At 38.3% G+C, this 576,716-nt stretch overlaps 2 protein-coding genes and 1 non-coding gene across 5 annotated transcripts; 1 reads left to right on the plus strand and 2 right to left on the minus strand.

The window, feature by feature from the left end:
• Window positions 1–34,154: 34,154 nt before the first annotated feature.
• Window positions 34,155–459,449, minus strand: LOC124166624. 3 transcript variants are annotated; one of them, XM_046544237.1, is made up of 8 exons: window positions 459,358–459,449; window positions 278,534–278,866; window positions 162,755–162,940; window positions 90,655–90,840; window positions 89,332–89,576; window positions 82,529–82,736; window positions 45,658–45,857; window positions 34,155–42,607 (listed from the first exon to the last, which is right to left on the minus strand). In XM_046544237.1, exons 1-8 carry the CDS (start codon window positions 459,410–459,412, stop codon window positions 39,683–39,685), a joined length of 4,338 nt encoding a protein of 1,445 aa, XP_046400193.1. In that variant the 5' UTR covers window positions 459,413–459,449; the 3' UTR covers window positions 34,155–39,682. The 3 variants fall into 3 exon arrangements, with proteins under 3 accessions (XP_046400193.1, XP_046400192.1, XP_046400191.1); XM_046544236.1 differs by lacking the exon at window positions 459,358–459,449 and having other exon boundaries at window positions 89,332–89,573; window positions 278,534–279,631; XM_046544235.1 differs by lacking the exon at window positions 459,358–459,449 and having other exon boundaries at window positions 278,534–279,631.
• Window positions 330,682–330,754, plus strand: Trnat-ggu. Its single transcript has one exon. It is a non-coding gene; the product is annotated as a tRNA-Thr (tRNA).
• A 93,384-nt stretch (window positions 459,450–552,833) lies between the features above and the next one.
• Window positions 552,834–557,782, minus strand: LOC124167121 (THAP domain-containing protein 1-like). Its single transcript, XM_046544920.1, has 2 exons — window positions 557,402–557,782; window positions 552,834–553,334 (listed from the first exon to the last, which is right to left on the minus strand). The coding sequence occupies exons 1-2, from the start codon at window positions 557,552–557,554 to the stop codon at window positions 552,834–552,836; spliced, it is 654 nt and encodes a 217-aa protein (XP_046400876.1). The 5' UTR covers window positions 557,555–557,782.
• Between the last annotated feature and the right edge of the window lie 18,934 nt (window positions 557,783–576,716).

The raw sequence follows: 576,716 nt of genomic DNA on the forward strand, positions 1-576,716 counted from the left end.
ATTAAGACTAGACTATCAGATAGAGTTCTCACTATGACAGTATCCTTCAGGACGTAAGTTTACATCTTAAAGGACTAATATTAGATCACAACACCGAGTTGTCCCTATAACATTTTGATTTTTCTTATTTAGAATTCATTCGGACCCATTCAGCCCAAGAGACTTAATTTTTCTTCATAAAACGCCTTCTTCGTGTGCGGTTTGATGAGCGGGTGATCGTAAATTCACAAGTACAGAGTTGAATCACGGTCAAGAGATTTTTTCATCACGAATTTTTACTGCCTTTTCATCTTTGCTCCTGGGTTCAAGGTTGCCTAAGAAATTCCTTATTACTGAAAAATATTCAGCATGCTAGAAAAAGTACGCTATTAATTTAAAAGAAAAAATGGAGTTCATTCTCGCTCCAAAATTGGCTCATTAAGCGTGACCTAGTCTCGTCTGGTTTTAAGAGCGGACATCCTTGCTAGGTAAAACGCTACGAAAAATTATTCATTAAACATCCAACACTCGAAATATTACTGAATTCGATGGGATTAGCAGCTAATCACCATTACGTTAGCCAAGCAACAGTAAGAGAGGTAAATACAGATGAGAAATAAAGGCATAAAACTCCATTATTCTCGGTGATACACCTGATGATGATACACCTGATATGTGGAATGGGATGGGTAATGTGGTTTCCTCCCAAAGCATTGAAAAAATCCTAAACTCCCTCAATTAAAAATAAACTGACACAAAACGTTGAACAATAACCCTAATTTACGCTCGCCTACAAGATTACTTCAGTCAGTTGCGCAGCCAGGAATTTCGTCCTGGGGGTCCAAAACCAGGGTTGTCCGGGGGAAATTTATTTTAAAAAATGGCACTAATTGTGAGTAGAGAGTTTCAAGTAATTAAATAAAAAACAATTACGAATCACACATTAAGACGACCTACTTTTTTTTAAATACAAAAAAAAAGATAAAAAATATATTTAAATCATAAATAATTACGAGACCAAATAAACTTATACGTATGTTTAAATGGAATGTTATGTTCAAGAAGGAAGAACGCTTGTCATAAAAATGTACCATATAAGTATAAAAAAGAAGTAGAACACACAAACAAATCGAGATGATTATAATGCCTCCTAATGCAAGGCCAATACTCTTTATTTCACGCGTCTCTAAAGGATAAAACAATCGTCTTGATTCTTTAAAGCCACGGAATGCTGGAAATGACATAATATTATGCCAAAAGGTCGAGATTTTCAGCTAGCATTTTTCTGTTTGATGTAGGCATAGGAGAAAAAAGGAGTAATTTGCACGACTTTGATGCCGTTCCACGGTTAGCGGCATTCAGGCTTCTACAATGCTATAACTTATGCCTAATCTACTGGAAAACTCACAAAGGACACGAGCAGATGAACTCTCTTGCGTGAGGCGGAGTGAAAAATCCACTGCTGGCACAGATGAAAAATGGACGAACGCTGCGAATATTGAAGCTCACGACAAAAAGAGCTCGTTACGAGTTACTGGCGTTTTGTAACGCCGGCAACGAGGTCACGAGTGCACGAACACACGACGCCGATATCTCCCCGTGCATTACACGTCGGGTTGCTCCGTAGTACAGAACGCACACTACGATAGCGTAACATGAGCCATTCTTTTGTAAACAGTCGATTGACGTCTATTTTTTTCGTGGTTTGAAACTGGGAGATCGTGCACAATATAGCCAAATAATTAGAAGGATTGCATATTATTCATGCCTTATTTCGATCGGTATGGAGATAATTAACAATATAGTATTCGTTTTCAAAGGGAAAACTAATTTTAAATTTTATAGGCACAATTATACCGTAACTTCAACACTTCTGCAAGCTTAACCCTTTCTAACCCAGAGCTCTTTCTGGGAGAAATCAAATTTCAAAATTTTTCATTTTGAAAAACTAAAAATTTTAATCTCAATGATAATTATCCTGGCAGCTAAATATTTCGTCATTAAAATTGACACTCAAAATAATAGGTGGTTTTGATATCTCCTAAGTAGAGCTGAAAGTTTAAGCGTTTTTGATGTTACTTCGAAGCAACAATGGGTTATAGGGTTAAACACGGCCAGTGAAACGAAGGAGCATACTAACGTGTCCCCCATCCCGAGTTACCAATTACCGAGTAAAACCACTTTCTCACCTCTCACCTTGAGTATACACGATAGAAGAAACTACAATGTCAGAATCCCCTTACCTAAATGAGCTCAAATCGTCTAGGTGAGGCTCGTATCTTCTGAGAATAGCTCGTCTTCTGATTCGGTACTCCGCAGCATTGTTGTAGCAGCGAAACCTCTCCGAAGGCACGACGGTGAAATCTAAGTTGGCGACTTCTCCGGAACTATAACAAAATTTTAAAATGCATACAATCAAAACTGAGGCAAAAATTCAGGGTGTAGAAGCTCGTGGTGTTGAAATAAAACATAAATGGTTTATCATTTTATAATCAATTACCTCGAAAGAGCTATCACAAAACTATTTTTGTGAGTTGAAATATGTACAGGCTGAAAACTCTGTCGTCAAGGGCTGTAATCCAGTTTTTGGCACAAAATATCTATCTCATTACGAAGTGGGCACTTAAAATATATTTTCACTTGTAAAATCCTGATTTTTAACAGTTCACTAACAGCAGTGTTGCTCTTCAGATGACTAAATGCTGTCATTCCGCAAAAGTAAACACCATAAGCATTGAAGTTACTGACTTCACCTCAATATAACCAAAATCTAATTCTCCCGTGTGAAACATATCCTGCGATGTAAAATCTTGTGAAAATTGTAGATCTCCTCCTGCATCCTCGATATGTATTGTATTAAAAAACCAGTCACTCCCAATGCACTCCTTTAAGTTTTTAGTTCGCATTTCTCCACCGTTTCTTCTTAATTCGTATGAAAACCTTTTCAAATTTTGAAGAAATTTTTAAAGCGAAGCTTCTCTATGTTCACACATGCCATAAACATTACAGTAAGTATCACCATAGCAAAAGAATACCACTTTTAATATGTTGTCCTGAATAGGGTAAGTTAAAAGTATTGACCATCATATCCCATACTCTACTCCAATATCAATAGACCTCTTCACTCCATGTTGAAAGCAATTACACCATGATCACTTATTAGGGTGGCAGGTATTCGAAGCAGGTGAAGGTGGGTGGAAAGAAACCCAGCGTCAGCATTTGCGCCTTCTTGATGAAAGGCGCCAAGGGAACCACGATTCAACGTCCCATCCGAGGACGGAATGCTGAACTTGAATTAACCCACACAGACCAATCAAGCTAGCATTGGGTGACCAGGAAAATCTTTGCAACCGCCACGGGACTTGAATCCAGGCCCCGCGGTAGGCAGCCAGCAAGCTGGCGACCACACTAACATGATCCCAAAGACTTCCTTTGTGGCAGACACTAAATATACTTTGTTATCAACCAAAAGTGCACTATATATGTTGCAGTGAACCGCAAAATACGGACTGAACATGAGGTGACTACGGTGTCGACGCAATAACTCGGAGAACAACAAACACGAAACCACGAATGAAGTCTCGAAACACTCCTGGCACACAGCGTAATACTTCCTCTAGAAATGCTAGTTAGAACGGGTGTCTTCGGCGAACCTCCGAAAAAGAAATGAGCTCAGTGTTCGAAAGAAAGCTGGCTGCGATAACGCGGTGGATGGGGCATAACAGGAGGTGAGGTGACTCAATTTTACTCCAATATACTTCGGAGTTAAAATCACGAAGAGCGGCAGTCGACACTGCTATCGCAGAAACAGGAGGTGAGTAAATGCGCTCGTATGAGGCGAATATCACATGCGTTGCCGAAGCTACCTATGCACCCATGTCACTCAGAACAAAGAGGGTGAAATATGTAAGGGCAGACCTGAGGACAAGTGAGCTCACAGCTGGATGAGTCACTGGCATAAAATTTCATGCGGATTTGCTGCTGATCTATTTAATTTGAAGTAGGCGAGGAAGAGGGAGGAAAATTGTAGGAATCATAAATACAATTAATTAGGTCTAGTTGTGAATTTAAGAGGGAAGTTTCAGTTTGTGAGTGTACCAAGGAGGTGTTGCTTCGCTAAACGTCCTAAGTAAATCATAGCCCTACTTCTACCTAAACCCCTACTTCAAATTTCGGGCGAAGCGTTCCGACACCTCCAAACTCGAAAATCCTCGTCATGCGATGTGGCCAAGGGGAAAAAATTCCCCACCTTATAATGAATGTGTGACATCACACGCCTGTGCCTTAGTCTCTGGTAAAATCTGCACTCAACAATTGAAACAAACGTCAGGGTTGCTTTTTAAGAGTGAATATAAGGTAGCATTGGTATAGAATTCCTATGAGCATTAAAACTTAGCAGAGGATTGTCGTTTTGATCCATATCTTGATTTTTAAAAAGGCATAAAAAAGTACACCAAAATCTGAGAGTTACGATAAATATAAAAATGGAGCAGCAAAAAAATAAAAAATAACAATTAAGGAATAAGCATTTCAATACATTAATTGAAGTTTTAATAATTTCATAATATGAACTAGCATCACATTTGGTCTGATATAGCTCCAGAAGTGCTCATTAAAACGCATAGTATGAAATGCTTTCACATAAGCACACATGGAGATATTTAACACCAAATGAGATACTAGCTAATTTAATGAAATAATTACCACTTTAGAAGAATTTCATTCCACAGAAGGCTGATGAGGATCAAATGGATTGACGGAGTAAGTAATGAAGACGTCCTAAGAAGAGTGGGAGAAAAGAGAAGCCTCATGAAAATCTTGATAAGAAGAAGACGGAATAACTTTATCGGTAATATCTTGAGAGGTGAAGGCCTGATGAAGAGAATCGTCGCGAGAAAAGCATATAGCGAGAACGGGAAATGATTAACATGAATAAAATATATGGAATGGGTAAAGAAGAATGTGAAAGAGATGAAATACGTAGCTGTGAAAAGTTAAACTGACTGGAGAATTAAGCGAAGAGCTGCGTCAATCCAATCATGGGATTGCTTACCAGTGATGATGATATAGAATTACTATGGTTGAAATAAAGGTACGCTGTTGAGGGACTCAAAAAACTAAGTTCTACTTAAGTCCACCATAGCAAAGGTATTTTGCCAAAAATAATTTCAATTCCAAAGTACATCTGCGCTCGATTTTAGTGGAGCATCTTCCATCTCAATTCATGAAGCACTGAGGTTGACTGATTACTTAGTTTCCGTAACATAATTCGCTCATTTTATAACTTGCGAAAAGATCTCATCAATAAAAACATTTAACATACTCCCAATGACTAATTCTTTCTGGTCAATTTCATTTCTAAGCATTCATTCAATTGAACATAATCGGAAGCGTTTTTTAAATCGCTGAAACTCAGGAGTAGCTCACGGTCCTCTTACACAGAGAATCGTATACATCAATTTCATTAATAAAACAGATGTGAGGAAAATTCAGCGTTTTAGCACATAATGTCTTGGTTTTATGATCACGGGCCTAAATTCTTTAATTCTCATATTTTAATTCTACGGTGATTAAATTTACTGTGTTTATGTGATCAATTTTGTCCTGAGGATTCGTTGGCAGAATCTTTCCAAAGGATGCCACGGATAAACCATTTCGTAAAATGAGGAGTACGAGAGCCTTACTTATCGTTCTTTCGACGTCAAGTAATCCCTCCAAGTTTCATCCCATGAGACGGCCTCTTCCAAAAAGGGTTGCGGTGTTTCCAACCGAACATTTGCTGAGCAAGGGTCGAAGCGAGGCTCTCATCCAAATGCTGATCCGAGGCGAAGGAAATTTTATGTAAACAGACCCACAGACTTGACTCAAGTCCGCGGTAGAAACGTTGCTTTGAGGCTCTAAGCTGGATGAGCACCCATTGCATGAATTCTCAGTGTTTTACGGTTTAATTGATTTCATACAAGAGACCCTTTCAAAATTATTGAAAACATAAAAAATGTTACAGCCAAAAAGTTAAAATTTTATTTTTCTCCAGTCAATATTTTACATATTGGAAGACTTTTTAAATCATAAATTACCAATTACAATTAGAATTAACTTATGATGATAGTGTAAGGATGAAATATATATATATAAGATTAACAATTCGTGCATATAAGTAATTTAGGCTGAGACGATTTTAAATTATGCCTAGCCTAATGACATAATCACAGTTTACAGGCTGCTTTACTGTTTGTATCGCAGTCACAGTAAACGAACCGATTTATTAAAGGTCCCTATTCACTAAGAGGAGGAAAATATTTCATCTTACGGCCAAATAGGCAAATACAAGTTGTTGAAGATACGAGATGATCCGATTCTTTTTTTCTTGCATCCTTTCCATTTTCAAATCCAGTTACAGAGACAATTGTACAGACACATCAAACGCGGCATGCTATTCACTTTTTATTTACGATGGCTTTCACTCCTGGAAGACTTCTGGACATAACCAACGCCTGGAAGAGAGTGTTCAGAAATCCGGCCAATCACGGCGCAGCAGCAAGGGTAACCGGCCAACAACACCGCGGCTGCGAGGAGGGAGAAATATATACACGCGGAAAAGGCACGGAAATCATTACTTCGACCTGAAGACGCCTGGTGAAATCCTAGAGAAACTATCGTCACATCTGACAACGAAACGCGGCGATAACCCGGAAAATGGAGAAATCCCCGAAAAAAAGGACGGGGTTTGGCTGCATACCACCACCATAATCTCACGGTTGATTCGTATAAATAAAGGAAATTACGGAACTTGAATTTCTTGGTTCTCCTCTTTCCTGGGAACGGAGAAGGTCCACTCCTCTTTATTAATATTTGCTGCCAACCTCAGCGCTCTTGCACACGTTTGCTCTGAGTGCAGGCCCCTAAATATTAACCTATTTCCGTTTTTTATGTTTGCGGTGCATATATATTTTAAGTTTTTGCACCCTTTATGGAGTTGAGAATAAGTTTCTATAGTTTTTTATGCTTATCTTTTCGAGTATTAATTTCCAGGACCATGTTACACTGTACGCATCTACTATGTGTCAATCGGAGAATTGAAAATAGTAAGATCCACAACCACACACTACCGCGCAAGACGCCTACTAGTAAATATCACTATGGTGGGGGGGCGTTAGGACACCAGGCGTTGACAAAAGAAGGAAATACGCTAACGAAATTTATTGAAGTCCTTTATGTTTCGGGGGGAAGAAATTCCCATGCCAATCCTTTCGGCAAAATAATGATCTTAATTTATACTTTGTGTCAGATACTATCTACTCCGAAATGCTCAAGCAATCTAATGCTCAAGTGCAGCCTCCTAATCTCCAGCGGCTCCCAGCCTAATTCCTTTAACATTTATGTATCGCTGGCTATATACCTGTAGAAGTTTTAGACGAATCGCCCAGCTTTCCAATGCATTTTACTAAGTTCACGAATTGCATCTTTCTGCGCCGGATCCCATATGCTTGCCGCATATTCAAATTGTTGCTACACGATTCCGAAATAGCGCCTCTCTTTTTTTATCCGAAAACTTTACCGCAACAAGCTTGACGAAGACGCTGAAGATAAAACAGCCGAAGTCGATCGATTACTTCATGTAATACTTACCATGTGGACCTTAGTATTGTAGATCTGTAACCCAGTGTTAACTATTTTAAATACTGTTGTGGCATTTCTTAACAACCAACCTTTGTTGCGAGGACCAAAAATATTTAAAAAATAAAATAAATTAAACTCATGCCCGCCTACGAATTTTATATGAAAGTTGTTGGCTGAACCGTGCCTAATATGCAGACGATGAGCCACTTTGCCAATAGTTACTCATCTATGTGAGAGAATCGTTTCATTAGAACGCTCAATGTTTTCTTTATTTAGGTCGGTAAACGGTCGTCATGCTCCTTCATCCTAGCTCTTGCGCGACCATTTTGGAATTTTTCAATCCATTCGCAGGCACTCCGTTGTGGCAAAACACTGTTCCCATATTAAACCAAAATTTTTCGATGAATTTCGGCTCCTGATACACCATGAGGCCACAAAAAATCGGATCATTGAACGTTGCTCTTCTTTGGTGCAAGTAGAAAGCGGGGCAGCCATGATAAACACTGCGAAAGCTACTAGGAAACTAACCTAGCAACTTGAAACTTGAGAAGACATAACAGAAAATAAACAGAGAATGCGTCATCAACGTAAAACGACGATACTACCAAAATAAACAAAAATATAAAAATTTATAAATAAACAAATTTCGGATGATAATTTAGTAGGTTGCAAGCCATAGGGTTCAAGTGATTTCTTTTTTTCTAAACAGAGTTAGGTACAGAAATTAGGTAAAGAAAACAAACGAGATCAATTAGATATTTAGTAGTGCATTTTTTGTTCCACTGGATATCAGTAAAGAACAGATAAGACTCAGTCATATCCCTCGGCAACCATTTTTTCTATAATTCTTTTGACAATTTACTGTATCTAACTCTGTTTAGAAAAAAATCACTTGTACCCCTTGGCTTCTCACCCCCTCAATTGACTTGCCCTCGTGTTATGCTCCAAGGGCGTTAGCAGGATCAAAACTAGGGGGTGGGGGGGCAAGCCATGGTTTTTCAAGTTGTAGGTAAGATTTAAGCATGGAGAGGGTGAATGAAATCAGCATTTTTGAGGAAACTGTAACAGCTCTTTAATAGTTTTTAAAATTATTTACTTGAAAAAATATTATTTTCCTTAAAGACATTTGCGATTTTTGCTTAAAGGGGGGGTAGCTGCCCCCTCCAGCCCCTAGCTGGGTACGCCCATGTTACGCTCGCAGCAGAGATCGAAGGATTTCACGAGGCGTACTATTACGCCCATAGCACGCAAAGTGTAAATGATTCCGGGTCCAAAAATTGTATAGTTGTTTCATTTGAGCCAAAAGGCTCCCAAAAATGAGTGAAGACTGTGGCACTGTGGTGGTGGTGGCGGCAAGATTTTTCGCATGAGGAAACGGAGGATCTGGGCAAATAGCAGAGGGCAAAGAGAGAGAGGAAGGAAGGGAATGAATTGGTAGGGTGAGGCAGATCTGAAGGACTGAGTAATCGGATTTGGCGAGAGGTTATTCCGCTGGCTCCAAAAGGGAAAAAGGTCAGAAAGGAATTCGTTGCCTTGAGGGTGGGGGGGGAGCTTGCGTTAAATGTTGTGAGGAAGGGAGAAGAAATGGGAAGAGGAACGGAAGGAGCGAAGCCTCGGCGGCGGCGGCGTCGTGAGTTAAAATGGCTTCGAGGCGAGCGAGGAGGGAAAAAAAACGGCCACTCCAGATGGTGGCTCCTCCAAGCGGCCCGAGAAGAAACCCTCGTCGGAACGAGGATAGAGGTCGCAGCAGGAGATGACTTGCGAAGGGGACATTTCGAGAAATGCCTAGGGTGTTCGTTTGAAAGGGAATCGAAGGTGGGTGTAAGAGTAGGAAGGAGAGAATGAGGAATATTGGAAGGACCGTGGGAGCTTTTCGTCTTACATACGTCGTCTTCAATGCCTTATCACCACATCAAAAACATTGCATTGAATAACTTTGTCTCGCCCATCGCACATTCAAATGAGTTTGCTAAAGTCACCACTTAGTTCGCTGACGAGCAGAGAGATCCGAATATCACCAAAGATATTAATAGAAAAAAAGTACCTAACAAGCATGATCTAGCCACTAGTCATTGGATACTAACGTGTGATGTGGCTACTTATCATTGGGTACTGTGGCGCAGCGAGGGGGGGGGTTTGGGGGATAAAACTCCCCCTAAGAGCTCAGAGGAACTTTTAAGTTTAATCTATTTTACTTAATTTGATTGATATTACTTAAAGAAGACTGTAAGGATCAATAAAATATCCCTCAGAAAGCTGTAAAACTCACCATTTTGAACCATTTCTCTCTTAAATTTTCTGGGGGAGGGCCCCCGCACCTAACGCTTACTCTGGCGGGTATACCACACCCCCCAGGTTTAGTTGCACCTAAAAACCCCCCCTAGCCTTAATTCCTAGCTGCGCCCCTGATTGGGTACTCGATTGGGTGTTCACTTCGATCAGTCATTATTAACTACGGGTAATAATCGCGTAAAAGTAATGGAATTAACAGTCGCGAAAACTTTGTGCTTTTACTTTTGATGGTTACAGTTCATAGGAGACCAATGTTGTTACTATCAGCGGCTACATTAAAAATCCATATATGCAACTCCGAAAGAACTGTGCAATTCACAGGGAGGGCAAAAATCGACGAAAATTTCGCACTTTTTTTGGATATTTGCTCTTTTCTCACCAATTATGCATCATTTTGGGGAACTAGTCAGCATAAATATGTATAAATTTAACACAAAATGAGACCTAAATCAGCTCTGTGCATGCAAGCATTCCGGAAATAGATCTAGGAAAAACTCATCCATATACATCTCGTGGGATCCTTATACCACGAATATTAAAATGGAGGATTCTCGAGTTGGCCAACACACCAGGTTATCACCATGGATGACAATCGAAATAAAACGAAAGTAAAAACCAGTAAAATTTCAATAGTTTAGTTCCCTGGAGCGAAATGTATAAGCGAAACGGATTCAAACCCGGATCGAAATTAAATCGGAGTCAAAACTACTTCAGGTCGAAACTAAACAAAACTCTGGGACGAAACGAAACGTAGATAATGTTTCGCTCCGGAGGGACCACGTGCTTCGCCTTCGAAGAGTTTAGTTCCGACCCACACATCGAGTACGAAGTATGGTTGAATGAAGTAGAGGTTCGGTCTACCATTGGATGCCATTAGATGCATAGGACACACATATTTTTACCATTAACAGGAGAACGGTGGACGCAAACTGGCCATTCCATTTTTAAGATCAATGCTTTAACTTCTCTGTATTTTGTCGTAAAATGGGTCGAAACACTTCCCTCTTATTTATTTTTATCTATTCATCCCCTCAAATTTTGGGATCGAAACTTATTTACGAACAGCGAAGTTTCGATTGATTTAGTTTCGTTCCTGGGAGTAAAGTTTCGTCGCGGGTCGAAACTTAACTCCATGGTGATTTTAATTTCGTGCGGGAGCGAAACTAGTCCCAGGCCTCGTATTTTAGTTTCCCTCCGGGTCGAAACGAAACATTTTCGTTTCGTTTCGCTTGCCATCCCTGGTTATCACACATCGCACATTTAATTGGGTTTGCAAAGTCACTGGCGGGAAGAGGTATCCGAATTTCGCGGAGAAATAAGCTGTTATCAGGGCTGTTAATAGGCATTAGTACTCGTGATGCAACGAAATATAAAATTTGTGATTTTTCAATAATACTTCACTCGAGTATAAATACTCCGCAGCAAATATTTAGACTAAATGGATCGCATTGCAGTCATTTCCGTACTGCGGACAAAATTGGAAAGCAAATAAACTGGACACAGAGAGGCAACATGAATCAAGCTTCAACGGGGAGGACAAGGTCCTCCAATTTGACGTTCCCTTGCCCCGTACCAACAACTCATAAAGTTCTAAATTACCCGTGCAGGAAAAAGGACCTTAAGATGGCATATGTCTCATTGTCAGTTCGAAAGGTCCTGATTAGTCTCCTTTGCTAACGCAAATCTCCTTCCAAAACTAACGTTGTAAAAATATTCTGTGTGAATATAATAGTCCCATGTTAGCGCTTATTTTATGGCAATTATACAAACTTCACCTGAGATAGTACACCTTAATTGTCATGATAAAAAGTTCCTCCGGAGTGGGAACTGAACCACGGACTTTGGTTTTCCGCGCTACTGCGCAGACCATTGCGCTATCCAGGTTCTTTAATTATCACGGCAATTTTACTGAGGTTCAACGGTGCTCGATATTTCTATGGAAATTATTGAATGTGGAGAGCGTAGATATTTCCGCAGTGGCCCGAAATACCAAAGGTCTGTGGTTCGATTCCCGGTGCAGGGGAAGTTTTTTCTCAAGGCAATCAAGGTGACCGCCATTCATGCGGCACGCTTAAAATAGACCACATTTAGAGTATACAATGAAGTCAACTTTTTGTATCCGAGAAAGAAGTAAATGTTGACAAGGCCTTCTGCATACATGAAGTGGTTGTCACTATGCCGCAGAATCAGCCGAAAAAATGATAACCACCAGAAAAGTCGCATTCGCGTTCCACACATTTAACGAACGCCAATAAGCTTCCGCAAAGACCATTGGCTGGTTGTTCGTATTGTGGAAAGAATTCTCGGGAATTGTGAAGTGAGAGAAAAGGGCTTACGAAAATGGCTCATAATAAAAGGTTTACTTTTCCCTTCTGGGATCTCATTTAGAGCACGCTGCCGGTATATGGGATCCTCATTAGATATTCATAATCAAGGAGCTGGGGCACATGCTATTGGTGTTTCGGTTTGGTCATTTACGTCTAATATAAGCCTCGACGAGCTAGAAAACAACTTCTTTTTCTCAAAAAAATAATATTTTTTTCTGCCTACAGGTTCGATACCCCTATAACTGTATGTATATTCCTACTTGAGAAATGATAGACGACCTATTACCGTTGTCATTGCAGCAATATGCTAATTTTGAGCGCTCGTGGTCGGGGAAGTTGGGTCAGGGATAATGAAGTTGATGGTTTCAGGCGATACTTAATGGAATTTACTCATTTTTAATGAAAAATTAAACTTTGTTTTTCGGGATTAGACTTAACATAAGGGGTAATATGCGGAATACGGCCAGACGCGGTCAAGACAGAAATGGGCGGAAAATAACAAAAAATGATATACATTGCCTCCATTACTGTTTTCATTATTTAAGTACAAATAATTCGGATCTTTATGCAGCCTCAAAAGTTCAAATCCTCCGGTAAAGAAATACATGTCATTGCTGCTGTTATACAAAAACTGAAATTTTCCAACATATATGTGTACCTACACAAATAAGGACCATATCATTTATGCCAGTTTGTCAACAAAGGCATAATACATGTTTCTTCTTTTACAATACATCAAGCTATGTCATATAAATACTGAAAATAGTTAGGAAAAATATATAATATTATATTAGCTAAGAATCTGATACGAAATTTAAATTTTATTCGTGGATAGAATTCACTCCTTAAGCAGCTTTAGATTCTTCTTTCGCTTCCTGAAATTTTTAAATACTCATGTACAACATTTAATAGTTTAGGGCCTACCTAGTTAGATAAGAACGTCCGCAAAGAAGCACGGATGAACCGACAAGAATACCAGGCACTAGAATACATGTCCGATATTCAATCTTAGTTTTGCACTCATCGGAACTCAACTTTTATCGCTAGTGACTTATTTCCGCCACCTTCACAATCGGCGTGGACATCGGTGGTCGCCACTAACAAGAGAATGCGCCCGGACCCCGCCGACATCGAAATTTCACCGGCGGCGCAAATTTCTACTCCATCTATACTAAACCCTGAGCATATGTAAATTTTAAGATGATGGGATACATTTTAATTGAGTGCCCTGATACGAAATTAGACCTGTCAAGCGGTAGCGATGCATTCATTGGGTGTATTTCCATGAAGTTCCCTCTCTTATTTAGTAATAGTTTCCGGTTAAAATGTTTAGCCCCTTTTAACCGTCCATTTCACAATATTTCTGTCCCTTATTCACCGTTAATCGGTAAATAATTCAATCCATTAGGTGAAAATATTGTTTCATATTTAAGCATTGTAAGTGCAACATAAAGGACAGTACCTACATATTAGTTTATTTTCAAAAATCTGGTTTGATTTTCAAAAATAATTCAATGGATCTCCTAAGAAACATTGCCCACTTTGGCTAAATAATTAATTTGCATTGGTGACAAAATTCAAAAGAAACTCCATAAAAAATTAAATACAGAATGATACGTGCGTCTGCATGTCCATAAACAATAAGTTACTTAAACAAACCTTTAAAATGATTCACAAGGTTATGACCTAGGTGTCAGGGTTGAAATCTTGATACGAAACATCGATACCTCTCAGATAGAAATGATGGCGCCTGATATAAACCAAAATCTCAAATTTATGAATTAAACTGGTAGATGGACATGAAAATAGGACTCCTGGTGAGAAAATGTTTGTATAAATTCAATCACTTTCTCATCAAAAATCATAACCTTTTCTCATATTGCAATGGGCGTAATCTTAGCCCAGTCCACCACTAAAAGTTTTTCCCAGATTTTCAATAAATTTTATCTAATTCATTCTCCTTTCTCAAACGGAATATCAAACGCATCCTTTCTACTTCGATTGCCAATAAAACAGGCCGGTAATTGAAATATATTTTTTCATCAAATTCCACGCCATGCGTATCCTTGAATTTTCATAGTCGCTCGCCTTCCCTCTCTAGAGGGACAAAAGGATTCTGCTCGGTGCCCAGCGAGAATATGGGAAAAAATAAATTTCAAAGGAGGAAATAATAAAAAAAATATGAAGCCTCGCGTAATAACAGCGGAAATTTCGTCGAATAAAGCGGCAAGCTCTTGACAACTCATGTGCATACATTTTTTTTCATTTTTTTTTGCTTCCTGAACCAGATTCCTTTTTGTCGGCGTTTCAAAATTCTTAGGAAGAACCAGTTAGTTCCCTTTGTAAAGCTTTTTCTCTCTCTCCTTACCTCTTTTCATCCGATGGAGAGAATAAGGGCATTCGGACAAAATCGGGAAACATTTCGTTTGAAATGAAAACCGCACGGTAGCTATCTCGCCATTCACAAGGATTGTGATGAACCGGAATGAAAAGGGCGGAGAAGGATAGGAATAATGCTGGCATGAGAGAATAATTCTCCGGGGGAAACCCAAAAACTTAAAAATATAGAAGATGAAATTTTGACGTGAGGCACCTCTTATATTCTCGGCTTTATGAAAACGCCCCGTTTCCAGCCGATGAATGGGTGAAAAAAATCAAAATTCGACTTTCATTTATTTAAAAAAAGAATTCGTTTGTGAAACTTGTTCACATGTAAGGGATCCCTTTCATATATTACATTAATATCCAAAGTTAGTGATAAAGTGATCCTTTGTAGAATTACTTCCTTCCGTTCCCGGAAATTCAATAACCCAATACAAATTTCCGCAGCTGCGCGCAATTACCAAGAATATAAGTAAGGATCAACACTGCAAGAACTTAAGTCGATGATATTGTTTTGATCGCGACTGTAAAGGTCTATAGAAGACTGATTCCCGATTTCCTTTCATTTGAATCGGTCCTAATTTATGTATGACCCATTGAAAAGTTTTAATATTTTCCATCAATTTTACAATGAAGGATCCTCAAGTTGGGCTGATAATGTGTTGTCGCTCACCTCGCATTTAAATGAGTTTATAGAAGTCGCCACTCGCGTCGCTGACGGACAAATTGATCCGAGTTTGACGGGGAAATAAGTTATAATCAGGGGTGTCACCCGAAATTTATATACATGATGATGTTATTTATCAAAATCATCACTATTTAATTTCAGTCCTTGCAATTACAATATTTATTATGCAAAATATTGGTAGAATAAAAGTAGATCGTATTGCAAGCATCACCGCGCCGCGGAACATTTTTGAAACCCGATTAAAATACGACCAAATTGGCGGCAGAAATCAACATTCTATGGGATGGAATTGGGCCTCCTCCACGAAGTCCCCTTGGGATCGTCACCCCTGAAACTCCGCTATTTATGTATCCAAGAACTCGCGCTTCGTTCCGCGATGCTTCTTTGTTGTGACACTTCGCCGATTCTTACATTTTCTCCTTTCGTTTCTCCAACCTCTTGGTCATTTCTCCTGCAGCAATTTCATTGCCTCTTCTTCGATTCCCAGCAGATAATAGAGGACCATACTTTTACCGCAGAATTTGGCTAAAGGCGTTATTTTTTAATAGCAAATAATGTATTCCAAAAAAAATGAGACCATAATAATATGCTTAGTAATTTTTTTTTCAAAGTTCTCATCAAAAGTATCTTTTTAGTTAGCTGTAACAGCATCAGCTGAAGTCAAGTGATGTACTCGAGCTACCTATTATTCATGCAAAGGAGTCGCCAAAAAGATTTAAACGAAAGGAAACATAATAAGAAATGAAATATGAACGCGATTTTGCACCTCAGCACAATGAAAACGTCATGAATAATTGTAGAAAAACCAATTAAAATGAGACCGAAGTTGCGACAGAAATCAGCCTTCCATGACATGGAATTGGGTCTCCACTTTTATATTTCCATTGTGATTACGACTTCGGCTTGCATCAGAAAGTAGGTGAGGTAAGGCAACAAGGGAAAGTAACCATGGTGAAATAATGGGATACTTGCGGGTATAGCCTGAATCACACGGTTACTTCGTCCGTCATATTCTAGTGATCACTATCGCGATTATTAGAGTGATCACTGACGATCGTCACCGGCAATTGTTTATCGCGATCACGATCGCGACGAGTATTCCCAACTATTTTTCATCACTCGTCCGGTCGCTTTTTCCGTCGCTAAAACCGTCACTAAAACCCCATATCAGCCAATCGGAACGCATTCCCGTATGGAGTGATTGCAGCGCAACGTTTGACAATAGTGGGAACGACATAGATAAACAAACACGCTGTATATTTTCGTGATGCGGGTCCTATGACAACGAGCTGTGATATCGGAAGTGATACGAAAGGCGACGGCGGGAGGGACCGTATGATTCAGAAAAATGATCACTCGAGCGATCGCTTTTCCCGTCGCGAAAAGTGATCACTACAGCGATCGCTTTTCGCGACAGAAGAAATAGATCGTGTGATTCAGGCTTAAGGAAAAAGTTAATAAATAAAATCAACAATCAAATAATAAATTATTCACAATTTAAATATCGATACCCCGACCGCACAAACACTCAACAGTCGCCCACAGAATCAAATCCGCTCATCTAGGAGCCCTTGCAGTACAGGATGAGAGGATTTGATTCGGTGGGCGTTCGCTGAGCGTTTGTGCAGTCAAGGTATCGGTATGTGGAAAGAACTTGAATTGATAAAATCATAAATACACCAAAGGATGAAGTTCGCTATGAAAAAATATTTGGCTAAGCCGGGATTCGAACCCGTATCTCCCGATTGCCGGTCATGTGTGTTAGCCAGTTCCACCAACAAGCCATTTTCTCAGACTGAACTTCGGGATGGTTTTTACCGAACAAGATGTTGATGTCACAAGTCCACACTGTGGCACATTTGGCTAGGGTCATGCTTACTATGTGACCCTCGCGCTATGCAATCGCCCACCGACTCAAATCCGCTCTAGTACTGCTAGGGTTCCTAGATGAGCGGATTTGAATCGGTGGGCGATTGTTGAGCGTTTGTGCGGTCAAGGTATCGATATGTAGAAAAAGAACATGAATTGATTAAATAATGGTGAAAATTGAATAATATAGCATTTAGAAATTAGAAAAAAAGGTATTTACGTGAATTTTTTATTTTCCTACATTAATCACAGATTATCAGATCAGTAAAAATTATGCAAGAACGGGATAAATTCAACCGAGAGTTGTGATGATGTTTCGATTAATGTATTTTTCAAATGAGAAATTATTCAAATACCTTTTCATCAGCTCTGTATAGAATTTGCAGGCGACGTAATGATCTGCAATTAAATTATACCAGTCTATTTTCCTCTGGTGGAAATACCGCAACTGCTACCGTTTATTTTTGTGCCATTAATTAAGTGAACTAATTTCCTAGGTATTTTCTAAAAAAAAAAAAAACAGGCAGTGCTCTCTCGTTTCGCAATTAGTCAAATTTAGACCTTTCGGTGGCGAAATGAAGAAAAATTATGGAAATGAATTCGCATCAAAACAAGATTACCATTATCAGAAAATGTAATTAAATTCTTGATTGCCTCTCGTCCAAATTGACCCGGAGTTTAAGTAGCATGAAATGAGCTAAGGGCTGAAGGAGGTTTTTGAGGGTTAATTCTGCCGGCATGGTAATTTCGTCAGCCCTCTCCAACGCTCTTCCTCGCCTGCTGACAGATGTGCCGCCGCAAAAATGTGTTGTTCGGCAAAAGAGAGAAAATCGTACGCCGCAGCCGGCCTAGAGGAATTACAAACAGCTTGGTGAATTCTGCAAAGACTTTTTTATTGTAAGATTCCTATAGTTTCGATGGAAATTGATAATGCTCGTTGCCTCACAAAATTGCCTATGAAGATATTAATGAAAGTGTTTCCTGGTTGTCACTATTCAACTCATACAATAGGTGAGAAAAATATGTACCTATTTCTATTCCTATATTATACTACTAATTTGGGTCTATACATTAGTAAAGGAATGGACATGGGAATTTATTATTTGATTACGAAGTAGACCGATTAGATTAAAAGGTCATTACACGTGATAAGAGAGGTATATTATCGTTGCATTCGTTTCATGTAGCCTCGTCATATCCTAGTTAATAGTATTGCATGGGTATCACATGCCACTAAAATATTTCTAGGAACTAAATTTGATACTATAATGACAAATGTCAATAATGCTAAACAGGAATACGACCCCTAAGATTATTAAAGGAAGTCATGAGGATTAGATCTGCCATAAAATTCATTCTCACTTATTTCATTTTGCCACTTATAGTTACCTTGAAACAATATATACGTGATCAAGATAGTAAGAAAATGATACCTGAACAATATTTTGGATGCTTACGTCGTGGTTCACGTGACAGTGATAATCCTTATTCTACTGTAATCATACTATTTTGATATAAAAAATATTACATACATGTTACACTTTAAGTAGTAGATTACAAACTAATCCTGCTCCTGTAAAAATTCCAGATTTAAATAAAGTTACTCAAGCATGAATGCTGAGCGAAGTCAATGTTTAAATTTATTATGAAATTTGACTGGTGAGTATATTTGTGAAAGTAAAATAGAATAATATTTTGTCACTTTGTGCTGCTGGCCTCAATATATAGTCGAGCGTACGGTAAAGTGTAGGCTTAATTTACCTGGTAAATTCGTAGACATTTTTTCTCAGATGACCTGAAATATAACCTTCGTTTTCTGTCGTACTGTGGTAGACGTGAGCACGTGAAGAAAATAATAAAAATAGACTGCAAAACAGAGATTTAAAATGTCTATTTTTCCTCGTACTAGTGATGATAGTAACGGTTTCTCGATGAATAGAATCAATGGCGTCACTCGCTAGGTCAACTCATTGCTTGTTTTAATTTTTTCATTGTTCTAATCTTGCATGGATTTCCTACAGGAATAACTAATCGTTGTCACGGGTGAATGTGCACGTACCTTTTGTTATTATGCGTAATATTTTATGTCTGTGTGGGGTGCATGAGGCGGTCCTCTTGCATGCTGTACATTGGTGATTGATCACCCACTGCCAAACACTATAGAGGTGGCCCACAGGGTACTATGTCAATTTGGATGTACCGTACGCAGAGGTCACAGAAGTGACTCGAAGCCTTTGGTCAAACGCCCACCACTGGAGTGCCTGACCTTTCACATTCTTCTAAGCTACTTCCTGCCTTTCACTACCCCTCCCAACGAAATCATAAATTTTTTACTTGCTCAAAGAGTCTGTTGTTAGGATTCTATGAAAAGGGCGACGGAGAATAGCATCAAGCAGCAAACACTTTAAACCGTTCATTGTCCAGTTCTTTCAAGCACTAAAAAGTCATATCCTTTTTAAGGAGAAAATTCTCACGTGGCGAAGCATTATTCAGGCTCGCGGGCTGAAGAAATTAAGCCAATAAAATTTTTGGAGAGAAAGATTTTCACCATAAGTGCCCCCCCTCCTCTTTCTCCAGCAACTTCCACCCGTTTGCTGGCACCCTGTGTGTTGGAGGAAGCCGATGCTAAGCAGGAAAAGCGTTTTAGCCCCTGGCGAGCCGAGAATTTCCGAAAACATTTCCAGGAGACTTGTTTTGCACGATGTAGCTACTCATAATGCCTCTTCTAAAGAGCTGTGTAGCATAAAAATTCGCATAATTTTAAAAATTTATTTACATCCCGTTTTTTTTTTTCATTCCTTTGGGTCGGTGGAGAGTGCGGAAAAATTTTACCCGATTGGTTAGTCGAATTGAAACCCCTATAACTTTTTTCAAGTATTACTAGTTTTGGAGGAGAAATATTATTGTCATCATCATCATATGTCAGCAATCCCCAGATTAGTTTGACGTAGCTCTCCATTCCTCTCTCCTATCCGCCAGCCTTTTCATTACGACGTATTTCATCTCTTTTACATCCTTTGTAACCTGCCCTATGTAACTCATTCGGGGCCGTCCCATGCCCTTCTTCCCTTACGCCTGTCCTTCTACAATAGTCTTCATCAGGCCATCGTGCCTCAAAATGTTTCCAACTAAGTTTTCCCGTCTTTCCGCAGTTTTAAGAGGAATTCTATTCTCTCCCACTCTTCTAAGCACTTCCTCGTTACTTACACGGTCGATCCATTTTATCTTCATCATTCTTCTGAAGCACCACATTACGAATGCTTCCACTCAGCCTTCTCTGCTGCTTTCAACGCCAATATGTGTAGCATAGATCGAAAATCTGGATACCTCTACATTAGATAAAGATTGAGATCAACTGAAGTGCTTTTATTACTATAATATTTGGTCATAGTTATGCAAGAAATAACGTCATTCACCGGAAGTTCAAATTATGGAAAAGGGACTAGCACAGTACCTAAATATTTCCCTTTGACAGATGTTTCCGTTTCAACCTTTGGACATGATATATAACCATTCTTTTAGCTCGCCATAACTAAATATTAATGAATGTATTTTTTTATAATCTTTGCAGTCCATTTCTCCATCACTTTATCCATTAAAACAATACGCTATGGAAATACTATGCACAGAATCGGAGAAATGAAATCTATGCCAAGTGTCTCCACAATTTGCGGGCTACAAGTCTACAAAAAATAGAGAAAGTTACTTTTTTAACTCCTCCACCTCAATCAAGCTGCGGCTGAAATGTGATTGGTTTTGAGGAAGCTAATAGCAAAGCAGATGTATTTCATAAATTAATTTATGAATATATATATATTTTTTAATAAAAAAATGGCTCGTGAAAACTTGATCATCATTGATGTTTCACAAGAAATTTGAACTACTTATCGACAAAAACACCAAAAAAAATCCAACAAATTTTTTTTTTAATTTGTGGCACATAGATACTTCGTATAGGAATATATCAGTCTCCTTTATTGTAAAATAATTGACTATTCAATGCGTTATTGAACCTACTATTAAGAATTACCTGGATTTTCCAGGGTAACAATGGTTATTGCATTTTTTTTATTGTGGATGAAAAAACGAACTAATGAATAAAAAATGCAGAGTAGGTATATTTGATGTCGAATAATAAATAAGAATTAAATTTCAAGACTTTTTAGTGCATGCATCTAGATTATTAATTCCGAACTTAATTAGACCTAAGGTAACCAAAGGTCTTTTACGCCACGATACTGAGCGGAAAAAAAGTTTAATTTCCTAAAAAACGAGCTTTCGAGCAAAATATTTTACGAGAATTTTATGATGTGAACGAAGGTTAGTTGGTTGACGTATTGAAAGGCAGCAGACGCCATTAAAATCTATTAATAGCCGGCGCGACGAATTAAATTCAGTTTTATCGCGAAAACAAAATCAATCTCAAACGTACGAGACGAAAAATAACGCTACGGCATCGTTTACACCTAGACTTGTGAAATGGGTTTCCGCGAGCTAGATTTTAAATGCTGCAGTCGTTGATCAAATAGCTGGATAAACAAGCAGTCAGGTAGAGGCGGCAATGCGGAAGTTAAGGGATACTTAACAAGCTCTACGGGTATCAGCATCAGAAAGCGGACGGAGAATTGCGTGCATAAAAATACTGATAGTGCCGTGAGAAAAGTAAGACGGGAGTAACGCGACACATTTAACTGTTCCGAGCGGAATTCCCTCATGTCTCCGAACTCAAGGAAATGTCCCATAGATTCCGGATAATGTGTCGGAGGAAGGGAGACACCTTTAAAGGCTTTCTCTGCTCCTTTCGACCAAATCTATTACGTTTCCTTCTTTTTCCCTTCATCGCAGGACGAAGGCAAGGTCACCGTGGTAGGAATACGACGCTGAACGGTAGTCCTGCTTATCGATACGTGCTTTGAAAGCTCCAGAATGGATGAAAAGAAAGAGAAGCAAGATCTCCTCTTACACTGGACCGCGTGGTATTGTTCGGGGTCACAAAAATACTTCAAGTGAACTACACCGCTGGTGTTACCATACACACCTTTCGACTACGTCGCCTTTCATCCCAACATCTGGAACGTGATTTAGTATTTTTGAAGAGGTTCATATGAAATAGAATCCCCGTTCACTTAATCCTTAGTTCTTATTTGCTCATCATCATACTAGGTTGGTTGCTAATTGAGTAATTTGAATACCAAACGGGAACGGGAGGTTAAAACAGTGTTGGAGGAAATAATGTCGTGTAAGCGAAGTAGAGGAAGGAGGAGAAAATGATTTTATTAATGGAATTAAAGGCCGACTCGACCTTCTTGTAAATTCACAAGGGAATTCGAATTTACTGGGAGGAAGAGGTGGGCCGGGGTAAACAGCAAAAGTTTCCATGCAAACTAGAAATGGGCGAAGTCGTTCTTTTCAAAGATTCGATCTTTATCATTCAAGTCACTTGGATGATTCCATCAACTGATTCAATCATTTTCATCATGCTGATTGATGCCTTAGGATTGACTAGAACCCCTGATTGGTTTAAGGAATCAGAAGATTGAAACCGTTTAACCAATCAACACCGATCATAGACGGATGAAGATCTATCCGTTGAAATGAATCGCATGGCTGTAGCGAATTACGAACGAGAGATTGAAGAAACTGATGCTACTGAACACAATATGGAAACTATAGTCAACTGCTACTACTAAATAATTCATCTCCTGTAGTAAAGTGCTAATAGAGATTTGGTATTTTGAGTATTGAATGAGAAGAATATTTTTCACACATTTCATCAGAAGTGACGACGAAAAATAAAATATGCAACCAAAGTTTTGAAAAGTTGTTTTTTTAAGTTACCGGATTTTTTCCATTGTTGTGGAAACGCAATATGTTAACATTATGTAAATCGTATTAAGATGAATGAAACAATTTTTTTTCGAAAATTCGCCTTAATTAGATCTAAGTAACCTGGAAAATACGACAAAAAACGAGGTTAAAAGCCCCACGTACAGTCAGGGCAATTACGGTTTCATTACGTGTTTTAAAAATCTATAGTATGTCAATTGATACTCACGAAATTTGCTGCTAATACAGCACTATTAAAAATACATTGCGAGGTGGGTGAAAAAAGCGATTATCTGGAAGTATACGGATGAAAACATCAATTAGGATTCACAAAAGCATAACGCCACACATTTTCACTCCAAAAGCAAGAACTCAGAATCAATCACTGAATAAACAGGAAGTCTGGCTGATAGCTGATTGATCCAAACCCCGAACAAACCGGAAGTCGGACTGATTGATGATTTATGATCGACTTTATTTTGTGCTTTGAATCATGAGTCATTTGAATCACTGGGTGATTGAGTCATTTTGAACGAATCCACAACAAACAACCCATCACTTACTGTCGGCGTCAAAATGATGTGCCGCTGTACTTTGCAAATTTATATCTGGACTTCAGTGTATGCCATACTAATGAAGTATACGTCATTTTACAGGAAATTTTATTCTCAATTCTTATTTAATTTTTGTATTATAAAAATTCAAAAATCTAGACACACGAGTGAAATTAATGACTCCGCGCACCGTAAAATTAGCCGTTTTGTCAACTTCATGAACTTTGTAACTCAACCCAGGGAAAAGTACTACGTCTACAACATTCATCTTCCACAATAAGTTGCAACAATTAATGCAGATTAATTAAATTGCTTTTGCGTATTTTTAAAACGTATATTTTGTTGTAAAATAACGAAAATGTTTAAATACTATCTAGTCCTACAGTTATTATTCATTAGTATAGCATGCACTAAAGTCCAGATATAAATTTGCTAAGTACAACGGCACATCATTTTGACGCCGACAGTAGGCAAACCTGTCTAAACCTTTTATAATATATACTCATCTACATCTTCATACATCCCGCAATACACCCAAAAAGGCGTGCTGCACCAGCCCGTAAGAGCACCAGCAGTTTACATATAAAAAGCAAATGCTCATGCAAAATTACGTCTAGCATTTATTAAAGTCCTTCATAGTTAGGGGGAAAATGAATTCCCATATCAATGCGTTCGCCAAAATAGCTCTCTTAATTTATCGCTTCAGTCGGATCTGCAAATATAGTGGGGCTCTAGTATAACGTTTTCCGTGTCGATCATAAAGATATCCATTCTTAATTGCTAAAGCAATCTAACCCACCAATCCAGCCCACAGCCTCCGAGTCTCCAGCGGCTCCCAGCCTGATTCGCTTAATATATTATTAAATTAATTTGTTGTCTCGGGCGCGACCTCGTGGAATTTGCTTATAATTGCGTAGGAAAAACAAAGACTCGATATTTCTACATACATTTTTACACTACCATGACTTTGATGTTGAATTCCATCACCGAGTAAAAAAACTGCGATGAAAACGCACCGACATTACCGCCTAGGTATTTCGCCTCCCTACCCACCCCCGAAAGTTGTGGCTTTTTATTAAGGTATTCTACCGATTAAGATAGGAGTATTTATGAACTATTCAAGCAATCTCTCCTCCCTTCATGGACTTTCCTCTGAATATCATAATAAGGCCTACTTCCTTTTATTCCATCTAAAAATCTTATTCCATTCAATTATGACTATATACTTTTAATATTTTATGCTTGGCTTTCATATCCCAAAGTAGTATCTTAAGGTTGTGTTTTGAACTGGGTTATGGAGTTCGACTAATGCCATGACCGATCAATACCATGATCATATTACAATATTTACAAAGTCATTTATTTTCAACCATAATTATTATCCTAATTTCATACCAGTTCAAGTATTTTCACCATTATTGGCGCAAGACGATGGTGCAAAAATATCACACGCGACCGACGATCGAGCAGTAGCGTCAATGCATTGCTTAGTTGGTATCATAAAAAGAGCTGTATTGATTTATCTAGGACATCATAATTTTAAAGGGTAGCAAAAGTACTTGGAAATACTCTCCTTTATACTATCATTTGTTGGCGTCTCGTTTTCCGCATATGGTCAGCGACTAATGTAAACCCACCAATGAAAAATATACCGAGTACTTTTCCACAATTACTTTTTTTTAACCGGTTTAAGCATTTCTTAGCCATTTTCAAATCCCTTGAAAATTGCACAGAAGTGCTGAAAATGTTCGGAAAAATTAAATTTACCTTGGAGAAGTAATACGTATAACTTTTCATTCTATAATGGACTTCCGTGAAAAGCCTCAGGTTGTCCATTAGATCTCCTAAACCCATTTAAATGCGCGGTAAAGACAAAAACCTGACGACCAAAAAAGTCGGAAATTCCACAGAGAAAAATATCATTCGCATTGACCGGAATTCGAACCCGGATTCCCCCGATTTCCGATCTGGTACTTCAGTCAGTCAACTACCAGGACGTCATACTTCTCATGCGTGGAAATTGTGGATTACACCGGAATGACGCCTCGGTAAGCCTTGCAAGTGAGAGAAGTGCAAGTGAGAGAAATTAGCTACTTTTCCCTCGCTAGGCCACATCTGGAATACGCTGCCAGTGTTTGGGACCCTCATGAAAAAGGCTTAATAACAGAGTTAGAACGCGTGCAAAGAAGAGCTGCCAGGTATGTGAAAGGTCGTTACGATAGTCTTGTTAGTGTAACTGACCTCTTAGATAAACTCGGATGGGAATCTCTGTCGGACCGTAGATTGAAAAATAGACTAAACCTTTTAGATAAATTCAAGAGCAGTGTCTTTTCTGACGAAGTTAACCATATCTTGCGGACGCCAACGTACTACGGAAGATCAGATCATATAAATAAAATAAGAGAGATAGATTGCAGAACAGACAGATTCCGAATGTCATTTTTTCCACGATCGATAAGAGATTATAACGGCAGCAATAGAACTCGTAAATAGATTGCATGACTTGTAGTGTAGCCTACTAACCTATGTAAAACTTAATGCATGTTTCTGAGTTTCTATTCTATATTCTATTTCTAACAGCATATAGTAGTATAGTTTGTTATTATACGGGACGTTTCTTGGACGGTGTGGTGTGCATGTGGGAGTCCAAATGCATGCTGCATGCTGGTGATTGATCACCCCCTGCCAAACACCCTAGAGGTGGCTCGCAGGGTATTATGTACATGTAGCTAAATTGGCTATAGCACTCGACCGTAAATCGGGAGATCCGGTTTCGAATCCCCGTCGAGGCGAATGATTTTTTCTCTTTGGAACTTTCGTACAATTTGTGCATTTCGGGTGACTCCGTAAAGATATTACCGTGGCTAGTCCGGGTATAGTTAACCCTCCGTCGGTCGCAATGGATCTAACAGTCGCAGCGCGAGTGTTTTTCCATTTCCCTGTGGCACTAGGCGGCATAGATCCTTGGCGCTTATAGTAGCTGTTTGTTTTGACGTTCTCTATGCAGCCCTACGCTTTTCGCATTTATGCCGACAGATCAGTGGCGCATCATTTAGCATAGTTAAACAAAATAATGGCACAATAATAAACAAAATAATGGAAAAAAAATAAGCGTCATTGGCTAAATAAGTTATAAAAATAATAAGGACTGATCTCATATAATTCACATGCTAAAATAAATTGCATATAATAATGCTCAATAGCCTAAATAGCACTTTAAATCGTACCTTGCTGGTTCGGTCCAGAGCCGCATGACGGTGTGTGAAGGGGTATATGCGTAGCAAATAAGACATCATTGAAGTGTTCGACTACGCTAAATAATGGTGCTTTGAACTTTAAAGGTGTACCACTAAGCCATGCTAAGAGTTAATAATGTTTTTTTTATATCTGTGCCTGTCAGGCACATTGCAACTGAACTCAGCAATTCCAATATTGCGCCTGACGGAAGGTTAAAGTAAATAATTGTCTATTTTAAAATTTGCGAGATTTACCAACGCATGGGTGCATTTAGTAGACGGAACTGGTGATTGACTGGCTTCGTGATAGCGAAACCCACAGCCGATGCGTGATGCAAGAACAGCTCCTTCGCTGTGCGTCACATTTGGTGTATGGATTCAGTTCAATGGATGCATTCTGGTGCGAACGTCGTTTCCTTCCGTCGAAGCGGGAAGTTGGGTCGTTAAGAAGGGGTGCGAATGGCCGTTGTCGCATTGTTAAAGGCCAGACATCACCGAGGCAGGGGATGGGATATCTGAAAGAGTGGGCAGATGAATAGGAACACGAGATAAGAGAACTCCGGTGCTGGCGAGAAAGGACTTTCCGTGCTTACGACCTCGCCAAAGGCAGAGGGGAGAGTCGGTCTAGAGGAAAAAGCGACAACGACCCCGTTAGAAGAGGAGTGCAAACAAAGAGAGGAAAGAAGGACGCAAATACACCCATTCTACTGCTCCCTTTCGTTCGCTCTGCCGTGTTCGAGGGAAGGCCTGATAATCATCAACACAACGGCGCGGTACACACGAGGAAGTATTATGGGTTAATGATAAAGAGATGGCACTTTTCCACAAGTTTAAAGCGTTCTGTACGATGCGCTTCATCCTTTAGGCCATTTTCTGAGTACACTGCGATATTTACGCCAGGGATTGATACAAGTTGAATGATATTCATTGGCGCCGTCTCCATAGAGCCTGAGGGGGCCCGATCCCCTTCAAAAATTCGTTATAGGTGGGGAGGAAAGGATGCGTGAGGCCTGTCGATTCTCCCTGGAGTGTCGAGTTCTCGAGAGTCGAGTTTTTAGGGTTCTAATGTTGATCATATGACTCTTCTAAAATGATTAAAATTACTTTAAAACTGACTATTCATAAATTTTCCCGGGACAAGAACTCCAGTAAGATCTCCCCGAATATTTTTATGAGTCGGCACCCCTGTTGATATTAGAACTCATAAATATACTATTTTGAATGAAATAGTTCCGATAGATTCCTCCATCAATGACCTGGATGCTACTTTCGACTCCAAACTAACTTTTTTTCCGCACCCCAACAAAATGAAATCCAAGGCCCTGTCGGTCGTGGGAGTTCTTCATCGACTCACTTATGTTACCAATCCAATCGCCATGAAAGCTATTTTCACCGGTTGCGTTCTCCTAATCCTCGAGTTATTTACTCCACTGCCAGCCCCTCCAACCTTAAAATTCTTGAACGCCCAGTTAATTTATTTATTTCAGTAGTCCGACACCATGTTCCTCACCTCCGTAATTCTTCTCGCTCTGAAGTAATGTCTGTCCTATCATTGGCCCCACTATCCTCCCGTAGGAATTTTCATGATCTTTCCTTCATTTACAATGCCTTAAATGGCAAGTCCCGATCCTCAGAAATACTGCCTTTCTTTTCACTCCACATTCCCACCCGCTCCTTTCGTAATAACCACCTACTACACCAACCTAAATTCCGTCTTTCTCTCACTCAGAGATCACTTTTTTTACAGACTCCCTACCTCCTTCAATACCATTTCGAGTACTCACCCTTCCCAGGATCTTTCAATGCCCATCAGATTGTTCAAGAGGCAGCTTCGAAAAGCCATGTTCTAAATCCTTTATTTTATTTTTTTTAAATCCTTTTTATAGTTTTTTATTGTATATATTTGTTAAAGCTGCAGATTTTATGTTTTCTATTCAATTTAAAGGCCATTTTGGCTGTGTTTGAATAATTTAATTAACAAATAATAAAAAAACCATTCCTCATTAAAACTAGGCAATCTTCTCCTTAATGCAATCCACTATACTATGATGGTTATTCCCAATCGCAGAATTCATCATAAAATTTGATGCAGCATATTAATTTAGCGTTCAATTGGAATGCCATTTCATTGTTCACGTAGTATGGTTATTGCCATGAGAGAATTTTCTCAATTTTTATGTTTATTGAACCAAACTAAGGAGCAGGCAAATAATGCCGAAAAAATATTACTATAAATCTTTCCCTGGAACACACATAATCATTACATTTTGTGTTAGATTCGCAATGCTATAAATCAATTCAAGACATTTTCAGCATTTGGTTTTTACCTTCATTGCGAAGAACCCATTTTATCCTTCTCACTATCTTATTTAACTGCTTTCCTGGAGAAAAATTTTGTTTTTTCCAGGTAACGAGCAGACGTTCAGTGCACACGCTCATTTCAGATCGAAAAGAAATTATAAAAGATCGTGGGCTTTCCAAACGAATACAATTGATAAAATTTTTTCGGCTATGGTACCGGGTAAAGCTGTTTGATGCCAACATTTCCATAGGAAATTCCGTCATCAGGGCTAAGATTGGTTAATATTCTATCCTTCCTTCTACTATAAAAAATGCTTGATTTGAAAATGCAATTGGCCTTTGACGTCCGATACATTTCCCGTAAAAATTTCACTCTTTACCCCAGCGCCCTCTCCGAGTACTCTTATAGTAATAGAAAATGGTCAGGTATCGGATAAGAAATTTGGACTCGGATAAGAAACAGTTGGACTAAAAGCTAATAGTGTTCAGAAGCATCATTGTTAGTTCCAACAGGTTCCCACTAACGCGCGCTTGCTCTTGCTTGAATAGCAGCTTCCCTGCGATCCAAGCATTCTGACCTCGCTCACACCACTGAGTTCCGCGTTTTCCCGTTGGCGCTATCAGCCAGGTATGCAGGGCGATGACGATATCAGGTCTTCTCCCTATGCGCCAGTACCTTAAGAATTAATGGGAGTCTGTCTTCATCAATATCTCATGCTACATGAATAAACTTACACTAGGTAGTGTTCAATAATCAACTTGCATCTCACAACTGCAAAAATGCACCGAGTTGATATATGCTAAAATCATACCTTATTAAAAATAGACAACTTTCAGCAGCAGAATTGACATAAGAATTTTTAATGGCATATTTATTTACCTTAGATTCTCGTATTCATGTCAGCTATTCAACTTTTATCACACAATAAAAAAAATTCTCCGAGAATTTAGACACTAAAATCATACCTTATTAAAACTAGGCCAATTTCAGCATCAGAATTTATGATAGAATTTACAATGGCACATCTATTCAACTTAGATACTCACGTTCATGATTTTCAACTTGTATCTCACAACAGCTACACTGCACCGAGTTTATCTTTATTAAAACCTTATATCTTATTAACACTAGGCTACTATGAGATGCAGAATACTTCATGGAATTTCAAATGGCATATTAATCAAGCTTAAAATAAGAATTTCATGTAATTGCTCATATAGTCTGGCCATTGTCATGAGGGAATATTTTCCACATTTTGTGTGCAATGTACCAAACGTAGGATCGCATACCTACGAGACAAAAAATTTGAATAAAATATGACTATAAAGCTTGGTCTCATGAGAGCATAATCATTACCCTTGGAAACATTTTTTTCTAGATGCAAGCAATAATTTAAAGAATAAACGTAAACTTGGGGAACTGCACAGTTTTATCTCAAATATTCACGAGTTATTGAATGAATTCCTTTCGGAATCAATGTAATTTACTTGTTTCTAACTATATACAGCCATAATAAATATTAATTAACCTACGTAAAGAATATTTTTAACACTTAATATCGTTTTTCATACAAAATATGGATTGCGCACGCCTGACACAACACTTCAGTGTCAACTAAATTCCATCAAGTATTCTCATTGCCTTAAGTACCTTTAGTTAGAGCTATTGAATCGAGTCTCCATTGACTAGCTTGGGCTTCAATCTGTGCAAAATGGAAAAAAAGTTAATGAATTTGCGCAGATCAAAAAAATGTGAGTTCAATTCCTGCTAAGCCTTTTTTTCTGTCATTTTTCGATATAAATCATTCTCAGAGGAATAACTGGGTTCTAACTCTTCCATCGGCTGCTTCAAAAGAGACTTTTTTGTTTCCCTCACATGATATTATAAGATTGACGCCTCCATGTGAGGTATTATCCTTAGCTGACTGCAGAACCGATAGATTTAAGAGATCGTTTTTTCCACGTACAATAAGGGACCATAATACCTGCAATATTTAAGCTCTAGATAGCTTGTCTTCGACTAGGTAAAGTAGGCTCTTCATATATATTATTATTAACTTACTGTAATTTTCAATACCTACTAGCTTTCTGCGAGTATTTCTTGGAATGTTAAAACCCTTTACTCGATGAATCAGTTACTACGCTAACTTTTCGTTTTCTATTACTAATCAACAGTTTACTTGCATGGCAGCATTTTTGTGTCATTAGCACTATCCCAGTGTCTGCTTTGACCACGTGTCGTATTTCTGCATGTTTGGCCTGTGTCCGGCAATCGAGCGTGTATCTAATAAAGGCTAGGATGAATGCTGCATGAATGGTGTGGTATCACCCCGTGCCACACACCCTGGTGGTATCTTACACGATGACTGGTAGATGTAGATGTAGTTACCATAATATCGCGATAGGTCTTAGCCTAAACGCATTCAAGACGAGTAAAGTCGAAAGCCTAATGAGGAAAAGATATGTAGTGAGATTAACAAAGTTGTAAGCAAAGACTGAATAGGTGAGACTCAATAAGACTCGAATTGTAATAAAGATTTACAAAATCACTCTCGAAAATTATACACAAATTTTAAAAAAATTCAGTTGTTGCATTTGCGATATATGTATTTTAAATTTCAACTAATTGGAATAAATTTATGGGATTTAAGGAATGAATACGAGTGAAATTAAGAGAAAACTTTCCAGCTTAGATGATGTAATTTTGGAAATATGAAGGGCTGTAGAGAACCATTATTGGAATTATTGCTCTATTCTACTCCAAGGTTGTACTCCCAAAAAGAGAAGAAATTAGCTGTCTCTCACAATCATCAGGAAACATTGAACATCATACTCATCACCGGTCAATAACGATTGGTTTGACGCAGTTCTCCATTCAATTCTCCAGCCAGCTACATTTTTCACACCAACATATTCCTGCTCTTTCATGTACCTCATTAACCAGTTCTATATATTTCATTTGAGGTCTTCATTTTCGGTTCTTACCATCTACTACAGGAAGAGCGGCAGAGGAAGGCCGAGGTCGAGTTACATCACCCAAGTGATGAGGGACAAGGGCTGCAACAAGTTACCTGGAGCTGAAGAGGCTGGCGGAAGACAGACGGAGATGGAATGACTATTGCAAACCAACCCAAGGGTTGACTACTTAGAAAAAAAAACCATCTACTTATTCCTCAACGATCGACTACTTCAGGCCATCATATCTCAAGATATGACTTATCAGGTTGTTCCGTTTCCTTATTAAGATTTTCATGAGGCCTCTCTACTCTCCTACTCTTCTTATCAATTCCTCGTTTCTTACACGGTCGATCCACTAGATCCTCGTCACTTTTCTGAAGAAACATTTCGAAGGCCACTACCGTTGATTTTCCCGCGGCTATCATTGTTCATGCCTTCCTTCCATACTTCCGTAGAGAAACACACTCCACAAATAAGCTACGATAAACTTCCTTCTATGTTTAAATTTCCCGCTGTAAGTACATCTTTCTTATGGTGGATTGCTCTCTTCGCCTACGCTACTCTGCCGATAATTTCTGTCGGAGGACATCAAGAAATTTTTTCTTCGAACACCGCCATGAAAATCTAACATCGGAAAAATTGCTTAGGTTACTACCGGTTACAATAAACTAAACATTACTTTTAAAGTTTTTGAAAAAAAAACTGGTCTATGCCGAAGGAGGACAGTTAATAGGTTTGTTTGTGTAAAGCAGGCGAATTATAAAGTCACATACGAACAGATTCTTTCAGAATACCCTTTTGAAAAACTGAACTAGGATCCTAAAAGAGATCTTCTTCTAGAAACTTCTTTCAGTGGCCCACGACTAATGTGAAAGGGGATCCCCAAATCTGCTTCGGAAGTGTTGTCGACCATTCGCGCGTTTTAATGGGTTTAGAGAAGTCGCCACTCGCGAGCTTGATGGACAAAGTGATCCGAGTCCCACGGGGAAATAAGGCGTAGTTGGTGATTGTTTCAGGAAATTTAAATTTAAAATGAATATATTAACATAAAGTATTCAATTGCAATTAATAAATTTAAAAAAATGAATATCTCTCATCGCTCGCATGATGAGAGGTATCTAATCACCGCGACATATTAAAATGTGACCGAAGTAGCAGCAGAAATCAAAATTCTTCAGGATGGATTGAGGTCTCCTCTATGTGATACTCTAGCAACGGACATTCAAACACACAGTAAATAACCGATTAATTGCTCCCCACCGGTCGTCCCTAGGGAGAGCCTTATCAAGAGTAACCCATTGTCGCCGATAACGCGTGAACTACCCACAGCACATCTCAAAACGATGTTCGATGTCTTGGTTCCGTCAGCCCAACTTATCTAGAATGAAAGACACCCTCACGCAGCATTTCCGTATTTCTGGTGGACTAAAGGTATCTGTTAATAACTCCACACAGCTAGCCTCTGTACTAGCTTAAATTTATCCAATCCCCACTTCAACACTGGATTGATTAGCTTATACAGATACCCATTTTAACATTTTTGAAGTGCTGGACATGGTGAATGAGGAGGGGCAGCTTCCAGATGAGATACGGAGGACACAGAAAGTATGGATGGAGCGAGCACTGAGCGGGGAGGGGATGTTAAAAACAGTGTGAGAGGGTAGAATTTTGGGTAAACGAGGGAGAGGAAGGAAAAGAATTGGATATTTAGATAGAAATAAAAGGGGCAGGCCTTTTCATGAATTAATGAGGGAAGTTCATGAAGGAGGAGAAATACTGCCAGAAAACTTAAATACTCAGAGGGAACCTAACTTAATCGGTAGAATAATAGTAAGAATATTGAAAATGATTGAAGTAGCTATTTTCCGATGAAGGAAATCGATGACTTACTTACCTCTTAAGAAGTACTTGGTGGCTTGATTGAAGAGCGAATTTTACACATAAGAGTAAATATAGCCCATATGAACAAAATTTCACAGTAGAATATTGATGAGAAATAGATGTCCCATACTTGGCTGGTAAATTCATGGATAGTGATTAAGTAAAGGGCTTTCATCGCATTGATTGATGAGGGGATAATGTACCAACGAGAGGACAACCATTGAGCAAGTGAAACAAAAGATCACCTCTTTCAGTATTTTAATGCAATTTCTCAATTTCAATGTACAACTGAGGATACATCCTAATAATACAACAACACGGGTTTATTTCACAGGTTCATTCTTCACAGGGTCTTTAAGGATAAGAAATACAAAAATTGTTATCCTTTCTCTCACACTTTCACAATTAGTTCATTACAACAATAATTATAATATAATTAATCTATTCAGGCATGAAAGATCGTATTATAATGTATTCAATGCAAAAAAAAATTACGCAGACTTTACAAACTAAAAATCATTTTTCTCCCCCTTCACCAAAAAAAATTCAAGTTAAAGCCTACATGCAAACAAAAAAACCAACCTGGTAAAAATGTTTTTTTTTTTTAATCCTTACAGTGATGGTGAATGAGAAGCGTGATATTTTTTTCACTTAAATCGTACATGAAATGAAGGAAAACATTAATGAAGTAACAACTGATATCTCACCGAAGTTGGGAATAGCGGAAAACGAAGTGCATGGCAGTTTTCAAACATAACGACGCGACGTAGCTCAATGGAAATCCTCACCAAATACCACACACAGGCATATTTATATTGATGTACATTTATATTTATTATATTGCATGCATATATCAAATGAGTCCGCCCGAATTAGTTTTTTTTTCTCCGATGCATCGAAAAAAAACGACCCACGACACCAATATACCTATCGTTCCTTCAAACACGGCTTGATCACACGTAAAAAGGAATTCAAACTTATGCATGAACATTATTATAATCCCAACTGCTAAGGCACGTTTATATTCATCCACTTAAAAACACTCGCGCTGGCAGCCACTAATATCCGTTGCTTGGCAACTAAAATAACAAATAATAGTAGTCATCTTTTTATATATGTTTTTAGACATATCTCAATCCAAAAACGAATCCGTCTTTTTGCTTTGATTACTTTAACTATGCTATTCAAAACTGTACACCGTAGATAGGCAGGTTTCGGTGTGGCGGAAAAGGCAAAAATAACACGGCGTTTAAGTGTACATACATATTGCGTATGCAATTCACTGAGATCAACAATCACAGAGCACATAAAAACTGTTTGAGATTATACGTCCGGCACGAATTAAGAAAAAAGGCAGCTGTGTATAACATTAAATTTCGGAGAAATCATTCATTTTCACAGGGACGGAGAGTGGAAATATATGGAAACGTATTCTATCAACGGTCCTGGGCTTTCGTTTATTTAATTTTGCTTAAACGAGCAGCAGAAAAGGGGAGAAACTTTAATTAGGCTTATTCCTGTGAGAATGGCAATGAACTTCAATTTTCCGTTTCAAATTCACAATGTTATCATCCCATCGATGCAGCATTTATGGTCCGATTCGGATACTTCTAGAACACCACAGAAATCCAACTATCACGCCGGTAATACATCCACAACCTTATTATTCGGAGCACACATTAGCATGGGCTAATTTTAATAACACATTCTCCCACTAAGGTCGACCTCCACTTATTTTATTTTCTTTCCAAGCATGAATACGACATCGTTTTACATGAAATGAAGCTTCTGACGTCTTAAATTCCATCAGTTTTAACATCCTTTTCTCCTAGAAGGTCATGGGGGTATAAAAAGTGAAAACAATAGTTCCTTAATTTACAATGTCATATCTCAACTAATGTTCAGTTTGCGTACCTTAAATACCGTATCTGCAGTTTCATTCTACGCTTCTAATTCGAGGAATCAAATCAATAAGACTTATCCGCACACATTTTTAGCAGGCTTTCAAATCTAATGGACTTACAGGCATGTTTTTTGTCCAAAAAATAATCGAAACAGTTCTCCTTCCAATATATATTGGCATAGGATACACCAGTAAGGTTTCTCCTAATGTCGAGGTCTACTGATACGAGAAAAGACACTGATAACATAAAATTTTATTAATGTTAGGTTTTGTTTCAAAGCAAATTGATGACTACAGGGATGTGTGAGTACTCTAATGCTCTCATAATATCCTATTTCGTTCATTACAAAAGCTGTGTTATGTATCCCTTTAAGAACTTCATTTTATGCATCAATTGGTGCTACTAATGACCTCTTTCTAAATACGCGTACCAAGTCTGCAACCAAGTAATTCACTTAATTGCCTGCCGAATCCTAATTTTTCAAGTGATTCCTATATACTCATGTTATGTCTTACAATAAAAAAGATTAAATTTCCAAATAATTATGATTCATCTAAAGAAAAAAAAGTCTATGCTACCAGTTCGAAAGAATGTTTATCACTATGGCAACTCATTATGTCCCCTATAGGAATACCTGGCTCATTTTATCAAAAAATTACAAGATTACGGATTTCTTGAAAAATAATTGAGGTGACTAATTAAACTTTTAATCAGTGTTCAATAATTCTTACGTGATATTTTATACCGCTATTTTGTTGAAAATGATGAATTATACAAAACTAACTCTTCATTTTGGAGAAATATAAGTGAACATGCAAGTAGATTTTCCTGCTCGTATTCAAACCATAAACCCGTTTCCTCTAGCTGTACCAGTAAACTTAGCTCATGTTCTTCCGATTAATTCTTTAAAAAAAAAACAGTACAATATCCACAGCATTAAAAAAATACAATCGAGAGAAATTGAAAAAGAAAATTCAAAAGCATTTCCTTCAATTAGTGTTATAACTTGAATAGTGTACATAATCCCTTTCACATTTCGACCCAAGATATCTTCCGATTAGAGATATGTTTCATTGGGAAAACAATGTCATCTCCGTAATAGCATGCTTTTCGCCAAGACAAATGCTTTGACCTCACCCACAATTATTGATTACTCGATCTTCCGCACTGTGAGATTTACACCCAAAGAGAATACAATAGTATTTTTAAGTCTTTTTATTTCTTAATGTCTTCACATGTTCGACCACGTCATCGAGTGTCAAAAAATTCGAAAAAATACAAGTTTCAAAACTTATTTTGTGCCAAGAAAGACGGGATAGGGGGTTACATTTCATATTTTGCGTATGGGGTTGTAAGAAATCACAGGGATAAGCAAGGCGAGACAGTTTAACCGCAAGAAATGCGGAGAAATATAAACGCCGTTTTTTAATTTTTTTTCCACGTAAATGCTTCTTCTATGAGTAAGATCACATCCCATTTCGCAGCAGTGAAAATATGTTAACTTTTTTGTTAGGCAGAGTAGGTGAAACCGCAACCTTGGTTTCCTTTAATATGGCAAAATATACACCGCAGTTCATCCAACGCTCAATATATACTTTATACGCATATCATTTCTTTATTATCATAGGCTATGAGACACACAACATAATTCAAGCACATGCACGCCTGACTGACCGTTACGATTTAACAAAAATGTTACGGACATGAACTTTTGGGCGCTTTACAGAGGATTAAAAAACACCGATTATTACGTCAACATTAACACTTCCTTTCCTTAGTTTCGCCATCAACAAAAAAATTAGTTAACACTTGCACAACCCTCAATTACTCATGGCAGTCTCATCTTTTTCAAAAAACTTAATATTATCAAATTGATGTACGCCATTGATAAAAGACAGTTAAGCAACGGCTGAGGAATATAAAATTAAATTCAAAGTTTACTCTCTTAGGACCAACTGGTAAAAATGTTTAAACATTGAGCTCAAATTGCTGCAGCAATATTAAAAAGAGCGGTAAATTTATGAAATGATCCTTATTTCACATGTGTAATGGAAATTTACCCTAGCTCGAGACAGTTATTCTTGCCCAGTTGAATGAAGTCCATCTCTCGGTCTTCACGTTGCTTGCTACTGCAAACCATGAAACGTCAACAACTTCCGCACAAACATTATGATTTTCCTCTTGACAGCAACAGCAAATCAGTCTTAGTTTCCTCTTACGATTGGCGATCAACCCACTCATCACATTTTGTCAAGCCGCCTAATCTTATCTCAAACTCGGTTTTAGACTCTCATCACCCAACAGTTAAATAAATAGATCGATCTTATCCTCCAAGACATGAGTAAAAACTAAACTTTTTTTCGGATTCAGATTCGTCATCACAAAATTATTTTCCTTTTATGAATCCCCCTAATCAAACTGTCAAAAAATACTCAAGACAGAAAATATAATTTGATAGGCAGCAGTCCGTTGTCGCGACATATTAACTTCACGAAAAATTATTCCTTTGCCTCTTCAAAACGTTATGTAATAACAGGAGGACATTTTTTGTTTATTTTTCTTCCGTTGGGTCCAACATCGAAGTTTCAAAGGTATATATTATTATATCACATTCTCCGCAAACAAAAAAAATAAAAACAAAGAACGTTGCGGATTAAACTCTATTCTCTCACCCCACTTGGATAAAATAGACATCTATCAACGGGCAACATAAGTCGCTTTTTTCCTGGCGACTTTCTTTTCTTCGAAAAATCAAAATATAGTTTGTCGGGAAAAGTGAATGAGACATCTTATACAAAAAGAGATAGGAAAGGGAGATATTGGAGAAGATGAAGGAAAGATATAGGAAAACGATACTCCCATAGTCGACCGAAACCCAATGTGAGCCAGTCAAGGAAATCAGCCTTGATTAACACGTTAGACAAAAATAAGCTCATTCATCAGTTCCAAACATGGGCAAAATCGCACCGCCATCTTTTCCCGATCCATGAACAAAGAGATCCTGATGAGCGCCATCGAGGGGTAAGACGAATAGAAAAACAGATCGGCATTTGTTTTTGCAACCGAGATAAAATATGCCATCAACAACAACTCTTGAGTCATTTAAAAAATAAACAGCTCCACAATGTTCAATGCGAGAGGAAGATATATATGTACAACAGTGAAACCAAAGCTCTCAATTATCAACAAACCCTTGTTTTTTTTTCCAACGCCCAATATGCATATCCCAAGGGATAATTATGGAAGTGCTTGCGAACACATTCATAGTTAATTGTCGGCCACGATGCTAGATCTCATTTCGTCCCGGTACATGAAACGCATGCCTGAGTATTTTTAACTCTAAGAATTTCATAAATTCAAATAGTTCTTTGGCGCAAACGATAACCAACTGGATAGCAGCACTCTTTTAGACAAGACCAGAAATTTAAAGACCAGCCCGGGATCTAACTTCACAGCTAGTCCCTTCAAATCAACTTCAACAATATGTATAGTCATTGCGAAACTTAACCAACCAGATTTCTGACAATTGACAATCACATTTTACCTGCACCGAAACAACCTTCATTTCTCTCTCAGCAGATACTTGTCCATAGTTTGTCCCCGTTGAAAGGAAGAATTGCTATTCAACTGAAATGCAAAGAGATTTCTCCTTTCAAAACAACAACCGCTTCTCAAGCAACGTTCGCGGGACTGACGACAGCGGTTAAGTGCGCGGCTCTTCACAACTTCAGGCCGCAAGATGCGAGAGTTTTGGCTTCTCCTTATGTGAAAATTACGTCTCCATAAGCAAGACAGCAACACTCTCATTGAGCAGCGAGGTTGGCCTTACCCCTACTTCCCCCAGTTATGACCCCAAATAATTTTCTCACTGGATGATACAGCATATCCCGCACGGAAAAGGACCCTTGGCTGATTCAGTGGCCCCGATCTGCCTCGCAACGAACGCAGCCGTCTTTCCCAGCCCCACTGGCTTGTGGAGCCTGGATTTCCTCTGCCCGGTCGGAAGCGGTTCCTCCTTCGCTTCCTCGGCCGTGGTCACCGAGAAGATGTCCTCTTCCTCGTCAGTCTGCACCCCGGAGTCTGTCGGTGCCGGGGCTGAAGACTTGGCGGGGACATCTTCCGGTGATGGGGATTTAGTCTCCCGGGCCGCGCCGAGGCAATAGTACTTGGCCACGGAGGAAGTAGGGTCGCACATGTTGAGCCTGGCTTTCCTGGCTTCCTCCTCCTCTTCATCATCTGTGCCCCTGTAGCTGCCCAGACTCTTCAAGGCCTCCGTGCTCCCTCCCAAGCCACCCCTGACCCTTTTCCAACTCTCCAAATCCGCAAACTTCCTCCTGGGTGTCTCCACCGTCATCGGCTCCCATTCGCAGCTCCCTTGGTCATCGTCTTCCTCCGCGAAGGTCCCGCCTTCGACCCCAACCTCGCCCGCCCCCTTATTCTCCGCAACTCCCTCCTGGTTCTCCCTCCTAAGCTTCGTCTCCACCTCAGTTTTGGCAACTTCGTCTCCTGCTCCGAAGATACGGTTCGCAACCCTTTTTCTTGGACCATCCCCACTAAAGGCACACTCACTCTCGTTCGATTCGCAAGCACGCACACATTTGCTCACACACTCACGCACACACACATGCTTTGGCAATCTATTGGATGGTGCAGGAAAAGGGTTGCGTACCCCGTTTTTTGAACCGGTCGAAATTTCCTCCCCCTCTGCTCCGACCGCGGGTACGGCTTCAGTCTTCAACTCCCCTCCCTTGATCTCCTCAAGAGACTCAGGAAGAGCGTCAGAGTTCTCCTCCAGCCACTTGGAGACCACCTCCGTGAGAGTCTCCTCCTTGGAGATGGTTTCCTCGTCGGCCGAACTCTGGACAGGGACCGGTTGGCTTTCCGGCGCGACCGGTCGCGGTTCCGGCTGCTCCGATACCGCTTTCGGTTCCTGCGGAACAGGATGTTGCTCAGGAAGAACAACTTCCAGCTCCGGTAGGATAGTTTGATGTTCCTGAGAGACCGGTTCCTGATCCTTTTCTCCCACATGATTATTGTCTGGCATCCTGCTCAATGTGGAAGATGTCTCCTTCTCGAGCGTAATTGGTGAGCTAACAACTTCTGGAACATCTTCAACACGCTCTCCAACAACTGTAACATTCTCAATTAACGCTCCAGGAGTTTGTTCCCTTTCAGGAGGCTTTTTAAGCCTCGTTTTCTTTCTAGGCAGGTCATCTAAATGCCTAGAGGGTGGAGTGGACTCGCTAAGCTTGGCCTCGGCCTTTTCTTCTTGGTTCTCAGCTGCCACTCCATTTCTATCACGGGTAAGAAGTTCCGTGATAAGAGACGGATCATCCTTTGTCTCTTTCATCGTAGTTTTTAGCATTGGATGCTTGTAAGGTTCTGGTTTGAAAGTGAATGCGTCCAAGGAAATTTCAGGTTTGCATTCAGGTTCCACCGCCAGTTGCTTTTCTGCTACAGGTAAATGCCGATTATTTATGGGTTCTGGCTGTGGATGAGGCATTTTTCCTTCGACCTGAGAGCTTGTTTCATTGGCTTCTTTCAGACTTGCTTCTACTCGCTTAGGTTCTTTCACAGCCTTCTCTCTCTCTTCCATTTTCTCAGGAGCTGACTGCGCCGACACTGGAGCTACCTGTTGGACTGGTGTGTGGGCAGCTTCTGCAACAACTATTTCCTCAACTGCAGGCAACGACTCCACCATTGCCATTGATGGATCGCTTTTAGGTCCCTCTATTGGCTTATGAGCTAGTTCTGGCGACTGATCCTCAACCTTTGGAGTTTCAGGTATGAACTGGACAGGCTCAGGTTCCTCAATATGCAGCACCTCAACCTCATCACGATGTACATCGACAGCCGGTGGTGTCGCGGGCTTTGGTTCGTCAACTTGTTGTTCCTCTGACTGGATGATGGCTACCGACGCCTTGTTGTTTCTACCACGACCGTTTCTCCTCCTGCTTGGCCTTTGAGCTGGTTGTGGCTTCTCATCAGCAATGGATTTGCCGTTCACCGCGACCGCGATCGGTGTTTCCGCGGTGTTTAACTTTCCGCCGCTCTCGGCTAAACTTTGTGCCTCTGCAGCGTAAGCATCCCCCTCCTGTGGAGTTGTTGACGTGGGGGATGGCGGCGGAGTGGCAGGCTCATTCTCGCCCACCTGGACCGCCACTTCCGGCGGAGATTGGGCCCACGTCTCTATGGTATCGGCTTCGGCGACAGCGGATGAAACATCCTGGGCCGCCGTCTTCTCCTCCTCAACCTGGGCAAGAACACCCCGCGAAGAGTGTTCCCCTACCCTCTCGCCGAACTCCACAGGGGGTGATGCTTGCCTTTGGTCGTGGTCTACATCACCTAGGCTCCTGACAGGCCTGTCCTCCTGATCGCCTTCCGGCACGACCGTCTCCTCTCCTCCGCTTGTCGAGGATGACGATTCCGGATGGCCGGACAGTTCGCTGCAGTCCGTGCTGCTGGCTTCTTCCTGTACCTTCCCTCCGGCTGATCCCTGGGTAGCCTCCTGGGGGACATATTGTTGGGGGGCCACCATGGGAGGCGGCCCCTGGGGCGGTGGTTGCTGGCTCATGACCAGCGGGACAACGTTTCCGAGTCGGACAACCACAACGGGTCCTACTTGCTCCTCTTCATCCTCCTCCTCCTCCTCGTCCTCCTCGAACTCGTCCTCCCTGGCGCCGGACCCGGCGCCGGCGTTGCAGGCGCCGCAGGTCACACTGCCTCCGCCTCCGGTCCCCTCCTCCTCGCCAACCTCCGAGCTCGTCTCCTCCGAGGCGTCGTCCGTCAACTGGAAGTGAAGAGAAAAATAATTGGGATTTAGTTATGAAAAATAACAAAAAATATCAAATTTTAATCGACGAGATGCAGGTGTTAGCCCAAAGAAATTTTACCATAGACGACTAATTCGGGAGGCTATAGAAATTGAGAAATTCCCCCAGAATTTTAACCAAGTTGACGGCGTTTAACTCAGCCAGACGTGGAAAAGAATCTTCCGGAAGAGAAAACGGCGACTATGGTGCCAATAAGGTTATTCACCAGCTACTAGGAAGAATCCACTCGCCGCTCAAGGACAGGGCTGAGAGTTCTGCTGACGTCAGCGTCGCCCTCATCCCCCACTACTCCGGTGGATGGGGGAAGGGGGAACGAGTATATTAATTTCCTTTTCCGAATTTTCATTCATCGCCTGATGATGCGCCCTGTAATGGACGCGATAGCTTGCACGACAATGCGTAACACGCAGCTGCTCCCGGAAGCCGTTAGCAACGAAAAATAACAACTTCGCGACAAAAATAACTAAGAGAATAGAGAAAAGATGCTACACAAAAAATAATCGGGAAGGAAATTCCCCAGTGTACTAGAAACCGATTTAATGGTAAACTTTGAAGTTCTATTTTAGACAAAATTCGATATCTCATGGAACGTGGGACTTTCACTGGCTCAAGCAAGAGATAATACAGTTGCATATATTAATTGAAAATCCTTGATAATATGAATTAAGCCGTGGTTTCATTCAATCCTTTTTTTAACTCGCTATCCTAGAAAATTTAATTTTAAGTTTACGCAAAAAATCAGAATGAATGCTGAAGAAATGTTAAGGAATTTAGGATTCAACGGAAATGAAGTCGTAGGCATGTATGCGGTCAGCCTGAATTGGAAAATAGTATAAAGAAATTATATGATTTCATTAATAAAAGAAGGAAAACATAAAAGTTTTATCAAAGAAATGGCTATATTGCCGATGAAAAATATTACGGGCAGAAAGATCCTTGTTTTTTATGAAAACTGAATTTTATACCCGGACAAACTTATTGTTAAAAAAAAAGTTCGTGACCTTTACGCCAATGAATATATTTTTTCTTAGATGTAACTCCATATTAATTCAAAACACCGATTTGCACTTTATTTGTAATCGAATTCCAGCAATACTCATATACTGAGCTGAAATTCCATAAAAATAACCCAATGAGATTGCTTAGCCGGAGAATTGAAACTTTTCTCACGCAAAGTAAATAAGCCACCAGGAATTTATGAGTAGTGACGCTTGAAAAAAGTCTTAACTGCGTCAAAAGTTTCGTGTTTTTTTCTGCCTCGCGTTCAATTTCACCGTTATTAAAGTGCTCTCCCGAATCAAAACGAATTCCGTTCACCCTTGATACCAATTGGATAGAATCCCTAACAGCAGATGGAGGCGTCACTCGTAATCAATCAATCAAAAGCCATAAAATGCTTCAACTGTCTCAATCAGATGCACGCCTCAGACATGAACAGGAAAATTATATCAAAAAAGTGAATGGGGTAATTTAAACAACTGTATCAATAAAATTGCAGAGTATAGAAAATTACTCGCTTAATTCAAATCATGAGTTCGATTTTAAAATACCTAATCCAACTACAGAGAGTTAGAAGTCTTTAACGAAAGAAACAAATTTTTAGGTTTTTTTTGGAAACTTTTTTTTAAATTTCCATTGGCAGTAATCACCAAACAGTGTAAACATTCATATTTATGGCGTTTAAAAAGATAATTAATTTACGGAATTATAAAGAAGTAGACCATGGTGAAATTAAGAGTTGCACGATTTCAAAACGTGTTTACATAGTACGCACTTCAATTTACATCTTCCAAAACATAGATACAGTCAAACGAATTCACATGAGAATTCAAGTATTTATTAGGCGAAGACGCCATGACTTCTTCCTTTACCTAATTATCTGGCATCTTACCTTCAACAATACCATGTGACTGACGTTTTTACTTCAAATGGATAGAGTTGGTCATGGATAATGAATACAATGCGTGAGAATTCCATTTAGCAAAATTGTTTTTCTGTCGCTCGATTTCAATCCAGGATCCACAACCCCTCACTAGCTCCCAAGTGTTTCAAATACTATAATCAATTAAAGCAGAAAAATTATCCCTGTGGATTTTTCGACCATTTGTGTACTTGTAATATACTTTAAGGCTTCGCGCATTGTTCCTGAAAAACCATTGAATACAGTTTGAAAAATTACCGTTTCTATACACATGGTATAAAAATGAATAAAAATGTGATAATAATTTATTTTTCCATAAACTGTGGAGAAATTCTACCAGTAATATATCATGATCAACTTAGAACAAATTTAGCATATTCACGACGACAATACTTTGTTTCAATCCCTACACAAACATTGAAAAAAAAACTAAACGGAGTTTCAACTCAAATTAGCCATTCTGTAAGAGTAACACCACGGGTAACAGGAAGAAAAGTATACGTTTGGTGACCATACGCCAAGGAATCAGTGGCCTACATAGATTGCACCTCTTAAGGCCAAGGTCACTTAGAGGTTAAGTAATTTTAAATGAGGACAACAAATGATAAGTCATACACCTCACAGCGATAATATGTAGTAGGAAAAAAAGGCATAGAAATAACTTTCTTTTACACTGAACTCTTCAGCAGCTGTTGGTGATATTTTTTCGGGTGAGCCACGGGTAATTATGCGGTTTGTTGCCCGACATTTCGCGGCCGTTGATAACATGCATGCGTGGTTTATGTGTTTTATTGCCTCGTGTACATATTACTGCCGAATATTTCTTTGTGAAAAGTAGATAATGATAATTGTTTGCTAAAATTCCATTCCTGATGTGCTTCCAAATCTCTAACTCCTCCAAGCAAAATTGTGTGAAAAAGTATCATGGCTTTTTATTGTTTACAATGGATTTACACAAAGTTACGCCTGAAACAATCGAGTTTAAACTCACTACTCGTGAAATTTCCCGGGGCAAGATCCCCGGTTTTGACCCCCCCAATATTTTTTGTAAGTCGGCATCCCTGTGCACAAAGTAGTTTTGCTTACCCCTCGCTTCCTCTTCCTCCGGCGCTTCTTCTTGCGCCTTCGCTGCGAGCCTCCGTCCGATCCAGGGGCGGCTGCGGGCGCACCCCCCTGCGCCCCTGACACGGGACCCGCCGCCGCGACGGCCGCCGACGGGTGCACGTGGATCGACTGCGAGAGACCGTGCAGCGGGTGGAGGGGCGTGGCCGCCGCTAGTGGAACTCCTGTTACGAAAAAATGAAGGACGAAAGCGTCAATCACATGGATAAACAACAAAAAGTTAAATACAGAAAAGATCGCTGAAGAAGATAAGAAGATAAGTTTAACTTACATAACTGGTAATCTGGAAAGCAACTAATATTTTACCGTTTAGTTCCGACCTCTCACATTTTGTGAATAAAAACTCTAAACTCTCTACAGAGGCGTGGCATCGAATCTTCGTGGCGATGTTACGTTAGGACGTTGTATTTTTTTTACTCTGATGTAAACATTGTATTATTACTTCGCCACCACCTCTTACTCCTTTTGTAAATGTTAACGGAACGTTTTATTTGTTAACGAATGCTGTCTACATTATTTGTTTATATTTGTTAACGGTAAGTGCTCTAGCGAAGCTCTGTCTAGCATTTATTGAAGTCCCTCATAGCTCGGAGGAATAACGAACTCCCATACTTATCCGTTTGGCAAAATATATCCCTTAATTTATCGTTTCTGTGGGGCCTGGTGATATAGTGGAGTTCTAATATGAAGTTCTCCACGCTCTGTAAGATTTGTATTTTCATTTAATCAAGCAATGCAAATGTAAGCCTAGCGTGTGGCCTAGGAGTCGCTAGCGGCTCCAAGCCTAATTCGTTTGGCACCTGTGGTAACTACTTGAGGCCTTTCTTCTAAATCTCTTGTTGTGCTGGAATTTTGAGATGGTTGAGCACTCTTTCATAGAAATAAAAAAACGCATCGCGTAGAATTTGCTAAGTTTCATTAGTTTTCTGTTTAGTTCGTTTCTGTTAACCCGGATTGAAAAATATTCTTATGCTACACTTCAATATGAACAAAATACTATCGTATAATGAAACGTTACAAGACTTTGTATTCCTACATGCTTGTATGCTTTAAATGCCAATGTTAGCACATTTTAAGCTTCTAATCCGTAATTCGTTTATTCATTACTCTCAATCCCTTAGTATTATCGTGCAAGGATTGCTTCAATTAATACCGACGGGAAAGTGTCTTTTGCTATGCCTACATAAAATATCAACACTGTCATACAGCCAACCGCACAATATTTTGCATTTCTATTAGCACTCACTAAGTATTACCACGAGTTAATTTGCTTGCAAGTGGTAATGGAATCTTTATGCGCAGTGCAATGAAATCTCCTCGTCTTCACTACCTATGCTGAATACATACCCGCAAAGAGAAAGCTTCGAAGTGCACCGTGCAAATAAAAGCTTGGAAACACGATAGTGGCGATTGGCTAAAAATACGTAACAGTGACGCTGTCCAGCCAAAAGCATAACTCCTCACCTCGAAGGGTTATTGAACGACAGACGAGATGCCATCCCCATTTACACCTGGCATCTATTTACGCCTTGTCTTTTGCCAGCGGCATAGGTGATAGCCAGGGTGTTCTAAATTTCGGCATAGTATGCAGGGGGAGATTATAACACTACTTTACAGCGACCTCACGAACAAAATCATAAAATGATCATAACATTCTTTACCCACAAAAGAAAATAACATGTATTTGGCCATTATAGGCATCACTTGTCGAAATTTTCTTTTATCGTTGGTAATGCTTGTACTATTCCACTACATTAGTTTTGTGTGCATCCGTTTTAACTGTATAGTGAGATCTTCGAGTGCAATGTAATATTTTTTTAACAGTTCATAAAGAGTCAGATGTTACACTGGTAAAATATTTTTTGGAGAGTTTAAAGAAAAAAATCAATTAAAAATACAAAGGAACCAGAAAAAATAAAAATTCCACGTAAAAATGCACTCCAATTAATCATGATACGAACTCTAGTTCTCCTTTTGTTTATTGTATTATTATAAAATACTAATACAGGGATTCTAATAAGATGTTCTCCGTGTCGATCTGAAAGATATCTATTCTCAACTGCTAAAGCAATCTACAGCTGGAGCGCAGCCTCTGTTCCCAGCATAATATTTTTAACGGCTGTGTAATGCTTTCTGTATGCCCGTAGTCGACAGCCGTCTTGGGAGTAGGCTTGCGAAGTAGTATGTAGATAAAGATATAGAACATGATCTTTCAGGATAGCATGCGTTTAAATCTATACACATATATGAAAGAGGATGTCTTCCTGTTCGCTGTACGTTTCCATACGGCTGCACGGATTTCGACCAAAGTTGGTACATATATACATCTCATGCTATCGAACCACTTCCGGCTAAAAAAAACTATTTATCATGCTCTTGTTCATTCCAAATTCTCTTATGATATGATCTGCTGGGGCAGTGCATACATGGACACAGTTAAGCCTACACTCGTTTTGCAAAAAAAATAATTCGGGTACTATTGTCCAAAAATTCTTATATGCAGTCATTTCCGTTGTTTGTGGCCCTAAAATTGTTGCCACTGAGGCATTTGTATTTATTCAAAGTCCCAAAAATTGTTTTATGCCAGAAGTGGCAATATGCCGAGTGGATGTGATAAATATAAATTAAGGAGCGAGTCATTTGTAGTAACAAACATACCAAGGTTAACATTATATAAACGTTTTTTTTACATGGAGACAAATTTATTTTATTTACTGCCTCCTTAAATTAAAAACGCTAAATCTTCAAATAAAATGTTAAGACTGGCTTTTCTCACAAGAAATAATTGAACATTTATTTTTATGTTATTTCTTTAAAACGCTCATGTATATTTTACTGCATTATTATTTTCTTTTATAGGGACACATTTATGATATTTCATGGTGGCTTAATTCTGATCCTATGACCTTGGAGACCACCTAAAGCTCCTTCTCTATGTTATCATTGTTATCCACCTGTGAAATCAAACTGTAGGAGCAAATAAAATTGTTATTATAATTAAAATTATTATTACGGATCTCTATATCGAAGCTTTATCATGCCTGGCATCGCTCAAATTGACGGATAACTGTTGACAATGGAAATAAAAATTTTAATTGAGAACCCCGTAATTCTACTTTCGATTGCGTCCGACGCGTCGTTTTCTGATTAACGTTTGTTAATTCACGTCATACAACTTTTTAGGTTGGTCATCCTGCAGGTAAGGTACACCTCTTGACAATCTTAAAGAGAAAACATAAATATCCTGCTGTGTCAATGAATTCCAAGTTCCAACTGCAGTGGCGTAGCCATGAATTTCGTTCGGGGGAGTGGGGGTCCAAAACCAGGGGGGGAAATTTTTGAAAAACCGGGCACTAAGTAGTGGGTTTTAAACTAATTTTAACACTTTTCAAAATCGAAAAAAACTTAATTTGTTTAAAAAAACATTTGGTAAATTCCCGATTTTTCAATATTTTGTTTTCTTTTATGAAGGACAATAATTGTATTTTTAAATTTCGGGGGGGTCCGGACCCCCCGATTCCCCCCTGGCTACGCCACTGGTTTCAAGTTTCCCACTCCTCTGGGTACTATTCTTCCCGAGAAACGCCGGGTGGCCTGCTACTAATTAATATATCAGGAAAAAGAGGCTGTTCGAGAACATGGAGATGAGTCTTATTGATGCTAATTCTGCAGCTAATAGTTGCTCGAGAAATCTCTAGGAATGGAGAGGGAGTCTAGAAAAACACGCGCCTTCCGACCCAGCGAACAATGAGCGGAGGTCTCGGCAGCAGAGCGTGAGATTTGGCACATGTCTCAGCGGAACAACAACAGCGTGGACGTGAGTCACCCGTATCTCCACATTCTGCCCGGATTGAGTTCCACCCCCCGCGATCGCACCAACTTGTTTTGCAGCGACGGCGTTGGGGGTGGTGATAAGCCACGGGAGCGTGAACTGTTCTCCCACGGCGGGGAGCACGCCCGCCCCTGGCCGCTTTGACTACCGACGCGACGAAGCGGGGCCATACCTTCAAGCCAACCATAGGCGGCGGCTGACCTTGAGACAGCCGATAGAAACGGGGGTGAAAGCCGAAACTTCGGAGATCAACTAACAGGAAATATTTCCTTGGAATTTTTTTACGAGAGGATCGTTATGTAAGAGTTTAAAGAAAACGTTAGAGAAGAGTTTGATCAGTAGTGTAGCGCTTTACGGTGCGGAAACGTGGACACTTAGGAAGGATGACTTGAGAAGACTGGAGGGATTCGAGATGTGGGTGTGGCGAAGAATGGAGAAGGTGAAATGGACGAAGAGGGAAAGGAACGACGAAGTGCTGGACATGGTGGGTGAGGAGAGGCAGCTTCTAGATGAGATACGGAGGAGACAAAGTATGGATAGAGCGAGTACTGTGCGGAGAGGGGATAGTGAAAACTGAGTTTTAATGTTGGGTAAACGAGGAGAGGAAGGAAGAGAATAGGATTTTTGATAGAATGAAAGTGAATAAACCTTATTATAAATGGGAGAGGGAAGTCCATATTGGCCCTACTGGGCATTTTCAATAGGTATGGTGATTTGGGATGGGATTCTAAACTGTGACGTATAGCAAATTAAGAACTAAATTCATTAAGTTAATTCGGAGAAGAGCTTCGGAGGAGACGTGAAAAATATCCTCCGTCTACCTTCGTACTTAGATCGACGTGAATATGAGAAGAAAATAAAGGAAATAGACTGCAAAACAGAAAAATTGAAATTTCGTTCTTTTCTTGTACTATCCAGAGATAGAAATGGTGTCTCGATTAATCAAATTAATGGCTTCACTTGTAGGGAGAACTCATTACAGGTTTTTATTTTTCCATTATTATAGCTTGCATTATTTACTACAGAAGTTTTGCCTTTCCATGAATGTGGTTATGATTATAATTACAGAAAGTTTAAAATTTCCACTGTTTATTAGAAGAAATCTTTCGCCATAGCTAGATTAATTCCAGGACTGAGATTAGTTCGCAAGCCTTGTTCAATAGGAGTTACCATCTCAAGTCTAGAAACACTATTGAGTCAAATTCCAGAACATCAAAAGTAAAACATACGATAATTATTTTCATCGAAGAAATGCGAGCCATGGTCCGAGGTTTCCCAATAGACTTCTGCTTCGACTTCATTGGCTTCCTGAATACCGAAGTGCTGTTTGAATCCAAAATGCTCATATCCATGGGGTGAATGAATGCAAATTAAAATTATATAATGTAAAATTTCTATCCCCAATCAATTCAAATTCATTCCTCGCCAAATAAATCCTTTTTATGTGTATGTGAGCACTATACTGATTTGGTACCAGCAGTTTCAACTACAAATTCCGTTCTAAAAATGCACCTCAAACGAAGTTGTTGGTTTCTGGCGATACTTACTTTGCGTAATTTGCTGAAAAATTAGGATGAGTAAAATTTAACTTCTGTTTTCCTCAGAATTTTTATTAATACACTATAATGTATATTAAGACCACGGTTATGACGGTTAAAGTAATCTCCAGAAGCGATTTTTTATGGTTGCAACCCTACGTTTTAAGGCTCAAATACAAAAGTGATTACACAAAGTTACATGCCTAGTTTTATTAAACCTCATAATGACCACTATTACGACCAGAAGCAACATTCAAATTTTCTAACCATCCTCATCTCAATAATATTATTTTCTGAAAACCTCAACGCTCTTCATGAGATGATTCCCGAAATATGTCTCGAACCAACCTCATCAAATGCTGAAAATATTCCTCATTAATTCCATAGGCTAATAAGCTTTAAATAATGAATTTCTTATGAGAAAATTACCACTTACTGCTTCCCATTGCCTAAATTTCACTTAAGGAAAAGAGCCAAAATACTTGCTCACGACTGACATGTGTTCCAATACGCCACTTCCGTAAGAGACCCACCACCTACCAGAAGCCTACTATTTTTACCGCAGTAACCTCATTGCATTAATTCCTAAATGAGGGCCTCCCCAGTCTGCGTGGTTAAAACCATGAGGGCATATTTTATTTGAAAATATGCCCTCGTGGAGGTAATTTTAATCTACAATTGTCAATTATTCAAGAAACCATCTTATTTTACATATTTTCCATGACCGATGCTAAGAAAATGTCACTAAGGAAGTTTTATTATTTTGGAGAGCATTTCCTTTAATGAACAATCAAAACATCAAGGCAAAAAATTAACTGCAGCGAAAAGCGAACGCGATTCGCGCCATTTAGTTATCGTTCCCAAAATTAGCTCAAATCCATCGCGATGCTGAGTGCATCCGAGGGCTGAAGATAGAATTATTTATGGCATTAGAGAATGAGGAAATTTGGCCCAGCGGGAATTGGTCCGTTTCCAAGACGACAGAACAGTCGTAACTTCCCCTCATGTTATCGCCTTCAAACATAAATACAAGTGCTCTTTCACCCTTTAGCTAGATTTCGAAATAGAAAACCACAGCGAAAGTTGTACTGTATTTTTTTATGCAGTTTCATCTAGGATTGATCGGCCGGCAATACTTTTCGAGGAATTTAATCGGTAACCACACATTAACTTGAAGTAAGTACTTATCAAAACTTAAGTGAAACACAAAGAACTAAAATTCCTTTCGTATCAAAATATATTCCATCTACTTGTCGACCCCTACCTCTACACTAAGCGATTGTTTCAATTCTTAGTGGTAGAAAATTATAGTCTGTGTAAAATTAATTTTCACCGTCTCAATATAAGCATCGGAGCAAGTTACCAAAAGCTGATGTAATCACGGTAAATTCTTTACGATAGTGAGGACGTTGGTAGGTTCGTTGTTGGAATATGGAGTATAGGTCCCAAATGAAATGAGCGTAGCGAATTTAGGAAGCATTATTCAACATTAACAACGAAACTCATGTTAAGGATCACTGAAGTATCATCACATGAATAATGACATCAATCTTCTATCAGCAGTCAATTTTCAAGCGCAAAGTTACTTAATTAATAAATTTATTGACAACTGGGAGTAGTGGATAGTAAACACTATACGAACATCAAATAGCTTATGCAAATAGTAGACGATTTCCAAAGGCATACGTTGAAATTGAGATAATATAATTTTAAGGTGCCTACATTTTTTTACGAGATGACGGTAATTCATCGTCGAAACTGTTGGTCCACTAGGAATTGGCACACTACATGTTCAACAGAAATACGTAAATCTTAACGATTTTAATTAGTATTCATTCTCTGATATCCTCAGTAATACAGTAAGTACATTTTCACTTCATTTTAGGATGGAATGAGATCATTTATTCCGGTCGTGGACGTCTATCATAAACATCACAAGTGAAAAAAAAATCAATCGACGCCGTTGTAAAAACCTCGGCAACGGCGTTGATCTAATGAACCATCATCACTCAGCACACGCCATTCATTACGTATCGTTCCCGCTCATGATTTGCCAGATTTCATAATGTATGAATGTATAATAATGCCAAATAAATGTAATGCATGAAATCATATATTAAAATAAAATGTAAATGATGTACAAATGTTTTACAGCTGATGGCTCTGCGAGCCAAAACGCGTTAAAATAACAGTGGAAATTTTAAATAAAGTTTTATACTTATACGTCGAACTTCCACTACATCTCGCCTGAATTGATTGAATTCATTAATTTACAAAAATTTAGCAACGGGATCGTTCACTAAGACCAGAAAGTTCAAGGCGATGATATAATTGGGAATATGAATGGGAAAGATATGGTTAAGACGAAAAAAATACTTCCTCAATTAGTAATCTTCATCTTAACTAGAAAATGAAAAAAAATCGAAATTTGTTGCTCACATTTCATAAGTGACATCACCGGAGATTTGGCTCATTAGCTCCTTTAGATATGTTCGATCCTTGACGAAAATAATGGCTCACTAGAGAGCTAACAACAACAAACCATGTGAGACGGATTCGCGAAGAATGGCAGTAGCGCATAAGCAGGAAGTCGGTAACTGACTCTGTATGACGTAACTGACTCTAGGGGCACGGCTAGAGTCATTTACGTCATCAAATCATTTTTGAAAGTGTTAAAGCCGTTTTTATCTCGCCAAGAATATCTCGAGACTTAGGAAAACGGTAGAAAAAAAGAAAAATATGGATTTATTTGCTTTATAAACTCTTGTCACAATCGATGATGAGAGAAAATCAGAGGAGGCGCTCATTTAAACAAAATTTCAGGAGATTTCAGGAGCCAATTCAATGCAAAATACGTTCGGTCCAGATGAAGGGATGCCCGCATTCCTATATCACTCGAATTCATCAAAGGAGAGCTGAGAAAACGAAAGCACGCAAGACGCATCGTGCGGAGAAGGACGTTCTGAGGTGAAAATATGCCAAATGTGAACCTTCTAATTCGGGAAGGATAATTTCGGTAAAAATGGAAAGCTGGGGAAAGATATCCGAACGTTGTAAAGATACGTCGGAGCACGAACGACTGAAAGAGTCCACGGAATACAGAATAAGTGGCGAGGAGGATTGGCAAAAGGCAGGCGGGAAGAATCTCAGTAATTTCCATGGGCATTCTTCACGGCTACTGAACTCGTTTGTTTGCAACCGGCTTATCAGTTATTTCATATTTACCTGCTATTTTCCAAATTTACAATGAGTTATCCGTTATCATGTAAAAATATCGATGCATTTTGCTGAATCCATTTCTTGTGTTTGATAGTGTTACGAATTTTCCGCGCCTTCCAAACTTACAATACAACTAATAACTTCAGGCTTTACTTTGTGAAACCTCTCCATATTGGAAATAAAGAAATAAAACTTTGTAAGGTTAACTATTATTTTAATATGGGCACGACCCGGGTTTCGTAACGTGGTTACATCGTCAGGTGATCTTGTATAATGCGTATCAGTACAATAATAATAAGCATAATGCAAGGTCAGTCACCTGACGATGTAACCACGTTACGAAACCCGGGTCGTGCCCATATTAAAATTATAGTGAACCTTACAAAGTTCTATTTCTTTATTTCCTACAAAATAAGTTTTATACCTCAACGAGTTGAAATGACTGTCTCTCATTAATATCCTTTCATCATTTTATAGAAATCTCTTCAATAAGCAGTAAGATATGACAATAATTACTAAGCATAAACTTGGTATTTATAGCATTAATTAATATTCATTAAATCAGCCACATTCTCAAAGCAGGCTTCAGCAATAATTATTCGTTCATCACCAAAGTACCACATAAACTAGAGGAAAAAAGAAAAAGTTTACTAAGATGCATCGCTAGTAACGTTTTTCGACAATTTTGAAAATCAATAGCTAAAATTGGCAGGTGAGGGTCACCTGAAAATTGCAACTGTGATTCAAATGTACTTGCATACAATCATGCCATCATAAACATGAGCTCATTTCATACCTCATTACACCCAAATGGAAGGTACAAAATATTTCGAATCATCTTGAGGAACGATGAAACTGTAAAAAGCACGAGATAACAAAAAACATTTAGTCCAGCTATTTCATTTCTAAGCATTAAAATTTTTCTCACTGATCATTGAGGTAAAAATAAAGTAATTTAATAAACTTAGACAACTTTTTTATCATAATATGAAATAAAATAATCGACTACGGCTGGTAAAATTTATATTTTATAGCTCATGAGCCCATAGTGAAAAATTAACACGCTGAAAGCAGGGCTAAAAATGCTCTAAGAATAACGGACAGTTCAGGAATTTGCCTTAATCATAGGATCGCAATGAATCTCGGCATTAACGACTGAAATAAGCTTTACTGCCATTCAGCGAGATGAGGGAAGTGATTCAAAGAAAATCCCCGATTCCTTAAAATACTCGTGGCAGATCGTGACGATTTGGGCGAGTAAAGTGGGATATTTCTAGAGAAGGGAATAATGACGCAAGATTCCGCAACGTACGATTCTGAGGATTAGGAATACGGAAAGCTTTGGCAGTGAAGGAGTGCATATTGAAAATTTAAATGGAGTTTTTTTTCTGCCTCGCATCTAAAAAAATTATGCGAGAAGAAGCCTTCAGGCCAATTCATGCAATACAACCTAATGCAGGGATAAGCAAGAAATAAACGGGAATCATGTCTCCTGGCTACTGCCCTAAAATTTACGAAGTACGTCATCAATTATCAGGCGATTAAAAAAATATACAAATGAAAGTCAATTCAAAAATAAATACAGTGAAATGTTGCTACATGTAAATTAAATATTGCAAATTAACTGAATATTGTGCTACAATTAACAAAATCAAAAGGTTTTTGTGTGTATCCATACGTTTTCCTAGCTGATAAATATATTTTTGTCATATATTAAGTTCTATTGTATTCTAAATCAAATATACCCGGAAATTATAAGTCCAGACATGAAATTAAAAGCCACGAGGTCAAAACTCGAAATAGAAGAGAAACCACGATGCTGGCAACAGGTGCTCAAAGGTCAAATGGACGAATAGTCTACGCATTACTCGCCTCCGTCCATACACTTTTTCTGTTGATCACGTTATTGGCCGATTTCTGGTGGACTAGCAGTTTCGATGATTAATCATCACCATCTTGTTAAAACATACGCACCTTAACATGCAATTAGCTATGATCTATACATGCCCTTAATTATTTTCTACTGCCTGCAATTGTTAGAAGATATTCATTGAGTTTTAACTGATCACGACTTCCATAATCAATCAAATTAATAATGTAACTCCTCGCGCTAAAAAATTGACTGAAAATTGAATATTTTGACCTCATTTTTTTCTGACCTGTTCCAATGCTAATATTGACAGCGTAAATTGATTTTGCCCAGACTAAAGTCTTCTCGTGAAAGTTACGGACGTGAAAACGATGTCATTTACGAGTAATTTTGTCCGTACGGGGCAAAGTCAAAACGAAAATAATGAAAGGGAAAAATAGAAGGAAAATCCTTCTCACCCTGTGGAGAGTCAAGAGCCAAGGCAGGGTTTATTTTTTTGGGAGTTCACTAAGGATTGCAACTCTAAAAAATTTAGAGGAATTGGGGAGAGGAATCTCAACGCAGCGAACGCAACGCAATTAAGTAGATAGGCGACATTGCATTCCTTGCGAAAACTTACGTCCTTTAGATGCGCTGAGTAGAGATGCGAAATACGAAGGGGCAGCGAGGAAATGAGCTGTACGGAACGTGAGCACAGGTGAATGAGAAAGATTAACTTACTATCAGCGTCAGAATGATGTGCCGCTGTACATTGCAAATTCATATCTGGACTTCAAAGCATGCCATAATGATTAATAATACGTCCTTTTTAAAGGAAATTTGATCCCCAATTCATAGAAAAATTGCAAATAAATTAAGAAGTGTTTCTATCAGTTTTTTCCTTCGAGGTAAACTGTAGGACTAGATAGTGTTTAAACATTTTCATTATTTTACAACAAAATATGCGTTCTAAAAACACGAAAAATCCATTTTATTTACATTAATGTTTGCAACTTATTGTGGAAGATGAATGTTGTAGACGTATTAGTTTTCCCTAAGTTGAGTTACAAAGTTCATTAAGTTGACAAAACGGCTAATTTAATGGTGCACTGTGACATTTATTGCACTCGCGTTTCTTGATTTTTGAATTTTTCACTAAGAAAAAATTAATTAGAATTGAAAATAAGAATTTCCTTTAAATTGGTGTATTAATCAATACACCAATAATATGCAATAAAAAGCAATATGGCATGAACTGAAGTCCAGAAATAAATTTGCGAAGCACAGCGGCACATCACTGACGCCGACAGAAGAAATTGAATTCCCGAGTTGCATTGGTCAAATAAACTAGCATTGGGGAATAGGGAAGATATTGGCATGCCCATCAAGGTAAGGAAAACTTCCCATTCGTAACCCACATCGGCGATCAGCTGAGCAACAACAGGCGAACAACGGGCAATCCAATTCATTGGGGCTTATGACAAATTTTTAAGTCGGCAGTTAAAATGGTGAATATTATCCCACCGGTGCTGTCCATCCACCTAAGATAACCGTTTAGGAATGACTCCTTCAAATAATAAAACTGCCTGCAGCAGAATGCGGGGATTATGTAGCTAAGGTAGGAGGAGTCACGAGGCAGGAGACATTCAGCAACAAAAAATCGTGTGCGTCGAAAAAACAATCCAGGTTTTTCACTTTCTCTTAAGTAGCGCATATCATTAACCGCTCTAGTGGTCTGTAGTTTTGAAGCTTATATCATTAACTGCAACATCTGTAGGTAGTACTGTCTGTAGTAGAGGAGTAATTCAGCAACAAATAACATTTTTAGCTCTAAAAGGTGAAATGCTAAGTGATTTTTTCCACCTAATGAAAATTTCAGCAACCATTGAAGTAATGGAATTCACACCGAATAATACAACAAAACTAATTAATAAATACTAATTTCAGACCAATAATTCCATTGTCCTCCTACTTACGAAAACAACTTATTCACGAAAATAATCTACTTACATCACTTTATGTAAAAGGATACGAGGATTTAGAAAAAAACTGAATCAACATTGATCAGTAATTAAATACTTATATGCGCAAATGACGAAGTAATATTCTCGATATACAGGTATAGAGCAGTGAAAATATCTGTCGTCGACGTGTGAGCATATTGCATTAATTTCGTCACGGTGGAACTTTGTATCCTTTCTTTATTTTCACACAGTTCCGTCAAGCCTCTACACTCACACTACAGCACCCGAGGAGACGAAAACATCAGATAACACGAGAGAATCATCACCAAGCTCCAGGAAGGAGATCTCTGTTTGGTCAGTAATAATTGCTTCGCGGTGTTAAAAAAATATAGTGCCTCGAATGCATTAAAAATTCAAAAAAAGCAAGAGCTCCCATTAACAGAAAAGGAGATTTCAGCTTCAACTTCAGCAAAAACCACACACTGCCCAAGATAACAGATTTACTGAAGGGAAGAAAGTACACTAAAAGCCCGAATAACACAATAAATGAAATAACAGAACCTCATAAGTGTGCGAAGGCGCAATTCAATATGCATCATGTACTGCTGTGAATTGAATGGACACAAGAGCGGTTATTGATATCAGCAACATAAAAGAAAGTGAACAACCTGGATTGTTTTTTCGACGCTAACGTACTCCAAATTGAACTACAGGAGAGAAAAGAATCTTGAACCACTCAATAGTTAACCTAGCTGTCTATAAATGATTAGGTACGACTAGTTAACATATAGAATTGGGAGTGTTCGATGAATTTTAAATTGACACACGCTTAGTGTTAATTCACGAATGTGAAACTCAGTAACTCGAACGCAAATGCTCGTGATTCTTTCGTATTTAACTATCTAGCAGCCTATAAAACATCACTGTAATGTTATTTACCCACTTAACGGCATTATCGAGATGATATATAAGGCATTAGAATAATTAGAGCACTCTGCAGTAAGCTAAAGCATTTCTGGCACATGAGTAGAAGTTTATTTTCGGTCTTGGCGACTTCATTTGGCTAGTAGTAGCTAGTGAAGGGTGTGGTTAAAGAAAATACTTCTCTCTAAGGACATGACCTATCCGAATTACCTTCTTCAATATCCGCCTTCCCCTGTCGCTGTAAACTAAACGAATCACATGGGCTGAATAACTGCAGTTGGTTCAATGAATGCTTCATACAAGATTTTTCGTCTATAGCACTGTCTTCTAAAATTACTACCCTACGGTGCAGACAATAAATTAATGATAAAAATTTAAAAAAAAAACAAGAAGCTGTTACACAGATGAGGACTCGCACATGAGGAGAAGATATTCTACAAAACGTATTGCTGGCTAAATTGGCAAATTACAGAAGATATTTCTAATATAATATACATGCGAAAATCAACTAAATCTCACGCAGAGATTCAACCCTATAGCTTGGTTTGGATATGTGCGGGTAGAGCTCGCCCTGAACTAGGCAACAGGTATGTGGATTTTACGCATTCAGGGTAAGGGAGCCAGCTCTTTCCCATGGGCCAGCTCGGGAATTTGTGATGCCTTCAACCGCGAAGAAGACTTCAACCGCGATTTGAACCCGAGATTCCTCTATCAGAGGCTAAGTGATCTACCTATTAAGCTACCGCGCTCCCTCGAAAATAAACTATTGGTATTAAATGACGAAAAAAAATTATCTACAAAACATTTTAATTTCAACTGAAAGAGGACACACGACATTTTTCGGCAGAACATTCACCCCCTCAACTGCCGTAGTGAAAAGGCAAAAAAATTACCAACGACAGATCTTAATTGCAACCGGCTGAAACTGCGAGCAAGAACACGAACTGAATACGCTATTACGGGCTCAAATAATGCTTCACGTGACAAATATTTGGCACCAGACTCATTCCGCAGTCAACTACCGTAATTTAACGACGAAAAAATCAATCAATGCTGACCATATTAGACGTGCTTCTACGCAGTGCCCTGCTAACACCTCTAGGGTTTTGGGCAGGGAGCGACTGATCATCAGCATGTATAAAACAAACAATTAACTAGTACCATCGGGGGAGACGAACTTAACAAGTTAACGTTCGTTAAATAAGACATAGCAATATTTCCACTGGATTTATTTTCACACGAAGCGATTCCTTGCCACAACAACATTATCAAGTACACTTGAAAAAATAATAGTCACAATAAAACGCGTCGCGTGAATATAAATTCAGTATAAATAATGCAATAGCCTAATAGTCAAATACTAATAACTTCCACTACATCGTGTCGCATATCACACAAGATATAATTTAAATTTGTCTAAATTAATGAATCAAATGACATGAAACCGTCAAAATATTCATCCGAAAATGAACAACCGTAATTGAAAGACTACAAAATTGATTCCACACAGACCTCAAGGGAAGTAATCCAGCTGTGGACAGACGATACCTACGGAGACGAAGATGAACTAGTCCGAAGTCGGCCGAAGACTGAGTAAGGCCGACGAGCAGACAGGGGACGGTCTGCGTTTTCGAGTTCCGTGCCAAGATTACACCCGCTGCGTCACATCCCCACTGCGAAGTTTAAACCCCACACGGTGAGTGAGCAGACACATTTCCCACCCCACCACTACCCCCTAACCCCCCACTCCACATGGTTGCCAGATTTAATGCATTTTTTCCTCCGTTTTATCAGAGCGCATAGAAATAATGAAAATGCTGCAAACGATCGCACTTAAAATTGATCTCAAATAAGTGAATGACGCGAGTTGGTTGACAAATCGGCTGCTTCGAACGCATGCTCTTCAACAGATGAATTTTAGCGTAGGGTGGCTAGTGTGCTGGGCTTCCCACTCCGTGGGCCCGGGTTCATATCCTGGCTAAAAATCTTTCGCTTCAAACGCATGTTCTTCACAGATGAATTTTAGCGTAGACGGGGATCGGGTTGGTGTGGTGGCTAAGGTGCCGGCTTCCCACTCCGTGAGTCCAGGTTCATTCATCGGCGAGAGTGGGGATTTTTCGGAGATTATCTGATCCCTACTTCGTGGAGGGCACTTCAAGTACAGCACTCCGTCCGTTGGATGGGACGTTCAGCCGTGTCCCCTTGGCGAATTTCGTAATGAGCGGGCTAATACCAACGCCGGGTTTATCTTTAATCTTACTCCCCTACCCTTTCCTCATGGCGCAAATGACCCCTGCTGTAGGTAGCCTAATAATAATGCCTACATATATCGTAGAGCAAGGGAATCAAACTTTTGTTTGCAATTCTTTTGAGTATATTTTCATTCCGTATAGGAGCATCTGGAGTATGCTCCTATACGGAAGTGAGGCATGGACAATGACCGCAGCGGAGAAAGCAAGGATAGAGGCCTTCGAAATGTGGTGCTACAGAAGAATGATGAAAATCAAATTGATTGACCGAGTTAGTAACGAGGAAGTCCTAAGAAGAGTAGGAGAGAAGAGAAGCCTCATGAAAACCTTAATAAGAAGACGGAACAACCTTATAGGCCACATCTTGAGACATGATGGCCTGATGAAGACAATCGTCGAAGGGCAAGTGGAAGGCAAGAATGGAAAAGGAAGACCTCGAACAAAATATATGGAACAAGTAAAGAGAGATGTGAAAGATAAGAAATACGTAGGTGTGAAAAGATTAGCTGATAGGAGAATAGAGTGGAGAGCTGCGTCAAACCAATCCTAGGATTGTTGACCAATGATGATGATAATATTTTCATTCTGCTTATTTCAATTGGAAGAGGTAGAATTATCAGAACTTCAATTTACCCCATTTAAAAGGATTTCATGAGCTAAATTTTACCATTCCATATAAATTTGTTTTCGAAATTCCGTACTTCAATGTTGACCTCAGCTTTTGGGGACTTAGCAGACGCCTTGAGCGCTCGCGTGTATACGCACGTATTTACTCAAGAGGGCTGCCTACGACAAAAATGACCTCGCCGAATCTCTCCCTCAAACGAAAAGCTAACCAACTCATGTCTCTGATCGAGAACGAGAAATACCTCTGCCTCAAAGAGTGCATTCGATGTTTTGAGTCAAGTTTATTAAAAGACTGGCAACGCGGTGAGTCGTGAAAGATGAGTAAGCGATGCTTTGGCTCTCTCACTTCTGATCCACGAGAACTCCCGAAGAGGAGTTTAAAGGGCAAGTCTGTTTTATCTGCGAAACTCCAATTCGAAACGTGACGCGTATTTTTCGTGCATTCAACCTCCAAAATCCAAAAGACGAATGCAGCCTTCTCCCTGCGGTTCTTCCGTCCACATTGGCCTTCGAGTATCTCAATGAAACACTATCAAAGATGAAATTATGGTATACACATGAGACTTCATGAATCCTGACGTCTTTGGCTCATTCTTACCAGTAACGGATACAGAAAAAAACTCAAGGGGGGCGCAAAAGATAATTTGAGCTATCTATACTTTTATCGTAATGAAAAATAATAAAGCTGCAAGCAAATTTTACGACAGTTTTAAACTGATTATACGCATATACAATACAATGCTATTTTAATGAGATAAAAAAGTTACAATTGTGGTTCTGCAATGTTCGGCATTGCGTATAGTCCCGCAAGAGGGGGGTCCGCGCCTCCTATACCCCCATATGTATCCGCAACTGATTCTTACTCTTATGCTTACAGCCACTTACGAAAATTAAATGAAAGTTCAGGAAATAACCAATGAAGCAAGCGTCTCATGCTAGAATCGGAGAGGCAATATCATGAATCCACTGTCGTTGCAAAAACGGGAGATTCCTTAGTTTGCTGCATATTGCAGGGAGAGAAGTAATTTTTGAATCTGTTATCTCTCAATCACACCCTTAAGTCAACTATGGATATCATTCCTTACCTTGATGTTTAAATTTCCTCGTCTTGGGGACTGATTTTATGACAACCAGTCACCATGACGCTCAACCATTAGAACATTTCGAAAATGCACGAGGAAGTCTTCAAAATTATAAACGTTTCTGATAGATCTAGAATAATATGTGACACGATGAGGCGGAAGTTATTAATATTAGTATAACAAGACATCGCTAAATGTCCACTGGAAATATTGCCATATCTTTGTAATTAACTTTCATGTAGATTTTAATTTCAGATTTAAAACTTTTCAGTGCCATTGATACTCGTTTTGTCAATTTTTCCCAACTTACACCATAAAAATATTCACAAATCCCACTTTAAAAGTGGTAATTACTATCATCAACGATTTCACCAAGCTAATTCTGCTGGTAATGCAGTCAATTTTTTATACACCTCTCACCTATAAGTTCTCCGTTTTTTCCACCCTGACTCTATGACATATATTCTTAATTACTAATTTATACGTCGCTAAACGCTAAAGTAGTAAAAAAATAACTCATGAATCGTGCGTGATATTGTCTTCAATTCACCCAAAATTTCCAATCAAATTCCAGATAATGAAAATGAAACGCGGACTTTTTAATACACTGATGTAAGTATCAAGACGCAAAAAACGACATGTTATTAATTTAGTTCGAGAATTTAGCAATGAAGTAGATTTAAGAATAGGACGACAACACTGTGCAGCAGTCAGGAGCTTTAAGTTCAGTCACGGCCAGATATACAAGACAGTGATAATTTTTCACTCAAATGTCATGAAATAGACTTAATGTCCACTAAATTATACGCAATAATGCAGAGAATTAACTCGACCACGGCGCTTCCTCGAAAGATAACGGTCGCGTGTAAGCTTCCGGAGAAACGTCAAAACGCAAAAGATAACAGCAGACATAAAATATCAGTAGGCTAAATGATATTCAGGACTAAGGCTCCCTGAATGTGTCGAGACAACTTAGAATAAGGCATTTACTATTATGGTATTCTACCGATTAAGGTAGGTTTCCATGGAGTGTTCAAGAAGTGATCTGGAGGCCTCCCTTTCCTTCCAGCGCTGCCCTTTTCAATTTTCTGTAAGGCCTACTCCCTTTCAATCTATCTAAAAATCCTATTTTTTTCCTTCCTCTCCCTCGTTTCCCTAACATTCTACTCTCTAGCACTATTTGCAGCATCCCCTCCCCGATAAGTACTTCAATAAGGCAGTACAAGTCAAAAAATTCTCCTGGTTGTTCTTTTTCGTTGCCAAATCTGCAGCACAAAGACGCGAGACTTAATAAATACTATAATTTTTTGAGAGGGGAGTGCTCAGGGAAATATAGGGTTCAGTCAAAGGACGAATTAACAGTAGAATGGAGAACAAGACACAATCATAACGACGTAGTTTATATAATTAAAATACGATAGTGGAATTATTAAAAAGCAGGACATTGGATAAAATAGGACAAATGGAAAGGATGAATGGCGAAAGATGTCCTAAATTAGCAAATTGTGTGGTCCCGGAGGGATGAAGACCAAGAGAAAGGCCGGAGAAAGTGTGGATGGATAACAAAATAGAATATCTGCAATGGGTGCAAGCCCGGAATGAAAGATGGGAAGTGGTCAGAGGAAGAGAAAAGTGGATAGCCTTGGTTTTGACATCGCGCTAACTTAAAAACAAATGCCTAAAGGTATTAACCACAATCAAGTACTTAGGAGAAATATTTAATAAAAGCGAAAGTGGCAACCAAGAGATCAACAACAGAATTACGAAGGGAAGAGCTATCATAAAAGCTATCAATTCTATTTTATACGACCAACATATTGGCAGTAAACGAAAGTGCGATTAAATAAAACAAAGACAGAGAGTATGATAACATATAGAGTACAGGTATGGGACATTAAGCAAAAAAATATGGCTATGCCGACTGAGAGAGATTACATAAGAAGGAGTTGCAGAAACAGTAGACTTAATAAAGTTAGAAATGACACAATAACGAAGATGATAAAATTGGAAAAAGATAGAGTCGACGAGGTAAAAAGGAAGCAGCAACTCTGCTTCGGCCATGTTAATATGATGGATGAGAGCAGATCGCCCCAGCAAATATTGGATTGTAGACCTCAAGAAAAGCTAATAAAAGAGGAAGATCAAGAATAAATTGAAGAAAGGGAAAACAGATTGCAATGGAAGCAAAAGAGCAATGAAAGATGAGGAGTGTCATGACTACGATAAATGGAAGCTGAGAACAGAAAAATGATTGAAGTCGTAAACAACCTGCTCTATATATAAGAATCCCCGGCTGACCTGAAACGCCTCGCCTTGACCAGGCAAATAGTAACGGCTATTTCACTTGCACCCTCATCCTCCCACGCGCCCGAAACACAAAGGGATCTCCTAGTGAAGCTCCCTCCCACGTAATTCCCACGGGAAGAGATGCTCCTCTATCTGCAAACGCGCTACCAAGAGTTTCAGACCTCCGCTGGCCTCACACGCAAATACTGATTCCCTCCGGCTCATCCGTAAACCTCAAGGCTCCTACCCACGTAGAGTCCACGTCTTTCTCAACCTCAGTATTCCCTTGGCCCTCTCTGGACGTCCTCTAGGGCGTGGCTAATCTTTTTTTTATTTTCTCGGATTCTTGACTTCAACTAGAGATGAGTCGATACCAAATGTCGATTCTCGATCCCACCGATTCTCGGGCACGGAATCGAAATCTAGAATCGATCGCATAAAGTCGATTCCGATTCCATCGATTCCAGAAAGCTAAATATTTTGAAAAGAGAGTATCAGCTTTGGGCTTAATCCCGCCACATACCTCCGCCATTGTGCACGGTACATAATTAATTTTAAAATTTATATCTGAGGAGGTTAGCGTCTCTATTATTTTATTAAAGCTGATAATATATATTACTATAATATTAGGTGCGCAACCAAGTTTCCGCTGTTTGTCATTAGATGGCGCCAGCAGTGTTTGCTGGTCGATTTCGACTTATTGGAAACGCCATGAATCGAGCTTAGACATTTACTATACTAGCCGCTCGACGACAATCCTAGTCCTCCCGCTATATTCACAAGATATTGTGCCGTCCGATTATTATTTGTTCCGTTTGATGGCAAATGGTCTGGCTGCCCAGCAGCTGCGCTCATATAAAGACAGCAAAAATGGCTTGATTCGTGGATAGCCCCAAAAGATGAAAAATTGAACGGTTCCATTATTTGACCACTGCCATGATGATGGGGAAAAGTTGTAGCTAGCCATGGACAATACTTTGAATGATTCATTAATAACTATTTTTTCACGACTAAGTTGTATTTTCATAAAAAACAGCAAGAACTTAGTTGTACACCTAATACTAATTCGCTAATTTTAATAAATATATTTTAGGCCACTTAATTGTCTTCGCTATTTTATTCCATTCAGTTCTTAAATTTTAATGAAAGCAATGCTTCTGACAGATCAATATCCCACTTTTTAGTATGAATTAGAATCAATGGAATCGAAATTGAGAATCGGAAATCGATTTGAAAGAATCGGGATTGAAATCGGAATCGAAAAAAAGTGGATACGACCCATCCCTAATTTCAACCGCATAAAAAATATGCCATGGGGAAGACAATCAAGAACAAAAAAAGCAGGTAGATTTATTAAAATTGAGAGATCGCCCGAAAACCCAAAATGCAATAACAATTAATTTTAAGAAAGACCCGATGATTCACCGGCGAATAGATTTCATAAGGTTTTCTCGGGTATAAGTACAGCCGCGTGAGAGGGTCCATTTTCACCGACGTTTCGATATCCGACACGTTCCTCGTCATCATGGAATGACAATCCGACATTTGGCGAAAATTGAACCTTCTAACCCGACTGTAAACCCGTGAAAACCTTATTCAGTCAACAATCAACCTTCTCAGTTAAACTAATGTCGGTACCTAAAGTATAAAGACTCAAGTTTGAAAGCTTGTAAAAACCATACCCTTTTAGCTATTTCAATGTTATTGAGGTCATTACTTTCCTTGTTACATTGTGCGTTGATTAATAAGGTTAATTTTTTTACATTACTAGGTAAATATAGATATTATTGCTTAAACTAAAATAGTACCGGTTTGCTAAGCCTTTCTAACTAAGTCGCAACTTAAAACATTGGTCAGCGTTAAACGAGCAGTATTTAACCTCACCAAATTTACATAAATCATGGAGTAAGGCTCTTTTGGCACCAATCTTAAGTTTGCTACGTCTACCTCAATTAAAGCAATTTTTATTGCTATTGTGACACTGTTTTAATAGGCTAGTTTTCCATATTTTTTTTTTACATAATTATCAATCGTTCACAAATTTGTGTTGATTTTATAGCTTTTTTGCAACTCGTGAAAAGGAAAATTCAAGCTCTTCTCCGACACCGAGGAAAGGCAGTGCGTGCAACAATGACTATTGTTACCGGCTGTTTTTACCGAATGGTGCTCATTACCTCGCGTAAAAAATAAAAATCGTTTTTCAATCAAAATTTCAAATAAATAAAGGAAGAGGAATTCGGACATTTGTTTTCGTTAGTACGTGATGATAATTGTAAGGCAATCGAAACGCGTGCTGTGAACTTCAAAATAAAATTAGCGAGCAGTAAAATATCTTTCGATACCTCCACAGCATAAACGCTCAACAATCGCCCATCGAATCAAATCCGCTCATCTAGATAGCCCTTATAGTACTAGATGAGCGTATTTGATTCGGTGGGCGATTTTTGAGCGTTTATGCAGAGGAGGTATCGCTTTGTTTATCATTCTAAAGGTTGACCGGAATATATGTTTATAAATCTCCGTAAAAAGTTGACTTTATATCACTCGCTACACTTCGAGAGTGAAGTTACTCCTAAGAGTACGAAAAGCGTAGTTCCGTCGAAATGAATGAAGTTGTAAAATTGACACTAGGTCAGATTTCGGCCAATGACCCTCCCTCCCCCCCCCCCCCCCCATCCTCACGTGGAAGTTTCCCCCCGGTGGTCGAGACGGGGTGGATGCACCCCCTGGCGAGTAAACCTCTTATCCAATGCAATCGATCCCCCACTCATCTGCAGTGCGCCTCTACGACGGCCACCGAAGCGCATTCCGGACGTCATTTTTTTTTTCCAAATCACTCCAGAGAAAATTACTATACATAGGATGAGGTACGTGAAAATAGCACTTTCATTTTAATTTCATCGCACTTTCAATTACAGTTTATAGCGTTTTGTAGCATCTATTTTTTAAAATAATGTATCACTAGTAGTGACGAAAAATTGCGATGAAACACAGTTATTTGAAAAAAATAAGGAATAGTAAAATAATCATGGGGTAAAGCACTAATAAATTAAGGATTTAGATATAAAGTAAACGATTAAAAATAATATTATTAGCCTGTATATCATTTACACTAGTTGAATATCAACACTGAACAAGTTTCAACACTTTCGTCCTTCAACTAGTTGCGTCTGTCAGTCACAACTAGATTGTACTGGCTGGAAAACCTCTCTGCATCCACGCTACTAACTGGTGCACAGATTTTGTGGAGGGCAGCATAACAAAACTCAGTTTTTTTCTAGGCAGATGGCACGACATATTTGCTTGACGTCGCAGAAGCTACCAGGGTTCTCTCTCTCATCCTCTCCAGTAGCTGTCGATGACAGGGTTCCCACTCTAACTAAATTATAAAATTCACTGTTTTTTCAGGTTTTCACGGTCTAAATATCGTCAAATTCACGGATTGTTGATACGCCATTTTAGGCAGAAATATTGTTGACATAACAATCACCGCCCGCACGTTAACTAAAAATTTATCAACCGCAACAGGCGCCGTGAATTCAAACGTAGCAATGAAAGTGCTATTTCTAATGACGTCACCTATCGATATCAAAATTTAGGTGAAGCTTAAGGTTGTGAGTGGAAAAATGGAGGGAGCAGTGAGGTAGGGAAGTAAAGAAGTGTCTGATTTCTCTCCAGGGTTAATGAACACTTTGTTTGCCGGTTTTCCAATCACAGGCTCAAGATCAATGTGTCGTCATGGCACAAGGACCAATTATTGCAGTTCGAATATACGTGTGGAGATAAATGTTTGGACAGTGTCTGTATTTGGCTCGGCCTTTAAACATGATTTCGATATCTTTTTTATTTTGATCTGTCAATTGTTGTTCCTTTTCCATAAGTTTGAGAGAATTTTGAGGTTTTATGATGAAATTCACGGCTTTTTCCAGGTTTTTTCCCGGTAGACGAAATTCACGGCTTATTCACGGTTTTAAGGTTCTCACGGTAAAGTGGGAACCCTGGATGAAAATACATGTAACCATTTATGAGGCAGTAAAGCCCAACGTCCAGTGGCGTAGCGAGGGGCGGTCTCGGCACTAAATTTACGAATTTTGCCATCGAAAAGGCAAGTTTGCGGTATAAATATCATTAAAGTCCTGTCATCGCGCCTACGCCGCATTTACTCGGGCGACCTTCACGTATCACTATGCATAGATTAACAGACTGGGTTGTTGTTTCTCCCTCCGACTAGGTTCGGGTGGTTCCTGATTGATAAGTGGGGCAAACTAACCTGTTAATCAAATAATAGACGAGTTTTCGTTTTATACGATAGGGTAGAGCTCACCCTAAAGCAGTTGATGATCGAAAATCTAGAAGAATGGAGTCACCCACTCGGTGGAAACCCTCTATATTTTTACTCCACTCCAGCATAAATTACACATTTTTAAAAGACAACTCATTGAAGTACAAGTGCTTACGCCCAACGATCCCATCTCATTTTAACTACTTGTACGTGATTAATACTTCTCCGATATCTGCAGTGGACAAAGCGAGCGAAAAACAATGCCTAGCATAAAAGCTAAAGTCATGCATTCTTGCAGAAAAACTACAACAAGGTTAGTCATGCTGGGTATAAAAGAAGATGGATATGATTGAATGCGTCCATTCAATTATAGAAGGCGGAGACTAATTTGAAGCTATAACCGCAATCTGAGTTAATCTCGTATTAAAAGAGGCAATCGTTTATTTAAAAAATCAGTGAGGTCGTAAGTAGTCGCCGTTCGTACTGCTTAAAATCCCTATGTACTTTCATTCGAGAATTCCTGAAGAGAATTCCTAAAAAAATTCTCAAAATTTTGATAACCAATGAGACAATCTTTTTAATCTAGAAATAATTCTATCAATGGTCTACTAATTAAATTATGGATTATTAATTAAATACTAAATTATATTATTAATTTCCATTTCATGTGAATTGTGTGAGAAAAATATTTCATCAAATGAAAGTAAAATTTTATAAAATAAAGTTTACTTAATAGCTCTTCCAAGGTGTTAAATTTTTTTTTTTAATAATACAAGTTAAACTCCACTACCGCTTCTGTTATTTGTACTTGGAAGATTTAAAACAGCAAGTGCGTCATTGAAATATCTATTTTCGGGATTTCTTTTTTGAGTGAAGTGGTTTCTGTTACCACCATCCAGGGATTGTAAACTGAGAAGATACTCGATCATTTTGGCAGCAGTACAAGCGTGCGTTCCGCTAGCCGACTCCGGACATCCACAGACGTATTGAAAGGGCACTGGGCTATAAAGACAAGACGGTCCAGCATGCAACGTCACCCCACGCCTCGTTTCATATGTCACGAAACTTTTTGTCTATCCCGCCACGGTTTGATTGAGAGCGCCACTGGCGATCTCCTAGGCAACTAACACAATCTTGCACTACCATAATCTCGAAGAAAGACCAAGATTCAAGAGGGAGGGAAAGAAACCAAGATATCGAAAACGCTCAGAGAGATGCAAAAAAAATATGGGTAAAATTTTATCATTAGACTAAAGGACAGATAGCTGTGATAATAATCCCCCATTTTGCTTCCGTATTTTCTTTATCATTTGACGCAGTAAGCTAGTCATTTGTTTAGGAGAAAGGAAATACCGCGGTTTACTTGAAAGTTGAAACTGAGGAGATATTTGCCTCATGTGCGCTAAGTACTGTCGTCTCTTGTGGTATCGCGAAGGAACAGGTGCATCGGATTAAAAGAGATGAAACTGGAGGTATAGACGCTATTTATTTTGGCCCATATTCAAAATACTCGAGTCCACGAGCGAAAAATGTCCCATAAAATTTCTTTTCATGAAGATAATTTTTAAAATACCCTTAAGCCTGAGAAGCCTTTTAACTTGACATAACAACTTTAATTGGCGCAAAATGGCTTAATATCACCCAGACGTTTGCGTCAAATATTTCACCGATCAAAAATCACACAAATCACGAAATCGTTTAAGGAGAATTTCCAATAGGTCAACAGAAAATACTTCCTTGCAACTAACTACTTTGAAGAGAAAATCGTGCTTTTCTGAATTTTTCAGGTTAAGTCTTGCCGCTTTCATTTTATAAGGACCAGCAGACGATCGTCTAATTTTTTTCAGCTTCTAAATTACTCCAAATGAAGAAAGTTAAGGTATCGTAAATTAGGATTTAAGATCTCAGAATCTCGTGTTATTTTACACCATCTTACGGGTAACGGTAACGCACCTAAAATAACCGAGTATGATTTGTAAATGGATATTACCAGCGCTGTATATCATACCAACCTAACACAGCTCCATAGGAACGCAAATAACCCCTAGGAGAGGTGGGGTCATGACCTCCAACTACATTGACATTAAGAATACAGATTAATTGGTCATGAACTGAAGGAGGCTATCTCCGGGAATTGACTCCAGTGGCCATAATCTAATATATTAATAGGTCTGCTTCAACCTAAACCTACCTTAACTGGCGAAACACCTAAAATTGTACCACAGTTATATAAAAAGAAGTCCCAATTTCCAAATTTCTCAAAATAAATTTGAAAAAAATTGCTCACCTCTCCACGCCAGAATTAATATGTGTCATATAAATGAGTGTGTTATTGCCAAATCTAAGGGAAACCCATAAATCATAGTGAAAGTCTGTGACTATAACCATAGATACCTCACACATATTAGGAGTAGGGATTTGTGTCCACTTAGTGATTGGAGAAGAGGTGAAAGCGGGACACCCACAAGGTGTGATTTCACTAAGCTTTGATTTTAGGTCAAGGTCAACCCCCTGCCCAATTTCCTGGAGCCGTCTCCTGAAATCAATTCAATCATATCAGCACAAATAAATCCTAATTTGCACCCAAATTCATGTGCCTACCTTACGGAAACCTACCTCAATCCATAGAATTCTTTAATAATAATTCAACATAAATATGTATAACACAGGTTGGATGAGACACAGTATAGAAGATGATGAAAGACACAAAAACACTAACAAAACTATATTTTCACGACCACTTTCCTCAGATTTAGGAAATTCATGTACAGACAACTTTTAATGCTAAAGTCCCCCTCATTTATCGATTATATTTTGGGAAAACTACTTCTTCAGACTCACAATTACGTTAATACCTCAAACGCATTCTTCCTACCAATGAGCCTTGTATGATCTATGAAATTTCTCCATGAACACATGCATGCCAACCATATCTGCTCATCCCATTCATAAGCCTTTTTTTCCTCCACCCCCAGCTCTGTGCTTCCAAAATGGCCATTATTTTTACTATAAAATTTTTCCTTTCATTGCACACGCTAGCATAAATGTATTATGGGGAATTTGTGACAGGTGTGACTCCCCCATTAATAAAAGAAAACCTACATATTTTTAAAACTTGAATCCAAAAACATGCCGTTACTGCAGGAATTTCAAGGCCCAACTCACGTTCGAAAGTCAACCTTGTATTGAAAGTGCTATTTTCCTTCAGCTTGCTGAGGAGGGCTAGATTGTGTGCTGAAATATATGTGTTCCTTGTCCTATTCTGAACCTTTGACAATGCTCTTTGTTAAGAGCTTATTTCTCCGGGAAAGTTCAAGCCACCCATGGATGGGTGAGTGTGTGTGTGATTGTTTTCCGAGTGCTTGCGTGTTTACATCAACCCAACAACCAGGCATGTTGTTCGAAAAATTCACAGAGAAAAAATCATTCGTCTTGACCGGGATTTTTTCTCTTTGGATTTTTCACATAATTTTTGCATTGCGGGTGACTCCGGAAAGATATCAACATGGCTAGTCCCGGTATTCTTAAATTATCCTCAGCGGGGTCTCTTCAGCCATGTGAAGAATGCTGGGATGTAAACCAAGAAGCTTTATTTTGGGCTATTTCAACCGTCACAAAGGACCTTGTTTTGTTTGCTTGTTCCTGTGAGTGCAAAAGAGTGATTTGGCCATTCCGGTTGAGAGGCTGGGGTTTGCATTGCATTGCATTAGGCATGCACCTTCTCCTCCATGCCATTGAGAAACCAATGATGCAACCAAGAAAACATGGCAAAAAATGTTCAGAATAATTTCAAAACCCTTTTACACACAGGAGTCCCCTTGTATGTGTCCTAGGCCAGATTCACTTTTCGACTAAAGGATAGCACCACACACTATCACAGGTGAATCTCGAAGTAAGTTGATGTTTGGAAGATTCCCTCATTCTCAAATTTTACTGGTGAAGCACAAAATGGGAAGAGTTGTGAGAAATGACCTAAGGGCTTCAGAATGAGCTCAGGGTGCTTCTTTTGAGCATATGTTTGGTGAGGGTCAAGAAGTGATGGTGAAAAGGAACCCTTGTGGTATAGGGAAGTGAGTCAAGGGAGTGATGGTGGAGGCGCTAAGTGCAAGAAACAATAAAATTCAGACTTATCGTGGCAATCTAATTCCCAGGCGCTTTAATCAAATCCAACGTCAGCAGATCAGGGTGGCAATGGGGGAGGGGCAGGATATCGTTGGGCAAGGTGCAGCTGTCACACCAAAAAGGAAAATATTGAAACCATAATGCCTGAGGAATGTGTGGGGGATGGGATTGTAAAAGTGGTGCCACTGGACTGAGGTTTCCGCAAGTGAAAAGGAAAGGGAACTGTCAGGTGCAGAACCTTTTCTTTCCAGAACAGTTCCTTAACAAAATAGAAGACATTGTCTCTCAAAGGAGACATTCACTTTGATACAGTGGCAGATCTAGGACTATAGTCCCCCCTTGAATATCCAATTTACACTAGATAGAATGGTAGTTTTGTTCGAACCCGCAATACTGCTGGGAGGCAGTGGCGGATACAGATGGGGGGCGCGGGGGGCGCGCGCCCCTCCCTTGCGGGTCCGGCCGTATTGGCAAACATGGCAGAACCACGATTGTGACTTTTTTATATAATAAGATGGCATTGTCTTATATATGTGTATAATAACATTAATAAAAATTTTATTTTACTCTGCCTGTGACTTGATTATTTTTTATTGCGATATCGCGATAAAAAGTAAAGGCAACTCAATATATCTTTTGCGCCCCCCCCTTGAGTGTTTTCTGTATCCGCCCCTGCTGGGAGGTACCCCTTACTTAACTCCCCCCTTGTCCCTATCCTAGATTACTGCTTTGTGCTTTGGTACAGATGGAAGTGAGTGTGTTTTGACATTGAACAGTTTTTTTGTTTGCTTTAATAGCCAATGGTTACATCTAAATATGGCATTTTTTCCTTTCCTTTTGTTTTCAATTTGTCACCTTTTCTTTTGTGAGTTGAATTTTTTGGGGGAAGGGGGATAATGTCGTCTGTTTTTATTGTGTGTAAGTGTGAATAAAGTGCTACATTTATATTAGTGACAAGCAATAAAAGGGGTGCTATGTCACTTGTACGACAATGAGAGTGCTGTCAAGTAATTGCGTAACCCATAATATACAGATCCTTTAAATTTAGCATAGAGAAAAAATAAAGCTTGGGTAAATACTCCAAAGACAGCACATTCATAAATGTCACACTGACTGGGCTACTGGGCTTTACCTATCTTATGTCACTGATCGGCACTTTAGCTATACTGTTACAGGAATAAAGTTTTTTCAATTGCCAAAATTTGGTAAATAGATCAAAGTCATGAACATGATAACTTGCTCAGATTAATGTTTCCTTTTCTGATTAACTTATTGAAAAGATTCAACAAGAATACATTATAGTAAATTACCGTGGCAATAAATGAAATAATAATGACAGATTGTTTTTTTGTTCTGAGTATAATTATTTTTAGTTTAGTCATCGTTATAAAAACAGCTAGGTACTCAACAAACAGAATGTATAGGCATTCCTCGCTTAACAGAAATTCATGTTATACAGTTTTTGCTACGACACAGCTGGGTCTCAAGATTGCTCTCTTATTTGCTCAAACAATCTTCTTTTTTTACCTCAACTAAGGAACTTGCCAAAACTCTCCTCTCAGCTCTTAAGCATAAGAAGAGAAAAAGGAAGAACACAATTCAATACATTCATGAAGTAATTGGCTCTACAAAAGATAATAATCACTTGATTTTCTTATCACTGAGCTATATCACCGGTATTGATGCCCATCGACTAAAATAGCCCCCAGAAGGTTAGCCTATGGTGACCATCATGTAAATCATACTGCTTGAAATGTACCTCTCACTTAACCCTTTCCAGATGGCGCCTACGAATGGAAAATGTTTTCCGTGCTACGAGTAGCATGAGAGTATTTGAAACCTCTCTGTATGGAGCACTTTTTTGGGGTGGAGTTACCCTGGTATTTTCATCCTTCAGATTTGGGACCCAATTAGACGGGGCTCCCAGCCCTACCCCGGCCACTGGACTAGACCCTATAACCCTATCTTAGCATGAATCCATGGTCAACTTATTGCATTACCAGTGTTTTTTTTTTCAACCAAATATTGCATTTCATTTTCAATATCTTACTCTCCTAAAGGAATCACAAAGATATATTTAAGCATTGTGGAATTTTAGAAAGGATTTTTTGCATTAATAATGACAAAGTTAGAGAACATAAGGTACTAAGACTAAAAGTCCAGAAGTCCATTATTTTTAATGCTAAAATTACGTTTAAAAATTGCTTACGCACAGAACAAAACGAAGTATTCATTTCAAAGTATTAAAAAAGTTGTAGTATGTAACAAAATATACCATTGAAAAAACTGTATACAATATAACCGCTTGGCTATGGATTCCTGCGATGACGATAATCATAGATGAGTGGAAGGGTCAGGCTTAATTGCCAAGGAGTGGCCCTAAGGACTCGCTAAGCTGGGTCTCAGGCCAGGCCTGAATGCATCAGACAATTGCTACCTCAGCGGTCACTTCCCTTCCCTCGCATTGGCCAGAGCCGACGTCTGGTCGTTTGTGTTGAAAAATCCGCGACAGCTATACCTGATGTCAGGTGTTCTGCATATGAAAATGCCCAGAGGCCCACCTGACATCCAGCACGAAAGGGTTCAACCAAAATTTGCTTTACATGACACTTTTCAGCAACATATCTTTAGTGTTAAGTGAAGGATATTGGTACAAATGAACTAAAAGAAAGCAAAACCAGGCACCAGAGAACAAAAGATTACCAATATCATGTGTGGACATATTAGAGACATACTACAGAGAATATTATTTCAAGACATACGTATATTGTTAATGATACCCTAAAAAATATAATTTTGTTTCAGAAAAACAAGCAGGCAATATATATTAGTTTTAAAAATGAATAAATGATTTTGGACCATAAATATGTACCAATAAATGGCATTTTTGGTGCATGAATGTCTTAATTACATCAGCATCCAATATTTTCGGTTTGTTTTCTCTGTGAATTTGATACCATCATCACAACAACACTTGGAAGTAAGTTTTCTAAAAATCAACTCGTAGAGTACCCTACCAGATTACAACCATGAATTTTAATTACCTAAATACCAACTTAAAGAAGCAGCTGCTTGAATATCAATAATTCATAAATCCCTATGCAAACATTATTATGGAGTAAGGACAGATACTTTAGGTTTTGTAGCATACTAACTCGGCATAAAAAGTGTAATTTCATGAAGTGACTTCTGTGAAAAATAGGTGTGAATAAATATTCATGGTAGTTGAAAGCTTGAGAATCAATTTTTTCTGGTACAAATACACTCAAAATAAGAATAGCATGATAAATGAGTTTATCCATGACACTGAATTGTAACGAATCATTATCAGGAAGTAAATTTACTAATTCAATAAGCTTTTCAAAATATGCTTGCAAGAAATAAAAATTGCTTGTAAGATGCAACAGCAAAGAGCACGGTCCATGTCAAAGTTTATAAAACTTATGCGTATAAAAAGAAGGTTCATATTAAATAATTTACAGCTCTAAAATGTTAATTATTGTTTAGCAAACATGGTGTCCTAAAATTGTACTCATTAAGGTTAAGAAATATGGTTTGTTGATTCATTTTACTAAAAAATACAGTACAATCCCACAAATCATGCACTTACTAGACACCAAGAATTTACAAGGAAAAGTGAAGAGAAACTCCATGAAGTCCCAGGGTCCTAAAAATTCTTTGATCTCTTTACAACTAAATGCCAATTATAATTTTACCATCGAAACAGGAAATGGTCGGGTATAAAAACGCTGAAAATATTCCCATGATGTAAAAAAACTGAAAATATGAAGATAAATCAACTCAAAATAAAAATTTCAAAGATAACAATGATGCATTACTTTTATTTTCAAAAGCTATTTAACATTCATAGAAATAAAATATGAAATTTACAAAGATAATTTCCCAAAGTTAACCTAATTTGTTCCCTTATCTCTAGAATAATCAATTAAAATCACAAAATAGATGACGAAAGACATCATCATATTCATTTCTTACGTCATAGGAACTAGCGAATTGTACATCTTTAAAAATTATGTTTTTAAAAATGAGTTAGTTCACAGACGTGTATAAATGAGTAACCATCCCTTCCATTGCATCATTAGTCTACAGGTGGGAAATGCATATGATGCTGATATGGCCTCAACATGGGCTTAGATCAGTATCACGCAACCTTCACATTGGAACCAATTCCCATCTGAATCTCAAGAATATCCAAAGAAACACACAGTACACACTCTTTTTTAGTGTTCTACAATGAAGACCAGCTCCATTATAATATGTTAACCACAATCAATAGCTAGTTTCAAACAGCTTCCACCATTACGAGATCAGATATGTCTGATGCAAGGAATGTCCCTACTATGCTCGCTCTGAAAGAATCATGGGAAAATATAAAAATATTCTTCCGAAGTACATCTTGAAATTACTTCCAGCAGTCAGCCTTTTTTTTATTCACAGAGAGTTGTAGATATTTTGAGAGTAAAGGTCACAATTAATTATTTATCAGTATTTTCTTTAGTGGTGATTGATGAGGATACTGAAGAGCAAGTGCATGAATAGAGTGAGAAACGGAAGGTATGATGATGAATAGGAGAAGAGACGGCAACCGTGGCATTCCATTGAGTTGGTCACTTCATGTCAACAAAAGTATCATGTAAGGATCATTGTGGAGGGAAAAATCGAAAGGAAGGTCCCCAATGTCGGACCAGATGACAAGTAACTAAAAAAAGGAATAAAAGAAGAATGCAGGGAAGAGGAACGAGGAGCACTATAGCGTTCGAATTGTAATATTGGAGGCATTGTGCAATAATTCCTAAATAATTTCATTAATTCAAGGCTATGAATCAATGCGTCAATACATTTTGGACATAAATGAGGAGATCATCATGAGAAATTTAAAGTTTCTAGATACATATTGGTCAAAAAGATTCAACTGTTTTGCTGGTCCATATTGCTAAGAGATAATGTAGGAGATAGAAATAGAGAACTAAGCTGGAGATCGTTCAATCGAATAGGGGAAAAAGATGTAGAGAAAGCATGACACAGAAGCCATGATAAAATTACATCAGAAATAATCACATACCAAAATTTAGAGATAGAAATATAAGATAAGATATACAATAGAAATAATCTGATATCCTTCGATCTCTTACTTGGACATTCCCCCTCATAAGGCCAGACTTGCAAAGTTCATCTGTACCACCCTCACCGTTTACAAAGTTGCAAGCATTAGAGGGCAATCCCCCCCTTAAGCAGTTCACAAACTTTCTCGGTAATAATTTGTGGCCATCTCATTGAGGGAGGTCTGATTTTTATTACCAAGTAAGGATTTGTGCGGAGGGAAAAAGATTGTTTTAGAGAAAGGGTTATGACCAATATATGCTAGGTGAGAAATAAACAGAAATGACAAGGAACTACTTTACAATGTTTACTCATGGCTACCATGCAAATATAGTGATGTAAATTCATTTCATTAGGAATACCACTGGATACATGAAAAATCATAACGGTAAAGCTAATGTTAGAATATGTAACAAACCACATATAGACAAATTAAGATCTACATTATGTATACACGTATAAAATAACAATGCTTAACTTACATGCTAACTGATCAAAGTATAAAAAAGGAAAGATAAAAATACTGAAGAGTAAAGTATAACTATGTACTTAAAAAGCGTTTGGAGTAAAAAGCAGTAGCAGTGTCCAACGGTTATCATGATAACAACAGATTTTGTATAATATCATTATAAATGAATTTCCCCATATTACAAGGTAAAAAAAGGAATAATGCTCGTACAAAGAAAATATTTGATGAGGATATTCCCCACCACATATAATCTACAAGTGGAAATTAGGTATCTGTTTATGGAAAGCAAAATTTAACGTAAATGGTCAAATGCTTGGAAACTTCATGAATAAAAACAATAGTTTTGATAAGAATGCATTTTTTGCAGATAGTTATGGAAAACAAACATTCACTTCTGTCTACAGAGCTACAAATTAAGGGCAGTATTCCAATAATATTCCATACGAAAATAGAGTTACTGCAATGAGTTACTGTATTCACCAATCAAATCATTCAGGGAGAACCCCTAACTGAGAGAAGGAATTACTCACAATAGTGTAAAGAATGAAGAAGCATGTGAGGTTCATATGTGTGACAGAGAAAAAGTGTAGATCTACAAAATGAAAAAATTGAAAAACCCTTTCTTCGATAAACCGATGAGATCACAAGCTCATGCCAATTGGGCCACTGCTTCTCCAATAGGAAATATGCGATTCCGTTCAGTTGAAAAGTGACAAATTTTAATTGAATTTAAGGAAATTCAATTGAATTTCCTCAATTATATATGTACTCAACTGTAATTTGTCTCATTTCTTCAAGGGAAAAGCTATCGATTTTTCAATGCCAGCCTAAGAAGCAAGAGGCAACGTTCCGTAAACTCTCAATTATCTTTGTATCGATTATCCACGTTGTGGATTATCCATGTCGCAGATTGTCCATGCATTTTAATGTAATGATACGCAGGGCTTATTACCTATTTGAAATCCTTCCTCTCATTTTAATCTCTATCATCATCACTCATAAAAGAATAATTGGTGAATTAGTCCATTTTAAATTAAAATTAAATTTGTTCTGAACGTTGGGATATTTTAGAACTCAAAAAAATCTCAGTAATCCATAGTAAAATCACATGTGAGAAACTTGTAATGTTAATAATTTGAATAAGAAAATCTGTATGTATTTTGTAGCATGAAACAAATATAAAGTAAAACTTGATTCCTAGGATGACATAGCTGTCACCAGATATTGATGCTGACTGCCAGCCTGATGAATTGTTTAATTTACCAGTTTTGTTATCAGAAAGGCTATAACCAGATATTAACATGACTTAATGAAGAATTTCCACCAAAGGGAAGACATTTTTGTCAGACATTGGCTAGCTTGGACAATTTCTGCACCTATAACCAACGAAAAACCCATACTGAAAAGCCATTAGCCTCTTTTTCGGATCAATTTTCCTCATCCATGAAAATTTCAACTGCAGTCCATTTCTAAAAGTAATCTGGGAAAATCAAGACAAATCGTGCCAATGAGTATGATAATATTGAACTTATAATTAATTATTATTAAAAGTTCAATTGTGAGGGGGACTTGAGCTGAGAATGTAATGTGATGGCCCGGAAAATAAACTACGCCTAGCAACATTTTGAAAGTTGAATATTTTTTCTATTTCCGCTTCCAAAGTTAAACACATCGTTGCATTACTTAAATGACATACACTAATTAATGAAACAAAAATATAGGGAACATTATGTGAGTTTTATAATATCAGAATCATGACTAAAAATCTGTGGCTTCGAACAACAAGAATAGCAACTAACATTATCATAAAATTATTTTGCCCACTCATTTATCTGCGATGGTAAACAAAATACATCCCAATTTCTGGATGCTAACTGTCAAAGAAGATGAAATCTTCATTGAGAAAGTGTTTTATACAAAAGATAATCAATATCATTCATGTCCTGAGGAAAGGCCATTGTTCCCATTAAAATTTATCAGCTGGCATTATCAAAACTGTTACAAAAGGGCAAGAGCCACAGCAACAGGCATGAATGCACTCATTTAATGGCCCATAAAATATTGAGAAGAGCAGTCATTTTACTCTGAAGTCAAGTAGATCCCCTTCCATTTTTTCCTATCTTATCAGCTAGATAAATTTAAGTACCAAAACATAAAAGCTTAAAGATAATGTCAACAACTCAAACCAATACGCATACACGCATAAAATCCTTACAAATAAAAAACAAAGGCAGCTCTAAAAAGGGTTGAGAAGAAAATATAATTGCTTGAAAACAGAGAAGAAAGGGAGCCCACTGCCATGGTGGATACGGAATAAAAGTATCTAAGAATAGCAATTTAACAACATAAAAGCAGAATCATAAGTAGCGATTATGTTATTTTACTAAATCAATTATGACAAAAAAAATATGACCTAAAATCGGCATTAATGCTACTCTAGTATGGCCATTTGCTTCACTGAGCTGGTTCAATAAATTATCCAAGATGGAACTGGCTGGCCAACACACAAAATGGTACAAATAACCAGATGCCGTGCATTGAAAAATGAGTTATAATTCGGGGAAATGTAGTGAAAACTTTACACTCACCCCATTAATGAGAAAATTTAAATAATTTTTCATAAAAATTCAACAGGATACGGCCATTTGATTCATATAACAATAAAAAATACGTCGGTCGCTCATCAAAATGAGACATAGACATTAGGAAGAGAATTTATAAATACAAGGGGAATATTCTCTCAGCATGAGATCAGAAACATCAATCTTCACAGCAATACACCCCTAAGATGATGAGGAGAAACATCTTGACTGGCCATTTCCTATAATATGTGTACCTGAAAATTCAATGCTTACTTTTCATGTTTATTTACCCATCCTATCAGTTTCCCACCAGTTTGGAATCACTCTACATATACTCCATAAAAGTTCCACTCATTTCCAGCAATTAATTCAGCAATTCATTTCCAGCCAAGAATTTAGCATTTTAGAACTGAAATATTATAGCCAGAAATTTTTGATAAGCTAGAGCTGAATTTTCGACAAACACACACACAAAGACAAACATAGCAAAGAAAGCACAGTTTAAGAGAGTATAGGAGACATAATCAGCTACTGTGCGTGGGGAGAAGGAAAGATGTGCTCGAGACGCAAGCGGATGACGCATCTATTTCAGGCAGGAGGAGAAGTTGAAACTTGCGAGCAACAACAGACTACAGGAGGCAAACTGCGAGGAAGAACATATGGCTTGCAGGCACGTTGTAGCCACCAACCATTGACGCTGTAGACGGCAGGGCCGAAGAGGTAACCGGGGTAGACATACGCCGCCGCGGGATGCGGTCCTTGGAACACATGTGCATGGTGATACTGTGGCATTGGTTGGTGGGTGTGGCATGGATCTCCTCCACCAGAACTTGAGACAGCCTCCTCTTGAGGGCTTCCCGGTGGGCCCGTCGACTCGGAACTTGGGGGACTGCAGTTCTGCAATGAAAAAATAACATTATTATATTTTTAAATTATTATTTATTTATGGACGGGAATTTAATAACCCATTTCAAAACTTTACAAACATATTTAATAAAAGAAATATAGAGAAAAAAACTTGAAAGTAATTAATTTCACAGAAATATCATACAACATACAAAGAAAAGTGATCTCAAAGAGATTAATGAAGAGAATAATTACAATTACATTCAACATATTAAAAAAGTAAATAAACTTCACTCTAGAATCTGAAACAATATCAAATACATCAATATTTAATATATTTTGCATGTGGGGTGAAATACCTAGCACGCAATACTATGCAATGTTGTTCAGTAGCTTCTTAAGCCAGTCACTTGAATGCATGAATACATCGATGTCCTTAGTGATGGGCATCGATATATTCAGGCATAAAAGTGAGTAACATTGAATGAGTATGTATCTGTGGTGGATCCTAGAGAGGATGATAAGAGGAAGGAAATTTTTACCTCAACATACAAACGAGATAATTTTATTTTCCGAAGCTGAAGTGACCTGGGAATTTCAACCTTTTGATTATTGCAAGAAGTTCAAGAACTGATAAAGAATAAGTGGAGAGGTTTACGAGATTTACACCGCCCGTGTTTATCTGTGTAGACACCAGTTTCACCACCATTGCACATGGCTTCTTCAGGTCACTGAAGTGTATGACTAATTTAAGTATCCCGGGACTAGCCGTGGCGATAACTTTTACGGGAGTCACTTGCAATGCACTAATTGTGCGAAATATCCACGAAGAAAAAATCATTCACATTGACCAGGATTCGAGCAAGGATCCCCCAATTTCCGGTTGATTGCTGTAGCCAGTTAAGCTAATGAAGTGCCATTCCTCTCTGTGGATAATTGTGGACACAACCAGACAAGGTGTTATGGGCTGCTAAGCATTTGATGCCACAAGAAGTCCAAATGGTGCACACTGCACCACAGGCAGATTTTTTTCTGTGGATATCTCACACAATTTGTGCATTGCGGGTGGCTCTCATAAAAGTTATGACTGCGTCTAGTCGTGGTATAATTAAAACTAGTCAAGAGCGAACACATCTATGTGTTCCAAGTCCGGGCCTGCTCTCCGGCTGTGGCACTGTGCACATGATTTGGACTGTCTGCGGCATCATATGCTCAGCAGTCCATAACACCTTGTCCGGTTGTGTCCACAATTATCCACAGGGAAGAATGGCGCCTCGGTAGCTTAACACTAGAACCGCTGAACTTTCCAACCCCACCAAAACCGCGGCATGGGACTTCTTTGTCCCATTGACAAACTACGTTGATCCTTTCATGTTTAAGTATAATTGATGGTTTTTTTGTGGTTTGTGTGAACAAAACACGTGTTTAGGTGATGTTTAATGCTTAAATGTGCTGCAAGGCAAAGCGTGTTGGTTGCAAGCTCAGACCTACAGACGCACCGGGTAGAGGTGATGCGGCCGGTGCTGCATGAGTAGGCGGCCGGCGCAGTGCACAGATAATTCCCTTCTGCGCTTCTAACTGGCCGAATAACAATATGTGTGCATCGATCCCCTTCGTAATAAACTGTTATTATGCTAAATACAAAATAAGTGTACAAAAAAAACTGAAATTGTATGTTTTCCCCATATGAGACAAAAAAGTCCAAGGTTCTAGGTAAATTGTCGTTTTTCTCGTGAACCAAACATTCTACAATATTTTCGATATGACCATTCAAAAGAGCATAAAAATGAGTGAGAGTCAGTAAATTTCAAAGGGATCAAACCACTAGTACATGAATGGCAAACATTTGCAAAGGGCGATGGGTCTGCGGTTCTAGCGTTAACACATTCAGTGCGGAGCACGTCAATTGACGTGGTCCCGTTCAAGCCGAGACATGGAGCACATCAATTAACGTGCTCTGCCGGTTGGCCTGGGAGCCCTTTCTATTATGTGCATGGCCTTCAGCAACCTCCCCTCTTTCGAACCATGTGCGCCGTTTGTAAAAAGCAGTAATTGAACGGAAGTTATAGCACAGAAATCTCCTTCTATTTTTCTTTCTTATATTAACAGCTGATTTCGACAACTTCAATGAAAATTGGGCCCACATTGAATGTGTTCACTGGCTAAAGCACTCAACCGGAAATCTAGGGATCCAGGTTCAAATCCTGGTCAAGGCAAATGATTCTTTTCCCTGTGGATATTTCGCACGAAATGAATGACAATGACTTCAGTGACCTTAAGAAGCCAGCTGCTATGCCGGCGAAAGTGTCGTCTACACAGATGGACACACGCAGTGTGAATCCTGTAAACCTCTCCGCTAAATCTTCACCACACTGCTAAAGCCTACCAAAGGAACTGATTAAGAATGTACAACGGGAATGCTAAATCCAGATCTGAAGTCAGTTTATCTCTTTCACATTATGCTACTATGAATAATCACAATTAATATTATGATACTTATGTGCAGAGGAAGGATTACACTCAGATGAATTTAAATAGTTTAAAATTGTAATACTTCAAATTTTGGGTAGCAAGAATAGTGAGCTGAAGTCATCTCAATGGCATCAAAATATGTACATATTGTTAATACTATAGTAATTTTTTTCTTCGTCTTGGTCATCCAGGTCCAAGCTTGTACTTCAATAATTTTCTAAACCTTTTTGGTTACATAAACAACACAAATCTCTAAGACATTGTACTCCATTGGCCACAGTATTTTGCTGACATATATAGTTTTGGCTAATTAGTGACACTTCTCTCATCTTTTCCCTTAACCCCATTCCCCAGTATTTAGGTGAAACTGTATGCCTGAAATAAAGTTATATGTTTGGGGGAAAGCAGTCCATGACATTTTGTGTTTTTAAAAAGGCAGAAGAGAAGTAATAAATGGATCTCTTCTTCTTTCTTTTATGAAATTGTACATGTTGGGAATGAAGAAGAACATCGAAATAATAAAACCCACTCACAACATACCATCACCTACAAGAGAAGCATAACAAAGTACATCCGAAATCAAATTAAGACAATGGTAAGTCCATTGGGGTTGGGAAACAGCAGCAGAGAAGGACTTTCTCCCACGTGAGACTGGCAGTACACAGTACATCTGTATCGCTTGGCATCCAATATTAAGCGTGGTCGAATTGACTTTTGTTTACTTCATTGAAGTGACTTCAAGTGCCGAGCATCATCCAAACCCCTTCAGTGAGTAATAAAAACAAAAACTACGAGGAATAAGATGGATCAATGTTTCAAATCTCTCAAAATGACTGAATCTATGTCATAGAATAATGTCTTTTACTTAGATATTTTTAACAATAGATCATTTTAAATGGTGGTCATTTAGGGGAATATAATCTAGCAAACAATTCAGTATTATTAAAACATACCATGTAAGGTGCTGTGGTATTCGGAATAAAATTGATTAAGCATTCTGAGGATATAATAAAAAGGTATGATCTTGTTTTCCATTTGATATTAGGAGCCAAAATCCAATCAAAGTGAAGCAAGCACGTTGAGGGTTTTTTTTAGAATGCTGGTGGCAATGTTAAAGCATAAATCCTCAGAGCAACATATCATCTCTCAAATCATCATCACACAAGTTATGGTACTATAAACAATTATTCTATGATGCCTTGATATTCTTTATATATGGCTCAACGACGACATTCACTTAATTTACATCATATAGCTAACCAAATTCGCAGGTAGTGCCACCATGAACTTAAACAACATGCACAAACAGGCAACAGAGAATTGAATCCCATTTTCAACTGGAATTTGACACTAAGTTTTATGAGCTAATTTCAGTATTGTGTTCAAGGCTGATCCAAGAAGTATGTAAATCACTCTTTCTTTGGTGGAGTAAGAACGAGTGTTGCATTTTGAATACATAATGAGGAATAGAACTCGAAGTAGAGGAAAAAATCATGCAATGATCATATGAAAGTGATGAGCCTTCCGTTCAACCTCTTGGAGCTCTTTGTAGACTTTCCTTTATTTTTCTTCTTTTCTTTGGAGAAATGTGGTTTTGTAGAGCAAAGAATTCTGGTATTACTATGAAGGGGAATGGACCCAGACTTGATCAGGCAGAATAATTCAACGATTTGGGCAATACTTAAAGGAAAATCAAAATACCTATCAGTGAAACACACAGAATAGAGAAGATATATCACCGGATGTGTCCATTAATGGAGAAAAGTTGATTGAATAGAGGCCAGGAAGATTGTGCAGGAGCAAATAAATAAGGTCATCAAAGAATATTACACAGAGCAGTGTGCAATAGAGGATGGAAGAAAAGTCACTTCTGAAAAGAGGATGAGAATAAACTCGAGGCATTCCAGAAATAATTATCTAAAGGAAAAGAGAGGGACAGATGGATGGAGAAGAAAATCAAGAATTGAATCCTAGACATGGAGCGTGAGGAGAGAAAATTCTGAGATGAGATTATAGGAAGGAGAGAATATGGAGAGATCATGTGCTAATGTGCAACGGGATGCTAAAAACTAATATTTTGGTATTTCATGCACTGTCATATTGCATTGCATGAGGTGGATTTCACTGAGCACAAATAGTATAGAGTTTTAAAACTCCTGGTTATGTAAGTCCATGGATAGTAGTAATTGAAACAGCTGTAGTAATTTTCCACACTTTTTTATCTTGAGATAGCTTTATAAGCAAAATTAGAGACAGCTCTTGAAAATTATGCGTAAGCATTGAAATCGGTTGAGAAAGATTAAAAATGTGTGGAATATTACAACAGCTTTTCAATTATTACGACCCTTATGTGGGCCAGTGGGGGATACAGATGGGGGGCGCAGGGGGCGCGCGCCCCCCCTTGCGGGTCCGCTTGTATTGCCGAACATTGTAAAACCACAATTGTAACTTTTTTATATCATAAGATGGCATTGTCTTTTACATGTTTATAATCACTTTAAATAAAATTTTCATATACTTTGCCTGTGACTTGATCATCTTTTATTACGATAAAAGTAAAGACAACTCAAGATATGTTGCGCCCCCCCCTTGAGTTTTTTCTGTATCCGCCACTGATGTGGGCAAATGTTTGAAAGACTGACTATTTCTAGCAGCTCTCTTATTGATCTCATTCATATACTACCTAATTAAATTTGCATTACTTTTCCTTCCATTTTATGCAGTAGTAAGTATATTAAGAGAATGAGGAAATTATTTAAGGAGAACCTCATGAAAAATAAAGAACTGATGAAGAACATTAAACAAGAGCCTCAGGGAAAGGCTAAAAAAGAGTTTGATATAGATTACATACATCATTTACACATGGGATCATGGACGCTTATTCAAAAGGATGAGATAAGGCAGCAGGTGTTTCATATGTAGCCACAAAGAAGAATGGAAAAAATATGAGATGGACAGAGAGAACTAGGAAAGAATTGGCAGGTATTTTGAGGAGGTGATTAAGAGCTCAGGAACCCAGCATTGGCATTAGCTGCTTCCTTAGCATTGACTGCTATTAATTAAAAAGCACCAAGGAGAACACACTTTTCCATGGCATCCTACTAATGGAGTGCTATTCTTGAATTGCTCACTTAAGCACGGATGGGACAGTCACTTAGAAATGTCTCCCTTTCTTGGTTTTGAACCCAGGCTCACAGGGTGGGAGGCCAAGACACTCTAGCTTACACACCAGCCCTAACTCCTACAAGGAGAAAGGCAGTAGTGGGCATGATATAAAAGTAAACTTCTAAAGGAGATAAGGAAGAAACGAAGATAGTGGATGTAGCGAGTATTAGATTGAGAGATGGTGAAAACTGAGATAGAGGGAAGGATGTTGTTTACGCAGAGAAGGGGAAGGAGGAGGAGGATTAGGATGTTAAATGTACATCAATTTATGCCCATATTAATCCATTCTGGAGGGCCAATCATAAAGCTAACTCCATCCCATGTTGAATCTGCTTTACTCTCAGATGGGGAATCAGTTCACAGAGTATCACCATATGTAAATTTTTCACCTAAAAAATGCTCTTCAATAACAAAGAAGGTATAGAATTACATAATCGATCACATGTTGTTCAAGTTGAATCGGAATTGGCAAAATTTGAAACTTCAAAAAGTGCCTCAAAAATCAGCCAGCAATTGGTTAGCCAAATCCATAATACAGCAGAGTCTACTGTACTAATGGGTATCATTTTTAATCAGTTATTTCCATTTCAATTAGAATTACATAACTGATGGCATTGTGTGCAAGTTGAATCGAAATTGGCAAAATTTGAAACTTCATAAAGTGCGCAAAAAATCAGCCTAACTGGTTAGCCAAATCCATAATACAGCAGGGTCTACTGTACTACTGTCTATCATTTTTAACCAGGTATTTGCATATCTTTAATCATCATCATCAGTCAACAATCCTAAGATTGGTTTGAGGCAGCTCTCCATTCTGCTCTCCTATCCTCAGGGATCTTTATTAAGCACCATATTTTACATTTCATAGGATATAAATACTAAATAAAACACTCATTAGATACCCTTTCCGAATTCCATAGTTTGGAGAATGGAGGCCATTGGCGCGAGAGCATCATTGGAATTCGATATCCCTGAATTAAAGATTGAATTCGTGGCGCCACACGCTCACCTGTGAATCAGTCGAGTACCTCTTCCTCCTCGTCTCCGAGTACGCCGGACTGGCCACTAGCTGGCACCACTGAACATCACCAGTGCTGCCGTGTGGCCGAGACGCGTACCAGTCGATCGTTTGGAGAGGGGGGAGAGTGTGTGGGGGCGGTTGGTGCGGAGGTGGTGCCCCCACGTAGGGAAAAGCGTAACCAGCTGCTGCCGCCATCGCCGCGTACGGGTCGTACAGTTCGTAACTCCCGCCTGCTGGGAGAAACAGAATCACAAACACGGAACATCGTGAGCATTAAATTTCAAGCATTTTTAGACAGCTGCTATGAGATGAATTAAATGAGGTTTCGCAGGAGCCAAAAAATTGAAAATAAAAACTTTTGACATTTTCACTGCGTGAGTTTTAATTAAATTTGATTGATACATGTTTTTGTTCAATTGAATTCATTGATATTCAATGTTCACTCTTGAACATTTTTATCTTGAGGGCCTGTTTTTTCTGTTCGGTTAGCATTTGCTGTTTCGTTTTCGTCAGCATTCCATTTAGTAATGCTGATAGTTACTTTTTAAAAATTTTATTAGCATATTTAAGTCAATATTGAGAGAATAATTCAATGGTTATCAGATTTTCACGACAGCTCATGCTTTAAAATATCCCTCGCTTTAATTGCAGAAAGAATGGAGAGAGGATAGTAATATTTGTGAATATTCTAACCTTGAGGACTTTTTTTCAATTCTAGTGCACAATGCTGCATGGATAGATATTAAAAATAGATTTAAAGAGCCGTAATATTTGTCAAATAAAGATTACAAAAACAAAATAGACTCTCCTAAATAGCTATCCTATTCGGTGAAATATTCTTTCCTGCACTGGGGGGTCGGGGATTGGAACGGTCTTCCTAAGGTGGTTTCGGAACCCTTCCCGCGAAATATCAAGCCCTTTGTGAAAAGTTAAACGAGGTTGAATCGTGAGGGTCTTTTAAGTTTTTATGTTTCACTATGTTTGGGAAAACATTTATATTGTATTACTTTTTTATGTGGTAATTTTATTAATGTTTATCTATGTTACCACCCCACCTAATGGTCCACTTGTAACTTTCCTTTAATAACAATATGCCGAAACATTTTCGTCAGCATTCCATTGAGAAAGGTTGATACATATATAAAGTTTATTTTTAATTTTCATCTGGCAATTTTAATCATTGATGAGGGAATTATTCAATGGTTATCTCCAACATTAAATCATATTTTCACGACAACTTATACTATGTTATATCCCTCGCTTTACTTTCTCCAAGAATGACGAATGGAGAGTGGAGTGACGGGCACTCACCGTTGACGAAGTAGGCGCCGCCGTTGGGCATGGCGCCGCTCTGGTCCATGTGGTAGGGCCCTCCGTATGAGTAGCCGTTGGCGTAACCGTTGACGTACGTGTATCCATTGCAGCCTCCATTCTCATCCTCGGCTCCGGAGCCACTCACCTGAGCCGAGTAAGTCTGGTCCGAGGACGAGGAAGCATCTGGGGAGACGAAAAATAAAGGCATGATTAGGAGGAAAAAAACGCGACCAATCACGTAAAAAACAAACAATAATAATTATAATTACTTTGTGTTAACTTTTACTCACACCGCTACTTTTTTACATGAAGCGACTCGGGTTTCAATGAGAAATCAGGCGAAAATTATGATGATGTTTACTCATTGGAACCTGGGTCGCTGTAAATAAAGTATTTGTATAATTAACAGTCAACTGACTAACACACCTTATGATGGAATGCCACAAAGTTAGAAATGAGTTAGTGAATTTTTTTCAATAAACATAAATTTTTACAAAGTGGGATAGTTCGCCATTCCCGTTTGCCATTACATTGATGGAGCATATCATCATACAAGGAACAATAAAAGGCGATACAATGTAAAATTGTATGGTAATACCTCGTTTGTTTTATTAAATATTTGGAGTATACATTCTCCATGGCATTAGTGAAACCTATCCACATTATTATTCCGCAATAGCCTATTTCAGCATTTCTGTATCTTACTACAATTATAAAACACATCTCCTAAGAAAAAATAGGCGATATAAAATGATGGCGTTGAAAATGTGGAAGATAAATTTCTCATCACATAAGTAAAAACTATTAGCATTAATTTTCCCAAACTGGGCCAATTGGCCTTGGGAAAAACAATTAACACATGGCAAAGCAAGAATGGAGGTATCTGGTAAGTTCTCGGAAATGTCTTGAAGATGGAATTCCAAACACATGAGTAAAAGCACCTATCAATGCCTCCTGTGGATGCGCATTTTTTTAAACCCCCCTCAAATGTAGGCCACACTCCACACATTTCAAAGTATTCACACAGCGCATAAGCCATAAGCGTCTGATACGAGATGAATGCAAGGAAAACCAATGAGAAAGCTCGTACTCCAACTTAAATCGTATCAGATATTTTTGCTTAGAGATATTAAGATGATCAAGCCCCTTTCATTATAGCTTAACTTGACGTAGGTTGATTTACTCTTGCCCAAAGCGATAAGAGAAATATTCCTCTAGTCACAACTTAGACCGAGCATCAGTCATGACATCAATTTAAGATGGCATTATGTAGTTTTTGTGCCCGTCAATGGACATTCCTATCTCTCTTGCCACGGCCTAGAGAAATTTAACCATTTCTCGTCTAACGAATATGCCAAATCGAGTTATAACGCTGTAAGCTGTCGTCACACTCTCAAGTTTTACTTCATAATGAAGATAAAGTTGATCTGTCGTGAATGAGGCTTTAGGTGTGCGAATAAAGAGAAAGAATTATTCAATTTCATAATTCAATAATTCATCATCCAATCGGCTATAGTGAATATGAGAGTGCTATCGCGGTTCTCCCATAAGTCAATATTCATTATATTTATAACACCATATATTTTGTTTAAATCATTGCTGATCTCATATTTTGTAAAAATTATCGTTAAATAATACATTGAGAAGGACAAAGTCGTATAATAAAGTTATCCCCAAGTTTTTTAATATTTAGTTACTTGCATTTCAGGCATAATGTTTTTCCTAAACTGCAGCAAATATGCATCGGCAATTTTACTAAAGTTTCTAGAAAACCGGTAGACACTCAAAGAGTTGAATTCCGAAATGTTGAATTATTTTTATCCTAACCGACGACCTATGCTTGATATTTTAGACGGATTTATAACAGTGGTAGATTATAAGGTATGGAGAGGACGATCCAGAGATATTTAAACTAAATCGAGAGGAAAAGTCAATGAAAAAACCGTGGATATGGAAGAGAGAGGTCTCAAAAATCGCGAATCGACCAAAAAGCCAGGGAGGATAACCGCAGTCTCGAGTGAAACGGGAAATTAAGGCTCGAAGCGGCGGCGAGGGATGAAAACGAGGAACAGGTGTTTAGCAGAACGGAAGAAAGAGGGTAGCACCTGCGTTTCATGCTAATGAGGACCGCACGCATTTCGCCCCACGCACGTCGACTCTTGCGCCATTCCACTGTTCCCTCGCGTGCTGCGTCGTCATGGAGCACGCTAGGGGGAGGAGTCAATGAATTAGGCTAAGTAGATGCTCTAAACATGCAGAAGCTCTCTAACCCCCAAAACAGGCGCGCCTCCCGTGACTGTTCGATTGGTGTTATTCGGTACACCCGCCGCATATTTACGCGGTATCACCATCGAACAAACGTGAAAGTGTGAAACGTACATTCGCTCAATCATCAGAGCATGTCCTACGATGAGCACACTATGGTCGATATTTGTAAAATTGAGTGGACCAATCGTTATTATTATGAGAATTAATTTATTAGAGATGTAAAGCATACTAAAACAGAATTCTATATTATTAACATAGATGGATTCAAGAAGTCTTTTACGAAATATTCACGATAAAAAGTTGGTTGGATGGTTCAAATACACGCTATTTCAATAATAATCGAGCTATGTGTCAGACACGTAACTAATGGCTCAGATTATGACACATTAGCGTTGTTGAAACCTCGACATTTGTAAAAAAAAAAAAAGCCATCGTGCCTTTCAACTGATTTCCTTTTATATCATCTTTTTTATCATAACTGCCATATACACGACAAATCTGGAAAGCATGGTAAAAATACAGTTTACATTTTTATATTTTTTTCTAGTCAAAATAGGTTTCATAATTCATATAAAGATTTAGATTTTCAGATGAATGAGTGGAAGCATGAATTTGGAGGAGGATAACAAAATTAAGTTTCCTGATAAAAAATCAATGAAGACGTTAAGGACATTCAAGGCAACTAATCCATGGGATGAATAAAAGGAAGTTAAAATTCAATCGCAAATTCTTGTGGTACCGGCAATTCCAGGAAAATATGATGGAAGAAAAGGTATTCAGCTGAAAAAGACGAAGGCTAGGAAAAATTTCTTGATGTAAGAAAGATGGGATTCAAAATGCATGCTGAATTGAAATGAACAGGATTGGAGAGGAACGCATGGATTCAGCGGCGAGGTTTATTTTATAGAAGATGACGCTGATGATGACGGTTTAACTTTGAATATTATTTAACGCTTTTTGACATTTTTTTAATATGCATCGGCTTTTGAAGCAGGGCAAACGTTTTTGCATGCCCTCATCTTCTGCGAGCTTGTCTTTTCCGTAGTGACTTTTGCCATATATTTCGTAAAATATAGGGCTTTACGTGTTTAACGAGGTGATCGGTTTCCAGTTTCACCTCGTGCAAGAATGAGAGAAGAAAAATAGAAAAAAAGGAAAAGAAGAAAAGAAAACCTCTATTCTGACGTTCATGGAACTCAAATAATGAACCTCGTGAAAAAAGAAACCATCAAGTCACTAAATTGCCCCGGTTAGACCGTACAACCCTCCAATGAACCAAATTTACACTACTATCACTGACGCGAAGTTATTGGAGCCACGTGCCACATCAAATTCCATTGATTGTTAGAATGGCGCGTGTATCAACAACAGCGTGGGTGTTTCTGGATCCGTGGGATCGTATTACCCGTTACTCAAATTGAACTCTCAATCTTCTCGAAAACTTGCGGCTCAAAAATATACATCTTACACGTGTGCGATAAACTCGCAAAATATACAACCAAACTCTCTTTGCCACACCTAAGCATTCCGTTTTAGGAAAATTCCTGGAGTTTCTCGGATGCCATCAATCATATCACAAAACAGCTTTCAAAGACGGCAAGTCGAGTGGTAAATAAATACTTTGGGTAAATACTGCCTTCCACTCAGTTAACCCTGCCATCTTCATAATGCGGTAGATTTTTTTTGTGTTTTGAATTATCCTTTAATTTAATCTAAAAAATGTGTATATATTTTAAATTCACCACCAAGTTATTAAAACTTGCTTTCGTTTTGTTGCATGACATCCCGAAAGATGTTCCTAGAAAGATAGATACATAAGTACAAAGTTATTTATTATCTTCATTCCATTTTGTCTCTTGGTTCAGCAACCAAGTACTTAAACTGACCACGCCTTTTCTCCACTTACCGCCCGCCGTTGCCAGCGATTTTTGAGTGCTTGCGGTTAACACCAAATGTATGCATTTTATCCGAACTAAAATCACTATCAAGGCTTGATGAAGACTTCTTCGGCGTAGATTCATACTATATCCTTGGTGTCCGGCTAGAAAAGCCGAAATATCACGGTGGACTAGACTCATACAACACGGAGAAAGCAATTCTCCATAAACAGAGCAACAAAATCCGTTATGGCGGGGGCTTTTTGCGACTTGAAGATCTTGATTAGCGAGGTTTTCAAAGTATCTCCTAAAAATATTTGTGTGTTCAAAAGAGGATTTGTACCTTATAAAAACATTAGTGTATGAAAGGACATCAATTACCTATTTCAATTACTGACTACACGACTTATTTTTACTGCTGTCTCACGTTGTCCCGAATCATACGAAAAATAATTAACTATATCTGCCATTGGAATAAAAAATAATAATGGAAAGCGTAAAATGAATTCTATCGTATCGAAAATCGACATTGTTCGAGAGTAGCTTTTAAGGTGAAACAACGAACATAATTTCTGCTATTGGTTTCGATTTTTCGTATTCTATTAATTCTATTCCTGCCAGCATTATTAAAGGGCCTTTAACTGGGAAAAAGTACAAGTTATAATAAACACTTTTCGAGCTTGGACCTAATGAGGAAACGGTGATTACGACGACAGACGTGAGTGCGTCAAGTAAGTAGCACTGTTAAGAATACTCTCGTGATTAAGGCCACGGAAGTAATTAAGGAGCGGGGCGGAGCAATCCTAAATGAGAGGGACGGAGCATCGGTTTTCGTCTCGTCCACGAGTCGCCGTGAGCGACAAACGTAATGACCAACTAGGCTCGAAGTGCTCTCTTCATGCAAAGCGTTAATGCGATCCTCAAAACAACTAGCAAACTCAGAGGCATCCACCCACGAATGGTACTTCGTCGAGCACACTAAAAACGGAATCATCCCGGCACAACTGACTCTTTAACAATCGAGAAATATAGTATAAAATCTCTTCAGCATTGACTAGGTGGAAATACGGTGGATATCCAAGATAAAATCTTCAAAAATTTCTGTTTCTAGTTTTTATCATGGATACACACTTAAATATAAAACCCCACCAACGACAATGGTTTCGAAATTCAATGTCATTTTAAAGGTTTTTATCAGGGAAATACAGTTTTGGAATTTTCTGCAGGCACATCAAGGGCATGAATGAATAAAAAGTAACACAAACTTTTTTGCTACATAGATAAGCATTCATCTCATTTTATCTACCATTTGCAACATTACGCAAGTCCACCAGACATTTTCCAGTTCAACTTACTGAAACTTAGTAAAGCTAAATTTGATAATGATTATCTGTCTTTCTAAGAGGTTTATTGCGGATTATTATTAATTTTTACTCATTAACGTAGCAACATATTTAAAGCAACCAGGGATGCAGAATCATGGAAGGTGAAAATTTCATTTTTAAATTATATTTTTTCACTTAGGGAAGTAGAAAGAAAGTCTTTCTAAGGCAAAATATGGTTTAATTAAAGTCTAAACTAACCTCTTAGATCCATCATCCCCAAGATGATAGATAGTGGCTCTAGTGGGACCCATGATGTCATGACCATAATCATGAATTAATAAAACATTTTTTTAACAAATGAAGTTTTTTCGATTATGATAAGTGTTAAAATTAGTTACTTAGGGCCCTTTTTTTAAATTTCCCCCGGTTTTGGACACCCCCCCCCCCCCGAACGAAATTCCTGATTACGCCACCGCCACAGATTAAATTTACTACCACCAAATGACCTAACTGTTATTATACGTGACCGGTTGTCGGTACATGCAGGTTCGAATCCCAGCTGAACCAAATGAATTTTCACGGCGAATTCCATCCTTGGAGTAAATTAGCAACCGTTTGCTCGAATGCGCACAATGTAATTTGTTACATTCAGTGCCTTGATTATTAAAATACTGGCGCGTTTTTCCACAAATTAAAAATATCCTTAAATTTAAAAATTCTATTGAAATAATTAAATATAATGAAATTACATTGTTTAAAATATTCTTTAAAAAATTAAAAAAATGTAAGTTAGTGGAAAAGAGCACCGGTATTTCAAATATGCACACCTTACACAGATTGCAACCTGAAACTATTGACATGAATTTTTAAACACCCTACTCACTGAGTACCAATATTTACCACTTTACCAGTACCAAATAATTTACCAATAGTAACAAATTTTAACCAGTAGCCTTGAGAATTTGTGAAGAGACGGAACCAGAAACGTCGGCTGCCTTCATTTTTCAAACCCGAGAAAATTTCATTGATTCTATTCGCCAGGAATCATACAGTTTATATCAGCATCGAACTCGCTGAAATCTCAATTGAAATCCCGAGACTTTATTCATTGCTTTTCCATTCCTTCCTTTTCCTGTTCTTTCCACTCGCGTCTACTTGTCCATTCAATCCAGGTTTCCACCTCATTTAATTACATTTTGTCTCCCAAAAAGACGTCTCCACAGTGCGACCCTTCGAGACCCCTCTCCACCCCTCCATGATCTCCACGCCAAGCATACCAAACACTTTGTCGTTTACATTCCTAACCAATTCTCAATTCTTCTCAACTTAACCTTAATTGTATGAAATAACCATGCGACCATCTTTAGAACTGAATCGCACGGCCATTTCTTCCCGTCTCTTTCGAGATATAGCTCCATCGATAGCACCAATTATTTTGGAAAATTGACCATTTCACGCCATCATTTTCCGCCATGTCTCCAGAGATAGGAGGTTCCATCCCTTTTTTCTACCACTCAGCACCGTTCATTTTTCTGTCACCGTCACCGTTTTTTTTTTCTGAAACCAACGCTGACACAGTCTTTCATCCAGTCAGAACATACTGCCTCTAGCAACGATTGTTGAGCAGCGCAATTAGAGTAGTGAATACGGAATGAGTTATAAAAAACGATGGAAAAAGGGACGGCGGAAATGACCGTGTGATTCAGAAAGTGACGGAAAGAGCGATTACTTTAATGGTCCCTAAAAATCTATACTTGGCGCTATCACCCTCAGGGACGGAAAAATGACTGTGTGGTTCAGACTTAAGTTTCTCGAAAAAGACAGATGAGAACAAGAGAGACTGCAAAAGCGCTGCTTTATTGCGAGAACAAGAGCATCAATAAAACTAGATATACATTTACCAACCAACTACTGACCTAGACTAATAAATGTAAAAAAGTACCCTCGAATTACAATGACTTCTCACATAAGTGTATTTCGTCGAAAAATTGTATGTTCATCAAAACAGCAATAAAAGTTAATTTGCCATCATTGCTTTTGCACTACGTCCTTCAATCAATATATCATTTACTTGCGTGTGAATATGGCACAGATGTGATAGAGTTTATTTGGTAGTAAATATTGTGAAAACAAACGTAAAAGATACATTTATAAAAAGGAGCTTACTCAAAGATATTCCTACTCCGATATACAGTATACAATACACCCATCGATTCCCACCTCACCGTTCCGATTTTGGAACAAAAGATAAAAATCCAAACTTATCATTTTATGATTGTTCTGATTTTGAAGATGTTTCGTTTTCACTGAAATGTGAAAAAATAAAGATTACGATTATCGGCATAAAAAACTATGTCACTACCACTATTGAATATGAAGTAGGTAAAAATCGTAGCCGTTAATATTATATCTGGAGTAATATCTTCGCAGTGGCCCGGAAAGGTAAAGGTCCTTAGTTCGATTCCCGGTCCAGAGGAATATTTTCTCATGACAATGCATTTATATTACAGCTATTTTTTTTACATGATTTTACATGTTTTACTATACAGGTGCCCTCTTATGCCACTATGCAGACATTATTGCTGGTATTTCCTGATGATTCTTTCTCCAATACCTGACGTAACATCTACTCTTCACACTCATTTTGACTTTGGTTTAAGAGACGTAACACCCCTCACAAAGCCACCACATTATTATCGATACGCAAGCCAAGACATTCCAAGACGAACCACTTCACTGAAACACGATGAGTCTCGGCGAGAGCAGGATGATCAAATATACTTCCCAAGGTCGGAAAAATATTCGACGCTCAGCAAGGCGGACGCCAAAATATCCCGGATACCTGCCAATGGACAAGCCAACGTACCCGGCAGGGCGAGGCGCAGATGAGACTTGCTTTATGACTCACAGAAAATCATCGGTGGAGGACCTCGCGACGGACGCACAGACGCTCATTTGACGACCTCCCTCCTATTTTAAGCCTCCAACCACTGCGTCACGTGACGTTAAAATTGCAAAGCATTTCGAACCCACACGTGGCAGATGGTATTCAAGCGATTGACAGCGGTGCATATCCTTGCATTACAATTGAAAACATCGCGTCACTTACACTAGAAAAAAATATAGGAGACGACAGACGTCGGCCTAGTGGCGGCGAGGTAAAGTTCTCACGTGCCAAACAAGAGGTCACCGGTTCGAGACCCGCCTGGGTAGCTTTCCGCTATCCAGGGCAAGGTTGTTCGTGAACGTATATTTGTTTGAAAAAAGTTGAAAAGCCCCGATGTAAAGGCCAACATGAGCTGTTTTTGATGGTGTGAAAATGAATAAAATTAGTAAAAACAAATTAAGATAAATTTTACACGCAGGAGTTGTGAAAATAAAAACCATCCTATTAAAGACAGTGCCAAATTCCGACCAGAGAAATTCAAACACATCTCATCCTTTAGTTATCTTCATCGCAGAAGTCCGGCACTACATAGGTACACGGCACTTACCCAACCCGAGAGAAATTCGCGCAAGTTCACGAATGGTTAAATACGACCGAATATTTTGACCTTGAGTAAGAACAGGAGAAGTGAACTACGTATTAATAAAAAGAAAAGGTCAAGGAAATATAGGGGAGAATCGTCGGCACTAGAGTTACAAAGAACATTTTAAAAGCATTTAATTAGGATTATTTGTTGTGTAGCCATTCAGGAACCAGTCGTTAAAAGAGCGATAGAATAGAGCCTGCTTGAATTTACCTCGCCAGAATTTGGCCCACAAATAATATACTTACGCAGAGGACACATAATTTCGCATCGAATTACAGTGATGGCACAGAATTTATTTGCACAAATTTTCCCGGTATGGTACGGAGAAATTCATGAAGGGACGAGTGCGATTCCCGTTTCAAGATTCGGTAGATGGTTTCAACGGAGACTGAATTTTTTTGGCCTAATTATGCCGTTGCCGATTGAGAAGCAATTCCAGGGCAATGGTTATATTATTACCTGAAAAGTCAGAGCCCATCAACTGCTTCAGACCGATTCACATCCAAAAAAAACACTTTCATCACCATTATTCACCAGAAAAACTGAAAATTTTGGAAGAATTTAAGAATTTTTTACCGCGGTAATTATCGGTGCACAAAATTTTTGTCTTTTTGACTCCTTCCTCACAACAAACTTCAGTACCTCGGACCGCTAGCAGATAAAAATATTACTAGACCCAAATCTGTGTTTATTGCACCTTGTTTTCTAATAATGCATGCCTGCCACGGGAGTAAGCCCGTTACACTGCCGATAGTTTCCTAAACAGGTTCCTAATAAAGGTAAGAACGAACATAGTGGATAACGTGGATGCAAATCATTCATGATGAAGATATGAAAAGAAACTTGCTTTAAATATTATATTAAAATAAATTTTATCGACCAATAATTGAATTAATTAATCGTAGCGGGCGTAACTTGGTGGAAATCCATAATCGCAGGAATAGAAGGATCAACAACTTTGCTGTTTCCACATAGTTATTTATTACCACCGACCATGGTTTCGTTGCGACCTTGATAATGTTATCTGTAACGAAACCATGGTCGGTGGTAATAAATTACTATGTGGAAATTCAGCAAAGTTGTTGATCCTTCTATTCCTGCAATAATTGAATGTTTTTATGCGAAATGATATACCAGGACAACGCTTCAAGGGCCATATCCAAATGTCATCTCAGTTTGTGTCAAATACCGAGTCGTAAAAAGAGTGAATCAAATGAATTCTAAAGTAAAATAATAATTATAAAAATATCAAGCAATAAATCCACTGGAATCCAGAATACGTCGCATTGGTAAGGAAAGGAAGGATGGCATTGAAAGGCGACTTGAAATCTCCGGTCACTCCTTATTTTTTTCACCTCTTCGCATCTAACAATACAATATACCTCTACAAAGTATCACTCAAGTGTAGCAACTAATTTTATTCTGTTTTTCACACCAACTACTTGTCATTAAGGCATTCCATTTGTTTCAAAGGTTCACGACATTATTTGGACACCTGCGCCGAGCGCTATGTTTACCCACGAGTTTTTCCATTACTTCTAATATTGGCTCCTAGAGGTCACTAGGGACATGGTCCCTCAGCGGGGGGAGTCCCGAAAAGACGTGGTACATTCTTATTGGTCTGCCGCTTCGAGGAGAGAAAAATGGCGGTTGGTGGCAGAATTCCTGGCGGCATAGGACTTGGGCAAGGTATTCCCCCTTGTCCTCATAGCCAATCCTTCGCCAACATTCGCGAGAGGGTTCGCGGAGCCTTCCAACTTTGGGAAGGGTGCCCAGTAGTATTTATTTAAGCTACAGTATTCCGTCTTCGCCCCTACCCTGCCCCTCCTTTCGCCCCACCCCCTTCGGGAGTTCAAAGCGGCTTGGAATTAGAAAACCTTCGTCCTTCAAACCCCGTTTCCTCGCGCGGTGGATAACCCCTTCCTTGCCCTTTGGATCTCAGAGGAGCCTTTTAATTTCACCTTCATCTATTCCTCTCCGTCCGAGGAAGCCAAGAGCTAGAGGTAGGTACAGCGTCTGAGAATGGCTAAAAACCTTTGTTTTTCATTTCCAAATTAAATTTATCTCATGGTCAAAAATTTATGAAATAGAACTGAAGTATCCTTATTTTGTCCGACTTATTTCTTCTACCCCGGAAACATTTGAACTTAATTTAATTTATAATTATTTAATTTTTAATTAACATTTAATTCATATGCACTTAATGTCCTCAATGTTTAAAATAAATTATTTTTTATGGCCCCATATAATCTTAGTGCACATATTACCCCTTATGGATATTCCTCCAACCTTGAATAACCAATTATCCATGTCATTACCCTAAACTATTACTTTCCCTAACAAGAAACCAAGAAGAAGGCACCGGTACCGCAGTTTAATACCAACTCTTATCTAATATTACTATTTAATTCCATGGTAAAATATGTTAGTAAAATTTTAACTTCCTTTCGCAATATCGACGAGTTAAACATCTTATCATATGCAACTCATTGGGTTAGACTGGATCAGAGTTCCAAAATTTCGGTACTACCACCAATAACGGAATTAAATACAGACAAAAAAACATTACTTCAAATTTTCGATCTTCAATTGTGGTATCATATTGACGGCGTTTACTTCAGGCAATGAAAATCTCATTACGCTAGCCCTACCACTTAAATATTATAATTCGCATTGAATTCAATCGTGGATGACACGTGCCAGTAAGTATTTTAAAAAAGCAATTAGATAAGGTCGACAGCAATTGTCCACAGGAAAGCATTATCTCCGGATAACAATCCATTAGATAGGTACCCCAAATATTCCTCCATTAAAGTTAACCATTCTCCTCTCGAATTGACTTTATTTTGGCTATACCGCTCTCGAATGTATTTTTAGCCGGATGAGTTTCTTTTTATAATCATCATATTTTGGTGTCGACGGCTTTCGAGATCATCATATTTTATTTCAACATAAGGAAAATAGTACAAATATTTTAGTGTCATCAAAATAATAAAGTTACTCAGAAGAAACAAAAGAAAGAAGTAAAAGAACATTTTTTAAGCAAAAGTAATTATAAATATATAAGGAATACAGCGGTTTGGTCCTGCTAAGACGTTAAAGGCTTGTCAGCATGTGCCATTTTTAAATTCCGTGATCGAATATAAGTTTAACATTATGAATAACAGAGTATGTTAGTTGAGAAGTTTTTAAGTCAAGGTTTTTTCTCGTCTTCAAGGTCAATGGGAATAGGACTTCGAACAGTCTGAATTTTTTGAAAAAAATCATGGGGAGGAAAACACGAAAGGTATAAAACCGATCAATACAATGACAGCACCATATCCTTAATGTCAGGTTTTCGATTGGTTCAAGCGACTATCAATCAATGAATAAACCGTTTTTAACAGGATTGTTGTGACGAAAGACGGGAGTATCTATGACCACCAACGTGGATGTTGAATACATCAACATGACCACAGCGAAACGACATCAATGCAAGGTAAACATATTCTCAAGTAAGAACTTACCTGATAACAATCCTTTCAAAGATACGACGGAATTAAAGCGAAGGCGTCTTCGGTGCATTGGACGAGATGAGGTTTTCGAGGAAACCGAGTTGTTTCTGCTGCTGAGACATGATGATACCAATGCCACAGCAAAAAAGAAGCAACTCTGTTTGCCCGAAATGAAGCTATATCTCCTAGAGCAAATTGCTACGCCTGTTACACTGCCTAAGACATCAATTATAATTGGCAAGAAAACTTTGACAAGGCGCAAGAGTATAGAATATGTACAAATCATAAAGGGAAAATAAATTCTAACAAAATTAGACGTCAATAATATTATCAGTCATGAACATCTAACAAAGCATAGCGAAATGGAGGGCAGAATCAACATTTAAAAGCTTCAGCCACAAAAGAGAAATTTCCTAATGAATGCTGCAACAGAAACACCAAGCCAGTTAATTGACGTTGGCTCAGTAATTAAATTTTACGCCCAATTAATCAGTCTCCATTATATCATTTGATAAAAAATTAAAATTTCTGAATAAAATACGAATTTGAGTGTTTTCTTTTTAGGCATTAATTACCTCGGAAACACGCACATACACACACGACTTCAGGTACAAAACGACGAAAAATAAACGTATAACTGTTCACAGTAAGTTGATGAGAAATCGTTCTCCATTTACTCCGTACTTCAGTTAATAGTACAATGAGAAGACTCATAAAACTACTCCGAACTGAGAAGAATTACATAACTAACCGTTGATTCAATGGATTAACGCGCGTGCTAATGGTAGTCTTTCCATACTAAGAGGAGTTATATTATTTCTAATTTTTTGCGAAGTAAATAGGGATGGTTTTGGCACTAACCGAAAAAACGTGAGCAATACACGCGCGGAGCGAGCATATGGAGCTATAAAATATGAAGTGAACCCTTACTAGTAGTAGTTGTTCAATGGCCACTAGTTGGTAGGTATGTGTGTGAAGTAAAGCCTTCAAAAGTAATATTGTATATTGTTGAGGCCGTGGAGCTGAATTCCCTCCATAACTCAAGTATGGAACTTACTGTAAAGCAACAGTAATTCGCCAGACATACCTCGCAATAGTGTCGAAGTTTATCTCCACCTTCATGTTCGATCCGACGTTTACTGAATTCCTTCATCCATCATGTACATCCATATCACAGTGTTCCTGATGCAATGACGAAGGAAAATGAATCATATTTCAGCCAGGAGGATTCACTGTAACCTGATGGTGAGCATTGCCATTAATATTGTTTGGTTATCGCTATAAACGATTCACTAAAGAGACATTTTAACACTGCTGAGTGGCCACAAAACAGCTACAGTTGCCATGGAAAATGGCAGGAAATGAGAACCAATCACGTGGATGCGGGAAAAAGATCTGAGGCAGAGATGGAGAACCTAACCCGGTGGGAAACCCGAAACAACTTCAACACCATTCCCATTGACCTGCGAGAAAGAATTAGGATTCGTGACTCCAGTAAATTACGATATTCATTTCAATTGCATTCTATCGCGTTACTAAAAAAACAAAGCGACGCATGAATACGTTGAGTAGGATGAACTTATTGTAGGACAGACCTCGGGTATTTATGAGGGGATTGAGTAAGGCTGAGAGTGCAACAGAATAATATAGAGCAGGTAACATGACCCCCGCGCCCTTTAAGAAATAAAATTACCATTCACTTAATCTCAGAACGGCACGCGAACTTCGCATCTTTACGCCCACGTTGACATGAAAAGAATGAAGTATTGAACGGAAGGCAGGAGGCCCTATATATCTTGCCGGAAGAGAAACGGGCTCTACTGGCGAGTCTGACCCGGTTAACGATCGTTAATTAAGTCGGAAGCGTCAAGCTTCTCCCATTTGTGACGTCGAATGCTAACGATGCTCCTCACCCGTATCTATGAGACACTTTTTCATTATGCGCGCCCAATGATAATTCACTAGCGACACTCCATAGACAGCGAGTCACGCCATCCAAAGAAGAAATTTGAAATGAAATTGAAAATTAAAATTTTCAACTCGTCGTAAATAATTGACATAAAAAAGGAAAAGTGTTCGTTGAAATTTGACGGAAACAGAAACGTGATTAAATAAGACATTAATTCCTATTTCAATTATTCAATCCAATTTCAAATTTAATAGTTATTACCAGTCTCAGTTTAGTTCTTAACCGCTACCAAGAGAGCATTTTTATTACTAGTGAAACGTATTATCCAGGAATTCAGCCAAAAGTGGAAGGATCAAAGTAAAAGTTCACACCGCTGTTGTCATTGTAAGTAACTAATTAATAAATAGCCATAACTATGTATGCGGTGGAGTAATTTTGTAATTATAATGATACAATGCAATAATTACATATCATTTTTCTCTGTAAAGGAGAATATTTGGCATAGCTATGTCATTACCAATACCAACTAATGTGAATGCAAAATTAAAAAAACAGAAAGCTCAGCAGAGACAACTTTCAATTTCGCGGGTTACTTAAATGGTGAGAATATTTATAAAACAAATTTCAAGGTAGAATTGAACACTTTCTCATTACAAATTCGAAGCCATATTAGGATTTATATGCAGCATGCTCAGGTATCTGATGCAACGGGTGAAAATGAATCAAAGTAATTAAGAAGTATAGAAGTAATATTAGCTGATAGAATCTATTTAAAGACTCGAATGTATTCGAAATGCAAGAGTTTTAACAAAACGGAAACAGATTTCTCTAGCCAATCATTAAAATTTATTTAACTGCATAAAACCATTTCATTGCTTCATTTATGTCAATTTTATGTCACATACTATCACAATAAATTATGCAATTAAACCGTTCACGAGAATATTCATTCCTATGGTTAAAAGGAACCAATATGCATCATCTGCCAACAAAGGGTTTGCTATACTTATATCATTATTACTGAAACCTACACTTAACATCAACGATGCATCGCATAGGATGATCAATCCAGTCATGCGCTTATACTTGATGCATCTTTTAGGAAATAATGCCACACAAACAAGCACTCATGTGGTTCAAATTATCATTTAAACTTGACATGCTTTATTGTATGAGTTGCATAAATTGTCAGGCTGGGATATCCTTAAATATTCTGCGAAAACACAAACACCATCACTTCTAGAACAAATTTGGACAAATGGAACGGCATTTCGGATACTGGCTCACAAGGGATTAAATATAATAATGCTCTACCGGAATAACGAAGCTATTTCAAAGTCATGCCAGAGTTATTCTGTCCATTTACCTTTGGTGGGAAAAATATTTAATATCTCGTATTGGGATGTAGATATCCTAATTCATTACGGCATCAATGGCGTTTAGGACTTTCCTCATGGAATAAATAAGCTAATTAGCTTATAACTTACAAAATTGCCTAGCTAAATTTTCATGATAGTTATTGCGGTCTTCTCTATTCGGTAGGAAAAACAAGTTCGCAAACTTTCTCTGCTAGCACTGGAGATGATATAATTATGCTAGATTTACTTCGGCAATTTTTTAGGCAAGTTACTTTGACAAGAATTTAAGAAGTAATTTAGCAATAAATAATGACTAAATACAAGAAACAACATGCTTTCGCAAGTGTCTAGCAGGCGATGAAAGTTTCATAATTTACCTAGGACGTCGTTTTCCGAAAGTAGTTCGCCTACAAAAATGCCAGTGTAAATCCAGCTTTAGGAGAATTACCTTCCAGAAGGATCGATAATTTTCCTCTTCTCGGGCGGCAGATGCGCTGAAAATGTAAAATAGAAAGAGTGCTAGGCTAGGGGAGGGGAAATATCCAACTTCCCGGGCCATATCGACCATCCCTTTCCCCAACTTCGGGTCTCGTGAATTTTTCAAGCGGCCACCCACCGCGACATCATTTAGGGAGTGGCCGAGACGGCAAATAGAGGGCAGCACTCAACCGTCGACTATTCTTTTCGAATGCGGCGAACATTTTGGACACCACAAAAAGAGAACAGATACGTAGACGACACTAGGTTTCCCTCCATTCTGTACCATCTTCCTTCCCACAGGAATTAAATGCATGTTCTGATTACGAAGAGTGATGCCTGGTTAAACTTCATTTTTATTTATTTAATTTTTATTGTTATTTGGGATTGAATTTTCTTAATTCATATGTTTATTAATGTTTTCCCTGATTGATTTCTCAGATTTTTCATTGTTTGTCAAAAAAGAAGTTGCTATGTTGTTGTTGATAAAAGAAGGGAATTGTTAAATGAAAGTTAAGAGATAAGGCTTGTATAAAGAGGGCAATGATAAATTGAATACTTCCAAGGAGTTTTACATATATTGAGGGATCATGACGTTACAAGCACTAGAACCACCAAATTCCAGCCCACACATTCTACAGGTAAAAGACATTTTGCCGCTGTCACGTAAAGGAATGTGCCTTGGGGCTTATGTTTTAGGGTGGTACATATTGTCGGATCAAAAAAAATAACTGTCATTTTTTAATGGTATGAGAGACCTGATTATTAAAGAATTCGGAAAAATGTTAAAACAAAGGCCTGAGAAAAGAAGCGTCTTTTTATTTCTTATATCAGAATCTGGAAAACAATTGGTCAAGTACACATGCTCAAATACGACATTTATCGAAGAAAGAACAATTTGAAAGATTATAATTCAACATGCAGGCCAAATAATGAGAAAAGTTTTGCGATAAAACTATTTTGCAGCTTTAGAACTAGGCCGATGATTTATGGAATTTGGGTGTATGGCTTCCAGCCAAAACGACACTAACACTATATGGCTAAGTTTATACCTAAATCGATCAATCAACTTAATGTGACGGCAGAGTTTAAGGCGTTATAAAACTCGGATAGATGTCTATCTACGATACGTGCGAAGAATTTGGCAATAATTTACCATCTAAACATGAAGTAATTTATACATGAAGCAATTCGTCAAAAGATTAAACTGATCAATTTATTGCAGGTATCAAACCGTGATTAGGAAACCTTGTAATACGGCTATTGGTAGATATGACAAAGTCAAGCCGTAAATAGTCCAGCCATGCTTTTACATGCCTTGCACGGCCTGCAATATCCGATAAATGCAATCGCTAATTACATTGAATGGAGCAGTCCATGCGCATTAGTAACATAATTCCATCCTCGCCTCAGAGGCTTTGCCTTGCAAATAACATTTGTAAAGTCTCATGCTATAGATTTTTAAAATACCAAACTTAATTTATCAGAGCACTGGAAATGGATTCATTACTATACATAAGCTGCCATTATCTCCATTCATCAACTTATCATGGCTTTTGTAACGACTATTTGAGAAATAAAACTGACCTTTTCATTGACAGTTGCAAAACATTCGCAATTGAGTTTTAGACCATTGAGTAACAATTGCGTTCCTCGCATTTTCAGCCAGTGAACACGTATTAATCAACAAGGTTACAAAATTGGAAATTTTTCGGTGATGAAACATCATTCACTTGGACGTGGAATCGAACCGAGATCGTCTGGTTTGGCCTCGGACAGCTATGAATATTTGTAAATAGCTTCATTAATAAGGGATAAATTTAGAACAGCCAGAATACGCTAGGAAAATTCATAACTCAATCAAGCCGCGATGATAAATGGATTCGAAAAACACAAAGCCATTTCGACATTTCCTGGTGAGGAGAAAATCCCACTAATGACATAGCATCATTGATCCTAAGCCGACCAATCAATCATGGAGGAAATTGGAACCCAACAAATCCAATTTCGCATAATCCACCAATAACTTTCCACCACTCCTCTCCTGTGTACACCTTCGGCCCCCGCAAAGTCTCCGCTCATCCGAACCTCATAACGACTGGCCTTCCCCCCTAACACTCCAGGCCCCGGATCGCACAGCTGCGGTGCGGGACCGCATCGGGCATTTCCTTCATCCGGGGATATATCCCAACGAACGGCTTAAGAGGGCGTTTCACTACGCCGGCAAACGCGAGGGAGGCGGGGGGCGCCTTTAAGGCATCCTTTCGGCATGAAGGAATCGATATACGACAAAAACGGTAGAAAAATTTCCCATAAAAATCTAAAATATCATGTTTGTTTTAGAAAACCTTTTACCGGAGTCGAAGATCTCAGTATTCAAAATAACTGCATTTTGGCCCTCGTGGCATCCCAGACACGGCTATTCGTCGTCACACCTACCAGAGGCTTTTTATTTATATATTTTTCGCATCAATTAGCACATTTTGAGACCACGAATTCTACAATCGGATCATATAATTTATTTATTAATGCTCAACGGATCCACCAATGCGTCCATATCTCTCATGGGTACTCATCGGTTATCGCCGATCATTTTCAAAATCATCCAAACAATTCTAATACGAGGGAAATCAATTCATTTATCAAATTCAAACTCAAAGATTCTTGACTGGTGGCCACATCTTGACAATCACTAATGAATCGAATGGAACGTCCAGGAATATTATAAAATACGATCCTATAGTACCCCTTTAAATGAAGTGTCACTCAAGGCGCATTTAAGTGGGTTTACAAAAGTCGCCGTCAGGGATAAAGTGATCCCAGTTTCACGGAGAAATAAGGCAGAAATAGGGGAGTTAACCAATAATTTATGCAGATGATGATGTGGTTTCAAAAATTAATAACTTTTCAACTCTTTCTCTCGCAATTATAAACATGATGATGCAAAATATTGGTAAAAAAATGGATCGCATTGCACTCATCACCGCGCCGCGGACATATTTGAAAACAGATGCGACCGGAGTGAACACAGAAATCAGCCTCTATGGAATGTACTTGGGCCTCCTCTACGCAGTCCCCTTATTGGATCGTTACCCTTCCATCCCTTGAAACTCCGCAAGGCATGTGTCCAAGAACTCGCGCTTCGTTCCGCGATGCTTCTTTGTTGCGCCTCTTCGCCGATCCCCACATTCTCTCCTTTCGTTTCTCTGGCCTCTTGGTCCTTTCTCCTGCAGCAATTTCATTGCCTTTCCTTCGTTTCTTAGCAACTCATAGAGGTTCATACCTTACGGTAGAATTTGGCTACAAGCGTTATTTGCGTTTTTAATAGCAAATAATGAATTCCCAAGGAGACCAAAATATGATGCTTGGTAATTTTTTTGTTTTCAAATTTCTCATCAAAAGTATCTTTTATGGTAGCTAGAGTGGCATCGGCTGAAGTCAAGATATGTACTCAAATTACCTATTATTTACGCAAAAGAGTCGCCAAGAAAATTTAAACGGAAGAAAATCTAATTAGGAATGAAATCTGAGTGCAATGTTACACCTCAGCACAATGCAAGCGTCAAAAATTATTTTTTAAAGGTATTTACAGTAGTCAACTTGACTAGTTTCAACACTGCTTCCAACCTTTTGCACACTCAACTATTGACGACACTTTTGATTAAATATTCACAACCTAAGTGGAAAATCCTAAATAAATATATTTATTTATAAATGAGAGATATGTTAGACGCATGTAAAAGCCGGGGCACTAAATGTATTTTCACAATTTAGACGAAGTTGGTGTAGTGGCTTTCATTTTGGGATGTTGGTACCAGAGATTCGCAGCCGCCTTGCCAGTTTCGGGCAGTTTTTTCGCAAATATCTTTCTCATTTTATCATGGACATATACTTTCCCAAACGTGTTTAGATATGTCACACAATTTTGATTCTAATGAAAACTATATCAACAACTTCTCTTTACAAACAGCTTCGTTAGCTCGAAAAACCGTATTTCTCCGTAAGAGCCCATGTTAAATTATCCTAATTTTTCCGTCAAATATCTCAACAATGGCAAATGGGAATCCCTTTTTCTTTGGATTGTGGAAATTGCGTCTTTCAAATAATTGTGACCAGAGTTTCATCAAATTCTTGTAACTCTTACCGAGGCGGTCTAACTACTTTAAAAATGCTCGGAGATAACCAATAAGTACCCTCTCAAGACCGGATTGATATATTCAAGTAGTAGTCTTCCTCTTGTGTTTCTCACCAAAAAGTGAAAATTTACTCAGCAATATGAGCGAAAGTTATATAATACAGATTAAAATATTCTGCACTATAATGAAACAGTTGCCCAATGAAGAGAATATAAAACTTGACTGTATAATGAACAAACTGACTCATCCATTTACTTGATTATTTCTTTCTATCAGCAGGAGTAAAATTTAACCGTTTTTTCTTTATTCTACAAACATAAAATTAAAATTCCATTTCTGCTTCAAGGAAAACTACCATTTATTACGTAATATACCCTCTAAAAGCGATCTTGTATTGACAGCGTCCGTCCATAGATCTGCTCAATTAACGAGTTCATCATTTCTTTACTTAACACCATTCCACTTAGCAATGTTTGAAGGCAGATTCTGTGTTTATTTGCGCATCATCGTTCAAGGTCATGGAGGAATAGAAGGAACGCATAGAAATAAAAAAACCGCACGTTTATTTATCAAATAAGAACTCCTTTCTACATCTAACAATCACAAACTGAAGAATCTCCCACAAGGTTATTCAATTACATTGGCACTTAGCGATGTAGCCCTCAAATAACTTCCCTTGAAAGACACGGTGAGAAACATCATGCTCAAAGAAGCACCTTTCTTGCTGAGGAATTTACAGACACTTGACAGAGATAATAGCGAACTATCCACTGAAGTAATTAGGAAATAAAGCTTATTAAACCTTGAATGTATTACAGAAAAGAAAACTATCAGTTACGAACATTCAACACCACTCATCTCAAACAAAAAAATGCGTGTATGTTGAAACAAATGAAAAATCTAAACCGAAACAAGATTAAAATCGAGGAATGTTAAATACTAAACCAACAGTTATCGTTGAAAGGGTTGACGTAAAGTCTCGTTGTGGAGTAATGTTGGCGTACAGAAATAAATAATTGATCATGTCATCTCCTAATCAGGAATGCAAAAATGTCCCTTCATCTCGAATACACAGAACGCGTAGGTATTCAGTTTAAAATGCTTGAACAGTCAATGCTAAAAAGAAGCTTTAATTTTTAAAATATAATTTCCTTCATATTTTGTATTTTTACCGCAATGTTAAGCATCTTGGGGAGTTTTCTTAAAGTTAAGTAAGAAAGTTTAAGCAACTTTCCAAGATGTATTATTATCCTAGAATTTTTATTTTAGTAACATGGCATGCATTTTTATCAACGTATCCATGTATTGTAGCTTACGTTTCAAATGTGTATGACAAGTAAAAAGAAAGTAACAGAAGTAAAGGCAAGCTTCTTAATATCAAGTATAAGAAGAAGTTCTCACTTATTCAAGAGGTTTAAACAAAACATAATAGCCAAAAAAACATGCTCTTCCTTCCATTATTTCATCGCTAATTATACCCATAGATTTAAAAAAATAACTTTTCGTTCCGAAACTCGGGAGGCCACCAACGGGGCTGCAGTATACGGCGGTGGCAACTTGAAAATAAACTCCGGGTGATGGGACCGGAAAAGTGATGTAGACTATCGAATAACGGTGAGACGGTGAGATCATGAGGGTGTAGCATGAAAAATCCGCGGAAATGGCAAAAAAATAAAAAAGAATTGACACCCTTTTTCTTCCCATGCCTTCTATAACCGACACCAAATCTGCTCCATCTCTCTTCATCCCTCAATTCATCGCCTCTTCCATTCCTATCGATAACCAATTTTTCTTTATCGCCCCTTTCCTTACCTCGCGTCGACTTTAATTCATTCAAGTCCGCCATTCCAAGTGGATCCTCAGTTTTTGCTCAAGTTCCTATTCAGCTCATTTCGCAAGAGATTGCTTACGAACTCTTCCTATTATAGAAAAAAAGGTATTTGTCTTGCGGAACGTAATCGGATCCAATTTTCTTAACTTCAGCCAATTTGGAGTGTTTTGCCTAGCGGTTTGTCAGTTTATTGGTTTGGGAATCGTTTTTCCTCGCGTTCGTCATATTAGTGAAACATGCCAGAAGTTGTAGCATCATCAAAGGGCTTAAGTGCGGAAGAAAAAGATCGATGAATCAAGAGAGGCAATTCCAAAGTTGAGAGAGGCAGCCGTAATAAATCACGAGGACCGGAGTGAACTTCCGTAAAATGAATGTATAAGCATGCCATAAGAACCAGTTTAGATGCTAATATTTTAAGGAGCACAGGAAAATTTTTAAACATTGGCGCAGTTCAGTATATCTTGCGTGTGAACTCGCTCAAAACATTTCTAGGCAATTTAATTCCCCTAAATAAGGGCGAGGGTGATAAGGCGGAAAATGAATTACATGTATGGCTGACAGAAAACTTTGTTTCTCGTAATTATCAATATGCATTAATTTAGGCAACGCGCGTGGACACATATCATACCTAAAATGATGAAGCAAATGGAATTTCAATATATGGGTAGAAAATGAAATCAATCGATTCGCCTTTAATTTTGTGAACAACCATGTTGAAATTTTTTTTTAATTGACCAAGGAAAATATGTATTTATTTATTTCCCATTTCCCCGTAAACAGCACTTTGCAGCCTTTATAACGGGTTATTCAACATCAACAACTTACAACACAAACATCCATGCCCTGGTTAGGGATCACCTACCCAGGCGGGATTCGAACCCGCGACCTACGGACTGGCAGGCGAGGACTTAACCCCACCACCACCGAGGCCGAAATGAAAAATAAACAAACTTAGTAACTAAGTACTTGAAGGGAAGTACTTGAAAATGACGCCTCAGCGTTGAAATGCGTAGTACCAATAAATAATTTACAGTGAAAAGTTACCAAGGTTGTTTATTTTTCATTTCAACATGGGTAGCAAATATTTAAAAGATAAATTTTTATTTTATTCACCGATTGTCACTTATTTGATTTTATATATTTTGGACCATCTCTCAAAAAGTAATTTTCTTGTCAATACTTTCTCCGAACATACTTAAAATATAGTTCGTAAATTCTACCAACTGAGCCTGCCAGATACGTAGTGGCACCGTTATGACGCAGAGGTACCAATGGTAGTTGTACCAAATAAAATTGTGTCATAAAACATGACTGCTTTTATCATTATTCACATTGATCTTCCACAAGTTTAAGCCTAAAATTATTAAATTGGATCTAAAGACCATAATAATGTCTTCCCTTGACTAATTATTTAAGTGATATATGCATGTCAGTCCTGATACCACTGAAGCTGCAATCATAATTTATGTAAGTAATAGTAGCGGGCGAGGCTTTGTGGAAAAGCCTTTATCCACACGGTTTTAAAGGTGACCACGGTCACCATTTGGATCGAAATTTGAAAAAGCGTTTTTATCCCTTAAACTCATACGTCAATTATAGCTGAGGCTGGCCATTAATTTAAGTTCACAAGTTATTTCGAGAATGGCTTCGAAAAACAATTGAGGGCGGAATTTTTACACACATTTAATAACGATGGCTAAGTTCTAACAACACGAACCTCAAATTTTCGGCCGATTTGAGACAGATATCTTAAACATAGTGTATTATCATTAAAAAATAAAATACAAGCAAAACACATCTCTTTGTACGCAAATGAATGCTTATTTTTTCAGTTTCATGAACTTTTGGTTTTTAATTTCAGTGTACAATTGAAAATATTAATCGTTTTTTTTTGCTCTCCTGAAAATTTGATATTTTTGAGATACGTGTTGTTAGAACTTAGCCATCGATAAGCAGCTGTCCCACTCATTTGACTAATTTCCACTTCGAGGCGTCACTCTTCAATATTCTCTGCAGTCCCCCCTCCATCTGCGTCCGCTTCGCTCCTTCTAATTACCCACAATGCTTGTTTGTGCTTTCCACCCCCACAAATCTTGCGTCTCCACGGCTTCCCGTGGACGCTTCCCGCTAAACCGCGGTTCTTGAGCCCCTGAATCAACCGGAAGATACATATCATCCGAAAAGAAACTTAAAAATGCCTCCGCTTGACCAGGGGCCTTAGCTTGTTAATCGTTTGGCATTTCCGAGACTCAAATGGTGTTTACTATTATAAACAGAGATTAAACTGGTATTTTAATAAGATAATGTCCGCAAACACGATGGTAATAAATTCTCATGCCTTTATAAATACCGCAATTATTACGGATGTAAAAGACATATAGAGCTATAGATCGTAGAACTTTCGGCGGACCCAGTCAACCTAACCTTATCAGCTAATCTTTGGGAAATTGGATAGTTGATCTGATGAAGAACAGTAGAAAACGTATTCTTACAGCACCACAATTTGGGGATCTTAATAACAAACACTAAAGCTTCGTGGAGAAAATAAACTATGAAGATTGAAGCGGAAGGAAAATTTAAAAGTGCCTTTCATTGGAAAATAATTGAATCAAAATTTGAGTTCAGTAGACTGATTATGTGAATTTTTTTGGCATCAAGGCACCGAACTAAGAATGCGTTGTTATTTATTAAACTAAAAGGTGTGGTATTCCATTAAAAATAGCTAGTTTCTCTCCCGTTTCACGGCTAGCGTATTAATATTTTATTTTTCCAAGCGGGGTCTGTTTTTAATGTCCATCATTATCTTAGTTCCCACGTAAGCAAGCAAAATCCAGCGCAGCCGATAACAACAGTTCGAACCGGATGCGAATGGGCCTCATGATGGAAGAATTCAACCGTGCTTGTATTTTTGAAAATATATTTTGAGCTTCCATTCAGTAGTCGGAGAATGCTTACGACAGAGACCTTTCACTTTCCTTCCTCGATCGTCTCACTGGGATGGCAAACACGTGGGGGTAAGTTCAAAAAAAGTTATTTCGAAAACGCCAATTTCGAAAATATAATATTTCTCCGCGTCAGAAAAACACGCGGCAAAGACATAATTCTGGTTTTCACAAAATTTCCGAAATATGAATGGCATTCCTTTCCCATAAAACTTTCGGCGTGTTTCCAAGTCCGCTAAGATACGGCTGTACGCGACTGTTTTATAGCTTTAAACTGTAATCCACACTTGATGTTGAAGACAGGCCTTTCATTATCCCTCATATGGATTCTCTGCGCCTTAGCGGCGCTCGTGGTTTTAAAAGTGGTGTAAAAATTTTCCTTTCCAATGGATCATTCTGAAATTTTCAGTAGTCTATTTTTTCTGCCTTTTACGTCTACGTATAAAATTTTGTTAGCATAGTGTCGATAGTTTACATTTTATTGGCCTCCAATGGAAAAAGTTACGTCGTTGGATTTTCGGCGCCGCTGCGGCGCTCAGTATTTCCTCGTCGCTACGTCATTGACTGCACTCCCAATGTTAATGTCAAATCATTTATGTTTCGTATGAAATGCTATAATATATTTATTATCATATTATTTATATTTTTAAACATTATAAACAAAATGAAATTGTTAAACAAAAGGAAAATTTTACCATACCTATTTTGCTTTCTATTACAGCTAAAAATCAAAATATTTGCCTCAATATGATGTTCATTGACAAAACTTCATCTTTTTACAAAATTATTCATAAAAACCTATGGCTAGTCAAAGTTGTTATCTCATGGGCCGCCGACTTAGTTTTGCTTGGACCGAGAATTTCCTCATCGTTACGTCAGGGTCTGCACTTTCAACACTAATGTCAAAGCAATAATGTTTCATATGAAATGCTATAATCTATTTTAATCCTATTATTTAATTTTTAACTTATAAACCAAGTGAAATTGTTTAACAAAAGGAAAATATTACAATACCAATTTTGCTTTCTCTTTTAGCTAAGAATCATTACGTTTGCTTCGTTATAATGTTCATTGACAAAACTTTATCTTTATGCGAAAATTATTCATAGAAACTCATGGCTATTCAAAGTTGTTTTTCCATGGCTTCCGACTTAGTTTTGCTTGGGCACCTTCTCCGCTCCGCGTCCACGTTACTGCCGTGGTGATAGTCAGCTTTGGGTAAATACTAGAGTGACTCTGTTTAGAATTACTCCAAGCAGCAATTCTAAGAAAAATTTAACACAATGCATTATCCGAATTCGTAGAATAATGCTTCCTCACCGTTGTGTGAATATTTCTCGCTGAATGAGTAACTGAAACTTACCAAGAGATTCAGAAGTTTCACCGACTACCCTTGAAGAACACATCGCACAGTTATTGTTATATGTCTTGTACTTTTCATTCGAAAAAAATCCCTTTGCGGCTACGATAGTCTATACAAAATTGCTGGCGTTTATATAGCTACTGATGACGTGACAGTTTACCATTGAGGTGAAATCAAGATAACTACCCAACTAATTTCGTGATAGAAAATAATTTCTCTTTCCTGACGATGAGTTTAGACTTTACATGGTAAAAATCGTTTCATTATGAATAGATGAAAAGACAATTTACCATGAGGTGAAAATTTGTAAACATATATCTCGTGTCTATGTGTACTGAAATGTACAGATGTTTTATGCATTGGGGGTGTTACTAATGTAAAGGGATGAGTGAGAAGGAGAAAGGAGAAGGAATGCCAGGAGGTTGTTTTGAGGTGAAGGGGCGGTAGTGTGTAGACTGCCAAGGATCGGGGAATACCCAGATCGTTAGGACAGGTAGGAGTAGAAAATCCTTATCGCAAAAAAGGTTGGGAGTGCAAGAAGGCAATTAGATACAAAAGCCTGCTTTTTCTTCATCCTTCTAACGCTGCATGAAGGACAGGGAACAAAAGCCTTGTCAAAACGCCCCGCGGTGGCCCTCCCTTCATTCCAAGAAGGTCCAGCTCGGTGGGTCATTAGGGTGGTGAGAAGTTCAATCAAGTTTTGTGGGAGGGGGTAAGAAGGTGGTGAATGACGAATAAGGGAGCTTAGTGGGAAAGTATGGAGAGTCTCAATGTTTGGGTCAGTGAAACGCTAAGAAAGGAAACGGAAAGAAAATGTAAGGGAAGTCCTTCCAAAGTGAGGGTATTTTTGTCACCCCAGAGCATTCTTTCAACAGTTTCTCACGCAGGGCTGGACGAAAGAAATAAGGCAGCTGCACCTTCTCCCCTACCACCAATAACACATACTTCTAAGAATTTATTTTTTTTGGACTTCCCACCAATCCAGGAGTAAAACCTAATCTTATGCACTCCCACGCAAAACATTTACCCGTCCATATCTAAGGAAACCTTTCGCTTGGGCTACACGTCCCCAGTGGGGGAATGGGGCTCCGTGATAGGAAAAGAGTACCGACTCTTCTAGCTCCATCTCCAAAGAAGCGTCGAGTTCTTTGACACGCCGCTTATCATCCCATATTATTTATATTTCAAAAGCCATAAGACTTGATTTTTTTTAATTTCAGGACATAAGCTCCCAGAATATTCGTAAGATTTGTCTTGATCGCCAGAATCTTGTAAAAATCACGAAAGTTACACACGTCTCTTCACACTTAACCTACATCTGTTCCGTTATTAACGTTTAATAACTTATCCTTCTATATACACTGCAAAGATATAACATATGGGTGGACGCATTGAAGCAAAATTATGTCATATGGGCATAAACGAATTTTATTTGGTCATCATTTTTAGCATTTAGATACATAAAGTTATAAACAATATAAACATTAAAAAATGGAGTTTGCAGAGCTCTGCATATCAGAAAAATATTACAAACAACAATTACTCACGAAATTAAAATTTTCACTCAAAAATAACATACAAAGGGAACTGAAATAAAGAGCATTACGGCAAGAAATGGAAAAGAATGCAGCGTTCTATTTTTTTGTTATTACTTCAACAATAAGGGTTTAAATCTAGCAAAACACGGTAAGAAATAAAGATAATAGATGTATTTACCATTATCAATCAAAAAACTTGTAAATTCAGGCTAACTTTGAAAGATAATAGCAAAAAATGACACGGCGCCGCTGCGGCGCCGAGAATCCAACGACGTAACTAATTTTGTAAATCCATATGAGGGTTAAACTTGTTAGCTCATGGAATGAAATTTAATTTACTCAGGTGTGTCATAGGTACGTTTGTTTTTCAAAAATACTAAATTTTCAGGTTAAGTTTTTGATTTCTTATGAAGTCGTAACTGTCCAATAATGAAATGAAAAATAAAATTTATATGCAAAAACTTTCTTCCATGCAAAACTGAAAGTTCCTAAGATCACCGGATTTTCAGTTATTGAAAAATGTGACGTCGATAAAATCACAATGTATTAAATATGTTAGGGAATTATATATAAAATTAAAATGTTAGGAGACGGTAATGGAAATTTATTCCACCCACTCGCAATTTGAAAACAAAATTTTCGAAGGTATTCGCCCACTTGAAAATTTCATGACGTCAGTCAGATAACTGGTCCGCGATCAAATTATTTCAGATGAAAGCGAGGAATGGGCAGTTCCCCGAATCGCCCGTGTCGATTGCCTTGCAGCAGTGAGGAGCTTCAACGCCACTCAATGCTTCCTCCAGTACAATTGTCAAAACGTTCAATGCATCACCCCCGACAACTCGAAAGCCTGCGCTACCTGAGCTCGAAAGTGAATTATGAAATAAATAAGGAAAAATACTTCATGTATTGTCTCCCCTTTTATTTCGCAAGTCATCCTCCCGGTCAAATCCACATCACATCTACTCATTTCCAGAACATTCCCAAACTCATTTTCATAAAAGGTAACGAGGCCCAGGGAAAAGATAAGAGCATATATATATTAGTTTTAATATCTGGTCCTCATGACTTTGTAAAGGGTAAGAGCTGCTAATTGCATTCGACATTATATATTCTTTTCACTGCGGGCTCAATTACAACTCGCATACGGTATGGAAAAAATTAATAAACGAAAATTATGATAAATTACAAGACCTTTTCAGATATAGTCCAATTCAAATTCTCCGGCAATATATTAAATATGGTAATGGTTCACTATATCCCTTAAAGTTTTGTTTTCTATCCAGACATCTGCCACGTTGCATCTGCTCATAATTCATAAATAATACGACCAAATACTAACAAATCAGACCTATATAAAAATTTTCCATTTGCAAAACTCTTCCGCAAAAAAACTAAATATGATAATCTTCTCCATTACCTTCCCTTTAAGTTATTTTTTTCTTCAGGCCTAGTAGTCTCCAAGTAGTTTCTTCGTCATCCATACAGCCAAAATAAACAAGCATAAATGACCTTTTTAAAAATTTATCGCTTCAAGCTCTTCGGCAAAAAATTAATATGAAGGACTGGTTCATTATCATTCCTTTAAGCTCTGTTTTCTCTCCAAGCCTCCGTGTTACATATCTACGTCATATCCATAAATACCTACCACATACAAAAATATTACACCTTCAAAAAAGTTTTCCATTTCGAGCTCTGTGGCAAAAAAAAAATATCATGAACTGAATCATTATCACCCCTTTTAAGTTCAGTTTCATCTCCAAACTTCTTCCACGTTGTATCCATAATTAACTTCTGTATGGAAAAGTAAAGAAAACTTTGTGATTCCACATAAATATTTGTGTGGATTTACAAAGTTTTCTTAACTCTTCATTATGTGAAGTAGATTCCATAAAGTCGTTCCCGAGACAAGGAATTATACCCACCATATTCAAAAATATTAGATCTTTATAAAAAAATTCCATTTCAAGCTATTTGGAAAAAAATTAAATATGATGAACAGGTTCGTAATCATCCCTTTAATATCTATTTTTTCCACCCGCACCATATCCGTCCACTTTGAACACATCTCCTCCCGAAGACCATTCTTTGTAACAGTGGGAGAGGGAGGAAGATGGGGAGGGGGTAGTGTGTTGGGGGGGCGGGGTATTCAGAAGGGTCAGCAGCGCTAGCAGTCACGAGGATGTCTATTTTGGAGATGGGGAGGGGAGGAGAGGGGGGATAGTGGCACGGGACCGACCTGCAGCCTATTTCTGGGTGTGGAGGAGAGGCATAAGAGGGGAAGATAATAACGGCGGAGGGGAGGGTGGGAGGGTACGGGGTGGGGGTAGCCGAAAGGGCAAACGGCGGGGAAGATGAATAAGGGATGAAAGGCAAAGCGGAGATAGGGGAAGGGAGGTGCTCAGGCACAGGGTTGGACCGTGAGGCACCGGACAGAGACGCCCGAGAAGAACATTATACAGTGGGGGAAACAACCGAACGATCTAAGTGAAATGGTCTGAAATTCCTCCCAATGTCTTCATCAAAGAGTCAGCAACTGACTGATAACAGAGCAATCGCAGAAGGACAGATGGAAAGGAAGAAACGGCCCCGACGTAAGACGCGACTTTGATAATAATAATAATGTAATGTGCCCGACGTAACTCGAGCGAGTTGAATATTTGAGGAGAAATTACCAATACTAATTTATCATTCTTATCGATTTAATTTTTCTAATTATGTGTTAGCTAATGACACATTTTCATCATCACCATCATAAGTCAACAATCCTAAGATCGCTTATTAATTCTAAGAATGATTGACGCAGCCCTCCATTCTCTCTCCTTTCCACTATCCTTTTTATAGTGACGTATTTATTCTCTATTACATTCTTATATATTTTTTATAACCTGCCCGAGGTATCTCGAACGAGTTGAATATCCTAGAAGAACGATTTAATTTTTCTAATTATGTGTTAGCTAATGACACATTTTCATCATCATCATCATAAGTCAACAATTCTAAGATCGCTTATTAATTCTAAGATTGATTGACGCAGCCCTCCATTCTCTCTCCTTTCCACTATCCTTTTCATAGTGACGTATTTATTCTCTATTACATTCTTATATATTTTTTATAACCTGCCCGAGGTATCTCGAACGAGTTGAATATCCTAGAAGAAATTCGCAATAACATTTTATTATTCTTTTTTTATCTATTTTTCATGTTTAAATGCAATCTAAATACACATTTTAATCATCATAAGTCAACAAACCTAAAATGGTTACGTATCTCTCCATTTCGCTCTACCATCCGCTAATATCATAGCTTTTCATAGTAACGTATTTTTTCTCAATTACATCCTTATATATTTTCTATAACCTGCCCGAGGTATCTCGAACGAGTTGAATATCCTAGAAGAACGATTTAATTTTTCTAATTATGTGTTAGCTAATGACACATTTTCATCATCATCATCATAAGTCAACAATTCTAAGATCGCTTATTAATTCTAAGATTGATTGACGCAGCCCTCCATTCTCTCTCCTTTCCACTATCCTTTTCATAGTGACGTATTTATTCTCTATTACATTCTTATATATTTTTTATAACCTGCCCGAGGTATCTCGAACGAGTTGAATATCCTAGAAGAAATTCGCAATAACATTTTATTATTCTTTTTTTATCTATTTTTCATGTTTAAATGCAATCTAAATACACATTTTAATCATCATAAGTCAACAAACCTAAAATGGTTACGTATCTCTCCATTTCGCTCTACCATCCGCTAATATCATAGCTTTTCATAGTAACGTATTTTTTCTCAATTACATCCTTATATATTTTCTATAACCTGCCCGAGGTAACTCGAGCAATTAGAATATTCTATAAGAAATTACCAAAAACAATTTATTATTTAAATGTAATCTAATAACAAATTTCCATCGTCATGAGCCAGCGATCCTGAGATTGGTTTGACGCTCCTCTCCATTCCTCTCTCCTATCCGCCAACCTCTTCAAAGCGACGCATTTATTCTCTTTCACACCCTTAATTACCTGTGCCATGTAACTCATTTGGGGCCCTTTCTTACCCTTTTTCCCTTCCATCTGTTCTTCCACGATCATTCTCATCATGCCTAACAATGTGAAATAATAAGTAAGCATAAAATATCTGAAAAAGAAGACTTGTGGATGAGGCACTGATTAGAGGAACAGACAAGATGATTTTAACTTCGGCTTTAAATTGGAATTTGGATTAATTAAAATAAAATACAATGGAGAAGGACTCAGGCTATTCATCACGGACTAGTCAGAGACATTGAATAGCACAAGAGGGAAAAATAAAAATTCTAAACTAACAATAAATACGTGAAACATCCCCATCGACACTGAAAACACCATATCAGAATCGCAATTAATTTTCAGGTAATACCGAAATGACAAAATAACAGATAAAATTATTTCGGAACAGGAAGGTTTAGGAATTTAGTTTTGCCACGAAAAATAATTGTCTTAAAAAATGCCAAGTTTAACTCAGGCAGTCAAACCTCTGCCATGGTGTACCTGATTTTTTATTGCATTCTCACACAGATCCACATCTGGGGTCATAGCAAGTGCCACCGCACACCTGATGAGCACCTTTGATTTACTTTTCACGAGCTCACCTATACCGAAAGTATATAGACACACATGAACATCTAATATATATACTGAAAAATATGAAGCAGCAAATTTTTATCCTATTTTTTATTAAGTATTTTCTGGTATAAATTTTATCTATTATTAAGGCTTAGCTTAACTGTGAAGCTGATTTCAAAATATTTATTAAAGAGTATACAGGGTTTGTCCGGAAAGTAATAGGACTGAGTCGATTAAAAAAAAAATTATTGAGCCAATCGTTACAATTCTTTAAAAATTTTCAAAATAGGCTCCTTCTGCGTCGATGCATCGCTGCCAGTGCGATTTCCAAGCATTGAAGGCGTCACAGAAGACATTCTCCGAAATAGCCTCGAGAGCCGAGGTGCATGCTGATTGGATCCCCTATGTCGTCTCAAAATTCTTGCCTTTCATCGGCCATTTCACGCAAGGAAACAAAAAAAAAAGTCTGGGGGGCATATCTGGGCTATAGGGCGGCTGCGGAAGCGTTGGGATGCCGGCATTGGTTAATTAGCTGTTCACATGAAAGGCGATGTGAGCCGCAATTTCTAGTCGTCAGTGAGCACTTTTGGGACCATCTTCGCGCACACATCTTGCGCATGTTCAAATGCTCCGTCACAATGTCATGAACCACAGATTTTGATAAATGTAACATCTGGGCAATTAAACGAATGCTAAGTCGACGGTCTGAGTTCAAAACTTTGTGCACACGAGTCAAAATGTCGGTGTTTGCCGAAGTCACAGGTCTTCCAGCACCGTCTTCATCAGCAACCTCTTCCCGGCCCTGCAAAAAGGCCCAGTGCCACCGAAACGCACCACTTCTTGCTAAAGCAACATCTGGGTAAGCCTATTTGATCATAACAAACGTCTCTGTCGCATATTTACCGAGTTTCACTCAGAATTCAATCGCATACCTCTGCTGTAACGAACGCTGCATTTTCGGCTTGCACCACTCACAGAAACACGTCGTGCAAAAACGTCTGTCCTGACTCTCCAGGTGCTCGCAGACAACTGACCAGCCGCTCGTTCGTTAGCTAGGAACACCCTCTACCAAATACAGTCGGTGCAAACACGCTCCGAAGAACAGTCACGGTGGAAGAAAATCAGTCCTATTACTTTCCGGACAAACCCTGTACATGGATTGTCTACTGTGACCACTATGAAGATGAATGCAATACATTTATTTAGAAGGAAAATTTGACGGAGAAGTCCTAAGAGGAAGACTAAGGGAAAAGTACATAGGACAGATGAAAAAGATACGGGAAAGGAGAGCCTCCTTTTGCTGGGGATAAAGGAGACATTGATTGTTGCGGAATACCAATCTCAGGACGTCGTCAACATATCTGCATCAGTAAGGTACATGTTTAGTTAAATATTTATTCCCTACATTTGATTTTGTAATTAAATTAGTTTATAAATCAAAAAATGATATCTTGTTGTACCCTTCCAACAGCATAGAACATCATCAACATATTAGCAGTAGTGAATATGCTTACTAAAATATTTATTTCCAAAATTTATTTTTTTATTCAATGAGCCAACAAAAGTAATAAAAAAATATTCTGTCTTGTGGCGCCAACATCTTTTTCAATTTTATATAATCATTTAATAAAGAAATAAAATGCAATAAATATTTAACTAATCATGTACACTAGCGGTACGAATATGTCGATGTTCTTTGCTCTTGGACGGGCAGAACGATACAGAACATTGTTTCATCAATCTTAGAATTGTAATACTAAGCATGTGTACTTTGTCTTCAGTAGGCTGGTCACGAAAAAAGGAAACATGACCGAGGGGCTAAAGGTGAAACAGCTACAAGGGGCTCAGAAGGATCGCTACGTAGGCAGGGAGACAATCTCAGTTATTGAACCATCCGACCCAATACAAAATCGGTACGGATGAATTATTTGGAACGGAAAGGGAGGATCAAAATCGGAAGGCCTTCCCGAACGATCCCATTGAGATGAAATACATGGAAAAGGATCTGTTTCTTATAGCGGCCCACTGGTCTCGAAAGATAGACTATATACATATGTGCGCTACTTCCTGGAGGTGGAAAGGAAGGGATTTTTTTTTCTTCCGCGAACCCACGTAATGCCATTCTATACGGTTTTATGTCCAGGTATTCTTAAAAAAATAATGCAACATTTCAGTCAGTTAAACTGCTAGCATTGCAATGCAAAAGTACAAGTATAGGAATGGATTTACTTATTTTTGAACAATGGCCCCTCAAAACCCATCTCACCGAAAGAAGTAAAATTATCCTCTGAATGGCCTCTTATTTATTACCGTCTGCCCTGCCCATATCCTCCTCATCGTTTAGCATATAAAGAATAAGAATTTATTTCTTTTTCCTATATAATGTCTCATTGCATTCAAGCCACTATCGGAAAAAAATTGAAAATGGAATGTAGGAATAGAAATTATTTCTTTACTTTTCCATACAGCTGTACTGACTCGTAATTTTATGCAATTATATCGATATTGGAAAATTTATAGAATTTATAGCAGTGTGAATGGTTCGGGTGGCGTAAAAGAATGAATGAAGGTATAAAGGTTAAAATACCTAGTTAAAATATATTTTCACAGCTCCAATAAAACTCTGCCCTCAACAATTTTTCCTTCAAAATATATATTATATCTTCAGACGTGAAAGAGAAATCAGCGATTAAAAAAGAAACGGGAAATAACCAACGATAATGCAATTCATAACACCCCTTAATTGTCAAACAGCAACAGTTAGATGTGAAAAAACTAAATCAAAGAATAAAATGTTGAAATCGAAAGTGTTTTGCAATTCACTCGAGAGCATGGGCTACTAAGACCCTAAATATCTTTCCCGTGAAGAAGGGAAATGATAGATCACTTTGAAAAAATCAAAACAGAGCCACGCTGCCAAATGAAACAAAGGCTCTCGGGTTTTCACGAGACAAAAGGATTGGCAGGAAAGACGAAGAAATAAATTAGTTCAAAGCGCAGCTGCCCCCAGAGCCTCCCCGCACTAACTCCCTCTATCAAGTCAGTGCGACACTACGAGCACCTGACAACCGTCTCCACCTGTCCTCTGCGGCTCCGTTGCGTCAACTCTTTGGCTGCCGAAAGGGTGAGGGGATAATTAAGACATACTGCGAGGGTAGACAAGGATTGCTGAGGAATCTAAGCGACCCAATATAAGACCCCTAAACCTGGCAAACAAATACTCTCGAAAAAAAAAGCACGATGCAAAAAATACAGGCAGTATATTGAGGAATGAGAAAAATTGTGTCACGAAATTTTAACCTTGGAGAGCTAACGCCAGTAGAAACCAAAATTACTATTGATGATCAGATCGAATTGAGCATTCGAAGTCATCAGTTGCCCTGAGCATTCATACAGAACGAAAAGATTTGCGACTAAAATTCTAGGACTCTAGCAAGACGAAGTGAAAATTGCTCATCCTGGAATTTTGAAAGTGCCACTTTCCACAAAAATAAATGTGTTTTCATAAATTTATATATTTAATTTCATTCTATCTTGATCCATCCCTAAGTAATTTCAACGTCTCATAAAGTGGATAACACATAGTGTTGATAAACTTATAGACATGTAAATTACATTGACATTCACACATAATTCATTGAAAATAATTTTAGACTGCGTTAGGTAATTTACGAGTAAGCTGCTGAACATAGAAAAACATTTAATCGACTAACCGCCGGCCTCGGTGGCGGCGGGGTAACGTCCTCACCTGCGAAACAAGAGGTCGTGGGTTCGAGTCAGGCCTGGATAGGTATCCCCTCTCCAGGGCATAGTTGTACGTGTACGTTTGCTTGTTAAATTTGATGATTACTACGATTTAAAACGGCCAATATGAGCTGTATTCGGTGGTTTAACAATAAAAAAAATAAAATATTGATTTCTAATACACCTGCCAATATAATGGTTTAAATTCATATCACCGTCTGACTTGAATGAACGGACTTGATTCAGCGTAAAATCGTCCGATCAAAGAGCGAAACGAAATTTGAGAGCAATGAAAACAGGTGCGAGAACATGAAAGGCTTCTCGAGTGTTTGGGGAAGGACTGAAATTGGAGAGAGGGCAATGAATTCAAACAAAGCCATTATGAAAATTAGCAAAGGGTTGGCGTTTTAGCGAGTGCCCTCACAGGATGAGCCAAATTGGAAGAGCCACTTCTCTTCAGGGAGTAGACGTCCCACTCATATTCGCGCCTGAATTCACAATTTTCACACCACTTAATTCATATCATCCACGCCTATCCACCTCCTCTTCCTCCAATTAATGCACTTCAACATTTTTTTCTCAGCAGCGTATTACCCGCTCCAATCCTGCATATTTTGGCACTACATATATTTTCCTTGAGCCACGACCTCGCCACGGTGGAAAGGATTAGGCGTTCGTTCCTATGACCCCGAGAGCTGTATGGAGGGATTAATTCGAAATTACTCCCGGTAGGGCCACCCATGCCAGATAGGTGGAAGGGTAGGTGTCAGACGAAAGGTAGTCCTCGTGATGGTGTCACGTAAAAAAACCCTGTTGGAATGGAAGTGGGAAATCCATCTCTTCCCTGAAACATGGAGTTTGACTGAACGAGGCTCGGATGGAATCGCCGGACCCAGCCCTTAAGGGTGTCAGCGGCGTGACAGCGAGGTCGGCAAGGTCCTCGGGGTCCTTATCATGCGAAATACTTGGCAGATAGGTCGGAGGGTACGAGCTAGACGAAAGGTGGACCTCGTTATGGAGTCACGTAAAAAACAATGTTGGAATAGAAGTAGGAAATCCTACCAACTATCGTTTCCATGAAAACATACAGTACAACAACGTGAGCCTCGGAAACTCATCGAACGAAACCCATCCGCTAAGGGTGGGTGTCGTTCACGGCAGCAAGGTCGGCAAGGTCCTCGTGGTCACCATCATGCGAAACCTAACAGAGACTTCTTATCATCAGCATCGATACCGGAGATGTTCCAGATGTGTGTGTAGAAGAATGGAAAAGGTAAAGTGGATGGATAGGAGAAACAAGGAAGTGCTGGAGATGGTGTTGAAGAGAGACAGCTTTTAGATGAGATACAGAAGAGACAGAAGGCATGGATGGAGCGACTGCTGAACAGGGAGAGTATGTTAAAAACAGTGTTAGAGGGTAGAATGTTGGGTAAACGAGGGAGCGGAAGGAAAAGAATAGGATTTTTCTGATAGGAAGAGACTAAGAGGGACCAATGAGACTAGAAAGGACTAAGCTTTATCCTGTATTATCTCCTATCTCCACTATTCCTGTCGGTAACTAAACGGGTTAAGTATCCTTGAGAATGTTCTGCGAGACAGATAAGCATGTATATGAATAAAAATAACGAGAATTACATCAAGAACAACTGAGATATTTTTACATGCATTTGAATTTTGATTGATATAGTATTTTGAATGAATCATCATTATGTATCATTGAGTCAATGAGTATATACAATTTTGCAAGGAATATATATATATATATATATCCAATATCTTGCAATTGGAAGAGGATTTGTTGTTTTTGAAGTAATAAGGTACGATAAAATTCTTTCCAGATAAAAATCCTCATTAAAATATTTTACATTTTTCATCGCTGAAATTCTCCAAGATAATGAAAATGAAAAAAAATTTGCGAAATAAAATACAGAGAAGAAAGGCCAAACATTCACCACATCGAAAACAGAGGAAAACACCGCAAGTCCTAAAATATATGGGATTCTATTTTCATTTTTTTTCTCTCCCGAACAACGTGACCTGGAGTTCATCAAGACTAATATCTGGATTTTATAATTGTAGGGTTTTCACGCATGAAAAACTTAAAGTACTTATTCAAAAGACATTCAATCGCACCAACCCATGTATTTCATCTCGAATATTCATAGAATGCTAATTCAGCTAGATATCCATGGCATTATTGTTATCCTTTAAGTAATTGATTCTTTTACTATAGTTTGCAGCCAGAAAATATGCACATAAAAAACGGGAACACCGCAAAGGGAAAAATGGATACAAATATGAACAGGTCTACTTTAGAGATCGAAAAATTAAATTTCGAGCCGAAAAGAGCAACAAAGAAAAGTATTGAAAAAACATAATCAAGAAATATATTGGAGGAAGTGCTTTTCCGAAAAATTTTATCAGCAACTTATTATTCGCCTTATTCCAGAAGTGCTTAAACTGAAGGTTCCAAGATTTCGAAGCCATTTTCAAATCGTTGTTAAGGACATTGAAAAATATGAAACAGGACAACTTCCTGGACAACCAGAGTGAAGCCAGTCTTGCATACGCCGATCCCAGGAATCAAGACTCGTTTGGGCATCAATTGATTCCTACATTCAGAAAGAGAGCAATCGATTATGCTAAGCACTGCTGACTAGTAAATAATGTGAATGATTGAATTCCAAATGAATGAGGATAACTCATGATTTCAGGGGAAGGATGGTTTGGAATGGTGAGAAAAGATCTCATCCCACACTAAGCCACATGCGGGAGAATTTCACGTACTGACGTCATTTCCTTCACCCAGGCCACTACCGATTGCGAGGATATTTGTCTAGGGTATCCAGAACAATCGACCGGGATTTGAAGTCGGGACCATTAGGCTACCGCTAAGATCACTGAGCCACCTCGATCCCCGTACAATTGCTATAATAACCGTTGATAAATTGCCCTGAATAGCTCTAATTCGTTTTCAAAGAAAAAATTTAATGAAAAACTTCAATACCAATATTCATTTTTATTCATAACAACGGATAAAAGTGAACAACTTTGGAAATTTAGAAAGTTTAACACCGAAGAAGACATAAATAGCATAAAAACTATTAAAATAGTAAATATTTCTAAAATTTTATAAAATTTTGGGGTGTCATGACCCCTATGACCCCCCCTAAAAATGTGCCACTGCTCCGAAAGTGGTCTCACTCCATTTTCCCTCAGTGACTCCAGTCGGCAGACTTTTCGTCTCTGGTGAACACGTAGCTTCAAAATGGAGACCATTTTTTAAGTGTGCGTTCATGAATCGTGAATTTATTTATCTTCAGCGCAACGAAAACAGCGCATTTAAAGCGTTAACAGCGAGATAATTTAGCAAATAACAACGTACGACGATCATTAACACCCATGCCTCGTATAGAGATAACGTACTCAGGGAGACCCCAACTCGCGACCTTCGAATAAGCAGACGAGATCTTTACTTCGCCGCCACCGAGGCTGGCGTATTTTTATTTCCAAGAAAATGATGCACATGCAGCAGGAGTGACAATTTAAGGGGCACTAATAACTATAAAATTGAGAAAAGAAGCTAATTACATTACAAATCAAACAGTAAAAAATACAAAAAAACAATCCGATACGGTTGCCACATCCTCAGTGTTTTATCACCATTATCACTTTATCCAGGGAGGTGTTTTTTTAGGGCGTTAATTGCTGAATATACGACACGTGCACGTTTGACGGGCACGCTCGAGTTACTCCCGTGCAACCACGTAAATTCTCGCTTAAAAGGACGTTCGTGTTTCCGTTACGTCCTGCTTTATTTTTTTTCCCCGAGTTCATTCTCCGCGACGGGGCTGCCCCGTCGCTTGTTTGTCTCTGTCCGCTCCGCTTTTGTTTTCCACGCATTCTTGGGCTTCCCTCCTACCCTCAACCCTCCACGTTCGGGATATTGCGGCCTTCTTTTGTTCCGTCACCTTTACCCACCCCTTCATTCACGACCATTTCCCCTATCGCCATCTCTTTACTCGAAACTTTCCCGGCCACTTCCTCTTCCATTCATCGCCGGGCAAAAAAAATAGGGTTGCATTGCAGTTGCGCGGAAATTGTAGGCGACACTCAGCCGTCTTTAACGTGCATACAGATTCATGTTTTCCACTCGGCCCCTTTGAGAGAAAGCCACTTCCAAACGTCCTTAGCACATCCTTTCCCGTGTTTTAACAATGAAAACTATGGCCATGATCGAAATATCAGGTAATAAAGGAGTTCAAAATGAAAGGTATAGCTATGATCGAAATGACAAACATCTCCGTAATTTTTATGCAAGAACTACGGAAACTTTTGATACATCGATCGTATCAAAATTATCTTACATGAAACTAGTTAAAATCGAGAAGTATGAGCTATTATCAGCTAATTCATAGCAAACAAAATGGTCTAGTTACGCCATTTTAATTTTCTTTGAACAAAGAAACGCTCTTTTTAGATTTTCAACTGCAAAATGCCAATTTTTGTCGAGTTGAGTTGCCGTGACAAGTTCTAACAGTAATTCCCATAGTCACAAATCCGCCGCATTATCTGACTCTAAAAGCGAATAGCAGGGATTCGGCGGAGTCCATTTGATCGTGGTTTTGCATTAAGCTTGTTTCATCTTTATTTCGCCACGTCATCGGATTCACAAGCGCCGAGTCGGATGACGTCAGCCTTTACGTGGGGCCGTGCTCAAGGCGCCATTATGCAAATTTACCGTTTCATCTGTACCCTCGGAGTTGCTTACTATCCCCTTTTGACCTGCGAAATAATAAAAAAAACTACTGTTCGATCGATAAAATTTGCATGCGACTGAAATTCTCAATCTGAATTTTCCGCCTGGTCTCACGGACTCTTTACGCCAAGCGTGTGAAAATAACCCGTAAAATATCTTTCTACCCGGCCGGAATTTAATCCTACACTCTCGAAATACTCCTTGTTTTTTTCGTGCATCCGTTTAATCGTTTTTAACAGTACCCACGTTCGCTAAGGTCGATGATCTGAAAAAATAATGCGTTTGAGTTGAAATGCAAAGAAAGTGAGATCGATACGAACAATAAACCCAAGCGGTTCACACGCGTTTCCTTTAATTAAAATTATGGGAATTCATGTGAAAGGCATACGGACAGCATCCAGAGTAATAAGGGTATATTTAAAAAAAAATTACCCATTTCTATTCAACAGCATGAGCAGATTTTAGTGCCTTCATATTTTATATGGTGAGGTGACTCAGTTTTATCTCTTCTATGTACTATACGCGCTTCTATGTACTATGTTTAATTAACATTTAACCAAGCAGATGCAAGCGATAATTAGTGTTTCAAAATAACATAGAAAATCCTTTAGAGAATTTTGGAAATAAATAACTACGAAGTCAATTTATTGGAGTTTTTATCAAAATGAATTTAACGGATTACGCAGGGAAATTTTCTGGAAATCAAATTATTTTCTCTTTGTTGAATTTCGTTAAACTTCAACAGCTTTGTAAGAAAATCAAGCGACATATAGAGTGCTAAATTATATCGAATAGTATTCCAGGATTTCTGCCTTTACGATGGGACCTTCAGAATTTTAATGACAACAGTGAGTTATGAAGTGGGCGGTTTCTAGGGGACTTTTTATTTTAAATTTATGAGAGAACAGCTGAATGATGTGCCATTTTTTTAAGTATCCCCAGACATTTTTCCTTCAAGATATACCCTCCTTGAACAGTTAACCTTCCGCTGAAAATCTTACCCCGCTTTCCCAGACTAAGCTGCAGGAAATCGGCTAAAGCATTCAGGCAAATCCCTGCGCTATGCCCGGAAGGTAAGATTTTTTTGTGGAGGGTAAATTGTCCAAGGAAAATTTCTGGGTGGGACTTAAAAAATACCACATAAAAGAAAGATTTGTTTCGTCAATACTAATCTAAGCCTTCCATCGACCGAATTGCTTTGATGAATCGTTATATCTGGCATGAATGAACGACCACGTTTTCCCTTGGAAACGGAATTTCCCGCCAATAATCCGAAAAAATCTCTTCGAAATAGCATTCTTTGAGTAATTATTCATCGTTCCGGTCACCTTTCATCTACCTGCCATTCACTTTTATCCGCTTCGGCTCCCCTTTCTCCTTGGAATGACTTTGAGGGTACCTCTCAGAAGCTGTGAGGTTACTGAGTACATGAGACTTGAGAGAACAATTTAGACCTCGAGAACAATCCACCAGCGATCCCTACCGAATGGCTTGGAGAATATTTATACTCGACGAAAATAAAAGGGATGTCAGACAGCAGAACCTAGAGGCTTAAAATTTCTTTCATGCACTTGTAATGAGATCTCAATTATTTTCCTTTATTCATACTTTCTTTCATTTCCTGCGGATGCTTACATCTCAATTCTAAAATTGTCACATCCAGTGCCTAAAGCTATTATTTTACTATTACGAGACACATATCTTGGCATGGGTATTACACTTCCCTCCTGACAATGTATTCGTGTCCTATTTAAAAGTTTTGGCACAGGATTAGAATAAATTTATCATTCCTACGTACCAGTGTAGAAGAATTGTCACAAAGGTCATGATCTCTCAAAATGTTATCAAAAAGTTTTAATTTTTAAGAGTTTGATAGGTTTTGTATCATTGTAAATTAAAGGAATTGTAAGTTAAAGGAGTGAACATATAGGCAAATGTATGGCTACAAGTCCCAGCCGTGAGAGAAGTTAGAGTTGTATTTATCGGAGAGCTTTGCACTCCCTACCTTTAAAACACCCCTGTTCTAGGGGGTGCTACATTAAGGTGGACCTTATTTTTTAAGTTTTCGTATTTCTTTTGGGATGCCCTCCAGTTTTGTTCTATTTGGTGAGAAAATAAATCTTGATAATTATTTTTGCAATCGGATACCGGGAAAGTGTATCGCATCGCACTTGAATTTATGAAATTTTGGTATTTTTTGGGTGTTTTTCGGTCATAACTGAAGATGATGTCACTCTCACACCGAGAATGAGCGCGCGCCACCCCAAGCAGACACTTTGGGTGGCACGCGGGTTGCATGCTCTCAATTTTTGTTGATCATTCTTACTCTTCATAAAAGCATATAATTCTCTTGATAAACTTTAAACTTTTTCAATATAACCTTGAATACCATCACTTTTGATCGTCAAAACGGGATTAGTAGCAGTGGTTTACTCTCCATATCTAAATCTTATATCAAAGTGCTTCTATCTGCATTCAGTGAATTATTTCTGAGAGGTATTTTTATAGCAGATTTAAAATGGCAATTCTCAGTATTCACAACATTTTAGGGAATTTTAGCATTCTTTTTACGTTATATTTTTTAAATTTGGAATTTCCCATATTTATGACACTTTTGATTCTTTTGATTGGAGTATGAAAACATACTCCAATTGAGAAAAATGACTATGGTTCCCGATTCAACATATTGAGTCACAACAAGTAATTTTGGACCCACGAACATAAATTTTTAACGCATATAGCAACGGTTACATACTAAGAGTCAAAAATGGAGGGTAGCTGCAGAATAAAAATCTCTTCAAAAATTCAACACAGTATGAGTTGATGGGCGGATGCCTTCTTCATCTTACTGGGCGTGACCACAGAGAATCTTGGTAAGAGCCAGATGAGCATAGATTTGCACGAAAAAAAAAACTAAAAAGCCTTGATAGCAGGCTAAATTTGATTACCGTATCCGAAGAATGACTGTATTTCAGCCGAATTAGGAAAAGACCAAAGGTCACTAAAGGTCACCTTTGTTTCACTAACGCGTTCTTTCCATTTCGCACCTGTCTCCAAATGTTTTCTTGAATCAAATAGCCCCATTATTTCATGCGTATATTTTATCGCTAAAAAGGAAAGAAAACTTCGAGGAGCGCATGGACAGCGTCCAAATTGGGGGACATTTTGAATCATCGGAGGCCATTTGTGAAGCCTTCCCTTCCCGACTGAGTTTCGCTTCGAGCAGAAGGGAATGCCGTGATTCGGAATCTAAAATCGGGCCCACCCTCTAGCGGGCGAGAAGAAAACGAAACGTACAAAATAAAACCACGAGGGATGCCTCTGTCCCGAACGAGGTGATATAACGCTTGTCCAAAGTTTCAATTTTCGACTCCGAAGAGGAAAGTTAGAGTAAAAATAGCCGAGAAGAAAAACGTAAAGGATGAAAATACTGACGCATCTTCTGGCGCATAGATGCCCTAATGGCTTTGACATCTTCTTTGACGTCGAAGCAGAAGTGAGGAAGAATACGGTGGCCAAGGAAATACTTTAAGGCATAAGGTTAACTAAGATTGGACCACCAAGGATTAGAAAGGAACGATATCGCTATTTCTATGGCGCCCGACGACTGGCCCAATCGTAAAAAAAAGAAAATCTACACGTAAATTCCACTGCGGTCACGGTAGCCAAATAAACCCCATAAATAAAAGGAGCCATCGCACAAAGATCAACACCGAAATGATGAAGATAAATAAGCGGACAGGTTCCTCTACTTCGGGGGTGGTACATGAACCCTTTTATAAACTGTACAAAAATACACTAGAAGCCCTCATTACCTTAAAAATATTCACTTAAAATTACGATAACTGAGCCTTTTTTCAACAATATACGTTTCGTTGATACTTCAATTCCAAGGTCATAATAGGGTTTTTAGTGAAAAAAAAATTGAACTAACATTAAACCTAATTTTGGTTAAGGGCGAGGTGAGTTCTACCTTCAAAAATCCAAACCACTGGTTGAAAGACTGAACATTAGTATTCAACATGTCTGCGGATCTTAGGTATTTTACTCAAATATTTAAATGAAGGAAGCACTGTACGCACGAACCTGAGAGTTTTTTCCACAATTATTAGCATACGATACAAGAGCTAAAATGTTCAGCTGCTCTTAAACCAAGCACCAACAAAAGCCGACGATTATCGCCCGCGTAATGAATGCCATCATAAATTAAGATTTAAATGGATCATGGGTTAAAAATCTAAGTATAACTTCCCCTATGGATTGCCAAGATGACTAAGATGAAGCATAGTAAAGGAATTCCCATTCGAATACGAACAAATGCCTTGCTCTTTGTCTCGCTATCATTTAATTTAATTCAAATCCTCAATTATAACTTTGGACAATGAAAAGAGAGACTTCTTTATCAAGCTCATCTATTCACTCCCATGTGGTAACAGAGGGAATATATTGCTCTTGATCACGAAAAGTCACAGAGTTTGATAAATGGATGGTATTAGAATTTAATAGAAATGAAAGGGTAATCAAATTTGTTTGTGATTAAGACAAACCAACTGCGGTTTATCCATTAGGATAAAGGGTAGTTGATCAAAAGGTCAAAGGTTTAAATCCCGGGAAAAGCTAAGTTAAAGGAAGGACAGCAGCAATTAAAGTCGTCGTCGATAGATAATTTCAATTCTAAATCAATGAAAACTCAACCTGAAATATGCATCGCAGCAATGTATGGATTTCGCGCAGCAAAAATCATGTTCCCCTGAAAAGGTGCAGCCATGCATCCTTCAGTCTTAGGTTAATGTCGAATGTCAATTGTTAATGTTCTTATTAGCGTCTTACCATGCGAAATTTTAGGCCGTCGTTTCGATATCTATTTCTTATTTCTTCTTCAGGGGTGTGAATGAAAACTATTGACTATATTAAATTGATACATGAGGGGATGCAAGAATATTACAATGCCATTTTTACAATTATAATGTTATAAATAAAAAGAATTCAATTGTACATAAATTAAATAGAAGACAAAAGAATTTAGACAAATGTTTTTGCAATGATTAATTTATTGACTGTAACTAAGCTAGTACATGTAATAGTTTCCAATAGTTACCATCAATTTGAATTTAATAAATAAAAATAAATTTCACTTATATTTTCAATGCTTGATCATTCATTACAGTTTTGATTTTTTTAGAGTTATGAATCGTTTCTTGAAACAATCCTTTTTTTAAACTACTTTCATGATTTAAAATACCAGTATTATCAAATTCAAAAATATAACTGTTTATACGATGGTTTGCAAAGGTGCATAGAGTAGTTTATTCTCTATGAATGATTTGTGTTGGGAAATTCTGTTCTTTAATGTGCTGCACTGTTCCAGCACGTACTTCTGTTCTACTCTGTGGAAATAATCAGTTGGCAGTCGGAGTAAACATGCGTAGAGAGCATTCTTTAGAGACACAGAAGGGAAATGCATCCAATAGGATCACCGTATATTCCAGCATAATTGAAAGAAGAGGCAAGCGAGAGTTTCAACAATGAATTGTGAATGAATATAGTTTATATGATAGAATTTTGATGGAAAAGACCATTTTTAAGTAGTAAGGCATCACGAATTCATCATCATCATTGGTCAACAATCCTAGGATTGGTTTGACGCAGCTCTCCACTCTATTCTCCTATCAGCTAATCTTTTCACACCTACGTATTTCTTCTCTTTCATATCTCTCTTTACTTGTTCCATATATTTTGTTCGAGGTCTTCCTTTTCCATTCTTGCCTTCCACTTGTCCTTCGACGATTGTCTTCATCAGGCCATCATGTCTCAGGATGTGGCCTACAAGGTTGTTCCGTCTTCTTATTAAGGTTTTCATGAGGCTTCTCTTCTCTCCTACTCTTCTTAGGACTTCCTCGTTACTAACTCGGTCGATCCATTTGATTTTCATCATTCTTCTGTAGCACCACATTTCGAAGGCCTCTATCCTTGCTTTCTCCGCTGCGGTCATTGTCCATGCCTCACCATCACGAATTATAGGAGCTGAATCGGTGTCGCCTATACATTAATTTCTCTATATCCTGAACAGAAATATTGAAAATATCTTAAACACATTTACTAATCGACAAGAGATTATCTCATAAATTTCCTGTAACATACTATAAGTATCCTACGTGCACAATGCATATAGGTGCGCTGACGCCTCGTACACAAAACGTTTAGACTCGTAGACGTTAAGTATGATCTTAGGTTTTCCCGGCGTATCAGTTGCATAAAAGTTTCTCGGGTTTTCCACCGGTTGATGTCGTCCATGTCTTCCGACGTTTCGATCAGCAAGTCGCGGGTCGAAACGTCGGGAGACATTGACGGACGACATGGAATTCCTCGGAAGATCCCCTGAGGATGATCAGCAAGTCGCGGATCGAAACGTCGGGAGACATGGACGACATCAACCGGTGGAAAACCCGAGAAACTTTTGTGTGGGCGTAAATTTTTCCATACTTCGCCAAACGTTTCACCTACATTTAGGTTACCTTTTGTGTCTACGATGGAGAATACTATTGCCTCCTCCAAGCATTTAGGTTCTATGATAAACCTAAAAGTGTAGTGAATTTAATAATTTAGGCTAATGTTTGACAGTTTGGCTCCTTTCAAAAGTCCATTTTAACGCGAGATATTTGATAGGTAGTGACATTTTTTATCCATGATGTATAAATTTATGTTCATCCCTTGTATGTGAAATGCTTCGTTATTTATTAAATTTTGAAGATTTAAATATTTTTTGGTACAGATTTTCTTCATTCATGTACCATTCGGGATATATTCCGATATATATTTTTTAAATTGCTCGTTATTTACATTATTCTGTTGATAAACCATGGTACTACGGTACGTCGTCATTCGTCATGGTGATAGAATATTTTCAGGGAAAAATAGCTCAAATATTTTAGTATTCAAATTTACATACCGTTCGCACTCCACCCTATTCAGTTAAAAAGGAAAAATATCGCCCAGTTCCCACTGAGCGATATTTTTTGAGATTGAAGTTAAATGTGTACAAATTCTATCTGATCCCACTCTGTGAATATCTAAATGTAGATAATTGTCAATATTTTGCTTTTTTAAAAATGTGTTAGCAATATAATATTGATTAAATTGAAAATTTATCAAATTCGTGTGAGGACTTAAATTTCCCACTTGAAATTCACCAGTCCCCTCGGTAACCCGCCTATATTTTATCCTCCAGACTGCTTGCAGACGGATTGTGTAAATTCCTCTGCTCACGAAACATCCGTTATACACTCCCCTAAAGATGCATGGTCTGGCGCAACGGATCCTTTAATTGTTTTTGCGGAGTCGTCGAAAAATAATCATTACGTATTCTCCCTCGTGCTTGCTCTAAATATGCTTCCTCTCACCCCTCCTTCTTGCCTTCCTCTGCCTCTCCATTCTTATCCATCCACCCTCGTGCGTTCAATCTCATTTTCTTCTTCGCATTTTTTCTGGCTCTTTGCGTCAAACAAAAACTACGCCTCAACTAAAAATAAAGTCTGCCTCGTCAATCGTTTCGGCTCACGCCTTCGGGGAGTTTTTATGGCCTTTGGCTCGCGTTTAGAGGCGGGAGGGGGGGGGATGGTGCTAGAGGAAACAGAGAGGTTTGGGCTTTGGAAGAAGAATATGTGTGAGGAAATTAGAATGAAAGGGGAACGGTGGTAGAAGAAAGAAAAGGATATAGTGTGAGAGAGAAATGAGCCTAAGATCTCTGTCGGAGGACATAGTGCCTCTTAATTGATTTCCTTTTTCTGCTCTTCTCATCGTTTTTTTATAAACTCATTTCATGCACCATGATCAAGGACAATGGAGGTCAAGGAATGGTCCTTTAAATTGGTAAAAGATTCATTGTTGCGTCAAAATTATCCTTGATGCCGGTTTAGGGTGACGGCCAAGTTGTAGGACAATGCTCGGTATGGAGGTGCCATCAACGCTTCACAGGTCCAGGTGTAAGTTTTTCACGACGCTTACATTTAATCTTTTGATTTCATTGATGATGCTATGCTAATTAATTCGTTGATTTAGTATCCACAAATGGCTCCTAGGAATATTTTCTGGAATTGGTGTTCTTATATTAAACCGGGAAAGAATTTAAAACCACTCAATGTAAACATTGTGACCTTAAAAGTTCGCAGAAGTATTCAGAGTACAAAAAATGCCGCGGTGAGAAAGTACTGTTATGGTTCTTTGCCAATTCCAGTTACCTTATCATTCTTTAAGTATCCAACGTAAATCAACAACATTTTCAAGCGCACTTAAAAATGTTGTCGTAACAATGAAACGCTCCGTGCGCAAATAATAAGATCCGAAAAATCTAAGCGTATTGGAATATAATTTTCAGATATTGAAATAAATACTTACAATTTTTCACGAATTGAAATATAATTTACACGAATTGAATCCACAATACAATGTGTGTACCTTAAAGATGATGTAGTAACATCGAAAACTTGGTCTTAATAAAGTTTATAAGCGTAAAAACATCGCAAGTTTTTATATCAATGTGCGAAAATAAATCTAGTGGAAATACTGCAATTTCTCGTTTAACTAATGCGTCAACAATATGTCCCAGTGAACACTTACACCTCATAATAAGGCTAATTCTAGAATTTACTCAAAGGCAGGTATCCTTTTTCCCTATTGTAGGCACATGGAATGCGATCGTTGATTTCGAGTACGCCAGATTCCAATCGCATCGCAGGCTGAATCAGGGAACTCCCCGGGCTGATTAAGATGCTCTACACGGCGCCAAATTCCTCCAAATCGATGAGAGGGCGGAGAGGACGGGAAGCAGTAGATTAGGAAGGCGGAGTGGATGTGGAGAGCTGGGCGGGACGAATTTAAAGAGCCGGAACCATATTCTGGCGCCGAATTAGCATCCTGGAGGCATTCCAGGGACTCCAGCGATGAATACTTAACACTTTATAATTCCACCATTTTTAACCGAATAGGAATGTGGAATTATTAGGGAATAGTCATTAGCAGGTCTGAAAGCAACGGCTGATGTTTTGCACTAGGGTACTCAAAGAGGTTTGCATGACTCACGTTGAATACCCATGCTAACTGCACAGATCCCCACAGTACCAAGATGCATGCCTACATTTGTGACACTAATCACTTCTTTTAAGCAAATATGGGAATGAATTTAAGCAAAAGAGTTTCTGCTCTCATTCATCTGAAAAACAGTGATATTCCGGGGTTAATCATCGAAGTGCTAAGCAGGAATAAATGACCTTATGCAACTGAAATGGGCTTGAACAACCACGGCCGATCCATAATTACCAACACTAACGTATCTGATAAAATTAACACCATTAGTTCAATATAACCGCATAGTAGACCTGGCAATACAACACGAAATCGAGTGCCCTTATTCGCACGTCACGTGGACCATCTGAATCGATATGGCATACCGTGCATGGATTGATTGCAAAGAATATTTGTCACAATCCTAAACTATACCATTTGTAAATAAACATCATGATAAGCACTCTGTTTACGAAAAAATACCTTTTTAATTGATAGTTAAAAGTCCAACCGGCATGAGAATATTTTTACCTACTTCTACATGGTTCAAACATCTCTAAGTATGGATTCTGCAAAGGACACGATCTATAACACACAATTAATAACACCTGGTGGAACATACTACCACTGGTTGTGGTTAAAATGCGCGCAAATACGACTGCCTCCTCTGTTTTAAGCCTCAAAGATGGGAAATCTCTCCTCCGGCAGCAAGAAAGGACTCTGCGGCTCACCAACAGCTGTTCACATCAGCTAAACTTGGCTAACAGTAAAGCAAGTAATTGATTGAAAAATTCGTACAATCGCACCTCAGACCATAGATTCGACTGCAGAGAAATATTTCCGGCCGGCATGACTCTAATATTTGACATTTACTGGAATTAAGAAGGCGGGTAGCTGCAATAATCCAAATAAAATCAATCCAAAACAAATGCTTCTTGCAAAATTTATTTTTTTCACAATAGATGAAAACCTTTGAGGTTGAAAATCACAATTATAATACACGCAATGTGGAAAATTTATCCCGTATAATTTTCATTTGAAACTTTATCCAGCTAATTAAGCAGACCGTACCGCCATTCTATAGTAACGAAAGTGCCTTGACTTCAACTAAAGTAAGTAACTTAAAAAGCACGTTGCCGAGTCTTAATTTTATTTAAAATTTATCATGAGTATTACTGTATAAGGAGAAGTATTTCAGTTTTCCGTCATAGGAAATAATCATCCATTTTCTTCCATTATAGGTTATGCCACCTTAAGAGCCTGGATAAATGCAACTTCCAGTTTTTTTTAAGAATTTTATTTAGAATCTTTAAATTTTTTGGGAAAATCTGCCAATAGAGTCAAGTTAAAAGATTATACTAGAAGTTTTTATGAAAATGGCACACACAATCTTGCACAAACGTCCGCAATAGAAACTTGAGTTTTTATTAAATGATGTTTATGGCAACACTTCGCATTAAGCTACTGTGAGCCTAAAGTTGCTTTCTTTAAAATTGTAAAATACATAGCCTTGCCCAATCACATCAACTAAAGTCTTTATGGGCAAGCCTTACGTCCATTTTGATCTGGCATTTGGTCTTTTGCAGGTTTCTCTCCACCCTCTCAGCTTAATGATCCAGCCAACGCTTTTCGTAAGTGTCTGTCGCCAACTTCAAACAACTTATCAAACCGGATGGACTCAGCTGGCAGCGATGTGCGGGCTTAACCTCGAAAATTTTCGAGGCAGCGATACTTTGGAGACGCGAATCGCCCCAAAAGGATGCATGGCCCCAGAGGCGAGAAATATCTCAATCACGTGGTTCTATTTTGAGATGGGACAACAAAAGGCTGAATGCGACAGGTCCGGGAAGGAAAGAGTAAGGGGATATTCTCATTGGTACAAGCGGGGTAGTGACACCTTTGGGGAAAAGCGAAGAGTGACAAAAAATAAAGTCGTTGGAGCAGAAGGAGAGTCCCCGCTAAGACGGAAATAAAAGCAACACTACACGACTGAATAGGCTGGTCAGATGAGGGTATTGAGAACGTTGGAAGGAGTGGAGAATTGCCAACAAAATGTGTATAACCTCTTCCCTATCAAAATAAGTTAACTGAGATCTTAGACAAAGGGAGTAAGTCCCTCCGCTGAAATATATACCTCGAGAAAAAAGTGACAAGTAACGTCACTTATTTCTCGAGATATATAGGAAAATGTAAAATAAACAACGTGGTTACTAATTGACTTTGCTCAAGCTCCAAAATTTTACTTTGAGTTAAAAAAAATATTTCCCTCTTTCACAAATTGCAATAAAAACAAAAATGAAGTTGAATAACTATTTACAAAAATCAAAATGTTCATTTTTCAAATTAAGGATGACTTTGGGTGAAAAGTCGCATACATTTGATTTCTTTCGTCACTCATAAATCGTAGATCGTTAAAGTTACAAGAAGGATTGTAATTGAGTTTAATTATAAGTGGCTCGAGCATTGCAATTCGTACGTACGAAATTTATAGCCTACGCCGGAAGGTAAAAAACTATGAAGTCCTTTTTTCATAAATATCACTCACTTCATGTTTTCATAAAGGGTGAACAAGATTGACGTCGCGCATATTTTAAAATTTTGTATCATATGGTAACTAACAGGATAAAAATTTATTTCGGCGCCAATTTAAATTTCTGAAATGTGTACAAAATAGTTCAATTCGTAAATTACTAACACATTTATTTTTAAAAACTCTTTGTATCTAGAAGTAAAAAAGCTTTATTTTCCTATTTCGAGAGCATAAAAAAATCTATGCTAAGAATACAAAGTTTACATAAGAAATTTCAATCGCTTTTAAGAAGTAAACTTATCGCTATCAAAAAGGGAAAATATATTTAATACGGCTGAACCGAAAGTAACTTGGTCCGTCACACAGTGTTTCGATTCGAAGGTTGGTTTGGTTAGATGAGCGTAGAGCTCACCTTGAACTAAGCCACAGGCGTGTGGTTATCGCATATTAAGGGTCGGAGGGCCAATTCCTTTCCCTGGTCTACCTGGCACTTCGAAGATTTATGATATAGAGTGTTCGAATATTTCACACGGGATTTGAACCCTGGATCATCACACAAGCGCTGTGCCCACTAAGCTACCACGCGCAACCAGTTACTAGGTTATTGTTTTTAAACCAAAATGATACATGATAATGTATCTGACAACTTTTCAGTATAAACTTTGGCATGTTAATTCGATAATAATCACCTTCATGATATCCTTCAAGCGCGATTGCTCATGACTTTTTGCATAAATGATGATTTGAGTCATTTATATTTGCAATTTCATGAAAAAAAGTATGTAAGGTCAAGATATAATACAATTATTTATTACTATTTTCATTTCTTTCATGGAGTTCGAAACTTATTCCCAGCTGTTTAAGGCGATAAAGACAATAACACTTGGCGCAAATAAAGGATCTCTCCGGTGTTAGAATTAATGCTAGCATGTCAAATCACTCAGCTTCTGGTTTTAGGAGGAGTGCAAAAAAACATTAGCCAAAATTGAAATAATCCGTTGCAGCGGAGATAAACTTTCTCCAGTCACATGAAGCGAAGTTTAACTAAGCATTAAAAAAGAGACATTCACTCCATTTTGCTTCGAAACCTTCCCGTTAAGTGCGCCGAGTAAATCATTCTAAATCGTAAAGAATTTCACGGAAGCACGCTTGTCATTCACTCTTCAAACCTCGACTTATTCTACCCGGCCTCCCTTCGTGCCATCCACAAAGCCTATTCTTGGCCGTCGGGTTATTTGGGGCGACGAACGTCAACTGAGGTCATTTGTGCCATTAGGGGGTGTAGAAGGTGTTGGTGGGGGTGTTTAGGGAGTGGAATAGGGGTGGAGGAAAATCCAGCGTCATCGAAATACTTTGCGAGAATAGAGTCGGCAAGTGGTCCAAGTTTTTAGGCCTATTCGCCAGTAGGAGGAGTACAGCAATTATCAAAGTCCTAACATCATCCCTCTAGACAATGGAAAGGGAGTTTTGAGTCAACTGGGATCAAAGGTGAGTATTCATTAAACTTTGTGTTAAATTATAACATGATAGGAAGAATTTTTTATCAATAAGATGCGTATTTTACCGATAAAGGTAGGATTCTATTGAGTGTTTAAGAAGTACTCTGGCTTTCCTCCATGGACTTTCATCTTCAATTCACCATAAGGCCTGCTCTCTTCCATTTCATCTTAATTATCGCACTTGATTACTTTAAACGTAGCAAATGCTCTTCCAATTGAAACGTACTGGATATAATCCTGACGGAATCGTGGTGTGCTCACAGCGATTCATTCCAAATAACCGGCTCAATCAAAATTCGACTGAATGTAAAAATTTCACAGTTGTTCTTGAAGTAATTCGCTATCTTCTTATTAAAATATATGATCCTCTGTTTCGCATAGAATCCTCATATTTTACACGCTTGGTTACGGAAAGTAGCAGTGGAGTTGGAGACGTCATGACAATGCCTACGCCCTTTCATCCCATCTAAAAATCCTATTCTCTCCCTTCCTCTCCCTCGCTTACCCAACACCCTACCCTATAACACTGTTTTCAACACCCCCTACCGGCTCAACACTCGCTCCATCCATACTTCCTTTCTTCTCCTTATCTCATCAAGAACTGCATCTCCTAGCCAACCATGTCCGGCACTTTGTCGTTCCTTCTTATTTCCATTCACTTCGCCTTATCTTTTATTAAAACTCTCGGTATGAGTAAAATTCAGCACCGTTTCAAATAACGTATTTATTTTCATTTCAATTTCAGCATTAATTTCCTAATGCACAACTTAAAAATAAAAGTGCTGAGGCGTTAAAATAGATCTTAAAATAGTTTTTTTTCTAAAAGGATATAAGCCATCTACAATTTCCCTCGCATAAAAAAGCTGAAATAGTTCGATTTTAAAAATTTTGATTAGAATATTGCAAAATAGGTCCATCTAGCAGACGAAAAGAAATATCACCGGCGGAACATTTTTTAACGACAAACGTCAGAGTTGGCGTATATTCATTAAACACCAAAATGTATGATTTAATTGGGAATCTTCTTTAAGACGAAATTTGCTTGGTTCACACACACCTCCACAATACCAAGAGAGAGAGAGAGCCAAGGAACGCCGTGAATGTGGAAAAGAAAAGGGTCGCGGGGGTGAAGAGGTTGAGGGGGAGGCGCACAAAAGTAATGGGCCCAGGTGGCGTGGCGCCTCTCGGACGTCTTAAAAGGCGGTTTCTCCCATTCATCTGGGCCGCTCAGCCATCCGCGAGTGGCCGATGAGAAATTGAAACGGAGAGGCTAATTAGCGCCAATCCTAGTCTCGCTCCCGGAGTGTATGATTTATAAGACCATTATATATCCCATTTCCCGAATCCCTCCTCAAAACACCCCGATAGACACTGTGGAAACAGATGCAGCCATTGTCATCCAACAAAGCGCTTTCATGAAAACCAATCAAGATGCTTATTGCTAAATAAAAAAATAGACTCATGTTTCTGCGAAAAATATTTAATAATTATGAGTCGCCTTAGGGTCGATTTTTGCGATGATAACAAACAAAAGTTCTCTAATGAGATTCTTGTCCCGAGCTGAAGGCTTGTCGTACTTGAATACCAAAAAGCTTCAATTACAAGTACAAGCTCTGATAAGCAAGACCCATGAGATAAAACAACGTGATCCATTTTCTTAAAAATATACAAAACTTAGCTTCGGACAGAATACTAAATATATAAACTACATTATAAATCCGAATATCAGCTTTTTTATTTCTCCCAGCGGGAAGTGGTTGCACATGTCATCACTCACAGTCTTAGGAGTTTTTTTTTATTGTGAATGAAAATTTTTATCATCAATTAAGTTTTAACACATATGCTATGAACGCAAAACGCATTCAATCACTTTTTGAGGAATAATCTTGCCACAACTGCAAAAATTCTAAAAATAACAATGGAAAAAATATACACGCCTTGCAGTAAAATTATTGAAGACCTCACAGAATTCCTGAAATGCAAGCAATAGATGCTCTTCCTTTCATCTTTAGCACAAACAATTAGATACTGAAAACATTATATGAAAGAATGTACTCCATCCATAAAAAAATGACCGTAAATAAAAATATTGTCGCATCAGTTATAAATGATACATCTTACCTATTCTTAAGCTCAAGACATTTTTAAAAAGCTGAAAACACGCTCATTCTCTCCCTGGATATTCCACCACCAGCCTCACAAATCCAACACGTTCTAATTTGGAACCATGGTTATATGCATAATTGGCTAATTACGGACAATACTCTCTTTCGCGTTATCTCTGTTGCAATGTAAAGGGTTACGACAGCCCAGACATATGAATAATTGGATATTGACTGCTTCTTGAAACCACTGTTCTCGAACTCCAGGACGATCCTCCAGACCATTTTAGGTAGTGGCAACAAATATATATTACATCTTGGAAGGCGACTGCGATATAGAATTGAGTAGAGTCGAGCACCGAAGGTATAAGCGCAACAAATATTTTTGGATGGAAATGATTTTTTAACAAAAAGTTTTGGAAAAAATGTTACCAAGTAATATTACGATGACGTTGATTAATTCTCAGTTTGACATCTGTTGACGATTAATTACCCTTTCACATTTAAGCAATCTGGATTCATCAAGAGTTATAAAAAAATATTATTTTCCAAAAAAAAAAGAAAAGAAATAGTAGTTTTTCCAAGTCAGTTGAAAGTATGAGTGCTGCTAGTCGATAGACGCGGTAAAAGATACAGTTTTCAGAGACGTGAATCAACTTTGACCATATTGAAAAGCACAAATATTTGTAGATTGACTTATGCTGGTTAACAGAGGAAAGGGTACACTTGAAGGAAATGCGACTTTGTAGTAAAGCAAATTACGGTCCCAATTTCGCTTTCCGGACATTCGATACGTCTGTCACCAAATTGGCATGGTTAAGCATCGAGTTCAGCTATGATCGACACTTAAGCCCCATCCGCCGGATTCTAAAATTGGCAGCTCTAGCCCAGCGTCTTCTATCTATGACAGGGATGTCACTCAACCGTGCTATTGCATCATAGAGGAGGAAGCCCCACACCCAACGTCTATTTCAGTCCAAGAGTCCCTCAAGATGGCCCTGCTGTCGACAAGGTAATAACTCCTCAGTGACAAGTGTGATTGGGAACTACCAGCAAGATTTTTACCCGCGTATTCGCGCCCAAGATCGACAACCTCGTATTTCATTTCATCTGACTCCATTTCACTTCTTCTCTAGCGTCATTACGCCACGATCTAGGGAGTATAATTCTACATCTCTGATTGGATCCACAATCGCAATTAAACTAGTACATTTTCTTCGCTCTGTATATTGAGCATAGTGCTTGATAAAAGAAAATTAAACATAATGAGTACCATGAAATATTTACTAAGGGTAAAAATGTATATCATAAGACGGCTTACAAATATCACCGATGTAGCGTGGCATTAGGTTTTACACGACACATTACTGCAGTACAAAATATTTTAATCGATAATATGGTCTGTAAAGTTATCACACTGAAAATATTTTAAGAGGGCATCATAAATGTTTTGACAATTAAAGAATTCAGAAGCAAGATATATTTTAAAATGAGTATACGTTCCTAAGACCGAAAATCTCGTCTTTCATTCCATTTGAACTGACTCTCCATCAGTTCTTCTATTGCGCCACAACACCGTGATCCATAGCGCACAAGTTTCTCCACCAGTAGAAGCAGTGTGTCCATTGAAATACTATATGTACTCTAATTTCATCGCTCTTTATTTTGAGAAGGATGCTAGTTAAGGGAAATGTGAGCCTTCTGATCACCATTAAGTACGTACATTGTGTAAAAATTTATATCATTAGTTGACTCCCATATTTCACTGAGGCAGCGTGGCAGAAAGGTTTATATACGATTAATTTTGGTATTATAAAAAGTCAAGTCGATAATGAAGTAAATAAGGCCATCACACTCAAACTGTTTAAGAGAGTGATCATAAATATACCGACTGCTTTGAAGATAAAGAGAAGTAAGATACATTTTTAGAGGTTCTTTTCATAACCAGGTGTACACGTGAGGTTGGCAGAAAGAGAAACACGCAGATTACATCCAGTACAAGATATCTTTGTTTAAAAGCAAGGGACCTTCACTTTAAATCATCAAAGAGGAAGGATATAAGAATGAAAGGGCCGTTAAAAGCGAGAATGACAATTTTCGCTTGGATATTGGAGCTCTCTAAGTGTAGGTGAAAAGAGATGTTAAGGAAAACTAAGGCATCAAAGGAGTCTTCCCAAAACTGGAGATCCTTCTGAACTGATAATTGAGGGGCATCCTCCGTAACAATTTGAAAGGGAGAAAGGCTAATAGTGTGATATGGACAGTCGGAGCGAGGAGGAACGGAAATGTTGACAGAAATAATAGGCACTGAGAGTTGAATTTGGGGACTAGGAGTCGCAGAGAAAATACGAGATTGGCGGAGGGAATTTCTGACAAAACATTGCTCTAAGTGGCCAGTGAAAGGATGATGGCTGAAATAAGAGAATAAAATATGGTGGTTGGAGATGGTGCTTAGTGACGAGGGTTTAAAGATGGCCATGGCAAAAAAAATGTTTTAGCATAAGAAGAAGTGCAACAGAGATATCGAGAAACAAAGGAGGCATTATGTACGACAAAATCGAAGATGTAAATGCTATAACATGATGTGATTGTATAAATTACAGTTAAAAATGGCTACACTCAGACACCATGGGTTATTAGAATGATTAATCTCCAACCAATGACGAGCAGCAATTGGATTGTAGAAATCAAAAACGTTATTGGAGAAAAAAAAACGAATTGTTTTCATTTTTAGAAGCCATTAAAATAAATTCTACATTAATTAATGTGAAAAAATATTAATTCCCCATAAAAAATGTAATTGAATATAATTACTAGGATTAGGCACTTCTTTTTAGAACAAGATAATGTAAACCAGATAGGTAAAGATATGCAACATTTAAGAGTCATCATTTGAGAAATAAACTCTAAATATCGATTTCCTGTTATAAATGGAATTTATTGACTCGTGCCAAACATATAAACCATTATAGGTTTACATAAAGAGATGATTATAAATGTATATATTTAGGTAGAGATTTAAACGATGAAATACCTGCAGTCGATATAATCCGGTTTCTACCTTGAAAAAAATGAGCTTACCTCGACTGAGTCAACAAGGAAAAAATCAAGTCACATTTTAATGAACTCAATCTCTCTATAAACGTAAAAAAATCTCTGACTCTATACGGCATATTAATACTAAAAAAATTAAAAAGTTTAAATCAGTTATTTCGAATACACCAGGCATCATGATTTTACCATTCCCATCCAAACACAGCCTCCAGGAAAAAGATACCCATGAACACGGCGTCGTCTTTAATAGCATATGCAAGGAAGCCTTAGAACGCGTAGACAGAAAAAAATATCCGGTATTAAAAACTACACGGTTACCATCAGGAAAAGGGAAACCGAACCCATGGCTAAATCAAAACACAAAACATGAGCCATGCCACAATTTTCATAACTAGTAGTGTGTTAGCCATAAAAAGTCCATAATCTTTTCGAGAGTCAGGTCGGAACCATCTTGCCATGCACCCACGACTCCACAAATAAAAAAGGACTCGACTAGGCAGTCAAATGGCGCGTCGAAAAACACTGGAGAGCTTCAGGGCGAAAATAGAACGGGGAAAAAAGGGACTGGAGTAAATGCACGGGGAATTCTTCTTTTCCCTTGTGAGCCGCCCGCCTCTCGCGCCATCGCAATGATCGAGTCACAAGGCTCAGTGGCGGAGTCAGGGGGGCTGGGGGGGGGGGGGTCCAGAGCATCCGGACCCCCCCACCCCTCGAAATTTAAAAACCAAATTATTTTTCCCCGTAAAATAAAACATAGTATCGAAAAATCATCAATTTACAAAATATTTCTTTAACAACAGAAGTTTTTCGATTATGAAAAGTGTTAAAATTAGTTTAAAACCCATTACTTAGTACCCCGTTTTTCAAAAATTTCCACCCTGGTTTCGGACCCCCCCGGACGAAATTCCTGGCTACGCCCCTGACTACTGTCTGTAAAAAAAAGCAAGATACTCGAGTTTGAAGAGCTCTAGCGTCTAAATGAAACATACGATTTCAATGCAATAAAAAACATACGAAAGAGAATTTAGTTCTACGTTATATCATGTACTTTAAAAATTCTTCGGCTCAATAGTATTTCCTGCACTTAATTTTTTCTCAAAAAAGTACCCGTTTTATGCGCGTAAAATCAAGGTTCCCAACTTTGAGCGCTTGGCATTCCCGTAGTTTTCGTTCCTATAACTTGTAATTTTGATATAAAAAAGCAACAACTATTACTAGCAGTTTGCCGAAAACAAATTGTTTATACCACAAAAATTAACGGAGTTGTTGTAAACAACGCAAACCTCTGCTAACTTCGAAACCAGTGAGTCAATTGAAAATTGATTGGTACTGTTGTCTTCCGTAGAATGTTAGTAATGCCACCACATATGAAATGTATATTAAATATCAATAATAACGTCAATATCACTTATTATTTATGTAGATGTTTCTATGCGCGTACCGGCAGCTCCGTCGTGGGAGGGGGAGGCTAAAAGAGGCGCGTGGTTGCCACCGACTCAGCAGAGGGCGCGCTTCCTTTAAATGACCGACTCGCACAATGAAAGTATCGTTGTTGTACCCTTCAGGTAAACTTAAGGTCAGGTTGAGCTGAGCTTCCATCAAAATGCTTTTCTACGACGTAAATTCTAAGCCATAATAGCGTAAATTTTATCGGATGGTAAAAACTTTTTGTACCTAAATCCCATGTGTAACAGAATGGATCTTAACTTTGGGAGAGAGAAACGTGGGCAATCGGGAACATTCTCTAGCAGGTGATCCATCATTCTGTGTAACGTAGGAAACATATTCCTCAAATAGAAACCGTGCACTGTCCTCCTTATTACTCCAATCGTGAAGTCGTCGATGAAGATCTTCGGCCTTCCCAAAAGACGAACCCTCTTCTGTGCCGTAGGAGGGTCACCACTTGTGTTCTCCTTTTCACAATCCTTCTGTTTAGCCGCGACTCTTTTCACTGATATCAAGCTGATGCCAAGACAATCAGACAGTTTGATACACAGGATATCTTTTGTCCATACTTTTTTCTGCTTCGCAGCGAAAAAAGCAAATTGCACTCAATACCATTTGGACTTCCGTCTCCGAAAAACCCGTTCTTGGACGAATGATTCACCGAGGGAATCTGCACTAACAATATTCGAATCATCCCTAAAGGTAAACGTTTTAAAGCAACCAGCGAATGATTCATTAACTGCTAGGGTACTGTGAGTCACGATGCGCTATGTGGCAACTGCACACGACTTCGAGAGACTTTCTTTTTTCTGTTGCTTTGTTTAGGCCATTCCCGTCAGCCAGGGAGAAGGCGACAACAAGAGCTAAAAACAAAAATAAATATAAAAATATATTGAATATACTGCTGACATTTAACGTGTATGATCTACGTATATACATAACTAACATTCTACGGAAGACAACAGTACCAATCAATTTTCAATTGACTCACTGGTTTCGAAGTTAGCAGAGTTTTGCATTGTTTACAACAACTCCGTTAATTTTTGTGGTATAAACAATTTGTTTTCGGCAAACTGCTAGTAATAGATGTGGCTTTTTTATATCAAAATTACAAGTTATAGGAACGAAAACTACGGGAATGCCAAGCGCTCAAAGTTGGGAACCTTGATTTTACGCGCATAAAACGGGTACTTTTTTGAGAAAAAATTAAGTGTAGGAAATACTATTGAGCCGAAGAATTTTTAAAGTACATGATATAACGTAGAACTAAATTCTCTTTCGTATGTTTTTTATTGCATTGAAATCGTTTGTTTCATTTAGACGCTAGAGCTCCTCAAACTCGAGTATCTTGCTTTTTTTTACAGACAGTAGATATCTGCTCTAGTAATGGGGCGCTAGTTAATTACGTGACATGCTTTTGGTGGGTATTTTCAGGGAAAATACGTTAATCTATGCTTCACTGCGGTGGATTTATTAAAAATCAATTTCTTTAATTATCTATTTAAGTAGAAAATCGAGTTTTAATAGTCGAAGATCGAAGAAATTGAGATCGATCGTGATATTCGGCTTTTGATCCAAACTCGAGTTTTCAAATTCGATCTTAAACATTTCCTTTGATTTCAGCAGTGTCACTATCGGCCTACGATAACGTACACCGTACCATATGAAAGACTTTTCCCTGAGGCCGATTGAGATAGGAAAGCCACGCCCTCGATCAACATGAAAGCATATCAATCTGGTAATCATACTTAAAAACATTTGTGCAGCCGAATGGTGACCCCAAAACTTCGATGAGCGTGCATTGGTAAATTTTTACTGTCAAAACGTAAAGCATGTATTCCATGCAGATTTTTTTCTATTGCTCAAATGCGTATTTTGGCTGATTTTAGAATCACTGATAAATATGAATTTGAGCAAACAATTAATTTCAAATCAACCGTCGATTTTTCGATTATCAATCTTCATGTTCAAATTTCGATTTTTTTGTTGAAAAGTCGAGCTTTTCATTTCGATTAAATATCGATTGCTCGAAAAATCGATTTCTACCGTCATTTTCAATCGCTAATCTGCTCCTTCCGTTAGGTGTGTAAGATATTCGTCGGCTCCGACGGCGCGGCGGTTCGGTCGTCTCGCACCCACGCACTCCTGCCCGAGAACACATTCGCTTTCCTCCCACGCACAAGCTAGTTCACAGCCACAATTTAAATCTCGTTCCCAGGCAACGCGAGCAGGAGTATGCAAAGGGATTCATGGGTTCAACCACCACCCGCACCCCCATGAAAATCATGAAGTGAAAATGACGAAAAATGAAAACCTTCAAGTGGATCTAGAGAAAAATACTTGTAGAATTGAGTAGCAGCAGGTAGAAATGTGGGTTTATGAATGAAAAAGAATCAATGAAGGTAAAAAATGATAAAGCAGTGAATTTAAGAAGTTAGTATGCACGCAGTCACACGCAAGAATGCGAATTTATATACACCAAGTATGAAGTTTACCATGAAAAAATAGCTGGTTTAGCCGAGACGGATTTTTACTAATCGCTTTCGTGATCCCAGATAAGCCAAATATGTTCTCATTCCTTGGGTAATATGCAAAAATTGGTTAATCTCAAGAAGATTAAGCGTATGCGGTTTTGTAAAGCATCACGAGCGAGGAATGTGAGACTTAAGATAAAGGTGGGTGGTGAAAAACTATTTAAGCTGTACGTTACAGAGGAAAACGGATACAGTAGTAAGGGCATTAGGAAGAGAATTGAATGAGCAAAGGAGGCGTTCATAGACAGGAAGGAGCTCCTGAGAGGCTCGCAATGTAAGAATTTAAAGAAAAGGTCAGTGAAGAGTCTGATCTGGAGTGTAGCACTTTACGGTGCAGAAACGTGGACACTTAGGAAGGAGGACTAGAGAAGACTGGAGGCATTCGAGATGTGGGTGTGGCGAAGAATGGAGAAGGTGAAGTGGACGGAGAGGAGGAGGAACGAAGTACAATGAAAACCTTCAAGTGGATCTAGAGAAACTCAATGAAAACGAAAAATTTGTACCACTTTCAACAACATGAAGGCCATCTTAGGTCTTCTTGCTAATCTTAGTTTGAGTTGAAAAATTGTCGCTATCTTTCTACAGATAGGTTTACATCCGCCAATTAAGCCTGAATTCTTCCTCCACTCAATCCACTAGCCTTTCTTCTAGCACTCGTTTCATCAGATCTATTTCCTTTACGTGATACTTGAGTGCACCTCGTAATTACAGTGGTCCTAAAAATTATAGCCCCCATAAATTTCCTTTTTCCGCCAAATTTAATAACAAGAGAAGAAAAATCTACTTTTGCCAAATTTATGCTCCACACGATTTCTGTAAGCATCACAAAGTTAAATGGAAGGGTTGTCTCCGAGCTGAGTAGGACTCAATCGCCTCCAGCGATGACATCTTAAACGGAGCGATTGAGCGATATTGTGTCATTGGCGAATGCGTCGAACACAGTGCAAGGTGAAAAAATAAGATTAATATTCAAAGAAGATGAAAGATACTTCTACCATTTCAGATTGAACGATAATAAAGAATAGTATATGCTCTGAAAAACATTTTTTGACTTTATTTGAAATAATACTCCAGCGAATTACAGCCAAATAAATACATCAACGTCAAAAATAAATCACTTCTCTCTCCCTCAGACTTGGCCTTCGTAAAATTCATCAATACTTAATCGATTTAAAAGATGAAAATTTCAAGCATCAAGAACTATTGCTTGCGGTATTTTATTCTTATTTATGTATCATGAATTTCAATTTTCAATCGATTAAAAATGTTATTAGATTAATTTATAATGGCGGGATACTAAAGGGTCCAAAAACTTGAGAATATTTAAAACCTGAGGTCCCTTAACCTTTTTTGAGGGGGAAACAAGATCAGAGTCCTAGTGTAGGCTCTCGCGCTGTGGTGAAGATTCGGTGGAGAGATTTTCTCGATATGCACTGCATCTATCTTCGTACACTAGAGTTCGCGGATAATGCGGTGGGCGATTATTAGCCGAAAAGATGATCCACGAATTTCAAACAAAAACTCACATAAGCGAATAGTAAAAATCTTGTCTGGATTTTTCTTTGATTCTTGAAGGAATTCAGGCCACATTATAGGCTGGTGAGAGGTGAATAAAAATTAAACAAAATAACTTTTTCATATGTTCTATTTTTATTAAATCACACCAAATGAAACTTTTAATTTCAGTATTTACGTTTTGAAGTACAAAATTAAAATAGCCATTTATTTTTAATAACTAACCAAACAGCATCATACGATCATGCTTGATGATACTCGCATGTAAGTTCGTACTTACTTTCCATTATAGATGTACCGAATTTTCCCTGAGGTCCAGCCGAATTTTTTTTCCATATCCAGACTTTATATCAACAGCAAAGCACTCGTATGTAGGGACTTTCTCGAAATAATGCTTACGCTATGTTTATAACTGGCACCATGAAATAAAATTTATTTATTCCAGGAGTATAACATATTCCAGTCGAAATTCAAAAATATAACAAATGGAAAAACTCACCGTGGATGCAATTCGGCATGAAAATATCATTGGGCTCACCGAATTCTGATCCGGCTACATATACGAAAAATCTTTGCAGTTTTTGCGTCTAAGAATTAGAAAAATCATTTATCGACACAATAAACGAAACTTATCCTTTGCTTGCGATTATTGCAGCTATCTAGTCATCGCAAGCACTTATTATCGCAGACAAGCGGGTAACATCAATAACAAGATTGCATAATGAAACACATTGGCGTAACTAGGAATATGTTTTGGGGGGGATGAGAGGGCTTTGGGGAAGGATGAGAGGGGTTAGTGGGGGCTACTCTCCCTCCACGGAATCGGGTAGTTCAGGAAATATTTTTGAAAAATTACATGCCTGAACATGCATTTTACATCATTTTGGCACATAAAATTCAATTTAAATCAGATGCAGTTATCAAACATCAAATCCAGACAAGATTTATAAATATTTTTTGATTTCTCTGAGGATTTGGGGGGGGGGGATACATCCCCTCATCCCCCCCCCATAGTTACGCCACTGATGAAACCCAATACTGAGGACTTTGAGAAAAACTTAGACTTTTGACTCACACTTATGTGTTTCCAAGCCCTCCGCATGGACCCAGTCACTTAGGCGTGAGATCCACTGCGTCAGATGGACCTGTCCTCGCAAATATGATGCACACTCGATTTGCACGCATTCGATCAATCCATTGTACGACGAGAAAGCGAAATTTTGCGAGGTCAGAGGGCGAATCGCTACGAGGGCGTTTCTCATTCATACCATTCGGTGCAATGCGCTTTTCCGTCCGCCCTAGATTCTTTCGCGGGCGTCGAGTTAAAAACAGCGAGATGGGAAAAGCCCATATCCGAGAGAAAGCGGTGCTCGCTGGGTTGGGGGCATTCTGCCTGAGGAAAATCATTTTTCTTCCATCCCCTCTTCGCGGACTACTATCCCAATTAGTAAAGAGCGCTCCCCCGTGCGTCGTCAACGCTAAGTTTGGAGGAGAAGATCATTTGATGGATTGCCTTGCGGTATAGCAGGGCTTGAATCAGTTTGGGTTACATTCTAGAAGCTCAAGAATTTTTCACAGAATTCATATTAAATATAAGGCTAAAGAATGATCTGGCGCTTACCCTTCAAATAGACATAATAGGGTGTAAGATTAGATTCGCCAGGCGTAAGTGCAGAAGGGTTTCCCTGGTTTTCCACCGGGGAATTTGCTCCACGTATTCCGAAGTCTCTAAGTTTGACTCGCTCTTCTAAAAGTCACGAGACATGGAGCAAATTACCCGGTAGAAAAGCCGGAAATCTTTATGCAGACTTAATGAAGTTTTCTGGGGTTTTCAACCGGGTGGGAATGTCCATTTTCTTCAACGTTTATAGGCCCGATACGTTTCTCGTCATCAGGGAATGATGCTGGTGTACATGACTGCCTCGTATTTATTATTGGAGGAATGAGAAGAACACTGTTGTAAGTCAATCTTTGTTTATTTTGATATATCCATGGCAACACACTCCATAATAGTGTACCTACTTAGAAATACAACAGTGAAAGCCATAGTTAAATTTGGAACCACCAGATAGCATCACATACTGGGAGCCCTGAACACAGTTCCAAATTCTTATTTAGCAATTGAAAAACTTACGCCAATGTTTTGATTTTTTTAACTTACGCCAATGTTTTTCTAAGTCCTCCAATTTAATCGCAATAAATGCCTATTATCAATGGTTGGCGCCGATTTTCGTCCTCCAATGACTTAATAGTTTTCAGTACTGGCCTCCAAATGTTGCTCAGCGCGTCCATAGTGTCTCTTAGCAACAACTGCACTGATCAATTGGTAATGAAAGTATCAAAAAAAAGGAATCATCTAAAACATTCACTTCATTAATATCTGTAAATTATTCAAAATACCATTCCTGGTTTGATCTAAAAAACACAACTGATGTCTATGGTACAACATCCTCGTGGGAACTTTATTTGTAAGAGAATAAATTTACTTCATTAAATTTACGAAATAAAAGTGCGACACGGATAATCCTTTGGTGACATATTTGCCTTTTCACTAAGTTTCTCTATCACTATATTCACATTGTTCCTCCGTTTGCGAAAACAGTTCCCGTTCCAGTTCCCGTTATTCGCTACACATTCCTAAAATCATTTATAGTTAAATTAAAGCAAAAAAATTGAAAATTTGATTATAGAAAAGAGTCATAGTTAGCAAAGGCGCACCTAATATCTTTTATCAAAATTAACTTAAAATTGACGAAAGATACTTAAAGATTTGACGACGTCCTATGACGTCTCTTAACCGCAACACGTTTGAAGATCAATGTAGCGTAAAGAGATCTCTGGTAGCGTCTAAATTACTTTCCTATCAAACTAAATCAATACTTCCCATCTGAGTGTCATTGCCAAACTCTAACTGGCTAAATAAATCGGAAATTCTGCGTTGAAAAAAGAAAGCAGACCGGGTTTTAACCAATTGCAGTCTCTCAATGATTTAACCCCAGGATGTTTTCGTAAGTCACATTTGAAGTAGTACGTCAAATTTTGACATACATAAATTTTGACGCACAAAAATTTACACATACTTTTATTATCTCATTCGACAGAAGTTTACAAGATTTCTAGTTAACATAACAGGATTTTTAGCTGCCAAACAATGATAAAACACCGCAAAATTACAGCAAAATAATAAGCGGCTCGTTAATTATCACCGAAAATTTATGATTAGCGAGAATACTATGCAAAATAAAGTGAAAGGTGAATAAATGACAAACTAATAGTACCTATCCGAAGACGAAAGGAACACGACTTGAATCTATATTTCCATTCATTTGGGTGATATAGTAATATTCACATTGTTACAGAATGAAAACCCATATCCTTATACTGTACATCCCCTTATCTATGATAGATGGTCAATAAATAATACTAAAAATTAAATACATGCGTATAAAGGTGAAACGGCTCTTAAAACGACGGATTTCTTTCGTGAAATATTATTTCCATCCATTTGGGACGAATCACGCGCAGGTCCTTTGGCAAGAAGGCGAGCTCTCTATCCGTTTAACGACAGTTTGTCACCGCGAGTACTGAATAATTCAGACAATGGGAACAGCGGCTTGCGGGATGAAAGGCTTCACGTTTGAACTTCGACCTTTAGGAATGACTGAGGACAATTTATGTAAGATAGCAGAGCAAAATAATCTCTGGGGGTAATTAAACGTTCATATTTGGACAATGCAACGACCTTAAACAAATCCATGATATCGTGTTAAAAAGAAACCAAAGTAGCGATTACACTAACTCGCGTCGACAGACGCATGTATGCATGAGTGCATGAAATTGTGATTTTCATTTGTTTATTATAACAGGTATGATGTGCTCCATGGAGGATTGGCAAATAATTAAGACCAACATTTAGGTGTTAAATTTCAAAGCTGGTAATCCACTTGAAGTTCCAATCCCAGCATCAAAGATGATAGTGGTATCAATTGTACTGTAAGCGCTTTTGAAATGAATATAGAAATACGGATTGAATCACGCGCTTGACTGCTTTGGAATTAATTAACTACATTTTATCTTGATTGCAGAAAATACATAGGTACCATATTTTATCTCGATTCAAAACAGGATTAAACAATCACTCATCGTGAAAATAGCCAGATCAATCTCCATTATCCATTGCATTCCGCATAAATATTTTTATTAAAGTGAGCAAAGCCTCAGTGTTACAAATGACCAATCAAAAGGTTAAAATAAAGAGCATCACTTATATTTTCCAAGTTAAAAACTCTTGTCCGCTTTAAAATTTTTTGAATACCCTGTTTATGCACTATAAGTTGAAATTTGCTAATTTTATGAAGCTATTATGCCTATAATAGTAATTTCAACAAAAATTCTTTAATGCATCATCGAAGAATAAAAGGTCGCAGCAACTCCAGACGCGCATACGACGAAAACCAGCCGTATATTTTCAGCCACCAAGGATATTACATAAAAGTTGCTAATTAACTGAAGTAAATAATGATTACTATCGCAAAGAATAACGTCGAAAATTTTTTACTTTCCACAATTATAACAGCACCAAAATCGTTCACGTATTCAAACATAGCGATATTATTTTATGATACTATAAACTACCATTTTTCACAGTACGATACTTACGTGTCGTGGAGCCAGGAGGAGGAGAGTTATGGATAAATTACGATGAGATTCCAGAAAACAGAGAGCAAAAGTATATTGAGTAACCCGAAGAAGGGTAAGCACGGATAAGAGAAGGTTACGAAAAAATTCGATTTATCTCGCCTGAGGCCGATATCCACACCGCGACGGGAGTGGATATGAGAATAGGCACCTTAAAAAGGACTAAATTCGCTAACAAATGCACTAAACGTGTTGTCTTTGCCTCCAGGGTTCAGAGAGGGGACCGAGATATTCCTTCTGGAAGTTTCGTGGGGGGGGGGGGGACGAGAGGGCAGGGGTGAGGGTATGCAGCAGATGGGTAAGGGGGGGGGGAGGGTGGTAGGGGGGGCGAAAGATGCGAATTGATCTGGGAGGATCCACTGCTCAGCAAGGGAAGGCGGGGAGGAAGTACAGGAGGAGAGGGACACGACGACGAGCGACATACCTAAGGGCAGCACTTAAACGGTAGCACTCTAATAAACAGCGCCGATGCTGTTTGAAGAAGCGGTCAATCCTTCCGTAACTGTGATTGAGAACTAACGCGAACGACTGCGCGGAGTATTTCAAGTATCCCGCAAAATTCTTATTTTTCCTCACTTCATTTTATTGTTATTGTTTGTCATTTGATTTCTCTTACTTCGTAAAAATTTTCCTCTGCTTCAGTCTTCCTGGAAACTAAAGTTGAATAGGGTACACTCTCTACACGCTGTTTACATTAAATTGAAAACTTAAGATTAAAATGATAAATAAGCAGCGATGAAAAAATTGCTAAGAAACGTAGTTGTTACGTAACATTTACACCGTCAAATGCAATCAATAACAATTAAGTGCCTTTCGATCAGCACGAGTGGAATTCAAATTATTACACTTTTAATTGCTAAAATGTAACAATTACTCGCACGAGATTTGGAGCAATTTACAAATAAGAATTACTTTAAAATATATCGATTTCGAGTAAAAATTAGCAAATATGTGATCACTTTTACTTATTTTCATCACAACACTGATTATCAGTGTTGTGATGAAAATACTGTTTCGCCTGGACATATTATAATATGTCCAGGCGAAACAGTAGCCCAGCGGGCATGATGCATCCTACCAATATCGGTCGTACTTAAGTCTCAATTTCCCGCATTGTTAGAACTTGCTTCAACTTCAACAGTATTATCTTGACACTTCACGGAGGTGTTATAATTTGCCAATAATCACCTTTTTCTCAAACATAAAAGCTTTAACTGCCGTTATGTCCCTCAGAACTGAGGTAATGTTTGAAAATCCTGCATCAGCATCACATTGCATCTCCTTTCTCCAAGGTGCAGTACATCAGACTCAACCATCTGCTGCTCCCACAATAATTGTGGAACAGGTGATTGATAGGGATGATCATTTTTAAGGGTCGGTTCCGTAAACCCTTAAAACTTCAAGATGATACGATAAGCTTTTAAAAGTAATTACATCAGGAAACCGAAACAAAATAAGATCGGGCGAGCGGGATTTCTCTTAAAGAGGATCAGCCAGAATAAATGCAATCAATACAAATATTAATTTCATTCTTTCGTAAACCATTTAAATATAAAGTTTTCCCAACTAACGTCAATCCATTGATTTTAAAATCCATAAATGTTAAAAAAAAAATCGAAGTTATATCAGACATGTATTTTGGCGTATTGATATAGGTGACACGACGTAAGAACATAGTAAGAAGGCTACAAAGATCGCAGATCTCTCACTCGATATAATTTTCAGTCAACAACATGCCTCGCGCTAAAAACATTTAAAACTTTTCGCAGAAACTAAAAAGAAATAAGAGGAAGTGCGAGCAATAAAATTTTTCTGCACACCTACAACTAATAAGAAAATAATTGAACTTATTAAAATATTTATTGATGATTCTTTTTTTTCGCGTGGCACCATTTTAAAATGCATATCATATTAATATCCAAGAGGAAAATGGTTTTTTAAGTCAATGGTTAATCTAATCATAATATACATGCTGGCACTATAGGCGATTCAGTGTAACGTAATACAAGAGTTTGCATTTTTTTCTTGGCACAAAAACACTCCGATCACATCCACAGATTTCTTCATATTTGATTCGCAAAATATCACGAAACCACCCCCATCAAAATAAATTCCACACCAGTTTAAGCCCCCCACATACAATTCGTAGCAAACAAATAATGCACCATGCGGCCTAGTGTGGCGTTTAAGTTGCTGCTGAGATTCTGTGGTATAATTTTCCCAACTGACGTCAATAAATTGATGCTTAAATGCGAAGTTATATCAGCCAGGGGTTGTGGACAACTGGTATAAGCGACATAGTGAAATGACTACATAAGAACGCAGATCCGTCACTTGATATATTTTTCACTCAACAACATGCCTTTAAAAATTTTTTTTAAGAAGTGAATATATTCATAAACATTGCAGAAAAATCCTAAAGGCTACTATGATAAGACAGAGCAATAAATGACTAAGTATTTGTATAGAATTGCCATTGATTACTCACCACCGTTCGTATTTCCTGAGGTGCCGTTGGCTTCACCGTTGGTCGCTTCGACGGAGGTGGGTGTGCTGCCATTGGTGGACGCAGTTGAGGTCGTTACGGTCACGGGTGCGTCCTTCTTCCGGGCCATCAAGTATCCCTTCTTGAAGAGAACGTCCTGTCGAGGGGTGGTGATCTTCGTGTACTCTTCTGCAACGGAAGAGAGAGAAAAATCCATATAATTCCTCAAACTCCATCTGGGTCTCGGAAAAAGAAACTTCGCCGAGCACCTTCTAATTTGATTTGTAATTTGAATTATTACTTATATTCACCAAGGGTGATAACAACAACATACATATCTGGCACATAAATGAATACATCACTTGCAATGATAATTATGCATGAATATTTTATCGAAAAAAGTATATATCCTTAAATCCGAACGCTAAAGAATTAGTTAACTTTTCAAAAAGATTGATGATAGCCTTCATAAGTAGATTGATTTCAAAATAGGTATATTAAGACAAAACAGCAATTTTTGGGAAATAACAAATTAGGAAATAAAAAACTAGCATGTTCAAATCCTATTTGGCGTGCTTATTATTAATTTAACACTTCTTTATGGCCCAGGATTGAAATGTTTCACAGCATAATTCACGTATAGATAGGAATTAGAAACTGTTTGCTTATTGAGGCATCAACATCACTTTGACGAGTTTCGCACATTCATTTATAAATTAAGGATTATCTAACGGTTAAGGCATGTTTTAAGTCGGCATAAATAAACATTCTTAGTCACTTATCCACATTCTTGTTTAAAGTTTCTCTTATTATGTAAACTAAAAATCTCGATGTTCTCCGCGGAAAAGCTATTTTCTTCCTCGAGGGTAAAGAGAGAACATAGACCACCCATCGCGGAAGGCATTATCGCAGAGCAAAGAAAGTTAGCGCAAGATAGGGAACAGGAATTTACTTCCAGAGTTAAGAGCGAGCTGATCTCAATCAAGCCGGGTGAGACACACAAGAAAAGGTTTGTACGCGAGCTATACAATTTCAAAGGCCTGTGCGTGAGAGCAATTCCATGTATGACATGAAATGATGTGAAACTCTCAACTTTTGTAGTATACCTTAATCAAGGGAAATGAATGGCAGAAGTAATCGAAATAAAACGCTAGTCCACAGTTTTACCCCAAACTCGATAATTATTTCAAGAGACACCACAGAGCGGAAACTTACCGAAAAACAAATTGACTGATTAAAGTTTAAGTTAATCTCGGTAAAAAGTAACCGGTTACAATAAAGTATTGCTTCTAAAAAGATAATTAAAGCTAAAGTTAAAATGAGTCAATTTTACGGTAAAATTTCTATTTTAAATCAATAAAATTCTCATTCAAAAATTGGTACCGAGCCTCAGACCCCTTCTGTTTGAAAAACGAAGTCCAGAAACACTAAAAATCTTTTACCATTGCCATGATGAAGAAATATCAGAAAAGTAATTGATAAAGATAGTTCTAATATAGCATGGGAGTCTTCAACTAGCCTCGTAAATATATCTAATTTATTCCACGTCTAGCGATTGGAAGTGACTTCTAGCTGATAGAAGACTATTGATACTTAAATTTTAAAAAATCATCAATTAAAAAACTTTCCTTGGTTTTTCATCTTACAGTTAGTTGGATGTGAATTTTTGTTTGGGCATCTGGGCCCACTCATTGCATTCTTGCGCAAACCTCCTGCTATATTGAATTCTAGGATACCGTTCATTTTTCTCTTTGGCTCTTGGACAACCTTTGAGCCCCAATTCAAACAGATCAACATTGACCAAAATTTAACGAATTTAACTGGAGTTATTTTTGACTCAGTAAATGTAAAATTTTAACAAATAAACGTTGACTTTATAAAAAGTAAATATAAAATTAAATAGTTCCATACAATTTTACAAATTAATTTAAATCTTATTAAGTATCGCTAAAACCAACTATGAGGAAAACTAGCAATTTATATTATTTCCCCGTATTAGCACCTAAGAGTTATGTAAATTATCAGCTGTAATCAATTTGCCAGAACTAACAATAAGTATTGTACGGTTACCGACCACTGCACACTTGATCAAACGCTTAATTACGGAAAACCATTCATTTTCATGTGACATACCCAAAAGAAACAATGTTTTTCCTTTGGTCGATAGCATTCGACAGAAATTAGTGATAGAAAGATGAAACAAAAACCTCTACAGGCAGGGCCTTTCCAGTATTATCCGATCGATTTACTAATATTTAAATATAATTCAGGACTAAAGTAAAATGAAAACTCTCGTCGACGTATTCCCTACACCACAAATAGTTGGCAGCATATAGAAGCGTAGTTTAGTTTTGAAGCGTATAGCGATTATTATTTTAGGTCTGGAGGATTTATCAATTGAAACCCAAAATAATTGTGTTCTATATACGAATGGGAAAAGTAATCAGCACATTAATTTTCTTTGGCAACTCGCCGGTTGAATTTTAGCAGTCGTCTCTCGCGATTCCAGGCAAGGGGAGATGTTCGGGAACCCACCACTGAATGACCATCACGGGGTAAATGCGGCTGAAACAGTTGAGACAATAATTTGGCACGACGGCTCAGACCGCAGGGAGGAAAAAAAGACATAATATGCCCAAGGAATAGAGTGCCAAGTGGACTTTGGATGAGACACTCTGAAAACGCATTACGCTCGTCTTTTTTCCGACCGGAATGCTTAAACAACGGCCGCCAGGCAGGACTACAACGGCCGGTGGAGAGTGGAGCCCGCTTCCTCCTTTTTTTCTCTTCTTCCCGTTCCCGAGAGCCATTTCTCGCTACTCAAGACGGCATTGATTTACTACCGCGAAAGTCGGGAAGGGTTGCATCGAGAATTAATCACTCCCCAGAGGAACAATACCCGCTCCGCTTCGCCATGTTGAAAGAACGTTGGCTCATTACAACGTAAGAGGATGAAATGTGCAATACACCTTAGGTTTCATTTGCAAAAAGAAAGCATTAATGCAGCTATGCAACAGCATGGGGAAAAAGATATACTTTACGGACCTTTTTGCCACCACTAGAAGACTTGCATCATTTTAGTCAAAATACGCTTTAAGAGTACCATTAAGCCGGTATAACCACAATTATGTTACTTTATAGTCACGAGAACATGGAGAAACATAAAAAAGTAGTCCAAAGGTCATTAAGAGCAGCTTAGGCGAGAGCTCTGTTAACATAAGAAAGAGGTCTTGTCAACTTCCTTCAAAATCCCTTAATTAGTCGTGAACCACAAGATAATGTGGTATATTACCAGATATGGGATTGAAATCCTTAGATAACGCAAGAGTAAAATCCCCACCGAATAATAATTTTAACAACCAATCTACAAGATTCTCTTTTGTGGCTAGGGTTTTATTAATCTTTTGACTGCCATGCTCATTATTCATGAGGCAACGATTAACCTACTTTATTTTTGGTTCAAATAGAGCAACTTGAAACAGTTATAGGTACGAAATTTACTAATATCCTACCCCTGGGCCTTGACTATGTCCTCACATACAATCCGTCGCACCTACGCAATACATAGTCAGAAGCTCATTCCCAATTGTCATGCTTATAATGCACGTAAAGTTTGGAGTTGTTTCAATTTCTTGGTGATTGACTTCCCATGTTTTATCCCGCTTTTTTGATAAAAATTTGTATGCATGAGGATCGAATAGAGAATTAAAGCACAATTGCTATTGATACCCATAAAAAGTTGGCATAATAAAAAGCAAAAATTTGCTCAACCAAATTATCAACCGTAAAAAAATGAACTTTGTCGCCATATTTTTTATCTAAATTATTCACATCAATATATATCAAATACTTTTCTCAAACATTAAACCGGCAGTGCCAAGCGCATGAAGAAACCTGGTAACTAGCTGAAAAAACTCTTTCATCGAATTTAAGGTTTATGGCAAAGAACATAAGTTACAAGGCTTATTTACACATATTCTGCCTGATCTGTAAACATCGTAACCTGATTTTATTCCTTAAGAATGAAACACAAGGAACCATTAACTTCAAAGAATTTATTTGAATATTTTATAGAAGTAATCGTTATTCTAGATCTTGTCTATGGTTAATTTTTAATCGGGCAGAAAAAGTTCTCATTAGCTGTCTTGCATGTTTCCTCATGGTTTTAGCACTGATGGTATTAAAATTATTTGATACATAATTATGTGAATAATTTAAATAGATAGCACGGCACTATAGTTAAATTTACGGCAAATATTTTGACCTTTGTCATTAATCAATCAAATAAGTGTTACATTATTATTAGCAAGAGCCACTAACGCACTATTTTTCTCACGGCCAAAGGTGATTCTAGACCTGGATAAGGAAATAAGTGAAACTAGATGATGATTGTGTTGAAGATGAGCTTTTCGCACCAGCAGATGGCAGAGATCTCGCTTTCATGATTTATTTTCCTACGCGGAAATATATAGCGGCTCGTGCATGGCATGCTTATTATCACAAGGGTAACGCGTTCTTTCACTTCACGTGCTCTTTACACGGAAATAACGTGTCGATTGAGCGCTCTGAAGCCTCTTGAGTTTGTCAAGTGAGCACCACCTACCACCTCCACAATGCAAATTTCTAAACTCGTTTTCTTCAGCAACAATTACACCAAGATCCAACTGAAATCGGCGACACTTTTTGGAAAATGACCGCCATTAATACGATTCAGATGTCCCTTCCTGATGCAATTCACGAACAACTAAGCAGCAACGCGTACTGACACCACGGCTTCATCATCACGGTATTTTCTGGAGGAGAAAACAAAATTTCTAGCCATTTCATTTACAAATTTCTGCTAATATAGCAAAAATTGCAATGCTACGAGCCCGATCATATAAATTTCTGCTTCAGGCTATCGCAACGCTGGACTGCAGTTCTCTCCATGCCTTCCGTGTTAACTGCCTCGAAGTTGATTTCCGACGACGCTTCGTAGCCTATTACAGCCGCATTTTCAGATCAGGTCTAATTGCCGATAGATCATAACTCAATCACATAAGTGTTTCATTATTATTAGCAGGAGCCTCATTGCTTTATTTTTTTCGAGGTCAACGGTAATTCTGTATCTAGAGATGGAAACACTTATGGCTGTATAATGATTGTGTTGAAGATGAGCTCTTTGCACCAGCAGATGGCCTGGTCTCGTATCTTCTTCAGGGTAGCCTACCAGTGGCGCGACCGATCAGCTTCGAGGATCTCGATTTTGGCTTGCTTTGCGAAAAACTCTCTTCCTGGTTGTATTATCCCTTAGAGTGCCGGGAAGCGCTATCGCTCTTCTCCTATCTCTCGCGAAAAGTGCCAGGAGCGCAAGAGCGCTCCTCCTGCTATGTCATTATTTAAATTATAAAAATTAACTCATGCTACCAAAAATTCGTCAAATAATACATTAACAAGGTGAAGCCACATATAATAAAGATTTCCTAAAATTCTTGAATACATACCTTTCGTTAATTTTTAGGCCTAATTTTTTCCTAACCTGCTGCGAAATCAGCAATAATGCCTCGGCACTTTTAGCATAGTAACTAGAAAATCGGTTTGCACTCCAAGGGTCAATTCTTTGCCCATCATTCTTCGCCACACCCAACGCCTCGAACGCCTCCAGTCTTCACTCATCCTCCTTTCTAAGTATTTATGTTTCCGCACCGAATAGCGCTGCACTCCAGATCAGACTCTTCACTAGCCTTTTATTAACACTCCCATATAATGATCCTCGCATAATCTCGTTCCTGTTCATGAACGCCTATTTTTATGACGCAATTTTCTTCCTGGCTTCCATAATGCTGAACATGTTTTCCTCTAATATGCTAGTCAAGTACTTTAATTACCCTACTTGCTCAAGTTTCATCGACGATAATTACAAGGCATCATTAAAATCAACTATTACAAATAAATCTCAAGGCCTTACCAATGCAAGAAAAAATTAGCATTAACATTTTTAAAGCAATACCATTGTAACCATCTCAAAAAGGATCCCATCTCCCAACTACTATCCTTCACTCCTCATTCCTTGCCTAGTCGGGCTCGTAAAGTCAGCAACTACATAAGCGGCTATTGATCTCCACACCTCTTTTATAGAACCTTTTTTATTAAGAAAAAAAAACAAAATATATCGCCCTTGATCCTTTCCCAAGCATTGAATAATTCCCAAGCGAACTCCTGGCGCATTCGCTCGTTCAGCGAGAAAGGCAAACGGCGCCCAGCCCCCTCCGGCGCTGCTTCGATCAACCTTGGCATTGAGGGAGCAGACTCGCTTCTCTATTGGGCGGAACAGCCGGGACAATGGCGCGCCTCCTCACGGGGAGAGCTCGGCTTGCTGTAATGGGCGATTACTGTCACCGAGTTACGTACCGTGGATCACCTTAAACGATGAACTTCGACACCGATAACTGGAAACAAATGCCCACTTCAATTGCATGGTCTACTACTCAAGCAATTCCTCATGGTCAATAGACAGTCGATTCTAGCCGTAGCTTCACGGTTTTTAAAGCCTTGTTTACTTGAGAAGTCGACTCTTATAATAGTAACTAGTTCAAAAATGATATTTCCCCAATGCGCAGAGGAGTCCCAAGTGTACCAATACCCTTTGTGATTGAAGGAGAGGAAAAAAATAAATGACTGTGGAGTAATGGGAATATTCATCATCATTTTTCATATTATGAGAATGGGGCAGGAAAATATATAATTATTAGATGCGATACTAAGTTCCCGTTGTTTGCTAACAGCTCTAGCAGTGATTACGTCGATTTTGACGTATCGGAAACGTCACGAATCAATCTTAGACATTTAGTAAACAAACCGCTCGACAACAATGGCGAGGTTTTTTTAGCGTCATATCCTTATTGTTGCGTGAAAATGTCCGGGTTTGTGCCGGGCAACCGTCATTTGCGGGGAGTATTTATTTTCTTCTTTAATTCGAAGAAAACAGCGGCTGCAGTGCATCGAGTGATCCAAAAAGTTTACGGAGATGCTGCTCTAAGTGAAACAACGTGCCGTGATTGCTTCCGTCGCTTCAAAGACGGTCATTCCAATATTGACGTAAAGGAAGACCAAAAACCTTCGAAGACGCTGAATTGGAGGCATTGCTCGATGACGATGAGTACCAAACTCAAGAAGAGTTTGCTTATGCATTAGGAGTTACCCACCAATCCATTTCCAAACGATTGGATGCGTTGGGATTTAAGCAAAAGCAAGGAACGTGGATTCATTATGATTCTAAGCGATTCTACAGCAAGACAACGCTCGACCAAAACCCGTTAAAACCTACCGGTAAACGCTCAAATGGAAAGTCCTAACCCAACCCCCCCCCCTCGCTGTATTCCCCAGATATCACGCCGTCCGATTATTACTTGTTCTATTATAAGGCACATGGTCTGGATGATCTGAAGGTGCGTTCATATGAAGACACCAAAAAATGGCATGATTCGTGGGTAGCCTCAAAAAATGAACACTTTTACCGTTACGATATTGCCCTCCGCCACAATGATGGGGAAAAGTTGTAGCTAGCGATGTACAATACTTTGTATGATTCATTTATAAGCATTTTTTCACGATAAAGTTGTATTTTCATTCAAAAGACAGCGGGAACTTAGTTGCGCACCAAATATATTTTGGCTTGCAATTGCTTCCTCACTCACAATAAATTGAAGAAAGGTAAGTTGTGGTTCCGTCCTTTTCCTACGTAGTTAAATCAACGTTTACCGCTTTCAATGTACCCACAGCTATCGATTCTTAAAGCATTCAAAGTTATACTGCTTCGGTATGGCTATTCGATCAAATCAAGTTCGACCACATCCCGATCGATTACTACTCTCTTCGCAGCCAATGTCCAATCGTAAGGATTGAGCGAAACATTCGAATGCAACAGCAGTCCTCTTAGGCGTGTGCGTAGGCGTGATTCAATTTCGATACCTGGAAATTAAAATAATAATAATTTCTTTTATTTTCGTAGGGCCCATGAGAAAATAAATGTACAGCTTCCTACATTTTCAGCATTGGTAGATAAATAGAAGAAAAGAAGTAAATAAATAGAATTGCAGACAAATGTAACCAGTGCAGATCGCCAAGAGCATGAAAAAAAAACAGCAAAACAATATTTTCAATAAAAAATTATAATAAATAAATAATCGCACTTAGAATTAACAGACTAATTACAAGAATTTAAGGTGATAATTCGTAATGATTATTATATCAAACAAACAATTTTTCTTCAAATAAACCATAACATTAGGATAACACTGTGATTTAGCACAATTCTAAATTAAGTTAACTATTTAATCACATGTGTGTCAATAGAAAAGAGTGTTTAAAATTAAATTGTTACGTCAGATGAAGACCTCCGCGGAGTCTCAAAGTTTTGCATACTGGTTTCTTGAGTATTTTCCGTGTCCATTAGGGTTATTTGTACCAAATTATATAAGAGATACCACTCCCCAAAAAATTTACCGTGTACTATGATAGTCCAAGTTCAATTGATTGCATACGATCGATAGTCGAATGTAACCAATTCTCAATACAGAAAAATATTCGCTGATCGGAGGGATCCTATCAAATCCTTCAATGATAGAATATTTCATTGTCAAAGCTCTTCGATATCACAGTTGGACAAGGATTTCTAATGAAAGTCGATCGATTGTCATAGTTTATTGGTTGGCGATAGGCTCTAGATTAAATATACAGGCCCGCAATTGGCAATAGAAAATAATGATCTTCTGCTGAGAAAAATCCTTCATAAATTTTTCTTTATTTATAAAAAGGATGAAATTTCGTTAAAAGGTAATAATATAATATTTTCATAACATTTCGAATACATTTGAAAGAAGAACCTCAACGAATTCATCAATTTAATGCGACCTCCAAAAAAAAAAACATTTTCAAAAGAAAAAAGAGAGCAAAGCATTAAAATCCTCGTTCTGGAAAAATTATAGTTATCATGTATTCTTTTGGGAGCACTAAAGACGTAAAATTATCAAAGTCATTCATAGACATCAGAATTTTTGTCTTAGGTGCTCACGTCTGCTCCTGGGATAAGCATTTGACTAAACTTCGAAAGTTAAAAGGGAACTGATATCAGCAGAAATGATGGCTTGGTGATCTCCTGCTCTCTTCTCCCAATTTTCAGTCGACCCATCTCTCTCGTTGGATGAGATAAATGACTCGCTTAACCCGCACTCCAACCGCCTAATAATTCTACTGTCTCCCATGACCCAAAACCTATCCATATTAATCAGATGACAGATGAAAAAAGTACAGTTTATGTCCGGTTCATGAGATTTCAAAGAATAAGCTATTGGTGCATTATTTGTAATGATTTGTACAAATTTGGATTCATAAAAATTAATGAAAATATATACATGAACTGCAAAAAATGTGGAAAAATGTAGATTAAAATAATGAAACAACCGTTTTTTTTTAAATAATGGCATTATGTGCGGCGAGGTTTGAGCTTTAAACTTTAGTTCTATAAATTATCTCCGAAAGTTAACTCCAAAAATTCTTGATTTTCGAATGACTCGTAATAATGAATCAAAAGAAGCAATTTTGTGTCGGTAAAACTGTTTCACTCAAAATAGAAAACATGATAATTCTGAAAAAATATCATATTCATGTAAAAAAAATTTACGACTAAAATGAAAGGTTATTTCATATTTGCTATCAATGTTCCTCACACGAGGATTTTTCGAGCCATTTTGGGACTTTCGTCCCAATACAATTCTAATCTCTAATGTTTTCCTACAACAGATTGCAGAGAATAGCTTTCATCATTTTTTTATCAGCAAGATGATGGCGGGGAACACCCTGATCTTTTCGAACGAAGCCTAAGTTTATCATGATATTTTTGGCCTTGAAAAAGGGAATAAGGTGAGGATAAGATCTTTGGAGTAGATAATCTTGGCGGTGATCAAGTCTCCTGAGAAAGTTTCCCTATTGGAAGATTCTGTGCCAATCTGAGCTCTGTAAGTTAGTGCTCACCTATCTTCCTGTAAAGGCTTATCCATCAAACGATCATCTAAGGAACTTGTGCCATAACGCTACAAAAAGGGTACATTCCCCCTAGAAACAATCTCTGCGTAGCAACACTCAAAAATTAGGCATGAAAATTATCCTGTCGTTTACATTCCACGGGATATTTATACATATCATCGATCTTGTCGTGAATAACTGAAATGAGTAGATTGCGCTATACGGGAGCTGGATGAACATTTTGAATTTCCAGCATTGCACCAACATTTAGGGACTATTATGGATATGTAACGTTGCATGCAGTCAATATTCTGAAGAAACTACGCTTAGTAAGCGTAGGCGAGCTTACGCTTATTCGGCTCAAGCCTACGAGAGTGTGTTTATCCATGACAATTTAGGCCATGGTACTACTAGTACTTTAGTAGTACCATGATTTAGGCTAATTATTTTCTCGTTCGTCTAAAAATATAAAATTCCTATCCAAAACATTATTTTCTTTCACCTCTTCGTTCATTTATCACTACTCCCTTTAAAATCACTCATTTTCAACTATCGAGAAAGATATTTCATGAAAGAAGAGATTTCAAAGAAAAAATCAAGTATAACGTTTAACCAAGTCGCACATGCAACCTGACAGATTTTGCACGCAACACACGAGTCGTTTCCTAATTCGCAAATGTGATCCTTGGGTATTGTGACCTAGTGGCATCAATCCTACTAGTAAAAATTAAAACTACGCGGAGTGGTTACTTTATAATCATTTCACAAAGATTTTCGAAACTTTTTGGCCTAAAAATATTTAATTCATTAGTTTCCTAGTTTGCAACAGTGATCGCTTGAGAGCGGGGCGTATATTCCTTAAGTTGATAGCTGCCAGCACTATCTATTCACCCAAACATCAGTTAGTGGCATTAGTGCATTGAGTACCGCCTTCCACTTCCCTCGAGTGGGTTGTAGTATCAGCGCTCCTACCCCACAAAAGCATTCCAGGGTTGCTTGTGACGGTTCAGCGGAACCCTAGACTAGAATTTTGGGGGTACTTCAGGGGCACGTCCTTAGAATAGGAATCGGAACTGTCGGACCATCCCTCTCTCCTCTCCTAAGATCCGAGTTCGATATTTCGGCTGATGGGCAACAAGTATTTATCATAATTAAGTATAGTTCTGGAAATAAACTGTGTAATGTTCACTATTACATTAATATGGGCACGACCCGGGTTTCGTAACATAGTTACATCTTCAGGTAGGCTACGTTACGAAACCCGGGTCGTGCCCATATTAATGTAATAGTGAACATTACAAATTTTTTTCCTATAATTCCAATATGGAGAGGTTTCACAAAGTAAAGCCTGAAGCTATCAGTTATATGAGTATAGTTCTTTCGAATATATAGTGGGATAGGAGGCGGGTTCAATATTATTAGTATTAATTATCCACGCTTGACAGTCAAAAAAGTAATAAAGAAACCTATGGCCTTGAAGAAGAGCTAAAAAGAGAGCTACTTATAATAGAATTATCAGTAACATGATTATTAATCATAGCGCACATATTAATTGACAAAAAATTATCTTTTCTTGACCGATGCACTTAAAACTACCAATTACTAAATTTAAAATGGTCCTTGAGCAATCGTCATTCCACTACAATGACTTCAACTGACAGATAAAATAAAGTATTGGATCGTTACTGGGTAGCATTCCGTAATGAGTTAAACACTACACTAAGTTGTCCTTTTAAGTAAAAATACCGCGTGAATTAAAAAACGCGTGTGAAACAGACTAATTAACTTTGAACTAGCAAACTTCACGCACAAAAACTTAGCAGTTCACACATCGGCGCATATTTTGTACTTGGGCGGGTTATATGCTTACCTGTTAAATATAGATAAAACATCTTAATTGGAATATGATAAATTAATTGTATGCATTCAAAAATCATATTTTCACCTCAAAAGTAATTGGCGACCTGCAAAGGTGCGTTATATCGGCGATTACAGTAAATTTCTACCCGACGATGAACTGAACCCAGTAAGAAACGATAAAGCCTGAATTATATCAAACAGCGAATAAAAGATTACAAATGCATACGAAAAATTTTATATCAGAAATCTTTTCATTGCTATGTTTAGTCATATAGACATATATTTTTTGACAGATAAAGGGATAAAGAACATCGAGAGATAAATGCTGCATGCGTTTGATCCGCCATCGGTCAGAATTAATTTAACTTGAAACTTAGAACTACTTTTTTCAGATATAAATACGATAGTGATCCATGAATTAGGCCAATAACAGTCGCCGAGCCGATAACTCAACATCGATAGTACGGTTTTTTTTTATCCCCGAGAGGGCATTTTCAGCTCAAAACAGAGGATATCGGAAATTGAATATCGTACATCTTTGATCCGATTGCTTTTACCAATTGTATCAACTGATTAAAAGAGAGGAACGCTTTTGGCTCAGCCCATTTTCTTCACAAAAAAAAGGATGAGGACCAATTTGCACACAATGTACAACCCACCATCGAGTGATAACGAAAAAGAAAACAGGAATAATTTCGCGGATGGTGGATCTTGAAAATTACCTTACCTCGGAACTCTAACGTAGATTCATTTAATGGAATGAAATCTTTTGAAAAATGATTCTATATCGATGACCGAGTCTCCAGATCAAGATAAGCACCCTACGGGCCAAGTCAGCGAGGTTTTCGATATGCTGATACGAGGAAAGATTGATACGAGACTTATAAGTAGGTTTTATTCTAAGATTCAGATTCCATATCATTTACATACATCCAAAATAAGGAGGATTTGCGAGACTATTTGTACCTTCTTAAATTTTAAGTGCACGCGTTGATTGATCAGTGCTAAGGTAATAAAAAAGAACAAATTTAATGAGCGAGTGAACGAGTGGTAAATTCGTTGCTAAGTATTGTATGAAGATATGAGTACTATCTTGCATTAAAGGTATAAGAACACAAAATTTCAGGAATTTTTACACCTAATTATTAATTTCTATCTACAAACTCGGGCATTTATGAAAACTCTTCACGTGCTTCTACTGAGTGCTGAGAGGAAGTATACTTTGCTATGAGCGGGTAGGCGCTAACAGTGGTTGATTAACAGGAGTGACTAATAGCAGCTTATATTTACACTGACTTATGATGTGATAGCGGAACTAATGCGGATAAATCTAAAGAACAGGACAGAGTTATCAATCACACCCCCAGTTTATTCATGTAAAAATAGGCACACATTTCTGCTACGTATCCACTCAAAAACTGAAAAAAAATTGTGACACTTTTTCCACCTTTTACAACCCACGAAGTAAAAAGACACTCATATCTTGAAAATGAGCCTAAAGGACTAACTAATATGAGGATTACCACTTGAGAATTTATTTTATTTAGGTAATTTTCAAATGTTTCCTTACTTTCTTTATCTTGAATTTCGTTAATGTTGCCACAAAGCTCTTTAAATCTCCCCAGGTCTTTGTGTTTCAATCATAATATATCTTCCCAGATTACTTGATCATCCAATAAGTAATCAGACATTTTACATCACTTCTCTTATCATTTGGTCTTTTAAGACATGGTACATAAAAACGTTTATAATTTTAACGCACATAATATATGATTTTGACATAGACCAACGTTTTCTTGACTAAGTTACTCAAACTTATCAGTTTCTAAATTTAAATTGGCCCAAAAATGCAGAACGACTTACCCTATTGCCCATTGATACAAAAGCCGATTACCGAGATGTAGAAATTCTTCCGCATGATTGTAACGCTTGAAATCTCAAGCCACGGAAAACATCATCTTTGATTTTATGTGGCTTGAAGCATCGTCATACTCAAATCTGCGTTAAATTAGATACCAAGTAAAAATGATATTTTTCCAAAAATAGTGGTGGCCCTAGCAAGGGTACTGAGGGGTAAAAAGGGATAATTTGGTCACAGACCGCAATAGTATATATAAGGACGATCATTATGTAGTAAAAAAAGTTTTGGATGGATTATAGTTTAATTAACTATGACTCAAATTCACTTAATCAAACTCTTGACTAATTATATAAACGTGGTACGCCATCACCATGGCAACGAAACAAGTAAGCTATGTAATTTTGTTCCTTCAGCCGGAATAAGACCTAATGCACCACTAATTTATTCATTGTCAACTCCAGCTGTGCACAGCCTACAGCACAAAGTCATGAAATCAGAGACTCATAACACAAGGTCACTAGCGGGTTGCGTTGAAATTAGAAGCTCGTGAACGAAGAGAGTAAGAACTGGGTGAGAATCGGTTAAGCAGCGAATAACGCTCGAGTTTTCCCACAAGGCCAAGCGAGGCACGAAATTCGCGATGCAATAAATCAACACACCTTGGGCCCTCTTAATGAAACTAATCGACGAAAATTAAATTCATCTCGACATCCGTCCACCAGCCAAAACAAAATTGAAAAGCACTTGCTAAAAGTCCCTCTTCAGTCCTCCAATCGATTTAATTAAAGAGGAAAACATACTTTTCGGTTTCAGACGTGGGCTCCTACGTTCAATTCTGTTTGCTTCCATGAAAGTGGTGACGTGAACGTTAATTGCACTGAAATCGTACTAATAAGGTTAATATTTATTGTACAGATAAACTCTAATTATGTGCTGGCAAGTCCACCAATACAGAGAATAGAGCCAAATACGAGAAAATCTTCTCCGGCATGCGGTTGCTAGGATTCGGTGTAAACGCAAAAATACAATCCTTCGTCCCCTTTAACAGATGTAGAGTATTAAAGAGACTTACAATTTTAAATTCATCCACGGAAATTCCGAGAATTTATACTGTTTACACCAGTGGTATCATGGTACCGGAAGGTGCTTGAACGCCGTTCCGGCACTGGTAAACAAAACACGTAATACTCAAATAATACTTTTATCAATTTTGGTGCCTAAAATTTCTAATGCATACATTCGTAAATGAAAAGGAGACTTCGTTGACTTCCACTGATTTATCAACGTTTTATGTATTAAATATTCGAAAATGACTGTCAACGAAGTCCCCTTTTCACTTTCGAATATTAACTTCCGCATAGCTGAGCCTAATACCATTGAACGAACATACATTCGTAACCAAAATAGAAAAAATAACAATAAAACTTATATATAACTATATAATAAAAAACAAACACACCTTCAAAAAGGTTAAGGAAAGTGGAAGGTTATTCGGGCATTCCACCGGGTCAGGTTCTTCCTTTTAAAATATCGCAGGCTTTCCCAGCGTATCGAATTGTGGAAGGTTATAGGGGCATTCCACCGGGTCAGGTTCTCAAATTCCATCTCGGCCGACGTTTCGATGAACGAGTTGATCATCATCACCTGGGCATAATCGTCATCAGGACATCGTCATCATGCCCTAATGACGATGGACAATTGGTGCATCCAAACGTCGGCCGAGTTGGAGTTGGAAAACCTGACCCGGTGAAATGCCCCTATAACCTTCCACGATTAGATACGTCGGGAAAGCCTGCGATCATTCTTAAGTTAAGGAAAGTGTATTGCGGCACAGCTAATTTTGCGATAACGTCACTGGTATACACAGTATTGGTAAAATACATAATTGTGCAGTGAGCCTGAAAAACTATTTTTTGAGCATTTTTGTACTCATGCTATCAAGTATTTTGTTCCAAGACACATGTTTCGTTTTTGTAGGTTTAAGCTTTCGTTTAGTCCATATCATCCCTTGTAAAAATAATTTGTATTTTCCCAAAACTTTAATTTTATTTCAGAATAAAACGTTTGATTCGCAATGATTGATTCATTGCATTCTAAAGCTCACAAGGTGGCTATCTCGCATTATTTTTCAATACAGACGATTCACCGATGATACCAATTTCATTTTTACCTAAATATCCTATTTCGACGTCATCTTCCGACACAGATTTTGCCAAGAACTCTCTTTTCCATCCCTTCCTCGTTTATTTTATATTTTCTATTCTTCTCCTCATAAACACCTTAAAACCTGCAGCTTAGAATCATTCATCACCGCGATTTACATTTCTGCGACATTAATCATAACACAGAATATCTAAAAACGGAGTAAATATAATTTTATCAAAATTTTCAAAGTGGATTTTATTGCACTAAGGTCCTTATCGTATTGGCGATGCAAAGATTCTCCCCAGCGCCCCTGGCGGCCGCGCTTGGAAGCACTCTAACTCAGACACATTTGTTGTTCGTGCTCTGGGATAAATTTTTGCTGTGTAAGCCATTTGGAACTGTCATGTATCTGCTTTGTAACCACTGATTTGTATGCCCTTTCGAACTGGTGTGGAATTGAAACACGGTACACAGAAGTTCAAGACGTCATAGCGTGCTACCATGTCATGAAGTCATTTGTACACCTTTCTAACTCATATGCAACAGATTTTGAGCTGCTTTGGATTTCCATAGGAAACTGCTACGGAACTAAGTTTCAACCTTAGGAACTCATTTGGAATTTGCATTGGAACTGATTTGTACCAGTCTGTCACTCGTTTTGGAACTCAACATGGCGTATTCAGTTTTCTTGAAGTTTATGGTGGTCTGTTTAGGAAATTTAGGCAAGATGCATATTGCGAATTGAGGTGCGGCAGTGCCATCATTTCGCAATAGCTCCATTGCTATCCAAAGCATCCGTCACCAGTAAAGGTCCTACAAGCTTGACACATGTTTGATATTCTCATAAGGCGGAGTGAGGGGTAAGTGGCTTTAGTGGTCAAGAAAGTCCTAATCAAGAGCTTAACTCCGATCTTCCGTGGTTGACGTGGATCATTCAGTGTCCGTTTCTGAGTGAAATGCCTTCGTTTCTGAGTAATTTTTCTTAAAAACCGTCATGTAAAATATCCGGAAATCCGATGTAAAATGCGAAAAATGGCCTTTCCGGGTAATTTAACTTATCTACCGCGACACTGAAACATATTTTCGAAGGAGGGATTCATTTTTGGCGAAAAATTCAGTCCTAAAATAGAGAACAAAATATGGACATAAGCCATTTCCTGGGGATCGGGAAGACAATACATCGACCGGTTCGTTTTATGTATATTAATCGATGCAAAATACTACTTTTCCGAAAATATTAAAGAACGAAAGCCAAAAAGAAATGTTGCAAAAATTCTGTAAAATTCAAAATTTATGTGTGAAATATACTTTGAAAGCATAGAAATTGATGTTATTATAGCAGTAATCGCCAAAAAACGCCATTATTAACGACGCTTGCGCCATGAAGTTGCTATTGAATACCTTTACTACACGCAACCAAGATTCAATAGTGATTCAACGCCTGCGGACATATGAAATGATAGTGGGGCCAATATCATGGACGCTACTCCCTTATGCTGATGACATTCTTCTTATTGTGTGTGGACTAACTAATTTGGGACCTCCAATCATGAATATTGACAAGTTCATGTAATGCTATTACACACAAGTATTGTGATTGTGACTAGAGAGATTGATCTGTGAATAAGAACTGAGAACTTTTTATCTGAGAACTGTTTATCAACATTTGTCTTTTCTCCTTCTTTTGTGTTATATTAACTTACATGTGGAGTTGTCAACCATGTACTTCACCACAGGCATTGCTTTTGAGAGAGGAAAACATAAATGAAGCAGTTACAAAAGAAATTATAGTTTATTTTGTGATCAGGTACATAAAATAAGGTTACTTTGGCATTGCGGATTCAAAAACATTGGTAAAATGCAAAATATTAAAGTAAAACATTGAAAATAAAAATTCACACTGGTAACTTAATAGTGGCACATCAAAATACTTAGACTATTACACCACAGTTGAGCAAGAGAAAAAAAACTGTGAAGACTATGTTTCTGGACAAATAAAATAGTCCAAGAAAACAAAATAACACAATGACAAACACTAGAACTGAGAAAAAACATGTAAACATAAGTTGAGTCAGTTTGCATTAAGAAAATCAGTTCTATGACAAATGTCAGGAGAAAAAAAGTGAAGGAAAAAGCACCTCAAGAGAGGCTTAAGGATTAACATAATGATCCTCCATCATTAGAGGAAGAAAGAGATCAAAATAAACATCACACAATCTACTTAAGAGGTCGAACACATAATCTGAATGAAAAGGAACACGTACTTTAAGATAATCATTACCAGCCGGAGAGTAAACAATGTAATCACATTGTGGAATGCCACTCAAAGCCATACCTATTTGAACTTGGGCAAAATGGTCAGTATTCCTCTTCAAATTTACATTGTTGTCCAAGGTCTTCACTGCTCTTTGATCCAATAACTTAACTGCCGTCAAAGTCTCGCCATCCTTAATTGTCTTAATTTCAACATTTCTTACTAACCTGCCATCAACCAAAGCTGTTCCATCCAAACTTGCTCTCGCCCACGGGATTTCTGGACGGACTAGAAGTCCTGACTCCACCACCTGACAACCCTCAAGCTCCTCATACCTCTTTCTCGCTACAGTTTCAAGTTTGTTGCCTCTGTCTGTGTACTTGTTACCAATAAACTTGCTATGATACAAATCTGCGTGACGTTTTTTCCAGTTAGCTTTAGGATTTACCGCATAAGTGTACTGGCTGTATGCCTTAGATGCTGGGATAGACATATTTCTGCCTTTGAACCAAGCATCAGTCCTCTGCGGGGTTACCAAGAGCGAAGCCACTTGGTCTTGGGTCACGGTAACATTTTGCTCATAAAATTCCAGCAGAACTGCATCCACACTTTGAAGTTTTCTCCGGGTGAGAGCTTCCACATTCGAAATCACCTCGAAAGGGGGGTTGCTCAAGAGACTGCTAATGGTATGGCAGTCCTGAGACGCAGAGGAAGAGGACTGGGAAGTACAGGACGAAAGTCCTTCACCCACTCTCATCCCCGAGTAAAACATAGATATTTCACTACCAGGGGCACCTGAAGTGTATAAGGAAGGCTTATGATACGCCAGTACTAAACAGTTACACAACAAGACAGAGACATACAGAGATATTACAAATTCTACAGCAGAAAAACATGATGATGGGCTTTACCTAACACCAGTCAGATACGGATTTGAAATCAGCAATTGATGGCCAACCTATTTCAAGGAACCATATCTTTTAAGATTGTACATACACTTCATCAATCTATTCCTCCAACGATCCTCCATTTCTCTCGTCACGGGGGCCACAGAAGAAATATAAATATTCTTCTGATCTCGAACATGGCACAGTTCGGAGATTTTTTGTGCTTCATACTCTCGCAGCGTCGCCTTCTTCAGTTTTCCCCATTGTTGCTGGACATCGGTGCAGCTCAGGTCGTCCAAATCTTGACATTCGATACTGAAAAAGAAATTTAAAAATATTAACGTAAGTAGAACAACCTTTTGAGTTCAGTTAACTATCCATCGAAGGTTAGGTTACTCACCGGCATAGGTACAGCATCACGGCCACCACGTGCTTGCACTTTTCTGAGGAACCCGCTGGACAGCCACACTCTAAACTCTGATCCCTCGACAATCGATCGCCGTAATTCTTAGATAAATCAATCCACAAATCCACGGAATACGGATGCTCAGAAGTCAGGCCCGAGGTGCGAAGAACCAAAGCCTGCACATGAACTTCCGACTCTTTTTCCTCCCTTCTCCCCACCGAAATCACCAGGCCAGCATTTAAAACTTCTTCTCCCTCACGCATGGGCCTCACAAACCCTGAGGTTGCTTTCATGACGTCCACAACCGATAACATCTTCAATAACTTACCGTCTTCTCACGTTGAAACACATGCAGTAAATACGGCAGAGGATGGAGAGTGTCTGAGTTAGAGTGCTTACAGGCGCGGCCGCTAGGGGCGCTGCGGTAATCTTTGCATCGCCAATAGAAACGGGTTTTCCTCCACAAAGATTTCGGGAAATAATTTTTCACGATGAGAACGTCTCATGGTGAATAGCATAAGAAGCTATTAGTCTGAAATTCATATTAGAACCAGAAGGAAAATGTTGTTTAATAAACAATAAAAAATAAATGCAATACAAAGGGAGAGATGGTAACAAAACGACGTTGCCTCATTTGACTTCTTGATGCGTTATTAAAACAATATTTCAACCACACCGTATACATACAAATCCCAAGTACAATAATTTCAAGAAAACTGCACAGCCACGTCCAAAGTCGGAAAATGTTAAATTAACTACTCGCGCATTGAATCATTAGCGTACTATAGATATCCTTTTGCTTTTAAACATCTATTGGTGGGGATTTTAACCAGAAGCATAACTTATCAATTATAAATACTTATATGGTTCGAAAGAAATATTCATTTCGTTCGCGTAAACGCTGAAAAAACACCTAAGACATTTTACCTATCATAACGAAGGACACTCAATGAATAAATTCATAGCAGCTGAATACATTTATATTAACTCGTATATAATCATATCTTTACCAGTATATACAGCATTACGAAAACTAGGTATACGGCGGACACAGTGGAAATATCAATCTTTAAATTAGAATTGAAATATATTTGGCCTAATTACATGTTCGCTTTGCGAAATCTTGTCCTTAATATTCAAAATAATATTCTTCATCACGAGTTTTCTTCTAATGGTGAACGCATTCTTTAAAAATGCAATTCAATTCCTGGTTCCATTACAGCTTCAACCGTTTTCCTCCATGGTACTACCTTGATAAGTACATGCAGCGCATTTATGTGAGGCATTCTAAGTACTGCCGCTGACAGAAATAATGTATGCACTCCACTATCCTAGGCGAGCAAGAGTTCAGCTTTAGGTCCGCGTGTAAACGCCATTTTCAAGGCTACAACTCTCCCTGATATCCGTAATGTGACCCTTTGAAGTTCAGACGAAACCACACTCGTACTCCTCCAAAATCGCTCTTAAAGTTACAACGGTATTCCCGCGCATCAAAGAGACTAATAAATCAATTAAAAACTTTGGCTACGAAAATTTCCGTCTAGATACGGTACACAGAATATAGTTAGCATCATGAAAGTGTATTTCAGCGAATTAAAGCATAAATTACTTCTTATTGAAAAATAGCGATATATCACAGAATATAATAGTTCCTTTCGCATTTAAAATTAACTTAGAATGGGCTAATGCGATCAATTTCATTTTTGGGACGGTTAAATCTAAAGCTTTAACAAAGCCTCTGAAGAGACAAATGGGAACAGGCATCAAAATTATCAACTGCTTTCAGACTACCAAAATTCATTTTTTTTTTTTTCAATTTTTAATATGGCTCAATAAGATATTTTCTCCATGCCCAACATTTTACGGGCCGAAATAACACAAATTACGCTATGATAGATGGTTCCTCTTGTAGAAAAACGACTTTCTTGAACATTTTTTTCCTAGTAATCAATAAAACATTTCCTTCAGAATTAAGCTTCGGCTTCCAAGTCTATAAGCGATCCATGCCAATCACGATAGAGTTACGACATTTCTAAACATATTTACAAAGTTTATTTATAAATTATAATCCAGATAAATCAAAGAGAATATTTAATTTCTAATTCTGAGACGGACTAGTTTCTCTCCTTGGGCAACCGATGATCACTTATATTTATTTATATATTTCATCTCCGGTTGACATCGATTACCAATCCACGATTATGAAAGTCATTGAAAAAGAGTTTCAGGCCATTAGCCAGCGCATCCCACAGCCTAGGTGCGGCAAGCAAGATAATTTAATGCGGCATTCACTTATTTTTTCAAGAGCCAACTTTTTCGAGAACCGGAAAACATTCGAATGTAAAGTTACACGATCGCTCCTTCAATTGTTATCGAACAGTTGATCTAAACGCCACGGGAACCGGATCTTTATGTTCGATCGTAAAGGTACACAATCGGCCCGCGAGTCTCTCAGCACGACTTAATGAACCAGAACTAAAATGACGTCACTAACTCATGAAAAATGGCTTTAAATGATGAATTCTTAAGGCTTAAGAATGAATTATTAATTCTTTATACTTGCATTGAATGTGACTGGGCTACAATTGGATAAATTGGGAGGGTTTATTTGTCAATGAACAAGAACTTAAATGAAATCACTAACTCTTGCATAATGGGCGGTGAGTTTTGAATCGTTAAATATTATAAGAAAGTTTAAGGAGGGGGAGGGCTACTTTTTTTCGTTGTGACTTATCTTTCCCATCCATCTCCCGATTAATTTATATGAGACTTCGGGTCTGGATGAATAATCCCATTCTCTTGCGGCCGTTTTTTTTCTAACCGACCGAATAGTCCACGTACGTCGGCAGCGGGTGCCTTATCCGGTGTGGCCATGCAGCGGACGGGCAGGAAGGTGGAGAGGGGGGATCAATATGGGGGTCGACCGGTGGCGGCGAGTCGCATCGAGCGGCACTCTGGGATGTGGGTCGCCAGGGGTGGGGGAAGGGGGGGGGGGAATCATAAGGGGGAGGAAGGTTTTGAGGGAAGCATAAGTGCTAGGATGGAAAGAAACGATCGCAATAAAGCTACGTGAGGTGAGGACGTCAAGATGCGCGAGCGATATTGAAATATGCATAAAATTAACCGTTTTAAATCCTAAACGTGATATCAGTAGAGGGCCTCAACATGAATTTATAGCACGGATATCAATAGTGCTCCTCGAGAATGAATGATTTATATGAAGAGAGGGGAGACTGTTAGTATACTTTTTAAATACTCCATTGAAGCCTAACTTAGTTTATAGTAGATTTAAAGAAGAAGCGGTGGAGCTAGGTTCACACGGCATTTAGACCTAAGGGTCCATTGCGCCAACCATCAATGAATGCTCACCCATAGAGGCCTATGTTCTTAGTAAAGTCCAAGAGGTCCCCAATAGGGTCTCTTACCTTCCTGGGCTCTGAAACATGCCTCTATCGATAGAATACTTTAATAATTGTAATGCGAGAGATTAAAAAAATATGTCAGGCCATTTAATATGTGTTCAATGAAGAGAGAAAGGAACGATAAAGTGCTTAACATTGTGGACGAGGAGGGGAAATTTATAGAGGACATTCAGATAAGGTAGAGGGTCTACATGGAGGGAGTGATAGGTGGGAAGGGGATGTTATAATCCAACCTAAGGTGAAGAATATCAGTAAGCGGTGAAAAGAAAGGAAGAGGATAGGATTTATATGAAAAATGAACGGGAATTTGTCACGTTTAGAATTGGAGAAAAGGAATTTAATTAGGTACTGGAGAGAAGCTACGGTGATTCGTAGAAATCTCCATGTAAACCTGCCTTTAGCAGTGGAATACCTTAAAAAAAATCTGTAAATGCCCGTCCCCTGTCCCGCTAACTAAAACATCCTTCCCCCTCAGGCGGTTTGTATCACTCTCCTCCCTATTAGCACCTAGACCAGCTAAACCCTCTATCTCCTCAGTATCTTATGTAAAATATTTATCTCCTTGCGCACAATGTACCTCGATATGTTATTCAGTATCCAGATACCAACTAATCTTCCCAACACTAATCATATTATTATCAATCGAGTACTTAGATATCAAGGAAGTGTTGTAAAACTAATCGAGCATGGCGATTATACTACTTATTAATATTTATTACTCGATTAGATTACCTAAATATAATTACGGATCGTCAATTTCACTATTTCACCTTTCATGACTTAGTTTTCAGCTAGTACTTCCAATTAACCACCCTCTGCGTGGCGGTGGGGTAAATTCACTCGCCCTCAAAGCCAAAACTTCAAGTCCCGCCAGGGTATGTGGTTCCTATCCAGTATAAGGGTGCTTGTGTTATGTAATATTTGTTAGGGAAACCTCGCTAAAAAGGCAGTTGTGTGCTTTTCACGGGGGAGTTAGTAATAAATAAAAAGAGAATAGTGAATACGACAAAATAGTGAAAAGCGAGTCGTGTGGTGTGTGGTTTCAGCTCCTCGTGACAGCACTGATTTTGATGCTATTCCACTTTAAAAATACTTCGGTTATAGTTGCTGCATTTATTTTTCATGAATAAATTTTTGTAATTTGCCGGCGGCAAAATTCTGGTCTTATGTCTTTAGAGACGACCTAAATCTCCCTCTCCTTTGCTACTTTCAGTTTGTACAACCCAAATTATGGGAGGTAATAGATTATCATCACCATATTATTAAAGGATTAAAAATTACCAATATCATATCCAATGGACTATTTTTATGATCGGATAAAATTCAGTTAAAAAAAGGAGCAACGTAATAGCACAAGAAATTGAACATAAGTGCATAGAATAACGGGGAAATGAAAACAGTAAAGAGGGAGATAGGTGTATGTGAAGCAAAGAGGCAAGAGTGTAGGCAAGAAAGAAAATATTTCGAGCGCCAATCCAAAAGCTAGGAGAGCCTCGTCGTGCTGGTGTGGGGCCTGGGGAAAATATTTGACAGCCATTGGATCGTGTGCAGGACTAAAGGGTGAGAAGACTGGACACGCGACATGAATGTTTTCCAGGGAGGAAAACAACGGACGCAGGAACTCAATATTGTATTTCCCTCCGCCCTTTTAACAGCTCAGTAACGGTACTTTTCCTATACACTACTACAGGCGGGACAATTAAATAACAAAAACCACCAAATTTTTTTTAACAATTTACGTACGAGAAAGAATTGGATCTCATGCCATCAATACTTCAGAAAAAAAAGAAAGAATATTTTTCCATTCAATTTTTAGTGGAAACTGACGCAAATAACTTTGGGATTTTACATTCAATAGAATACTATAAAACCACCGACAATTTTTTTTGCAATTGATGTACGAGTAAGAAGTGGATCTCATGCTTTGAATATCTCACAATAAAACAGCAAAAAGGTTTTACTTTGAAATCTAAGCGCATACCGTTGCCATTTCAAATTTTTCCAAGCTTTTAAATGTCAAAAAACTTATTAAAAGTTATCTTAAATGGAAAAAGGCATTAACATCAATCAAATAATGAAAAACATTAACTTTCATTACATTGGAATTCAGGAACCAGGATAGCGTACTGGTCTGTGCTGAGGCCCGGAAAGCCAAACGTCCGGGGTTCGCTTCCCAGAAAAGGGGAATTTTTTCTCATTGCAATTCTTGTAAATTTCACCGTCATTCATGTGACAATTTCGACAAAATGTGACAAATTATATATTATAAAAATTATACATTCGAAAAAGAATATGCTTGTTTTAAGTGTTTTCCAAATAATTGCCGTAGTTCATTATTTATTATCTGATCCTAGTCGTTTTAGGTCCAAGCCTCAAATTTTTTAAATTCTCTCAAAATTAAACGAGAAGGAATAAGATTGTAAGAATTGGTTCCATTAAAGAATAGGCCATTTATTTATAGTTTTACATCATTTTTGTGATATCCTTTAGATATTGTAGTCTCCACAGAGTTTAGAACTTCCACTTGAAATGCTGTATATGAAGTGGAAATTTGATAGTTTATAACAAACCAATGAGAAGGTCAATTACAACAGGGCTTTCGGTTCGTCCTTTGTGTGTGCCTATTCAGTGGAATGAGTACGAAAAACTCCGTATTTGTGTTTTAATTTTCACAAAACTAGTGTTTTTCTGTCATTGGACAAATTTGCCCCTGTGCAGCATAAGAGAGCGACGCGACGGTTGGTATTGTTTCACGTCTCAGACACTATCTCAGAAACTATGTATTAGAGATATCGCTTTCATGTGTTTGTTTGTTTTTTTTTTTTTTGAATCTACGCATTAATATTGCCCTAAAAACGTATCTTGTTATGCAACCTCTTGGCTGCAATCATTATGGACCTCTTTATGGGCCCATTACGCTCATGTCGCGTGTGCCGTTATTTATATACCATTGATCATATGCATTCCATCGGAAAAAAAAGCTTGTGAAAGAGAAAACAATTGTCCCATATTTTCAGTGGCGCATGAAAGTATTCTCTGGCGCTTGGCTCGCATGAAAATGAGAATTGCGCTCACCACTCTCAATCAAAGCCCGCGCTGCCGTTCTTCCGCCTTACTCTCCGTGGTTGTGCTTTTGCAGTTGACACTGAGGGATGCCCGTTTCCCCCCCGATCCATCCAATAACATCTTTCATCGATCGGTCGAAGGCGGAGAAACGGAATTGCCAGGGGAGGGGAGAGAAGTCGATAGCCGAAAAAAAAGAAGGAAGAGCAGTCCGGAAATCATATCACCATGTTTTTTCGACGTGCGATGGGAAGTTTTCTCGTCGCGTGGTTTTTGGGATGACGCTCGGTATCGAACGCTATGAATTCTTTAATTTTTTTACGTTGTTTCTTCCCAAACTCTCTCGCTGTCTTCGCGGCAAAAATTTAAGCCTGTCCAAATAATCCAAACGGGGAAAGTGAACATCAACTCTCACGAGTATAACATTTTTTATTATTGGTATAAGCTTCTCCACGATATATTTCATTATAAAAGCTTGTTTTACTGAACAACCATGATTTTATAGGGTGTTTTTGTACGAATATACAGATCAATTAGACGAATGAGTAATATATCTCTTCAATATTCACGAAGTGTTTATTAGATCAATGATATGCATATAATGGGGTTGCTAAAATGTTTGTTATTGAACTAGTGGGTGAAAACTGATCAACTCGCTATTATGTAGCGTCACGTGCACGATAAAAAGGAAAGGCGTTTAGTTCCTTTAAAATGAAGTTCTTATGCATGAAAGCGCAACACAGGTTAGAGAAATGAACGTTAAATGCATAATAAGTAAACCCTATGAGTCTGCAAGAACTTGAGAAATTTGGAAGCAATTCGAGAAGTAAAAAGCTTCGGGGGTGAGAGAGTACGAAGGATTATACTCATTATGATTAATAAATAATGTGTATTGAACGAGTTGTTCTGCGATTAAGTTATTTAATTCTAATTAAGGAAGGTACATTTCATTTATTCGAGCCACCGTATATCAGGAGCAGCCGCTTACTTGGGAAATATCTCCAAGGACATGATCCAATTGAGCAATTACCTAGAGTTTTCCGCGGCTAATTAGGGGAAATCCTCTCTTTAAACGTGCCACATATCGGTAATATTTTTCCGATGCATATACCTGTATAGAAGATAAAACGCAACTTTATTATCATCAGTCGCTATTTCTATCCATTCTCCCTCTCCGTTGAAGTAATCCTGAGAACGTATCCTCTTTCATCGCCTCTCTCACCGCTGTTTTAGCAATAAACTAATAATTTCCCACATGTTGGAAGAAAATTGTATCTTTTTCTAATGCTATCCACAGAATTTTTGGAAAAATACGCATAATTTTAGTACTTTTCCATAGGTGTAGTTTTACTAGTAAGTAGCAGAAAGTTATGTAGTTTAAATCTGATATGAGGGTTTCTTGGATGAATTGCTTATACCACTGTTTTTTAATATAGCGACCTGGTTTTCGATGAATAAGAATCATCATCATGCGTAAGCTTAAATTTTAATTGAATTACGGAATTTTAATTCTGAAATAGTCTACATTTCTACTCCTACGAACGCATGTTTATTGAGTGCTTGTCATGAATGCGACATCCGTTTCAAATGGGACAAATTGTAATGGTCCTGACGTGTCCTAATTAACCGGAACGCCTAGAGTACGATATTTTTACCACTAACGATTATATTGACGCTTGAATAGACCAACAATGATAAGAAGAAGAGCAGGGAGAAAGATGAGAAAGCAGATGGAAGTAAGGGATGAAAAAGAAAAGGTTTAAGAGACGAGTAAGTCAGGGATAGGGGAGGAAGGAGCAGAACGCAGGAGGGTACTTGGTATTCACGAGCACAGAATGCAAGAAATGTGCTGACGGAAACGACCTACCTTCTCTTTTCTCCTTTATTTTTTATTACATTTTTGGCCACTGCTGGAGTAGGCATGACAAAACGAAGAACGAAGATTACTTGCCGAGAGTTAGAGAGAAAGGAAGAGAGAGAGAGAGATGGAGCTCATGAAAGGGTGGTCACGTGACTGCGGGGACTGAAGGATGAAGGGTGGAGAGATACGTTTTCTCTCCCTCTCTAAGCGAGGGAGAAATTCAGGCTAAAATAAAAAACAACGATTCAAGATCTAGACTCGCAATTTCCGCGAAGTATTTTCGCGTGGCGTCGACAGAAATGAGAGAGTACACAGTTCCTGGCTATCGAAACCGTTTTCTTTTCTTTGTTCCCAAATATCACAGCGTTTCAATAAAACCCCGGATGGTGAAACAGAAACTTTTTTTTCTTCGTTGTGCAAATCTAAGAAGCATCTAATATTTTTAATTTCGCCGGACTATATAGCTTCATAATTAAGATACAATGAATACAGAAATAGGAAAATACATAATTGATACAGAAATATTAAAAAAAATAAAAAAGAGACAAAATCAACACTAGCAATTTAAACAAAGTGGTTACTCTGAAATAAAAGAAACTCTCAATAATTGACCGCTCTAGCTTCTGCTTCTCCAAAAAAATTGTCATAATGCCAAAAGTTCCATAAGTTTATTAATTTATTACGGCACAACCTTTTTTTCTATATCTATGACTCCATCACTTTGGGCATTTAAATTTTTCAGGAATCATACAAAAACTTATATTGGAATTATTATAGGAGGGAAAAAAGAATTTGGTAACGAAAAAATAGGTTAAACAACAGAAACAATTTTTAAACAGGTCCACTTAAGGGTCTAGAATGAAGTAAAATGAATGTGTACTCCCTGATTTCTGAATATATATTATCATTGCTAAAATGTTTCTGATCTTTAATATCCCCATGGATTTAAAACGGCTTTTTTTTCTACGAAGTCCATGAATTTCACTCTTTTGCAATCTAAAATTATGATTTCCAATTTTGAGACATAGTAGACAATCGGTTATGATATTATATTAAAATGGAGACTTTGTGCAGCTTAAATAAAACGAATGGAGATAACGTCTAATAGTTTCCATAGCATATCCTCTCTTGATATAAACAGAAATGAGGAAAAAGCGTCATGAATTTCAACTATTTTTCGGTGTAGGGTACACTCAAGCTCTCGCTATCCCACTACTTAATCAATCAACTTATACTGAGTTGTGACATTGTCTCCCAGGCCATTAACTCCATTTTCCAAAAAATAACAGCATAGCGGAAAATATGTTCGGTGTGAAGGGTTGGAAATATTAGTTCATTATCATGAAAAATCGCAATTTACAGAAAAATATTAAGATTGATTACTTTTTACGAGGTAACCACGGAAGAAAAGAACACAAAATGGCCAACACAAGGCTCTCCATTTTATTTTCAAATAAAATGAATGATTTATATTGTTGATAGCTATTTCTAATACAGTTCACAGGAAAGTAGCACATATAACAGAAATACCAATTTTATTTTAAAATCTCACTTTCTGAAAGTTTCCGAATAAAGAAACAAAGTTATAAAATTGAATATTAAAAAATAATTTTGCGAAAATGTACAAAGCAAATAAGAATGCAGAGAGTTTTTTCCAGATGAATGACTATCACTTATGCCGAATTTTTGCAAGTATGCCCATTGCACGGGAAACTGATAGCTTTTCAAAATGTACAGAAAACAGACAAAAAGCCTAAAGACATAACTTTGACGTATCCACCAATAATGAAACCATAACACGAGACTTAATATGATTAATAACTGGGCGAGGAAATAATCCTGTAAAAACGCCCTTCCAGCAATAGAATACCCACCCTTGCTGCCTTTGAAGCAGCTTTTCTATCAAGATCGCAAAATTTATTCTTGATGAAAACCTATTCAGATGATAAACGTAAATAGCTTTCTATCAAACACCGGTACTACTCTATTAATATGAATTTTATAATAAAATACATTTTTCCTTGATAGAACTTAATTCTTAGCACCCCAATAGAAAACCTATTTTGGCTGCGAAGAAGATTTCAATATCTAACGACAGAAATCTTCACTGCATATATATATATCACTGAATTTAAAATATTCGTAACGCAAAAATCACGTTTTCGAAAATTCAAATTCTTGCTTTGGAAATGTAATTATTTTTATTTTACAAATTTTCAACAACAATAGGTATAAAACATATTGTGGATGTGTAATGCCGAGCCATTCAGAGTAACGAAAAGCATCCGAATGTTGTAATGGGTACACAAAATTTTTCAACGATGTGAACATCACGTTCAGGAGACCTAATACCTACGCTACAACATGCACTCAGACTTCACTCAGGCCATCAAAATGGGATGACGAGGGAAAAAATAACAAGAGACGCAATTTGTGGGATACGGCGTCGCTCGGCTTAAAGGAGAAGTATCATTTCCACCACGACTGCGGATACAACTCTGCGATGAGCAATATTTTTTTTCCACACGCAGATAAGCGAGCATGATGTAAAACGGTATGCCAGTGGGATATTACAGACAGCAGTTAAAACAAGGAGATGGGTAGGTACTACACAGAAAAAACGCAAATAATACCATCCCGCAGAAAGAACATAATATTTCATTGAAGGCACATATATTACCAAGGTTGGGGCGCGCGAATGCGACGAAAGCTGGGAGCAGGCGAATCAAAGACTGCAAACATAAACGAAAATGAGATAAATCGATACAACTTTGGAGGGAAATGAAAAATGAATCTTGGGTTAAGGGAAGATATCAACCCGTCATCTCTTGGTAAACATCATCAATCAATCCACACCATGGCCTTACCTTAAACGAAGGTCATTAAATCCGTTCCCTTTAGTAATTTTCAACCCGATCAACAATCACTCAGCAAAAAAGATTTGGTGCTCTTAAAAAAATATTAAAAGTATGAATAATTTTTCATCATCTTCCACCTAAAGGCCGAGATTTTGGCACAGAGTAAGTCGATTCAGCAGCCTAGTTATAGAATATTTTAAATTTGAGCAAGAAAAATAACAGCATCTTTTTTCCGGAAAACATTGATTACGCAAATATAGCCTACCTAGTTAATATCTAGCTCCTCGCGAAAAAATAGAATTTCTTCGCGAAAATCAGTTACCAGCACGGTCGGTGAAAATAAAATATAAATTACTACGAGACGTACTTGATGGCAAAAAACAACGCTGTCATACCTGCCGTGAATCAATTGATGTAGGAAATTTTTTATTTAATCATACCTATCTAAAAGTAACTTCGCAGCTAAGAGAGAGGCTGCTAAACATGCGAAAACACCTCTGCTTCTATTCAATGCTTAACCATCACATTATGAAAATTAATGCAATAGCAGGGCTTTTTGAATTTAATTAAGAGCACTAGTAATGAGAAACAAACTTACATCATCACAAAAATTATTGCAATTAGGGCCTCCGCGCACTGGAAACTTTAACAAAAGGACCTATTTTGTTGCTTTCAGTAAGTTCCAATGAAACACACGTCATTGACTGTGGCCACACGCACGGGCGACTTTTTAGTTGCCGCAACTAAATAATTGCGTCCGGACCTATTCCGAAGGTGAGTAAACTGTTGCCAGCAGGAATAGACCAGGTGGATATTAGCATCTAAATAGTTGCTTTGAAAAATTTTCCAGTACGCGGGGGCCCTTAAGTTCTGTCACTTTAAGTCTGAAATAATCAAAACCTTTGCTGAAGTAATGAATAGTCTCAAACATTTACAATTTTAAGCCAATATTAAAAGGGTACGAACTATCTCCATGCCTTAAATGGTCCAAATTGTATTGAGAGTAGTGGCGGAATTATACCTTGACCGCTGTCAATTTATAAAATTACATAAATACCACTTGGCGATAAAAACTCCAGAAATAAGTTGCATAATAGCCCATGAAAGTTGGAAAATATGGTGTTCAATTGACGTGGCCACCTACAATGAAGGGAATTTTCCAATGACTCTTTCATACATTTCTTATACCACACAACAATCATCGAATCATTCCTTTGTTGTCATTTCGCAATGAGAGAATACGTACTTATGTCGGTTTTTTTTAGGATTACAAAATAAGGTAATTTCTTCCTGCGATTGCGACTGAATGATCTGCAGACAAAGAAAACTCGGTCATGAATGCCATGCAACTATAAGTACCTATGCATCTACGCCCCACCCAGTACGAGGGCAATTCCTCCTTTTTCCACGGCATTTATGAGTGATTATCTGTAACCAACTCTTCCACGATCAAGGTAATCACGACATTTTGCCAACAGGAAACGTATAATCCCCCGTTATTGATAAATTACCAGCGAAAGACTGCATACCTTTGGGCTTCGAAATACAATGAAGTTGCAACAAAACAAATATCTATCCAATCTCATCCATAGGAAAACTTTTCTGATTGGTGCATTGTTGACTCAAAATTAGCATATTTACTATTTCTTACGGGAATATTACGCAAACGAGAACTTTTTACGCAGTCGTTCGATTTTTTTCCTGCCTGCGTACAAAATATTTATTCGTGGATGAAACATAGCACGCATGCAAAGTGATTTCATAATCTTTCTTAGCAGCATATTAAGTAACTATTTAGGCAACACCATTTATTTTTGTTGAAAGATTAATCTTCCTCCAGAGTGCAGCGATCGAAATAAGATTTCCTCAAAACAGCGGATTACTTTTTTGGCAAGTAAGACTACTTAATGGCAGAGGAATATTTACTAAATCCTTTATTGACCAATTTACATCTCGTATGATACACCATTCAGCATTGCAAGCATAAGAGATTTCTAAATGTTTCTTTGCACTTCAGACGAGGCATGTCTGGAGAAACACTTGTTTTAAAAGCAAAGTAAACTACCGCTATATCTTGCAGTTTTCCCGATGTACGTTGATGCAACATAAATTTGAACATGGCGTAAAGGAGATCACTACCTCGCAAATCATGGATAAATTTTGTTTACGTAATTCATTGTTTATTGAAATGCGGAAGCCAATAAATTTCTATCTTTTGTTTATTAAAGAGTTTCTTTTAATTTTTTTCATCGATGCAAATTAATTATTCTGCTCCAAAAAAAGTAATTTCTCTCAGGAGATATATTGCATTTTTAAAATAATCAATCAACAGCCTTGCATATAAACTAATGCATAGTAATCTTTATGCTATACTCTACTATACTTAAATGTAAAAGGATATTTTCATCCCACGAAACCTGACTTAAAAACCTCCATCCCCCAAACCTGATTATTGACCCAATAAGGGTAAAAACACTATAAAATATACTGTTTCCTTAAATGGGATTAAAAATAATCATTCTCGGCAAAAAGAAATAAATGCCATTTGCGAGGTGACCACCATCAGCTTTAAGGATGCCAGAATAAGGATTTTCCCAACTCTCGATCTGAAAAAAAGCATCTGGTCGAGATTTAAACCCTCAATCTCGAACTTTCTCTCCGGACGGTCATGAACACTTTGGACTTTTGCAGTCCACACCCACGCAAACATCTGTCCCACTCAACTTAAACTTCCGACGATAAAATCACGAACACATTCCTCCTTAAGCTATCGCCAGAAGCTATTTACTTAAAAATAATTTTTTAACACACATTATGATTTAAAAAAATAATATTCCAAGGGGGTGCTTGGTAGCCTAGTGGGTAGAGCGCACGGCTGCTGATCTAGAGGTCCCAGGTTCAAGTACCTGGTAAAGCATCCGGACACTCCCGTAAACAAAATCCTTTAAGTGCAAGGTGGCCCAAGGACATAAACAAGCCCAATTACCTGAATGTATGAAATTCACAGGCCAGTGGCTTAATTTGGGATGAGCTATACTCTCACCTATCCATACCATCGTGCGGTTTGAATCACTGTGAGTGAAATATTCCTAGAGAGCAAATCCATTGTTGACGCGTCCAGTTCGTGGATATTCATTAAACGTAATAAGATACAAACAGATTTAGTAATTTTCCACACTAAATTCGCTCAGCGAATAAACTAGTGTTACGTCCTTGAGAGTATATTATCTTGATAAGTGACTTACTTAAAATAGCCCACACTTGCTGCGTGGCCAACAATAATTCGGCGAATGACTAAAAACTTTCTGGAGAAAAAATCATTTTATTCGCGCATTTTTACCGAAAAATAAAAAAAATGAAATAAGCTGATTACGAGATAAAATCAATGTTCTATTCTACCATTCGTCCATGCGATCGAAGAATAGGGATGCATCCCACGCATTTCCTAAGAGTCAAAAGGGAAAGCATTTGGCAGAAATTTTACTCTCGAGCACCCTCCAACTCTTCCGCGGGATGAACCAACTTCTACAACTTCTTTCTCTCGGCGCCCACGCGCTAGCAGGTCTTCCACACTTCATACAACCACACCCCTAACTAGCCATAAAGCCAAGCCACCATAACCCTAAACCGTTAGCTACTTCCTCTTAGCACAAATTTAAAGTGATTTCATCAAATTTCATAGCAGCGTATCCAGAAACTATTATGCAAACGTGGAGAACACTATTATTTATATTATATATAAAAGTAATCTTCCCCCAGTGTGCAGCGATCAAAATTAGATTCATTCTTACCCGACATACCAACATTTTATGAGAATTTTCATTTAATTCGGGTAAGTCAAGGAAACGCAAAAATAATGTTATCCAAGGCCATATACCCTACGCCAGCCTTAAAAAATCTAACAACCTTCAAAAATGTGTTTTAGTGAGATGATCTTCATGTTATTTCTCGGCTTATTTCTATAAATTTATTATTTTAATAAATAACAGATGCAAAAAATTATTAACAACATGCCGCCGAAAGTCTTAAAAAAATCTAAAGTTAAAAAACTACTTGCTTCAGCAATTTCATCGAATGATAAATACCAAACTGAACGCAAAATCTGTATCCTGGGTGACTGCCAATGCTGAATTCAAACATTGCTTCAAACAAATGGTTTTTGTGTTCACTAGATGGAATGGTCATATGATATAATAAAAAATAATTGTTGTCATATTCCACACAATATTTAATAAAAACTCAACCAGTTTCGACCATCTCAGGTCATTATTTATTTCAATTCATTATTTGTTACCACTTTATAATGACCTGAAAAGGTCGAAACCGGTAGATTATTTATTAAATATTATGTGGAATATGACAACGTTTATTTTTGATTCTATCAAGCATTGTGCTTCTTTTTGCATTTACAGAATAGGGACTCACTCCAAGCTCTCTGTCAAACCAATTTACGAGTTGAATCATTGCGCAAGTGAAATACTTTTAGAGAGCATAATCTCATGAAAGATGAGTTACTTAAAATATCTCCCACTTGCCGAATGGCCAACAATAACTCGGTGAATGACTAGAGGAAAATATTCCGAAAAGAGAATCATTTCCCTAACGCAGTTTTTACCGAAAAATAAATAAATGAAATCAAAAGACTAACCGTGCCATGAATCCATTGCCATATTCTATAATTCTAAATTCCATGTGATCGAAACATAGTCAAAACTAGTAAAAAATATAAAAACTATTTGCATCTGCAATTCCATTTAATGATAAACACCAAAATGAACGCAAATTCTGTAACCCTGGATGACTAACGACGCGGAATTCAAACATTGCTGCTATTTGCAATTACGGAATGGGAGGGACTCACTCCACACTCTATAAGTCGAAAGAGAGAGCATTTGTCAGGATGATTTTTGGCCTGGAGCACCAACTTTCTAGCCGGATGGCCCAAGTTCCTGACTTCTCCTTTTCACACCCACGCGGTTCCCTTCACACACTTCAAACAGCCACCCCCGAAAACTGCGCACAAAACCCTGGCCATCTGCCTCTGCCTAGTGCGGGGGTGGAACGTGTTCTACATCCTCACGATGCGGCAGGGGCTGTGGATCCACCCCCTTATGGACCACCGCCCGCCCACGCAGCCATCCCTGCCTCCCCTTTACCCCTACAGCTTCGCCTATTCCCGCGCAGTTACGGCGAAAAAATATATACACCTTTAAAAAATAACCATCTCGGGATACCAATTAGGAGGGCCCATGTCAAATCCTCTGCACCGTTTCGATTGGGAGTACCTCTAAAGCTCAACTACATGTACGGCAATCCGATCGGGAAATCCAACTGGAGGAGGCCTGAGGAATGATCCTGTAGTTGAAAATGGCTGACTGCCTTCTCGATGTTTTTTTCACGCCGCTATCCAAATGTTCACCCAAATGGAGGGAGGGAGGAAGGTCATCGTACTTTCATTGAAGGGATACTTCTTTGTTTGCCCAAGCAGCAAGTCCAAAGGTGATTCGAGCAAAAACCTCAATGCTGGAGGAAAACGTTCGACAGATTCAGGCGGAATAGAGTGGGAGTTCGAAGTATTAAAATAAAATACACTTACGCTTTATATTAATTGAAGGTATAAGACCAGATGATGGCTCTGAGCTGAAACGCGTTCAATGCATTAAAATAATTGTGGAAAAGTGCGATTGAAATTTATTTTGATAATCAGGAGGAAAATGCAATTCATTTACTTGATCAAATTATTCATTTCCATCACCTAAGATTTAAATACTCGAACTCCATTTTGATACTAGTAAACCAGAAAATCGCTTGGAATAGGTTCCATCAAGGTGGAAAAACTCAATAGAAATACTAAGCTTATATTTTGTTAAAAATAAATCGTTTGTTTTCATGGATGAAATATCCATCGATGCTGAAATATTACATAATGGTATACACAGCGTGGATTATTAAAATAACCTAATGCCCTCTAAAACATGATGAGCCAACTGTATCAACATTTTCATGTAACTAAAGCATTGAAACATCCCTAAGCCTAACGTATTAAAGCGATTTAACACAAGGAAAATATCTTACACACACTTAAATACTTGACACACTGTATTTTAATCTTTTCTTAATATACATTCACTTCAAGATGGCTTTCTCACGAACAATCACTTATTTATATCTCATCACCATAGCCACCACCACCATCAAATCAGCAAAAAGAAATCAAAATAAAAACAAACATGCTCACAGGCAAATAAAACAAACAACAAATGAACTCAAGAAAAGAAAACAAACCAAACATATACAAAAGTGATTTCAGTCATAAATACACATACATCAAGCCCTTAAATCCGCAGCAAAATTTTTTAAATAAAACCTAATAATGAGAAACCACCAAACCAATTGCATGTTTTTACTGAATCGTGTGCGAAGATCAAGAAATCATGAAATGAAGAATATATATTTTCATATCCTCGGGAATGAACAACCGGGTTAGATGAAGCAACATAACCTTTTACACAGTGGGATCACCCCGATGCTTAAACTCCATAAAAACGAGGGGGGAGGGCCCAAATTCTCCTCAGCCCCGCATTCCAACTCTAAAGCATTTTTATGATCCATTAAATTTTTAAGGAAGAAGAGGGAAGGTTAGAGACTCCATATAACTTTGGAACTAAGCAGTGCGACCGTTGCCACCGAAGTATGAAATGTTCCTAAGTTATCCCCTCAGATGCCCTCACATAATCTCTCATTCCCTAAAGACCAAAGCCACATCAGAAAGGACAGACTTGACTTCAAACTAATCTAGTCACAAATATACTCTATCTCCCCAATCGTTAACTTCCTAAAACACTACCCCAGACTTTAGGGGATGTTAGGGACTAAGAGTTGAATGGTCTCATGAATCCGCCTTTCTTAAGGCATTAGAGCTGAGAGTTTCGGAGAAAGCACGCTAAGACAGTCGAACAGAAAAAATACTATAATTTAGATTAAGTTTACTAATAGCGATGATAACCATTACCTATTTGAGCGTTATACACGCATGATAACACTCGTCGAAGGAAAGGATTTCTTTCCATATATGAGAATTAAGATGAAAATTTTGGGAAGATGTAACAACAAAGCGAAAATATGAGAAACAATGTAATGATTAAATAGTCACTTCAGGGGAAGAGTGTTCATTTCATTGCAGGAATTAAATTACATCTTTATCATAGAAATTAACAACGCTTAATTCCTAAAAGCAAATCTAGGACGTTGAAACTGAATTCTATACATAAAGTCGCACTTAAAAATAACATTTACCAATGATAAGATTAGAAAAATAAGTATAAGTTAAGATAGATGGTTCAAAAAAAAGCATGAATAATCACGGAAGCAAAGTTATCGAGAAATGGATCACTTACTTTTTTTCAGTCAAAGAATACTTATTACTACCGTCATTGAGGTCCGTGACTTTCAAGAAGGCTTTAAATACCCCTGGGGTTCATTGGTAATTTTTATGGATCACCAATGGACTTGAAGTTCCAAACCAAGAGCATACGTTGTGGACTTTTTTGATAGGAACATAATAAAATGCAAATAAAAACTCCCTGTCCAATAAAATGTAATGATAGAACGTATCCCTAAATATTTTTACAGGAAATGAGGGTGTCCTTGCCCAGGGACTCAGAAGTAGCAAAATTATAGATGGAAATGGAATTTTAAAAAATCTTAGTTCAGTTAGCGATTGAATATAAAAAGGTTTTCGAAGCTGAAAATGAATAATTCTTAATTTTTATTTTCTATCTGTCATGAATATTACATTAAAAATACAAAAATCAATAAGCTCAATTCAAATGATGCTAAAAAAGCCTAATACATGTTCTATGAATTCATTTATTAAATAAATAACTTCAATGCAGCAGATGGAGATGTAAATAAAAGAGATTTTCAGAGCGCACTGCGAATAGATGGACTACAACTGCTATATTTTCAATTCAAATATGTAGTTCGAGCACGATGTATCAGTATCACAAGACAAAGCGACGATTTCTGTTCCCTCATTCACTGATTTTTGTCTCCAAGCAGGGGCTGGTTCCCCTTTTCGATACACCGTCCTCAAAAGTATCCCCCCCTACACTCAAGGGTGCTTCCTTCCTGATTCATACCCTCACCCCTTCAATACAGACGTCACAAGGATCCCTTATTGAACCCACCCCTCTAAACATCCTATCTCCAGTCAGCCAGGGGTACATCCTTTATCAACCACACTGCTTGCGCAGCCCCCTCGGCCAAATCTTTAACGCCACCCTGGGGACGACAGCGGCTTCCTTAGTCGTAAAATACGGGAGACACTTAATGTCTCCACGTCCCTCACTAACCTTAACGATGCCATTGGCCAACTTATCGATTTTCTCCCCATATCTCCAGCTGCCATAGTTCATCTTTCCTTTTCTTCCCGGCAAGAGATTGGACTCAAAAAATAATTTGGTGCCGACAATAAATGTTCTCGCTCGGTTTTCACCCCTTCCTGAGACAGTAATCTATTCGCTCGTAAAATGTCATCTTTTCCCAAGGAAGAGGAGTCCTCACGATTGCCCCATTGATTCCCTATAAACAGTGGGAAAGTTTCCTCATATACCAGCTCTTAAAATAAAGCTATTATATTTTTATATGTTTAGATTTCAGGATGGAAAATTTTTGAAAATGAGTTGAATGCTATAAATTTTCTTCTCCTTTCTGTCACTAGAAAAAAAATAAACATCTGAGCTAACTGAATTGAGTTTCACCCACAGCGATGCACTACTATAAAATGCATTCGATTAAAGGGACTGTATTAGAGAGGTAAAATCTAAAAATCACAGATGTGAAAACTTGCGATACTGGTTACTCCCATATTTTACATTGCTCATGATTATTGACGACTTTTTTCATTTAAAAAAATCTATTTATATCCCATCGAAAACAACGCCGCTAGCCTTTTACGTCGAGGTTCTTAACTTAACAATTAAAGATACACAAACATTCATCAAACCAAACCAGACGGAACTCGAACCCAAGACTGCTTTCGCGGCAGGCAATCACTATACCCCGCCGCCACCGAGGCCGGTAAAGTAGACACTAGGTGGCTGATTAATTAGGCACTAAATATTAGACGAGAATTGTATTCCTAAGAGCGAGAATGAAAAGTTAATAGTTTATTAATTATTACCAAGATGAAAACGTCATACAACCGAGAGTGGCAGGATGCTGTTGGTAAACTAATTCATTAGGGGGTCAAATTAGACAGATTTAGTATCACACAGTGGGAAAGGAGTCCCCCCAGACAGGGGTTTGCGTCTTCTTAATGAAATCCGGCAAGCGGCGGTGTCTTAAGTTTCCGTCAGACGCCAGTGAGGAGCAATCTCCCTGGAATCCAATTAGACCCACGAACTAGTGAACTGCGCACAGCAGATAAGAGCACGGCCAGCGATCAAGAAATCCTATCAACCACACCTGCCGCGCTTCCCGGGATATTCAGCTGCTTGACCTTTTGGCCTCTGCAAATGCTTTTGGCAAACAGATACTCTAATTAGGCACTAATGTACTTCGGCACTTTACGCGCATGTTTCAAAGATTGAAAGTTAAAGTCATAACTTAAAATATGGAAATAAAAATGGGAAATATTTTACCAGCCACAAAACTTGTAGACGGATAGATATTTTAAATCCCCAGTGCTCTAAAGAGTGAGAATAAATGACGGCCTACTTGAGAGTGATCTGCTGACAGTCAGAGGAACTATAAATTAATTGATATGGTGGCTTTTACATACATGTTTATTGCGACCAATCAAGCGAGTGGAATCTTAGCTATTTGTATCTTTAGTTATACCACTTCCAGAAAAACGGACACCTTTCCACCTTTATTTGGCGCCATCCTAAAACATAGTCTAAGTCTCAGACCAACAGTGTAGAAAGAGTAATGGCCACGCTTTCCCCGCTTATTTGGAACTCTGAAAATACAATGGCTTTAGACTTCGGTGAAATTATGAGAATAAGTTACGCGTATAAAATACCATAGTGGATACCTCAAGATAATATAAATGCTAAGAGTATGACTCGAAACTATTTTTATATATAAGAAATATTCTACGTACATTCGAAACTGGACACGCCAAAAAGACGTAGACATAGAAACAACTTATGCATTTACGGACAAAATAATTTAAGACGTGGATAAATAAAATAATGATAATGTGTAACTGAGTGGATACGTAAGTAACACATTGGAAATTTGACGAAAAAATACGCAAGAAAACCTACGATTTTTATCGTCCGATGGTACAGCGTGTTAAGAGTGATACACCAAACATGAAAATGCTACTCAACTAGCATTTCAATCACATTACATTTTATATTGAAATAAACATTTGCAATTTTCCACCATTATAAACTTTTATTCCCATCTTGGTTTCGATTTTACTGCATCATCTTCAAGGTACAAAGTGGTCCTGGAGCCTAGGTCGAAACAAAAGCTTTTAATAGTTAAAAATTGCAAATGTTCATTTCAATACGGAAACATTCCACTCCCTCACGCTTGAATATTCCGATTTTATAAATATAAAAGTTCACGCAAAAACAACATTCACTTGAGCAAAACAAATTAAAGGTAAATGTAACATTACGTCACCAGTCTTTCAAATAAGCGCCAATTGGAATTCGACGAAGAAAATTTTGGATAGAACCACCACTATGTATCTGGCGTAATGCTTATAGATTCATGCATTCAGTTTTACAATCATTAATGGCGAAAACGACGGTAACTAGTTTTTATTCTTATCAGTTTAGGTAAATCAATTTTTAACTGTCAAATTCCTATGCTCCCCATTCCACTTGGTAATTCTGACAGAAAATTATACCGTATACATGGAGTTCTGTAACTGGTAGCAAAATTCATTTTCCAGGAGATTAATTAATTATCTTCCTGACATAGCAGATATTTAAATATCAATCACAGACACTTTGTTACTTCCACAAAATATTTATTAAAAATTTCCTACGACCGGTTTCGACTGTTACACCATTATTAAACACAGAAGGTATATTTAAAAATATAATGTAACAGCCGAAACCGGTCAGCGAAATTTTTATAAATATTTTTAGAAGTAAAAAAGTGTCTGTTATTGATAATAAAGAGTCCTTCAACCACGTAAAAGCTTCAAATGTTCCATTTGATTTTTTATTTAAATAGTTTAATGACGTGGATTTCAACAAATGCTCACTCAGGGTTCCCACTCCAACTAAATAATAAAATTCACGGTTTTTTCCAGGTTTTCACGGTTTAAATGTCGTCAAATTCACGGTCTGTCATTTTTGATTCAAATATTGATCACGTAACAATCACCGGCCGCACGTTAACTAAAAGTAAAAAAAAAACGCGACAGACGCCGTCAATGCAAACGCAGCACTGTGTTACCTCTAATGACGTCACCTATCTTTAGCAAAATTCAGGGCCGGCCAAAGGTTGTGAGTGGGAAAATGGAGGGTTGCAGGGAAGTGAAGAAATGTCTGATTTTTCGACGGGGTTAATGAACACTTTGCCTTCTTCCAATCACAGGCTAAAAGTCGTCATGGCACACGCATGCATATAAATGCGTAGACAATGTCTGCGACAGATTGACCTTGAAACATGATCGAAATATTGATTTTTCTTTTGATTTGTGAATTCTACAATCAAGTTTAAGGGGTTTTTAAGGTTTTATGATGAAATTCACGGCTTGTTCCAGGTTTTTTCACGGTAGACGAAATTCACGGCTTCATCATCACTGGTCAACAATCCTAGGATTGGTTTGACGCAGCTCTCCACTCAGTTCTCCTATCAGCTAATCTTTTCACACCTACGTATTTCTTCTCTTTCACATCTCTCTTTACTTGTTCCATATATTTTGTTCGAGGTCTTCCTTTTCCATTCTTGCCTTCCACTTGCCCTTCGACGATAGTCTTCATCAGGCCATCATGTCTCAAGATGTGGCTTATAAGGTTGTTCCGTCTTCTTATTAAGGTCTTCATGAGGCTTCTCTTCTCTCCTACTCTTCTTAGGACTTCCTCGTTACTAACTCGGTCGATCCATTTGATTTTCATCATTCTTCTGTAGCACCACATTTCAAAGGCCTCTATCCTTGCTTTCTCCGCTGCGGTCATTGTCCATGCCTCACTTCCGTATAGGAGCATACTCCAGATGTCGGTTCTTATAAATTGTTTCTTTACTTCCATATTTAAGTTTCCCGCTGTAAGCAGGTCTCTCTATTGAAGAATCTGAGCTTTTCCCGGTGAACAGCGTGGATGAAAGCTTCTCGGGTTTCCAACCGGGTCAGGGTCTGCATGGTGTTGGCCTACACCATGCAGACCCTGACCCGGTTGGAAACCCGAGAAGCTTTCATCCAGGTCTCTCTATTGGTGGAATGCTCTCTTCGCCTGGGCTATTCCGCTGATAATTTCTTTATTGCTTCTTCCGTCACTACTTATCTTGCTTCCCAAATAACAGAATTATTCACGGCTTATTCACGATTTTAAGGTTTTCACGGTGAGTAGGAACCCTGTCACTGTCATTTCAGTCAGATACTGTCAGGGCGTGAAAGATATTGCTGCGTGCGGCGAGGAATTCCCAAGCGCACCGGTGCCTGCCCGCACAGCAATTTCTGCGACTGCAAAAGGATTTATTGCATCGCGTCTCCCATGCCTCCTGCGACGGGAAGCCCTCCACATTCGCCGACGAATAAAAAAAGAAAGAACCCGGCTTCCTTCATTCCGACGGACGGATGATAAACCAGCGAGAATTTCGTAGGGGGGCTGAAAAACCATTCCACCATCTCGAAACGTTTTACTGCGATCTCGTGTGGATGGCGCGAAAGTCAATTTCGATCTGCGATCCGTATCTTTTTTGTTCATGCGTAGACGCGGAATCTCTGGAATCAGATCTGAAAGCTTTCTTGTCAGATACCTATACGTTCTTCCAATATCGTGGCTTTGTACCATCCTTAGTGATCACAAAGAAAAAGTTATGTTGCCTGTTTTTCTTCCTGGTGAATGGCTATGAATAATCTTCATACATCTCTTTGTGTTGCTGGGATAAGATTATGGAACAGTATCCCCGTAAAATCAGAGATTCCATTTCATCATTTATTTTCAAAAAGGGCACATTTCCAACCCCTTAACTCGGGAAGGTAAATAATTATATTTTATTCTACATGGACCACGCCATTATATTCTTTTGTATGTATCCACCTCTCTCATACTTTTTTTGACAGGCATGGATTTGAAATCTCGTTTTAACGTATTAGTCGTTGTGTTTTAGTGGACACTGTGAGTCAAATAACAATCAATTATTACTCTTTCTTCATTTCGTATTCAGTAGAATATTTAACACTCTGAAATTTTTTGAAATTCATTGCAACTTTACTTTTCTTTCCGTATCCTAGTAACAACTATTTAAATTGGTGAATTTTATTGGTGGAAACCTCGACACAGGTTTTACATTCAAGGGAAGTGTTTCATTCCACTGATGCCAATTTACTGTCAGAACATTTTATAAAATTACATACAAAATAAATAACACTTCAAATATTATCTTACCCAAGTACTTTAGCTTTCATATTCTAGGGATTAACCAGGCAAAAGCTCATAATTCACCAATAACTGGATAATTATAATCTGATAAGTGGACAAATTATTTGAATGTAACTGTGGGATATTGTGTAGTACCAGTGTCATAAAGTAGTTATATCATTGGGACGAATATCATTTATAGATGAAAAGTGGAAAAAAATCTTATGAATATTTCATAGATTTCATAGATTTCAATATACATCTACATACTACCCCGCAAGCCGCCTAAAAAGGCCTGTGGCAGGGGTTCTAATATCATGTTCTCCGTGTCGCTCTTAAAGTTATCCATTCTCAATTTTTCAAACACTCTAAGCCTAACGTACAGCCTCCGAGTCTCCAGCGGTTCCCAGCCTAGTTCGCTTCACATCTGGGTAACATTTTCTGTACGCCCACGGTAATTTTTTGACGAACCGGGTAGACTTCTTTTGTATTTTATTCAGTTCGCGGATTAAGTCTTTCTGTACCGGATATACTGCGCCTTTAACGCCCCTTTGTACTTCGCCAACGAACTAACCTTTAAAAAAATACTCTCACATGCCATAGATCATTATTATCCTGCCATATAAGCCAGGCTCAAATCAAAACGAGGTACCCTATCACGCAGCACTTGCAACAATCTTCTGTGAAAAGGGGCGAGAGCCAATTTCTCTCAGCGATTCCTTTTTTATTCATGCGTCGTTTCCCTGGCTCCGGAAAACCTGAAACCTCGCTCCCTCCATACACATTCCTCCCACGTCTTCGTTTTGTATCCTCCCACGAAAATCCAAGGTGGGACGCGAACTTCTCCGATCTACGCGCGCCTATTTCCTCCAACGGGTCCAATCTTTTCGCATTCAGGGATAGAGGGGGGGGTGAAAGAGGGGGATGGGTTGTTTGGGGAGATGGTTTCGATTAGTTCCAGGGCCAATGCGCAAAGAACCCATTCCCTCGTGTCACTCAGCAACCCCAAAACATGATATCGCCACACAATTCATTGTTGACGAATAGTGTTCGCACGAGATTTTCCAGCGTTATCCACCTCTGGACGGCAGATCACCGTGCGTTCCCGAAAACCTTGAGTCGTTGGGTACTCAACAACGCAGGTCTTAACAGTGGTAACAGGTCATGAGCGTTTACCCTTACACTTCCATCTTCAAGGCTCGGCTCCAGCAATAGCAAGCCAGCAGAAGAGTATGCGCGGATATCAGAGTAATTCAATGATTTCTTCTCCAAATTCATACTGCTACTAAAATCCAGATTCAGCGCACTGAAAATTGCATTCCCAGTCCCCAAATCTGCAGCTTTTCTCTCAGCAAATTGACTAAACTCGTGGTATCACGTAGGTGAAAACTCAAGAAGGACGTATGTTGATCCACAGCAACTTAAAATGGAGTAACTCTATTATGGACGGTAATTAGTTGAGAAATGCACTTTTTTTCAACTAGACAGTGGCTGGAAAAATATTTTTGTTGGACATGAAACATAATGACGATCCAAACTTGACATCACGCGCGCTTTTGCATTTATTGAAGTAAATCGTCATTAATAGGTGCATAACAAGTCAGGTTCCGCCAAGTAAAGTTGCAATGAACGGATCTTCAGCGACCTTCAGAGCATCGCCCTCAGCAGAATTATCTGTAAAATTATTTATTCTCCAGCAACAAAAAATTGATACGACTATATTTCACAGTGATTGATCGATGAGCAAAACAGTCAAACAGACCATGGGCTTTCAATCAGGCTTCAACTGTTACAGCGCTTTCTTACCCAATTACCCTCAGGGACTCAAACAAAACCGAAAAGTCATCGTGATGCGTTGCATTAATTCTTTATGCAGCTCTTTTCTGGCGGCGAAAAGCCTATTAAATATTAAAATTTTTGTATAAAAAAGCTGTAAACTTGCTTAAATATAGTATTGTACATAATTCCCAACTGAATTTATAATGCACCAAGTGCTTCGTTTTATAATTCAAAATCTAAATATCAAAAAACACTCGTCTTTTTTAAGTCCGAGCATAGCATTGGCTCGTTTAAACAAAATTAAGAGTAAGGACGAACACATAGAATATCAGTACACATACAAGTTTTGTGTAACAAAAAGCGTCGCGTGATAAATAAATGGAAAGAATTTCTGAGAGATCATTTTAAAAATAAGGTTAGAAGTGTCTATCTGTCCAACCGTCAATCGAAATAGGAGCTCAAGTCTCCGAAAAAGGTTTATCGGTTGGCTAGGCAACCATCTTTGGGGAGGAGAATGTGTTTTAACAAACCGGAGGATCGGGAAAGAGAGAACGTCACTCACTCTCACCCCAAATATGGTTGCCTAGCCAACATAAACACCAGTCTCGGAGACTTTAATTTCTGACGAATATTTCTCGGGTTTGCAGCCAGGTTAATGCTTTTATACAAGCCGACGTTTCGGGGGACTTGTCTCCCATCCTCAAGGCTGTGTTACTTTATGGAAGTCCAATTTCACACTTAACCTTTTAATTTCAATTTCAACCCGGCTGCAAACCCGATAAATATTCGTCAGAAGTATTCACCAGGAAAAATTAAAATCGTTCACTTTATTTTCTATTTCGATTGGCTTTGGGGAACTTCTAAATTTCATTTCAGCCACTTAGCAGGTCCACCCAATTTTGTTTTCATTAAAATATTTAATTTCTCCTTAACATTGTTCGCAAACTACACGCAATATGTCCTCCTAATTAAAGTCTAACAAGCACTTTATTATCGTTACTGTACACACCTAGGCTCTGTATGGCTGTGCTCAACTTTAAAGAAAGTAGATATTCGTGGGACAGAAGTTGTGGCGAGTGGGAGGAAGAGTTTGTCGGGAAGGCAAAGGAGGTAGCGCGCAATATGGCAGTGATGGGAAGAAAGGAAGTCTTGGAGTTGAAAGAGAAAGAGGAGGGAAGATTTATTGTTTGCAGGAGGGACCGCTTTGAATTGAATAACAGTAAAGCGAGGAAGGCACCGAGAAAATGTGGGTGATGAAATAAGATCACCACAAGAATCAGCATACAGGTCTGAAAACAAACGAAAAGTTCATGCAACGTCCACTATTTGATTTATTATCTTCCTATGCTGTCTTGTGTCATTCTAATACTAAATACTTCTCCAGACATAAGGGGCCATAAAACTTTGGATTTGAATATGCAAAAACTCAGGGCCTGATAACCAGTTATATAAATAACATTAATTCCAATTTCTTTGAGGGCGAAAATGATGATAAATAATAGTTATACATTTTCAATGGATTCTTCGTGTTTGAACACATTTATATCCCTAGCAATTATTCCAGCATGTCTCGATTTAGTTGGGAGTTGCTAGACTCGTGGCTATCCAAGTTCATATCTTAAACATTCTTTGATAGTTTCGGCACTTTCTTTCGACATCTAAGCCATGCAAGGGTTTCAGAATTTTCCTTATCGTATGACTTCCCATAAAGCATTATTAGTTTCTTGCGATACTATTAATTCTGAAGGAATTACCATAAAATAATTATTATAATTTAACTTGGAAGATCAACTTACACTTAAAACAATGCATAACCTGAGTTGCCAATTTTATGTCCCTGTTTCGAAGAATAAATCCAGTATTTATTAATCACAATGTACGATAGAATACATCCTCCTGCCTAATAATAATCCGCCCACACCAAAATATTCACCATAACACCCACATTTAGATTCTATAAATTCCCTCGGAGGTAGCTTAATAAACTAGAGTACGCACGAATTCCATAAATGATTGCGCACCACAGATGCTCCCAGGTAAAAGTGATATTGCGATATTCGTACACGGCCATCGAATAACACTAGAAGGCGGAATGCGGCGTCGAAAATTCCGTCTGGCTGAAAAGCAGATTCCGCAGATCTCTTCCGGAATTTCCGATAAATGAAATTAATGCGACATAGGACATGTCAAGAGCTTTGGAGTTCGGGTCATTGGGGTTCAGCAACGCCTCCCATCCCCTAGCAACCCTTAGCACAATCGATGCCTGCAAGAGGAAAAGCAGTTCAGGCATCTGCCATCAGGGTTATTATAGTTTTAAGAGTCTTAATTTTACTTTGATAACTCCAATTTCGATTTCAGCACTAGCCATAAGAAGTGCAGCCTCTAAAGTACTTAGAATAATTAAAAAAATATACCGGTATAAAACATGAAAAGGGTAGTAATTAAAATAATGAAATTAGTATACCGGTTAATAGTGGCGGACCTATGGGGGAGCTAAGGGGGCTATAGACCCCCCTCCCCAGTGTATCCAATTTTCACTGGATAGAATGGTAATTTTTTTCGGACCACCACTACTGCTGGGATAGTACCCTCACTTAGTCCCCCCTTCCCTTGTCCCTTTCCTGGATCCGCCACTGCCGTTTATTAAGGTGGGTTCACAAGGACCATTTTTTGAATAATCACGACCTGCATCCTCTACCTCATAGGACATCCCTCTTAACTGCACCATAAGACCTATTCCCTTACATTCCCTACTCCTTTCTTGCTCCCGATTCCCTACTAGCCAAACACTCTTCCCTCAAACACGGTTTTTAACACTCCCTCCCCACATAATACTCGTTCCATTAGGCTCTATTGCCTCCACCGTATCTAATCTGGAATTTTCCTCTCCTCTCCCACCATGCCTAGCACTTCGTCGTTCCTCCTTCTCGCCGTCCACTTCACCTTGTCCATCCTTATCCAAACTCCTATCTCGAACGCCTCCAGTTTTTCTCGTCCCCCTTACTTAGCATTCATGTCTTCGAATAGAATTACGCCAAACTCATAGCTATATACCGGTATTTACTCGGGTATACTATTACTTATATTATATTATACTATACAGTATACTTGGGACTTCCAAAACATTTCACTTATAAAATTAAAAATAATTTAAATACCATAGCATTGTAAATAAAAGATTAAAACATAATTATATGAGAGAATTGAAATAATTTGAAGACGATAATATTCCTTGAAATTTTATGAAATCATCTTCCTAATGCATAATCTCACACCATTGCAAAGTATTTTTGAAGGGAGATAAGTAATGATGCATCACGAAATTGACATAAAAGTACAGGAGAAAGCAGAAATTTAATAAAAATAGAGGTAAAGAAAAAGACAGGCGCCGCAAAACTTTACATGAACAAGTGTCATAATTTTTATGCTGTATGTTGAAAGGAAGACCAGCAAGGAAAATACAATCCCCAAAAATATTCAACACTAAGACCCTTTAAAAGTTTACCTGTAATCTATAATTTATTCTAATGCATTATCAATATCACTGTAGTTTCAACGTAAATTTGGGATTCAAATTGATGTACCAAAAGGTAGGGGCAGACGCTAATATCGTCGATGAATATTTCACCAAACTCAGAGAAACAAAGCAACAATCCAATTCAATGAATTAAGCCTTATTGGGATTGAATTCTCTTTGGGCTTTGATTCAAAGCTCATGGAAGTTTATTAATAAGGAGATTATTTTGAGTGTTAAATCCGCTAACTATTGAATGCATACAAACAAACGGCTTTAGAAAGAAAATCAATGGATTTCGAATTTCCCAGACTTATTTCCCAGAACATTTTAACAAATGGGCCCTTATATCGCATTATTTACGCAGATACTGGGAGGCCAAAGGCGTAATGTTATCTGGAATACATTAAAACGGCTTTGTGTATTACCTATGGCAGTTAAATTAGCTATAAACCTGGTAAGTAGCAATAAAACTCAGTCTGAAATCATTGTGTACAGAAATATCGCTGAATTACGTAATTCTCATACAACATATATGTATATAATATGTCCATGCATTATTTCCCGCAGTGATTCAATTGTCTAATAGCAGGGTTGCTGGCCATTAATCTATTCCCGATAACCATTTATGCTCAAAAATCACATAATTTTCCAAAATCACCGCAACAGTATAGGCATTGGAGATCTTACTCTTTAAGCTTGACACAAAGAAAATGGCATCTTTACCTCGATGATAGCAAAATACAGGCCTCAGTGACAAATGCATGTTTGCACTGGAAAATGAATTCTAGGAGACACTGAGGTCGCGAAGATTCTACGGTATTTCAGCCCAATAGAATTCCAAGTCCATAAGTGTGGAGAGTACGGAAAAGTAGGAAAATGTTAATTTAAGATGAAAGCTAGGTGCTAGCAATTTTAACATAAACTGGAGTAAATAGAATGTTGAAAGCAATTTGTACTTTTTTTTCTAGTTCATTATGCCATACGTACATAATGAACATGACTGAAGCAAGGTTTTTGGGACGAGAAAAAAAACATTTAATGGAAGAAACTGAATTTCTGATAAATATTCTGGGATACACTGGCTTCCTCAAACCACAGCCATTCCAAATTATACAGCTGGAAATGAAAAGATAGGGGGCTGGCTACGGAGAGAGACAAAAACTACCCCAAACAGAAATACGGTCCCTGGCAAAGATTACTCAACAGTTATTAGAACACAGAGTCAAAAATTTAGGAAACCTGCGAAAAACACATGATAATACGAGAAAACAGAGGAAATAATGACGTGATCATTACCATTTTATTTACCTTTTATCCTTTCATTATTAATTAAAAATTGTGAACTAAAACTGTTTATCTATGTGGTTGATACTTTTTCCTAATTCCCATCAATATTTGTTTGAGCCAGGATGCTTTTACTGCACTCCTTTACCTGCAATTGGATGGGGCGAACTTTTCGATGGTATTTTGTTTTGCTTGTCAATTGTTGGTGGTGTCCATGGAGAGCAGATCGTTGCAGGCACTAATGTGCCTTGGTCAAGCCAACTTGTACATTTAATTAGCATTTAAAAATAGAGTCCACTTATTTTCTTTCAAGCTGATTTTTTCCCAGTTTTTCCCTATTCCTTTAGCGTGAAAATAATATCAACCAGAGCAGGGATGTACCGGTCCGACGACTTGCCTTCACTACTCCAATATTACTCTCAAATGCACACTTAATTTTTATTACTACGGTCACATGATATAAGATATTTGTTGCTCCCTTAAAAGGCGAACATAAGATGACTAAACGCGCAAAATCACATAGGCGCAAACATTAGATGTTCGCGCCGAAGGCGCGTCGGTAAACACTGTACCAGTGAGCCAACCTCACCACAACAAGTCAGACGGATTTACAATTTTAAAGGTGTCGTGTGCATATGTTCTGTTGCTGTATGAGGTGTTGTTTGTGTAAAGAGGGAACTTGTAAACTAAATAGAGCATTGACAAAAAAGGTATGATACAATACAATAAATTGAATTAACTTTTCTTTTTTATTTGTTTATATTATTTTTTTAAATACGCACGCGTTCCACTTATAACAAGCACGACGTTTTCGACTGAGAATCACCAAATAAATCGATCCAACGGCTGAACAGGAGAATGATGTCGTCGAATATTTTCGATCTCAACTCCTATCCAATCCCTGTGAAGCCCGTTCATGTCCCCACACTTGCTATTCGCCCGCGACAACACACTCCTCTCCGGGCGTCTCAATCTCAAAGCGGATTGCTTACCCTACCAACCGTGATGCCTGTTGAAATTGAGAGCCGCGTTCAGGAATTGAGGAGCTGCCGGTGCACCTCAGAAGTCGATCGCAGGTGTATAAAAAGCATAAAAAATGGTGAAACCGTCAGAATAAGACACCTCTCCTCACGAGAAAAGCTTTGCTGAAGCGATGTATTCTGAACTGTAGAGAAAGATGAATCAGACATTTGCGATGACATTAATAATTTTATAATTCTTTTTAGTGAGTCGATGATAATTCCATCTAGCGGTTTGAGTTCAAAAGCTAAGTGGCAATGATACAAATAAATGAAGGTGAGACATTTAAAACTTACCTAAAAAATAAATTAGAATGATTTTTAATAGAGTTAAACTTATTTCCCAACTGAACGATTTTACGAACGGGAAACGAGATTGGTCATTACTAATAAAAAAAATAAACGACAAATATTAATCAAAGGACGACGGGACGGAATGCATGTAAAATTGAGGAACTATACCATTGGAAAAAATTGCTATTTGTTAAAAGTTTTTAATATTTCTACCCATAACTCTCACAGATGTCTCAAATTTCTCTCACAGATGTCTCAAAAGTCTCACATGTCTCGTACATGCTTCAAAAATCACATCACCCCATAATAATGATACTGCTTCATCGACATAAGACTCCGTTAATTATGCATAATTGCTTCACATCACAACATGAAAGTTTCTACTTTTCAAAGGATACAATAATAGGAAAATTCTTCACTTCAATAGCCAATCTGTAGTACTTAAAAGCCCCAAAATTCTTCTTCCAGAATCTAAAATATATCTTTAAGGTCGATTTTCAACAGCATGGTTCAAGCTATCACCCTTTCCACTTTTCGCTTTGCCAATTACAACAATTCCTCTCTTTATTCACATGATTTATGACAAAAAACTTTCAATTGTAATTGTTTTTTCATTAAAAGCGCTAAAATATGCCATCTCTATTAGAGAAAAATTATCCTTAAGCGATCGATAAAAAAGAGGGAAACATTTTAGTGTTTTATTACCAGCCGTTTAAAAGTTAACTGCTGTGTATCGTACCGGAATTCAAAGAAAATTCGTCCTCAAAGGCTTCCTCAGTTTTTCTCTTGATATTTATACTGACGTCGACTAAATCCTACCGACCTATTTCCAGGTGAGAAACGGTCAGATTCTTTATCATTATTGACCACATTTAAAAGTTATTTTTAGTTCAGAAAAACTGTAGCATTGACATTTGGGAATCGGATTCGGGAGAGAATTTTCAATCAACTGTACAATCTTCCAAATCCTTTGAGAAATACGGCTGATCGATTTAATACGCTGATCACAGTCCAGGGGATATCTTTGAACAGCTTGCGCGGAATCCGATTTCCTTTAACAAAGTGGTCAATATTCAAAAACAATACCGTAACACCATTAAAAATGAGAATGAATTTGACAAAATGAAAACCTTGACGAGTATAATCATCTATATCCAGAGATACATTCAAGAGATGGAGAGCATTATGATTAATTTTGTGATGATTGAGGACTATTGATAGAGAAAATAAAATTGCGTCTTTATGGCGGAGCCATCAGCTTTCACTTTCACTATTACCAATTTTAGAGAGATTGATCGAAAATTATAAAATACTTTATCAATTTTGCACAATCAAAATATTTCGTCCTCCTTCATAGCATAAAACCTGGTCTCACTAAAAGTGAACTCCCTCTCAGCGAAACCTATTAAATAACGAGCTGCATTACTAACCGCACATTGACTCTATGAATCTTTTGAATCTCATTGATGGAACTTCCACCCTCGTTCACCGAAATCGTATCCAACCAGAGACCAACATCAGACCATTAAAATTTGAATTAAATGTCGAGGAAATGTACATTATGACGAAAATAATTGAGTACGAACAGATATTGTTGACAAAATTTGAGAAAAAAATGGGATTCGGTACTAAAAGGTGGATCCTCCAATAAGTGGAAATACATGACGAGGATGAAGAGCGCTATGCGGTATTTTGAGATTAATGGTGGAATTTCGAGAGAAACTTTAACATAGGATATAGCAAGATAAAGTTAACCGAAAAAGAATTTTTTGTTAGTGAAAGAGTTATTGGATTTAGCTCCCTTCCTCAATAAATAACTATTTGACATAGTATCAACGTTAATAATGATCTAATTAATCTTTAATTATACAGGTCGTTGTTGTCTCTTTGACTGATGGTTTTTATACCGGAACTAATCAACAACTGTTAATCCTTGATAACACTTTTGCTTTTTTCTTTTACTTTCAATTAGCAATCTATTAATTCATTAACTTCAACAAGAGTAAATGCATATATCCATCTACCAAGAACCCCAAAAGCCACCCAAATAAACGTGTCGTGATAGGACATCAGACATTAACAAATGAAAAAGGAATGTGCATTCCAAGTTACACCTAGCATTCATTTAAGTCCTTCATAGTTCGAGGGAACAAACGAATTCCCATATCTATCCGTTCAACAAAATATCTCTCTTAATTTATCATTTCTGTCCGATCTTGAAATATAGTGGTGTTCTCATATGTTCTCCGTGCCGCTCTGAAATATATCTCTTTTCAATTTCTCAAGCAATGTAAGCCTAGCGCGCATCCTACGAGTCTCTAGCGGCTCCCAGATTAATTCGTTTGACATCTGTGTAATGCTTTCTGCCCTCCCACAGCAGTTTTTGACGAATCGCGCGTCTTCCCTTTGTATTTTCTAAAACGTGAAGCGACGTATTATGTAAAGCGACGATATGGAAGGAGAGAGGGAGGAATAGGCTATGAGAGGATAAAAAGGCATAAAGAAGATAGAGAAGCATAGAAGCATAGAGCCAGCAGGATGTCAACATCGATCCGGACGATTCTACTCAGGGTATAATATTCTCTCACTTTGCGAGAAATCGTCTTCATTGGTTTGATTCATAGTATATCAGAGTGTGAATGAATAAATTTGAGAGAACAGAAAAAGATTAGATGTAACTACAAACTCCTGATCGGCCGGTAAGGTCTTGGGAATTTGGACAAAAAGTTCTTTCATTTTTCATTTTCTTTAAATGGGATTCCACACACTGCTAAGTTAACATGCCTCCATTTAATTTTTATTGAGCCTGATCTAAACATCCTCCTCAGCAAAACCTTTCCAGAAGTTGTTGGAACGGCAGATTAATTTGGCGCTTTATCATTTTTTATTGTTGTCTATTGGTGCTATAAAGCTGGTGATGTACAATTAATTAAAGCGGTGTCATTCCTGAGAAGACTTCACGCAAACGCCGGGAAAGAATCAGATCATACTCTCACTTTCAATGAATTTAATTTTCATATTTTAATTCAAAATAAAAAATAATCTATTTTGCACTCCGCGAATCAATGACACCATCCATGTCGATACCTCCGAATGTTGGAGAATAGGAGGTGAGCGTTTATGCTCCGACTGACGCCAGCTGAGCGGATTTGATTCGGTGGGCGATTGTTGAGCGTTTTTTTCAGTTGAGGTATCGATGTATCTCTAACTCCGCAACTATTGTTTACGCCATCTAGGTATGACCGGCTTTGACGGCCTAAGTGGCGGCGGGGTAAGTCCTCGCTAGCCAAACTGGAGGTCGCGGGTTCGAGTCCCACCTGGGTAAGTTACCTCTATCCAGGGCATTGTTGCTTGTATACGTTAAATATTAATATGTATGTAAACATATTAATAGCCGTGATGTAAGAAGCCGTATAGACCTATTTTCGGTGGTATAAAAATGAATAAAAATATACACTTCAAACTCACGTCACAGCACTGAATTTTTCAAGACTAACGAACTACTTAGTAAACCCTTCCCACACCCCTCTGGAGTGTTTAAACGGCAATGATTTTAAAGGTCAGTTTCGGCTAACTTTCAGTAGAGGAGACAGTGTATCACAGATTCCTCGGGGGCGTTATATTCCTCTCAGCGGAATTCTCATGAATAATAAGCTGTATCTCCACCGGCACATTCCCTCCAAAGCATTTTTTCCCGAAAATTCATGGCACCTTGCCCCTCCGTAACACCCAACCCCTTCTGAATTACGCATTCCCACCGTATTCAACCCGTATCCCACTTCCCTTTCCCGTTAACAGAACCCACTTTCCCCGCTCGACACCTCAGAATTTCCTTTAACGAAGCATTTCATAGGGCGACAACCGTGTTAAGGGAGTGAGTGAAGATATAAAAAAATAATAAACATGAAATTCGAGAAAGGAAACTGCGACAAAAGAATTCCAAACGTAGGAATGATTTTTTCATGACATCCGTGCCATGAGAATTCTTTCCCTTTTCTCGCGATGCCAGAGAAAATATGATTCCATGGAATGGAGTAATAATGGCAATTTATTTTCACGCCGTCTCGAGTAAATTCAGTCATCTTGAGACGGCTCAAACGGTGAATAAGTTTTAATATGAAACTTGATGATGACATTCAATATCAAGATCACTAGAAAACACTATCCTCCAATGATAGTACCAACTGAATAGATTTCTTCCCTCTCATTTCTTTATAAAATATATGGTTTGTCCGGAAGAACCGTTTATTACCAAGAGAAGATCGCATAAATAGAAAATTACAGTAATTGAGAACGGCAACCACTTATAAATTGAATGAAATATACGATCAATAGGGTGAACGCCAGTAACTCAGTTTTCTAATATGTTTAAAATTTCAAAAAACATGGACACGCCATCTATTAGATAACAGTCGAAAGAGGTTTCACGAATTTGAGTAAGGTCACAGGGTGGAGTTCGTGCACTCAATGCTTTTATTTACTTCGAATAATTCAGTTTTATGACGGCATACATCCAAATAGCTCCATCAGTCCAACTGATATAAAACTAGAATTAGAATTATTTTCGCATACGTAACTATGAAAAATATTCAAATACAGAGTACTTTATGATATTATTGCTCCATTATTTCATCTCTATTAGGGACATCATTTACGACGCCGAAACAGCCGGACGATCAAATTCCAGAAATGGGTCACTGGGGAGCATTCCAGTGTTTCCTCTGACAGCAGGCAGTGTATCTGGTATCGATCCTCTCCAACACCGTTACACCATTACCCCTTGTTCGCGGGAAACTCAACATGTTCTTTATTTCAAGAGAGGCAAGCTGATATTCCCTGGTGAATAATGCGGGCAAAAATATTCCATTATGGATGCAGCCCCATGAATATACATTCCAGAAAAATGAGTCGCATTCAGCAGACTTGCGCACGATACCACAGCCTTTCAATTACTTTCTTATCCGCATTTATTTCCATCAATAATGACCCACAATATCTCATAGTTATTCACCTTAAATTGTTTAGAATATTGATAAAAATTTTAAAACACTTCACAATGATAGATTTAATATTTTCGCTATTTCCATGTATACCGATTACTTAAGCCAACCGCGTACAGATATGAATTTTCGGATTCCTATAGACATTCTTACATTCACGCGATGTATTTCACAAAAAAAGAAGAAATAGGCAGCAGAAAATGCATAATGGAAGTCATTATAAGTACCCTTTCAATTAGTTCTGAGAAAACCGAAGGTGATATATCCTTCGAATTATTTTATTCTTCTCTAAGCCATTAATTAATTCTTCTGTTATCTATCTACCGCATACAATGTCATTACCGCAGTAAAACAATATTTTTATCATAGCATCCGCCTAGAGATAATCGAGAGTGTTGTAGGCACTACACCAGATGAAAAAAATGCTTCTACTTTCATACACCCATTCATTAAACTTCCTGCTTGTATGGTATATTATCACTCCCGTCATTCGAAAAAATAAGTATCACCTATTAAATGAAAGAAAACGCGTCAACTGCACAATTTCTACCCAAGAAAGAGTGAATGGCATGAATCACCATCACGATAACCACTTTCTCATGCTCAGAAACCCAACGCAATTCCGAAATTTTAACGCATAATAAAACTTCCAGGAAACATTTCATCATAGCCGGTTTAGCTATCAAACATTCTTTGAAAGCTACCGCTGAATGCTTACCTCGAAGTGAATGCTACGCCATCAAATAAACTTGGTATTTAGAGGGCGTTACTGTCTAAAAAAATATTAGCGTTTAGAAATAAAGAAAACATTTTACTGAATCGACACATTTTTGATCAATCAACAAGCCATAATACCGAAAAAAAAAGACGGGAACTCAAAGATATCATAAAGGAGAGCAACTTGCTTCAAAAGAAGAATCGCTGAAACGAAGTACTGCGGCTATTCATCAAATTACATGCAGAACCTGGAGAACCGTGGATAAACATACATGGAAACAAGATTCCAGACCGTAGCCACTGTGTTACATAATTTATATAATAAATGCGCAATATATTCATAGCAAACCATTTAAAAAATTGACAAGAATCTTGACCACCGAAAGATCCATGCACCCTGCACTACTAAAACACTCATGGCTCTGGTATTTTCTGCGCAAAATTATTAGTGGTGGTTTGGTATTATTACAATGTGCCACTTGCCTTCAAATAAACTAGTGTAACATAACAATTGACGCCATCAAGTGTTTTAATGAATAGAATTTCGAATCAAATTTTAATTATTCCTGTAAAAATAACATGACGCAGGGTAGTTTCACCGCAATTTAACAAAATAATTGAAAGAAGTTTAATGAAGCCCTAGATCCAACATTTCCACAGGAATATTTAGGCATTAACACAATATTTTCGAAGCAAAAATTCTTGCGCTGGAGTGCACAAAATTCTAATATACAGATTGCATACGAGTTACGATTGCGTCAAATGGCACCTGCAGCGGAAGGGTACCAGTCGACAACCATCCAAAAACATATGTTGTGAGTGTTGCGTGGTGAGCAGGATACAGAAACTAATCATATACATATCCTCTCTTATGACCTTGCTATTAGAATAATCTAGTCATGAATTACACATGAATTTTATCTTATTCAACTATTTAATAAGTAGAACAAACCATTCCTTAATGAGAGAGCTTTCCATAAAATGGCAGTGGTAGGTAAAAATCAACGTGGTACCACCGCGGTTTTGTAGTTTCATCTACTAATATTCATTTGATTTGATACCAGCGTTCGAGCTTATTTTACGCCGTTCATAAAATGACTTCGTTGTCTGACCTCAAATTGACCTCAATCTAATTTATTTTTCTATAATTCATCTTAAATGCATGGAAGTTACTGGCCAAACGACCAAATGTATGATTCTAAAGGCCGTAATTATTTTATCTTCAGTTCCACACACCATTCGCGACCTAATTATGAAATTTAGGCCCTTATAACGGCAATTATTACTCATATATAAATAAATAGAAGACAAAAATGAATGGAATAACACGTTATACAAAAATGCGTGGAATTTGGAGCATCAGAGACGCAATGAATGATTTCCTCCAACTATCTAGTGGCCCGATACGTGCTAACGAGCTAAGTCTACTCTAACGAACGTCTATTAGTCTCTTTGAGAGTTTCCTTTCCTTCATTCCTTGTCCACCAATGGCATTTTGGTCTTCGATCCAAGAAATGTGGCAACCCTACCGGTATGGTCCCTCTCTTGAGTAATGGCTGTAGTCCCTCAGAATGTGTAGCCATACGGGAGTGGCTTTAACTCAGCGGGGTAGGATTTAGGGGGTACAGTTTTCACCGACCTCCATGGATCTTGAGACTTATGGACTTTCAGGGGTCAAAAATTGGGCATTTTGGAGCGCTGTTCATTTACTTGTGCCTACATAAATCTTAAGTAAGACACAAGAACGTAAACCGTGAAAATGTTCGATCACAAACTGATACTTACAACGATAATAATGTTCTGATTAGATTCAATTTCTCACGCAGCATGATAATACAATTATTCTTTTAACCTCTTCAATTCAACCGCGGAAGACAGAACATATTCCTGGAAAGACTGGTGAAATAACAGGCATTGGAGAATTCATCAGCGAAGTCATTCGATTTTACAGACGGAATTAGTCAATTAATTAATAACATCAAACAATTTTCGATTTATCAAAACGTCAAGATACAAACTACCTCCAGCGTTTTCACGAATCTCTTAAACTAAAGCCTATTAACTATTGGAAGGAATAAATTAGAGAAAATGCACTATTACATAAAAAGTCGAAGTATGGCCCCATCAGTCATTCTACGACATTTTTATAAACAAAAACCGGCAGAAATAGAGTAAAAATAGAATAAAATAATAAGGGCTACAGTTTTATCTTTTTGATATCGTGATTCAAAACAATCCATAGAGGTAAGAAAGACGAAAATGAAAATTATTGAATACGGAAATGAAGTGATAAAACACCTTTGAAATTCAGGAAAAAGCTTACATAAGTTTCTGAAACTTACAGCGGCCATAGGGATGATGGAAGTGTACGCTTTGATGCAGACTTTTTGCTGTACGCTGGTACAATACTAGGGTCTCCTTTTATTTAGGCAAAACTTTATACAAGTAGGACCTTCACAAACAAGATTTTTTCTTCAGCATTCACCTTAGACCCACTTCCGCCCAGGTTCTACTTGCGATATTCCAGTTATTTATGTGCGTTGCTCGTATGATCATCTTTATTTATTTAGTGAAATGCCCTGGTGTAGCATCGATTTGTTTCCTCAGAATGACCCGTGGTCATATAGCTTTACTGGGTGGTAACGAGGTCAGAATATAATGTTGCTCAATTTCTATGAGTCACATTGATAAAAACAGGATGTTCTTCATGGCAAGAAATTTTTGGATGAAGGATATTTAAAACAATGCATACAATGCCATTTCACGTTTACTTTTATGATACTTGCATCTCATTTAATTAGGCGTCCATATCGAATTTCCGTTTCGAATCCGTCTCTTACCGGCAGAGGGCTTATTTCGACCGGCGTCATAAACAAATTGCAAACTTAAACAACATGCATGAGAGAAATCGAAAATAAAAAGGAGTACAAGTCTTCTTCAGGTTCAAGATCTATGCTCCTAATGGTAGATTCGTCGTATACCGATAATGGTATTCCTCCCACCATGTTCACATGGCTACGGTGGGAGGAAATGGGTTAACATTAACTCGATACATTATTGTTTTCAAAAAATAAATTCTCGGGGTTAATGGATTGGGTACGACGCGGTCACAACTGAAGTGTTTAAGGTAATAAGTGAAGCGGAATACATCGGTGTAAAGGATTCCGCTAGGTAAGCTATTTCACGGTGTGGCAATCAATCGTAAGGAAAGACCGTCACCCGTTTCCCTACGGTCTCGAGGGCTCTTCAAAGGACGGAGCCCGCTTGGAATTCCACTCGTGGTCTACTACGGTTCAGGGGCGGTGGCCACATGAATTCCAATTGCGGTAAACGTCGAAGATCTCCTTTTCCTCGGCCATGAAATCCGCCCAAACACGCTTCGAAATACAATGCGATGAACCAATGACGGGATGTTACCTCTGGGGCCTTGGGTAAGCAACATAATGGATTTCTGACCCTTCGATTGCACTCTTCACAATTTGTTTTCTATTCTTCTTTAGGGTAATTAGAGTACCTAGGTAAAAGTAAGTAGAATTTTATGAAACTTTGGTCACATATTATTTGAATGATTCACTTTCAATAACCCAAAGAAAAAGGAAATCCCAATAGCCGTTTCTGAGATATTTGAAGGTGAAATTGTAACTAATAATTTAACATGGGCTCATATGAAGAAACACGTTTTTTTTTTTCGAGATAGCGAAGCTGTTGTTACAAGAAGTTGTGGTGACGGCACTCATTAGAAGGAATATTTTGTGACAAATCTAAATATGTCCGGGAAAGTATATGTCCATGATAAAATAAGAAAGATAGGCAAAAAACTGCCCAAAACTGGCAAGGCGGCTGGGAATCCCTGGGAACAACAACGCAAAACGAAAACCACTGCACCAACATTATGCCAATATATTTAGTTCCCCGTATTTTACATACGCCTTGCATATGTTTTGATTGTAAATGAATATATTTATTTACGATTTACCACTGAGACTGTGAATATTTATTCGAAAGTGTCGTCAACAGTTCAGTGTTTTTTGTGTTATTAGTTTTTTTTTAATGCTCACAACTGTGCACCAGCCGCTGCTTTAAGGAAATATAACATGGTTACATTAATTCACGTTAACCTACGGGTTACCTATATCCCACTGTTCTGTTCCGTTTATTGTGCAAACTTACTTTGTAATCTTTGAAAAAATGGAATGAATATTATTATTAAATTCCGAGATAGAGTTGTGATACTTTGTTTTCTACTACATACGAACATTGATTGTTCTGGTAAAAAAATTAATTCGCAGTTTAAGCCAATGCAGCCCACAGAAAAAATTCATTTACCGTCGTTATTCGATAGCCTACGCGAGTCAATTACTCTGACAACAAAACTACGCGTGGTACTTGCCTGTTGGTAAATTTATAAATCTAAGAATACTTTCGTAAACCAATGCTTCAATTCCATTTCTGTCAATTTTCACCACTACATTGAGTATTGGTTTTTTTTAATTTAGTCTATTAAAGAACCTATTAAAATTATATAATTCTTTATTGAAGTCAATGCATGAGAAAAATATATTTTTTATATACTCACAGCAAATGTTACACACCAAATTTGATGTATAACGTCAAATTTACGATTAAAAGAGTAATGATGCCCTGCGACTATTTTGCTCAGTCACATAGTTATTCACTGCGGCATCGATTAACAAAGCGAATAATATTTTATAAATGGTCAAGTTACATGCAGATAAAATTATTCCATCGCATATGGAAATAGACGGTGGTTATAACCAATTTGACACTCTATGAACGAAGAAGCAATAAAATAGCAAATAAAAAGCAATAAAAAAAAGAAAGGCCGATAAAATCTTATTAGTTTGAATAATACCATCACCACTTTCATCAATTGATTCAAGATTCAGTTTAAAGTATCATGTTGAAAATAAGTATCTAAAGTGTTCCAATTCACACATCAGTGATTCGGTCTACAAAGCAAGGAATATTGAAAAAGACATAAAAATTTTCATTAAAAATGAAAACATTCTCTCTGTAAGCGGATTTTTGGAATGATATTGAAATTCATACGAACATCTCACTAGGAAAATGAAATAACTCATGTTACGAACCCTTCCCTTTCATAAAGGTTTTTTTCTTTAATATTTACCATAAAAACGGATTTAGATGCTGAATACACCGGACTCCATACTGACCACTAGATGACTTTGACTCGTTACGACGTATGCATGTAAGGGATTATACCACGAAGGCATACGCTCAATCCGTTTATGTGCTTTAGACCCAAAAGAGAGGTTAAAGCCTTTGCCAAAGGCTTCAACGCTCGTTAATATAAAAAATACTGGCATTGAAATTCAGGAGAGCGGATCGCAAACTTAGCCCTAGCAGAAGTTTTCACGCCCACTGGAGCTCTGTTGATCCAATATTCGGTTCAGTGCTGTTTAATCTTTTTAGGTTAAATTTTTTTTCACCTAATGGTGTTCCTGTATTCATGTTAATCTCCTATTCCTCACCAAAGTCATTCGAAGGATCTGACCCGCAGTTTCAAACATTTATTCCCTCGGTCACCTAAAAGGAGTCATTTAAAAACTAGGAGAAAAGAATCCAAGCTAAATCCCAGCAGAGGGAAGTGAAAAATGAGGAAACGATAATAACATTTTTTCCTCTTTGATTTCGAAATTTGTAAAAAAATACCCTCACAAAAATGTCACTGATTGTCATTTGTAGTGAATTAAATACTTTAGGAGGTAAACCTGAATTGATTACCGCCTTTATCAGTTATAATATGCATTAACAAATACGCTGTCTATAATTTTCTAAATCTATGAAAGAAAAACTTGATCGCAGAACGAAGTTGATACCCTACGCTTCTTTCAAGTGAAATCCTGTCAATCCACTCCACGAATCTTCATAAATCAAAGTTAGGCAAAGGATTTAAAACCTTAAATCTGTTTCTAATAAAAATACAGATAAATTCAATATCAACTTGGAGAAAATTTAAAAAAATATTTACCCGCCATCAATTAAGCAACTAAAACGAGATGCTTTACACAAGGCAGCTTGATAGCTAATGCAGCAGCAGTAATTCCCGGTAGAATGATTTCTTAATAATTAGCACAGCTCAAGTCATTTAAAGTATATACTTGACAAAGGAATATAATTTTCACTCGATGAACAAATAATTTATTTAAATTATTAGTAAAGAAATCAATCTAGTGACACGCATAGAAGTGTATAAGTAGACATTTCAAAAGTAATGCATCTAAAATTCAGAAAAACATGCAATTCATGCATAACATAGAATTTTTTACACTGTTTATGATATTTAATAATTTTTGCTGCTAACAGACGTATAATTGTCTTCCTGAAATTTGAAAAATTCGATATTATATATACTTGATCAAATTTGAATAAGGAATTTACCAGCCACCCGCGAATTGCCTAATGTATTATGCTTGGGGCCTATTGCAATATTTTGCTTCTATTAGGCCAAATTCAAATCATATCAGGCTAATGACATTCAAATAAAAGAATAACCCAATCTAAGTAAAAGAATAAGAAAACGCTAGCATACATAATTTATCGTTTTTCATAGTGTAAATTGTATAAAACTGTTTCAAATTTTTATACATTCTTATACATTGCCATGGCAATGTATAAAAATTTGAAACAGTTTTCTACAATTTTTTCATCGGAGGTAAGCCTCTTTCCACAGTATCACAAGGAAAGAATAGTAGAAATGATAACAAGACTTTACCACAGATTGACTGTCAACCTTTTCAGGTCATTGAAGTCATTCGCTTAATTATGAGCTTTCATTGCGCCATTTCAAACATATAAAACCAAAAGAGGAAAAACAAAATTCCTACAGCGACGTCGATTCAATGAGAGGATAAATAAAAATCCCTCCAAAGTAAGCCTCTTTACAGTTTCAAACGAAAGGTTAACGCCCGCAACCATGGCGACAGTAATTAGATTATTTACTGCCAACGCTTTGAGTCAATCGATCTTCAATATGATTTTAAAAAGTAATTTTACGTTCAACACCATATTTAACTTCGTAATGCGATACTGGAGCCATGTGCTTGATTTTATTTCTTCACGATCAAAAATAAATTAATACTCTCGCCCTGTTTTCCCCAAATTTCCCTGTTCAATGAAATGGCAAATTAGATGTTGGAATAAGCACAGACAAATGCAAATTCATGAATCTCACACCAAACACCGCGTACGTTCAAACACGATATTTCATGAACCTCTTGGATATGGCATGCCCTAAGCCCACCTCATATGTAATGAGTTATTGGTGATTGGCTCCTGCATAACGGTTAGTTCTCAAACGCCATACAGCATTAAAAACGGCTTAAAGCCGTCATTTCAGCATGAGAGATATTAAAGCATGAGAAAACCATCAATACTCAATTCGCCAGTGCGTTTAAGGGCATTTTAAATTACATTATCCTTCATGATGCGTATAAAATCGAGATTTCTTTTACTTTTTTAGGAAAAAGCATGAATTGAATTTTAATTAATAATTAATCTCACATTAAAATGGTAAATAAATTACGACTAATAATCCACCGGAAAGTTAATCTACATCCATGATAAAAGAACACAAATAGTAATTTATTCTGATGTTTGAATGATGGTGAATCAAAAATTTTAAATTTGATAATTTGCAATGGTAATTTAATCTTTTATCATTGATGTGTTGAACTTCCAAAAAGTCAATCCTGAAACGATTTTACGCGAAATTAATGTAATTTTATTTTATCAGCATATTGGTAAATTGATTAAAAAATATCGTCAATGACATACTTTTTCCGTTTACACACTGATGCAATTTATACTTCCCGTGTAAAATAGAGAGATAATTGAATTAATTTTTTTTATTTATTAATATGAGCTCATATATTAAATTTAGATTTGTCATTCGATAACACATTTTTTTTATTGGAATTATACTAAGTTTTGCTCGTTAAATTCACTATTTGCATACAGTTGCTATTATTTATTTACTTAAATATTTTTAAGCGTCAAAAAAATAAACTCACCTATTCATTTATATTTACTCGGGAACCCTATTGATTTACATTTAGGAGTAGTTTATTTATGCAGGGGTAGTTTATTTACATGATCAAACACAATTACTAGAGTGAGATAGCATGACATCCTGTCAGTCAATACACCTCTTGTAAACATAGCGATATAACTTTTCCCGGACAAGAAACTTCCGGGTAATTGAAGCCAATTACATCTACAATACCCAATTCTCCATCAAATCAGAGTACTCAATCAACCGTCTAAAATCCAAAATAGTTACAATCAATCGTTATAAACTTACATTCCTCGATCAAAATGTAATGCGCAATAGTCGAAATATGGGAATAGCTACTTAATGCATTTAGCCACACACTACATTTAAGAGGAATATTGGATGACACAATCGACAATACACAAGGAAAATTTAATATTTTCAGTTAAATCACGTAGCAATAGGAATTTTAAAAAAACGTTTAAAATCGTTTTTAACACTTACAGTTCCTCCAAAACTTAAATAGGGCACCCATATTACAATGCCGTAACTCCTTACCTGAAAATAAAAAAATGAAAATTACAATGAGGTCCTTCAATTGGGAAATAAACAAAATATCAAAATTCCACATGGTAGAGAAATAAAATAAAATAGCAATGAAATGAATAACAGCCGAAACTACGTATTCGCAAGTATTCCTTTGGTAGTCATAACCCCTTTGAAATTGCTTATTGATATAATTAATAAATGCTAACAGAATATAGAGCTTCAATGAAAATGGGCACATAAGCCAGTTCCATCAAGCATGCATGCAGGTGATTTTCGATCATGAACATTTAGGGTAAAACAAATTATTAACAAAAAACAATCGATTCAATAATACCAAATAATACCAATCCCGGTCAAGGCGAATGATTTTTTCTCTGTGGATCTTTCGCACAATACCAAGGAATTTACCATGACATACAAGTTTGTAATTATCGAAAAGATCGTAGTCTTTCATGATAAATATCATTAATTTTTATTTAATTTTATTAAAGTATTCTAACGGCAAAAGTATGTTTACATGGAGCATTTGAGAATCACTACAGCCATCTCAACTCCCATTTTTGAATCTTTGAATCCACCTTCTTCTTAAAACCATAAAATAATCTCTTCCTTCCTTTACCCAACTCCAATAACCTTTTACCCAACATTCTACCCTCAACCATTGTTTTCAACATCTCCTCCCCGCTAACTGCTAAGTACTCTCTCCATCCATACATTCTGTCTCCTCAATCTGTCATCTCAACTCGTCCTCTCTTCGCTCACCATGTCTAAAATTACTTCATTCGTCTTCGAATTCCTGCATCTTAATAAGCATCAAAATCATCACAATGCCTTTAATCCTTTAAAAAAATATCACACTGTTATTTACACTGTATGTTAACTAGGTGTTTACAAATATTCGCTACTATTTAGCCCACTTCTAGTTACTACACAATACACATTGAAATTGATTTTTATTCGATTTCCAACTCCCGAGATATCACACTCTCCCACGTCACTGAACTTCCAAATTTTTCTATTCGGACCAATTTCAGAAATTTGATCGAGTGATTGAGCTACGATTAAGGTTCCTAAGGCTTCCGCTGTGCCTTGACCAAGTAGTAGTAGTAGTAGATAAATCAATACTCAGCCCTGATGATGTGTGCCGAGACGGTACTTGAAACGTTGGCCGTTATAAAAACATTAACCCGGTGGGAATCCCGAGAAAAGTTTACCCACAAAGTAGGCAGCACTAATCGGGTTTCAGAGCATCTTCGTTGCGTAAAAGTCCACAGTTTCTCCAGCATTCAAGCAGATGTTTTAAGATAGAATGCATCAAGTTTGATGAATTAGCTTTGTTTTCTTTAAGATAGAATGCATCAATGTGAAATAGGTAATGGTTAAAAAGTGAAACCGTAAACTTATAATTTCCTTATTTTAATCGGAAATGTACAAATTATATTAAATTCTCCTGTGTTTGTTTCAATGCTCCTAAAACTTTTTGTTATTGTTTTTTATACGAAGTTGTAACTTTTAATGTAATATAAATGTTATACTGTCAATTTTGCCACTTTGTAGGATAAATGGAACCTTCTGACAAGCCATTGGCTTAGAAGGACCAAGTTTTTATATGCTAATAAAGGCAATCTATAAAAAAAGTACTTCTACCTCATGTAACCAACTTATATTCGCTAGAGATGCTGGTCTTCTACACAACTACGACACGGCGAAACCAAGAAAATTCAGCCTTAAAAGCTACGATTGCTTATAAGTGAAAATTTCTCAGGTTTTATACCGGGTAAGATTTTCCCAATAATATATTCGGAAAGGAAACATGGAAAATCTTAACCCGAGTAAAATCACAAATATATTCACTGCATTTGTTCACCGGGGAAAAAAACAAACATTGCCTCACTTATTTTACTTTACTATTCTCATAAATTAATGAGTATTGATGTAGTTTGACCTCTACAATAAATAACATCAAATTAGAAAAATATCTTAACGCCTGCAAATAGCAAATGATCTCGATGATAACACAGAAAGTAGCTTACCATTTATCTCAGTAAATTGTGTCATTTTTATTAAAATTAGAACATATTTTATGCGGGAAAATATCACTTCATACCATCATCGATCCTTTCATTCGACCATGACTTGATATTTTAAACTGAAATACAAGAGTATTACCAAATTCCCATAAAAAAGTTATTACATCGAATATTCCTGATATTTAATCTCTCAATACAATGGTAAATAAATTACGACCTGAAAATTAATCTACATTCATAATAAAAGAATACAAATAGTAATTTATTCTGGTGTTTGAATAATGATGAATCAATAATGATAAATTTAATAATTTATAATGGTAATTCAATCTTTTATCATTTATGTATCGAACTTCTACATAATTAAGCATGACACTATTTTATACGATAATAAAATATAGCCAATGCAGTACTTTTTCCGTTTACACACTGATGGAATTCAGAAAATGCGCTGTATGTATAAAATGCACTTGTAAAATAGAGAGATAATTGAATTAATTTTTATGTATTTATAAGAGCTCATGTATTAAATTTAGATCTGTCTTTCGATAAAACGGTTGTTTTTTAAAAGGAATTATACCAAGTTTTCCTGGTTCGATTCGCTATTTGCGTAAAGTGGACGGTATTTATTTATTTAACTATTTTTAAGCGTATAAAATATATACCCACAAGCGGAAAACCTATTGATTTACATTCAGGGGTAGTATTTTTATGCATCTTCCCTTTCTCAACCACAATGACTACAAAGAGATAGCATGAAATTCTGTCAGTCAATACACCTCTTGTAAACATAGCGATAATTATCGCTAACAATGAACGCAACTCAACCGCAAGTGTCCCATATTATCAGCAATGTTCACGAAATTTGGTGGCCATGGCCATTTTGTTGGACGATAAGGCTGAATTATCTTTCGGTAAATAGGCCTTGTGGTTACACAAACGCTTCGCCATGAGCTATATTCACTCTTGTAGAGACGCAAATATGTCAAAATAATGAGATTTTTCACCATTGTGATGCACCAGCCAAACACAAAGCGAGCTATACGCGCATTATTGAAAGGTTATGAATTAAATATGGGGAAATCGCCACTCGAAAGGACATCTCAAATACCGACTAAAATATTGCCTTTTCCTCATCTAATTTACTTGTTTAAGTATTTATACAATTTTTGTCATTTTTAAATAATAATAGTTGCCGAAGAAGTTTTAAATTAAATGGTAAAAATTGGTAAGGTTTGGCGGCAGTACAATCATACACATTTCTTTACATCAATTCGTGTATTCGTTTTTATTTTTTTAGATATTTTACCAATTGGGGATTAAACAAATAGAACTTTTATGGTATTCAATCAGGCCAGTCTCTCAGATTTTAATGCTAATTAGAATGAATGAAAATTCAACCCAGATATGCAGAAAAAAGGTAACAGTTCCAGGATAGCTTAAGTACAACAAAACTACTGTCATTCCCAAACACCGGTAGTAAGTAGGCAAAATCTACCATTTTATAACTTAATTCAAACGGTATGTGCTTACATATTCTCCAAATTTCATCTATATGAGCATGAATATCACTACAATAAACTGAATATCTTACAAAACGAGAGCGGTAGTTGGTACGCAGGATAAAATTTCTCTGACTACCTCAAATATATTCCAATTATATTCGCTAACAATACCGTTACATTAAGCCCAAGAAGTTTTTATGAATACATATAGCTTTAAGCATTGCTAATGTGGCCAGGAAAAAATATTACCAAGGGGATAAAAACTAGTCCCACCTACATTTGAAATAAATTTGTCATCATGTTTAAACAGCAAGTCCCGGGATATTACAAAAAGCGTAAAAACTGACTGAAATCACTAGAAAGAATTACAATGTCAAAATATAAAAGATATAAAACAAGCTTCGTAATAATGGAAGGGAATGTCTCAAAGCAAAATCGCCAAACGCTCGCACTACTCACTAAATACAAATTTAGAATGAGAGGGGAGCTTTCAGGATAAAAAAGAATGAAGTAATTCTGAAATAAAAATAATGAAAAAAATCTCCGCAAGGAGTATAATAATTAGGCACGATTAAGTTTTATGAAACTCATTTACTGAATTGGATCCAGCCTAAATAGGGGTTTAATCCAAGATTGCCAGTCAAATAAACGCTTGATGGGATATTAACAAGACAAGACCGAAAAAAGGGACTTCGGTAAGACAGTTGCTTTGGCCAGTAATATTAAGGGATTTTAAGGAATTGGAAGCAAGATTAAGGGAATGATACAAAATGGCCTCACAGATAAGTGCTCTTGAGCAGTTCTGGTTCAATATTTTCCCTACAGCACAATAATAAACAGGTACGCTCCAATATCCTCCGAGCGCAGAAATTTTAAATACTGAAAAACAACGGTCTGCAAAAAAGCTGGTACGTGCACGAAGGACCCACACGATATAGGAGAGGTGACAAACTTGGAGAAGGTCTATAGATAGATCAAAAGATAGATATGTGTGTACAAAACAGTGAGTGAGGAAAAAGGATGGGATGAGTTTGGGAAGGGCACAATAAAACCAAACTTCGAGGGAAAATTATCATCAGTTCAAGATGAAGTGCCAATCACAAAGGGCAAACTTAAAACAGCTCTTCTTCTTGGACAGGACCGTACGGGGCTGGAAAAACCTACTAGCAAAAATGTCTGAGCCATTGCCGTAAAAGTTATGTATTTAAAAAATCGTTTAATTAGAAAGTTAGGAAGAAAACGATAAATAGGTTTCCAGGGTTTGTTAAAAAAATTTAAATTCTTTTTATCACAATACCATGTTGCCACCAGGCCAATGGCGTACCCAAACAATTTTTTTGCAATAGTAATTTTAATTCAGTGTCTAGGAGAATATGTCTTGAAGAATTTGGAATGCAAATGTTTGCCATCGTTTTGTTACTTCGGTTTTTTTTTAATGATTTGGATTTTTTAACATTCTGCAATGCCAAGAGGCCAAGAGAAAGAAAAACTCAATTAATGTAACAATGATATAATAATTTGTTACTGGGAACGACAACTTCTAGGCTTAACAAAGAATATATCAATCATTTACACATAGCATCGATAGAGAGTCTGAATACGAAACAGCTATTCGGCGCTCTGTTTTTGCGGTAGCCTGCGGAGATAAGATCCATAGCAATAACTCAACTAGAGCAAGTTCGCAAATCAATGCTTCCCGCCTAGGGCTGGCTCTCTGCGCCTTCTCCAGGGGGTTAACGATCGCACTCGAGGAAAACGTCTTCCTCGTCTGTTTGGAAGGATGCGCTCTCGAACGGAGTAAAAAACACAATGCGATAAATCTATGTGCAGAACTTGACCCCAAATTGTACCTACGGCGCCCAAAATAGAACGAAATAAAGTAAGGAGCTCAAACGTACCGAGGGGCATTCAAAGTTGCCGTAAACCTGAATTTTGTGGGATAGATAAGTGCCCAAGCCGCGACAGCCACTCAGAAAAGGAGCAATCAAGCTTACAAAATTATCTTTAGAACGCCATTACGAGAACCATTCCTTCAGGCATCCAATTTTAAGCACAAATATAAATACTCCGCGTGACTTAATTTTGGAAATTAGTAACAGCGGAAAACGACCTGGTGGATCTGCTAAATGAACTTACTTGAATTTTTAAACCAAAGGGACTCCGTAGAGCAAGCACCAGTCCGTCCTGTTGAAGGTTGAGGTATTCTGCCACTTGGGACACATTCCAATAGGTTTACAAAAATGTTCGCATCGAGGCGATGAGTGCACAGCACTTTTTTCCAATATTTTGCAGTATAGAATTGGCAATTCCTTCCGTCGGGCGTAACGAATCTGACAAACACACCACGTCTTTTTTTTTATTTCTCCGTGCCTCTAGGTGGCATAGACCCTTGGCGTTTATAGTCGATGTATGTTTTGACATGCTCTATGCAGCCTTTTACTTTTCGCATTTATGCCAACTGATCAGTGGCGGATTATACAGCATAGTTTAACAAAATATAGACAAAATAAAGCCAAATAAAAGCATCATTAGCTAAATGAGTTACCAAAATAAAAAATGCTGATTTTATAGAATTAACATGCTAAGTTAATCAACATATCAGAACACTTAATAGCCTAAATAGCACGTTATATCGCACCTTGGATCGGTCAGGGGTCATATGACGGTGCGTATAGGGGTATATATACAATATACATAGCAAATAAGATATCATTTAAGTATTAGACTGCATTAATAAAGGCGCTCTAAACTTTAAAGGTGTAACACTGAGCCATGCAAAGATTTAATAATGTTTTTTTTTCACACCTATGCCTGTCAGGCACATTGCGCTTGAACTCAGCAATTCCAATATTGCGCCTGCCGGAAGATTAAGAGGAATCACAATGAAAACTTATGAATTCAACGGATCACATCAACACGAATATAAATTTCTTTTAACAGCCCTAAATATAGCTTAGTCCTCCGTGAAATTCGGGTCGCTCTGCATGCAAGTGACGCGAGTGGCAACTTTTGTAAACCCATTTAAATGGTCAGTGGTTGACATCACATCTAGAGGAGAATCCTCTATTGTAACAGTCTTGGTTAACAGACAAAATAATAGGGCACAATAGTGTAACAATTACGAAACTAACTATTCCCTGCGCCCTTGATCATAAAATAATGTACTTTTACGGCCTCAAATACAAAAGCGTTTAAATCTAACGGGAAAAGCTAAAATATATTCCTTATTCAGAAAATTTGTAGATAATTCAAACAAAGTAAAATTAATAAATGAACTAGGTTCATTTTTCAAATATTTACTCTCTAATCAAACCTTTTTCTCCGAGTAAGTCCGTCGAATTCGTGTCATTATTAAGAAATTAATCCTTAGTTTAGTCCATTTAACGACGTAGATGCGTTAAAAACCAATGAGAAACCAAGTAAAAAAACTGCTGAACACTAAACAGTAACGTATAACTAATTGGACGTCAGCCATTATCACAAACCACGGAAAATTTTACCCGATGAAGCGAGTGCTGAGCTGGGAGGGGATGTTGAAGACAGTGTTGGAGGGTAGAATGTTGGGTAAACGAGGGAGAGGAAGGAAAAGAATAGGATAATTAGATGGAATGAAAGGGAGTCGGTCTTATTTTTTGAATTTTCGAGGCAAGACAATGGAGAGAAGGAATACTGTTAAAATACTTCTTAAATAATCCATGGAAACACTGAAATCGGTAGAAAACTTTAATAATGCAACGAAGTCCGAAGAGTGGGAAATGAAATTGCAATGGAGAAAGTCATTATGGCCGAATCATAGGAGAGGGAACTTTGCATTCGCATTTCGCAGGCGGAGGATGAACAGAGGGGAGTTACTGAGGTCATGGGAGACTAATTGAACGCCGGCGATGGGCGTTAGTGCTATCTGTAAGCAAATGCGTCACGGCGCAGCAAGCACTATCTGAAGCAAACATCCTCCCCAGTGTTTCATCCCCCTCTGAAGGGCAAGGGCTCTAAACTTCAACCCATTGCCGCAAAGTCCCTCCCCCACCCTCATCCACGGATATATCTTTATTGCGAGCATAAATAATCACGAAGACTCATTAAAAGGACGTCGTCTCCCCCATTGCCGACGATTTACAGAATGCGACGCAGCCAAAGGAAATTGCAGCTTCTCCGACACATTCATTGTGCGTTATAATCCAATATTCCATGCGCCAGCTCCATCAAAAGTTTCACGCAAGACTTCTTTCTCGTGACGAGTAAATTAAGCCATAAATTCGCAAGGCAGCATGAGTTCATTTTTATATAAATGGATAATAGATGCATAACCAAAATAATTTTCATGGCCAGTAAATCATAAGCGGGAAAATTCCAGAGGATAATAATTTGCCCGCGTTTAAGAAACTAATTGTCAATTTAAAGCACTGATCAATTTCCTAATATATCATAAAATATAAGCCAGTCCGTTTACACCAAATCCTAAAATATACTGAGCCGAAAAGGCAAACTCTTGCGAAAAAACAAATGATCAAGTAACGAAAAATGCTTGACGCCATTTGCTGCACAGATCCAAGAGTGAAAATGAGATGTTGGGCATCGTATCTATATTATACCTTAGGGTGAGAACCAAGATCAATGTAAGGTTAGGTCATGTCAATTTCGAAATGGGAATCCAACGGAAAAATTAAATTTTAAATTCACGCGACGTCTAAAATCTAAGCCCTAGTTTAGCAATCGGCACGAATTCAGTGCCTCCGAGTTTGAATCTCGTCAATTAAGTTTTTCCTCAGAGGAACTTTTGCACTCAATGTGCACTAAAACTGTAAAAAAAAGTGTAACTATAGAATAATCGGCAATTCTTTCCATCTAATTTTGATAGTTCACATCTCATTCACTCACTGACTCAACCTGAAAGTTGGTTTGGATAGGTGAGGGCAGAGCTCACCCTGGACTAAAAGCCACAGACGAGCGACTTTCGCCCATTCAGGGTAAGGGGTCAGTCACCTTGCCAAGATTACCTTACACTTTGAGGATTGTGTTTGTTTTCATGACTCGACCAGTGATTTGAGAACCCTTCCAACAACAGCCTAGCGCTCTAATAACCAGAAGGCCATGTTCATCAATTTAGCAGCAATAAATAATCATGTAGCAACCTTACAATAAATTAGTGGCCACTAATATCAACAATATTCTTCCACAAGGGTGATCTACGGGCGAAGTTGCTTACTGAAGTTAAAATTCGCAAAAATATTGCGTGTTGAAGCTGGCCGACGACGGGGCTATATATGAACAATAAATTTTTGAGCATGTAAATATTAAACAGCTTTTCCCCAAAAGGTGGAATAGACAATATCGATACAGAGAATTAGGATAAATTAGCCCTTTTACTATGCATTAAGTAATTTTTCCCCACTTCATATTGGAATAAAATTTCGGATTACGTTAATTATCTTCTAATAATTCGATAAGTAAATATTTAAATGCCTACCGACATCCCATGCGTCAAATCCCAACCTTTCGAAATGAAATGAGAGAATACTCTACTTTTTTAGCATCTGAAATGATTCACTTAGCTAAATTAGAAACTCGCTAATCCTGTGCGAATTGAGGACGACTTAAGTTTGCTCATTCACGCCCAAACGGCTCGGCCGACTGAGCTTTCTCCGCTTCGACCGACAGCGAGACACTAAAAGAAAAACGCATTTCCTCCTTCCTCGTTCACTGACTTCTCCGCGGCCTCCGACAACAATTACTTCTCCTCCCTTCCATCTAACAAGCCCTAAATCCATATCTCTTTCCCTTATCGTAAGACTGAGTGTATACCGATACGAACTCAGCGATACACGTTGTTCGCCTCGCGACGCTAGTTTTTTTTTTATTCTGATAAATGTTTTTTTTTCTCGCTGATTTCAACAAGTATTTAGCATTGCAACGTTTTCATTGATTTTTATTTTTTAATCTTATTTCATACCACAGAAATGAGCTCATATTTGCCTCTACACCGGTGTTTTCTCGACAATTTAACAATTACCTGCACGAAAAACCATGCCCTGGACAGGGGCGACCTACTCAGAAGAGAATTGAACCCGTGACATCTTGTTTGGAGGGCGAATACTTTACCCCGCTTCCACTGATGCCGGCAGAAAAGGCCATTTTCACTGTTTAGTTTACTGTTTAGTTCACACCAATACCTGATTTTCCTTGCAAAATAATATGTCGCCTGAGAGCATAAATATCTATATAAAGCATCTGGTAGACAATAGGAAGGTTCAAATTAGAGCAGTTATTCTGATGTGTGTTAATACCAGTATCGGTGTTCTATTTGTAATTTTTATTCTGAAAACTTGAATGGTGCTGAGACTAACAGCAAGCTCCCATCGTATACTCATATCATCTGGGATGTTTTAGTAAATCTATTTCGATTCGTATGCAGCACGTGTGTGAAGAACTAAATATTTTTTGTCAGGTATAGTTAATCTTTGCGCACATAATAAGAGACTAAATAAATGGTCAATTTATTTCACACGATGTAAGATGTTATAATCCATCCTTAATACAACTCATCACTTCCCCTCACGCGGTTACATTATTTATTTTTCTTGGCGTATTATTTGCTTAAAACTTCTAAAATATATCACCTTGAAACTTAAGGGGCAATGTGTATTAAAATACTGTCAATATTTACCAATATCTCGTATTTATAAAATTTCAATTCGAAAAATTAATAAAAATACTGTTTTATTGTTTTAAAATTTGAGCTGCAGGCCAATATAATCCTTCCTTCTTTATAAACACTGAAAATATGAAGTTTATAGTACATCTCACAGCACAAGCTCACAAGCAATGCTAAGAATATAATGAAAACAGGCCGTAGGAGTGATGAATGTGAATCCAAGATCAATAGAATTCGACACTACTTCACCTATAGCCATGAGAGTTCGCATTTTCACCGACTTTTTCAAGGAAACGACCAAATGTTATAAATATTATCGAGGGCCTTTTTGATATACAATATCAAGTTCATAGCAAACAATTCTCACAAGCAATTCTAATAATAACAATACAGCAGACTACAGGAGTGATGTATCCTCTTCATGTATCATTTCCGGTTAATTTAGCACGTAAGTGACAAAGGGATGGAGAATTTCCATTTTTCTAGACCTCCGGAACGCATTTCCTCCTTTTCCACTAACCACCATCATCATTATCATCTTCCCCATCACAGCATCCTTCTGGTCCATCATCACCCACTCCAAACAGACACTCCCGGCATCCATCTTCTCGAACAGTCACTCAACGTGCCCAACGCCGCTTTCTTGTTGATTCTCTTCCCTTGCCGTTCAACCACTGTTCAACTCTCACACTCCCTACTCCACAGTCCATGACCACCCAGGGTGCAGGGTTCTCATTGACCCAGGCACTCTGATCCTAACACTTCCCCGCTCAGGACCGATTGTTGCACGTACCAATATGCGCATGCTGAAGTAGATGTTTACACATACACATCCAAGATCAACACTGATCCCAGATCAGTAATGATCTAGGATGATCGACATTTTCACTATCATGAGTGGGTCCTTCAGATGCATTGATCTCCTGTCATTCATTTCACTCCAAATTCCAGCCCGCACGACCCGCAATACTGAAACTTTACGCCAGCCCAAATTCCGACTGTCAACTTCACATAGAGCCCTTTTCTACCGTTTACCTTCTCTCTTCAATTCCCTCTCAAATACTTCTTCTATGAAAACATGAATGGTGGTGAGGCTAACAGCAAGCTCCCATCGTATTATCACATCATCTGGGAAGTTTTAGTGAATCTATTTCGATTCGTATGCAGCTCGTGTGTGAAGTTCTAAACATGTTTTAAACAGTAAAATGGTGGAAACATTAATATAGAGAAACGCTATGATAAAACCGAAACCAAGAGTAAATACGCAGGAAAAGATTTTATCAATGCGCAAACAACAAAGAAGCGAGGTCAGTGCCACCAGCTCTCTACAAAGATTGCCTAGGTGAAAGGCGAGCCAAGCGCATAGAGTGAAGCCCTGTTCTTATCTCCCTGCCATGACAAATACCCCTGTCGATTCACGAGCTCTCTGATTTAAGATATTCGACGATGCTTCTACTGAAACGCCATTTCTTTCCGCAAAAATATTTTGCTCCGTGGATTCAGCTTTTTATGGAATCATACGATATGCCAACAAAACGGGGATAAAGGACACGTAATCAATAACAGTATAACTCAGATGAAAAATAACGTATACTCTAGGAAAAAGCTTAAAATAATAATAATAATAATAATAATAATAATAATAAGGGACATAATGTAAATAGGTTGATTGCAGCCTAGATTCATAGCTAATTAAGATCTGTCTACGTAAATGGACAATTCAAATGATAGAAAATGAATCGAAAAAGTATGAGCTTCTTCTGAATGAAAAGCTTTTAAAATAGGTAAATCATCGAGATCTATTTATCTTCTTTAAGACGGAGAGCATTACCCTTATTGAAATGTTCAGCTAAATATATTTACTCTTAGATATAAGGAGCAAATATGGAAATTTTTATCACTAATTCATATTCATGCAATGTTGAATGAACAGAACTATAGATTTTTTTAAATAAATTTGAATTCTTTCCCACAAAATTTAAACATAATTCACGCACATTTAAAAATAACTTTTCATGTAATATTTTCCACCTCTAGGAACAATAATTATAAATTAATCATCGCATTTCCTCTTTCTTTGCTTACATGTCTTTCAAATTATCGAAGGTCTGTTCTCCCCTGCTGAGCAGAACGTTGACAGCTCGAAGGGCATTTAATCGCCCAACACCAGAAATGTTCCCCAAAAACTGCATCCTAAAAGTTTACATTGACGCAGTAAAATCTCAGGCTTCTTTAGATCCCATCTTTCATCGGACAGTAAACACAACTCTGCGTATTTTGGCATCAGCTTACCGCGTCCGTAGTATTTCTAAAATTAGTGAGGAGTTGGCAAGGATTGAATTCCAGTGCACCATGAGATAGGAGTCGGAGAGTTGACAAACGTTCGACCAACAACGCACCCATACATACTCGCTCAAACCTAAAAGTCAAAATACGTAGTTGACAAGGACAACGACCCTATCCCAGCGCGAGCGTTTAACATGTTTCAACTATGATCAATGCACGGAAACAAATTTTAAACGAAAGCAAGAACTGTAATTAAATGGCTCTAGAGTGTTGAAACGACGGTGCCGGCATTCATCATTGCAATTGCTATTCCGTAGTCAGAAACTTCCCAATCACAGCCCCGAAGCTCCACTGTCATAAATTAAGGGGGTTACCTATGTATCACTCACGGTAGAATAATAGACTAAAATATCCTATTTACAAGTAAATTGAAGCATAAACATGAAAAGTCTAGAATATTGCAACTTTCCCTCCCTCTAATCAACGATTTCTTTCCATTACATTATATAATATTAAGATAACGCTCAACCGAATAAATAAATACGTAATGAGAAAGTAATAAAAAGAATGGGAGAAAAGAAAAGTCTTCTAAAAACCTTAAGGAGAAGCCAACGGACTGCAATTTTTCCCTATGACAACTTACACCTTGTTCCTTGGTCGCATTGTGAGGCATGATGGCCCGAAGAAAGCAATCATAGAAGGGCAAGTAGAATGGAAGATGGGCAAGGGACGGCCCCGAATGAGTTACATAGGACAGCTTATTAAGAATGTAAAAGAGAAGAAATACGTCCCTGTGAAAAGGTTAGCGGATAGGATAGAGGAATTGAGAACGGCGTCAAACCAATTTAAGATTGTTGACCTCTGATGATGATGACATTTTATTTGAAGAAAATTTGTACAAAAATGATATGGATGCTGCATTCGTTTACCAAACTTGTACATGGGTAACGCTACGCACACTTGCTGGGCAATTGAAAAATGAATTTTTAATTAAGTATTGTAACGGCTAAGTTAGCTTAAAAAAGAAATATTTTGCGAATCGACCCAGCCCTTTCTGCAGGGCTGTATTCGTTAAGACCCTTGCCTTTCCGAATTCAACCATTCCGTATGACTTTTTTATTACAAATGCACCGGAGGAAATTCCCAAACAATACGCAAATATATGGAATAAAATTGAACACTCGAAAGCCGAAGTTATTTTTCCCAGGATCCACAATGAACATTGTAAATTCCTTTCGATTCCAAAAATTATTCACATATTTTCTGCCTCATCTGAATTCTCAGTCATTCCTCTGAATAATGCGCATTTTTTATCCGTAGCCTGAAAATCTTCACTCATTCCTTTTTCTTAAGTCCCTCAAACCATCACCGCGAGTAAAGGTCCTTTTTTATCACCGCTGAAAGAAGACTCAAAAAATGCAGCGATGAGAGAAGGAACCTCCATCACTACCAAAGCAAACACTCAAAACTCCACTTAATCATTCACTCAAAACGTCAATTACATCTTCACTCAATATTCACTCAAGGGAGTACTGAAATCTGAACTCTAATCTTAATTAAAATTTTTGATCCATTTAACGAAGAAAACAATATGTGTTCTCCATCTAGTGAACAGATACACATGAACAATAACATTAATAACTCGTTCTCGTAACACCGGATTCGAACTATTTAGATCTCTCGATATTACACTTCGGAATCTTGGCAAAAAATCATTGATTTACTCACCCTTCGTCCCCATTAAGGCTGGATTTTCGGAAGAATTAATGGGTAGGGTTATTCTCTGCGTGGAGCAAGATGAATTTGGATGGGTCCGGAAGACTAGGGAAGGAAGAATCTCCCGCTGTCACTGACGCGAATTTAGTTTTTCAACAATTCTACTCTTAACTATTGCCCTTTCCACTGCCCTTTCATATTGCTCCCCAAAGTCATCCATGCCAGCCCAAACTAATCTAAAATCCCTTGGTTGCATCCCTCACTTGGCCAAAATACTCCGGCGTAACAGTCCATTATTTACGCAATATGTCCTCCAATGCTATGCTTTCTTCTGTTCCCTTATATATCCGAATGATCCTTAGACTTAAGATGGATTAAAAATTGCTTCACAATACCCTAAACTCAACTTCTAACTGCCCTGAACTCCTTTCTCTGAGGATTAATTAATTTACATAATTCAAATCGATACATAAATTGAAACAAAAACAAAATTCATGCACTAACGCAAATTCATCGGCATCTGATGTGAAAGTAAACCGAAGAAAACTCCTTGTTGCAGCAAACCAGTGCCCACAAATTAATCAGCACAAAAAAACCATCATGAGACCGCGCAAAATGAGTACTCCGGCCATCTTCCTCCGCACTCCAAACCGAATTGCTCCCGTCCGTTCAACGCCTATTTTTACATTCATTTTCTTCCGAGCGAGAGAATGTTTCTGTGCGTCCGTCTGCTTCCAGCTCCGACGCCCGGCCCGCCGTGCCAAAAGTGAAGAGTGTGGTATTTAGCTCTTTCTCCTCCCCCCCTTCCGTGCCACCCTTGCCCCTTCCTCCTCCACCCCTCCCTCCACGTCGCATCTCAACCTCTCAACTGCCTTCACTTACGGTTATTCTTGTCATTGTCCCCGCAGCACATGCATCTCTTCCGGCCGATTTGAAACCGGGGCGTGCAGTCAAATGCACGGTTGCACGCGATAAAGACACGCTTCACCGTCCCAAAGACTTATGACGAAACCAAATTGCATCTCTTTCACAGCACAGGAAGCGATGTCATCCTTGGCATGTGCGTTAAATCTTCTGTCTCTTGGACATCAAAATGCTTCCATTGTTGGTACAGTTTCCCTACGAAATATCCCAACGTTTAGTTCATGGTAGATCACTCATAATACAACTATGAAGTAATCTCTCTTTACAATATATTACACTTTCCCCGCGAAAAAAATGTTCAAAATTTCCTCGGGATTCCGCGCGGGTAAGATTTTCTGAGAGCGCCGACGTTTCGGGTTCCAACTCGTTACCCATTATCACGGCTACTGATTGAATATTTGAAATGACCGTTGAAGCTCAGCATTAGGAGGGGCGAGATTGGTCGAGTTTGATGGCGATCAAATAATTTTTGGGATCGCTTAAGTAAAGAGACTATAGAGATAAGACTGGAAAATAAAAATGTCAACAGAGACAACGGATGTTCGATCAGCAGCTCTTGGAATAGGACTCTAAAAAGAATTATGATTGCCAGAGCTAGGTATACGCTGGTCCACGGTCCTCCGCGACAACAATCGGGGCTCGACCAATCTACATCTACATCTACATAATACCCTGCGAGCCTGCGATTTGGACTCCCACATGCACACCACACCGTCCAAAAAACGTCCCGTATACTAAAAAACTATACTACTATATGCTGTTAGAAAAAGCAATTGAATTAAGAAACATGCGTTAATTTTTACATAGGTTAGTAGGCTACACTACAAGTCATGCAATCTATTTACGAGTTCTATTACTGCCGTTATAATCTCTTATTGATCGTGGAAAAAATGACATTCGGAATCTGTATGTTCTACAATCTATCTCTCTTATTTTATTTATATGATCTGATCTTCCGTAGTACGTTGGCGTCCGTGAGATATGGTTAACTTCGTCAGAAAAGACACTGCTCTTGAATTTATCTAAAAGGTTTAGTCTATTTTTCAATCTACGGTCCGACAGAGATTCCCATCCGAGTTTATCTAAGAGGTGAGTTACACTAACAAGACTATCGTAACGACCTTTCACATACCTGGCACCTCTTCTTTGCACGCGTTCTAACTCTGTTATTAACTCTGTTCTAACTCTGTTTGTTCAATCGCGACCCTCCAGACGCTGAGCTTCAACAGTCACTTCAAATATTCATTCGGTAGCCTTGAGAATGGGTGACGAGTCGGAACCCGAAACGTCGGCGCTGTTAGAAAATCTTACCGGCGCCGAATCCGGAGAAAAGGTTAAATAGCCTCCATATAGCTAACTACAACACCTCTTTCACGACACAGTAAACGATGCCATCCTTTGTATGTGTGGGTAAAGCTTCAGTCTCGCGGATATCAACATGCTTCGATGGTTGGCATGGATTTCCTACGAAATATCCCGACGTTTTGTTTAACGGCAGATCATTCGTAATAAACCGAGCAAATTACACACTAGCAAACAACAAACGAAGATCTAAGTCACCACGTTTGATGAGGGAAGATATGTCGGATGCAAAACCACTAGTTGGAGTAAAAATGGGAATTGATAGGACACCAGCCGTGCGAGGATTCTAAAAAAGTGCGGTTTGTAGGAGAATTGACTTCCTGAGTTCGCCCTATAATATTTTTAAGTTCTTTACTGCTCAGGGAAAACTGAGTTCCCAAACTTATTCGTTCGGAAAAATATCTCTTTCGTTTTATCGTATCTGTCGAACCGAGAAATAAAGGGCGGTTCCAAGATGAAGTTCTCTACTTCACTCTGAACTATATCTATTCCTAAATGCTCAAGCAATCATAGTCAAAAACGTAACCTCAGAGTCTCAAGCAGTTGTCAGGATAATCCGTGCGAGAGCCGTGTAACCTTTCCATTTTGCCCGTAGCCCTTAGTAACGACTCGAATCGTAGAGAAAGCGTTAGTAAAAGTGCAATCATTGCATTAATACCTATTGAACTAATCTATACTAATATAATCTTTCTTCAATTTTATCCCGCTATTACATAAATCACTTAGGAATTGTAGGGAATCATGTATGGAATATCTCAGTTTTTATCCATAATTGTTCTCAAAGTCAAACTTGTATTATAAAATAAAATCTTGATAAACTATTGGTTTTTAAAAAGGGGGCAAGAACACGTTTAAAAAGTATGTTACAATTATCACCACAGATTGAATTCTTAATAAAAATTTATATTTAAAATAAGAACCAAAAAAAAAGAGAAGGAAAACGTGTACCAGTGATATCACAATAAAATGAGGCAGTCTAGTATCAAAAAATAACTGGAAAATTATTTATATTAAGAAGGATTGAGCAGATATTCAAGCATGGACAGCAAGACAGGCAAATAAAACTCAAGTCTTGTGACAGCAAATTCCTTAGTAAAAGAGCGTCATAGAATCTCCTCGATTGCTGAACGAGAGAGAAATATCTCCACGGAAATATCCCTGGCAACGGATTAGAGATTATTAATCTTTATACTGCCAAATCAGATATCTCACCGCTATCCCCATTCCAGCCACACCTGTTTTGGTCATAAGGGAGTAAGGAGACTTTTCCTCCACTTTATCCTAGCATTGTCAGTTAAAGATAGTCTGCCGAACACATAAAAACTTAAGCATAAACCCTTGATTTCACACGATGAATGCGTTGAAAAAATTACTGCTGACAAAGCGAAGTTGTCGAACTGAAACCAATAGATATGAGATGTGCGTATTGAATTTATAAACTCCTAGCCTAAGCTTTTGTATGCGTATATGCTTTAAAATATGTCACCTCACTTAATATATTATGCATCGAGTCCCGACTTCCTCCAAATGCTCTGCACTTAAAGCATAAAAAATGGGTTTTAAAATGCTCAGTCGAATGTATAGCCACTTCAACTAAATTGCCTGTGTTTAAAAATGGCAAGAAAAAGATTTTTTGAAACAGAATTTAAGAAAATAAACTGTACATTAATAAGCGCGGGAGAAAATAGCTACAAACTCAATGGTAGGAGATATTTACAGGAGAAACGCCTACATGGAGAAGACAAATGCGGATAAAAAAATACCAAAGACTAATGAGGACGAACTGAGAAAGGCTGAAGAATAGAGCAATAAAGAAGTCAAAATGGAATTGAGAAGCATTAGGGAAAGAGGTTGAATTAATAGTGGAGCTAAAAGATGGATGATGACGATGATCACAGACTAAACAATAATTGGTAGGCGGATGAGCCATGGTATCATGCCAATTAATTCCTTCGGCGGTGGGAGTCGGCTGTTTTGAGATATGACCATAAAACTGGTCATGAAATTGTCATCAGACACTGAGGTATTACTTCAAGAAAATAAGAACAAAAAGCTTGAAGAATTAATGAAAGGAAGTACCAGGCTAGCCAAAGAAAAGTAGCTAGGTACAGTGATTATACATGCCCAAAACAAAAACTAGTTAGTACTTACTTAAATTCGTAAGTACACGTACCCAAAAAAAAATTAACCAGCAAGTTACCGAAAATAAGACTAATATTTTACATCAATCCGATAGCAGGTTGACGTTGAATACGACTATGCGATCCAAATTTTCATTAATTTTACCGCAAACTTTACACGCTCAAAATTAAAATATAAATCAAAGGATTCTACTCTTTACCCACATCTCGAATTCCTCCAGTCTTCTCTCATCCTCCTTCCTAGGTGCCCACGTTTCCTCGCCGTAAAGCGACAAACTCCATATCAAACTAACCGTTTCTTCCAACTCTTACATAACACTTTCATTAGCTCCTTCCTGTTCACGAACGCTTCCTTTGCTAACTCAATTCTCTTCCTGATGTCCTTACTGCTGAATCCGTTTTCCTCTAACGTGCAGCCAAATTAGTGGAATTGCTCTCCCTGCTTAAGGTATCCCACCAGCCAACTTTAAATTAAATCTTACATTATTAGCTCGCGATGCTTTACGAAACCGCATAGCCTTAAACCGGCTTTAAGTTTTCGAACATAAAATACTCCACGATTAAAATACCGTTGCAGCAGGAGTTGAGGACATGTCTAAGGCGTGTGTGTCGTTCGAATAGTTAGTGTTTCTGCCGCAGACGTCTAGTAAGACGGCCGTTAACGATCTGAACTCCTCCGGGCCGTCACTCCCTGCGCCTCTCCACCTCCGACCTCCCACACGAAGAGGAGGGCGTCCCATTCGCAGACACCCATCACTCCACACCCTATTTCTGACCGTACTATTTCCAGCGAAGCGGTGATTTACGGCCCTTCTCAAAGAGACATGACTGAACCGAACGAATGAAGGAGAGCCGCACGGGAATTTTATGCGAGGAGACGATCCTTCTCGTAGACCAGGGGGCGGGAGGTTCGAACCTCCCTTTCTTTTCAAAACCCAGGAAGTATTCGAGAAGAATGGAGAAGGTGAAGTGGACGGAGAGGAGGAGGAACGAAGAAGTGCTGGACATGGTGGGTGAGGAGAGACAGCTTTCAGATGAGATACGAAGGAGACTGAAGGTATGGATGGATCGAGTACTTATCGGGGAGGGGATGTTGAAAACAGTATTAGAGGGAAGAATATTAGGTAAACTAGGGAGATGAAGGAAAAAAATAAGATTTTTTGATAGAATGAAAGGGAATAACCCTCATCCTGGATTATCTCCTATCTCCACTTTTCCCGTCGGTTAATAAAAAAGTAGCCTTGAGAATGTTCTGCGAGACAGAGAATCATAAATTTGAATAAACATAACGAGAATTACATCTAGAACAACTGAAATATTTTGACACGCATTTGAATTTTGATTGATATAGTATTTTGAATGGATCATTGTGAGTATACACGATTATGCAAGGAATATATCGATGGCTAAGTTCTAACAACACGTATCTCAAATTCGGCCGGTTTGAAACAGGCATCTTAAACAAAGCGTAATAACGTTAAAAAAAAATACAAGCAAAAAACTACTCTTTGTTTGCAAATGAATGCTTCTTTTTCAATTTTATGGAATTTTGGTTTTTAATTTTAGCGTGAAAGTAACAAACATTAATCGCAATAGAATTGAAAGGAGGTCTTATTGGGGAGAGAAGAGGGAAGTCCCTGAAAGAGCTGCAATAATTAAGAACGTCTGGTTTTTTCCGGTGAAAAATGGCAGTGGATGGATTCCTGATTCCCTGAGGACGATGGGCAAGTTACATAGTGAAACGCCGGAAAAAGATATGGAGGACCTTACCCAGCGTGAAATCCGAGAAACCTTCACTGCAACTGCAAGAATACTTCTTAAATACTGCTGGGAAACGTACCTTAAGCGATAGAATACTTTGACAACAACAAACCGTGGATGACAAAATATCGACCGAAGATTAAAAGACGACGGGATGCTTGAAATTATAAGAGTAATGAAGGAAGTGGTTTAAACTCAAAAATGATTCGAGAGGGATATCAGAGGGCTTCTGCGCAAGTTTCTGAGGCTGAAAAAATAAAATCCGACGTGATGGATCTGATTACTTAGAAATGCTGAAGGAGCGAATACGTATGATAGCATTAGGATTATTTTTCCCACAAAATTTACCTAATAATTACGAAGAAAACAATAATAGCCTAATTATAACTTAAGCAGGATCTAAAAATGCTAATCACGAAGAAGTTCCAGGATTGGAAAAAAATTATCTCAAATTGTTTTTTGCACAGACTGTTTCCATTTACCATGGCAATTACATTACTTTTAATGATTAATTAATGAGAATGCTCAAGTCCATCTTAATTTTTTCAATGAACACCTCGAAACAGTGAAGCTAATTACTTAGTTAAATGTATTTAAGTCTATAACTAATTTTGTCTAAAGACTAAAAATACCATAAAAGTGCCATAATACTTGAATATCAGTTTTTGCCGAATGGAAACCATTTTAAAACTCCCCTGCCTACATGAAATTTACTCGTTTATTTTCGCAATTCTTTCGCACTATGATTTTATCCGAATTTAATTGTTGAAGCATTTGATGCCAAAGTTTCGGGCTGACCTCAGGTTTTTGTGCCTTCGCAGCTACATTATCCGCCTATATGAATTAACCCTCCATTCTGAAATACGGCGTTTGCTCATATGTGGTACATATACCACGTTCAATGGTGGTATACATGCTTCTGAAGTATGATAGAATTTTCAGCTGTATTCATAGTTTTCTTTGGCTGTGGCAGCCTCTAAGCCTAAACGTGTTTTTACGAGCTCGACGATTTTCGTTCGTTAAAAAAAGAACCAACGAATTCTTGCAGATCAAAGAAGGATTAGTGCAAATGAAGTGTAACGAAGTGAGTTAAATCCTAACACAGGCCTAAGGTGAGTCGGCTAAAAGTAAAACAAGAACTAACTAGTAGAATAAGAGTTTCCTAAATGGACGTTGAAGATGGCGAACGCCCTAGTACATCAACAAACAACGAAAACGTGGAAAAAGTGAAAAAATTGTTATAAACATCTAATCTAATGAATATATAATGGGAAATATTTTGAAGGCGACAAAATTAATGAAGAAGAATAAATAAATATTTATTTACTATAATTTTCCTTATTTTCTGAACACACCTCTATGCAAAACTATGCATTATATATTGGTACTCTTATTTTTTTCCACGTGTGCCAAAGAGGAGGATGACATCACCATACCAATCACTATGTTGGAGGGGAGAAAAATCGCCCAAAACGAAATCGCAGTTGATTCACGACCTTTTGGTGCAGCGTCGCTTGAAGCCGCCGATAAATTCTCCTCCACTGTTCACGGTCAGAATTCCCTTTTGAAACGTGCAAGAGGAAAAGCATTCCAATCAGCAGGAACGACTAACCCCAGACCCCTTCCGAAAAAAATGAAAGATAACACGCTTGTCTTTTCCAGACAGCCATTCGTCGGAGCCATAAAAATCGACCCGTTTAGAGTTTAAAGCCGTCCGAGAGCCTGGGATTGGGACGGAGGCAGATAATTTGGAAACGTCGTCGTGCGGAATCGATAGCAACATGGCCTCTCGGCGATGACCCCTCAAACCCCACCTCCGATGCAACGCGAAGCACAGGAGCGCATTCCAGACTTCATTTGTTGAAAGCACTCCAGAGCGCAGAGTAAATACCTATGTACAAGAGCGCTCAAGGTACATCGGAGAACACTAACCAAAAACTCGAGCCAACGTTTGTACAAAAATTCAGAATCATTGCGGGAAATGAAAAAAGTTAACGAATGAAATAATTTTAAATTTATGAAATAGTTTCAGGCTTGACTCGGTATAAATGCGAAAATGACATAGAAAAGTCGAAACCATGGTTAATAGAGTACAATTTTATACTCAAGTATGGAAATTACCATTTATAGTTTATATTTATTTTATCATGGACACTTTTAAATAGCTGTTATCAAAATTCTGAAACTCCTCCTTCCTCGTGAGCGTGATTTCAATGAAATAAAATGTTAAAAATCGGAATAAACAGCATTAAAACAAACGCTGCCGCCGTAGGCAGCCAATCAGACTTTCGGATCCATCACTTGGCCTCGGATTTCACCTTTTCCCTTTTGGTCCAAGTAAATAAATTAGCTAAATACACAATTTATTATCCGATCTATACTCGTAGCGCAATTTGTTTACAAAAAAACTCTGAAATGCTATTCACCTTCAATCTCTAACCGTAAAGCATTTTTTTAAATAACTCCGAAATGCTATTTTCCTTGGAGAAGTAGAATTTTTTTGACAAAAAGTTCATGCGTTAAGTCCTCCAAAGCCTCAGAAATTCTTCATCATTGTTAAAAGCATGTTTTTTTTCAAATTAGAATGTTTTTTGCCACGCATTATGACCTAACTCAGAGCAATAACATAAAAAGCGAGAACCGCACAAAGAAAGAATACCCAAAAATTCAAATGATATGTTCCAATTGAAGTTTTCCTTGTGTGCGTTGCATGAAGTAAATATCTCCAGAACCAAAAAATTGATACATTAAAATCTGTATTTCAAAAACAACGAATCATCCCATCAAATCCTGATTTCTTTAAGGTTCTGGAGCTCGCTATTGGGCTTTGAATGGCATAAAAAATGGCAAAGGTTCTTTTTTTATGTCACTTCCAAAGCATTTTGACTCGCATGCAAAGAGATAGGAAGAACTTGCTTTCAAAATCACTAATATAGTGAGAACGGCATACTTCTTCGAGATAATGGGTGCCATCTCTTGTTCCTACAAAAACGTTTTTGCTCATTTCGAAAAGGCAATGAAACATTTTGAAAAGATTTCAGCGATGATTGAAAACCCAACTCACCACTGTACGAGGAAAGTGGACTCCGCTAAAGAAAGAATATTGACCCACAAAATGGAAAAAATGAATCATCCCATTTCTCTTTTGTCCATGACGACGACTATCTAATCTGCTGAATGTTTTTTTTTTTCCTTTTCGCAAGCGAATGTACGGATGTAGCATACGGCACTCCAAAATTCGAAGTGAGTATGAAAAGTGCAAAGAAACAGAACTCTATCAGGAATATCATTGAAACGTACGGTACGATACAGTTCTTCGTCACAAAAAAACGTTAAAAAACATATAAAGACCATGCATAAAAGAATGACAAATTTTATGTTGTTCCGTCAATGAGTAGAAGGGGAACACACTGATTTGAAAAACTAGATTATTATATGGTATTTTCATTTTTGATAATTTACTACTTGTGTTTTGAAAAAGCATTCAATAGAGTGGTCAAGGAGAAACTAATGGGAATTAGGACGGCGGATTTTCCAGAACTTGGACAAACTTTGCTTTCCTCGTCTCAAAATTACTAAAATTGGATTCATAATGTCATATACTAAAATTTGGTTACTTTTAGAAACGGGAATCCATGTTTCAATGATTATAAATACTAAAGACCATCAATGGAATTTTTGGGACTGAAAAGGATCTTTTATGACGAAAAACGAGAAATTGAAGGTCTATAGATCCGAAAACTTGTTTTTTTAAGAAACTCTTCTTTCATTAGCAGACGAGAATATCGTTGGTGAAGAGTTCTCGGGATCGCCACCGGGTCAGGAACTCCATATCTGCCAACGTTTCGATGACCGAGTCGGACATCGAAACGTTGGCAGATATGGAGTTCCTGACCCGGTGGCGATCCTGAGAACTATTCACCAAGTCCATTCGCCGGGAAAGCACGAGAATATCGTTATTTCATAACTTGAAGAAAAGGCTGGTGAAGAGTTTGATTTGGAATGTAGCGCTTAACAGTACGGAAACATGGTTGTAGAGGAAAAAGGACGATAAGAGACGAGATGCGTTTTAAGAATAGAAAGTTTTTAAAGCGAAGAGAAAGATTTTACATGAGATACAGGGAAAATACAGAGCGTTTGGATTAAGCGAGCACTGAGAGGGAAGGTTGTGTTAAAACAGTGATAGAAGGAAGAATTCCTTGTAAGACGAGGAGGAGGAACATGGGATTTAACTTCAGATGGAATGAAAATCAGTATCATATTTTTTTTAATCAGTGAACGGCCACTTTAGTTTCTTAAAATATTTTTCGAGCGTTCCATACTAGACTGTTGTATATGACAGATTCACGCTGTTTTTTCGCACAATGCCGAATTCATTGCAACGCATTTTGAAATTTAATTCGCCAAACAAACTATAAGCTGACGTAATAATCAGTTCCGCTTCACATCTAAGGGAGTATAAAAACTATTTTTCAAATAACTACTATTTTGGTAATATGCCGCACTAGCCAAATCACGCTGGGATCATCATAGCTTCAATTGCCACCATTCATGACGCATTTGGGAGGCGATTATGGTAAATTTGATGGTGGACATGCAGCCCTTGCGACCACAACGAGATCATGACGAAACAAGAGCGATAAGGGTACGTAACCCACAATTCAATATCGCAATGACAAGGACGATCGGAATTTTGGCGATGACAGCTGCCAGACCAATCCAGTCGACCGATTTCAATTCGTAAACTGATTAAATGCGTTATATTCCCATCTACGGCTCATGGATCCCGTAAAATTCATTCAGAACAGAGACAAAACTACGATGCCAGCCCCCAGGCAATGCACTGCAGTTCGCTAAAGCCTTACTAAGATATTTTTTTTTAATTTCTCATATTTTTAGTCGGGACAAAGAATTAAAGGATCATGGCTCGAAGCAATGCCAGAATGGATGATTTCTTGATAATATTACTTAATCACTGTATCCATGTTATTTCAACAGCAACAATATAAATACTTAATGAAACGTATATTCAGGTGCATAACATTGAAAGTATCTTGTTAGTCATCAACTAATAAAATTAGAGGAATGGCGAGTATAGTCAACCAAGCTCCATTATATATTCTATTTCATTCAATCGATTTAATATATCTCTCTAGCACTAAAATTTAACTATCCGGATGTATATTCTAAACCTAAAAAATATAGGAAAAACGTTCGAAACTATAATTCCAGTCTCCAGTGCTTAAAGGAAGGGAAGAAAAAGAGCAGGCTAGAATAGAGAGAGAGGAAAAGTATGGGACGAATTTAGGGAAGGGCATAATAAAACTAAACTTTGAGGGAAAAATTGTAAGCTTGAAAATATGATAAAAACAGTTCTTCCTGAACAGGATCATACGGGACTGGAACGACCTACTAGTAAAAACATTTTAGCCATTCCCGAAAAAATTTATTTTTTATCGGTTAAATAAATAGATTTCAAGGTTTTAGTACAATGTTGTTAATCGTTTCACTAGTATGTTCATGTTACCACCAGGCCAATGGCCTACTTTTGACAATTTAGTTATAATAAATAAATGCTTTCATGCCCGTCATTTTAACTAAAAATCTAAAATGATTCCACAGTCGAGCTTCAAATTAAAAAAGAAATCAGATCGAAAACGCCCTTGGGGTTAAGACCAAACCTCATCCCTCTATGCTTACGACAAAGCCAGTACCCACATGATAACGCCCCGTTAACTTCAAGAGATGGGAAGGCAGAGTTCCCGGGGCGACTCATCTGGAAAAACTCTCTCCGGCTCCATACCTTAAAAATGCAGGGAGCTGGAAAATTGGTTGACCCCGCTAAATGGAACCGTGAATTAAGAATCCCCTCGAGATAATCGAATGCCTACTTCATTCCCAAACGGTGGAATCCACCCACCCCCGACGAGGCAAAGAATTGAAGCTGAGGATCCCAAAACAGCAAATAATTCGGAAAATTTTGGAAACAACCTACTTTCCCTATCGACCTTCAACAATACCCTGACCTTCACTTCGACTTTTCCCTATAGATTCACGCATATACTGCAAATAAAATTCATCTCTGGAAACAAACTCGAAGCAATAGCTACAGTAGTCCACAGGGTCAAAATAAATGTTACTTTCTCATTCTAACGAAGTCGATTCAAACAAAAAGGAAGAAAGTAAAGTATCTCCAAAAAGACATAAGTTCACAAGTACATATTCATAATTTATATCCCATTACTTTTATATTTATGCATCAGAATTGCTACCTTCAGCAGAGGTATCTAAATTGATATATCCAAAAATTTTAATCTTTTAGTCTCCTGAGTTTCATAATAATTTCCCAGTTCCTTTCGGCTTTATATCTATTATAAAAATTTCAAGCTTTCCGAATTGATTGAAGCTCTTTAGCACAGCTCTGATCAATTTTCAAAGTTGATTTGAGTACGTGCATTGTTTGATGGTTCACGTCATCTTTGTGAGGAAACAACGGATTTTATTTGAATTTTTGACGAGGAAAAATAGAATGATTAATTTGAAATGTATTATAACTTGCAAACTGAGAGCTTATCGCACTTCCAATATCGCCTATTCCAACCAGAGATCCTTCCATCCGCAGGCTTGTGCTCAACCCACTAGGCTACCTCACTTCTCCGAAATAAGATACAAAAATCCAAGCAAAAAGTTCACTAAAAATGTCTTCGATAGTGAACCAAGTCATACTTTTTTTTATTACAACCTTTTGAGAGCAGACCCTCGGCATTTTCACACCTAGCCTCTTTAATCAATTCTCAGCGGAGCCCACTTGCGCCAATAGGGATGATAATGACACTGCTCCCAACAAAAGTGGCCATGCATTTTTTCCCCTAAATTATGCAGCATCGGCAAAAGGCGAGCACGTACCCCGCGATGAAAAAGGTGCTACAGCTCGCATTAAAAAGGCAAGACCCCCAACTACTTCCCGCTTACTCTACGCCCGGGTTGACTAAAGGCACTAGGCGATACTTGCAGAGGAGTTAAAATTGAAGGACCAAATATGAGGAATCCAATTTAGACATTACCATGCCGAGATTACTACTACGCGAGGAGGCAAATTCAATTTAAGGTTAGGTCCAGAGAATTAAGATAGGGAGACCCATTAATACTTTATTCTCATAATAAATATAAAATTCGAAAAATAAATAAAGTACAATGGTACTTAAAAATATCTAGGAAGCATTAGGTAGTTCTAACAGGCGGCCTCTAAGCTGCGTAATCGCTAAATCTTTATTTTTAGGGGTTGGAGCCGAGTCTGAATACGACTCTGAATATTGAATGCAGATATCACTTGAACCGACTGTTTCGAATATTTGTCGATACTGTCCATTTCCAAGGCTTGCTACAAGATCAGCTGTTGTCCCTCAGTTATTTTTTTGCTGCTATACAGCTATACAATAGCAACTAACAAACTACGTAAATAACTCCATAAAAGATAAGTCACATAAAATTCCTTAATTTGCTTTTTTTTAAATGTTCAATCTATTTGCTAAATTTTTTTAGAGGAAATTTGGCATCTTAATAATAATTATTAATACCCGACCACTTCTATATTTACAGTAACCCTTATCTTTCTTTATAATAAGCTTTGAAAATATAAAATAAATTTTAAAAACTTCGGCAAATTTGTCTTTTTATAAATGACCTAAACATGTATAATTCATATTTAAATATAAACAAGAGGTCAAAAACAAAAGAAATATAATTATTTTTATCAAAACAAGCGCAGTTTAAGTTAAACACAACCATAATTGTGTCTAAAAAGCACTGATAAAAGAGCGAGCCTGGAAGGAAACATGTAAGAAGCTGGACTCAATGCCCAATGAAAGCTGGACCTGCAACAATTGAAGGACAGATTAAAAATTCAAAATAAAGTTCAAGAAGCAGAAAAGTTTTGAAGTAATCCTTCTCTGCATAGAGAAAGGAGTAGAATGACCTATCTGAAGAAATGTTTACGATTTTCCCGGCAAATATTAACATTTTTAAGAGTGTACCACGACTCTTGGTTGATGCCAAGAGCGTTGGAAATTGGGTAATATGTTTGGCTCATGTTTCATTTTTTTAGTACTGTAGTGTCCGTTTTACTGCATTTATCGCATCCTATGGGATTGTTTTCATATTTATTTTCCCTAAGGTAAGAGGGATTTTTCATGATTTTTTCTACGCATAAATTTTACTTTATGGTTATCATGGTAACACCAGGCGATACCCTACTTGTAGCAATACGTATAAAATACATAAATTGCTCGTGGAGCTTTGATGCATTTCCAGAATGAAGAAGAACATTTTCGTTGCAATCCCAGCTCTCTGTACTGCATAGTAATGATGTAAGCTGTCAATGAAAGCCTTATTATAATTTAATAATAATAATAACACCTGCATGTCGAACAAAAATTGGATTCGTCAGGGTTTTCTCTGGTTTAGCAAGATGCGAGCCTAAAAGGGTCCTCCTCACCTTCGTTCCTTCCTTTCGCACTGCCCCCTGCATGCATAGCGCCTGCCAAACCACCCCCCACCACCCGCCATTCTTCTCCCCCTCCACCTCCACCACCCTGAATCTCACCTGCCCCTCTCTCCCTTCCGCGCCCGACTCAAATATTGATCACTCCCACTCGTCCAGAAAAAGACCAGGGGAGGGGAGGACGGGGGAGGGGGAGGGGGTGGGAAATTACGACTCTCCACAGTCTCCGTTGCAACCGACCGTCTCGGGGATACACGCCACTGCACCCCCGTTTCCCACCTCCCCACCCTCGAAAATACAAAAGTCGATGGCCCAACCACTTCGATCTCAACCTCCACTAAAGGCGGACAAACACGCCGCCGCTTTCCCTATATCTTGGTCGTGTCCCTTCTTCCTGCCTGCCACCGTTAAAGGCAAATTCCACGCTCACGACTTCAAAGCCTAAATTTGTTTTCACAATACAATACCGACTTATTCAGTGTATTATTACAACAGTATCCTACCTATTAATGTACCACCGTTAATGCGCAAACTCCTCACGGATCCCCTACACTACATTTTTTATAATTCAATCCCAGCTCGTCCAGTGAATTATCATTGAACTATTCCACCTATTAGCGTCAGTTTGCGTGGAGTATTTAAGAAGTATTCTGCCAATCTCCCCTACATTCATGGAACTCCCTCTTCAATTCAAAAGTCTCTACAAGAGCTCCTACTACTACCTTCCATTCTACCTAAAACCTTTCATCCTACCTTGGAAGGGCACAGTTCGACCGTTATTTTGAAGTTATTTTAATTAAAGTATTCTACCGATTGAGGTAGGTTTTTATTGCATATTTAAAAAGTATTCTGGCAGCCTCCCCTTCCTTCATAAACTTCCCTCTAAAATTCACAATAAGGCCTAATCCCTTTCATCCTACTTAAAAATCCCATTCTCTTCCTTCCACTCCCTTCTTTACCCAACATTTTACCCTCTAACACTTTCCAACAACACGAAGGTGCTGCCTGGGCTACGGTAGTTCCTTGAATATTTGCTGCCAGTATAATAGAGTACCGATACATACCAATAACCATTCAATGCATAAAATAATATTTTCCACACAACTGCGTAGAAAATTCAGGATTATGAAGCCCACTTACACTATAAACAAAAACTTATCAAAAACACAACTAGAATCAAAACAGCAAATTAATTTTTGGCCAATAATTTTCCATGGGAACTAAAACTGAGATGGGTGCCTAAACACTCATTTATAATGTAAAATCTTTTAATGGCACAATTTGCATATGTTACTGTTGCTAATTCTTTGCTGGTGAAATCCTATATCATAAAAAGCGGTTGCCACTAATTGCTCATAGAAATCCACGCTCAGAAGCTCAACTGCCCACCGTTCGAGGATAAAAAATGTATCATATCAGATTAAAAATAATCTGTTTTAATGCTGGGAAGGGTTGTGAAAAATCTAATTACTTGACATTTGGAAAATGAAGAAGCAATTAGAATCGTTTAAAAGTAATGGAAATCACCTACGTAATACAGCATAATATAAAACGACCAACTATAATAGAGCAATAGATACATCCATTGGTAACCAAGTACTGAATTTATAACGAGATAAATCTTTCATTCACAGTATGAGAAAATCAAATGTAAACGCTGTCTGAATACTTCACAAAAAACCAGTTTTTCAACTCATTAAATTCACAGGAACATGGAGACTCTCAATTATTTTAATGAGCAATGATAATTGCTTTCGAGAGAATTATCATCATTCGATCGAAGGCGCGGAGTAAAATCTCGAACTAAGTTTGAATTCCATTCGTTAGCGCTGTCACCGTGGAACAGATACGAGAACAGTTTCACTTCATAAATACGAACATTACAAGGGTTAAAGGTTCGTTTAAATACTCATCAATTTTGCGGAGACGACTACAACCTAATAACTAGTTTCAAAGTTTGGGATTACTTTCCGTGAAACGAGTTATCTGTTAGCAACCCAACTTGTACTCATGAGAAAGCCGAGCAAATGATCTTACCTAAAATGCTGTTAAGCGATCAAACCACCTTTGACTTCAGATATCATTAACTTCATTTCACGATGAAATTATCGTTAGAAATCCAAAATAAATTACAATACCAATTAGAATTTCTTTCCACAAAATATACCTCAAAGTAAAATACAAACAGCAAAATATGATTTTTGAGAAACGTTTGAGCAATTTAATGATAGCAGAGATGTTAGAGACGTAGCATCCGCTATAATATTAACATTCCCTTGCCAATAACAGTAAACCTTATAAAATAAATTACCTTTATACTCACGAATTATTAATCATAAAAGAGCTTTGGACCTACAAGACATTTTGTTGTGCTTCACTTATGCAAAACTAAGACGCCCCTTCATAAATGGGCCTTTCTATGAACAACCAGAGGTTTCTACGAGCGAAATAAAATGCCGAGAAAAGCTGATAAAAAAATAAGTAGAGCCACACATGCCATACTTATAGATCCTCAAAGCCTTTACTAAAGATAGACTAGTAACTAACGGATACTGGAGAATGAAAACAATATGGGTGGCACTAGATAATAATCAGAGTAGGCACCCGAAAATATACGATTATTCTTATGTTATTCATAGCAACAAAATTTAGACTACTCAATATTACTATTATTATTCTTTATCATAATTTTGTTGACGATTTCATGTGACATCGTAATGCCAGAGTGTGTGATTATCTCATATCGTTAAGTTTTGTATAGCTCTACTCCGTATATTTTGTACTGTTTTGTTTGTGGTTGTTACACGCTTCACACTCTGGTAACATGCTCTAAATATTTTTACTTAAAGTGACCAAGGCCGTGTACATATTATGATTTTAGGAAATAATGTTAAACTACCTTAATATACATGAGGAGGTGAGAATCCAAGGGATACGAGTGATTTTTTTTCTAGACAGTGTTAGGTACATAAATTTATAGAAGAACTTAAATTTGGTGGCCAAGGGATACGAGTGAGTCACTGTTCTGTACTGACATCAATGTGGAATCAATCAAATGCACTTTTAAATATCTAGTTTGTTTTCTTTACCTAATTTCTGTACCTACGTCTTTTTAGAAAAAAATAATTTGTACCCTATAGCTTCTCACCCCCTCATATGTTTACTTAAACGTGCTGACAATGTTTATATTTCTTTTGACTTCCAAGCCTTTACTGCGTTACTAGCATTTCGCTTAATTAACAACTTTATGTTTTGTAAAGGCACCTCTAGGCAAGCCTCTAGCTTCGGGAGAATAGGTGGTCAGTGTATTTAACAAAGATAATTTAATAAAAATAACATATTATATGTTTGTACACCTCAATCTGATTTTTTTAAATACTGCAAATATTTTTACTTTATGTGATAAAGGCTGTGTACATAATAAGATTTTAGGAGAGAATGGTACACTATGGTAAAACAATTGTTCATTAAAACTTACTAATTTTTTATCATATTGATATTATTTATTATACTTGTAAACTTTCAATGCGTTAACAGCATTTCATATAACAACTGCATGTATTGTAATGGCATCTTCAGACAAGTCTCTGGCTTTGTTGGGATAGGTGGTGTATGTACGTAAATATTTTATTATAAAAAAATTGCGTACTATACTTAGCGGGGAGGGGATGTTGAAAATGGTATTAGAGGGCAGAATGTTAGGGAAACGAGGGAGGGGAAGGAAAAGAATAGGACTTTTAGATAGATTGAAAGGGAGTAGGCCTTACAGTGAATTGAAGAAGGCAGTGCTGGAAGGAAAGGGAGGCTCCCAGATCACTTCTTGCGTACTCCATGGAAACCTACCTTAATCGGTAGAATACTATAATAATAATGTTGGCAGATAAATATTTGTTATGCTTCGTGCACGCTCTTACTGAATCCTCCGTAGATTCAAAACACGTGCCAGGCGCGAGGGAGTTTCCCTGCTTCTTGTTCCGCTCTGCCGAGAATGTGGAAAGCGAGAATCCAAACAAGTGTATCACGACGAGGGGAATCGCGAGAGCGCGCGACGACACAAATTATAAATCAGCGTACGATTAATTGGAAGTTGCGACACACGCGGGAGAAAAGCGAACCAGGGCGACATAATGTGGCACTATCGTCGGTCTGATTCGCTGAAGAAAACAAGGCCTCCTTTCATTGTACTTTCCTAGCGTGATTTATAACATAAAGAGTCCAAGGATTCTACACATAATACTTATGCCATCCTTTCACTAAAATTTGGGCAGCGAAGTGCCTTAGATTATGCGACACAGGAGTACTTTTGAATGTTTACAGGCTCTGCTTTCAGAACGATAAGAATAAATTATTGTAATGGCTTATGAATTATAGTTTAGCTTCATTTATTTTAAAAAAGTACAATTTTGACTTGCATATAGAGAATATAATTTGATTAACGTTGATGAAATTTAGTCTAGTATTTAAGTCTGATTTTTTCCACTTATCGTTTAAACTATATTGCATCATAAATAAATTAAGTCGACTCTCAATATTGAAAGAGCTGCATGACAGCTAAACGTTAAAAAATTGTGCAAATTATCTGATTTGAGAAAATTATTTACAAAACTGCCGTTAGCTCAATGAGTGCGCATACGCGACTAGTAACCAAGAGGCGCCATTAGGCCACTAGTGATCCATATAAAAGGAATGCTTTCCGACATACACAGAACAGAAAGTCTATTAGCAAGATTTGCTTAAAATTGCTACGATAAACATGTAACTGAATTAATTACGAATTTAGATTCAGAAAGTCTAATGGATCGAAAGGAAAGATATAGATGAAATATTTTGCGGAAATTTTAAGTAGAATAGTTTTTGCCTGATGTTCATATATTTTGAGGTAGCCTATTTATAATAGCAAAAACGATCATATAAGATTACGAGCATAGAATACAGAACCAATACAGTTATGATGTAGTCTTTTCCGCGTACAATAAGGAATCATGATACTAGTGATAGCTAAGATCTAGGATAGCTTGGCTAGGACTATGTAACATAAACTCTGCATGTGAAGTAAATGGTTTATTACATTTTTAACTACCAACTCTCCGCATCTTTTGGCATGTTATAACTCATGCATGGATCACTTACTGAGATATCTTTCCGTGTTTCAACTACTAACTCATTAGATTGGTAGCATGTTCGTATCCTTAGCACTCTCCTAGTTTCTGATCTGATTGCATGTCGTCGTCCTGAGTGTCTTTGGCATTTGTCCGGCAATCGAGCGCGTTTCTGATTAAGGGTAGGATGATTTCTAAAACGCCTGGTGTGGTATCACCCCGTGCCACACACACACTGAAGGCGGTTTACACGGTATCTAGTAGATGTAGTGTGTACAGTGCAAGGTTAATTATTGGTTACTAGGCTCTAACACCTGGGGAAGCCTTAGGACGCCCCTAGTTTAAAGTTTGGAGTGCGAAGTGCACAGGGAAAAAACAAGCCCCTCTCTCAGAATGTGTGAAATTTACCATCTTAAGGCCGATTCTTGCTCGAGCTCCACCGCCAACTACCCGAACCAACCTTGAGCCAACACCAAACCGGAAAATGTATGCTGAGACCAACCGTTTTGGGAGTGTGAGGTAATTCACACTTTCAGTCAGGGGGCGGAGATGTTTTTATAAGGTCTGTAGTAATTGTTTACGCAAAGACATTTCCTTAAGAGAGGAAATATGTCCGAAGTAGTCGTGACATGGAAGCAACTGTCAAAAGTACGATGACAACTCTAGCGAGCACGATTCAAGATCAGAGAGTTATTTTTTCAATATTTGTGTCATTTTTAGAGAGTACGGACGATTTCACCACCAACCGGTTAAAGAATTTTACCTTTTCGCGATGTTTGCAAAGGTAATTTGAAGATGCAAGAAAATATACACAGTTTCAAGGGCTGCATCAGATTATTTATATTTTTTCACGTCCGCAAACTTGTTCACTACTGGTTGCTGAAAGAGGCCACTCCGACAGTTAGGACTGTTCGAGCGATACACGGAATGACGGATTCTGCGCTCGCTGAAGAATGACTCTGAAGAGAAATAGGCAATAAATAAAGAAATAGCCACCGATACAATAATAAATAAGAAATATATTAATCATGCAAATAACAATATGCATACAATTGTTTTAAAAAATTCTTCGATTCATGTTCTAAAGGTATACATTTAAGTTAATTAATAGTAGCGGGCGTAACTTTGTGGAAATCCTTTATCGTATGAATAGAAGGAATAATAAGTTTGCTATTTCCACATGATTACCATGTGGAGAACCTCTATTCCTATACATTTAAGCTTCCGCAAACACAAGAAACACACTGCTCACATATTACAGACAGAGCCAATTATTAAAATATTTAAAGGCAGTTGACAATGCAGTTAAAAAACTTGTGCACTATCAACTAGCTAGCTACTATGAACATAGTTATCGGGACAGCTTCTGTGAGCGCAGGCGACGTGAAAGTAATGAGAAAGAGTATAGATTCACAGTACGATCCCAAGGATAAAGTTTTGTAATTAAAAAGCCTTTCACACAGAAGCCGGTCCATTTTAATACGACGCCCTAAAAGTTACCGCGATAGCGTGGTAATCTCAAACCAGAAGCTAAAGGAGCTAACAGTAGCACCAGACCCTTGGTGCCAGCAAGTAGAGCGAAGATAAGAGGAAAAAAGAAGGAAGATGTTTGACCAGGACGATAAATTATCTGCGACACCTTCGCACGTTGAGTTGCCGTTACGAAGAAAGCAAATATTAACTGAGTACGCATTAAGTAACAGACTCTATCTTATACTCCTCAAGAAAAGTTCTAGAAGGTGGCCATTTCACGCATCAAGGCTAGACAAAGAAGTTTTTAAGAGGATTCAACACTCCCGATCGACCGGTCTTATTTGGTTACGTGTTCCTCGTTTAAAACTTCTTTCACCATACTCATAATTACAGTGGGACACAAAGGAGGCTGATTTCAATATTAGCCTGCACCTCTCAAATTTGAAAATTATACCCAAGTACTTTTTCAGTCAAATTTATTTTATATTTGAGACAAAGGCAAATGCAGATAAAGCGCTACTCAACTCACCCAGGACAGTATAAAATGCCAATCATAGTTACAAAGGAGTATATCTCACCAATTACGAACGGCAGACAGCCAGTCGACAGCTACTCCTCCTAAGACAATAAACTTAAAACATATATCAAGTGATCAGGCTTCACTTGGTGAAACCACATATCTATAGAGCAAAATATATCACTTAGAAATGTTCCACAAAACTTTATTGTTCCGTCCGTGGATTTCAACTGCTATTTAGCCCCTTGTATATTATACATATAAGTCGATAATGACTATTTAGTAGTGAAAAACATGGGTCGGAACAAAAAACTTTTGTGGAACGCTACTACTTGCTTCATTTCGCACAACAAAATTAGTAACTTCAAAATTACTGAAATACGTTCTTCCCTGGAGGTAATAATGTGCAACTGTGCATGCGATATTTACTTATGTATCATGTTTAAGCACATTTATTTTGTAATAAATTAATTACTATCCTCATATCTTGCTCGGATAATTGGTTTTCATGAGGAAGGTCTACCACCTTCCGAATAGATCATCGTCATATTTTAGATAGATGCTCCCTCCACAAATATGTTTTAACATATATTATAAGCAATCAATATACCTTTCGTAATACAGCTACATTCATCATTACGAACGGTGGTCTGAGAAAATTACAGATTGTCACCCCAAAGGCGAAAATGTGCTGAATGTGTTTCCAGCGAGAGCACCTAACATGACTGAAAAATCCTCCACCGTAAAAATTATTTTTTCAGATGCCTTGCAGTGAATGCCATAAATTTAAAAGAAATTCACTCACATGGCCATTCGATGGGATTAAGCACACCTTCTGATGGTGAATTGGTTGATACGCACATATACCAATTGAAAAAAATTTAAGAACCGGACCGCGTATTGGATTGCAGAATTTTACAAGGTATCTGAGACAATGCACAGAACCAGGGTAAGAAGATTCAATGCGTCGCTTGCAATAGGCTTCCGAGTTCCATATTTATGAGGCAATGCTAAAGGTGCTACAAAAACGTTTTTCCTGGCCTTGCAGCTCCTCAAGGACGACAAGGATCGCGACGCAACGGAAACGAAAGTTTCAAAGAAACTACGAACGGAGACACTGAATGGGCTGGTTCACTTTTTTTCAGCATATCCCATTGCAATAGAGCTTGAAAAACAAAGAGACATGTATTTTTCCGGATTCCAATCTGACGCTTACTTCGCGGGGAAATATCAAATACCCCTTCCGCTGATGAGTTGATGACGTCCGTGACTCTTTCCGAGCGGCCGTTGCTTCTGGCTACCTATCAGCGTCCCGCATTAGTATCACATGGTTCGTATTCTTAAACTATTATGAATGAGCGATTCTTTCCGTCAAGGATTGGGTGTCTCTCAACGACTTAATGAATAAGAACTTTAACCACGTGACTAACTCATGAAAAGTGGACGGCAACTTTCACTTTTTTTTCATTTCAATGTTATGAGAAAATGGCGGAATGAGGATGACTTTTTTCTTAAAAGAATTCTACAGAATGTTCTTGTGAAAAAGATTTCGGGTTGAGTGAACGTCCCCATTCTGTACTAGAGAAAAACGCCTGAACCTGTATGTGATTTTTTTATGCCTAAATCAAATGTCGTGAAAGTGAATTTTAACTAAATTTGAGTGCTATGCACACCAGAGATGAAGATCACCATGAAAAAATATTTGGCTTAACCGGGATTCGAGCCCGGACGTCACGATTTTCGGTGAACCGTGTTCGTCAATTACACTACCAAGCCATCTTCTCAGAACAAACTTCAGTATGGGATGTAAAACGGAAACTCCTGTTTAGAATTCCGGTTGAGCCGAATGCAACAGAAGCACGCGAGATACAGTGGAATGACATTAAGTATTGAAAGAACAGAGAGATGGCACTTTTCCAAAGGTTTACTATTGAAAGTACGTCGCGTTTCCACGGTCAGATCATTATAAGGTACAATGACGGTTTTAATAATAATTTCGTTAATTTTCGTGAGCACATAATGAAATGACTTTGATGTGGAATAGTTGCCGGCATGTTTCATATGCTGACGTAATGGTGACAGTGCGATGTTACCAAGACTTTTTCTGTAGCTTGCCTCATCATTCATTAATTATCAACCACTCAAATAGAAAGAAATACATGAAACAAGTGACTTAGTACGCCGTCACGCATTAAAAAAAATATTAAGAAAACATTCTCTCTATTTGGCCCGGAGATCGTCCACGTGGAGAAGAAAGGCCGAAGAAAAATTGGAAATTGTGCAAGAATGAGGAATTTTCTCTAATGAACGAACAAACATTTTTTGGCCACTCCCCAATGCTTGCCATACCATGCCCCAAGCGCACCACCCAATGAAGCATACCCTTCTTAACCTGACGGTCTAAACGGGTCATACTTTCAATAATAATCCGTGGAAAAGTACCATTTCTATGTTCTTTCAATACTTGTTGAGCCTAATATTAATCCACGGCAAACTTCATCCAAGGTGCATATTACTTGGCACCGTTACGCGAGACGGCGTGCTAAGTCACTCGTTTCATACAGTGCTTTCAATTTAAGTGGCTGATAATCAATGAATGATGAAACATGTAGGAGAAAAACGTCTAGGAAGCATCGCAGTGTCTCCATTACGTCAGCATGTGAATCATGTCGGCCACTATTCCACATCAAATTCATTTCATAATGTTGAACTTGAGCTTCATGATAGAGCTTCTTATATAACTGAAAAATAGCATCAGAATAATGCACTTAGTCACGACAGAAGAATCCTCTAGCTGAAATTCACATTTGGAGATTATAGAGATTGCGATATTGGAAAGTAAAATACAAGTAAAGAGTCGGAAAAATAAGAATTCACCGCTTATTCTCCTTAGTCACTCTAAAATCATTCGCGGAATCTATTTATCTATTACCACAATTTTATGCCATTCATAGTAATATTTCCTTATTCATGAAATTCCTCTCGTGACCACGGCCGCATTCCAAATAACTTAGCTTTCACCTCACTCCATGGATAAATCTCACATGCCTCCAGCTACTTTTTTCCTACAGTTACGTAATCATCCAAGTTTTAATATTTTCCCAGCAAACTACGTCTCACAGAAATTACCGAATCGCAGAAGAAATAACCAGTCATAAATTTTGGCGATTTCCTAATGTAAATAATTGTCATTTTTAAGATTTAATTTAATATTCAATATTTTGGATTATTTTTAAAAATTAATTAGCTTGCTTTATAAAACGTTGCAACATAATTTTTAATGTACAGTAAAAGTGAGTCTACTGGATATTTTAATCTCAGAAACCAAATGATGAATCACATATTCTAAATATGACAGCGAGTTTCCGTAAAAATAAACTCCTGCCAAAAAAAGACCCATATCAATGGTTTTAGGGTAGGTTACGTCTATTTCTCCCTCAAATCTTCCTCCCTTGAAAGCTATTTGATTTCCGGTACAATCATTGACAAAGGGATTTTGGAACATGGGTACAACGCATTTAGATAGATCAAAAAAAAATTAAAAGCAATTAGATGAAGAAATATTTCCAGTGTAGCTACACAAATACCAAATCAAAATACAATACCCTGACATTTCCAAAATATTCGAACCATGTTCATGATTTCCCGCTTTTTTATGCGCTGGAATTTTTCTGAATATTCACCTATGCAGATGATAAACGTATTCTCATCACCATTTAACATTAACTCCATAGCAAGTTAAGAAAACTCATTGAAAAAAGTTACATATCACAAGCTATATAGCATCGACCAATTAATAGGTAGGTATGCTGGAAATTAGGTGTATTAAAATATGAATCACCTTCATGTAAGAGGATAAGGAAAAATCGCTTTGACTTACGCAGCAAAGATAATTATTTCAGCTAAATTTGAAATTTCCCATGAAAATATACGTCATTTTAATACAGTAAAATTTCCAAAGTTAGCTGTTATCAAAGAATAGTTAAGTATACCGCTAATGGACTAAGTCAAATTTCTCGGCAGATACCAAAAAGCAATGAATCTGGACCAGATAACCAATGAATTCCGCATTGTTATCGCAATGCTTTGCTATACAGCAAGCACAATTAAAACCGAAGTTTCGGGGTACGAGTCTTTATATACCTACTTTTGCCCGAGTCCGGGCATCAGTCAGTTCCCCGGCTATACAACGGAACCTGAGACGCTCAATTTTGGCCCATGTCCGTGAACGCATCCATGAACGTCTGGAAACCCGTATTGCATAGAATCCGATTCGCTAATACCAAGGACCAATCACAGGGAACCTGAGATCCCGGCACGCTATATAAGGCGAACACCTTCCGAGAAATAACACTCAGCCCTGAAGATGGAGTACGACTCGTATCCCGAAACGTCGGCAGCCATGGAGGAGATTACCCGGTGGAGCAGCCGAACAGCCTTCAATACCAGCATAGATCTTTTTTTTCACAATTCATACCGTCTACTTTTCGCCAATTTCCGTGATCGTATTGCAAAGCTTCCGTGGAATGTTTCACCATTAGTCTCTTGAGTCTCAACCATCCGTCAGGAACAGCGCCTTTTTATTCCGAGAACACGCAAAAGAGTCGAGCACGAATGATTACGATGACACAGCAGAATAGGACGGAGTGTCGCGAACGAGAACATTCTTTCCTCAGATATTTATCGTGAGAAAAAAGCGTAAGGGAAAATTAACGCAACCAGATTCAACAGGAAAAAAATGTTTTTCCATGACAGTGATAATTTAAAAGAAAGAAAAAGAGTCATGAATTGTTTCTATCATCGGAGAATGCAAATATAAACTATAGCTATATTGTACTTAAGAAATGAATCTCATAGTTAACCGAATAATCAGCCAATAGTTTCAGCGGGTATTCATACATTTTTAAACACATTTAACTAACGTTATCCTTCACCCCCGAATATATCCACTTTCCCACAGCATTCCGCTATAATTGGGCGTAAATTTCCTACTCTATTTCTTCCTCTTCCTTGTTTAACCATCATTTTTCCCTCCGACGCTGTTTTTAACATCCCCTCCCCGCTCAGTACTCGCTCCATCTAACCCTTTGTCTCCTCCGTATCTTATATATAAACTGCCTTTCCTCATCAACCATTTCAAACACTTCCTACATTAAGGTATATTTGTTTTTAATACTATCACAATCGGCATTTTTTTTAATTGGCGAATAAAATTGGCCTACCTACCTACCTTTACAACGATCTGACTCATGGAACTAATAACTTTTATTAATTTAAATAATAGTAAAACTAGCTATCAGCTAATGATATCAGCTAATTTCCCAATTTATTCGAATCAACTCTAATGATTCATCATGAATAGATTGAAAAATAGTGAAAAAATGAACGTGTTATTGTAGTATACCTACTTCATGTTGAAGAGAGAAATTTTATTCTTTTCGCTCCACCGAGACACACACCTGTGACCTAGACCAGAGGTCATTTTAATCAATAAATGGAGCTCTGGAAGTTCGTGAAGTTCTGGAGGACTGCGTGATATACAAGCATTTAAGCATTGAAGGTCAGTTCTTACCACAATTTCCGCGAAAAAAAATCTTCAAAAATCTTAGCCATGGTAAAGGCAAATATTTGCTGAGAGACTACGCCCAAGATCCAACAGGAACCTCACATTTCGTATCCTACATCAGAAAATCAACTTCTGCTCCACGATTCTATTTATAAATATTTTTCAATGACTAGGAGCTCAGAATATTGTAGCAGGAATATTCGAACATGGTATTCTCACCCAAGTAAACAAAGGTATTCACGAAGCAGCAGCATACGTAATCTCTCAAAAAAACAACACCAAATATCCAATCCACGAGTGTAGCATTGATAATCCTCTATTTTTTGACATCTTATATGAGTAAAACATTTTCGACGTTAAATTTCCAAATCCTATAAAGAAACTTTCACCAAGCCACCTCTGTCGTTTCAAGACAGGAAGAAAGACGTGAAAATTAAGCAAGAGTCGACACACGACCACCTTGTTGAAATGTTCCGTTAACAGGCATATACAGGTCACAGCATCAAACTTAACATTTATCAACACTACCTACCATAGCCTTGCGCTGTTTTGTCATTTATAGATAGCCTTAATTAAAACATGGTCAGTATTAATGGAATGCAATGTTTGGAACGCAAAAAATGCATGTTATTTCCCTCCATAGTCATGCCAACAAATTGAACAATAAACCATAATCAGCATGTGTAATATTTCGAATCCTGCCGCTTGAACGGCGGTGAGTACACACAGTTCTTGTGCATAAACAGCATTTCGCTTACATTGGCCCAAAATCAGTTAAGCATCACTTCTTTAAAGGATTTATCATCTTAAAAAAAGGCAGTATTCTCGAACTTACGAGTAGATGGCGATATTTTGCGGAACCGTGTAACAGGTAACATAATGACAGAAAAAAGTTTGTATGGGTCACAGCATTGTGATCGCATTATTGACCGTAGTAGCTTTCAGCAAATTATGACATTTCAAGGCTGAAAATGACTTAAGTTGTTGTCGAAACCTAGGTTGGGTAATAAAAAAAATTCTGAGGACAATCTAAAGGTTTTTCTGCAATTATGTTACAATATCATATCCTGAAGGCAATTTCGTTCAAATAATACTGAAACTAATTTAATAATAAAATTTACTAATTGCATGTATACGTTTTTCAGTAATAGAATCATAAAGTTTCAATAAAAAAAAACATTAAAACAAATGAATAAGAGGAAAAGTACTGCTCTAATGCGATCGTTTAAAAATGGCAAGATAATTTATTGATTTAAAAAATTGATGCTTTCCATGGGCGTTTCATACTTCCAATATTCATCCTGCTCCAACTACTGGCATGGCAAAAAGGACTCATGAGAAACGTAAGGAGAATCATTTTCCACCGCTCTACCATTTTATCTCTTACTAAAGTCATTAACAGTAGGGAACAAACTGCTTTATCTCTTTCTCCAGAATGCATGAACCTGGTGCAATAAAAAATTCTGATACCACATGCGTTCGTGTTAAATTAAAAAAAAAACAGAACGCATATGGCAAGCATATGCCCGCGCGAAGCTAAATCCGATACTAGCGTGCAACAAGCTATTAGTCGCAATGAAAACAGAGTGGTATGAGTGATCTTATAGACCAACGCTCAAGAATGCTTGAAAATTTCTCCTTCTTTTCGCTGGCATGCTTCGACCTCTCGACTTCGTGACGACACACAAAGCCCCCAACTGCGCATAAAAGGCCTCGACCTATAGCGGAATATTTTTAGCTTTATCTGAATGAAAATAAAAACACGTTTTCCGAGCAGAAAAAAAATCTCAAGTCCAGTGCGAGCAACTTAAGGGACTAATGAAAGAAAAAGCGACCTACCGCAAGGAGTTTCGAGCTCGGCCTCCCCAAAAAGCACCGCACATCACGCAGGCAATAACAAAGTGTAGGGGTTGGAGAGCCTAAACGTTTTTGAGGAGGAAGGCTGAGATGCAAGACACATACGCTCGACCGCATCCATTAGCCGCTTTCAAAAGCGCGGCAGATCGTGTTCCGCTAAACACACAACTCCGGACATGGCCAGCCGCGTGGAATGCGTGAACCAAAATGGACCCGGGCCGCCATGACAGGATGCTTGAGCCAGAGGAGAAAATTGTCAGCTGACTTGACGGACTAACTTCAGCCATACATCGCAGACACAAAGGAACGAGCCAGGCTAAGCGTTGAAAATGAAAAACAGCTTCAAAATCGTTAAGCAACACGGTCCAAATGTGATTTCACGCATCTGTGAAAATCCAACATGACAGGTCCTTCAACGGCTTTTAATAAATTAAATATCTAAAAATGAAAGAAACGAAATATTCAAGTGCACAGCAGAACGTTTTTCTGAAGGAACCTACTGTTAGAGATGCTGCGCAGCCAAATGAAACAAACATTTTCGGCAAATTAGATGTAAATATTATACTTTGAGCTTAAATCCTCAAAGGCTATTGACAGAAACTGAAAAGAAAAATACTCGGTGACAAGCCCTTGAAACTATGCATTATCCTGCAGGAAAATACAGGTGCTTTGCAAGAAATATCTTATAACTAAGTTGCAGAAACGAAAGGCAACAGCAGGTTCAATAGTTATTTATTGATACGACCGGTTAAGATACAAGGTATCACCATCAAGCGATTTCATCGAAATCATCATCGCCATCATTGCATCAAAACCAATCGTATCAATAAATAATTGTGAACCCTGCCCTTGCTTTTCCTCCTTAGATTTTTATAAAGGTGTTCAAACATTTTTTGTAAATTACCTTTTACAATTGACCTTAAGAATTAGGCATAATGCAAATCGTAACAACAAGAGTATTATGTTTACAATGCAATTGGATAAAAGCCAAACTATAAAACCTCTATGCACCAAGTTTAAAGAATAAACTCGTATTTTGTTGCTAAAAACATTCCAAACAGGTCCTCACATTGATGGTCTACATTGATCTCTATGCATTTATGTAAATACCGATGGAAAAAAATTCTCTCAAAGAGGAGAAAAAAGTGAATGAGAACAAGTAGGTTTTGAAAAGATCTGTCAACCTGCCAATCCCGTTTTCCAGCAGGATTTTCATAACTTGACGCGCAAGGAAGCAAATATTGACTGTTCTTACCGCAGGTGGACCAGAGAGCGAACGAGTCCTAAAACAGGAAAGCTTTATTCTCTGATGGCTACTGTGAGTAAAGGAGACAAAAAGATATATTGCAGATATTATTTCTTATGGATTGCAAAGTAGTGCGGTGCGGAAATGTGAACTCGGGAAAGTATTTTGAGTTTCACAATCAAGAGTTGGAAAAAACGGGTGAGGTGGACAATGGAGAATGTTAGAAGATGGTACAAAAATCACGAAAAATGCACCAATAAATATTTAAGAATGAGAGAAAAAACTGTTAAGTGAACTGAAAAAGATTTAAAGAAGTATGAGTTATTTTTTGGTGACTCATTTGCTTTTGATTTTCCGTATCGGTTTCATAACTAAACCGAAGCGATTGAACTATCTAATGCCAGGTACTGAATTTCTTTCTTGTTATTCCATGCACCCATAATGAAAAGTAGCAGTAAATTTAATATCAAATTCCCTGAAAAAGATGAGTTCTTTCTAAGTGTGCCGTCATCCGTTGCGTTCATCGAATCGTAAACAATAGCGATTGAACTATTTAATGAAAGGTACTGAATATCTTTCTTGGTAGAGCATGCACCTATAACAGATAGTAGCAGGGTATTAAATTTAATGTCATCCTCCCAGGATAAGAGTAATTCTTTAGAACTGAGCCGTCAGCCGTTGCATTCCTTGAAGCCAAGTATTTTTAGCGACTCTAGTGTCCTAGAGATATCTAGGTTTTGGAAAAAAAAGTTCCGACAACCGCTGATTCTAAGTCACGTGTAAATTTCAGGCAGTCCTTGTTTGAGGGTAGTCCTTGGAAATAAATTATGACTGATGCTTTCACGCAAGGCTATAATATAAAAAGACAACAGAGTTATTTGCGGGTTTACTCTATATAGAAATTTTAAGCGCTATCGAAGAACTTACCTCATTGAAATGCTATGTACTATAATTTATGATGATGTTCTAATGATACTTTTTAATTTATTTTAAAATGTCGGAATAAAATCGGACATGGGTGCGCTCAAGGTCAAAACTATTATTTTCCGCAAGCACTATTCTATCTATTTGCATAATTTCATACTCACTAGGCGAATTTTATCATTATATTATTTTTGGTCAGCAATATTATCAAATTTCCCAAAGGCACTTGGTCAATAAGTAACAAAACTCATTTACCTGTTGTGAAATCCGAGAGAACATCATTTAAATTCTTTTTTGAGGACTATAGTGCAAAATTAAATTGTCATCCGAAGTGTGAATACGGTAACACGATCGTGTGAATCAAGTTTCAGACTCGCCATTTTTCGGCGGTCGAGCCCACCTACGCGGATACAATGGGCTAGAGAAAAACTCGTCGATATAATGGAGACGGCGTCGGAAATGTGCTCGCTACCTACTTTTGGCAGCGTCGAGTCCTCCTCCGGTCGGCTCCTTAAAGGAGAAGCCTATTCATACAATGAGAGTCCAGAAATACAGAGCCGTTCCCTTCCCGCACCCGAACCACATCCCATTGCCGCGCCGCTGCCAAATGCCAAAGACTTCTTCTCCTGCTCCTTCTCCCGCCACTTCACACACCACGTGGGGACGCGCTTGGGAACCGTCCCAAACCACAGCCCACAATGCACCGCGGGGTGTTTCGTCACGAGACGCGGCGGCAGCCTCCTTCGCCCACAGCGTCGCCGGCGCGCCGTCGCATCTGACGCGGTGCGAGCCGCGGGAAGAAAGATCGTTAGACGGCATTAGCGTTCCAATTTAAAGTAGCAAAGGGGTGCGAGGCGTCCAGACCCCCGTCCGATATTAAAAAATACAACATTATTTTGCCTAATCACAATAAAAAATAAAATACTGAAAAATCATGAATTTACGGAAGATTTCTTTTAAAAAATTAAGTTTTTTCAATTTTGAAAAGTGTTATAATTAGTTTAAAACCCTCTCTATTGTACCCTGTTTTTCAAAATTTTACCCCTGAATATGGACCATCCCTTTTTAAACATTCATGCATTTCCGATTGATTCGGATTCTACGAAAATCGATGTCAATTAATTCGACGCGATGGCCTGCCTCAATATCAAGTGTAATCATCATCACCAATCACTATATTTGATAATATGGCGATTTGCGTAGTTTGATATGCTTGATATGTTCGATAATATGGCGATTTGCGTACAACTGCGGACTTAATGGAAGTGCACGAGTACATTCCACCAAGTAGGGGATGCCATCAGAATTCTTCATTTTTGTAAATATCATGGACCATATTATCCTAAATAACGTAAAAGTAGAGACATTTTAATAACTGGTTATGAAAATATAGCTATTGAGGAACTTCAAATGTAAGTACTTAATCCACTGTCATCCTTGACAACCAACTGTCACATAGCCTCATTGTCCATCTTTTACAAGTAATTTTCGACAAATATTGAAGAGCGCTGGCGTTATATTATCACAGTTAACAGCAATGACCATCAAATAAAATCGATGATGAATGGCAACGCGCAATCGAAGATCATTTCTCCACACCGACAATGGCTAACCATCGATAGATATCCACGAAAACCACATCATGAAACATCAATTATTCTTATCCAATAAATAAATCGCTCAATCATTTAATGATAAAACCTGAAGGTTTATTTGATTAGGTGAGGGTAGAGCTCACCCTGTTCTAGGCCACAAGAGCGTGAAATTCAAAATTCAGGATAAGAGGGCCAGTTCCCTCCCCTCGCACTTCGAACATTTTGTTTTGGGGTGTCCGAAGCCTTCACCTAGGATTTCAACCTCTAGATAAGCAGCCAAATTCTCTACCCACTAGGTTACAATGCCCCCTACCAAATACACAGGTAGTATATCTCCAAAGATACGAGTTTAGAGGCAAATCTCGCCCGTGGCCTCCCAACAACTGGAGACTCGCAGGGTAGGCGGTATAATTAGTACGTGGTCTCCAGTCGTGAGGACTGGCCACGCGCTCGCTGCAGGTTCTAATGAAGGGCGCAGTCGAGAATAAACCCGTTCTGAAAAAGGGGGATTCGAGAGCTGAATGGTGCCCAGAAGCAAGAATCTCTTTCACTCGTCGCTTTCACCGAGTTAAGGGACTTTCGAGCACATTCAATACGAAATCTGCAAGTGGCAATGAACAGTGGAAGTTGGTTCGCAATGCTACTAATCAATTAAAATAACACATTTTCTCACTATTCATATTCCTTGCTTTCCAAATTCGATTTCCGTAGACTGGTTAAGTTCTTTTCCCTACTTGGAGCTGTAGTAGCGACAAATACTAGCTGCTAATTGAGTGTTTATTTAGGCGACCATGTGATCTAAATTTCATAGCTACAGACAAATGAGAGTCATATTCAACTGACACGAAATTGAAAGCAACCGTTCCGTTATTCTTAAATTGGCAAGACAATTTCAATTCTAGGTAACGAAAAATAACTGTTTTAAAAATAGGAATATTGATATGGAATCGGCAAAAAACGCTTCACATCAAGCTGATATCTGTATTTATCTTCTCAAAGAGATGATGGAATAATGATGTATCAGCTCACTGCTGAAAGAAGGGTTCTAGAGGACTGCTGTGAAAGCTTGCTTACTAGGAAAAGTTGATGACATTTGATAGCAAAGGTCAGCAAATATTCTCAGTCACGATTGACAGCCCATGTGAGATGGGAGCGAAAATCTTCTGAAGATTATATTACAAAAACCCCATTTTTTGGCATTCATGGGTCCTCCGTTACGCTTTCTGCGAGTCAAAAGCTACATTCGATTAAGTAAATAGTCATCAGTAAGAAAAAAACATTCAGACTGTTCTTCAGTTACTCAAATTCAATTTTAAAATTTACCTTTTCACAAAAAGTCTCAAACCATTTTGATATTTAGTCGAGTTCTCCAATTAATCTTTTTTTCTTTCTTTATTAAGGGAGAATAGTAGCAATGCATATCTATGACAGCATGAATGGTACACAATACTCAATTTTGCGGCATCAACCGAGAGGAAGAGTCAAATTGACAGCTAGACGTCAACAGCCTCAGAAGTTTTCAATTTTTTATATTTATACACCAGAAATAAATATAATAGGACATTAAATTATTAGCTCTATTTAGTCACTTTCCTTGCGGAAATGCAAGGGTGACCATTGACGCGCATAAGCTAAGTATACTACCACATTTTGAAAACTAAATGATATATGTCAAAATGACATTTCTGAATGCCAAAGTCGCATTTAGAATAGTATATAAATATTATCGCTATCACACATTTTTGAGGGCGAATTATCGCTGTAGGTTTTTCTGAGCGTTGAAAAATTGATCAAGACGATAATTCTTAAAGCATATCTATCGATCTAAAAGATTATGAAAATTTCACGAAAATTAATGCCGACCAAAATCCTTAGTGCCGTCAGGCTTCGTGTTCAATTATTCGGTACAAATCGAAGATAGGCGATTAGAGCGCCAATGGTGATTGGTCGGCAGTTGAGGGTTACGAAGGCAACTTTCAACTTATGATTACGGCCATTTCACACGGTTTTTTTCATTCGAATGATAATTGGAATGATCTTGCGAATGACCATATTACACCATGCTATTTAAATCTGGGAAATGCAATGCTCAATGAAATTATAACAAAACTGTTTGAAAAAATAGGGAACATTAATACGGAATCAGCAAAAAAACGTTCTGCATAAAGTTGATATCTGTAACTATCTGCACAAAGAGATGATGGAATAATACTGTCTCTACCCACTATAAGAGATAAGAATGATTGGGTGGGTACTCACCTTCGTTGAATGTGTACACTCCGCTACCCCCGGCCGGAGGCTTTTTCACGCCGTCCGTCACCGGCCCTCCGCCCCTGCGGCCGCTGAAGCTGCCGCGGCCCCCCGCGCGCGCCCCGCCCTTGTAGGGGGCGTGGTGGTGCTGGTGGTTGGTGGCATTTGACGCCGCCGGCCGCGGGGCCCCATTCTGCTGCGGGGAGGCGGCCCCATCTGACCCGCCCCCCCGGGCCCGCTCCCTGCCCCCCAGGGCTGCTGAAGCGGTGCACCGCCCGGGGCAGTCGCCCCCGCCCTCGTCACAGCACTCGTCCTCCTCGGCCTCCTCCCCGTTCCGCTCACCTGCGGACGAACAAAGCCGGTACTGTCTGAGCAAGAGCGCGTGGTGAGCGGAGCCTATGACGTAAGTGACCCTACGACGCCGGCGCCACTGCATCTTCGGCCCGGCCCGAGGGCCCACACTCTGTACCGGTTGCCGGACGCCGGCGAGGGGCGATGACTTTTATCGCAGTCGCAACAATACCCGGCCAAAACCTCCCTACTCCCAGTCACCTCTATTCCTCAACCGCCTCCTGGAGACTTGCGACAGAGTGCCGAAGATGGGGTAGAAAGAGGTACAAACCTGAAGGTGCTTAACTAAGCTTGAAGAACATTTGCGAACTGTCCCGACTGTCACGTCTCCGGAGCCAAACAATGCCACAGTCTTTCTACGCCGACGAACGTACCGCAACTATGTCCGAAGCGGATCTCTTGTTTGACAAACACGATCTGTCTCGTCTTAAAGCCGGGTGGGAAAACCTGAAGGCACCTGACTGAGTTCGACGAACATTCGCGAACTGTCACGCAGTAGAAAACGATGCTACAGTCTTTCTCCGCGAGCGAATGTATGCAATTCGGTACGAAGCGGACCTCCTTGTTGACAAGCACGGTCGGTCCCCTCTTTAAGCCGGTTGTACCCGATCGAGGGCCCAGACGAGAGAGGGTCCCCGGGTTGAAATGACCGGATTAGCACACGAGACGTCGTTCGGGGCCGGGAGAAACCTTCTCTGGCGGAAGACCCCGCGCCGCTCCGCGCCAAACCGCGCCTCGCCGCTACCCCTCGATCTATCTCAGTCTTCCCAGAGCGGTGTGCTCCTGGAGAGGGCCGGGGAGGCAGTGAGGGAGCTTTGGAGAAATGCCGGTAGCTCGCGCTGCGATAGGCGAGGCGGCGCGGAGGGGAAAGATGAGGGGTGGAGTTGGAGGGGTGTGTTAGTGGGATTTTGGGCAGGAAAAAAACGCGAATAACGGGGTGGGGGTCCCGCCCCCCTCGGCCGCCCTATCCAAGGTTACGTAACAAGGTCTGAAAATGGCAAACAGTATCCAGGGACACGATTTTGACTTCGTAGGCGTTAAGATATGAGCTAAATGCGCCAGAGTACACAAAAGATGCATCATTACTCTTCATTTCTGCGAGTCAAGGCTTTCCACGCTTAAAATCAACACGCTTTCTCTCCTAATTAAAGAGTTCGGAAGGCATAGGAAGGTATTTTTTACGCCAATTATTTTTACTGGCGATTAACTAAGTAAGTCTCCTCAACATTTAGCTAACTCCCTTTTTTCAACAGCAGCCTCAGAAGAATTACGCGGAATAATTCTAATTTACGTTAAAATGACGAGCAGGAATCTAAAAACAGGTTAACTTTTTGAAGGTAAACAATTTGGCTATTAAGGTGGCCAGCACATCGAAGATAATAAATGTTGCACAGTAATGATAACATGTAAGTTATACTACACCTTCAATGAAATAGTGTTTTTTTATAGAAAGCTATACCAATACAGAAACGATGAAATATATAGGAAACAATTTAAATTGACTCCTTTGCTCCACAGGGTATTAAAGTTTAGGTAGCCGGATAAAAATCAATATGAACTACAGAAAGCAGTGGAAATTTCGAACTATGCCAAATATGAGCCAGATTGGGAGAAATAAAGATTTTGAGGTTTGGGACAAAATTAATGACCGAAGTGGACCACTGCATGAAATTTAAATTTGAAACATAACGCAATGGTAGGATTACATGACACTTTTTGCTAGTTAGCCCGGCCTGTCACCTCCCCAACCCGAACACTCCCTTTCAACTACGATTAAGATATTTTTTATTCATTCCATCCAAGATCCCTACTCTCATTCTCGCTCTACTTCGGTCACCCAACACCCTTCACCGTAGAAAATTACACAAAATAGATAAAAGTATAACAAATTTTTCAAACACCTCATTTTTTGGTTTTTCAATCAAACACTTTCCGAATTTTTTTGTCTTTAAGAGGGGAGATAGCCATTTTGATGGCAAGTTCCCCTCTTAAAACAAGAATACAGAGAGCATTACAAAGAGCACAAGAACAACAAAAGTATAAAAATAACATACACCTCAAGCAGTGGCGTAAATAGGAGTATGCTTTGGGGGGATGAACAGGGTTAGTGGGGAATAACCCCCCCGAGGAAACGGGGTGTTCAGAAAATGTATTGAAAAATAACATGCTTTAAAATGATTTTTACACAATTTTGGTCCTTAAAATTTAGCTATGAGCAGATGCAGTTATTGTATATCAAATCTAGGCAAGATTTTTAAAAATGTTTTTGATTTCTCTGAGGCTTTAGGGAGGGGATACATCCCCTCACCCTTCCCCCCGCCCCATAGTTACGCCACTGTGCTTAAGAAGGGTTACAAAAAGCAAGGATCATTGGCTACAGCCATAGAGTCACCCCTTTAATAAAAGGAGTAAGCATTTCGCTTTAATAATTAACACATTCCATCTCACATTAGCAATCCACAGCATTGGTGATTCACACTCTTTCGTAACTAAAAATGTAGAAAATATCACCATTGTATATCGCGCTGTAAAAACGGTCTGAGTAGGTACTTTGAAATTTTAGAGTAATAAAAATGGGAGGAAATAAAATCAGTAGAATAGAAACATACCACTCCTGTTTTTGAGGACGACTCTAAAAGTTTCTCAAAGCTCCAGCGCCATTCAGAGGTTTTATTGCCTTTGTGAACACTACGATGACGAATTTTTCGAAATAAGGAATAAAATTTACACAACAAGCAAACATTTCTGAGGCATATCATTCACCAGATAGGGATTATTTCTCTTTCATTCGCCATTTAATTTTTTTCATAATTAAATATAAGTGTTCAATGAAAATATTTTTCTGCCATGAAACAGCTCTCGACAGCAACACATTCCTCAGGAGGAGAGGTTTCTTACACTGCATACGAAACGTGAACTCCTCGCTTTTTACCAACCATGTAATCGGACGTTGAGACAACATAGGGAGAAAAACTTATAAAACTACGCTAACATGAAATAAACTAGTAAAAACACATAACATATCGAAAAGTACACGAATGAAGTTTTTAAAAAATACACATGGCAGGCAATGACTCAACCATTTAATTTGCATTAATTGGAAAGAACTAAGCCTTTTTAAGCACTCAGAACTTTTCGATATTTCATAGAGAGAGATTAAGTTTTAATCTCAAAAAATATGTACTCCTAATGGTCAGGTTTAATCCCCCAGAAAATAAGTTTCGTACTCTCAAGAAACCCAGAGATACCGCAACAGAGGCATGGTATAATAATGATGTTGAAAAAGTTACTATAAATTAAGATATTATTCCTTTATTCCACATTTTCAACATAATCTAAAATAGATTAAACCATCATGGTTCCAATAAGAACAAATAAATCTGATTATTTCCGCTATTGGACGAAACCGGTCGTCGAATTAACACCGAGAAAATAGAGAACAAATTGTCTTTTCGTAATAACCGTAATAGAAAATTTTGGATTATGAAAGATTTTCTAATTTATGCTTTATTGAAAATATGGTTTTATCACAATTTGTGTTGAAAATGTGGAATGAAGTGAAGAGCATATTTAAGGAACGCACATAAATATGTGTAAATACATGAGGATGCACTTGATCTTTCAACTCAATCATTATTATTTAGAAAGCTGAGGTGATAATCATTCAATTTCGTTCGTAAAATACTTAATTATTTGGCTCTGTCAACTATCATTGGTCGAATGTGCTAATTTACAAGGTTTATCGCACTTTTTTCTCACTTTTACCAACATATTCAAAAGGAAGTCATTACTTAACACTCTATAGCGCACAGATAATCATTCCATCAACTAATCCAACGTCTCATTATCCTAACATTCACGTCTTCCTTTAATCTACAACTTCCCCTTTTCCACAACCACGGAAAAGGCTCATTCATTCATCAGTCTTCCATCGTAATCCCTCCTTCCAGTCGCTGAAAATCTCCCCGAATATCCTTCCGGATGTTTTTTTGCACAAATCATGCGCCGGCAGACGAGAGGGAATAGATCGCGTTACTCATCGTTCAGACCGCGAGAAGGGGCCGCCGAAGAAGCGAAGACCCACAGAGCAGATTTCTTCCCGCAGCAGCGGCGGTGAAGCTCTACGAACGTCTGGCCTCGCACAAAGGGCGCGAGGTGTCTCGCTAGCGGCACCCAAACAGATAAATAGCGAACGGCTTCGATTGGAGAAAAAAAGCATAAAAGTCGCTTTTGCAGGTGGAAATGAAATCGTTCACACCAGTGCAAATCTCGCAAACCCTAAATATAAACTTATATCACACACTTAGTCACGGATTCGACGCGGGGTATAGCTTACCTCTCAGGCACTACACATAATATTATAAATTTCATTGAATAGAGATCAAAAGATTTCACTGCCGAAGCGGATGAAAAAACCTTAATTCAAAAATCAATTACTCATGTTTAACTCTTGAGGTAGGTATTCCATTGTTTGGGTTCATGTATGGATATCTATTATGAATACCACTTTTTTCTAATAAAGCAACCCGGGTTTCATTGAATACACATGATTATCAGGTGTTAATTACTAGCTAAATAATAGATAGCTAATAATTTAAGCCTGATAAGGACAATTACTCATTGAAACCCGGGTAGCTCTATTAAAAAAAGTAGTATAAATAGTAGATATTCATCCAAGAAACCTTTACCTCTTTTCGTTAAAATTTACTTGGAATTTCATCCGCATAATTTGTTGAGAAATCTTTAGAAATACCGTAAAATTGAGACATTCAAATGACGAATACCAAGAGCCTGAGATAATTATACTAGAGTTCTTCTTTCCCGTTTGAACATAACAAATATTGACAAAATTGATGATGAAAATAGAAAAGTATTATGAAAACTCTTTTTTTTTGGACTTTATCCACATTCAGATACTAAAAACGCGTGTGGTTGTAGGTTTTAGGACAACAGCAATTACTCTGGACGAAAATACTTGAAGATGTAGTTGCGCCTTGTGAGATATGCTGCTTAAGGTCAACTTAGCAGCAGCTAAAATAGTTTTTAGGCAAAGCTTTCGATGGATGAATGAATGACCCCAAATAAATAAGATGTGAAATTGTGTGAACCCCGGAAATGTATGACAAAGGCAGAATTTGTTAAGAAAACTCACTTGACATGATTTTGATTCGAGCTAGGATATCCCAATTTTCGGTCAGATATGATACCAGTTTCACCATTATATCATGACCCTTCTAACCGATTTTCTGGTCCAGCAACAAGAAGATCGGGGTTCGAACACCGGTCACATTAAATGCTAATTTTGGGAGCAAGGAGGTTGAAATTATGGGGACTTATCCTTTTCTCTCAATCAGTAGTGTGTTTTCTTTATACCGACTTTCAGATCATTCAAAAGTTTTCCTATTATATCAAAATTTGCAGGAAGTATAGAACTAGCACCTTCCAGAATTTGGCTGTACATCAAATTCATCAAAATGTACATCAAAGCAAGTAGGAGAATTAAATACTTTTCAGTTGCTTGCCTGTAAATTTCAAAGTTAGAACATGTCAATCAATAATTTTTTAGCGAGTTTCCTCGTTGAACTCTCAAACCTGAGAAGTTATTGACACTTTCTTCTATGAGGAACTTTGCAGGGCTCTATTTGCAACCCTCATGTAAATATTAGACTCTATTAGAACCAAAATAATCCACCGCTCAACGACATAAGCTTTCAAAAAGACTACAGTACATAAGCAGAGCTTGACTCCCATGGAGTTTTCGTACAAGGTCAGGACCACCAATTTCTCCGCCCGTCAGGAAGAGGCGAGAGAGTGAATGGCGAAGCATTAGCAAGCAGCACGCCCATAAATTTATTCCGGGCCGCAAAAATGACCTCCGCCAACGACGACGGAGCGACGCGTGTCTTAACCTAGGTCAACGACTCGGTTCTTGCCCGCCTTCGGCGTAAAAGTGAACGTCCCGTTCCATTGAGAGAACACGCGTCCCACCCGCGAAGTGTTTGGGAGGGGATACTTGGTAGGGAAACCAAAATAAAATCGCCACCTCCCGCTGACAAGGTTCAAGCGGGAATGCCCTCAACGGAAGGGTTGCTAGGGGGAGGTATGGGAGGCGATGGGGGAGAGGGTGGAGGGATTTGTGATGAGAGGAGGGATAGGGTGGGCCTGCTGAGAAAGATCGATTTCCACTATTGACGCAGGAAAAGTAAGAAAATGAAACGGTGGGAAGAAGTCGACACTAGAAACGATTTTAAGTACACCGGGACTGGCCTCGGTGATATCTATACGGAGTCACCCGCGATGCACAAACTGCGAAAAATCCACAGAGAAAAAAAACATTCGCCTTGATCGGGATTCAAACCCGGACCCCCCGATTTCCAGCCGAGTGCTTTAGCCAGTTAAGGTACAGAGTGAGACCGGGGGGGGGGGGGGGGTTTGCAGGGGGGGCGAAAGAGACTTGGGGGGATCCGGGTTCGAATCCCGGTCAAGGCGAATGATTTTTTTTCTCAGTGAATTTTTCGCACATAAGAAACAATATTTAACACCCTATCTTCGAAATATTATGTACCGGTAATAGATTCACATCCAGTAATACGTGGAGGAGCAATGGATATATAATTCTACGTATTAATAAAATAAATTCGAAGATGTCACTTTCATTTACTTCTTAAGTAACATTGGACGCCTACGATAACATGTTAAATATTTAAATATTAATATCTTTTTATAAAAATTTTTTCCATGGATTCATACATATGAAATGTTTTTAGAAAAATTGGACCGTTATAATGACCTTTTTAAAAATATAATGCATTTTTTCCTAAATAAAAGGTTATCGTGTATAATTTTCATTTAAATTTTAATAGAAGTGGACATCAACGATTACTTTTAATTTTTCATGGATAAACCTACCAGCGAGTTCCCCATCATCTTGCCACATATTCTTGAATAACGAGCATTATTCTTATTATGAGCACTTACAATTTATTACCGTGGTTTGGCCATATTTTAACAACATAATCCACAATGTCTAACGCTTTTATAAATTGTATCGAATCAGGCAGGGACAAATGATAGCCTTACTCTGAAAATCAAACTATCTAAGAGATTTCCCAACACTATTAACACCGCAAGTAATAGTAATTATTTACGTTAAAATGTCTATCCCTCATTCAGAATTCTCACCCACAAAGATCCAGAGTACTAACTCAAAGCATTCAGTTTGCTTTGTATATTCACGAAATAAATTTTCGATGCCCGGCAATAGACGACGACGAATATCGCAATTATGTGCACGATTTTTTATAATTCAGGAAATATTTCGAAAGAGAAATTTCACCTTGAATCTTCAATTCTTGGATATTGAATAAAATGCTTATTTTACAGGCACAAACGCGTAATTATTTCGTCATAAATCATAATAAATGCTCAAACATGCAGTGAAGATAACAGAAAAACTATGCCAATATAACAGTATTTGTCGAAATTACTTAACTGATGCCAAAATTCACAAAAAAGCTAATAACCGAATTGGAAAAGATAATACAAAAAGGGTCATCATAGAAGGATAGCTGTATTAGAATATAATTACGTCCTCAGAGATGAAAGGAGAATATAATTAGGCACCATGAATAATTTACCATCGATGTTGCAAGATATCTCATAGGTTTCAACGTTATTCGTAATAAAAAAGCATTTCATTTATAATTCCATAGAAACAGACCTGACCTGCGTAATGAAATCACTACCAACCACCCCAAAATGAAGAACACACTCAGTCGAGCATAAAAAGACAATATTTCTTTGGTAAATTATGAAATACGTCGACCTAAGATTCTCTAACAAGACAAAGGGAAAAACAAATATTAAACATGATGAGTCAACAAGAGAACGAAAACAAAACGAAATGAGCAAAAATTACGGCTGACAGAGCTCTCTTCTATTTTATTCTCCCAAAATTCCACTCCCCCGTTTCCACCCTAAAGTCTTCCCACTCGAGTCCACAACGGCCGTTCGAAAACTTGAGGGAAAGAATGAATATACGCACAATGCGAGGCAAAGGGCCAAAATGCTGAAAGCTTAGAAGGTTTTCCACGACAAAAATTGAAGAAATAAAACGTCGGGCACCTCCCGCTGGCACAATATTTTCTCGCCCTTGGAGTCAAAGAGCATCGGAGAGAAACGAGGCGAGGAGTCCCAAGAAGTTCGACCGCCCACGCTCGCTAACTTGGCACGCATCCATGGTCCACGGACGGAATGCTTAGAGGGAAGATGCAGTTAGGCGGGAAGATGAGAAGAATCCTACTTTGACGGGTTAATGCACATCAGAGAGCGTAAAGGCATAATTTTTGTGAACGAGAATGAGATATGGAACAAATGCGTAAAACAATTTTTATTTTTTCCTGGTGAATAATATTCAGTGAGTCTTCTCGGGCTCTACATCAGGTTAATTCAGTCGTATGGAACAATATCAGATAAACTTAGATATAAAATTGATAATGTTAGATAATTATCAATATTATTGTATTTAGGTCAATAGGACTGAATTAAATTGGTGTAAAGCCCGAGAATAATTCCTGAACAAATGGTTTCTTAAGCATGAAGTAAAAGTTAATGGGCTCTGCACCACATTAATTTTGTCGTATTGACCAATATTAGATAAACTTAGATATTGGACTGATAATATAATATATGATAATTACCAAGATTGTATTTAGGTCAATAGTACTGAATTAACCTGTTGTAGAGTCCGAGAAGAATTTCTGGACAAATGTTTTCTTCCTCCCCCTAGACGATGAAGTCAAAATTAATGAAATAATGGAAAGAAAGAAATAAAACTTTGAAAGGTTCACTATTATTTTAATATGGGCACGACACGGGTTTCGTAATGAAGATGTAACCACGTTACGAAACCCGGGTCGTGCCCATATTAAAATAGTAGTGAACCTTACAAAGTTTTATTTCTTTATTTACAATATGGAGACGTTTTACAAAGTAAAGCCTGAAGTTATCAGTTAAAAAAGTAGCGAATTTTAGGACTGATTAAAATCAAGGAATATTGCACTTAATAAAACTTTTAACACTGCCAAATTGCAGCATCAACACATGACTCACAATCAGTACTTCATCCCGAAGGTTAGCTTGGATAGGTGAGGGTAGAGTGCACCCCGGATTAGGCCTTGCGTGCGTTTGCGTTTGAACCTCACATGTTCAGGGTATAGAGGGGTAGTTTCTTCACACAGGACCCCCTCGCACTTCGAAGAATCTATTTGGGGGTCCGTTATGCGCTGCAGACTATTGCCGGGCATTGAAATTTACTTCGTGAAACAACTAAGCAAACAGAATTTTTCTCGTTACTACCTTTGATCATTCTGGGTGAGAATTCTGAATGCCCTCACCAATGTAATTTCGACAAAAATTGTAATATTGGCATACTTTTTTCGATCATATTTACTGTATTTTTGAGCAGTTATTATCATTAATGATGAAATATTTAATCGCCTGAGCCTGCAAAAACAAAATGTTAATCAACGTCTAAGTATTTAACTTTGAGGTGAAAGTTCTCGTTGGAAAGGTTTATTGAAATGTAAGCAATCGTGCACATAATTGCGATATGCGATGTCGTGTATTGCCGAGCATTGAAAGCTACCTCGTGAAATAACGAAGCAAACATAATTATTTGAGTTCGTACGTTGTATCTTTGCGGGTGAGAATTCTGAATGAGGGATACTAATTATAACGTCAGCATAATTATGACTTGTTGTGTTAATAGTGTTTAGGAATCTCTCAGATGGATTTGATAAGGGGGTAATATTCAAACAACTAACTCAGTGGCTTTTGCTTTGTGACACGAAGGGCAGTTAAAAAAAATTTACTTTATGAAATCGGTGAAACTCAGTGAAAATTGCCCAATTTTATGGAAAAGTACAATTATTGAACCCAGTTATGGTATCCCAAATATTTCACGTGAATCAATCTTTTAGGGAAGTGCGGTGTTTTTTATCCGACTTATACTACACAAGCGACTTCATCCACACACACGCATTATATATCTGCACACTAATTACACAAATTTTCTCATTTTCGGGATAAATACAACTGGAGCCGGATGAAATGGCAAAGTAAGTGGAATATGTAGACGACCCATTCTGACTTTTTATCATTAAATTTTCAACTTAACAGCGAAAAAATGAACAAATCTTATTTCCCGAATATATGTTATGGAAAATAGAAAATGGAAAACAAAATATATGAAACTAGTATGTGTGACCTCGTGAAAGGCTAAGCCGAAACTTGATTACGACTGTACTATATGCAACAATAACACCTTATCACGCTTTTTAAATAATTAAATGAAAAATATATAAGCGTGCCCAAGAGAAAAGTTACCTATGAATTTCTGTACCTATACACGTAGTTAGAACAGTTGAAAGTGACTTGGACGGAGAGGAGAAGTAACGACGAAGTGCTGGACATGGTGGGTGAGGAGAGGCAGCTTTTAGATGAGATACGGAGGAGACAGAAGGTTTGGATGGATCGAGTACTTAGCGGGGATGGGATATTGAAAACAGTGTTTCAGGGTAGAATGTTAGGTAAACGAGGGAGAGGAAGGAAAATAATAGGATTTTTAGATAGAATGAATGGGAGTAGGTCTTATTGTTCATTGAAGAGGGAAATGCATGATGGAAGGGGAAGTTCCCGGAATTCTTCTTAAGCACTCCATGCAAACCAATCTTAATCGGTAGAATACTTTGATAAATATATTGAAAGCTTTATCAGAGAATATCCCTTGGGCCAAAATAATACAATCGCACCGTCATTTTTTAAGATAAATGTGAAGCTGAACATTTTAATCCTGAAAGGGGGAGTACAAAATGGCTCCTTTTGAAGGCAATTTACAAGGCAATAACTAAGGTTACTGCTTCAACAAAAGTAATAAAACCATTCATCACACGGTCCTGTTTACCGTGCTGTCTCTCCTCTCTTTTTAAGCGCCGCTCCATCGGGAGCAATGTGTCACAAAATCGCGCATTACTCAACTTTCCCGTCTACTGCACCTCTATTCTGTTTAACGTTCGCCCAGTCCAAAGCCACGGACGAAATTTTTCCGCTTCCCGAGATAGGAAGGGACAACATTAGCGCCAAAGGCAGTGAGCCAGGAGTCGGGGTAAAAGAAACACTGCTCTCGGCGAGAAGATTATCTCAATGCTAATACCGCCTGCCCCGTCAGGTAAATAAAGTAATTTGGATTCATGAAACATCCCGTGACAAGGAGTAATTTTTTTTGTCAGGGACACCAATGAACCAGAATCAAGTCTTTCCAAAAATTCCTGAATAGACGGGTTGGTGTGGTGGCTAGAGTGTTGGCTTTCCACCCAGCGGGCTTGGGTTCAAATCCCGGTAGTGAATCATCAGAGATTGCCCGATCTCTGCTTGAATGTTCTGCGGAGGACACTTCAAGCGCAACACTCCGTCCGTCGGATGGGACGTTAAGCCGTAGTCCCCTTGGCGCATTTCGTTAAGAGCAGGCTAATGCCGACGCCGGGTTTCTCTCCACCCTTCCCTCCATACCCATACCTCATGGCGAAAATGACCTCAGCTGTCGGTCGCCTCCTCCTTAAACTGCCATTGCTACGAGAAATTTAGTTTCCACGAGAAAAATTCAAACGAGATAACTTATGAAACAGCTATTCAGCTTATCCTTTCATTAATGTTTATTATAGACGTTAAATTCATAAAGTTCGTGAAGCTCAATCTAGAAATGTACTTTTACATTTTCCCCAAAATGAATGAAGGTATCAAATTCCAAGACACTCTCAGTAATTATTGAAAAAATGAACCAAACTCCTCATCCAACACTGCGGTGCATCAACGCGATGATCCGCAAATCCATTCTTGCTTACGGATCATCAGAACCGTATCAAAAGTGAGAGAAGCATGATTTGGATTTGAGGGATGGATTTGAAAACATTTATTCGCAAAAATCTATCAATGGTATTATATTTTACGCGTCGAACATTATAACCCTTTTATCAACAGAGTGAAATTTAATATTCACTTAGATTAACTAATATTAGGATACTCATCACTTGAATCCGAAAGAGATGGAATAATTTTATAATCAAATTCTGAAACCTTTTTTGGCTAGATGAAATGGAAAATATTAACCGAACAGTTAGTTCGTCCAGCTAAAATTACTTTGCAAGGTGATTTCATATTGATATCACTTTTCATCGAAAGCGGTAATATCAACTAATTATGTTATTTTGTCATCACCTTTTCATAATATTAAGTATAATCAAAAATTAACGTCCAAAGTAATATTTAAATGACATTACCATTATAAAACAAAAGAGATGAAAACGTAATAGTTGTATTGATGGTATAACTATGGTTGCCTTTTCGATATAAAAATGACATGACACATCCGCCCAGCCAGATGCTATAAGTTCGTTTCGCTACGTATTCCTTACTTATCTTTGTGAAATCATAATAAAAAATCAGTGTGCAAAAAAGTGACCATTTGCCGTCATTTGTCAGTATCTCAAGTATTAAATTCTATATAATAAGTAAGATTTCTTCACCACTTTTCACTAAAAACTGATTTTTTTCTTATTCTAGTTTTCAATTTAAATCAATTCCGTTTCAAACTTCCGAACTATGGCCCTGATGATGAACAGATAAAGGAGAGAAACATTGAAAGGACGATTGCTTTTTATCATGGTAAATTTTACTGTTACTTTAAAATTAGGAGAATATTTCATTTGGGAAAAGGGTACTATTAAAGAAAAATTTTTAGATTTCTGATAGAGGTAAAAACTGACACGGGTTTTCTTTATGTACCCTGAATATTTCATGATGAAAGTTTGAGTTTAAAAAAAGCCATACGTCCTCTTAAGGCAGACGATCGTCCTCGTGCAGACACCCCAAAAATCACCCGTATTCATCGAAAAAAATCTACCTTCCCAACAGAGCGAAGGAAACTGCGGCACATCGACGCGCGCAGATGCATTCCTGCTCTCAGATAATCAAAACCGAAACAGCAGCAGCGAGAGCGGAATCTTAGAAGGTTCGCGCGAAGATTAAAGTCGGACGAAATTTTTAAAGGGGATAGGCGTTCAGTGACTGTTGGCAAGTGGGACGGTATGAAGAGGAGAAGGGGCTGGAGAAACGAAGAGCGGCTGGAATGCTCCAGTCTGGAGGGCTGGAAGCGGGGGACTGCGGCTCCGCGCTTGCCGCACCCCCAAGACGTCACTCACGCCCCCGCACGCCAAGCCCCCTCACCCCCGCCAAAGGTTTTCTCTCTCTGCAAAACCCAACCCCTCCTGCAGGGCCGGCCGACCCCTTCCCCATTATAGAGCGACTGCATAGGCTGCGCAGAGCGGATGCGTGGGGGTTGATGGGAAGGATGGAGGGGTGGGGGGATTTTGTGGGCTGGGGATGTTAAAACAAAGGCACGGATCGGGCAATGAATCAGGGGGATGGAATACCAAACATTTCGGGATACGATAATTCCCCCGAATCATATTTCAGGAGATGAGAAGCCAAGGGGTACAAGTGATTTTTTTCTCAACAGTGTTAAGCAAAGTTAATTGTTAGAATGAATACAACAAAACATGGTTGCCAAGTGATGCGAGTGAGTCTCTGCTCTGTGCTGACATCAAGTGGAAAATCAAATGCACTACCAAATATCTAATCAATCTCGTTTGTTATCTATGCCTAATTTCCGTACCTAACTCTGTATAGAAAAAAGGAATCACTTGTACCCAGTGGCGGATCCAGGATAGGGACAACGGGGGGCAAAGTGGGGTTAAAAATTTCAGCAGTAGTGGGGGTCGGAAAAACTTGCCGTTCTATCTAGTGTAAATTGGATACCCAAGGCTATACCTCTTCATCCCCCCCATAGATCCGCCCCTGCTTGTACCCCTAGGCTTTTCACCCATTCATTTCAGATCTACATTTACCTCTACGCACTACCCCGCAAGCCGCCTCAATAACCGTGTGACGGGGGATGTTATAACACCAGCCTCTTGAAAATGAAAAGGGAATGCTCCGAAGTTCTACCTAATTTAAGTCCTTAATCGAAGAAAATTTGATTCTTCCCTGGCGAATAGATAGCGTGCAGAGTTCTAGGGTTATCCAACGCGTAGGACCTGCATTACTGCCGGCGTTTTGATGTATTTTATTTTTTGTATGATGTATTTATTAAGGTTTAGTCTACTTTGATGTAAAATAAACTAAACGTTTTAGATAAATTCAAGAGCAGTGTGTTCTCTGACGAAGTTAACAATACCTTAGACATACTACGGTAGATCAGATAATGTAAATAAGATAAGAGAGATAGACTGTAGAACAGACAGATTCAGAATGCCTTTTTTCCACGATCAATAAGAGATTATTACGGCAGCGTTAGAACTCACAAATAGATTAGATGACTTGTAGTGTAGCCTACTAACTTATCCATACTTAAATGGATGTTTCCGAATTTTATTATCATTTCTAACAGCATGTGGTAGTATAATTTCTAAGTATGCGTAACGTTTTTTGGACCGTGTGGCGTGTATGTGGGAATCCAATTGCATGCTGGTGATTGATCATCCCCTGCCAAACACCCTAGTGGTGGCTCGCAGGGTAATATGTAGATGTAGATATACGATTTGGAAATCGTCGTCAGGGCTATGAGTGAGGGAATGACGTCCTTAGGGTTATGAGTCTCATTTCAGAATACGATAATTCGCCTGAATTACACTTCAAATCTACAATTACAAATACAGACTACTCCGCAAGCTGCCTCAAAAGGCATGTGTTAGAATCCTTGCACACACGCCGATTTTGGACGGCCGGTAAATATCAGCCGCCCACTTTCCATCAATGAACAATAGGAGGGCATAGGAGCTTGCATACTGACCGACCAAGCTCGGGCACCGATAAAAGTCGGCTTGCAGCCGGCTATTGCCCCTATGGATCATGACAACTAAGCGAGTGGTCGTTTTTTAAAATCCGGCGTATGCGCATGCAACGTTCCACCGATAAAATATTGGCCGGTCTTTTACCCGACATCCAAAATCGGTGTTTGTGCAAGGAGCCTTAGGAAACCAGCTGTTAGCATTTAAGAAGTAAATACTCTTTCGAATCTCCGTCTGGCAATTATAAAATCCTTTATTGTTCGAGTGAAAACGAGTTTCCATACCTAACCATTCGGCAAAATAATTATCGCTTTTGTCGGAAATATAGTCGGATTCTAATATGATGTTCTCCATGTCGCCCTGATAGATATCAATTCTCAATTTCTCAAGTACCTAACCTATACCTCTCGTGCAGACTGAGTTTGCATCGGCCCCCGGTATAATTCGTTTAACATCTGTGCAACGCCATGTTAATCGGGTCCAAATCGTTTCTGATTCCTGAAAAGCATAAATAGTTCCAAATTTTATTCCTAAAAGTCAGACAGGCATGAACGCAGACAAAAGACGTGAAAACTTCAGATAACTAGAGAGTTTTATATATTTCGGCGATTAATTGGTAGCGGAACATTTTAGGCATTTCCGTACCCCTTTTTACAAATCGTATCCTATGTCAGCAAAGTTCAATACCAAATCCTACCTGCATTGTTATTTTGTCAATTCTAAATAGAAAATCGTGTTAACTCTGCATGCACATGTTGACCGTGTGCATGAAACCCAAAATCTTTTAACAGGCAATAAACCATACGTGCATCAATCAATAAGTGTTTGAAAATTGAAAAATCAATGAGTGTTTATTTCCGGTAAAGCGGAAATAAACACTCATTGATTTTTCAATGTTGACCTACCCTCGAAAAAACGTATGTAATTATGCATTTTATGTGTATTTTCAGTAAAATCGATTCAGGGTTGAAAAGTCCCCCAAACCTTGGAGACGAATGGAGAAGGAATAAATTTTACGATAGTGACATTAAAATCAGCAGAAGATTGCATTATTTTCAATGAATGAAACAATGATAACACGATAAAAATGGTGGAAATAGAGACGGGTAAGTTGGAGGGTGAGGAATTTGGGAGAGTAAGAGGAATAATTCCGGAGAAGAAATAAAGCTCCGAACTCAAACACGCTGCCATTGTTGTTGCTAATGAGGTTACGCTCTCCCAACAGCTTGTACACATTTTCCTTTCACGTTCCTCCGCCATGGGGCCGACCTTCGTGCAGGACCTTAATGGGCCAGCGTACGACGACGGATGACAAGGCAATGAAAAAGTTACGTGCATGTTTTGCTCAAAAATCATAAAAAAATTAACGATGCATTCCTGCATTGATATAAACTCCCACATCGTATTCAGAACATGATTCCCGAAGAATGTTTGAAAAAATGCTTTCGTGAATAAAACGATCCGTACACATTAAAAAAAACGACAGGAATAAAAAATGTAACCGGTATTAATATGCATACAAGCACTAAACTACTCATAAATGCCAATCAACAGAGAGAAGAAGGCAGTAGCAATGAAAAGAAAAGGCAACCAAATATGTACTTGAAAAATATGATCTTCCTCCCATGCATATTTTGCATCATATTTTGATTGATGCATTTAATGCACATGTATGCGCAGACGAACTATTATAGAATAATTTTTTAAAAATACAAATTAGATCATAACACATTCCACCATTCAGCATTCGAAGTTAATTTTTTTCCTCCCCACAGGATGCTTCTGAAATCTAAATCATATCTTTTAGAGACTTGACTCGAAAAAAAGGTTGATTTATGTGGATTCCTACCACTAAGAGGAACCAAAACGTAAGGAAAAATTAACCCTACAGGGAATAGATGACTTTGCAACATTCCCAGACGGTTAAAATTGACCATTGCCATTCGTCTAAACTGGGAATTCTTAAACCAAATAACTTGTATATTATGAATACACTAATGATGGGTAACGAATCGTAATCAATGCCTTTCGTTTTCTTTGATGAAGGAAACTACCCTATTACCAGGCCTAACCGTTAGGCAAAATATTTCTCTTCATTTATCTTATCTGTCAGTACTGAAAATATAGCGGGGTTCTAAAATGACATTCTCGGATTCTACGCATGGCGCGTTTCAGGAATCCTGAGAAAAAAATGAGGCATTGTAAGGACAACGTTTGAGCGGTTTTCCACCTCTGGAATGATATTAAAAATTCCATGCCCACGCAATTACCGTTAATAATATTTTTTTATCCTCCCATCAAACATAATTCCTTTTTATCCCAGTTATCATTTTTGTGATACATGATAGTATTTTTACTACCAAACAGTGTGCTAAGGAGGCTAATTGAAGCGGTACTCACAGATAAACAGCCTACTTCTTTTTCATTCTCTGCTGTTTAGATCCCGTTAGGGGTCGCTGTTCATAACAAGTCGCTTGATCCTGGTAACATCCACTTCAGTCAAACCCTTCCCCCTCAAATCATTCTCGACACGAAGTCCCTACATCTTCTCTTTTTGGTCTTCTCCTCGTCCTCCTCCCTTGCAATGGCAAATTTTTAATTATTTTCCCCAATTAACCGTGGATCTGGCATTTCAAAAGAAAACGCCCTCGCTGTGCAAACGCTTGAAAATGAGACAACGCGTAGCCTGGACCGCAAACATTGCATTTCGACCGCATTGTAGCGGCCAGCGACAGGTGACGTCACTGCCCTCATACCCTCCACTTGGTTCATTCCACCCACCCCACTTGACAAACGCAACACGACAGAAGCGAATCTCTTGTGTTAAGCGACAGGGGAAAGTAGCACGGCCCGTTTATTTGACTTGAACAACTCTACCCAAGCGTGCTTATCTCGTATTTGCCTTTTCACAGCGAGACTTGATTTTTACGGACCACACCCTCACACCTCGGTTAGCAAGTGGCTCGTGTTTGAAAAGAGAAGACGCAACGCAACACTTATATTCTCTACTTTTCCCATACTTCATACGCGATAACATGCAAACCCGATCTCATTCAAAAAAATGAACTCTATTCTCTAAACACTACCACGGCCATTCGAGTAAACAACCCCAACAATGTGTTAACAAACGTATTTATAACGTTAACGCCACAGTGAGGTGTTGGATTTTACTGCTCTACGCACCTTCTTCCTTTCCTGTGTCTCTCCGGCCCTAGAATACTGCAGTCAAATCTGTTCTACGGCCCCACCTACTTCATTAAAGCTGCTAGAACGCCCTTTGAATTTTTGCCTTTCTATTATCCGCTACCACCACTTGCCTTTTCGTAACTTCTCCCTCTATAATATCCTCTCTTGGCATTGCTACTTTAGCTGATCGCCGTATCCTAAATGACCGGACACTCTTCTTAGATATCATTAATGGCAAATACAGTTCATCTGACCTTCTTTCTTTTTTTCCGCTTCGTGTTCCTTCGCGCACGACGAGGTCGAGTGACCTATTTCATTGTTTCACCCCCGCCTTTCTGTTTCTAAACGCTCTTTTCTATTCAGACTTCCTTCTTCCATTAACTACTAAGCCAAATGTGTTCCAAATTTTGATCCTTTTTTCATCCCTCATCCATCTTGCACCATCACTATCGTAATTTTCCCCCTATACCTCACACCACCCGATGAAATTTACTATTCTTTGTTATTTATTTGTAAATACTGTTGAATATTTTTTGTTCATTATTGGTTATGCTTCTTAATATTATTAAATGGCTTCTCCTGTTATTTTAGTCCTCTGTAATTGGCCTCGTGCTGTTTTTGGACTGCATTAAATAAATAAATAAAGTATTCATTAGCTCTCAGGAGTCTGGTCACGCGTCATTGTCGCGTTTTATGATTCTCACTTTCGAATGGGGTTAGCCACAATCTCCCTTGTAAACACCGCTGAAGAGAAAAACTATTAGCAACTCTAAGCATTTATTTGACCTAAATTTATAGCCTAAACTCGATGACGAGCGGTGTTCGCGCCAGTCAGCACAATTACGAAGCATTCGTCAAATTCAATTCTGCGGTTTCTGACCCTCGGTTTGTTTGTCTCCAGTTTCGGTGAATATTCGAGTAAAAGTAATCGGATTACTTGTAGCGATTAATTTTGCAGTAATTTGTACTTGTAACTATTACTTTTTACGAAAAGTAATTTTTATATGCAATTCATTCATAATTGTAAAAGAGGAATCGTTACTTTCGTTGTAATCGTTACTTGTGATCGACGATTATTTTACAGATTAGGACTACAGATAACTTCGACTCCCTGAGTACCATAACATGCTTTTTAGCCACTCTTTATGTTGTGGCCCATTCATGATGGGTAAAAAATATGACACGCCACGCGTTCTTCCAGTATGTACCGCAAGTGAAATTGCAACATTATAATCGCTGACTCAATTATTCCACATTTTTGCTGCAATATTCGACAATTGGCAGGTGGTCTCTAGAGTGGATATTCGTACAATCAGTAACTGTAACTTGTAACTGTTACTTTACTGATTACTTTTAAAATTATTTATTTTTACTCGTAATCGACTCCTGTTTTACGAAGTAACTGTAACTACGCCCAGCTTCTTTTTTTCAGTACTTTTACCAACACTGTCTGCTTCAATCACTCGCGAGTACTCGCGTCATAAATGCTTAGCAATAACTTAAGACGACGGGTCGCTTTTGGGAGGCAAGAACAGCAACGTTAGCAATACGTTAGGTTCACTCTTTTTCAATTGGGATTTTCCAGAATGTATTGTGCTCAAAAAATATAATAAAATTTAAGAGAGATAGTATCACTGCATGCTGCGGCCATGCTCTCGTGTATTAATCATCAAATTAAATTATAATTTAGACTATAAACATGTTTTTTTCTATTTTTCACCATTTCAGGGGTTGGGGGACACCCTCGTTTTATAAGCCCCTGTATGGAATTACTTTCGCAAAATCGAATTCTTTACACAACACATACAACAGAGATTAAAAACCTTTCACCAACTCACTATAAACTGCGATATGTTTCTAATCTACTTCATAGACTCAACGGCATTGCATAGAGAAGGAAATTCCACACTTTCAATCTTATACCAATTGAGTCATAGGTACTTGTCGATATGAGGTTGTTTGAAAACATTTGATTTACTGATAACTGCCTAAGGTATATCGCTTCGTATCACATGGCCTTCTGTACTAACATCGAAGCGCAGTAACACCTCATGATTGACTGCCCATCAAACAACCTGGACCGTATCTCATGACTGATATCACAGAAGAGAAGCGCTTCCGCGTAGTGCCACTTACTCTGGTAATACTCAACACTCAGCACTCAAGGGAGCGCTTTCCTCCAAAAAAAATTAATAAATAAATAAATAATTACGTACAACTTAAAAACTGTACAGAGAAGATTTTCATTCGCTCTTACTGGAATAAATAGGACTATACCACCCATGAGTGCTCCCATATATTTCCAAATGAGCTATCCGAAGAAAAATATTAATAAAATTTACTCTCTAAAAAAATTACCAAGATAAATACTATTTAAATCAAGTTTGGTGGATGCAGACCCCAAATCAAATGTGATATAGATAAAATTTGGGTTTTTGGGTAATAAAAAGTTCAAAAACATGACAAATATTACAATTCCCTACTAATATATGGAATATTACTTGATCAATCATTGCTTAAAAGCGGAAAAAAAAATTTTAAAAGCATTTTTTGCACTGTGAAATTGCTGAGTAGCGCAAATTTGTCTTTACTACAGATTTAAAAAAATCATAGATTACAAACCAACTTAATTAATGCGTTCATATGAAATAATTAATGATACGGAATAAAAACCTGAACCTTCGCTACCGTATGCAGAATTTTTGTCGCAGATTTAAAGAAATGCATTAACAATTGCTAATTCTCTTTTTTAATATACACCTGTACAGCTATGGATAACTTAAGAGGATCGATCGACTATCAGAAAGGGTATTTCTTTGCAGGAACATTAAAATGGGCTGATTGTAAATTGAGTATTTTCGAGTGCTATGAATTAACAAGGGAAGTCCACGAGGGAAGAGGGGATTGCCGGAATGTATCATGAACGCTCTATGTAAACCTATCTTAATTGGTGGAATACTCGAATAAAAATATATCCTCTGAGACAGGGCTGGGACAAAGACAGGCCGAGGACTACTTCAAATACAAAATACTGCACCAAATACATTTGAAATGCAAATGCAAAATACCTTTGATTTTAGTATATAAAAAACAACCTCTGAGATAGTATTTTAAATACATTTGCACGGAAACTAAGAGATATTTAAAAAATATAACCTTCCCTTTCACGTTATGGATAGTTGCAAACATGAAGAAAACGATTATAATGAAATAAAAGTAATCTCTGAAGCATAATGTCACAGAAGTGTTATCAGAGCTACTTAAAAAGTATTTCACGAATGCATCTTTTATTTTAGAATGAAAAAACGCCAAAAATCTGTATTTGAAATGCATAATACATTATAAATTCAGGTCGTGTATTTGAAATACAAAGCGCAGATTACAAATATATTTAAAATACGTATTTCAAAATACTCGTACTTAAAGTGTTTCCTAACCCTGCTCTGAGGGTGGACCTTGGGTGAGAGTAGTTCGCTTCCAATCTTCCCCTTTTAGCTTCGGTGCAATTGGTGCGATAGAGCTGCCACTATAGTGCTTAGGTTGCGTGTGTTTCCCCCGAGGAGACGATCCACGCCCTGTGCCGTCTCGCTTATGACACCGCACTCGCTGCCTCTGTTTCCCGGCAAATCGTTTCCGAGGTGCCTCATTGACGGCCTCTTTAAAAACTCGGCCATTCCCTCTCGTTTCGTCGTCAAGCGCCGTGAACGGTCGTCTATTCGAAAGGAAACCGTTAACCCCAAGGGCGCCGCTGCATTTCTTCGCCCACCATCCCCGTTCCTACAGAACTTCAAATCGGAGCTGTTTTCGCCAACTTCGACTTGAAAAATGATTTTTCTTAATAGAGGCTTGAAATGGAGTTTAGAACTTCGGTGATGAAACGGGTTTCTTTCACACTTTGAGGAAAGTACTCTAATTGGCCGCGAGTTTTTCCTGTTGTTGATGTTCAACTCATTACTTCGAATATTTGTCAGTATTTGCATTTGCCTTTGCACAGAGCATCCGGCAAAAGAGCAAACTCGAGGCCAATCAGAGTGCTTAGCTAAAAGTTCATGTAGTTTTTAAAAAATGGTGCCTTTTCGACCCAAATATCATCCTTGATTTTGGTTCTCACAGGCATGACCTATTCCGAATTAAAATTTCGTCACAACGGAGGACACAGAAGGTATGGATGGAGCGAGTACTTAGCGGGGATGGGATGTTGAAAACAGTGTTAGAGGGAAGAATGTTAGGTAAACGAGGGAGGGGAAGGAAAAGAATAGGATTGTTAGATAGAATGAAAGGGAGTATGTCTTATTGTGAATTGAAGAGGGGAAGTTCATGATGGAAGGGGAAGATCCCGGAATTCTTCTTAAGCACACCATGGAAACCAACCTAAATCGGTAGAATACTTTAATAATAAATTTTTCTATACCCTGTCTGAACAAGAGTGCGCAAGATGACTTTGTAGCAGCCGAAAGACGATGACAAAATTAAAACCCTAACCTCCGTATCATTACGGGAAATGAAATTAGTTCATAGTTATCAATGGTCAACAATCCTAATCTTGGCTCTCCACTCCGTTCTCCTATCAGCTTTTCTTTTCACACCTACGTTTTTCTTCCCGTGAGTCTTATCGGTGGCTGGTTGACCTTACCCACTTCAATATCAAGGCGGAAAATTCCTCCAGTAGATGAGCTTGAGAAATGAAAACGTGAGCTATGATTCAATGACTCAGCGAACAAATTGACGATGTTTTACTGCTCTAAATTTTAAACTTGGAAAAAATATACCTGCACGGGAAGCATGAGTTGTGAGTCTTTGTACCTAAAATGTGAGGCAAGTCGCATTAAGCACCTTACCCTTACAGAGAATTATGGCCTCTTATCTTTATGCTTTTGTAATTTCTAAGTATATATTACCATTTTAGTCCTCTGTAATTGGTCTCGTGCTGTTTTTGGACTGGATTAAATAAATAAATAAATAGGTGAAATTATTTGCCAGTTGAAATACACAGTGAAGGATAGTTTTGTAGCCAACAATCACATACTCTTGGGACGGGAACTAAAATTAAACTCTTCAATAACAGGAGGAATTTTCGTTGTTACCACGCAAATGTAGCAATCTCATGGGAGTTGTCCAAAAAATATATTACCGAATTTGATTTGCTTCTTAATATTGGCTGTTAGAATTATTTTTCACCCTGATTGCGGGGTAATTTTGGGCTAGAAGCTAAAGTTTCCCATCGCTTATTTAATTTTTCGACAAATTAACACAGCTTACTCACAGTTTTCAGCGCGCGATGATGAAGGTTATTTCTGTAATTCAAAAAAGGAGAAATATTCCCGGAAAAAAACTCTGATCACGAAGGGAACCATTGTAATCTGTGGCATTGTCTTTGGACCCGAACAATAATAACAACCGATGCAACGCGGTGGAAACATCTTTTAAGTCCCGGTTGGGAGATGAAAGAAACACGAGCGATGGTTGACACACCTCCGCGAGGCGTAGCGAAAGAAGAAAAAAAAAAACTTTTGACGCCACGGTGACTTTTTGTCAGCAGGGCTTCGGTTCAATGCTCCGCAGCGCCGCCACCACCGGCAGCTGCGGGAAGCAAGCAACTGGGTTGGCAAACACGTGCCTCAGCCAACAGCGATAGCCGCTAAATGTTATGCCCGTTTTACAAGAGGCACGCAATTGCACAACCAAATGCATTCAACGAACGTGCATCGAGTAAAACTGTGAATTCAACTATGAACGCTCCACGACTAGCCTGTATTTCTTTACCTTAACCCAACAATACGTTCAATAAAGGATGTTTCTTATTCCTGAGGCCCAAAATGTAAAATATAAAACTTGATTCAAGTGTTGCAATGAAAAACCGTACTTCCATTGTGAAAAATATCCAGTCTTGGTTGTTAACTGGTCATAGAATGGAATATGTTTAACTTTCATTGTAATATAAATTAACATGTACATACAACCTACTTTCATCATGGTTCCTCATTATGTTTAATTGTGAGAATAATCTGTCCTTAACGTACCTGTTTATTCTTATTTATTTGCAAAATACTCCCATTCTTTTAATTTCACATTCCCACCCCACCTTTCTCATTGACCACCAACTACACCGACATAAATTCCGCCTTTCTCTCTCCCAGAGACCACTTTTTTACAGGCTTCCTACCTTTTTCAACACCACTTCGTCAACCTAACCTTTCCTGGATCTCTCAACGCCCTTCGAAACATTCAAGAGGCAGCTTCGTAAAGCCCTCTTCCCCTGAATCTTAATTTTTTACACTCTCTTTAGTTTTTTTATGGTTTAAATTGGTAAATGTTATATTTTACATTCCATATAAAAGTCAAACCGGCTGTTTATGAATAATCAAATTAATAAAAGAGTATTTGCACTCGCAAAGAATAGCACTATTATTCATCAGTAATATAAATTTAGGGAAACAACCCTAATATATAATTTACCCGTTAAATTAGGATCGCTCTAAGGTCAGCGACGTGAGTGGCAACTATTGTAAACTCGCTTAAATCCGCGCAGGTTGACAACTCATTCGGTGAATCGAATTCGATCGAATGTAGGATTCCTTAATGTAATGCCCGTGAGGCCACCACTCCCTCCATTCAGAAGTGCTCCACCTGTAACAGGAGCATTGGTGGTTGGTTGAGAGGGGGTGGAGAAAAGCGGTCTCTACTTCACACGGAGTAGTGCCTTCACACAGAGCAAGAGAGAGAGGGGCCAGACAAATGAAGCGCGGGAGCGTCGCATGGGCGTGATGATGAAGAGAAGCTTTTCGGGGAATGCAACCGCGTCGTCTTTTAAAAGCAGCACTGCGGGAGATGGCGTGAAGTATCTGGTGTCGTTGGAGAGGAAGGAAAAGGAGGTGGGCGGGGGTTCGACCGACTGCAGCACATCAATCAAAGTCACCCCTTGTGGTCGCATTGCTAGAAGGGCGGGTGGATGGCGGGGGGTGTTAAGAAGAACAGGATGCAAGCGGGGGTCGGACGTCTCGCCACCGAAGGCATTGTCTGAGGACAGAACGCAAATAACCCGCACAGTCAATATTGAGAAAGAGCCTCAAAGGAATTACAAGAAAGATCGCGCATGATGGATGCTGTCCTGTAACCAAAAGATGAGGTCAGCAACATTGAAATCCCATCTCCCGCATTACTGCGGGACATGGAAACAAGAGAGTAAATAAAGGTAACAGAAGCAGCGAAATGCAGTGGAATGACGTCCTAGGCTTATTAAATATAAACACAGGTTCATTTTGTACTTGATAATGACCTAACGGTTGAAACGCGTCGTACTTTAAATAAACCTGTGGAAAAGTGCCATCTCTATTTTCTTTTAATACTTAGAGTGAATAAAAATGAATTTATCAGCCGTTCCAAAAACTTCAGAGACAGGTTCGCTGCGGAGGCCATTGTGATCAGGCTTAATAAATATACTTCTCATAATTATATCTTGATAACTTTTTTTATCACTTCGATAGGAAGAAATTAGAATTCAAAAGTAGGAAAAAGAAGTGGCCTCAGTCCAATTAGAATATCGTAATTTCAGCGAATCATAGCTTAATAAATGCATCGCATTGCGTCTGCGGCGTAAAAAAATCTGATAAAATTGGCAATTTAATGGATGATTCTTTCCTTCATGCCGTTTCAATGATTCAGAATTTCAGATGATGCAATACATTTTAAACTGATATGCTTCAAAAGCCTAAACTCAGTTAACAGGCATAGTTAAATGGCCTCAATCAATGGTAAGGTTAAACTAAAAATTGTAAAAATTCGTTAATTCATCTTATAACGACAGAAGGATAAGGGATTACCACTTGAATTTACACCTAAAGACAGACAACACTGAGAGTTAAGGCTTAAAAAGAACATGATAAAAAGCATGTATACGATTTGCAATAGGCGTGTGTGAACGGGTGCGAAAAGTTCTGATCTTATGAAGTAAATGTATTCAATAATTTATCAGGTGGACCAATTGTAGATGAGAAATGTTCCATAGAAAATTATGAGGATGAAGATGAAATGATTGGCTGAGAGACCAAAGTACGAATGAATTGAGTTCTTTAAATGGTTGCCACGCTGAAAACATTTAAAGTCACTGCTAAAAATAAACTTGACCAAATTGATCAATATTTCCATATTGAATAAAAGAGGAAAAAACTGAGGTGTAACTACAGCTGCATAGGATAATGTTTTGCGAAGTTCCATTCGTGTGGGCAGTGGTATTCTACGGACTAAAAGCATGGACCTTTGGAGACGAATATTAATCTAAAAAATTGAAGCCTTCGAAGCCTGGTGTTGGGTGGCATTAATAATTATGCGAATTAAAAGAAATTAGAAAGAAATTGAGAGAAAGGAAAGGGAATTAAGGAGTAGAACAGGCCAGAGAGGGAGTCAGTGGTCATAGGACATGTCCTAAGAGTAATCACGCGAAGAACATTTATTTTTTTATATTTAATTTAAATTATTCTACCGAGTTGAGTTACCTATTCTGTTGAGCATTAGAGAATCACTCTTGCCGTCATCGCTCACATTTTGGACTGCCACCTTCAAAACACAATACGGAGTGATCCCTATCATTTTATAAATAAAGCTATTCTCCTCCTCCCCCTACCTACCAACCAATTCTAACCTCTAGCACTATTTTCCAATCCCATCTTTCTCTCAACATTTTGCACAATCCAAACCCTCTGTCTTTTCACTATATCATCTAAAATCTTTCTTTCCTCGCCCACCACGTGCAGCACTTCATCATTTCTCTTCCTCTCCGTCCACTTCACCTATTCCATTCATCTCCACACCCACATCTCAAACCCTTCCAGTTTTTTTTGTCCTTCTTCCTCAACGTCCACGTTTCCGCAACGTAAAGCGCTACACTCCAAATCAGACTCTTACAACGGAGGATAAAGTTGAGGAAAGAGTACCTCAAAGGACATTCAGAGGTTAGTGCGTGGTGCCAATAAAGAATAACACAAGAAAGAAGAATTTATGTCAGTAAACTGAATGAACTAGCTCGGGAAAGGGAGATATGAAGGGCTGCTGTGTACCAATATTACTATTGCAGTAGCATAACTGAATGAAATTATTGTGAAGTTGCAATCTCATTCTCTCCAACGACAATGGGACAATACCATGAAGGAAGAACAGTTAGCATTTTTCTGATGAAAATAACGTAATTTGACGGAATGTGACGATAATAATCGGCTGTCAATTTGGCTTCAATTGTCGCGAGTTCCTCGAAAGAGCTTCGAAGAGTAACGATGAGTTTGTCCCAAGGTCTTCTAACAGGAGAGCGCAATATGGCCTTTACCCATTGAAGTCCCGCAGCACTGTAATCTATGACGCTTTTTGCCAACCAAACGAAGTACTGGCGCGGCAAACTGATTCCATTGTTCGAGAAATCCCTGAAATTAGGCTCTAGCTTAATGACTCGTAGAGGATTGCGGCATCCGTCACAGACCGTCGGCAGGAACGCCGAGTCAACCGAAAGTTAAAGTCAGAATCGTTGAACGTCGAACTGTTGCATAACTTCCTGACGTGAAGACTAATATTCCTAAGTAACACATTAAGCCATCGCTGACCGATTATTAACGCCACTCGGACACAAAGAAATTCTCTGGACCAATGAGGGGGAAAATATCTCCCAAATGCTGATGCAATGTATTTTTCAGCAATCAAATCCCCCACCTCATTACAGCTATTGCCTTAATCGCCGCCTGATTCAACTCGATAATAATTGGTTGAAATACTTAAGGGTAGGGCTCACCCCAAATCAGGTCACCGCGTGTGATATAACATATTCAGCGTAATGGGAACAATAAATTTCCTCACGCTACCTCACACTTCGATTATTTATGCGGTTGTGTCCATAGCCTTTACTCGGGAATAGAACCCTGGACCTCCGGCCAGAAGGCAAGCGCTCTACCCACTAGGCTACCAATCTCATTAACTATTAGCTATAGGAAAAGCATTATAGCTAGCAATTAATTGTTGTTAAAATACCGATAAAAACAATATCTCCATTGGCTCTCTCAATTGTTCCAATTCGAATGTTAGTTCGGATGGGTTGAAGGATAAAACTCACCCAGTTAAAAGAGCGTAGATCCCGCGCATTCATTATAGGAGGAACATTTCTATCTCATGGATCATCTCATAACTCACTTTGCGAGGATTTTCGGAAACGGGTGTCTGCACACATGTTAAAACCCTTCGATTAATAACCAAACTCTAAACCAACTAGGCCACCATTCTCCTTGTGAATGCTTACATTGTTATCATTGCCGGCCTCGGTGGCGGCGGGGTAACGTTCTCGCCTGCCAAACAAGAGGTCGCGGGTTCGAGTCCCGCCTGGGTAGGTTTCCCCGGTCCAGGGCATGGTCGTTTGTGTACGTTTACTTGTTACATTTGTTGAACACCCCGGTGTAAAATTGCCAATAAGAGCTGTATCCGGTGGTTTGAGAATAAAATAAAAATAAAAAATAAATTAGATTCTGAAAGAGGGTTCCCAGAGAAATCTTACGTATCGCTACTTCTTAATGAGAAAACATACGCTAATCCGCGACCGTAAATTTCAAACCGCGGATAATGCGGTTAGTGAGGCCAACTAAGCCAATTACTTAATTAATCAAAATCGATAGTGAACTATGAGCCGTTTAAGCTTAACTACCATCAACAAAAAATCCAATTCTTTGAAGAAATAGTAATGTCAAAATTATACTCTCTTCTTCTTAATTAATTTAACGTATACATTAAAAAGTAAAAAAGAATTTAACAATGCTTTTCACATTTTTTACTAATGTGAAAAGCATTTTAAAATCATTTTATACTATTTAAGTATCAAAATGAGGTATTCATACTCATTCATAGCTCTTATGAGGGTTTATGAATATATCCAGACATTGGAAAGGATTTGCATTTAAAAGTTTCTAAGACCTGTACTACAAGACTCTGAATCAACAGTAAACGTAGAGGTCAAGAGAAGGAATAAATGCTCAATTAGTCAAGCAACCAAGACTTCACCTCTCACATAAAGATTTGTATCATTTTTAATATCATGTAAGCATGTCTATTACCTTCGCTGATGCTTTCATCATTACAACGCTTGATGAAAAGGCAAATGAGTAAAGATTCACCCATAAATTAATACGAGTGTGCACATTAGATATTTTTCTAATATTCCTTCCGCAGAAATGATAACAATGCACTGTTTGGATGAAATACTTGGCAGCTAAATAATGCTTTATCATGCTATCTATCTAAAAATAAACGCCTCCCTGATTAAATATAAATGAAGCGTTAATCATCAATATGATTATCTTTGACTATCTCATCAAAAGTCACGTGAATCTTAAAAATATATATTCAATTAATTGAACACAAATCCCCCCCACAGTTGTACGTAATTTACCATAAAAATTCTTAGAGGTACACCAATTTCATGATATTTTCATTATTTATTAAGATAAGAAGTTTTTTAACACATCCTGTAAGACCGAATAAAAAGAATTTCTCGAGCCCCAACTGGTCGCGTTTGTCTGCTCCAAGTCATGCCAACGTTGAAAGAGAAATCTGATAGCCCAGTAAACTATTTTCACCCGTCACAAAAACGTCACCGATGGAAGACATGAACTCTTTTGATTCCATGTGAAAATACGACAACCTCTTTAACCGAATTTACCCACGCGAGCGAATAAACTAATAAACGACGACTTCCCACGCCAATCAATTACTTCCAGCAGCCCTATTGTCCGGGCTTCAACGTCAATTACCTATAACCGAACTCATTTCAACCTGTAACCACAAACTTTATCGAATTCCAAGAGCCGACTTCGAATAGGTTTCCTTTTCGTTGCGTTAATGAACAACAAAGGATAAGTTCCACTTTTTCACGATACAGGAATGAACTTTAAGCTTCCGTACACGGCCGTCCACAGCGCTACTGAGCCATGGAATTGGGTCAGCAGAGAAAACACAATACAGGGATGATTATTCTGGTAAATTACTTTTTTCCCTACCTTCAAACAATGTTTTTTTCATATTTCATCCGAAAAAACGCTATTCATTTGTAATGAGTTTTTTTTTCACTCTTGAATAACTCATAATGGCGACGTTAGAGAAGTGGCTCCTTATTCAACTTAACTGCTTTGCTTTGTGATTTATTTTGAAAATAACGTCTAAATGTTACCTTGGTAACTCTGTCATCGCATAAAAATATAAGAAGCCTTCATTATCATTAGTCAAAAATTCTAAGATTGGTTTGACGCAGTTCTCCATTTCTCTCTCCTATCCGCTAGCCTTTTCATGGCGACGTATTTCTTCACTTTTACATCCTTTATAACCTGTCCTATGGAACTCATTCGGGGCCGTCCCTTACCCTTCTTCCCTTCCACTTGTCCTTCAACGATTGTCTTCATCAGGCCACCGTGCCTCAAAATGTGGCCAACTAAGTTGTCCCGTTTTCTGATTAAGGTTTTTATGAGGCTTCTCTTTCCTCCCACTCTTATTAGCACTTCCTCATTACTTACACGGTCAATACATTTTATCTTCATCATTCTTCGGTATAAGGCTTATTAGCATAAAATTACTTCGACAAATCGATAGCGAAAATGTAAACTTTCTTTGAAAAAATATCTTTCTCAATTATCGATCATAGTTATTGCGATAAAAGAAATGGCGATTAGAGTAAATATGCTGTTATCATAGTTTCCAGTAGGTAGCCAGTTAAGGCCCTTTTGATTAACTCTTTGGAAACTACAGTGTGGGTGGGCTAGTTACGGAAGTAGAGGAAATGTATTGAGCATACTTCAGGCATGTGTGGTCATTCGATGACCTTAAAACGTAATTATGAGGCTCCCCAGCAACCTCCATTCATTCGATGAGGGAAAATAAAAGAGATAAATGAACAGGCAAGTTTGAAACGTATTTTTTTCCGAAGGTACTTATCAAGGCATTTTCTACTGTAATACATAAAAATATGGGCTTTAAAATGAATTATCTTGGACAACGAGGTAGAAATGTTGCACTATGGACAAGTAAAGGAAATGTAAAGTTTTCACTTGTTGTTATAAAAAATATAACAGAGAATCCAAAAAAGTCGTAAGTAAAAAGTTTAATTGAAAAATTATTATTTCCTTTATTAAATCACAAATTTGGAATTGGTATTGATAAGATCGGGCTATTAATCTCCCATCAGCTGTTACACTCTTACACGAATTAATTCATTATAAAAATGTCTCAATCCTCCAATTCTGAGGATAAAATGTCTTCTCTGTGCACCCATTAAAAAATAAAGTTCCACGGGTAGACATATTATAGTTCACATAGTACATCATTCATTTTATCATTATCATTTTCATACTCCTACAAGAATTAATTCACAACTAAAATGGCTACTCCTCGCACAATTTTGTGGATAAAATGTTATTTGTGCGTACACATGCTAAAAAGTGAGATCAAAGGGTGGACAAAATATGGTTTCTATTGTTGTCCTATGAGATAATCGTTACGTAAGAGTTAAAGAAAAGACTAGTGAAGAGTTTGATCAGGAGTTTGGCTCTTTACGGCGCGGAAACATGGAAATTTGGTAGGAGGACGTGAGAAGACTGGAGGAATTCGAGACGTGGGTGCGGCGGAGAATGGAGTAGATGAGGAACAGTGAGGAAGAGGAACGAAGAAGTGCTGGGCATGGTGGGTGAGGAGAGGCAGATTCTAGAAAGAATACGTAGGAAACACGACTTCAAGGATTGGCGAGTACTCAGCGGGGAGTGGATGTTGAAAACAGAGTTAAAGGGTAGAATGTTGGGTAAATGAGGGAGAGGAAGGAAGAGAATCGGATTTTTAGATAGAATAAAGAGAGTAGCCTTATTGGGAATGTAAAAGGGAGGTCCATGAAGGGAGAGGAAAATGCCAGAATATTTGTTAATGACTCAATGAAAACCTAATCGATACAATACTTAAACATCAATAATCATTCACTGCCGATTGAAATGAATGAAAACTCAGGTTCGCGATGTTTAAAACCGAAACATTTACCCGCAATATCTGGATGCAATTTAGAGTAACCAAAACTCCGCTCCTCTGTTATTCAAAGATACATTCGGCTCCGTAAAACACTCGCCACTTTTTTTCGAAGAAGGAAGGAAGGAAAAAAGACAATATCCTCGCGATAAAAAAAATAAGGGAACCCAATTTGCTTCGGGACACGGAACGCCACAGTGCTAAACAGGTTATGGGTCGTGCTCGAGGTCGTAAGAAAACACACTCAATGGTGTGGTGGGGAGGAAAGGCATCTTCGGGAGTGCGACGCTAATCGGAAGATTAAACAATTGCCCACGGAATAGCGCGCTCTTTCCTAAGCAGAACGGAGCGGAGGGAGGCGATAATGTGGAGACGAAACGAGCGAGGCAAACAAATGAATGCGGAGCGCGCGCGCGTGTACCAGATACGAGTGGCCTGCTTCGGCTCACGCCGTGGTTCGACGCCGTGGGATCGATCCCGCTCGAGAGAAAATAATCTCATTTGCATCCCGCCACTTATAGCTGTCTGGCGAGACGGAGGAATAAAAATCAACGACAGTGTGAGGGAAATTTTGGATACATTTTCCGTTTCGGAACACAAAGATATTAGATAAAAGACGCTAGGAAGTCGAGAAAAAACGCTTTTGAGAGCATAAATGTTTAACCTTATACGCGCGAAGAATATCGTTCAGTTATATATTGCCCATTGTCATGAATATGGGACCATGAGCTGATGTTAGGCATTTGATCACCCTTCCCAATAGGTGTTTTATTACCATAATCGAAAAATTGATACAGATCATCAACCGAATCACTCCAAATCTGTAATGACGAGCATAATTTGAATTTTCAGTTACTATGAAAGCTGCAGGGTGAAATGAAAAGGGGTTTTTACTTATCTAAATCTACAAACTACCCTAAAAACCGTCTACATAGGCGTATGGCAGGATGTGTTGCGACACCAGCTGTTTACCTTTAAAAGGATACCAAGAACATGCCATGCTATAAGTCATGTTTTTTTATATACCATGTCATGAATTTAACTCTTAGCCCTGTCGGCTCGATGAACCTGAATTATTCTCTCTGGGTTACTTCGAAATTCATGACCAATAGGTTCATAAAAAGAGATTGTACCTACGTAGGCAATCCTTAAATAATTTAGAACGAATTTTTTGGTTAATAATAATGAAAAATTTCATCACAATTAGTACGAAGTTTATCACTTTCTTGTTCATAACTAAATAGGCTTGCAAACATTTTTAAATGCTAAATAAAATATTTAATCAAAAACGATGAATTCCCGTTCAATCAAAAATAATCCTTTACCTTAAGCTGATTTATGAAACTATTATTACTATTACAAATATGGATCCCTCCTCTTTTCTGATGAGAAGGCTCTAGTATTTTTATACGTCATAATTGACCACAAATCATACCACCGATTCTGCTCAAACAGAAAAATAGGTAAACAACTACAATGGCTAAGTACTAGTGTACACAATAACCTCAAACATTTGTAGATAAATCCAAAAAACCAAACTGCAAGAAGTGGAGACCAGCATCTCTGTGGCCAGAACCCCAAATCCATTCTTCTTCTGTAACCATTTATCTCGTATGCACTTGTCAGCTGGCCAAGAATCTATTCCTGGTAAACCTAAAAAAATTTCTCCCATCTCTCTCCTTCACTAGAGATCGAAGCAAAACAGAGAACAACCAAAGAATAAATGAAGGTATGGAAATATGTAGAGTCGCATTCCTAACCCACAGACACCCGTGAGCCTCCCAAAGGATTACTCATGCGAACGATTTTTAGGATTGGCAAGTTTTCAGGAAACGCCACACGACGAATGGCAGTAAATCCATCCGGCAGATTCTGATGCCACGAACGAGTTGTATTGAGAGTAAATATTTACAAATTGATTTACTTGTAAACTAACAACGGCATGAAAGGAATGTTTAGCCTCCTATTAAAGGATGATATCTTGGAATACATAAAATTAGAAAATAAATAATATCGAAATTCGAAGCTATGAAGAGGTGAAAGAACTCAATCATTACTTTGAAGAGAAAACTGGGCGTGGTTTCGTTTATTTCTAAGTACAGAATAAGGACCAATCGTACGAAAACATAGTTGACCTCATGAATTTTTATTTATAATTAAAAATAATCAATAAGCTTAAGAGTGGACGACAAATTCACAACTATTGTATAAATCATCATATTTTTAAAACATTTTTACACGCCAAATACTATCAATTCCTTAATAAATTTTCCAAATTATATATTTTTAATCAGCATTGCATGGATATAAATTCTCAATAGCAGAGATTGCTCAAAATTTCATTGCCTATTTTCATGAACACATACCCTTTAAAACTGTTACAACTGATTGTTTCGGTAATCGTTAGTCATTGAGAGACTATGGTGATTTATGCAGTAGTTGTAAATTAATCCATGAAAAACATGAAGGTAACGTAAAATGATAGATAAGTGCATACCGATACTCACACTTCTCGCAGTAACGGAAGCCACAACAGAGTTTTATTTATTTTATTTTCATTGCCCCGAAAACAGCTCATTGAAGGCCTTTTACATCGGGGATATAACATGAAGCAAGGACTATCACATGCAACCATTCCCTGAGTAGGGTCTACCTACCCACGCGGGACTCGAACTCGCGACCTTTGTTTGGCAGGCGAGAACTTATCCCCGCCGCCGAAAAAACGCAAGAACACAACTATTTGTAGTTTAAAAGGAAAAAAATACTCCTGCTGCCATAATTTATGCACGACCCATGATTGTAGAGGTGCAGGCGGTTGGAGGCCTAGAGAGAGACGATTTCAACGAGCCGTGTCACGCTTTCTTTTGCTACGGCGGCGTGGGCGTGCGGAGCTGTCGCCTTCCCCACCCCTCCCCCAACCCCCGACAGATACACTCCGACAAAGATTTCGGTTCCGCTCTAATGAGGGGAGGAAAAACGAGGGGTGGTTGGGGGAGGAAGAGATTTAGGGGCTGCAGCGAGGACGAGCGGCAACAGGGGAGACGGTGGACCAATCGCCCTAGTGTGTACAGGCGCTTAGATTGAGTGTTTCTGAGAGGCGGGGAAAAGCCCTTCGAGAAGAATGCATTCCCGGCGTCAATTCATTCAAAAGGACAGAAGACGAGGCGGGGGAAGTTAAGGAGTACCTCACACCTGTGCGGGGAGGATAATTAACGGCAAAGTACCTCCGACACCAATGAGCAATTATTACTCAAAGCGACTCACTGCTGAATAATGGTTGGAAATGAGGTAAAGGAGAGAATTTCACCGAAAACTATTACCATACTCTGGACTGGAACCAACTGCAAACTCATTCACCAGTGCATTTTTTACGCATGAAGAGATATGCCTTACACTGGTTGTAGTAAATATTTTAATTGAAATTTAATGCAAAAAATGTGCTAGTGGTTGAAATGACATAACGAAGGACACAGCTGATCAGTCCGAGTAGCCCTAAAAACATGAAAAAAAAATATTCTGCAACTGGTTCACTAGTCGTCATTTCGACCTGCATTCTACTATGCACGCCGCCTCAAAATTCTTGTGGCGGGGGTGTTAGGTCACCAGCCGTTTACAAATAAAAAGGAAATACTCAAACGAAGTTGCACTTATCATTTATAAGTCCTTCATTGTTCGGGGAAAATACGAATTCCCATACCTATCCTTTCGGCATAATAACTCTCTTAATTTATCGTTTCAGTCGGACTTGTAAATTTAGTGGGGTTCTTGTGCGGTATCTCCATGCGGCTCTGAAATATAATATCTATTCTCAGTTGCTCAAGCAATTTACGCCAGATGCGAACTACCGAGTTTCTAGAGGCTTCCAACCTAACAGGTATATCTTGCAGTTTAACGTTTTTATCGAAATAGAATGTAAAAAACACGTTTAAATAGAATACGAGAGAATATAGCTAATAAGTCCGCGTATCACTGACAATGTGAGGAAAAATGTTCTGTGACTGGCTAACTTGACGCCATGAAGAAAATTCCTATTAATGTACACTTAACTTATAGTGCAGTGATATAAGAGCTAATTCCAGCATTAAAGGACAATGCAAAGTCAATTTGAAAAAGTATGGTCATAGAAAACTTACTTTTCCACTCTTTACGTCCGATAAACGGTCAAACCTTCAAAGCACCCGGACATTCAAAGCGCCCTTCATGAGTTGAATGCGAGAGATGAGGTGCAATTGCGATTTTCAAGAGCTAATACCTTCCGCACGTTCTCCCACTCTGCCATGCAGATCACTTCCAGACATATTTCACGAATTCGAAAATTCTCTCTCTCTCCGTTACAGCTTTCGCCATAACTTATGTGCAAACCGCACATTTCCTATGAAACACAAGCAAGCCTGTATCTCTACCTCCCATTTACTCCCCCTAGCAACCATACTTATCAAAAATTCCTTCGGAAAATAATTGCTCGCTTCTCCGCATATTTCTTTCTGGTTAACTCAATAATTCCTTTCATTCCCATGCTCACCCCTCAAAAACTACGCACTTTCATGCATCGCACGCCTTCAATTTTCCTGCCGGTAGAACTTTCTTTAAGTCACGTGCACCGCTCATAGATGCCCATGGTAAAAAACCGCTAACTGCCAGAAATCGTGGGCTGCACTCTCAGATTTCGGGAATGAATTACCTCAAATGGTGAAAACTTAAGTAAAACACAAAAATATGTACGGTTGTTCTATGTTCCAATTCAACAATATACCCGGAGTCACGATTAAACATGCGATATGTATTCAATTTTTATGTTTTTTTATGTTATATATTTTCTCAGATATTCAAGAAAATGGTTGATGTTGATTCAACTATATTATCATCTTACATTTAAATAATTCCACATATAAGTCTTCAAACGTTATTTTTTTTAAATCAGATAGAATTAGTCCTGGCCTCTTTACAATAAAGGTCATTTCTCGTTCATATTTAACAGTGTCCATTTTATTTTTTCAGAAAAATTTCATCCACCGACATAGCGAGGCTTTGGTACTAATTCCACCTATAAAATTCCTTCAACAAAGCAATTTCCGTCATACCGAAAAAAATGACGCGTTGTATCACGGAAAATTCTCGGATATGCGACAAAACTTCAACCGATAATCCCGGAAACCAGACGATAGGCACGGCAAGCTCGAAGCACTAAGGGGGAGGTGACACCCACACGGTGTATCGCGTCTTAAAACAAATCGGGCTTCAAAAAACAAAAAAAAAACGGAGTGTCCACGCTGGGGAAAAAGGCAAGGGAAAGAGCGCGCTGAGCCACGAAGTCTGGCGAAACTGATCAATGCGGCTGGCTCAAATAGGTCCGCTCGCGGGGGTCACGTTTAATTCCAACGAGCTGACCACTCGGCTAAAAGGCCACGGGACGAAGCGGATGATGCCAATGAATGCGAGCGAATGTCGGACGGGATCCTAATTCCCCTGCAACTCTCGATCACACGGCCTGCGCCATTGGATGTGGCTTTTGAAATTAGCTCCGTCAGCGCCTCCGCGGCGCCACCATCGACTCTCGAGACAAAAGAACGGCGTTCACAAAAGTTACACTACCAAACAAACAAAAAAAAAACACTGAGTTCAACGCGAATGCCTGCCAATTACGCCTACGCGCATACATGCCTCTAAAGCTACAGTGAGCCTGAGTTTTCTTTTTTGTAATTGGATCACGTATTAAATCACGATAGAGTATTACCTCATTCATCTATTTATATTCCATAAAATTAACTGCGATACAGCGGATTTTTCATCAAAATGCAGCATAAAAGAGTAGAGTTACAACATCAGTAAATTTATATTTATTACAAGGAAGAGAATTAATGGCTGCACTGATTTTGGTTGACTAGAAAACGTTCAAATGTTTAAAATTTTACACAAAGCATCTGAGCATAAGATAACTTCCAACTCACAGGAGGTATGTGGCATTAAATGTTTTATTATTTTGCCACATTCTCTTTATGCAAATGCAATGCATAGTCAAAATATGCAATGCATGAAACACACTTTGTTATTGAATACTCTTTATTTAATTTCTTAGAGGTATATTAACGCGATAAGCCCGACTTTTGATACTAGCTCCGTCGAAGCCTCCATGGCGCCACCGTCGACTACCGAAATAATTAACAGCGTACACACAATTGCAACTTCCCCAAAAAAAAAAAATAGAACGCCAGGTGAACGTGAGCCAATTACGTCAACGCTAGCCTCTCGAGTATACCTCAACAGCTTCAGAGAGGCTGAGTTATTTTTTTTCTGAAAAAATCGAAATGAAAAAGATCATTCCCATATATCTTGCAAAAAAATCTCAACAAAGAGACACAAATTTTCATCGAAAGACTACCCAACTGGATAGAAACCCGATTTCAGCAACAGTGAATTGAATAAAATTGACGAGTTGGATTATGTACTATTTTCGGGAATACGACTCTCAACAAAGCGCTTTGATGGCAATGCAATTATTTTTTTACTGACCTGTGTTCAAGTGTTTTCGATGTATTACATAGCGTACGAGAGTAGGTATGACTTGAATTCCAGCTTCGAAAGGATTTGTGAAATTTAATGTATTTTCCTGCTTTGGAAAGTAAATATAGGTGAAAAACATTACGCCAAGAGTCCAATTATGTTATCACCGCTTGTACAAAGTTGTAAGTTATTTTGCAAAATAATTTGAACATCACTGTCTACATTTTACTAGTGCCTTCGCGACCGACTGTTATTTGAACGTGGAACCACTCAAAGGTCCTTCAAATCGGGATATGTCGACCACGGTGACTCCACGTCAACGTAAAAGTGAAGATTGATGACAGTACAAATGTCATGTTTGAAAAGAAAAATGAAGATAAGATGGAGAAAGGGCATCGCTTAAGAAGTAGGCACTTCTCTGAAGACTTGAGGAGAATAGGTGATTTATTGATATCTACTTTACGAAGAGGAGAAATCAATAGTGTATGAAAAATCGAGAAATACTACTACCATCATCACCCACTATAAGTATTTACGAGACGAAGGTTCGTTTCGCAAACTTGAAGCACGTGAAATAAATATTAATGGAAATCGGTTACAGTTAAATAAAATTTGGCATAAAATAAATCAATGAAACATCAATTACTACTGTCGATACTTGTAATTCTAGGGTTTAAGGCGTATTGCAAATTGCTAAACTTTAAATTCACAACAATTTCCATAAAAATCAGGAGTTAAATTTAAGTTTAAGAATTAAGTGGAGTTAAAGTTTAAGAATCCAAGATAAAACCTGATCTAATAAAATGTAAAGGAAGACGGAATACAAGTTTAATATTGAGTATATCGTGTGTATGGAATGAGCGATTCTCAAGGGACGGAGGAAAGAAATACACAAGGAGACTTTCGAGATTTAGGAACGGAAGAGGATGAAGAAAAGTTCGAAAACCAGGATGAAAGTCAAACAAGGAACTGTTTGAAATGGAGGATAGCAGAAGATGACGGATGGACCAAGGGAGAGAGTCATTAAAAGACAAGCAGCATCTAGCACAACTATGTCGGATTTATATGAGAGGGGAGCCAGAATAAGGAAAAGATTCGGTGTGGTATGAAGTGCAGATAGAAATAGGGAATTATAAAAACACGTCATCAGAAAAAAAGCAACGTGACGACTGCAAAAGAGTGAGAAATATCAGCACAAAAACGCCCAAGGTAATAGTCATTATTCTTCAAGTAATTTTAACGCTTGAAGTAGGTCGTCACGATCCTATTTCCTGATTGGATTTGATATTTGATTTCAACACAAGCCTAACTTCTCGTAACGTGCATAAAACCAGTTTTCTCCCTTCCACCTGGTAGTAAACTAGACAATTAATGAAACAGTTTGACATGAGGACTGTCAATGCAAGAGTGTGATTCACTGAAGGTCACTATAAGTTATGAATTCACGCTTGAAGTACGTAGTTTCCTCCCGTAGCCCCCTAATTTCAATTCTGAAATTTTTATAGCAAATCACAAGTTATCCCACCGGAATTTCCATCTTCCTGAAAAAGTTAAACTCACAGGAGGAAACAATTTGCCGAACAATTTTCCTTGTCATTAACGAAATTGCCATCAAAATTCTGAGAAAGAATGAATTTATATTAGAGCTGCTAAAAGAGATAATTTTCCCTTGCTTATATGGGAAACTAAGGATATTTTTTTTTAATTAAGTTTCCTGAATATTTTTAATCTACCAAAGGAGTTAATATACGAAATTGACACCATGCAGGCTTCAGATGCGGCGGGGTGAAGTCCCCGCCTGACAAACAGGAGGTCGCGGGTTCGAGTCCTGCCTGGGTAAGTTATCCTAAATCCTGGACATGGTTGATTGTATACGTTAAATTGTTAACATGTTCATAACCCCGGCGTAAAAGGCCGTATGGGACTGTTTTCGCAGGAATGGAAACAAATAATTAAATTAACTTCATTAATCGAGATACAGTTGATATCTTGAATAGAACGAGGGAATAATGACATTTTAAATCCCTCTGTTCTCTAGTCCATTTCCTTTACCTTCTTCTCGTGATCACGTCTACCTTAGTGCGACGGATATTTTTCAAGTCGTATGAGAAAAAGTCTTCCCCGAATTTACCACTTAAATTTTTCCCACACTTAAATCTACACTGAATTGATTCTCGCTCTAAATCGCCTAGCATATTGGAAACGCTGCACATTTATTCATCACGACTCTAGCCAGTTTTAAAGGTAATGGAATAGAAAAACACTTATGAAGGATAAAGAGTCACCTTTCGCCGAGGTGTGTATTATTGCTAGAGCAGTTCAAGATTGAAGCCAGGTAAGCACAACAAAAATCTCTCTGCGGTGACAATGAGCGAGTGAGATCTTTCAGCTCCTAACAGCATTTCCCGGACGCAATTCGTGAGTCTACACGACGCCGAGTGAGAAAAACGCATGAGTGCGCCCTCAAAGACATTTCGAGTGGCACCTGCTTCATGGCAATGGAAGCAGCGAGGGGACATCGAGCAAAAGGAGAAAGTTAATTTGCCGCGGAGTGCAAGGTGGCGTGGAGCGGGGAGATGCGGAAGCTTCGATGGATAGCGAGCCTAGCGGGTACTCAAAACGGTTGCTGGGTGACTTAGCGGGAAAACACTGGATAAAAAATAGGCCGTTTAAAAGAAAAGAATAGGATTTCCGATGATTTCTCGTTAAATAATCGTAAAATCCATTCGCAAATCACCCGAGTCCCACCAACTTCTCACCACCTTCGGAATTTATTATTGTTTCTTATAATATTCTAATTGTAAAAGGAAGCTAAATTTTTCTTTCTGTAGTCTTTAGGACCTACACGCTCCACGACAATGAAATTTTATTATTATTAGAATTTTTATTAACCCAAACGCCGATAATCCTCCACATAATTCCGTTCTCCTGAAATTGCTCAGAAAATTTTAAGATAAAACTGTGACTGAATAAAAGGAACAATCATATTAAAATCAAATTAAACACAGAAAATACGTTGATTAAATTTTTTGGACGGGATGAAAGAAAAAAACTATATTCTATGTAATTCTCTCCGTTGTATAAAATGTAGGATCGTAGGCAACTTCACAAAATATAACTGCTAGTTCAATACTTAAAGTAAGAGATTAATAGGAATTCAAGAGGTTTTTCCCCATAGAGATTAAAGTTCGAATTATTTATTAATAAGAGAGGCCTCAAACTAAAATTACCTCTTAACCATCAAGGATCGTCGAAATTGTCCGAGGATTATCCGGAAATTATAGGGAAGAATTATAATTTTATGATGAGTTTTCAGAGTAATTCGCTTTCTAAGGACATTCGCCTCCACAAAAATAAATTTAATTCCATTTGCATTCATGATTCTGTTTTATACACCCTCGGAGGAATTAGCATATATGTACGAGAAGGAATCACTTCGTAACATTTCATTTGTAAGTAAAATAAATCGGGTAAAGAAATTTGGAATAAAAAGTAGTTCGTAAGATACGTAGCTGCTAGAGAACAATATATTCAGCAGATCTTAAACATCGACGTCCGACAACCCAAGTTCAGCCAAAGGAAACATACGACCAGATTTAAAGTGAAAAGGAATTATACTCAGTGAAACGTAAAACATAGTAAAGAGAGTGGCGGGTATTGTACAGTAAATTCCCTTCGTTGTAAAACAGGCCACGTTTTAAGGCTTCACATTGAAGGGATGGCCTGTCTCCTCATGTGAGAAGCCGTGATAGTTGTTATCCAATCAGCATCTGAAGGAAAAGTCTCAGAATATTGCGTGATGGAATTCCGCGAACAATTCAAGACTTCTGTCTCATTCATTTTCCCGTCGTCCTAAATACTACCCCATCTGTAATACATCTGAAACTGCCATAATTAAATATCGATAATGGCGTCGACTTTTGAATATTTTATAAAAATCATCAGTATCACGTCAAACGTCTAAGGTTTTCCACATTCCTCATGAAGCAAGAGAATAAGCAACTAAGAAAACTATGAATAAATCGTATCTCATGACCTTAAGTAAGAACTAAAACAAGGATTCATAACTCAAGTACTACCTATGCGTATGTTGATGTACATTTAAAAAAATAAACTACAGCTCACGTAAATTTGCGCGAACAAGAGTGACATAGCGCCACTAGAAGGTACGTTGGAACCTAGGAAACTTATTTCAAAAAACGGAAACATAAATTTCTATCGAATATTCAAGTTTTACTAAACTTTCTGGAAAAATATGGGTAGTGAGCCAGTTATTCCAGCGTAAGACCCGTGAAAACTTCCGCGTCAGTACTTTAAATGAAAATTTTCGACCTTTCCATTGATTACCATAAAATATTTTTAGCTGAAACAAATGTTATATTTTAATACAATAGGTTTCCACCGCATCCTAAGCACAGCAGATCTAAGCTGTTGCCAGCCGCGAAGTTGAAACACTCTGCGATGAAAAATAGCAATCGCCTCGTACTAGGTTATTGAACTCCCTCATCGGAGAAGATAAAATGTTCGATTCTATTTGCCAGGAGTGATTTTCCGACCCTAAAAATAAGACCGACTGACCTACCGAAATGAAAAAAATGACAAAACAAAAAAAAAGGCTCGGCAGGCGAGAACCAAATCGTACACGTTGACCTGAAGCTCAAGCACGCAAGTCCCAGAAATTTTAAAGAGGTGGAGATGGTCGTGGAAGGGGTGGGGGGGGGGGAGGTTTCAGTTGGCTCCTTCGCGTTGAGCACAGCTGCTCGAGAAATTCTCGCCGCGATGTGCCACGGGGTGGAAATGCAAAAAGAAGCCCCCTCTCGGGAACGTTGGGAATGTCCAACGGGGTGCGCGGAACACGGGCGAAGAGAGAAGTTTTCCACTAGTTCCTCCCCGATGAAGTTAACATGTGCGTCGGGATGCACCACACTTGGTTATTGTAGAGCATCAGAGCAGAACCTAACGGGGTCATAACTATGCTGATTCTAGCCCTGCATAATCTCTCTGAATGACATTTAGCCGCGCAAAACCAAACTTTGAATCGATTTCATTTCGCATGAACGTTTGAAAAGTATTCTGATAATTTTTCACTATTCATTTACCATAAATATTTAGGATATGTCGTCATTTTTGGTGATTAAATTTCATTCTACGCCTACTTTTTGAAATCTAATGAATTCTCTCTTCTAGGATACACATAAAAAATCATGAGGGTACAACTCCTACATCTCATATATTATTTAACCAAATCGATATAATTTTAAGAGGTATGATTGCCTTAAATTGGTTATATAGGCATTTAATTTATATTTATATTTAATATTTGGATGAATTCTTCAACGCTTATAGAAAGTGGGATAAAAATAGAAATAGAAGTTAAAAAACATTGGCATCCTTTCTCCAGGAACTAGATATTTTTTATATATTTATAAATAAAGAGATTGAGAATGAAAATACTGTATTTCACTATGGATAGTATAGGTAAAGTTTCATCTCAGCAGTAACTCGATGATATGTAACTATTGTCCCGTATCGTATTTCTTCGTATCGCTTCGACGCCAGGTTTCTCTTTCCAGCCTTCCCCATAGCACAAAATTACCTCCTCTGTCGGTTGCATCCTCCAAATACCATACCATGTCATACACCTCTCCCATTTTATTTTTCGGAATTGCAATCATTCGCATTTTCAACGAAGACCCATAGAAATAGAAAGAATACGCTAGGTTATAAAAAAAGATCTGCATGGAATAGAAAAATGACCCCTGGGATCTTGAGACGCCCTCTGGAGCCGTTAAGGTCATATGAAATTTGCATCTCCTCCGGCGGGCCTTTGAATCAGAAATGGTTTAGTTAACTATATTCACATGTATATTAAATCTGTTATCAAGAACGAATAGGCTCATGAGTCAGAATAAATACGATTTCAGGTCTTAAAAATAGGTCACAGTTAAAATTTTAAGCTGGCAAACATATAAGATTTTATTATCGTAGGAGCTAAGGTAAACTTTAGTCATCAAAGGTTATAACAAAGTAATATGACACTACAGGGAACAGTGGCCTAAATTGGCTTGCATGATACGGAAAGTAATTTCCAAACAAACAACACGTTTCAAAATGCCCGTTCAACCACAATGTATCTCCACCATTTGTTATAACCAATTTATTCTCAGATGACAATTCTTACACCTATTTTTAAGCAATAGAAAACGAGAAAATTTATCTGCTTCGTTTTGAAAACTATCCCGAATATAGTGACTAGAAATTAAAACTAAAGTGTAGTAACGCGCTGCGAGACTTTCTTATTATTGTATTATATTATATTACATTATATTGATAATTTCTTTATTAGAGTAGTTTAAGTTATTGTACGGTTAGCAAGTGGGAAGTGAAGAGAACAAGGTTTATTGATTGAATGAAAGGGAGTAGGAGTTTTCGTGAACTGAAGAGAGGGGTCCAATCTGGGACAGCTTAGCCAAATCGCCAAACACTCCTTATAAAACTACCCTAACTGTACACAAGAAATGCCATGAGAAAAAAATCCCCCTGGACCGCGAATCGAACCACGGACCTTTGGCTTTCCGGGCCACTACTCAGACCGCTACGCTATCCAAGTTATGCATGATTTAACACTTTCCCGGCGAACAACAATAACTATCCAAGTTCTTTAATTCCCAAAGCAATCATAGAGAGGCTCATGGCACTAGGTGTTTGGCCCTAACGCCTACCATGAGCCTCGGTATAATCGCCATGGGAATTATAGAACTTGGATAGCGTAGTGGTCTGAGCAGTGGCCCGGAAAGCCAAAGGTCCGCGGTTCGATTCCTGGCCCGGGGAAATTTTTTCTTGTGGCAATTCTTGTATACAATTCCGCCGTTCACGCGGCAGAATTAGAAATATTACACATACCCTAACTGGTACTTCAATGATAATTGTAGGAGGAGGCACGTATAGTGCCCCGTTTGACCCGGAGGTTTGCAGACTGGAGTCTCTTGGTTTGACAATGACTAAGTCAAAAATTCGTCTCCACAGTTCAGGGAACAAAAACAAGGGGTAGAGGAGTTGGAAGCCATTATGATGTCTCCTCACTGACTGGAAGATGAAACACCGGACAAATTTTCAGCTCGGCACACGAGTGAGTGCATTTGTTTCCCTAACCTTCCGTTCCGGTCAGAGAGTGCTGTCTTTCTTTTTTCCGCCACCGCTAGGCAACACACGCTTGTGGTCTCCGCCCGGACCGCAGAAGTCCGTTTACCTTACCCGTCTAGTTACCGTGATGTAAACGCCTTTCGGTCGAAACCACAGAGAATGTCACGGACGAATAAAGCCATGCAGTTGTCTCGATTGCTTTAATTAGTCACAGGATACGGTAAGGAACACTAATTATTCGCGTAAACATTTGCGGACGTGAACCCTCGACCAACCTTCCTTTAGCACATTAACACTGTCCAATATAAACTTATCATAGAGAAAAATGTAATATCTACGCCCAAATTTAAAGAGCTGGTGCCTTCTCTACATATTTTCTGAAAAGTTAACAAAGATAAGCGATGCCCAAGAAAAGCCTTGGTGCAGAGCTCATAATACACTCACAAATCTCATGAAGGCTCTGGGTACGTATCCCGAGTAGTTGAATAACGGCAACCACCCAAATAACTAGTACATATGTAAAACCGCAATGCTACATATACTGGTTCAAAGGGCAAACTGTAAGATATGGTAATCTGGTGATACATTGACTACCATATCAACAACTTTCTTTTGATAAAGTCATTACCTTTGACACTCTCCGAGCATATATCTTTGTAGAAAAAAAACTTCTTTTCATCCTTTCTGCCACAAACTTCAACAGAGGCCTCCCCAATAAGGGGGAAATACCACTTTATCTGATCAGGAAGTACAAAAAATGAGGTCAGAACCAGCCAAGAATGGTATGAACACAATACAAAGGTTGCGTGGAAATATGGATAATGGAGTCTACAGCAAATGGAAGTACGTATTTTTGTTTTTAAATTAATCTTAGTTTTTAACACGACAGTGTTTTTTTCTGTTCCCCTAGCTTTCAGTTTGTCTACAAGCCTGTCCCTACGGGAAATATGCCACCATTAAACAATATTTTTCATAGTGATATAACAACGAGAAAGGAAAAAGAAAAATTCTCAAGGGGATGCTTAGGAGAATCCACATTTTTAACTTTTAAAATATTACAGAAAATTTTCAACTGAGGTTTTGTAAACGGTTCAAGTAACTAAAGAAGTTAAAATAGATCACGGATTTTTTAAAAAGATGAAAATGTTTATTTTTAAGAATAAAAAAACTGAAAAATAATCCGAAAGATTTTTTTAAGTTTTCAAACATAATGTTTAAAAATAGGGAATTTAAAAACGGTTCCAGTCATTGAAGAAGTTAAAATTTTCTTGGGCGACGACAATTTTTAGTTTCAAGAATAAAAAAACAACGTTGTACTTCCTTAATCTAACTCAGTTATTCACGAGGACACGGTTATTTTCTCTCCAACTTACTGTAATGCTCCGCCCGTACAGTTCGGTGCAAGGTGAGCTCAAAGCGGTGTCTTGTCGCGAGTAGAATCGCCTGCACACAACTTCCCTACACTCTTATGCCCACGTGCTGGTTTATGGGCCTGAAATAGGAACTTAAACGACCCGACTCCCCAGCACTTAAAAACCCTCGGCAGCACAGCATCGGTGATTGGATGGCAAGGAAAATTCCGCGCGAAGGAATAGAGCGTTGGTACAAACGCTCTCTCAAAACGAGTGCCGTAAAAATAAAAAATAAAAGAGACCACGCCGAGTGGAGAACTTCGGGAGCTTTCGAATGAGGGTGTTCCGGATTGAGGCGCTAACGGGGGCTGCAAGCATACGGTGTAGAAGACTGGAGGGAGAAAGACAATTGGGACGAATTCCAGGGGCTCCCACGTCTAGGTCCTCATTCAACCCGAAGGATGGTATTGATAGGTAAGAGTAGAGCTCATCCCCCGACAGACTGTACTGTAAAGATACGGAATAGGAGACTGGAAGAAGAAAGACCATGGAGGAAAACTCAAGTATCTCTCACGCTCAGCCCTCATTGCTTCAACCCGAAGGTTGGTGGGAAGAGGTGAGGCTAAAGCTCACCCCGACAGACAGGACTGTAAAGATACGGAATAGGAGACTGGAAAGAAAAAGACAATGGAGGAAAACTCAAGTATGCCTCACGCTCAGCCCTCATTGCTTCAACCCGAAGGTCGGTGGGAAGAGGTGAGGCTAAAGCTCACCCCGACAGATAGGACTTAAAGATGCGGAATAGGAGACTGGAAAGAAAAAGACAATGGAGGAAAATTCCAGTATTTCTCACGTTCAGTCCCTCATTTCTTCAACGCGAAGGTTGGTAGGAAGAGGTGAGGCTAGAGCTCACCCCCGATAGACAGGACTGGAAGGATACTGAATAGGAGACAGGCGGGAGAAAGAATATTGGGGAGATTTCCAATGGCTCTCAAGTTAATTCACTCATTGCTTCAACCCGAAGGTTGGTATGGATAGGCAAGGATAGAGCTCACCACCCACAGGCAGGACTGGATGGATACATAATAATAGAGAGAGGAGAGAAAGCGAATGGAGGAAAATTCCAATGCAGTGATGGAATAATGTCAGTCAAAAACGATTTTTCCAGCAATCCATTTTTAATCGTAATATAAAGCTCGATTTATCAAGATAATTAGAAATTTTAACCGAAAGATCGATCAATCGCAAATATGGACAGTTCTTTCTTTTAATAGCGTTGGTACACAAACACCTTTATTATACGTTCGAAAAACACTCAAATATGAGATGCATAAAAAATCTACTTAGAATACATGCGTGAATTAATATCGGTAAAAATTTACATAACCACGCACATTAAGGTTTTTTGATCACCGCGTAGAACCACTCGGCTTCACTCAAATTTTAAAGAAAGATCAACTGATTGAGATGCCTTCTTGATCCTTGAGGGCGTCCCTTACCAATGTTACCGGCCTTAAAGATAAGTCTGTTTCATGAGACGGATGGCGTTATCATAGGCCGATAGAGACGGTGCTGAAATCAAACGAAGTGTGCAAGGTCGAAGTCGAAAAATCCAGAAATCGAGATCTCTATCGATTTTCTCGATTTCTCTATCGATTTTCTCGATTTCTCGATCGATATCGAGAAAAATAAAGAAAAAAAGATCAAGGCTCGATCTCAAATTCCTCGATCTTTGGCATTTAAAACTCGATTTTTATTTAAATCGATTTTTCCGTCACTATTCTAGTAGACATCACGTTAACTCACTCAGTACCCGACCAGAAGCTTTTTATTTATGTGTGTGGGTAGAACTCACCCACTTCCAGCCAGAGGTGAATGAATATAACACATTAAGGGTAGAGGACCAGACTATTTTACACTGTTTAAATGATCGAAAATAGTTGCATTGAAATTCATTTGTTGGATAATTAAGAATTGATTATAACACTAAAAATCCCTCCCTAGTCTCTCCCGTTATGGCATCAATCAGACATAATATTAATTTACAATGCCCACTTTGGCTGCCTTAATTTCGTTTCCTTCTTCATCATTAGAGTACCTCCCCGCCACACCCGTTCAACCTCTTTACTCCACATGCCAATGTCCTGGCTATCGTCCTGATGAGTTCTCTCCCTGAGACTGATGTTGATCCATGTTCGTTATCAATGAAAAATTTTACTCGCTGGGCACCATCTCATTAGACTCATGATGACTCGCTAAATATTGAGGTTATGGCCACTGTGATCGGTTTATTGTTTAGTTTTTTAGTTTTAGATTTTTAATTGTAATTATCTTATTTTTTTTAATTTTATTTGTTACAAATGCACTTCATATTGGTAGCCTTGCTGCATGTGTGCCATTTCATTTAAAATAAAATAAAAAAATAATTTTGGTCAAATTACTCGGAGGATATGATAATCATAAGTTTAGTCTAAATAACAAAACGTGCGATGATTTCATCAGACCTACTTTACCTATTGTCGTCTCCTAAGTATTTGCACGACGTAATGGAATAAAGCGTCACGAGCAAGCGACAGCAACATTCCAATCACTTAAGTAATTAAATCCAACGCTGAGTGCCTCTAGGAAAACCAATAAAATCGGGAAGCCACCTTAACATAAAGAACAAAGGGAAGCTAAAACAAGACTGTATTATTTATTCTGAGAAGAAATAGCACATTCTCAACCTACACTTGACAGGGCTTATTGAAGAATATTAAAAATCACTTCAACCTGCGAGCATTTCCTTGAACCCCTCGTCTACATGAAGATGTGTCTATTTTAGGCTACTTAAAATTAATCACAATAAATCAAAGATTCCATCTTTACTGCTCCTACACTAAAATTCGGAATTCTATCCGGCCTCCGTTGAATATTGTTAATTATGAAATTCCCGAGAGAAACTCATTTTTCACGCCTAAAAGAAACACATTCGGAGGAATTCCGATTTTATTCATAACATTCTCTGATGATATACCACACACAGCAACCAAAATAACTTGATGAATAACATTAGTTTCATCGCACAAGGTGTACACAGACCCGAAGAAATATACAAGAAAGAATATTCTCGTAAACTGCATATAAGATATCTCCTTTTCCGGGTTCAGTAACGAGCATCGGTTCATAATTAATTATACTTCATGCCTTCTGATGAAATTTCATCATGCACTTTTTGATAAAGGAAAGTTTCAATGAACCAAAACTCAAGGTTCAGTAAAACACCATAAAAAAGTGGGAAGAAGCTGATCATGCTAAAAATGTAAACAGGCGTTGTTGATAGGAGTTAAGTTATGTCATTAATGAACGAAGGTAATTTTCCTAAGTTTTTCGACTGAATTTAAAAATTAAGCGGACATTGTTTTAGACACACCAGAAAGTTCCACGAAGACTTCCATTCTTTTCTCCTCCCTTTATCTTAACTCCTCCCTTTATCTGAATGGTGTACTTCTATACGATGTTAAAATAAAATCAAAAGTTTGGAAATCAGCCAGCCAGCAATCGTTGTTGCTGGATATAGCGTTTCAAACAAGCACTTCACCAAGCCAAATTGCCTTCCATAAGTACTATTTAATTCCTCCTTCTGAGGTACAATTAATCGACCACCCACGAAGTTTCCCGAAAGCTATACGCTCTTCATACTTATGACTGCTGGTGAAGGAAGATTTTGCATTTTCTCAAAGAATAAATTCGGACCTCAAAATTCGTCCTTTTTAGCCCAAAAATACCTGAATGAATCATTAACCATTGAATTAAGCTCTTTTGCTACACTCTTTTGAAATAATTTCTTTATTTTTTATTTATTTCCATCGCCCCGAAAACAGCTCACAAGGCCTTTTACATCGGAGGGTATAACATGAAACAACAACTATCACACACAACCATTCCCTGGAGGGGCAACCTACCCAGGCGGGACTCGAACCCGCGACCTTCGGTTTGGCAGGCGAGGACTTTACCCCACCGCCACCGAGGCCGGAAATATTAAAGTACGTAAAATGACTCCCATAAAATGACCCTTTTTTACAACTAGAAAACAAAATCACCTCGGTTCGAAGAATCCCATAATAGCCACTCGCAGAGTAGCCTACACTACACGTCTACTCAAGATAAATTTCATGAACAACAAAAACTACCATATTGTGAGAGCTACAGTTATAGTCATAACCTGAGGATTATCCAGATCATCGAATGTCTCTCATTTTTCTCGAGAAATCTTACGCCCTTAAATACACAGAATATACAGGAAAAATTTGAAATACTCTAGTCAGAAAGGATACCGGCATATTTATTTCGATACTAAGAATTTACACTTGCTTCAGTCAAAATGCTTTTAATCGGCCATAGATCTCTTATCGTCATCTACATCAGGGAAAAGGCGAATGGCACTTAATACCTGTTAAAAAAAGGCATTCAAATTTACTGATAAATATTATGCGCTTCGAATATTATGAATTTGAATACAAACTTCAAAGCACTGCATGAACAAGTGACTTCGTACGCAGTTACGCGCATGGGTACAAAGTTAAATACACCAAAGGTTAAAGTTCGCCATGAAAAAATATTTGACTTAGCCGGGATTCAAACCCGGATCTCCCGACTGCCGGTCAGGCGTGTTAATCAGTTGTGTAAAAACCCTTCCCGAAGTTCGCTCTGAGAAAATGGCTTGGTGGTGGAACTGGTTAACACGCCTAACCGGTAATCGGGAGATCCGGGTTCGAATCCCGGCGAAGTCAAATATTTTTTCATGGCGAACTTTAACCTTTGGTGTATTTGAGTACAAACATAGATTCCTGCCCAACGCACTAGACTAGAGCAGCGTGGTAGCCTGGTGGGCAGGGTAATTGGCTGCTAATAGAGGGGCCTCCCGTTCAGATTCCGCGTGAAGCCTTCGGACACCCCGATTCCGTAAACCTCGAAGTACGAGATGGCCCGAGAAAAGGAACTGGCTTCAATGCGTGATGTTCACACTCCTGTGGACAACGCCGGAGTGAGCTCTACCCTCACCTAAGCAAAGCAACCTTCGGGTTAAATCACTGACTGAAAGTTAAGTGATTGAGAGGCTGGGGTTGGACACTGCTGAGAATCTTCCCATTCCAGCATACCAACATATTGTTTTGTTTGTACCTGCGACGAGATCCCCACGCTACGGCCATTGGACCTTTCCGACTCTTCCCAATAGGGTGGTTTTCCATTATTTTTTTATTGACTAAATCGAATCGATTATTACTCCTGGAGTACGCATTTCACGCTCTTATATTTTTAAATGACAATACCTATTTTTCGCGATTAAATGAAAAGTGAAAATTTTCAAACGCGCGAAAACGCGACGGCTAAGTATGGATACTGGGAGAAGCCGGTGTGACGTCATTCTGGTTCCCGCTGCCGCCGTGTGAGATGACCTTGGGGCGAGGCCTTGAGCGCCGCTATGATGCAGGCTGCTAGCAGGTAGCAGAGTAGCCAGCTAGCCGGTAGCGGTTGGCTTAAATAAGGATTATTATTACCTTTTCAAACGAAGGAAGCTTTCCGACCTTAGGCATTTTTAATGGGTGATTATTAAGAGATGTTTCCCTGAGCTCTGTGACTCATGCATGCATTGGTAATCTCAGACGATGTAAAACTCCTATCTACTCGTGTAGAATCTAGGTCCCTCTGAATCCAATATGAAAAATAAAATACAATAGGTGGTTTCCTATTATTTTTTATCGCCCAGATCGAAAGATTATTACTCCTGGAGTACGTATTTCACGCTTTTGGATTTTTAAATGACGATATCTATTTTTGGCGATTAAATGAAAAATGAAAATTTTCAAGCGCGCGAAAACGCGACGGCTAAGTATGAATGATGGGAAAACTCCCGTGTAATGTCGTTCTGGTTCCCGCTGCCGCAAGTGAGGTGACCTTGGGGCGAGGCTTTGAGCGCTGATACGACGCAAGATGCTAGCAGGTAGCAGAGTACCCTGCTAGCTGGTAGCGCTTGGCTTAAATAAGGATTATTAATACCTTATCAAACGAAGAAAACTTTCCGACCTAAGGCATTTTTAATAGGTGATTATTAAGAGATGTTTCCCTGAGCTCTGTGCCTCATGCATGCATTGGTAATCTCAGACGATGTAAAATATCCTATCTACTCGTGTAGAATCTAGGTCCCTCTGACGTCACGTGGAGTGGCATCGCATGGGCGCAAATTTGCCTTTTTTTCAAATGAGGGTAAAATTGACCTTTAACATTCGTCTAAACTGGGATTTCTTAAACCAAATAATTTGTATATAATGGTGAGTAACGAATCCCAATCAATGCCTTTCGTTTTCTTTGATAAAGGAAAGTACCCTGTTGACCTTGAGGCCGTAGAGCTCACTCACATATTACATGAAAGTGAATGAGTTCTCGATTGCGACCAATTCGAAGTTAGGTATAAATTTAACGAGATTCGATGGAATAGAATCCTCTCAACAAACACAGTTCACGGTAAAGAGTAGGAGAACGTTTTCAATGCGAATTTTACATTAAACTTAACCTCGGGGGCCTACTTAGGGGGAAGGAAGACATGAATGAACGATCCTACTCCGTTGAGTGTGTTTATAAAGAGAGCATTCCTCAAGAAATAAATTATTAGGAAGGAGAAAGTCATAGAAGGAAAGTTGATACAGGATGACATAATGGAGAGAGTTTCAGGGAAGGAAGTTGGATGCATAATGGCGAGGAAGGAGCGGAAATTTCAAAGAAGCAGCCACCATAATCTGCAACTTGTTCGAAAGTTTGAGGCATCTTAATGAAAACAGGCTTTAGTCGAAGCAAGTTTGTTTGGGAAATTGTACCTAAAAATGGGAGATGCTGAAAATAATATTCCAATGAAAGGCTTGACCAACCTGAATGTCCTTCTATGGAACAAATTTTCTACCAATTTCTGCAGTTCAACTCATTCACCTACCAAGATGTTTCCCTTAGTATATATGGCCTAAAGACCATTTACCGCTTATATTATGGATGATTTAGTGATTCCCCGTTAGACTATGGTGGCGAAGCTTTTTGTGCGCTTTTAGCCGGATCATGAAATAGATTCATCTGACGTTTTGACGATAAATTCAATAGTCATAATGAGGTCTTTAGTTCGAAAAAGACGAATTTTTATCATTGGCTAACCTGAATTGAAACTAGAATTATTACTATTAAAGAATTCTACTCATAAAGGCAGGTTTCCATGGAGTATTTGAGAAGTAATCTTGCAGCCTCCCCTCCCTTTATAGACCGGGATATTTATATATACTCAAATACAGCACATGGTCAATTACAAAGGACTAAAAAATTTTAAAAATAGCAAACAAAACGTGTAATGAACAAAATAACATTCAACATTATTATCAAATAGATAACAAAGAATGGAAGTATTCATAGGGTGGTGAGAGGAGTAGGGGGAAAATTACGATGGAGATCGTGCAAGACAAATGAGGAATGAAAATTATGTCAAAATCGGGAACACATTTTGAATAGGAGTAAATGGAAGAAGGGAGCCTCAAGAGAAAAGAACGTTTAGAGACAGAAAGGCGGGGAGTGAAACAATCAAATGGGTCCCTCGACCTCGTCGACCCTTACATTCATAATAACGCCTACTCTTTATCGATCTATCTAAAAATCCTACTCTCTTCCTCGTTTAGCAAACATTCTCCCTTCTAACACCGTGTACACTGTACAGTATCCCCTCTCCTCTGAGAACTCCCTCCATCCATACCCTCTGTCTCCTCCGTTCCTCATCTAATAGCTGCCTCTCTCCTTACCCACCATGTCCTGCACGTTGTCGTTTCTTTTCCTCTCCGTCCATTTCACCTTCTCCATTCTTCTCCACACCTACATCTTCCGCGCCAGTCTTCTCTCGCCCTCATTCCTAAGCGTCCACGTTTCCTCACAGTAAAGCGCTGCACTCCAGACCGTACTCTTCACCAGTCCTCTCTTTAAACTCTTACATAACGATCCTCTCATAAACTCCTTCCTGTTCACGAACGCATCTTTTGCCAACGCAATTGTCTTCCTGATGGCTTTACTGCTGTGTCCGTTTTCCTCTAATGTGCAGGCCAAATAGTTGAACTGCTCCACCTGCTCAAGTTTTTACCCACCTTCTTAAATCCTGAGTCTAACATTCCTAGATGGCGATGCCAGCCAAAAAAAACATAAACTTGGTCTTCTTATAGCTACGTGCTTTATGAAAAATATCATATCTGTAAGTATAAAGTGAAATGATGATGTTCCTTGCAGATTTTATTGGTCGCGAGAGCATAAATTTCAGTAGTCGAGGTTCTGCCGGAGTCCAGGCGTAATATATACCATGCGTTCGCATTATCCTCAGGAATTTATCGTTTTTTCATCTATTTTATACGCCTCTGGAGTTTAACCCAGACGACAACATAATTTCCCCTGCAATATCACGACTTTAATGACAGGTAAAAATCATGCACCATCAGCGCCGTGGTGGGCCGTAGCGTGCTTCCTAGAACTGCGTTGATGCGGTGGACGTGAGCGGCGCTGGACCAAGAATAGACCCGGAGAAACGGAGCGGAGCGCATAGAGAAGGAGTTATTGAAGACGGGGGATGGGATGGAATTATAACGGGCGGGGAGGGGGTGGTTGGAGGGGGGTGCCAAGGATGCACCGCGAGTTATGAGGGAATGGTGCTGAGAGGAAGAGGGGGAGAGGGGAGGTAGATGACCAACAATTAGCCCCCCCCCCCCCCCCCCGACACCATGGTGCGCCAGAATAATATCAATTCTAAGACCCGCATAGCATACAGAATTGGATGTGCCTCTCTCTCTCCCTATCTTCTGCTTGTTCCTTCGGATCCCGCCCAGACAATCTATTTTGGCGTCAAGTCGGTGCCTCGGGAAAAGATCATCTATGTGTCGAACCCCGCCACAAGCTCATCAGATAACTGCTGCCGGTTGCGACCTCAAAAAAAATCTAATAAAGCCACATCTGTCGATAGGTATCGGTCGTCAGTGAATCTAACTAAGCTGTAAACAATCGAGTTGAGATAAGAGTAGCCAAAAATTAGTACCCGCTCCGAAGAAGCAAGGATTCGTCAAACGTATTACTGGAAGATTTCTGGATGAAAAAGAGGTGTTAGTTCACACTCGCCCGGACACACGTTGAATACGCAGCAAGCACATAGAATCCGACATAAACGATAAATTAAGAGAGATATTTCGCCAAACGGATAGGTATGGGAATTCGTTTTTCCCCTGAACAATAAAGCACCCTAATCAATTCTATGCGAGAAAAGTATTTACATAATAAGAATTTTATAATCGAAGACTAACTCTATGTTTTGAAAAAGGAGAAATTAATGCTCACTATTCAATTCTAATGCATCATTTAACATTTTTACGATACCTATTCTATGCTGAAACATGCTCTATTTAAATAAAACGAACTTTTATTCCGCTATTTGATGCAGAATAGATCTGCATTCCATTGTTCTATACCTGGCCACTCGAGAACCAGAATTAACGGTCCTGATGATGATGAATAAGTCATTCATCGAAACGTCGGCAAGGATGATTTAGACGGAGGATTTATCCCGGATGGAAACCCGAGAACTGCTTAAGTCAGCCTTTCGCCGGGAGAAAGGTAAATATTTCATTCCCTTTTTATTTTTTTACAGTTAGTGTCCTAACACCCCCCTTCAAACGCCTGTTTAGACAGCTTACGTGGAAGTATGTAGATATCAAGGGGGTTGTAAATATCTGGAGGAGCTGTATTCGAGCGTAGTCAGAATTCCGCCATCTTGGTTTGACAATTTTCGGACTTGGTCTCAAACAGTATATGTATATAATCAAGTATTCTATTCCCTGTATAGCCTATGATTTATAAAATGAAATGCAACCATTGCTTCTTGATTGTCGTCAGAGTTTTCCGATCGTCCGTCATACTACTGCGTATATTAAACTGTCCATATGCTCATATCGTGGTGATAATGTATATCGTCGTGAACATGCTTTCGTACTATTATTGCAACCGGTCCGCTATCGTAAGATTTTCATTGGCTTTAATCTTATTAATTACCAGTAGAAGTGCAGGGGAATGGATATTTTACACTTGTAAAATGTTATTTTTGGCTATGCTAGTTGGACAGAAGAACCGTGGTGATTGACAACAATTTTTCCTTGGGAAAAGATTTGCTATGTTCGTTTTCGATAGTTTATTTTAACGTAACAACGATCATTACCGAATATTTCACCAAATAGTTAGCATTGACTCTTATGGGATTATATCAATGTTTTGGTCAAAGTAGGCGTGGCTATCCTACCCAAGCACCCCAATTCCTGCCAAACTGCGCTAAACGATCGGAACCGGTGGTGCCCCCTCCAGTATATTCATAACCTCCTTGGTAGATATAGAATTGAAGCCAAGAAATTGCGCAATTAGCCATCTTGAGATGGACCTCCAGTGTAGAGCTCCGTTTAAATATGGGATACATCGCGAAATTTTAATTTTTTCCTCACCTCAAACATTTCGGATGAGGTTGCGACTAGGAAGATACATTAGTGGGATTACGGACGATAGTTTTGTTCCTCAAAATCAATGTCTTTTCAATCAAGTTTTGCTATTTTCAATATAATACATGCTAGTCAGCCATATTTGGAGAGCCCGAATGTGCTTTATTCCAGCTTTAACCACATCCGTGCGCGCTGCTTAGCGATCAGACTTCCATTGTTTACAGATTAGAGGTGAATACGCGTGCTCACGTCAAAGTTGGATTCTATGACAGTAGCTCAAAGACGGTGTTGCGCCAATTTTATCCGCATGGAACGATTCAATGAACGAATGGAGATGGAAAGATAATATTAATTGAATAAGAGAGAATGGTTTAGTATGGATGGAAGTAATTCTGATTCGAGGGACATGCGGAATGGGGAGGCACGAGTATAGAATTCTCGTAGAAGTTTGAGCAATGTATCTATAACTATATTTTCTTTTTCCTCTTATATTGATCTCATTTAATCAATGATAAAATAATTCTTGGAGTATAGATCAAATTTATATAATCCAAAAAAGTTGTTAGCCAGCGTTTCAGTTTATTTTAAATTACCATTAGGGCTATGAATGAAAACATGAGAACAATATAAAATACAATGGCATACAATATTGTTACGTAAATAAAAGTTACGAAAGATTTTTTTAATAATATAATAAAAAAATAACAAGAGAATACACAAAAATTTTGACATGCCTTAGCTTTGCGCATACTTATTGATATTACGTTACTAAGATATTACCTAACCTAGTTACCATTAATTTTGATTAATTAAATAAAAATAAATTTTTCTAAGGTTTTCAATGACTGTTTTTTATTACTGCTGTTAATTGATTTACATATGTGAACCATTTCTTTGAAAATTCTTTTTCTCACATTAACCTCATGGTCTAAAATTTCGGCGTAGTCAAAATCAAAAACATAGCCATTGTTTATGCTATGGCTAGCAAAAGCACATAGTGTAATACCACCTTTCACTGATGACTTGTGTTGTGAAATTCTATTTTTTAATTATTGTTATGTTTGTCCTATATAGCAAGCGTTACAATCGAGGCATGAAATTTTATATATTATATTACTTTTCAGATTTTTAGGTAAACACTGAAATTTAAATAAACTAAAACGTTGGCTAACAACATTTTTGCATTTTATGTATATGACCTATACTCCAAGAATTATTTTATCATTGTATCTATAACTATCAATCTTATATCACCACGAAATAATGAATCAGAGATTGGTAAATCACAGGAAGGGATGGAGAATTTACTGTTCTATTTCCGTGCATGAAGAACTTGGAGTAACATTTAGGGTCATCGAGAAGCAGCACGTCTTATTCAATTCAAGAGGAAACAGTCTTCCTTCGTCAAGTATATAATGCCGCTATAAATCACTTAACGTGCCAGCATCATACTAGGTCACTGGAGGGATAAGGCTGAAGAATAAGGTCCACTACCAAAAAAATAAAGAATATCTTTAATTCTGAAGGGAATATTAATCCAAATATTTCCTCAGGCCATTAACATTAACAAAGATAAGAAAATAAGTAACGTGTTCTAAAATCAACACATTAATTCAAGGAATCTTTGCATTTATATGAATGAAGTTTTTCACAAAAACAATATATGTGACGTTAATCAAGAAAAATTTGTTTACTTAAAAACTCTTGCATTGAATATTTCAATATAAAATCATACTCTGTAAATCTTTGATAAATTGACTACATTATAATAAAGAGTCAAAAATAGAGCAATTTATAGAAGAATAGCTGCCCATATTGCATCAAAACTCCTTTAAATACACAAACTGCTCTAATGCACGAAAAAATGGAATTCAAATGCATTCAACAGCACAAAAAAAAACAATTGAAAAAATAGAACTCTTCGGCCGAACTTTTTCTATACCTAGAAATTATTTAAATCAGCCTTTCAAGCAAATTTCTGATACGGTCGATTACCTCTGAATAAAATGTATTTACCCTCTACAACGGCAATCGTAAAACGATTAACTCCGTCCATTACATTCTTCGGATTTCATCAAGTGGGTTCCCACATCATCTCCCGAATTGCCGAAATAAATACTAAATGCCTTGCTAAAAATAGCATAATATTCACTAACGCAGTGAGATCATGACACATGAAACTGTCACATACTTTTATAAGTCCTACTGGATCCCCGATGACGAGAACAGCAAAGTGTGAGGAAATTTGCTTAAAAAAATAACGAGACGTGAACAGATCGATTGCAATCAGGCTGTCTAACGACTACCGATTACGAGCAAAACTTACGCCCAGGGAAATCTGGAACACACTTGCCGGCCCGAATTAAGCCGCGAGAAAATCGATTTCATCGAACTCCCTCATTACGTAACGCCCCACAAAAGGTCAAGCTGCTAAAGAAGGGCGTAGGAGGTCTAATCCATGCTGGATAAAAGATTCAGCCAACAATACAAGGCCGTAATAGGAATTTCGGGAATTCATTATCCTTCTTATCTCTTAAAAATATCTTAATCCTTTCTTATTTCATTTTCAAATTCCCTCCGTACTTATAGTTACCTTATCAGAAACCATGGAGTCTTGATTTTATATGCTTTCATATATTACTTTTATCATTTGATACCCAAAATTGCCGTCTCTACCCGTATGTACCCAAGTAAGAGATGGTGGCTTACTGTCCGGGGGATTATGGGTTCTAACACGGGAGAAGCCAAGATAAAATCTCAATTAGAGATATCCTTGTGATGCCATATTCTGGATTCGAAGTGTTTTTTGGTATTACAGATTACCCAAGGAAAGGAACTGACTCTTTATCCCTGAAAATGTCAAAAATACGCAAAAACGTAGAACTTCATTCAATTACACCTGACACAATACAAGTAAACTTTAGGTTGTTTTATCTATATCATAATATCTGTTCATACGATATCAATTCTAAATAAACAGCCCCTTACGCAGCACGTATTAACCACCATTTTCTGAAAGTTAAAACTTCGAAAAACATAATTATACGAACTACCTCGAAACCCACAACTGAGGCCTTTAAATATAGTTTAATTCAGGGCGCCCTCTACACGGTGCACCCTCAGCCACATGGTTAACTCGTTAACAGCACCCGCACAGTATTTACTGAGAATTATTCGCCAATTTGTATGCCAAAATATTGCTCAGACAAAATCAAATTAATTTATAACAAGAAGAAATTCCAACAACTAGGGATAGGATCATCGAACATAGGTCTTGCAGGCTGCAGTACAGACCATCCAGCTTAGAGTAACTATTATTAGAGAGCGGGTAGCTAGTATCCTCTCCGATGAAGAAGTATGACTATCAAATGCATCAATTGACATAGTAAATTTACAAAGCAATGATCACATGAGGAAAACTTAGGCACATATCCAAATGAAATGAAATGCATGAAAATATTTTTGAATTTACTCAAAAATGAAAAGCCAATTAGCTCCCTATGAATTATTTTTCTTGGTACCCATATAGTGTGTCATTTGCTAATCGTTTGGAAGTCACGTGACCCAATGTCATGTTACCATTGAGACGCTAAGATAATTTCATGACATCTCGAAGGATAATCAAAGTCTAAGGTCAATCGTTCGATTATCGGTGTAGTTCAAGGTTTTGCAATAATTACTTAGGTCTGGATAGAGCAATTTCTGAGAGGGGAGGGGATACTGTAATGAGTCTGAGATGTGGAGGTGGAGAAGAATGGAGATGGAGAAGTGTATGGAGAAAAGGAAGAACAACGAAGGGCTAGACTTGGTGGACGAGGAGAGGATGTTGTAATCAATATTTTTTCTTTATAATATAATGGACTGCTACACCATTGTCACATTAATCAAGAAAGAAAACTCCTAGATGATATACAGATAGGACATGAGGATTTGGATGTTACCGTATATGCATAAGTGAAACTGTGAGAACTTGTTTTTTTAATGAGGGTGGAAGATTCAATATTACTTATGAACGAGCGATCAATGATGGCAAATCTACGCTATAATGTCAATTACATTCGAATAATATACCTTTATCACAGCTTTCAATTGACTCATGCCTTGAAAGGCTTGATTATAAACATACGCAGTCACTTTACTTAAATATTGAACTGTAGTAAATTGTCCATCTACCTCAGTTTTAGCAAGTATTAAATACGAAGTAGATCTTTCTATAATGAAAAATATAAATCTCACGACATACGGATTTCGAGGTGAAGTTTTTCAATACGTCTCGATAAATTCAACGCCAAATTTGGTAATATTTCCCGTTATATTTTGGTACGAACGGGGAAAGCCTAAATGAAATATCTGGGAGAAGCACTACTAACAAGTCAGGGAAATAAATCGAGCAAATCTCGAAAATTTTCTGGAAATAACAGTATAGAGGCAATTCCCACACGCGCTCCAACATTCAATGCGTGAAATCCTTTTATGGATAACTGACACAGTGTTGTCAAGTTTATTCCTCGTTGTCAACCCGTTAAATCCATCTCGGTCATTCTTCGCGTGCCCCCAAAGAGAAACGGCAACAATGTCGAAGAGGCTTCCCCTTTGTGCATGCATGGATCGCGGGAGTTCAACGAGTTCCAAGCCCTCACGAAAGGTCAGTGACAGAGATGCTGTGAATGGATAGTAGCTTCGCACATCGATCTACCAAGAGTAAAGCCATGAATTCATTTTTGAGGTTGTGAACAGCGCATAGCTCAAACACCGGTTACAGAAAACCTCTCGAATAACAAAAGCAAAATATTTGAGTTGAGTGGTAAGCGATAAAGGCCAGTTAGAGGTCAGAAGGTGGTAATAGATCAACAACCATTCATAATTATCGACCCTTCCACTGCTAGCCGTGGAGGAAGCAGACGCAGAAGCCGAACGAACTCAGACGTATTAAAATCTAAAAATGTCGCCCTGGATCTTTCAAGCAAATAAAAAATACACATCAAAGAGTATGAGAGAAAATTACCAATTCATTTTCTAAGTAAAAGTGATTTTTCCATATTTTTTTGGTATTTTGCCCTCACATCCTATGGCTGACGCAATGAAACCCTACAAATTTAACAAACGCTCCAGATAATTCTGACGAGTGGCTAACCTGTTGTAATATTTACTTATATAAAGGTAATTAGATGCACCATTCACAGAAAAAAATAATAAAAACCACTTAAAAAAATTTATTCGCTCACACGTTTACGTTAAATACACGTTTCCGTATTATTTTCTTATTTGACCCAAAGACCACCGTGGCATCACTTTTCGAGATTTTCGAAGAAATTATAAGCAAAAGAATAGAATGAATAAGATTTCCTATGCTCAAATCACCTCTTACCCCGAACGAGTTCTATAGTTCGGCAATCTCTTAGGTTATAACACAAATACCCTGGTTTTAAATTTCTTATGCAACCCCCAATGAAAAATCTTATAATATCGAGATGATCCATGGATATGAACTGGACACTTCACACCTTAGATGTGAGTCTGAGACTTGGTTAGGGGTTGTCTCCACCCTCACCCATCCACAATAACTTTCGGGCTGAATTATCCAGTAAAAAATCACAATATTCCAGAATATGAGTTGAAACAGGGTCGATGGGTTTTAAATCCATGTTCGCAACAGCCTGAAGTTCATTCCTGATCGGCACACAGTGTCAAGCTCTGTTTGGCGCGATGCATAAAGTGATTATCCATCCCCACTCCCTCGTTCCTCCTCTCAGGGCTATCTTGACTACTCAACCGTGATGGCGAATGCGTAAGGTTTCTCGCTTCGGATTCCGCTCACCCGAGCTATTCTGGTGTTACGTTTAAGGTCAAGGGTACGGCAGGAAGAGAGATTACAGGCCGATTAGCTTACAATTACGGAATACCTCTTACCCCATCGATGATAGATGCTCCACTTGAAGATAATGCACTCGATCGCGATGAAATTAATTTCTTTAAGTACGCTCGCTTCCTGTCGTGATTAGATACGAAAGACGAAGTAATTATTATTGCTGATATATAGTTAATTTTATCATGAAGAATATCTAAAATACAATAAACGTCCATAAATATCCTCCTTTACTCAAATTGATACATGAAATTTTAACTTTCAAACTTTTGTGAATCACGAACTTACGTATTAAAGGACACTGGAAACATCTTACGATGTCGGAATAATAATGAAATATGGGACGATGAAAATGATTTTACATTGATTGATTACAAAATGGGAAGTGTACTTTTATTTTTTCGGAGGATATTAAAAAGTAACATTGAACATCGCTAAGGAAGCATTTTTATCTTATTAGACTCCAGCACTCTCTTTCCAAGTAGAATAACTCAACAATAACCCATCGTATTGTTTCATTTTCATTACTTAGAAAAATAACGCAGATGAATTCAGGTCGAATTCAATGGAGTATCTACGCTAATACAACTTACGTTGGACCAAGAAATAAAATGATTTTTCCGTAGTAATAGCAAAAGCAGTCATCAACAACGAGCACGTGCTTTGATGTGAAAGGCACGGTAAAAGGTGGATTAAGGCGTAATTTATACACTTAATTTGGATACCTATTTTTTTCTTTAAACTAACAGCAATGTATGATTAACTGAAGTTTATTTATGCTCCAGGTTTCCCCACAGCAGGAAATACAAACACACATAAAAATTTCTGCTCTAAAAATAAAAATATACCTGTCACATTCTTCTTGGCGATAAGAGGCAAAAATACAACATCGAATTAAAATAACACAAAGTACATAATGAGAACGCACCGTAATAATCAAGAGGAAGAGAAAAATCAGACAAAAATTTCCCAGATAACTTGTAACGACATACAAAAATATAAATTTAATTTATTTACGTAAGTACTCACTGAGGTAATAATTGAATATATTTTCAACCTAAATAAAGAGAGAAAGGGAATTTTTTATAGATAACGGCAATGAATTCCAGAGATTACGATTAGAGACAATAAAATATTAATGGTAAGTATTTTTCCGACGTATTGGAGGCAGGAGGTAAGATGCGACAGTTTCAGTGGTGATATAATTAAAGAATGAAGTGGACGAGTCTGTATCTTTCCCCTTGGTACAAGCTCCCTTCACAGGAAGTAATTTTCTGTTTCTTCCCTTCTCCAGCCAGCAGCCACCCCACTCGAAGTCTCCCCAAGAGTCGCATTTACACCCCAGACAACCTAAGGGTCCTTTTTTTAACCCTCTTCAACCCCGCCAGGCCCATTCCTAGGGGGCGACTGCACCTTAGTCAGCTGTTCCTCGATGTACTTCCGCTGCCGCCAATAAGCCCTTTCAACTTCACAGAAGCTTTCAGAAAAACTCAGGGCGTCAATGTGCCCCAATTATTCACTATTGACACTTTAAATAAAGTCAATGCTTCTCTCCATCAGATAAAACTCCTTAAAAATTAACTGCCTATCGAGGTACGAAGTCATCTTGTCTCATCATTAATTTTTCCACAATTTTAGTTCTTTAATACTGCTGCCAGATATTTCATGATCTTACAGCAGGACTCAATATTAAGTTTCAACGTCGGATAAAGTCCTCAGATATATTCAAATACAACTTGCAGAAAGATGAGCATACAACTCCTTACTTAAAAAATCTCTCCAAGATGGACATGATTATAAAACGCAATAATATAATTATATAATTTCAATTGGCTTGGTAAATGAATTCCCAGCTTAAAAAAAATGAACCACAGTACATCATTGACTTCTGTTGAAAGAGAACATGGAACATTTTTAGATCTGAACCCAAATATCTATATGATTTACGATATCGGTCCACAGCTTTAAAAAAATCATTTACCGTTGTCAACTCACAAACATGGAACAACCTTCCTAAACCAATCAATAAGTCTCGCAATCAATAATCCTCGCAATCAATGAGTCCTCGCAAAAATTCAGAAAAAAATTAACCCCTATCTACAAAAAAATATATTCGTAACTAGCAGCAACTAACTGAGCATTTTAACGTTGTATAATCATGTATGCCTGTTCTCCATTGCTAATGCATATTTCCCTTTGTAAGCAGTTTCATATAATCATTATACTAACTAAGACATAAAACTGAATGCCGATATTTAAACTGTTTAAAAGCAATGATCCCATAGGATATAATAGTCTAAGAAAAAATAATTTATATAAATAATTTAAATAAATAAATAAAAGTAATTAACAAGTATTGTGGGTAATTAACAGGTATTATGGGTTTTCATGCCACTCTTTACTATTTACCCTGTCTCCATGGTCCTAACTAGGGGAGTACCACGAAGGGGGTCGGTACCCTCCGAAGGGTCGTGGCCGCTCCAGAAGATCTGACAAATATAAATGATGATAGACACGCTTCAAGGCTATTTAAATAACTCGATTAAATCACTTTCTAGCCCACAACAATCTCTTTTAGTATCACAAAAAAATTTGACACCGAATTTTATGGTAAATTTGAGGTCTGTGAAGAATATATATACTTTTTTTAATCCCGAGGGAGAAGCACCCCTTTAGTGGTGGGCGCACCCCAAATAGCTCGCTATCATTTCCTCGTTCCTTTCAACGAATTGACTATCATGATACTTAGACGGAAAGAGGGCCCCGGACGTCATGGAGTTCCCCACATTATTGCGGTTGAGAGCATAACGATACCCTCTCTACGTATGCGTGGAGAATTGGTGGTCCAACGTTATTGGTCGAATTCCCTGGTTACGCTCGCACCTGCCTCCCTTCCTTCAATTCTTCCTCTTCTTCTACTCGGTATCATAGTCATTTCTCTATTTTTATTCATAAGACCTCTCCTTTTCCTCCCACTTGTGCGCTTCCGTAACAGTCTTCGGTCAAACACGGTGTTCAGCGTGCAAACTTTTGTAGCAGGTTCAAAAGGGTGTGTCAGACATGGGAAGTTTTCAATTTTCATGAAAACTTCAAAATACGCTCTTCAAATTAAATGTTATCGTCTGATTCCGACAAAAATAGCCTTTACGGATTACATTATTTGGAAAATTGCACCGATAAAACTCGCATTTTTACACAGGTCCTTGTAGCAATATTTGTCCACACATGCGAAATAAGTTGGTAGATTGCACACGTCATTTTGGCATGAAACTGATTAAATGCTTGTTACATCATAAGAATCGTGATAACAATAACTAGTCTCGTCAAAGGCTTACTTTCTCAGGAATAAGCAACTTAAAGCAGTAGTTGAAGGCAAAAAAAACGTTCGTTATATGGCGGCGCTAACAGACTATTGCACTCAGCAGCTGGAAAAACTGTTAAATTGAAATACATAAGAATATTTAGATAACAATTAATATTGATACAAAATATTAAAATTATTTGCAATCTCTCTAACCAAATTGTTCTGTCCAAATTCGATGGGCGTCGCCTATTATGGCAAGTAATTTTTTATGCCCTTTGCGGTAGGTTCTTTAATTATCAAGTTAAATTTGATGCTCTTAAAATTCAATTTTAATTAGTTTTTATTACAAAATATGAAACGTACTAATATAACATCACAAACGTTTACGTTCACATATAGATTTACTAGGTACATTTTGCCAAATATATTGGTTTCTTCCCCTTCCAACACTGAGTTCATCCCCACAATTCGCCACTAGACATATTTCCTTACATTCATAAATCCTCTTCCCTTTCTCGTCCCTAATCGATTGCATAACATTCTTCCTTCCTTCTACCTCTCTTTTAAGCTTTTCCTGCCTGCCAAACACTCGCTCTTGACTCCACCATATCTCCTAATGCAGTTTCATATCCTCGCCCACCATACGTTCGCTAGCATTTCCTCGTTGCTTCCAACGAATCGAAGTTCATGATACGCATAAGCCCTTTGGAATTCTCCCACATCTTTGAGGTTCAAAACAAAAATTTACTCCCTCTTTCCACGTACATAAATAAGTGTAAAACAAACATAAATAACCCTAATACATATACAATAATACATTTGAATGTTTTAAAGCAAAATTATATCACATTCCATGTAGTATATTCAACCAATACTTCACAGTTTTAATTGAGACATAGGCATATCCACATTTTTCGCTCAATTAACGTAGTTTGAATTACAATACATTATTACTTGGCAGGCAACTCAGAAAAGAGAAGTACAGATGTGTGCCTTAATTTTTATCACCATTCTTATGCTATGACACAACTTCGATAAAATTTTTGCCTAGCGATTTGTTTCGCAGGTCTATACACATAGTTTTGATCTACATGATTACCATTACAAAGTTACCATTTTCAAGAAGAGGAACCATCGAAATTTTTGGATTTGTAAACTCGATTCCCAGTAGAAGCTTGTTAAGTCCTCCCACAACCGTCATCACAGCAGGATAAATGCGTTTCCTTGCCAATGCACTGGGTATTTAGTGTTTACACTGTTCCGTGGTGGCAAAAAATAATAAATTTAATCTTTATCAAAATCCCTGCTGAATATGCAATAGTACAGAATGGGTCACCAATGTATGGAGCCGTATTTGGTACGAACTGGAAAAGGAAATGTCAGTAGCTAAAAATCTAATACTATAGTTTTCCCAAAATAGAAATAAGCGTAGTAAAGCGGGAAAAAGTGGGCATTAATTGTTTTCCATAAATTAATTATGGGTTCAACGTCTACTTAACACGAGCATATATTTTTCGATTGTCCCAAAAAAATGAATTTTTCTTCGCGTGAAAATATATAAAAATTTATATTAGATTCGAGAGCACCGGCAGATTGTGTCGTTGCAATTATCATAAAAAAATGAAATTGATCTTTTCATGATTCCGATTTCGTTTCTTAAAGTAGAATCGATAAATCTTTCAGCCGAGCCTAACATAACTGAAAGGCCATAAATTAGCAATAAAATACCTAATCCTTCCCGAAGGCTAAAAGTAGACCTTCAGTGCGAAGCTAAATCGATGTCTATTGAAACCGAAGGTATAAAAGGATACGAATTCAGACCTGCCGCCACCCGCTAATCGGATCATGCGGCTGCCGCTCCCAAGGTAGGGAAAACGTGGGAGTGGTCAGCAGACGGGAAATCCCGCGAAAACATTCACGTTGAAGAGTTCTTTCGCAAGCAAACCAGAAGTGGCTTCCTACCAAGTACGGTGCCATCTTCACAACCCACTGAAGCTCACATTGCAGACAAACACTTAATTCACAAACCGATTTTGCGGCCAGATGCAATTTTCTGACTCGATTCTCATCTTTGAACAACGCATACTAATGCCCATCATCACTCATCATCATCACTGGTCAACAATCCTAGGATTGGTTTGACGCAGCTCTCCACTCAGTTCTCCTATCAGCTAATCTTTTCACACCTACGTATTTCTTCTCTTTCACATCTCTCTTTACTTGTTCCATATATTTTGTTCGGGGTCTTCCTTTTCCATTCTTGCCTTCCACTTGTCCTTCGACGATTGTCTTCATCAGGCCATCATGTCTCAAGATGTGGCCTGAAAGGTTGTTCAGTCTTCTTATTAAGGTTTTCATGAGGCTTCTCTTCTCTCCTACCCTTCTTAGGACTTCCTCGTTACTAACTCGGTCGATCCATTTGATTTTCATCATTCTTCTGTAGCACCACATTTCAAAGGCCTCTATCCTTGCTTTCTCCGCTGCGGTCATTGTCCATGCCTCACTTCCGTATAGGAGCATACTCCAGATGTAGGTTCTTATGCCCAAAAATTCGTAAATACCGACATTTACTCATCATCCATCATTAGTCAACAATCCTAAGATTGGTTTGACGGAGCTCTCCATTCCTCTCTCCTATCCGCAAACCTTTTCATAGCGACGTATTTCTTCTCTTTTACATCCTTTATAACCTCATTCGGCATCGTCCCTTGCCCTTCATCCCTTCCACCTGTCCTTCTACGATAATCTTTATCAGGCCATCGTGCACCAAAATGTGGCCAACTAAGTTGTCCCCGACATTTACTAAGAAGCATAATTTGGATAAGTATATAATGAATATGGTAGAGTATTTAGTAGTTAAACAAGAAATTTTCCCATTAATTACAGTGGAAGCTGACATACTTCCTACAGAAAGAATACTAAAATATTGCGCGCTATATCCACGAAAAGGCAGATTGAATTTCATCCGCAGAATTTTTTCACTCGCGAATATCTTTACGTTCAAGGAGACCGCAACGCTAGCTTGTCCCTGGTTTATGGCACCTAAATATATCCGTCCACATTCCGAGTGTCCCTGCATCTCTGAGTTGTACTAGTATTAATCCCCGTTTTTCTAATTGCACCAACATTTTATTTTCAGCAAATACCAGTGATAAAAGTTCAGCTCACATGAGGGAAACAGGGGCTATTTTAGACTGAGGGTCATAAATTTTAGCAAATGCGAAATAACTTTGCACTAGAGTGATATGATCTCTAACACAGGACAAAAAATCGACTACCAAGAAATACATTAATAGGAAAAGTCAGGACTGAACTAGGAAAAAACAATAAAATATTGCACAAATTGGATTGATAAATGGGTTTCCGGTAAAGATTAGGGGCAATGATTTTTGACGTGAGGTAGGCCAAGAGAGAATTATCGATTCAAAAACCGTTGGTAGTCAGCCTGCCCGACAGTGGTCAGCTGATCCGTTACACGGATGGGTCGAATTGGAACTCTGGAGGAAGTAATTCAATTGAACACGTACGGTTCGATGGCAAGGGACGCTAGGCAAATCAGCTGAGTGTAGATCTAACAACGCACCTCCGTCCATGACGGGACATTGTCATCAAGACTGAAGCGTTCATCTACATCTACAAATTACCCTGCGAGCCACCTCTAGGGTGTTTGGCAGGGGGTGATCAATCACCAGCATGCAGCATGCATTTGGACTCCCACATGCACACCACACCGTCCAAGAAACGTCCCGTATAATAACAAACTATACTACTATATGCTGTTAGAAATAGAATATAGAATAGAAATTCAGAAACATGCAGTAAGTTTTACATAGGTTAGTAGGCTACACTACAAGTCATGCAATCTATTTACGCGCTCTATTGCTGCCGTTATAATCTCTTATTGATCGTGGAAAAAATGACATTCGGAATCTGTCTGTTCTGCAATCTATCTCTCTTATTTTATTTATATGATCTGATCTTCCGTAGTACGTTGGCGGATATCGAACCACGGAATAGACACTTCAAACCATGGCGGAATGCAGAAGCCACTAAAAACTAACTAGATGGGAATTTGTATGAAATCAATAGCAGGAAGAGTCTGCCGAATTAAACAGTAAAATAAACAGTTAAAACTTCTAAACCAAAGTACTACTACCTTTTCACAAATTCAAGTTGAGAGTTCAAACTCGCGTGGCTATGAGGTTTGCAAATCACTACATTTTAATAAGATGTTTAAATAAATCAATAATAATTAAAATGTTCAAACTTAAAGTTAGCAAAAGTTTGTAACACAAGATAAAATGTTATTAGGCTCAGTAGTTCCGTCATTTTAGGAAAAATACTTTCCTAAAATGACGGACATATATTTTACGTTGATACCTCAGAACACCTTAAGATTAAACTGATCTGAATGAGTTAGAACTAAAGTCATCTATAATCGCGGTCGGGCACTTGCAGGGTTATCGAGAATTTTCTTCATATTTTAATCTCCCGAGAGTACTTGATTTAAGTACTTAAAATGCTATTCAATAAAAAAATAATAAGATGCAGAATAATAAATAATAAGAAATTGCATTAATGAAAAATCTCTTGATACTAGTACGTATTAAGGGGTTATCCTCCAGTAAATTAGGAAATAATTCGATTGATAATTCCATATTTTGTAAATCACTGAGTTACAATTTTATCACCTAAAATACATAGTAGAAAAGTGACATCAGCACTCAGGAAACTGAAAACACTTACGTTTTAATCGCTTTTGCAGGTGATCTCATTATAATTTAAGTTTTAATTTAACTTACTGTGGATTGCCAATGGAAGATGAAGTCAATGGTATATCCAAATCAGGAATTCAAAATATATCCTTACCTGTAAAAGAGAAGGAAGAAATTGAAATACATAGCTAAAAAGTACACATTTAGCACAAAAACTTAAAACTACATAGCAATACACAAAATAACCGCAGAAAATATTAAGAAGTAGCACGCAGAGTACAAATTTACACAAACGGAGTTACTCATAAGTAAAATATATTTCGTTTCATTGACAATACAGGAAGTTACACCCTATCATGTTAATTGATGTTTTAGTAATTTCAGTACAATGAAGTATGAGAAGTTTGTCGTTGTATCATAAGAGATGCTTATGCAATGGCAGTGAACGATTTTAAAGGTTTGTTAAAAAATAAATGGAATGCGAAATGTTGAAATAACTGGGGATATACAAGTGATATACCATAATGTCACGTGACCCTAATGGCATCAGTTCGAATACACCATGAATGAATGAACTTCAATTTTTTACACAGCGACTCCCACCGGTAGAAATCTCTATGTCGCTTGGATTTACCCAGTAAGGACGCTACAACTGCCGACGTTCAATTTCAGGTTTAGTTGTGCAATGCAAACAAGAGATGATTGCGCACAGATTGGTAGTACCGGTGGAGCACAGAAGACCCCATAGAGAATTTGAGAAGCTACCCTACGAGAAATCTTCATTAAATAGAAGGAAATAAATGCTGGAAAATTTACTTACAAACATACGCAACCGTAGCATTTCTTCACCAAAAAAGGGAACGAACTAGTTCACAAAAAATTGCATTCCCTGGTAAAATATTTAAACTTTACAGAGTTAAATTACTCTGGCGATAAAAAATTCCTGGAGAAAATAACGTGTTCTAAAGCATCCTTTTGAAGAATTTCAATCTGATACACTCATCTCCAAACAACCACTAGTGCAAGAAAAACAAAGTTGCTAAAAATTACTTGTAAACATTCATATTACTTAGTATAGTATCAAGAAGATGTATCATAAAAGCAAGAGAAAAACAAACTTCGCATTTATCGAATTTGAATGACAAGAAAAATTCTGCTTTTATTCTGTACCTAGTGACATATATGACATAAGAGACTCTGAATAACAAACTATAATAGCTACATGTGTGATGAATTTAAATAAAATAATCAAATACAGCTTTCGCATCGGCTGCATTTAGATATAATAAAGCACATTGAGATTAACAGTTTGAAAAGAGTTAGTTAAAAGGCTAAATTCAGAATCGTCATTTAAATTAATGGTATCTTAATCGAAATGAGGCAAGTCTGCTGACAAACAAACACAATATTCACTTTATTGTCAATGGGAGGGATGATAATAGATAAATATTATTATTGTGCGACTTACACAGAAAATAATATTATTCATACGTGTTATTTACATTTTTCTACTGAAGAAGATTGTACTTCAGATAGATTGCAGTTCTTCCGTCAAAATTGTATTCAAGAACAAAATTGAATGACCCTATTTAATAACCTAAGGAAGCGCACAATAGCAAGGTTTGTCTGCATTTTGATGGAAGAACTACAACTTTGATTTGGTATTGAATATAAAATTTGCCAAGAGGACAAAGACGGGACACTTCACTGGCTACCAATTTTTCCTATTCCGGGAAAAAAGGCCGTAAAATACTTTTACTTCATAAAGTTTTATTTTTCATAATTGACAGTGCACTCATGCGCAAACAAAAATCTAAAGATCAATAAATACTTTAGATGAAACAAGGGAAAAAGTAAACTGACAGCGAGTGTTATCTCGGAAAAAAAATTGGCTAGATTCACCACAATATACATGCAAAATCAAAAAGGAACTATTGCATGAAGGTAATTTCACAACTCTCAGGCTAACATATCCACCAGCAATGAGAGTCATATACCTCTGAATTAAATGCGAAGAAGGATACACTCAATGCGACACATGTTTGGAAAGCTACGCATTTCGAAGTCACCGCTTTTTGTCCCGCAAAACCCACAAGCCTCTTCTAACTTCTGTAAATATTCGCTCCCCCTAATCTCAGGAGATTATGCGGAAATGCAGCGGAAAACTCATCCCAAGCGAGGGTCTAAAAGCCGCTCTTGAAAGCGAGACATGGCGGCGCTTTCATGAAGAAAAACAACGGAGGAATATTAAGGATGGCTTCACACACAGGGTTGACAGGGACAGGACGCGAGGAAATGAGGGCATCTTCAGACGAGGCGGAGAAAGATGAGCTCGAAACGGATATCGGGGCAAAGATCGCGGATGACGAAGGCGATGGAGGGAAGGCGTTAAGAAAGGAAGAAGTCAGAAATGAAGAGCGGGAGACGAAGAAAGACAGGCGGGTACAAACGACTCGGCCGGGAGCGGCTGCCAAAACAATGTGACATCACGGGGTTAAACGTCTCTCTCCACGGAGCGGACGCCCATGTCGAAACACAAAGATGCCGGTCGCATTTAAGAGCTCTGTTCATTAGTTCAGGTCGTTCAGGTATCTACGAAGTTGGGCAGTTTCGGAGAAGTTCCACAGAGTTGATACAGAATGAGGAATTCACAACTTCTCTTACTACAAGTAGGAGATATTCCTTCTTAGTCATTCGATGAGGCGTAGTTTCATCCCTTCATAACTTTATTCTTCTTCTTTTCCATTTATTTTTTCCAAATGGTGTCATTGAATTGGCGTAACGCTGTCACATATATTATTCATATTAAAAAATGGCCATAGCTTCAAAAGTTTGGAGGTGTTTATCCTCAACTTTTCAGAAACTTACACGTACACAAAATAAACGAACAAAACAAAAAGAGCGCCATTTGATTACGTACTGGCTCACTAAATACTCGCCTATCTATCAATACTTATTTTAGCCGCACCATTCCGCACATCTCCATTTCAGGGAAATATAGATTAAAAACAAGTTCACTCAACTAATGTAGCATAAATCTCAAACAGAAAACAATAAGTATGGAAATGTAGGAATTCACTTTTTCCCGATGAATATTGGCAGTAAATTCTTCATTAAAAAATTAAAATCGGCCTTGATGACAATGGAAAAAGATTTAATCTTCTTTCTAACTTCTAAACTCTTCAATAAATCTTATCCTATCCTGTCTTAAACGAGTCTCTAGCGGCTCCCAAACTATTAGGTGCTTAAACTGTTATCTTGCAACAGTTTTAAACGAATCGCGCACCTTATCATTTACTTTCATTAAAAAGTTCTGGGTCGGACGCCATATGCTTGCCGCGTATTCGAGTTACGGCCCGATGACATCAAATATGAATTCCAACCGCTGGAGTTGAATGCTGGAAGATGTGCATATTTTTCACATGGGATAGCGAGCTCGTGTGTATTACATAACGGCGGGCGAGACCAGTATCGATCGCCTAAGATAGTTTCCTAGACGGCGACCCTTTCGGTCTGGAGGTCGAAGAACTGCCATTCCTTAGCTTCAATTTTTTCCTTTGGCGGAACCTTTCACTTCTTCTTCGTTGGGTTTCTGCAATTTTTTCGCTTCCTTTGATGTTATTGTTACGATACAAGAAGAGTTCGTCGACCGATCGCGGAAAAAACGCAAAGAAATTACACTGGAAAACAGGGACCAAATAGTCTCGTACATACCTTAAATAACTAAAAAATGAGTCTGGGTTTATTGAGTGAAATTTATGAGGGTGTTACACTACTTCCAACAACGTTCTTATTAAGTAACTTTTACGCTTATTATCGTCGTCATAGGTCGCTTTGAAATAGCACTCCAAAGGCTTATCATTTATATTTTCGTACGTTGTCTCCACCAACTTTTTTAGGTATCACTAATAAGCTAGGATTGCTTCATACTCTATTACATAGAAACCTTGTACGGTTCCATTAAGAACATCCAAATGATTACTCGAAGTGAATATCATAAAATACTCTTATGATTATATAAATATTGTTTACTTGAGGAATCCTGAGCTATTTTACTCATGTTTTTATTATCAATTACTTAACTCCTATGCGAACGAAATTTCCAGTGATGAACATTTTTATATCACTAAAATGCTATAAAGCTATTGTATTAAAAAAATATAAAACTATTTCACCTTAAAAATGTACTAAATAGAGCACTTATGCAATTCTGAGTATCCATTTGATTTTTGAAATTAATACCATAAAATATACTTGCTCGTAAAAAATATATAAATATTTTGTTTATGTGAGGATTCTTTCATAAGTGGCCACACATTAATTACCCTTCTCTTACCACCACTAAGCAGATACCCAATGAGACGTTACAGAACTAAAATAAGATAAGAAGCTAAACTTTAGGAGGCAGAGGGAGAGTCCTGTGGGTCTCGCCAAGAAAAACAACCAGTGGAGACGCAGGAAAAAGGAGTTAGACGTCAATCTATGAACCAAAGGCCGTCGAATACGACCCTGCACGATTCCAAGTATAACCACACGAATCTCAGACTCCTTTGAAACTCTGGCCACACCTGCTAATTCGGCGTCTCGGCAAACCCAATGCCCTCTACAGAGCAACGGTAAGGTAAATAGGACTGAATTTCCTCCTATCCAGTTCCAATGCGTCAATAACTGCGTGAAATACTTCTTTCGTCATGTTTTATTAAACGTAAAACAGTTTTTAGCTACCAAGAAAATGTTCATCACTATATTTGTTTTTCTACATAGGTGTAAAATTAATCGGTAAAAATATGTGCTTACTATTTAAGATACCATGTGCTACAGGTCTCTTCGACTATGGATATTACTTTGACAAATTTACGCGAAAACTTTTGGCAGGCACCCACACGAAAATATTTCCCCGCCTCCAATGGAATACGATACTTTACGTAAAGGAAATAATGAAAAACATTAATTCTATAATTTATTCGTCTAGGTAACAAAAACTGAACGTGATTGATTCGCAACCCTAATCTCTTCTCATTCGAATGAAAATTCCGTCCAATGACATGGCGTACAGAGAAATACAACGCAGTATTTTCTCATATCGAAAGTATTTCAACATGGCATTCCTTATGCTGAATCCTGAAACACTTATTATCGTTCAGGATGGGAAAAGTCTCCGCGTAAAAAAAAAAAAAGGCCAGACACCACGGACGGAGCTCCTACAAGCGCGGCTACTGTTGGCATCCGAGTAAGCAGAGGGGTGCTGGAAAGAGTTTCGTGCCCTGGGGAGCAGATAGGGGTGCAGGGAGGGTAATGTGCACAAGTGAGGGGTTGGGTAGGGCCAGCCGATATTGAAAATACAGAATTGGAATAAAGTGATCTTTAAATGACAACAATTGGCGGTAACGTAACTAATATTGGAAGGATTACTGTCGTATTAACAAACCCGACAAGAACGCAGGATATCTTCATACTTCTTTCGATAGGAAATCGTCTTCCGAAAGATCAACACGTGAAATCGGATTATATCAAATGATATATTTTGAGAATTTTTCAGCAGAGTTTTTTATCGGATGATAGTAACATCACCCGACCGCACCTTGAATATGCAGCGAGCGTATGGCATCCCGTGCAGAAAGACTTAATCCGCGAACTGAATAAAATACAAAGGAAGGCTGCGCGTTTCGTCAAAAACTGCTACGGGCGTACAGATAGCGTTACCCAGATGTTAAGCGAATTAGGCTGGGAGCCATTGGAGACTCGGAGGCTGCGCGCTAGGCCCTGATGACGACGGAAAAGGATTTTTTAATCTTCTTTCTAACTTCCTAACTCCTCCATCAATCGTATCCTATCCTGCATTCAACAAGTCTCTCGCGGCTCCCAAACTAATAGGTGCTTAAGCCGTTATCTTGAAACAGTTATGAATGAATTGTTTCGAACGACTATGAACGAATATGTTTCTAATAACTAAAACTATCTGTATTATTGATAACAACTCATCACAAATCTGACCCTATGGCTTTCAACGCGGCGAGAACCCGAAAGATGGAGATATCATCTATGCAGAACGAATTCTCGGGTTTTCCACCGGGGAATCGGCTACATGTACAATGTTATACTTTCCGATTTTTCGGGATATCGTCCTGGCCTGCACGCGGGTTCGGTGGAAGCGAAGCGTGACTGAGTCGCGACGAGCGGAGGACTAAGTGACAGGGTGTACCCCAAGGGAGCGGCCGCGGCCCACGGCGCGGCGCTCAGAGCGGAGGTAGGGAGGGAGAGAAAGAGTCAATAATCGGGACAGAAATAGGACGACGAGGAATGAGCTGGAAATGCAATAGGCACCCTTGATCTCTTCGCTGGGAGAGATTACTGGGTGAGCGCCGATCGAAACAGCTTTGTGCCTCATACCGGTTCATTTGCTGGATAGGTAACAGCATCAAAAGGGTTTTTTTAAAATAAGGGTCAGAACTCCACCTACTCAGTTTCACAGATTGCACTGCAGTGTAGTTGCGAGTACAAAACAAAATTGTGCCCGAGAATGTGGATAACAACTATTCATGAGTACTCAGAAATAGCTCAATAATAGAGAACTCAATAAGAGCTATTCAGGAGTAAATTCATAGAAATAGTCAAATAATACTAGAATCAAAAGTTATATCGCATATTCCTATAGCTAGTTTCACAGTGTTACCACGGTGAAATAGCAATGATATCGCAAAAGAGTTCCTAAGACATTTTAAAAAATGTTGGAGAAGAAAATTGAACAGTAAAATAAAAGTTATTTGCCGCAGATGCAGTCAGTTGGACCAGTTTTGTGAGATTGTAACAAAGTGGTACGTGGCATCACGAGACAAAATTGTCCAATATAGAATATTTTAGATAAAGATTCGTACTTCATCTTGATCACATACTGGTCAAGTATAAAGCACGGAGCAAACAGTAAACAGAAACATTGAGGCATGAAAACGATTCATCGCAATAATTTCTCCATACTACGCATATTTGAGCAATTACGTAATGATTAAAACCACTTTACGCTACACAAAATGCATGCCACAAGGATAAGCGGCAAGGGAAACGGAACATGCAAATGAGTTTCTGAGAAGTAACACAAAAAAGGGTTACATGGACGTGGCCACTTAATCATAGAATCTGAAAGCATCAAAATAATATCGGTACAAGGTAAAGAAGATAAAATGACTCATAAAATGTATCTGCAAGCAAATGTCATCGGCATAAATATTTCGCTGAGAATTCTAAATGGAAATGGAAAGGCTGGCGCGTGAAATTTGCTTATATGGCAAAGAGAGTTATTGAATTCTGACTTTGGGAGGTTACGCTTGATTGATTTCTAACTCGGAGGAGTTGGTGAAATGATTAATCCTATCGTAAATACGTCCAATGATATCAACAATTCTAGTCCTCTTAGCTATTTCCCTACTCTCAAAATCCAAAAAATCGCCGGAGATAAATTTTAGAGATAGTTAAAATTACCCTTTAAACCAAATCAAGCTCTTTCCGATTATTTCCAACCTCCCTCATTAAGGCCTGAAAAGGGACTTCCATCTCTTGATTGGAATATAATTCACTTAAAGGCGATTGAACTGTGGATTTTTTTAAATCAATTTGAGAGGCTTGGAGAATCATTATTATGTCTTTTTAGCGAATACTCCCACTACGCGCAATATCCATTTCTTCATCAAAAAAAAGACAGCTCGACTAGGAAAGATGTCGGTACGCTTTCTTAGGCTTTTCGGCTTTCTTTCTTCTATTATCTCTAACGGAATATTCGCTCAACTCATTCACATGAAAAGAGCATAATAGTGGAATAATTGCAAGAGATTACTATCGTTGAGGCCAAGAATAATTCAGTTTTATTCATTGATTTCTTAGAGTGATTATATGTAAAAACCTTTATAAACCCGAAAATATTTAATACCGTTCGACCTTCGTTTCAACGTGGTACGTCATCATCTGGTACACTTGCATTGAAGACGCATCGATGGCTAAGTTCTAACAACACGAATCTCAAAAATAGCAACTTTTCGGGAGAGCAAAAAAAACGATTAATTTCTTACTTCTATATAATTTTAATTGAAATTAAAAACCAAAAATACATTAAATTGAAAAATAAGAATACATTTGCAAACAAAGAGTTTTTTGTTGCTTGAATTTTATTTTTTATTAACAGTATAGGCAGTATTAACTCAGACCGGCCAAATTTTGAGATGCTTGTTAGAACTTAGCCATCGATACACATTTTGTGCCTGCGATGCAAATGTACCAGATAATGATAAGCCACGTCGAAGTCCTGGTTGTACAGTATTAAATTTATGTGGAATTATAAAGTTTTTTTTATTATTTCATTATATTAAGTCGATTACATGAAGTCACGCCCGAGACAACGAATTATACTTTATTGGAACTTAGCCTGCATCGTAGGCCAAATAATTTGGAATTGTATTGAAACGTGGAGTAAACGGAAGAAGGATGAAAAGCACGGAGAGGTAAATGGACAATTAATTACTGATGAATACAAGAGATTTTTCTAGACAATGGGAGTACATGAGTCCGGTATTGCAACAATAAGCATGGAGTTAGGGGCTTTTGAGGGGAAACTGATGAGAAATATTGAGTAAAGGAATCCTATAAAGACTTCAAAGATGCAAGGAAAGTTCAAAAATATATCAAGTCAAATTATAAAATAAGTATAAAATGACAGATACTTACGGATATGATATACATACACCCCATTAAAACCCACCATAACCAGAAGGGAAGAACTAAGCTAAATACATAAAATTAGTGAAAAAATGACAGTGGAAGAAGAGTTCCTTCCCCAAGATCATTGAACTTCAAAGGAAGGTCATCTATAAAAATCACTAAAATTCCATAACATAGAATTAAATTATACATATGGACATGAAATTACTTTTTAACATACTTTCAAAGAAAGAATAGCATGATTCCTTAGCTCCAATCTCGACATATAATTTTCTGGCTAAAAAAACATTAGTCTCTACTATATTTCAATTATTATAATAACAACCTCGGTCAATGATAACTACTCCAGAGTAAATTCATAGCATTACCTGAAATCTGACATAAAATTACAGGTAAACGAGGGAAAGGAAGATAATAGTTTTTTTTCATAAGAACTGAGGTAGTAGGTCTTAATGTGAATTTAAAAGAGAAGTCCACGAATGAAGGGGAGAATGCCAGACAACTTCTAAATCGTGGAAAATTGCCGGTGTTTATTTCAAAATGGAAAAATTCCACTCCACCACGCTTGGATCTTTGGATTTTATACTCCATGGAAACTTACCTATATAATAATTTTTATTAAATTATTCTACCGATAAAGGTAAAATACTTAGAAGAATTCTGAGATCCTCCCTCCCCATCAACCACTTCCCTCTTCAATTCGAAATAAGGCCTACTCCCTTTCATTCTATCTAAAAATCCTATTCTTTTCCTTCCTCTCCCTCGTTTACCTAAAATTCTACCCTCTAACACTGTTTTCAACATCCCCTCCCCGCTAAATACTCGCTCCATCCATACCTTTCGTCCCCTCCGTATCTCGTCTAAAAGCTGCCTCTCCTCACCCACCATGTACTTACTTAAATAAATATTTACGTAGATTGCAGGCGATAGGTTACTAACTTCCATACACGTAATTCTGGAATGAGATTTTATAATCAGGAACAACGCTTCTTTCTCGAAAACGTCAAGAGCACCTGGATTTTTGGGCTTGAGAGAATGATAAAACAAAGAAAGAAAAAAGAAGCGATGTGACACACCCACGCGCCGATTCGAGAACACTCCTCCCTGACCACACCCCAAGCGTCAAGGCGAGAGGCATTTTAATTAAAGAGGGGAGCACAGATAGCCGAGGGAATCCCATTGAAAATCGCGCCGAGGATTCATTCCGCGGCGCTGAACTTTCGCACTGACTTGTCCGCCGCAATAGCTTCACAGAAATGGCTGCTCGTACCAGCGTAATCCCAAATGAAAGTATTACGGCAGGATTCCCAAATCTGGAGGAAGATGAGACCAGGCTCCGAGGACAAATTCGATCGATCCCATCGCCGTCTCTCTGTTTTAACTTAAACCGAAAGGCGTTCGAAAGGCGAAACTCGTTCGGAGATGAAACCCCAAAAGGTTGGTTTGGATATGTGAAGCCAGAAGTAACTAAGGCAGACGAGATGTAGGAGAATAATATCCTGATTTAACGACAAAGAGAGATGGCAATTTCCCTCTAATTTATTTAATAATATACATGCTGATGAAAAATTTCTCGGGATTAACACCCGGTGGAAATTTTTCATCAATTTATAGAAATTTTTCATCAATCTATGTTGACATTTGTAATTTTCAGTTGTGTTTTGTCTCTGTTGGTTGGTTACTAAGATTGTTTATTGATCTGTATTTGTTAACAATCCTTATGTGTGTGAAGTTAAAATACGGTACTACTAAAACTTTTAAAATATGAAGAGTTATTGCATTTAATTCATTTACAACTACCAGTGCTTTCCAATAAAATACCAACAGAGTTATTGCATTTAATTCATTTACAACTACCAGTGCTTTCCAATAAAATACCAACAGAGGTTATGGGCCCAGCACTGGTAAATTATAAGAAGTAAGTGAAGTCTTCATAATGTCGTCTGACGCATCCGGTATATCGTCTCACATTAAGCCGTTGTGTGGGCGTGAAGGATATCCAACTTGGAAATTTAAGCTGAAGGCGTATTTAATAGATCAAAACTTGTGGCATGCTGTTGATGGATACCCAAATGATGATCATACTGATGCTGCTTCAAAGTCCAGGAAGGATGAGCGTGCCCTAGCTAAGATTTGTTTGTGCGTGGACGATTCCGCTATCATACATGTAAGAAGATGCAAAACAGCTGCTGAAGCATGGAAAGTTCTTGCCGATGCATATGAAGATAAGGGTTTTGCCCGGAGACTTAACCTTCAAAAGACTTTGTACCGGTTATCCCTCGGAGATTATACGTCCATTGAAGAGTACCTAACTGCCGTAATGGATACCGCTCAGAAGCTTGCTGATATTGGGAAGGAGATTCCTGATGAGGATTTAGTTGCTATTTTGCTTGGAGGTCTTCCTTCACATTACGACCCCCTAGTAATGGCACTCGAGAATTCAGGAGTTGAAGTAACGGTGAACATGGTGAAAACTAAACTCTTAAATGAAATGTCCAAAAATGATGGTGCAACTGAGACTGCATTTGCATCCAATGCGTCTCGAAATATTCCGAAGAAAAAGAAGTTCCCGAAACGCGACAACTCTCAAGATGGTATCGTCTGCTATGGATGCAACCAACCCGGCCATAAAAAACCAGACTGTCCAAACAAGACCAAGAAAACGGCACAGACATCGAGTTCAACCCACAAGCAGCTACACAAGAAACAATACACTTTATTCTCGGATTTAGGTGTTGGTGGTTGTGCTCAAAGCAATAAAAATGATTGGTTTGTGGATTCCGGGGCAACTGCCCATATGACTCCTCATAAAGATATTCTGTTCAATGTTAAAAGTAACTCTGGTTTGGAGATTGTGTGTGCTGATAAACGTAAGTTGCAGAGTGACAGTATAGGTGATGTCATGATTCACAAAAGTAATAACAACAACAGTATTAGTAGTATTTCTGAAGTTGTTCATGTGCCTAATCTTGCTACAAATCTTATATCTGTGTCAAAATGTGTTTCAAAAGGTTTTGTTGTAGTATTTACGAAAGAAGGTGCTAAATTTTTTCATGATAATGATTGTAGTATTTCAGGGAATGTTTTAATGACTGCTCTTCCCAGTAACGGGTTATATAAGATAGAGTCACAGGTATCAGAAAAGTCCCTGGCTGCTACAACTAACCCTTCTCAGCAAACTCTTTGGCATTGGAGGTTGGGACATCTCTGCCGCTATGGTATGAATCTACTGAGAAATGGATTAGCTGATGGAGTTGATTACGCCCCTGAGGAAAATAGAACTGTATGTACTGCATGTCTAGAAGGGAAACAGAGTCGAGAACCTTTTCTTAAAATCAAAAGTAAAAGGGCGACTAAATGCCTAGAGTTGATTCATTCTGACCTCTGTGGACCATTCAGTGTAAAATCATTAGAAGGAAATAAGTATTTACTTGTATTTATAGACGATTACTCTAGAATGATATTTACCTATTTCATTAAAACAAAAGATCAAGTTAGAGTAAAGTTTCAAGAGTTTAAAAACCTCATGGAAAAGCAAACTGGCCAGAAAATTAAAATTTTACGATCAGATAATGGTTCTGAGTATGTTAATAGGGAATTCTCAGATTATCTTAAGTCAGAAGGAATTATTCACCAGACTTCCATACCCCGTACTCCTCAGCAAAATGGTGTTGCTGAAAGGGGAAACAGAAGCATTGTGGAGAAGGCTCGTTCCATGTTGCATAGTGCCAGACTACCTAAGTCATTTTGGGAAGAAGCTGTGAGAACTGCTACGTATCTCAAGAATAAATCACCTCATAGATCCGTTACAGGAATGACTCCAGAAGAAAAATGGACAGGTGAGCGTCCCAACTTGACACACTTAAGAGTATTTGGCTGCCGAGCTTTTGTACATATTCCAAAGGAGGAACGCAAGAAGTGGGATAGCAAAAGCAAGGAACATATATTTGTAGGATATAGTGAGAATAAGAAAGCTTACAAATTTAGGGATCTTTCTAATTATATGAAGGTAGTCCATGCTAGAGATGTTGTGTTTTTAGAAAATAATTTTTCCGGTGAGAGCAGTACTGATGCTCAAATTCCTTTGGATTCTTACAATGAAAATGCAGATTCAACAAAAGATGAAGCTGCGGCTGCTGTTAAAATTCTTTTGGATTCTCCTTGTGAAAATGCAGACTCAACAGAAGATAAAGCTGGGACTAATGTTCAAGAAACTGCTAAGAGTCCTAGATATCCTCAAAGGGTACGTAACAAGAAACAATTTCCTGATCATGTTGTTTTACAAGCAAAAAATTTCTTTGACAAAGAACCTACCACATTTGAAGAGGCTATGCAAAGTGAAGACAAAGAGCATTGGATGAAAGCAATGATGGAGGAATTAGAGTGTCTTAGAAAAAATGAAACTTGGAAGCTAGTGCGAGTTGCAAATAAAAGTGTAATACCATGTAAATGGGTTTACAAATTGAAAAGAGACAATGGTGGTAAGATCATCAAGTACAAAGCTCGTTTAGTTGCTAAAGGTTTTGCTCAAACTCATGGTATAGACTTTGAAGAAACTTTTTCTCCGGTAGTCAGAGGTTCAACTATCCGTTTGCTGTTGGCTATGGCAGCAGAACTGAATCTTGATGTTGAACATCTGGATGTCGAAACTGCTTTTTTAAATGCCACTTTAGATGAAACCATCTATATGACACAACCAGAAGGTTTCATAGCTGTAGGTGAAGAGAAGAAGGTTTGTCTATTACAGAAGTCTATTTATGGACTCAAGCAGGCTAGTCGTGCTTGGAACAAAACAGTTCACAAGTTATTGTATGAGATAGGGTATATTAAATCAAAACATGAACCCTGTGTCTACTTTAAACATATTGGAACTAAAATAGTTATTATTACATTATATGTTGATGATTTCTTTATATTCTCCAATGATGAGAAAGAAAAGAAGAAATTGAAGGAAGAATTGAAGAAGAGATTTGTCATTAAGGATCTTGGCAAGATCAAACATGCCCTGGGAATGAATTTTACAAGAGATGAGAAGAGGGGAGTATTCAAGATAGACCAGAAACAATACATTAAAGATGCTTTAAAGAGTTTTGGCATGGAAGATTGTAAGATTGTTTCGACCCCAGTTGACGTTAGTCAAATGAAAGAGAAGGGTAAGGATATCATAGATGTCCCGTACCAGTCATTAATTGGAACTCTCATGTATCTCTCCGTCAACACGCGGCCAGATATTTCCTTCATTACTAGCTATCTCTCCCAGTTTAATAAGAAGCATACAGATATACACTGGAAGATGGCCAAGCGGGTACTTCGTTATCTAAAAGGTACTATGGAAATGGGACTCACATACAAATGCACTGGGAAGCCTATTTTTGGTTTTTCTGATGCAGATTTTGCAAATGATCTAAATGATAGGCATTCATACTCTGGATATGTTTTCACTTGTGCAGGTGGACCAGTCTCCTGGAGTAGTAGAAAACAAAAATGTGTTGCCCAATCGTCTTGTGAGGCAGAATATATTGCTCTTTCCGAGGCTACTAGAGAGGCTATTCATCTAAAACATCTTATTTCCGAATTATTTCAGGAACAAGAAATTATTACTATTTTTGAGGACAATCAGAGCGCTCTCAAGTTAGCAGAAAATCCTGTTTTCCATGATAGAATGAAGCATGTAGATGTGAAATACCATTTTGTTAGAGAACAAGTAGAAAACGGTAATATAAACGTAGATTTTCTCTCCACTGAGGAAATGACAGCTGACATACTTACCAAGGGCTTAAATCGTATAAAACATGAAAAATGTATGAGAGGTTTAGGCATGGTTTAAAAATAATTTTAAAAAAATTTGTAATTCATTTGATGGAAATGCTAAAGAGCTGTTTCAGCACATCTTCAATTACGGGGGGGTGTTGACATTTGTAATTTTCAGTTGTGTTTTGTCTCTGTTGGTTGGTTACCAAGATTGTTTATTGATCTGTATTTGTTAACAATCCTTATGTGTGTGAAGTTAAAATACGGTACTACTAAAACTTTTAAAATATGAAGAGTTATTGCATTTAATTCATTTACAACTACCAGTGCTTTCCAATAAAATACCAACAATCTATAAGCCGGGAAAACCCAAAATTTTACAATGTATATGCTGCATGATAAATAAAATACAGCTCCTGATTTTAACAATTTCACACTTCACTTGAAGAATGACCTGTCGGTCGAAGCGCGTCTTACATTATTAAATAAATTAGTGGAAAATTGCCATCTCTCTTTTTCATTAAAGTGGAGGTAGATTTCACCCTGGACTAAGTCAAAAGAGGGTGTGAATTCAACACAGTGAAGGTACAGTGGAAAATTCCTTCCTCAATTCCACCTCCCATTCACAGGGGTTTTGTTTGAGGGCGTCCGAGGGCTTCGCCTAGGTTTTGAACCCAGGACCTCTCGATCGGCAGCAAAGACTTCAACCCACGAAGTGACCGCGGTCCCCATTCACGCCACCACTTTCTACACAATTCAGTTGCCAGGGTAAGTGCCGCTGGTTCTCGAGCTTGCAGCAGTCGAAACTGTTTCCTTCTTTTTACTAAAGGAAAACTGCTGTACTTTGCCTCAACACATATTTGCCACACAAATCGTTTAAACTCACAGGTCCATAATCAAATGTCTTGCGCGGTAAATTAGCCTTTAGTAACCATTTTTTTAAAGTGCAGCAGTTTTTCTACGCACTATGGATACCGTCCAATGCATTAAGGTGGACTGTCGATACTGTGGACTACTTCATACTACCAGCATTGGTGTTACCACAGAATATTCCTCTCTACACGGACAATCCCTAGTAAAGTCGATAATCACATGAAAACCAAATCGAAAAACATGACCCCAACGTTTATGCCATACTTGTTTCCTACCAAAGCTGAAAAGCGATGCTCCAATGGTAATAGCCACCTAACTGAAGTCTTTGTTACCAAGACGACTAATCTTCGGAGATAAATCTGTACTATTTCCCATATCAGCATGATATGGACAGCGCGCAGATGTGGCGTTTGCATCCAGCGAGCAAGAGGAAGTTTTTTTTCGATTTAGGAAGCACATGGAACCGAAAAATACTGGCCACACAAGTGCCAAAACACATTTCCGAAGACAAAGTAGATGGCCCACACAATAGGAAGCAGGCCCATTCATCATGTTCCGGCCTAGCTGCAGGCTGTTCTGCAAATAGGATTAAACCTATGCAGTATGTAATGCGATTTCAGAGCCATTACATAGATCTAGGGCTAGAATTATCAAGTATTCGATGCTCAACGCCGGAACAATCCGTGTAAGGCAACTAGCCGAGAACGATCATTGAATTTCAAGGCAAATTTCCATTTAAACTTAGCTCCGCCCCTACGAAACGATAATTCTATGCCAAAAACGACGATTAATCACTCACACACATCGAGAAAGATAATGTTGTGTGGTAATTTCAATACATCGTTCGTCTAAAAAAATTGGGATTTTGTACGCCTTTAGGAAGTAAAAAACTACACTAGTCCATATGAAATATTAAATCAATTATTGAAGCCATATTTTTTAAAGTCTTTAAAATTATAAACCTACCGATCCTAATATTTTAAAAAATATCCTTAAAGATAACAAGACTCCTCATGTTTAAAAAAAACATATTTAAAAAAGAAAGAAGTGCTGCTTACCAACAAAATAAATTTTGCTCGCTTATAGTTTTTTTTAATTCGAAGGTGCAGGTTTGACAAAAGGGGGAAAGCCTATGTCATCCAAAGCAGTAGGCGCATAATTTTATGGCAAGAGGTGCCCAGGAGTTTTTCTCAGCCCACTTGTCATGCATCATGTTATTTGAAATGCCAACCGCGAGTATTTTCAAACCATCAGCGTCCAAAAAGTATAGTCGCAGTCTATACATAAAAGTATAGACTAAAAAGTCGTATACCAGCCAACGCAAATCCCAGATAAAATATTGACGGAAGGCTAGGCTAAAGAGGAATACTAACAAAAAATGCCAACGAAAGATGACACCAAAAATTTCTACAAATATTTGCGTCGACTAAAAAGACATTTATTGAGAGGCAGACGTGATCGAAACCGAAAAGTGGGCTAGTTTAATTAACTCCGCGTGAAAAGCAAACGAACTCAAAAAATGGTATGCCATTATCATTAGCAAGTGTCGTAGAGGAGCTGAGGCACCAATAGTAATTCTGCATCAAAGAAGTAGTCCGTCAATCCATAAGAAGCAAAAATACTACGTACAAGAATATCTTAGAAATCTGTAACGATTTTTGGGGGGATAGTAACTTCCCCTAGTTCTAGGGCTATAGTTCCACATCTAGTCCGTTAAATTAATCTTAATGTGATCGAAGAAGATTTTCTTGAGTACTCGAGTGATCACATTGTGTATGTGCCCAAACTTTTGTTAGACGCGGGGGTAGAGACCACCCCAGTCTATGCCATAGGCGTGCAGATGGAACACAAACAGGAAAACAATTCAATATTCTACCATGCTTGAAAAGGTAAACTATAAAATTCCACCAGAGTATCTCCCTTCACTGGTGGAAAATGATAATACTTTTCTTTTATCAATTTTTCACGCCAGAAAAAGTGGCTATATCTCAGTAGAGGCTTTTTTATCATCGCACCGGCCTATTTTCTGGGAAAACTAATATTTTTGGACTCGTATTCTTTCGCGTATATAGATAGAATTAAATGAGAATACCTCGATATCCGTCCATAAAAAACGGGACGTAACATCGGATAATCTCTCATAAAGTCCAAGAGATCTCCGCCGAAGAATACCCAAGAAAGCAGAAAAAGACGGGAAACTGCCCACCTTTTTAAGGACAGCTATATCTAGGACTAAAAAAAAGCTGATAAGACACACTTAGCCTCGAAGACGATACAAAAACCTCTATTTTTTCAATACCTCGGTATAAATACCAAGAATGACCTTCAGGAAAACCCAATCAGTATTCATCCACTTTTTTTACGATGATGGAACCTTTGAAAAGAAAATCAGCTGTGCTAAAATTAAAATTACACATTGAAATACGTCGTTTATTTTTTTCTTATTGAGCGTTGTAAATAATTACTTGGACATTCTGTAAAAGAAAATTTTCTTGGGAATTAAGGGTCCCGAATGAAATTGTGGCCTGCGAAGAGGACAAGAAATCGAAAGGTTCGTGAATCGATTCTCCGTCCGAGGAAATCCCATGGCATTAGATTGATGCAAATGTCACCGCTTTTCACGAGGCAGGTTCGATATTAACCACATTTGCCTCAAAGCGCGGCTTTAGCGCAGATTTCAAATGCTTTTGGCTTCCAAGAAGGTCATTCTCCCTAGGCCTATGAAATACCGTTAGGTCCTAACACCTGACACCATGTATCATAGAAATTTTCCATGGGCATTGAGGCAAATGCATTGCATAGCGACCTGCGAAGTACCCCGAAAAGCTAACGGTCCGCAGTATGATGGTTGACATGGCATTTTGAGGTGGCAAAGATCATATGTAGGGCATGTGGAGAGAAACCCGGCGCGCTGGCTTCCAAATCTCCGACGAGATCGTCGCATAAAATTATATTCGTCAGTTCGTGTGTGCTTGAAAAGCATTTCGCAAAGCACTCAAAAGGGAAAATAGTAAAAATTCCCGCCAACGCCGGGATTTGAATCTGGACCCACAGAAGCCAACGCTCTACGCGCTAACCAACCCAATCCCCCGTTATTCCATTTCCGGTCCGTAAAAACTACTTGAAAAGGCAAATATAGTGAATTTCAACGCCGTTCCAGCGGCAGGATTGAAATTTGATCAAACACCACGAGTTCATCACCACCATTAAGGGTGCGTTCAAGAGTTTATATCGAAATTACAAGATTTACTAGAGCAGGAAATCGTCGAGAAGGATTCCTTTCCTCCCACGCGAATTTTAATTAGATTAAGGGCGAGGGAAATCGCTATTTACATTCTCGAGCTGGAGGTCAACCCCTAGGGAGCGCAGTCTTAAGAGCGAAGAGTAATCGGGAGGGATTTTCCTCGGGGTCTTAGCGGGCGAGCCCCTCGCATTTCGTCACTTGACGGCGTCACGCGTCACACGGGAGAATGGCGGGATGCGCAAGGGAGCAAGAATCACGCATTTCTGTCACGTCCTCCGCCCACGGCGCGTCCACTGATCCTGACCTAAATGCCAAGGGTCGAGACGAGGACACTGGCGCGAAAATGGATAAGGGGAAAAAATATTTTAAAAACTGACCATACAGAGTAAGGAAGAAAAATCGTTTAATAAAAACGGTTCACCGAAGAAACAATGAGGTCGTTGAACCAGATACGTAATGAGGATAAATTAGAATTACTAGGCGATATTTCTAAAGTAAGTACCGTATGAAGTACAAAAAAAGTAATAAACCTTTTGCAGCAATTTTATTTTTACATAAAATCCCACACCTTAACCCTCATATGCATTTTGTATCATATATGCTCAAATTACCATAATGTATCGTATGTAATATATATTAAAAATTTTCCTTAAAAATTAAAAATTAGCAGAAACATTTACTGAAATGTAGTAATTGAAGCGTTTCTGGATATATTTTATAAAGAAAAAGTTTTTGACACGTATTTAGATATTCATGCTCTTAAAGGTTAAACTAAATTTCCACATAATTTCCCTTAATATCAAGGCAAGTATAACATCGAACGACAAGTGAAATATGATTTGATACTTTCCCGGCGAATTATGTGGGTAAACTGTTCTCGGGATTCCCACCGGCTTAATTCCTTCACAACGGCCAACGTCTCAAGCTCCGTCTCATCAGGGCTGAATGAAAGAATTAACCCGGTGGGAATTCCGAGAACAGTTAACCCCCGTCGAAAAACAAGCTTTTGTATACCGTTGTCATAGAAAAATGCCGCCTGAGTTGGCAGCCACTTTATTTTTATTTTTTTATTTTTTTTATTTTTTTCACACACCACCGAAAACAGCACTGTTCGGCCTTTACATCGGGGTACCATTTAACAATCACAAACATCCATGCCCTGAATAAGGGTCACTTACCCAGGCGGGACTCGAACCCGCGACCTTCGGATTGGCAGGCGAGGACTTTACCCCGCCGCCACCGAGGCCGGCACTTGAATTCGATTGGCGATATGTGGACCGTATTTTGGGACAGGAAAGGGGTTGCGCTTGTCGACTTTTTGCCCTGTGGTGATTAAAAATATACTGAGAGATATTGTGAGATCTTGAACGAATTGCACCGCGCAATTATAACAAAAGACGAGGTACGATGAGTAGGTAACGGGATCGTATTGCTGAAACACAACAGCCGTCCAACCGCAGCCGATCGAACTCAAGATCTCATTGTATTATTTGTTATCCCTTTTTATTGCATCAGTTGATGAATCGTACGTATTCAGTCCATGGAAGGAAAAGATAACTTACGACGAAAAAGATACTCCTCAATTAGCCATTTTCTCATAAAACCAACATAATACTCCGCAAGCCCTCTCAGGCGTGAGGCGGGGGATGTTAGGACATCCGCCGCTCACACATAAAAAGCAAATTCTTAAACAAAATTACGCCTACCTTTTATTAAAGTCGTTTAATGCGCCGGGGAAAAACGAATTCCCATATCTATCTGTTCTGCAATATATCTCTCCTAATCTAGCATTTCCACCGGACCTTAAACTATAGTGGCGTTCTAATATGATGTTCTCCTTGTCGATCTGAAAGATATCTATCCTATCAATCTAAGCCTATCCCGCAGCCTCCGAGAATTCGTATTTAAAATATTAATACTAAAAACGTATTTAAAATATTAATACGTTTAATCCTAATTTTCGATACCTAGTGGATTATTATTATAATTAAAGTAGATTAGTAGTAGTACCGATTAAGGTAGATTTGCATGGAGCATTCTCGAAGCATTCCGACAGTCCCCCTTCCCCTAATGGACTTCCCTCATTAATTAATAATAATGAGACCTACCCCCTTTTATTCCAACTAAAAATCCTATTCTCTTCCTTTCACTCCTTTTATCCAACACTCTACCCTCTAACACTGTTTTAGTGGATTATGGAGTATAAAATGTTCTGCATTAAACATAATTTTACATAAATTTTACGAGTTAAGGCGCACTAACGTGAATTTGCGTCGCAAAATATCATGTCCAGCGACTTATGCATGCCGCAAAATCAGTCACTTACATACATACAAAGCCTGTTTTCAAATTATAATTACCTTACGAGTGAGATATCCTTAACAAGGGATGACTCATTCCAGACTTCTCTGCTACACGCCGTGATAAGCTTCCAGACAAGAGCTAGAATCGTTCTCCCCTGGGGAGAGTTGAGCTGTGAGCAGCTACCGACCGCACTTCCAACCTCGCATTAACACTTCGCAGAAGCGCCTATCTGCACTCGGAAGTCCCGTCTCCATATAGGGTCTTACTCCGGGACCAACTCTCACGGGAGCTTATGAGAAGATATTCAGTCCCCCCACACAAATTTAGCCGCACAATTGTTGCCGCTCTGTTGCCTGGTTACCATCGAATATTCGGGGCCGACGCGTTGTGGTTACCATCGACTGAGAATATATTTAAGCAACGCCCACAAAAGTCGTCGTACCTCAGCACTCAGGCCGGCGTCGCAGGTTAACCTCAGCATGGTAACCGAGTAAACAAAGCAGTCTACCAAGTTCGCAGTTCAGGGGTAACGAAGTTTACATGAGCATGAAAATCAGTCGTGAGAATGTGTCCAGCAGGGAAATTTTCCAGGCATGCGAAGCCAAAGAGAATGCCATTGTGAAATGAAGTTGACGTTTTATCTCTGTCAAAATACTGAAAATTGTGAAGTTATTAAGCAAACCTTGGATAAAAACGGACTGCGACCCAATTTATATTTCATAGGATACGTGGTTAAAATAAGTAGACAACTTCTTCAAATTCTTCTCATAAAAAAGCACAATAGAAGAGAATTTAGTATTAACATTCGGGCACTAAATTCTCTTTTTTGCCTGCATGCTCAATAAAGGACTCCATAATCAGCAAAGATAATGTTTGCAGAGGAATAAATCCTTCTGCGTGTTCGTAAAACGTCTAGAATTTCTTGCGTTGAAAACTCTTAGAAAATTCAAACGGACTACATATTATTGGTAAAGCACACACGCAATAGCTCTAACACAAAGTTTTATTTTTAACAGTCCATCTTAACATTACATCTGAAAAATTCTTCACCGAAATCCAAAAAATGCCCAATCAATTGACCTGGTGGATATGTTCAAACTATTCATTCGTGACAGAGTGGACATTCGGCTCATTGAAATGAAAGATTTCCACAGTTATTTTGGAAAAGTGCAACTACCTTTCCCCAAATCCAATTCAACTGGTGGCATTTTCTCATTATTTTCTTTTAAAAAAGCCTTTTCTATTCATATTCAGCACATGTTTATTTGTAAACGATCACTATGTAAGTTTTTCAAATTCTTAATCACCATTGAAATTGAAAGTAGAAATGATTTTTAAAGTTAGCACATTTTCGGTTTCTATACTTGCCAAAAAATCACAATATCCTCAACTAATGTTAGAGATGATGTCACCAATATCTGAATATGCGTTACCCTGCACTGGCGTACATTGCGAGGATCTAGCTGAGGTGGAACAACAATTGCCGTGACAACTATCCATCGATTTTATAAAGGAAAGGTGAAATATTCAAATATCACGTATCTAAAACGTTTGTTGAAGCAAAAAAAGATAGTGGGAGATTCAAAACCCTCATGAATATAATGTTAAATCATGCCAAAGAAACCATGGGAACCATGTAAGGCAAGAAATACAATATTCATATGGACCACCCATGCTATTACGCCTACAGTGAGTACCAAATTACACCTCAGCCACGGCTCGGCAGCATGGTAAACGGTGCGTTCTAAACATCAGAAAGGTCGCAGCAGCGCCACGTGAAATTACCCTCACACTCTTGACTAGGTATTTCGATAGAGCTTGCAGCTTACTCCATTCGCGTCAAGCACGACAAATGCCCGCGAAAATGGGGCCAGGAATAAATCTCCCATTTTTCTTTCTGAAAGGCTCCCGTTACAAAAGGCTGAGTGCAACATTTTATCTTGATCAAAGTAATAAGGGCCTCGTACTTGTTAAAAAGGCCGAACTCACAGAGAAGCAACCCTCGCATGACGCTTGGCCGAAGAAGAGTCGACGGTTCTTGCGGGCCCATATGTCCACGAGGCAAGGACGGTGCGATCCAAGAACTTAAGTGAATACGCTTCATCAACGAGTCCACCACTCCGCACAGCGAGCCCTTAAATCATTCTTTTCCATTTTCTTTCGTCCTTCGCTCTTATTTCGGAGCCATGCATTAGCGCGTTGGTAAACATCCAAAGGAGCATGAGCGAGGGAGTTGAACTCTTCTAACTTCACACGATCTACAAGACAATTCCCCGACTCCTTGTCGTGACTCGATAGAGCAGGTGGCATCCCAGTTAAAGCAAATTTAAATGCAAACAGAAATAGCTACGCTTACACTTCCGGTCTTCGTCTTTTAATAGAAAACCATTCTTTACCTTGAAACACGCCTGATAACTCAAAGTCACACAAAAGAAACTCTACGACTGTGTGATTTAAAATTCACGACCACTTCCAACTTTTTATCCATAAAGTTGAACTACATTTAGCTTCCATAAAGACATTTTCATGATAAAAATAAAAAACAGAGCATATGGAATGCAGATTAGTCAATGGCTTTGTGCTTTAATGAACACATTTCCAATTAATGAACTAACTGAAATTTCATTACCGTATACCGGCTTCATTACCTTACAAATGAAATAAAGTTGATGCCTACATTTCATTTTTAACATAGCTCATATATTGACGCACCTCAATTTAGTTACATGTGTAAACGGCATCCTCTTACATCCAAACCAATTTAAAATGCAACCGTAGCATATCTTTACGCTTATCCAATGATTTCGTCTGTTCCGAAACTTTACCCATATCATACTTATTATGATCAAATATCTATCGCTGGCAATTGTTTTCAATTACACTTACCCATGTAATTTTTTCAGCACTACTCCCTTGAGCACCTGACGAGATTCCGTATATAATAGTAAGAAGAAATACAAAGAATTTCCTCCATATCATTACGGTTATTTTAATACATGCTAAACCTTAATCTGACATTAAACGAAGGTTCTAGTTGGCAATATCAATATTTTTCTCTTAAATACCATCGATGGGTAAACTTCCTTATTGAAATAATATACAAATAACAAATATTATGGTTATAAAAGATCGTAACTTAACCATTATTCCTTTAACAGCTTTAAAACAAATGAATTAAAATTCATCGTGCGGCATTAGGGAAGCATTTGCAGAGGGTATATTTGAACACGCCATGTTTCACTGGTCGATAAAACGAAAACCGTATTCTAACACGCCATTATGACGTAAATTCATTAAGCGAACGAAGCGTGTGCCGGAGAATTATACTACAAGGGAACGGGGTGTGATGCTTCCACAATGGTCAATGTGATTATATGAAAAAGCATAATATTTTATAATTAATACTGAAATAAGATGGTGAATTATGGTAAGATAAATAAAAAAGTTCGAACAGCTGATTTTTTAATGTTTGAATAAATTCTACACATTCCGTTAGCCGATATAACTATCATAAAATTTGAAGGGCAGAAAAAAGTTTTTGTAGAAAATGCAAACTGACCATCACGCTAACTTGCTATTCCAATCGTTTTACTGTAATTTTATGAATATGATATCCAGAAAATATACCCAAATATAACAAAAACATGAGGATGAACTAACAAGAGAATAATAATAAAAATATCGTGACAGGACAAATAAAGATTTCTGAAATTGCATGATTTTCGTCTCACAATTGCACAACCTCGAAAGCATATCTTTACCACCTTAAGTCATTTCTCGACGCTATAAAGTTAAGCCTGAGTCACACGATCATTTTTTCGTCATTTTCGAGTGATGGTTCCAGCGATCACTCGAGTTATCACTCTTGAATGATCGTAGCGCGCAATTGATTTTAGCGATCACTCCAATGATGAGGATTCCCATCACTTTTATATCACTCGTCTAGTTGCTTTTACCGTCACTGAAACCCCATATCAGCCAATCGGAACGCATGCCCGTATGGAGCGATTGAAGCGCAACGTTTGGCAATCGTGGGAACGAAATAGAGCTGTGATATCGGAAATTATGCGAAAAGCGACGGCGGGAGGGACCGTATGATTCAGAAAAATGATCACTGGAGCGATCACTTTTCCGGTCCCGAAAAGCGATCGCTTGAGTGATCACTAAGAGAAACGAAATATTTGATCGTGTGATTCAGGCTTTAAGAAACATTGCTCAGAGTCGCAAGTGAGGTAACAGCGCATGCCGGAAGAACCCTTCCAATTCCAGGCGATTTTTTTTTAATTTCCAGCAAAACTAACTTTCAACCCAAGAGGGACACGAGAGATTTTTTTCATGGAAGAAATTTTAAAACGCGATGATATTTTTCATTTCATATTATGGACGGCATGTCTTTTACACCCGCGACAAAAAACCCCGCAGCTTAGGACAACGTGTCGAAAGGCCTAGCACAGCGTCGAGTCAAGAGCTCTGATTTCTTGCCGGAAAATCGCCACAAATGATGTCCAACCACCCCCGTCCTCACACCTAAGGAACTTACGAAAGGATTACGTGGGCCGAGGATGAGAGAGAGACTCTTTTGTCTCAGAATGCGTAGGAGGACACGGGGAAAGAATTATGACCGCAATAGGGAAAGAAACGGGAAAATTCAGGACGTCGACGCACCCCAGAACGAGGTAGAAGAAAAAACTGACAAAGCTACATGAGCACTCGGTGATTCAAGCTCTACCCTCACCTAAACCTACCAACCTTTGGGTAGAATCATTAATTGAGTCATACGTGAATGTGCATGATCACTCGGTCATTGAACCCGGCATTGAACGGGCAGATTGGTAAGGTTAGTGTATAGCTCACCCCAGACTCACTCACGGGCGTTTGAATTTCACACTTTAAGGGCAGGAGCACAAACTAATTACCGTATGCCTCACCATATAAAGTCAATTTCACAGCTATTTTTCGAGCGTGTAAATAACATGTCTGCCTATATATCAATTTTGTGTTACGTTTTTCATTTTGTCTTTACTTAATAATATCCGTTCAAAATGTCGTTTATGCTTCACCAGTGATCTAATTATTCACTTTCTCTTTAATGTCACTGTTAATTTAGAAGTAAATAATTAATTATATGTTATTTATAATACCTCTTATATTACGTTTTTCAAGTTTTGTGTTTACTTAATTTAAATTCAAAATGCCATGTAAATATACTTTTGCTGCTTGGAACAGGACTGAACTGTGGAACCCTCAAGTAGAAATGTTACAGTTACCTGTCACAGCAGTAATGAATCCATCCATATTTTTTTTTCAAATTTAATGTTTCAGCTATTTTTGAGCAAGTATTTATTGTATGTTTACATATATATTCTGTATCACTTTGTTTTTATTTAATAACTACTCAAATGTCATGTAAATATTATGCGTTGGTTTCTTTTTTAGTGAATTTACCCAGAGCATTGAATAAATCTCTTCTTCTCCCTTTGGTTAACAAGATTTTATTCGCGGGCGCGTGAATACCACAACTTGAAGGTAAGCCCGGGATCATTCTATCTTCAAACAAGCGCCGCGGCGCGCCGTACCCACAAGGGCCTGTAGTGTAGCCATCGGACATCCCCAAATACAAAATCCTCTAAGGTGGCCCAGGGAAAGGAATTGGCCTCCCTATTCCGAATGTATGATATTCACACATCTGTGGCTTAGTCAGGTGTGAGCTCTACCCTCACCAAGCTATACCAACTTAAGGGTTGAATCATTGAGTGAGACATTCATGATTGTAGTCAGTAAAGGTATCTTGACGCAGGAAGAACATTTGTCACTAAACTCTCTCTAGGCCCGAAAAGCCGATAGACCCGAATAACCGATTTAAATGGGCCAAGGACTAGGTAGGATTATCACTTTTTCGCACCATAGAGGTTAAATCACTATTTCAGTCATTTAATTGCATTTTTCAACGAACTCTCTGAAAATATGGAGAACTTGAGCCAATAAAATGAAGCAAAACTAAAAATAATAGCAATATTTATTGTAATCACATCACCGATTTCTGTTTCATAGAGCGTTTTGTAATTTTAAGTAATTATTGTAAATAAGCCCGATAGCATTATTTCAATACTTTTCCCATCACTGAGCATAATCGTCCAAAACTAGTTATGTCAGCGGAAGTGGATGGCATCACGACACAGTGGGTTCAAACTCCAGCGTGTCAGCGTTTTTAACAAGTGTAAACAGGAGTCCCATTCACTTTGACTAAATGTCCTTCGCAGGTGGAATTCGAAAGCGATACTCATGCCTCGCTCCTACAGACACCCGACGAAACCAGGAATATCTACCCAAGCAGCAAAACAGGGCACGCGTCAGGTGAAACCGAGGTTGGGGCAACCAGCTATGACGGCGAAATTTATCCCCAGACACGTGCTTGGCAAAGGGAATCGGGGTCTTTTCAACCTCACCCAAGACGAAGGAATGCAGTTAGCGCCCGGAGTTCGCAGCGCCCCATTTACACACTGTACGCCAATGAAATACCCTCATATTCCGGACATACATCTTCCACTCCATTTCAGCATCGAACAATCATCATAGAGCAGCGGTTCCCAACTTTTTTTTTCTTCCCGTACTCCTCTTTATGTATATTGCTAATATTATTATTATTAAAGTATTCTACGGATTAAGGTAGATTTCCATGGAGTGCTTAAGAAGAATTCCGGGAGCCTCCCCTTACATCATGCGTTTCCCTCTTCAATGCGCAATAAGACCTACTCCCATTCATTCTGTCTAAAAATGCTATTCTTTTCCTTCCCCTCCCTCGTTTACCCAACATTCTTCCCTCCAACACTGTTTTCAACATCACCTCCCCGCTAAGTACTCGCTCCATCCATACCTTCTACCTCCTCTGTATCTCATTTAAAGCTGCGTCTCCTCACCCACCATGTCCAGCACTTTGTCGTTCCTCCTTCCGTCATTCGTCCACTTCACCTTCTCTATTCTTCGCCACACCCACATCTCGAATGTCTCGAGTCTTCTATCGTCCTCATTCCTAAGTGTCCACTTTTCTGCACGGTAAAGCGCTACTCTCCAGATCGGACTCTTCACTAACCTTTTCTTATAATTCTTACATAGCGAACTTCACAGAAGTTCATTCCTGAAATGTGTATAGCTAATATAATACCCCCAAAAATGTATCGTGCAAATTTTATTACCAGAGGTGGCATGGTGACGGAACGCCGTCGCATCGTTCCAAACCAAAACAAAATAATTGTAATAAAATTTAAATAATAACTTGAAATGAAAAAAAACACAAAGTAATATTTAACTAGTAAAAAAAGTTAATGAAAATGCTTTCCGCCATTGCTTATTTTGTCATGACTTCACTGTTTATTACATAATTTCACCACGGGTGATAAATAATTGTATAGATAGAAACTTTGTTTTAAATATCCTACATAATATGTATAGATATTTCCTGTTTAAGAGATACAAATTTCCTGGCGTCCGCCATTACCGATGATTTTCCAAACCGAATCGGCCTTAGTTTGGCAGAATAGCAGGTATATATATAGGTATATAAGAATTCAGCAGACTTGTGGAAATAAAAAATATCACATCGTATGGTTCGCTTAACTGATTTCAATTGGGACGACCTAGCTTAAATACCTATGCTACATCGTCAGGTGCCAACGTAAGTACATGAACACATCGCAATATGCACCAAAATCGGGTTCTGACTAAAGGCAGTAACCAAAATTCGGAAAGAGAATTTTGCATTGTGCTATTATTTATTTCCATAATTTCCAAAGGTTTCACATAGTTAGACATATTTATTAGTGATATGTTGGAAGCGAGAGAAGCAAAATGAATAAAGTTACATCACAAACTTTTGATGCAGCATTGTACATCAACATTAAATATAAGTATCATTCAACAATAAGTTCTCCCTCCTCCCCTGGCTACCTTCTATTAGCACCCGCTCTTGGTGTACACAAAAATTTATTCATGTACACCGAGTAAAAATGTAACAGTAAACATTAATAAAATAAATTTATAGCCTTTCATTCACGATGAATAGCGAATTCGACCGAATGCTCCATACTCTAACTAGTGTCACTTTAGTGTTGAAACTAGTTCGATGCTGACATCACAGTGAGAAAGTACAGCTTTGTCTAAACTTTATCAAAAACTCTCTAGATTTTCTAGCTATAAAATCCTGATCGCGGCTGTTAAAATTAGCAATTTGACCCCTCAAAAGTATTAATTTTATTTCCACAATCGAATTATTTATACGGTAAAGCCTGAGACTACCAGTTATAAATAGAACTTACCAGCAATTTTATTTGGCATAGCAATAGTTCGTGATTTCACTATTTACCACTGCGTATCATCATCGCGTATCGTTTTAATATGTACATCGATATAAAGTTTAGGGCGTACATGGACAGGAAAAGATATGATTAGGAGGAAAAAGGATCAGTACGCTACTAAGTAAAATACCCTCACATATAATATACTTCGCACATGTTCCACTCCATTTTAGCTTCGAATAATCAGCATCGATAATCCAACCAAATCAGGCGTGATTTTGCAGATTAGCAAGTTAAAAGTAATAAATATTAACTTGACCGTAACTCTTTTTCAGATATAAATTATTGGCGTTTCCATGCGAATCCGCTCCTATCATCGTAGGGTCTGGTTTGAAATGTCCCATAATTGGAAAAAGGACCCGGAAAACGTTTGTGCCGCCACTATCGGCTTGCTAGAAAATCGGTTTCCGCTATTATAGCATGTTCTTCTGAGGCCGAATTCCAACGAGGGAAATTCAAACTCGTCCCATAGTCTTCCTATTATCACCGTGAAAATCGGAAATAAGGCTAACATCAAAATACGAAAACAGCCACTGGAAGGGGGATAATGATTCCTACTCTTTGGGGAGCAGAAAAACTAGTGATGAAAGAATCAATATATAAATTATCAGCGGAATAGTGCAAACGAAGAGAGAATTATCCCAAAAGAAAGATCTACTTACATCCGGAGATTTAAGCAAAGAAGTAAGGGAATGCATATCAGAACATACATTTGGAAAATTATTCTGTAAGGAAGCGTGACATGGATAATGACGAATATGAAGAAATGAAGGAAAGAAATGAAGAAATATGAAGGTGGAGGCTACAAAAATGGGGGGCAAAAAAGAATGATGAGGATCAAATGGGTCGATCGAGTTTGTAATTAGGAATTCCTAAGAGGAGTAGGATGGTAATTTTTCCTATGACGTTATATTCCATTTAAGTTATTCCCTAAGCAGTATCTTTAAAGGCTTATGATAACCTTGATAAGAATGCGGAATAACTTAATCGTCCGTATCCTAAGGCATGATGGCCTGATGAACAGAATCTTCAAGGGAGATATGGGTGGCAAGAATGGAAAATGAATGAATTAATTTATTACTCCAACTTAAATGTACACTTTTTTTAACAACACAAAAAAGAGGAGCTTTACGTAGCTTCAATGGTAAAAAAACAGCGTTGAAGCTACGATACTTACAAAATTAAATTCAAGGCAGGCCAGGAAACAAAAGAAAGTATATATAATTTTCTGAAGATTATCCCCATGAAACCTATATGTGACAATAATTTACAATATGAAAGAACAAAGTGAACTCATGGACAAAATAAAATAAATTTTATTAAATAAGATTAAAATAAAGTTTAAATAAAAGAAAAGGGAGACTTCGAATATAATATATGGAACAGGTAAAGAAGGACGTGAAAGAGAAGAAATACGTAGGTCTAAAAATATCAACTGATAGGAGAATTAAGAGGTGAGCTGCGTCAAACCAATAGTCGGATTGTTGACCAGTGATGAAGATGATAAAGTTGGATATAGGGAAAAATAAGCACCTTGCCCGCCAATAGTGCGATTGGCGTACTACATAATCCTTATTTAATGCTTTTGAAACGTTTCCCTCAACCATCTCGACGAAAGTTCTCCGTATTTTTTTCTTCCCCCACATTTTCTTCATGCCAAGAACCGCACCATGCGCGCCTCCAGGCAGGTAAGTAACGCGAATAGCTTCTTCAACATGTACGGCAAAAAAATAAAGACCCTAATATGACCTATTACGACGTATATAATTTTTCTTTGAATGGGACCTCCAGTTCCTAGGTAATTATTCCAATGACGAAACATTCCATGAAAGTTATTACCTAAAAAGCACTTTTGAATACTTGCTATTTTTTCATGGACAACGAATACGAAAGTCAAAATTGAATTTACATTTCTAAAGTGCAGGTACGAATCGTACTTAACCAAGGAAATGACAGGAAATCATACATTATCAGATATACATATTGGTAACCACATTTAATAGCAGGCTTAGTACGCATCAATTCATTAATATGATAGAGGGATTAAAAATATCTAATGGAAACGCTTCACCTTTCAAACTAATCCGATTCTCCGCAGAATTCACGCGTTGCTTAATTTTCTATTTTAATATAATCCTCCTCTGGCGTACGCATATCACATGAAATTTATAAATTATTAATAACGCAGATCATTTTACCTCTACCTTCTGCAACTCATTAACATAATTTTAAGCACACTAAATCTCTAATGTATCGATTATTTTAATATCTCATTATTATTAAATGGCCTATTAATGATGAACCGTTATACAAAATATCATTTAAAATTAATAGCCTTACAAAATGAGATTGTGACCAAAATGTATCACTGCATTTATTATTAAAGTTATATTATCGATTGATGATTTCGAATAAATAATGTATGTACATCTGAAATATAGTATGGAGACTGTGGAAAAGGTTTCACAAAAACATACTACCTTCTCTCATAAATATAAATCAAAATATCCTTGTGTAGGCTCTCACGATGAGTGAATTTGTGATAAGCGGAGAGGTTTACAAAATCGTTAGGACGTAACTTTAATCAGTTAAAATAATCAAGATACTCCTAATAGGCCGGAAATATCTAGGCAATTCGGAAATAAAGGAGTTCTATCACCTTTTTTTGTTTAAAATGGGATTCCACGCATTTCTAATAGCTATACTTCGTTTCTAGATTAAAATTATTTTTACTAAGCCAAATCTCAATGGCCTCCTCCTGTCCCAGAACTTGATAGAACGGCAGGTTACTTTGGCGCCATTCCATTTTATCTTGTGGTTCCCATTTATGCAATTTAAGTCGCAGTATACTTACACAATTTTTTATAAAAAAATTGTTTCCAGAAGAATTGTGTCAGGGTTAAAAACTTAGCTGTTAGTTAGCATTGTTAACCCTTAATAACCCAATGTTGCTTCTAAGCAACATCACAAATTTATAAATTTTCACATCTACTAAGGACAGATTAAAACTAGTTATTTTTTGTGCTGCATAGTTTAATGACGAAATCTGAAGCTGCCACAATAATTATGATTGAAAAGAAAATTTTCACATTTAACAAATGAGAAGTTTAGAAATTTAATTTCTCCCAGAATCAGCCCTGGGTTAGAAAGGAGTAAGAGAGCAGCGTCAAACCAATATTCTTAGCGATGACTATTAATGATGATGATAATATTAGACTCGTTTTATTCCTCGTCTTTTTTTCTCAGTTGGATGGAGCAATTTGTTTAATGTCTCACAATATCTCAAAGGATTTATTGAATCACTATGAGAAAAAAAATGGACAAGCACAATCTTATTGCTGTCCCAAAACACGGGTCCACATGAGCCAATCGATCTAAATTGGCTGTCAACTCAAGCGGCAATCTTCTATGACGATGGCATACAAAAGCTTGTTATTCCATACGATAAGTGCCTCAATATTAATGGAAGTTATGTGGATAGATAGTTTACAGTGTGTGTTGGAAATAAAGAAATAAAACTTTGTAAGGTTCACTATTATTTTAATGTGGGCACGACCCGGATTTGGTAACGTGGTTACATCGTCAGGTCTGCACGATGTAACCACGTTACGAAACCCGGGTCGCGCCCATATTAACACAATAGTGAACCTTACAAATTTTTATTTCTTTATTTCCAATTTGGAGAGGTTTCACAAGGAAAAGCCTGAAGTTATCAGTTACATTAAAGTGTGTGCTTTTATATAAAATTGTTGCAAAAATTTGACTGTTTACTTTATATTTCAAAATACTTAATTTAAAAAAGAATCCCTCCCAGATTTTTGCATATTTCGGAGGACACACTCTCCACCCTAGGGTTTCCCCAGGATTTTTTAAGGGTTCAAGAATCTCATGCCACCCCTGCTGAATACCGCACGGCCCAACCAGGAGAGCTGTTTGATTGGTGACCACTGGGAACGGGCATTCCGATTGGAGGAAGTAAGAGCAAAGGAGAAGCCATGAACCTACCCCACTCCCTCATAATACTAAAGGGTAAAGCGTCGCTGGACCTTAAATTAGACCTGCGCGACAATCGTCCGGACTCGTACTCGACTGCGGCCTAAAAATATATCAACAAGCTGTCTCACATCTATCTCCTCCACCATATTACACCCTCCCTCCCAAACCAACCCCCCCGTCACCCTCTATGCCCCGACACCGAGAGCGCACCTATCTTGGGACGGCCGATTTGAGGACGCCGCCGACGGCACGAGCTAAAATTTCCCGCGGAGACAAAAGACGGAGCGCGCCCGCTACCTTTCGCAGCAGCCAACCTTTCGTCGTTTCGCGCGAGCTGCCAAACTAGACGTCCCGAGTGCTATTGAGACTGTAAGGTGGGATGTAACGCAGATATTGGCTCGCTAGAGAAGGAAAAGCTTCAATTGAACTGCCCCCTCTGGCGTCGTTTTCAGGAGGTAACTCCAAAAGAGCGATACATGCATGTCTCGTGCCTTGAGATGCAGGTCAACAATGCCAAGATATCTGAACATCAAGTACATGACAGAGTTGAAGCAAGATGTTAATAATAATTTAAGTTTATGAAAATATCATTGAAAGAAAGAAAAAAACATACACATAAAATCACGAAGTATAATGTAAAATAAGCATAAAGTTTACTTCGAATTGACGACGTTTACGATGCCCTAAATATAATAGTAATTGGCATCGATTTTAAACGAAATTAAATTTAAATTAAAAACAAAACCACCCTGGGAATTGTCTCGCTAGAGAACGAAAGAACTGCCCTCTGGATTCGTTTTCAGGAGGCAACTCCACTACGTTGTGATAATTTCAAAGGAATCGAAACATCATTGGAATTAATATAAATTATGTAGCCCAAATTCAGAAAGTATCAAGATATCCAATAAGCAGAACGTCTAATTCATAATGAGAACTTTTACGATGCTCTTAAAAAAAAACGTTAATTGGCAATCATTAGCAAAATTTTAAGACAAAACCACCCACGGCATTGGCTCGCTAGAGAAGGAAAGAACTGCCCTTTGACTTCTCTCCCAGGAGACAACTCCACAAGCGCGATATATTGAGGTGCGAGATGCAGATTACCAGATACCTATGACGGCTAGCTTTGAGCAAACACTTCCCATTGTTTAAATGCCAGATATGTAAAAGTTTCCCATTTATCGGAATTTAATGTGCATAAATTTATTTAAATAAACCAGGTTAATAGGAAACTGTCTAAATTCTCTCCTATGTTCTCCAGGAAGTTAACGATACTCATAATTATACGTACTTTACCTGCCTATAAACAACACTCATCAATTATAGACTTTTTTAACGCAACTACACCAGATATTGGCAATAAATGGTGCATATTAATAAAGGCGAAGTGAAAGCAAGTAAGTTATCTTTACTCGATATTATATAAATATTAAACGTTGATGATTGATTAAAAAGTTTCTATGATTAAGAAAATGTGATGACCGAGTAAAAATAATTTTAATTAATAAATAAGTACATCGTAATGGCCTCAAAAGATCATATTCTTCGTACGTACACTTCAATAAATTGATTTAATATTAAACACAGAGGTCAAGAAAAGCAACAAAAAAATCAATATAATTTTTCACTAATCGAGGTAGCCTACCTCCGCTAAATTCCTGGTGAATTTGAGTTGGAAAATCAAGCACCCATAGGCAATAATTCGGATCCTGAATACGAGCCGTAAGGAAACTTAATTTCCTGATATCCTTCGTGGATTTTTCGCCAGGGGCTAAGCGCGGTAAGAAACAAAATGTCCTTATTTCCTCATAAATTTTCCTTACCAATTTTTCTTTTCTCTCCTGAGACGATAAATAAAATTATAGCACCAAATCATGCATTCCCACAACTTCTGCTCATATGCATAACTACGAATCGAAAACACACCTAGGTTGATAATTATTAACAGAATTACCGAATTTCAAGTGATTTATTATTTCATTCGCCATTTTTTTCGTAAAGTAATATTCAAGGAGGAAAATTCACCTGTCTCAATCACATATTTCAGATATTTTTTTCCATAAAAATACACTATCATCTCACTCCATAATTGACCGATTTGCTCTCATTCGGTTTCCCATAGGTATGGTAATTACTGCAATTCCTAAGTCAATAATCGAAACAGTCGCATAAAATACAAATGCAAGTGATTGAGGAAGTATGTTTATGACAGCGGAAAGCCTGTGATGGAATGATTAACGAAATTAAATCCTAGGTACGATGGACGGAATCGCAAAAATTCCATTCGGAAAATAAGGTATGATTGTAGAACAATTTCCTCTTCATAGAAAAAACAGAAAAAATAGCTGGTAATCAAATAAATCCAATTTGGAAATTACTATGCGGATGGCTTTCCTGATTTACTACAATATTCAGAAGTAACATAATTTTCAAAGAGGAAAATTTCGTAACAACCGACAGAACGGTGAAACTTCCATACAGAATGAAAAAACAGTATGAGGATACTGAAAGAAACAAAATAAGTATCGCAAGGGCAATCATATGGTCAAATACTTTTTAAGCCATCATAAAACCACTTTTAAAATCTTAATACATACCTCCTACAGACACACGCGGTTGCTATGAATGATGCGACTATGACAGTGATCACTGCTGTCGTGAGAGAATAAATTCCTAAATCCGAATGATGATAAATAATTTTTTTTAACTGCGGAACTAGCTTATCAATGGCAGAGATGATTTATTAATTGTGTCAAAATATACTATATAAACCTTTTCACAAAAAAATAGAAGCATTCCTAAATATTTCCCCGGGAATTATTTATAATAATTCGAGTTATACGTAATCAAAATTTGTTTTCACACAAGATATATTTAATTTATTTTAAATCCAGTATATTCAATGAAATGTTATTGCATTCCAAATTATAGCCAATCCTAATTATGCATCTCAGCTAAATTTTTAGATTTCCAAGTAGTAGTCACCAAAAATTCAGAACTGAAATTTGTCTTAATCCCTCTTTTCCCTATTTGAACGAAAAGTGGTTTCGCCTCACTTAAAAAGGTCTCTAAATGAAATATTTACGTCCTAATCTTTCACTTCTGTGCATGCATGTTAAACCCTAAGAAAAGCCTCTGGCATTTCAAAGAAGTTCATCGTCGTGCTTCCGAGCTCAAATCCACCGGTGCCCAGGAATGCATGTTAATTTTGGCCCGGCCCTGATTGCCGAGATTATGATGTCATGCCGCGAGGTACGCTTCAACATCGAACACGGCGTGTTTTTCAGACGCCAGCCTAGGTCCCTGAAGTCGTATTTGTTTTCCTTCTAGCCCTGCTGCTTTCAAAGTGATGTAAACAACTGTCAGATCAATTCATCGCAGGCAAAAGATGAGGGGAGATCAGTCAAAGAACTCGTTCACTGTACCTCCAACGAAAATGGCATCCTGAAGCTATCCACAGCAACTCGGAGAGACGTAACTGACGTCTGGATGTTATATCATCATTGAATTCAAGGTCAAAGACATAGGCATTAGAAGGCTGTCAAAATTCCTGACAAAATAACCATTTAGGGCTTAGAAACGGGAAGATAAACCTCTACACGAATATAGCGGTCCTTAAAGGAAAGAAAATTCTTGCATAACGAAAAAACATACGCCAGGGTTCAACGACAAACCTGTCCACCAACCTTCATCCACTAGTGACTCACAGTTAAAGTATTACTCACTATTATTGTGAGCCTGTAGAGGGCTATAATGATCCACTAGAGTTCAAATAGAACAATTTTAACACGAAAATGGCCAAAAGAGGAAAGAATACTCTGTTATTAAATGATCACAAATTTAAAGGAACCTCGTCGATACCCTGATATTTCAGAGTGAAATTTTCCTTACTTAAAAACTGCTTACTGAACTATGAGATCTCAATTCGATTTCATTAATTTTAGAGCACTCTGTAATGACCTTGCCATTCCAATAATACATTTACACTGACACACGTTTCGGAGTAAAAAAAAATAATTTCAAAGTACCGAACCCAATCATTTTCTCTAAAAAATGACGAAAGATTTATCCTAATAAATTTAAGCCAAAAATGGTTATTCAAACCTTATTTAATGCTACGGCCATTCAGATTCACACTCAGATTGAATGAGAATAACATTAAAATGAGAAGGTACTCTTAAGTTTCAGTTCAAAACGCTGTAATCACTCGGGCCAGGCCAGAACAGATTTTATAAAAAAAATATCAATTATTTTATCACCCTTGATAGTGCTATATTTCCAAATGTCAACAAAAATAGCTTCTCAGGAAGCTGCATTGATAGCCTAATTCGATATCGAAGTGCTATATTGCTCAATTCCTCTTCACCCGTCAAAAGAAATTATAAAAAATTACCGAAAAAAACGTCGAAATGCCAGAATAAACGAATAGATTATGATCAAGATTGATAACTCAAAACAAACATTACTTAGACAACGATAAGCAGGAGATAACCACTACATTCATGGATACCGCGTTGCCCGAGCAACGGAATCGCAAGGAACTTACGACGTGACATGACTTGATTATCTGATGCAGATGTGAATTTTGAAAGATTAATTCGCAGCGAAATATGTTTTTAACATGTGCAATAGAGCAAAAAGTTCTCGACTTTTTTTCCAAAAAAAGGCACTCAACACAAAAATATATAAATACGTACTATATACGTAAAACCTACGACTGAGTACACCACCACTAATTAAATGATGACATTTCCAGGTTTTTGTAATCAAAATATATTTAAAAAAATAACGCCCCGTGGCTTAGAAATATAAATCACAGCAAAGCAACTTATCTTAGCTCCGCTGGTTTTCTTTCTTAAGGCAAATACCACTGCAATGCCTTCATAATTAGACTTTTTATCATAACATGGCTCCAATGAATTATTAAGAAGTGTAAAAGTAATTTAATAATCATACATATAATTTTAAAGTATATTCCGTTGGCAAGGGTAGGGAAGGGTGGAGAGAAACCCAACGTCGGCATTTTCCTCTAAACGAAAGACGCCACTGGATCACGACTTAACGTCCCATCTGACGGACAGAGTGTTGAACTTGACGTGTTCCCCGCGAAGCACTCGAGCAAGAATTGAATGTCTCTGAAAAATCTCCACCGGGATTTTAACCCGGCCCCACTGGGCAGGAAGAACGCTAGCTACCACATCAACCCGATCCCCGTTTTAAACATAACTGGTTTGGCATGAAAAGACGTATTTCAAAAAGCTGAAGGAAAATACAATCGGATAACCACTGATACGTCGGCTAATGGAAAATTCTACAATGCCCAACACCGGAAAATCGTTTTAAATTCATACGTGAGTAAAGGGGGGGGAAAAACCTATTTTCCACTCCACCCGCCTACGAGCCATCTGGTAATCCTTTGCTCGGACTAGAGGCTCAAAAATCCGCTCTTTCGTCCGACCGAAAACTCAATTTCATTTCCGAGGATCGCATCATCGCTTAATGGGATGACGAAGTGTCTCTTTTTCCTCCAGACCCACGCACTCGGCACGGCGGAGACGGCGACGCAAGTCCGGATTACAAGGGTTCTGCGTTAGGGAAGGCGCCGCAGGGTGGACCTCCCTTGCTCTCCCCCCCCCCCCTCCCACAAATTTCCTGCAGAGGGTTTTTTCGCTGAAGGATATCACTCCCTTATCTTCATGTTTTTTCCCTACAAACAGAAATCTTTTTTTTACACAAAATTACCAAATTAATACCTGAAATTTTAATCTTTAAAACGGACCGAACACGGAGATTTCCCTGTTTCCTCATATGATAGCAAACCTTGTTCTGTATCTTTTAATATTGGTTACTGATACTCCCACCTGCTTCTGGTGTATTTGAGAACTTCCTTTAAATAATTTAAAAAAGTTTTATACTATTCAAATTTTGAATTTTTATGTATTTTTGAGTGAACGTAATTCACTTTAGAGTTTTATAACGCGATAACGTATATTAATCAAAGTTCACTACGCTGTATCGAATGAAAAAAAATCGATTAATTTCTTATTCATCTGGTTTAATATTTCACTGATAGAGATTGTTTCAACTGCATATTTTTCAATTGTAAATGTATATTATTATGCTGTAATTGTATATTTTTCTATAGTAAATGTTAATTTACTTTTAAATATATGAATGCATTGACGCTATCGAGGGTTTAGGTGGAAGTGGGGACTTTTGAGTCTCAACCTCGCCCGAACAAATACATCCATCAAATCTCCCCCCTCCCACTCACATCGCACCAGCAGACCTAAATACTACTGTGTGCACACTATATTAGAAATACTATATTAAATATTATATTACCATATGAAATATTCGCACCTAAAGGGCGGGCGAGAAAACATGACCATTCCATAACAGAATCGCGTTTGCGCGGAAAAGTTCGCGCTAATTCTATTCGCCCGCACATTTCAATCGGAATGTCGGAACTTAGGGAACATTTTTTTTCGGGATTTTCCATTATAAACGAGTTATATTGATTGCACTGCGTCCGAAATATCCAGCATATCACATTTTTCTCTATAATCAACAGCTATGAACGCCTACAATGATAGAAATAATATTGATCATGAAGAAAACAAAAACAAGGCCATATAATTCTGAGAGATGCCTTCAGGAGAATGGCGAGTCATTTAACTCCTCTTCGGACGCTGTCTGGCACGTAGTTTTCACTTCGATTAGGGCCTTATGGTACTTACTGAGAAGAAGATGGAGGGAGAACCATGGAATTAAAATTACCTTGTTACATGGGATCTTGAGAAACTGAATTCAACCTTCATAAAAACTTTAGAAGCGTGTCCTGATATTCATTGAAAAATCTTAACAACATTATTAGGCATCGAAAACAAAATGTAATTTTATTTTAATAAAAAAACTCAAACCGGAAGAGGATATCACAAGCGAAAAAGGAAGGATTATTCAAGGAAGAATTGGTGGCACCTGCCTGAGGGGCAGCTTAAGAACCGTCATGAGGAGATCTTATTATGAAGCGTCGCTTTGCACGATTCATAAACTTAAGTCTATATGAAAGAAGGAAGAAAATACTTTTTTATAATGGAACTTAGTCGACGAGCGTAATCATACGATAACAGTTGCGTGCTAAGGTAATTTCCCGACTTAAGATGAAAACTGATATTGTTGCGCTATGTTTTTCTTTAATAAAATTCCATGATAGACTTTCAGGTTGCAGGGACTTGAGAATTGCTGACAAAGAAGAGGCTGAGATGGAAGGACTGAAAGTCTTCAACAAGGAAGCAACCGACAATATTTTCAGAGGAGACAGTTTTGGAAGAAGAAAAAAAGGAACAAGATGGCCAAATAGAGAGCTAAATTAGCAAGTAAGTAGGTCCGAGAGGCGAACAATGTGTCATTTTATTGAAAATATCTAAATATACTCTTCCATTAACTCATCTCCTGAAGGCCTAAGATAGCAGGATTTTCCTCCTATATTTCCTAGAAATAGCTTGGGAAATTCGTATTTTTATCAGCGTTCGTAAGACAATACTTTTTTGGTCACTCAAGCATAGATAAGAGAATAAATGCTATAAAGCGTGTTGATTAAAAAAGCCAATATAATTATTGCTGAAATTGCAATTTAATACTTCAATTTTTTTACATGAATAGCATATTCATTGCAATTTTTTTGTTTCTGAGTTACCTTACCGAATAAAAACGAAAGCTCACTACTTGAAGCGGTAGGATGTTCTTTTAAATCCTGAAGTCCACAATCCAATCCAGTGAAGTTCAATCTACAGGTTATGGACCCAGATTTATTTATAAATAGCATTTCGGAAGATTTAACAGAAGATGGTAGGAAGTAGCTCTGAGAGAATTTTCGCAAAAATAATAACCGGATGATTATTATTTTCGCGAAATCCGCTATTACTAATAAATTTGGAAAAACATGCTGTTGAAATGTAATGATCGATAATTAGAATTCGCCATGTGTTTAACCCATATGCCACGCACTATATAAGAGGCGCACCAGCTGACACCGATACTAAATGATATATGGATAAAGATTACGATATCTATGAGTATTTTTCGGTAGTTAGACACTTACGCAATGCGGTATCATGTGTTGATGTAATTATTGAGCATTCACCTGCACATGACCGTATTGGCAAATCTCCCAAAAACTGATCCGAATCTTCCCGTCTGACGGATCGGTAGCCCTGAATGGTTTTTGGCATCGGCACGGCGACATATAAAATATCTTTTACGGCACGTGTGACACATTCCCAGCATGTTCATAGGCGTGCATTATAGTCTCGTGCAGAGGCCAGCAAACAGAAGGCGCAGAGTTTTGCGTAATTTTCACCAAGAGCTAGATGTTCCCGATTAGATAACCTCGTGAACTACGGGCGGTTGCCGACGCTGGAGTTTTGCTTCCGATATTCACATTCAACGGCTCCAAAACCTCAACCTGGGAAGGCGACTGAGTGTCAATATCATCAAGGGCATCTCTCTCGCAAGCCAACCCCTCCATTGAAAAAGATATATTAATTCCTTATCAGCTTATACTGAGCGTTATATTCAATGACTAGACTTAAATGGAGCTAATAAGGTAGCGAATTCACAAAGTATAGTTACTAGAGGATTTGATTATTTGGTAAAATATTCAAATTTCCCATGCCAGATTTTTTATAAATCTTTTTACTACGTAAAAAAATTATTAGGCATTATTTTAAGCCAATCCCTAAAGCAAGAAGATGCTTGTTTCCACTTGATAACTAATTTTTTATGAGAATAAAAACCTAAGTATTCTGGCTAGTTTGCCAGCCCTGAAAATTCATTTAAATTTTGAAAACCGTTGGCCATGAAATATTAAATTATTAAATGACCGAATTTCAAGAGATAGAAAACCTAGTAATAGTTACAACAGTTAGGTTTTTACTCGTATAATTTTAATAGAGACCATACCAAATGTGAATGCCACGAATGGAAACAAATATTACAGCTCAAAAAAAGGTTTGAAGACTCGAATTTATAGGGAATTCTTTGGGTAAATGTTCCCCAAACATAGACCACGAAGTATATATACGGCTTCTTTCTATCTTCAATGCGAAACTTACTTACTTACAGATGCATCCAAAATTTAAACTTTTCTATAAGCGAAACTACTATCTTAAATTGTTGGATAATTTATGCCATGCACTAGAAAAGCACCACTGAGATATATTTTTTCTATTTGACTCCAACCTACCTTTTGAAATTTCAAAGACCAAAACTAATTTCATTAGCGGAACATTGGAACTCATAAAAGCCATAAATACATGCAAAGTTATACAAAGGAATCATGAAGGAAAAAGTTATAGGAAATCCGTAGAAATATAAGTCCCCAAGGTACCAAAGAGTAAAAAAGATATATTATTATTACAGTGGGCATGGCTTTGACATTTGTACAGAGGTGATGAGCATCGAGTCAACATACAACGCCGCAGATTGGCAAATTTCCCAGCAGACACATTTTCAAACAGCCTAATTAATGAATCACTAGGTCACGAAAAGGCCCTCAAGATGTAAGAGAGGAATTGTAAGGTCTAAGACGGGACACGTGTGACACACATTCATTATTCCACGTGACTAGGTCGTCTGGTTCCTCAAATAAGTCACACTCCGTGACAACTAATCGAGTGACATCAAAGATTTACTAGGATATTCGCCGGCAATGAAGAATTTTGTTGGATCCCCTTCTAACCAGTATGCCACCAACGTGAAAAACGTGATTCAAAAGACACAACAATTCTTGCTAGAAAAAAATATTCCATAGGTTAACTTTTCCGACTTTTATTTGCGAAAGCAAGATACACCAGGGCGGCAAGTGACATCCAAACTTAAAATACCATCACTTTTCCTCACAACTTACCAATTTCTCGGACCGATGACCAAAAAATTACGTATAGTTTTATTTCTCCGTAATGAAAGTTTCTTGAAACTTAGATAATGCTAAACTCAGAAGCAAATCCAATGAAGACTACACATTAATCTTCATGAAATATATGATAAACCTTCATAAGTTAGTCTATCATCTAAATCAAATCCATTATTCGTGTTAAGTTCCATAATGCCTCCTTATTATAGGGGAGAAAAGCGGCTTCTCATTGGTTGCTAATCAATCTCCATTCTCCATCAAAAGTCATTTGCAAAAACTCGGTATGCATTAATTAATAATCATTATAACCTAGGTGTCGAAGAGGTTGAGAAAATATAATGCTTGACATTGGGCAAATCGGAGGTGTGTAACTTAGTGGAAAAAATGCTCAATGCTAGCCTGCAATCACCTGTTCTGTGGAAAATTCAGCAAAAAAATGATACATATTTCTGACAGTTTTCGGTGAATATTAACTAGCAAAAAATAGGTGGAAAAGGAGGTATGTGACATTGAATTTCAATCCACTATCATTTATGTACAGTTATCCATTGAATAGATGTATTAACATTTAGGCAATTCGTTTATAGGGTGGAATTCGTTTATTCGGTGACATATAAAAGAAAATGAAAGAACAAACTTTATTAAGTGCAAAAATATACTTGAAAATGCACGACCCAGGTTTTCATAACACAATTACATCGTAGGGTCAGGAAACACACGCCATGTATGACGATGTAACTATGCTATGGAACCCGGGTCGTGCTTTTTCAAATTTATTACTGAACATAATACATTTTATTCTTTAATTGGAATGGCCACAATGGAAAGGCTTCTTTTTGTTACGCCTGAAATCATCTGTTATATTTCGGAATAATTAGAATTGCCCTCAACGCAATCACGGCTACGATTGGACCAATCCGAGTCCTCCCCTTGAGGTCTGGAGACGAACCTGGGATTTCCCCAAAAGTATGGAACTCTAGCATTTTCCAACTCTGCCCACGTCCCGAGTTGCGCCTTAATCTCCCCCATTTCCCATCCTCAGTCTCCCTTGACAGCTGAGGGTCCAGAGATGGGATTGGAAAGAGCCCTCGCAACATTTTCACAACGGGAGAAGAAGGACGTGTCCGATTTGGGAAAGGGACTCGAGCTACCTGCGTCACACTTTCAGCAACTAGCCACCTCGTCGACAAGTATGCTTCGAGAGGTTTTGGACCGCACAAAGAAAGAGATCGTTGTTGTTTCCCACGAGTAAAAAGAGCAATTTTTGCCTCGCGTCGAATGCACCCGGTACAAAAAATCGTAAGTGTCACTGAGTGGAATTTATTAATTCTCAACATAAAAATTGTGAAAATTAATCTCAGATCATACGAATTTAATCTGGAGTAACTTGAAATGGATCAGACTCTACATATGAAGCCTGTTTCTCAATGGGAGCGAGCCTTGGACGTTTACAGAAGCAGAGAAGTCAAGAGCGGAGGCATTCGAAATATGGTGCCACCGAAGAGTGGTGAAGAAAAAATGGATCAAACGTGTTAGTAATAAGAAGAACTAAGAAGAGTGCGAGAAAAGAGAAATCTTCTTGAAACTTTAAGGAGAAGACGGGACAACTAAGTTGGCCATATTGTGAAGCAAGATGGCCTGATTGTTTAAATGGCAGACGGACAAGTGGAAGTGAAGAAGGGCAAAGGACGGCCCCGAATGAGCTACATAGGACATGTCATAAAGAATGTAAAAGTGAAAAAATACGTGAGCATGAAAAGGTTAATGGACAGGAGAGAGGAAAAGACAGCAGCGTCAATCCAATCTAAGAATTGTTGACTCATGATGATGGCCATGAAGGATAGGATAAAGAAATTCGCTCAGTTAGAAGGATTTGCATTCCAGATATGTACGATTAAGAAATAATATTAATATTCTGCAGGCATTGTTTGCACGTTTTATAACAACTAGTACCAACAAATATTGTCGAAATAATCTGTACTCAGAATTTTCATTGCAGTGAAAATTCGGAGCGTGCATTGATTCTCACCTTCGGCAAATTAACCCCCCCCACCACCCCCACAGACCCCTACAGCTGGCCTTGACAGCGAACATGGGAGTAATGTAAGCGGAAAAAGTGCGGAAAGCTATCAGATAAGGGAGAAGGTCTTCAGCGGCTCACTTATTATTCTATCATTTAAAAAGGTCATTAACAAACATGTTACCTTTCAAGATTACATAGGATTAAAAGATAACATAGGATTTTAGGATTACAATAGGATTCATCAAGCATTCCATATATGTACTAATGGATTAACATAAGTCGCCACTCGAGTCACTAACGGAAGAGCGAAGCGAATTTCAGATGGAAAAGGGATATAATTAGGGCTCAAAACCGAAAGTTATATCCGTGATGATATAATCTATATACTCTGCACTAATCTTTTATACCACACTCGTATATAACGATCATCTCATCAGCTTTTTTCAATTCACTCTTTGTGAGAGACTACTTCACCAAATTGTTTTTGCCCCGTTTTGTGCAGTCATACTTCAATCTTTAGTCTCACATGCCAAGCTCGCAATATCTTAAAAATCGCATGATTGATTCTCATATCATATTTCTTGCATCTTATATGCAATTCTGTTATTATTATAGTACTCTACCGATTAAGGTAGGTTTCCATGGATTACTAAAGAAGTGATTTGGGAGCCTAGCTTTCCTTCCAGCGCTGCCTTCTTCAATTCACTGTGAGGCCTACTGCCTTTCAATCTGTCTAAAAATCCCATTCTTTTCCTTCCCCTCCCTCGTTTCCCTAACATTCTACCCTCTAACATCATTTTCAACATCCCCTCCCCGCTAAGTATTCGCTCCATCCATACATTCTGTCTCCTCCGTATCTCATCTAAAAGCTGCCTCTCCTCACCCACCATGTCCAGCACTTCGTCGTTACTCCTCCCATCCGTCCACTTCACCTTCTCCATTCTTCTCCATACCCACATCTCGAATGCCTCCAATCTTCTCTCGTCTTCTTTCCTCAGTGTCCACGTTTCCGCACCGCAGAGAGCTAGCTACACTCCAGATCAAGCTCTTCACTAACCTTTTCTTTAAACTCTTACATAACGATCCTCTCACAAGCTCCTTCCTGTTCATGAACGTCTCCTATGCCAATGCAATTTTCTTCCTAATGTCCTTACAACTGTATCCGTTTTCCTCTAACGTACTGCCTAAATAGTTGAACTGCTCAACCAGCTCAAGTTTTTCACCACCCACCTTTTCTTAAGCCTCACTTTCTTCGCTCGTGATGCTTTACAAAACTGTATAACCTTGGTCTTCTTGTGATTAATCCTCATCCCATGCAAGTATGTGACGAAGTAAAATTCCTGGGTGCAGTGAAGGAAATTGTCTGAGCAAGATAGACATTGCTAAGGACTTTTGACCAATTAAGGAAATCCTCCATAGTCCTTCAAGACTGTTTCGATCTCCAAGTGTGTCTCACTGGTTTGCCATCTCTGCTCGAGGATCTATCTTCCTCAAAACTCCGAGTGCGTCCTATCCCCCACACTTCGTCCTTCCCACACTTGGAATCATTCCCAATCTCCCTTCTTCTTCTTTTCTTCCATCACAGGATTCTGTCCAATCGCGCCACCACTTATCCTCCCTCCAAAACTCTCCTTTCACAGTTCCGAACCGAACAAACTTCACGCTTGCCTATCTACCTCCCCTGCTTTCTCCCCAAAAGCTCACTCGGGCGACTTCCTCGCAACTCACAAGCAAAGAGGAGGTACACCCACCACTTCCCTCTCTTCATTGAGCGCGCGTCTCTCTCTCTCTCCTTCACTTTGTGCGACCTTCTCAAAGGAATCTTTTTTCCTACACATGGAGACGACTTTGCTCAAGAATCAGATTCCTGTTGCTAACACGTTCGCCTGCGCGACACTTTCATGAATTGGCAGGACGGGAAATGATTGGTGGAGCCAAACTTTGAATTGGATACATTCATTCCGTGGAGTTTTCCTTGCCAGAAAAAATTTAGCTCGTTTAAACACCAACTTCCTCCTCAAGTGAACAAAAATATTGTGCGAAAGAAAAAATACTAGTTCTCAACGGTTATATCCGTGGATTATGCACGCGTAAGGTTGGTTAAATATAGAATAATCAGAAAGGGAAAATCAGTATATTTTACCGCAAATACATACAATCATTCAAAAAATACATATGACGCAATGTGGACCATGTTTTCACTTAGCGCGACGAAATTGAACGGAGTTGAATAGGTTTAGCTTATTTATAGTATTAATAAGCAGAAAACAAAATCCGGAAGTTATGATTGTACTATATAATATTAAATAAAAGCAAGGGAAATATAAATAGGTATCATCAGAAAACTTTTCCACTCCAGGTCTCTCTAGGACAACACGGAGCTGGAAATGTTAAAGTTAATAAATTGAGGGTCATACATCAATCAGCCGTGTTATAGGTAGGTACTTAAAAATCCAGAAGCGGATAATCCGTCGATTTAGATTTCAAATGAATTAGTAAGTAGACTGTACCGAGCGAGACGCAACTCATAAAAATAGGCATACACAACATCGCAAGTGGACAAAGGCACCGATATCTATTTCCTGGGTCCTTCGATCCAATAAAAATTCAATTATTCGTGAGTCTCCATTCAAATGCTCCGGATACACAAACAAGAAGCCGCATGTTCTAAATTATGAAATTTAAAAAAATGCAATTGAAGTTTACGAGATGGTATGGGAATTGAAAGTATCTAAAGAGCATGGAAGTTGACATTTAAATACTAATGAGTAGGAAAAAATTAAATGTTTTCGCGAACTACGAGTTGTAGGAATGATTTTTTTTTCAGAAGCATAAAATAAAGTGTGAAATGGTAGAATATAAGAATAATATATAAAAAAAGAAAATTACCAATAAAATAATTTATTGCAAGCCTTGTATGATTCGGAGACGTTACATATGAGGGACACAAAATACGAGCGATTTCACTATCCTTACCATTAAGAGGCGTAGCCAAATGAAATAAACACGGATTGGTTGGAAATCAAAACTTGTTAATAGTAAAGGAATGTTGGCTATATCTAAAATGGTCATCCTTTCAAAACGAGATAACGAAAGAGTTAAATTTATTCATCAATAACACATTAATAAAAACATCCAAATTGTCGATCAAAATAACGTTGCAACTAACAATAAATGAAAGGTACTGAAGAAATTAGTATAAATACACTTCGCTTGAATTATATAGGGCAGCATTTTATCAACTTGGAACTCTATTCGTGTTCCGTAAAAAGGTAAGTAAGTAATGTTCTCTTGAAAATAAAAAAGTGTGATAATTTGCTTGAAACACATAAGGGTCATAATATATCTGCAACATGTCATAATCATTATCAGCGCTCCATATTACAGTGTTTATTACAAGAGCTCCGCATCAGGTATTCAAAATGAATACTCAAGCAACAGGCATTGGGTTTTACAAAGTTTTGGTGAGAATTTTATTTATTTATTTTTTTTTTTTATTTTATTCTCAAACCACCGGATACAGCTCGTATTGGCCATTTTATACCGGGGTGTTCAACAAATGTAACAATTAAACGGGCACAAACGACCATGCCCTGGATCGGGGAAACCTACCCAGGCGGGACTCGAACCCGCGACCTCTTGTTTGGCAGGCGAGGACGTTACCCCGCTGCCACCGATCAAGCAACAGGCATTGGGTTTTACAAAGTTTTGATGAGAATTATGATCTGAAAACTAGTAGTTTTCAGTTCCAAAAACCCAAAATCACTCTTGTACTCATTTTGCCTTATTTATATGGAAAAACTCAAGTTTAACGACTTCGATTTTCATATTAAAAGTTGTCTACTGGAAAAATAAGAAATATCAAGGCAGGCTTCGAGAAAATAAAGCAATAAACCACTGGTGGCATACAAATCCTCCAGGTTCAACTTTGATACGCCTGATTCTACCAGATCTACATAGTTTATTATTTTTAACTTAATGTCAAACAGTGCATAAATTAAAATGAAATTCAACATTATTATTTTGAAAAATATATACGATTGTTCAGATTAATAAAAAATATTAATGGAAAAATATTTGTATAAAAACAAAGGAACGCAATCTAGTCCTCTAATTTATAGTGAATGAGATTGGATCGGCCAGGCCTGGCATTAAATTTAGGCATTCCAAATCCCTACACATAAATAACACTTGGCCGGTTTCCACGGCCTAAGTAGGTTTCCATGACCTACGCTAAAGTCAACAACCCCCAACAGAGGGGGAAAAAACGCCCAAAGCCACAAAAAATCGATCTTTCTCCTTCAGGAGTCCTTGGCAAAAGCGAAAGCTCAAACATTCGCCGAATAACTCCGCCAGTTACTCATTACTTCGCGGCTGCTCGCCCAGCCAAGCGAAGGCCACGGCCTAACCACACAGTCGCGGGAGATATCCACGGTGCATTACCCGCGTAAAGTCATCTCCTTATTCCCTTGTATCTTATAGAGGGCCTGCGGCCAAGGAGCATCAACAGATGTGCTTAATGGCCGCCCTCAACTTTTCCCTTTGTACATTTGAAACAAAACCATATGGACAACAGTTTAATGCACCCAAGAGTTTGCCCAACGTTGCGTCTAGGCTTTCACCACGATTGCGAAATTCGAAGATAATAATAATAAAAATAAATCATTCCTTCCTTCATATTCTAGGCGACTGTGGGGTAGGGAAATCGCGCATGAAAGTTGTGGAGAAAATATGGAAGTGATTCACCAAGTTTATCTTGGGTTCTCGGAGCCAAAGATAGCGGTAGTCCGGAGAGTGCAATCTCAAATGCCAGTGAGACTTACGCAATATTTTTTTCTATTGTTCTCGACCTCTAGCTTAGACCACTAAGACCTCTTGTTTGTAAATAAATAAGAACTATTGAGGTTTGGTTCACTTATTGAAAACATATTTGCCGACGTTGAGGAAATATATATGCTATTTTATTGGCTTATAACATGAAAAGATAAAGAGGCACAGTAGAATAATAGCAACAAAGAGACTTTGTGGTGCAATAAATACAAAATTGGTTGTTTAAAGACTTTGTAATCCAGTTCGAATTCCCACCGAAGACATTTCGTTATTCTTTTGTAATGAGTAAGTCAAATTTGTGTTGAATTAGTAAGTCAAATTGTGTGGCTGCCCCCGTGCTCTGGGGTCGTGGTCAGGCAATCAGCTTTGGGACGAATTGTTCAACGGTTGCATTCGAAAGTTTTCTTTTTAGTCATAAAAGCATCAATCTGAGGTTTTGCATTCTCAATTATCGTGATGCGCTCGGCCCTTTGGAATATTATCAAGTACCCATCGCGTACAGTGTTCAAAGCATTAAAAATTACTTTTACAATTCAAAAAATATAAATATAAAAAATAAGAGGGAATCCATTTTTTAACCCAGAAACTAACAAACAATTTTAGTACATAAAGGTAAGTCACATCAACTTCTTTAATTTGTTTTTACATTTTAAAAGCATGTGTTGAAATGATCCATTGAATATTTTTTGCAAAGTAAAATTAATTATTGTATTAATACTTGACCACTTTTTTTAATTCTTATACCTATCATCTTTTTATATAATAACCTTTGAAAATGGAAAATAAATATCCGAAGTGTCAGCAAATATGTCTTTTTATGAATGACCTTAACCGCAAAATTCATACACAAATATAAAAAAAGGTCTAGAGCAAAATAAATACATTTATTTTAATACAAACAATCGTAGTTTCAGTTAGAAAACTCATTTCTTAATTTTTATTAAATTTTAATCAATTTGTTAGCATGTGTAATTGGATATTTTTTGCAATATAAAATTGCCTTAAAAAATTAAAAATGAATTTCAGATATGTCGGCAAATATGTTTTTAGAAGTAATATAACCCTCAAATTTAAGTAAAAAAATATTTGGCGATGCACATTGATATTAATCATCACGCATGGAAAATTTGAAGCGTGTTTGTCAAGCACGAATGTTTCCAACTCTCGACGAAATGTATACAGAGAAGTAAAACAACATCAATCTCATGACTTATTCCCCAAACCATAAACTTCCTGCCTTCGTAGTAAAACTTTCGACACGTACCCAGTACTTACAAAGATAATTTCCCGCTTGCTCAAAAAGCCCCCAATACGATGGGTCCTTGAAGAAAAAAATTCTGCGAGAAGTTAGATTGCTCATTATTTTCTTTAGATAAATTTGTTTACACGAATGAGGACAGCTTATTTACGAAGAGACTCGCGGTTTGCTGCAGCCAACGTAAATCAGGAAGACAAATCCACCGAGTCCGTGAATTTGGCGACGAAAATGAAAATGCTTGCTCCGACAAATTCTGCCACAGTGAAGACAATACTGATTATTCATACCAAAGCAATGGCTGGAATACATGAAAATAATTAGAGAACTATGGAGGTTAATTATTTACCTTTTACGAAGGTAATTAGCACTTAATGCTTTTTTGTAGGAAATAATACTTGAAGCGTTCGAGATGTCGGTGTGAAGGAGAATGTGGTAGGAAGGGCTAGACATGGTTCATGTACAATATTCATGTTTCATGTTCAATGACAATGCGAATTTTTGATCGGCATAGACCTCTAATTATTTTCACGTATTCCAGCTGTTGCTTAGGTCTTAATAATCAGTATTGTCTTCTCTGTGACAACAACTTCTGGAGGAAACAAGGAGGAAACAAACGGTTTGGTTGGAGCAAGTGCTGAGCAGGGAACGAATATTAAAAAAGTAGCCATAAAGGAAATAATGTTTGGCGGGGTATTGGGAGGAAGAGAAAATATAGATATATAGATATAATGAAAGAGAATAGGCCTTACAGAGAACTGAAGAGGTTATTTCAATAAAGGAGGAAATACAGGCTGGGGTAATTCAGAAAAAAACATAGTTAAAACCTAAATTGACCCGTGGAATATATTTAATTAATTGCTTTTTCTTAAAAAAAAGACAATTTGTGTTCACAATTCACTAAAATGCCAATATTTAATTATATATTTCTTCGTAATCGCATTCATGCGCGTCGTTTTATCTGCTAACCTTGGCAGCATGAGCATTGATAATATTGAGTTGAATTAATCGTACTCTTTCATGCAAATCGAGGAAATTCGTACGTTTAATAACTCAACGAGAGAGCATCGAGCATGGGGAATGGGATAAGCTAATGAGTAGGGATGCGTGAAAATCGCAAATGCGATAAATACTATATAGATGCGATGTGCGCAAATAAATGCGACATAGATGCGATGACTGGACTTTAATGATATTTTTTACGCAAATTTGCCTTTCCGACGGCAAAATTCGTATATTTTGTGGTGAGCGCAGTTTAAATGCTCCGCCGACACTCCGCATGTGAGCGACTGGCCAACTGCTAGTTAGCTAGGACTCTACGTGGCCGCGAACTACAAGTGGGCGCGGGCAAGCTACGCCTCCGCCACTATATGCCTTATTCCTTAATTTATTATTGCTCTACAACGGAGTTATTAAAAATATTCTGTATTTTGTCATATAACTGTATTTCACTACATTTTATCGTCATCTACCTACATCTAGACGCTATAAAATGCGATAAACTGTTGTTGAAAGTGCGATAGAATAAAAATGAAAGCGCGACTTTCACGTATCTCTACTAAAGAGTTACGCGAACCAATCTCAGCAACCCAAACGCTTCGTAAAGAGACAACTGGAACGCGTTTCAACCTCGAATTGAGGCTATAAACGAGGCATTGTATGACAATTTGTCTGCGATAATAACCCAATGCACTCATATTTGATCCCGCAACTTTCCCGCAAAGTCGTGATGAAAATAAATCTGGCGTTAGTCCTGCTGAAAGTCCATGAAAAGCTAGGAGAGGGCTGGGAGCCCATTACGCCAAGGAAGAGGGTAAGCAAGCAGGCGGAAGACTTCAGTTGGGGAGACACAGTGGGGCAACAAAGGAGTTAAATTTAATCGGAAGGCAGTTGGGAGCATTTGTAGAGCGTAGGAAATGAGCCCAGACGGACGAACTCACAGTCATGGACAAGGGCAAGTATTCTGAAGTTGGCCCACTGTGACCGCCCCACTCACAACAAACAGCTTACAAAGTTTCTCAACTCTCAGTAAAATACGCCGTTTCCTTCTACAAGAGAAAAGGTTTTGTTAGATTCAAGGGACACTAAGAGAATTACTTCACTATTACTGACACACAGACATCGAGGCATAGAACAGAGTTGTATTGATTACATGCAAACTAATTACATGAGCGAGGAAAACTGACTAGCAATAGAAATCACTAAAAAGTAATTAGCATAGAAAATAACTACAGATCAGGAGTATATGAATTTTTCAATAGACAATAGCGAAGAGTATTTATAATTGCATATTCAAAAAGTGCAGAATGTAAAAGACAATGGCTATTGGAACCCTTGGCTTTTACAACCAGGGGAAGACCCAACCCCTCCCCTTGTACCCTCCAAACCCCCCTCCCTCTACAGTTTTTCCCCCACTCCTTCTGGTTTATACGTACAGGTATTTAAGATGATCAATGTACTCCTCCCCTGAGGATGACGCAGTTCGTTGAAACCATGGTAGTGATCTAATAAATATTTTATTTGGAAAAACATACATAGTTTAATTTTCATTCAATATGAATAAACGCCACAAAGTAACGCCTCAAAACATCAAATTCTTCACAGTAAGAACTACAGATTTCGAAAAATAATTCACAACTATGGGTGACAAACACAACGATTCCCTAACACCAACTCAAAATTTCCTGCACATCATTATATCTGTATCGAAAAATTAATTTGAAAACGTTATTTTATCATCCCAACAAGTCTTGGAAATGTAAAACCTATGTCTCCTTTACCTTCTGAAAAAAAAATATGGAAAATAATTCGCTTTTCACAACGTGACAGTTCCAAGTAAAGAGAAAATACTACAGTGGTAGCGTGGGCGAAGGCTACAACCCTCTCCCGCCCCTCACCTCATAAGCACGGACTAAATGGCACGTATCACTTTAATAACGGGCTAGGAGTTTCGTCCCACGCACAGCGACACGAAACGATTCAAAAGGGAACGGACCCCACGTTTGCACAATGAGCGACGACAATTCTCACACGAGGTCGCTCCTGTCTCCGAGAACGCAGAGACGCCTAGATTCCCTTTTCAAAACCAAAATACCTCCAAGAAAAGTCTTATCCTGAGAGGAAATATGTACACTCTTAATGACTGTGTCGCGACCAAAAGCCGACGCCACCAATGAAAACCAAACTTCAGTACGAGCAATGAAAACGAAAACGGATATCAAAACTAAAATCTCACACTTCAGGCCCTAAACGTTCATAATAGTGGTATAAGAAATTCATTTAACCGTAATATTATATTCATTATTGCAGGAAACAAAGTTCAGTTAACTAAGCACAGTTTTACTCCGGCATTACAGCGGTTTTGCCTTCATAAACGTTCCAATTTCGCGTAGTTGGACTGTTATCAAAGTATTCTAACGGGTGAGGTAGGTTTGTAATGGAGAATTTGATAGTGTCGAGGGGATGGATTAGAAACAGTACTTAAATAGGGAAGAACGCTTGGTAAACGCGGAAGGGAGGAAGAGAAAGAATACACATACAGAATGAAATGGAGTAGGGTTAAATTCGGTCTGAAGAGACAAGTCCAAGATGGGAGTGGAAACAGCCTTAGTGATTCTCAAAAGTTCCATGCAAATCTATCTAAACCGGTACAATTCTCAAATGATATTCAATTAAAATATACGGCAAGCCTATGTATGTCTTTCCGATGAAGTCTTAAAAAGATCTTCCCTTAATATTCCTCCCTCCTCCTCAAAAGTTTCCGAACTCTGACCTTGCACAGGGATGCTGGCTTACAAAAAATATTGGGGGGGGGCCCAAACTGGGGATGTTGCCCCAGGAAATTTTGTAAGTAATGAGTTTTAAGTTTTTAAGCATTTTATAAGAGTCATATGATCAGCTGACAACTCGAATCTCGATATCTGGACACTCCGAGGAAAATGGACAAGCCTGACACATTTTTTCCTCAGACCCATAACGAATTTTTGAGGGGGCTCGGGCACCCTCAGGCCCCATGGAGTCGGAGCCACTGACCTTGCACTCCAATTGAAAATATTCCTTATCCCTCCTTGCCCAAACCTCCTCTGGTGTGAATAGGTATGAGTGAGAAAAACTGGTGTCATTCGAAGTTTGTTGCAACCAATTAACAATGGTGATGAACCGCTGAAACTGGTTGAGGACTAATGAGCCGTGTCGCGTCGTGTGGAAGACTACTAAGTTTCTATTATTTCCCAACTAAACTCGGCTGCCAAAAAGTACAGCTGCATCGACCAGGTGTCCGAGCAGACAACCCCAATCCCTTCCCGTTCTCCAATTATTTTTTCGATATTCGCTCAAAACTCACGCAAGGCTGACTTTGCGTGGTAGACGACAGATGATAACGCTCCCAACCACCATATCAGATTTCACCTTTGTTTTTTATTGCCTTTTTTACAGCGCTGCGTTCGCCACCTCCGCCAAAAATTACTTAAATATTTGACCACAGAAAATCGCAGGTCAGCTGATAATAGTCCAAAATTATATGTAAACTATTTTCTTAATGACACAGCCATGGCCTTTATATAAGGACCATGGACACAGGTACGGGGCCCTTTGATCATTTGAGAGTATGGAATTTTGCATCAGCACCTAGTTCTCGCAGCCTCGAGTTTCAATATAAATGACGGAGGCAATGAACCATATTTGTATCTTTTTTTAAGACTAGTTGGTTACCATACAATACGTGATTCTTCAATATAGTGCAAAATATGGAATATCTTGAGTGCAAGATTAATCAAAGGCTAGTAGAATACATTGCCTCACACTTTTACAGAAAATTACACACTTTACAACACGTTACTAATCACGCATTAAAAATTGTGATCATTAATAATGCGTCATACGTTTTCCTGCGTTCTACCTATAAACTAAAATCGATGTTCAACTCCGTGAATGTAAATAAGAATCAATCAAACATTTTTCGCGCATCACTAAAATTAACGCATCACATAGGTATTAAAGGAACGAAATAATTACAAAACTCCATGATCATATACGCATCAAGTCCAATAGAAACCGGTGAAATCTTTCATATTCGGAATAGCTTGTAATCAAGCGATGCAGATCATGTATCGCATGCAACGGTATAAGAATATAAGTAAAGCATACGAACTGGACAGGAATGACTTTAAAGAAAAAAGGGCCGAGTTTCCGGATTTTTCCGGAGAAAAGAGTTTTACTTCAGCTGAGTTATAGGCATGGTTTTCATTGCACGGAAATTCTTTTATTCAACACCACATGTATTTATTATAGTTACGATAAATGACAAATCTTAAAAATACAAATAAAACATAACAAGTACGTGAAATTCAATTTAAACAATATTTTTAACTTCGATTCAATACGATGACATAGTTATAATTAAAATTTACACAAAAGTACTACATACAGGCGAGGAAAGGAAATTCATAATTATCGTTATATATCAACTCTACAGCTTCTCATCAAATTGAGGCATAATTTGTTACCTTGCAAGAGTTGCTAATTAGTCTCGTCCCTTTCGGTGAGATAATTACCACATACTCTTTGAAACTCCACTCCACATTACGCAAAATGACAATACTGCTAATTAATGCTTTAATTCCCTCACGAAAGGCGAGAAAGAAAGGTTTCAATCAAGGGAATTGCCCACGCAGCTCTTCAAAGGCCGGGTGTCCACGGATCAAATCAGTAGGTACCGACCTTGAACGAGCTAGCAAAGCTGAAAACGCAGCAAAGCACACCTACCTACCGCTAAGTGCTCCAGACTCAATGCTGTGACCCTTCCTTCAGCGGAAAAAAAGACCCATAATTTTCCGACACAATAAAAAAGGCTTGGTAAATGGTAATTCCTTTTTCCAACCCCAGTAGAGCGGGTAAAAAAATACAAACCTCAGCGATTTCAAAGGCTTTCATACTCTCCGCTGCGAACAGGCTTATTGCATAACGCCAGCACCTGATACCTGGAAAGAAATACTGACGGCCTCAATCCCCACCACAAGTCAGCGAAACGAGTCAAACACTTTGAACGGGCATAAAATTTTGAAATTGGATTATTAATGGGAACAGACCTTCATTTATTACAGTACCAACATAGAACCTCCCCCAATTACAGTTATTTGTATTTGCGGTGCTTTTGAAACTCCTTTGGAATGTGGTCACTACGCCAATAACGAATTGTAAATGCATGCTTCGAAAGAAACATATTTATGAACTTGGTGAAACATAAATATTTTTGGTTGTGAGTTTAGACAATTGCTACACAAACGGAATATTGCGTTAAAAATTTTCGAACACAACTTTATGGCCATATATTTATAAGATGCCTTTTTCTGTTAATGACATATAAAAAAATACTAAGTAATGTCATTTAATGGAATACAAAGTGTCTTGTATGTATTTGAAGGATAATCAGCTAAATAAAACGGAAATAAAATAATATGCTCCTTCATTGATACGGGAGAAAAGTTGAGTTTGCGTGAGGTCTTTTCTGGGTTTTCACCGGTTTAAACCTTTGTAGATGAATCGTCCATCGTAATTAGGTGAATGGAATAGTTTGACTGAGCAAAAAAAAATCTTAAAGATGTCAAAACGGATGACGTTGGATGTTTTTGGTCAGTCAAACGTATTCATTCGCCCAGTCGAGTCCTTTTTTGATTTAAATCACCTAGATCTTTCGGCTGATTTCAGGATTAACCTGATACATATCGATTGTTGATAAGTTCACTTATTGTTAGGGGAAATTCATCGCGCGTAATAAGATACAAAGTAGTAATTTTCCCTTTTATTTTATTCGCCCAACCGGTTTCAATGTTTACAAGTCATTATCACGAGCTGGCTGCCGTTTACCGAGACAGCTCTTGATAATCACGTGTAAACGTTGGAAGCGGATCAGTGAATGTAAGTGTGGAAAGTTACTCATGTTTTTGCATGTTATTACGCATTAAACTGATTGCTGTGATTGCTTACAATTACATCACAACGGTTTTTCGTTCAGTCAAACTAATTCATTCATCCTGATGACGACGGACGAATCGTTCGTAAAATTTTGGTGACATACAATGTATCTCTTAAGTCGAATGTTTCTACTGTCTCCTAAGGAGGTTGTGAATATCTGGAGGCGCTGTTACCGAGCTTTTAGCGTGGTCAAAGTTCCGCCATCTTGGTTTGACAATTTTTGGACTGAACCCTTAACCAGTGACGTGCAATTCTTGTTACACTACCAGTGACGTGCGGTCTGGGAGACCGCAATAAATCAAAAATCCATAAAATATTGCTACGCCATTTTTATTGTTTTGTTTAATTTTTCTTTGAATGCTTAACTATTTTAAAACTTATGTTAAAATTTTTACACTCCCAATACGAACCAAATTGTCATAAAAAATTGTGATTTGAAGCAGGATCAAAAAACTGATGCCAAAAGCACTTGAGTTTATATTTCGCCAGATTCAAAAAAGGCCTTAAAAGTTAAAGTTGGAAGGCTAAGTAGTAAGTAGCCATCAAATTTATCCCGCTTATTCCTTTTCTTGATGCATTCTTAGTAAGTGACGTGCGGTCTCACAGACCGCTAATCGAGTTCAATTGCAAATTTACAGAAATTAATAAATGGAACGTTAAATTTTAAGAGTGGGATGTCCTCGTTATGCAAAAATATGAAGCTAACGAGAATTATAGATATTTTGAAATCTTAATTATGAAAATATTCATAATTTTAGAAACGCAGCGGTCTCTCAGACCGCACGTCACCGGTTAAGGGTTAGTCTCCGAATGAAATTTTGGGGTGGCTAAGTTTTGTTCTGAAAATGAACTATATTAAGTGAAAAATGCTACCATAATCATTAGCATTTCGCCCGTGATTGTTATTGGATTTTTCTCATCATTCGCGATACTTCTATTGACGTATTCTTTTGCGTCCTGTTGGCCACTTTACTGGTGGGGATATCCTTGAAAATATACAATATTACTGCAATCGTTAGATTTCCGTCGGCAGTAATGAAATTAAATACCAGTATAAGTGCAGGTAAAAGACTAGTTTATTCTCGTAAATTTTATTTTCAGCTTAGCTGGTTGTAGAACGTAGCCGTGATGATTGATGATAATTGATTTTTTGCACGTAAAAGATGTTTGAGTCATAACTTCGCGAAGCCTACCAACGAAGTAAGAGAAAAAGATTTACATTGTGCGCTCCATAGTTTACTTTAATATGTTAACGAGTTATGACAAAAAATGTCACCAAAGAGTTAGTATTGACCCTTACGGGATTATCAAAGCTTTGGTCAAAGTGGGCGTGGCTTATCCTTCCCAAGCACCCCTATTCCGGCCACACTTCGCTCCACGCTCGAAACCAGTGGTGCCCCCTACATATATTTACAACCTCCTTGCTTGTCTCCCCACTGAACGCCTGTTTCCCACCACTTCCTCAAACTTGTCAAATCCTCCCCCTTCCCTTCTTCAAAGGTATAAATGTCATGTTCTTATGTAGTACAGTGTCTTGTACTAGGTGATGGCTCTGTGAGCCGAAATGCGTCGTATGCATTAAACTATTGTGGAAAAGTGCTACCATCTTCAAGTTAAATACGTCGAACTTCCACTGTACAACGCCTGAATCAGTTGAACATACAATGATTTTAACCGGTGGAAATCCCGAAAATATTTCTCGCAAATTATTCGTCGGGTAAGAGTTACATAAAGTTGAATTTGGTTCGCCGTTTAGGGAGTAGGAGTCAAGGCAACCGTTCGAGCAACGGGGATCGATCTCTCGGCTTCCAAAAGCAGCACACAGCGGGGACGGCCCTAAATCATTGTCAGACACAATGGAGAGCAAAATAATAATAAACGGGAGTGTTTTTTTATTTTCTTCGTGGGGGTTCGGAGGCAGGGGAAAAGCATTAAGGAGGGAGTGGACGTCGATTCAAACAGCCAACCTTACTACCCACGCAGTTCCTTCCCCATTCAGACCCAAGGATCCAATCAAACGCCACAGTCGCGGCCAGATAGATCGATATTATCGCACGAAAGTCGATAAATTGATTGGGAGGCCAACTGAATTGCATTACGGTTAAAAATGAGCAAAGCAATTTGTTCATACAATGCGGTGATTAGGTAGACTCAGATGTCATTTTATTACATGCATTTACTGCGACTAAAACTGATTGAAAACTTAAAATAAATCTCCAGCTATACAGCGTGACCGATAAATTGATTGGGTGACCAACAAAATTGCAATAAAGTGAAATGAGCAAAGCCAATAGTCCATGCCGTACGGTTATTAGGTAATGTAGCGCTAGACTACGATATCAGTTTATTACATTGATTATACTGTGGCTAAAACTGATTTAAAACTTAAAATTAATCTTTAGCTATGTAGCGCCACCGATAAAATGATTTTATGACCAACAAAATTGCATTACGATGATAAAATTAGAAAATCCATCCGTTCATACCATACGATAAGTAAGTTGACTCAAATTTCATTCTATCACGTGCACTTTACAGTGAATAAAACTGATTGTAAACTTAAAATAAATCTCCAGTTGTGTAGCGTCACCGATAAATTGATTGGGTTACCAACAAAATTGCAATACAGTGAAAAATAGGAGCAAAACTATTCCTTCATACCATACAGTTATTTTGCATCGTAGCGTCAAACTCGAATCTTTTCATTTTACAGCGGCTAAAAACTGATTGAACATCTTTGATAAAGTGTCAAACATTAATTATGGTTAGTGACAACAAACACTTGCGATATTGTCAAGGCATGCGGACAAGAAGCTTAGAGAGTAGCTGGAGGGGAAATGTTAGAGAAACGAAGTAAGTGCAATGTGGCAATAAAAAATTATTCTTATTATTATTACCTTGGGTCTTACATTCCGAGGGCCAAATCGCATCTGCCAGGAATTCGTCCTACTCGTTTCAACAGCATGACACACAAATTGAACTGAATTATGAAACGGCCACAGCTCCATTCAAGCGGAAAACTCAACTCCTGGAAACCGAGGAGGGTGGAAATCTATTCGGTAAAAATTCGCGGGAGAAAAGCACCGACTATCACAAAAATATCTGGTTTTATCGGAAAACGATCTAGTCCAAAGATCGATAAAACTCCGGACATCCTAGAGACTTAAAACACGCAAGTGGACACGGCGCATTCCTACCTCGCAAAATTCACAGGGTCCTGTTTTTTCGAAGAGAACTTCAAATATTTTTCTGGTAAATCCTTACCTCCCTCCTCGCATTGGGCCATGAATTGACCAAGAAAAAAGTTCTGAGTGGTCGTATAAAAGTCAATGCCGTGAAACACAGGTTCGTTGAAAATAATAACATTGGAAAACTGCTCCTTTTTTTACATATCGTCAATTTACTCCTAGACTTTCACAAAATTAATGATATTCACTCGAGGCATAAACATTTTGAAGTCATTCTAACAGGAACTAGTTTTTTTAGTCTCAAATTAAAGAATGATAGAAGAGATATATTCATTTTTTTCGTAAATTATAACTCATCAGCACATGAGTACCTTGTGCAGATATGCAGCCAACGCAATGTCATGGAAAACAGCAACGATAGAAGCTACAAGAGGAATGGTAAAGTTAAAATAAAAGTTTTTCTGAACAAAAACTCCTCCTCGCAAAATACCTATATGTATTAGCGTCAGAACGCCATTCTCATCATATACACCTATAACAAGTTACACGAGAATAAATATCACAGTATGCTTTGCTTATTTACTAGAGACGTTTAGGCACGACACAAATATTTCTCGTCGCTATATATTTGGTACCAATCCAGAACGTGAAGTCTATAAGGATTGCTATAATTACTTAATTAAATCAAATTTTATAATTGCACACTTATTAGATGAGATTGCTTTCCACCATTTGCGGCACGGTTGCAAAATTGTAACAGCTTCAAACTTAATATTGCTTGAGTTCCGTCTCGTTGGTTCGTTGGCTTCACCTCTGGACGCTGGAGGAGCTTCAAGGCGGAAAAAACGTTAGCGAAGAAAAGGAAGGATTCTGAGTGATCGGGAAATTGATAAAGGAGAGGAATAGATGGGGGCGGAGGAAGTGGAAAGCGAGGGATACACTTAAAAGAGCTGGGGGAAAGAGCAAACCATTTTATTTTCGGCCGGAAAGAGAATATCGACGCGCTGTCAATATTTCTCGACCCCGGTCTATCTCCCCCCCCCCCCTCACACTTACGGGCAAGCCACACTGCGACCACACTGCTTTTTAGGGTTTCCCGCGCGTACGAAATCACACTCAAGTAGGTCAACGTTCGCCAAAGCGACATGGGTCGGGGAATGAAGCCACACTCCACCATTAATTACGACTACTTTTAGAGGGATCGTAAATGAGGTTATAAACGAACTATCCGTGTTTTCAAATTGATTTTGAATACCACAAACAAAAGGCAAAAATTGCTCAAATTTTACGGTCAGAAGGTGAATACGGTACAATTCTGCAAGGACTTTAATACTTCATGCATCGTGAATACATGAACGGGACAGTGCTACTGAGAAAACGAATTAATTAACTATAAGAAATAGTTAGAATTAGAAATAGTTAACAGAAAGAATAAGTTAAATAACTCAGCTAAATTTTCGGGTGGCGCATCTATTTTGAAGCCTATATAACAAAGGGAATAAGACGGATGAAAAATATTAATATAAACTCCGTCCAAGTTGAAACAATGCACTTTGTGATTTCCCGAGTATTATCCTTGATGGTACTATGACCATACACACTTCACCTTCTTTACATTTTACATTTTTACTTATTTTTGCGCACTTCTCTCCATTCTTATCCAAGAATACTGTTACTTCTGCATTGCTCAAGTATGCCAGAAAACAGCCATAACGTACAAATCCATAACAGAGGAGAAAAAAGTCACGGGGAATGAAGATCATATTTATGGAATGAAAATTTCATTACCTTTGAGTGGGAGAGGCAATCCTTTCGAATCGAAATAAAAGCAAATGAAACCAGTAATTTTGTTAAATTTAACTACTGCATTATAACAGCAAGGATAAAACGTTTTATACGTAACGTAGGATCCACCATATGAATCAATATTCCATAAATATTTCCACTGTCGACTTCATTGCGTAGTGTGTGCATAAAAATAACAAGAAACAAAAAACACTCGGAGTAAATATACTAATTTATTACTGGATTTTAACCAGGTAGACGTCGAAATGCTCTCTTCAAAATTTAAGGAACATTTTTTCCGGGTTTATTCCCCAAAAAATTATGTAAGATGCAGAGAATAAGCAAGATTTAAGCCGCGGATAATAGGATACTGCGGTCTAACGAAGAAAAAAAAACACAATCGATAATCTTAAAATAATGATAATAATCCCACAAAGATTACAAGGGTTGAAAAAAGGCTAGGGATGAAGCGTGAAAGAAAGAGGAGAAAAAAGATTTGGTATACGTTATTTTGAGAAGAGAGATTCGAAAAAGATATACTACCTACGTGAATTTCAGAGACGCCGAATTGAAATAATTGATACTGCCAATCATTCCAATGCAACGAAAAGTGGGTTAATCAAAACTCTTTTTACGTTCGACAATGAATATTTTAGCACATTTATCGAATACATAAGAGTGGTTTCAAAAGAAATAAGCAGCCCTGTGCAGTGAAAACAATCTCCCTTAGACACTCCACGACTAGAAAGACAGACCTCAAACTCACAAGCCCGGAAAAAATGGAAATAAAGATGTCTAAAACCTTGGGCAGTTACGTAATTTTAAAATACAAGCAAATCCGAACCTTTTGGGCTTAATGGTACTCAAATAATGCCTTCAATAGTCGGAAAAAATAATATGATATGCGATATCCTCTCAGCCTATTCACACCACAATATTGCCTTTTGGTGACATTGTTTGGGTACGAAACTCATAGCACATATTATGCGCATGCCCGGTGATGTTAGCTATCCAGATATGTGTATCGTTTAATACCAAGGGCGTACCCAGGATCAAAACTGGGGGGGGGGGGGGGCAAGCCATGGTTGTTCAAGTTGTAGGTAAGATTTAAGCATGGAAAAGGTGAATGAAATCATCATTTTAAGGAAACTGTAACAACTCTTTAATTATTTTTTTTTATTATTTACTTGAAAAATAGTATTTTCCTTAAATACGTTTGCGATTTTTGCTTCTAGGAGGGGAGGGACAGCTCCTGCCCTTCGCTGGGTACGCCCATGTTTAATACTTATGAATCCCCTAATCCTGTAAGTGCCCTTGGTAACGTCGCAGTTCTAAAATCTAAATTCGTAAATATTCAGGTGCTAACCGATTTTTAGTAATCTGGTTATCAAAAGCTGCAATTTATTAATCCCTTCAAGGCAGCAGCGACAGATGAAGAAACACACCCTCCGGCACACGCCTTTTGAGGCGGCTTACTGCGCAGTATGTAGATGTAGATAATTTCATAAAATATATAAATAAACTCATGCTGGAGAAGAATAAGTGCACGAAATGAAGGCGTCACTGAAGAATGGGAGCTGCAGAGAAGTGCGGAGGTTGAAATCCTTTCGGCGGAGAATTCGATGAAAGGGCGGGATGGGTATATAGCAGGTGCTAAAATTGAGTTACGGCGTGGCCCTAAGTAAACATAAAGATTCCTCCTCATAAGGCAGAAATTCCTCACTGGAGGGCTTCGCGGGGAAATAACAGAATAGGAGTGGGCGATAGGCGATGGAAATCTTCCCACACACAGCTCCGGCGAAGGCATGCAATCATAAACCCGTTCCGAACCTACCGCTCCGAGATAAAGGAAAGGGTAGGGACCCCTTGGATAACATTTTGACGCGAAAAGGAAGAAAAAGAGATTTCTCCCCCTTACCTCGATTGTAAATACGCTGTACCAACCCTTAGGGAAGGAAGAAAGGGGCCTTTTTACACCTATGCCACCTAAAGCATTGTGAAGCCTGCATTATCGATGATTTTTACAACTACGTACACGAAGATTTAGGAGTGAATGAGGATGAGTGATCCATGTAGAGCATTATGAAGATCTCCTTTTGAAATAACAGTAACACAGTGAGAAGTAAGACGAGGGGACATAAAAAACACACACGGAAGCTTAAAGATATCACTAAAAGCAATAAATTTATATTATTAGCAAGTAAATGTTCTAATTGAAGTCAAATAACGGTAGACCCTTGAAAGGGGCGTTATTATTTGTTCCAACAGCATGTTCGAGTATTAATTATTATTGAGTTAAGCATTCAAAGATAAGCCCATTCAAAACGACTAGACTAAAATTGGCATCACATAAAAACGAGTTAACTCGACTTAAATTGGCGTAACAATTGAGTTGTTTACTCAAGTCGATGATTATATATCGCAATTAAAATGGCGCAACTCGACTTGAGAAAGCCATTCGTCGAGAAAAGTTTAAAGTTATATAATTATTTCCTACAGAATATCATTCCTCTAAAAGCTACAAAGCAGAAATGGCAATTTTCTTCTCTAGCAACTACTCGTCTCCGATCTAGACTCATTTCCTTTTTAATTGCATTACTAATCCTATTTCATATTAGGGTCACAAATTACGCGCTGCTAATGGCATCAAAACTTTCAATGACGGCCTAGAAGATCAAAAAATAAATAAATAAAACTCCCTAACTTTGCACAGTACGAGGTACATTAATTAATATACATGGAAGGCACGGATTCAGCCTTGAATCAATACGTAACTGATTAGCTTTTAAATTATAAACATTAGGCCTACATTAAAAATAATTTAACGAAGCTATATAAGTATTTCGTCGGCCAATAATAAACTATTAAAAGAGTAAGATTGTCTAGAAATGTCACATTATAGACCAGGTTTTCGGTCTATTATTCGAGACCAAAGTCGGGAGAATAAGACAAGAACTAGTTTCACGTATATACGAGAAAAGGCAATCTCGATCGCTTAGCCATCTCAGGTGTTCACAGAAGTTAGAACTGGATCACTTCGAGGTCTTCACCACGAATCTAACCAGATCAATCGAGTAACGCTTTAGAAGTCCATCACGAAATTCTAAACTTCAATTATCGACTGTGGCTTTCACTCGGCCGCCGACTTACGCAATCTCAAAGCAGAAGAAATGAACTTCATCCACGCCCCGTTTAAGTCGCATAGTTAACGGAAACTACGAGACAATTCAACGATTAACATGTTGGGAAGATATCCAAGATTTCAGGTAAAGTAACTTTACTCTCCGCAAGTTGAGAGTACCCAATGTTGACGAATACATACACTACAACTTATGATACTGAAATTATGGAGCTGTGGTGACTTAGTCATCTCATGAGTTCTTGTAATTATTTAAGAATCCTGGCGCGATAAGCGCCTCACGACGTTGCTAAAAAGATCACTTAAGTATTTTTTTTAAACCTTGCCAGATTAATCAAATGATATAACTATTATTATACTCGTATAATACTAGATACATTGACAGCAAAAGATTAGGTAATAAATTGGTGGATAACCCTCAAGAAATTAAATCACCGGTTATGTCGGGAAACCACTCCGCCTTTCATTTGATACAATTTATTTTACAAAAGCTACTGTTACTTACAGTTATCAACAGAAAAATTATAATCTCCTGTTTTCATTGCGATACAATAGCATTAGAAAAACATCACACTGAATGTTAGAAATGTCAGGGAGACTTTCAAATTGGCATTTGGTTCAGTCGAAATCTTCTAAGGGTATTGACACTGTAGTTTTATGGATTTATGGCATGTATTTATGATTTACGAGCTTTCAAGTATTGAAATGCAAGATAGAAGTAGGTAAAAAGCCCGAATATAACACACACTACTTTCAACAGAATATTTCTTCTTGCAGAAATTGATTTAGAAAATGTTACCCACTCTCCCAAACAACTGATCTATTCACACGACCAGGCTCTTCGAATATCCCCCATTATGGGTGATACGTTCCCACTTCTGAACAATTTTAACTTGTTGGATGCTATTTGAAAAGGATGTAAATGTTGTCCCTCACACTCCGACATTTAAAATGACATAGGCAAAGAGTCCACGAAGAAGTGTCTTATCCACTACACTGAGTTGGGTAATACAGCCCCCACTTCCTCGTTTAACCGTTCCCTCGAAGACTAAGACGAACAGGATTTTGTAAAAGAACTGAAATTTCTTTTGTGATATGAAAACCATAGCCTAAAACATGAATAATCAAAGCCTAGCTTTCAGAAGTACACAGATTATAACCCAAGGGAACTTGTTACAATAATCTAGTGATACCGACCCAAAGAATTGTACGATTATGAAACTGATCATCAAAATTACACATTAATCGCGAAGTAGTAAATCAAAACTTCCCACTTCGCAATTTTATCTACTGATCTCTTCATTCCGACATAACCATTCTCTTCCATTCTCTTCACGTGCACACATCAACACCATTGCCATCATTTACTCATTCCTCGACAATCTTTGCTGAATCTCTACCTTTATTAAAATATCAATAATCAAGATTCCTCTCCATTTCTAGTGAGTTTTCCCATACAATTTTGAATTTTTTTATTGGTATAAGTCAATCAGTTCAAATTATTGAAGGATTCAGGATCAATATACGCCGCACCACGTAGCTAAACATATGAATTGAGTGTTTATTAAAAAGCTCATCAGATTTACCACAAGAAATATCTATTTTTAAATATACTACTATATACACTGACAACAGCAGAGAGGTAATGAATAGAAAATGCTCTTGCAGATAGATCCATGTTTACGTTCATCCCTGGGCTCCTGAATTATTTCCAAATTTTCGTGGGCTTGATCAAAAGCTCTCCACTACACGACGAGCCGTGGAGACGGCATCCTTCCTCCACCTAAGCAATAAAGCGGTCTGAATTCGACAAGGATCGATAAAATCAAGGTTGACAAGCGACATACTGCCGTAAACGACCTCCCACGACGGAAATAGTCCTGTAGCTTTTCGACGGGTTTCTTTCTCCCCTTGACTAAAACGTTTCCATCATCAGAAATTATATTAAAGACCAGAAACCATAAAGGTCAAAACAAATATGGCGTCCGACGACCCTGAATAAGACCACGAGATAATTTTCTCACTCGGGTTAAAGGTCAAACTTTCGTGATGTCGAGAGCGGTTAACTGTGACTTGGGAGTTCTCTTGGGCGTACGAAAAAGAAATCAGATTAGGGAGCGCGTGACGTAAGTTGATCACGGAGTTGAGCTGGGCTACTTCCGTTACATAACGAAGAGTAACTTCGCAAATCATGTCATCAACTTAGCCATGAAGCACACCACCAAAATTTTATGCTGCTAAAACCAACGGTCACACAAACTTCATTAGAATAACGAGGTATGCCACAACGTTTACTAATTACACGTTATTACATTTAAGACTCCTGATTTTCTCTTTCACTTTAATAATTAAACCAAGAACTTTAAATTTACTAACTAAAGTACGAATTTTAGTAAAAAGTTTAAAAATTTAATGCCAAAAACGGAAAAGATAACATGATTTAGAAAACAGACAATAAAGGTGAGGCACTTAGCATTGGAACTAGCTTTTTTTAACGAACAAATTTCGGTGTGAAAACACGGTAGTTCGCTTCCACATTTCATTTTCAATCAAAATTATGGTACATGCAGACTGTGAGTTTATTCACACCATATGCATGCGTGACATGGTAATGCAGAATTATAGCATTCCATTACAGAAAATTTATCACAATTTTGTGCTTATTTGACCCAAAAAAATACTTATTTATGATCACTCGTCATTCTTTAACTAATATTAATTCAACGATGATATAAAATTTCAAATACTTATTTACATCTCCAACAATGCGGTCATTAACGCACATGATGTCTTACAACCAGAACTTTCACTCATGACGAAAATTTAGTATTTATTATTCGAAATATCATGAGAAGATTGGCTCGAGAAATTACGAAAACGTGAAATAATGCTCACATTAATCACAGCCACAGAGTAAGCTCTCCTTACTTCGTAATGCCACACAACAAAAGTTTTTGAGGCTTTCAAATGCTCTTTAGTGAACACTTTGTCTCTAATATCATCGATAAAATATATATTTTTACCATGAGTGGCGCGAAATCAATTATCCACTTACAAAAGACAAGGTATGATCCAAAGACTCTTACGATCATGAGGAAAGGCCCTTGGGGCCTGAAATCATGCGCTTCTACGAATTAATCGCTATTTATTCCGTCGATGATGAAACGAGAAAAGGTATTGAGGGAAAACCTTTCCTCTCAATGGACGAAAATCTCTACGCATACGAGAGGAAATATCAAACCTTGATTTCCAAGTATCGGCATTGATTGCCTGTTATTTGAAGGGAGTTGCAAAGACAATGAGAATCCAGAAAAAGATACCTCGCAGCAAGAACATACCAAAGCTTAGTTGCATCACCATCTAGCGATCGTCTTTAGGGAAAACTATTGAATGCTTTAATTTAATGACCATGAAGTAAGCAACTTATAATTTTGTTTCCACCGTTCTTGCCAAGCCACGTGAAATGTTATCCGATTTACAAACACTTTTAATCTACATTGCGTTGCAGAATAATGCCAAAATTTATTCAAACCTCAAATAAAACTTTTATGCGATCGATTACTCAAACATTTTTCAGGCAAGTAGTTTCTACATCCCTAACGTAGAGCAAGAGTTAAGTCCCTTTTCTTATCAGTGATAGTGATGCTTATAAAAATGAATCAATGAACGTCTCTTAAGACTGCGCAATAAGGTTCATTTCTGTAATAGAAATCGCTATTATTCACGGAGACCGCAATAAATGTTTTAACGAGCAATAGATCAGAGAAATTTGACCGTAGGCTTCTGTGGTACACTTTATGCTCCCTCACAATTGATTTCATTAACTTAAGTACAAACGTTTTAATGACTCTCCCATAATGAGTGGCATAACATAATTAATTGATGGCGCCTCACATTGACCGAAGATAGTGTACAGTCTGTGAACGTATGGAAATTTTTGGCCCATAGCTTTAACCGTTTTTATCTGTAAGAAAAAGTATATCACTGCAAAAAGTAAAGTGTATTCACTCTCAGCATGTAAATATAATCCGTTTTAATCCAGGATACGCAATTTTTAACGTTGAAATGTTTAGTTTTGAACGAGAAAGGAAATAGAACAGATAATAATTTTTAAAATTAAGAATTCGCTGGGTTCTGACGCTAAATATTTTTTATACAATAGTATTTTCCTGGCTTCTCCTCAAAATGTTCTGACAATAAATCTAGGAAACAATAACGTGCACCCGTCAATCATTCCGAATCGCAATAGAGCAAGAAAATAAAACTAGTCAGATTCATCACACAGTACCTACAGGATGGTCCACCGATAAGGGCCATGGTTTCTAACGATAAACTACATTACCATATCGTCATTTCATTTTTCCAAAGGTCACTTTACTGCCGAAGAGGAAGAAGCGAAGTCCAACGCTGTAAACAGGAGTTTTAGTACCTATTCTTTTGAAAAGATTACGAAACAGATTCTCGCGTCACCAATTCAAAAGATATGATCAAAAAATAATAATATCCCGCGGCGGTCTGTTGCGCAATGTGACCCATTGAAGGTGATATAAATAAAACCGGAAAGGGAGGATATTTAAAAAAAATTGAAAGTAAAATTACGGCAATGAACTTTAAAGAGTTGTCCACTGTAGGTATCTCCTCTTAATTTCACGTAGTACCGCATGCATACTTCCGGAAATGACCTTTCTTCGGCATTCATAATTTTCCGAGTTAGACTTGTACGCTCTCACCCATGAGGTCTTGTTAAGTAACCCACGAACAGTTATAACAATGAACTGCACGAAACAAGTTACTTTTTACGTAGTCACGCGCACAGGTGCAATTTTATATAAATCGAAGATTAAGTTCGCCATGAAAAAATTTTCGTCGTGTAATTGGCTATCATGCATGACCGGATATCGGGAGATTCGAAAATCAGCTAAGCAGCATATTTTTTCATGGCCAACTTCATCCTTGCTCCATGTATTTTTAATAATGCTCAATTAATTAGAGTTTAATACATTAATTTCGTTTAAATGAAACATTTTGCCCTTGAAGAAAAATTACGATTTCATTCCATTTTTCCCTCTTGAGAATAAAGATTTTGTCGTACAGAACTTCAATTACTGAACACTAAAATTGTCTGAGATGCCACCCAAAATTATCCAAAATTGGGAGGGTAACTAAGTTACGAACACTTTCAGAGAAAGGTCTTCAAACTGATAACAGGGTTATATTACTCGGTAATAGGTTGAATGGCTACGGTTAAATTCACGTTAACCAATCTGTTTCTGAGCACAGCAACGGTACATAAATCTCACTTCAATCGCCCCCGTTGAGATCAATTAAAGATTTTCTACGAACAATAAAGTATAAAACATTTTCAGTTTACTCTCGGAGTACACTTCGTAAACATATATCTAAAACAAATAGGCTCGTTTATGGGTATGATAATTATATTATTCGATTTATGCATCTTAGGCATAAATAAATATGTTCTACCAAAAATGTTCCCCTGAGGATGAGGTTAATAGTGTTAAAAATACAGGAAAATGAAAACAATACTGTACCAAATGATGGCTCTGCGTGAGGAAACGCGACTTACGCATTAAAATAGCAGCTAAAAAGTGCAATTACCTTATATTTTATTACGAAGAAGTTCCACTATACCACGCCTGAATAGGTGGAAGTTAATAGTGTCGTTAGCCTTAAAAATGTATGGGAAATGATGACAGTCGGCCGCGATGATTTTCAGTGAGGTAGTAAGCCCCCTAAACAGTCTCACCGCGGTAGAGTTAGTGATGGAAATTTCGATTTCGATGAAAATCGAAAATCGAGTGTTCATGTCAACAATCGATACATTTAGATCGAGCCTTTATGTTCGAGTTTCGATCAAAACTCGAATTTTCTTCTTCGATCCTGACCATTTAGTTTTATCTTAATTGAGTCACTAACCACATATGATAAAGCCAACCGCCCCATGCGTAAGAATTTTCTCTAAGGCCGGTAAAATGAGAAACCATCAAGAAAACATCACTATAAATTTATCTTTCTAAAACAAATTAGTGAAGCCGAATGCTTCCAAGCGGTAATTCCAAAACTTTAATGTGCGCGCAATTGTAAATATTGAATACCTACTGATAATTCACACATTAATGCATTTATGTAGATGTTGGGGATTTTTTCCTACATCTGAAATATGCATTTTGAGTGTTCCTCGAATATATAACGAACATGTTTTTTACGAACTGTTTTTAAAGAAAACGACCGTCGATTTTTTTATATTAACCGATTTTTCGGTACAAATTTCGATTTTTGCATAAAATTGGATTTCTTTTTAAAGTGAAAAATTTTAAATCGATTGCTCGATAAATCGATTTGAGCCACAATTTTCCATCACCAGGTAGGGTGTAGCCACATGGCTACCGTGGTCGTAAAGGAGTTACAGAGGGATATAATCTACATATCTCGCGTGTAAACGCAGTCATTATCGTTATACTTAACTCTGCCGACACTCACGTAGGTCATAACGTAAGGATTTGGTGTTATCTTCGAGAGGGGGTGGAGACTATTTCCAAATTTATACAGCACTGGAAAATGATTAGGCCGTAATGGAGGCTATAGTCGTGACTTGAATTTGCCTTCCGTTGGTCATTATTTGCACCATGGCTGTACCTGGTTTTCGAAAAAAAAAAAAAAGAAGTTCAGCAGCTTCGCTCTCGCGAATAATATTTCCTTATGAAGAAAAGCCGTCTTTTTTCCGTAAAATGTGGAGGTAAGAGAGATAGAGAGAGAAGGCAAAGCAAACTGGAGTTCCATAAAAGTGATATTCTCTCCACGGGCAGAAACTCGCTGAGGCGGCAAAAAGAGAAATGATGCCGGTGGAATGGACCCACATAAAGGACGAAGACTTTCAAACAGCCTATGCAAAGAGTAGAGAAGTTTTCAAATAAAAGGAGGGATTTTCTACGGAGAAAATGAAGCGTAATGAGTCCATTAACGAGAAATCAAGCAGGAATTGAAATCACTGGTCAATAAAAACTGTAATGGAGTTTATGAATTAACATTTATGTGGATGGATCCCAATGACGATTAGCTCACTAATCTCCTTAAATAGCTCTTTTAGAACCCATCAAATGAGTTCCAAGTTCAGAGATTATTTTTAATATTATAACCATTACTTATCTCATACCTCCCTAATTAATATGTGTACGTTCTGGGTAAAAGGTTCCACACACTGAAAATAATTATCTGTATTCAATAAATTTTGCTGTAGATTTTATTTGGTAATCCTTAACTGTTAGGCAAATTATCAAATTGAAAATTTAAATATGATTCCCTCATAATCTCTGCGAGATGTAACGAATTCGGGTATTAGCCAACATTAGCTGTGACTGCAGGAGGAGCATAATACCGAATATTTCAATGCATATTCTGTTTCACGGTAAATGAATTGGTGAAATGCATTTCATAACCCATCTTGCATTGAAGTCAGTGGTACGTCAACGCAAGCATTGAACCCAAGATTTTCCAGGTATTCATGCATCATCAAGCTCGAAAATAGTTTTTAAAAAAAGATTCCTATCTCTTCTTACTTAATATCAATCTCTTTCAATTCCTGGTAACGTAAAGAAGAGTTTTTCGAATACAAGTAACTTTATAATAGCAAGAAGCCCTTTGGATCTCCACGTTAAGATACCACTCTGATAATTGTAAATTTTTGGTGCGGAATGTTACAGTTTTATTAAATGGAATAATAAATAATGATTTATGTTTTCGCAGCAGTGTCTTCCGACGCGTTAATAGATGATAACATTTTTTATGGAATTGATTTTTTTGTCATTCTTGCCTGCCTTAATGTACCGATTTCAAAAGGACATGGCAATTGGCCTTCCTTTGATTCACTGCCTAGCATATGAATATCATTGTGAGGTACCAAAATCATGCCTCAAAGAACCGACATTGCTAATTTTTTTCACTAATTCTCGATTTCAGCCCACTGCGAGGAAGAAAACTTATACATTGTGTCCAACAAAATCAGAAAAAGTCATTCATAATTCCAGGTGATCTAGGGGAATTCTACAAAATTACAGGTTAATCTACGTGAGTACTGCGATAGATAAGAATTTTAAAACACCCACAATTACTTCAGTATTTTTAAATAATATTATGTCTATATATATATATATATTATTTTACTTTCCTAATTCAAAGACTAACACTTCGTTGCAGAAATTTTACACTTAATTTATGAATATCTCGCTAGGCACCTCAAGACAGTCGTCATAATGAAAGCGTTATAATGAAAAATATATATGTTTTCATAAAGTGCAATTTAAAATGAAATCGATACATTTTAAAGCATAGATGGACATAAAATTGTCTCGCATTTCAAAAATTAAATGAATAAAACTTTTTAAAAACTAATAATGGGTTTTGAACTGGCAAAATTTTATACGAGATTTATTTTAAATAAAAGATTTTGAAATCCAAGGTTGGAGCAATAATTCATTTATAATTTAGGTATAATTCGGCGGACTAAAAAATCGCGCATAATTTCCGATTCTTCCGGTTTTTCCGATCACCGGTCACGTTGTTACGTAACAACCACCCGCATTCTTTTGAACGTTTTGATTCGATTTCTGTTCAGACTATTCGACAATCGAATTTGATTGGTGCATAGGATGGAATAAAGGGCTGCACAGCAGTCCAACGACGAGACGATTGCATCACGCACAACCGATATATACTCTCGAGGAGAGAAACGCGTTTTTTTCTGCTTCCAGACCGATTATCTTATCTCGAGACACAGGGCACACAGAGTTTCCGTCATGCGAGCATACCTCCCTTCCCTCTCTGCCTCTCCCTCTCTGTACGTCTACAGGGTGGAATTCGATTTGCGTGGTAGAAAGAGCACTCGTTTATAGCCCATACCGTTTCGAATATAGGCGTTAACAACGATTTTAATTAGTGTAGCCTAATACATAGGCGCTAACTGTGAGCACTCAATTCTATAGAATATTTCAGTGCATACAAGGTAGATTCATGTACAATTGGTTAAAAAAACAGGAGAGGACTTAATTTCTTTGTATATTGTTTTGGCTATAGTTAAGTAAAATAGCTTTAAGATATTTCCTGTGAATTGAGAATGGAAAATTTGAATATTTCTTCTAAACATTGCGTCTGCAAGTGGTAACTATGTTCACCGAAGGAGCATTGTAGTTCAAGCCATGTCAACGCAAGTACTGAACCCAAGTTTGTCAAGGTCTGATACAGCGGTGTTTCATTTCTTGGTCGACCATTACCATTAAAATAGGAGAAGGAGGAAACAAATTACGATTATAATAGAGGAATTTCTGCCTCGTAGTCCACATGAGCAGGTATAAAAGTTTCCATACCCTGAAAATAATGATCTGAATCAAAAATTCTTACGTTTTTAAAATTACAGATTTTAAACAATATAGGATCATTTCTCCTACTTTCTCAGACAAAACCATACATTTGGAACTTACTTTTGTCAATTTGTGCCTATTTCAATCCGTTTTATGCAACTTACAGTTTCAGAAGCAAGCTCTAAGTCTTGACAACTTCAAAGAAATGAGGAGTAGTTTAATTCCACAATAAAATGGAAGAAATATTTTTTAAGCATTATCTATAATCATATTGAATTAAGAAAGAACAAAAGACAAATAAAATATGCTTTTAAATATATAGTTTATGTTTTGTAAAAAAATTGCTTTGGTTTACACAGCGTTTTAGGTAGAACCCAGGTGAATTATGACGTGACCAACTGACTCCTGAATAGATTTATTTTAGCTTTTCATTAGTTACTTTGTTGAAAAAGTAGGCGGATTTTTTTATTTTTATGCCCGAGATAACAGCCAAACAAATAATTATTTTTTGAGGGGAAGTCGACCACTAAGGACTGCGGAGCGAAAGCTGATAATTAATACAGTTTTGAAAAAATACTTGCATGATACTCTCTTATACCCAAACAAGCCAAGTTTAATGGGCCACAACCCGTCTATTGAAATGGTAATTGCATAGAAAAGTGGGTCACATCCTGGGAAAGGTACATGTTCCAAATGCATACTTTCAGAAAGGGTGCCAGGACATATGAACCCTGCAGCAGATACACTGTAAAATTCTTGACTCTTATGGGCTCTTTGTAGAAGTTTCCTTTACTTATATCAATTACTTACTTATCAATTACTTACTTAAATGCCGCCACAATTATTCATGACGCCATAACATTTTACTAAAATCCATGATCATGATTACCAACTCGAAATTTATATCTTGAACGAAATCGGTAGGTACTTCATTATTGCAGGTTTCCGCCAGCGAGAGGCTTTTCGTACCCTTGATATGCATAACACGACACAACAAATTAGAGATATAAACTGATAATGCTCTCTTTTCTTCAAAAATACAATTTATTGGTAGTGAATAATCAAAAGATACACGCAGAAGTAGAAAATATAATAGAAATGTGGGCAAAATCGTTCGACAAGCTAAACTCAGAAGGTATAATACCTCGACGGAAATTGTCGCCGCAGACAATGGGAATTTAACTTTTTGTGACTTAATTTTGGCACCATCCCTCATTTAGTTTCCAATGCGCTCCAAAGAAACTATGATTCTGTGCATTCAAAACAAGGCATTGTTCATTTTAGATTATACTTAAAAGGGAAAACGTGCTAGAAACTATTAGGCTTTTTTTCATGCAGTTCTTTGCACCACCAAAAAGGAATTATGCCTCGCTGTATAGCAAACATTAATTTTATTTTTATCTCCGTTCGATAGCGGTAGATGTGCATTACTGTATTTATGAACATGAAGATGAGGTGTGAACTACTTGAACGCTTTTCTCGAGATTTTTCATTAGCACTAGGGACAAGAAGAGCTCGATGTATGACTCCGCTCATTCCATATTGTATATTTATACAATAAATAAAGGGTAGCACTGTGTTTTCATGCACGAAAAGACGACCAATCAAGTCAATTAATCTGTAAGAAAATCCAAGAAAAATGTTTAATTATGAAATGTCATGTTTTGGAGTAATCAGGGCCGTTCCCGGCTTCCGACGCCGGCTAGGTTTAGTCTTGTTAATTTTAGAGTGCTTTTGCACGCGCTCACTAGAAGCCTGTATTTCTCATTCTCCTTCACTAACTCTGGAAAGGTTACACTGGCCCCTTTACACTTATATCGTCATTTTTGTCCCGCATACGCACTTTGCGTATATTCATCGCCGCTGAAGAGGTGGTACATATGCTCACCGGCAGTTGGACCGTCCACGGGTATAATATAACCCGGTCAATTTGAGGTGTGAGTATTAAACTCATTTAATACAATCGCCGAAAAAAAATCATTCTTATTGTCGCAACTGTTAATCATCCATTGTCAATATATTGTCCAGGCTACAGAGCGTATTTATGAAACTTTTACAGGCATTTTATCTATTTACAATTACACTGCCTTAATTAATACACGACTATGTGTCTTTTCTATGTCTTACCTCCTTCCAATCGCAGGTTTAATCTATTTTTACTGGTATGTGCACAGGAATTCAATATTATATGGAATTAAAATGGAAAAAATAACTGAAAATACAAAATAAAATAATTTTAAAATTCTTTTCCCGTCTTTGTTGCAAAAGAGAATCTTTTAAAAAAATAAAAAAGAGAGAACAATTCCATAATCCAAAAAATTGCATTGTTTTTAATCTATCCTTTTTCTCAGAACTAACATTTACACTGACAACGATACACATGCGCCAATTTATTTAATTATTTTGTCAACTGGCTGGTTGTGGTGAGTTTGTTCTCACCGGTACAGCATAGTAAACGCGACTTCGGCGCGGCCAATGATGAGATCTAAGGTGTGAGTGAGTGACAGAAGGAACTCAACAGTTAATCAAAAATTACGGGAGGATCTCTCTAGTTGTTTTCAGAGATCGCTGCGAATCATTGAGCAGACTGAATTAAGAGGAATAGTCGATACTTTCCCGCGAAGACGTGCCCGCGGGAGTGAGGTCGAGCCGCGAAAAACGTGATGTTTGATTTCACACGCCAGCAACACCGAGTGCGCGAGAATGATGTAACAGATGACTGACGACCTGGCGTAGCGTCAGCCGCGATAAAAAAAGCGTGCCTTTTTGCTAGTGATTTATTCCGAACGGAGATATATGCACTCTCGCTCGAACAAATAGAGGATACCAAGATCATGTTTCACCAATAATCGATAGAATAATACACATTCATAATGTTACACTGGATTGAAACATACATTGGAGCAAGCGCAAAGGAAGGTCATGTATGCTATACGAAGATTTCACGAGCCATGGCTTTCCCATTTGAGTGTTTACGAAATAATTTCTTTCTTGCGGACTTCTAGCAAAATGTGGGTGCATTTAACAATCGATACCAGACAATCCAAGCCAATTACAAAAAGACGGTTCTCTTTCTACATTTTCTTTAAATTCTGTGTATAAATATAACCATCCCGAGGTTCAGAGTTTTATTTCTATTTTTTAAACCGCAATCACAGGGTGTCCAGTCAACCAAAGCAGAAATATTTACGCATAATACTCAGTTTTCCGGGGAAATTTCGCAAAATTCCAGGTTAATCTTGCGTGATTACTGCGATGGATAAAAATTTATAACACCCAAAATTACTTCAATATTCTTAAATAATATTACATGTAATCATTTACTAGGACAAGAGATAGGTTAATAAACACACACAGATTGTATGCAAAATTTGAACTTATGCCATGCAAACCAAAAAGCCGCTTCGACCTCCTTAGTAGATAATGACGTCACCTGGAATTCTATTTTCTCTGTATTTTTTTTACCTTACTTGAGTCGAGAGTCCTAGACATTTCGATTCTGTTGCCTTGTCTGACACAACACGTTTCGATGCATCCACAAAAATTCTTCTAAGCTACTGCTCTTAAAAGTATGACAAACACATTTTATGCCAGAGAATGGGCGTTGAACTAGGAAAATTTTGCGTGAAATGAATTTGAAATAAAAGATTTTCAAATTCCAGGTAGCAGCAAAAATTAATCAATAATTCATACATGATTCCAGGATCCACGAGGTCTTATTATGTAACTGATGAGCAGTTATAACAATTCACTGCACAAAAAAGTTACTTTTTGCCTATTCACGCACACAGGTGAAATTTTATATACATCAAAGATTAAGTTTTACACGAAAAAAATGCATGACCGGATATCGGGAGATCCGGGTTCAAAAACCGCTAAGCCACATATTTTTACATGCTTAACTTCATCCTTGCTCTATATAATTTTAATAATGCTCAATTGCTTATATTTAATATATCAATTTCGTTACACAAAACTTTTTCCTCTTAAAGTAAACTTACAATTTCATTTCACTATTTCTCCTATCGAGATTGAAGGTTTTGCCGTACAAAACTTCAATTACAGGACACTGAAAATTGCTTCAGATGTCACCCAAAAGTATCCAGCATTGGGAGGGTAAATAAGTTACGAACGCTTCCAGAGAAATTTATTCTTAATCCCAGGTCGGAGCAAAAATTCATGAATAATTCATACATGATTTCAGGGATACTAAATATTCACGTATAATTCCTGATTTTACCGGCCTCTGGACGCCCTTAATCACAAGATGCGACGCAGAGTTGATTACTATTTTTAGATTTATCACTAATTTAAATTGTAATTTACGGTTATTCATTACACAGGAGGCCTTAAAAACTGAGCGTACACCTAATTAATCGGGTTCGTCCCTTCATTTACGCTTTTCGATGATACCCGGAGGAGCACGCGAATAGATGGCGCGGCACACGGTAATATGATCACGTGAACTAACGTTTTACTCACTAGTTCTTCTAGTAAGGAAAACTAGGTCAAGTTCAGCAAGCCATAGTAATCTTCTCAAAATCAAAGAGCGGAGGATTACGGCGACGGACAGTTGAGGGACGTCGAATACGCTGCACCCACCCAGCCACTTGAAAGAATGATGACTCAGGTTTTCACCATGTCTACTGTACGTTACGAAAGCTTAAGGAGTCGAGTGTAAAGGAAAAGCGTATATCAATGCATGGGAGAACTATTTTTAACCCTTTCTATCAGTAGCGTATCCAGGATATTGCAATGGGGAGGGCTTACCAGTGGTTTAGGGGCCTTTCATGAGTGTATGAAAAACACCCTACGGCGAAGGGGGGTCCGGAGATTTTTTTTGGAGTTTTGATGTTGAAAGCGTGATTTTTAAGACCCAAAACAGTAATTTTGCACCATTATTTATCAAAATATGGTATTTTTTATTTATTAAGGCCATCTTACTCGCTTTTTGGTGCCTCTCTTATTGGCTTAAAGGGGGGGGGGTTACCCGGAATACCCCCTAGTGGCATATCCACTGTTTTCTGTATAGGTGAGAGTGTGAATTATTGACTCTCAACATTTAAATAATGAAGGACACTTTGTTTCTTCCACAAGTTTCTGTATGGAAGAAACAAAGTGTCTTTCATTATTACAATGGAGCCCGTGCACCACGTACGTGCTTCAAGTTTCGATTTAATCTCAACATATCTTTCCAAATTGATCAGCGACGAAGAAATATAACAAACAGAAAAAAGATTCAGCTACGGTAAAAAATAATAATTTCATACCGATATATAAAACTATCTTAGCACGGCGACTCTCACGAAAGGTAAGAGTCCTGTATTGTTAAAAAAGAGAATCTGAACACAGAACGAGTCTACGACACAGTACGCTGAATGGCACTAAAACCAAAATTAAAAATCAACGAAAGCGCAGGCCTGAAATTTAAATTTTGATAAGCAAAAAATAAATGACGCAGATAATAGATAATATTTAAAGCCCTTCAATAAATTTTTTCAATCTACAACACCTTAAGATCAGGGCCAATGAGTAAGAATAAAAACTACAATTAATACGAACGCAAGATAGTAGTAGAATTCAGAATATGACAGAATTATAAGTGAGCAGATGAGACTGGAGAATGAGAAACAAAAATTCCCTCCTTCTTAGCATAAGCAATATTCTTTGTTGAAATATGTAGCGATACTCTTCCTGTTTTTTAAGAAGTGTACTGAACTATTTATGAAGGAATAAATCGATCATTACCTTAATCATATTATAAATTTATCATATAATTACCTTACTGTATATGAATCATTAAAATCATAGTTATGCGCAATTTTAATTTTATAAATTGTCCTTAATATATTTTTATTAATATTGCCCTGTTTAATGATAAATTTATTATTTTAAATGAGCCAATACCCGTAATAAACATAATGATTACTATTATAATTATCCCATATTTCATACCTCGTTGTATAATATAATAATCGAATATAGAATAATGGAATCGTATTTGGGGCCTACAAACTCAAAAGCTTTAAATTAAGCTTTCAAATGTCTATGGTTCGTACTATAATTACCGCTAAATTGCATTCAGATTTTTAGACACAGGTCTCCCCTTTGAATTTCGATAATATTTGCGAAAAACACTATCCCGCAATTCCAAGATAACAATCACTGTCAGTTCGTTTGCTGAGTTATCAGTGTACTATATTGCTGCCACTGAATGCTTGTTGAAACTTGCGAAACTCTGAAAATCTTTCCATATCTGACACAGATCTCTCAAACGTACTCTATCGTTTATTGATCATTGAGGAAAGTAGATAAGAATTCCTTTTTTCACATTCCTCTTTACTATAATCCGATGAATTTTCCGAATGACAGTGGCGCGCTTGTACGCGAGTAACTTTATGATACCTTGGAAGAAATTCGTGGAACAAAAGTTTTAAATTAATAAGAATTGATTACGAGACATTTTTTTCGTTCAATAGGTACTTTCAATTAGTAGAGCAAAACCTGTTTTGGTGCCAGAATAGGTTTTACAGGACTTTATTTTAATATATTGTACCATTCAACACTTCCAAAAATGCACTGGAAGAGCAGAATCATAAACTGGAAGTCATTAAAAACGATTGGCCCCTCATGCTATACTTAACGTAATTATTTGATGATATTTCAATGTAAATCACACATGAGAAAACAGCTGAAAAAGCTTGACACAACATTTTCTTTCATTTTTACGCCAAATGGTCCCATGCAAATGAGATTGGAGTTTCGCCTGTTCTTGGGATCAGGAAATATTGCAAAAAAATACAAAGAATATAAATAAACAAGGCAGCATTCCCAAAAAGCCAAAATGTGCCATAATAGAACAAGAAGGAACTCCGAAAATTCAACTATATTTTTTCACAATTATTCTGAATAAATTCAATTAATTCAAGCGTGATTTAGACGATGTTCGAATTATAAAAATAAATTGTAATTGCACTTTTCTACTATTATTTTAATGCAAACGACGCGTTTCGGCTAACAAAACCATTATATGTACCGTGATGTCTTAGTACCAGATGATGGCTCTGAGAGCCGAAGTCGTACGAATTAAAATAATTGTGAAAAATGGAATTATATATTTTTTTAATACATACTACATTCCGAGATAAATAACGTCGCTTAAAATAAAATTCGCCGTAACGTTCTGAAAATTTTCTCCGGCGGCAAAGGCTGATTTCCCAACAAGTGACTATCCACTATTCATTCAAGTAACGGCCGCGATAAGAGCTCGGGATGGAAAAAGAAAGAAGGTGGCAAAGGTTCTCGGTTCGATAAGATAAGGGAGTCGGACATTTCAACATATTACGAGAGCGCTGCAAGCCGTCGAGCTGATTCACTTGTGCTTCAACTACTTGCAACCGAGAAGTTCGGACCGAAATCACATTCACAATGTCGTACTGCTCATATTTCAAGAAATACCTTAGGACCCAGACGGATAAAATGGAATACTTGCGGGTTATAGCAAAAAAGAACGTCACGAAAAACGCTGGGCCAAAATGGCTTTCGCCAACACCCTATTTGCAAGAGTACTCTCGAAAAGTTTAATAAAAGCCATGCTACACCACTTAAAACAAAAACTTGTAAATACTCAAATTTTTAATGCCAATCCCTCGTATTTCGAACCATAATCACATTCACAATGTCCAACTGCACATAGTTCAAAAAATTTCTTAGTACGCAAACAATAAAATAAAATGCCTGCGGGTGATAGTAAGAAAAATAAAAAGTTACCAAAAAGTATACTCTGAAATAGACGCCACCAACAGCGCATTACAAGACGTTTAAAAATGGCTTAGGAAAGTTACGGAAGACTAAAAACTAGCAAGTAAAGTCACGCTACACTTTGAAAATAATCTGAACTTTCATGTCAATAATTGAATCCCGACAAATTTAGCGCGATATTATCAATTCCTCAGTGTAAAATCTGATTAATTACCACACTTTTTAGCCTGACAAAACAAGTCTCGTTTCCACAACAAATGTTATCAAAAAATTACTGCACAGATATATTATTGCCATTCCCTTTCCTCCATCGCCACTGACGACTTCGTACAGTACGTTATCGCTAAAAAACCATACTTCGCCCTGTGGTACTGAACGCATGCGAAATATACGCAAAAAATTAGAATCATTTCAAAATAAATCCATTGGTTTTCTCTTCCGTATCAGTAAGTTAATCAAAATTTCAGGCATCAGAAACGCTTAAAAACTTGACTTGATAATGCCTTAATTGGCAATCTTATAATTAATCTCAAATGAAGGCTGAAAGGCACTAATAACACACTTCTCACGGAAATTTGTTACTACCACCCAAGTATCCCAACAACATATAAATGGTTCAACAAATCACTCTTCTTTCCCACGAACTTAATGTAATTACGACGGGGCACTTACAACTTCATCTATCGTCGCTATTGTCACTTAAGAGAAATTATTCGTGCAGGTGGCAGCGCTATAGCTAGCCCGAAACATCTTATCTTTTTTCAGCATACTTTCGAATATACTTACTACTTTAGAACGATTAATTTTCCTCGGATATTAAGATCATTGTATAGCGATGCCAGTACATCAATGCTTTGTTCCGGGATGCACGTCTGGTTACGATAGTAACCCTAAGAAGGTGCGATCTTTTAGTGCCCAGGGACCTGGTTATGTTGAATAAATGAAGTAATGTCATTCCGAGAAAATATTTTAACATCAAACCGGTGCAATAGGTTTGCCAGAAGAAATAATTTGAAAGGAGCCCTTATATAATTAGTTGTTTCAGGCGTGACTTTATGGAATCTACTCACCATAGTTAAAGTCGATAAAACTTTGTAATTCCACATAATTATTTAATGCTCGACCTATTTCACGACGTAGCGCGTCATCATCTAGTACAAATGCAACAAAATCATCTCGTTCTCTGCCTTTTTTCCAGATAATGACGTGCCACGTCAAAACATAGGTCTTACATAAAATATTTATGTGGGATTGCAATGCTTTCTTCACTTTACATTATGAGCCCTTACATGACCGGTATTTCCTAGGTCTATTTTCTGATTCAACTTCCTCCCTCACCGATACTGGAGGCGCAGATGAACACACCGCGCATCCCGACTCGACTCGGAGCAAATACAATGACCGGAAGAGTTCTATACGGCGCGGCGGGGGAATGCATATGGGTGAAAACGGCGAGGAAGAGCCAGGATGCACCGAAGGACCTTGCAATAAGCACTCGGGCGATAACGAGAAATCTGCAGCGGGAGTCCTTACAACACCCAGGCGATCTCCCCACGACAGAAACCGCGCTTCCGACGTTAATTTCCTCCTTCCCCAAACCACCGGTTTCCACACCTCCCCATCCCTTCACTACTCCTACCACCACAGCCTCCTTAAGGTGGCAATAATCGTCCGCTTCCCCTTCGGGTCCATTGATGCCTGGCTGGAGGCTGTTAGCGCCCGGGCGCTAACTCAATCCTCACGTCCGCCCGGCTATCCTTAATTAGGGGCGAATTGGCGGTCCACCGCGCCACCAGAGAGATAGATATTCCACACTCCCCATCGGGCTTGCCTTTCCTTTGGAGCTCAAAAGGGAAGGAGATCGGACGCGGGCGAAGAGGAAACGCAAAATTTATATAGCAAAAAGTGATGCGGAAAAAATACTAAAGGAAATTTTTAGAGGAGTCATCGTAAATAGAATGATAAGGGGCTATAAAGGTGCAAAAACTGGTAGAGGTGAATGAATTCTGTTATTTGTGAAGCAGGATAAATAGCAATGGGAGAAGCAAGAAAGAAATTATCAGCAGAAGCAGCAGCCCAAACGAAATTTATATGGCAAAAACTAAAAGAAATTATTGGACGAGGCATCGAAAATTGAGTGATGAAGATGCAGTTATAAAGGTGTCTAAATAAAAACTGGTAGAGGCGGATGAATTCTGTTATTTGGAAAGCAGAATAACTAGCGATGGAAGAATCACGTAATGAATTTTCAGCAGATTAGCCCCGACGAAATTTCTACGGGAAAAAGTGATGGGGAAAAAATACAGGACACCTTTGGACGAGGCCTCGAAAATACAGTGATAAGGATGTAGTTATAAAGGTGCCTAATTAAAAACTGGTAGATGTGGATGAATTCTGTTCATCGGGAAGCAGGGTAACTAGCGACAGTAGAAGCAAGTAATGAATTATCAGCAGAATAGCCCAAGCGAAAATTCTACGGCAAAAAGTGATGGGGGAAAAAAACAGGACACCCTTGGATGAGGCCTCGAAAACACAGTGATAAGGATGTAGTTATGAAGGTGGAAAAAAACAAAAACTGGTAGATGTGCATGCATTCTGTTATTCCAGAAGCAGGATAACTAGCGACGGGAGAAGCAATAAAGAAATTATCAGCAGAATAGCCCAGGCGAAGAAAGCATTACACCAAAAAAGACGCCTACCTACAGCGGGAAACTTATACACGGAAGTAGGAAAGCAATTTATCAGGACTTACATTTGGAGTATGTTTCTCTACGGAAGTGAGGGATCGGAAGATTCTGGTTTGAATATAAGACTGGCTGACTAGGCGATGTTTTGACTGGTTTATTGGTTTTCCAAGGTGAATTTCACCCTGCGAGTAGAGCCAGCGGATAGTGGATGATGCTTAGAGCCATTGCGCCTAGCCTTGAAGATATAATGGAGGAGGTGAGTAAACGATTATCGAAGGATTTTCGCGATGCACTCAAGTGAGAAGCCTAAAATGACGACACAATGCATCGTCATATCGTCCTCCGGCATTTAGATCTTGAATAATGATCCTCCTCGCGCTGACGTGATCGACCTTAGATTTATCATGACGATACCTACAAAGTGCTCTCGCAAGTATGCATTTACACATAATTAAGCTATATCCTGGATTAAATCCCAGGGAAAATCAATGGCCTTCCATTTGAAAACTCAAAATGACAAATTGACAGAACGCGAAAATAGACTCTAGTTCACAACTAAGCGTTCCAAAAAGTGACGACGGAAAAATAATATCAAAATATTTTTGGGGGATTACATATAGATGTACATAAAGATTCAAAGAGAAATAATGAAACTCTATCCTGCCGGCATAGTTCATATTCATAGCTGAGAAAGATAAATGAAACACCGCTGTTCAGATTGGTCAAAACTATGCGCAACCAAATGTCGTTCATAAACAAAATCGGTAGCAATTAGTAGCATTATTTAACCTAGAATATTTTTTTAAAAGTAATTAATTTTAATTGCACAAATTTGCTCATTTCAAATGCAAGGTGATCTTCGTTCCCAAAGAGTAAGTACTTTTGTGCTGCAACCAATTCCTGCGATCAAGAACATAAATTCTATGAATAAAAACGGTCCATAATTCCAGGTAATATGCTGGAATGAACATGTAACCATTCTAACGCCGATCAGAACGGTGTGCAAACTTGATGCACCAACACTTGTATTCGCGATAAACTTGATTTACAAAACAGAGTTTAAAGACTGAAATAGATTCTAGAAATGAGTTGCAATTGTGGAATCAATATCAACGAATACCAAGGAGCTGAGCTGAAAGAAATCATGATCCTTTCATGTGAGCATCACTCAAAAAAAAAGACATCAAGGAGAAATGTCACCTCAGGGGAACCAAGAAACAATAATTTCACCTTAGACCCACGCCTCATTTAATTATTGGAACCGATGCAAGGAATGAGCTGTAATTGTGGAATCACATACTACGTACCACTAATACTAACGGAGCTGAGCTGAAAGAAAACACTCCTTTTATACGCGCATCTAAAAATAGATCTCAATGTGGAGTGTCGCCACCAGGGAACTAAGAAACAATAACTTCACCGTGGTCCCACGCCTCAAAAGACTCAAATTGAGGGCGGAACGCGGTATGAAGGGGATTTACGCGGGGCTGTTAAAAGCGGAACGTAGAGACGACGGAAGCGGAGACGGAGGATCACCAACGATCTCACCCCGGCTTCTATTTGCCCTTCGGATTATTTAATCTCCCATAGAAAAAAAAAGAATCGCCCGCCCGTTCGCACAAGAGCAAATGCAGACGATTCCCTGCGGAGTACGCGTCGACGGAAAAGGGAAGTGGTTTCAAGTTGGAGAGAGAGAGAGAGAGCTCACTCAAAAAGACTCCTCTCTCGCTTTGCTTGCTCGCCTCCGCAAGACGGTGGATCCTGAGTGTGTTTACCCAAGGTAATCCTACCAAAGAAAAACTGTCGCGGAAAAGCCCTTTCCTCCTTCCCAGCTACCCCAGCCGCCGACGCATTCTTCCCCATCCACCGCCAGACGCTAATTAAAACCGTTAAGTGAGGATAGCTTATAGCCACCGGAATCGACGAAGAGTTCCCCCCCCCTAAAACTTTGTGTTTCTTTTCTTTCCCCCGTGATGATAAGCGGAGAATTATTAAAAGCTTTCCTCCTCCATTATTCCGAGAAATTTTGTCAAAGCCTCCGGGGGGAGTAGGAACTAATTTCGTGTGTTTCGCAACAATGGATGGAGTGATTTCGAAATTTCCAAGGACTGATTTTACGACGTCTTCTCTCGCCGTAGAATGCCCAGGAGACTCCTTTTTTTTTAGAGAGACGAGTACGTCTATGTTGAATTGATTTCTTTAACTTCACGAATAAATCGGAATGATGGCACCAGAAATTACCTCTGAGATTTCATCGCTCGTATAGAAAACAATTAGAAATGGAACATTGAAACAAGTTTTTTTGGGGTTGTTTAGTCATATCAATACATTTATATGTCTATTGTAATATATTTGTTAATTCTGTGCGTTTGATACAAAAGTTAAATGCGAAAATTGAAGTGAGATACATAGATTTTACTAATTTTTATCTTCTTCTTTTCTTCCCATATCATCTGGAGTATATATTTTCACTAGGTTCCTATTTTTAAAGCGCAGGTTAAGGACAGCCTTTGGTAGATTAGCGAGCAAAAACAAAGCCTACAAATGGAAGGGTCCAACGTTCGAATCTGCAGCACTTGAGCGCTCAAAAACCTAAATCCTCCAAGTAGGTACATACACCAAGTAGGTAGGCTCCCGGAATGCGCCATTACATTCAAAATACTATGAATTACTTTGGGGAGTGCACTACCCTTGCCAAACACAACCAATATTAAACTACTGGTTGAATTAATTACTACGAAGCATATTACGATGGTGTAAATCATAGTCGTTGATATTGTTCTAATAAAGTGAGATATGGTGAATATATTTTGCTTTAACTTATTCCTCGAGGTGGGATGTATCGATAATAATGAGTATTCTCACAGTATTGATTTATCTGATGTGATGGTTCGTTGATACTTAGGTGTGATTATTCCACAAATTTGAAGGAGTTACTTGAAGAAAATCACAAAATATTATAAGATTTCATTTTAACTATTGACACGTATTTTAGTTGCATAGGAGAGAGAATATGATTCTATAGATGCAGTAAAGGTAGCAAAAATGTTGATACAATTTATGAATCGATGCTTTGGGTTGGGAAACGTGTTCCTCTGTGGAGGGAAAAAAGAGGCACAGACAATTTGGCAACCGCTCATCAAAGAGCCACAAGAAATGAATGTCACTCGAACGGTGCAGCGGAGTGGATTTACACCTTTGCGAAACGAAACTAAAAATAATCCATGGCACTAACTCGAGGAGGAAGAACAGCGCTGCAATCTAGCGGGCGAGCCAAGAAATGACCGGTGCTGCACCTCGCGCATTCACCGACAAAAGTAGGTTGGCCGCTTCGGAGAGGAAGGAAAGCGAAAAAATATTTCCCAATAAAATCACTCGCTTAGGTATGGTATGGTATGGTATTTGGAGGAGGCGACCGACAGCTGAGGTCATTTGCGCCATGAGGGAAGGGGTAGGTAAGGAAGGGTGGAGAGAAACCTGGCGTCGGCATTAGCCTGCTCTTAACGAAAGGCGCCAAGGGGACCACGGTTTACGTCCCATCCGACGGACAGAGTGTTGCGCTTGAAATGTCCTCCACACAACACTCAAGCAGGGATCGGGCAGTCTCTGAAAATTCTCTGCTGCTGCCGGGATTTGAACCCGGATCCACTGGGTGGGAAGCCAACACTCTAGCAACCACACCAACCCGATCCCCTCCCTCGCTCAGTCACGCTAATAATGCAGGATGATTTCCAATTGGCGTGGCGCGTGATTCTTCCCTTTTCCTCAATATTCCCTGGTTATTAACTCCATTTCGTCGATCGTCGGCTAGAGCTGTGAGTGGCAAACGGAAATTTATACGTCTGCTATTCTGCATACTACCCCGGCCTTAATGGGCGTGTGGCGGGGGATGTTAGGAGAACAGCCGTTAAGAAATAAAAAGGAGGTCCACTAACGAAACTCCGCCAATCAATTATCAAAGTAATTCATTGTTCGGAGGAAAAATGAATCACAATAATTATCCGCTCGGCAAAATATCTCTCTCAATTTATCGCTTCTGTCGGACCTGGAAATATAGTGGAGCTCTAATATGATGCTCTCCGTATCGCTCTTAAAGATTATCTATTCTCAATTGTTCAAGCAATCCAAGGATAGAGCGCAGCCACCGAGTTAATACTTTTAACGTCAATATGACCATATCTTACGGATATTTTCATGTATTTAACATTATTTTGCCATGATTACAGCATTCTTTTGCCAATAACTAACAAAGTAGGAGGTGATTTGCCAACATGTTATTGGTATCATGAGTCCTAATATATAAAAAACATTATATTAGTTTCTTTTTTCAAAATGATTAACATTTTTCCTAAGCTTATACAAAGATCTCATAGGAGCCTAAAATGTAAAAATGAATATTTTCAAAAATCAAAATTTTCGCTCGCATGAGGCCGGTCAGTTGAGTTCGTGACGCCATCAACTTATATTCAAAACGGTCAAGACATTCGATTTTTGCCACGAATGGCTCGAAGTGTAAGCGAACAATGGAGAAAAGCAAAAATACGGATCTCTGGGCTTTTTTTTAACTCTATTTCAATCGATAATAATAAAAACAGTGAAGCAGAAATAATAGTAAAATCGTGAAAAAATATCCTATTTCGAAAAAATTCAGCACGTCAGTACATTTTCGCGGTCCTCAATCGATTGAGTACAATTAACTTTTGACAATTTCAAGAAAATAACATTCCCACAATTCATTCGCGGAGTGGCAAGCGGTGAACTATAGCGAAGTCACCCGCAAGAAGGGCGAAAATTCCGCAAAGGATACATCATTCGCCTTGGCTGGGTTTCGAATAATGTCTCCATGAACGGGCTTTACGCGACAGACGGCGGAAATGGTGGTAGACGGAAAATCACAAAAGCTACGGCACTAAAAAATGGCCTTTGCTCGATCTAAGGATCCGCTGAAAAGTTTTCTTCGTCCTTGAAGCACTCGAGCCAAAATAAGGTGGCTAAGAAGTCTTGGATCTTTCAATTCAAAGACTTGTCCAAGTTTACCACGAGTGTTAGGAAACCTCTTGACCTTTCCCGAATGTTGCACAAGTTTATGCAATAAGATTGGCCAAAAAAATATCATGAACCGGCTTGACTCAGTGTTTTACGAATCATGATTGTTAAAATTCAAAAGTAAGCTTATTTAAACAATCTATTATTCACAGTGAAATTAATAATTTGAATCAAGTTTCCGGTAATTATTTACCGTTAATTTTAAGTGGGTCGGGTACAGAAACATTGCGAGAAATGGCGATGAAGCAGATTAACGAAATGAGACAGTTCTTACGAGTATTATGAGAAAAAAAGGATACATAATTGCATAACAATACTAACAGCGAAATGGAGGAAACCAAGTAAAAAAAATGGTCACAATAAGTTGAGTCCAGCAGATCAGTTTTTCAAGGCTTGGGCGTTAACATGTAATGAAGTCCATCGATTCTTACTTCACTAGAATTAAATACGATTTGATCACGATCAAAGGAAACTTTCTACATAATTTTTAGAAATCTAAAGCAAACCCCACTTTAAAATTTTCATATTAACATACGCATTAGGTTCAATTACGATTAGCTATTGGCATTTCTTGTTTCAACATTGTTGCCACTGCTCAGAAATATTACATTTTCGATGATCACAACGGTTAAACAGCAGTAAATCTAAGTAGGAGCTTTCAGATTTTTCGCACGTATGACAATCTCAGAGATGCTACACGAATGTCACGGCATTTTCCTAATTCCTTTAATCTAATGCTTCTTTCAGTATTACATATTCCTTTCACATGCAGTAAAATACTTTATATAATTAATATGAATACCTTTCGAAAGAAGTTTAAATGATAAGAGGAGATATTTTTAACTTCGATGAACAGGGATTCAACAAAAAATGCAGAATTTAAGTTCTTAGAGAGAATAAATAAGTGCACTGTAATTAAATTCCACGAATGCAAAACAAGCATTTGAATTTATTTATATTTCAGCTCTCGCGTGGGAAAATATAAAGTGTAACCAATGATTCCACTGTGAAACACAGTGAGTGTTTTTTATATTCTCCATTCTCGAAAATTCATTTTAACCAAAAGTAATAAATTTTCATCTTTTATTATACGCCCTACCTAAAATACTGCAAATATGAAAAGTCGAGGAGAAATATAAGATTAAACCATAGTTAAAATCTAACCACAGATTTATTGCAAACTCTGTGTATCGGCTGAAGGTATGCATTTCAGAGCTTCGAAATTTAATAAAAGCAAAGAGTGAAATACTATTCAGTGCGACCTATAAACATCCGCCTCGATATTTTATGCGAATTCATGTCTTATTTCTTCTCTCTTGAAACTTGAGTGCCTACTACTGCATTCCAAAATAATTGCCAGCAAAATTCATCACCCTTAGAATATGCAACCACTGAGTGTGTGATTTATTTTAATAGCGAAAGGATCCAAGAAGCAAAATGAAGGCAGTACCAATAATTGATACGTATGTATCCAGCACAATAAAAATGGATATTATTCTTCATCTATATCATACCATTTTCACGAGTTCAATTTCCAGCTATTCATGAAAAAGTAATCGTACGGCTACCTAGAAATTTCTGGTAACGTTCTAGCATTATGTACCGAATAAATGAAATCTCCGCATTTTTAAATCTATAATGGAAAAATGAGAGACCAACTCCTCTAAAAATGCTCAACTCCGTTTATGACCCATGCAATTTTGAAGTGTATTGCTGTTTTTATTTTTTAAATACAAATTGATTAATTCTGCATCGATACTCAGAAAATTTTATGAAAGCCCCATCATGCAACAGGATAAAACATTTGAAACTTCCTTCCTTGAATTGTCAAATCAACTCATTTAGGCATTACTCGATGAAACTAAGATAATGCTCAAGGACAGCAATAAATAGTTAGTGGAACTGCACACTGTTGTGTTCACTATAAGTAAATGAGTTCCGATTAATATCACAAGTGACACAGGACAATTGCTATAGTATGCTATTTGGAGGAATCGACCACCAGCTAAATTTGTATTATTTATATTTGCGCCCAGCGAAACGGTGAGGAAGGAAGAATGGGGAAAAACCCAGAGACGGAAATAAGTCTACTCTTAAAGACACCAAGGGAACCTCGGCTTACCGTCCCATTCGACGGACGGAGTGCTGTACTTTACAAGTTGGGAACTGGCAGTCTCTGAAAAATCTCTGCCACCGCCGGGATTTGAACTAGTGACCACGGCATGGGGGGAGTCAGTCCTCTTTTTCATTTATTTTTTCTCGTACCACTGAAATATCTCATATTGGGGTTACATTGTACTTTGGAGCCCTTTACTTCAAGGTTATTCAGCAATGTAATAAGTAAACGTGCACCAAAAACCCTGCCCTGGACAGGGACAACCTAACCAGACGGGGTTCGAACCCGCGACCTTATTTGGTAGACGAGGACTTTAAGTCGCCGCCACCGAGGCCGGAAACCACAACGCCACAACAATAAGCCGATCAGATAATTTTCATTAATACAGGAATCACATTTTTTATCTTATGATTAAAAAAAAGAAACAAATGTAACCCTCAGAGAGTCAAGCCCGGGCCAGTATGTTTATGAAAGCCTTATAAAGTATATTCAATATCTCTACCTGCATCATATTTGCGGTTCACACTACTGAGGCTCCCAAAGAAATGCACGATTACACCTCGCCAGTTCAATAGCAGCAATTCAACGACCTGAAGGCGAGGCATTTGCCGATGCAGGCGGAGCAAAACTAGACGGAGGGAACGTCTTAAGAGCTTTGAATGGGGAGGCCACGACGATAGAGAAGCCGGCAAAGGGCCTTTATACTCGCGCGTCTGTTTGAGGAAAGGATGAGAGAAAGGTGGCGACGGCCTATCTCGTGCTCTGAAGGTAAGGGATCCGAGACTGCTTATCTGAAAGGAGCTTGAGGAATGCAGACGAGGAGGAAGAGGAAAATGCGGAGCGAGAAATGGAGGCATCCACCTCTGTCTTCCATTGACCCTACCAAAAGGGACTACACACAAGAGTCCCCGATCCCCAGAAGCTTAATTTATGCTGCCAATTCGCTCCATTTTTAGTCAGTTTCCAAAAATGTCCGCAGCGCAACGCGGAGCGCAGAGGACTCCATTTATTTCCCAACGTTTGCAATTGAGATTTGCATTCACGAATCATAGTATTGGCAAGTGAAGAAATATCTGAGGTTTTCCCGGCGTATGTTGATTTTGAAGTTGTTTCGAGTTTCCCACCGGGTGAGGTTCTCCATCTCTTGACAATTTTGAAGCCCTGATGACAAGGGACGACACGGCCATCGAAACGTCGGCAAAGATGAAGAACCTCACCCGGAGGGAAACCCGAAACAACTTCAATATAGTATTGGCAAGTTCTGAATACGATAGATTTAAATATCTCTAATATGAATTTTGGTTGTCAGGCTCGGCTATTGAAAAAGTAAGGTAAGGCTTGATCTGAGGCGTTTATTCATTAGTCTCGCCTTCCGGGTGTTCCTCCGTGTTGAGTTGTCCATAGGTTACGACAGTTTCGACTTACACTTCTGACCTGACGACGCCAGCAGGGTGGCTAGAGAAACTGTCGTCACCTATGGACAACTCAACGCGGAGGAACGCCCGGAAGCCCGGACTCTCGTTAAGGTAATAAGGTATTATAAAATCAATGGTGTTCGAGTTTACTCCGTGGAATCGTGACATGATAAATTAAAAAGTAAACTTTAATGTATTAAAAAGTAAACTTTAATGTATTCCACACAGTATTTATTAAAAGACTAAACCGGTTTCCACCTTTTCAAGACATTAACAATCGTTATCAACTCTTGGTAATAAGTTCAACAGATTCAGGCTTCAATTGGTGGAAGTTAGACATATTGAAATAAATAAAAGATCGTAGCACTTTTCCACAAGAATTCTTGATAATAATCTGGAAAGGTGGAAACCGGTTGAGTCTTTTAATAACTACCATGTGGAATACAACAAATTTTACTTTTTAATGCATCAAGGTATTATAAGTTTTCATGGAGTATTAAGAGGTATTCTGTCAGTCACCCCCCTCCATCATGGACTCACATCTTCAATTCATAATAAGGTCTAATCTATCTAATATCCTATTTTCCTCCTTCCTCTATCTGGATTACATTTTACTCTCCAACACTGTTTTCAAAATCCCCACCCCACTCAAGACTCGCTCCATCCATACCTCCTGTCTCCTACGTATCTCATATAGAAGCCGCTTCTGCTCACGAAGTTGCTGGACATGGTGGGTGAGGAGAGACAGTCTCAATAGATTATTTTATTCCCCCGTGAAATTTTTATAGTTCCGACGGCGGCGACGCGAGTGGCGACTTTTGTAACCATTAAAATTAACGGAGGGCATCAACACATATAGTGAGCGACATGAGAATTCTCGATTGTTAAATTCATCGTCCCTACCATGACCGCTTCAATACCTGCATCATCCAATCTCGCATTATCAATACAATCCTCCCACCTACTTACTCACTTAAAACGTTTTTCCAAATCCCAGGTTTCCGTATTTAATGGTTTTTAGCGCAAAAACTGCCGCCATTTCCTTAATTCGCAGGGCAATCAAAGAAGGAAATTACCTCCAAACTGGCTACGACAGTACACATAAGGACCAGGTGTTGCAAAATGTATTTAAGCTCTCGTACAAGGCGTTTCGACGCATTAGCGCCATCTACAAGTATGATAACGTTTGAAGGAGGCACTTCTACTAGTTAAACCTTTTGTGTTTAAGTTTTAGTATGGTTACAATAGGACTGGAAATAATATGGTGCTAACACTAATCTTGCTTCGATAATTGTCAACGAAGTCAGCTGAACTACCTATTACAATACATCCATTCCATTCAGAACACTATCATCCAATATTAAACGCTGATTTTTTTTTTATCGGAGAAAAAATTGAAAAGATCTGAGTTTCTTTAACTTTCTCTTTCCTTCTAAGTCAAAAGTTCCCGACCACAACTGAAATGGAAATTTCGACAAATTCCTCATGCCTTTGGTCTAAATTGCACACCCGATCAATAACGGTAATTTTTTAAAATCATCTTTAGGAAAGAGTAGCTAAAGTTCCGAAACATATTCACTAAGGCGCCGGAATTCCAAGGTTTTCGATTAATGAAATCGTAAAATATAAAAACATTTCAATTAAAACTAACATCTTCAACAAAATATGTAAACACTCTACGAAAATACATATCCTTTCTGCATTCTTCCTCTCTGATCTTCGAGGAATTCCAATTTTCAGTTTTCCTCGAAATAGTTCTCCAACTCTCAATAAGGAATACTGGCTGACCAAAGGAAGATTCTCCTCCCACGATATCTCCTCTTTTAAGTCTCAATAGCATCAATCCCTTTGGACTCTGCTCCTCAGGAGAGTTCTGTTACACTCTTTGTCACAACGAGAAATCCACACTTCACTTCAATCACTACGAAGATCCACCCGATCGTCAAGAGTGCGGAAGGAAGCGACTGTGCTGCCTCTGTTGGAGAGACTGAGAGGCAAAAATAAGGGAGCTAGAATTCCATAAGGGGGGCGATAAAGAGGACGAGTGGTTTATGATGAAAAGGATGGAAGCTTTCTCGTTTGACGGGGTGCAAAACATTTGAGAATCGTGTGGGAATACGAGGTTGGCGAAGCGGGTGGCATCCTTTAGTGAGAGCCATAAAATTTATCATCGGATTCAATTTTGAGAAGGAATTAATTACAGCGGCGCGGCGGTCCGGCGTGGTGACGCGATGTGTTAAGGGCGGGTCTTCTAATTAAAATGTCCCAAACCCCCACCATGATGATCGCAAATTCCCCCAAGCCGTCAATGCTTGAAGTTGAATGCATGCCCAACACGAGACCTAATTTACAATGCCATCCCTTACGTCTGACGACAATTTATCGCTATTATCTCCTCATGTAAAATGAATCAAAAGAGAGAGAAAAGAAGCATATTGACATCGGTCATAAATAGAAGAGTCCAACTTATTGGGCGTATAATGAGGCATGGGGGAAAGTTTTCCTACATCTGATGTTTTATGTTTTAAAACAATTCAAACAAGTTGTAAAATGCTCTTTCTGATAAGATTGAAAATTATTCATTTGAATTGTTTTAAAACATAAAACATCAGATGTAGGAAAGCTTTCCAAGCCACCAATATTCATTGTAACATTATTAGGTATCCTTGCAAATAAAATAGTGAGCCAATAAGAACCTTGAACATTGTGATCGTTACCAACAGCAAAGGTAAACTTAAAACCAAATAGAGTTCCAATGGTATCAGCAACCCACACGTTAACAGCTATTGACAATCCTAGAAGGACGTGTTGATGGAAGACGGCCCAGAGGAAGACCACGGCTCCAGCTAATAGGCCAAATAATAAAGGGTGTTGGATGCAAAAGGTACGTGGAAATGAATAAGGGAAGGAGACGAGAAGAATGAAAAGTACCAATCATTCAACCTCCTTCATACCGATCTTAAACACGTAATAAATAAATCTTGCATCCGATATTTGATAATAACTCGTTACTTATCTAAGTTCATTGTAATCGCTCAAAGTCTTCGATATTAATTTATTGAAAAGATTTTGTCAGGTGAATAATTCTTGCCGTGGCGTGGTGACGCGCAGTTCTGAGCGACCGAAAACCCTTCTCCAAAACCCACGACCGCCGATCATAGTTCATTCCCCTTAACTATCAATCAGTTTATGTATAAGTCAGAAATATTATCAGTTTAATATAAGTCTCACCGGATACCTTGTTTACAATGCTACCGCTGATGTTTTACGACAGTTAATCATTATGATCTTCCCACGATTATGTTCCTGTTGCCGGCTTCGCTAACGGTGGCGTTGCCGACGTTAAGTCTTAGCTTGCCAAACAAGAGGTCGCGGGCTCGAGTGCCGCCTGGATAGGTTGCCTCTATCCAGGGAATGGCTTTTGAGCTCGAGCAATGGTTAAATTTGTTGAAAACACCATATTAAGGTCAGTGTATGTTCTTTACTGCGGTGTGGGAATAAATAAAATATAAAATAAAACACTAACAAACCCAAAACGATAATTAACAATGACTAGCATACTATCTAAGTTCATCAGAATAGCGCAATTAATTAAGTGTATAGAAAAGTTGAGGGGATGTATTTTTGTGGCAATGTAACGCGCTGTGCAGAATGCACTGCTTAGAGAATTCCTATTCCTTTAACGATGGCTGTGCATTCCCCCACGCCAGATATATCTTAAGTTTTTGCATCGTGTCTAACCAGCGATTTTTGCGGTGCTTACCCTAACGTTTAATGACAATTCATCACTTAAATCTCATCGAACGAATAAAAAAATTTATTTAATTAATTTATTAAAAAAGTAGGCCCTTTTTTTATCAACGTCCAGTATCCTTGCTGTCTTTGCCGGTATTTCATATTGCGTTAAAAAGTTCATAGACGTCGAATTCTTGCTAAGAGGCAACCACTAAGGAAGAATTTGCATTTAAAATACCACGGAAAAATCAGTCATCATAAGGAATCTCATTAAAATTGAGGACTGAGCCGGTTAGTTTGAATTAACGTGAAGTGGTAGGGAAATAGAGTAGTGGATTAAGGGTTGTCCAATTTTAGTGATGAAATTATTATTATAATGCCACATTGCAGGCTTCATCTACATCTACATAATACCCTGCAAGCCGCCTGAAAGGCGTGTGGCAGGGGGTGTTAGGACACCAGCCGTTTACAGGGTTGAGGGATGTTGTCGAAAGAAGTTAAATAACTCAAGCAGATAGAATGCTTAGACCTGTGAATATTAACTTCCGTACTCGTCTAATCCCGCCAAATGTTTTACATCTCCAGAAAATACTTTCCCGATGGCGTAATTAGAGTTCAAATATTTCCCCTGACGATGGCTTTGATTCCCACTCAGGTCTCACATATGAATAGTACAACGTATCGAGGTTTCACACAATAAGAACCACAACCTCAAGGTTAGAATAGGACATGTGAAAGAGAATAGCCCAAACAAAGACACATGCGAGTTAAATAGTTTAAGCTCGACTGCATTAAACGCTACTCTGCAAGGCACTATCAATAACGTTCTGACAGTAGCATCCCGTAACACTGTAATTCGAGTTTATACGAATTTTCCGTTACCTAATTTGACGGCCCAAATTCAGCAATGTCATTTCCGCAACTTAAAGTCGAACTGACAGGCACAATTATCAGTTATCTCGAATCAGCAAGATTATTTATCCCTTATCTTAAATTTTAATGCTACTCTGATTGTATCGATGGTGGAAATTCCTTCCTCAAGAATGATCTATGTATTCAATGTTGATAAGAGTGCCACCGAACGAATATCAATTGCTCTTTCTCATTTAATACCGATTTCAAATCGATTTAAGTATTCTTAGTAGTCGTATTTCAATTTTACCATTTATAGCCCAATGCAACATGAAAAACGTACACATTTTCTGCTCTATTTAAGAAATATCTAAACTACGTATTATTTTGTTGTGTAAATTGTAATGACGAAATATTAAGCTGCCACGGTGATTATGATTGAGTGAAAATTTTTCAAGTTTCCAAAATGAAAAATCTTGAAATTTAAATTCTCCCAGAAGAAGCTATGGGTAGGAAAAGGCTAAAGTGTCCTTAGACGCATTAGATACCTATATATTTCACATTGCCTCTCCGTCACTGTCAGTTTTGCTAATGATTCGCCACGTGTTAATCTTTGCTACTTTCTTTAATTGGATAGAAAGTTGATGGCGTCTGCAGGATGAATAAATAGGCATGTGCACTCACTATTCGCTCCTTTTGATTCTTTCAAAAACATTAGCACGCAATCGACAGCTTCCTCGTTATAACTTAATTCATTCTCCAGCCGTCCGTTAACGTTGAATTTTGCGAGTAAAAAACCTGTACTAGTCGCACTCAGTTATGATATGCTTCAAAGTCATTAGCTGCCACTCATTTACCATTTGTATAAAGGCCATTTTACACGGGGCACGTTCTTGCACGATCTGACGTGTGTACGAAGCCGCAGTCAAAATTGCGTCGTGTAAAGCGGTGAATTGCTAGAACGCATGCGAGAAAGCGTGGACGTGAGATGGTAAAATAGCCCCTGTTCTAATTTCCTTCGTGCATTAGCGCAATTCCACGCCAATTTAGAAATTAATGCAGTTATAACCTGCGCAATTCCGTGCCCCGTGTAAAACGGCCTTACTTAAGGTAAACCTTGAAATTTTCAAAACTGTCAAATTAAGAGGTATTCAAATGAATACTGAACTGAGAGATGTTCTTTTTTAACAGACGCGATAAAAAAATCCAGAATCACAACAGGCTTTTAAGGCTTCTAGGTTAGTTAACATTAACTTATAGCAACTAACACTAACTATAACAACACTAATATTACAACTAACTAACTTATAACACTGACTCATACTAACTTTTATATTATTGGTCGAAGTAAATGTTCACTAACTAAGAAACGTTATAATGGAATACCACACAGTAAAAATGAGTTTGTAAATTTTTACCACAGCCTTCTTTGAAGCATGGAGAAACTTTAAAACCTTGCTCCTCCATTAAATGCCAAACATCAATTTATACATAAACGCTCACGTCAAATATGCATGTATACTACAAAATGCAAAGCTATTAATTAGTACTTCCATATCTCTTTACTTTGAATGAAACGGTAGAAATGAAATGCTAGCTTCCTGATTAAATTCTAGAGAGGAGAATTTTTATAAGCATCTCTTTCATCAGCCATGCATTATCGTGGTAATAAAAGCGGGTATAGTTGACGCAACTGTATCGAAGCCGGTAATTGGATGAAATTCCACTGATTCAGAACGCGATAAGACAACCCATTGACGGTTGACGTGCTCGCGAACCGTTAAAAGCAGCGTAGCGACATAGGGATCGCCATTCTCAAGAGGAATCAGAACGTCGACCTTATAACCTCAAAGGGTGAGAAGTTCAAACTCCATTTAAGACCTCAGAATCGCATTCGATACGTACTCATGGCTTCTTGCGCGTATTCTATTCGAATTAATCGGAAAGATACTGTCATAATATTGCGCGAGATGTGTTCAGAAAATTCTAACGGGAACTAATTTTTTAAATTTCTCGCGAACTTAGAGAATTTGACTGTCATTTTTTTCATTATGTTCACATTCATGCCCCTGAGGTATGATATAATTTAAGCTGCATCGTTTACTTTGGCAGCGGCAGCGGCTTAGGTTAGACGTGTTTTTTATGAGCTCGGCTATTTTCGGCTCATAATTCATTGCTTTTTCATGAAGTTTTGGCCAAAAAAATACTGTTACGATGAAACAGTCTCCATATTCGCCAGACATGGCTCCATGCGACTTTTTCTTGTTTCCAAAAATAAAAAAAACAAAAAGACTGTCGTAGGTGACATTAAAATAAATCGCTGACAGGGCTAAAGACTATCCCACAGATTGAGTTTGAGAAGTGTTTTGAGGATCGGAATATGCACAGGCACAAGTGCGTAATATCTAATGGGAACTATTTTGAAGGCGACAAAATTAAAGTAGACGTAAAAATAAATACTTTTTCGAAAAACAGATATTCCTCTTAGTATTTGAACACACCTCGCAGATGTCATAAATTATAGAATTAAAGAATTATGAAAGGCAATCACTATGCACGCTATCAAAGAAATTTCAATCTGTAAGTCAATTCCTGAAGAAGCCCTCTAGCTGTAACATAAAATGAATAAACAACCGAACATTTCAAATTGATCCAAAAATTGCATCAACACCTCACTACAGCAATGACCCAACGAACAAAGAAAAGTAAACACAGATTATGATCAACCTTTTCCATTAACAATTATTTATATAAAGATTAATTTTTACTCAGCCATTATCAAATAAACATGGCTTCACCGCACAAAACTCGAAATTATCTAAAAAACAAAGAGGAACTATAGTAAACCCTAAAATCAAGGAGGCGTATGTGCGTGAGATATACTCTGCAGACTTACAAGTCACATCGATAAAATTTTAAAATAACAATCAGTCAATTCAGAGCCTATATGATTAAATTTCTAAGCTTCCGAAAACGAGCTGAACGTATCTAAGTTCACTTTCAAATAACTTAAGTCGCGATATCGTAAATAGTCGCAATTTATGAATGAAATACAATTAAATTCGTACTCTTGGGAAATCTCTTGGGGAACAAGCCAAATTAACTAAGAGAAAATACATCTCACAACAGCAGGAATTGTCCAAGAAAAGCTATGAAAGCTAGAAATAAATATTTTTAAGTGACATTGCTATTTGATTTGTAAGCATTTCACAACAGAAATATAAACAACAGCAAACTTTTCAGATGAATTTATAGCCAAAAATTAAAATATTTTGATACAGGAATGAAGCATGCTCTGATTGATAAAAACTTAGTAATTTCCTTTCCAACGAAAGCGTTCTCTAGCAGACGTTGAAAACTGTCTCCTCGGCTCCTTTCTTAGCCTCTCGGCTAAGAAAAATCATTCCAGCAATATTGAGACGTACACTCAGGAAGTAAACAGGTGCCTGATAGTGAAATAAATAGGACTCCCTTTGTTCTGAAGCGATTCCGAAGAATTTTTTATTTAAACCTAACATAGGTAAAATACTCGACCACATGCCACTTAAGTTTTCACTTCAAATGTGACGTGAAAAAAAGGTAAAATACCACAAAACCGTGGAACTTGGACAAAGTTCCACGGTTTTGTGGCACTGGCCTGAAATAAATCACTGAACGTTGGACTATGATCCAAGTAGGGCCATAAAATTGTAGAATCATTTCACAGAAACACACCGATAAAAGTTTTACCGCACACGATTATATTTCCCCCATGAAACATTATCAATGAATAACCAAGTTACTCGTCGATCCTTAAATTTGACGCAGTGAAAATCAATTATCATGTCACTTTGACCCAAAAGAACGTCGAAGAAACACTTCCTCCTTGAGCTCAAAAGATGATGATCTGATCGGGACCCGAATTTTATATAAAAATGTGACCTTTGATCCCACGAAATGTGATGGCACGGGCTTTAAAACAGCTTCGAGCACCTCCTTTAAAAAAAGCTGATACCGATGCTCGTCAACCGATCGTAAAAAATGAAAACTTTTACTGCCGTCTGGTCAAAAGTTACCTCCCTAGGAGAATGGAAGCTTCTGTTTGCCCCGATGTGCGTAGTAATCAAGACCAATCATGCGTATCCGAGCGTGATAACTCGACGGTCGCCATCGTCGAATGGTTTCATTTCCGAAACGATCAATAAAGCACAGCCTTGGTGTGAAATCACACTGACTTTATGACTCTATTGCATCAAAGCTGATTTCAACGCATCACCGCGATTATGACATTACCACAAACATTGAGCGAGCACGTAAGAAACGTATTCACATTACATTAAAAGAAAGCGAGCTTTCTTGCCATGATTAAGTGTCCATGAAGCCGTTGATCAGTTTGAATGTTTCATTAAGAGGATATTATTCGAATACAAGCTTTACTGTAATGTTATTCATCACATGTGACAAATTCCTCCATTACATTCTGTAGAAAGCACGACAAAAACATGAATTTAAAAATGAAAAAAAAATACAATTTTCATTTCGAAAAATGAATATTTTGTAGCCACTTAAGACCATATGAGCGCTTTCTTGACAAAGCTAACATCCGAGAAAGCCGATACGTAGCCAGAATGTTAGTACTGGAGGGGATCCCATTATAATGTGATACATAAGAAAAAAGTATCACCACGGAAATGAACATAAGCAATGATTGATTAGAAAAAAAACATGCAAAAATTAGCTGGTTACAGGGGCACATCGACAGAAGATCATAGCCCATTTTCAATTTCTATAGTACAGTAATTTCTACATTAAATTTCAATTTCTGTAGTATAGTAGAGAAATGCACACCGTCAGGCATCGCTTCGCAGGTCGTAAGTATAACAATACATGTTTCTGATACTGAAAAAGAGTAGAAAAACTACAGCAAAATGAAAGAGCATGTAGCCCACTGACGGATTGGTATAATATATACCAATCATCACCAGTCATCAACCGTTATAAACGTTACTATAATATTAATATAATATAAATTAATATAGCAAATATAATAATAAAATAAAGATGAATATACATAAAATAATATAGTAAAAATTGAAATCCGCAATTAGCGTTTTGACGACTAGAAAAATGGTATTCGGTAACTTATCTACAGCGTCAATGAAATTGCAAATTAAAGTTTCACTCGCTTTGGCGGCTTCTATTTCATTCTATTTAATCCAAACGGCTAAATTCAACGATACCTATTTACCTGTAGGCTTATACTGCATAACCAGAAGAGAACATCATTCGCGACTTCATTGTGTGGTTCCGGAAATAAGGGCCGTCACATAGCATTGGCAACTCAAAGTAGCATCTTATACTATTTTTATATTTCTTTTATCAACGTCCAAATGCCTTTATAACTACAACTCATTCTCGGACTAATAATGATTGTTAAATTTTTTCAATTTTTTTGAATAAGCAGCCCTAAAAATGTAAGTGTGAATGAATTCTTTTAAACGACCTCAAAATCCTTTCCCTATTATAAGCAGCCTTCCCTTGCAAGAAACCGCTTCAGCGATAATGATATTTTATCGTCCCCATAGTAACAATTTTTCCTCCCAGATTACTTGATCAATTCTTCAGAAACTTCACTCTTTTCCCGAAAATATCAACTTTTTACCCAGGAGGACTAAACGGGAAACAATATTATCTGTTGCCGGCATGGCGTGAACTCAAAGACAAGTAACCGGACGTCAAACGCGAATTTTCCCTCGAAGGGGCAATAATTGTACAGGAACAGATTTCGCTGTATAGACCATGAAATTTAGACAATGATTAAAGGTATAGTAAATGCCATGGCGTTCACATGTGATGAAAGGAAGAAGCGATAGTAGGATACGTAGAAATAAGATTCCCGACACAGAAATTTCTTTTCGAAGTGGATAAACATGAATGCTGAGAGAAGTGGAAGTATTCCAGAAGTAATATAAATATTAAAATCAATTTCAGAAGTCGAATATCCTTTCGAGTCTACGAGCCGCGTTATCAAGTTTGCATACGCCGCGGGCCACAAAGACGTCTACTTACATGAGATATTTTTAGGTAAATAATTAATGCCCAAAATTTAAGAAGGAGACCCTTTAATGGCCATTATAATTATCTTGATTAAGGAATTAATGAACAGTTAGTAGTTGCGCTGACCGCATGAAATTATTTTCAGGGTTGCCGAACCCTTATCTTTTCCATTTTCTTAAAGTAACCCGATATAATGCAAAGAATTCGGATAAAATTTTGAAAAAAACTACAAAGCCTACCAAAACAAAGCGGATGGCTGTGGAATCACGAAATATAATCTTCCAAGCATCAGAAACGGTAATTACCCATAGTAATATTTACTCCGCCCACACAAAGACATTGCCGAAATAGAAATGGTACATGTAAACTTCATACGCAGCATATATAAGGCATTCCTTCAACAAGCCGACAAGCCAAGTGCGCAGAAATAGCAACTTATGGTTTTTATCCGAAGAATGGCGAAAAAATATATTATATGTAATGGAGGAAACCTGGTTTCAATATTAATGATTTAAATATATTAATATTTAATTCACCAAAATATTTTGAATGCTACCATGGCTAACTTCAATTTACAGTTTTCAGTGTGGTGCTCGGCACCGAGAAATTTCATGAATGGCAAGTTGTCAATCATTTCTACGTATTAGTATAGTGGTAGATATTACGCTTTGAAATAATTCATCCAAATATCCATTTATCGGGAGAATTTCCAACCTCACAATAGTTACTCAAAAAATTTCACATTCTCCTCGCGTTAGTATTATTCGCCATTATATTAGAACGCCAAATAAAATTCAGTCATCAGCTGTAATCAATCTCCAGCATGGTTTTTCTTTGATATTTCCGCTCAATTCTCTTATCCGCAAAATTCTTACGTTATCCGTGAATATTTATGCAAAATTCTTTAAAACTTTCATTTATTCCACTTATGGTATCTTCTGACAGAATTCTCTATCTCTCCTCTTATGTTTGACAAACGATATTCCAAAAATCAGAAACAAGAAAAACTCAATTCCAGCGGATGTTTCACAAAACGGAGATGCATCTCACCCGGAACAGAATCTTCCCGAAGTCGCCCGCGGACAAAAAAAAACGGATACTCACGCTTCCCTGGCCTTCGACCGGCCTTGACAAAAACAAACAACTCATTTGAGAAAAACCGTCACCCGCAATCACAGTCAGTAGTAGCATTTTTCTCTCTCTCAAAACCTACCGCAGCAACAAGTCCCGGTTCGACTGGTCCACCATATGGCGACGTGCGGGCGACAATATCCAAAAAGGAGCTCCTACATCACGTGATCGTCATCCATTCTCAAAGGCTCGGAAACCACCGCCGCGCTGCCAAAGAGTGTGGTCACGACACGCGGTGCGATGATATTCGAGAGTTCCAGTGGGACACGTCCGAGGATTGAGGAACCTCAAAGCACACCACTCAGCACAACTCCGCCAAGAAAATCCGGAACGGAGATAAACAAACGAGCGGTGTATCACACGCCACGAGGGAACTTGAACATCCAACAGGTACACGCTCACAAATTCCAAAGGCTTGCCCGCGAAGGCAAGGAAGGAAAGTCGTAACACAAGTAGTCGGGAGACTACCGAATCGTAGACAGTTATGTGCGCCGATTTGGCGCGGCTTAAAACAATACAACAGTGCTTTCGCCCAACTGAAAACACAAGCGTGTCAACCGATGAGAACCTTAAGGGTGGACACAGTGCTGTGGGAGACAGGACAGCCCAGGCGGGCGGCAACAGCTCGACTGAACAATTTCAGCGCCATTCCCCACCATCCATACCCATCGAATAAAACTTTGCGGCAAAAATAGACTCGGTCACATGACAACTTTGGGCATGTCAGGCGATTTTAACCCCGACGACCGAATAGGAGACAATGTTGGGTCCTTCCCCGAGCCCCCAAGAGCACAGGTTGTCGGAACACAAGCGGGACTAAACACGGGACCGACTATATCATCAATGGTAACTCAAACAGGAGTGACACAAGCCTTTCGGTCATCCGGAACACACATCCGCCGTCAAACAGAGCGACCACGGCGAGGGAGTTTGTCGGAGAAGGAGAGGTAACCGACACTTCACCCTCACGGCGCAGGTCCTAAACTAGTTTTACAAAAATCCTGAGGGGGGGAGAGGAGGAATTGGGGGGGATCTCTTGTGAGAGAAGTGGGGGGGAGTTGCGTCTTTCGCCGAGTGTGCGAGAGTGAATGCGAATAGTGGAAGGGGTTTTGGGGGGGGGGGTGAGGAAATCTGAGGTTTCAGGGATGAAGAGGTAGGATAGAAGCAGTGGAAGACTTAGAGAATGGAGGTGGGAAAGACTGGAGAAGGTGATAATGGAGTGGGTGGAGGCACACGGACACGTTCATATATATATGTACGTGTTCCTGCGTGTTATTCGGTGAAAGGAACGGGTGCGGGAGGAATCGAGGGAGCGGGAGGAGCGCGGCAGAGGAGCGGAAAGGCGGGAGATCGAGGGTGCGGCAGTGCGCGGGCGCCGTCTGGATGCAGCAGTGGCCCAGTGGTGCCGGACGGGAGGGGTAGGGCAGGCGCCGTGTGGGAGCAGAAGGACAAAGAGGGAATGTCACGCACACGGGGAGAGTAAAAACCATGCGAGGACACAAAAGGGTCAGGGGTCGCTCGGTGCCCATTGTTTTAACCCTCCGTGACAGAATAAGATCATTCCGTTTTAAGACAGCGCTAAGGTCATCAAGAGCCAAGGCTCACAAGCGCCGAAGGGCACTGTTTAAAGCGATAGGTACACGCGATACGTAGGTAACACCACAACCAAACAAGCAGCATGGTGAACCACCAAACTGAAGCAAACGTTGAAACTGGCCTAGTGGCCAACCCGTTAAAATTTTGATAACTACCCAAATGGAGTCCATAATATGAGAAAATACGTTCCAGATTCGACTAAAAAATACAATTCTGTCAAAGGTCGTAAAACAGTTCCAGTTTTCCCTGCTTTATTTATTCCACCTTGACTATGTGCTAGGCATAAAATTGACGAAAAACTTGTCCTACTAGACTTGTCTTAGCAATCGTAAGGGCACTGAATTTAACGCTGCACGAAATAATTCCGAGACCTTGCTTTCATGCAGTGTTACTCGAAATGACACGGTCATAGATATTCATAAGCCGCGAGGCGTTCTAGGAACGTGTCGCGGGGACATAGGATAATAAGCCTTCACTACCACAAAAAAACGACCCTTAAAGTAACCCCACTGAAATCAGCTCTTAAGCAGACATTACGTCTCGTCTCATAACCCAATCCACTTGCACATTTCATCCACGGCAACACAATGCTAAAAAAAATCAACACTGTTTCACACACAAAAAAGCAGCAGCACATCCATTTCTTTTTCAGAGGAAAAAAAGACATTTCCTTCGGAATGATCAACACATTCACCCACCAGGCACGTAACACAATAAAAGAAACTCACAGCCATAATAACCCCATAAAAGCAGGGAGTAGAAACCAATGAATTCACGGGACCACCTGGAGTGACCACATTCAAATCACCGTGGTCATAGGGTCTGACGGCAGGGTGATCAGGGAGAGAGATAGAACACGGGGTTGAATGAAATCAGAGCTGAGCTTACCTCCCATGGGCAGCCTTCTCCAGCGTGTCTTGCACCTCCTTCCCTTCTTTCCCATGGCACGACCTTCTCACCGCCGCTCGCGATACCTCCGCCGCCACCACCTCCACTGGGATGTCCCCCTCCTTGCCCCCCGACAAAGATCATAAGGAACCCGCCTCCACCCTCACGGAGACTAAGAAGAGGCGGTGGTCCTGGACCACTCCACCTCTTCTCCCTCCGAAGTTAAGAGGTCGCGGACCCCGACACACACTGGGCCGGAGGAAGGCTTCAGGTTGTCCAGTCTTCGCCGTCACACGGGAGAGCCCCTTACACCGGCCGCCAGCAGCGAGCGAGCCCACCACTATGACAACGGACTCATTTTTCGCCGGACGGTCGCCAACACCGACCAGTTCCTTCCCCTTCTACGTCCTCCGGCTATATCTATCACCCTTCATACGAACGCGCACGGCCACAAGACAAAACGCACACGAGGGTATATCTTCCCTCTCTCTCTCTCCTTCCTCCTTATCTCTCTTCGTTCTTTCTTTATCTTCTCTCCTCCTCGCAGGGGGCACTCCTGTTTGCCAGGCCCGGCCGACCACTTCGCCCCCAAGCGGCTCGGAGAGGAATCTTCCCCCGCGTGACGTCAGAACTCGGAGCTCCGTCCTCCCTTCAGTTTTTTCTTTCTTTACATATGTATGTATCAGTTCTCAAAACCCCCTCCCCTCCGATCGGGACTGTCGTAGCTTCCTCCGCTTCCCACGTGATAAGTCGGCGGCGCCTCACTCTTGCTCCCGCGGAGCCTTTCAGTGCGTCGCTTGCCTGCTGGCCGGCTCCCGCCTAGCTGGAAAAGAGGCAAGAGAGTGAGGCATGGTTTATAGAGACAGAGAGGAATAGAGAGACGGTGCAAGGGGTGTTTCGCGCGCGCGCAGCTGATGACTGAGAAAGTTGCCCGCCGGGAAGCGCTCGGAGGGGTTTGAGGGGAAATGTTGGGGTAGAGGGGAGGGGGAAAGTAAAGCGACGGAGGGGAAAGAGGATCGGTGACGAAAGAGCTACCACGTGGTTCGATTCCATCGAAAGTATGAAGTACAAGAGATTATACATGGGAATTATTTTCAAGAAAGCGATTTTTACAGCCATTATCAGTGACGAATCTACTACATTTCTAAGTGGCAGGCCCGGATCAATATAAATTCAAGTTACATACTTTAACTGAGGACCCTTCAAGATATTTATGCTTAAAATAAAACAAATATCAACCTTATCAGCGAGAGATGCTCTTGTTCCTTCTCAGATAATTTCTTCCAGCAGAACAATGTAAATTTAAGTTACATACTTTAAAAAACGACACTCCATGATACTTATACTTGAAATAAAACAACTGCAAGCCTTATCAGCGGACGATGGTCTCGTTCCTTATCAGATAATTTCTTTTTGCCGAACAATTAAATAACATCGAACTTTAAGAGACGTTATGCCCAAGCCATGACGGCATTAATGGATTTAAGGTCCCTACTATGTTCAATGTGTACCATAATGGGGTCACGGAAACGGTAAAGTGAAATATTTGTATGGGCAGTGGAATCCTACGGTTCAGAGACAACATTAAAACACGAACTTTGTAATTTTCCACACATATTAATGGAATTTGATTTTAAAAATGTAATAAAGTTGAAGAAAGATCTGAGGTTTTCCCGGCGTATGCTGTTGTTGAAGTTTATTCGGGATTGCCACCGGATAAGGTTCTCAATCTCTGCCCATATAGGCAGAGATGGAGAACCTTATCCGGTGGCAATCCCGAATAAACTTCAACAACATGTAATAAAGTTGTCAATTAATTTAGCATCTAGGGCTAGTTGTTATTGATTGATAGGAGGAACTACAATAGCTTATCGCTGAGGGCGGTACTAAATAGGAGGGCTTAGTTCCTATCAAGACGTGTATCACATGAAAAAAATAATTCGAAAAATAAAAAGATAAATACTAGTCAATGCACAAAAACGTGCATAATTTAAGACGAACATTTCACGGGCAGTTTGACAAAATAATATTTTTTTTTGCTTGTAGCCGGGCGGCTTTACAATAGAATATTCGCAGTAAAGGTTAATAAAGGAGTAAAAAAGGCAAGCTACCGGTTGCCTTAAATCGTGTTTACATCAAGGATTAATTGAAGTAATCTGAAAATCCCCTAAAGAAGCTAAAATCAGATTATAACAAGCATGCATACATATTTCCTTATGACCGTTACCAAATGGGTTATCATTGCAACATCTCTGTATTTTATTCCCTGGGAGGTAAGTAACAGCATGACCATAGTATAAGAGGAAAGACAGGTGATAAAATATCTAGCTCCTACGAAGTCTACCTAATTTACCAGCGCCATAAGTATTAAGGGAATTGCTTTAAAAGTAGATACAATATATATTGTTGGCGAGTTCACACGATTGAATCCTGACAACATTATATCAGTGAAAACATGTTGCAGTGTTCTACAAATGCATCTAAGACTTTTAACCTGTTTTGGCGTTTTCAAGCTATTTTCAAGAATACAACGCTTATCCTCTTACGCAAAGGGTACTGTGGAGCATAATAAGCTAGAGAAGAAAAATATGGATAGTTTGAGAGATATGACACAGCAATCACATAAAATGAAGGAATATAACGGAGGGAAGAATTGAAGGAAAAGTACCGTAGAGGAATACGCGGAGATACGAACTTGGAACACATAAAGAAGGCAACATCGGAAAAGATCATTACAGAGCAGGAGGAGCTAGAGAGGGAAATGGAGATATAAATGAGACAGTCCAATGGTTGCATCGCATACTTGCAAACATTTATTGAATATGACGTTCAAGAAGAATGATAAACTTCCTGTTTCCTGCCGAGGACTTCCTACCGCTCACGCGGATATGATTTTGTTTCGTTGTGTCTCGTGTTGATTCGGAGATGTGAAGACCAGAATTTCGATTGCTGACTGTTTTTTTATTACAAAATTAGTAGGTCTACTCGTGTGCATATCCTCATGGGGATGAACATTTTATTATTTCACGTTATTTCCGCTGCTAATGTTTGGCCAGCACCGTCGATTTTGTATTCAATAATCACCGTAGTTATCAGGAAGTCGCTACTGATGACTCACTCAAGTGTTTTATATTACTTTACCCAATGTATGGCCAATCAAGGAAACATAAAACGGGATGTTTTTTATTTACATTACGCCAATTTTTTTCTGTGATGCAATAATTCAATGAACTGAAAGATAAGTGGCTCATAAAAGAATCCGTTAGAAAACGTGTATAATTGTTTAAGTTCCTCGAATTCTACTTTGGATAGATAGATACATAGATAAATATTTATTGTTCCGGAAAAAATCAATGAGAACAAAAATAATAATAATAGTTTTCAGGTGCATCTGCAACTACAAATACAGACAAACTCTTCCTATTTTGAAATATCTATATATAATGTCTTCCCATTTCATAGCATAACAAATGTATGTACCATCGTAAAAAAAGCGAATGGAGTTATAAACCAAACCGAATTTGATATAACCCAAAGAACCTCGAGTATATTTAGCTTAAAAAAATGACAAAATGGCACAGTAAATAAGGAACTACAATAACATTTTTTTATTACATTAACACAAAATTTTGAAAAATAAGAGGCACTCATTTTAACTTATTCCCGGAATTGCTTTAGTAATGCCATAGGAAGCAATGAAAACATGCATTGTATTTTGGTAATAACTGCCCATAGTTCTGTTTTGAATGCATGTACCGACGTAAAATAAGCAATGAAGATATACACCAAGCCCGATTTGATACAAGAACTCATGTACTCAAAAGAAATCATGCATTCTTAACAAATAAAAAAATGGTACAGTATGTAAGGAACCAGAATAATATGAACTAAATTTTTTTTAATAAAAGCAACTACTTCTAATTATTCCCAAAAATGCCTGAAGAATGCTGTAGGAAGCTACGAACATTTGTACAGTTTTCTCGTAATATCTGCCTGTAATTCCGTTTTGAATAATACTAATGATTTAACTAGTCAATCAATCATTTAAATGGATCTGGCAACTACGATCACGCGAGTGACAATTTATAAAAGTTAATCTTCATTGAAATCCGTGATAATAATATTTTATTGGGCATTTAATCGAAGTACACTGTTATAGTATCGTCATTTTAAAAAAAAACAAAGAATAATCTAGTAATTAAAATTTGATTTTAGAGGCATTACTCTCCACAAACCTCTGTAATGAATTCTTTAGACAACAGCCGGTCATAAATAAACGTTTCAAATCTTGGCAGCCTGACAAGCCCGGCCTCTTTGGGAAGTATACAGAAATACTTATTTTTTTGCATAAAATGAATTAGTATCTCTAGGTAATCTACAGGAAGAACACCATTGTAAGCGCATTTCCGGTGCTTCCCGTAGGCCGCGTACATAAAATTGGATGGGGTAGTGCTACGGCCTGTGCTTTCATCTCGGAGGCTAGGCCTCAACGAAGGTAAGCCATCCTATTCGCTGACGGCGTTCGTTGCCTTGGGAATATAACGCACGGTGAGGGTTGCGTGAGCTCCAGGCGCTATATAACCCTTTCCAGCATTGACCTTCGCCACGGCTGCTGAACGATATGAGTCGACTCGGTGAAAAAATCGATTGCCGAGCACGATTCATGGTCACGGAGAGTGATTTTCAACAAACGGATTCCAATCAATACTCTAATGACACGCATCACTGTCGCTCGCACGATTTTCCATCGAAATTGGTTTGGAGGATCAAGCTATCACGTTGAAATTTTCAGGATCATACAGAGTAGATTATCAATAGCAGCATATATATCAAATTTGAAAATTTCAACCGCAGGATTCACTGAAATTTAAAATTTTTGCACGAAAAATGCAGGTAAATGTTTTAAAAAAATAATTCACTATGCACCATAATAAATTTCACAATAAAAACCTAATTTTTAAACGAATTATCTTTTGCCAAAGAAAAGACAACTAGACTAGACTGTGTAGTGATGAGTCCTCTTAATGATATTAATGCAAAAAGTTGAATCTTGACAAATACATGTAATTCGTATCAGAAACTTCGAAAATCTTTGCTCTCAGCTGACGAGCGCCTAGTTCCGAATTGGGAAAGAATCCACGTCAATGTTATACAACTTTACTTAACTTTAAGTAAGACAAATCTTCCCAAAGAAAAATCATGGAAGCAGCAATAAAAATTCAAAAGCACCATTGAATTTCAATAGAGAAGATGGATACTTCCTTCACAGCGCCTAGAAAAGAGTCATCAAAGAGAGAGCCAATCAGAGAGAAGCGCCCAGTCAGACAGCCAATCACAGTGCAGCTCTCATCCAGCCTACAGTATATAAGCGAGGCAGAAACCAACAGCCGACACCTTCGACCTGAAGACGCTGGCAGGATAGCCAGCGAAACTGTTGTCTACAAACAAGCTGACGCGGAAGAAAACCCTGGAGAAATGCAGAGATCAAACCATCGCCGCGGAAACCTACGTTCTAACATGAATTGATAGTGTGTGATCTCCAAGCGTCATGGAAAAGGGCTGTAACGGGCAGTGTCTAGTGACTCACTAGGTCTCAGATTCCAATCAAACTTTTTAGTGTTTTAGTCCATCGGGAGCTGTCTACGAATAACGCCGATATGGGATTATATAACCAATTGTTTAAACGAAAAACGAAGGTAAACATTAACAGGTCTAATATATTCCCTTGAAAATAGGCCTTGAAGAACCAGTAGCGGTAGCCCGGTGATTATTACATTTGACTCCTGCCCACAGGACCAAGGTTCCATTCTTGGACGCTGCACTTTTTTCCATAATTTGTTTCTACCTTTCGTTTTACAAAAGCCTGTTGTTCATCATTATTAAGATTTTCACGCAGAAAAAAATAATGTTTTCGTTGAAAATTATGGAAATAACTTTGGTGACACTCCCCTTGTACGAGAGACAAGCAACGAGCGATCAGGCAGACGAATAATGCGGTGAATTAGGGCTTCATAAGACCGAGTGAAACGCAGAGCAGCATCTTCGACCTGAAGATGCTTGGAGTATCACGGGCGAAACTTCTGCCAACGGCAATACTGGATGCGGTGTAACCGGAAAAAAGGAAAACCATCACTCACTCTACGACTGTAACGTCGCGTCCTTGATGTTCGGCGTGATTAATTATGCCATGGTCCTTGCATTATGCATTGATGTTTGAATTGTATTTTTATTTGTATGCATGTTTATGTTCATATTGCTGTTTTGGAGTTTTATGCATTGATGTTTGAATTGTATTTTTATTTGTATGCATTTTTATGTTTATATTGCTGTTTTGGGAGTTGAGGGCGCTATGGTGATGGGGGAGTAAATAAGGGATTGTTAGTAAGAGAGCCATATTGGATGCAGGAGAGAGAATAAAGCTCCAGAGATTATAGATGACTATTATTGTTTGAGAAGCAAAGAAAGGTTGCGACATCACAACGACAAACTGAGAAGCAACAGAAACCAAATTTCTCCACTCCTACCCGGTTAAAGTAGCCAACACAGTTGGTTCTCCTTTTGCTTCAGCTCCAGCCTTTTCGTTTCCCAATGTACTCATTATTCTAGGGGCCCAAGCAAAGGATATCTCAGCATCTTAACTTTCTAATTGCTATTTTCCACTTTCATTTCTGATAAAAACGGTTGCCCTTTTTCATGACGGCATAACTGCAATAGGATCTCTCCTCACCGTTCAAATGCAGCAACCCTCCCAAGTGTTCAACCGCTAAAATCATCCTCTTTCTGCACCTCTGGAGTTCTCCCTGAGAATCATTTCGTTTCCCTGACTTTTAGTCCCAAGTTTTATTTCCTCCACAATTCCATCACCGGTGTGATTCCTACACAATAAACATGGCACTTCAATAAGTGAACTGAAATGTAGGCCCTAGCTTTATTTTGAACAATAATATTAATGCTATTGGTGCCGAGAGCTTTGCCTACAACTGGCTTCCGAATCATCTCTTCGCTCAGTGATTCCACCAAGATAGGTGAGGGTAGACCTCACCTCGAACTAATTGTAAGCCTTAGAAGTATTTTGCGCATTCTGGTTAAGGGGGCAATTGCTTTCCAAACGCCACCTCATACAACGAGGATTTTGTTTGGGGGTGCCCGAAGATTTCACCCAATATTTGAACCCGGTACCCCTCAATCAACAGCCAGGCGCTCAACCCTATCTAGCTACTGCGATCATATCTGACCCACATTGAAATTATATTGTTAAAATTAAGTTGAATTTCCTAGTTAGTACTTTGATCCAGAGATTGTAGATTTAGATCCAGAGATTTTTGTAGTTAGATATGTAACTAAGAATCAACAAAAAGGGGACCAAATAGAAAAACCAGCTTCAGCAGCTAAAGAGACTTATCGATATTTTTTTTAATAAATTATGAAGAAAAGGATACTCATTTCAATGAACCAGGACAAATTCATCATTAATTAAGGGTGAATATATCATGAGGCGTGATTTATCCAGAAAGAGCCACGAAGTAGATCAGGAAAGAAAGGCTACGTGTATGCTGAATATCTCGAGGAGGCACGTGCTGAATGAAACGGTAGTTGTGGGGGAATGAACGCCCAATTTAGCAGAACAAGTTTGGACTGGTGTAGAATAGCGGCCGTGGACGGGGAGATGTAAAGAGGAGGGAGCACTTGTGGTCACGACTGTCAAACTAAAGGAATGGACTAGAGCAGGTTATTGAGCAACACGGAGGGGGATGGAGATGAAATGAACTCATATAAGGGTCCACGAATAGACGCCGTCGTATTCCACAAAAATATTCATTAAAAATATTGAGTGTGGGTCGTGATTTTGGGTGAATGAACAATCATTCTTAAATTTTACATCACATACCTTATTTAACAAAATTTATCGGATACACGTATTATATATGAATTAAGAGGTCGAGAAGGTAGATATTGTATTTCAGAAACACATAGATCGGTCGTAACCGCAAAGTGGTATCCCAAAAAAATCATTCCATCCGGCGTGTCTTGAATTTGTAGAACAGAAAATCGCATGAGTAACCGGAGCCGTACTATGGTATCTGAAATTTCGTCCACAAAATTGTATGTTAACAATAACAATAACAACAAATTCCAGTCAACAATCGCGTTTCTCAACCAATAATTCAATTTTTGTTTTTTTTTAACTCAATTTTTATTCATTTTTTAAAAACATTTTCGTGCTTTATTTGAATATTCTTAGTGTAATGAAAATTAAATTCGAAAATGAAATTTTTACCACTTGTTGTGAATGGGTCGTAATGATACATTTTTTTGGATTCATCTCGCTGATATGGGCGATGCTATATGAAAATTATTGACCGAGATATATTCATACAGCACAGGGAGAATTTTACTCGTGTATAGTAAGTCGAAATTTGTTGTAAGGAATAAGTCGAGAATCTGAGTTTTCGTTCACAAAATCATAAGTTAGAATTTCAGTTTACAAAGCCGTATCTCAACCAGTAATTCAAGTTTCGTTCTTTTTAACTCGATTTTTACTCATTTTTCAAATTAAAAACATTTTATGAAAAACATTTTCGTGTTTTATTTCGATAATCTTTCTTTGCTGAAGATAAATTTCGCAAAACAAATTTTACTTTTTGAGAAAAGGTTCTAGTAATCCATTTTTTCGGATTTATACTGATGTGGGCGATACGAAAATTAAATCAATAGTCGATATTCAGTGATCTGGACTGATTTTTCGAGATACAGCTTCGTTAACTGGTGTTCTGACATATAATTTCATGGACAAAATTTCAGACTCTATTATTTGGCTCAAATTTTTCACACACGATTTTCTGTGCAAAAAATTCAAGATATATCCGAATGGAATGATTTTTTGAGAAAATAATTTTCGGCTAGGATAGATCGATATGAAATAAACGCTACAGGTTTGCGCCTCTCCAGACCATTTTAAATAGTAACTAACCCAAAAATTTTCACTTAACTTTTTTTATTAACTCTCTCTACTTTTGAAAGTAACCTGATAAAGCGACAGCCAAAAACGAAACAATTTTATACACGTATACGCGGAATACAAAGTTTCCTCGAGGTCGTAATGTCGTCACGACTATACAAAGTAATCTTTTTAAAAAGCAAACACCGACAGTGGACTTTATCATTAAGGTCACTAAAAACTATTAAATCAAAGACAAATCGCCCCCTAAAATTTTCATAATGCTATTTCTTGTCAACTTTAAATTCGCATCTTTTCTGTTATCGCGAGAATCTAGAGTAGAAAATTCGATCGATGTCAAAGTTACATTTTATAGTAACATTTTAGTGAACACGGGATGCCCTCATCTCATCTTCCTTTCCCCGTCTACTACTGCATGTCCACTAATCAATAAATTCCTGTTGATTGCATATTAATGAATATCAACCACGGTAGTTATGATTTGGAGATATCAGCTACGCTTTTTTTTAGTTTTTCAAGGCTACTTTAAGTTTAAAGTTTAAAACTATTACAGCAAAATAATTTCAACTTGTAATGTTTCATATGAAGAAAGAAGCCATGAATATTTGTTTGCACGTTAAAATGATTGTGAAGCAATCGAAATACGTGTTGTGAGTTGTTAAATAAAATAAGTGGGTAGGAAATATCTTTGTTCGTAATTCGATATGTTTTTCCACGATACCTCTCCAGAAAAAGTTGACTTCACTAGTCTATATACCCAATAGTAATTAAACATGATAGCTTGGATTTTATCCAAGTAATTCGGCTGAAACATGCAGCCCTAAAATTTCTAAAACCACAAGCATAGATATGTCGTTATGGAATTATTACGGGGCCTAGTCCCCGCCCCGTTAAAAGCAAGGGAAATCGTGACGTTCGCTTGCAGCGAAAACCAGCGGCGAATGTTGTTAGCACATGACGCCAGCATTTACCTTGGCAGCTGTTAAGAGTGTCACGAGTTCTTCTTCTGTTTTCTCATCTTCGTCTGCTCCAACACTTCCCCTCCATTCACCCATCCCACCACGCCCTTCCCCTAGCCCTCACACCCCCACCCCCAAACCCCTAACTCATTCCCCTCTACTCCCTTCTCTACGCCCGGGTCCTAAATAGCGCGATTCCTCGTGTTCCACCCCAATATATAAAACTCACGTGGTTTGGCCTAAATTGACGTCACAGCCTGCCTGCTGATTTATTTTTTTTTCCTCTCTCCCTCTTCTTCTCCTCAAACCTACCTTGCTATATTTTTCGCGCCACTCTCATTCCACGTTTAAGTCTTCATTTTTTAGCGCCCTCCTTTTTGGCGGGAAGTGACGCACGAGGAAATCGGTGAGCCCATCCGCAGTCTTTACGCACAGATCAAACCCGTGATTATCGTACATATATCATGATAGATTAATAAGCAGCCTCTTCTTCAACGGCGTTCCGCAACAGAGTTTTCTCGATACCTAATAAAAATGCCCTGACTTCAAAATAGAAACATAAAAGTTACAAAGAAACAACAGAATGACTAATATTCTTCAAATTAAACCACTCAATCGCTTGCCCATCGCTAATAGTTTCACCATTACCTTGACTCACACTCTCTTTGGCATTTACCGGACCAATTACAACCGGTTGCAAAGCTATTGAAATCTTCTATAGAAACTACTAGTCCTAATATTTGCCTATTTGAGGTAAAATCACGTTCAACTTAGGAATGCTACCTGAATCGCAATGATAAAAAAAGAACCTGGATATAGTAGTGGTCTGCGCAGTGGCCCGGAAAGCCAAAGTTCCGTGGTTCCATTCCCGGTCCAGGGGATTTTTTTTTCTCATAGCATTCTAGTATATTTCACCGCCGTTCACGCGGAGGGGGTTAAAAATATTACACATGCAACCTGAGTTAGAGGAACATTAGCTGCTGAGGATGGTGAATTCATTGTCATGGATAATCCACTTAGTCCCACACACAAGTACTACGTTTCTAATGGTAAAAAACACAGGACGAAAATCTGATGGTATGCATTTGGATTAGTCACTAATAATTCCCTCCTTCAAGCACATACAAATCAATATGACAGTTAAGAATATCACTTCTTGCTACGAAATTATATGCAATATGAAATTATTATTTCAACAATGCTGAGGTCCGCAGAAGCAGCCACATTCAATTCTCCAAAAATAAAGAAAAACACTAAAATGTCCAATAGCCGGCCATAATGAGCGTTACCAAGTAAACACACGGTGAATTGATAAGATGGGGGCATAAACATGGTATCTTAGAAATATTCTCGAGGATACATTTCAAGTGATGTGGTTACTACGGTGAGTAATTAACTACCGATGATAAAATACGCATTTGTACGCAAAATGAAATTCCGAACGACAAAAAATTAAGAGGAAATATTGATCAAATAAACACCGCATCGAATTTTCATCATTTCAGTTATAACATAAAACGAAAAACGCTTCATCTTTCAAAATATTTATAGCAAATACCGATCACAGGAAATAAATTCCATCACATAAATTAGAATTTAAGCCAACAAGTGTAAAAATATCATCAATATTTGATATTTACGGGATATGGTGGCTACTGGTACTCTTTACATCAGTGGCATAATTTTAGCCTTCAGCTATGAGTGGCCGGATATAATAGTCCGTTGGAAGGGGAATCTAATTAAAATAAAGGAATTTTGCAAACATTCCCAGGCGTGTTGAATGTAACCAATAAATATTATTTCATCGCAACTCGATTAGCATCAGGATTAATTTTCGTGCAACACGACATGCATCACGCCAGTTGCAGCCTACGCCTCACTGTTTCTTATATTTGACGAATTTTTATATCATTGGGGATTAGTTACAATTTTCATTTGTATCAATTTAGCATGTCTAGTTAATTTCAGCTGGGATCCACAGTTATATACTGGACGAGTAGATACTCGTGGGTACGGTACCTATTTACTCATTTCCATGCTCATGAGACAAAAATTAGGGCCTTTGAAACTCCGTAAGTTTAAGCATTACCCAGAAAAAAAGTTTTTAATTTGCGGAGGCGTTTTGATCAGGAAAATACTTTCAGTAGACCACAGATGGTATTCAAAAGGATTATTTTCCTGTCATCTGCAAAAAAAATATCAATTATGAATTCGTTCCGCCACATTGAAAATTACTATTTGACCGACACAAAAACTTTCTAGACACAATAGGCTTCATAGAGTATATCTAATAGACGACCAACGCTTTCCTGAAGAGTGTACACACTATACCATGTTTCATCGACGTATATATATCCCTCCTTAGGCGGGTAGCGGGAGATGTGTGAACAGTAACAATTAAACGCTTGAGTCAATAGAGTTCTCAGGGAAAATTAATACAAGATCAAACTAATTATTAGTCAAAATAAAAAAATGGATTAATTGGTACTTAAACGTACGTAAGGAGACTTAGTGAACGTAACATAGCATTTTAAGAGTTATGACATCGCTTCGATAAATTTATTAGCATTATAAAAGGCTCACTACACCTTGTAACAAGTAAAATTGAATCTAGTAAACTAACATTGTAACATAATGTAAACAAGCCACCATATTGTTTGTAAATAATTTAAAATTAACAATGGTAGTGAGGGACGGGGAGTCGTGTATGGAGAGAAGGAGGAGGTAGACGTGTTATAAAGAAAGATCGGGAGAAAGACTAAAGTAGGTAGCGGTGTATTGAGAGAGCGGAGGAAGAAATACGGCAGAATTCAAGATCGGCAGGGAGAGAGAGAGAACGCAGAGAAAAGGAGGCGCCTACGAGAGGAGAAGAGAACGGGAGAAAAGGGATACGGCAGAACTCAAGATCCACACTGGTGCAGTTCATGGCGGTGGTTCAGTGAGTGATAGTACGGATAATATAAATGGGATTGTGATAGTAATGGTGGCTTTTTGATGTTGTTTTTTGTTCCCAAGTTTCCAAATATAGAGCTTGTTTTTGAATTGTACTGAAATTATTTGTTAAGATAGTAGTGGATATTTAAAAACGTTACAACATGAATAAAACATTTATTTAACAATCGATTGAAAAAAAATTCAATTGCATTTAACTAGTTTCACGCTCCGGGAGGAAAACGAAAGAGGCTCTCTCACCATCATCCAGTTTATTTGTGCCAGTCGCTTTGAATTTTTGCTGGTTGGAGCGCTCACTGAGAACACTAGTAATGACTTCGCAGCTGGCCTGTATACGCAAGGGACTTCAAACTCTACATGAACAAGTATGTAAGTTTTATATAAACGTTACCAAAATAATTATTTCTTTTAATATAATAAATCACCCATTATTGCATATTTTTTTAAACTGTGACAAACTATTAGTTTTATCCTGTATATTATATTTATAGTATGTGTTTTTATTAGTTTTAGGCCTTATAATTCCATTGACTCAAATTTACATACGAAAGACCGGTCGACAAAACCTCTAATTCATTTGTATGTACAGTGCGCGGGTCAAACTCATCGGGAAATGATCGAGGGCTGATCAGGATTTTTAATTTCTGCTCCATTCCGAAAGCTATTTAAAAGGATTCGTGAAAAATAACTTTAAAAAGAATATTGTTATAAAATGTTTTCATAAGAACGTGCGACTTAGGCAATTAAATTTCATGATGCTTGAAGAAACCAGTAACTAATTTTGCACAAAATTAGGAGTTTTTGTCAATCTTCTTGATTGAAATATTCCACGAAATTAAACATGAGTCTATTTGTTTTTCCTTGAATTTCAGCTACCAACTTCAGAAATTTTCCACTTAAGTTGTTGTTCATACAAATATTCATGATTGAATTATTCCACGACATTAGGTGTGACTTTATATCGTAGGTTTTTAATCAAATGTCAGCTCCCCCTAGGTCCAACGGTAAGCATTGGAGGCTCGCTCTCTTTTCAAACTTCATGAGAACTCGTAAAAACTAGTTAAGCAACATATTTTATACAAAAATCATATGAAAAAAAATAAAATACTCGCTTGAGCATGCAAAGTTCAGTGCTCCCTATTTCAGAGAGAAGGCGAAGGAGGCAAAAATTGCAGCATGGAAAACGAGAGGCTATCAATGAGAGGTTCACAATCTTTTTATACATGTCTTAAATTCTGCGCAACTCTATTATGATTGTCATGTTCCTTTCTCGAATTCTTGTATTGTCTCATATGAACCAGACTTCTTTTACCTTGAACCTATAGTCCCCTAAAGAATTGATTATATTGCTAAATTCTCTTCCTCATCATAAATCTCCAGGAATTGACGGAGTGACAATCTGCTTATTAAAATCCATAATATACAAACAAACGTCTGCGCTTGTGAATTTTATTTTATTTTTTATTTTCATTTTATTCTCAAACCACCGGATACAGCTCTTACTGGCCATTTTACACCGGGGTGTTCAACAAATGTAACAAGTAAACGTACACAAACGACCATGCCCTGGACCGGGGAAACCTAGTTCACCCTTCGAAACGTTCTTGTTGTAGATATCTGTAGTAGAACGCGATTATTCTCAAAGTAAACAAACGGCTCGTAGTATAGGATGTGGGATTGTATGACGATCTTCTTAAGTGTGTGATGATGTAATTTTGTATCATTAAGGTTTTTTACGTGCGTTTTTATATGAGCTGTAATTAATACCTTTCGCTTAGGGGTGAGCTTATGATTATCTAAAAAGAATTAGGTCCACAGTCACAGCTATCAATTTTATTTATTTTCAGTTATGCTGAATTTATAATACCGAATTTAAGTAGTGGGAGGAGGTGTGTGCATACGGTTATTATTGTTGACATTTCTAGTTTTGATGCGATTATTGCCTAAGTAGAAAGCAATACAAATTGGTTTGTTCAATCACAAATAAACGAAAAACCTTAAGAAGGCCGATCGTTATATCTATTCTGTGTTGCCGTAAGTAGCATAATTATTTCCCGAAGCAAAACTTTGATGAAACTGAGAATCAGTGTTAATGCTAAATGAGTGAAGTGTGAGTTTAATGAGTATATGACTTCAAAGTAATTACAATTATTTGAAAACCTGTATGATGATGGATTTGGAAGCTGATTTTGTTGTTTTCAGCAACAATTTTTACATGAGAACACTTAAACTTGATGGTATATGTTCAACTATATTTACTTTTTAACATGTAAGTCAACAGCAAAATTTGGATGACCCCTTAAAATTATTGTAATTTAAATTCATCTTGGTTTAATCATCCTCCCAGATCAATTGTGTAACTTGAAAAGAAGTGTGCATAAAGCAGTATCCAATTTCATTTATCATTAAAAACCATGGATAATGCATTAATTTGCCTCCCCTAAATGTGACTTTTGGTCGAAATACATCATATATAATTTGTGGTGATTGAATTTACCAATGTGTACCCACTAAAATATCTATGAAAAATACCAGTAGCAATTAACATTCAAATTACAAGAAACTGATTTACTTAGCACCATGCTATCTGTTGTTAATTATCAATTCAATGGAAGTAATTGCTATTTGTTTACAACCCAGATTCAAGAACGCAAGCAGCAACGAAGATGGCAGCGGACAGTTGGTCGAGGTGGAGAGAGAGAAGATGGTACTGGAGGAGAGAAGGATGTTGGCAGAAGGGAGGGGTCTTTGAAGAAGAGAAAGGGGCAATAAAAAGGAGGAAGATGGAGTTGGAGGAGGAAAGGGTGCAGTTGGAAAGGAGGAAGGTGGAAGAAATTGAAAGGCTTGGAGGGAGATTGATAAATGTAGCTGAAAGATATTATCTCAAATGAAAAATAAAAAATTTGAAAAACATTTATTCTATATCACTTAATTCCCATTTCCCTGGTACTACAAGGACCAATATAGTAAATTATTAGGAAAAAAATTTTTCTTTCTTCATGGCGGTGTTTATATCACATTCACTTAACTTATTTGTCTATTTAGCTGTCAAAACTAGTATTATTACTAGCAAATATTTAAGCATAATCCGTCAATTTGGCAAAAGTAGCATTAATAAATGATCATAACCTTTATTTCGATAGTTAGAGCTGACGATCGCGAAGGAGCTCTCAAATACGGAGCTACACTTGCGATACTTTCCGTGGTCATATTTTTGGTTAAACGATATAATTTAATAAATTTGGAATTGTCTAAATTAAAGGGCGACTTACGTTCCCGTATTTCACGAGGAACTCGTCGTATCTTTTGCTCTTCCTCTTCTAGATCTTCTAATACTTGCAGTCGCAATATTGCCATCGCCATGTTTGTTGATTTCTCGTACTTCGAAAAAGGTTTTCACCGGGTTTCAGTGAGGGAGAGAAATTTCGTACGTACGAGCTCACTCCCCTGACTCGAGCATACCAAATTCACTCGTAGTTCGAGAAAAGGCCACGTGACCCCTTAGTCACCACTCACTCGCATGCGAGTGAAAACTCAGGCATAGGCCCCCCGGACTCCCTCACTCATTCGACTTGAAGGTTTACTTGATAGTTGAGGGCCGAGCTCACCTCAAAAAAAACTACTGATGTATGAATCCACATTCAGAATAGAGAGGAGAGGTCTTTCCCAAATCACTTAGAGATTGACAATTGATCGACGGTTGTCTTCATCACAGCATCATGCCTCGCAAAGGTAAAAAAAATTAATTGATGAAATAATAACAAGAATAGTTAGTTCCTTTTTCTTCTTCTCGTGGATTTTAGATGGATTCTCTTTCCTTCCACCCTTCCAAAGACTTCTTCATTACGTTCACAGAATGCTACACATTAATTTCCTTTCCCCATTCATCTCTTCACTCACAGAATGCTTCGGATATATGGGAATGGCGCTTATTTGGGGAAAAGTGTATGGGACATGATGCATTCCCAGATTGGTATGTACAATACGAGTGATAATAGCTTACTTCTTCAAGATAAATGACCTCATAAATGAGAGACATAACTGCATGATTTAAACTGAACTGAACTGCATGATGAAACTTTCCCGGCGATTACAAGTAGGAGTTGAAAAGATAAAAACCTGGCTTTTTCACTTATTGATTTCTTATGACCAGTCATGGCTTCGCTACAGCGTAACATCATCAAAGTGATACCTTGATTACCAAGGTGGCATCTTTACATTGTTACACTTTAACGAAACCATGGTCGATAATAATGTATCAATTCGTGGAAAAAGCCAAATTTTTTTTCCTCAACTCCTACAAAAAGGATATCCACCAAGTTACGCCCGTAAATGTTAATAATAGAAGGAATAAAATCTTCTCCGGCTTCCGGTAGGTTATGAAAATCTAAGGCAACTAACGTTTCCGGTTCCGTATCGTCACCTTTCTCAAGGCAACTCAACATAATTCCCTCCACCAAGATCTGAAATAAAACCTCTCAAAAACAAAACTATACAATTATTTACTCAAAAGATACACCGCAACAGTAAATGTCTCAAATTTCTCACGCCCCAACAACCATTGATACATCCCCACGCTCTAATCATAGTCATGCCTATTTATTTATGTATTTATTGCAGCATGTCTATACTCGTTTCTTTATTAAATTGTCTATTCACTTTTTATTTATTTATTGATTTTATTTATTTCTGTAATCAATCTTTTACCGGATTTACCGTTTTAGTATATTTACACCCTATACACTGCCCTCAGAGTTTCATTATTAATTTTTTTTTATTCTTTTTAACGTGGCTATTTTAATTATTTTATTATCCCAACATTTTATGATTCTTTATTGATATTTTATACAAATTTGTTTAGTTATCAGTTTTTAATTTCTTCAAACCTCACATATTTCTTTTATTCATTATTCCATCATGCCTTTTTCAACTGGTTTGTGTTAACCTCCAATGGCTTAAATTTAATCTATAATTATTTCCTACAATATATCATACCTTCCTGAGCGGTGACAGCTACAGGAGGCCACTCAAAGACTTGACCGGCTCAACAAGATGCCAGGAAGGAGAAATTCTATCAAATCTCGATGGACAACTAGACGAAAGAATGTATTAGTACCAAGTCCTGTATTTAAGTTCAATACCAAAACAAGTACCTATGTAAAAGAGCCCAGGCCCTGGGGAAGAGGGGGCCGGATTGTGGCCACACCTTGGGCCTGGTAAAATAAACAGCAAAGTCAAGTCAAGTCATGCACATAGAATGCTTCTTTCGTGGAAATGTGAACGAGTCATAAGCTATACGTAGGCTTGAGAATGGGTAACGAGTTTCAACCCTAAATGTTAGCTGCCTTTAATTTTCTCACCCTCACGGAAGCCCGAGTAAAGTTTATGTAGAGATAGAAATTTCAGGGCTGGAAAAAATACAGGCCAAGGGCTATCTGAAATACAAAAGACAGCTCAAAATGTATTTGAAATACAAAATACCGCTCCAAATGTATTTGAAAATCAAAATACAAAATACCTTTCACTTGGATAATTGAAAAACAAACTGCAAAATAGTATTTTTAAAAACCTTTTAAAATACTAAATACATTTATGAGGAAACTTAGAGATCTTTAAAAAAAGTATAACCTACCTCGCCATGTTATGGATAATTGCAAACATGAAGAAAACGATTCTAACGAATACGAAGTAATCTACGAAGCGTAATTTTATAGAGGTGTTATGAGGGCTACTTCAAAAGTATTTTACAGATGTATTTTTTTTTTCATTTTAAAATGGGGAAATACCAAAAATATGTATTTGAAATTTAAAATACAAGTTGCATTCAGGCCGTGTATTTGAAATACCAAATAAATGTTACGAATATATTTTGAATACTCAATTTAAAATACTTGTATTTTAAATACGGCCCAGCCCTGTAACTGACTTCGCGGGGGAACGAACCAACGGCCTTCTCAACCACGAGGCCATCTAAACACGATACCGTCTTCCTTTCCTTCCCGCCCTCCGCTATCGTACCCGTTCGAATCGAACTCCGTATTTTAAGAGCGCGAGATTGTGATCTGTATCCGCTTCCGTCTCTGGTGATCTTCCAGACTCTTTGGCACGGTTCCTAAACCGCCGCTTCGGCGTGATGTAATATATTCGGTATCTACATGTGACTCCTGGACTCTTTCACGAGTACCGACGCTCGCCACGCGATGTCGAAACCCGAAAAATGTTATTATTAGACTGTTTCCCCAACCCAAAGTCTACCGCTTCCACTTCCCGATCATTAATTGTTCCAGACCAGACTGACTCAATCCGTCCATCCCTTTTCCTTTCCCATCGGAGATATCGAAAATTCGATACCTGAATACGATAACTTTTAACATCGATATTTGGGGATTACGATAACTGATATCAGGATAATAACTGTCGTATCATTAGGCCAGATGATATAATGATAAATATTGTTAAATATCATCCGATACAAAATCGCATTCCGATTAAATATGACGATATACACACAGGAATATATCGTATTATATATATTGTGTGATCGGATATATTGAACACCTGTAGATTCTTCAGATTATATTATGGGATGACATACCATGAAATATAAAATACGAAATTTTATCGTGATATATTTATCAGGCACGATTTTTTTAATATCGCTTTCAAGCGATATATGACGATTTTTATCGGACAACCATGCATCGCCTAAGGTCGAAACACAATATTGGATTCCCAGTATATTTAAATACGGTCATATTTTCCGATATTTCGATTCAAAGCCCACGCCTAGTATCCCCCTACTACAAGATAATTAAATTAAGCTATTGATTTGCTAAAGTTAAAATGCCCGAGAGCATAAAAATCCGAATGCCAATCCAAGACGAGAAAAATAATTACTAGGAACCCGGGATTTAGATTAACTTGAAAATCATGTTGGGGAGAAAAATAGGTGTGCAATAATAGACCCGCATTTGGATTTTCTAGCCAAACTTTTCCTACCATAATATTTAAGCTTCCCTACCACTACTAACGTTTTTACTCCAAATATGAATCTAAGTAAGATACGGACACTTTACTTAGATATTTTCCTACACTTTACTATCATATTTTATTTATCCTAACTCTAAAAATTTAAAGAAAAGGTTAGTGAACAGCCTGATCTGGAGTGTAGCGCTTTACGGTGCAGAAACGTGGACAATTAGGAAGGAGGACGAGAGAAGACTCGAGACATTCGAGGTGTGGGTGTGGGGAAGAATGGAGAAGGTGTAAGGTGAATGGAGAAGTGGGCGGAGAGGAGGAGGAACGACGAAGTGCTGGACATGGTGGGTGAGGAGAGGCACCTTTTAGATGAGATACGGAGGAGACAGAAGGTTTGGATGGTAGGAGTTCTTAGCTGGGAGGGAGTGTTGAAAAAGTGTTAGGGGGTAGAATGTTGGGTAAACGAGGAAGGGGAAGGAAAAAAATAGCATTTTTAGATAGAATGAAGGGGAGTAGTTCTTACTGTGCATTGAAGAGGGAAGTGCATGATGGAAGGGGAGGCTCCAGGAATTCTTCTTGAGCACTCCATGGAAACCTACATTAATCGGTAGAATACTTTAATAATAATAATAATAATAACTATAGATTTTAATCTAACAGAAATCCGTCGAAGAATCTCGTTAACACCGATATTACTCTACTTGGCCAAGGCCTCAGCGAGCAGAAGGAGGGCTTCATGAGGTTCAAACCACATCGGTTTTCACGCACATTCCCTCCAAATGAAACCCTCTGAACATTTTTTTTGCTATCGCTTTGGTCAACTCTGCTACGCATAAGGTTCTACGTATATATCCTACACCGGGAAGATTTCAGACATTTTAGGTTGGAGGATCTTAACTTGGGAACTTCGTGGAGGAAAATTCAGGTAAGTATTACAAGGACTAGGTATTTAACTCTCAGCAACAGTTAAAACTGCCATGATACAACCCTCACATAGTAATAATCTAGAGAAAGGCTATCATCATAAGTCATCAATCCTAAGTTTGGTTTGACGCAGCTCTCCACTCCATTCTCTTATAGGCTAATCTTTTCACACTCGCTCAAGTATTCTGCTTAAGATCTTTCATAACCTACTTTACGTATCTTATCCGTGGTCTACCTTTGCCTTACTTTTCTTTCACCAGTCCTACAATGATAATTTTTCATTATTCTATCGTTTCTCTTGACGTGGCCAATTAAATTGTACCGTCTTTTTGATAAAGATTTCAAAATACTTCTATCCTATTATTCTCAAAACTTCCGCATTTATCACACGATCTATTAATTTGATTTTCATCATTCTCCTATACCACCAAATTTCTAAAGCTTCCACTCTTGATTTTTCCGTTGCCGTCAACTTCCATGCCTTATTACCATTATATAACATGCTCCAAATACCACTCCGTAATCACTCAATAATCACAAGAGCCCGTCGAAAATTGAACAAAAGAATTAATCACAAATTCTTTTTCCCGCACAAGGGATAAAATATTTTCAACCGGTCTTGAATGAAGTTGCATGAAAACCATAATTAAAAGAAGTCTGCATGAAATTCAATGCTTTTCTTCCGGGAGCCAGAAATTTAATATTATTGGAGAATAAAGAGCTCCAAAATTTCTTCGAACAAAGGTTTCCGCGGTGATGGTCTCATCTCTGAATTTTGCCCGGATTATCTTCCGCGTCAGTTGGCTTGTGCACTGGAGCTTCGCTGACTATCCTGCCAGCGGCTCCAGGTCGATATATCTTTCAAATTTCACGGCTAATTGCTATTACTTCGGGCTTTGCGTTAATGAGTGAATGAATTAGTCAGTCAAAACACTTTGCTATACATGTATAAGAGATATATTAGATAATATAGCGTATCATTAATTTAATCATTAAAAAATCAATCAATTTACCACGAAGGTTTTCGTCAGTCGTACAAATGAAGAATTTAAAAATACACTCAGACTCATCATCACATCCTAAGATTGGTTTGACTTAGCTCTCCAGTCAATTTTCCTATCAGCTAATCTTTTCGCACCTATATATTTCTTCTCTCTCACATCTTTCTTTACCTGTTCCATATACTATATCCAAGGTCTTCCTTTTCCATTCCTGACATCTACTTGTCCCTCGATTATTGTCTTCATCAGACCTTCATGACTCAAGATATGGCCTAAAAGGTTGTTCCATTTTTTTTCAAGGTTCCATTTGGCTTCTCTTCTCTCCTACTCTTCTTAAGACTTCCTCATAACTTACTCGGTCGATCCATTTGATCCTCATCATTTTTCTGTAGCACCACATTTCGAAGGCCTCTAACCCTTGATTTCTCCGCGGCTTTCGTGGTACATGCCTCACTACTCTCAGGCAATAACAATGAATATAGTATAGCTCAGCCATCCAGAGGGAGATGTTATCCACCCTAGGCCAACACTTCTTCATAAACTGCTGCCTTCATTTATACACTAAAAGAACTTTTTCACGCATACCGTTTAAAAATTCCCTTTTATGAACAAAAACAATTCCGTAAGAAAAATTGCAAAAGAAAAAATATCCTGAATTCGTCTCCGCAACTATAATAATCAATGTTAAGCTTCACCACATGGAACATAGAAGTCAAGAGAGATATCCCTATCTGGAAAGAAGGGGATGCAGTATGTCCACAGCAGTTCACACGAAGATAAGGGACCAGGAGGACGATATATATATAATGCCCTAGCTCGCAGTTGACAAGATACTAAAACGGTGAAAGCGGAGGGGTGACTTTAAAAAAAATTAAGGAGGAAAATCTATGGCCCAAATAAATTTTAAGAGAGATTTAAATTACACGCTTCAAACTCTGAGATAAACTTTATCCTAGATGATTTGTCCTTACTATTGTTCAGAAAACGATATAGCAGAACAATTAACAATGGATTTAAATTAATAATGAATTAATGATCGGGAATAAATTATAATATTGCCGACAGAAAAGAAATATCCGATTTGAATATTGACGTACTGCCGGCAACGACCTCTTCGCTACCCCGAAACCTTACATCACACGGAAAATATTTTTACGTCCAAGCACAGCTTTGGGAATATATTCGTCATAAGCTCAGCTGCTTATTTGAAGCACTTTTTTCCCCAGTGGTGCCAACCTTGATCGCCACAAGAGGGCATACCGTGGAATATCTATGCATATAAAAGAGGAAGTTGGTGGTTTGAGGCGTCACTTTGTGGAATTTACTTATCATGAAAGAAAATGAACTTTATTTTTCCACATAAATATTTATTTAATCACGACCGCGGTTTCGACGCACTGCGTCATCCTCAGGTGAGGAGTACAATGAAAGATCGTCTAAAAAACCTGACCATATAAACCAGAAGTAGTGGGGGGGAATCCCCAGCAAACAACTTTCCGAGCTAAGGATGTCTGTTTTTCTGTCCACTATGCGTTTCAATACGGCTGCACGGATTGCAACCAAAGTTCGTACATAAGTGTATCTCATTCTCTCAAATTCCGTAGTGCTACTTTCGGTTGCGTCCGACGCATCCTTTGCGTCGTTTTATCATGTTTTACGCCATGCCATATAACTACTGCGGTTGGACATCTCTCCGGATAGGCACCCCTCTTGATTTGATCAATGAAGGAACATAAAAATACTATATCATTAAGAAATCCAAGTTCCAAGTTCCCCACTCTTCGGGGTACTATCCTTCCCGAGCAAAGCCGCGTGGCCTGCTAGTGATAACATAAAGAGAGATTTATTCGACATTACAATCATTTCCGTATCACAATACCCTGAATTCCCTTTTCCTCATCCTTGCCACCCATCGCGGTGCGTGTCCTAGTATCCTAGAAATTACCTAGAACTGGAAACCACGTTCAAGATAGTCTCCTATTTTATAATTAACCCTTAATTATGTAGAATTCAATGGAATATCCGTGAAAGAGCGAACAACTTTCCGAGCTAAGTTAGGCTTTCCACTGTCATATTCAGAATGAAAGCTGAATCGAGGTTGCTTTTTTCAATAATTAAAATATATTGATATATTTCATGCAATCAACTCCAGCTCTTTATTTATTTTCTTGTGAATAAATTTTCAATTTAGCTCCTCTATGCCAGAGAGAAAACATAAAAATGCCTGAGCCAGCTCTTGACATGCTCAGAGAGAAAACATAAAAATCCTGCTATGCGGCCATGAATTGTCTCCCAATTATCTGGGTACTATCCTTACCGAGGAACGCCGGGTGGCCTGCTAGTAAAATATAATATATGCCGATATTTTATTCATTTTCATAATAAGTAGCATAAATTGTTGCATAGTGATTTGCACGCAGACTCAGTGCGTCAAGATCTGGGGTTCGCATCCCGATGTATATTTTCACGGCAGTCAGTTATAATTTTTCATGAATAACAATCGTAATGATTATCATATAGTGCCTCTTCAAGTATTTAGATACCCAGTCATTTACTCTGTGCTCCGGCTATATGTTAAATGATAATTTCACTATCACACAACATTGTTTGGTACAACCACGGCCGGTTTCAATACTTCCGAGTCATTTTCAAGAGGTAATGTATTTTTTCCCTTCGAAATTCACATATTTACTCTTGAAATATAAATATTTCTTCCAGAAAATGACACGGAAGTGTTGAAATCAGTCGAGGTTGAACCAAATAATTCTGTGTTGCATAGATAAAATTATCATTACATTTATTCAAGCATAGGCAAGTTAGCTCGCGAAAAAAACAACTCCGAGGTTGGTTACGTTTTAACTCTCACTCATGGATTCAAACTGGACATAGGTTATTGCATAGGTGAGGGTAAAGCTCTCCAAAGACGCGTGAATTTGCACAATGAGGGAAGGGGAACCGGTTCCTTTCTTTTGGGCACGTCGCATTTCGCGGATTTTCGAGTGAGGCGCTCACCCAGGATTTGAACCTGGGACCCTAAGGTCAGGCAGCCGAGCGCTCTACCCACTAGGCTACCACACTCCCTCCTAAAATGTTAAAGTTAAATTTTGAGACAAAATTATATGTTGACAACGGTCTACACTAAATGCTCTCCAAATAGGGTGGTTTCCCATATCTTATTTATTGCCTAAATCGAAAGGTTATTACTCCTGGAGTATGTATTTCACTCTTTTAGATTTTTAAATGACAATACCTATTTTTCACGATTAAATGAAAAGTGAAAATTTTCAAGCGCGCGAAAACGCGACGGCTAAGTATCAATGATGGGAAAAGCCCGTGTGACGTCATTCTGGTTCCGGCTGCCGCCGTGTGAGGCCACCTAGGTGCAAGGCTGTGAGCGACGCTACGATGCAGGCTGCTAGCAGGTAGCAAAGTACCCTACTAGCAGGTACTACTACTTGGGTTAAATAAATAAGGATTGTTAATACCCCTCTAACAAAGGCAACTTTCCGACCCTAGGCATTTATAATAGGTGACTATTAAGAGATATTTCCCTGAGCTCTGTGCCTATGCATGCATTGGCAATCCCAGACGATGTAAAACTCCTCACTACTCGTATAGAATCTAGGTTCCTGTGGCATCACTTGGAGCGGCATCGGATGGGCGCCAATCTGGCCTTCTTCAAATGATGTTAAAATTGACCATTAACATTCGACTAAATTGGGATATCTAAAACCAAATAATTTATATATTATGAATACACTAATGGTGGGAAACGGATCGCAATCAATGCCTTTCGTTTTTTTCGATGAAGGAAACTACCCTATTCCAATATGATATTATATCTATTAAACGAGTAATAACTCCCGAAATAGATATCAAACGACAGGTCAAATGATATTTTCTTATTGTCATGACGACCAATACTTGAATAGGGACGTCATATAATGGTCCCTAATCGAAAGTCACTAGGCAAAAGACCCAAGCACCTGAAATGTAGCAAGTATGAAGGTAGCATGTATTCCACAGGGAAACCTCGTCGTTACGAGAATTCCTCGGGGCACTTGCGTCTAATCCATTGATTCCAAACGCGAAGCGATCGCTACAACGCTCGGCGTTAGCAGGTCAATGACTTCGCAGTGTTTTGTATGCGAGGATTTCTTTTTTCCTCCGTAAGAGCTCCGAGAGCGGCAATTACCAAGGCGGGCATCACTAGGTCGAGGTTTCACCCCCTCTCCCCCTCAAATGGTGACGAAAGGCTTCGGCATTCGATAACGGGACATGGTGCAGCGCAAGTATTCAATAGTCAATACTTTCGTTTTGCTTGCTCGTAAATACGCAAACATCAGTTACAGCAAGAAATGTCGCACCGAGTGGACATTCTATTCGTCATCATTAGTCAACAATCCTAAGATTGATTTGACGCAGCTCTCTATTCCTCTCTCCTATCCGCTAACCTTTCCATAGAGAAGTATTTCATCTCTCTTACGGCCTTGATAATCTGTCCTATGCAACCCATTCGGGGCCGTCCCTTGCCCATCTTCCCTTCCACTAGTCCTTCAACGATTGTCTTCATCAGGCCATCGTGCCTCAGAATGTGGCCAACTAAGTTGTCCCGCCTTCTGCTTAAGGTTTTTAGGAGACTTCTCTTTCCTCCCACTCTTTTTAGCACTTCCTCGTCCCTTACACGGTCGATCCATTTTATCTTCATCATCCTTCGGTAGTACCACATTTCGAATGCTTCCACTCTTGATTTCTCTGCCGCTGTCAACGTCTAAGACTCCCGTATAAAAACATGCCGCATACGTATCATCTGATGAATTGTTTCCCAAACTCGGGGATATCCATTTGATATGAGAGTCCGTTCCTTCATTACGATGAACCACAGGTTTTATACATAGAGGATTTTTTTTAATGGCGTCCAAAAAGGAGCTACGAGGTTTGTTCAGAAAATAAGAGGATTTTCAGATTTTACAGGTTTAGAGAGTCCGAATGTCAATTATTATATGTTGGTTTGCATACCCCTGAATTATGATTAAGTTTTCAGCTGTATTCATTATTTACATTGTCTGTGGCAGCCGGTTGCAATACATTTCGAAAGCTTCCACTCTTGTCTTCTCTGCTGCTGTCAACGTCCAAGCCTCGCTTCCATAGAGAAACATACTCCACGTGATGAATTGTTTCCTTACTTCTATGCTTGTAGTATTGCTCAGCAGTTAGAGGATTCTTGTTGTCCCGTCATCTGCGTAAGGTTTTTAGAAGATATCCCCATTGCTTGCTCGGTCGAATCATTTTATCTTCATCGTTTTATCTTCATCATTCTTTGGTAGCACCACATTTCCAATTATTTCAATCTTCACTTCTCTGCTGCTATCGACGCCACGTATCCATAGAGAAACATGCGCCATCTGATGAATTGTTTTCTTACTTTATGCTTGTACTCTCAACTGTAAGAAGATTCATCTTCCTGTAGAATGTCCTCTTCGCTTGAACTATTATTATCAATCAAAAAAAGGATTTTTAACAGTTGAATATTGAAAGTGTTTCAAAACTCATTACTTGAGATTGATTTGATAAGCTATTTAAGTATCCATAAAATATTTTGTTCAAATGATTAACGTTTCGTTGCCATTGTGCACTGATCATTATATTTTTGCAATAATAAACAAACAAACTAAAGTAGGCCTTGGTGTTTTCTATTTTAGGAAGACAACATTAGCGAATAAAAGAATTGAGTGGAGAGCTTTTTCAAACCACTCTTAATATAGTGAACAGTAGGTGAAGATGATAAGTTACAAGCAACTAACGATATTCACCGTGAAATACAGCATTTAAGAGCAAAAAACTGAATGATTATTATGGTATTGTATCACTATACTTCCATGTCGGACGGAAACGATAAATTGAGGGTGATGTTTTGCTGAAAGGATAGGAATAGGAATTCGTTTCCCGAACAATCTGTACGCGACACGACACGAGAGTATTTAAAAAAAGTGGACTGCTTTTTTTATGCGCGGGGATTTCCCACACCATCCAAAATCACCAATCACCTGAGTGTCGGGCTAGCGTCGATGGCTTCCTCAGGCAGCGTCGGCTCGAGATCCTACCTACACGATGGCACATTCACAACTGCCGTTCACGGCCAACAACCACGACAAGAATACCTTTAAACAATTGAAATCTCGCCCAACGGGCGCCCAACAAACAACAAATCAAGCCAGTGGCGATTAAAGCATAGGACTCCCTATGCCGTGAACACAATCAATCAATCAAATATTTCAACGGTTGATAATCAAGGCATCAGGATTAAATATTGCTTTTAGCAAGGCTCTGCGATACACTTCATCATCGCACACGTAAAATGTGCATAGAATGAGTGAATCCTTACGCGTATGCTTTACATGAGTCAAGCACAATAGTTAGAGGACAAATTGAAGCAAGTCTTGTCAAAATTTTATTTAGAAAAAAATTTCATCGATAGTTTTAATCGATTCGTTCCCGACAGTGTACGCCTCATCTAGTAAGGAGGCGATGGTTAAAAAAAAATACATTTTACCAAAAATATTCTTTCAATGAAGCATTTTAAAATATTAGTTCTCAAATACAGATATTTAAAAAAACTTCCTCCCTACGTGATTTAAACCACCGCTTCTTGCTTATGGACAAAGTCCTCATAACATTTTTCATCGATGTGGACATCTACGATTGAAAATTAGGTAATATTCGACTTTTGCAGAAACTATTAAATGCATCATCGCAGACACTAACGGGGCCTGGGAAAGAGATCTTTTGAGTGCATGGAGCCTAAAATAGCCTGGAGCCATTAATAATTCTTAGAAATAGAACGATTTCGTAGGGTTCTCAGGAAACTCTATTCAAAAGATAATCTTCCACAAAATAGCGGCTGCCGCCCACTGGCTTCATTCATAGATTCAGCCTTAAAGCTAAGACATGCCTATTCTCCTCCATCCCCTACCCAAGTCACCTAACATTCTCCTTCTGCAGATAACTTAAGCATCTCCAGACGATAAAATGCCCTCACCAGTCACGTACTCAGTTTCCTCTTTCTACAAGCATCTACAACTCACCCATCATGTCAAGCACCTTGTCGTTTGTCTTTTTCTCCGTGAATCTAACCATCTCCATTCTATACACAATCTTACTGTTCATCAAAGGACCCACATCCGTGGGTTGGAAATTAACAATATGCCAGTTGTACTAAAAAATTAATAAAGATGTGTGTTTTAAAATCGTATTGAAAAAATATTTCCTTGGCAACTGTTTTCACAATTTAAGAGAATTTTTGTCAAATGGCTCATAATATTGCTGTAAGCTGTTTAACTTTTACAATACGAACTGACATTTTAGTTTATTTCAGCTATTTTCTTAATTTGACGGGGCCCTTCATATAATTGCATATCGGGAAAAATAAACCAATTTATAAATCTGCAGCACTTCTCTTCTCACAGGATTTCAGTCAATTCCATCTTCTACAGTTTAGTTTTTTAATCGATAACCCCATCTTCTCCAACCCAGTGTTGGTAAAAATACTGATAAAAAGTAACTGGGCCCTATAACAGTTACTTCGTAAATGAAAGGAATCAATTACGATAACATATTACTGATTGTGTATAAAATCTTTCGTTACGCATGTGTAATTATTGTTCCACTTACATTGTAACTCTTCTTTAAATGAGCTCGATAGTCTTTTCAAACTTTTTTATTCCCGACAAGTTAAAAAAAATAAACGACAATTACACATGCTATGTGTGTTTGGACTTTAGGGTTGGGGTGAGTGGAGGTCGCGATGACGGATCTATGAGTGGAGGACTGGGTTAGGGGCCTTCGGTGGGGTCGGGGGTGGAGGCCCAAGAGTGACATGACTTATTGTTAGTGCGAGGGCTGCACGCTCAGAGACAGAGACAAGGGGCAGTGTTCGGCGTGGAATCAGCCGAGACGCATATATTCTGTGATTAACCATTTCTATTTTTTAATACAGTCCACTAAGTATCTTTACGCGTTTTTCATTTCATTTAAGTTACCACCCTTGGACAAGTCGGTTTGAAGACGCGTACTTAGTATCGAACAATGTGCTCCACGAAAATGAGTACATAGAGGTCACTGCCCTTTTCAAACTCCAGAGATGGGCAGATAGGTTTTCGATAAATAATATGAAGCAGGGATTCGCAAATTTGAGAGGAAAAACTGGTAACTAAAACGCAAATATAGGCCACCTTCAGGAAAGTAACGAGCACTATCGTGAAAAAAAGAAAGGATTTTAAATATGAGGTTTTATCACTCACCTACGAAAGATCGTAAATCACTAAGAGAAAAAATATCAATTCATAAGCAACCCACAACTGCACAAAAAATAGATACAACAATACAGAGAGTAAAAGTAAATAGATCGTAGAAGAATTTCCAATGATATCTTAATATGCACAGAGGATGTCAGATACTAAATGGCTGAACGTATTGCGACCAAAGTAAGTACATGGGTGCATCTCATGCTATCAAACCTCGTAGTACTACTTGCGATAGCTATTTATTATTATTCTTTGTTGCGTCACGTCGCACAACTTCTGGGGTTTGACATCTCTCCTGGTAGGAACACCTCTTCACTCGCTCAAACGAAAAAGCATAAAAATCCTATATCATCATGAAATCCAAGTTCCAAGTAACCCACTTTTCGTGGTGCTATCCATCCCGAGCAAAACCGCGTGGCCTGCTAGCAAGAAATCGAAGAGAGATGTAATCAACATTACATACATTTCCATAGTACAATCCCAAGAATTCCCTTGTCCTCATTCATGCCACCCCTCAGGGTACGCCCTCGTGTCCTAGGAATTACCTAGAACTGGAAAGCACGTTCGAGATAGTCTCCTATTTCATAATTAACCCTAAATTGTACAAAATGCAATGGAATATCTACAAGATTTTTCGTGAAATATGTCCAGTAAATACCTTTCCGAGTTAATTTATACTCTTCACGGTCATATTCAGAATTAAAGTTCAATCGAGGTATTTTTTTCAATAATTGTAAGATATTGATTATTATAAATTTAATTCATTTAGCTACAACTTTCTTCTATTTTTAATGAATGACTGATCTATTCAGGTCCTCTATGCCGATGGCAGAGGTAACCCTTTATAAGAGGCACGCATTCCATTTCTAAAGCCGCCCATTTTAACTGGCCACTTTAACCGAATATTATGGAACTGGTGTTGAGACTCGGCATAATTGCCCAGTAGACGCATGCATTATTCACAATGTCGGCACCTTATTTCCATGGACGCACTTTCTAGACATCTATTACTACATCACCATATGTTTTATTCAATTTTCAATGGATTTCTTATGCTTTCAAACCATGAAAAGTAAGAAAACAAATGATTGCGCGCTCTCCGCATAAGGAAAACGTAGTAACTTCAAGTATTTCAAACAGCTCTCATTCTAGGTCCTGCCAAAGGGTTCTATCTGCCCTACAGTTCAAAAATCTCTGATATATATTAACAAAGAGTGCGCGATCTTTTTGATACAATACAGATGTTTCTATTTGTTTCCTATCATGAGAAAAAAATTGAGGGCATAGAGCTTGAATACGCCTTACATAACCTAAGAATACTTTTTTGGCAATGTCAAAATAAAAGATTAGCAGAGTAATTTTATTAAAGGGCGAACTTCTGGCTATCCATTTGAAAATAAAATAATTTGCAGGATAACAAATTGATTAAAAAAAATAACATTCACGTCAGGAAAGTCTAGCAACGAAAATTTGTCAATTAGGGTTATTTATGGGTTGAATAAACATTTCTTACCTTAAATCGTTTAATATAAGTTACCAATCTCGTTTAATTCATTTGCAATACTGATAAAAAATGATAGTATCACCAAAATCTTACAAATCATAACTGGCCAATGATAATGTTCGCATCTTCAAACTACGACAGAGTGATAAACCGATGCCACCTGTTAAATTTGGAATCATATTTCTTCGGCATTTGAGAAATAGTGGGTACATGAGAAATACAGCTTAGTAGCGTATAACATCACTGTATTTATTTTCAATGCAAGCATGCATCACACAAGAAGAGTAATATTAATGTCATTCAATTTAATCACTCAAATTTTAACGAACAAATAATTGCTAAAGGGTCAAAGAGGCCTGCGAAATTTTTTTAAATGAGTCAAATAAGCCACAAAAAAGGTGTCATCCCAAATATATATTAAACAGTAATCTGCCAGAATATTCAATACGAAAAAAATTATAAACTCAGGGGAAACATATCCATTCGGTCATTTCCAACACTGCATGAACAATGAGGGCTCTCCGCAACGTTCGCGAGCGTTGCTAAGAAAACTTACACTTGAAAAACATTCATGAAGCGATTAGAGGTCAGAGACGTATTTCTAAGAGAATAATCATGGGAATTTGCGGTAAGTCCCAATTAGAACATACATATTTAAACGCCAGATTGTGATTTGAGCACGTAGCTACGTACATTGAAAAAAAAAACACTATTTAATTAGCGACACTCAATATGTGATGAAACTTATTGCCTATACGTATGGGGTACCCATTTACAAGGGAATAAAATTCATTTAGCACTGATCTGATGTACTTCTATTCCTTTTTGTAGCTACTCACTTCGCTCTATGCATTAGTAAAGGAATGGGTACGGGAATATATATAATTTTACTTTTTTGATTGATAGGAAAAAAATATTAATAATAGATTTATCGTTATTACATTTACCTTTATCTTATAAAAATTAATATCATTCTACCTATATGATTTGTCTCTTTCATTTTACTAGGATTTACTTTTTTTACTAAAATAGCAAGTATCAATAATACTGAATATGAATGATATATGATTAGTCAAAGACAATTATGGGTGAGCCTGCCTGAAAGTTCACATTCTCACGTAGTTTATATTGTTACTTACAGGAAATTGTTTCAAAAGAAACAAAAAAGAGGAGGAGGAATATTCGAAGGACCAAGGACCAGATATTTATACGGATTTTTTCGAAGATTCTTATCAAAATTCATTGGAAGATATCTCGACTGAAGACGTTGCACCACCTGAACTGTTTTCCGTATTTCCAACACCTTCAGATAATACAATTCAACCACACCTTCCTGCAATAGAACCAGCGTCCGTCTCCACCATCATCCCATTGACCAGCATTACCACCATCAATACCGCCACCAGTGCAACCGACTCCACCATCATCGACTCCAGAACCACCTTGATCATCGCCCCTTACAGCACCCACGCAAGTAACTGCAGCACCGTCAATAGTACCAGCATCACGGACTCCAGCACATCCTCAATCATCTACATCTACATAATACCCTGCAAGCCGCCTACAAGGCGTGTGGCAGGGGGTGTTAGGACACCAGCCGTTTACAGCTATAAAAAAAAAAAAAGAAGTGCGCTAACGAGGTTGGGACAAGCGTTTATTAAAGTCCTTTATTGTTCGGGGGAAAAACGAATTCCCATATCTATCCGTTCGGCAAAAAATCTCTCTTAATTTATCGCTTCTGTCGGACCTGGAAATATAGTGTGGCTCTAAGATTATGTTCTCTGTGTCGCTCTTAAAGATATCCATTCTTAATTTTTCAAGCAATCTAAGCCTAGCGCGCAGCCTCCGAGTCTCCAACGGCTCCCAGCCTAATTCGCTTAACATCTGGGTAACACTGTCTGTACGCCCGTAGCGGTTTTTGACGAAACGCGCAGCCTTCCTTTGTATCTTATTCAGTTCGCGGATTAAGTCTTTCTGCACTGGATCCCATACAGTCGCTGCATATTCAAGGTGCGGTCGGACGAGAGCGAAATAGCACCTTTCTTTTACTTTCTCATTCGAAAATCTTCCCACAATACGCTTGACGAATCCTAATTTCTTTAGGGCTATGCCGCAAATATTCTTTATATGTGTTCCCCACGTGAGGTTCGAGGTTATCGTAACTCCCAGGTACTTCACTTCGTCTGTTGCCTTTATGTTAATGCCATCCACTGCATAAACATTGTTAGTGTTGGATGAATTCCGCAAGAAATGTACCGCCATGCATTTGCTCAGATTGAGTTCGAGTCCCCACTCTTGACTCCACAAATGAACGTTGTTTAAGTCCGATGATAGAATTTCAGAGTCAGAGTGATCACTAATTTCGCGATAGATGACAGCGTCGTCAGCAAATAAACGTATTTTACTGCTAATGCGGGAGCAGAGATCATTAATGTATATAATGAACAACAGGGGGCCGATTACGCTTCCTTGTGGAACACCTGATGTAACTTTTACAACATCAGAGATAATTCCGTCAAGAACTACTCTTTGTTTACGATCTCTGAGAAAGTCGCGTATCCAGTTTACAACTGTTTCGTTTAATCCGCATGACTGTAATTTGTATAAAAGTTTGTTGTGAGGTACAGTGTCGAAAGCTTTCTTAAAATCTAGAAATAGTGCGTCAACTTGTCTTTTCGATTCACCAGATTTTATAACGTCGTGAAGAAAGAGCGCGAGCTGTGTTTCGCAGGATCTATTTTTTCGGAATCCGTGCTGACAGTCATGGAGGAAGTTACGTCTGTCCAAGAAAGTCATGATATTACTAACAACGATATGTTCAAGTATCTTGCCTATAATTGATGTTAGTGAAATTGGCCGGTAGTTGCCTGGGTCATTTCTGTTTCCCTTTTTGAAAATGGGTGTAACGCTTGCAATTTTCCAGTCGGGCGGTAACTTCCCTTCAGAGAGTGACTTCTTGAATATGATCTCTAAGTAAGGCGCGATCTGTGGAGCTAACTCTTTGAGGACACGCGCGGGTATTCCCTCCGGACCCGGAGATTTACTATTCTTAATCGATTGTAGTTGTTTAGTTATCCCATCACGTTTTATAGATATTTCTTCCATCAAATCCTCAGTATATGGGATGTCTACATTGAATTGAGTATCGTCAGTAGTTTATACACTTTCGAAGTGGGCATTTAAAGTGTTAGCTTTGCCAATATTTTCGGTGACAAGTTTACCATCTTTATCAAATAACGAATCTACGGTTGAATGTTTTCCCTGAAGCTCTCTCGCGTACGACCAAAGGGATTTCGGATTTTCTTCGAGTAATTCACCAAGTACTTTTTTCTTAAACTTTCGCATTGCAGTTCGCATTGATTTCTTGGTTATTGAGCGTTGAGCAGCGTAACTTTCTTTAGCTTCAAGTTCCTTCGATTTATTACGAGACGTGATGGACTTTCTGTACAAGGTGTATAGTTTTCTCTGTTTCCTAAGTTCTCTTCTGACATCGTTATTGTACCAGCGAGGTTCCTTATTATCACATTTCAGTTTTTGCGGAATATGTTCGTTGATTCCTTGGCGCAGAATTTCTAAGAAACGTGTCCATATTACATCTGTGCTTTGGTCCTTTGATGTAACAACGAATTTTTTGTAGGAGTCATTAAGCATCTCGCCAAATTTAGTGAAGTTACATTTATCGAAGAGGTAAATATTGCGTTTTGGTTTTACGGCTGACACCACATCAACTTTTAACGTCGCAAGGATTACTCTGTGGTCGCTTATACCGTCAATAGGTAATATCGACTTGTTTTATCAACTTAGGATGGCTTACTGCTAAAAGGTCTAATAGCTTGTTTCCTCTCGTAGGTTTGTCAACTACTTGGGCGAGAGAGTGATTTGCAAGTATGTTGAGTAATACCTCGCTGATTTCTTTATTCCTTGAATTCGGTTTTACAGTGTAAGTATCCCAGTTTATGGATGGAAGATTAAAATCTCCCCCGATTACTATTACACCTTTACTGTCTCTTTGAGTAAATGCGGATATTTGATTTTCTAGAAGGTACATAATATCGACTTCGGAGTTCGGCGGTCTATAAAAAGAGCAAACATGAATACTCTTTTTGTTTCGTTGTTTAATTGTACACCATACGCTTTCAATTTCGTTGTCAATTATTTCGTGGGCGGCGCTTTGTAAATGGGATTTAACTGCAATAAAAACTCCGCCACCTGTTCTATTGCGTCGATCGCATCTGTAAATTTTATATTCTGGAGGAAAAACTTCGCTGTCGCTTATATCTTCCGTAAGCCAGCTCTCTGTCCCCATGACCACGTCTGCGTCCTGAAAAATATGCTCGATTTCGGTGCGCTTGTTTTTTACACTACGGCAATTAACTACAACAAGGTTAATGTCATATTTTGTAGTTAGAGTTTCGGTTGGTTCTTTTCTAGGCTTTTGTATACTCAGCGGGAGAATTTTATTGGCAGTACTAATAATATTTGATATTTTTTCTTTCTCTGGAGCCCGCGTTTTCTCATCACCACCGTCATCACCACCGCCGCCGAAATTACAACCTATACCTGGACCATATTTCATCGAGAAGACGACCGCATATTTCAATTTTGGATTTATTGCCAAGAACAAAATTAATGACGAGGTATCTAACGCATTTTCTTAATTTTCTAAATTTTGCTAACATTACACCCTTATGTACCCATTTTTTGAGCATCGTCATTTAATAAATTTCTTTCTTTCTCAAATACTTTGAATGAAGCGGAAATATATCTTATTTGGATAACCAAGCACTGTATGCAAAACATCCTTTTTTAATGAAAAGTTCAAAAAGAAAGGGAATCCTCAATTTTTTCTTGCTAGAAATTTTTTTTTTATGATTTCTCCACCCAAGTTGTAGTTTTTTTTTTCAAAATATAATTTTAACAATTTCAAACAAAGTCGTGCTTGGGGTTTAAATCTCATAAACTTATCCGCTTTTTACTTTCGTCTTATAATTTCAACATGTAGACGATTCATAATTCTGGCGTTAAATATTCTTTTGGTATCAATAATACAAAATAAACTACAGCATGCCGTGAAATTAAAATTTATTTATGGATGGGCAAATACTTCCATTCGATCCAGGACTCACATTTTGTAACTAAAGCTGGATTTTCCTCATTTCAGTAACCATACCATGGAAAACCACATTCAAAATTGGTAGTGTCTGGATATCGCTTCTGTAGGAGACGTGTATATTTAACTTTTATTGCCTTATTCAATTTTCCTTCGTATAGTTATTCATTTTCTTTCTTTACATTCAAAATATTGTAAAATTCCAAAAAAAAAACTTTTCTCTCTTTATATTTCTTCTTTTATTTTATGCATCTTCTTCTTAATAAACAATAAAAGCTTACACTTATTGGACTCATATAAACATATTTCAACCCCAGAAAGCTTTGATTCAGCAATGCCTTCGGAGTTTGATGTCGTAAGTATTTCGTAAGATTGTGTAGGAAAAGTAACTGAACAACTAAGCAATGGAACAAGTAGCTACGTAATCACTGAAATAATTGCTTGAATGGGGTATTTCCTTCATCAATGAAAACCAAAGGCATTGATTGCGATTCGTTACCCACCATTAGTGTATTCATAATATACCTACAAATTATTTGGTTTTAGAAATCCCAGTTTGAACGAATGTTAATGGTCAATTTTAACCTCATTTGAAAAAAGCCAGATTGGCCCATGTGCGATTCCACAATACGGTACGTCACAGGGACCTAGATACTATACGAATAATCAGGGGTTTTACATCGTCTGTGTTTACCAATGCATGCATGAGGCACAGATCTCCGGGAAACATCTCTTAATAATCACCAATTAAAATTTCCTACGGTCGGAAAGCTTCCTTCGTTTGATAGGGTGTTATAATTCTTATTTAAGCCATGCGCTACCTGCTAGCAGCCTGCGTCGTAGCGGCGCTCATATCTTCGCCTCAAACGGCGGCAGCGGGTACCAGAATGATGTCACACGGTCTTTTATCAGCATTCATATTATATTGGACAGAATGAATATTAATGGAATACCTCGGGTGCACCCGCTTATTTGCACCTGTCGACGGGCACAATGCGCCTGTCCCGATGTGTAACAATAAACCGGAACATATTATATCATATACCAACTTTTCATCATTTGAAATTTACAAAAAATACATTTTGTCCTTCCAAAGATCCTATAATATTCCTTTACATTCCATTTTGCGTTATTTTTTATTCACTTGACATCTTTTTTCAGGCTTTAGACCCACATCTTAGGTTACTTTACCAGGGTCATCAATTTGTTTACGTTAATAAATGGATCCCACATACATACTCTATATAAGGCAATCAAAAAATTTTCGAGAATTTTTACCTTGTGCAACTAAAGTTCTCGGAGGTAACACTTCTCACTCTACGTAAAAATTTCCAATTCCTCATACCTAGATTATTCAACTGACTAATCAACGCCTTGCCATGGTTAACTGCAAAATATTATACTATGTCTCTAAAATACATACTAAAATACCTCAGCAAAATATTTTTCTCCCTTCCATACATAATTCTCTATAAGTGCTACCAGCTCTCAATTCCTTTCGATTCATCGGCTTAATGTCTACATGAACGATTTTTATTAGGAATGGACGGATATAAGATTCCATTCACATCCGGATACGGATCGTATCCTTGGTTTTCGGAGCCGGATCTTTCGGATCGGATATTTTCGGATCCGAATGCATTTTCAAATTCCTCCTATTAAACGAAGTAATTATTCAAGTTTCTTTTGGGTAAATATAATCAAAGGAATGCTTTTTTGATTTTCATACACATTTTAATATTTTTATAAATTAAAAACCATTTTTAAAGGCTTTCAAGTTTTTTTTTAACACGTCTTTACATGCTCAGGATCTAAACTGTCACGCTTGGGTTTGGAAATGAGAATAGGAGAAATCTTCGGATAAATCACTGACCAGTGGCGCAGCGAGTGGGGGAAGTCCGGGAGATCCGGACACCCCGAAATATAAATACACAATGACTTTCCTTTGTAAAAGAAAACAAAATATTGAGAAATCATACATTTACAATAAATTTCTTTGAAAAATGAAGTTTTTTCTTCAATTATAAAGGGTGTTAAAATTGTTTTGAAACCCTCTACTTTGTGCCCTATTCGCGATTCCAGCCCGGAAGACGCCAACTACCGGCGAAAAATGTAAGCAGCGCGATGGTGATGGAGTGGACTGTTTACGTGTAATTCATGTGCCGAATCATGGCCCTTATATAAGGGCCTTGTGCCGAATATAGGCTGCGTAGTGCCTTATAGTAATCCCTGGCGCCTGTTGGCTTCTTTCCTGACAATTATCCCTCTTTAATAGATCTTTCGCTTATCTCACATTTCAGTGATACCTCCAAAACTGTATATTTTATGTAACTCTTAACTGTAACGTAACTGAATTTTCTGTTCTCACAACTCAGCCTCTCACGTATTCGAACTTCGCTTGCAGTCATTTCCATTATTTTTTCTCGGAAATTAACTGTAATAACCTCTTAATAAGTCTCAAGTATTTATAGTTTAATTCCTTTCATTCCTCCTTCTTTATTTTACTTTCGTCGTACATTTCAAATGTATCCTATATTTCATTCAAGAGGAAAATGATCGGCAAGGTGATTGTCTCTCGGCGTCATGGACGCGTTTTTTGGTGGAAATTCTTCTTCAAGAAATATTTGTTCAGGTTTCTCGGGTTAACAGATTTGAGTAAAACTTAATTGATTAAGTAATTGGGCTTTATTGCCAACAAAGAAAATACATTCCCTTGCTACACACCATGGCCCCCTGGGCCCATGGTAACACACCAGGCTCACATACCAACACATACAGAGCGACTGCGAGAGACTGACTGAGTCTGGCTCTCCCGCCAACTAACGTGCGTAACCAACGTGCGCACACCAACGTGCGCACACCAACGTGCGCATGCGCATCAACAGTTTTGCGCAATATAGATGTACCACACATATATCCAACACACCTCCTTACATCTATATTGCACTTACACTAATTCAAACCCAACACATTTCGAAAACTTTCAAACTTTTGACGACACAATGATTTAGTAAATACATCAGCAACATTATCCTCTGAATTTACCTTGACAATATCAATCATACCTTCCCTAACACATTCATGCACATAATGGTAGTGTACCTCAATATGCTTTGAATTTTTAGTAAAATTACCATACTTTGCAATATCAATTGCACCTGAATTATCTTCATAAACCTTCATTGGCTTTATTAATTGTACATCAAATGTACTCAATAACTCTTTTATAAATTTTAATTCACTCACTGCTTCTGACAAAGCTACATACTCTGCAAAAGTTGAAGCTTTCGTCACAGACTTTTGCTTTTTCGATTTCCAATATACAACATTCCCAAATAATCTTATAACATAACCTGTTGTGGATTTCCTATCCAAATAATCACCTGCCCAATCAGCATCAACATAACAATCAATAATATTTACACAATCATTCATTTTGTAACATAATTTCAAATCCTTTGTTAAAATTAAATATTTCAAAATTCTTAAAGCATACTTAAAATGCGTTTCATTATAACAATTTTGATATCTACTTAAGTAATTAACGCTGAAACTTATGTCAGGCCTTGTAGCTGAACTTATATATAATAAGGCACCAATTAAATTTCTGAATTTAATGTTTTTGTCACAGATATCCGCCTTCTCAATTTTTAAGTTTACTTCCATTGGTGTATTGTACAATTTACTATTTTCTAAATTATATTTCTTAACCAATGATTCAATATACTTGGTTTGATTTAATTTCAATTCATGCTTGTGGGACTCATATTCAATGGTAATCCCAAGATACTCTTTAACTTTCCCAAGATCTTTCATTTTAAATTTTTCAGATAGTAAGACTTTAACTTTCTGTATTTCTTTCTTATTTGCACCACAAATTAATAAATCATCAACAAAAATTAATAAATAAATAGAATCTTTTCCATTTCTAAGAGAATATAAGCAGGAATCAATATCACTTCTTTTAAAACCTAAATTTGCCAAAAATTCATCAAGGCATTCATACCAAGCTCTTGGACTTTCTCTTAAACCATATAAAGCTTTGAACAATTTACATACTCTTTTTGTACCATCTTCATAGCCTTTTGGTTGTTTAACATAAACTTCAGAAGTGACCTTGCCATTTAAAAAAGCAGTTTCCACATCCATTTGGTCGACTTCTAAACCCATCTGACAACAATATGACAAAAGAATTTTTAAAGTCTGCATTTTTGCTACGGGAGAATAAATATCATCAATTTCATCGGTTTGCTGGAAACCTCTCACAACTAATCTGGCTTTATAAGTACCATCAGTTTTTTTTGTATACACCCATTTAACATCTAAAACTTTATTTTTAATATTTTTGACCAATTTCCAAGTGTTATTTTTAATTAAACAATCAATCTCTTTATCCATTGCCTTTTTCCATAATTTACTCTCGTTGGACTCAATCGCCTCCTCAAATGTATTTGGTACATCCGTTCTGCACATATTTACAAATATACCGCTATTGTACACATAATAATCATCAAGTTTCTTAGGAGGATTCCTGTCTCGTTGAGATCTACGAATTTCAGCTTCCCTCTTAGTGTCTGACTCTAATGATTCATTTTCAGAACTATCGTTACTTTCATCTTTCAAATCACTGTTTTCATTGTCCTCATGATCAGATTCATTCTCATTTAATCCAATACATACAACATTTTCTTCTACAATATCTACATGCCGTGCTACTATGACTGTACCATTTATTAGTACCCTGTATCCAACATTACTATAACCAATTAAAATACCCATATCTGCCTTTTTATCCCATTTTGAAGATCTTTTCTGTTCTGGAACTCTAACAAAAACAGTACTTCCGTACAAACGTAAATTGGAAACATCTGGTTTCTTACCGAAAAATATCTCATAGGGAGTTTTTCTTTCAATAGTATTGGCTAATGTACGATTTTTCAAATACGTTGCAGTAAATATAATTTCTGGCCAATACCTTTTGTGCACATTTGCTTCTGCTAACAAACAACGTGCCATATTCATTATGGTCCTGTTAAACCGTTCCGCTGTTCCATTCAGTTCATGTACATATGATGGACAATTGTTAATTACAATACCTCTCTCTCTGGTAAAATTATAAATGTCACCATTCAAATACTCCTTCCCATTATCACATCTCAAAAATTTTACCCTTTTACCTGTAAGATTTTCACATTCATTCACAAATTCAACAAGACAATCAAACACTTCAGTTTTAGATTTCATCGTATAAACTTTAGCAATCTTACTATAATCATCAATGAAAGAAACAAAATATTTTTCACCTTTAAGACCTGTGGTTTGGAAAGGTCCACAAACATCAGTATGAACAATTTCTAAAATATCTTTTGCTCTGTTCCTATTATTCTTAAATGGAACATTACTCATTTTGTTTTCAATACATAATTTACATTTCAAAAAATCTGATTCAAGTTCACTCGGAATACCGTCCAGCAACTGATTTTTCACCAAAGTATTTAAATATTTAAAATTTACATGTCCCAATAAACGATGCCATTTTTCCTTTAGAGTCATAGAATCAACACTTTTATTTGCAACATTTACCAAAGTTCCTGATTTTACTTTGCTTTTCATAATGTATAAACCATTCACTTCCAAAGCTACTGCTGTAACATTACCTTTAAAATCAATAATTTTGGTCATTTTGTCTTTAGAAACAATTGTATTACCCACAGTTATTTTGCTGTAGCTAATCAGGTTTGATTGCATATCTTTAACATACAATACATTCTTCATATTAACTAAATTCTTCTTGCCAAATGCATCAAAATAACTTAACACATTTCCGATTTTTGTGGCTTTTAGAATTTCATTATTACCCAAATGAACATTTATGGGTTGCTTCAGAACAATACATTTATCAAAATATCTATCATCATTAATGATGTGGTCTGTACAGCCACTATCAAGAAGCCACTTTATTTCATTACGATCTACATTACTTATCTCAGTGTTATGCACCGCACGATGAGCAACCGTTGTAAGCCATGCGCTGTATTCTTCATTCTTCTGTCCTTGGTCTGCGCATGCTCCGTGCCATACTCCGCGCTGCCCGCGATGAAAGCTGCCACGCCCCCTTACGAAGCCTCTTCTTCCGGATCCTTGTCTGCATCGTGATGAACGCCATGTGCCTCTGCTACTTGTCATTTGTCCACTACTTCTGCAATCTCTTCGTATATGTCCCACTTCACCACATTGGAAGTATGTTCGCTCTTGCCTATTTCTATCCGCCGCGAATGCGTTGCTTTTCCTAGCCGAAGTCTCGCATCTTTGATTTTTCAACTCGGCCATTTGAATTTTATTCCTCACATAGTCAGCTGTTTGATCCTCTTCTTTTAACGTGTCAATTAAATCACCAATGTAACTGTACGAGTCAGGCAACGTGTTCAACATATAATTTAATTTTTCCTTCTCTGAAACACTCGCGCCAGCGGTTTTCAACTCATTTACCAATTTTTCAAAGTCACTGAAAAATTTCGCCGAGTCACTGTAATCTCTAAGTCTCAGTCTTTCCAATTTATTTCTACACACAATCTGCAGTGCTGTTGACTCTTTCAGATATAAACTATCGAACTTCTTAATTATATCGTACGCCGTCGTTTTATCACATACAAATTCCAATTGCTTATTTGAAATAGCGCCGTATATATAGTTCATTGCCTTTAAATCATTTTCATCCCAATCCTCTTTGTCCGATGAAACTTTTCCTCTCATTATGACATTGTCACACTTTTTAAGTTTCAAAAATAATGTCACACGTTTCTTCCACATACCGTATTCTTCTCCGTCAAACACCGGTATAACCAAATCACTGTACTTCGCCATTTTACCGTCACTCGTACAATAACCAAGAAACCACCACGTGAACCACGGACTTCTGCTACCATGTTCAGGTTTCTCGGGTTAACAGATTTGAGTAAAACTTAATTGATTAAGTAATTGGGCTTTATTGCCAACAAAGAAAATACATTCCCTTGCTACACACCATGGCCCCCTGGGCCCATGGTAACACACCAGGCTCACATACCAACACATACAGAGCGACTGCGAGAGACTGACTGAGTCTGGCTCTCCCGCCAACTAACGTGCGTAACCAACGTGCGCACACCAACGTGCGCACACCAACGTGCGCATGCGCATCAACAGTTTTGCGCAATATAGATGTACCACACATATATCCAACAATATTATTTAGGGAGAATGTGTCCTCTAAGCTAGGCGTAGGTAGGTATAGTTCCTGTTGGCGCTAAGGTGAAGAGAGAGGATCGCGATCCAAAACACATTCATTGTATTTTGATATCCTAATTGGAGACATGGTGCAGTGAGTTAAGTTGAAAGAGTTCATTAGATTAATACATTTTCTTACTTGATAACGTCCTTCGTTTGAGAACTCAGTGTTAACTTCACCTCATAAAATCAAAGATTCCTTATAGTTTTCAGCACTTAATCAAGCAGGATCATTAAATTATCTACATTAAGGTTAATATCCCCATCTGGAGTACGATACATACAGATGACAACAACATATAAATAAATAAACTTAACAATCGAAATATCAAAAAGATTGTGCATGGGAATCACATTTTTACGGCTAATTGATTGAAAAAAAAACACCATTTCTAACTGATGCAAACTTTCTTCCATTTTTAATCCCACTTCTGCAGAAGTAGCTTCCCACAGAATAACCAAGTGATATTACTATAGTATATTACTATCACCTATAGTTGACTATCCTTTAGGACATTCATATTCTCTTATTCATTCTTTGGAGCTCCTTAGAGTATATGATATTTGATGTAGAAATCATTAATATAAGTACCTAGTTGAAATATTTTCCATTTGTTACTCTCCCTACTATGTGAGCAAAATAATAAACCACCACCTTTGATGATAATAATGTATCTTATTGTAACCATACGTCATGTACCATTTGGTTCACTATGCTTCTTATATATGCTCCTACTGCCTAGAAGAAGCATCTCAGTATCAATAGGTACTCATATAGCTCTGATAGTTGTTCTGTAGACACTCTACTGATAGTTGTGTGTTGGTTAACATACTCTCAAACGATGACTTGAAGTCAGGTCTATTCTTATAAGGCCAGCTGGATGCCTTAACATTATTTATGTCTTTTTGATGAGAAGTGCTTATCTATAAGTCTCCAATGAAGAGTAAGGTGGATTAGAGAGGTTAAATAAGGTAGAAGTGCAATATGGATATGGTGACTGAATAAGCCAATGCAATCATTTCTTCCAATTGCACCTTCTCCTTCATCACTCCCTCCACTTATAGCTTATTTTACCTCTCCACCTTGAGATTTTTTGGTTTTTTCTCCAGTAATTAATAACTAAACATCCAGTTGGCATGCTTAAGTACAGACCTGACCTAATGGTATCATGCAGCTCCTGTACTTGTGAGCAACCATTCCAGCCCACTTAATTCTTTCTAACTTCCTACCTGCTGACCGCTTTCCCTAAAAAAATACTGAAAATAGACTCAACCTGAACGATTTTACTCTCATATGTTGACTAAGCAATTTTGACGTGATGCTTCCTATCATTGGTGGTGAATACAAGTTTCAAGTGGGGATGGCAATAAAATATTTATAGAGAGTTTACTGTTAGAGAGGGGTCTGAGAAGTACAGAATTTTTCTGATTATTGGTGGGCAATCCTTATCCCTAATTCCTACAACTGCTTCACAGAGGAAAAGCCCTCTTTTAAAATGATGTACTGAAATTGGTAAATTAGAATGCAACAAACCCCAACTGTACTGATAATACATTCCTAATTATAAAACTTAATGGCACCCCTAAAAAGCCTATTTGGACCCATTGGGACATTGAGTATTTTAGAAATTAATTATGTACAATAACAACTACCCATGCACTGGAGAGGATAACCATCTTAGGCAGTTCTTGAACCCATGACCTTCAGCTTGCAAAGTGAGGCCTTTGCCCCACCACAACAAGGCCAGCATTATTGAGTTTAATTTACAAATACCCCTCGATGACTATCACTTGGTGTGACTGGACTCTTATAAAGTGATGGTGGAGTGGATAGATTAAATAAAGTTAAGGTGCAACATGTAGACAATAAACTATATAGACTCAGGATCAACTGTGTGAACAAAACTTATTTTAACATTAAAAGAATACAAAAAAGTTTTTCTTTTCATCTACGATACAGTTGCAATTGCTAAGTTGGACTAAATTCTTTTCCATACTGCAACACTTTGTTTACTAGTACTTACCTTAACACCTACTTTTTTACCACTCCACTCCAATGTACTTTTCATCATCACAGCCCACTTACTACTTTCTGTCAATGTCCTCGACTCTTTCCCCCATTATTCATCAAAATTAGCTAAGAACAAGTAACTAGGTAAAATAGATTCCATGAGCTAAGGTACCAGCAATACCACAGAAAGTTAGGATTGCCTTAAGCAAAATTGATGAAAATTTTATGTGAATTCAATTTTTTATTATACTTTTTGGACATTTTGAAAACACGATACAAGAAAGAGGTAGGTAGAGAGTACCAAGGTTATGAAGTTTATGAGAGTGTTGACTATTACTTAAGTGATGGGTTTTCTACTCAGATCATGGATGTAAACTTGGGAGGAAAGAAAAGCATTTGTGGTACACTACATAGAGAAGTGGCGGGTGGATAACATAAAGGACTTTTAAGTCAATATAAAATAGGTTCAGTTAGCAAGCTGGTTCATAAATACAAAGCCATTGAAGTCAACAACAGTGAGGACATTACAATCACAGTTCAATCATGGGCCTAATCATCAAACAAGTGATTACTTAGGAGGAGCAATGATAAAATGTTTATGAAGTAAGGTTCAGTTGGCATGCAGGCTCATAAATACAAAGCCATTGAAGTCAATAACTGTGAGGAAATAAAAATCATAGTTCTATCATGGGCATAATCATCAAACAAGTGATTTCTTAGGAGGAGCAATGATAAAATGTTTATGAAGTAAGGTTCAGTTGGCATGCAGGTTCATATATACAAGGCCATTTAAGTCAACAACAGTGAGGAAATTAAAATCATAGTTCAATCATGGGCATAATCATCAAACAAGTGATTTCTTAGGAGGAGCAATGATAAAATGTTTATGAAGTAAGGTTCAGTTGGCATGCAGGTTCATATATACAAGGCCATTTAAGTCAACAACAGTGAGGAAATTAAAATCATAGTTCAATCATGGGCATAATCATCAACCAAGTGATTTCTTAGGAGGAGCAATGATAAAATGTTTATGAAGTAAGGTTCAGTTGGCATGCAGCTTCATAAATACAAGGCCATTGAAGTCAACAACAGAGAGGACATTAATATGAAGTTCAATCATGGGCCTAGACGTCACTCTAGTGATTTCTTAGGAAGAGAAATGAAAAATGTTTATGAAATAAGGTTAAGATAGAAAGCAGGTTCATAAAAACAAAGCCATTTAAGTCAACATAAGTGAGGACATTTAAATCACAGTTCAATCATGGGCCCAATCGTAACACAAGTGATTTGTTAGAGAGAGCAATGATAAAATGTTTATGAAGTAATGTTTAGTTAGCATGCAGTTTCATAATTACAAAGCCATTGCAGTAAAAATAAGTGAGGACATTAATAGCACAGTTAAACTATGGGTATTATAAGAGGAAGTTTATGGAGAAACCTGTTTCAAAAACGGAATCTGAAGGGAATGTATAGGAACGGAGTTCCTATTTCAGAGTTCGATTAGACCACCGAATAACATTGAGAAACGCTTAATTTCTCCTCATTGTCGTTTTCCTCGGTGGGACCATCGCCTTGTTAGTGTTTTCCATGACGCTTTACAAGTTGAAAATTACGATAGAGCTCTAAAATGAAGTTAATAATGAACCAGCGGAATAGATAAATGTGCACCAATGTAATGGAGAGTGGTTCAAAAAACGATATATATTGAATGAAAAAGAGCACTACATACGGAAAATCCTCTGTACTGTGACGTGCAAATACGATACTTAATAACTCGATAGATATTAAGGAAAAATATAGCAGAAGATGGAGCAAAATAGCCATATAACGCTCGTTGCGATCTAATCTAGCAACATACTTTATCACCAGTGTGTCCGCCATCTTGGAAAATTACGTCACCGACGCTAGCGCCGCTAGTGGTGATTTGAGTCGCTAGTGGTGATTTGAGTTTGATAATTTTCACCCCTGGTTTTGGACTAACCCCCACTAACGAAATTCCTGGTTTCCCGCCATCGACTGAAATCAAATTTTCCTCAGCACGTTTTCCCCGAACTTTCTCATCACATACCGACTTGTGTTTCACCCGAAAATGCTTCACTATGGTCAGGTGGATTTAGCACTTCTGTTGCATTCACTGAAGCTATTAATTCAAAATTTCGGATCCAAATCCGATGTCTTCCGCGACTTTGGATCCGATGTATCCGATGAAGAGCAATATCCGCGGAAATTTGTATTCGAGGTATCCGATCCGACCATCCCAAAATTTTATGCAAAAGAAATAAAAAAATCATTTGGAAATGGCTGATGAAAATAGATACATTTTTACGTTACAGACATAGAGGGAGAATTACTGAAGAGATTGTTAACGGCAGAATATGTCATAAATCGGTGTAAGTAGGAATCAGCGAGAGGAAATACGTAAAATAGGTGCTACTTTCCACGAGCCATGAGGTCAAATAACATTCAGAGCGAGCGAGTCGTTATTTTCCCCCGCTGACACCATTGCGTTCGATAAAACATCAACGATTTCATTTCGATGTATCAAAATGTTTCGATAAGGATTAACTCTCCGTTAGCGCACACTTTCAATAAGGCACTCACCTGAACTGATCCAGGCCTTCTCCGATCATTATCAAGGGCACGCTATAACAGACAATGGCACTTCTCCATTGCGTTCACATCCACGTGATAACAATAGGACTGTTATAACAATAGGAGAGGGGAAGGAATACACATTCGTACGGGGTGGTAGGGAGGTTTCAAAGGATTAAAAGCCATTGGAGGGGAACAACGACCCTTTGAACGAAATTTATCGCCAGGGTCCTATTAAAAAAAATTAAAAGAGCGGCTAACCAGCAAAATTATACGGAATCGCCATCATTCATGAATACGAAGATTGGCTTAACGCAGACCTCCAAACAATTATCCAATCAGATACTCTTTTCAAATGCGCACAATTATCCTGTTTTAGATGCTTCATCGACTGCTCCAAGGGAACTTCATAGAGGAGGTATAATTCCATCCCGTAGCAAAAAGATTTCTGTTGACATCTCGGGCGCATTTTAATCGGTTTTCAAAAATGTCCGCGGCGCGGTAATGAGTCCAATATGCGATCCACATTTTTCCAATATTTTGTAGCATTGAAAAGTTATGAATTTGGTAGATCATATCATCTTGTACATATATATTCCGGTTAACACCCATAATTATACCTTCTTTCCCCGTTAAAGTCGGATCACTTAGTTGACGAGTGGCGACTTCTGTAAACCCATGTAAACGTGCGGTGGGTGACAAAGGAGGTTGTAAATGTACTGGAGGGGGCACCACTGGTTCCGAGCGTTGAGTGCAACGTGGCAGGAATGGGGGTGCTTGGGTAGGAAAGCCACGCCCACTTTGACCAAAACATTGATAATTCCATACGAGTCAATGCTGACTATTTGGTGAAATTTGGTGAATTCGGTCATGATCATTGTTACGTTAAAATAAACTATCGAAAACGAACACAGTAAACCTTTTTCCTATCATTACGGGATGGCTTCATGAAAATATGCCTCGAATACCTTTTCCCAAGGAAAAATAATTGTAAATCACCACAGTTCCACTATGCAACTAGCGTAGCCGAAAATAACATTTTACAAGTGTAAAATATCAATTCCCTTGCAATTCTACCGGTAATTAATAAGATTACAGTCAATGGAAATCTTTCGATAGCGGACCGGTCGCAATAATAGTAGGTACAAAAGTTCAGTGCGATATATTATCACCACGATATGACTATATGGACGTTTAATATACACAGTAGTATGACGAACGATCGGAAAACTCCGACGACAATCAAGAAGTAATTGTTGCATTTTCATTTTAATAAACTGTAGGAGAGCGCTGTCGACTGCTCAGGGCATGGAGTCTTGGGGGAAACCCAAGAGGTGGGGGCGTGAAGCCCTCAACGGAAAAAGGGCTTTTGGGCCCGTTGTAAAAGAGAGAGAATAAAGAGTTGTGTTTTGAACCTCGAAGTGAGCGAACGTTATTTTGAATATCCTTCTCCAGCGAACCGGCGCTACATTGGCGCAGTCGGTAGGATTGTGTTCTCGATCCTGAGATTTTGCGTGCGGTTCGGCGGCGGCAGCCATGGCGGGTATGGTGATGCCGGAGAAGTTTAGTGGTGCGGAGGAGTGGGAAGACTGGGTCTTCCAATTTGAGACAGTGGCGGAAATAAATAAATGGCCTGAGGAGCAGAAGACGCTCTACCTGAGACTCTGCCTCACAGGAAACGCTCTCTCGGCGTTTCGTGATCTGCCGGAGGAAAATCGAGGGAGCTATGCAAAGGCGCGGGAGGCGTTGGGGCGGCGCTTCAACCCAAGGGAAGCGAGCGAGAAGGAAAAGGCGCGATTCGTCCAAAGGGCGCGCAACCCCGGAGAAGACATCGCCGCCTTTGCCACGGACCTCGGGCGCCTTGCTCGGCGCGCATACCCTTCCTGGCCCGAGGATGCGAGAAAGGCCGTAGTGCGCGACCGCTTCCTCGATGGGCTCGACGGGAACATTCGGGTGTGGGTGAAGCAGGCGAGACCTGCTAGCCTCGAGGAAGCAATCGGCGTTGCAATCGAGATGGAGGCAATCCATTTCGCCGAGTCATCCACCAGGGGAGTGAATGCGTTGGCGCCGGCGACGCTCGTCAGGTCACAGGATATCGGTGTGGAGAGTCGAGGGTGCGGTCGCGAGGACAGAGTGGAGGCCGCGTTGACACAGAACTCAGAGACAATGAGAGAGGTGTTGCAATTGTTACGAGGGATGGTTATGTCGAGTGGTGAAGACCACGGCCCCGCTCCCGCTCCGGAGAGGCGGCGCCCTAATTCCAGTGTGAGGCGCAGAGATCGGCCGCGCTGTTGGATGTGCGACGAAGAGGGCCATCTGAGAGCCGAATGCCCACGGCTTTCCTTCTCGGGAAACGACGGAAGGCCGAGGAGGTGGTAACCTTCTCGGCCGCAGACGAAAAAGGAACCCGAGACACTACTTCACCGCTCGAGGGCGTCGGAGGACGCAGAGTAAAGGAAATTTGGACAATTTTGTCCGAGTCAGTGCCCCTGGTGCACGGATCCGTTTCGGGGATCCCCGTCGAGATACTAATAGACACGGGAGCGGCAGTGTCATTGATATTGGAAGAAATATGGAGCCGCACCGAAAATTCGGGGAAAATCATAACAGACAATGTGACACTAATAACGGCGAATGGGGAGCCATTACGGGTGCTTGGGAAGGGTGAAGTGATACTTCAGATCGGAGGGGAAGAGTTCTCTCATGATGTGCTCATCGCCCCGCGCCTATCGAAGGGATGCCTCCTGGGTGCCGATTTTCTGCGAGCACATCAGTGTGACGTGGCTTTTTCCCGGAATTGCATTCTTCTCCGCGGAAAAGTGGTGCCTTTTCTTACAAGTGAGGGAAAGTGCGAGTGGGGCTGCGCAGTGACGTTGAAGGAGAACGTTGTTCTTCCTCCTCACCACGAAGTGGTAGTGGAGTGTTGGGTGAGCTCGGACCCGGGGTTCAATGAAGAAGTGGGGATAACCGAGCCAAACCCAAAACTTTTAGAGCGTTATGGCGTTTTCGGTGCAAGGGTTTTGCATAACGTGAAGGATACCGTGAATATGCTTTTCCTGAATCCCTTGGGAGAGACAGTGACTCTATACAAAGACACGAAAGTGGGCGTATTGCACGAGTGTTGTGGAGAACAAGTGGAAACATGTCAAAAGCCCCTTTTTAGTCTGGAGAACGCGCATCTTCCCCCAGCATCTTCCCTCTTTGACTTAAACTGTGCCGATATTAGTGAAGCGGAAATAGAGGAACTCAAAACAGTGTTGAATGAGTTTTCAGATGTGTGCTCTCGAGGACCCTACTACTTAGGGCGTACAAACATTCTTAAGCACACAATAGAGACTAGTGATGTGTCCACGATTCGGCAACCTCCCAGGCGATTGCGAATCCACAGACGCGGAGAGGTGCGACGAATCGTAGAGGAAATGATGAGGGACGATATAATCGAAGAATCATCATCTCCTTGGAGTTCACCGATCGTTCTTGTGAAAAAGAAAGACGGATCGACGCGATTTTGCGTTGATTATAGGCGTCTGAATTCCGTGACTCACAAAGATGATTATCCCCTCCCACGCATGGACGACATTCTCGATTCGCTCGCCGGCGCAACAGCTTTCTCCACAATAGATATTGGCGAATATGGCGGGTAGAATTGACTACCGCCAAAAGTTCACACCTCGTCACACAATATTGTTTTTCGGCACGTGAGAGCGTCCGACTATAATAGGCCACAACCCTTTCCTCGCCTTCCTGTCTCTGGCTGAGTACGGCCCCGCTAGCGTCACAGTCGAGCGTAAATTCGCAGTCCATCCGCGGGAAGGCCAAAATCGGTGAACACGTTAGCTTTCGCTTAAGAGTCTGAAAGGCGTCTTCACATTCTGCACTCCATTTAAATAAGGCATGCTTTTCGGTCAACCTGTGAAGGGGGCAGGTTATCTGTGAAAAGTCTCTAATGAACCGCCTGTTGTAAGACACAGTTCCTAGGAACGCCCTAAGCTCCTAAAGGGATGCTGGAGACCGCCATTGTGTGATCGCGGCAATTTTATCAGGATCCGTCGCAACACCAATTTTCTCAACTCAACTTCCTTCAACCTCCTCCACTTTCTTCTACCTCCTCCACTTTCTTCTTCCTCCACCACTTTATTTTGCCTCCTCAACTTTCTTCTGCCTACTCCAATTCCTTATGTCTCCTCCATTTCCTTCTACCTCCACCACTTCCTTCTACCTCCTCCACTTCCTTCAACCTCCTCCGCTTCCTTCTGCATCCTCCACTTCCTTCTGCATCCTCCACTTCCTTCTACTTCAACCACTTCCTTCTACCTCCTCCACTTCCTTCTACCTCCTCCACTTCCTTCTACGTCCTACACTTCCTTCTACCTCCTCTACTTCCTTCTACCTCCTCCACTTTATTCTAACTCCTCCACTTCCTTTTATCCTCCACTTCCTTCAACCTCCTCTACTTCCTTCTACCTCTTCCACTTCCTTCTACCGCCTCAACTTCTTTCTACCTCCTCTACTTCCTTCTAACTCTTCCACTTCCTTCTCCCTCCTCATTTTCCTTCTACCTCCTCCACTTCCTTCTACCTCCTCCTCTTCCATCTACCTCCTCCGCTTCCTTCTGCATCCTCCACTTCCTTCTACTTCAACCACTTCCTTCTACCTCCTCCACTTCCTTCTACCTCCTCCACTTCCTTCTACGTCCTACACTTCCTTCTACCTCCTCTACTTCCTTCTACCTCCTCCACTTTATTCTAACTCCTCCACTTCCTTTTATCCTCCACTTCCTTCAACCTCCTCTACTTCCTTCTACCTCTTCCACTTCCTTCTACCGCCTCAACTTCTTTCTACCTCCTCTACTTCCTTCTAACTCTTCCACTTCCTTCTCCCTCCTCATTTTCCTTCTACCTCATCCACTTCGTTCTACCTTCTCCACTTCCTTCTACGGCCTCCACTTCCTTCTACATCCTACACTTCTTTCTACCTCCACCACTTCCTTCTACCTAATCCCCTTCCTTCTCCGACTTCCCCTTCTTCTCCCTCCTCCGGTTCCTTCTCTTTCCTCCATTTCCTTCTACCTCCTCCAGTTCCTTCCACCTCCACCACTTCCTTCTACTTCCTCCCCTTCCTTCTCCGACCTCCCCTTCTTCTCCCTCCTCCCCTTCCTTCTCTTTCCCCCATTTCCTTCTACCTCCTCCACTTCTTTCTAAATCCTCCACTTCCTTCTACCTCCTCCACTTCCTTCTACCTCCTCCACTTCCTTCTGCCTCCTCCACTTCCTTCTAAATCCTCCACTTCCTTCTACCTCCTCCACTTTCTTCTACCTCCTTCACTTCCTTCTACCTCCTCCACTTCCTTCCAACTCCTCCAATTCCTTCTACCTCCTCCACTTCCTTCTAAATCCTCCACTTCCTTCTGCCTCCTCCACTTCCTTCTGCCTCCTCCACTTCCTTCTAAATCCTCCACTTCCTTCTACCTCCTCCACTTCCTTCTACCTCCTCCACTTCCTTCTACCTCCTCCACTTCCTTCTACCTCCTCCACTTCCTTCTACCTCCTCCACTTCCTTCTACCTCCACCACTTCCTTCTACCTCCTCCACTTCCTTCTACCTCCTCCACTTCCTTCTACCACCTCCACTTCCTTCTGCCTCCTCCACTTCCTTCTAAATCCTCCACTTCCTTCTACCTCCTTCACTTCCTTCTACCTCCTCCACTTCCTTCCAACTCCTCCACTTCCTTCTACCTCCTCCACTTCCTTCTACCTCATCCACTTCCTTCTACCTCCTCCACTTCCTTCTACCTCCTCCACTTCCTTCTACCTCCTCCACTTCCTTTTGCCTCCTCCACTTCTTTCTAAATCCTCCACTTCCTTCTACCTCCTCCACTTCCTTCTACCTCCTTCACATCCTTCTACCTCCTCCACTTCCTTCCATTTCCTTCACATCCTTCTACCTCCTCCACTTCCTTCCATTTCCTCCACTTCCTTCTACCTCCTCCACTTCCTTCTACCTCCTCCACTTCCTTCTACCTCCTCCACTTCCTTCTACCTCCTCCCCTTCTTTATACCTCCTCCACTTCCTTCTGCCTCCTCCACTTCCTTCTAAATCCTCTACATCCTTCTACCTCCTCCACTTTCTTCTACCTCCTTCACTTCCTTTTTCATCCTCAACTTCCTTCTACCTCCTCCACTTCTTTCTTCCCCCTCCACTTCCTTCTACCTCCTCCACTTCCTTCTACCTCCTCCACTTCTTTCTTCCTCCTCCACTTCCTTCTACCTCCTCCACTTTCTTCTACCTCCTCCACTTCCTTCTACCTCCTCCACTTCCTTCTACCTCCTCCACTTCCTTCTACCTCCTTCACATCCTTCTACCTCCTCCACTTCCTTCCATTTCCTTCACATCCTTCTACCTCCTCCACTTCCTTCCATTTCCTCCACTTCCTTCTACCTCCTCCACTTCCTTCTACCTCCTCCACTTCCTTCTACCTCCTCCACTTCCTTCTACCTCATCCCCTTCCTTATACCTCCTCCACTTCCTTCTGCCTCCTCCACTTCCTTCTAAATCCTCTACTTCCTTCTACCTCCTCCACTTTCTTCTACCTCCTTCACTTCCTTTTTCATCCTCAACTTCCTTCCACCTCCTCCACTTCTTTCTTCCTCCTCCACTTCCTTCTACCTCCTCCACTTCCTTCTACCTCCTCCACTTCTTTCTTCCTCCTCCACTTCCTTCTACCTCCTCCACTTTCTTCTACCTCCTTCACTTCCTTTTTCATCCTCAACTTCCTTCTACCTCCTCCACTTCCTTCTACCTCATCCCCTTCCTTATACCTCCTCCACTTCCTTCTGCCTCCTCCACTTCCTTCTAAATCCTCTACTTCCTTCTACCTCCTCCACTTTCTTCTACCTCCTTCACTTCCTTTTTCATCCTCAACTTCCTTCTACCTCCTCCACTTCTTTCTTCCTCCTCCACTTCCTTCTACCTCCTCCACTTCCTTCTACCTCCTCCACTTCCTTCTACCTCCTCCACTTACTTCTACCACCTCCACTTCCTTCAACCTCCTCCACTTCCTTCTACCTCCTTATCTTCCTTCTTCCTCCTCCACTTTGTTCTTTCTCCTCCACTTCCTTCTCCTGGCAGTGCGTGGTCGCGGAAGTTGATCGAGAAAAGACAACCTTTACCACTGGTGACGGTCTATATCAGTTTAAAGTGCTGCCCTTCGGATTGTGCAACGGACCCAGTACATTCCAAAGACTAATGGACCTAGTGCTCGCGGGTGCACAGTGGAGGTCTTGTTTGGTGTACTTGGATGACGTCATAATTTTCGGAAGGGAATTTAGGGAGCACGTAGAAAGGCTAACAGATATGTTGATACGCCTAAGGAAGGCGAGACTGAAAATTAAGCCTGAGAAATGCCAAATCATGAAACCATCTGTGAAATTTTTAGGCCATATAGTCTCCAAAAATGGTGTTGCGACGGATCCTGATAAAATTGCCGCGATCACACAATGGCGATCTCCAGCATCCCTTGAGGAGCTTAGGGCGTTCCTAGGAACTGTGTCTTACAACAGGCGGTTCATTAGAGACTTTTCACAGATAACCTGCCCCCTTCACAGGTTGACCGAAAAGCATGCCTTATTTAAATGGAGTGCAGAATGTGAAGACGCCTTTCAGACTCTTAAGCGAAAGCTAACGTGTTCACCGATTTTGGCCTTCCCGCGGATGGACTGCGAATTTACGCTCGACTGTGACGCTAGCGGGATGGGTATCGGGGCCGTACTCAGCCAGAGACAGGAAGGCGAGGAAAGGGTTGTGGCCTATTATAGTCGGACGCTCTCACGTGCCGAAAAACAATATTGTGTGACGAGGCGTGAACTTTTGGCGGTAGTCAATTCTACCCGCCATTTTCGCCAATATTTATTAGGCAAACGGTTTGTCGTGCGCACCGATCATAATTCCCTACAGTGGTTGAGATCGTTTCGAGAACCGGAAGGACAAGTTGCTCGCTGGCTTGAGCAATTGTCGGAGTATGACTTTTTAGTGGTGCATCGGCCGGGAAACAAACATGGAAATGCCGACGGTTTATCCCGGTCTGTTTGTAACCAATGCATGCATGAGGCACAGAGCTCAGGGAAACATGTCTTAATAATCACCTATTAAAACTGGCTAAGGTCGGAAAGTTTTCTTCGTTTGATAAGGTATTAATAACCCTTTTTTAAGCCAAGCGCTACCAGCCAGCAAGGTACTCAGCTACCCGCTAGCATCCTGCGTCCTATCAGCGCTCAGAGCCTCGATCAAGGTCACCTCACAAGGCGGGAGGGGGAACCAGAAATGCGTCGCACGGACTTTTTCCCATCATTCCTATTTACGCGTCGCGTTTTCGCGCGCTTGAAATTTTTCACTTTTCATATAATCGCGAAAAATAGGTATCGTCATTTAAAAATCTAAAAGCGTGAAATACGTACTCCAGGAGTAATAATCTTTCGATTTAGGCAATAAAAAAATAATAGGAAACCACCCTATTATTGATCTTTAACTGTATTTGAAACTCATATCTTACGTCAGAAAAGCTCCCGTTCCATTAGCTTCGAATAGAAACGGTATTTTTTTCCTTTTTTATATTCACAACTAGAAGGCATTTATGTATTCCAAATTCCATCATACTATTGCCCTCAGTAACGCCTTCATTACATTGCAAGACGCCTCGAGTGAGCTACAAAGTAGACCGGAAAAAAATGCGAGCCTTCCACTACCAAGCGTTAGTCGTTGAGTGAATTCTTGTAGGCCTAGGGCCAAGAATCTAATATAGTCCGCCACGTTGATGACGAGAAAAGAATGCAATAAGAATCTGACCTTTCAACCTTAGCAAGCAAAGGGACGTAAGGTGGTACTTTGTTCAACTTTGTGGGCGATTGTGTACGTTGTTTTCAGCAAGGAGTCAGTGGGCGGATTTCAACCAGGAGATTTTTAAGCGATACCATCTCGTTAAAAGTGTAGAGGAAACACAAGTGGAGGTTTTGATCTGTAGTGTAGCGCTATATAGTGCGGAAACGTAGACACTTAAGGAGGAGGACAAGTAGTGACTGGAGGCATTCGCGATGCGGGTGTGGCGAAGAAAGGAGAAGTTGAAGTAGGCTGAATAGGAAGAAAAATGACGAAGTGTTACACATGATGGACGAGGAGAGAACAATTTCAGAGGATAAAAGAGGTATGGATGGAGCGAGTACTTAGCGGGGAGGGGATGTTTTGAGCAGTGTTAGAAGGAAGAAAGTTGAATCAGCGAGGTAGGGTAAGGAAGAGAATAGGATTTATAGACAGAATGCAAGGGAATAGGCCCTAATATGAATTGAGCACGAAAGTCCAATTTTAGCGGTGTGGCAGGCCAGGGTGATTGGCAAACTCCTGCAACTAAGTCGGTAGAATACTTAAGAATATTAGTTGATTTATTGGCCATGGTCGGGATTTTAACGTTTCACCAACTCTCTTGGCACAGCATAAAACAATTTTTCTAGTATTTTGGAGTCTAATTTAATTGTTTACCTTCAAATATGGGGTAAATAATCCTTTGATTACGTCAAATGCTGACCATCCTATGAGGGCACCGAGTAGTCCAAATTTTAACGCATACCCAGGAACGACTTTGTTCGAATACCATTTTTTAAGTTTTTTGGATAAAATCCTGAGAAATTAAAGGGATAAATAATTTTAAGTATTAGTTATTCTTGAGCTTCCTTTATTAAAACGATCAACTGCTGTTTTTTACAAATAACTTCCTTAATACAAATTACTCTGAATAAAAATATCAATATTCAGAATCGCATTGACATCATTCATTATCTCTCACAATCAGTACTAGATGACAAAAAATTCGCCGACAAAGGTTACAAATATTTACAAGTTACTAATCTGCATAAAAATAATGAATAAATATTCTTTAAAAAAATCACCAAAGATAATTATTTCCTAATATCACAAAGAGGTTCTACGAAATGAAAACCTGAGAATATGTTTAATGATATAATTACCATTATCATTGTCATACTCTATGCACTAACTAATTTAAAGATGACAAATTAACCTTTCAGGGGACCATGTGGCCTTTGACAATTTCTTTAAATCAGGCCAAAATTTACACGTTCGTAAACAAGACTAAATTTAAACAGGTGTAGAACGAAACTAGCTCGTACACCACTGAGTACGCAGTTGAGGCGACGCTAGCTGTGCATTTCGTTGCTTCAACAAACGCATCCACAACGACCTTAGATCATCACCAGCACGAATCACTGCATACTATCCCCCTCAACGCTGCACCTGGGTCTATTAATTTACCAGAGGGCAGCGAAAGACGTAAACAATAACGAAATCTATTTCTACGACGCGACTGCGCCTAGGATTGCCAATAAAAACGCTTCGAGGAGGCATTTTTCGTCGCTGGGGCGGAGCAACAACGAGAGACATGGGAGTGATTTATCACCGGCCGGTCAATCATTGACATTTCTTCGAGGGCTGAGGGACGAGGTGGAGTGAGGATCGTCGAGTTCCTTCGTCGCTCGCGGGAGATTAAAAGGATTATTCGAGCGCAGCCAGTAACCCCATCCCACGGATTGCGAACGTACTACGCGTTGCTTTGAGGCTCACGGCCCCCTGAACGGAGAAGATTTGGACCATCGCGGAGGATGGATAAAACTTACGGATTCTTCAGTGGGGTTGAGTGGACGTGAACCACTCCGAGTGGCATTTTCTCAGGGGCGGTAAAAATCACTGAATTATGAAATACCCATTCAAGAGAATTACGGAGACTATACAGCGCCATAAAAATTGTTATTGAGCTAGACAAACATTGCGAGGAGTATGGCATGAGGTAATCACGAGAAGATCAAGGTTATACGGTTTTGAAAACACCGCGAGCTAGGAATGTCAGACTCAAGATAAAAGTAGGTGTGGAAAAACTTGAGCAGGTTGAGCAGTTCAACTATTTAGGCAGCACATTCCAGGAAAACGGATACAGCAGTAAGGACATCAGGAAGGGAATTGCATTAGCAAAGGAGGCGTTCATGAACAGAAAAGAGCTTATGGGAGGTTCACTGTGTAATAATTTAAAGAAAAGGTTAGTGAAGAGTCTGATCTGGAGTGTAGCGCTTTACGGTGCAGAAACGTGGACACTTAGGAAGGAGGACGAGAGAAGACTCGAGGCATTCGAAATGTGGGTGTGGAGAAGAATGAAGAAGGTGAAATAGACTGAGAGGAGGAGGAACGACGAAGTGCTGGACATGGTGGGTGAGGAGAGGCAGCTTTTAGACGAGATACGGAGGAGACAGAAGGTATGGATTGAGGGAGTGCTGAGCGGGGATGGGATGTTGAGAACACTGTTAGAGGGAAGAATGTTAGGTAAACGAGGGAGGGGAAGGAAAAGAATAGGATTTTTAGATAGATTGAAAGGGAGTAGGCCTTACTGCGAATTGAAGAGGAAAGTGCATGATGGAAGGGAGACTGTCAGAATAATACTAAAATACTCCATGGAATAGATATCCTTGAATAGACTCCTTTATAGATATAATACTTTAACTTTGCTAATTGTCGTTTAAGGTAAGATTATATGGAGCGTATTTACGAATGACTCCAACTGCCTCACTAATACACTGAACTTCCCTTTCAGTTTACAATGAGGCGTAATCTCTTTCATTCTACTTATAATAATTATTCTCTACCTCCCCCGTCCCTGCCAACCTAGCGTTTTTCCGTTTTCATCGTCCAAACCCCTATCGTTTTATTGCAAGAACTACTTAAGGTATTACCGTTTGAGGTACGTTTAAATGGAGCATTTTTACAAACACCTCCCACGTTTAACTCCCTATTTCAATTCACAATGAGACTAATATCCTTTCTTTCTAGACATAACTCGTATTCTCTTCCTCCCATTCCTCGCTTTCCAAGACTTCTTCCTTTCATCATCCAAAAGACAGTGTAAAGTTAGGTTCATTAACATCTAATTAATCTACCCCATTGCATGTTTGTATTTCGGAAAAGAATTTTTACTGGCCGTAATTGATTTGGAAATTAGCGATAGACATTGCGACGTCGCCGATAATACACTAACCTTTGCCATTTACCAAATCAATACTGAGGTTGGGGATGCAATGTTGACCTCAGGTCAAGATAATTGCGCGGCTTATTTATACAATGAAATAGAAAGTCCAAGATTTAAATTAATTGAATGAATTTTGACACACGCTCTGCGCCAATGCAATCCATGGAAATAAAAAAGCGACTATCGAATTTTTATCCAATTAAAACTCTCTAAGGATCATTTAAATAGTGTGATAACGGAGATTTCCACGGTGTCGATGAAGTTCTTCGTTTCCCGTTGCGACGGACTACAAGACATGTTGAAAAATTCAACGAAGCTAAGATAATTGTGAAAAAGAGCAGATATTAGACCAGAATAATACGAGAATACATTCAAATTGTCCGAATAGACAATTGGCATCTAGATAGTATCCATAGCCGCGATTACCATTGGAGGAGATAATTCAAGACGAACAATGGGAGAGCAGCAGCAAGAACTGGCGGCAACAGAGTCCTATATAATGAAGGCGAATTGGCGAATCTTCGACCTGAAGATGCTGGCAGTAGAGCCAGCGAAACTGTTGTCATCGCCACACAAACCGACGCGGTAGAAACCGGAAATGAGGAACTCAATGATTTAAATATTTGAGTACAAACTAAATTTTGTCGCAGCTTAAACTGGAAAATAATACACATTGTTTTCTATAATAAAGGATTGTAATTTTTTTAGTAGCACCTAATCACTGGCATCACCCAGAAGCATAGGCAATAGGACACGTGAGGAAAGGAGGACGGATTGCTATTACCACTAACAACACGGCTGTACAAAAAAGGTGCAGTAATACTATCAACGCTCGGCACGTGTCTACACTGCTTCTAAAGCAACAACTCAAAAGTAATAAACGTATAAACAAGCATGCTATCTTTTGTGATTTCAGCACGTGTCAGAGATAAGTTTCTACCGGAGACATACTTCAAGTTCTAACTGAAAATGGAATGAATCAATTTCTACCGTGGCTAGAGGCAGGAAGACTGAATACACGAGGCCCCATTTCATCTCATAGAAGTCTGATTTCTGTTGCCACTTCGGTCGCATTTTAATCGGTTTTCAAAAATGTCCGCATTGCGTTTGTAGAGCGGTACACTTTTTTCCAATGCTTTGCAGGGGTCTTTTCTATTGAATATCATTGAAAAGTTATGAATTTGATAGATCTCATCATCAGGAATACAAATCTTTGTTAAAAGCCCTGATTATAGCTCATATCTCCGTGAAACTCGGATTGCTTATCCCGTCAGCCAAGCGAGTGGCGACTTTTGTGAGCACATTTAAATGCGCGGTGGATGATGGTTACCTTGCGACCGAGAATGGATCCCTAAGCACATTTCATTGAGGCCCAGGGCCCGATTTTCACAATTAATATTACAACTCGTTTTCCACAGAAAATTCGTATTTTACACATTCTACAGCACATTAATAGCACTGCACTTAAAAAGGACATCTTCTTAACGACTGAAAATTTGCGTATAGCGCAATAGCCTTCGTAATTACTCTTTATTTTTCTATCCGCACTCAGCATGTTTATCAAATTAAAAATTTAAATTCCATACGGCAGAAAAATACTTTTGATTAAAGTAATCAGTATATTATCCATAAATGCTAAACATATGCGCCCGAATTCCTCTTTATCCCCTATTATATTTCTACCAGAAACATTGAGTCATACCGTAATGAAGAAGCAGGAGCAATATCCACAATTTTAAATTTTATTGGTACTACCGGTTTCGCTTGACAGCATCATCAGGTCCAGTAGGTCCTTTACAGCACCTGATGATGCTGTAAAGCGAAATCGGTAGTACCAATAAAATTTAAAATTGTGCAAATTGCTCCTGCTTTTTCATTATGCTCCGTTTCCACTCCATCTCGCCTGAAACCTCAGATTAGAGTCATACCGTACCTGGCGGAGCCTACCACCGCCAGTAACCCCATCTCACGGATCGCGAGCGTACTACGCGTTGCGTCATGGAGGCTAGAACTTCGCATAGTCACTCCCAAGGTCTAGTGGCATCCGGAGTGGGGGGGGAGATGAAGTTAGGGGTGGGAATTCGCGGTTTGTTAAAGAGCGGCTGGACCGAGCGTCTACTGGCTGCCAGATCGCGAGGAGCGCGTGACATTCCCGGCCAGATGAGCCAGTGCGGGCCGGCGGAAAAACAGAAGCAAAGGCGCTAGATAATTGCGGTGTCGTGGGGGTAGCCGCGGTGGAAGCGCCCCACGAAGCTGCGGCGGCGGTTCATGCAACCTAGTCGAAATATCAGAAGGTATTGCATCAGCCAAAGCCAGCGAGAGAAGGTTAGGTGGATCAGCTTTATTCGGTGAAATACAGCGGAACCGCAAAATGAATATGAGTAAATAAAACTTTTTGTACACTCTTATTAATGGCGAAAAGTATTTACGTTGACGTCTAGGAGTGTACGTCTTAAAGAATGAAAATAAACGCAAAATTTTGGACAACGTTCCGGTTTATTTCTATGCATTCCCCATTGCACTTTTTAAATTGGAAATGATTGGTTCAACCAAAAACAATATTAATGTTAAGGTATAAAAATACACCGAGACGTTGTCCAATTTTTTTTACTTAATACTTAAAGACTTAAACTCCAAGACACTAATCGACGGTAAAAAAATGAGGTCAAGAGAAACAAAAGAAAAGAAAATTTGGCATTAACAACGCGCGTCGCTATTAAACTTTCACCATTATAAAGAGAGAACAGTGTTGAACATTTTACTTGTTTGTAAAAAAATCAATTTTAAATAGTTTAAAAAATATTACCTTAATGTTTAATTAAAATTTAAAATTTTTTTGTCGAAAAGTATCATTGGATATTTTTTGCACTATAAAGATAATTTTTAAAACCTGACCACTTTTGTATTAATCGTAACTTTCATCTTTTCATACAATAGGCCATGAAAAAAGGAAAAAAATCCAAAATTTCAGAAAAAAATTTTTTATATAAATGGCCTATAACCTCAAGAGTTCGTATTCAAACAGGATATGTTTACCCTCACTCATTTGTTTATGCAGAAGATTGAGAGAATAAGTGAAACATGTAAACAGAATTTTAAACAAGACGTTATATCGCAGTATAAATATAATTTAAACCTGGAAATGAAAGAATATTTTTTTAAAGGCTCACTTGATATAAAGTGTGACAATATTAAGATGAACAATATTAAGTGAACTTTACAAAGCTTATTCTTTCATTTGCATAATGGAAAGGTTTCACAAAGTTAAGCTTGAAATCATCCGTTATATAATTTAAACGTTTTTAGGAAGAAGTTTCGTGTAAATTAAGAACAAATGTTGAAGAAAAAATACGTGGCCGTAGGGAAAGATGAAATTTTAAAGCCCACTGCTCTGAGTGCTAGCTTACCCATACTCTCTGTCCTTCTAAACGTTGTCAAAAATTCATATCCTACTCCTTCCGCTGAGCGTTATACACTCCCAAGTCCAACACCCTCTCCCAGATCTCAGAACAACTCAGAGCCTTTCAACCCTCTCTGAATCCCCACCAACATTAATCCAGTGTTCCCCTAACAATCCCAAAACTTTATCATTCCTTCTCACAACATGCGCGTCTGAGAATTGCGAAGATTACCCCCTCGTAATTAATAAGCTACCCTCAAGCTAACTTTGTCCACACTGCCAAGTTTTAGGAAAATACGTAAGAAAGTGAATTTGGTGTAAATTAATAGCTAGTGCAGCCTAGAGCCGAGGTTTCTTGTGAAAGGTACTTTTCCTTGAAGTCGTGAAAGAATTAATGATGAATAAAAATGCTTCCGAAAATTTTGAAGTAATTTTTTACTGATTAAAGGTAACAAAACTGCATCTTCCAGAGATCATGAACACCTGCAGAGCTTTACTTCTGCAAAGGGGGTCGACGACAGAAGATACATACGCTGCAAAATAAATTGCCAATGTCTTACCCTGTCTAATGTGAGTAGGTTTTAGTAATTGCTCGAAGGTGATGATAGTACTGTAGCGGTACACTTAATGGCTAATGAGAAGCTATGAAATCTAAATATTTTAATCACTAAAGCATGCCGAAATATGAATTACTCAAAAAGTGAGGAAAATTCGAAATGGTCTAAAAAACGACTTGTAAGTGGGCAAAGAAAGATGAAAAATCTTGCATTGGAGAAAATAAGCACGTAAGATTATGCTGTAGTCAACAATTAACAGCCCTAAATAATAAATATATTATACTAAAAATCCCATTGGACAAAGCTGTTTAAACCACTTCACAATTCGTTCGTTTTGAGAGCAAAGACGCTTGCAAAAACCGAATTTCTATGAAAATTTTAGGGTATATTTTCAAAAAAACTTTTTGAAAACTCTAATGCAATTCAACTATTTAGGCAGTACGTTAGAGGAACACGGATACAGTATTAAGGATATTATGAAGATAATTGCATTAGCAAAGGAGGCTTTCATGAACAGGAAGGAGCTTCTGGAAGGTTCGCTATGTAAGAATTTAAAGAAAAGGTTAGTGAAGAGTCTGATCTGGAGCGTAGCGCTTTACGGTGCAGAAACATGGGCACTTAGGAAGGAGGACGAGAAAAGACTGGAGGCATTCGAGATATGGGTGTGGCGAAGAATGGAGAAGGTGAAGTGGACGGAGAGGAGGAGGAACGACGAAGTGCTGGACATGGTGGGTGAGGAGAGGCAGCTTTTAGATGAGATATGGAGGAGACAGAGGGTATGGATGGAGCAAGTACTTTGCGGGGCTGGGATATTGAAATCAGTGTTGGAGGGAAGAATGTTGGGTAAACGAGGGAGGGGAAGGAAAAGAATAGGATTTTTAGATAGAATGAAAGGGAGTAGGCCTTATTGTGAATTGAAGAGGGAAGTGCATGATGGAAGGGGAGGCTCTTGGAATTCTTTTTAAGCACTCCATAGAAACATACCTCAATCGGTGGAATACTTTAATAATAATAATTATAGTCGAACTTCCCTCATGAAGAGCATCATTGAAGCGGCTTTCAGTGGTTATGTGAATGGGAATACGTGAATATCGACATGGAAAAATACTTTATATAGCATATGTTTGTGCGAGATACTGAAAACTTTATAAGAGAGAAAATTTCAAAATTTCTTAAACAGGCAATTACCCTATGCTAGTAGATTTGTGAGAAATGGTAAGATCACTCATTAATTTCAAAAGACCTTTATCCTAAGAGATTTTTTTCAGAATAGATCGTGGAAATATGAAAAAATAGGTCATCGTTAAATCGTAAAAACTAGGGATATCCGTAAGGGAGTTATGTTTTCTCAACGAAGTTATTTAAGTAAGAAATTTTAAACGGGTTACCACACAGTTCCTTTACGTAAATTTCATGTGTTTGCGTGACGAAACATTTATATAAGTTTCGCTAGGAAGTATATTTGTGGAATTCTGCGGAACAATGCGAGGACAAAAAGTTCGTAAAGTTTAGGTTTCTGGAGGTTAAGCAGAAATACATATAGTGAGGGAGAATGAGACGTAAACACGTGTCTAAATTGGCCATCGTCTAAGTTGGGATCAACCCAAGACCAATTAGTAAATGCTAAAGCATCGCCACTTTCAGGAGATCTCTCAGGAAAGAAAAGAGTAGGACGAGGAAATAGGTCGTGGATTCAGCCGAAACAAGAGAAACATAGCGATGGTGACAGAAGAAATTATCATATAATTATTTCTGGTCGTTATATACTTTCATCATTCGGAGGAGGATGATGTGAAATGGGAGCTTTAAATTTTAAAAAATACGTGAAAATTTGCGCAAATATGGCAAAATTGATCATTTTTAATTCGTTTTTACACAACTTACGGAGACTGATTCCCTCCAAATCTACCTCTTTACCATAACAATTAGCTTTTTATTCTTTTCCACCCCTCAAAACCCCTAGATAAAATTGAAATGCTAAAATGATCCTTTAAATTCCTCCAAATGACGGAAAAGTGATAAAAATTGGAGGGGGGGAGCTACCTCGAAATTGGTGGGTGATGGGGAAAAGCGGAGTTCATAATCGGATTTAGGAGGTCGTTTTACACGATAATCAGCAGGAATGTTGTCAAGTCCGATTTTCATGCCGTCTAGTGTAATCAGCGGAAGCAAAAATATTTATAATCCTTATTTGTGGAAGTACACTGAGATGTGCTATCAGCAAAATACTTGGGTATTATATGCATCGGAGTGACAACTACTGCGTACGTTTCCGCGTGCAATGACGGAGCAAAATAATTGCGATACTTTAGCTATAAGATATCTTGACTGGAACTAGGTAAAATAGTCTCTGCATATGTAGTTAATAACTTATTTTATTTATAAAACGAAACTATCTGCATGATTTTTGGCATGTTATCACTCATGCATGAATAACTTACTACGCTAACTTTTCGTTGTTCTATGGCTAACTAGTAGTTTTATTTGCATCGTAGCATTTTCGTGTCCTTACCACTCTCCTAGTTTCTGGTCTGACCGCGTGTCGTTGTCCACTGTGCTTGGCCTGTGTCCAGAGAAGTAGCGCGCGCGTCTGTGGTTAAGGGTAGGATAAGTGCTGCACGCGTGGTGTGAAATCACCCCGTGCCACACACCCTGGTGGGAGCTTACACGGTACCTCGTAGATGTAGATGCACTGTAGGTCCAACCCCTACTCATGGAAAACGTGAAACTGCCAATAGCCTCCGAGTAGCCTTGAGATGGAGAAGAGATGGAACTGCAAACGTCGGATGACCTTTAATTTCTCACGCGTTGGAGAGTCGAGAAGGTTTCACACATACCAATAGGTTGCCAGCGGGATATCATGAAAAAGTGTCATTGATAAAAGGATCAATTCAGTACTTGCCGTTTCGAGAGAGACACTTCAATGGATTAATAAATAATAAAATGTAGTCGTAAATTTATATCATCCCCCAAATATAAAAACATTCGTCCATGCATTCGAAATTCAAAACATGTCTTCACAATATTGAAATGAAGTGATTTCACGTTTTCCTTCAATGCCACTCAGCTGCAAAGTATAACCTCCGTCAAAACTACTAGAGGTAACTTTATTTTTTAAATCCAGAAAATCCCTAACACACACCGCAAGCAACAACTAAGTAATCGAACATTTGCTCTTTTTTTCAAGGTTCAAGTAGAAAAACACGATAGGATTTCAATAATGACATGTAAATAAGCAACAAAAGCAACAGGCAAGTCACACTCAGTTCTTCCAACTGCAACATGCATTTCCAACGCAATCCTTTTTTACAGCGTCTATGGCATATGGGCATTTAACCTATGATGGAAATAACCTATGGATTGTGAACATAAGTATCCTTTAAAAAATTCCGATCGAAAGAAGGATTTATCGAGTGAAATTTGAGTCTCATAAATATTCTCAGAATTCTTGGGTTGAGTTTTCTTTAAACCAGCTTGAAAATAAATTTCAGAGGATCATGCATACCGGGTGAATATTAATGCTCAACGATATCTGCACCACAATAGGTCAAACACATTAATGGGTCAATGTCTGCGGTTTTGATGCACAACGGAATACTCCGATTTCCAATATTTAGTCAGAGCTATTAAATTCACATCAAAGATGGCCGTTCGCATTGATTATCTTATCTCTTTAAAAAATGAAAACGTTTTTTAAAACCTTGAATCTAAATATGCAACTACTGATGAATTCCCCTAGCTCCAAGCACCTTCAAAGTTTCATTTTAATATGCATACATATATTTCAAAGTTCCCGGAAATCCCCTATCAGAGATTTCTAAATACTGCAGTGATTTTCAATGTGTCATGTGATTTAACATCATTGCAATCATACTTAAATTATCGCAACGTTTTGTAAAAGGAAAAACATAAAAAGACATCAAGTTTCCGTTACAATTATTTTCCGTATTTACGAACGGTTTTCACATCGTGACTTAAAAATGCCGGTTATATAACAAAATGTTTAGAGTAACTTTACGATCCCTAGTTCTTTCCCAAAATTTGATTACTTTTTAATCGATCTCCCGTCCTTTTCCCTGAATCGGGAAATTCCCATAATCTTCCCCAGTTTTCGGGAAACATTACTCAGGGACGCGGCACTTGAGAAGGACAGCAATTCTAACACCGCGACGACAGTGCGGATTTCATATTTCCGCCCTTGCAAAACCTCCCCTTCGACACATTTCGGCAATCCTTATGTAACGACGGGATTTTTCGTCGTCCCTTTCCCTGCAGCTCATGTGCCGCACTTCTGCTGCACTCCTATCATGTGACTAGAACTGAACTGGCACATGGGCTTACGCTCCCTGGCGCGAACAGCCTTGTTGCTCCATCAACGAGTACACTTAAGGCCGCACCGAAGCATTGAAGGGGATGTACGCAGAGGAATACATGTCCCGGTGCCAACGAGGAAAAACTCGGAACGGGGAAAAACACGAGCACGCATGTTGTTTCCCCTCGGATTCTGCAAATGAAAAATTGATCACCCGCATGAATTGCGGCTAAAAAAAGCAACCAAAAGGTAGTCGATGCAGGAAATTAAATGCTAATCTCCTCTTTTTTTACCCAAAGTAACAATAGCCACAGTTGCCATGTTTTTAGCGCGTTTCAATGTATGAGAAACATTTTTTTAAAGTGGTGTTTATTCAATGGTAAAGACATTGTCAAAATCATACACATTATTCAAATAGCCACCACAGCACTCCTAAATTCTTAAGAGTACTAAATACGTATAATATTCGTAAAATATCGTTTATATTTTAGAACAAATAACCACAGTTGTCGTGTTTCACAGCAGGTTTTTATGCATGAGAAACGTTTCAAAAACCGTTGTCTTGTTTTTTTCAAAGGGACAAGGAATCATCAAAATGATACATATTCTTCTAATTGTTACAACAGAACTTCTAACTTCTAAAAATTCTAAAATTAATAGTTTTTGTTATCTCCAAATTCGTGAGGCTAAAATAGTTTAAACAATTCCGTGGCCTTTAATATTATCATGAACATTGCGGGCAAAGAATAACCATTTGAGAGAAAAAGTTGTTAAGTAGACTCTTTCATTTTAATGACTTTAATTTCATAAGTATCACATCATAACCTTGTCACTATTTACACCCTTCTAATAGTATACCTCTAGGAAAAGGCATCATCCATATGACAGCAGCAAAAAAAAAACCGCAGGGAAGTTGATACAGGATATTGAATGATAATCTCTTTTTTTTTCACCCAAAGAATCCATTGCCACAATTATTATGTTGTAAAGCGCGTTTCTATGAATGAAAAACGTTCTAAAAAGTGGTGCCTCGGATATTCCCACGTTTTCTTTTTTTTGTAAAAGGATTGTCAAAATTACATGCATTCTTCCAATAGTCACAACAGCACTTGTAACTTGTAATAAGTCTAAAATTAATCCCTTACAAGGGAAACTATTTAAATGAAAAATAACACGTGGTGTATACCCCGGAAACTTCGCACCTGAATCTCCATCCCACCATGAAAGCCCACACAAGGATTACTTTTCAACACCTTTTATCAATTAAATTTCCTTATATACAGATTTCCGAAATAATATGACGCAGGGATTCGGAATAGTTGAGAGGAAAAAATGGTAACTAAGACGCAAATCTAGGTTACCTTCAGGAAAGTAGCGAGCCACTGACGTGACAAAAAAGAAAGAATTTTAAGCATGAGGTTTTATCGCTCACCTACGAAAGATCGTAAATCAGAGACAATAACAAAATCAATTCATAACCAACCCACTACTGCACAAAAATAGATACAACAATACAGAGAGTAAAAGTAAATAGATCGCAGGAGAATTTCCTATGATATCTACATATGCATATAAAAGAGGATGTCTGATTGTCTGTACCATATGCGATTCTAAACGGCAGCACATACTGCGACCAAAGTAAGTACATAGGTGCATCTCATGCTTTCAAATCTCGTAGTACTACTTGCGGTAGCTATTTCTCACTATCCTTCCTTGCGTCACGTCGCAAAACTTCTGCGGTTTGACATCTCCCCTGGTAGGAACATCCTTCACTCGCTCAAACGAAGAAGCATAAAAATCCTATATCATCATGAAATCCAATTTTCCAAGTTCCAATTTTCCCACTTTTCTGGTGACTATCCTTCCCGAGCAAAGCCGCTTGGCCTGCTAGCAGGAAAATGAAGAGATATGTATTCAACATTAGCTTAATTTCCATATCACAATCCCCTGAATTCCCTTATCCTCATCCATGCCACCCATCAGGGTACGCCCTATTGTCCTAGGAATTACCGAGAACTGGAAACCACGTTCGAAATAGTCTCGTGTTTAATAATTAACCTATTAACCTGTCATATTCAGAATTAAAGCTGAATCGAGGTGGTTTTTCATTAATTATAATATATTGATTATTATAAATTTCATTCATTTTTTCATTCAATTTCATCAACTTTTATAATTTCCTTATGAATAACTTATCTATTCGGGTCCTCTATGCCGATGCCAGTGATCGTGATAGAGGGAATCCTTTATACGAGGTGCGTTCAAGTTCTAAGGCAGCCGATTTTAACTGGCTACTTTAACCGAATATTATGGAACTGGTGTTGAGACTCGGCATAATTGCCCAGTAGACGTACGCATTATTCACAATGTCGGCGCCTTAATTCCATGGACGTACTTTCGACACATCTATTACTACATCACTACATGTATTATTCAACTGTCGGTGAATTTCAAATGCTTTCAAACCTTTAATAAAACGAATGTTTCCACGCTCTCCGCATAAAGAAAACGTGGTCATTTCAAGTACTTCAAACAGATCTCATTCCTGACCCTGCCGTCGGTTCAGTAATCTCTGTTACATATTGACAAAGATTGCACACTCACTTCAAAACAATACAGATGTTTCCATTTGTTTCCAGCCAGGATATAAAAAAATTGAGGCCTTAGAGTTTGAGTGCACTTCACATAACCTAAGAATACTTTCTAGGAAATTTCAATAAAAAAAATAATATCAGCGAAATTTTGTGTGGGCGAACTTCTGGCTATCCATTTGAAAATGGAATAATTTGCAGGATAACTAATTGATTTCAACTAATTTCAAAAAATAATATTCAAGTCAGAAAATTCTAGCAACGAAAGTTTAGTCAATTACGGTTATTTTTGGGTAGAATAAACATTATTTACCTGAAATCGTTTAATATTAGTTACCAATCTCGTTTATTTCATTTGCAATGCTGATAAAAAATGTTAGTGTCACCAAAATCTTACAAATCATAAATGGCCAATGATAATGTCCGCATCATCTAACTACGACAGAGTGATATACCGATGCCACCTGTTTAATTTAGAATCATATTTCTTCGGCATTTGATAAATAGTGGGTACATTAGAAATTTGAAAAGTCACATCATAAATGCTGCTTACTAGCATATTACTTCACTGTATTTATTTTCAATGCAAGCATGCATGACAAAAGTAGAAGAATATGAATATCATTCAATTTAATCACTAAAATGTTACAGAACACATAATTGCTAAAGGGTCAAAGCGGCCTGCGTAGTTTTTTAAAAGGAGTCAAATAAGCCAAAAAAAGATGTCATCCCAAATATATATTAAACATTACTCAGCCAGAATATTCAACACGAAAGAATATTATAAATTCCGGGGAAATATATCGATTTGGTCATTTCCAACAATGCATGAACAATGAGGGCTCTCCGCAACCTTCGCGAGCGTTGCTAAGGGAACTTACACTTGAAATACGTTGATGAAAGCGATTAGAGATCAGAGACGTATTTCTAATAGAATAATCATGGGAATTTGCGGTATGTACTGTAACATAATGTAAACAAGCCACCATGTTGTTTGTAAATAATTTAAAACTAACAATGGTAGTGAGGGACGGGGAGTCGTGTATGGAGAGAAGGAGGAGGTAGACGTGCTATAAAGAAAGATCGGGAGAAAGACTAAAGTAGGTAGCGGTGGTAGCGGTGTATTGAGAGAGCGGAGGAAGAAATACGGCAGAATTCAAGATCGGCAGGGAGAGAGAGAGAAAGCAGAGAAAAGGAGGCGCCTACGAGAGGAGAAGAGAACGGGAGGAAGAGATACGGCTGAACTCAAGATCCACACTGGTGCACTTCATGGCGGTGGTTCAGTGAGTGATAGTACGGATAATATAAATGGGATTTTGATAGTAATGGTGGCTTTTTGATGTTGTTTTTTGCTCTCAAGTTTCAAAATATAGAGCTTGTTTTTGAATTTTACTGAAATTATTTGTTAAGTTAGTAGTGGATATTTTTAAAACGTTACATTTTGGCGCCGCAACGTGTCGGGAACGAACAGCAACACGTGATCCGATGAAATCTATGCATATGTAGAGATATAGTTAGGCCACGGTGTTTGTTAAACCACGAGGATACCCTGAGGAAGCGGGATACGTAAACAATTGCACGCGTAGTCTAACAACCACTACACACTTTAACAATAAGTGAACTTTCGACCGGGTACACGAGAACTTGGAAAAATGGCGACGATAGAGAAATGTTTTAAGGAATTAAAGAAGGCGGAGATAATAGAGGAATTAAAAGAGCTGGGTTTGAATACCGCCGGGATAAAACAAGAATTGATGGATAGACTGAGAACCGCTTTTCAGGAAAAGGGAATTAATGTCGATACGTATCAGTTTAAATTGAAAGTAGCACAGACAACAGAACCTGACATAGTTACGTGGCTGTAGGAATTCAAAAGAGAACAGGAGGAGAAAGACAGACTGCAAGAAGAGCAGAGAGAAAGGGAAAGAAGAGAACGAGAGGAGAAAGAAAGACTGCAAGAAGAGCAGAGGAGGAACATGGAAGGATTATTAAGAGAAGTGATCAGCAAACAGGTAGTTGGAATAGCAGAAATTCAGCATGTAGTTAAGCAACTTATTGAAGAGAAAGTAGAAGGAATAAGAGAAGAAAGGAATCAAAAGCTATCCGCACATACAGAAGACATGGAGAAGGGGCAGAAAGAGCTTAGTGCATTAAAAGAAGATGCACGACAAGAGAGGATTGAAGTTCGCGCATAATTAAGAGACCTACAAGGAAGAACAATGCAGGAGATTGAAAACATCGGTGAAGAAACGAAGAGAAAATTTGATATAGTAAGCGAAAGAATACTGGAATGCGACGTGAAAATAGATCAGGTGTCACACACCACCAACCATACCACCAACCATTAACACCACACAGCACAACACGCCACTGAAGGACACACGACAACGTCTGGTGATAGTATGATTCGCTGTGTCTAGCGAGGCAGGTGCCCGCGTAACGGTAGGAGAGGGGAGTTGTTACATTGTATGTTGAGACATTGTATGTATTACGAGAGGTGTCGTAGAAGGTGGTGGTATTAGGGAAATTTAACGTGTAATGAAGATACTATGTTTTGATTTTAAAAGGTGGTTTGATATGACATTGTAATGTGTTAGTATGTAAAGATGTTTCTGGTTTAGGGGTATATAAATGTGGGAATAAAAAGTGTTTGTTTATTTTCAAGAAATGTGAAGGAACATATGGGTTGATGGGTGAGACAGAAGGGTTTATAGTGTGTATGGAAAGGGAAACGTTTAAGTGAAAACAGGTTGCTATGATACAAGGTTGACGGAGAACGTTATGCTGAGTGTGGTAATACGAACAGCTGTGTCACCATGGTAACGGACGGAGAATGAGTGCGGGGATGTGAATAATTAAGTGTAACATTGGTGTGTTTAAGAAAAGAACTGATGTGTTATTTTTTTTATTGGTATTTGGAGGGAGTAATATGGTATTCGATGTCACTTGTTTAGAAGATAATATTTTGAAATTGTTTTGTAAGTGCATATTATAAGATCTACAAGTTGGAATGCCGGAATTTTTAGAAAAGAAATACAAGTCAAATTAGAGGTGTCGGGGCCACCATCAAAATTTATAATTAGAGTTTTTCGAAACAAAATTTTTGTATCTTAAGCAAATAAAAAAAAATTTTCTTTCGACGGGGCAATGTAACATAATGTAAACAAGCCACCATGTTGTTTGTTGAGATAATTTTAAATTAACAACGGTAGTGATGAGGCAAGAATGGGTAGTTAGGGACGCGGAGAGAAAATACACAAGCGGGTCATTGTGTTGAGAGAGCTACGTATAAGGCGTGTTTTAGAAGATCGGCAGAATAAAAAAAGAGAGGACGCAAAGAAAAAGGAGGCGCCCAAAAGAGAGAGAGAACCGATACAAGGAAGGACGCGTGATCGAGAGACAGGGATCGCAGAGGAGGATATCAGGCAGAGAGTGGAGTACTGTACTATCCGGCATTGTTTGGGTGGAGACGCGAGCAGTGAACCCGATAAGTAGACTTGAATGATTATAACCAATACACAAGGGGAAGAGTTAAAAGCCCATTGGAATATAATTGGAAGTTATGCAATCTGTTTGTTATAATGATCGATTGTAAATTGGGCCCAATTAGTCTTATTTCTTGATATTCTGAATGTAAAAGTGTAAAAGTGATATTTTGTGCATTTTATTTTATAGTTAAGTGTGTTTTTATACCCTAAGATAACACGAAACCAAATAAATAGTAGGTGAGTAGTGTTACGTAATATGGTAGTGTTACAGAACCAATTAGGTCATAGATATCCAAACGCCAGATTGTGATGTGAGAACGTAGATACTTCAAATTGAAAAAAAACACTAATTAATTAGCGACACTCAATGTATGATGAAACTTATTGCCTATAAGTATGGGGTACGCATTTACAAGAGAATAAAATTCATTTAGCACTGATCTGATGTAATTCTATTCCTTTTTGTAGCTAATCACTTCGCTCTATGCATTAGTAAAGGAATGGGTACGGGAATATATATTTACTGGCTTTTTAGATTGATAGAAAAAAAACAGTAATAATAGATTTATCGTTACTTCATGTACCTTCACCGTAAAAAATTAATATCATTCTACTTATATGACTTGCCACTTTCATGCTAATGGGATTTACTTTTTTTACTAAAATAGCAAGTATCAATAATAGTGAACATGAATGGTATGTGATTAGTGAAAGACAATGATGGGTGAGCTTGCCTGCAAGTTCACATTCTCACGTAGTTTATTTTGTTACTTACAGGAAGTTGTTTCAAAAGAAACAAAAAAGAGGAGGAGGAATATACGAAGCACCAAGGACCAGATAATTATACGGATTTTTTCGAAGATTCTTATCAAAATTCACTAGAAGATAACTCCACTGAAGACATTGCACCACCTGAACTGTTTTCCGTATTTCCATCACCTTCAGATAATACAATTCAACCACCCCTTCCTGCAATAGAACCAGCGTCCGTCTCCACCATCATCCCATTGACCAGCAACACCGCCATCAATACCGACTCCACCATCACCGACTCCAGAACCACCTTGATCATCACCCCTTACAGCACCCACGCAATAACTTCAGCACCTCCAATAGTAACAGCACCACGGACTCCAGCACATCCTCAATCATCACCACCGCCGCCGAAATTACAACCTACACCTGGACCATATTTCATCGAGGAGACGACGGCATATTTCAATTTTGTATTTACTGCCAAGAACAAAATTAATGACAAGGTATCTAACGCATTTTCTTAATTTTCTAAATTTTGCTAACATTACACCCTTATGTTCCAAATTTTTTTCTGCGTAGTCATTTAATTATTTTTTTCTTTCTTAAATGTTTTGAATGAAACGGAAATAAATCTTATTTGGATAATTAAGCACTGCATGCAAACCATCCTTTCTTAATGAAAAGTTCAAAAAGAAAGGGAATCCTCAATTTTTTCTTAGAAGAAAAAACATTTTATGATTCCTCCACTCATGTTTTTTTTTCAAAACACATTTTCTCACAATTTCGGCAAATCTTTTCAAAGTAATCCGCTTTTTGCTTTCTTCTCATAATTTCATCACGGAGACGATTCATAATTTTGGCGTTGAAGATTATTTTGGTATCAGTAATACAAAATAAACCACAGCATGCAGTGAAAAATAAATTGATTCATGGATGTGCAAATACTTCCAGTCGATGAAGGCCTCACGTTTTGTAGCAAATGCAGGATTTTCCTCTTTTCAGTGACCATACCATGAAAAACCACATTCAAAATTGGTAGTGTCTGGATTTTGCTTCTGCAGGAGACGTGCATATTCGACTTTTATTAATTTATTCAATTTCTCTTCGTATATTTATTCATTTTCTTTCTTTATATTCAAAAAAATTGTAAAATTCCAAAATAAAACTTTTATTTCTTTCTTTATTTCATCTTGTATTTTATTCATTCTTCACTTTTCTTCCAAAAAGTGGTCAAATTAAAAAAAAAATTCTAAATAAACAAAAAAATCTTACACAGGTATTGAACTCACTTAAAACATATTTCTTCCCCAGAAAGCTTTGATTTAACGATGCCTTTGGAGCATGATGCCGTAAGTATTTGGTAAAGGCCGCTTTACACGGTGAATGATCATTCGAAAGATCATTCGAATGATCATTCGAATGAAATTCATTCGCCGGTACCGTTGTACACGGTGAATGATTTCGGCGAATTTTCTGCGCAGAAATGATGCGCACTGGTGCGACTATCGACAGTGTATCTCGATTCTAACGATATTTCCGACCGTTTCTGACCACATGATTTGTTTTTGAAGTCGCAGACGTCGGAATGCTTGGTTTACATGTGCGCTTCTATATACTTTCGTATTGCTTTGACTTTCGGCGGGGTATGACGTACTAAGTAATGAGAGGATTGATAGCGGAAAACCATTTTATTAAATCGTGCACACACCGATCCCGTAACGAATTATATTTTTATTTTATTTTATTTTCAAACCACCGGATAGAGCTCTTATTGGCCATTTTACACCGGGGTGTTCAACAAATGTAACTAGTAAACGTACACAAACAACCATGCCCTGGACCGGGGAAACCTACCCAGGCGGGACTCGAACCCGCGACCTCTCGTTTGGCAGGCGAGAACGTTACCCCGCCGCCACCGAGGCCGGCAAATATAATAAGTTGTTTTCGCAGCAGAGCAACGATAACTATGATTCAAGATAGTGCGCTCTAGAACATGATCATATGGAAACTTACTCTTCAAATTTCTATCCGAAGTCTTTTCCGTTCCGATTCAGTAAATTATAAAGTAAGTGAAAAAATAATTTGGGGCAAAACTGCACGTTGTTTCTCGCCCAGAAAAATCCTACCTCCAATAATAAAATACAGTAAGCTAAAGCTCCACAAGGGTGAAGAACGGTCGACAATGAGTTGTTATGTTTGGGGTCCCTTCGGGTACACAGCCTTCACAATGCAGTCGAGCAAAGGTCATTTCTATGCGAGAGAAGAAAGGTACCGGGAAGAGAAAAAAGGAAGGGACCTGCTCTATTTTCGAAGTAGTGCGGTTCATCATCCTCATGCTATCTACTATGAAGTTGGCTCAGTGTTATCTCATTGCTTGCTACTTCCCCATTACCGCAAGGCCACAAATGCTCTCAAGATATCCCACAAGATATATTGAGAGCATTCGTGCGCGCAATTACAGCTAAAGGCTCTACGAGTACCTAAATTATTCATCACAGAGAATTCACTGTACTTTAAATATCGATGCAGGGGAAAAAAGTGGACTATGACATTCATGGGCTAGTTTATGGGGTTTGCTCCTTGACTTATAGGCAACCTTGTGAGATTGAGACTTCCTAGGTGGGCCATTATGATATCACGGCTCTTTTTGGCTGGAATGTGTTCGCCGAATAAACAGAGATTTTGTCATTAATTGGGAGTCTCACCCCAAACTTTAGCGCTCAAATCATTAAATATAGTTTGGTAATTGTAAGACGAACAAAATATACGCAATCGAGGAGAAAAACGACGTTTTTGGACTTTAAAAATCCGGAATTTTTTTTCCGAATTACTATATTTAGAGAATTGATGTTTGTGAATTTACTTTCTTTCAAAGTAAATATTAATAATTTGAGCTATCGCATGGGTTGTTATGCTTCCAAAGTTTTTATGCATGATCTTATAATTCCGAGGTGGTGCCGATGGCATGATGGAAGCCGTGCGCTCATATCATTCACGGAATCATTTAAGTAAATCAGGACATGGTCGAAATTTCATTCGAGCGTGTTCGATGTATGATGAGAGATAGGTAACATTGTGATATCATAGGTGAGCCAAGATAACGTAGCGCCTCGTTTTCGTTCTACTGAGTTCACCGAATAAACAGAGATTGTGTCATTAATTAGGACTCTCACCCCAAACTTTAGCGCACAAATCATGATATATAGTTTAATAATTGTAAATTAAATAAAATATGGACGCAATCGAGGAAAAAAACTACGCTTTTTTTCATTAAATATCCCGAATGTTATTTCCGAATTACCCAGTTTAGACAATTGATGTTTGTGAATTTATGTTATCTCAAAACCCATGAAATAGCTCATATTATTTGAGCTATTTCATGGGTTACTATGCTTCCAATATAGCACCATGCAACCACCTCATTGCCAGAAAAATGGAATAAAAAATTACGTTAATCACAATTCAACGTCTGAAAACTTAGTTTCTGGCTATCTGGTGACATATTAAGTATTCATTAGTTAAAATATGACATTCGTGAATGTTTTAAGTTGAAATTCAGGGAAAATATTAAATAAAAGTCCTCCGTGACTCCAATTAAATTTTGTATTGGAATGCAGCCCACCAACAATTCTACCACTGCCAGGCAATTCCTATCGCCTTAACGATTTATAACATGACCCCTGATAACTCGCTTTTTTCATATTTTCCGTAAAATTAAAACTCAATTCCTGACGAAGAAAAGAAATCAAAATAACCAAAGAATCATCATCATAGGTCAACAATCGTGAGAAATTTTTTATGCCGCTCTCCACTTCTCCCTCGTATTCCGAGCCTTTTCTTAGTGACGTATTTCTTCGATATCCTTTAAAAAATCTCCTATGTAATTCAGTCGGGGCCGTCCCTTACCCTTCTTCCCTTCCACCTTTCTTTCTACGATTGTTTTCAGGCCATAATCCCTCATAATGTGGCCAATATAAGTTGTCCCATCTTCTGATTAAGGTTTTTAGGAGGCTTCTCTTTTCCTCCACTTCTTCAGCACTTACTACTCGGTCGATCCATTTTATCTTCATCATTCTTCGGTAGCACCACAATTCGATTGCTTCCACTCTTGACTTCTCTGCTGCTGTCAACGTCCAAGCCTCGCTTCCATGAAGAAACATACTCCATGAAACGGAGTATAAACGCGTGAAATCCCACTTGATGAAAATAAAAAATGATAGAACTCCTTTTTCTCCGAATTACCCAGATCTTTTCTGGTCGATCTAGGCGTAACCTGATTTTTGTGACTGTTTATAGTTTCAACTCATAGATTATTTTTGTTTAGTCACACTTATTCATTCACTCTGACGGAGATAGAAGAGTTGTCCGTTGAAACTTTTGTGATATGCAACGAATTAAACCAGTGAAAATTCCCAGAAGACTTGACGCAAATTATTGCAACATATATAAAGAAGAGTCATCAGAAGCTAAATATGGAGCATGTTTCTCCATGGCAACGAGAGTTGGACGTTGACAAGAGAATAAAGGCGAGGCGAGAAACATTCGAAGTGCAGTGCAACCGAAGAATGATGAAGATAATATAAATCGACTGAGTAAGTAATAAGGAAATGCTAAGAAGATTGGTAAAAAAAAATGTCTTTATCCGGGCGAGGTTGAGACTAAAAAGTCCCCTCTTCCACCTAACCCCTCGATAACGTCAATGCAAGCATATTAAAAAATGGTAGACAAACGTTTACAATACAAATAATATACAATATACACTGTTTGTGAAATGTCAAAAATATAAACAACTATATGTGAACATTTTGTGTAAAAAAGATTTCTGTTTGTGGGAAAAAACATGAGGATAAGGGTGTAATATCCTTCAGCGAAAAAACCCACTGCAGGAAAACGCCCACACAAGAAGGGGGGCGTGAAAAACCTGCGAAAACCTACTGAGTGAATGCTAATGTAATGTAATTGGGAGAGGTCTTGTAAAAACCTGAAGCAGAATATGTGAAAACTTAGTCGGCCAAATTATGAGACATGATGGCCTTGTGAAGACTAACGTTGAAGGACAAGAGGAAGGAAAAATAGGGAAGGGGCAGCCCCTAATGAGTTACATAGGACATGTCAGAAAGGATGTAAAAGAAAAGAAATACGTCGCTGTGAAAAGGCTAGCGGATAGGAGAGAGGAGTGGAGAGTTCCTTCGAACCAATCCTAGGATTGTTGACTCGTGATGACAAGAAAAAAGACCTAGGTTAGATCTCAAATAAAAACATTTTACCTCAGCATCAACATGGGGGTAAAATGTTTATCAATTAACTACACAAAAGGCTCATATTAGTCGTGTCAATTATTATGAAAATTTCAAGACGATAGCATGAGTTTTAAACATGAAAGATGCCTCGTAAAAAGGCAAAATTTTGTACTTGGAGCCCGAGTGATTCGTCGTTATATTATTTAATTAATATAAAGTTCAATATATTAAAAAAATTTCAAGACCATGTCATAATGTTTTGAGCATGAAATCCTCTCGATTCGTCCGCTTTTAAAATGCTCACCTTTCGGTCCCCATAAATCTTCATTTCTTGATTAAACTAAGTTAGCCAAATATAGAATGTCGTCCGAATTTCCTCTAGGTACTTCCTCTGAGCCCTTACAGCGTACTCCCACACATGTTCCTCTTTCATATCATAGAAGCTACCTATTCCCCGGTTACGCCCACGAGGCCAGCGCCTTTGAGCTATTCTTGACCCCAATATTGCTCACTACCTACCTAGGTATGACGGCCATCCATATTGCATATTCCTTCCGCTCAATATAATAGATCAGAGAACGCAAAGTCAAAAAAAACGCCCCCTCGAGGGACGCATCAAGATGAAAGCAACCTCGTCGATAAAAGAAAAAAACACAAGAGCCAAACGTTTGAGAATTTTTAATTAAGTCTGTCCCTTCATAGAAGTAAAGTGATGATCGGAGTCAAATCGACCACCATGCACCACATTTTTCATTACATTGATTATCAAATAGAGATGAATATTTCGGAAAATAAGCTCTCTGCCATGATTTTTAGGGAGACCCCATAGAATGATGTGGAGGGAAAAGGAGAAAATCTCTGTAGGTTTAATTTGAAGGATTATAATTGAATGGAAAAATAGAGAATGGTAGGATAGGAGAGGGATGGGTGAATAATGTGGAAGGAACGTAACGAATGACACGATATACTATAATATTGACAAACGAGCTTATTACTATATTACCTATGATAGTCTGTCAAAGGGTTCTCAATAAATCACAAAATGATCAGCCGTATTATTTACGCAAGGTTGAAATACGCCATGAAAAAATATCATTTGGCCTAGCCAGGATTCAAACCAAGATCTCTCAATAGCCGGTCATATGTGCTACCAGTTGTATAATTTTTCTGAATGGCGACTTGCAGGCTACGTTTACCGATACTCAGAGCTTCGATCAACCGAAGGTGACGGAAATTGATTACCCCAATATTACATGGACATAATGCAAAATCAAAGAAAACAATTCACAGAGCAGTACAAAGACTATTAAGAGCTAAGGTCGTAAGGTCGTATTAAGAGCTTAAAGTATATATAAATAGTATTCAACTATGTTTTGATAGGATTTAGAAGTAATTATTATTATGGATTTATCGAGAAACCAAAAGAAGGTGAGGAAATATATGAAGAGATTAAACATAAATTTCATTTCCGAGAAAATATATCATTACAATTCACATTTTCAATTCCCCATTTAAATTCAACTATAATTCTCCAACATATTAGCAGCCAAAAAAAAACTAAAACAGGCCATTGCCAAAATTAAATTGCTGTCTCCACGAAAATTATAATAAACAATGGTGGAAGCGTAAGTAACATAAAATATATTACGAATTTATGAGTTAAAGTGTAGGTACCCTAAAGTAAAAATGCAAGGCAAATTTACGCATACAATAAAATAGTTCGCCCTAAGATGTGCAATTGGGTAAAATAAGGAAAGCCTGCCGCGAAAAATAAAATGATTTTTCTTCAATATCTTCTCCTTAAAGTCCTCGGAATCAAACGTCATCCTAGTCGTAAGTTAGGTATCCATTTTTCTGGCAAATAAAGTGATTGCAGTCATTCTCGATAATATAGATCTCACGACCGTAACTACAATGGACGGCAGCATTAAGCAAGCGTTAATAGCAAAGATGGATATGGCTGCCATCGCTAATCACCGGCGGCGTCACGAAGCAGTGATTAACTGGGGAGCGATTCTCCAACATTACCGTTAGCGAGGGGATCGTTTATCAAGCCACCAGCTCTTCTACTCTGAATTTCGACGAGAATACGAAGAACGCAACATCCATATTATACATACAGCTCGAGCCAAAATAGGAGTGCCTTTTACACTGCTAGGCCTTTCACGGTGACGTACACAAGCAGATAAGCAAAAGATAAATATCTACCTGTCTTTTTTACCTGAAAGAGCCGCGAAAAAATATCAACGGAAAAATAATTGCGACTTATGTCCAATTACCGATGAGCTTAACTAATTGGTAGCGTAAAAATATGCGATTGAAAACATTTTCGAAATATTTATCGACTTCATTTATTTTAAATTATAATTTGCGAAGTTCAAATATTTGTAATAGTTACCGTTAAATCGATCCGTCAAATTAGAGAAAACTGTTAAAAAGATAGTACGAGCTCAAGCATTCCACCTGAAATGATTAATAAAATATAATGTCCAAGTCCTAGTTTTTAATCTATTTATAGCATTACATGCACCCAAACATCAAAATTTAAGTATCGGGGAAGCTCTTTGGAAGACAAAGGCTCAATAAAATGGATACATGAAAGAGCAGAGGGTGATTCAGCGGAGTCTTAAAACGAAAAAAGGGAGAGAAATAATGATGGTCACCATGTGCAACAATGAGAATAGAAGCCTCGTGAACTTTCTTGCATAGAGCGTCAAGATATGCGGGGCAGAAACTTGGACCCTGAGGAATACGGATAGGGACAAGGTTCGTTCGCTGAAGATGAATGCTTTAACCCATTAATCCCCAGCGTTGCGTCGACGCAACATTATTGAATCCCAATTCTCAGAAAAAGTTTCTACTTCAGAATAATTTTTTCTTCGATTTACTGACTCTTTTTAAGTATCTCTAGTTCTTATTTTGCCCCTTCCACCAACATTTTCATTCATGTAATTGTATTTTTATGACTGATGGCGTTTGGCACAAAATAATCGATGCGCACATACGAGACACACTAGGAAAAATGACATACCCCTGCATGTTCGTTAAGGCAGAATGGGGCATTTCATCCAAAGGAATACCGATAACTCCCGGCGAAGATATCGAGTGCACAAATCAAGTAAAAAATAAAATATGTACTTAACTCAAGTTTTAAAAATTACTTTTTTTGTATTTATTTTCCGGAGTTTTGCCAGCGTTGAGTATACGCAGCATTTTGAAAAACATATATTATGATGAAAATATTTTTTTCCAGAAACTTATCTTAATTAGGTCAAAATAAAGAAGGTAACTACTGAAAAGACAAAGCAAGCGGATGAATGTGGAGGCATTAATATATTTTAGTCTGGCAATTAAGGTACACAATTTAAACATTAGGAATAAAGTTAGCAAAGATAATGAGCAAAGAAACCTACAGTTGTGAGTTATGGCAACTAACAGAAAATGAAGAAACAACTATAGACAACGGAAATGGTATTCTGGCGAACCACAAAAAAAGAAACAGAGGAATCAAAGTATCAAATAAAAAATTAATATTGATCACACAATTATTTATTAAAGTATTCTAACGAGTTAGGTAAGTTTTTTATTGCAGTATTTAAGAGGTATTCTGGTAGTCTCCCCTGCCCTTCACGGACTCTCCTCTTCAATTCAAAATAATGCCTACTTCCTCTCATTCTATCTAAAAATTCTACTCTCTTCCGACATCTCCCTGGTTTACCCAACATTCTACCCTCTGACACTGTTATCAACATCCCCTCCCCGCTAAGCACTCGCTCCATCCATACCTTCTTTCTCTTTCGTATCCCATATCGAAGCTGCCGCTCTTTGCCCACTATGTCCAGCACTTCGTCATTCCTCTAATGATATACTCAAATATTTCAAAACTAAAATCAATTCGCGAAACGCCTTGAAAGCACCAGATATATGCGCAAGCATAATACAATAATACGCGACTATATTTCATTAATTCACATAATTCATATCATACAATAAGCTTCGGTTATAATAGAATGAAATTTGGTAAAAGAGCACCCTTATGTTGAAGTTGTCATCAGATAATCATGGCAGTACAAACAAACATAAATATCTCCGTATTAAGGCATGTTTATGCACAATTTAAAAAAAATCAAAATCAGTGCACAGTGACAACAAAATAGGAATTATTTTATTCAAATCTTTTATGGATACTTGCTTATCAAATCAATCCCTAGCCAAGATTTTTGAAAAACACTTTCGATATCTACCAATTCTAAGTTTTATTTCTTAATTTTGGGTATCGTCTTCGAATAACGCATTGATTTCGAGGAGAGATCTCATGCTTTCTCGGCGTATGCTGGTAGTGAAGGCCCATTCAGCCCTGAGGATGGAGTACGGCTCGTAACCAGGAATGGCAATAGAAACTAAACGAAAGGCATGACCGGTTAAATTTCAATAGTGCGAAAAATCCACAGAGGAAAAATCATTCGCCTTGACCGGGATTCGAACCCGAATCCCTCGATTTCCGGCCGAGTGCTTTAGCCAGTTAAGCTACCGAGGCGTCATTCTCCCCTGTGGAAAATTTGTGGACTATACCGGACAAGGTGGTATGGACTGCTGAGCATATTATGCGACTAGCAGTCCAGATCATGTGCATGGCGCCACAGCCGGAGAGCAAAGCCCGAACTTTGAACACTAGATGTGTTCGCTCTAGACAGGTTTCCAGGAGCGAAATTTAGGAACGAAGCAAAATGGATTTGAACCCGGGAAGCTAAACCCAGGGTCGAAACGAAATCGGAGTCATAACTACTTCGGGTCGAAACTAAAATAAAACTTTGGGACGAAACGAAACGCAGATAATTTTTTGCACCGGAGGGACCACGTGCTTCACCTTGGAATGGTTTAGTTTCGACCCACACACCGAGTACGAAGTATGGTTGAATGAAGTACAGGTTCGGCGGGTGCGGCCTACAGCCATTAGATGCCAGGGCACTCCTATTTTTACCAATAACAGGAGAACGATGAACGCAAACTGCCCATTCGATTTTTATTCAATCTCTCCACATGTATGTCAAACGTAACGGGTAGAAACTATTCCCTCTTATCCCGCTCCACTCAACTTCTGCGATCGAAACTTCACTATGAGCAGCGGAGTTTCGATTAGTTTAGTTTCATTCCCGGGAGTAAAGTTTTGTTCCGGGTGGAAACTAAACACCTTGGTGATTTTAATTTCGTGCAAGAACGAAACTAAACCTAGGCCTCTTATTTTCGTTTCTCTCCGGGTCAAAACGAAACATTTTCGTTTCGTTTCACTTGCCAACCCTGCTTCTAACCCGAAACGTTGTCATCCGTGCAGAAGATTACCCGGTGGATCACACGAGCAGCCTTCAATTCGTTAATTTCTCTTGGCATGGAGTAGTAAAAAAGATGCTTCAATACTTAAGGAATGGAAATGGAGTTAGAAGGATCATTTCTGCACCAATTACACGCAAGAAGTTTCACAAAAACGCCCGATTACTTAGGGATCGTCGTTTCGAGGGAATGAATTATTTCCTCCCACCAAAACCCTATTTTTCCTTAAATCGATTTCTCTTCTTCACTCATTCTCGCTTTATTTCCAACTTTAGACAAAGGCATTCGAAATTCACCTTACTCTCTCAAACTTTCATAACTTCTTCGTGGCAGCGTTTCTGGCCAAGCATACTGCCCCAGAAGTGGAAGTTGTGAAATGTCATTGCCACTGAAACACACATGGGTTGGCACTTACTGTGAACATAATGATTGCCTAACTTATAGACTTAAGAACTCCAAAGTTCATTGGATTTGGAAAGTGCCTGTTCAGTTTTGAAGTTGGAGTTACATTGTTTCCTATAATGGATGTTTTCAGACCTCTCATCATAATTCAGAAAGCACTCCAAAAATTAATTTGTACGCAGTCACGCACAAAGATAAAACACGATAGGAGAAAATAATTCGCGGTAGAATTATTTAACTTCACCGAGATTTTCACTCACATTACCCGATTTTCGCGAACTTCCCTCGGCGTTCAAATACTTCAGAAAACTTGAGCAAATATTTAATGATTACAAACAAAGGATACAACTATTGAATGGGTACAGAGAAAGATATGCCATAAAGAAAGAGGTCTCCCCGAGTCAGTCATAAACTTCAGCATAGAAATCCTACAATTTGATCTCGCAAAGGATAAAGTAAAAGGACATGTAATTTCCTTAGTTAAGTTCCACATATTTTATCCTCATCGTCCCGGAAGACTTACTGTGACAGTCAAGGACTCTCAGTGTCCACAGCAGAAAGATTCGGCACCTGTTTGAAGATTAACACCTGAACATATGAATCCTTTTTAAATGCCCGCATTTACCTATTACCTTTCGGACCTATCTCAGAAATATATCGTAAATACCTTTTTAAAATGTGCATCATGCATAAATACCAAGGATGAAGTTCGCCCAGAAAAAATTCTTTCATGCAGTGCTGTGCATCATACGTTTTCAACGCGCTTACACGAATTATTATTAAAGTATTCTACCGATTAAGATAGGTTTCCATGGAGTACTTAAGAAGAATGTTGAAAGCCTACCTTTCCATCATGTACTTCCCTCTTCAATTCACAATAAGGCCTACTCCCTTTCATTCTAACAAAAAATCCTATTCTTTTCCTTCCTCTCCCTCGTTTACCTAACATTCTACCCTATAACACTGTTTTCAATATCCCCTCCCAGCGAAGTACTCCGTCCATCCATACCTTCTGTCTCCTCCGTATCACATCTAAAAGCTGCCTCTCCTCACCCACCATATCCAGCACTTCGTCGTTCATCCTCCTCTCCGTCCACTTCACCTTCTCCAATTTTTCGCCACACCGACATCTCGACTGCCTTTAGTCTTTTCTCGTCCTCCTTCCTAAGTGTCCAAGTTTCTGCACCGTAAAGCGCAAAGCTACACATTAGACTCTTCAGTAGCCTATTTTTGAACTTATACATAACTATAATACTCTCATTAATTTCTTCCTGTTCATGAGCGCCTCCTTTTCTAATGCAATTCTCTTCCTGATGTTCTTACTACTGTATCCGTTTTCCTCTAACGCACTGCCTAAATATTTGAACTGCTCAAGTTTTTCACCACCCACCTTTATCTTAAGTCTCACATTCCCCGCTCGTGATGCTTTACAAAACCGCATTACCTTGGTCTTTTTGTCATTAATTATCATCCCATTCACTCTCAATAAAGTTCTCCCTGGGGGAATGGCTTAATTAGAAATCTTTTCTTCATCGCGTAAAAGAAATATATTTCTCCATTTGTCTCAGTTCCAAAATCACCATTAAAAACCTCTCATGCGATTCATTTTTCAAACGCATCGAGATAAAGAGGGAACTGAATAAACTTTCCATTTTCTATAAAGGTTCGCCATCTACTTACTTACCCGGAAATAATTTAGGGTGTAACACACTAAAGGATAAACATTTTAAGCGACCTTTTTAGACGAATATTATCTAAAAGACCGAGAATCTCTCAATGGATGAACGTTCCGCTGCCGCCGGGATGACGAGCGAGCAAATCGTGATAAATGGCCTCGCAGCATCCGTCGCGATGACAATCTGCAGTCAGATTCAATCCGTGGCTGAAGGGGGGATGGCCGAGATTGGAGTGTGCCCAGGTATGAGTTTTTTGCGGAAGAGATTGAGATGGATCGCTCGGAGCGGAAGCAGCCGCATTCAGGCCTTTTTCCATTTCAAGATTCCCAGACGACAGACACGAAACACTCTCATTCTAATTCGTTGCCCTTTTTTGCTAAACTCGGGCCGACCATACCACTTTTTTCCGATACCTACCCCACTACGAACGTAACGTCTTGCTGCCTTGAAGCGTTACGCTCTTAATTTTCAATCAAAAATTTCCATTAGATATTTTCGTTGTCCAGTCGGGGAATAAAAAAAATGTTAACTTCGTAAGTACCAATTACTTGAAAGTCTTTTTTCTTATTTCAATAATCTCCTCTCAAATCAAACTTTTACAAAACCATGAAAACAATAGAAACGTCACTTAAATTGAACAAATAACCGATTAAATTACATCAAAAATTAAGTAAGTTAATTAGAACAAAAGCGAGGTGAAAACTATGGATGGAGAACGGCTACATGGGAGTAAATAAAATTACACAAAAACAAATTAATTAAAATGTACTTTAATAAGCCTACAACAGCCGCAAATCAATAGAACTTCAATAATAATGAAATAAAAAACCATCAAATGTTAGAGTATGCAAGTTTTCATATTTCCGAGAACAAAAGAAATATGATATAATTATTTTGATAGTTATCCAATTTACGGTGATGTAATAATATATAAATTTGTTGTAAGATTGAAGAAGTTCTTGTATCGTGAACGTGACTGTACTACTTCATAAGAAAATAAGCTAATAAGTACAACATAAATTACAGCATGAAATACATTTTAATCGATCACAGCATTAAAGAAAAACAATGCAATGCATGAATATAATAACAGTCATCATTAAGGAATCACTTTTTATCTTCTCGCAATCCTTTGTCCTTTTTCCTTACTGCTAGAGCAGAATTTTCCGCCGATTTGAGCGCTTTCGCCCTGTCAGAGTTCCTCAGCCCTAAAATATAGGTAACTTTTAAAAACATAGACCTGCTGCTATCGTTATAATACACAGTCACGCGCAAAGACTGAACGCGAAAGGAGGATATTAGTCACAAAAAATTATTTTACTTAACCGAGATTCGAACCTGGGTTATCCCGTTTCCGCGAATTCCTTTGGCGCTCAAATAATCTTCGGAAAACTTGAGCAATTATTTAATGATTGCAAAAAAAGGATAGAAAGATTGAATGGATGGATAGAAAGATATGCCATTAACATAAGGTTTAGTCCCATTATTTTGAATTTAAACATAGAACTCCTCAAATTTGACCTCACAATGGACGAAGAGTCAAACCAACATAATTATATCATATTTATTTTGTTCTCGGACAATGAGAAATTGCACACTTTAACATTTAATGGTTTTTTATTTCATTTTTATTAAGGTTCTAGTGATTGGCGGCTGTTGTAGGCTTATTAAAGTACATTTAAAGCATTTTGTTTTTGTGTAATTTTAGTTACTCCCATGAAGCCGTTTTTCATCCGTTGTTTCCGCCTCGCCTTTGTTCCAATTAATTTACCTAATTTTTGATGTATTTTAATCGGTTATTTGTTCAATTTAGGAGACGTGTGGGGCAGATCACGACCACCGAGAGACAAGGCCTGAGCCATAGCCACCTAGAATACAAGGCCTGTTCACTGTTTTGTGACGTCACTCAGAGAAGTGCCAGGGTAGTTGCTACGGTACTCGGACGGGAAGTCGTCCTTCGCTGGGCATTCAGCTGTCTCCAGCCAATAGAACGCCAACTTTTACCTAAATTATTACTCATGAACTTGCCTTTGCCGTGAATAGTGTAATAATTATATAGCCGTCCAGTTAATTGGCGTATTTGAAACACATAAAATAAATTACAAGAGTGAATCTTTAGCGATGGGAACTGAAACCAACTACTATCGGCGCAAAAAAGGTAGAACGTTGAACTTAAGCATTTTTATAACATTCTGCCGAGGCTCCATAGTGTTGTGTCATATATCATTTTGCTAATTGCTTATTTTAATACCACAATTAATCATTAAGTATTGATTAAACGTAAGATTTTAGCTTCTAGGGTCGAAAGAGTGAAGACAAACACGCGAAAAACTATGAGAACGGCGAAACGGTTGTCTTCTTCATCTTCGTTGATTCATCACATTTCTAACATCGGTTGTACAATGAATAGCACAAAAATAAAACAAAGAATGCAATAAACTTGTTCAATTGATGAATATGGCGTCAAAATGCTCGACAAAGAAATATATAATCGAAATCCATAAATACTTACGTATACACAGAAAAGTTTTAGGAGCAAACACAACTGTATAAATTGCCAACGAGAATATTTGTCAATGGGAAAAGAAGCAAACTATCAGCTCAACGTCATCAAGCGCTAAGAAAAATTTATCTGGTACGAAGTAACAATTTCTTTCATCTTATTTGGATGTATGGGGTTGAAGAAGAAAAATATGTCTATCAAATGAAAAGTATCTAAACAAGGAGTTTGTAGAATGGCAAATAATTTAAAGAGTAAAATACGCTATAAAGATCATGTCCAAAAAATAATAAGTAAATAAATCATCTATAGTGAAACCAGGCGATAATAAAGGTATATTTTAACTGACCGAACAAGAAATAAGTACTCATGAAAATTTTATATTCCTTTTGTATATATTTTTACAAGGTGCAGAATCTATGTCAGCGTTAAAAGCTTCCTTTTCCTCACTTTACAACACTTATTAGTGAAATTTATATCATTTTCCCTTCGACAAAAATTATTTAGAAGGGCATTTGTTGATGCCCAAATCACCATCTTCACAAGTCTCTCACAGACGTGTCCACCTTCACAATGCCCATTCAGTAGGAACACATCCTCATCAATTAGTTTGCTTAATGTTATATTAACAGCTATGGCACGCTGGTTCGTAGCACTCAAAAATAATTGCTCCTTTGACAATTTTTCTAAAACAATGTAGTTAAATAAAACAATATTCACAACAACACAATTCGGATACAATAAATCTCCTCTATCAAGGCCCCTAATATAGCTGTTCTCAGGCCAACACCGTACTTGATCGTCATTTTCAATTAAAAGATGTTTACAAAATTCACATTTCATTTTTTTGCTAACCGAGTAGCAGCAATACCCAGCCAAATATGTAATGACGGGAATATAGTCATTACATTTAGAAATATCTCCTTCACCCACATCAATGTCAAAATCGACCATTTGTGTACACTCCTCAGTCGTTTCATTCCAATTTGTGGCCAGTGATTTTAAGGTAATTGTTTGGTTCTGGAAAGGTAGAGCTAATTCCAGCATTGACATTAGCCTGAGCTTTTGTTCACTCTCAAATATCTGACGCACAGATATATTATAATGAGAACCAGAAAGCTGCCTATATTTACCAAACCTTGATTCTAGACAATCTGTTTGAAATTTTCCAGGTAATACATACGACATCTGCAGTTCAAGAGTACAATATTTGGTTATTTCCATCATGGCGTGCGTTGTGTGTTTTAAAGCACAATGAGTCTCTTTACTTAGCTTCCCATTTTTAATTTCCATTGTCTCCCAGTCATCTAACCAATCAAGAAACTTACTCAAGAACACTATACTTTCATTATTTACATGGTCAGTCAGTGGCTTTGCATGTACATTATTTAGTCTAACTCCCTTTGATGGAGTTTTTACATTCATGATAGTCCACCACGTGAGAAAAATCCTAATATATCTAGCAGTATCTTCACAAAATTGCAAATTTTCTTTTTTAGCAAGGGATATAAGACCTTGAATAACATATTCATTAAACACTTGAAGAACAAGTTTCACATTTTGCTTTTCCAAATTGGATGGGCACAACGCTTTCATCGTTAGATTGTATGAGAATTTCAAAAGCTGATCTGACTCCAAGCTGTGAAGTTTTTTTAGAGTATTGAAGGGAGCTGTTAATTTTTTACCCGTTGACTGAACTCCCTCATCATCAAATTGAAAATATGGACAAACCATGCTCTTATCAAAATCTTTTTGTGCCAACCAGTTGTTCCTTACACATTTCAATACATGAACTGAGTCGAATAAAAAGAATAATGGCCTTGTAACATCAGAAGGATGAGGGTAGGCAATCGATAACTTTGGTGGAGAAGTTAGCAATGATATGGCTTTCTTATTGATGGCATTGTTATCAGTCACAACGCATATTACCTTGAAGCCAATATGTTCCAGTCCCAAGATGACCTTTTTCATAAAAGAACACAATGACTCAGCCTTGATGGTTTTTGTTGGGACGATGTGAACAACATCTTTGAAAGGGGAGAAAACACTGTTAATCATAAAAACATAGGCACTAGATGCAGCTTGTTCGTCATCAAAGGCACAACCAATTACATTGCCTCCTTTGTAATCATAAAATGGCTTTAAATGTATTTCATCAATTAGCAAAGATACCACCAAATCACTTGCATTGAGGAGTTTACGTTTTTGTTTAATGTAAACAAGGAAATTGCCACTGCTTTGCTCAACTACAGGACTTAGTGACTTCGACAAAGTAACTCGTCTGATTGTTGACTCACTTGGTAGAATAAGGAAACCAGAGTCCCTCAACATCCTATACCCAGAAGGAGAGACACTACACAAAAGAGCAGAAAAGACCAATGTTTCAGACGTGTGAATGAGACGTTTTACAGTCATTAGCTGAATTTGCTCGTACACAAATTCCAAAGTACGGCAATTGTCCCCCCCAAGGCGAATGACTGACTTCACTATCGATGCAGCAAGTTTTAGCTTGACAATACCACACTCTGATATCTCATCACTATTACTACCTAATAGTGAGAGATGATGCATCAGCTCCTCGACTACATTTACATCATTCACAGTAAGAGGTAATTTGTATGCACCCAAATCTAATATCATTATCCTCAAGGAATGCAGTCACATTTAGACTTGTACTAATAACCAAAGAAAATTTAACTTTAGGGCTTGGAGTAAATACTATGTGACACAATGCCAAACTATCCCCATACTCAACAACACTCCAGAACTTTGAATCTATGAATTGCATCTTATTTTTCAGCTCAACTAAGCTGTGAAAAGTCTTTTTCTCTTTGTGCAATTCATTTTCCAAAATACTATCAGTCATTGCTATAGCCAAAGCGGTTTGTTCCATTCTTGTCCTCTTGCTATCCGGACTTTCCCTCGAAAATGATGCTGCAGATAAATACGATGGACAGTTTGGAAGCTGCGAAGGAATGGCACCCTCCACCAATCGAGGTACCATTAGCGGAACTCGTATCTCCCTTCCTGTGCTCTCATCGAAGACAGCAGTTTCCTTTCTTAAGTCACTTGTCTTGAAGTGAAGTTCACATACCTGGAAGAGGAGATTAGTAGAACTTTTTTTCGAGAGGATGGCATAGATAAATTAGGGGTAGGCCAAAATAGTTTTGAAAATGTGCCCCCATTAAGAATACAAGATTGAGCTTGATCAAAATACTTATGATATCAAGTGCACGGAAAAAACACAAAATCAAGTCTCACTGAAGTTCTTTTGGCAAAAAATAGTGTAAAACAAAGCTAAATGTAAATGCTTACGAACAGTGTGAGGTAATTAGGTAATCATAAAGCATAAGAAAGCTCATATGTTTGTAGAGTGGAATCCCGATCTATCGTACCCGCATATATCGTTCGCCGTTCCTGGCCCCAAATAAAGTTCCATGAAGACAATGTAATTTTTCCCGCATTCATCGTTTCCCGAAGTATCGTTTTCCCGCATTGATCGTTTGAATATCGCTATCCCGTCGTATAATTTTCCCGCATCCATCGTTTGGCAAAAATGAGACGAAGCGTTTCCAATGCGTCATTTATGGCTAATAACGACAGGCACATAGCTTGAATTTTACCCAGGAGATGAAACTAGCTTCGAAAAAAATATCAAGTTACACGAGAACAATAAAAAATTGTTTCACGCCTTCCCCCTTTTCTCACTCACTGACCTTTTTCAGCCTACCTGCTTCTAAGTTCCCAGTTTCTGGAGGTCAACTGCAGTATGAATCACCTATTAGCCCAAAAGGTGTCTAACAATGAATTTAGGCAATTGGTATTATACTTTTATTATTTTGAAATATTTGTAATGCTCACGTAATTCAAAAAAGAATGAAACCAAACGCGTCTTATTTCTAACGTAATTTAAGCATTTGAAGCAAGGAAATAGTTGGAAAATACAATGGTTATTTCTGGCGAAACTCGATACCCCGTAGTTGATCTTCTCGGCAGTCAATGTGGCATTTTTCCGAAAACAGGATATCAGGTTATTAACAGTTATCAATTTACGAGTTATACTATGAGTCTCACTTGTCAGAGTTACTGAGCAAGGCATATCTTCTCAGGATATCTTGTTTCTCTCTACTAACACTCCGAATTCATTTACCCATTTGGCGCTACACAAATTAGAAAAGAATTTGTTAGTTGTCTTCTCTTTAGGACGGACATATGTTTATGCTTTACCATCTACAGTATGTTTTGCGGAAGACGCACGCCATAGCATCAGTTCCTGACTTCACCTCGCACGAGTGGTTCCGTACTTTCCAGGGTGGGTTGAATTCAAATTAGCGAGTGTTTTCCGTGTGGGTTTAATAAAGCCAGGTTTCATTTTCATTGGTTTTACTTTTATCCGTCTTCGGACCAAGGCCCTTCCGAAGAAACAAGTGAGTACTTTAAAAGATTGTCTGAAAATAATTTAATATGAAGAAAAGCATCTGGGAATGAGGAGCGTGAATATTGGAGAACGTCTCGGGCTGTCAGCAAGCACATGACGGTAGGGGTGGCGTTAAAGCGAGCTACCTGGTGAAAACAATAAGTGGGATGAAGCCGAGGCTCAGGTGGGCGTGACGCTGACGATTAACGCAACATTGTTCACGCTTTACACATAGCCTAGATTACATGAAAAATATATTATTAGACAGGAAAATTACAAATAATTGCCAATTTTAGGCCTATGCGATCCATCTCACAACCAATCACGGCGCCAGCGAAAGCGTTTGTTTTAGGCATTAAATGAACATTACTCTCGTGAATACGTGTACTGGAAATGGCGTTTCATGGATAAGAATTTATACATCAGAGAGAAATCAATAATAGCAGGGTGAATATCGAGTGGAGAGCAAGCATTTTTAGCGAGGTTGCGTGTTCCTCTAGGATATTTAAAAGAGAATCAACAATATGATCTAAGTACCTCGATGAAATACTAGTATTCCTGTAATTGGCTGAAATCTTGTTATGAATCCTATAACGAATATCACAATTACTCGCCAAAATCCTAGGTTTCCTGGGACAAAGGCAACCTAGCCAAACATTCCCGCATCGATCGTTTTCACGCATTCATCGTTTTTTTCGTCCATTCCCCTGAAAAACGATAGTTCGAGGTTCCACTGTATTTTATTTATCTAAATCACCATTGCGCTCAATATTCAAATCTTATCAATAAAAAAATCAGGGTAAATAAAAGTGGAAAATTATAAAACAAGAAAACATACAGTTGTCCTCAAGATTTCAAACAAGCAGAGCATTTACATTTATGTAGATCATTTACAGTAGGAGGTAATTTTGATTGATGACTAAAAATATTTTATCGTGACACCACTTGAACACAATAACATTGTCGAATGTTTCACCATAGTAAACATTTTTTAAAAAGAGAGAGATTAAAGAGAAACCGATCTCAAGCAAATATAGGATATTAAAAGAATATATAAGGAAATTCAGACATTATTTTTATAAAATTATTACAACTAACTAGACAAAATAAACTTGCATTGGCTCTCGGAATTTTAAAGGAATTTTTGAGTAATCATTAATTTTTATTACATTCACTAACGAAAAGGGTAAAATGTGTTTTATCGAAATACAATTCCTCTGATTCTTTCGCTGGAAAAGTTAATGACGATGCACTTGAAATAAAAGCAAAGAATTCCTTTAAAACAATTCCCAAGTTGATGATTGAAAAATACAAATACATTTCAAAGTATTTCCCGCATCACTTTCAATGCTTTTGGGAATCGTAAGAGCTATTTAGCACAAAATATTAAACTAACTGACCCTGCGAACTTCGTACTGCCTAACAATCAATGAACTTACAGTTCAGTTACACCATTCATAAACCAAGAGCGTCTGAGCTATTTTAATCATATTTGATTTATTACAATAAAAGAAGAAAACAATTTCAACAAAACTACCTAAATGAGTATCAAATTTGCTTGTCAAAAAGACATTTTCTTTGTTGAATCTACATAGGGTGAATCTGAGCACGTTTACGCGGATTATTTTCAATGAATTTCTAACGTTTTAATTGAAGAAATTTTAGGAATTGTGGTTTTATAAAGCAGTTAATGAAATAAAAATTACACGCATTTAATTGTTAGCTATTTGTGTTATTAACCGTAAAAAATGTTTATAGGCCTAAGTATGTTGCGTAAACTTGGCCCGTTCACGGGGCAGGTTAACTCAACGATAGACCGACGCTTTACTTATGCACAAAATCGTGTAAGAAAAGCCCCTAGTAAGCAGCATTCGTATCAAATGACTTTAGGCGCGCCAGTTATAGTATCTCTGTTAGGAAAAAATGCACTGCGTAAACGTGCTGCATGCGTAAACGCACCACGGTGTGCCCTACACATTCGGGTTTAATGTCTTGCGTCAAGCGCCTTCTGATACCTACATTTAGCTGTAAACCGTGCCTTGGTAAGCCAGGTACGTCCAAGGGCTTTAAATATTTATGAGCTCACCTTCCGATGAGACTAATTTGCAAAAATTACGAGGAAGTGATATGAAACTGCTCGATTCCTCGTCAGGAACACGGACATTACCGATTGTCAACAATTGCTCGGATATTTGTTTACAAATACTTACGAAGTTCAGTTATTAAAATGGTAGAAACAAAACAAATAATTTAATTTGTACTTTTGACCGACTTATCAATTGTTGCTGTGTTACTATCTCCTAAAAGCATATCCCTAAGAAAAAGATGAAATTCTTTAGCGAACTTTTCCTATTTTTAATGTTCTATATGTTATTTATGTTATATGAACCTAATAGAATTGAAATCGGAGCAGCCGTTTTCGAGTTATGAGTGTTTTAACTAACACGATTTTTGACTTTCTATTGCATATATATAGATACTGAATGTAGCGTTATAACTAGAAGTGGTGTAATTAAAACTTAGATTTAAAAAATCATTTTGTAATGTCCACTCGGAAATGAGATTTGCTCAGAAATAAGCCTAGTAATTATATTAATTACGGCAAATGAAGGTAAATATAGCAATACCGTCACAAAAATGATACCCATTAGGAATAACTTGTTAATGAGTCCATCCGTAGCTTTTCAGTGGAAAATATCATTCATAATTACGTTAGGAGAAAACTAGGAATAAATAATACACACCTTATTATTTTTGGTAGGTGTGAAATCCTTTCTTCTTATTGCATGCAGCCACTTTCTGTGTAGCTCAGGGTCTTTCGGAAAGCTGAACACTTGCACTTTTGGTCCACTCCGATAATTGCCCTTGCATCCAGGCACGACGCAAGTATTAGGCATTTTATCGTAGAATATTGGTTTATAAGATGAATAAAATAATCCACAAACCAATATCGTCACTATAATTATGCAAAAACTCCACCAACACAACCAAACACACACGTTTTCTGCCTGCGGGCGTCTCAACAAACCAAACAAACTCGCAATGGCGTGGTAGCAACGATAGCACTTCCGTACGTGACGTCATCACAATTTGAGAGGCTAGTGAACAGGCCTTGTATTCTAGGTGGCTATGCCTGAGCGCTGATGCCTTCTAATTGCCTGACGTCACGAGCCGTAGGTTATCAACCACGCCTCCCGACAATGCTTGCAGTTGTTTATATTTATAAGCCATTGCGGTGAAAATGGTGATTGGGTTGTTGAACGCTAAGTTATTTGGAGTTTTAAAGCTTTTGCGATGGTTTGGTGGGCAACAGTATTGAATATAAGTGTTCAAGAAATGGTGTACTAGTGTTGTCTGCCTCTGTGCAGAGGAAAATACACGGAGGAAACGAAAGTGTGCGTTTTCAAATTTCCCAAGGACGAAGAGACGAGGAGGAAATGGATACTTACCATTCCAAGGAAAGACTTCCAACTGACGAAATATTCCAAGGTGAGTTATTATCTTTTTCTTTCTATTTGGACGGCGTGATTATTCAGGGAAATGTTAGTATAATGTAAATTTTGATCGTCATTAAAAGTGAATTAAAAAGATATTTGATATAAGCATTGACCGGTAGACGAATTGTTATTGGTTTCTTGAAACATTTCTACTCTCGAGTGTATTTGCAGGTCGATTTCAATATTATTTGCGTTATCGCTTGAATAATTAATGGTTTTAATTATTTCTTAGTACTTAAATGTCTTTGAAATTCTCGCATATCACCGCTAAATAGAAACGTCGCATATCCTCGTGTTCTAAGGTGTTGTTATTTAGAAGACCTTGATTTTTGAGGGTGTTATGAATAGTTTTTGTTATTAGTAAATTGTGGAAACATGTAAAACACACGGGATGTATAAATGGGCTACCTACTTGTGTAATAAATATGACCCATGCGTACGATGGCATTTTACATTATTTGTATGTTTACGCATGCATAGGGTAGTATTACTGTTTTAGAAAAGAAGATTTTTGCATTAAGTAGTTCTTACATAGGTAATATGTAGTGTTAATCTGAAAACGATTGTGTAGAGAGCGAGATCTTAAAGTCGTCGAGGGTATTAAATGAATGATTTTTCAGTAGTTAATAAATTATGGAAACATGTGAAACGCTCGGGATAAATTAATGGGCTACCTACAAGCGAGATAAATATGGTCCATGTCTAAGTTGGCATTTTAGATCAAATATTGTTAATCTAACTACCATTGTGCGCACAGCGAATTATTTAAGTCTTGTTTACTACACCCTTATCAGACGAAGGTATTCTTCACTTGAAATACAGTTGATTTTCCGTCTACCAATAAAATTATCTTTATTTTTAAGGTGTGTATCCGGCATTTTCTGGTTGAAGATGTGCTTCATTAAAGCTCCTACTTCGATGAGAAGTCAGGAAAAATGCTGGCTGTACCATTGAACAGCCCAAAACTGAGGGATGGTGCCATGCCAAGGATCTTCCCTGATTGCCCTGGGCACCTTACCACTTCAGAGCAGACCAGGGATGCGCCATCAATGAGGGAACAGCGTCTTGAAATTGCTACTGTGGAAGCTGCTTTAGCTGAGAGTTTGAAAACTCAGGAAGCATATAGGGCTTAGAAAAAGCTAGACTCTTTCGGAAACGTAAATTCTCTGGTGAAGATGAATAAGCATTCAGCATTTTGGGATGTGGTCGTGAAGCCGTGTGCTACAATATTAAAGCATTTGGAAGAGTGTGCACCATCTCTTATTACTTACTCATTAATAGTATACATTCATAATAATATCAAAGTATACCACTGGAAAAGGGAATTAAAAGCTATAGGCAAATTCACTCCACTTTTTCAAGCCTCTTTCATGTATGAAAAGTACCTATGATGTGTTGGACAGAATTTAAAAACTCCACTAATAATATAAATATTTATAGTGACATTGTAGCTCTACTGGAAGAATGCAAAATTAAAGACTCTGCAAATTAATCTTTGAATAACTTTATTAAATCACAAATGTCTCTTGTTCCAGAAAAAAGGTTAGTAGGTTCAAGAAAAGAAAGTATTTAAGGTATATATGTGACATATTTGTATTTGCTGCAATAATTTGTTAATATCTCCTGAAGTTCATAAATTTGCTCGCAACGCTGGTAATTTGGTTTTCCTACATCCAGTTACTATCAAACGGCTCTGCTCTTCTTTTAAAGTTGGTCCAATTAATGAGCAAAATGAGCATGGGTTTCTATCTTACGTGAAGCACCGAGTATCTCATTACAGAGCCACGAGCGTTATATCACCCTTATGATGGATGAAGTTCATTTGAAACCCTTTCTTGACTACAAGGGCAGATGCATAGTAGGACCTGCATATAACTCCAGCAGTTTAGCTTCTAGTGCTCATGTGTTCGCGGTAGAGAACTTACTATATTCATATGAAGATGTTGTCCATATTTTGCCAGTGAGTACTCTGTCAGCCTGTGTTCTAAAAGATATTCTGAAGAAAGTCATCATTGGTCTCGAAAAAGTTGGTCTGGATGTGGTTTGTGTAAGAAGTGAAAACAAATCCATGAACAGGAAGGCATTATCTCTCTTCACCAATCCACCAAGGCTGAGTATAGTTTATCCACATCCACATCGTTCTTGACCATTACTCTAAAGCCTTGACTCTGTCCATATGTTTAAATGCATTCGCAACAACTGGATCAATACGAAAAATTATTATTTTTCCAACTGAATGCATTTTATGCTACATTTCTGTGTTATCGGGTAGGATATGGTATTTTTCCATTCAAAACAATTTCCCCAGGTACTTTAAAGCAGCAAATCCTAGTTCGCCGTTTCTTAAGAGGTTACAATTCACCCCATTAAGTGCATAAATTGCCATGAAATTATAGTTTGCTGATAGGTCTAATCAAAACAATCCCTATGTAATTTAACAGAAGCGCAATCTAGTTTTATCCTAATCTTGCGCATATGTAAGAACATAACTTTTTTATTTTATCATCGTTTAATACAGCGATACTGAAAAAATAGAAGCCCCGTGAAGGATGTAAAAATCCTATGACTTCTATGTTATATGTACCACTGATGCGTAAAAAATGTTTTACTGAATATAAGAATTTTAATGATATTCTCGAGGTTTCGAATGCATTTGGAAGCAAGCTATTTCTCTTCAAAGAAGATTTTTCGGCGAAGGCGTTGGTCAATTCGAAACAATTATGTTTCCCGAGGTAGGGATTTACTGTTAACATCATTTAAATGTAAGTACATATGATATTATACAAGGAAAATTGTAGCCGGAGAAATGTCTGTTCACATATCGTTTGGTTTTCTTACGCATTCCCCACCAATCGGCGCTATCAATGGTAGCCTTCGCTACTACCTCCGTCCGCCTACGACTCGTGACGTCACGGTGGAGCGCTCAGGCCTTGTCTCTCGGTGGTCGTGGGCAGATCCCGGTGGTGCCAGAGACTACCCGATCCCTACTTGATTGTTGTGCGGAGGACATTTCAAGCGCAACACTCTGTCCGTCGGATGGGACGTTAAGCCGTGATCCCCATGGCGCCTTTCGTTAAGAGCAGACTTATGCCGACGCCGGGTTTCTCTCCACCTTTCCTTACCTACCCTTCCCTCATGGTGCAAATGGCCTCAGCTGTCGATCGCCTCTTCCAAATACCAAACCATACAATAGAAAGATTGTGCAATTAAAAAAAAAGAATTCCCGGTTCTCCCGGATTCCGTGGTCACCAGATACCCTGTCGACACATGTTGCTGGTATCAACCCAATACCACTTTGTATTCATCGATTCAAAATCCAAGAGAAGCTCCCTCCCAAGGCATTATACATGTTAAGTGAACGAGAGCAATCGATTGGCGATTTTTCTCTGGCGTGAAATTGAAAATTTATTACCTCCCACCCCTAATTGAATGGGCGACGCGGAAAGTATCTAATCCGAAAGCATGCGAAGCTCAACACACTTGCGGACACGGGGTCTTTCGAATTACATTTCCAACGAAGGTATTTCTCCCTGGCATCTGGCTGAGGACTTAAATCTTCATTCCAAACTTCACGGAAATTCGTTTATTTTCAGCATTGGTTTCGCTCTTGCTAGATTGCTCGTCACGAAAATTGTGGAGAAAGAATGATCTGAAAAAAAGTTAACATGAGGGAATGCTGAAGCAATAAATTTTTAACGATAAAGCAAAGTTGAAGCTGCCATTGCCGAGCATTGGATGGCATGTAAAATAGGCATTCATTTTGACGAAGTGGAAATACGCTACCGAACATCCAATTATCGGAACAAAACATCTAAAGCGGCAATTGAAACACGATTATAAAAGCGACATTTCAATAGAAGCATCGGGTAAGCAATGAGTAACACATGAGGGGCCAATGCTGAAAACTATGAAGTCATTGGAGGACGAAAATCGGCGCCAACCAACCGGAAGAGTTCACAAATGTAAACAATAATAAATGCAGGCCATGGTAACAGCACAAGCTCGAGGAAATCAACCAACGCTTCCTTTTCTCATACATCCGTTACTCGTCAATATCTGGAATTATAACGAAAATTTACCAACTACACCTCCACTGCATAAACATATCACTCGTCTATGAATCTTTCCTACTTCTTCTTTTCTTGCGTTCTTTTTTTACAAAAATATCTAAAAGCCTTTAAAAAAAAGAAAAAGATACGTTTATAAAAAACTAAAGATATAACTCATAAAAATTCGAAAACCCGCAAAAAAATGAAAAAAAAACGAAAAAATGAAAAGGACTATAATCTAAATTTAAAACATTAAAAAAGGCTGTTATGGTAATTAAAAATAAAAAAAATAATTACCGCATTCTTTATTTTTAATGCTCCAGTTACTTTTATTGTCTTAGGTTTAGTTGTTCAAATTATGAATAGTCAATTAGTTTTTAAGCTTTCTTTTCTCATAAACGGTATATTACACAAGCCATGCAAACAAATGTCATTTTTATTTTATTTTTTTCATAACATAGGTAATGGTGGCCTAAATGGCTACCGGGACATTTTTTTTCAAGCGCCTTCTGCTCTGATCATTCAGTCTGCTCGCGACACAAGCATCATTCCCTGATAACGAGGAACGTGTCGGACTAGTGATGGAAAAATCGATTTCGATTAAAATCTAAAATCGAGTTTTAATAATCAAAGATCGAGGAAATCGAGATCGAGCCATGATCTTCGAGTTTCGATCCAAATTCGATTTTATTTCTTCGATCTTGACATTAGGTTTGGTATCAGCATCGTCACTATCAGCCTTTAATAACTTCATCCGTTCCATGCAAAAGACTTTTCTCTAAGACTGGTAAAATCGGAAAAGTACAGTCTCGATCATAGGCATAGCATCTCAATCAGATGACTTTTCTTTGAAATTCCAGGGAAGCCGAATGATTACTAGTGGTGAATCAAAAACTTTAATGTGCGTGCATTCTTATATATTTTACTACTATTTATTCATAAATGTATTCAAAGTATATTTTTTCCTTCTACTCGAATGTGCATTTTCAGTGCTTTTCGAATGAATAAGAAACGTGCATTTACATAAAACCATTTTTTTAAACAACCGTCGATTTTTTCGATTTATCGATCATTTTGTTCAAATTTCGATATTTGTTGAAAATTCGAGTTTTTCATTTCGATTAAAAATCGATCATTCGAAAAAAATCTATTTCGACCAACGTTTTTCCGTCGAAACATTGGAGAAAATGGAAACTCTCACCCGATTGGAAACCCGAAAACCCTTATTCAGTCTATTCGCCGGAAAAGCACCAGACCTTGAACCATTTTGCTCTCAAGTCATAAACAAAATTTCCACACATGAGCACTGAAATACCAATAGCATCATTATACCATAGCAATAAGCAGCACCACGGTAGTCGCTGGCTCATAATAGCCAAACGCTTGCGGGCATCACAGATGACATCGGTAGTGATGTGAATGCATATATAACTACTGCAATTATTTTGTATGGTGGCAGTGAAAAGGCGGTATTTTGGTGGAATAGACAAGAAGTTATATGATTTGAGGTCCGACCCTATGGCACTCATCAGATCAGAACCATAGACCATTTAAAAAGCTTATCAGAAAAGACTAGAAGCTTTCTAGACCCGGTGCCGGAGGCGGGTTCAGAAGAAATGGTGGCGATGTAAATGCATGCATATATATTGCAATTATTTTGTATGATAGCAGTGCAAAGGAGGTATTTTGGTGGAATAGACAAGAAACTATATGATTTGTGGTCCGCCTCTATGCACTCAACAGATCAGAACCATAGACCATTGAAATAGTTAATCACAAAAGACTTCTTCTATGCCTGGTGCTGGAGGCGGGTTCAGAAGGAATGGATGGATAGGTAGAGAAGCGAGGAAGCTTAGCTAACAAGGAGGAGGTAAGTGTAGGAGAAGGCAAGGAACTGTGGCGTACTCTAAGACAGAGAAGGACACAAAGGGTGGGTCATATCATAAGTAGAGGTACCGAATTGTCGCAAGTAGCGAAATCCAGTCCAACTAGTACAGTTAAACGATTTATGTTTACATGGTATATGTGATATAGATTACATGGGAATGTTAATCTCACAATGTAGGCATAGTTTGTACGTTTCGTTACAATTATGGGTACGAATATTATTGAGATACTTCACCCGTTTCCGCAAAAAATGTGGGGAGTTCATAGGAGCTGCCGCCTACTTTTCACTGAAAACCACCGATCTATTTCGTTATTGTAATTTTAGATACAATATTCACATTTCGGTTCACGAAAAAGCCAACAGGGCATTTAAAAACTAGGCAATGAGGAAACCAAGGTTTAGGGCCGATGCTAGGTTTTCTTTGTGTACTTATTATGCAAATCAGAGGGGATTAGAATCCTTCGAGTGCTAACATTAAAGAAAGACGATGAAATTACATCGAAAATATAAAACGAGAAACGAAAAGGTATGGAGAATCATAAGAGAGGGGCTGCGGAAAACCATATGGCAGAGAAGAACACCGTGGGGTTAGGTCGGCGCTTACATTTTAAAAAACATAACGAAATTAGAAAAATGAAGTAAGGATATTAGTCTATTTCCATAAGGTATTCCCATGATCCATATAACTAGAGGTGATGAACCAGTCAAGCAATGTTCGGATGGTGACTATAGAATGGTAGATATTAACATAAGGAGAGTAACAGCAGTACGGAAGACAGATTAGAAATGCGACGATTTGAAACGGAAAAAAGTGCAAAAAGACTTAGGATTAGATTCGGAGTTTGATAATTCATAGTCATACAAATTACATTAAATGTCTTTTGCATAGCAGTGATTTTTAAATATTGAATGGTAAAATTAATCTAGTACTCATTAAAATAGAACTGCATTGATTTCTAAAATGGCTTGGAATTGCGCGAATGTATGAATGACATTAGAACAGGGGCTATTTTGCCATCACACGTTCTCGCATTCTCGCATGTGTCCTAGCAATTCACCGCTTTACACGACGCAATTTTGACTGCGCCTTCGTACACATGTCACAATGTGCAAGTAAGTGCCCCATGTAAAACGGCTTTTAGGTCTTGCTGCAAAGTTACCATGGCAAACTTGGTTTTACCGCAGATAAGGAAAACATTGCTGTTTCCGTAGCATGGATTTTTTGAACTACCCATTTCGTGAACTGATATGCGGTTATTGTGTGTTAGCTAACATACTCTCTTCCGACCAGAAATCTGAAGGACGTTCTATGAATATCTTACAGAGTTGATATCAGCAAATTATTTAAAAATGCGCATCTGAAATGACTGTTTTGAGGCTTAAAATGAGATATTCTTTTATTGGAATTCTCACGTCACATTAACGACACAATTGTGCAATGGAAGGCATCCTAAATAATACCACTCACTAACAGATAAATTGGTCAAAATTGTCGGTTAAATCCTACAAGTCGGCTGTCTTCCCGTATGGCGGTCCGAAGCCTCCTGTGTCCATTCGCGAGCCCCAAACCATGGAATATATGCTACTTGCCCGAACTGATGTACGTGTAGTGAACTCTGCACGGTACCTCTTCTGCACGGAGGGACTACGACCGTCATTTTGTATCCGTTCGCTTGATAAGAATTGTATCCGAAGAATTGCAATGCCATTCCTACTACTCTCAAAATCGGTAAATATACATTAACTATAGCTACTGACCTACACTTAGTACCATTCGGCTCGATATAATTCCCTCGGGTAATTTGGACCTTCGACAGTGTAGTGGTCTACGCGGTGGCGCAGAAAGCCAATGGTCATGACTTCGATTCCTTGTTCAGGGTAAGTTTTCTCTTGGGAACTCATTTAAATAGAGGAAGCCCACAAAAGCACTCGCCTTTACTATATAGTTCAACCGCTAAAGACATCAACGTATCCATACCTCTGTTGCAATTAGCCTTCTCCTCAAGATAAGATAATTTTATTCACTTAATAACATTTACAAATAGTTATTGCATGTTGCATAACTGAATTACAGTCTTCGAATTATCAGGTATTCCTACAACTCTTGCATCTAGATGACGATGTGAAAATTGATTTCTTCAGTTGATTTATCAGCACTTATCCTGAATCTAGTCTATACAGATGCAATTTCCATATCGATGTGTCGTACTGTGCGATTTTTTTGCCGATAAATCGAAAGTAGAGTGGGGAAAAATATTAAACCATCGAGTAAAAATATTTAGCGTGAGTAAAAAGAGTCGTGGACTTTGAATCTCATATTATTTACTTCATCTCTTAAAAATTTGCTATTTCGGAATTTTCCGCTCACATCGTATCGTTCACCGTTTAAATCGCACCGCTGACCATTTGAATCATACCGCTGACCGCTTGAATTCGTCCGCTGACCGCTTGAATCGCGCCTTGTTGTCACCCAGGAGCGCCTACGCGATATTTTGTATTCATAAACAATACGCGCACAGCGAGGTATCAAAAATAGTAACCTTTAAACTACAGTATGAGTCAAAACAAGCACTTAGGTATTTGTAAAGTTTTGGGCAGCTTTTTTCGATTTCAACCCACTGAGCGGCGGCTCCATATAACTCTTAATATAAGAAAGGTGTAAAGTACAAAAATGACGAAAAAAATCGAAATAATGATACTGATGTATGAAATGCAATAGTATCTGCACGTCATTTTTTAATTAAACCTTTTGGTTTAAATGAAAAAAATACATTTTTTTTTATATTAAAAAAATGTCTGGGTCCATCACGTTGGGCTACTGTTACATCGGTGAGTGATTAAGGCCATAGATCGTTTATATTAACCTCAAATTGTTGTAAAAATCATTCGTGCATGGAATAAATATTTTATTATCATTACTCGAAAATCATATTTGAACTTGCGAGAAACGACCTAGAAAAAATGTAAAATCATTACCTGACCACCAGAAAGATTCGGGTGGTGGTGAAATAATTATGACAAATGGTAAAGTGGGATTTGAATACTTATTTGTCAAAAATTAATAAACTCTTCCAGGGATATACAAATCGCAACTAGCAGCTAAGCCACAACCCACTAGCAATATCGTAACATTAAAACATTCAGCTAAAAATAAGAGTACATCCACTGTCATAGTCATCTTATCATTACTAGAGATGCGTGGAAATCGCAAATGCGATATAGATGCGATGTGCGCAAATAAATTCGACATAGATGCGATGACTGGAATTTTATGATATTTTTACGCAAATTTTCCTTTTCGAAGATCAAACTCGTACATTTTGTGCCGAGCGCAGTTTAAATGCTCCGCCGACACTCACCGCTTAACGCATGTGAGCGACTGGCCAGCTGCTAGTTGGCTGGGACTCTACGTGGCTGCGAACTACAAGTGGGCGCGGGCAAGCTACACCTCCGCCACTATATGTCTTGTTCCTTAATTTATTATTGTTCTACAGCATAATTATTTAAAATATTCTGTATTTTGTCATGTAACTGTGTTTCACTACATTTTATCGTCATCTACCTCATTACGAAAATAAAAATAGACGCTACAAAATGCAATAAAATGTTATTGGAAGTGCGATAAAATAAAAATGAAAGTGCGGTTTTCACGTATCTCTAATCAATACATATCTGTTCATGGTGATAACTCGGTTGTCTTCCATTCCTTTCTCGTCAACAGGAGGTTTATAGTCTTCTACACAAACTCTTTCCATAACTCTACATACACGAAGATGAAGTTCGCCAATAAGAAATATTTTCAAATATTTAGCCGGGTTTCGAACCCAGGCCTCTCTATTGCCGGTCATGCGTACTAGCCAATTACACCACCAGGCCATTTTCTCATAGCGAACATCAGGTGGTTCACATTTCATTCACAGATTCCTTTCAAAATTGTTTCGAAAAAGAATTTTCAAAATTGTCTAATAAAGCACAATCACAAAACAACACCGCATTTTCATTAAACCACTTCAACTTTTCAATTAACAATTCCATAAGATACACGTTTACAATGAGATATGAAAAGGACCTACTGCGAAGGCACAACGGTCCCGTTTGGCCGGTTTTTTTCTGTGACGCATTACTCGATAAAAACTCAACAAATGGTGTGGAAATTTTCAGGAAACGTAAAGTAAGCCCTTCTCAACTTTTCACTGCTTGTTTAATCCGAAAATTTTACTCCAGCATTTTCAAAAAATAATTTGTTTCTATAGGATATATATTCAAATTTTAAAAGCATCAACTCCATTCGCCATAAACATTTAAAAAATAAAGCACCAACTTTCATAGGAGCTGCCGTGATAAAAAGAGATTACGTATCATGAGTCTAAAGGGAGTTATACGTTCAATTAAACAGATGGCTTATCAAAAAAGGAATTGAGAAAATACAAGGAGCTTATGCTATCGACACACTGACAAAATAATGTTACTAAAAATGGAAATAAAAAAAAAGATTTTACTGATCAAACTTTTCCAATAAACATTAATTATTATTTAACATATCTAAACCTAATCAGTACCCACGCTTTATTCTCCGACTGTTGAAAAGCTATTTTTCTTACTTTTAAGTGTATTGTACTCTGTTTTCCCAAAAAAGTGTTTAAAAGATCCTTTTACATTTTTGGCCATTTTTTAATTTTTAGTGGTGAATCATGTAGTCGATGAAACCAGAGCTGTTCAAGGGAATTCTGCAAAACAAAAGTTACTAACGCCATGTACCTGTAGAGAAATTTTTAAGCTATTTTACCATAAGAAAATTTAGTTAAACAATTAAGTTTAATGCCCAGTAGCAATCATAGGGAGGAAGAAGTAGATGAGGTGTATGAACAGCTCGAGGAAATAATTCGAGACACATCGGGTAAGAAAAATCTGGTAGTGAATGGGGACTGGAATGCTTCAGTCGGGGAAGGGAGGGATGGAAACGAAACAGGAGAATTTGGATTAGGAGTTCGGAACGACAGGGGTGAGAAAGCAGCAGAATTTTGCAAGAGAAACAAGTTATTCGTCACAAACACGTGGTTCAATCATCATAAAGGGCGAAGGTACACATGTAAAAGTCCAGGGGATGTGGGGAGATATCAAATAGACTACATTATGGTAAGACAGAGGTTTAGGAATAGTGTGAAAAACTCGCGCAGCTTCCCAGCAGCAGATGCGGATTCAGAATACAACCTAGCACTTATGAAATGCAACGTAAGATTCAAAAGACTCATGAAAGGCAGGAGGGGGAGGAAATGGAATGTAGAAGCGCTGAAGGGGAGTATGAGGAGAGAATATCAGGAACTAGTGGACATTAGTATACGGGAAATTCAATGTACGAAGACTGTTGAGGAAAGATGGGATAATTGTAAAAAGGGAATAGCCAATGCGGCGGAGAAGTCAATTGGCTACGTTGACAGCAGAAGGATAAAGAAGCCTTGGGTTACGGAGGCAATGGTAAAAGAAATGGAGTAGAGAAGGAAGTGGAAGAACGTGGACACTGAGCAGGGCAAAAGAAAGTATAGGGAACTAAATAATCAATAACGCCGTGAAACTAAAAGAGCAAGGGAGGCTTGGTGGAAAAGACAGTGTAAGGAAATGGAAAAGTTCCAGAAGGATGGAGACGTAGGCGTTGTACGTCAAAGTTAAGTCACTATCGGGCGGCAAAAGAGGACAAGCCATGTTTAAAATTAAGGCTAAAGATGGGAGGATGCTAAGCGAGCGAGAAGAGGTACAGAGTAGATGGAAGGAATACGTGGAGTATCTGTATGACGGAAGAAACAGGCCGGAGAGATTGAGTTTAGAGGAGGAAAGTGCAGTGGAGCAGGATAATCTTGGGCCGGGGATATTAGATTCGGAAATAGAGAGAGCACTTCGTGATGTGAAGGCTAGGAAACCAGTAGGCGTGGACAATATCCCGTGTGAGCTTCTGAAGAATCTAGGGAAGGAAGGTAAGAAAAGGTTTTTCGAACTAGTGCGCAGGATCTATGAGGAGGGATGTTGGCCGGAAGATTTCGTGAAGACGGTTTTAATTCCGCTTCCGAAAAAGAAGAAAGCTGTGGAATGCGGAGATTATAGGACTATCAGCCTAATATCGCATGCGGCGAAAGTGGTACTAAGGATATTGAACAGACGAATGGAGGCAAGGGCAAACGAGTATTTGGGCGAAGATCAATTCGGTTTCAGAAAAGGGAAGTCAACTCGTGATGTAATAGAACGTAATGTAATATTAATATGTAATAATGTAACGTAAGAATGTAATATTCTAGGTCCCTCGTGGAGAGGAACCTAGAATATGACCAAGACGTATATGCCTGTTCCGTGGATTTTGAGAAAGCGTTTGATAGGGTGAACTGGGTAATGTTAATGGATATTCTCAAGAAAATAGGTATAGATTGGAGGGATAGACGACTGCTTCGTAATCTTTATATGGCCCAGACTGCGCAAGTGAGGGTAGCGGACGGAGATTCTGGGTGGGCAAGCATTGGCCGAGAAGTGAGGCAAGGCTGTCCTCTATCGCCGTTGCTTTTTCACGTATACGCTGACGAGATGGTAAGAGAAGCGTGGGACGAGTTGGAAGCTGGAGTGTAAGTGGGAGGAATGATGTTGAAATCGGTAAGGTTCGCGGATGATCAGGCGCTGATTAGCCAGTCAGCGAGGGGACTACCGGCTCTAGTGGATGCGTTACACGGCCGATGCGTGGAGTATGGGATGAGGATTAATCACAAGAAGACTAAGGTTATGCGGTTTTGTAAAGTATCGCGAGCGAGGAATGTGAGACTCAAGATAAAAGCAGGTGGGGAAAAACTTGAACAGGTAGAGCAGTTTAACTATTTGGGCAGCATATTAGAGGAAAACGGACACAGTAGCAAGGACATCAAGAAGCGAATTGCACTAGCAAAGGAGGTGTACATGAACAGGAAGGATCTTCTGAGAGGATCGTCATGTAAGAGTTTAAAGAAAAGGTTAGTGAAGAGTTTGATTTGGAGTGTAGCTCTCTATGGTGCCGAAACGTGGACATTCAGGAAGGAAGACGAAAGAAGATTGGAGGCATTCGAGATGTGGGTATGGAGAAGAATGGAGAAGGTGAAATGAACGGAGAGGAAAAGGAACGACGAAGTTCTGGATATGGTTGGCGAGGAGAGGTAGCTTTTAGATGAGGCACGGAGGAGAGAGAATGTATGGATGGAGCGAATACTTAGCGGGGAGTGGATGTTGAAAATGGTGTTAGAGGGTAGAATGCTAGTGAAACGAGGGAGGGGACGGAAAAGAATAGGATTTTTAGATAGATTGAAAGGGATTAGGCCTTACAGTGAATTAAAGAAGGCAGTGCTGGAAGGAAATGGAGGCTTCCATATCACTTAATAATAAAATGTTATTGTACTTTTCCACACGATTTAATTAATACGACCGGTTTCGTCGCAGGGGCGACATCATCAGGTACAGAAACCGTTATAATAACCTGCCTGTACCTGGTATCTGTACGTGATGATGTCGCCTCTGCGACGAAACCGGTCGTATTAATTAAATCGTGTGGAAAAGTACAATAACGTTTTATTATTAAGAATGGATTTTCACAAAGTAAAGCCAGAAACAATCGAGTTCCATATCACTTCTTGAACACTCCATGGAAACCTACCTTAATCGGTAAAATACTGCAATAATAATAATTAGGGTACGCTCGAAAAAAATTTCAAATGTCTGATTACCGAATATGATGTTGCCATCAGAACTAGGCAAGCAAAATTTCAAGCCGATCAAACAATGGGAAGTGGGTTAGAAATCAATGAAAAATTCCATCCATGAAACAGACAAACAGATTGAGCAAGTTAAGAAAATGAATTTAATGGCCTGGTTACACGGTGCATGAGCATGTACGAGTTAATATCTGTTTGCATGAATTATTTTTGTGGACTGGAACGGAACATGCACGAATGCATGAACCAAACTAGAACTGGTTCTATTTTCTGTGCATGTATTCGCACAAGTTAGTTCTGGTTACACAGTGCATTTTAGCGTTCATTCTTGGGTTCATACATTTAGACATTAACCCATACGTGTTAATTTCTCGTTTAACCAGGCCTTAACAACTGAAATTTATTTCTTTCTATGAGCTCCTCCTCTAATCTAATAGCAATTAAATGTGGTTCATATTGCATCTTATGAAGGCTTTCTAAGGGCCTGGTTACACGGTATATTAACATGTAAAAGTTAATGTACGTTTGCGTGAATGATTTTGGTGGACTGGAACGGAGCATGTACGAATGCATGGACCAAATTAGAACAGGTTCTATTTTCTGTGCATGCTTTTGCACAATTCGGGTGGTTGCACGGTGCATTTTGGCGCTCATTCTCGTATTCATACATTTAGACAATTACTCGTACAGGTTAACGTGCCGAATAACCAGGTCTTGGGATTTCCTCGGCTGTACAGAACCAATTATACACGAAACATTGGGCGTTTGGAAGTTCGACAATGTTTTGTGGTTGTATTCTCAGCTTCCGGAAAAGGAGAATGGTCGGAAAAAACCTGAGTGAGATCACGCGTACTCCGAAAAATGATTTTAACCGCGGGTTCGATAGGTTCGCATTGATCCGACGGGGGAGCCCTCTTCAATATCAAAATTCCCATTTACCACTCGAGAGACCCCCACAGCTTTCTGGGCTCATTGGTTGAGATGCGTGAAAATCGCAAATGCGATAAATAAGATATAGATGCGATGTGCGCAAATAAATGTGACATAGATGCGATGACTGGACTTTTATGATATTTTTACTAGGGATGGACGGATCCAGGATTTTTTTCGGATCCAGATTCGGATCGGATCCTTGATTTGCGGAGCCGGATCTTGCGGATCGGATATTTTCGGATCCAAATTCATTTTCAAATTCCTGACGCTGAATTTCCCCGATGATTGTTCAATCTCTTGGGAAGAGTCACACTATGTGCCAGTCGTATTTTGCCTTTTTTATTTTCCACGGCTGAAATTCTCCTACGTAACCTCTGCGAGAGCTTTCAAACAAAACGGTTCATGAGTAGAACAAGAATCGCATGCGACGGCGCATTCGAAGATAGAATCGGAGTTGCATTCACTCAAGCTATTGTTTAAAATTTCGATTCCAGATCCGATGTCTTCCGCGACTTTGGATCCGATGTATCTGTTGAAGGGCAATATCCGCGGATATTTGGATCCGAGGTATCCGATCCGACCATCCCTAATTTTTACGCAAATTTGCTTTTTCGACGATAAAATTGAAAGATTTTGTGCCGAGCGTAGTTTAAATGCTCCGCCGACACTCACCGCGCGACTGGCCAGCTGCTACTTGGCTGGGACTCTACGTGGCTGCGAACTACAAGTGGGCGCGGGCAAGCTACACCTCCGCCACTATATGTCTTGTTCCTTAATTTATTATTGTTCTACAGCATAATTATTTAAAATATTCTGTATTTTGTCATGTAACGGTGTTTCACTACATTTTATTGTCATCTACCTCATTATGAAAATAAAAAATAGACGCTACAGAATGCGATAAACTGTCCACTGAACTAAATACATCCTACTGAAATACTGAATAAACTGCCCTGGCCACTCCGCCCTTCCTCCCCCGCCTACATACTCCACCTCCCCTTCCATTCCTACTGGCCCCTGACTTGACGCTGCCACCCCTTAACCTCCCCACTCTACCACCCAGTCCATGACGCTGTCAACCATTCCCCTAACTTCCCCTCCTCCCTCTTGACTACTACATAAGTGGAAACAACTCTATACCGAATTCTTTCCTATGTCTTTTCTTTCAAATAATTATTATTATTGTCATTGTCAATCTTATTTTGTGGTTTGAAAAAAGAAAAAAATGAAAATACTTAAAGCAAAAAAATATATAAAAATTGTTCAAAATCAAGAAAAAAATGATAAAACTTGAGAAAATATGTACAAAAAAATATCAAAATGAACAAAATGCATTGTTATGCACCAAAAAAATGATAAAACAGTGAAAAGTCAAAAATAATTGTGAAAATTTGAAGTGTCATGTTTGGGGCCAATCAGGGCCGTTCCCGGCTTCCGACGCCGTTTAGTTTTTAGTCTTCCTAGCTTTAGAGTACTTTTGCACATGCTCACTAGAAGCCTGTCTTTTTAATTCTCCTTCATTAACACTGGAAAGGTTGCACTGGTCCCTTTACACTTGTATCGTCATTTTTCCCCTGACTACGCACTTCGCGTAAAATCATCGCCGCCGAAGAGGTGGTATATATACTCACCGGAGGCTGGACGAACTTAGGGTATATAAGCCCGTCAATTTTTGAGGATCGTCGTCGTCGTCAAAAGTGCCTGATGATACTATGTATTCGAAACCGGTCGCAGTATATTAAATTGTGGAACCTGCCATTGTCTTTCCTTTTTTGTTTCCGCGTTAAACTGTTATTGAAAGTGCGATAAAATAAACACGAAAGTGCGATTTTCACGTATCTCCACTCATTGGGCTCCTGGTGGCCCGAAACAGCATCGATCATTTGAACCACGGCCGGCGGTGTTACACGGTCCCGCTCCGACCACAATCGCCCGCAATGCAGCTGGGGTGACTAGCAGACCAGAGGGCGTTTTGGAAGCAGCGCAGCCATTTAAGCCGTCTGGCGGGAAGGAGATTGGACTACCAGATACAAACACGGTGAGAAATAATCAAGGGGGGGTAATTGGAAATCAATAGCGAAAGAATAAAATTTTTAAGTATCGGCGGTCAAAACTTACCGTTTCCCCCTGAGCAGTATTCTTTCCAAATTCACCGACGCTTCCCGGGAAAAGAACACTGAAACAAATATGGAACAGAGACTTAATTTACACGAATCGAAAAATCACATATTTTTTTATTGGTATCAATGTTATTCACCTTTCCATTTGCATAAATGACTGCAATTAAACTATTTGGGCAGCACATTAGAGGAAAACGGATAAAGCAGCAAGGACATCAGGAAGGGAATAGGGTGGTTTCCTATTATTTTTTTATTGCCTAAATCGAAAGATTATTACCCCAGGAGTACGTATTTCACGCTTTTAGATTTTTAAATGACATACCTATTTTTCGCGATTAAATGAAAAGTGAAAAATTTCAAGCGCGCGAAAACGCGACGCGTAAGTAGGAATGATGGGGAAAAGTCCGTGCGACGCATTTCTGGTTCCCCCTCCGGCCTTGTGAGGTGACCTTGATCGAGGCTCTGAGCGCTGATAGGACGCAGGATGCTAGCGGGAAGCTGAGTACCTTGCTGGCTGGTAGCGCTTGGCTTAAAAAAGGTTTATTAATACCTTATCAAACGAAGAAAACTTTCCGACCTTAGCCAGTTTTAATAGGTGATTATTAAGACATGTTTCCCTGAGCTCTGTGCCTCATGCATGCATTGGTAACCTCAGACGATGTATAACTCCTATCCTCTCGTGTAGAAACTAGGTCCCTGTGACGTCACGTGGAGTGGAATCGCGTGGGCGCCAATCTGGCCTTTTTCAAATGAGGATAAAATTTGACCCTTGCCACTCGTCTAAACCGGTATTTCAAAAACCAAATAATTTGTGTATTATGAATACACTAATGGTGGGTAACGAATCGCAATCAATGCCTTTCGTTTTCTTTGATGAAGGAAACTACCCTATTGCGTTTGTGAAGGAGGCGCTCATGAACAGGAAGAAGCTTATGAGAGGATCAGTTTTAGGAAAACGTTAGATCTGGAGTGTGGCTCTTTAAAGTGCGGAAACATGGATACGTTGGAAGGAGGACGAGAGAAGACTGGAGGCGACCGAGATGTGGGTGTGGCGAAGAATGGAGAGAAGGTGAAGTGGACGGAGAGGAGAAGGGACGACAGAGTGCTGGACACGGTGGGTGAGGAGAGGCAGCTTATAGATGAGATACGGAGGAGACAGAAGTCATGGATGTAGTGAGTACTTAGTTGGGAGCGGATGTTGAAAACAGTGTTAGAGGGTAGAATGTTAGGTAAACGAGGGAGAGGAAGGAAAAGAATAGGATTTTTAGATATATTGAAAGGGAGTAGGCCTTAAGTATTGTAAATTGTTGAGGGAAGTGCATGAAGGGAGGTGAGACTGCATGAATACTTCTAAAATACCCAATGCCAACCTACATTAATCGGTAGAAAATTATCTATCTAACCGTGACTTAGCAGCGACTCTTATCAACCTTCAAATCATTCCGTTTAAGGCCTAAAAACTTCCCACTAACGGCAATAATTCTGTCAGACAGTGCGAACATGCAATAATATACTACTAAAAATCCAATCCATTGCATTAAAATTCAGATTTTGCTGAGTAACGAAGACCCAAGCTCTAAAACAAGTACAGTGAAAACTTCTCATAACGGCTTGACATATCTGATGATGATTGAGGACTTATGATTTCCTTGCCAAACTGGGGAAATTGTAAATATATATATTAAGTCTAATTTTCCCCACTCGCGAACTGGTTTATGCAGTGGTTCGAAATAAATACTTGATTACACGATTTTATCCCAATGTGAGTCAGCTATTAATATTCAAGAAGTTCTCTCGGGTCCTCCACCGGCTCAGGGTGACCAATTCGGCCGCCGTTTCGATCCTCAAGCCAATCAG

The sequence above is a fragment of the Ischnura elegans genome, chromosome 10, assembly GCF_921293095.1.
Source record: "Ischnura elegans chromosome 10, ioIscEleg1.1, whole genome shotgun sequence".
In the NCBI taxonomy this organism is placed as follows: Eukaryota; Metazoa; Arthropoda; class Insecta; order Odonata; family Coenagrionidae; genus Ischnura; species Ischnura elegans.

Bases quoted from the DNA above. Each gene is read 5' to 3' on its own strand.
- LOC124166624 (XM_046544235.1), bottom strand. From the start codon at position 278,960: ATGCAGTGGCGCCGGCGTCGTAGGGTCACTTACGTCATAGGCTCCGCT. The intron at 89,577-90,654 runs GTGAGTGCCCGT...TGTTTCTCCCAG, and splicing joins CGGCGCCTACTTCGTCAACG to CAGGCGGGAGTTACGAACTG. The intron at 45,858-82,528 runs GTTGGTGGCTAC...TTTTCGTAACAG, and splicing joins TGCCGTCTACAGCGTCAATG to GAGTTCCACTAGCGGCGGCC.
- LOC124167121 (XM_046544920.1), bottom strand. From the start codon at position 557,554: ATGCCTAATACTTGCGTCGTGCCTGGATGCAAGGGCAATTATCGGAGT. The intron at 553,335-557,401 runs GTGTGTATTATT...CTCCTCTTCCAG, and splicing joins CACCTACCAAAAATAATAAG to GTATGTGAACTTCACTTCAA.